The following is a 576716-nucleotide window of genomic DNA, read 5'->3' as shown; positions in this document are numbered from 1 at the left end:
CGAATATGCATACCGCCTTGCCATGCGTAATAACACATTCATCCGTATGTTACATTATTCACACCAGACCAGCAATGCCACTAATTGTTGGGTGTGTGGTCGACTCCCCCCTTTCCAGACATCGAAGGGAGTTCTGCCACTCTTTCCTTATCCATTCTCACACAATGGTTCGTGTGGAGCATGGTCCACGTTAACGTCATCCTCAACAGATATGTCCTTTCTTAACAGTACATGTTTCCCAGACAAGCAAGGTCTCCCCCACAGAACAGGTTTAGATTTAGAAAATGAAGTATATAATTTAGGAAATTATTCGTCGAATTTCATGGTTCTGAATGTTCAGTCTGATACTACTCCAGACTCACCCGCTATTTCAGTACTACCAGTCAAAGGCGAATTATGTATCCGTAGTTATGGTTCTGTACATATAGGTCATAGTGAATGTACTACTGTTGTCAAGTATGGTGACAGTGGGAAATCTATTTTCAAAGCTTCACGTCATTCTTATTTTGTTTGTGGTCAAACTGCATATGTCCGTCTGCCCCTCGATTGGGAGGGAACCTGTTACATTGCCTTCCTACTGCCACCTGTTTTTCTAGCCCCACCTGACTATCATAGGAATTCTTTCTTAGTACACACTAGGCACAAGAGAAATCTCCCGATTGTCGATTATACTGAAACTGCCGCAGAGCAATTCATTGATATAGATAAAGGTGTTTTCCCTTATTTAGGTACAGTTGTAAATAGTAAGCTAATCCGTAGGTTAACAAGAACCCTTGAAGCAGTAGTAGATGAGACTGCCTCTGCTCTAGGTAATTTAACTGAAGAGCAATCCTTTATGAGAATTGTCGTTTTACAGAATCGTCTCGTCCTTGACGTCATACTGGCCGATAGGGGCGGGGCCTGTAGAATTCTCGGATCCAGTTGTTGCATTTTCATTCCAAATAACGCGCCGTCTGTTTATTCAGCTATAACCAGACTCCATAAAATTGCCCATCTGTTACACCAAGATCCAGGCACCTGGACATGGTCCGGTTGGTTCTGGAATGTAATTTCCACCTGGGGATGGAAAGTCCTGTCCTTCCTAGGTATTGCAGTAGCGATCATATTTAGCTGCTGCCTCTGTATACAATGTGGCCCTGCGATTTGCAGCATGTGTGCTACCTCTTGTATTCCTAGTCCCAAGCCCCGTTCTAAATCCCGTTCCAAGACAATTCGAGACGAGCAAATGGTACTGTATGAAATGATAGACGGTATCATGAATATTGATGTTTCCTGATGTAAACGTAGTGACAAGGAGGGAATGTGGAAAAGTAAATTTTGCCATGTTCTGTGTCCCTACGCCTCATCCATCATATGTTATGTATGCATGACCAATATGCATATGTTATTCCCCATTTCTGATTAAAGACGCAATTACAGTTGTGTCCACCTCTGGTATGCTATTTTCCAGTCCTCGTGAATACTACGAATATCAGGCCTATGTAAGTAATGTTGCCACGTTTCTCAGTGTGCACGTTATTCAATTATAAAGTCCCCGTTTCTAGGCCTCAAAAGGGCCCGGACCACAGATTCAGCTCCTGTCTCCTGAAAGCCTCGCTGAGGAGCGATACAGCCCCCACCTGTATCCTCGACCCTTCACTTACTTCCTGCCTAGCAGTGCCCGGTGCAGCCCGGCTCTGCCTCTGAGTCTGCCAAAAGTATGTTATAGTTCCTGCTATCAGTTCAGTCCTCCTCTTCTGCATTCCTAAGCTACTGAACTGCATCAATAGTTTCCGTCATTGTCTAGCCTTCTCGGCTCCACGTTAGAGAAATACTGTATTTAATGGTCATTTAATATTCTTCACGCACTACATGTAGAATAATGCATGGTCCAGTCTTAGAATCAGGTTAGCTTTTCCCCTCATGACTTCTAGTTTATATCAACATGTTCCCTAAACATTAGATACCAGATAGGGTTTAGGTACATGTCGCTCCGACCCTCCAGACTCTAGTCTCTGCTCCTAGCACAGAGTTCGTAGCCCCAACTTCTCCTAGTAACACGTCATTGCCAGTTTTCGCGCACCATTAGGTTAGAGGTCCCGGCTCCTTAGGTAGCCCCCTCCTATGTTTCCGCCCATTCATGACATATTCTGTTACGTTTGCATCACATGTCTATGTAAACTCCCAGTTACACCCACTTTTACTGTTATCTCTCGCGACTGTTACACGTCACGCCTTCTATTCCACCCACTGTTACGCCTACTGCAATGTAATGCTATGTGTTTGCGCTATGTATATATATATCAATGTTATGTTATTGAATGTTAGCGCGCTCATCCCAGACCAAGCCCCAGCAGCTGCTGGGCATCTTTTTTCCCCTACTGGGTCCCAGTTGTCCTGCTGGGCCCTGTCGTTCTGCTCATCCTATGCAGGTTGTCCTGATCCTGTCCTTATGCTGTAATAAACCTGCAAAACTCCTACTACCTCGAATCTTGACTCTTATTTATTGAGCTATCTGTTATTTATTCATTCATGCACTCAAAAATAGGGTATTATTTATTTATTTACCACAGTTCAGGAGAAAGTCTCGGAAGCGAAGGGGCACCACCAGTACCCGACTGGCTCCTAGTTCTGCAATTTTCTGCTCGCTGTAGAGCAGGTCTTGGTCCCAGTAGATCCAGTGGGCCCCCGAGGTATCCCCTGTGCTCTGGGCCAGGGCTTGCTGCCGGAGTCCTTCGAGAGAGGGACATGTTTTCTGTTCGGCCCGGAATTGTTCCTGAGTGGGGCCTCCCTCCTGACGCCATTGTGCCAGGTCAGGGACGTCCCGAAGCTGGTCGGATCCTTCTTCTGTTTGGGTCGAGGGACTGGCTTCTGGGGCGGCCTCCTCTGGGATGAGCGCGGGAGGAGGTTCCGGCCACTCGGGCTCTTCTAGACTGGGGACCGCGCGGGCGGTCATGGACCGGGTCGTGACGCAGACCCATTCGGGGAGGCCGAGCATCCCCAGGTGTTCTCTCCGTTCGACGGCTGCCCAGGGAGAGCTTTCGAGGTCGTTTCCTAGGAGGCAATCCACGGGGGCATCATCGCGGACAGTTACCTTTAACATCCCTGTTACTCCTCCCCACTCGAAGGGGACGCAGGCCATGCGACACAGACTTTCGGAGTTGTCTGCTGATCGGACAGGGCAAAGAATGTTCGGCAGGATTTGGTCTGGAGTGACAAGGTGGCGTCGGACCGCCGTTACACTGGCCCCGGTGTCGCGGAGGGCTTCCGCCCGGCGGCCATTAATGTTGACCCACTGGCTGTACTTCTGCGTGTTGGCGGGGAGGGGGGCCCGCGGAATCATCTCTCTCTCCCCCAAGCAGACCAGCGCCATGGCGGCTGGTGCCCACTCAGAGGGGTCGGTCTCGTACTCTTCTTGGTCGTCCGGGATTAGTTCTTCCCCTAGGGCGGCCGCTGCGACCTGGCGGGGGGTAGTGTTCGGATTCTTTGGGCAGTTGGGATCACTGGCGTAGTGGCCGGGTCGCTGGCATCTGTGGCACATAACGTTGGCCCGGAAACCGGCCCGGATGGCCGGGCTCCCTCGGCCGGCCGGGGTCGAGGGGCTGCTTGTGGGTGACAAGGGGCCGGGGTCTCTCCCCCGACCCTGGCCCCCTCCTCCTCCTCCCCGGGGGCGATGGGGCCCTGGGTACGGTCTGGATGATTCGCTGGGTCCGTTCCGGCCAACTCGGGTGCTTTCCCACCGGTCGGCTTCGGCGGCGAGTTGTCGAGGTTCGGTTAGTTTACTGTCCAAGAGGTGTTGCCGGAGTTCCACGAAGCAGTTGTTAGACAGGTGCTCCCATACGATAAGGTCAAAAAGTTGTTCGTAGGTGGTCACTTTGTTGCCCTTGATCCACCCTTCGAAGGCTCGACTAAAGAAGTTCACGTACTCCACCCAAGTCGTACCCGGAATCCGTTTGCAGTCGCGGAACCGCTGGCGGTACATCTCGGGTGTGAGCCCGTATCGAGTGAGGAGGGCGGCCTTCATGTGGTCGTAGGATGTCATCAGATGGTCCGGGAGTTGCAGCAGGGCGTCCCGCCCTTCGTTGACAAACCTCCCCCATAACCCGGCTCCCCAGTCGCTCCGGGGAATCCGGTGGGAGGTCATGGCCACCTCATAGGCTTTAAACCACTGCTGTATATCATCGTTCTTGTAGTATTCCCGGATGACATCTTTGGGGATGTGAACCTTGGGCTCGGTAGAGGCAGGCAGGGTCGGTCGTTCGGGGAACCCGAGTTCTTTATTCTGTTTCTGGATTTCCAGTTCCTTGAGATTGCGCTCATGTTCGTACGCTAGTTTCTTTTCCTCTAGCTCTCTCTGTTTTTGCTTCTCTTCTCGCTCCTCTCGGAGCCGTAAGTGTTCCAGAGTTATTTTTTGTTCCGCCAGTTTGAGTTCTCCATCCAAGCGAAGTCGGGCCAGTTCTAATTCGTGGAGTCTGCTTTTTTCTCTTTCTTGGATCTCTTCCAGGGAGAGACCCGCTCTTCTTTCTTCAATTGGTGCGGGGCCCGTCTCGGTTGTTCGTGTTCGGGGTACGGCCGTACCTGTTTCTGCCCAAGCTTCTAGGGCTCGTTTGAAGTCTTCCTTTGTGCTCAGACCTGTGGTTGGAAGGCCAAGTTCTATGCAATATTGCTTCAGTTCCCGGTGGTTGTAGTCTTCCAATTTTTCCATCTGGAATTTTTCCGTTGTTCCGCTCTCTGTTGTCATGGTGGTTGTGTGTCGTGGGGAGAGTGACTCTCTGTACTATTATGCGTAGGTTCGGATCGCGCCGCTGGCCACCAATGTTAGACGGGGACCCTGAGGGTCGGCCGTCTACTGAGGGAGAGGTCCCCGATGAGGACCACCTCCGGCGATTGTACAGATATGTCACCTCCCTCCCCACAAACAGCCACCACACCAGGTTGAGTTCAATACTTTTATATAAGGTTTGTAGGGCACGGATATTGGCGATACAGGATATATCGGACCCGAGGGTCCTCTCACTTCTAGTCTCTGTAGGGAAAAAGGGGGTAGCGGGACAGTCTTGGTACCGGGTCGGTACAGGAGGTGGCAAGAGGTGAGCTCACAATCCTCGAGGCTGGCGAGTCTGCAAGTCGGGCCGCGGCAGCGCCAGCAGGCCAAGACGATGGTTTCACGAGGCAGAGGGCCGCGGCAGCGCCAGCAGGCCAAGACGATGGTTTTCACGAGGCAGAGGGCCGCGGCAGCGCCAGCAGGCCAAGACGATGGTTTCACGAGGCAGAGGGCCGCGGCAGCGCCAGCAGGCCAAGACGATGGTTTCACGAGGCAGAGGGCCGCGGCAGCGCCAGCAGGCCAAGACGATGGTTTCACGAGGCAGAGGGCCGCGGCAGCGCCAGCAGGCCAAGACGATGGTTTCACGAGGCAGAGGGCCGCGGCAGCGCCAGCAGGCCAGTCGCGGATGAGTTCTTCTCGGGTCTCTCGACTCCAGGATACAACTGCCTTCCTGGTCTGGCCCTGCCCCAGTTATAGGTCTGGTCCCCTTTGATGTCCGGACCCTCGCGCCTGGGGGCCGGGAGGTCCGGGATGAGGGAGTCCAGACACCCAGCAGGGGGGGGGAGCCAGCGCCCAGGGCGGCCTGGGGTGATCGACACCTGGCGGAGGAGAGCCGTTGACGATTCCTTCTCCCATTGACTCGCCAAGTGGTCACTCTGCCTCCTGGGAGGAGGTTGGTGCCTCGATGTCGGGGCCGGCCGGGCCCAGGGTTAGGGTCGAGTTGAGGCCACGCGGCCTCGTGCTGTAGTACCCCAAAATGGCGGCTGGGCCGAGGCCGGGGTGCGGATGGTGACCCGGGCCAGCTGGGTCCGGAGCTGGTGTCTTGTGGTGGAGGGATTGCAGGTTACTTCGGGTGGTCGCCGGGGACTCTGGTTGGGGATTCAGGGAGAGCCAGGGTCCGGGTCCCGTTGCGGGGAGGGGGGACAGCCCGACCATGCGGCCTGTCCAACAAGCCCAGAGACCCGCGCTGTTATCAAAACAGAAACCACTAGTGACATGGAAAAGCTTAGTGACTTTCATGGATTTGTTCAATACTCAATACTGAATTCCATATTCCGGGGTCTGAACGTTGGAGTAGTCGATGCCTGGGACACAACCACTGCCTTTGCATCGAACACGAGGCGCCCAGCCCCACAGTGATCGAAAATGAAATGAATCTTTTCTTAACCCTCATCTGTTGAGGATTTGCAAGATGGAGCCAAGCGGAGAACCTTTTAAAGACAAAGGACCCAATGATACTCAGTTCCTGATTTGGGGTTATCTTTAGGAAGTTGCAGTTCCATGGACTCATGTGGTCTGAGAAGGCTCAGACCAAGAAATAAGAACTTAGAACTCCACCGACTGAGTCCCTTGCTCAATGGCCCACTCACTCACTGATCGACTGACTCACTCATGTGTCCAACAGTGACAACTAACATTAACCTAGATGAACAATAAAGCAAGAAACCTGTTTAATATTTAAGCCATAAAAAAATCATATTTAAAGTATTTCTTCCAATTCTGTTGTGTTAATTACTAGTTTATCCAGGTCAAAATACACTGGCAAAACCTACATTAGCATTAAAATCCAGTCCTGGATGGTGGCAGCAGTGAAAGAGATTGGCAGATGTTGCTCGGGCCCACAGAGCAGACATGGGTTCCCGGCCCTGTCCACGGCGGTGGAGGTTGTTTGGCGTTGGTGTCCTGGGCGCTTTCCTACTATTGTTCTGCAAACTGGGCCAAGAGATGAGAACTGACTAATCAACCAACAGCCACAATACCTTTAGGGGCAGATTTACTAATGTTTCACACAATGCAGGGTAGCAAGCAAAGTTGCTGCACTGCGTGAAAGGGAAACAGCAGAACTGTACCATATCTAACAAGATGTGGTGCATGTGGGCTGTCTCCTATGACTGAGGCACTGCGTGTTGTCTATCGTCAACGTAGGCACCTTTGCACCATGGTGTAATGGGTAACTTTATTACAGGTAGGGCAACAAGAAAGGTTTGGGTCCTGTCTCTGACCGGCTTGGACCACTAAATATACCAAAACAGAATGAATAGCCAGTCAGGTTTGACTTTTTTCTTTTGGATTACACCCAGCCTAAATGTACTGGACGATCAACTTTTTTTATTTAAGTTTTTATTTTTTCAATTTATATGATTTTTTATTTAAATCTTCGTATGTCATAAAAAACACAATTATCAGACAAACAAAGAAACATTCAGAAAACAATGTGCGCAATATGTACAAGTGTTCAGTATGTACAATATCAATACTTGAATTTCAAAAACACCAAAGAGACATTAACACAACATAATCAATACGATACATAACAATATAGGAAAGGCACCAGTCCTTCAAATTAAATATCAGAAGACGGGCGGACACCAGATTTAAAAAATACTGCCTCGGGGTCCCCGAGCCTGTGGCAAAGAAGAAGGGTGCAACTAGGGTTCAAAACAATACCATTCTTTCTACCCCTAGCAGCGCAATCCTAAAAGTAACTTATCACAGGCTCACTAAGATGGGCAGGCAGTATTTTTGAAATCTGGTGTCCGCCCGTCTTCTGATATTTAATTTGAAGGACTGGTGCCTTTCCTATATTGTTATGTATCGTATTGATTATGTTGTGTTAATGTCTCTTTGGTGTTTTTGAAATTCATGTATTGATATTGTACATACTGAACACTTGTACATATTGCGCACATTGTTTTCTGAATGTTTCTTTGTTTGTCTGATAATTGTGTTTTTATGACATACGAAGATTTAAATGAAAAATCATATAAATTGAAAAAATAAAAACTTAAATAAAAAAAGTTGATCGTCCAGTACATTTAGGCTGGGTGTAATCCAAAAGAAAAAAGTCAAACCTGACTGGCTATTCATTCTGTTTTGGTTTATTACAGGTAGGAAACCTTCCTGCACAAAAACAATCCTTAGAGGCAATTTCCTGTTTCCGTTTGCTGCAGAATGCATATCATAAGTTGTTTGAGTTTCTCTTTTTTCAGTATGAGATTATAAAAGAATTGAGTGCTGGTATTAAACTAGTTTCTTCACTAATATTTTTAACCGATTAATGTCTACATTGCTACTTGATCCTCACTACAGAAATATGCATTAAGATGTAGGTTTTTGACTACTCTTCAGAATGTTTTGCACAAATATTAACTGGGGATGGGAGGTGTACTCTGCTCCGCAGGTGGAGCTTGCAACGTTTTTTCCACTCCGCGCTCCACTTGAAGCGTGGAGTTTGGCAAACAACTCCCCCTCCACGTAGCATAGCGGAGTTTACTTTACCAGCGCTGGCCGCCAGCCCACCCCTAATATTGTTATGAAATATAATCTCATGAAATAATACTTTTATATATATAACTATTATATTAAAAGAATCTTCATGGTATGCATCATTAAAGCCCTTGCCCCTGCTGTCTCCACTTCAATTAAGATATTTATACCTTCTTTAAAGATTGCCGCCTAGTGCTATAACCTGACAGAGTAGAAGGACTGGCCTTGCTGACACCAGTCAGTGAAGGGGCGTGGCTAAGGTATGCTGCAGCCCAATGGGCGGTACGGGGGGTGTGGACTGAGGCACAAGCAATGGGGAATCTGGGGCACGAGCTCTGGGAAAGGTGAGCGTGTGTGGGGGGGCATGGCTCTTTACTGAATTACAGCCCTCGGGGTACAATGGGCTCAATGCGTCAGCCTTGTTTGAGAAGAAGGCACAAGGAAGGTCATTGCATGCATTGGGATACGCACACAGTGGTTGCCGGTCAGAACTCATGAGAGGGCGGGTTTCAGGTCTTGGGTGGTGGGAGTGATGGAATCAGGGCTGAGCTGCACCCACCTTTCTTAGGGGGTTCTGCATGCTGCCTGGCTTGAAGCTCTGAGAGTGTGCGCTGCTACTGGGGCTCCATACCCCCCTCCCCCCCCCCTACAGCCCCCATTTACACTAGGGCGGGGAGGAACTCTCTGGAATTCCACAGAGTTTTTATGCAACTCCGCAGAATTCTGCGTGGTGCAACACTGCGAGCTCCGCCCACCCATAACATTAACTTTACCTCTCCTTATTTGGTGATGGGGAATTTTTCCAACATAATAGATATTTTTCCTCTGCTTCTTCTCTTTTGTTGCTTACCTACCGCTAGTTTGCTTTTGCACGCTGTTGCTCATGGGATCCACAGTTTTCTCCTTCGGTATCATCTTAACATTTCTCGGTTTTACTCATTGGTGTTTGGTGGAGCTTTTTTGTTGAGGCTCCACGCGGTTCACACTCTCTGGACTTTTGTCATAGATTTTTACCAGTGTATGAATGTATGTTAATGACAGGACATTTGTGTCTTTCTGCTTCTACAGCCCTGAGGAAGTCTTGGATAAAGACAAAATAAGTGTTGGCTGTGCTCGGATTAATTAACACATTGTCCAGGCTGTGCTTGGACTGAAGAGCACAAGGTCAACATCTGTATTTCCTTCATACAGAATGCATTGGACATTGTTATGGTTGCATGTACATGACCAATTTGATCATTTCTTTCTATGTATAACCTCTTGCAGTAACCTTTTTATGCTAAATGAGTATTTCTAAGACAATTTCTGATTCCGGAAAGAGACCATTTTGAAATCACCCTTTCTATGTTGCGCTCCGGACTTATGTTGGGTGCTCTGTGTGGCACGGCCCTTGGACAGTGTCCTTGATCGCACTTCTTCACTGCAGGAGTGCGGTCTGTTGTAGCACACGATTGGCTCATTTATTGATCACAGTTGGTGTCGGGACTTTAGAGGTCATTGTAGTGCTATCATGAGGTCTGTTGTAGCACACGATTGGCTCATTTATTGATCACAGTTTGTGGGGAGTTTAGAGGTCATTGTAGTGCTATCATGAGGTCTGTTGTAGCACACGATTGGCTCATTTATTGATCACAGTTTGTGGGGAGTTTAGAGGTCATTGTAGTGCTATCTCGAGGTCTGTTGTAGCACACGATTGGCGGCTCATTTATTGATCACAGTTTGTGGGGAGTTTAAGGGTCATTGTAGTGCTATCATGAGGTCTGTTGTTGCACACGATTGGCTCATTTATTGATCACAGTGTGTGGGGAGTTTAGAGGTCATTGTAGTGCTATCATGAGGTCTGTTGTAGCACACGATTGGCTCATTTATTGATCACAGTTTGTGGGGAGTTTAGAGGTCATTGTAGTGCTATCATGAGGTCTGTTGTAGCACACGATTGGCTCATTTATTGATCACAGTTTGTGGGGAGTTTAGAGGTCATTGTAGTGCTATCATGAGGTCTGTTGTAGCACACGATTGGCTCATTTATTGATCACAGTTTGTGGGGAGTTTAGAGGTCATTGTAGTGCTATCATGAGGTCTGTTGTAGCACACGATTGGCTCATTTATTGATCACAGTTTGTGGGGAGTTTAGAGGTCATTGTAGTGCTATCATGAGGTCTGTTGTAGCACACGATTGGCTCATTTATTGATCACAGTTCGTGTGGGGAGTTTAGAGGTCATTGTAGTGCTATCATGAGGTCTGTTGTAGCACACGATTGGCTCATTTATTGATCACAGTTTGTGGGGAGTTTAGAGGTCATTGTAGTGCTATCATGAGGTCTGTTGTAGCACACGATTGGCGGCTCATTTATTGATCACAGTTTGTGGGGAGTTTAAGGGTCATTGTAGTGCTATCATGAGGTCTGTTGTTGCACACGATTGGCTCATGTACTGATCACAGTTCGTGTGGGGAGTTTAGAGGTCATTGTAGTGCTATCATGAGATCTGTTGTAGCACACGATTGGCTCATTTATTGATCACAGTTCGTGTGGGGAGTTTAGAGGTCATTGTAGTGCTATCATGAGGTCTGTTGTAGCACACGATTGGCTCATGTACTGATCACAGTTCGTGTGGGGAGTTTAGAGGTCATTGTAGTGCTATCATGAGGTCTGTTGTAGCACACGATTGGCTCATTTATTGATCACAGTTTTGGGGAGTTTAGCGGTCATTGTAGTGCTATCATGAGGTCTGTTGTAGCACACGATTGGCTCATTTATTGATCACAGTTTGTGGGGAGTTTAGAGGTCATTGTAGTGCTATCATGAGGTCTGTTGTAGCACACGATTGGCTCATTTATTGATCACAGTTTGTGGGGAGTTTAGAGGTCATTGTAGTGCTATCATGAGGTCTGTTGTAGCACACGATTGGCTCATTTATTGATCACAGTTTGTGGGGAGCTTAGAGGTCATTGTAGTGCTATCATGAGGTCTGTTGTAGCACACGATTGGCTCATTTATTGATCACAGTTTGTGGGGAGTTTAGAGGTCATTGTAGTGCTATCATGAGGTCTGTTGTAGCACACGATTGGCTCATTTATTGATCACAGTTTGTGGGGAGTTTAAGGGTCATTGTAGTGCTATCATGAGGTCTGTTGTAGCACACGATTGGCTCATTTATTGATCACAGTTTGTGGGGAGTTTAAGGGTCATTGTAGTGCTATCATGAGGTCTGTTGTAGCACACGATTGGCTCATTTATTGATCACAGTTTGTGGGGAGTTTAGAGGTCATTGTAGTGCTATCATGAGGTCTGTTGTAGCACACGATTGGCTCATTTATTGATCACAGTTTGTGGGGAGTTTAGAGGTCATTGTAGTGCTATCATGAGGTCTGTTGTAGCACACGATTGGCTCATTTATTGATCACAGTTCGTGTGGGGAGTTTAGAGGTCATTGTAGTGCTATCATGAGGTCTGTTGTAGCACACGATTGGCTCATTTATTGATCACAGTTCGTGTGGGGAGTTTAGAGGTCATTGTAGTGCTATCATGAGGTCTGTTGTAGCACACGATTGGCTCATGTACTGATCACAGTTCATGTGGGGAGTTTAGAGGTCATTGTAGTGCTATCATGAGGTCTGTTGTAGCACACGATTGGCTCATTTATTGATCACAGTTTGTGGGGAGTTTAGCGGTCATTGTAGTGCTATCATGAGGTCTGTTGTAGCACACGATTGGCTCATTTATTGATCACAGTTTGTGGGGAGTTTAGAGGTCATTGTAGTGCTATCATGAGGTCTGTTGTAGCACACGATTGGCTCATTTATTGATCACAGTTTGTGGGGAGTTTAGAGGTCATTGTAGTGCTATCATGAGGTCTGTTGTAGCACACGATTGGCTCATTTATTGATCACAGTTTGTGGGGAGCTTAGAGGTCATTGTAGTGCTATCATGAGGTCTGTTGTAGCACACGATTGGCTCATTTATTGATCACAGTTTTTGGGGACTTTAGAGGTCATTGTAGTGCTATCATGAGGTCTGTTGTAGCACACGATTGGCTCATTTATTGATCACAGTTTGTGGGGAGTTTAAGGGTCATTGTAGTGCTATCATGAGGTCTGTTGTAGCACACGATTGGCTCATTTATTGATCACAGTTTGTGGGGAGTTTAAGGGTCATTGTAGTGCTATCATGAGGTCTGTTGTAGCACACGATTGGCTCATTTATTGATCACAGTTTGTGGGGAGTTTAGAGGTCATTGTAGTGCTATCATGAGGTCTGTTGTAGCACACGATTGGCTCATTTATTGATCACAGTTTGTGGGGAGTTTAGAGGTCATTGTAGTGCTATCATGAGGTCTGTTGTAGCACACGATTGGCTCATTTATTGATCACAGTTTGTGGGGAGTTTAGAGGTCATTGTAGTGCTATCATGAGGTCTGTTGTAGCACACGATTGGCTCATTTATTGATCACAGTTCGTGTGGGGAGTTTAGAGGTCATTGTAGTGCTATCATGAGGTCTGTTGTAGCACACGATTGGCTCATTTATTGATCACAGTTCGTGTGGGGAGTTTAGAGGTCATTGTAGTGCTATCATGAGGTCTGTTGTAGCACACGATTGGCTCATTTATTGATCACAGTTTGTGGGGAGTTTAGAGGTCATTGTAGTGCTATCATGAGGTCTGTTGTAGCACACGATTGGCTCATTTATTGATCACAGTTTGTGGGGAGTTTAGCGGTCATTGTAGTGCTATCATGAGGTCTGTTGTAGCACACGATTGGCTCATTTATTGATCACAGTTTGTGGGGAGTTTAGAGGTCATTGTAGTGCTATCATGAGGTCTGTTGTAGCACACGATTGGCTCATTTATTGATCACAGTTTGTGGGGAGTTTAGAGGTCGTTGTAGTGCTATCATGAGGTCTGTTGTAGCACACGATTGGCTCATTTATTGATCACAGTTTGTGGGGAGTTTAGAGGTCATTGTAGTGCTATCATGAGGTCTGTTGTAGCACACGATTGGCTCATTTATTGATCACAGTTTGTGGGGAGTTTAGAGGTCATTGTAGTGCTATCATGAGGTCTGTTGTAGCACACGATTGGCGGCTCATTTATTGATCACAGTTTGTGGGGAGTTTAAGGGTCATTGTAGTGCTATCATGAGGTCTGTTGTTGCACACGATTGGCTCATGTACTGATCACAGTTCGTGTGGGGAGTTTAGAGGTCATTGTAGTGCTATCATGAGATCTGTTGTAGCACACGATTGGCTCATTTATTGATCACAGTTCGTGTGGGGAGTTTAGAGGTCATTGTAGTGCTATCATGAGGTCTGTTGTAGCACACGATTGGCTCATGTACTGATCACAGTTCGTGTGGGGAGTTTAGAGGTCATTTTAGTGCTATCATGAGGTCTGTTGTAGCACACGATTGGCTCATTTATTGATCACAGCTTGTGGGGAGTTTAGCGGTCATTGTAGTGCTATCATGAGGTCTGTTGTAGCACACGATTGGCTCATTTATTGATCACAGTTTGTGGGGATTTTAGAGGTCATTGTAGTGCTATCATGAGGTCTGTTGTAGCACACGATTGGCTCATTTATTGATCACAGTTTGTGGGGAGTTTAGAGGTCAATTTAGTGCTATCATGAGGTCTGTTGTAGCACACGATTGGCTCATTTATTGATCACAGTTTGTGGGGAGTTTAGAGGTCATTGTAGTGCTATCATGAGGTCTGTTGTAGCACACGATTGGCTCATGTACTGATCACAGTTCATGTGGGGAGTTTAGAGGTCATTGTAGTGCTATCATGAGGTCTGTTGTAGCACACGATTGGCTCATTTATTGATCACAGTTTGTGGGGAGTTTAGAGGTCATTGTAGTGCTATCATGAGGTCTGTTGTAGCACACGATTGGCGGCTCATTTATTGATCACAGTTTGTGGGGAGTTTAAGGGTCATTGTAGTGCTATCATGAGGTCTGTTGTTGCACACGATTGGCTCATGTACTGATCACAGTTCGTGTGGGGAGTTTAGAGGTCATTGTAGTGCTATCATGAGATCTGTTGTAGCACACGATTGGCTCATTTATTGATCACAGTTCGTGTGGGGAGTTTAGAGGTCATTGTAGTGCTATCATGAGGTCTGTTGTAGCACACGATTGGCTCATGTACTGATCACAGTTCGTGTGGGGAGTTTAGAGGTCATTGTAGTGCTATCATGAGGTCTGTTGTAGCACACGATTGGCTCATTTATTGATCACAGTTTTGGGGAGTTTAGCGGTCATTGTAGTGCTATCATGAGGTCTGTTGTAGCACACGATTGGCTCATTTATTGATCACAGTTTGTGGGGAGTTTAGAGGTCATTGTAGTGCTATCATGAGGTCTGTTGTAGCACACGATTGGCTCATTTATTGATCACAGTTTGTGGGGAGTTTAGAGGTCATTGTAGTGCTATCATGAGGTCTGTTGTAGCACACGATTGGCTCATTTATTGATCACAGTTTGTGGGGAGCTTAGAGGTCATTGTAGTGCTATCATGAGGTCTGTTGTAGCACACGATTGGCTCATTTATTGATCACAGTTTGTGGGGAGTTTAGAGGTCATTGTAGTGCTATCATGAGGTCTGTTGTAGCACACGATTGGCTCATTTATTGATCACAGTTTGTGGGGAGTTTAAGGGTCATTGTAGTGCTATCATGAGGTCTGTTGTAGCACACGATTGGCTCATTTATTGATCACAGTTTGTGGGGAGTTTAAGGGTCATTGTAGTGCTATCATGAGGTCTGTTGTAGCACACGATTGGCTCATTTATTGATCACAGTTTGTGGGGAGTTTAGAGGTCATTGTAGTGCTATCATGAGGTCTGTTGTAGCACACGATTGGCTCATTTATTGATCACAGTTTGTGGGGAGTTTAGAGGTCATTGTAGTGCTATCATGAGGTCTGTTGTAGCACACGATTGGCTCATTTATTGATCACAGTTCGTGTGGGGAGTTTAGAGGTCATTGTAGTGCTATCATGAAGTCTGTTGTAGCACACGATTGGCTCATTTATTGATCACAGTTCGTGTGGGGAGTTTAGAGGTCATTGTAGTGCTATCATGAGGTCTGTTGTAGCACACGATTGGCTCATGTACTGATCACAGTTCATGTGGGGAGTTTAGAGGTCATTGTAGTGCTATCATGAGGTCTGTTGTAGCACACGATTGGCTCATTTATTGATCACAGTTTGTGGGGAGTTTAGCGGTCATTGTAGTGCTATCATGAGGTCTGTTGTAGCACACGATTGGCTCATTTATTGATCACAGTTTGTGGGGAGTTTAGAGGTCATTGTAGTGCTATCATGAGGTCTGTTGTAGCACACGATTGGCTCATTTATTGATCACAGTTTGTGGGGAGTTTAGAGGTCATTGTAGTGCTATCATGAGGTCTGTTGTAGCACACGATTGGCTCATTTATTGATCACAGTTTGTGGGGAGCTTAGAGGTCATTGTAGTGCTATCATGAGGTCTGTTGTAGCACACGATTGGCTCATTTATTGATCACAGTTTTTGGGGACTTTAGAGGTCATTGTAGTGCTATCATGAGGTCTGTTGTAGCACACGATTGGCTCATTTATTGATCACAGTTTGTGGGGAGTTTAAGGGTCATTGTAGTGCTATCATGAGGTCTGTTGTAGCACACGATTGGCTCATTTATTGATCACAGTTTGTGGGGAGTTTAAGGGTCATTGTAGTGCTATCATGAGGTCTGTTGTAGCACACGATTGGCTCATTTATTGATCACAGTTTGTGGGGAGTTTAGAGGTCATTGTAGTGCTATCATGAGGTCTGTTGTAGCACACGATTGGCTCATTTATTGATCACAGTTTGTGGGGAGTTTAGAGGTCATTGTAGTGCTATCATGAGGTCTGTTGTAGCACACGATTGGCTCATTTATTGATCACAGTTTGTGGGGAGTTTAGAGGTCATTGTAGTGCTATCATGAGGTCTGTTGTAGCACACGATTGGCTCATTTATTGATCACAGTTCGTGTGGGGAGTTTAGAGGTCATTGTAGTGCTATCATGAGGTCTGTTGTAGCACACGATTGGCTCATTTATTGATCACAGTTCGTGTGGGGAGTTTAGAGGTCATTGTAGTGCTATCATGAGGTCTGTTGTAGCACACGATTGGCTCATTTATTGATCACAGTTTGTGGGGAGTTTAGAGGTCATTGTAGTGCTATCATGAGGTCTGTTGTAGCACACGATTGGCTCATTTATTGATCACAGTTTGTGGGGAGTTTAGCGGTCATTGTAGTGCTATCATGAGGTCTGTTGTAGCACACGATTGGCTCATTTATTGATCACAGTTTGTGGGGAGTTTAGAGGTCATTGTAGTGCTATCATGAGGTCTGTTGTAGCACACGATTGGCTCATTTATTGATCACAGTTTGTGGGGAGTTTAGAGGTCGTTGTAGTGCTATCATGAGGTCTGTTGTAGCACACGATTTGCTCATTTATTGATCACAGTTTGTGGGGAGTTTAGAGGTCATTGTAGTGCTATCATGAGGTCTGTTGTAGCACACGATTGGCTCATTTATTGATCACAGTTTGTGGGGAGTTTAGAGGTCATTGTAGTGCTATCATGAGGTCTGTTGTAGCACACGATTGGCGGCTCATTTATTGATCACAGTTTGTGGGGAGTTTAAGGGTCATTGTAGTGCTATCATGAGGTCTGTTGTTGCACACGATTGGCTCATGTACTGATCACAGTTCGTGTGGGGAGTTTAGAGGTCATTGTAGTGCTATCATGAGATCTGTTGTAGCACACGATTGGCTCATTTATTGATCACAGTTCGTGTGGGGAGTTTAGAGGTCATTGTAGTGCTATCATGAGGTCTGTTGTAGCACACGATTGGCTCATGTACTGATCACAGTTCGTGTGGGGAGTTTAGAGGTCATTTTAGTGCTATCATGAGGTCTGTTGTAGCACACGATTGGCTCATTTATTGATCACAGCTTGTGGGGAGTTTAGCGGTCATTGTAGTGCTATCATGAGGTCTGTTGTAGCACACGATTGGCTCATTTATTGATCACAGTTTGTGGGGAGTTTAGAGGTCATTGTAGTGCTATCATGAGGTCTGTTGTAGCACACGATTGGCTCATTTATTGATCACAGTTTGTGGGGAGTTTAGAGGTCAATTTAGTGCTATCATGAGGTCTGTTGTAGCACACGATTGGCTCATTTATTGATCACAGTTTGTGGGGAGTTTAGAGGTCATTGTAGTGCTATCATGAGGTCTGTTGTAGCACACGATTGGCTCATTTATTGATCACAGTTTGTGGGGAGTTTAGAGGTCATTGTAGTGCTATCATGAGGTCTGTTGTAGCACACGATTGGCTCATTTATTGATCACAGTTTGTGGGGAGTTTAGAGGTCATTGTAGTGCTATCATGAGGTCTGTTGTAGCACACGATTGGCTCATTTATTGATCACAGTTTGTGGGGAGTTTAAGGGTCATTGTAGTGCTATCATGAGGTCTGTTGTAGCACACGATTGGCTCATTTATTGATCACAGTTTGTGGGGAGTTTAGAGGTCATTGTAGTGCTATCATGAGGTCTGTTGTAGCACACGATTGGCTCATTTATTGATCACAGTTTGTGGGGAGTTTAGAGGTCATTGTAGTGCTATCATGAGGTCTGTTGTAGCACACGATTGGCTCATTTATTGATCACAGTTTGTGGGGAGTTTAGAGGTCATTGTAGTGCTATCATGAGGTCTGTTGTAGCACACGATTGGCTCATTTATTGATCACAGTTTGTGGGGAGTTTAGAGGTCATTGTAGTGCTATCATGAGGTCTGTTGTAGCACACGATTGGCTCATTTATTGATCACAGTTCGTGTGGGGAGTTTAGAGGTCATTGTAGTGCTATCATGAGGTCTGTTGTAGCACACGATTGGCTCATTTATTGATCACAGTTTGTGGGGAGTTTAGAGGTCATTGTAGTGCTATCATGAGGTCTGTTGTAGCACACGATTGGCTCATTTATTGATCACAGTTTGTGGGGAGTTTAGAGGTCATTGTAGTGCTATCATGAGGTCTGTTGTAGCACACTATTGGCTCATTTATTGATCACAGTTTGTGGGGAGTTTAGCGGTCATTGTAGTGCTATCATGAGGTCTGTTGTAGCACACTATTGGCTCATTTATTGATCACAGTTTGTGGGGAGTTTAGAGGTCATTGTAGTGCTATCATGAGGTCTGTTGTAGCACACGATTGGCTCATTTATTGATCACAGTTTGTGGGGAGTTTAGAGGTCGTTGTAGTGCTATCATGAGGTCTGTTGTAGCACACGATTGGCTCATTTATTGATCACAGTTTGTGGGGAGTTTAGAGGTCATTGTAGTGCTATCATGAGGTCTGTTGTAGCACACGATTGGCTCATTTATTGATCACAGTTTGTGGGGAGTTTAGAGGTCATTGTAGTGCCATCATGAGGTCTGTTGTAGCACACAATAGGCTCATTTATTGATCACACTTTGTGGGGAGTTTAAGGCTGCTTGTAGTGCTATCATGAGGTCTGTTGTAGCACACGATTGGCTCAGTTATTGATCACAGTTTGTGGGGAGTTTAGCGGTCATTGTAGTGCTATCATGAGGTCTGTTGTAGCACACGATTGGCTCATTTATTGATCACAGTTTGTGGGGAGTTTAGAGGTCATTGTAGTGCTATCATGAGGTCTGTTGTAGCACACAATTGGCTCATTTATTGATCACAGTTTGTGGGGAGTTTAGAGGTCATTGTAGTGCTATCATGAGGTCTGTTGTAGCACACGATTGGCTCATTTATTGATCACAGTTTGTGGGGAGTTTAGAGGTCGTTGTAGTGCTATCATGAGGTCTGTTGTAGCACACGATTGGCTCATTTATTGATCACAGTTTGTGGGGAGTTTAGAGGTCATTGTAGTGCTATCATGAGGTCTGTTGTAGCACACGATTGGCTCATTTATTGATCACAGTTTGTGGGGAGTTTAGAGGTCATTGTAGTGCTATCATGAGGTCTGTTGTAGCACACAATAGGCTCATTTATTGATCACACTTTGTGGGGAGTTTAAGGCTGCTTGTAGTGCTATCATGAGGTCTGTTGTAGCACACGATTGGCTCATTTATTGATCACAGTTTGTGGGGAGTTTAGCGGTCATTGTAGTGCTATCATGAGGTCTGTTGTAGCACACTATTGGCTCATTTATTGATCACAGTTTGTGGGGAGTTTAGAGGTCATTGTAGTGCTATCATGAGGTCTGTTGTAGCACACGATTGGCTCATTTATTGATCACAGTTTGTGGGGAGTTTAGAGGTCGTTGTAGTGCTATCATGAGGTCTGTTGTAGCACACGATTGGCTCATTTATTGATCACAGTTTGTGGGGAGTTTAGAGGTCATTGTAGTGCTATCATGAGGTCTGTTGTAGCACACGATTGGCTCATTTATTGATCACAGTTTGTGGGGAGTTTAGAGGTCATTGTAGTGCTATCATGAGGTCTGTTGTAGCACACAATAGGCTCATTTATTGATCACACTTTGTGGGGAGTTTAAGGCTGCTTGTAGTGCTATCATGAGGTCTGTTGTAGCACACGATTGGCTCAGTTATTGATCACAGTTTGTGGGGAGTTTAGCGGTCATTGTAGTGCTATCATGAGGTCTGTTGTAGCACACGATTGGCTCATTTATTGATCACAGTTTGTGGGGAGTTTAGAGGTCATTGTAGTGCTATCATGAGGTCTGTTGTAGCACACGATTGGCTCATTTATTGATCACAGTTTGTGGGGAGTTTAGAGGTCATTGTAGTGCTATCATGAGGTCTGTTGTAGCACACGATTGGCTCATTTATTGATCACAGTTTGTGGGGAGTTTAAGGATGCTTGAAGTGCTCCACTGCTCAATATGTTTGCAGCATGGTTCAAGGGCGTCTTTGTAACAGGCAGGATTGTTTTTTTTTGCTGGAAGAGACACCTGCACATAAACAATGCTTGGGGGCCATTGCCTCTCTCCGTTTGCTGCAGAATACGGCACGCATAGAGTGAGGAAGTCACAAAGAGAAATAAAGACATGTCTCCTTGAGATGTCTGCTTCAGAGAGGGGTCGCTCTTTGGAGCCATCCCAGGTTCACTCACACCTTAATACATCTGGGATTATGTTACCTTCCATGAGCGCACACATAGGTGTAACAAGTTTCACAGTAAAGCAGGCGCAGCCCTCTTGTGGGTCAATGTGATCTCTGGTCAGCCGCAGCCCATGTATGTGATGAGCTGTCCCTCCACAGCACTGCAGCTGCTACAACTGCCTGCCATGGGGCACACGATTCTTGATCTTGGGCAGTCTCTCAGGTGCAGTTCTCAATGGGAGCTGTGGCATGTTGGCCAGAGGGACACTTACAACACAGGTCAGTGTTTCCAAGCACTCCTCTTTCTCTGGCTTTTCTCGCACTAGGGTTTCTCCTCCTGGGCAGTCTCTTCTCCTGCAGGGCCAGCGAGAACGTTTAGCTCATCTAGCAGAAAGGATGTTTCTTGGTGCTAGGCAGACTCTCAGATCATCCAGCAGAAAGTTCAGACTTCAGCTGATGTTCACTCACTTCTTGGAGACTGACTTTCAGACTGATATCATCTCTGGTCGCACAAAAGCCCTTCAAAGATTCTGCTTCGCACTCCTTGCTTTGGCCATGAAGGACTTAGAACTGGAACAAAGTGGGTGATTTGGGTTCCACTTTCATACATCTGTTTCAGACGGGATGTGAATCTGCTGTTTCCAACTTGGAAGCTGCTTGGGGTGACTCTCTTTTGTCCTTCTGAGGCTGCTGTCCAGTCTCGGTCTGTGTGTAGAGTGATGCTTCTGGCACCCAAATGTTGGGCACAATGAAGTGTGAGGTGTCTGCACCTAGCTGTCACTGTCTCTCTGAATCAGTCATTAGGGACAGGCAAAAAGGCACACCTGGCCGAGAAACTTCCTCCCCTCAAACAAGAGGAACTGCAGTCTCGCCCCTCACTCCCACCACCACCAATGCCAGTGCCCAGGAAGAACGAATCCGCGAGCCCTTGCCAGTCCTCATGGGATGTCTGAAGGTAGCCCTGTCTCCACCCTCCTCCCTTCCAGGCCTGGATCTTCACCATCCAGCCGCAGGAGGTCAGCGGGACACGTCCAGTGTCCGGGGAAGCTGTCCTCGCCCTCAGCCTGTGCCACGGTACGACAGGCAGACTGAACACACTCTGTCGCCCGAGGGGCTCGTGGCACTGCAGAGCACCACTGATGTGATGAGACATACACATTAAATAAAAGGGTTTTTAGTTTATTTTTCTAAATAAACGGTGGGAAGATATTTTAATGCCTAGTGGCAACGCACTGCACACCCTTGGGGGATAAAACAGAGCTAGCGCGGCCAGGTAAAGAGTATCTGCCCGATGAAGGGAGCGCGAGGAGACAGCGCTGGTCTGGGGGGGATCGCGGCATCCATGCAAATGAGCCGCAGCAGGTGAGGCGCAGGTCAATATGTACACTCATGGTGGAAACCAGGGATCTACATGGCGCTACAATGGATCTACAACGGATCTACAAAGGATCTACAATGGATCTACATGGATCTACACAGATCTACAATGGATGTACAACGGATCTACAATGGATCTACAACGGATCTACAATGGATCTACAAAGGATCTACATGGATCTACATGGATCTACAACGGATCTACAATGGATCTACATGGATCTGGCCAGAATAGGAACCCGTGAAGTCATTCAAGAGTCGCTGCAGTTGTCGCTGAGGTGTAGTGAGCGGCTGGGACCCTCAGCATAGATATATCTAATGGTGAAGTAGTGTCTCATTGATACCTAAAATAAGGCATTGCTATAATCTCACCTCAAAGCAGGGAAGGCAGACGAACCAGCCCTTCTGTCGTCTGGTGTTAGGAAGGGGAGGATGAGTTCGATTTTACACATTTGAAAGGTGATGAGCGAATGGTCAGATCAGTCATGGTTAAAGAAGCATCTATTTTACCTCCTAAGCTCTTTTACAAACTCGATGGAACTGGAAAGAGACCACAAGACGTAGGTGCAGGCCAATTCTGCAGCAACCGTAGTCAAGGATTCCCTCCTACTAGTAAGATTTCCTGTTTTTTTCAATATGGAGTTTAAGACAATCCAAATCCATTGAGTCTGTGATTGACAGTCACAATCGAATAATCAGTTGAGAATCATCTGTGTAATTTCAATAACTGATGTAATAGGAGCTGATCAAAGCCTCTAAGGTTGACAGATATTGAATGAAATGGGTGAGGGAGTAGATTCTTGCAGCACTGCAGGAGTCACCAGATGATCGGAGGAAGAGAATTGATTATTGACTATTCTTTGCGAACCCAAACTTTTAAAAGTGAACCGTTCTAAGACCTTTCCCGACAGACCGCATAGTTAAAGTCTCAGAATTAGGGCAGTATGATCGACCGTATTGAAAGCTGCAGACAGTTCAAGTAAACTAGAGTTCTTTGTATCTGCAGCCGTACGAAAGTCATCGACTTCAGCAGTAATTGGCAGTTGGGTTTCTCGGTTTGGAATCTCACCAGCCCGGTAGGGCAGGACATGCAGCTTCCACCCTCCACTCACCCCCAGATGTGCCTGGGCAGATGGGAGGATGGCTGGTGGCCTGTCGGTGGCTACCTGCAGAACTGAGACTGCCAGCAGCTGGGTGACGGTGATAAGACCTGCCGGAAGGGGGATGGACAAGACGGGGCCCACACAACAAGTGAGCAGCAGGGCTCAGGGCCTGGTGATCACCGCATTCACTAGTACAGATGTATGTGTTGGATACCATGAAGCATCTTGTTCGTGCAGTGAGGGAGCGCGCAAGCGGGCTTTAATATGCAGATTCTGCTTGGAGGCCGCGGCGGGCCATCATAAACAATGGTGATAACAGAACGCGTCGGAACCAAGGCCTGGTGTAGGCTATCCTGGGTGGCGCAGGAGGGAATGGTAACGGCTAGAGCAGAAGCACGCACACCTCCCTACTATGGGAAGGTTTAGTAGGGTTGCCCTTGCCCAAGGCCTAACCTGGAGCAGATGTGAGACACAGTGAGACAAGCTTGGGACAACAGATCATTGGAAGAGACCTGGGCCCTCGTTTATGGGGTTTTGGCGTGGGGCAGCACAGCACTGCACCTTGCTGTGCTGCCCTACGCCAAAGTCAAAGGGTAGGAATGGACCATATTTATGCAACACAGTGCATTCCTGTCCTCTCTCCCTGCGCTGGCGCCGTTTTGACAGTCTAGTGCCAACGTAGGCACCCTTGCTCCATGGTTTCTAGGGTGCCTCTGTTGTATGCAGTATTGCTTTTGTGCAAGAAGGAACACCTTAATAGCAAAATAAACGGGGAGAAATAAACATATTTCCCCTGAGTACACGTCACCTCGGAAGTCATACGGGTTCCCTGGGTTTACATGATTTTGAAAATCTAGGGCAGCGTCAAAATCCATGGGTATTGCGTGGAAAAACCCACCGCAACGCCCTTGGAAGGCTTCCCCGCCGCAGAGTAAGAAAATGCAGTGATTTGAGCTGCGTTTCCTTAATCAAGATTTAAGAGGCTATTCAAAGCCACGCAGGGTGGCTGCGCATGGCTTCATAAACCGGATTTTGAGCCCTGCGTCACGCATGCACCATTATACATGGTGCAAACGTGACGCAGGACTCTCATAAATAAGCCCGTTTTGTGGCGGGGCTTGCTGTAGTCATCCCATTTTCGGAGTTAGGGTATTATTATACCACTGGAGATGGCTGTGTGAGACCACAACCCTGAGCTGACCTCAACGGGCCGATGCTCAAAGAGACACATTGACAGAAACTGTGGATTCCTCAGCAGACACCTCAATTTTTCATTCAGTGGCTGCTAGAGGTTCCTTTATAGAAACCGCAGCTTCATTTTCAAGGAGATAAATTCTGGTGCAATAGGTTATGGAGGTTTATTGTGGTTTCAGGGGCAAGGCCAAGCCCGCTTATGACATGTATGACAGTCTACACCCCCTTCTATGGATGAAAGACTTCCTGCACCCACTGGACACAGACATGCGTGAGGCTCCTTTAGGGCTAATATTACTAGGGGGGAGTTCAAAAGGGTTATGCCATTGGATGATGACTGAAGCATTGCACCAATGGTGGGGATGGAGGGGCGTGCCTATCTTACGGCTTTTGCAAGCTCACATCAACTAAGCAATATTTGTCGGGGCCACATTGACCCTTCTCTCAATTGGACTACCTCCTAGTACTGGAAATACATCTAAGGAAGACACAGAGATCCAGGTTCACGCAAGGGGGCTGCCATTTGAGCCCACAATAGGAGAGAAAGTGTCCGACCACATAGTCGTTGGTGGCTCCAATCATAGTGGCCCACGAACCCGAGCACAGGAATACCCTGGGCCAGGAGGCAAAGCAATGCTCCCAGCTGAAGGAGGCAACAGTAGACTCCCTGAAGGCCCTACGGGAAGGTTGTCTTAGTCAAGCCCAACATTTCCAGCATCAAGCGTAGACCTTGAATGAGTTACTTTGTTCCTCGTTGATTAGAAACATCAGAGCCAGGAGATGCCAGAATACACAAAACTGCCAGCTTCTTTTCAGAGATCATTGGGCTCCAGATACATATTATGTTGATTGTCCCCAGTGCTGACATCAGTCTATCAAAGACATTGAGGCAAGGTTTATCCCAACCGAGATATTGTTCATGTGATTATAATGGAACACCAGTCAGCGGCCCCATGGTCTCTCCTAGCCTACAACCTAGCAGAGCAGCCTTCGGGACCATCGCCCGTCAGGCTGGGAGTGCTCCAAATGTATTGATATCAGTTCCTGTCTCTGACATTAGCCATTTCCGTACCTGTAAATGGTCGCTGAAGTCACTGGTTTATATGGTTTCTGTGCAGCAATGAATAATTGACTCTGCTCTGTCTGGTCCACATTCTCTCGAACAATCTTCATAGGCGTGGAAACATTGCACCGCACACTACTTAGGGTTGTCCCGAAGAGCCTGATACAAAATACACCTAAGATAAGTGTCTGTGCATTTAGATATATGGGGGGACACCCCTTCTGGAGAGAATACTATACATCCTGGATAAATGGCTCGCACATCAGGCGCTCATCTGCATGATAATTGCTTCCCATTTGGGTCCAAGTTGTCTGGCGATCACACTGCAAACTTCAGCACTATTGTTAGACTTAGCACCGTTGGGTGGGAGTCCCCTAATCGTTAGACCCGACACCTTTGGGTGGAATTCCCCCAAACATAAGACCTGACACCATTGGGTGGGAGTCCCCCAAACGTTAGACCCGACACCATTGGGTGGGAGTCCTCCAAACACTAGACCTGACACCATTTATTTATTTATTTATTTATTTATTTAGGGGTTTATAAAGCGCGCAGCTACCTCCAACGGAGGTGTCCCGACGCTGAAGACAATATCTTGTGAGATTCGGAGGTGTTTCAGGAGAAAGAGAGTGGGTTAGATCAGGGAGAAGAGCCAGGTCTTACGTTTTTTCCAAAACAAAGGCTCAGAAGTCAGGAATCTCAGTTCTGTTGGGAGGTGATTCCACAGTCTGGAAGTGGCTACTGCAAAGGCCCTTCCCCCCATTCGTGCAAGACGAAAACGGGGGCAGAACATAAGGCGGAGATGGTTAGATCTGAGATTTCGGGGTGCATGTGAAATCTTCAGTCTGTGTCTCAGGTAGGCGGGGCCTCGGCCATTAAGAGCTCTAAAAGCAAGGGTCAGGGATTTAAACTGAATACGTAGTCTCACTGGGAGCCAGTGGAGTGTGATCAGATGGGGTGAGATGGAATGACGGTAGGGTATATTACAGATCAACCTGGCCGCTGAATTCTCTACTGTCTGTAGTTGATTTATGAGATACGCCGGGGCTCCAACGTACAGACTATTTGCGTAGTCCAAATGAGCAGTTATGAGGGCGTGGACTACTGTCTTGCGTGAGTCTAATGGCAGGAAAGGGATGATTTTTTTAATCATACGGAGCTTTCCAAAACAAGACGCTGTGACTTCGTTAATTTGGGTCTTGCAGGAGAGGGCAGTATCAAATTGAAAGCCCAGATTGTGGGCAGCTTGGACTGGTACCGGGGGAGGATCTAATTCGGCCGGCCACCAGAGGCTGGAAGAGATGGGGGATTTCTGGTTAAAAAATAGGACTTCCGCCTTGTCTGTATTAAGTTTTAAATTATTAGAGGACATCCAGGTGGCAATATTCACCATGCAGTGGCGAAAGTTGTGTAAGGAGCTTTCAGAGTGATATTTGAAGGAGAACACCAGCTGAGTGTGGTCAGCGTAGAAGATCACTCTGACGCCCCATGATTCCACCACCTTTGCCAGAGGCTTCTGGTAAACATTGAACAGGAGCGGGCTAAGGGCAGAACCTTGAGGTACCCCCCAGGTCAATGGTTTCTTAGTGGAAAAGAAGGAGCCCAGCATCACTTGTTGGAATCTGTCCGTGAGGAATGATTTGACCCAGGCGAGAGAGGTCCCGCCAACTCCCACCACTTGCAAGCGTGTGAGTAGTGTGTCATGGGAGATGGTATCGAATGCTGCGGATAAGTCGAGGAGGACCAGCATGGCCTCCTCTCCCCTATCCGTGCACTCACGAATCGACTCAGACACTTCAAGTAGGGCTGACTCGGTACTGAAGTCCGGCCTGAACCCTGACTGAGAATCATGGAACAGCGAATTTGACTCCAAATAGTTGGACAGCTGTTCTTGTACCGCCTTCTCGATCACTTTGGCTGGCTAAGGTAGGAGTGAGATCGGTCGGTAGTTGCTCAAACATGATGGGTCGACGCCAGCTTTTTTTTGAATGGGGATTAGCATTGCGTGTTTCCAAACAGAAGGGACAACACCTGAATATAGGGAAGAGTTCCAGATTTCGAGCAGGGGGTTAATAACTAGCGGGGCAATCTCATTCAGGATCAGAGCCGGGGATGGATCCAATGGTGAGCCTGATTTACATTTTAAAAATAGATTCAGGGCATACTCCTTGGTGAGTGGTTTAAAAGTTGTGAATGTTTTAGTGCAGGTGATGTCAGGATCTAAGGTGATTTCTGTACGATTCTGAAGGATTGTTGCCGTAATGTTGGTAATTTTTTCCGCAAAAAAGTCTGATAGATCTTCACTAAGTGCTTGTGAGGGGGTGACGGGAACGGACAGAGCAGTAGGATTAGTAAACTCTTTAACAATGTTAAAGAGGGCCTTAGTGGAGTTTTTTGCATTAGCAATAGTTTCTGCAAAGTATACACTCATGGTGTTACGTTTGAGTTTGTGAAACTCTTTAAGGGCCTGTCTGTAAAGGGACTTGGTTACAGAGTCATAGGTCCGGCGCCATTGGCGCTCCAGCTTTTTACATCTGCTTCTGTTTTCCCTTAATTCCAGGGTAAACCAGGGAGCTGACGGTTTTGATCTGCGGGAGGTAAGGGTCTGTAAGGGCGCGACTTTCTCAATGGCGGTCATGAGATCTTCATTAAATGTAAAAACCGCTCCATTGAGATCGTCAGGGAGTGAGTCTACGCTATTATTGTACGATTGCTCTAGGGCAGTACAGAAGATCTTGTGCCATTTTCTGCCTTGAGCTCTGATGGCAGATTCCTTCTTAAGAGATTGGGATAGAGACACCTCGAATGGAATCAGGAAATGGTCAGACCATGTCAGAGGTTGTTGGACTTTGGCCCTTAGGGCAGGTTCACCCCTAGACTTTTTTCTTGAAATGGTGACCTGGAGATGGTGATTTTTGGATACTGCGCACTTTCACTGTGTCCCAGTGGAAAGTGCGTGCGCACTCTGAGTGCATGTGCTGAGCTAAGCCTGCCCGCCCATAGGAATGCATGGGGAATGTATGTGTCCCTGGTAGTTCCTGATGCGTGGGGTGTACAGGCTTGAGTCTGGTATGTGTGAACTCGTGAGAGTGAATGCTGCGAGATGGTGTATGCAGCATGTATGTGTCTAGTAGCGAAGCGTCATTTCTAGACATGGCTGTACGTGTGCTGTGAGGGTGCTGGCGTGTGATTGGCTGGAGCTGGCTGGGATGCCAGGCTCCAGGAAGTCTGTGTGGGTCTGCCCCGGTGGTGAGTGGGAGATTAGCATGAGTGATGTGTGGGAGGAGTGTACCTGTGTCCTGGATGGGCTGGGTTTTCCCCACACAATGCTGGCTCCGCCCCCCTGTGGTGTGACTGATGACCCAAGCCCTGCCAGTGAATAGAATGGGTGGTTGGGCCATCAAGAGTGCTCCAGAACCAGCTGCGACTGGTTCTGCCCCCACCCTGCACCTAAGACAAAGGGAAAAGGTGTATAAAAGAGGGGCTGTGACCCCATGAAAATGTTCTTGTTTGCTGCTTGAATCTGCCAGGGGCGTGCTGCTGCTTGGGCTCAGGGATGGCTTGCCTCCCTGAGCCCTGCCCAGTCCCTGGCTTGCTGATGGGCCCCTGAAGGACTTGCTGTTGCCCTAGCACCTGGGAGCGCTTTGGATTTCCCCTGTAGCGCTTGAGAGCGCTTTGTTGCCCCTCTAGCGCTGGGAGCGCTGAGATTGCCTGCCTAGCGCTTGGGAGCGCTTTTTGCTGCTGTTTAGCGCTTACGAGCGCTTATTTTTGCCTGCAGCGCTTGGGAGCGCTGTGGTCTGCAGAGGCCGGTGCCCACCCGGCCTCCGATCGCCCCGTGTGGTGGTTGGACGGCGCGGGTGCCACCCCGCTCATTGCCGTATTATTTTGCCCAAGTGCCGATTTGTTGGATTCACGAGGGAGCCCACTCCTCGGATCCTGGGAAGCCGCCTGCCTGCCGAAAACGGGCCGCCGCGCTGCCCGCGACGACCCGGAAGCACTGGGCCGGCTGGCCAATCAGAGTGCGGCCCCAGAAAGGCCGACCGGAAGTCCCGCCTCCCCCGCCGAGCCGCGAGAGAGCCTGCCGAGGCTCCCCGAGAGGAGAGGAGAGCCCCGGGACCAGCGGGAGAGACCCGCCGCCGCTGGAAAGCCCAGCGCCAGACCGGTAGGTGCCTGCAGAGGAGGGGGGGAGCGTCGGGACACCTTGCCGGTGTCCGCCCCGCCCCCTCTCTGTAGCGCGACCTCGCGCCTATGTGTTGTTGGAGCCTGAGGGCTCCGGGGGCATTTCTTTACTTCACGAGCCCTGAGAGGCTCTGAGCGCCCCACAATCACGTCGAGTCCCCAGAGGGGGGACTCCCAAAGAGAGGCGCCCGTGTGTTTCGAGCCTGAGGGCTCAGGGGGCATCTCCACGTTTTGGAGCCACGAGGTGCCCCGGGGGCACCAGTTGATTTAGAGCCCAGCGTGGCTCTTGGCGAACATCACTGCTTTGGGTCCCCAGAGCGAGGGACCCCACAGCCCAGCGAGGCTGCACCTTTTGTTGCTGGAGCCCTGAGAGGCTCAGCAGCCCCCTTACTTGTGTAAGAGAGCCTGAGAGAGGCTCACCAGTGCCACAGTGGTGGTTCTTTGAGCCCAGAGAGGCTCCAACTTTGCGCTAACTTTCCCTGCTCCAGTTGCCCAGCACTTTGTGGGCAACTGCCACGTTTAGGCCCTGACATTGGGACACCGGGACAGTCACAGGTGGTGACTGGTGAGTTTGGGGAAATTGGTATTTGTTCTGCACCTCTGAATGTATTGATTATGCGTCATGTGCCTTTACACCTCTGAATGTTACGGCATCATGTGTTTTGCTTACACCTCTGAATGGGTAGATTATTCATCATGTGTTCTCTTTGTCCTTTTACACCTCTGAATGTTACGACATCATGTGTGTTGCTTTTGCACCCCTACAGGTAGTGTGACGTGTAGGTGGTTGTTTTCTCCCTAGTACAGGTGGTGCTAGTGAGGCCCTGTTACCAGTAATGACTGGTTGTATGCTATTACTGAAAGTATTGCTTTATTACTGAAGGTATTGCTAAAGTGCTATTACTGAAAGTATTGCTTTATTACTGAAGGTATTGCTTTATTTCTGAAAGTATTATTTCTGAAAGTGCTACTTCTGATTCCTGACAGTGGTCCAGGTGGCCCTGTCTTGTAAATAATCCCTTGTAAATTCTGCCCGTGCCTCTGGCACATTGTAAAGTGTGTGTTTTATCTAAATGTGTTTTGGTGTAATACAAAGGCTATTTTTATATAACCTTGTGTGGAGTTTCCTTTGTGGTGGGCCTTTGGTGGTTGTTGCTGGGGTGCGTGCGCAAATACTTAGCCTACATCGCCTCCAAGTTTAGCCTTGCTGCTCGCGCCACGTTACCTAGAGGGTGAGTAGGGGTTATCTTGGCGTGTAACTCCCTTGCCCTGACTTGGGTGTGGTGGTCTCTGACTGACTTTGGCGAACGCCCTGGCCAGCCGGGGATCCCATTTCCAACATTGGCGGCAAGCGGTGGGATAGGGATTTGTGTTTGCGTTGTACCTTAGCAGCAGCTGGCTGCACCACAAAGCTCTGCATTTTAGATAAAAACATTTTGGGGATTATTGTATGGAGTTTGCTAAAAATGTCATTTCTGTGGAAATGTGTTTCTTGTGCACTTTGAGTTAGGTGTCCCTAGCTCGGGAGGGTAGATCATCCCCCTAAGTGCAGTGTGTTTTCTGGATTCACCAGAAGGGTGGGATCCAGTGGTGGCAGCATAAGTGTGTCCAGTGCATGTGTCCCCCGTCCCTGCCCTGGAGTAATGGTACCTGTGTCAAGTGTGGTCAGGTTGAGAAGTCAGGGGTGGTAGAAACTGCCTTACCAGTCTGGGGAGTGGTGTGTGTGGATGAATGGTGTGTGGCACTGGATGTGTTTGTGAGTTCTCTGGATGGGGAGCTTGCTGAATGCTAGTTTGGTTCAGATACCTAAGTCCTGTGTGTTGAACTTTTCCCAAGAACGTCTGCAGATAGTGGAGCCTGCTTTTTGATTTCTGTGGTCTGTTGAGAGACAGAATTTTGGAGTTGGTAATGTTCTGGGAGGAGAGAGGCATAGGGGATGGAGTGATTCCAAAAGGAGTGTCTGAGGTGTCTTCCAGCCCAGCGTGGTGGAAGAGGTTCAGTGTAGCCCAGCTAGGTCTCGGTGTAGGGGCTCACGTCCTGTCTCAAGAGGAGAAGGAGTGGGTGGGACTGCATGTCTCCAGGTGCCCGAAACCCAGTGTCAGGGCCTGGAGTGTTTCTGAAGGGAACATCAGGTCGGGGGCCTAGGCTGTACCAATAGGTCATTTGAGGAGGATCTTCCAGAGTGTCTGGAGAACGTGGAACCTCTGTAACCAGGGTTCCAGTAGTTCTGGTGTCTGGCAGTACCGCTCCAGTTGGGAGGGTGCAGAAGTCCAGATGGAGGGGTGCGAGGGGGATAGGTTCCTCAGTGGAAGAGCCAGTGGGTCAGGGACCAGCCAGAAGGGTTGTGTCGCCAGTGAGTGACCATGGTGATGCCACTTCTGTCCTGAGTGTCAGGCAGACTTGTACACGACACATTAGTTGTGTCACCCTCAAGGAAGTCCTGGTGCGCCAGGCATCTGACCAAAGGGTACGTCCCTCGGTTGGGGAGCCAGTAGCCGGTGTTTCCGGATCTGGACGTAAGGGCAACTGTATGTAGTGTCCTGAAGTTACAAGAAGGGACTCCTGCCTGAGGAGAAGGAACCGGGTAAGCTGTATGGGGTATTGACCTGCAGCGGTTGCCTTGCTGCTGAAGGAGGAGAGGAAGTCTTAGGTTTTTGTTTCCAACTTGTAGAAGTCCTGGTGCGCCAGGCATCTAACCAAAGGGTAGCATCCCTAGGTTGGGGAGCCAGGGTCAGGTGTTGCCTGTCCTGGACGGCAGGGCGACTGTAGCCAGTGTCCTGGCCGGTTTGTCTTCTAGGGGTACCCCTGTGAACACAGGTGGGGCTCATCTTAAGTGAAGAGACCCTGTGTTTCCCAGAAGGAGTGGTACAGGCCTAGCAGGGATCTTTAGGGTTCTTGGCGGAGTGTTGTGGTACTACCCTGAGAGCAGGTGGGGCCTACCTTAAGTGGAGGGACCCTGTTCTACAGTGGGAGGGTGCAGAACTCTGGAAGGGGGTCAGAGGAAGTCTGACCCCTGTGCATCCGGTGAATTTGAATCCCAGGTGGTAAACCAGTTAAGGGAGCTGTGACTCAGTCATGACCACCCTGGTGTCCTGTAGGCACCGCACTGAGCAACGTCCCCCTCGAGCAACGCCGCCTCTGCGCTCACCGACGTCGTCTCGACGCCGTCAACGAGCCATAGGATGCACCGCAACTGGGGGGCACCGCGGCGTGCAACGCCTCGCTACACCGTTCTGGTGGTGGTCTGACTGTGGTCACTGCTGCTGAGGAAGGCAGGTCCTAAACTGGTGGGAGAGTTGTGTTCTGGAGGGTGCTTCAGAAATAGAGGTCGGGTGGGGCATTCCTGCCTGTGACCTCTGGTCAGCCTGAGGGTGCGGACCCTAGGTTGAAGGATCAGTGGTAGTTGGAACTAGACTGAGAAAGGGAGTGGAGAATGGCTATTGTAGGCCAGGGGTTACTACCCCCCACTCTGTGGATGGGCATGGACCAGTGGTATCTGGGTGGCCTAGGGCCTGGTCCTGGCCGTGGACAGCTTGGGAGTACCAGTGGGGTAGCCCAGTTGGTCCAGACAGTGTGTTTAGAAGGAATCCCATGGGTTCACCGTGGCGTAGAACAGGAGGGTGTCCCTGCAGTTGCGGGCCTGCGTCCGTGTTCTATCGCCCCAAGCAGGGAAGTCCATCACGGTGGTGATTGGTCTCCCCTGCGTTTTGGCTGGAAGGGGGTTATGTTGGACTTTGGCCCTTAGGGCAGGTTCACCCCTAGACTTTTTTCTTGAAATGGTGACCTGGAGATGGTGATTTTTGGATACTGCGCACATTCACTGTGTCCCAGTGGAAAGTGCGTGCGCACTCTGAGTGCATGTGCTGAGCTAAGCCTGCCCGCCCATAGGAATGCATGGGGAATGTATGTGTCCCTGGTAGTTCCTGATGCGTGGGGTGTACAGGCTTGAGTCTGGTATGTGTGAACTCGTGAGAGTGAATGCTGCGAGATGGTGTATGCAGCATGTATGTGTCTAGTAGCGAAGCGTCATTTCTAGACATGGCTGTACGTGTGCTGTGAGGGTGCTGGCGTGTGATTGGCTGGAGCTGGCTGGGATGCCAGGCTCCAGGAAGTCTGTGTGGGTCTGCCCCGGTGGTGAGTGGGAGATTAGCATGAGTGATGTGTGGGAGGAGTGTACCTGTGTCCTGGATGGGCTGGGTTTTCCCCACACAATGCTGGCTCCGCCCCCCTGTGGTGTGACTGATGACCCAAGCCCTGCCAGTGAATAGAATGGGTGGTTGGGCCATCAAGAGTGCTCCAGAACCAGCTGCGACTGGTTCTGCCCCCACCCTGCACCTAAGACAAAGGGAAAAGGTGTATAAAAGAGGGGCTGTGACCCCATGAAAATGTTCTTGTTTGCTGCTTGAATCTGCCAGGGGCGTGCTGCTGCTTGGGCTCAGGGATGGCTTGCCTCCCTGAGCCCTGCCCAGCCCCTGGCTTGCTGATGGGCCCCTGAAGGACTTGCTGTTGCCCTAGCACCTGGGAGCGCTTTGGATTTCCCCTGTAGCGCTTGAGAGCGCTTTGTTGCCCCTCTAGCGCTGGGAGCGCTGAGATTGCCTGCCTAGCGCTTGGGAGCGCTTTTTGCTGCTGTTTAGCGCTTACGAGCGCTTATTTTTGCCTGCAGCGCTTGGGAGCGCTGTGGTCTGCAGAGGCCGGTGCCCACCCGGCCTCCGATCGCCCCGTGTGGTGGTTGGACGGCGCGGGTGCCACCCCGCTCATTGCCGTATTATTTTGCCCAAGTGCCGATTTGTTGGATTCACGAGGGAGCCCACTCCTCGGATCCTGGGAAGCCGCCTGCCTGCCGAAAACGGGCCGCCGCGCTGCCCGCGACGACCCGGAAGCACTGGGCCGGCTGGCCAATCAGAGTGCGGCCCCAGAAAGGCCGACCGGAAGTCCCGCCTCCCCCGCCGAGCCGCGAGAGAGCCTGCCGAGGCTCCCCGAGAGGAGAGGAGAGCCCCGGGACCAGCGGGAGAGACCCGCCGCCGCTGGAAAGCCCAGCGCCAGACCGGTAGGTGCCTGCAGAGGAGGGGGGGAGCGTCGGGACACCTTGCCGGTGTCCGCCCCGCCCCCTCTCTGTAGCGCGACCTCGCGCCTATGTGTTGTTGGAGCCTGAGGGCTCCGGGGGCATTTCTTTACTTCACGAGCCCTGAGAGGCTCTGAGCGCCCCACAATCACGTCGAGTCCCCAGAGGGGGGACTCCCAAAGAGAGGCGCCCGTGTGTTTCGAGCCTGAGGGCTCAGGGGGCATCTCCACGTTTTGGAGCCACGAGGTGCCCCGGGGGCACCAGTTGATTTAGAGCCCAGCGTGGCTCTTGGCGAACATCACTGCTTTGGGTCCCCAGAGCGAGGGACCCCACAGCCCAGCGAGGCTGCACCTTTTGTTGCTGGAGCCCTGAGAGGCTCAGCAGCCCCCTTACTTGTGTAAGAGAGCCTGAGAGAGGCTCACCAGTGCCACAGTGGTGGTTCTTTGAGCCCAGAGAGGCTCCAACTTTGCGCTAACTTTCCCTGCTCCAGTTGCCCAGCACTTTGTGGGCAACTGCCACGTTTAGGCCCTGACATTGGGACACCGGGACAGTCACAGGTGGTGACTGGTGAGTTTGGGGAAATTGGTATTTGTTCTGCACCTCTGAATGTATTGATTATGCGTCATGTGCCTTTACACCTCTGAATGTTACGGCATCATGTGTTTTGCTTACACCTCTGAATGGGTAGATTATTCATCATGTGTTCTCTTTGTCCTTTTACACCTCTGAATGTTACGACATCATGTGTGTTGCTTTTGCACCCCTACAGGTAGTGTGACGTGTAGGTGGTTGTTTTCTCCCTAGTACAGGTGGTGCTAGTGAGGCCCTGTTACCAGTAATGACTGGTTGTATGCTATTACTGAAAGTATTGCTTTATTACTGAAGGTATTGCTAAAGTGCTATTACTGAAAGTATTGCTTTATTACTGAAGGTATTGCTTTATTTCTGAAAGTATTATTTCTGAAAGTGCTACTTCTGATTCCTGACAGTGGTCCAGGTGGCCCTGTCTTGTAAATAATCCCTTGTAAATTCTGCCTGTGCCTCTGGCACATTGTAAAGTGTGTGTTTTATCTAAATGTGTTTTGGTGTAATACAAAGGCTATTTTTATATAACCTTGTGTGGAGTTTCCTTTGTGGTGGGCCTTTGGTGGTTGTTGCTGGGGTGCGTGCGCAAATACTTAGCCTACATCGCCTCCAAGTTTAGCCTTGCTGCTCGCGCCACGTTACCTAGAGGGTGAGTAGGGGTTATCTTGGCGTGTAACTCCCTTGCCCTGACTTGGGTGTGGTGGTCTCTGACTGACTTTGGCGAACGCCCTGGCCAGCCGGGGATCCCATTTCCAACAGAGGTGTGGAAGGAAGGATTTTCAACTTCGTGCAGTTGGAAAAGATTAGATCAAGGGTGTGTCCCGCAACATGTGTGGGGCCCCTTACCCCTTGTGTCTAATTCATACTTTGCATTGAGTCTAGAAGAAGGGTGGCGCGACTGCAGCCACTTACATCTACGTGATGGTTAAAGTCTCCCAATACCGTGAAGTGAGGATGTTTAAGAGACAGATCTGCGGTAGCTGCTAATAGTTCAGAAATGGCAGGCTGTGGGGTGTTAGGGGGGCTGTAAACCAGGATCCCTGAAAAGATGGCTGTGGAGGTGTCTGAAACGGAGAAATATAGTGCCTCTATGGGCCCTATATTCGTGATTTTTCTCGACGTGATCGTCAGGTGAGTCTGTAAGATTACCGCGATTCCGCCTCCCGTCTTGGAGCCTTCGCGGCTTATACCTGTAAGACGGTAGCCCGAGGGCAAGGCAAGGGAGATGTCTGGGTTGGAGGAGTCTTTAATCCATGTCTCAGTCAGGAACAATAGGTCCCAGGATATGGAAGACAGCAGCAGCCAGATGTTACTAGCGTGGCATGGTAGTGAGCGACAGTTAAACAATCCCATAGAATATGTTTTTATGGGTGTGGGATGACTGACTGAAGAGTCATGGGGGCAATTTGTTTGAGGGGAGAAAGTGAAAGGGCAGCTATGACATTTAAACAGGAGAGGGTTAGTCAGGGAGAGGTTGCACAGTGTAGAGGAAGTGCAAGTTGTCTTTCCTAGATCTACAAGCTGTGACCTAGTCCAGGCCTGCCTCTGTGCGGGAAGGGGACCGGCAGCATGGCTGGCCCTAGGCCCGGAGCTGGCGCGGACGGGCGCAGACGGGCTTGCCTTAGGTGCGCCCGCTGCGCTCGTCCGCTTCGCGTCCGGAAGATGCACATAATTTATAAGATTATGGAAGATGGCAAGGGGGGGCGTGACCTCACAAAAGGGGCGTGGCCTGAAGGTGCGCCGGTAATGGCGGCAATGGTGTTTGTTTATGCTCCCGCAGCAGCGCTAAGATCCGCTGCGCGGGCTTGTCAGGAGCGTGTTTGAGCCCCGATTCAATGTCAGGAATGGAGGTCAGGTAAGTTCAGTTAAAAAACACAACACAAACAGTGACTCTCAAAGTTTTAAAAAGATGAGCAGTCGTGCTCCCGGCTTCCGCCTCAGGAGATTCAGTCTCCCATTGGGTGGGAGTCCTCCAAACACTAGACCTGACACCATTGGGTGGGAGTCCCCCAAACGTTACACCTGACACCATTGGGTGGGAGTCCCCTAAACGTTAGACCCGACACCATTGGGTGGGAGTCCCCTAAACGTTAGACCCGACACCATTGGGTGGGAGTCCCCCACACCTTTTGCTTTCACCCCTCCTGTGTTGCTGACTATGTTTTTTTATAATTCTACAACTCGGTGCACTTTGCCACTGTTACCTCGTGCTAAAGTACTTGTGCTCTCTCCCTAAAACATGGTAAAATGCACCTGATTGGCACATTTACTTTAATTTTAAGTCCCTGGTATATGGTACTACATGTGTCCAGGGCCTGTAAATTAATGGTACTCCTGGGCCTGCAGCACTAATAATGCCACCCACTAGAGTAGCCTTTAAAACAAGTCTCAAACCAGCCATTGCAACTTTTAAATCATTCTGTAGACCGGTCAATTGTGCAATGGCCTGCTGTCTTCATCATTCTTGCATCCAGTGTTCACCATATAGATCGGGCCTATGTACTGCTATCACACTGCATAACTAAGGCGCCCTAACAGGGATACGTGCATTGGCAGACACAGAAAAGCTGCCAGTAAGAACATCAGAAATTCAAATCGTAGTAAATATGGGGAACACAGATAAAAATCAGCCACGCCTCACATTTGAAGCTAAGAGAACCACCACAAAAGAACCAGATGAGCAAAGGGACTCAGTCTCAAAGCAGAAGCTCAGGGGCCACGGCATTAGAACTGACCCTACAGGCCACGCAGCAGAGCCTCCCATCTATTTATAACAAAATAGACAATATCACCACCAAACTTGATGAGCAGGTCTCTAGAATCCCAGCAGCGGAGCAAAGAATTTCATCGGCCGCTTTCTCTTATTAATATAGATGCCAAAATCCTGTTGCGAGAATACGCATAGAGGGGGTACACATCAGAACCGATTGAGATAAACAGAGGCACCAGGCGGGGATGTCCCCTATCCCCGTTACTGTTTTCTCTATGATAGAACCATTGGCATGCATTATAAGACAATGGCACAGAGACTCAGCGCTACGCTTCAGCCAAAGACCGCTCAACATATCCCTGTACGCGGATGATATGGTGCTCTGCGTGCGAGAACCAGAGACATACATCATAGGAGGGCTGTGTGAATATGTTTAGTTCGAGCAGTTCTCCAGGCTCAGTATCAACTGGGAAAAATCAACTATAATACCGATCACGGTATGCACAACACCATATGTACTTGAATACCCACTCGAATGGTCCTCACAACCTGTGAAATATCTAGAAATATGCGTCCATAGGAACCCAGATTTAATTATACGGGAAAACTATGGCAGAGCACTAACCAGATTGGAAAACATGGTAGAGAGATGGATACAAATGCCGCTATTGCTGGCAGACAGGATAGTGCTGATAAAAATGATAATACTTCTGGGGTTCCCTTACCTGTTTTGTTTACAAATATTCCCATATCCCTTCAAAGCGTACTCTTCACATATATTCGCTCCCAACTACTGAGATTAATATGTGCGGGGAAGCAGCCACGAGTTAAGCTGCAAATCCTCACTTTGCCATACAAAAGCGGAGGATTTGGGGTTCTGAATCTCAATCTGTATTATTTGTGCACCCAGGCGGCATTTTGCACATTTCTGGCACAACCCACATATGTATATGCCATACTTTGCGGTGGAGGAAGGCGATGCACACCCTATACCGCCATGGAATGTGTTGCTGCATTACAAAAGGATGATACCACACTCAGAAATAAATACAATACAATGTACTACTGCAGCGTGGCAAAGGCTGGGGAGCAGAGCAGGGAAACTACCACTATACGCCCCATTACTACCAGTCAAGTACCACCCAGCAATCTCAGTACTGCAGAAGCGGGGAGCTCTCAATGTAACGAAACAGGCGGGTATCGCGAGAATGTCCCATTTGTTCCCAGAAGGGCGGTTTGTCATCCTAAACGACTTACAATACATACAAAACAAGACACCCCTATTTACCTTTTCATAGCCTCGGGTTGGACTGGCGTTGAGGGACCTATTCCCGACATTCACAGAAGCACCCCCGACACTGACTAGACTACAGACTCTGTTGGCGACACTCACACGCTGCAGTAAATAATGACAAGGGCCGTCTTTGGAGGCTAAATATTCCAGCTTATGATTGCGTCAGAAACCCTTTCAGAGGGCCACGGGGCAAGCAGGAACAACAGGGCCCAATTCTTGGGGCTGAAGCCTTTAATTCTTGATGTTCCGGGGCTCTGTTTACTATGGGTCCTGAGCACCTGGGCCAAAGACCCCTTCAGCACAGCAGCATGAGCTGTCCAAGGCTTCTCAGTGGGTGGGTGTAGATGCATAGTAGTAAATACAGGCACACAACTCAAAATACCTTCAATAGCAGCAATACAAGATTGTCCAGTCAAATGATTGTGTTTATGATAAAAAAAAGGAGAATTTATATATAAAAAGGAGTTTTTATACACTAACACAAAGTAAAATACGGCATATACAAACAACGCACAGTCCCCTGAGGACAGGGTTTTAGTGTTTGATAGGCAGGTCCCCGAGTCCCACTCCCCTGATTGGAATGGCAATAATCTTTAAAGAGGCCCCCGTCGCATAGGCGGTCACTGACTTGACTTTGCAGATGAGCTACGGCCTGATCAGTGTAACCACAGCTAACTTCACGGCAGCTCCCCGGCATACGTGGTCGCCGACTGGTATCTGTACATGGACAACAGCCCAACAGGTGCAGCAGCCGTCTGCTCACGTCTTGCTATGAGTCTCCATCACCAGGATCCCTGCTGGACCTTGATCTTTCCAAGCAGTCTCCGGTTCATTACAGGGCACACTCGTCTTGGCAAGCAGGCAGGCACTGGGGCTCCAGGGTCAGGTGGTCTTGGATTTCTCTGGGTGATGCCCCCCCCACCCCCACCCAGCTGGGAGACTGGTTGTCCTAAGCCCCCAGTGCTGCTCAAAGGTCGGAGCCTTCCAGGGCTTCTCCTCACATAGCGCAATTGGCTGCTTGACAGTTAACAGTTTTTAAGGGTTTAAGCTGTCCCTCTTATGGTTCATTTCCAGAAAACACATGTGATTTAGGGTCTGAGGCTTTGAGGTTTGTGTTGGAGATCAGTCTTCCTTTGAGGTGCTCGCTCTTTGGTCTTGTCCATGCTCCAGAAAGCAGACGGTCACAGCAGAAGCAACTCCACAGTTGATAGCCCACAATACAGGCCTTTCAGAAGCTCTCCCTGGTGAGAGGTACTGGGGCTGCGAGCGACTGAAGCATTGGAAAATTGCGATTTTAGGCAGTTTTGTTGTTATGATTACGAGCATTGTAATCTGAGCGCTTTTAAACCACTTTTAAATTCGCCGTATTTTTTACCTTTGGGGGGCTGTCAGCTAAGGGGAATTGAGTATTAGGTACACTGACATCCCTGACACCTTCTCTTCCTCTCCTTTCAGCCCAGCCGTCTTTTACCAGCTCCCGGCGGCGGTGGGCGCCATATTGAGCGAGGCAGGTGAGGTCAGCGCTCTAGTCGCGCCGTCCTCCCACCCTCCTTCCTTTGCATAAATGTGCATCCCGGCCAGACGGCGCAGCGGGCTGGCGCAGCGGGCGCGCCGGTCGCGTGCCGAAGCCGCGCCTAAGCCAAGCCCGTCTGCGCCCGTCCGCGCCAGGACTGCGCCGGGCGCGGGCCATACTGTTCAAAACCATCCAGCTATCAGGTATGACTCTAACGAGCTTCTCTCAGTGCGCCAGAAAATGGGCAGCTATTGCTGTCAGGGACACCGCCCCATTGATCATCTCTGGGGTCCATTCTCATGTCGCTCCTGCAGATGGTCATCCTTGACACTCATTGGCAATATACCACAATTATCCTCCCCACTACCACATAAACCAACTACCTTCCACTGTGGACTTATTAACGCCAGATCTTTAGCGTGTCACGGACAAGACATCTATGACCTCGTACTTTCCCATGATCTTGAGGCCCTGTTTGTCACCGAATCTTGGCTCAATGACTCATCCAACCCAGATCTGGCAACCGTCCTTCCCCCTGATTTTACCATCTACAGACGGGATAGACCAGTCGGCAGGGGAGGCGGGTTAGCCATCATCATTAGAAAATCAGTTAGGTGCCACACATTTGACCTGGCCTTACTCAAGGACTGTGAGAGCATAGGCTTTGTGATCCACATTAACCCCTCCACCTCCTTTTCTGGAGGTCTTGTCTATCGCCCCCCTGGAAACGCTACGCCTTTCCTGGATTCTCTGGATGAAACTCTTGGATCTCTTTTGTCCCATTATCCCAACTTCACTCTTCTCGGTGATTTCAATCTTCATTTGGAATCCCGCGTAGACCCTCACACTTTAACCTTCCTACAATCCCTTGACATCTTTGGACTTTCTCAATTGGTTGTTCCCCCCACGCACCAGGCCGGCCACACTCTAGATGGCATTTGCTCAAATTTAATCACTCTAGCTGTATCCCCCCCAATCCCTCAAATTTGGACTGACCATTGTTTTATACCTTTTTCCATCAAGGCAAAACCCTTATCACAACCGTACACCAAGAACGCCCCTCCAATCTACTCGACCAACTGGAAGAAAGTAGCTGAGTCCATTAAACTACACCCTCAGCTCCCCATCCCCCTCCCCACTATTGTTGGAGATGTATCACAAGACTCCAAAAATTTCCACACCTGGATCAATAAACTGGTCCTGGCCAATTCCAATTCAACCAACCAAAAACCAATCTCCTATAAAAGAAAGCCCAATGCCCCCTGGTATACCCAGGCTCTTACCGATAGCCACCATAAGTGCAGGGTTCTTGAAAGAGAGTGGAGGAAAACTTATGATTCCACTTCCAGAACCCTATACACTCGGCAGAGGAAACAATACCTGTCTCATATAAAAAAAGCCAAAAAGGAGTTCTTCACTACAGCCATAGAAGTAGCCAATCAGAAACAACAGACGATTTTCAATATTGTCAAGTCCTTCACCCATCCCAAGGCCCACGCAGTGGAAATCCCTCCATCCCAAATCCTTTGTGACCAAATCGCTGATTTCTTTGTTGAGAAAATTAATAACATCCACAAGGATTTTCCCTCCCCTTCGATCCCTCTGCAAGCTGCCACCACTAATTTACCCTTTCTCGGTAATTTCTCAACAGTGTCCCTGGTTCAAACCCAGAAGGCCATTATGACTTGCCGATCAGGAGCCCCCACGGACTCCTGCCCCCCTGCTATCCTCCACCTTCTCATTGAGGCCGTCAACCCTCTTATTAATTCCATTGTTAATCAATCCCTCAGCGCAGGCACCGTCCCCGCAGAATGGAAGAAGGCTATTGTTAGGCCTCTAATGAAAAAACAAAACAAATCCCCGACAGACCTTTCCAATATGCGCCCAATCTCCCTACTCCCGGCACTAGGCAAAATTACTGAGCAAATAGTACAAGAGGAGTTAAAAGCCTTTGTGGAAAACAACCACATTCTCCATCCACAGCAATCTGGCTTCCGCCCCGGCCACTCCACTGAAACTGCTTTGATCGAGCTATCCGACACCATTAAGTTCTTGCAGGATGAGGGGAAACACGCTGTACTCATCCTGCTCGACTTAACCGCTGCATTTGATACCATCTCTCATGACATCCTCATTCACAGAATGCGCGAGATCGGTGTGACAGGTACTGCACTAAAATGGATAACGTCATTCCTTTCCCACAGATCCCAAACAGTCTCACTTGGCCCCTTTTTCTCTGGCGAAAGAACCACCATATCAGGGGTGCCCCAGGGGTCCATTCTTAGTCCTCTTTTTTTAAATATATACATGGCCCCACTGCTTGCCTTGATTGAATCCCATGGCATCCTCGTAACATCTTACGCTGACGACACCCAACTTGTCGTCACCTTAGATAAAAAACTACCCGATGCCGCTCTCAGATTCCAGAACTGCCTCTCCCAAGTATTTGCTTGGCTCAATAATAACCATCTTAAGTGCAATAGCGCCAAAACTGAAATTATACCCTTAGGTAAAGACATCCGCTTTTCTCCAAAAGATTGGTGGCCTCAACACTCTGAAGCACCTCCCAGTGCAGTTTCTTCGGCCCGCAATCTAGGTGTCCAATTTGACTCTTCCCTCAGTTTTGACGATCATGTGCGCATTACTGCAGGGTGCTGTTTTAATCTCATTAGACAGCTAAAGAAATTCTTTGACTTTCTCCCTATCTCTGCCAGGAAATCAGTCGCCGTCGCTCTGATCTTGTCTAGGCTAGATTATTGCAATGGTCTCCTGGCAGGCATAAAGAAGTCTACCCTCAAGAAGCTACAGAGCGTCCAGCACGCAGCGGCCAGGCTCGTCCTTAAACTCCCAAGAAGGTCCTCTGCCTCCGCAGCCCTCAACACTCTCCACTGGCTGCCCCTCCCTAAAAGAATCCTTTTTAAACTCCTTGTCACTGTTTTTAAAGCTACCAGGAACACAGGCCCTTCCTACCTTATTAAGCGCTTCTCACACTATATTCCATTGCGTTGTCTGAGGTCATCAGGAGCCAATCTGGTCACCATACCCAGGTTTAAGCTCAAAACGAAGGGTGGAAAAACTTTTTCATTCCTGGCGGCTAAGGCATGGAATGGCCTCCCCTTCAACCTCAGGCACGCCCCTTCAGAAAGCCTTTTCAGGAAACTCCTGAAGACATGGATATTCTCCCAGCCCGACTCTTTGGTCCTCGCAGCCATCTGATTCCTGTTCTCGTCAAGTTGGTTTCTTCTGTCTGCTCAGCGCCAAGATGCTCCTTCCGGAGCGATAGACGCGCTTTATAAAAGCCAATAAATATCAAATATCAAATTGGAGTAACTAGAGGTTCGCACCTGGATGTCAGCCACATTCCTAAGTTCATCAAAAGTCTAACCGATGGCCTCAACCCTACGGTTTATGATTCTCTTGTCAACCCCATCTCCTTCCTGAGATGTGCCCGGGGCCACTCCCAGTGGTCTTTTCCTGAATGAAAAAGCACCCTTTGAAGTATACTGAAGAGCCTAGCACTCCTTCCTCCGGGCAAAGGCAGTAGCTTTTCAACATTTTGAGGGTAGCACTTTGGCCACCTCTAATGGTCTAACAAGATCGCAATCTGTGAGACAGGCCTATGTTATGGTGAACACGCATGATCCGTGTTCTCTCATGAAAACAAAAAATCAGCACCAGCGATCCAGGCGTAGTTGTATTTAAGGCACTCAGGGCAGGGGTGTACATCCATCAACATGCGAGGGACATTTCCATCTTAATCAATTGTGGTTTATTCAAGTCAGAGTTTTGATGAAAGGAATTCAAGGCGGAAAAGGCATTTGAGCAAACAGCTGTAGATATTAACTCTCACTTCCTCAATGTGCACTAGGAGACACCAATAAAGGATAGAGCTGATGATAGAGTCTGCTTCCAGCTGTAGGCATTCAAGTCTATACAACTCTAGAATCTCACTGTATATGTGCACCAGAATTTAGATATCAGAATACTCTCTGATGCAGATGAACTTAATCAGCGACAGCTAGTGCAATGTTCAACAATGATCAAGTTTGTTCTTGATCACAAATACAATCCGTTTAAGCTTTGTACCTCATACAGGATGGTAATCTTCATGTCCAATATATCTGGTGGAAGACAGGTTTGAGGAAAAAAGTTGGCATTGATCTATGAGGGACAACCCACAGCATTCCCTGGTTGCAGATTTCCTGAAACAGAGCTTCTCAAAATGCACCATTTCAAGAGCCCAGATCTGGCCTTAGGGTAGAAACTTCAGGTATTGACTGCAGAACCATGGGATTGCTTAAGGGTTTATTTTTCTTCAATTTTAGGATTTCGAGGAGAGGTAAACTTACACCACATGTTCTCTTGCCCCACTCTAAGGATGTTTTTTTATTACACGTATCTTGTGGCATTGCAGAGGATGGCTTTCGATGTTATGCAGATGTTTTAAAGATAGAGTGGCTTTGATTGAGAGTCGGGACAGAGAAGAGGATAGGCGATCATTATGGGGGATTCTGATATTAGGCAAGAAACTGCATAGTTAGTTTGGTTCAGTGGTGTAAGTCAGCCTTGGGTTGTCTGTCAATAAAGAGTTCCTGCAGTCCAGTTTTATTAGGGCTAGTGCTTGTATCACAGTCTACAGGTCAATCACTGGGATAATTTTATGTTATGAAGGAGGCATAGTTGCATCTGAGCTTTTTTTACTGTGGTTTTTGTAGGCCCAGGTGTAGTTTAGAGTCATACGACCTCAACCCAGCTGTATCTGCATCCGGTTCATGACAATGCCGCCTGTACCCAGGTCCGTCTCTAGTTCAGGACTCAACCACCTGCACCCTGGTGTGCCTCTGCGGACCACTAAATTCAGGTGTATCTCCAGTCCAGGAACTCTGTCACTTGTACTGAGGCATGTCTGCATGGATCAACTCAGGTCCCTGTCACTGACACCCAGGTGCATCTCCAGTCCAGGTCCCTGTCACTGACACCCAGGTGCATCTCCAGTCCAGGTCCCTGTCACTGACACCCAGGTGCATCTCCAGTCCAGGACTCTGTCACTGCCACCAGGTGCATCTCCAGTCCAGGACTCTGTCACTGCCACCAGGTGCATCTCCAGTCCAGGACTCTGTCACTGCCACCAGGTGCATCTCCAGTCCAGGACTCTGTCACTGCCACCAGGTGCATCTCCAGTCCAGGACTCTGCCACTGCCACCAGGTGCATCTCCAGTCCAGGACTCTGTCACTGCCACCAGGTGCATCTCCAGTCCAGGACTCTGCCACTGCCACCAGGTGCATCTCCAGTCCAGGACTCTGTCACTGCCACCAGGTGCATCTCCAGTCCAGGACTCTGTCACTGCCACCAGGTGCATCTCCAGTCCAGGACTCTGTCACTGCCACCAGGTGCATCTCCAGTCCAGGACTCTGTCACTGCCACCAGGTGCATCTCCAGTCCAGGACTCTGCCACTGCCACCAGGTGCATCTCCAGTCCAGGACTCTGCCACTGCCACCAGGTGCATCTCCAGTCCAGGACTCTGTCACTGCCACCAGGTGTGTCTGCAGTCCTGGACTCTGCACCCTACTCCTACGAGTGTCTCTTGTCCAGGACTCAGACATCTGTACCCAGGCAAGTCTCCAGTCGAGGACTCTACAACTTGTATGTAGTCTTGTCTGCATGGATCATTTCAGGACTCTGCCATGGACACAAAGTGTGGTTTCAGTCAAAAGACTCTGCCACCTAGGTGAGTCCGGTCTCCATGATGCACTGAAGTCAGTAGAGAAGTCTAGGGTGGGTGGGGGGCATTGTTCACCATATTCCACAGTGCAGACAAAGTTTTGTTGTGTGTCGTTTGTGTTGCTGCGTCCTAGCCTGAATCCAGATTGGCACTTCTCTATTAGGTTGTTTTGGGCCTAATAGTTCATTGACTGACTGGTGTGGGTCTCACCAGGTTCATATCTGCTGTCCCTCTGCAGTGAAGGCAATGCCACATGATGACTCTAGTTTCTCCTGAAAGTGAATTCTCTGATGTAGACATAACATCTTCTTTTGCATAATGGTTTCCTCACTCAGAGAATGTGTATGTTGTGGAGTTTTGTAACACTAAGATGGCTTCCGCAAACTTGCAGTGATAAAAATAAACGTCAATGCTAACTCATTGGGGAGCGGCACTGTCATTATGGTGCTGTAGCATCAACCACTTCTTTCTAATGAAAGAGATTTTACACTAAGAAGGTTTACACGCTTTCTACCCAGTGTGATGCTTCTGATGTAGTGATAACTGACCCTTCTGCCTGAAAGCCGTGGCTCATTCTGAGCATTTGTTTGGCTTCTCTCCAGTATGGATGTGCAGGTGGCGCATTAGAGCTTTCTTTGATGTGAAACACTGTCACACACTGCACAATTATATGGTTTTTCACCAGTGTGACTTCTCTGATGTTCTAATAAAGTCCCATTATGGTTGAAACCCTTGTCACACTCTGAACACTTATACGGTTTCTCACCAGTGTGAGTTCGCTGGTGTTGAAGGAGGTATCCCTTTGCAGTAAAAGCTCTGTCACGGTGAGAACATGTATATGGTTTCTCACCCGTATGATTTTGCTGATGCCGTATAAGGTTTCCTTTTACAGTGAAAGCCTGGTCACACTCTGAACATTTATATGGCCTTTCACCAGTGTGAGTTCGCTGATGTTTTACAAGGGATCCCTTTGTAGTGAAGGCTGTGTCTGAACATTTATAACCAGTATGGTTCCGTAGATGCAGTATCAGTTGTCCCTTTGTAGGGAAACCTTTGTCGCACACTAGACATTTATAAGGTTTCTCACCAGTATGAAGTCGCTGATGTTGTATCAGGGCTTCCTTTGAGGTTAAAGCTGTGTCGCACTCTGAACATTTGTATGGCCTTTCACCAGTGTGAGTTCGCTGATGCTGTATCAGGTTTCCCTTCGTAGTGAAAGCTGTGTCACACTCTGAACATTTATAAGGTTTTTCCCCAGTATGCCTTCATACATGCAGTGTCAGGTGTCCCATTGTAGTGAAAGCTTTGTCGCACTCTGAACATTTACACGGTTTCTCACCAGTATGGATTCGCAGATGTTGTATCAGCAGCTCCTTTCGGGTGAAACCTTTCTCACATTCACAACATTCATATAATTTCTCACTGATATGAGTTTGCTGATATCGCATCAAAGAGCTCTTTGATACGAAAGCTTTCTCACATTCTAAACATTTAAATGCTTTGTCCCATGGGTGGTGTTTCTGGTGTAGTGACAACTGGCCCTTCTGTTCAAAAGCCTGGGCACATTGTGAACATCTGTAAGGTTTCTCATTGATATGGTTTTGAACACATGAAACAAGCTGGCTCTCTGCACTGTAAGCTGTGTCACACTCTGAATATTTACATGGTTTTCACCAGTAGGAATTCTATGATGTTGCGATGGACTGCCCCTTTGCCTGAACGCCTTGACACATTCTGAGCATCCGTTGGGTTTCTCGACAGGGTGAACCCTCAGACGCATCATCAGTATTTCCGCCGTATTTTTAAATAACTTTTTGCATTCTGACCATTTATATGGTTTCTCACTATCAGAGATTTGCGGAGGTTGTAAAAGTTGTTTCTTTGTAATTAAAGCCTTCTCACATTCTGAGCATCTGTAAGGTTTCTTACCAGTATGAATTATCAGATGCATCCTCAGGATTTCTTTGACAACAAAAGCCTTGTCACATTCAGAGCATTTAAAAGTTCCCTCCATTTCGTGGTTCGGTGTTCACATAGGTGTCTCCATGTACAGAAATCCTGCTCTTTAATTAAAGGTCTATTAGACTATTTGCAGATTTTCAGAAGCTGCATTACTTTTGCCTTAAGTTTTAAAGAGAGGTCATATTTAGTACAGGCAACTCTGGTGGTCTGCTGCGGAGTGGAAATGATGATGAACTAATACTCTTCTTACATTAATACGGATTGCAGGTCCTCTTCACTAGAGACTGAATACTCCGGAGCCACAGAAGACTTTCCTGCGATGGCAACGTTTACTGTCACATTTCTTTGGTCAGCAATAGATCGATGATATTTACAAAGGACTCTTCTCATAAACATTTGAACTCTATTTTTCTCTTTATTTCTGTATTTTATTCACCTACTGGACTGAAAAGAAAACCTGGAATTAGCTTTGGATCTGCTCAAAACGAGACATTATAAATAACAATTTATGCAACACTTATAAAGGACTGTGTTTAATACCTGAAATGCATGCAAGCATCCACAATACAATTGAAATGGAAGACGTAAAAATATAAAAAATTTGCAATCCATCTAAGCTCCTCCTTTTCCCCACAATATTTATTTTTACTAGTACTAGAAATTAAGAGGTTTTGCAGGTACACTCCTGGACTTTTGCACCAATAGTTTTGAAAGCTGCCCAATGGAACCCCTCGGAATGCTGTTGCCGGAACTGGTGCAATGACCGTAGATAGCTGGAGGTGTCCACAAGGACCTGACCCTCATCGGGTCATTGTGGACACCTCTAGCTATCCACAGTCATTGCACCGATCTATCACCAGCCTGGCTGGGATCCATCTTGGACTCTCCACTGTGGTCCATTGAATAATTTTTTTCATTTGTGTGCCGTGATGCGCGGTTATCTTCAGCATATCGTTACGCACGGGTCAGCCCCTATGGCGAACGCGCTTCTCATTTGAATTCCTGACACACAAGTGCGGTCACAACAAGGACTGCTTGCCCAGGTACGCATTGCATGGTATACACCACCATCTCTACGCCAGCCATCATCTTTTTGACGGTGATTCACAGGTAAAATTTCTTGGTGCTGCCACCCCATTTGAACTGTTGGCCTATCCATGGCCTCAGTTTCACTCTTATTCCATTGGCATTTCTTTCTCAGGCATGTAATACAATGTACCTATGATGATCCCAGTATTGTTCTCCAGGAATCGCAACATTGTCGACTCTTTGTACATCACAAACACAGTTTAATTTGTTATTTATGTGTAATGGTGTCTTGTTCATTTTTGCTTACTTTATCTAATGTATACCAGATAAGCATCTGTTCTGCCAGAGCCTTTGTTTTTGTGTTATATGTATTGTGTTGGACGCAGGACTGTGTCACACTTTATTTGTGTCTCAAATTAAAATATTATTAAAATAAGCCTGTCCAGTTGTGGAGCTTTAATATAGTACTGATTCATAGTCTGTATTCATTCCCATTTTTTTGTACTCTCCTTGTCAGGGACTACTGTGTTTGTAACTTATCGATACCCGAGGTCCCTGACAATAACAATCGGGTTCCCTTGTTTCTAAAATTATAGTGGCAAAGCAGGTGCCGCAGGTGGCGTTAACCTGGTCTTTCATGGAAAGTGATTGATATAACTTCACTCCAAGATTTTTCACTGCCTGTTTATGTGGAGGGGCAGGGCCAAGTTCAGAAGGCCTCCAGTGGCAGACCAGAGGTCAGTCCCTTTTCCAAAAAGCATAATCTCTGTCTTGTCGCTGTTTAATTGGAAATAGTTGCTAGTCATCCAAGCAGTGACTTGACTCATGCTATCTTTTACTTTATCCAGATCTGGGCCATATAAAATATTAAGTTTGGGGTCCTCAGCTCACGACACGATCCTCACACTGCAGGCTCTCACGATCTGGGCAAATGGCAATACGTAGATATTAAAGAGGGTTGGGCTCAGGCACGAGCCCTGCTGCACTCCCTTGTTCATATTCATCAGTCGTGACTTGAAGGAGTCCAAGCAGACTTGTTGCGTACAATTTGTAAGGAAGTTGCAGAGCCAGTGTAGCGCCTTACCATGCAGCCCAGCCATGTGAAGCCTACGGATTTGGATGGAATGGGAGACCGTATCAAATGTTGCCGACAGATCCAGCAGCACCAGCATAATTAGGGTACCCATATCTAGAGAGAGCCTGATGTTATCAACCATGGCCAACAGAGCACTCTCTGTGCTGTGGAGCTCTCTAAAGCCAGATTGCAAAGAGTCCTCAAGAAAGGCGGTGAGTTGTTTAATAATAAACCCTTCCAGAGATTTCGCAAGTAGCGGTAACAAAGAGATTGGACGATAGTTGGAGAAAACATTCGGGTTTGCTGTAGATTTTTTAAGGAGCGGAGATACCAATGCGTGCTTTCATTACTTGGGCACTTTAGCTGTAGTCAGAGAAAGATTGATCGAACCGTTGGAACAAGCCGTGAGTGTGGGCTGGATGCCAGAGTTTACATCGAGCCTCCATTTCACGCGTAATCGCAGTACAGATGCTTTGCTAATTGATGCGAGAGAAGGATATAATACCAATATATTCCTGGATCAGAACCCCTAGAGGATAACCCTTGGCCACTCCATATGAGATCACTGCTGCCCATTACACTCAGACGAGCTTACAAGTACATCTTGGTGGAAGTAGATTTATTCTCTAGATTCCAGTTGGTTTGGCCCCAGCATTCGGCTGAAGCTCTAACTGTTATAAGGGCTAACAAAGAGGCAATGGGAAGTTTGTGTGTGGCCTTGTGGTACTCCTCCCCCTATCATCCTGAGGGAAATTTGGTAATCGAGAGGAAAAACAGCGACTTAAAGCAATCCTTAACAGCAAGGGTATTAGGCTGGTTCAGCAGTTGGGTCAATCACCTATATGAGGTCTAGAGGGCACTTAACAACATGCCAAGAAAATCCATGGGGGGAGTTCTACACCTTATGAGCTCCTGTTTGTGGGTACCAGACCTCGATAGTGTCAGAACAGAGACGGCTGAAACCCCATTTGACCTTGTTTGGGTGTTTTACAGGACCTAAAAGAATACTGAGCTTTACAAAGCAGCATCCAAGTAAAACGCACTGCCACTGGGTACGTAAAAAAATGGTAAAGGCAAGACCTGCCAGGGTCCCGGAGATCGGTGACTTGGTGAGAGAGAAAATTGTGGACAAGAAAGAATTTGGTCCCTCTCACAGAGCGCCTGTACCTGTTGTAGCTGTCGAAAGAATGATAACTGTTCTTGCGTGCCTTGCCGGCCGCTGAGACAAATGGTTTGTCTTGATTTATCTGATCAAACCACGCTATTTGACCGATTCTCAACAGTAGGCAACGTGGGCTGCTGGGTAGCTGCCGCAATCCTCTCGCTACCACATAGAAAGTTCACATATAAGATTTAATAACTAATGAAGACTCCACTTTCCAAAAAGAAGCTGTGAACGACAATGAATTGATACTTCTCCCAGTCGAAACAACTACAAATGTACAGTCAACAAGTACACATACATCTGTTAACAAATATGTTGTCAGCTCTTCCAATATAGGGAACACAGTGCCCCATGATTTATATTTTTTCTTATGACTGTAAATTCTGTGATGTAGAAATAACTGCTCCTTTTTCTTAAAGTTTTCCTCACTCTCAGAGACAGTGTATGATCTCACAAAGCGAAGGTTAGTAACTCTATTGCTTTAGCAAACCAACAGCGATGAAATTAACCTCATTCCTAAGCCATAGTGTGACATGTTCCTACTGTGACCATTTATAATGTTTTTTTTTGATGTAGCAATTTCTGACTAATCTGCTTAACATCCTAATCACACTGAACATTTTTATAGTTTCTCACCAATATGCTTTCTCAAATATGGCATCAGCACTTTCTTTGCTGTGAAGGCCTTGTCACACTAAACATTTATATGGTTTTTCAGCAGTGTGAATTTTGTGACGTTGTAATACAGCATTCTTATGTCTGAAAGCCTTGTCACATTCTGAACATTGAAACAGTTTCTCCCCAGTATGAACTTGCTGATGTCGCATCAATAGCTGTCACTTAAAAGCCTTCTCACATTCAGAACATTTATGTGTTTTCTCCCGAGTGTGGTGTTTCTGATGTAGCTACATTTGTCTTGTCTGTACATAAGCCTTAGCACATTCTCAACAGTTGTAAGGTTTCTCACCAGTAAGGCATCACATGTATTAAGCAAATGGTGTGCATCCTGCCACAATTACTTTCATGATAAACTTACTTTGCCCTTTCAGGCAGTTTGCAACCTGCTAGATTATAAGCACGGATATAACCGTAAACAACATAATGATGATATAGAAGACTGTTGTGATTACATGCAGTTCACCAAAGGAAGCCAGTCCGTGTTATTACTATCGCTGAAATACTTGTGAAAAATTCAACTTGAGCAACTTGCTGTTACTAATTCCTCTTGGACATATAGAATTGTTTAATATGAAATTTTTTCAAAACAGATACAAAGATCTGACACAGAATTTGCATACAGTTGGGGTGATGGCGTGTAGGATGAATTTTTGTTGTCTTTACCGCAATGAACAGTGGGATTTGTATTTTTTTTTTAAATGCACATTACTAGGGGAAATCAGATTCAGGTTTAAATGCCTTTAATATTAACAGTGGTTTTAAATTACTTGTAGCTACCCCTGACAAAGGGCCAACAAGCCCGAAATGCATTGGGTTACAATGAGTTTTGCTGCCCAGAATGAACTGTATAAACCCACGTGCTGCGGAAAAAGGCCTGGACAGGCCTGTCAGCAGCATTTGAAGCGTTTGGTGAAAGATGCAGCCTTTTATATGAACTTAAGAAATGTGATGATATGTATCAAACGATATGGATTCATATGGATTAAACATGGATTAAAAACTGTTGATTTAACAGAGAATGAAGTCTGTTGAGTACTTCTGCCTTTCGCACAGCCGAATCCAGGATGGAGTGTAAGGCTGCTCCACAGATTGTGTATCACAGGTGTGGCACCAGCCCGCTCTTTGTTGTAAAGGTCTGGTTACAATCTGATCATGTATATGGTTTTTAACCAGTGTGATTCCTCTGGTGTAACAGTTCCCTCTTTGCAGTGTAAGCCTTGCTACATTCGGGAACATTTTAAAGGTTTTTCACCAGTGTGGCTTCTCTGATGTTTAGATAAATGCCCCTTTTGCCTGAAAGCCTTGTTACATACTTACCATGTATACGGGTTCTCGTCAGTGTGGCTTTGCGGATGGTGTTTCGCTCTCCATTTGAGGTGAAAGCCTTGTCACATTCATATGGTTTCTCTCCAGTGTGACGTCGCTGATGTCTTACCAAAGCTCCCTTTGTATGGAAAAACCGTACTACATCCTGAACATTTATACGGTTCGTCGTCAGTGTGAATTCTCTGATGTTGTGATAAAGGCCCCTTTTCCCTGAAAGGTTTGCCACACTCTGAACATATGTATGGCTTATCAATCGTGCGAATTCTCAGGCGTTTCCTCAGCTTTTCCTTTACGCATTTGGAGCATTTATACAGTTTTCACCAGTACAGAGTTCCTGGTGCTGTGAACGTTGCTCCTTTGTAGTGAAAGCCTGCTCACAATCTGAGCATTCATACAGTTTTAAACCCTGTGGATTCTGAGACGCAGCATCAGCATTTCCTTTACAACAAGACTCGCCACATTCAGCGCATTTATACATTTCATGGTCCTGCGTTCAAATCGGTATCCCCATGCACTGAAATCCTTTTCCTATTTAATGTGATCAAGTGGATGTATGTTGTTACAACGCATGCTTTTACCACACAAGCCTTTACAACGCAGGTATTACAATGCAAGTCGTTACAACGACTTGCGTTGGGGGGCGCTGGATAGTGGAATAGTTTAATTTTCTATTCCAACTCCAGTCCCCGTGGATAGTAGTGAAGGTGTTGGATAGAAAATTAAACTATTTACTATCCTGGAGCAACCCCCAGCGCAATTTGTTGTAACGACCTGCGTTGTAATACCTCCGTTGTAAAAGTTGCGTTGTAAACGCTGTTCCCCTGATCAAGTCAATGTGTACATTTTCAGAAGTTGCAATAGATTTGATCCCTATAAATATTACTGTTATCAAGTTTATTTTAGGAGCACTGTCCTGAATATTTAATTTAATAGCACAAGTTATTCGTTTTAAAGAGTGGTTATATTTATAACAGACACATCCCCTCTTGTGGCGCCGCTGTGGGAAGGAAGTGACGGACCGGAAGGTGTTCTCACATTAACACGGAGCGCAGGCCACCTCAACTTGAGGCTGGGTCTCCTGAGCCAGAGAAACCTTTCCAGTGACTGCAGGGGTTAGTGACAGACCCCAGGGTCGGTCATACAGCAATGATACTTACACAAGTCTTTGCTCACTTTTCAAACCTATTAATGTTCTTTTCTTTTACCCCCTTTTTTCTGTATTCCATTCACCTGCTGGACTGAAAAACAAATCCGAAATTAGTGTGGCAGAAAGAGAAATTATAAAAACCACATGGAACACAGAGCAGAGACTTTACTTTACACCTGAAATGTATGCAATGAAAACCCACGATACAGATCAAATGGAGGGTGGAGGACATGAAAATATTACAAACCTGCGGTCCATCCAAGTAAGTACAAAGAAAGGAACAATCCCAGAGTGGGCTCAGCATGGGAGTACATCAAGTGCAACCTTAAGGAAGAGTACATAGGGGCATATTACCAAGCAATAGCGATAATTATCGCTATAGCTTGGTTAGAGATAAAATAATTACCGCTAAGCTGCGGCGATTTTTATCGCAGATAAACCTTGGTATTACCAAGGTTTATCGCAAATGAGATAAAAAACGGCCGCAATGCATGAATATCGCTGAAAAGTCAGCGATATTCATGCATTACCGAGCTAATGCTCTTAGCCATATTATCCACCTCCCATTGGATAACATCGCTAAGAACTGCTCAGGACAGGTGTTAGCTTTTGGAGATATTCGCGCTTAGGGCGAATATCTCCAAAAGTTGGTAATAGGAGATAGCGATGTTAGCGACTGTTTCCAGTCGCTAACATCTTGGCACGCCCACTTTGCATGTCACTAGTGATAAATATGTTAGCGACAGCTAGGTAATAGGGAGATCATTTTATCTCCGCTTTCTTGGCTTTTAAAGCCAAAAAAGCGGAGATAAACCCCCTTGATAATATGCCCCATAGTTATTGTCAATTCGAATAACAGCGATACATTGTGCCGATAGTTCCACGGGAGAGGAAAAGAAAGTGTAATACATATTAAAGGATAAAGCACCGTCAGAATTTGTAACAGTGGGCAGCGTGATGTGACAAGAGGCAGCGTTGTGGCAATGTTGAATACTCGTGAAGCACAGCTGGAGGTGACCCAAACCTCAGCAGGAAAGCTTGTAGGAGTGCCCAGATATCTTCAGGCCTGCAGGCATGTGGAATGGTTTATTGCAAACTCCCTCGCAGTATATCACACTGTTCAGCCACGCCTTCATAGTGAGGGAAAGATCTCTTTCCCACATGCATGCCACTTGGCGGTTTGCAGTAATAGGGAGATGGTGAGTAGTTTCCTAAGGACTGGAGGAATATCTGTGACGTAATCCAGGGATGTGGCAAAGGGGAGGGAGATAGGATGAATGGTAATATAGCGAATATGTGGGAAAAGACATCCTTTCAGAAACTGAGGGGCATATTACCAACAACTAGCGATAATTATCGCTAAGTTGGCTTAGCGGGAATATTTCTATTGCCGCCCTTCACCTGTTTTTATCGCTGAGATACCTTGCTATTAGCAAGGTTTATCTCAGGAGCGACAAAAAACAGGCGAAATGCGTGAATAGCGCTGTAAATACAGCGATATTCACGCATTAGCGTGACAATGCTCTTAGCCATTGGATAACATGGCTAGGAACTGGTCAGGGCAGGCGTTAGCTTTTGGAGATATTCGCGCTTAGCGCGAATATTTCCAAAACTACGCCTGTGTTGATCATAGGCGATAGCGATTGCAGCGACTGTTTTCAGTCGCTGACATTTTGGCACGCCCACTTTGCATGTCATTAGCAATAATTAACACTGACATGCAAAGCGGGCCCCAAAATGCCCGCTATCGCCTACAAGTTGTTGCTAACTGGTGTTAGCAACAACTTGGTAATAGGGCAATAGAATTATCGCCGCTTTAGCGGGAAAAAGTCCAGCTAAAGCGACGATAATGGCCCTTGCTAATATGCCCCTGAGTATCTGGGGAAATATCGACACTAGATAAGGAAATCTGCTACTGGGGCATGGCAACACTTCCCGGCAGAGCTCGCTGCACGGCCATGTCTTAAAAGGTACAACGTGGTGCTATCTGTGCGTTGGAGCATGTGAAGGGGGTCGGACGCAGTCTGTTGCTGGGAAATAGCTCCAGTTTGGCCACAGCAGAGATTCCATTCCTTAATCAGAAGTAGATCCACTGACCATCGTCCTGGCTGTGAGATTACTGATTGGACTTTCTTCTAACATGTACATTTACAATCGATATACAGGATGTTTTTAAAAATGTGTATTAAGTAGCAGTAGGCGTTTTGCAACGTGGTGGGGTTTGCAGGAAAGGTGAGGAAGCTGTCTTGCATGAGTAATGTAGTCTATAATAAAGAGAATCCAGGGGAGTGTGGTCATCTCTGTTGGTAATGGGGGACAAATCAAGCAACTGTCCATTTGGAAATAAGCCCCCATCTTTTCCATATCTAGATTCTGCAGTCAACAGTTTTTCATTCTCCTTTAACTCAAAGGTCCAGGTCATGCATGAACTGTTACTCTGGAGCATACGCCCTTCAGTGCAATGTACTGCAGTGCGGCCTGTACAGGACTCGAAGTGTGCGAACTACAGAGCCGATGACTTCAGATTTGCAGAAAGTGGGCCATCCGACTAGCAATGCAAGGGGGACTGGGGGAGAACTGTTTTCCTCATGAGACGATATGGGGCATGAAGGGAGGCGGCTGTACCATCAGTATAAACAAGCATCGGTGCGGTGCGGGCGTTCTATCGCATGGGCGGGGTGGCGTCGGCCAGCGGACGTGCGCAGCACTATGGAGGTAGTGCTCGCGACGGCCGTTGGCCGACGCACGCACGCAACAGGTCAAAGTAGTATGACTTGTTTATGTACAAAAAGGCAATATATTGTGCTGTTACCAGTGGTATAGTGCGGGTAAGTTAATTGCAAACTTTTGAAAAATTAAATGAAAGAGGGAAATAATAGAATAATTGATGTAATAGCAATATTATGTGCTTGGACGAGTTCCGACAACGTTTCTGCCCAGTGACACTGCACCTGCTGCACTATTCAAATAATGCCCCTGGTGCCTGTAAGATAACTGCATTTTTGACTGTGTGTTTACTAGTAAAATATAGCAATATTTGGGGTTTAGACCAGTTATGACAACTTTTGTCCCTGGTGCCACTGCACCAGCTGCGCCATTCAAATCATGACCCTATTACCTGATTGGTAACTGCACATGTGGCTCCCTGTTTAGTAGTGAAATATTGCAATATTTGGTGTTTAGAGGGGCTTCTAGAGCTTTGAGCCCCGGTGCCACTACACCTGCTGCACCACTGAAATCTTGACCCTAGTGCCTGCAAGGTAACTAATTTGTTAATGCCTATTTAGCAGTTAAATACAGCAATATTTGGTGTTTATAGGAGTTCTGACAACTGTTGGTCCCGGTGCCACTGCACCTGCAGCACCACTGAAATCATGCCCCAAGAGGTCTTTTCTTGACAGTGAGTGGGGCTTAAACAGTGTGATCAGCTTTAGTAGAAGTATTATAATTGTGCGCATCCAGGGGAAGTTCACATTAAAGCATAAAAAAGTTACATACAAAAGCGAATGAACCCAGTAATTCGAGGCGGGAACTGATAAGAGCCCCTTTTAAGATACATTAAATATAAGAGATTTCACAAGCACAGCGCAAGCGATGTGCAGGCGAAACCAGAATATGGGTCTGGGCACAAACAGAATAGAGTCCGAAATCAGGGGCAGGAGAGCCAGCCAGAAGGATGGCAGCAGAGTGCAGGAGGTAAAGTTGTGTCTGTTCTTAGAGTGAAGTTGCCTAATTGCGCAGGCCGAGAGCTAGCAAAATGATCCTAGACAAGAGGCAACCTTGCCTGGTGTCTCTAGTAACTGGAGTGGGAGAGGACAGCAGCCCCCTGAGTTAACTTCTTGCAGTGGGAATGAGATGTGCACCGTGGGACAGAAACAGCTGAGCGGCATCGAGTGTATGCTCACTAAACATGACAACCCCAGCCAGTGGAGGTCCCAAGAGTCACCCCCCTCCCCATATGGTTCAGAATGCTGCGATCTGGGGACTCTTGTCGGTTCATATCAACATAAGTAGACCAGGCAGACATGAAGACAGTTTAAGCTCCTTGCGACTACACTTTTAGAGGCCTGATATGGTGATAAGGAGCCCAGGGTATGACAGTACAAATCAAGCACTGGCAAAGCAAACAGTTCTCTCTCTTTGTTGCACTGGCATTTTCTCAAGGCTGAAGTATCTCTGGAGAATGAGAGCTAAGTTTTGAACTCAGTGTGTGTGTGTGTGTGTGTGTGTGTGTGTGTGTGCTTATGCCTGTGCACATGCTATCTGAGCACACTCTCTGCTTTACAACTGGAAGGGCGGTGACCCTACCCTTTCTTTTTACAGAGTAAAGCCATGAGCCGTCAGAAGTCTTACGTGCACACCTCAGCACCTCCATCCTGTGTGGATAGGATGGAGGTGCTGATAAAACTGTAGACTGAAAATAGAATTAGTGAATGATGGCTGGTTTCAGGGCCGTTGTTCAATGTAAAGGTCAAGTAGAGAGGGACAGACAAACAGATGATGTTAAACAGAGAGGCGTTGATGGAGACAGACTGACGCAAAGAGACTCTAGCCTGCTGACCGACACAGGCGCAAGGCCTGCCAGGTAGCAAGTGAGCGAGACAGACACAAACACTCACTTCTGACAAAAACTCATTTATACAGTTTCAGGATTGTGTATTGTGGAAATATGGCCTTATTGTGAGGCGTCTGACTCACCCTTCCCTGTTTGAGGGTGGTCCCTCAGCAGAATCATGGGTAAATGTTTTTGCCCTTCATTGCATCAGTCTGATGGCGCCTCCTTACTTTGAGAACAAACAGCGGCTCAGGAAACCTACTGCACGGGGATGAAGTGTACAAGATACTCCACCAGTAAGCACAGTGCTCTGCTGTCTCTTGTAAGAGAAGGCACTGCAGACAGGACACCTCGTGTAGAAGGCAAAGGCAACTTTCTGAAAGTAGGGCTGACAGAACAGGCCGTCAGTGGTGTGCGAGGAAGACCGGATTCAGAGAGTGCCCCCGGAAAGAGGGCTGTAATGGCATCAACAGTCCTGAGAAAAACCACCCACGAATGATGTCTCTTCTGTGCTGCTCCTGGGCGGCATGATTTGAGCTTTTCAATGTCCCTCTCAACTCAACAAGGCAGAGATTGGATGAATGTTGGCGCACAATGCAGAACTTTGCAAACCAAGCAGTGCAACAGAAAGGAGGCAATGATTGCCTTTCCTTGCCACATAACTTTGGCAACTCTTGCTTAGTTTGGGCTTGCAACTCTTGCTTAGTTTGGGCTTGGAACTCTTGCTTAGTTTGGGCTTGGAACTCTTGCTTAGTTTGGGCTTGCAACCCTTGCATAGTTTGGGCTTGCAACTCTTGCTTAGTTTGGGCTTGCAACTCTTGCATAGTTTGGGCTTGGAACTCTTGCTTAGTTTGGGCTTGCAACCCTTGCATAGTTTGGGCTTGGAACTCTTGCTTAGTTTGGGCTTGCAACCCTTGCATAGTTTGGGCTTGCAACTCTTGCTTAGTTTGGGCTTGCAACCCTTGCATAGTTTGGGCTTGGAACTCTTGCTTAGTTTGGGCTTGCAACTCTTGCATAGTTTGGGCTTGCAACTCTTGCATAGTTTGGGCTTGCAACTCTTGCTTAGTTTGGGCTTGCAACCCTTGCATAGTTTGGGCTTGCAACTCTTGCTTAGTTTGGGCTTGCAACCCTTGCATAGTTTGGGCTTGCAACTCTTGCTTAGTTTGGGCTTGCAACTCTTGCATAGTTTGGGCTTGGAACTCTTGCATAGTTTGGGCTTGCAACTCTTGCATAGTTTGGGCTTGCAACTCTTGCATAGTTTGGGCTTGCAACTCTTGCTTAGTTTGGGCTTGCAACCCTTGCATAGTTTGGGCTTGCAACTCTTGCTTAGTTTGGGCTTGCAACCCTTGCATAGTTTGGGCTTGGAACTCTTGCATAGTTTGGGCTTGCAACTCTTGCTTAGTTTGGGCTTGCAACTCTTGCTTAGTTTGGGCTTGGAACTCTTGCTTAGTTTGGGCTTGCAACTCTTGCTTAGTTTGGGCTTGCAACTCTTGCGTAGTTTGGGCTTGCAACCCTTGCATAGTTTGGGCTTGCAACTCTTGCTTAGTTTGGGCTTGCAACTCTTGCTTAGTTTGGGCTTGCAACTCTTGCTTAGTTTGGGCTTGCAACTCTTGCTTAGTTTGGGCTTGCAACCCTTGCATAGTTTGGGCTTGGAACTCTTGCTTAGTTTGGGCTTGCAACCCTTGCATAGTTTGGGCTTGCAACTCTTGCTTAGTTTGGGCTTGCAACTCTTGCATAGTTTGGGCTTGGAACTCTTGCTTAGTTTGGGCTTGCAACCCTTGCATAGTTTGGGCTTGCAACTCTTGCTTAGTTTGGGCTTGCAACCCTTGCATAGTTTGGGCTTGCAACTCTTGCTTAGTTTGGGCTTGCAACCCTTGCATAGTTTGGGCTTGCAACTCTTGCTTAGTTTGGCCTTGCAACCCTTGCATAGTTTGGGCTTGCAACTCTTGCTTAGTTTGGGCTTGCAACCCTTGCATAGTTTGGGCTTGCAACTCTTGCTTAGTTTGGGCTTGCAACCCTTGCATAGTTTGGGCTTGCAACTCTTGCTTAGTTTGGGCTTGCAACCCTTGCATAGTTTGGGCTTGCAACTCTTGCTTAGTTTGGGCTTGCAACTCTTGCATAGTTTGGGCTTGGAACTCTTGCTTAGTTTGGGCTTGCAACCCTTGCATAGTTTGGGCTTGCAACTCTTGCTTAGTTTGGGCTTGCAACCCTTGCATAGTTTGGGCTTGCAACTCTTGCTTAGTTTGGCCTTGCAACCCTTGCATAGTTTGGGCTTGCAACTCTTGCTTAGTTTGGGCTTGCAACCCTTGCATAGTTTGGGCTTGCAACTCTTGCTTAGTTTGGGCTTGCAACCCTTGCATAGTTTGGGCTTGCAACTCTTGCTTAGTTTGGGCTTGCAACCCTTGCATAGTTTGGGCTTGCAACTCTTGCTTAGTTTGGGCTTGCAACTCTTGCATAGTTTGGGCTTGGAACTCTTGCTTAGTTTGGGCTTGCAACCCTTGCATAGTTTGGGCTTGGAACTCTTGCTTAGTTTGGGCTTGCAACCCTTGCATAGTTTGGGCTTGCAACTCTTGCTTAGTTTGGGCTTGCAACCCTTGCATAGTTTGGGCTTGCAACTCTTGCTTAGTTTGGGCTTGCAACCCTTGCATAGTTTGGGCTTGGAACTCTTGCATAGTTTGGGCTTGCAACTCTTGCTTAGTTTGGGCTTGCAACTCTTGCTTAGTTTGGGCTTGCAACCCTTGCATAGTTTGGGCTTGCAACTCTTGCTTAGTTTGGGCTTGCAACTCTTGCATAGTTTGGGCTTGGAACTCTTGCTTAGTTTGGGCTTGCAACCCTTGCATAGTTTGGGCTTGGAACTCTTGCTTAGTTTGGGCTTGCAACCCTTGCATAGTTTGGGCTTGCAACTCTTGCTTAGTTTGGGCTTGCAACCCTTGCATAGTTTGGGCTTGGAACTCTTGCTTAGTTTGGGCTTGCAACTCTTGCATAGTTTGGGCTTGCAACTCTTGCATAGTTTGGGCTTGCAACTCTTGCTTAGTTTGGGCTTGCAACCCTTGCATAGTTTGGGCTTGCAACTCTTGCTTAGTTTGGGCTTGCAACCCTTGCATAGTTTGGGCTTGCAACTCTTGCTTAGTTTGGGCTTGCATTGCCACAAGATTCCGGGGGCCAAGGTCATACACTGCTGCGACTTAAAAATGTGATGCACTTTTTTAGAAAGGTAACTTCATCACTAACCTGATTGACAAATGCATGCATTGCGTTAAAAATTAAAAACAAATAAAAAGTGTCCTGGTAACACAAAAAGACATGCAGCAAATCAAGGAAAGCAGGTTTGTGAGGCCCCTCACCCTTAAAGACGTGCAAGCAAATAACACGTCAAGTAAAGAATGACTGTATGTGGGCTGCAATCTCGGACAATGATGCCTCCAAGGTGATAAGAATTAATTTGTAATAATTAGAGTCGCAATTAAAAAAAGTAACTAACTTTCCAGTAGCAGAGGCCTCCAAGCCTCGCAAGATCCAGGGCAACCATCTTGGGTCGAGGACATCTTCACAACAAATATAGGCAGCCATCAAGGACATCCTCACTACATGCAGCATGCATTCCCCGGTGCAGACTAAACGACAAGGCACCCTGCCTGTGTGCCATGCCAACTAGCACTGCCTAAGGTACAGGTAAGTCACCCCTCTAGCAGGCCTTACAGCCCTAAGGCAGGGTGAGCTATACCACAGGTGTGGGCATATCGGCCTAAGCAGATATGCCCCTACAATATTTAAGTCCATTCTTAGATATTGTGAGTGTCAGGGAAGTTCCCGCGCACCATGATGGCGTCTCTGAACCCAGGACTGTTTGGAACCAAACTACTCCTCTCAATAAACCTACACTGATGCCAGTGTGGGATGTATTGCAACATGTACTCAGAGGGCACCTCAGAGGTGCCCCATAAAAACCTACCAACCCTGGCCTGGCCACAGACTGGCTTTCGGCAGCCTGCCACCACCAGGCATGTTTCCTCCTGGGGAGAGAGGCTCTGTTATCTGCGACCGGACACAAAGCACATCCTGGGCAGAGGTGTCACATCTCTCCCCCAGGATGGGCAGCGGGCTTGAGAGGGAAGCTTCAAGGCCTGCCGCCTTTGAAATGCAACCCCCAGTCTCTGCTGCTAGCAGCAGATGGCAGTCCCCAGTTAACACCCCCCACTTTGGTAGGAACACTGGTGGGTAAACCTAAGAAGAATAGGAGGTGTACCCACCTCTGCCAACTCCACCCTTAATGTGAGGGAGTCGAGGTGAAGTACACCTTTCAGTCCCCACCATCTTGAGGATGGGGAATTCCTCCAATCAGGGCTAGGTCTATGTCCCCTCCCACAGGGCTAGGTCTATGACCCCTCCCACAGGAGGGTGGCATATTTTATTTTAAGGTTTCATATAGCGCTAGCTAGACTCGGAGGTTTCAGAGCCTTTTACAGAATCAAGAACAAGGCAATAATCAGTCACTGAGCATATGAATTGCAATAGTCATAGGTTCAAGTATACAAAAAAATGTATACAAGGGAAATATAATTGGGCAGAGTGGGAGGAGTTCACAAAAAACATTGTTTGGCAATTACTGAATTGAGGTCCATTCGAGCATTTAGAGTCCATGGAGAGAAAGACATCAAGACAGAAAGTGCGCCAAACAAGGGCCCATTCATTGACACAACGGAAACCTTTTCCTTCTCAGTGGCGGGGCCCAGTCTTTCAGGTGAAGTTTATGTTCCCCTAGTTCTGTGATAGTAACAGTGATACCTCTTCTTGCCTCACTGGTGGCTCAGATCACACCAAAGATCGGCAAGTAGATTTATGAAGTAACGACCTGAGGGCGATCTCATAATCCGTCGATAAGAAGATGCGATCTTAATGGAACCAAAACTGAGAGAATTCAGTGTGTGCGGATCTAAGCCGTGGCAAGTCATTGTGAGACAACAGACACCCAACAAAGGTGGAGAGCCTTTAAGGTGTGTCTGATAACAGGTCCTAGGCACTGTGGCTACCTTCAAGCAAGCTAACAGTAATCCGGATAAGTGTCATTGGTGCAAAGGTTAGGAAGACTTGGCCATGCCAACTATTGCAGCAGAGTTTCTCTCTGCACAATATACACCCCACCAAGGGCAGGGCCTGAACATCAGAGCCTCGAGCTGTCTGTTAGTCTGTTACTGGAAGTATGGAGAAGATGACAGAAGTAATGATTGGTGCTGAAGAACAACATGTTTTGGGTAGTGATCATATATCCCATAGTAAAAGAAAGAGGTGGTTTGATGCTATGAGAGTCTCGCTATGGAAGAAAGATCCTAGGATGTTAGAACCCTTTGACACAGGATTTTCAGGACAGTTGTGGCAACCTCTGGCACTGGAACCCGACACCTCACCTCTCAAGAACAGGGAAATAGGAATCCACAGTAATAAAGATGCCATTGAGTGGGAAAAAACTTGTCTGTGGGAAATTGATTGCAAGGTGATTCATGCTTTAGCAATCCGATGGCCTTGTGAGGGTCACAGAAATACATCTAGTGAGGTACACCAACGACGTAGCAGCAATCACCTACCACACACTCTGTAACCTTAAAGTGGTCCAGATGCGGACTTCCTACACAAGGGCTTCAAGAAAGGGGATGCCATTAGGAGTACGAACAGAAGCAGAGTGCTCAGAAGGACAGGATCCAGGAAAGAAAGGAAAGAAAGGGACAAAAAAAAAAAATCTCTTGAATCAGAGAACTGCAAGAGCAATGTGTTCACACAATTCATCATTGCCTCAGTCATATTTAGGAGTTGTCGCACTCCACGTTAATCCATGGTACCACTGCCTACCCTTAAACAAGCATTTGCAATGCAATAGGTCTCGCATTTACGATAGTTTAAGCTATTGGCATTCTGTGCCTTGCATTTATGTTTAAGAAAGCAAAAAAAAGGCTTTTTTTTTTTTTTGTGTCCTCATTTTCGCCCTTGGTATATCGCATAGAAGCACTAGGAGAGAGGAATATACTGTCACAGATAAACTGGTAGTGCCGGAAACCAACAAAGTCGGTGTGGACACACAGTATGTTCAGACCCCACTAAGAAGCGCCACAATTTGATGACCATAGAAGGGAGCTGTTGCTGCAGTTCAATACCCATTACAAGTGGGGGAACCATGGTGTTGGGTATATTGAGGAAAGGAACAGACCAAGCAGCTTAATCATAGGACAGTGGGGCCCAAAGCAAACAGGGGGGGCAAGGTGTGTATAGCCCTGTGTCTGCATCTGAAGATCCGGAGGGCCCTGTCTTGTCGGTAAACCCAGGATCCTCTCCAACTTTAAAACAGATAAACAGAAGGAGGGGGAAGCGCGCTCCTACTAGTAAGGTGGTTAAAAACACTGATAACCCTGGGACTGAGTCTGGGCTAGAGTCAGAGCCCTCCAGTGCTAGCAACCATCAAATACCTGATTTAAGCCAGATAACTCAGGTTATCTCCTCAAGGAAGAAAGTCTCCTCTTATCTATCTGGTGAAGTTAAAGCAAAACGAGCTTTCACCTGCAAAACAGCAAAGACAGCAAAGAGTTCTAAAAACTCCAAGTTGGCTAACACTATTGGGTCAAGGATAACACTGTCGCTGCGGTCCTACTTTAAGGTGATTCCGCAGGTTCTACGTCTCTCAGATCAGTAACTTTCCGAAAGCGCCTCTTACTTGATGGCATCACTGGAACCCCCGGGGGCTATTGCATCTACTACCCCTACTATTGAAGAAATTGTCTCCACTACTGCCAGTACGACGCAGGGCCAAGTTGAAGATGTGGGTGTTGATGCTGATATCAATACCAATGAACCCAGTGAGACAAGGGTGGCACAAGGTGGGGCCGAGGCTGGGGTTGAGGCTGAGTTGGAGGTTGTTAATATCTTGGATGGTTCTTTAATTTTGAGCGAGAACCCTGAGGGGTCGCTCACTGCACCTCCTATTTCTACTCCTACCAACAAAGCTATAGAGCCTTCGCATTCCTCCTTGCCCCCGATTCTTCCACCTTCTTCTGTATCATTCCTAGCTATTCCGTCACTTGGGCCCCCAAAAGAGACCGCGTCACAAGGAGGGGGGACCTTCGGGGTCACGGGGCGATGGCCCTTTCGGATACTTTGATGGATAATAGCGACAATCCATCTTTGGCCACCTACCTACAGACAATGTTTTCGTCTTTGTCAGCAGATATCAAGAAAGGCTTTAAGGCGTCCTCTGCTATTCAATCAGAAATTCGGAACTTTTGTGAGTCTTTGGACAGCAAAGTTGACCGTCTAGCTTCAAGAACAGAAGGGTTGGAGGATACAGTGACGGGTCTCTCGCTGCACTTGGACGAAGCTAAGGCTGACATCGTTAAGCTCAGGAAGGAGGATCAGATGCTGGCTGAGAGGGTGGAGTCATTGGAGAATAATGCGCGTCGTAGTAATCTCCGCATTCTCAATGTTCCAGAAGGTAGTGAGGGGTCAGACATCAAGCAATATATTATCCAACTGCTAAAGGAGTCTTTGAGATTAGATCAATCGGTGGAAGAGCCGTCTACAGACATTCAACGTATCCATAGGGATCCGTTTAGGAAGAACCCTCAAAGGACAAAGCCTAGGAAAATATTAGTCAACTTTCATACCTATACTCTCAAAGAGACCATCTTGAGCTTGGCCCTTAAGCAGAAGTCTGTGAGTGGGAAGGGCTTTAACTTTCAGATTAGGTCCGACCTCTCAAAGGCCACGCTTGACAAACAGTGGGAGTTTGGGAGGAGGCTCGAAGCCTTTAGGAGCCTGGGGGCCGTAGCCCAACTAGTGTTTCCGGCAGCTCTGAAGGTTATGCAAAACAACACAATGCATAATATCAGATCAGTACAAGCAGCCGACGAACTGCTGATGTCCTTGGGGAGAGGGAAAGATAAAGATAAGAGTAAGGGGGCCTCTATTTAAAATGGAAACAATTTAAGGAGAGCATGATGCCTGGGAACATGCCTAGTTAAAGTTAGGAGTTGAAAAAAGAGAGGGAAGAAGGGAAAAAGAGGTAGAAAAAAAAAAAAACAATAAAAAAATAATCAATATAAAAATGAATATACACGAACAAAAAAGGCTACTGGAGGTTATAAGTCACTAGAATATTATAACGCAATAGAGAAATAACAGTGGAATACTGACACATAGTGAAATATGAACATTGTACATCTTAAACTTATATTCTTGATTTTCTTCCTTATGTGGTCTTTTTTTTTTTTTTCCTTTTTCTTTTGCACGGATAAGAGCAAGTTTAGATAGGACGGGAACTCAGTAGGGGCGCTATCTTCTGGACTATCCAGATAGATAGAGCAAGGGTTTCCCATGGGGGGAGGGGGAGTTCAGGAGGTCACGGGGGGTGGTGGCAAGGGAAAAAACTTTAAAAAGTCCTCATTTTCTGCTCTGTCTTAATTATTTGTCTTTGGAGAGTTATAAGTCCCATGGTAAACATCAGTAGGCACTGTAGTTTTTTTTAGCCTTAGTCATTAGTCATTGGGCGGGGGGAAGTTGTTCTTATGGATAAGTTAAAAATTCTTTCTTGGAATATTAACGGCCTGCGTACCAGCCCAAGAAAGTGGAAGATAATGCAATATCTTCGGGACTTAGACGCTCAGGTTCTTGTATTACAAGAGACCCATCTCACTGATACTGAGATCCTCTCTGTTGTTAAAAAAAATAGGTAGGTCGACTATTGTGTGTCTACCACACAATCTTCAAATACTAGAGGAGTTGCGATTATCTTTAAAAAATCTCTAAAAGCAAGGATAATTGACAAATTGGTGGATCCGGGGGGTAGGTGGGTTATAGTCTCGGTAGTTGTTGCGGGGGCTCCTGTTAATATAGTTTGCTACTATGGGCCCAACCAAGACGATCCTTCAGTTTTGGGTTCTGTGTTTTCCCAACTACTCTCCTTCCCAGAGCCGACTGTCCTGGCAGGAGACTTTAATATAGTCTTAGACCCCACATTAGATAAATCCTCAACTAATGGACCGATAAACCCCTCTAAAACTAGGGCCTTTTTACTTGACAAAATGAAGGAGTTAGGCTATGTTGATATATGGAGATTAAGATCTGGGCTCCAGCAAGGCATTTCATTTCGCAACTATAAATATCACCATCAGTCACAAATCAATTACATCCTGATCAGCCAGCAGTTAGTTAACTCAGTGCAAAACATCTCTCATCTTCCTTTCTATCTATCAAATCATGCGGAAATCTGTTTGGAACTGGGTGGGCTGTTAAAAAACCCGCCGAGAACTTGGTCGTTTGATCGTTCATTACTCGTGGCTCCTGACGACATTACCTTTTTAAAAACTGAAGAACACATTTTTTTTGATAACAACATCGGGTCCGCTTCCCCAGGTTGCGTCTGGGATGCATTTAAAGCCTTTTTGCGAGGCCTAATAACCAACAAGGCCTCATATAAAAAGAAGATTTACAGAGAAGCGGTCTCCTCTCTGGAATCCGACATGGCTAAGGTGCAAGAGAATATCTTGCTACATCCTGTTGCTTCCCCAGAAATCTTGAAAGAATGGCAAAATAAGCTGCTCACTTTAAAAGGGGAACTGGGCTCAATCTTGAATGCCCGGGTTCTCCAGAGATGGGAGGCTAGTAAGCTGGCCCATTTTCAATATGGAGAAGGGGCTGGGAAGCTCTTAGCCTGGAAGGTTAAAACCGATCGAGTCAGAAACAACATAGATCAAATAAAGGTAGATGATGTGACATATTCGGCTGATGACGATATTAGGAGAGCCTTCCGTGATTTTTCTAAGAACATCTATCACGAGGATAAGCATATCGAGGCGAGGCAAGTTGATGACTGGTTGAGGAGAGTGTCCCTCCCCTCCCTTTCGTCTGAACAGAGGGCCACCTTAGATAGATCTATTTCACAGGAAGAGGTTAGTCGTGCCATCTCCAACAGTAAGAAGGGCAAGGCATCGGGACCTGATGGCCTCCCCTCTGAGGTCTATTTGGCCCTGCTGCCAACAATAGTTCCCTTTTTAACCCTGTTGTTTAACCAGATTTTCCAGGTAGGGCTGTCTCCTCCTAACTCTTGGAATGATGCTTCTATTACTTTGATTCTGAAGCCAGGTAAATCAGCAGCTAGTTGTTATTCATACAGACCGATTTCCATCTTAAATGCGGATTACAAGCTTTTTACGTCTGTTCTAGCCAGTAGATTGGGGGTGGTGGCACCGTCTATCCTACATCATGACCAGCGGGGTTTTGTGAGGGGTCGCCAGCTCTTTGAACTCACTGTGAGACAGATACTGAGCGAGCAGTATCCTTACCCAAGGGATGACGGTTCCATACCGGTTTTCGAGTCCCCGACATACAGACTCCCCTACTTTTATTAATAAATCTACTTCTAAACCCATACTTAAGCCTCCACGCCTGTTCATCAAGCCCGCCCTCCCACACTCACCTACGATCTTGTGGGAGCTATTGATATGGCGACTAAGGACTCCCTTCCCCTTGCTATTATCACGTTGGATGCTACCAAGGCCGTCGACAGGATGAATTGGACATTCCTGTCGGGGGTCTTGGGCAAATTCAACATCGGGGAGGGTTTTTGTAGAGCAGTGAGTCTGCTCTATCAGAATCCCACGGCCTCTTTAGTGGTCAATGGAGAACTATCAGACCCATTTAACATCACTCGGGGTACCCGGAAGGGCTGCCCCCTCTCTCCTCTCCTATTTGATTTATATATAGAACCCTTCGCCCAACGGCTGAGGGAGGACTGTAACATCAAGTCTTTTATCTATAGGGGATGGGAGAGGAAAGTAGCCCTGTACGCGGATGATATTCTCATCTTCTCTTCAGATCTGCGCACTGCCCTCCCTTCCGTGATCGCTTTGGCTCATGATTATGGTGAGATATCTGGTTATCAAATCAATCCGTCTAAGACGGAGATGATGCTGTGGAATGATCCTGAGCCAGTGGCAGGGGCCCAGTTGAGCCGCTCTATGCGATATCTCGGTCTCACCATTGTCCAAGACATAGATAAAATCGCAATGTTGAATTTTACTACAGTAGCGAGAGATTGTAGAAGACTTATGAGATCTTGGTCTTCACTCCCCTTTACCATTCTGGGTAGAGTTAATCTTGTTAAAATGTCTATCTTAGCCAAAATCTCCTTTTTGTTTAAAACTGTTCCGTTGTACTTTGAGCCCTCCACTATAGCTAAACTTCAAGGAGACATTAGTTCTTTTATTTGGAATGATCGCATACCCCGGATAGCATGGAAGAAAATCAGGCGCCGGAGGAAAAAGGGTGGTCTTGCAGATCCTGACTTGCAACTATATGCGTGGGCTTTTCAATTCTCCCACGCTAGGATGCTGCTTAAAATGCCTACGAACTTGGGAATTGGTAGCATGTTTGCTGCATTACTTAGAGGAGAGGGGGTAGGCCAGCAGGGTTTTTGTTTAAATTTGGGGACCCTACATTTTTTAAAAAGGTGAAGCTGAAGATCTTGCTGGGAATGATAAAAACGTGGGTTAAACTAAGAGGTGCCATAAAAGTGGGTTATTTTGCAGGCAGGTCACCTATGTGGGACTCCCCGGGATGTCCGGCATGGCTTCTGGATAGCCTCTCGACACAGTTGAGAGAGGCCGGTCTGGAGGTCTGGGGGGACCTTTTTATAGAAGGCTCTCTGCTCCCTTGTGACTCTTCATTAGCTAGAGTAGGGCCGGGTCTTTCTAGATTTAAATATCTACAGATTGCGAGCTGGGCCAACTCGCAGAGTTCTGTCAGGGGTAGATACCAACTGGGAGGAGATAGTAGCTTAGTGGCCTTGATGCTGGACAAACCACCGGCAAGTAAGGAGATCTCAGTCTGGTATAATTTATTATTAGAAGAGGTCGACGGCGAATTTATATTACCAGCGACGCTGTGGAGCTCCTCTTTTATTGGTCAGGACCTCGAGAATTTGTGGTATTCCTCCTTTAAGATCATGTGGGACATTGTGAAACCGGCTTGGCTCCGCAGGGACCATCTTTTTACCCTACATAGGGCATACTAGTCACCACAGCGGTTATCGAAATTTTCAACTGATTCTCATGTGGCGTGTCGTAAGTGCGGGTTGTTGGCAGCCTCCGACATACATATGTTCTTCGAATGTCCATTGCTGCCCCCCTATTGGAATTCGATTAGTGCACAGTTGACTATATTTCTGGGCTTTCAGATCTCGATCAATGCTTGCAATTTTTGGAACATCAGCAGAGGTTCGAGGCCCCGCTAAAAATCTTCTTTTTTATTGTATATTGTTGGCTAGAAGAGAAATTTGTAGGAAATGGAAGGTCCCAGTACCTCCTACATTGTTAGACTGGCGCATCTCAGTCCTGCAAACTTCCAAAGTCGACCTAGCAAGATCTGGCAACCCTGCTAAACGTAATTTTCGGTCCCTTTTGAATTGGGGTTAGTTGGCATTCGATGGTGGGCGTTTTTCTTTTTGGTTTTTTTCCCCACTGTCCTATGATTAAGCTGCTTGGTCTGTTCCTTTCCTCAATATACCCAACACCATGGTTCCCCCACTTGTAATGGGTATTGAACTGCAGCAACAAAAAAAAGGCATTTTTGTGTACAATGCCAATAGCTCAAACTCGCGTAATTGCGAGGCCTATTGCAAATGCTTGTTTTATTGAGGTCGCCATAACCTTATTGTTCAAAGTGAAAGCCAACATGTTTCAGTTTTATTATAGGGGTAAATTATCCATATGTAAAATTAGAGATCTGTGCATTAATTGCCATATTTGTTTAATTTTGTTGAGATTTTAGAGTCTTCAAGCACGGTTTTAGTTTATAAACAAGATATAAAATTGATGAGCAGATCCTAAAAAAACGCAGGTATCTGGAGATATTTTGGAGGGGCTTCGCACCACGTCTACCATGCCAGAGGTCACAACCGATGGCGGCTACAACCAGCCTTGGTAGGAGGCTGCTCCGGCTGCAGTGCAGAGAACTGGCCTTCAGTCTTGCACTGCTTATCATTCCCGGGCAAGAGATGTGACAGAGGGCACTGGAAATGTGCTTTACTTCATCTCCAGCACCTGTGGGATGGAGTTGGCATAGGGCACACTTGCTAATCTTCCTACATGTATCCACCGGTTCTCCCACCACAAGTGGGGTTTGAAGTGGGGGGGCTGGCATCTTCTGCTAGTAGCAGAGGGTGGGGTCGCCTTATAGAGGCAGCGCCCTTTGAAGCTTCCCTCTCGACACCTCCGCTCAGGATGTGCTGTATTTCTGGCCGCAGAGGCTCTTGATCCAGGGGTCCAGAAACATGTCTGGTGGTGGCAGGCTTCCTAGAGCCAGGCAGAGACCACACCGGGGTTGGCTAGGTTTTCAGGGGCACCTCTGAGTGCCATCTGAGTACAAGGTTTAATGAATCCAACACTGGCACCAGTGGGGGTTTATTTGGCACCAAACACTCCTGGGTTCAGAGAAGCCATCGTGGTGTTGGGGAACTCGAGTGGTCGCGTTTCCAGCCCATGTACTGTTTATGGCTTCCCTGGAACGTACAATATTATAGAATAGACTTAAATAATGAAGGGGCCTATCTGCTCATGTAGATATGCCCAGACTTGTGATATAGGGCACCATGCCTTAGGGCTGTAAGGCATGCCAGAGGGGTGACTAGTCTATTCCTTAGGCAGTGCTAGTTGGCATGGCACAGAGGCAGTGTGCCATGTCCACTTTGTCGTTTTTCGCTGCACCAAGGCATGCAAGCGGCAGTGGCATGGCCTTGGTGAGGGGTCCGGAGAGGACCCTCTTCTGTTCCCGTGCCCTCGGTACTCAGGTACCATTTATTAGGGACTTACAGGGGCCTGAGGGGCCAACTGTGCAACAGTTTTAGGGAAGAAACACTGGCACGGGGGATCTGGTTTGCAGGGACCCTGTGCACTACAATCAAAACCACATTATTTTCCAGGCAGAATGTGGGGGCTAACCATATGAAAAGAGGCGCTTTCTCACAGAAGGCAGCAGCAAAAGCCCAAGTGGGGACCATGTGTGCTCCTGTTTCCGGAACAAAGGAAGGGAGACGATGCTTCTCGTGGAAGTAGGCTCAGCTTTCTATGTTTGGCACTTTGAGGGAAGCCAGCTGCAGCACTTAAAGGGTGGAAGCTGAATAAGATGAGAGGTGGACAAACGCAAAAATCAAATAGGTTTGTATGTAGTGGTAAGATTTACCGGTGTTGGTGCATAACTTGTTTGTAATATAAAATTCTCTCCCAAGTATCCCTGCAGTTCCCTGGGAAGAACCCCCAAAACAGTTTGCAGAATGATATTTTAGTCTAAACATGTTTATACCTAAGCCAACGCTGAACTGTTCTTCAAAATGCACCGATGTCATTAATTTCCCAACTGTTATGGGAGAGAGATAAAAATTCCCTTGCCGATCAATCTTAAATACATAAACAAGCAATCACTCCTGTCTCAATCTGACTTTCATCAATAATAAAAGTTACTGTGGAGTTTCTAGCAACGGTTAGAAATACTATTTTTCAAGATGATCACACTTGCAACTAGGATTTTGGCAAGATGGTTGCTAAGATACAATCAAAATCCTACCTTCGACCAGTTTTTCTGGCCAAAGAGCTTGTAAAATGTACAATTTAGCATAACTTATAAAACAATTCCTTGAAAACGAGATGGTGAGATTGTTGGCTGCATAGCAGAGTCCAGGAAAAAAAGGATCAATCAAGGGTCATCTTGAAGTCTTTTAATGAAAATTACTTGTGAGGCATCAACTCGTGCGATTTGTACAAAAACTTTGGTCCTTCCAATTCATAACATGTTACAAAGTTCAACAAACCTATTAAAATAATAAGTTGTATACAATGCTCAAGGCAGGGCAACATTATTTTAGTATTAAATAAGGGTTATCATTTTTTATGGCATTCGTCACGCACTTCTTAGGCACTCCACAAAACTAGAGCTGGCCCTGAACTCCCAGTGCGACCACTCTGAGACCAGACTCTCTCACCGTCGAAGAGACTGTAGATGGTAAATGTACACGTGTGCTGTCAGGGTGTGTTCTGATCAGAGTCCACAGCCAGTGCGAGGCAGCAGCCAGTGCTGTACCCACCCTAGGAATGCCCTCAGACACACAGATCTTAGCACTTCTATTGCACAGGTACTCATACTCTCGGCCTCAGGCATACCTGAAATCCCAGCTCCTAGAAGCCAATCACAGGTCCAGACTTCATCACCTGCTTCTGCAAAGAAGAATTAAAATATTACTGTTCACCCCACAAACAAAAGAAAACAAGTAGCGCTCTCTCACTACAAACTTAAGGAAAGCCAGGAAATAGCGCTTCAACACTGTGTCAAATTTACAACAACACAAGTCTGCTGCAGACCTCTTGTCAGGTACGAAGGGGGGTCAGAAGAGCGTGCAGGAGTACAAGTGCCAACCCAGGGAGCCCAGACTTCTACCCATCGATGAGTGTCTAGTACCGTGTAGCCCACACCACAGCTGTTGGGAGTCTCAACTGATCATAGAACCCGCTGTAGCTTTCCTCCCGATAGCTGCAGCCTCAGCCTTTGTACTCACAGTCGAACTGTGATTGTGGCGAGTGAAGGCGCTGGTGTTCCAGCGGATACTGCAGGTCCAGAGGCTGCAACCTTGACATCGGCCACTTCTGCTCCAAAGAAAAGGCTGTTCCAAGGGTGGATGCTGAAGGAGTATATTGCTTTTAGCTAGCAGGCTTCACACCAGAATCTTTACATTGCAGGAAGGTTTTCACTCTGACTTCAAAGGCAAGTTAGATTTATAAATACATAAACACGCTGAACAGTGGCGGCCGCCGCCGTGTAATGCGTAGACTCTAAGTCAGGGTTTCCATAAGAAAATAGGGGCATATTACCTAGCAATAGCAATATTTATCGCTAAGCAGGGTTAGCGGGAATAATTTTATCGCCGCGCTATGACGATTTTTATCGCAGATAAACCTTGCTATTATCAAGGTTTTCTCAAAAGCGATAAAAATCGGCCGAAATGCATGAATATCGCTGAAGAGTCAGCGATATTCATGCATTACCGAGCTAATGCTCTTAGCCATGTTATCCACCTCCCATTGGATAACATGGCTAAGAACTGCTCAGGGGCAGATGTTAGCTTTTACAGATATTCGCGCTTAGCGCAAATATCTCCAAAACTACGCCTTTGTAGGTAATAGGTGATAGCGATGTTAGCGACTGCTTTCAGTCGCTAACAGGTTGGGTACGCCCACTTTGCATGTCATTAGTGATAAATATCACTGACATGCAAAGTGGGCCCCAAGATGGTCGCTATCTCCTACTAGCTGTCGCTAACTGGTGTTAGCGACAGCTTGGTAATAGGCCGATAAAATTATCGCCGCATTAGCGGGAAAAAGTCCCGCTAATGCGGCGATAATGGCCCTTGGTAATATGCCCCATAGTTTTCTGTTTTACTTTCAACTTTGGCGCCGCTTGATGAATTTTCACAGAACTCCTCCCCTCCTCCCCCCACCTTGAAAAAATCATTCTACTTTGTGGAAAATTCTCAGGTGCTCTGTCAAGCAGGAGCCAAGAAAAGGGGGGGGGGCTCAAACACATTTTCCCATGCAATTTTCATAGGTGACATAAGATACCTAAAAACATGGCTGAACAGAAACACAGAAACGGTCGTTAGCATGCTTTTAGTGACTTGTTGTGGGTCTGTTCACCAGTTTTTGAGAAACTAAGGTGAAAAAATAGCTCTATCTAGTTCCGCGGGACTCCTGGGAGAAAATGAAACTTTCTGATTGGTTAGTGCCACTGGACTCCAACAGGACCGAGCCATGTGATTTGTAGGCCAAAACAGGAGAAATGTTGCAGCTGCCATTACACAAATCTGGGACTCTTGTGAAAAATACATTTAAAAAAACAAGCCACACAGAAGAGGATAGATATACCCGGACTTTGGATTGGATAAAATACCATCCAAGTTAACCTAGAATGAATAAAAGCGACCCCCGACAGGTACTTTGCTCTAGTTAGAGCTCTCCAGAGAGGTTTAGCTTTGTCCCGACACAAGGGAGCACCCAGTGTACGTCAACGCGACACCCACCCAGGCTCAGCTGCGGCTTTCACAGTTTCTAGCGCAGCGCGGATGGCAATGTGCTAATCCTATCATTGAAAACTTTGCAAGAAAAACAGACATTTGAGGTGAACTGCTCTCCAACTTAACTTGAGAACTACCCGGGGTTCTCTGCTTCTTGTTTGCATTACACATATTTAGTAAAAGAAAATGAACTTTAAACCTTTTTCTTATTTGAAATATTACTAATTTAATATATAGTTATATGATTTAGAGTTTTATAAGATTTTGGGGGATGCTAAGGTTTTTAGGGTTTACAAATGGGTTTAGTTTAGGGGTAGTAATAACTTTGTAAGCCTCAGGTCCAGGTAGAGTACACCAGTAGAAAGGAGTTTTTAGGGTTCAGGGATCGACATAGTGTAGGGGTAGTAAGGGCCTTTTATGGATAGGTTTAAATTGACATTACTGTAAACAAAAAATAAGTATAATGTATTTAAAAGTAATCTATGTATTGTTTAATATGTACTGCTTCCTATAGTCCTGATGTGAACAGGGACTTAACAGACAGCTCGAAGTCGTCACGCTGTGGGAGTGGTCACGGATGCCGTGTGGTCAAAATCCGTATTTGTAAAATGCGAACTACTCACCCTTACGGGTCTCTAGGCGCTGGGGGCCGTCGTGCAAATTAAGTGAGCTCTTGCCCAGAGTCACATGGTGCTGAGCTGAGCTGCCACCGGAGCCAGGGATTGAACCGTGAACCCTGTGCTCCGAAGTCAGCTGCTCTGGCCGCTGCGCCACACCTCTCCACTCGAACCGTAAACCCTGTGCTCCGAAGTCAGCTGCCCTGGCCGCTGCGCCACACCTCTCAGATGTCGAGGTACCCGTTCCTCGCTGGTGCTGATGCGTTGTGGCTCACAAGTGGCTACAGGGCACTGCTTAGGATCCCTGTCCCTACAGCACTGTTACTACTATCACACCCTCACGCGGTCACAGCAGATACTCAGCAGTCCATGATGGAGTAAAGCTGACAGGACTGGGGCCCTGCTGCTGATCACAGCTCCACGCTGGGCTTGGCACTGCCCGCTGCTGATGACGGGGTCCTGTGGATCAGTGAAGCATCCCTTGGGGGCCTCGAGCACCAGCAACGGGCAGTGCAGCGTCCAGGGTCCCACCACAAACCCAAACATCCCCGCCTGACCTTTACCCACAAGGCACCGCGCCTGGGGCTGAAGAGGCGGAGTAGAACCTGTAGGGTAAGGGACATGAATAAAATACAAAGACTAGGCCCGGACAGACATGGAAGAGATGGTGGGAAAAGCCGAATCTTTGCAGAGTTTTGAATGGATGAATGTTAATCATCTTTTTCACCATCATCCACTTCTGGGACTTTTAAATAACCCTTCTGGCCATCCAACTTTGCATTTATCAATAACACGGATCAGGATTCAATATGAACTGCTAGAAGATTTTACAAACTAGTCTACATTTCAGACTGTGAAGTGTTGGTTAAGTGAGCCCTGCACGCCAGGTCTGCAGGAGGCATAGAGGGTCAGGAGTGAGTGAGGGTCAGGAGTGAGTGAGGGTCAGGAGTGAGTGAGGGTCAGGAGTGAGTGAGGGCCAGATCATAATAATAATAATAATAACAGGTGTGTAGGGAGAGGATGGTTGTTGTAGCAGCGGGTGCGGTGAGGCAGTGCTCCTTGTAATGTCTTCATGTTTTATGGGGCCCCAGAGGGTAACACAATAATGTCTTGGGAATAGCAGGCAGAAGTCACCTGCACCAGGTGTTCACTACAATCCAATGAGTCTCAGTAACTGAGTGTTTACAAGAGAGACTGATGCAACAAGATGAGGCATGAAGTCTGTTCACACTGCCTCACCGCACCCGCTGCTACAACAACCATCCTCTCCCTACACACCTGTTATTATTATTATTATTATTATTATTATTATTAATGAGTTTTATATCGCGCATGGTTACCCTTGGGCATCCCAGTGACCTGTCAATCATGGACGTCATCAGTCTGTAGTATCCTAGTTTACGGTCCATTCTTGTGTATTAGAACATTGGAATGTTGGGAGCTCCATTGAAACCATGGAGTGCTCCGGGCTTGTAATGGCTGGTATAAGCCCGGAGCTCCAACATTCCAATGTGTCTTTGTTCACAGCTCTGGCTCTGAACAAAGGCTTCAAGGAGTCTGAGGGGATTCCAATCCCCTCACGCTCCCAAAAGGCTTTGTTTTTTTGTTGGAACATTCTTCCGTCTAGTGACAGAATGTTCTAATAGCCTTATAGCCCTTCGTAGATGGGCTATACCGGCTATTAAAGTCCCTCTCCCTTGTTAAAGGCCCTCGCCTTCGGCTCGGCCTTTTAACGCTGGAGAGGGCCTTTAATAGCCGGTATAGCCCTCTACGGCGGGCTATAAGGCTATATTCCATTTTCCTCCCCATGCTCAGCCGGTGGAATGTTACAGTGATGATGTATTACGGAATGTTGGGTGTCTGAAGGAAATCTGCAGTTGTGATGGGGCTGAGCAGCATGCTGGCGGCTCCTGGTGGGGCTCATCTACATATCTACAATAAATCCTCCTGAATTACATCAATCTGTCTGGACCGGATTACTATATAAACCAACACTCGGGCGTCGGACCCGGAAGTGACTTTAATCAAAAGTAAGCCCGTTTTACCGACATTCAGTGGCCATCAGTCAAGACACGCCGCGTGAACCCGACTGAGAGAAATACCTCAATTGAGCACAGTAGCTTCATACAACACAAATGAAAACAACTAAGTAGTGAGAGGAGTGTCCTTTCTGTCCCGAGAGCTGTGAGAGCTGGGTACTGAGAGCGGTGCCTCTATGGTTGAACAGGACCACACAGCACACACCCTACACCAGAGGTCTTCAATCTGTGGGGCGCGACCCCCAGGGGGGTCGTGGAGTCCTGGGAAGGGGGTCGCAGATTCTGTCAGAGCGTGCAGTTCCTTGAAATGCGTGGTTTGACTTAACCCATTAGCGCCATACCTGCATATTTTAAAGGTTTCCGCAGCGTTGCTGTGCTCATAGTACACACATAAAAGGGCCAGTCGAGAGCAGGTGGCGTCGGGCTGGTTTGAGGGTGCTCACGGCAGAGGCCTAATTCACACGAGGGGTAAAAAACAACAAAGCCTCATTAACAAGCAAAATATCTTTTAAAAACCTGTGAAGTACTCGGTGTGGCTTTGTGTGTGTCCGTGAAGCTGTTTCAGCTGGGCTCACATACAAGAGGGGGGGGAGGGGTGGGGTGGGGTGGCTGGGGGAGGAGGCTGTAGCCCTTTGAGTTCAATGGGCGTTGCGTGCCTGGAGCTGTAAGTCCCGCCGGTAAAGCACGTGACAGGTCCTCTCAACCCCCCCCCCCGACACATCCCATAAATCATTGGTTCAAGTCCCACGAGACCTCATACCTGGCGCCTGTGCGGTGGTAATGTGCCTGAGAGTCTGTTCTTCACTGTGAGATGTTGTTACAGCCTGTCTGCCCCCCGCAGGCAGGCACAGAGATGCCCTCCCATGAGAGAGGAAGAAGAAGGAAGAAGACGCAGAGAGATACTGACCCCCCCATGAGAGAGGCACAGAGCTGCTCCCCCCTTGAGAGAGGCACAGTGGTGCCCCCCACCCACCCCCCGCCCCAAGAGAGGGGACACACACATTACAACAGTCTTTTCACGTGCTGCCATCCCAACGCGACTTTAACATCGCAGGAGACTTTACATCACATGCTTTTAGAACACATGCAATGCTACAACTGCGCATGGACTTTTACATCGCTAGCAATGACAACGCATCTGCAAGAAGATGGATTATGACAGACTCAATATGAAAGGGTGGATGGATGAAGGATGGATGTATGGATGGATAAAAGGTTGCTTGGATGAATGATGGATGGATGTGTGAAAAGGTGGGTGGATGAATGATGGGTGGATGGATGGAAGGATGAAAGGGTGGATGGATGCATGGATGGAAGGATGAAAGGGTGGATGGATGAAGGATGGATGGATGGATGTGTGCAAGGGTGGGTGGATGAATGATGGATGGATGAAAGGGTGGATGGATGAAGGATGGATGGAAGTATGAAAGGGTGGATTTATAAAAGGTTGCATGGATGAATGATGGATGGATGGATGTGTGAAAAGGTGGGTGGATGAAGGATGGGTGTATGGATGGAAGGATGAAAGGGTGGATGGCGCGACCGCCAGGGGGGTCATGGAGTCCTTGGAAGGGGGTCGCAGATTTCCCACCTTCACTTGTCCCTGCAAAAAGACATCCCTCCTGCCCTGGGAAGGCGAGTTTAGATCATTAACAGCTGCTTTGCTTGCCTGAATGAAAGGCACATGTGCCTTATTAGTTAATCTGTAAGTGTTTTTGGTTGCTTGGGAGCAGTCTGGCTCTTTGTGATGACAAAGATTTGTTTGGCTCGGTGACGGTCATCCAGTGGCATCGGTGAGACCAGGGCTGAGGTGCGGAGTGAAGACGGTGCTCTTTGCTGTGCTGACAGATCACGGTGCAGGTGATAGTGCCAGCTGTGGGGAGCTGGTGTTGGTCGGTCCAGACTGCGGTGTGGGACAGGACGGTGTGTTGACGACTTGCGAGCAGTGCCCCCAAGCCAGGCTGCGGTCATGGTTTTCGAAGTCAGCGATGGCGTCGGTGAGACCAGGGAGGCAAAGTGCAGCGAGGTGGTGCAGAGTGTGGTGGCCACAGGTCACGTGCAAACAGCAGCTGTTCGGCAGTCGTTGTCGTCGGTGAGACCAGGGTTGCAGTACGAGATGCGGCAGTGGCCTCTGGCGTGCCTTCGGGACACAGAGCCAGCAGAGGAGCCAACAACAGAGTCGGTGACGAGTCGGTTGCTTTCCCCCCTCTGTGGCAACTAAATCCACAGTTCCAGAGGCGGTACACAGAGGTAGGTGGAGCCTTTGCGCTCCCTTTGACTTCAGAACAGGAGGCAAGCTCTACTTCAAGCCCTTAGAGATACTCAACAACAAGTAAACAAAGTTTAGTCCAGTCCTTTCACTTCCCAAGGCAGAAGCAGCAACTGCAGGCCAACCCAACAAAGCAACAACACAGAAAAAGGGCAGTATTCGTCTTGGCAGTTCTTCCAGCTCTTCTTCTTGGCAGGTTTCTTGATTCCAGCGAGTTCTATAGTTCTGGGGTCTGGACCCCAATATTTATACTCAGTTTCCCTTAGTGCTTTTGGGCAGAGAGTGCCTGTGCCAAGCCCAAACCAGTTCCATCCTCTATGGCCCAGCTTCCTGGCAGGAGGTGGTAACAGCATTGTCCAAGGCACACCAGGCCCATTCAGGTGCCAGGAAATCTCCTCCCACTACTATAAATACCGCCCAGGTCTATTCAGCACAGCCGCAACTCATCCAGGAAAGGCTGAACACACCTTGACCCCCCCAGTCGCTGTCTGATGAAAATGCACATCCCCAGCCCCTGTCACTTCAAAGCAAGACAGTCAATCCACAAACTCAGCAGAGACACACAGGATGGCTAAGCAACGAAATACCTACTTTCTAAAAGTGCTATTTCCAAACACAGAACATAAAAATCATCTTTACTAAAAGATTAATGTTTAGATTTTGAATTCAGGCATACTAAAACCCATTTCTCTATCTGTCTCAATGGGAAGATATGCTTGTAAGATGTTATAAGAAAACTCCCATTCTATCCTATGGGACAAATAGCCTTTCCATAGTGAAAAATGAAACACACTGTAATTCACTGCCAGCACATGTCACACACACCAGTACATGTCCTACCTTTCATATACATGGCACCCTGCCCACAGGGGTACCTTGTGCATAACTTAGGGGTGACTTACAAGTAAGAAAAGTGAAGAATAGGGCCTGCAAGTGGGTGCACTTGCCAGATCAACATGGCAGTTACAAACTGCACACACACACTGCAGTGGCAGGTCTGAAAACCCTTTTCAGGGCTTCTTGGGTGAATGGCACAATCAGTGCTACAGGCCCACCAGCAGCATTTGATTTACAGGCCCTGGCACCCTCAGTGCACTTTACTAGGGACTTACTAGTAAGTCAAACATGCCAATCATGGAAACACCATTCCATAACACAATTTACAACCGGAGCACTTGTACTTTAACACTGAAAAGCAGTGAGAACGTGCGCAGAGACACTAAACCAGAAAAAAAGAGTAAAAACTAGGATGTCATAAAGGAAAAAAACAGGGGAAACATGCCAAAAGACGCCAGGTCTAACAGGCACATTTATGGTTGTCAATAGTTGTTGATGATGAGGAGTACCAGTTTCTAGAAACTTTTGTCAGAAGGGGGTCCTTACGCCTAAAAAGGTTTGACTAGGGGGTCTCGGCATCAAAAAGTTTGAAGACCTCTGCCCTACACTCTGCTTCACTTTCACCTCCTCCCCTCCTTCCTCCTCACCTTCCGTCCCCCTCGTCCTTCTCTCCCTCCCCCGGCCCTCTGTCCTGCGTCTCTTCACCTGCCGGTAGGCCCGCCCCCTCGTCCTGCCTCCCTCTTCTCCCTCCCCTTGGCCCCCTCTCCTCTCCTTCCTCCTTACCCTCTGCCCCCCTCCCCTCTGCCCCCTCCCCTCTCCCTCCTCCTCACCCACTACCCCCTCCCCTCGGCCCCCTCCCCTCTCCCTCCTCACCCTCTGCCCCCTCTCCTCAGCCCCCTCCCCTTGGCCCCCTCTCCCTCTTCCTCCTCCTCGCCCTCTGCCCCCCTCCCCTCGGTCCCTTCCCCTCTCCCTCCTCCTCAGCCTCTATCCCCTCCCCTCATCCCCCTCCCCTTTCCCTCCTCCTCAGCCTCTGCCCCCTCCCCTCTGCCCCCTCCCCTCTCCCTCCTCCTCATCCTCTGCCCCCCTCCCCTCTGCCCCTTCCACTATCCCTCCACCTCACCCTCTGTTCCCCTCCCCTCGGCCCCCTCCCCTCCCCTCCCCTCTCCCTCCACCTCACCCTCTGCCCCCTCTCCCTCCTAATGACCCTCTGCCCTCCTTCCCTCGGCCCCTCCCCTCTCCCTCATCCTCACCTTCTGGCCCCCTCCCCTTGGCCCACTCCCCTCTCCCTCCTCCTCACCCTCTGCCCCCTCCCCTCAGCACTCTCCTCTCCCTCCTCCTCACCCTCTCCATCCCTTTCCCCTCCTGCTCCCCTCCCCTCCCCTCAGCCCCTGTGGTGTCGTGCCTGTGACGTAATGGGCACGCACGTAACGTAGAGGTCATGTGACCTCATTTCAATAAAAGTAAGGTCCGCGCTCACGTATGCCAGTTGGGATACGGAGGCGAGACTGTGATACGCAAACCCCTGTCTCCTGTCCTCTTTATTGTGCCCCTAGGCCCCACCTAATAACTCCCTGCTAGTTGCCCTCTAGCGCTGCGGGCAACATAACAATTGGCGACAAGGGTGGGGGCCGTGAGCGTATACACCTGCTTGCGGCGCTCGCGACCCTTGGTACTGCAGAGGCCCGGTGTATCGTGCGGATCGGACGATGTCAACTGTACGGCCCGGCGTGGCCGTGTGAGGTGAGCCCGCCCCCACACTATCACCAGTGAGGCTGCCCGCTGCCTGCGCTGTTCATCGCGGCGGTGTCTGGCCCCGCCGTGCCGCTCCTGGGTGGGAGCGCGTGCACGCCTGAACCTCCGGCCCTACCCATTAGTGGAGCGCGCGCAGCCTGAGTGCACCGCTCGGCGCACCGACGCTTCTGCATTCTCCCAGCGCCTCGTCACTCAAAGGGGGCTCAGGAGGAGTCGCGCTGCCCAAGGGGGGGGGGGGAGGAAACAAGGCCCCAACACAGGCCTGAGAAGCATATGGCCTCTTTACAGGCCCAGTGGGGACAAAAGGACAGTCCCAGGCATAAGGGCAGACCCGCATATCAAAATAGGCACTGAACCAAGGTAGTCACAGCACAGGCACTGTGGACATAAATAGGGTCAACGCCAACCATGCACAAGAGCTGGCACCACAACCCCAGGCCTCAGTGCCTATCCCACAACAGGGCAGGGCAGTAAATGCAAGCCAGTGGAGGGGGTTGATGTCCCGCAAGGAAGAGAAGAGAGCCACATCGCATCGTCTAAAGGTGCACATTTTGCCACACCCAAGCAGCTGGAAGTCTGGGGAGGGCAGAGAGTACGTCTACGCTAAAAGTACAGTGCTGCTGAGACAAAGCAAGGCAAGGGAATCATTGAGTTAAAAGTTCTCAGGGCACACTGCGTCAGCCATGTCCACGATTCCGTCCATAGAGCCTTTCATAGTGGAAGGGTCACCCTCCTCACTGGCACCCAGGTGGAAAGATTGGGTAGATTGCCTGTGTTAGACTTGGCCCTTCTGGCAGGTTCACCCCTGAACTTTTTGCTTTTATTGGTGATGGTGATTGCTGGTCTTTGCGCACTTTGACACTGTGGCGCAGTGTAAATTGCGTGCGCTCCCTGAGTGCGTGTGTGAGATTGGCCTGCCCTCCCATAGGAATGCATGGGGAATATATGTGTCCCTGGTAGTTCCTGATGCGTGGGGTGTGCAGGCTCGAGTCTGGTATGTGCGGACTCGTGTGATTGAATGCTGCGAGATGATGTATGTGTCGTGTATGTGTCTAGTGTGGAAGTGCCACTTCTAGACATTGGTGTACATGTGCAGTAATTATGCTGGCGCTTGATTGACTGAAGCTGGCTGGGGAGCCTGGCTCCAGAAGTCTGTGTGGGTCAGCCCCGGTGGTGAATAGAGAGATTAGCATGCTGATGTGAGGGAAGGGGCTGCACCTGGGTCCTGAATAGGGCTGGGCTTTTCCCACACAATGCTGGCTCCGCCCCCTGTGGTGCGACTGATGACCCTAGCCTGCCTGTTGAATGGAAAGGGTGGCTGAGGTAAACACAGTGCTCCAAAACCAGCTGCGACTGGTTCTCCCCCCACCCTGCACCTGAAGACAAAGGGAAAAGGTGTATAAAAGAGGGGCTGTGACCCCATGAAAATGTTCTTGTTCCCAACTTGAATCTTACCAGGGGCATGCTGCAGCTGTGGCCCGGGGGAAGGCTTGCCTCCCTGGGCCCTGCCCAGCCCCTGGACTGCTGAGGTCCTGGACCCCTGAAGGACTTTGATGGACTGTTGCCTTCTCTAAGTGCCTGGAAGTGCTTGTATTTTCCTTCCAGCGCTTGGGAGCGCTTTGTTTTGTCCTTAGCGCTTAGGAGCTCTTCCCTGGTACTTCGCCGGTGCCCACCCGGCGTCTGACCCCATTATTGAGTTGCCGATTTTCGGCGCGGCTGCCCGCACAGCTTATTGCCCCTCTTTGGCTGTGTTCTTTATTTTATTACGAGTGCCCACCTCGATCTATTCCTTTACAAGGAAAGCCGGTGCCCACCCGGCATTTGCTGCTTTGTCCACCGCCGGGCCGCCGCTCTGCCTGCGACGACCCAGAAGTGGTTGGGCTGCCGGCCAATCGTAGCGCGGCCCTGGGAGAGGCGGCCGGAAGTCCCGCCCCCGCAGCCCGGAGCAGAGAGGAAGCGTGCTGGTTCCCCCGCGGGGCTCTCCCGAGGGAGAGAGCCCCGCCCTCCGCCACTAACAGCACCCGGCCCCTAGAAGCCTGTCCGGGTGAAGAGAGGAGCAGCGCGAAACCCGCAAGGAGCCCCCGCAGAGTAGCCCGGTAAGTGAGGAGGGCTAGGGGAGGCTCCGTGTGGCAGGGTGTCGCTGTCTTGAGCCCCTGAGAGGCTCACGCGGGCATTTCGGCAGAGCCGTGGGAGGCTCCAACGTCGGGCCGCACTTGTTCTCGAGCCCCCAGGGGGGAGGCTCCACCGACGCCCGGCCAGTTCCTTTTCGAGCCCCGAGAGGCTCCACCCCGCTCCATTGTTGTTCAGAGCCCCTAGAGGCTCCCAGCGCCGCATTTGTTTTAAGAGCCCACGAGGGGCTCAAGGCACTAATTGTTCACGGAGCCCAGTGGCTCCAAGAGGGCACCCAGTGAAATCGAGTCCCCCAGGGAGGTACTCCAACGATGCCACAATTGTTTGTTTGAGCCCAAGAGGCTCACAGCCCACATTATCTGTTCTAGAGCCCTGAGAGAGGATCAGTGTGCCATTCTGTTGTTTAGAGCGCTGAGAGGCTCCCACGTTGGCCCCATCATCTACAGCTGCCCAGCACTTCGTGGGCAGCTGTCACGTTTAGGTGTTCTTGGCTACCTGCAGCCTGTCCTGACATTGCGACATAGGGCGTCCTAGCCCCAGTGAGGCCAGTTGGCCTGGGTATAGTTATAAGTTCTGTGCTAATGTGATTTCTGCGAAGTGTTCTTTGCTGCACCTCTGAATGTGTTGTAGATGCATCATGTGCCTTGTTCCTTACACCTCTGAATGTGTTGTTTATGCATCATGTGTTCTCCTGTGCTGCACCTCTGAATGTGTTGTTTATGCATCATGTGCCTTGTTCCTTACACCTCTGAATGTTTTTAGGCATCATGTGTTATGTGCTTATCCCCCTACAGGTATTGTGATACTTAGGTGGTTGTTCTTGCTAGTACAGGTGGTGCTAGTGAGGTCCTAGTTCCCTGCGTAACATTTTCCTAAGGTGGTTAGGGTTGCGTAGGTGGTACTTAGCTGATTACCAGTAGTTACTGGTTGTGTGCTATTTTGTGCTACAGTGATTTTCTATGTTATGTTCTAAGTGATATTCCAAGGGCTTGACACTGAGCTTGCTCCCTGACCAGAGTCCCAGGACCAGTGCACTCTATTGTGCCTTCCCTGACAAATTGCTGGGACTTGTCTGATCTCCTTAGGCCACTAGGGCCTCGCCTGAAGTGTGCCTCGCTCACTCCCCTCGGCAGCTCGTGCCCGGCCGCCCGTCCAAGCTTCGAGCCGCCCGCACCCTGCCCCCCTCCTCCTCTGAGCCCCACACGTTGGTTGCCCCAGACAAACGCTTGTAGCGCGCGGGTCGCCACCGCCCTCTCAAGCCTACTGAGGAGGTCACTCGCATTATCCGCGCAACCAGGACGGAAGGTACTGTGCACTCCACTGTTTCTCTTTACTAGGCTCAGTGATGCATGAACTGTGCACTCCACTGATTTCATTACAAGATCAAAGGCTGCCATTATGCAATAACCTTTTATTGCTGCCCCAGCATGCATCACTTTAAAGACCAAGGGGCAGATTTATGATAACTGGCGCATCCCCAGGGATGCGCCAGTTATTTTGCGCCGCTGCTCCGCCATCCATGGTGCGCCGCATTTACAATGCGGCGCACCATGGGGCAAAAACGGCACAGATGCATCACGCATCTGTGCCGTTAAGGTGGCGCATTGCTGGAGTTGCGTCGCAAGTGCGACGCAGCTCCAGCAAGGCTCGGGGGTGCCCCATCTTTACAATGCTGCGTCAAGACCTACGCCTGCTTCAAGCAGGCGCAGGCTTTTGACGCAGCATTGGCCTGAAAGTGACTGAGTGAAATCTCATAGATTTCACTCAGCCACTTTTGCGAGGCGCACCTGCCCCGGAACGCCCCCCCTGCGCCGGAACGCCCACAAGCGGCGCAGGGCTTTACAACGTGACGCATCTGCCTAGATGCGTCACGTTGTAAATCGTTCGTAGGGATGCCCCACGTTTACGCCGCAGTTGCGTGACGCAAACGTGGCGCATTCCCAACATAAATCTGCCCCCAATAATACATCATAAACATTAAATGGTCCTAAAAGCACCCGTGCAGCGTCATCCTCCTCTTTTATTATTTGCTCCTCAACAAGAATGTCTGCAATAGTTTTAGCGCCTCTGAAAGAGGACATTGGCAGTGCTGCATATTTACGATATTAGGAGCTCTGCCTCCACCTAGTGGTGAAAGGTGGCATTCGATGGAAGAAATTATTATTTTCAATTGATTGGGGGAAGGTTTTAACAACCTATGGAGCCCGACTATCCTATGTATTTTTCCTCCACATGAACAAACAGTGAGTAAACGTCTTTGAGCATCCTTGGGCCCCAAGATTTATTGTATTGTCTATAGAGCATACCAAATATTTAGCTCATCATCCCCAGACCCATGCTGCAGTATCTGACCTCATGGAAGAATCCATTAAAATGTTTTTAGAGGAGGAGTTTAGGTCGTCCCTGAGGGAGGCGATGGGTGCCACATTGACTAAGAGTAAGAGGGAGACCCCTGCAGAGGAAAATTGCTTTTCCCTCTCAGATGGAGATTCCCCTTCTACCTCTGAACTTTTAGGACGTCGTTGCGTCAAAATCTCGCGCCTGCCTCACAGCAGGCGTAAGACTGACGCAGGCCCCTTCACATGGGGCTTGCCCCATGTGAAAGGACGCATTGCTGGAGTTGCGTCACTTTTGTGACACACTCCTGCAATGCATCACTTTCGCGCTTACAGATACGTCAGAAATACTGACATATCTGTAACTCCTTGTGATGTGATGCGTCATACATTAAATATGACGCATCAGGAATGTTGCAAGGAGTGTGCACTGAGAAGTGACGCATCGCTGCTTTCACGCAGCGATGCGTCATTTCTCATAAATGAGGCCAAGGGATTTCGCCCTGCCTCCGGCACTGGTAGCCTGTGCGCTACGATAGAGAGCGGAGCTCCCAGCAGCGCAAAAGAAAGAGGCCACCTTGACGGGGCACACAGTCCATAGCGGCTTGATTGGAAGGAGTGACCTTCATGGCACAAAATATTTACGAAGAATATTGATTATGATGATGTGGAGATGAATGAATTTATCTTTAATCCCCAGGACAGCTCCTATATTTTGGGGGACGTGATGAGGATCTGGATCGAGCCTCTACATCCCAGAGATTAAGGAACCGTTTGGGGGTGAGATGTTTAACCGCAGTACAATGTAATGTCCGCAAAATGCGGAATGGTGGCCAATGGACCACGTGGCAAAGTTCCTTTCACATTGGGTCAGGAAGTCACTTGATAAAGAAACTCTCAATATACTTCTAACAGAATGCCTTCTACAGTGGATAAAGTGTGTATTACACCCAATCTGCACCCAGAACATATCACCTTTCTATTTAAATTCGGAGAGGACCCTAGAAAGGGTATTGAAAAATGTTTGAAACAATGTTAGGACAAAGTCCTCGATATATTGGACCCTCTTACTCGTAACCATAGATATGGCAGGGGATGCCAGGGGTAACCATGGGAGGATAAACATTGACCTTTTATTTTATTATTGTGTTTTATTTTAGTGTTTTATAGAGCACGAACTTGACCCGTTAGGGTATCAGAGCGCTTTACAAGGTTTACAGAAATAACGTTTACAGATGTGAACAAAAAGGCATAGACATACAGAAGCATACAAAACGATAGGAAGGGGCAGGGGAGCTGGGTGCATAGGGGAAAAAGGGACGCGTATGTGTGGTTACAGATGCAGTTATACAGTAAAGCACCCCACTGTTTCTTGGTGGGGTGAGTAGGTGATCTGAGGGCCGGGCGATGGTCTTACAATAGTCAGGCTCTCAGTGGTGGTTGAATATAGAGAGTAGGAGAGGAATTTTCCCATGAGGAAAGTTTTAGCCTCCTTTTTGAAGCGTGCCAGAGAAGGTATTTTTCTGATGGCGGGCGGGAGAGAGTTGCATAGTCTTGGTGCTGCCCCTGAGGGGTTGGGCACAGAGTGCCTCATGTATATTGGGCAATGCCAATGCAGGTCTGGTTACTGAAAGACAAAAGGCAGTGTAAATGGGGATGAATCCTAAACTGGCAGATCTATCCTCATATATGCCACCGTCATGGGTCATGGGAAGACCAAACAACGGAAACTAAACTTTGATAAACAGGGTGCGTCCCACGACCATAGTGCTGAAAGAGGGTAGGGCTTGGAACAAGACGAGCTGCCACAGGGGTCAGACGGCACTGCAACTGTTGTGGCAGAACTCCGAGCTGGGTTCAGTGCGATTGATTCCAGGTTCGACTCCCTGACCACCAGCCTCGATAACAAGCATTGGAAATGCAATAGGTCTCGCATTAGAAAAGTTGGAGCTATTGGTTTTGTAAATGACAAAAAAAATGTTATGTGTTGGTCTTGAAAATAGCAAAATTAATATCTTTGTCACTTACAATGCCAATACTTTTAACTTTTTCAAATGGGACACCTATAGCATTTTTAATGCAACATGTTTTGTATGTACGTGACTTACATGTATTCATATAACAAATACAAATGGCTTTTAAATTTTTTAAATAATTAATACTTAAATAAAAGTTCTTGTAATTTATAATAGCAATAGCTTAAACTATTGTAAATAACTTTTGTGAAGAATATGTTCCGTGTATTTTATTATGACGAAAATGCAAGAACAGAGGTGAAATATTAATTGATTTTACAAATAACAATGGCTTTGAAATTTTTTTCAAATAATTAATACTTAAATGAAAGTTATTGTAATTTATAAAGGCACTAGCTTAAAGTAAATCCAAAAAAAACAAGTTATGGGTGAGGCGGTTTGCTGCCAGTTGCTGCTGCCACTCTCTGATAGCAGCCGCAATTTTCTTTATTAATTTCTCCATCGGACCATAAACTGTAAGTAAAGGGGTAGAAATAGAGTTGGAGTCCCGACGATTGGGAGGTGCACTGTAGTGGAGTATTCCTTAAATACTGGAGCTGACGAAGTGTGCTCAGTGTACGAAGATAGATGCCCCTTTTGAAAGCTGCTGTAACACCTGCAATTCTACTGCTGGTCCCTAGATGGAGTGTTAGGCGGAAAATAGCAGCCACAATAAAAACATGGTTAATTAACGTGAATAAATTACAACCAATACACTTGAAGACGGAGGTCAAGGAAGGGAGGACGAGGGGGCAAACAAAGGCAAGAGCGAGGGAGAGGAAATAAGAAACCCCACCCCTCTGAAATAGAACAATATACAATTGCATGAAATAAATAAATAAATACCCGATTGTTTCTAAGAAGTGCCGGTACTGTCCAAGTAAAAGTATCAGAAGGAGAGCTTCTTACATAACCGAGGGCAGGACAAGAGAGGTGGTGGGGGGGGGGAGACGGACAGAAGAAGAGAGACCGACATACGAGGAGAGAAGGGGGTATCTTGAGGGAGAGAAAAAAGAAGGGACAGAGTGGGGGAAGAATCAGAGGAGCAAGCAAGTTGTATAAATATGAGAGCGAGAAAGAACGAGGGTGAACTATAGAAAGAAAGAGGGCTGACAGACAGATATAGACGGAAAACGAGAGTACGAGTGAAAGGGAGAGAGAGATAATGAGTGAATGGGAGAGAAGGGAAAATATATAGAAAAAAAGAAAAGAAGACACGGCCGGCCGGCCGTGAAACTGAAAGCACAGCCAGCCGGCCGTGAAAAAGCCTTTGATGCAGCAGGGGGTAATTAGGGGAGGAGAATGGCTGGGCTGAGGCAGGGGGCGGAGCGGGAAGAGCTGCTGGCGGCACCAAGCTGACGATTTGATGCTGTGCACGCGCATTTTAACTAATTGCGCTTGCGCATTGAGTTAAAAGTACACATGCACTGCATCAAATCGCCAGTGTAGGTAAGCTCTGTTTAAGCCCCTATAGTCTCGCTCTGCTCAATGCGCATGCGCATTAACAGGTGAGACCTAAAAAGGGGGAACAACTAGAGCAACATGACACCAGGTTGGACAAGGCAGAGAAGCGCATCTCCTCTCTGGAACATCAATCCACGGACACACGGTGCCGATTGGAGCAGGTGGAGCGCCTACTTAAATCAGTGGCAATAAAGAATGAAGACTTGGAAGCGAGGTCTTGGAGGAATAACATCCGCATAATGTGTCAGACGGAATCCTTAAACACGGGGCGACCAGAACCCTTTATCGGCACTTTGCTGGCTGAACTGTTTGGGGTTGACAACTTCTCCAAGGCCTTCATTGTAGAGAGTTAAACAAGGGGATTGTATCTATGCCTCCGGGATGTATTACTAATCACTCAGTAAGACAATAGATAAAGCTAAATGAATTAGTTTTATCAAGACAATTTATTTTGTCAGTATCTTTAGAATCAGTTTTTTAAATGATTATTTTTAGGCAAGAGAATCAACATTATCAACTCAACCTCTAGCGACTGAATTTTCACAAAAGACTAATGTACAAATAACATACAAAAAACATTGAATTAATCATCAATAGACCTTAACAAAAAAGGACTAATGTACATGCGACATACAAAGAACATTAAATCAACATATATCATTTCATTCCAATTATCAAAAAACAGTTAATCATGGACAGAAAGAATTTGCCAATATTAAATATGCATTCAGTTTCTACAATGTGGTGCACTATTTCTTTTTAGAACCACATGAGTCAAAGTTTAAACATTTCTTTTAAACTTAAACATTCATATTAAATGTATTGACAAGAATTTTATGCGAACTAGTGCCGTAGCCGACGCGTTTCAAATCCTGTTATGAAAATCACAGGGCTCTCATCAGGGCAGCTTTAAATGGATTCCACGGGGAACTGTTATCAATGAAAAAAATGAAGGCTCTATATTTAGTAAGGGTTCCTCCAAATTCATTAAAAATCAACAACACTAAGCTAAAAAAGCATCCACTGGATGCATCGTACCTGATTGAGGGCTTGAGTGCGACCTTTTATTAATAGTAGTGTGGCCGCCACTGTGTGTCTCACACTGCAACAGAGAAGGAATATATTCAAATAATTGTCCTTTAAAAGAAGGTGCCCACACGCACGCTATGAACACTGATTCTGTGTTCGTCTACCTTTACAGACATAATTCCTACTCACAGCGCCACACGCTCGATTGCGGTGGGCTGTTCAGCCTTCAGAGTTATTATAAAATGTGAGTATGACAAACTTGATATATTAAAAGCGGCAGGCGCCGCGTTGAAAAGGTTTTACATGTAATGCAACTTTTGATTCAGGCAGCATGTTTGTGACCTGGGTTCATTTCGCAAACTTTACATTGCAGAACCAGACCATCCTTGAGGCTTTCATTTAAGGTAATTTCACTCCCTATTTTGTAGCACAGCGTGCGGGCGGGCACCTTCTTTTAAAGGACAATTATTTGAATATATTCCTTCTCTGTTGCAGTGTGAGACACACAGTGGCGGCCACACTACTATTAATAAAAGGTCGCACTCAAGCCCTCAATCAGGTACGATGCATCCAGTGGATGCTTTTTTAGCTTAGTGTTGTTGGTTTTTAATGAATTTGGAGGAACCCTTACTAAATATAGATCCTTCATTTTTTTTATTGATAACAGTTCCCCGTGGAATCCATTTAATGCTGCCCTGATGAGAGCCCTGTGATTTTCATAACAGGACTCGAAACGCGTCGGCTACAGCACTAGTTCGCATAAAATTCTTGTCAATACATTTAATATGAATGTTTAAGTTTAAAAGGAATGTTTAAACTTTGACTCATGTGGTTCTAAAAAGAAATAGTGCACCACATTGTAGAAACTGAATGCATATTTAATATTGGCAAATTCTTTCTGTCCATGATTAACTGTTTTTTGATAATTGGAATGAAATGATATATGTTGATTTAATGTTCTTTGTATGTCGCATGTACATTAGTCCTTTTTTGTTAAGGTCTATTGATGATTAATTCAATGTTTTCTGTATGTTATTTGTACATTAGTCTTTTGTGAAAATTCAGTCTCTAGAGGTTGAGTTGATAATGTTGATTCTCTTGCCTAAAAATAATCATTTAAAAAACTGATTCTAAAGATACTGACAAAATAAATTGTCTTGATAAAACTAATTCATTTAGCTTTATCTATTGTCTTACTGAGTGATTTAGTAATACATACCGGAGGCATAGGTACAATCCCCTTGTTTTACATTATTATTGTGGCCCTACCTACCCTCCGTCCCCTAAGGGCCCATCCCTTCCTTTCAATTGCACTTTGAGCGGGTATTTACCCGAATGGGCAGGGACAGACACAGCGTGTCTTCCTATGTTCTAGGACTCTAGATTAAGTTCTTTAGCAGGAGCAAAGGCTCTTGCGTAGTATGGCAGAGAAAGATACGTTGTCCTTTTCCGAAAGCCACATTAAGAATCTAATTGACTCTTCTCCATTTTCAACCATAACACTGAGCTCTACAGCAAAACAACAAAATGAGGCAGACAAATTAACTCGCCTCCACAAGAAACACATGCGCACTGAGCTACATGGACACTTTTTGTTGAAACACCTAAGAGGTGGGACAATTCCGTGGGGCCTCCAGGTAAAAAATATCCCGGTAATCTTTACTGAAGATATAGAATACAGGAAGGGGTTTAGCTACATTAATACAAAATGTAGCCGAGATCTAATGGTTCATACCATAGAGACTGCACAACGCATTTGTAGTGAGGAAGAAAAGGAAATAGAGGAACTGACTAAGGCCATTAATGATAATCATACTGTGACTGAAGCAAAAACCCTCCTGGATAAAATAGAGAAGGAGGTTCAGACATTCAAAGATTATACTATAAACGTAAAATCAACTCAGTTTGAAAGAGACTCTAAGGCTTTCAAAATAGAACAAGTTTATCCTTTCCTCAAGGAAGATTTTTATACCTCTGGTGATTCCCGGGGTGCCCTAAGAACTTACCAAGGTAGATCTAGAAATAGGTTCCTCACTTTCTCTGATACCACTTCCTCAGATTCTTCCTCTGACTCCAGACAAGACAACACCAAAAAGAGGGGAACAGGCTCAGCTCCTTTTTTAGCCAGGGGCGGGCGGTCCAGAGTTCGCTTCAAACAACCATGGGACATGCGAACCCGCAGTACCAACTACAACAAATAGACAAGTCAGCAATAGTTAACCTCTCAGATAAACAACTCAGTAGAGACGAAGAGATTGTTTTGAGCTTGGGCCTCAAGTTTGTCCCGAAAAGAAAAACAGATTTTACAAAACTTAAGCTGGAAGCCTTGGATTTTTGCAGAAAAATCAGGTTGAAAGCATTCTTTGCAGGTGCCGAAATGACGTCAAGTGAAGAAACCACTGGCCTTAGAGTAAAATCAAAATTCACCCCGACCCAAAATATACCCAAGCAGATTTATGCTTTTGAGCAAACCGTCATCTCCTCCCTGACCAAACTTGAGAAATCTAAAAAGTTCATGCAGAATAACATAAGTAAGGGCCAAATATCCGCGATTCAAAATCTTAAGGCGGACACATCTATTTTAATCAAACAGGCAGACAAGGGTGGGGCGGTTGTAATATGGCCCGTTCTATGTACCTCTGTGAGGGCAGCTCGCATGTCAACAACCGTGAATGGTACAGACCTGTGAAGGAGGATCCTGTGCATGCGATTCAAGACAAAATTGGAAAATTAACAAAAGAGGGATTGGATGAGGGATATTTAGGACCAAAGGAATTTGAATACCTTAATAAGAAATCGCCTAGAACACCAGTGTTGTATTTCTTGCCCAAAATCCACAAGAACGGCCAAGTACCACCAGGCAGACCGATTGTTTCGGGGTGCGATTCAGCATTGGAACCGGTCTCCAAATATATTGATTTCTTCCTAAAACCTTTCCTGACGAGCGTAAAGTCCTACCTCAGGGATACAACTGATTTTATAATCAAAGTAGAAGGACAGAAATTTAGCGTCGAAACTCAATTGATGGTGACTCTTGATGTTGCTTCGTTATACACACAAATTCCCCAGGACGAGGCACTGGAGGTTCTTGAACTGTATCTGGACCAACGCGACAGACCACATAGAGTCCTCACATCGTTCATTGTGGCCATGGCAAAAATTACACTTTGTTGTAATTATTTCAAATTCGAAAATGAGTTCTATGTCCAAGTCAAGGGCACGGCCATTAGATGTCCTTACGCGCCAGAAATGGCAGTATTGTACATGGCCCAGTATGAAGATCGATTCATATATAACAACAACCCTTTTTTGCCCAAAATAAAACAGTGGCTCAGGTATATTGACGACGTCTGGCTCCTGTGGCAGGGGAGCCAGACGGAACTGGATGAGTTCCACCAGTGGTTGAATTCTAGGCATGGGGACATCAAGTTTTCGCTTGAAGCGAGTAAAGCCAGTATGACCTTCCTTGACGTCACTGTAGGCAGTTGCTCGGAAGTGCTGACAACCACGATCTACAAAAAGGATACTGATCGTAACACAATCTTACACTACAGAAGCTCACACCCACAATGCTTGAAAGAAAACCTGCCTTATGGCCAGCTATTGCGGATAAGACGCAACTGTACTGAAGTAGGGGACTTTGACATCCATGCAACAACATTTTGTAATGAAATGGCCAAGAGGGGTTACCCCAAAAAATTATTAAAACACTCCATGAAACGCGCCAGATTCACTCCTAGAGACAGTCTTTTGCAAACAAAAAACAAGAAGGAGTTAGATAAATTGGTTTGCGTAACAACGTTTGGCCCCCACACAAATCAATTCAAAAGTATCATCTTGAAAAATTGGCACTTGTTAGAAAACCTAGAGTATCCCCTAAAAAAGCCCATCTTCGCTATGCGAAAAAATACCAGCATAGGACAGCAATTAATCAGAGCGGATAGCTTCATCCCGAAACCGAAAAGTGACCTAATAGCAAAGTGGAAGTTGAAGCCGGTATGTGGTCACCACAAATGTGGTAATTGTGTGTCTTGCCCTTCTACTATCGAGGGCAACCTGTTTGATCATAATGCCATAAAATGGAAACATGACATGTTCACAACATGTAAGACCAAGAATGTGGTCTACGCTGTGGTGTGTCCCTGCAACTGAGTTTATATTGGCAAGACCTGCCAAGCTGTAAATGTGAGAATTACGCAGCACCGCTCAAGGATAAAGAAAAAGGTGGTGTCTGCCCCGATGGTGGAGCATTTCATTGAAAAGAACCATGATGCAAATGATTTTAAATGGACCGTGCTGACATGGATTGACCCAAGGCATCAATCACCCAATATTGAAAGCGTCTTACTGCGCAAGGAGGCGTACCTCATAATGAAGTTTGATAGCATCAATAAGGGGTTAAATTGCATGAGCGAATTGAGTAGGGTGTAGCTAGCCGCTACCCTCGTGCTGGGCAATAAACCCTAATTTCCTAACCGCTCCGCCATACGGGTTTTAAATAAATGCATCACAATTGCAAGAATATGCAAATTTTTGTTCCTAAAATTTTTTTTTTAACACACAACCTGCCCCAACAGCAGGTGACCTACACGCACGCTATGTGCTGCAAAAATCATTCAGCGCATTTAAATTTCTTCATTATACATTTTTTTTCCATAAATACATTTTGGGACTACATGCCCCAGAAGGCCTGCGTTGTATTCACCGGGCCCTGAATATAGCTGATTGGCTGATCACTATCATGTGACCAAACCTCCGTTTTTTGAAACCTTTGGTGTTTGTCTACACTTTGCTTCGTGCTCATTTAATGAGAGAAAACAGAAAGATTAGAAGGTAAGACCGCGAACAGCGCGCTGCCCGGCTTTGGGCACTTGGTTAAATTTCGCCGCATTAAGTATGAACACTGATTCTGTGTTCGTCTACCTTTACAGACATAATTCCTACTCACAGCGCCACACGCTCGATTGCGGTGGGCTGTTCAGCCTTCAGAGTTATTATAAAATGTGAGTATGACAAACTTGATATATTAAAAGCGGCAGGCGCCGCATTGAAAAGGTTTTACATGTAATGCAACTTTTGATTCAGGCAGCATGTTTGTGACCTGGGTTCATTTCGCAAACTTTACATTGCAGAACCAACTTTAAGCACAGTACCTCACGCAAGGTTGCGGTGGACTGTTTGGCTTCTGAATAGAGAAGACTTGTGAGTACCCCCATGTTTTTCTCATAAGTAATGCAAAGGTATTGCACAAATATATGTAGGCGGACACTGATAAAAGCGTTTATCCACACTTTAGGTCACCTTGGAACAATAAACAATGCCTTGACAAGAGACCATCCTTGAGGCTTTCACTTAAGGTAATTTCACTCCCTATTTTGTAGCACAGCGTGCGGGCGGGCACCTTCTTTTAAAGGACAATTATTTGAATATATTCCTTCTCTGTTGCAGTGTGAGACACACAGTGGCGGCCACACTACTATTAATAAAAGGTCGCACTCAAGCCCTCAATCAGGTACGATGCATCCAGTGGATGCTTTTTTAGCTTAGTTTTGTTGGTTTTTAATGAATTTGGAGGAACCTTTACTAAATATAGAGCCTTCATTTTTTTCATTGATAACAGTTCCCCGTGGAATCCATTTAAAGTTGCCCTGATGAGAGCCCTGTGATTTTCATAACAGGACTCGAAACGCGTCGGCTACGGCACTAGTTCGCATAAAATTCTTGTCAATACATTTAATATGAATGTTTAAGTTTAAAAGGAATGTTTAAACTTTGACTCATGTGGTTCTAAAAAGAAATAGTGCACCACATTGTAGAAACTGAATGCATATTTAATATTGGCAAATTCTTTCTGTCCATGATTAACTGTTTTTTGATAATTGGAATGAAATGATATATGTTGATTTAATGTTCTTTGTATGTCGCATGTACATTAGTCCTTTTTTGTTAAGGTCTATTGATGATTAATTCAATGTTTTCTGTATGTTATTTGTACATTAGTCTTTTGTGAAAATTCAGTCGCTAGAGGTTGAGTTGATAATGTTGATTCTCTTGCCTAAAAATAATCATTTAAAAAACTGATTCTAAAGATACTGACAAAATAAATTGTCTTGATAAAACTAATTCATTTAGCTTTATCTATTGTCTTACTGAGTGATTTAGTAATACATCCCGGAGGCATAGGTACAATCCCCTTGTTTTACATTATTATTGTGGCCCTACCTACCCTCCGTCCCCTAAGGGCCCATCCCTTCCTTTCAATTGTTCATTGTAGAGAGGGCACATAGATCTCTTGGGCTATGTCCCCCCCAGGAGCCCCTCTGTGACCCATTATTGCCCGCATGCTGAACTATAGGGACCGTGACACGGCGCACCGCCTCGCCTGAGAAAACGCTCCAATTCAGTTTCAAGGTGCCCCTATTTTGTTCTACCCGACCACACAATGGCGGTCCAGGAGGCCCGCTGCAAATTCACAGATGCTAAACTCCAGCTTTGCAAATTGGGCCTGCCCTACGCTATGCTTTATTCAGATAAGCTCCAAGTGACACTAGACAACAAGCCATGTTTCTTTGAGACTGCCGCTGATACTGTATCCTTTTGTAAACAATTCCAAAGTGCTGCTCGCAGAAGCCCAGCTCGCATTTCAGAACACTCCTCCCCGACAGGCAACTTGCTGCAAGTGCAGAACTGTTCACCACAGAGTAGCACCCACTAGGATGTTGATGCCAGGTCCTGGAGTAACTTGGCTCTGTACCTTGTTGGGTGTGGGGATAGCGCCATGTCGTGTCTTTTCAAATGGTTACATAAATTCCTGCATGCTTACATTATGCAAAATGTTTACTTTAAATGATGGGCTCCCAGCAGCCGAGGCGGTGCCCTCCTCCCGCGGATGACTCTGAATGGTTTGTCTTTGGGGTTTTTCTTTCACGATTGGGAGGGGGAGGGTGGCTTTTCACCGGTCTTTCGAATTCAGGTGTGGCAGGGGGGTGGTGGTGGTTATCTGTTTTATTGACATAATTTTTTGCATTGTTAATGTATGGTTCTTCAAAGATCCCTATGTTGTTCTCCCTAAATGTCCCTCTCTCTTTGAAATCGAAGCGCAGGCACGGGTTTATCGAGTATATGTACAGGAACATATCCCCTAGCTGGAAATGGCCAATCATAGAAGGTGTAAATTAGTGCTGGTGTATCTCCGAAGGCATAATGTTAAGATAGCATTCCTACAAGAGACCCATCTCCTGTTGCAGACGGCCCCTCCGTTCGCGACATCCTGGGGAGCGAATAGATTCTTCGCCAGTTACAGTAATTATTCTCGTGGGGTGTGCATTCTAATTCATCATACTCTGCTGTTTACACTTAAAACAATGGTGGCTGACACACAGGGTAGATATTTGTTGGTGGTGGGGTCAATGGTGGTTAAAATGGTGGCATTTCACAACGTCTATGCGCCTAACATAGATCACACCAGGTTTTTTATGAATCTGCTCAAATTATTGCACAGATGCGAATACAATTGATTTTCTTTGGGGGAAACTTGAATATATGGTTGGACCCAGAGCGAGACTCCTCGAGCTTTCAACACAGCAACAAGCCTCACGCACATCGGTAGTTAATGGACCTAATCCGATCCCGAAACCTGCATGACCTCTGGCGCATGCAACGCCCAGCAGCCTCCAGAAACACCTTTCATTTGGCACCACATTCCACCCAGACACGCTTAGATTATTGTCTTGACGCATTGAGATGCCACTGGACAAAGGGTGTAGACACACTGCCACGCACGCTCTCTGACCACGCTCCAGTGCTCCCTCACTCAGGCATTCCCCATGCGGTTGGATGGGAACAGAGATAGTCCTTTCCTGCTACTGCCCTGCTGGATGATCTGTTTAAGTCTGTGCTTTGTGAAGCTATTGAAGAATATTTTACTTTAAACACCGGGTTAGTTGATATATATGCTACTCTCTAGGACGCCTTTAAGGCATATATCTGTGGTATCTGCATATCTAAGCATGCGGGTCTGTTGTGCTCTATATGGGGTAGCCTCAACGGGGTCAAGAGGGAGCGGTCGCCGTTAGATATGACCCTAGATGCTCCTGGTGCCTTAGCTAAACTGAAAGCGCTTCTACTTGAATTTAATGAACATGCCGATAGGGAAGCTACCTTGTTAGGTAAATTACATACAGCCTGCCGTTTGGTGAGACCCCCTTGGGAAGCGGGGCACATAGCGGCAATTAAAAGGCTGATGACTCCATGGCAACTGAAGATTCTGACATTCTTACGGAACTTGTCGCATACCATTGATCTCTTTATGCTGACAAACTACTCATGGACTTTACGCAACCTTTAATGTACACTGCAATAGAGGCCTTGTGTTTCTCAAAGGCTCCCGGCCTGGACGGTCTGTCCGGAGTATTTCATAAAACATTTAGGGACATCCTTGAGCCCCAGTTATTTGAAGTCTATGCAGAGGCCCTGGAGGTTGCTGCCTCCCCTCCCCCTCTATGAGGGAGGCAGTCATCTCTCTTCTGCTGAAATCCACGAGTTGTGCATCTTATCCCCCCATATCCTTGATAAACTTTGATAATAAAATGTTGGCAAAACTACTATCCACCGACTCTCCTTGTTGTTAGATCAAATATTGTCACCAGCGCAGTCTGGTTTTATCCCGCACAGGTCTACCGCCCTAAACCTTCGGACAGTCTTTTCAGTCATTAATGGAATTGATCCAAGTGTACCCAAAGCGATAGCTCTTCTCGATGCGGAGAAGGCTTTTGATTCCTTAGAATGGCCATTCGTAAGTTGGGGCTCCCAGCTAACTTTATTGGGCTGATTGCGCTTTTGTATTCAGCCCCCATGGCTCGTATTCGAGTGAATGGCTCCCTGTCAAAACCAATTCCTATCTCGCGAGGTGCTCGACACGGCTGCCCCCTGTCCCCCCTGCTTTTCACAATAGCCATGGACCCCCTGGTTCGACATCTACAGGAAAAACATCTGTTCTGTGGCCTCCAGTTTCAATCAGGTCCCCTATTAATGTCCCTGTATGCAGATGACATATTATTGTTTGTCAGACCCCCTAACACTAACTTACAGACGCTCATTGACAAGATAAATCAATTTGGGGCAATGTCTGAGATGCGGATCAACAGGAATAAATGGGAGCTATACTCAATCACTGAGTCTGCTACCCCCAGAGAGCTGCAGAGGCCATTATGTTGGGCTGGGGATACTACCAAATATCTGGGTGTTGTGCTACAAAGCAAAAGGAACAAGTTAAACGCCTCAACTTTGGACCTGCTATTCTACAACTTAGTTCACAAGTGGAGCGTTGGATTCAACTACCTATCGCCATGGCTGGGCATATCACCCTTATTAAAATGAATGTTCTTTAAGGGTGGGCGTAGTTGGCGCAGTGCCACTACACGGATTCTGCAAAATTGTTCAACAACTCAGTCAATTCAGCTCCGCAGCTCTATTCCGTCTCACAATTAATAACACAGAAACCCAACACACCCCTGGTAAAGAACAAGTAACTCTATTATTACATGCTAAAATGCATATAATCATATCACAAAAGTGAAAATGCAAATACAACAAGAAATGAGAGAGGTGATGTTTTTGGGGTTCTCACTGACCCAGGGAGAGAACCAAGAAGATGCCTTGAACACAAAGAGCACATCATGCTGAACGATTGGTGGTGGACCCATCCTCCTAGGACCACCCCAAGCACAGTTATGGGCAAAAATACAATCCCAACCAAAGGCCCTACAAAGCATTATGGGACGATATTCTAGAGTGCAGTGAATATTATAGTATCCAATATCAAACCATTCCTCAAGGGGCAGTCTCTCGGGCTCAGCTGAGAACTAATACTATAAAATGCACTAAACTCTAGACTCTCACCCCATAATGCTTTGCTGGGCCTTTGGTTGGCCTTGTATTATTGCCCATATCTTTGCTTAGGGTGGTCCTAGGAGGACGGGACCACCATAATCGTTGAGCATAATATGCCCTTTGTGTTCAAGGCATCTGCTTGGTCCTCCCCCTAGGTTAGGGGGACCACAAAATCATCACCTCTCTCATTGATTAATATTTTTCAAATCTCACTTTTGTGAATTGGTTACATGCTTTGTAGTATGTAAAGGTAAAATTGGTTTATCAATGGAATGTGGGTGCATTTTCTTATTCTAGAATTTTTGCATTAACTTCATTGTTGAGTAATACCGTCTCTCAGGACGGATGACCCATTCTCAATCTATTACAGGCAGGCAGTGCAAATGACCTGCTGCATACTTGCAATGAAAAGAATATTGAAGCATCAATAATGGATGCTTTACTAAGTGCGGTGCCGAGTTCAAATGGAGCAACAGGAGCGGAACTACTCTCTCTCTCAACAACCAGCAATTTCAGCTGAAGTGGCTCTATTACAAGGTAAGAAATGTAACCAGACGATCTTGTAAATATGACATCCGCAGGAGTATCTATGACGATTCGCCCACACTGGGGGCTGTCAAGGCCTGCTTGGGATCAGGTTCCTTTGATTAAGGAGACAGTGGAGCACAGTGGGGGCTCAAGGTCTGCGGGGAGCAAACAGAATGGATACAGACCCAAAGGATACAAAAGATATAGACGCACAGGTGAAAGCAGGCGCAGTAGGCATGGGAATTTACGTACCTTCTGCTTCACTCGATATTAGCAGAGCTGCAGCGGGTGTTGGAAGAACACAGAGTCACTTGGGAAATCTGGAGGTAACATCAGATTATACAGCACTGGCCACAGTGTCCCCAGCCTGTTCAAGCTCAGGGCAAGGGTCAACAAAGGAACTACCTCATGTAACTGCTCGTCTAGAGTACGAAACCACTAGGGCAGGTGAACTTGCTGAGAAGAAAGAAGTTAAAGCAAAGACGGCATAGCCTGTGGCTGTCTTAACTCGGTCTCAACGCACTCCAAAAGTGGGTCTAATGATAGCCCTCTGCGTAAGTGGGTCACCTTCAAGGGAGAGGTTAAGGCCTTGATTTTGCAGCTATCCAACATCGGCTCTGCCGTCTAACCCCACTAGTCAACACCATTGGAGGATGTACAGACATTAACAGACACTAGCTCCAACACCAGTACTACCCTTAGCCCTGAGCTAGCCAATGGTCTAGGCAGTAGTCTAGGCAGAGCACTGGACTCCCCAGGCAGGTCTTTTTTTGGGGAAACTCCTCCTGCAATGTCGAGGGCGGGTATTACCGATCAGGCTGATCAGGCTGACATAACCCATGTTAAAGAACTCTCTTTATCTACAATCCTCCAGTGTCTATAGATCCAGCGAGCAGAGGATACTGGAACATTACGCCCAAGTCGAAGAGGATAATTTGGCAATGCATCAAGCATTATCGGCTGTTATTTGCAATGTGGCAACACTTTCATCGGAGGTAGCAGAGCTTCAATAACGGGTGGCTGGGCAGAAGAAGGCGGCTCTGCAGCAGTAAAAACAAAAGACGAGCAGGAGAGCCGACTTACGTTTGTTCAAAGCCAAGTTGAAAATCTGGAAAATAGACAACGTTGAAACCACTTAAGGCTTTTTGGCATACCAGAAGGGAAGGAAGGCAGCACTCCCAGTTCTTATGTTGTTAATGTGCTTCCGAAAGCATTCCTGAATTTAGCAGACTGGAATATGGATTCTCAAATCCAGTGGGCTCATAGACTTCCTATATTCACTAAGAAAGCAGCTCAGTCATAATACTCGCACCCTTGTCCTATCCTTATGTTTGTTGGAAATTTTCTTCTGAGGCAAGCGATTTATTTTAAAGCTATCACTGCGGCTCATTGTCAATCAACTCCAGGTCCATTTTTGTTCAATCGGATCTATGTAAGGCTACGATGAACTGGTGCTGGAAGATGCCTCAGGTAATAGATCCGCTAAAGGCCGTAGGGGCACAGGAACCAGTGTGGCTGAAGGTCATTAAGGATGGACGATCGCAGTTCTTTTATAATGAGTTGTAGGCTTCTCATACCCTGAGTCAGTAGCAATAAGCAACCATGCTGGTATGGCTTAAAATGGCTGGCTGCTGCTTAGCTTCTTTTCATAAACGACTCTCAGGAGAATATGTCTTGGAGAATAAGTTATGAGATGTAAGTGCGTCAGAAATAGGGGGAGTCTATATAAAAAATGTTTGTGGTGAGGTTAAGACAGGAGTTTGGGCGGTCTCGAGTGTTGTCCCCAGTGGGCTGTCAATCCAGCTGAGAGCAAAGGCACAGGGTGTGTGGTTCTCAAAATCCGGACCCCGTTGTTTTCCCGATATCGAGGTCCAATACCCGTGTCACAAAATCTCAACGTACCGAGACGATTTTTGTGTCTACGAACCGATAATGATTAGGACATCATTCCTATGTATTTGCGTTACAATCGAGGGTTGCCAACACCCCTAAATCACAGTTTCCGTCCCATCCCTTAAGCTCCATTTTGTGAACGGCATCCATCTTGCATCTTGCCCTCATGATAAGTGAATTAAAGGTCGAGCTTGATCCAAATAGACACGTCCACCTTTCGTGACTTTCCCCTGACCTGTCCCAACTGACTCCATTGTCTTCGGCCAAACCTGTTTAGGCAGCTCCTCGCCCAGTGGCCGAATGCGATAGCATCTACGCATAACATTCCACGAACCATTCACTACATACAGACCATGCTTTCTGCAAACATGCACCTGTCCACGTTCCTTGTTTATGGCCAGGTTTATGACTGGGTTACACCTTTCTTTATTAAGGTTTCATCGATATCTGATGGGAGTTCCAGGCCTAACTGGGTAATCTATCAACGAACTGGACATCTAAAATATGGGCTTGCTTACATGACTTCGCTCTTTGTATTATTGTAGAAATATGTATATTGCCGTACCATAAACTCAAGAATTCTTGCTTGAAGCCATATATCTTGTATATAAGGAGAAGGCTGGTTCTGTAAAAACGAACAGTCTCCCAAAACCTACTCTCCGTGTGGTGTACTTCTGGGACACGTGTTACTTGGTAGCTACCAATAAAACTTGATCTTTGACTGCGATAGAAGACTCATTGTTTCTGTGGTCCGGAACAAGGGAACTCAGAGGTCTTCGGGTGTTATCCCCTGACACCAGCGGGTTCCTAAAAACCCGTTACCTCAGTTGGCGCCCAACTCGGGGCGATATCAAGCGGTGACGGTCCAAGCCAGATGTTCGTGAGGAGCTTCGTGTGAAAATTCCGGAGGACGGACAGCCACTTCAGCGACCCCTGTATGTCGACGTGGTTCCGAAGGTCTTTGCTGCGAGGTTCCCCGCGTCCCGACGGCTACGAAGGACTGCTGCCCTGACTATCGCCTTGTTTTGGACCCAGTGATCCTTGGTAGAGCGAAACGATAGACGAGTCTTCTAGCGACGTCACAGATCTTCAAATTCAGTTAAGTATAAGTGGAGCGTCTCCCAGTTCTTAGTTTGTCCTTAGTTTTTGGTATCCTTGAGATACGACTTGATTTGGTACTTGCAAGCCCCAAAGCCGAAGGACTCGTGTATTCACGAGAAATATCGTAATAGATAATCCTTTGAAGTTTGAAGCTAGACTAGTGAGCGAAGATGCCTGGTTTTAGCAGACTTGGAAACTTGTTTTGTCTTGGTTGTAGTAAGGACTCCCAATTGGAAGATTCTTGTCCGGTTCCTACCAATTGGAACTCCAACGTATGAACTCTATGTAAAGCACGGCGTAGGTCCTATAACATATAACGAGGTATGGATAAAATACACCCGCAAGGATGGTGTTTTAAAATGGCCCCAATATGGTAGTTTCGACCAAGAAATATTAGATAACTTAGAGGTCAAATTGTTCAAGAAGAAAGCCCGGCCGGCGATGTTTGACTCTTTCCGCTTATGGCGCAAAGAAGCCAAACAGAAAGAAATAAGATTAGCAAAAAAGAATAAAAGAGGTATGTCAATGGTGCAAGCTGCCGTTGCATACAGAGATAACGAGGAAGAGCAGGAGAGCGAACAGATGCTTAGGAGCAAGAAACTAGCGATAGATAAATGTTACCCGATGCTGCCAAATAGAGGAAAAGGTCAAAAGGAAGGATCCGAGAAAGATCTATTAATGTCCCACCTATTAAATTCTCCGCCACCCTATGCACAAAATGCCACAGCACCTCCGCAACCTTTAGTTGCACCTTTGGTAGCTGTAATACAGGCTCCTTTACCGCACCCACCGGCTACTCTTCAGCTGGCTCCTGTTTCTTTGGCGCAGCCTCCTCAAGGCTCACCGATCACGTCTACTTCTCCTACCGTTCCTTCTAAAATTTCGCCTAGCGCACCTTCTAGTCTCTCTGATACTCGTTCTACGAACATTTCTGTTTCTGCTTTGCGTGACTCTGTTCTACTACCAGTTATTCCTCCACTTTCACCTTCCGTCTGGCATAAAATGGCCAGCATTGTTACTAACTTTCCTTCACCACTTTTTCGGTCGCCTAAAACGACCCCTAACACGGAACGAAGACAATTACGAAGCCAAATGCCTGATTATCAGGAAAGAGAATCATTGAATAAGTTAGCACGAAATTGGGCTATGGATACAGCGAGATATGATGTAGAGTCTGTCATGAACGTCTTCCGTCAATGGGATGAACCAACGCAAAGATACGTCTTTGAGCAGATGTGTGTTTTCCTGTGTGAGGATTTGGAAGATAATGGTCAGAAGAGCAGCCAGCAAGAGTTGTGTAGTGTGCGATTTAAATTTGGGGAGGGTATGATAGTTGGTCCCGACGTTGAAAAAGCAGTTGAGATATTATTATCACATCGAAGTACGGGTGGTAATTCTGGGTCATCCTCTGACAGTGGTACGTCTAGTAGGAAAAGAGCAAGACAGTACCCCATGAGAGAGGTTCCTCCGGTTTGGAGGGAAGGTGATGCAAACGCAGTTCCACCGGTTCTGCCTCATTTCCAGCGTGTATGGGTACATGTCCCCTGGAAAAGATCAGAAGTTTTAGCGCTCAAACAGACACTACCCGATCCCCGTAAAAACCCGACTGGGTATTATAAGGAGTTGTCCCAAACTGCAAGCTCATGTATAATGAATTTAGCGGATATAGACATGTTGTTTGGGAACGTTGTTCCACATCCCTTATGGAGTAAGATACGTCATACGGATCATGACCAAGAATTAGGTGACTCATGGGCGAACATTGCGACTACAGATGCTAGACAAATCGGTGGTTTCAAGCCTGAGCCGTTAATAGCTGAACTTCCTGGTAGAATTATTGCGTACATGAAGACAATTATGCCTGAAGTACGTGTAAACTGGGACAAGCTATCCGCGTGCAAGCAGAAGAAAGACGAGAATGTGTCTGACTTCTTCACAAGATTTGAGGAAACTTTCACCGACCATAGTGGTCAGGATATGGCTACCGAGGGTGGCCAAAGACTGTTTGTAGACAAGTTTGTACACAATTTGCTTCCTGAATTGTGTGCTAAACTAAAAGACTCAGAAAGTGCTTGGGCTGTCTCTACGTCAGCGCAGATTCTAGCAACAGCCCAGTACTATGAAAATAGGCGTAAAGACGAGTTAGACAAGGCAGACAAAAAGACGAAAGATTTGAAAACTAAAGTTCTTCTCCAACAGGCCTATCCGCCTCGTATGGTTAGCCAGCCCAATTATCAACAGAATCAGCAGTACTCTAGAGACGCGCAAGGAAACGAGCTTTCCCATCAGCGTCCTACGTATGGCTCGAATCAATGTGCGTATTGCAAAGAAATGGGTCATTTTAAGGGTAATTGTCCGGCTCTTGCACGACGTTTAAACGGTGCCCAAGGTGTAAGGGGAAGAGGTGTTCAGCATGCCTCTAGAGGTAGAGGCCGTGGAAATTTCACTCAGAATATAACTTCTTTTCCGCCTCAGAAATCCATGAATAGCTTTGATCAACAGAGTAATTCATTGTCCAAGTCAGCTCAGTACTATGCTGACGACTATTACACCGAACACGACAATGAGGGTAACGATCGCTAGGACAGCCATGGACAAAGAGAGGGAGTTGTTTCAGTTCCAGTAGATCAGGATGGACCTTATGTCGAGGTAATTACCTCAGGAGTGTCAGAGCCATTTCTGCTGGATACTGGTGCTACAAAAAGTTCTATTATGCACTCAAAACTTCCTGGCGCACCTTTGTCTGGCGAAATGAATGTCTCAGTAGGCTTCTCTGGCGCCCCTGTTAGAAACCCGATCTCTAGTCCTGTTTCCCTTTCTGTTGGCCCCTGTGAATTAGAAGCACCCCTCATTCTTACAACAGGTTGCGGTGAAAATTTGTTAGGATTGGATTTGCTAAAGAGGTTGTACGCGACTTTGTACTGTTCTCCCTCGGGAGTACAGCTTACTTTAGGGAAAAAAGTCATTTCTCCAATGTACTTGTCGAAAGAAGGTATCCCAACCGAATTGTCATCACTTCCGGATATACTGTGGGCTAATGGTTCCAACGATGTAGGTCGTTTAGAGATAGCACCGTATGTCATAACTTTGAAAGCCAACGTCAGATTGCCACGTATTCCCCAATACAAAATATCTAACGAAGGCGAGAAGGCATTATTAACGATCATTTATGATTTGATCGATAAAGATGTTATCAAAGAAACTACAGGAAACATTTGTAATAGTCCAGTTTTACCGGTCTTAAAACGTACTGATCCTTCACAGCCCCCTGTGTATAGGTTTGTGATTGACCTCCGAGAAGTAAATAAGGTAGTTATACCGCAGTTTCCAGTCGTCCCCGACATTACTGCTTTATTGACAATGGTTCCAGCTTCAGCAGCTTGGTTCTCGGTGATTGACCTGAAGAACGCTTTCTTCAGCATCCCGATCGCCGAAGAGAGTAGAGACCTTTTCGGCTTCAATTTAGGAGGACGAAGCTTCCGCTTCAAATGCGCTCCTCAAGGCTACTGCGAAAGCCCATCAATATTCAGTCAGGCTCTGAAAACACAACTAGACACAATTGTACTGCCAGATGGGTCAACATTGATTCAGTACGTGGACGATCTACTGATCGCTGCAGACACTGAAGAGATTTGCAAGGAAGCTACGTTGTCGCTATTACGTCACCTATGTGACATGAAGCACAAAGTCTCCCTTTCAAAACTGCAATTTTGCCGACAAGAAGTAACCTACCTAGGTCACATCTTATCGAAGGAGGGAAGGAGACTGACACCAGAAAGAATACAGGCAATCACAGAACTAAGTGCCCCAAGGACACAGAGAGGTGTTCGAGCTTTTTTGGCCATTACATCGTACTGTAGACAATGGATACCGAATTTCTCACTACTAGCCAAACCCTTACTGTCACTACTCCGCAAAGACACGCCTAAACCTATGCCTTGGTCTGAAGATTGTCAGACGAGTTTCCGCGAGTTGCGCAATGCATTGTGTTCGGCTCCTGTGTTGGGAAACCCCAACTACAGTAAGCCTTTTACATTGTATGTCCACGAAAAAGAAGGTTGTGCATTATCAGTCTTAATGCAACTCTTTGGGGACAAACAGCCCCCATGCGCGTATTTTTCGGCAACTCTGGATCCAGTGGCTAAGGCACTACCAAGTTGTCTAAGAGCAACAGCCGCAGCAGCCGTCTGCATTCGACAGTCTGCTGGATTAGTCATGAATAACACTCTGATCGTAATGGTTCCACATGCAGTAGACATTTTGCTAAATAGGACAAAGACACAACACCTTACTAGCGCTCGACTATCCAGTTACGAACTTACCCTGTTAGCAAGTCACATCCATATAAAGAGGTGTGATACACTCAACCCCGCTACGTTATTACCCATCCCGACAGAGACAGACAAGATTGACAAGCATGACTGTTGTTTCAGGACAGAGGAAGAGACAACAGGGAGAGTAGACTTACAAGACACTCCCCTTCCCGAATGCAATGATACTCTATGGGTTGATGGTTCATGTTTCAAGTTGCCGAATGGTGATACGACTACAGCATATGCCATAACGACATTACACACCATTGTAGAGACTGCACACATTTCCCACGGTTCTGCACAAGCCGCCGAACTTGTAGCGCTTACTAGAGCATGTGTGCTGGCGAAAGGAAAGCGAGTGAATGTGTACACTGACAGCCAATATGCCTTTGGTGTGGCTCACAGTTTTGGGAGATTATGGCGTGAACGTGGGTTCCTTACGTCCCATGGTGCAAAGATACAACATGGCCAGCTAGTTAATGAACTCCTTGAGTCACTCACCTTGCCCCTACAAGTCGCCATTATAAAATGCAGTGCACACAGAAAGATTCAGGATGATGTTGGCCGCGGAAATGCATTTGCAGATGAGGTTGCGAAAGGAACTGCAAGGAACACAATGAGTCGGATGTATGTCATGGGTCCCGCTAGATGGATTGCTGATGTGGGAATGTGTGAGGACACCATTGAAAGCGTAAAATCAATACTAGCCGAGGCCACTGAGAACGAAGTGAATGAATGGAGAGGAAGCACAGGTAGATTGGATGCGAATGATTGTTGGGTCGAATTATCGGAACACCAGCGATGGTTATTACCTAATGCATACGTACTTGCAGTAGTAACAATGGCTCACGGAATGGCACACATCAGTTCAAGAGGAATATGTAAACTATTGGCCCCAGTATGGCAGAATAGCAATATCCCAAAATGTGCAAAGAATGTGGTCGAAAAGTGTATGGTATGTTTGAAGTACAATCCCGGTAGGGGAACCCCAACTCCAGCTAGTCATTTTGCGCCTCCAACGTACCCGTTCGAGGTTTTGCAGCTCGATTTCATCCACATGGAGAGGTGCAACAATCTGAAATACGTTCTCGTTGTTGTTTGCGCCTTTTCAAGGTGGGTGGAAGCGTACCCCCTTAAGGACAATACCGCCTTATCAACTGCCAAAGCCCTTGTCAAAGAGTTCTTCCCTAGGTTCGGCATGCCTAGAATCGTCTGGAGTGATAACGGAAGTGAATTCGTAGGATGCGTGATGAAGAGAGTGTGTGAGTGTTTAGGCATCCACCAAAAATTCCACTCTGCAAATCACCCGCAATCAGCTGGATTAGTAGAGTGCTACAATGGCACTCTAAAACTCAAACTAGCCAAGATCCAAGCCAGTACAGGTCTTAAATGGCCTGACGCCCTGCCTCTAGCACTTTTGTCAACCAGGACGACTGTCCACTCCAGGTTAGGACTTAGCCCCCATGAGATTGTGTTTGGCCGCCCAGCCAACGTCTGGGGCGTGCCAAGACCCAAGAAATTAAGCGAGATAGAACACCCCGTACTGCTTGACTATTTGTGCGAATTGACAACTAAATTGCGTGTTTTACACCAACAGGTTCACAGTTCTTCTCCACCAGCCTCTGACGATCCAGGTCACCTCATCGAACCCGGTTCGTGGGTTTTGGTGCGGAATTTCCAGCGCACCAACAACGGACAGCCGAGGTGGACCGGACCGCACCTAGTGTTGCTTTCGACGAGATCTGCTGTTCGGGTTGAAGGCAAGAAGAACTGGGTACATGGGACCCACTGCAAACGGGTCCCTCTACCCCTTCCATACGACCAGTGGGTCAACAAAGGACTTGCCGACTCTGAGACAGAATCCGTACCTCGCTTCATCCCTTTCAGCGATGCCCGTTTGAAAGAAACTAGTACCGAAAAGGAGAGTGATCATATTTTGCAAGGACTTGTGTCACCATCTATGCAATTGGACACTACTGAACCTGAAACGCTGTTTGAAGATCACACCGTACCTGGGAAACGACGATACGACCTGCGGTCTAGACAAAAGAACTAATAAAAGTTTGATCTAATGTAATTTCCTTTTTCCCCTAAGAACTATTTTTGGATTTTCAGCTCTCTCGTCCCAAGGGAACTAGCTCATTTTTGATTTTTCGAACCGCCATCCGGTTCTGCTGCTAGGGTCGCGGTTGAAGTCTGGGGAGTGCAACTGGGAAGTTCTAGGTCCACGGTTCTGATTGGTCCACGGGAGTTACCCCGGACTGAGCAGAGCGCGCTCCCTGGGAGAATCAATCAACCACCGCGGGCAGCAACTAGAGGATGGAGTTTCCGAGGGTAGAGAGACCTGTCAGACTCACAAACTTTGAAAAACAATTATGCACGATACTGTCCAGAAGAAGATTCCTGATACTATGTGTTTTAATGTTATGTAGCATACTTGTGTTTTTTACTAGTTATACACTATTCGTTTTTAAAGTTACCTTCTCGAATGACACCCAGACACCACCTCCTCCCACTATTTCTCCACACTACTTTCACCCTTTACCTGAACACGAGTCTGCCCGAAGACTCGAATTTGTAAACAACTCTTTCATCCAGCTTCTGCACCAACACCAGTCCATAATGAACACGTCAAACTGTTGGATATGCGGACTTATGCCACACACAACCGATAAGGGGATCCCATACTTCATTTTGCCATTTAGCTACTATGGTTCTCTGTGGGCTTTCCAGACCCTGTTCTTATTCGCCCTAGAACCATACCCGACCCGTTCTGCTGCGAGCGATTCCAGTAACAAGGCACTAATCGCAGGGATAAGGAACATGAGTAGGGATATCGACACATATCTGACAATGCCCAAAGATGAACTGAGTCCCTACACCCGTTGGAATGTGACTAAACATGGGGTTTACCTGGTCAAGAGCCAGGCAGCACAGAAATCTCGCCCAGTTTGGATAGTTCCCCACCGAGGTCACTTATGCTTACAGGGTATTGGTAGGAACCCCACAGCACAGTTGGGAAAGAGCGTTTGCACGGAAACATATGTATTTGCTTCCCGAACTTCCCCTATACTCTTGGCAGCCAAAGGCACGTATTTCGTTTGCCACGACCAAGCCTACACGTGGTTGCCCCCTGATTTCTCAGGTTCATGTTTTATTTCATTTCTGCTGCCTCCTACCTACACGGCCCGAGCAGATTACCATCGGACAAGGACAGCTAGAGGTGTCGTGAGTAAAGACGACACCGCGGGTCAGGAATTCGCTGACTTCGCAAAAGGTTTTCTGCCATTTTGGGGGCCCATGGCGAACAGCAGGAATATTCGTCAGTTAGCGAGGATAGTTGAATCCGCCGTGACTACGACGGCCGGAGCACTTGGCAATTTGACAACAGAGCTTCAGTCGGATCGACTTATGACCCTTCAGAACAGAATTGCCTTAGACATCATACTCGCCGATCGTGGTGGTGTGTGTAGAGTCATCCAATCCAGTTGTTGCATTTTCATCCCTGATAACGCACCGACAGTATACCAGGCCATCTCCAAATTACACGAAATATCTGGTTCCCTTCACATTGAGAAAGGGGATTGGTCCCTGCTGGGGTGGTTCTGGGAGCTGATCACTGCCTGGGGATGGAAAACCTTGATCTTCATTGGGATGATCTTGGCACTTCTGTTCATGTTTTGCTTGTGTATACAGTGTGCTCCTGCACTATGTGGCCTCTGTGCTACCTCGTGTGTACGGAAGCCTGTGTCGCAGGACGAGCTGAGTAACAGAATGATGCTACAGCAACATCTCCACGAATTTCTTCATACCGATTTGGACTCAGATTAGCATGAGTTATTGCCTTATATGAGGGCAAAAGGAGGGTCTGTGGTTCTCAAAATCCGGACCCCGTTGTTTTCCCGATATCGAGGTCCAATACCCGTGTCACAAAATCTCAACGTACCGAGACGATTTTTGTGTCTACGAACCGATAATGATTAGGACATCATTCCTATGTATTTGCGTTACAATCGAGGGTTGCCAACACCCCTAAATCACAGTTTCCGTCCCATCCCTTAAGCTCCATTTTGTGAACGGCATCCATCTTGCATCTTGCCCTCATGATAAGTCAATTAAAGGTCGAGCTTGATCCAAATAGACACGTCCACCTTTCGTGACTTTCCCCTGACCTGTCCCAACTGACTCCATTGTCTTCGGCCAAACCTGTTTAGGCAGCTCCTCGCCCAGTGGCCGAATGCGATAGCATCTACGCATAACATTCCACGAACCATTCACTACATACAGACCATGCTTTCTGCAAACATGCACCTGTCCACGTTCCTTGTTTATGGCCAGGTTTATGACTGGGTTACACCTTTCTTTATTAAGGTTTCATCGATATCTGATGGGAGTTCCAGGCCTAACTGGGTAATCTATCAACGAACTGGAAATCTAAAATATGGGCTTGCTTACATGACTTCGCTCTTTGTATTATTGTAGAAATATGTATATTGCCGTACCATAAACTCAAGAATTCTTGCTTGAAGCCATATATCTTGTATATAAGGAGAAGGCTGGTTCTGTAAAAACGAACAGTCTCCCAAAACCTACTCTCCGTGTGGTGTACTTCTGGGACACGTGTTACTTGGTAGCTACCAATAAAACTTGATCTTTGACTGCGATAGAAGACTCATTGTTTCTGTGGTCCGGAACAAGGGAACTCAGAGGTCTTCGGGTGTTATCCCCTGACACCAGCGGGTTCCTAAAAACCCGTTACCTCAGGTGGGAAGGAGGGTTCCTGGGGGTAGGAGGGTTCAAGTTCAAGTTCAGTATTTGTATAGCGCCCTATATACCCATAGGGTCTCAAGGCGCTTGAGGGAGGGGGGTACTTTACTTATCGAATATCCAAGTTTTCAGTTGTTTTCTGAAGGAGAGGTGGTTCTGTGTAAGACGGAGGTGGGTGGGGAGAGAATTCCAGGTTTTGGCCGCTAAATAGGAGAAGGATCTTCCTCCCATGGTGGATTTGTGGATGCGTGGGATTGCGGCGAGGGCTTGGGTGGATGATCGCAGTTGGCGGTTGGAGGTGTAAAAGGACAGGCGCGAGTTGAGGCATTCGGGTCCTAGGTCATAGAGGGCTTTGTGTGCGTGGATGAGGAGACGGAATGTTATTCTCTTGTTGACGGGGAGCCAGTGGAGGTCTTTCAGGTGGCCGGAGATGTGATCTTGGCGGGGGATGTCAAGTATGAGTCTGGCTGAGGCGTTTTGGATGTGTTGGAGTTTTTTCTGTAGTTTGGCTGTGGTACCGGCGTAAAGGATGTTTCCGTAGTTCAGTCTGCTGGTGACCAGTGCGTGGGTGACCGTTTTTCTTGTTTCGGTGGGGATCCAACGGAAGATTTTTTTGAGCATGCGTAGGATGTTGAAGCATGATGATGAGACAGCGTTTGCTTGTCTGGTCATCGAGTGGGAGGAGTCCAGAATGAAGCCCAGGTTACGTGCGTGGTCCGTAGGTATGGATGAGCTTCCCAGGGCCGGTGGCCACCATGAGTTGTCCCAGGCGGAGGGGGAAGCTCCTAAGATGAGGACTTCTGTTTTGTCCGAGTTCAGTTTTAGACGGCTGTTCTTCATCCACTCAGCTACGTCTTTCATCCCTTCGTGTAGGTTGGTTTTGGCGGTGTTTGGGTCTTTGGTGAGGGAGAGGATCAGCTGGGTGTCATCTGCGTAGGAGATGATGTTGAGGTTGTGTTGGCGCGCGATGGATGCGAGGGGACTCATGTATACGTTGAAGAGGGTGGGACTGAGTGAGGATCCTTATGGTACGCCGCAGCTGACTTCGGTGGCCTCTGATGTAAAAGGGGGGAGGCGGACTCTCTGGGTTCTTCCGGCGAGGAACGAGATGATCCAGTCCAATGCTTTTCCTTGTATTCCGACGTTGCTTAGTCGTTTAATAAGGGTGTTATGACAAACTGTGTCGAAGGCTGCGTAGAGGTCAAGTAGGATGAGGGCGACAGTTTCTCCGTTGTCCAGTAGTGTTCGAATGTCGTCTGTTGCTGCGATGAGGGCGGTCTCAGTGCTGTGTTTGGCTCGGAAGCCGGATTGTGAAGGGTCGAGGGATTTGTTGGATTCGAGGAAGGCGGCGAGTTGACTGTTGACGGCTTTTTCAATGACTTTGGCAGGGAATGGGAGGAGCGAGATGGGGCGGTAGTTCTTAAGTTCAGTGGGGTCTGCTGTGGGTTTCTTCAGGAGGGCGCTGAGTTCGGCATGTTTCCAGCTTCCCGGGAAGGTGGCGGAGTTGAGGGAGCAGTTGATGACATCTCGGAGATGGGGTGCGATAATGGAGTCTGCTTTGTTGAAGATGTGGTGGGGACATGGATCGGTTGGGGATCCTGAGTGGATGGAGTTCATCAGGCGTGTGGTCTCTTCAGTGGTGATTGGGTTCCAGGCGCACAGGTTGTTAGAGGGGTGTTTTGGTTCGGAGGTGGGTGGGGAGGACTGGACTCCGGCCTGGTTATCAAAGCTGTTATGTATGTCAGTGATCTTGTTGTGGAAGAATGAGGCTAGGGAGTCGCAGAGGTCTTGGGAGGGAGTGATGTCGTTCGTGCCGGCGGTGGGGTTGGTGAATTCTTTGACAATGTTGAATAGTTCCTTGCTGTTGTGGGCGTTGTTGTCAAGTCGGTCCTTGAATGCTGATTTCTTGGTGGAACGAATCAGTTGGTGGTGTTTGCGGATGGCGTTCTTGAAGGTGGCCAGGTTGTCAGTGGTTCGGTTTTTCAGCCAGGCTTTCTCGAGGGTGCGACAGATCTTCTTGGATTTCTTGAGGTCCTCATTGAACCAGGGGGCTTTTTTGTTATCTTGTTTGATTTGATGTTTTTTCAAGGGTGCTAGTTCGTCAGCGCTGTGGGTGATCCATTGTGTGAGGTTGGTGGCTGCAAGGTTTGGGTCCGATGATTTTGCAGGGGGGTTATGGTGCAGTGATGTGAAGAGTTGGTCGGTTGTAATTTTGTTCCAGTTTCTGCGGGGAATTGGTTGTGAGAGGTTGTGGGTCGTAGTCTTGTTATAGCTGAAGTGAACGCAGCTGTGGTCTGTCCACTGGAGAGCTGTGGTGTGATTGAAGGAGATGTGCTTGCTGGAGGTGAAGATTGGGTCGAGTGTGTGTCCGGCATAGTGGGTGGGGGTGTTAACAAGCTGTTTGAGTCCGAGATTGGCGAGGTTGTCCAGAAGGGTGGTGGTGTTGCTGTCGTTGTTCTTTTCCAGGTGGAAGTTGAGGTCTCCCAGTAGGATGTAGTCTTCGGAGGGGAGGGCGTGAGGACTGATGAAGTCAGTGATGTCTTCGTTAAATTGTGCGCGAGGTCCTGGTGGTCTATAGATGAGGGTGCCTCTGAGTGTGGTCTTGGGGTCGGTGTGGATCTGGAAGTGAAGGTGTTCGGCGGCTGCGAGGTTATTGTCGGAACTGGTCGTGATGCGGATGGTGTTCTTATGGACGATGGCGATGCCTCCTCCTGTTTGCTTGGTGCGGTCTTTATGGATGATCTTGAAGCCGTCCGGGATGGCTACAGCGATGTCGGGTGCTGAAGAGGTGTTCATCCAGGTTTCTGTGGGAAAGGCGACGTCCGGCGATGTGGTGTCGAGTAGGTTCCATAGTTCGATGGCGTGACTGTGGACCGAGCGGGTGTTGAGCAGGATGCACTTCAGGTGGTTAGGGTCGGAGCTCTGTTTGGAGTTTAAGGATATGGTGGGGGTTTTGATGCAGTCGAATTTGCAGGAGTGCAGGTGAAGGGTCCATGGGTGTGTCCTGGGGCGGCTTGATGGCAGTTAGGAGGGCGGCCGGGGTTAAGCGCTGAGAGGGTTGCTGCGTCGTACGCGATGCGGGAGGTGATGGGTTTGCGGGGACCAGGGGCTCTGGCGCTGGGCGCGGTCCAGACGCGGACGGGCGTAGACGGGCTTACCTTTGGCGCGCCTTTGGCGCGTATAGGGCGCGTCCGCTGCGCTAGTACGCTGCGCGAAAATGCATCTGTCATAAATGGCTAGTGGAGGGGGCGGAGCGTGGGAGGGGCAGCTGGGAGGCGGGAGCGTGGGGGGAGGGACGGGCTGGAGGCGCAACCAAATGGCAGCGACAACAACAAAAGGCAAACAGGACGAGATTGGGGCACGCTGCAACTAATGCTTAAGGGCACAATCAGGCACAATTAATCTCAGGGGGCAATGCGAGCGGTGGAGCGCTTTAATTATAATACAGGCACGATCAATAACAAGGCAATGCACAGGCACAATCAGTCTCAGGGGGCAATGCGAGCGGTGGAGCGCTGTAATTATAATACATATTCAAAAATAAGGGAGAACCCGGTAAACCTTTGGCATCTGGGTAAATAAAGTCATATATAAAGAACAATTGATGCCAAGGACACCAATAACGCACTTCTAATACTAAGAGAGGTAACTCAATTATCCCATCTTATAACAATTATAGTATCTCGAAACCACAAATTATAATATTATTTATATATATATACGGCTTCCCACCTCTGCATAGAACACACAATGTATTATTAATCTTATTTATTTATTCAATTAAATTGAAAAAAGAGTTGAATTTAGGCAAATATAATTTTTATGCCCATTTTCTACGTGTAGACAAACAAACACATATACATATATATACACACCACTTTTTACATAAATGTATACAAACAAATATACATATATCGATCTAATGAATTCTCTTTTTCAAAAGTTCTAGCCCAATTTCTTTCTAAAGGATGCTTGATGACATGTAAAAACTCAGCATTCCTTCCCGAGTAAGATCCACCAGACCTACACACAAGGGGTATATCAAGTCTATATTGTTTTTTAGACCTGTCTGAAGTCCTTTGCCCCTTGTAAAAACCAGTTATTTTTTCTCAACTTAAAATACTTTGGCTGGTGTCTTCTTTGAAAAAATGTCCTCTGTCCTGAGGGGGGAACCTTAACACTAACATGATAGAACACACAAGGACACACATTCAGACCAAAAATGGAGGATAAAATTAGGCTAGCCGAGAGGCACTGCTAGAACAGTGGGCCACCTTGAGGTGCCCAGGCAAACAATCCTGTCCCAGAACCCACAAGCAAGGCGTCTGCAACCCCGCTACCATATGCAGGAAAAGGAGGTGCTCTCTCTGAGGCCTGCCATCCCTGCCATTACCGCAATAGGTTATACCAACCTGCCGGCTGTAGGAGCCGGAGGGCACCCCTACTACGCAGCAAGCTGCTTGATCTGGGACTGGAAGGCTTCCAGACTGCCAAGCACAGACGATCACAGCATCATCCCAGTTCGGTGCTAGAGTTCCCCAAAGTTTGACCCCCCCCCATCAGTCATGTTCAACCCATCAAGCCCCAGAGGCGCATCCAATAGAACGCTCTCAAGTATGTTCAGTTATGGTAATTGGACCTTCAAGGGTTTTAATTGTCTTTATGTTTCAAATATTATTTTAAATATCTATAATCGTACGACCTGATATATTTGATGCCATTAATGCACAACTGTGACAAATGTTTTTTGAGTCAATTTCTGTTTGTCACTAAACAGTGATCTTTTTGAGACAAAAGAGAGCAAAAGAAAGGGTGTATATGAAAGAGTATTCGGATGTAATATTTGTTACAAGGGTACATGATAGATATACAACGTTGTAAGAGAACATACAAATAAATTGATCTACAAAAATTCTCACTTTTGTGTACCGTCTCAAGTACGTTCAAGCAGCAAAAGGGATGCCAGAAAGTGAGTTTGAGGGCAAGTACCTACAAAGGAGAACCGCGCACAGCACCGAACTGAAGGGGCAACACAGGAGGGAGATAGAGGAGAGGTGCGTGTTAAGGATGGAGAGAGAGAGTTCTTGAGTGCCAATAGAGAACAGAGCAGTGCGCCCTCCACGAGGGAAGAGTAGGTCCAGGCCCAGGGCTCCATACAGAGAGGAGTCCGAAGTAGAACCAAACAGGAGGCCCCTATCGGAAACCCAAACCCCACCAGATTGTCAGTGTAGGAGAGGGGCCAATGAGGAAGCAAGAGATCAAGGTAGTCTAGTTCAAACCCAATTAAGACATAGGAGAAGCAACATGGACCCTTAAGCACACACAAGTAGAGCGGCGATGAAGACATCCACCACTCCCGCCGAATGCACGGGTCAAAAAAACTGACCCCAAAAGAGATAATGACTAGAGAAGAAGACAAGGTCTTTGTGCAGCCATTTTGCCATGTACCAACCCATTGGACTGAAAGGATGGGTCAGTGTGATAGACCATAACCAGAGGAAGGATCCTTCGAACCAGAGACACAGCCGTCATGAAAGACTGCATCCGGCACAGGGAGAGATCCCAAGTGGCCCTTACCCTACATACAGGATAGCCTGAGGGGGTGGGAGTGCCAACGTTGGGGAGAAACCAGCGGAGCTGCTCTAAGCTGTTTTGAGAAGAATACTGCAAAAATAAACCTAGCAATGGGTGATTACAAGAGTCTGGTCAGGAGCTTCATCGGAGATCAGACTAACATGGTGTTCACCTGAGCCAAACACTCCAGCAGTCACGCTGACCAACAGAGAGCATGACGGGCCTCATTGAATTAACTCAGGCACTAGATATGGACGGCCCTGAGGGAGATATTTCCTGAATGCCCAGATATAGGAGGATTGATGGCAGAAAGCATGAAACCTGGGGATACTGTAACCAACTTTCTAGACAGAATGAGGGAACAATACAGGCAAGAGACAGGACAGCCATGGACTGACACGGGCCCCCAGGTTGCATTCATCTAGAATATCCTCAAAAAGGGGTTGCTGGCTGAAATACAGAAGGGGCTGCATAGCTTGGTGGGACTAGACACCAAACCTTGGCCGGAAATTCAGGTCCACATACTACATTACTCCAGAAAGAAACAGGAAAAGGACAGGAAAAAACTTGAGCAAACCCAAATTGAAAAAGACCACCCTTTAGGGGGCCATGTTGATGGCAAGTGTGCAAATGGAGATATCCACGACAGCTTTAACAACCTGACGGCCCTGACAGCCACTGAGACCCCTGACCACACGGCCACCATCCACATCGATCCCCTGCTCACCTGGACCAACATAAACGACAACGCCGCCATCAAAATCATGAACACCATCCACTCTGGCTCTCCTTCAGACCCCTGCCCACACCACATCTTCAACAAAGCCAGTGCCACCATCGTACCCCACCTCCGCAAGGCCATCAACATCTCCTTCGAGACTGCGACCTTCACGGAGAGCTGGAAGCACGACGAGAAAAACACCTTATTCAAAAAACCCAAGGCGGATCCGAGAGACCACAAGAAATTCCGGTCCATCTCCCTGCTCCCGTTCCCGGTAAAGGTCATCGAGAAGACCACCAACAGACAACTGACCCGCTACCTCGAGTGGGCTGGGTATGCTCAGACGTGAGTCCCAGGCTCTCCACACCACTGGAGTCAAGCTATCCAGGCTGAGGAAGGCTGATAGCCAGAAACCGGTCCTTGGATGCTTGATTCCGGTCTGGGAAAGACATGGCTTGGTAGTTCGGACTGGACTGTTGCCATGAGGCACAGGGTCAGAGCTGATTTGCATATAGCCAGTGTCTAACCCAGGGTGGTGTGGAGTGCAAAAAAAACGATGGATTTAGGCCCAGATCCTTGTACTGGGGTGAATGTATGACATTGTTCTACATTCTGTCCATCAACTGTGTTTTTTGCAATTTTCACCCCGAGTGGGCTGGGTATGCTCAGACGTGAGTCCCAGGCTCTCCACACCACTGGAGTCAAGCTATCCAGGCTGATGAAGGCTGATAGCCAGAAACCGGTCCTTGGATGCTTGATTCCGGTCTGGGAAAGACATGGCTTGGTAGTTCGGACTGGACTGTTGCCATGAGGCACAGGGTCAGAGCTGATTTGCATATAGCCAGTGTCTAACCCAGGGTGGTGTGGAGTGCAAAAAAAACGATGGATTTAGGCCCAGATCCTTGTACTGGGTTGAATGTATGACATTGTTCTACATTCTGTCCATCAACTGTGTTTTTTGCAATTTTCACCCCGAGTGGGCTGGGTATGCTCAGACGTGAGTCCCAGGCTCTCCACACCACTGGAGTCAAGCTATCCAGGCTGATGAAGGCTGATAGCCAGAAACCGGTCCTTGGATGCTTGATTCCGGTCTGGGAAAGACATGGCTTGGTAGTTCGGACTGGACTGTTGCCATGAGGCACAGGGTCAGAGCTGATTTGCATATAGCCAGTGTCTAACCCAGGGTGGTGTGGAGTGCAAAAAAAACGATGGATTTAGGCCCAGATCCTTGTACTGGGGTGAATGTATGACATTGTTCTACATTCTGTCCATCAACTGTGTTTTTTGCAATTTTCACCCCGAGTGGGCTGGGTATGCTCAGACGTGAGTCCCAGGCTCTCCACACCACTGGAGTCAAGCTATCCAGGCTGATGAAGGCTGATAGCCAGAAACCGGTCCTTGGATGCTTGATTCCGGTCTGGGAAAGACATGGCTTGGTAGTTCGGACTGGACTGTTGCCATGAGGCACAGGGTCAGAGCTGATTTGCATATAGCCAGTGTCTAACCCAGGGTGGTGTGGAGTGCAAAAAAAACGATGGATTTAGGCCCAGATCCTTGTACTGGGGTGAATGTATGACATTGTTCTACATTCTGTCCATCAACTGTGTTTTTTGCAATTTTCACCCCGAGTGGGCTGGGTATGCTCAGACGTGAGTCCCAGGCTCTCCACACCACTGGAGTCAAGCTATCCAGGCTGATGAAGGCTGATAGCCAGAAACCGGTCCTTGGATGCTTGATTCCGGTCTGGGAAAGACATGGCTTGGTAGTTCGGACTGGACTGTTGCCATGAGGCACAGGGTCAGAGCTGATTTGCATATAGCCAGTGTCTAACCCAGGGTGGTGTGGAGTGCAAAAAAAACGATGGATTTAGGCCCAGATCCTTGTACTGGGGTGAATGTATGACATTGTTCTACATTCTGTCCATCAACTGTGTTTTTTGCAATTTTCACCCCGAGTGGGCTGGGTATGCTCAGACGTGAGTCCCAGGCTCTCCACACCACTGGAGTCAAGCTATCCAGGCTGATGAAGGCTGATAGCCAGAAACCGGTCCTTGGATGCTTGATTCCGGTCTGGGAAAGACATGGCTTGGTAGTTCGGACTGGACTGTTGCCATGAGGCACAGGGTCAGAGCTGATTTGCATATAGCCAGTGTCTAACCCAGGGTGGTGTGGAGTGCAAAAAAAACCGATGGATTTAGGCCCAGATCCTTGTACTGGGGTGAATGTATGACATTGTTCTACATTCTGTCCATCAACTGTGTTTTTTGCAATTTTCACCCCAAGTGGGCTGGGTATGCTTAGGCGTGAGTCCCAGGCTCTCCACACCACTGGAGTCAAGCTATCCAGGATGATGATGGCTGATAGCCAGAAACCGGTCCTTGGATGCTTGATTCCGGTCTGGGAAAGACATGGCTTGGTAGTTCGGACTGGACTGTTGCCATGAGGCACAGGGTCAGAGCTGATTTGCATATAGCCAGTGTCTAACCCAGGGTGGTGTGGAGTGCAAAAAAAACCGATGGATTTAGGCCCAGATCCTTGTACTGGGGTGAATGTATGACATTGTTCTACATTCTGTCCATCAACTGTGTTTTTTGCAATTTTCACCCCAAGTGGGCTGGGTATGCTCAGGCGTGAGTCCCAGGCTCTCCACACCACTGGAGTCAAGCTATCCAGGATGATGATGGCTGATAGCCAGAAACCGGTCCTTGGATGCTTGATTCCGGTCTGGGAAAGACATGGCTTGGTAGTTCGGACTGGACTGTTGCCATGAGGCACAGGGTCAGAGCTGATTTGCATATAGCCAGTGTCTAACCCAGGGTGGTGTGGAGTGCAAAAAAAACGATGGATTTAGGCTCAGATCCTTGTACTGGGGTGAATGTATGACATTGTTCTACATTCTGTCCATCAACTGTGTTTTTTGCAATTTTCACCCCGAGTGGGCTGGGTATGCTCAGACGTGAGTCCCAGGCTCTCCACACCACTGGAGTCAAGCTATCCAGGCTGATGAAGGCTGATAGCCAGGAACTGGTCCTTGGATGCTTGATTCCGGTCTGGGAAAGACATGGCTTGGTAGTTCGGACTGGACTGTTGCCATGAGGCACAGGGTCAGAGCTGATTAGCATATAGCCAGTGTCTAACCCAGGGTGGTGTGGAGTGCAAAAAAAACGATGGATTTATGCCCAGATCCTTGTACTGGGGTGAATGTATGACATTGTTCTACATTCTGTCCATCAACTGTGTTTTTTGCAATTTTCACCCCGAGTGGGCTGGGTATGCTCAGACGTGAGTCCCAGGCTCTCCACACCACTGGAGTCAAGCTATCCAGGCTGATGAAGGCTGATAGCCAGAAACCGGTCCTTGGATGCTTCATTCCGGTCTGGGAAAGACATGGCTTGGTAGTTCGGACTGGACTGTTGCCATGAGGCACAGGGTCAGAGCTGATTTGCATATAGCCAGTGTCTAACCTAGGGTGGTGTGGAGTGCAAAAAAAACGATGGATTTAGGCCCAGATCCTTGTACTGGGGTGAATGTATGACATTGTTCTACATTCTGTCCATCAACTGTGTTTTTTGCAATTTTCACCCCGAGTGGGCTGGGTATGCTCAGACGTGAGTCCCAGGCTCTCCACACCACTGGAGTCAAGCTATCCAGGCTGATGAAGGCTGATAGCCAGAAACCGGTCCTTGGATGCTTGATTCCGGTCTGGGAAAGACATGGCTTGGTAGTTCGGACTGGACTGTTGCCATGAGGCACAGGGTCAGAGCTGATTTGCATATAGCCAGTGTCTAACCCAGGGTGGTGTGGAGTGCAAAAAAAACGATGGATTTAGGCCCAGATCCTTGTACTGGGGTGAATGTATGACATTGTTCTACATTCTGTCCATCAACTGTGTTTTTTGCAATTTTCACCCCGAGTGGGCTGGGTATGCTCAGACGTGAGTCCCAGGCTCTCCACACCACTGGAGTCAAGCTATCCAGGCTGATGAAGGCTGATAGCCAGAAACCGGTCCTTGGATGCTTGATTCCGGTCTGGGAAAGACATGGCTTGGTAGTTCGGACTGGACTGTTGCCATGAGGCACAGGGTCAGAGCTGATTTGCATATAGCCAGTGTCTAACCCAGGGTGGTGTGGAGTGCAAAAAAAACGATGGATTTAGGCCCAGATCCTTGTACTGGGGTGAATGTATGACATTGTTCTACATTCTGTCCATCAACTGTGTTTTTTGCAATTTTCACCCCGAGTGGGCTGGGTATGCTCAGACGTGAGTCCCAGGCTCTCCACACCACTGGAGTCAAGCTATTCAGGCTGATGAAGGCTGATAGCCAGAAACCGGTCCTTGGATGCTTGATTCCGTTCTGGGAAAGACATGGTTTGGTAGTTCGGACTGGACTGTTGCCATGAGGCACAGGGTCAGAGCTGATTTGCATATAGCCAGTGTCTAACCCAGGGTGGTGTGGAGTGCAAAAAAAACGATGGATTTAGGCCCAGATCCTTGTACTGGGGTGAATGTATGACATTGTTCTACATTCTGTCCATCAACTGTGTTTTTTGCAATTTTCACCCCGAGTGGGCTGGGTATGCTCAGACGTGAGTCCCAGGCTCTCCACACCACTGGAGTCAAGCTATCCAGGCTGATGAAGGCTGATAGCCAGAAACCGGTCCTTGGATGCTTGATTCCGGTCTGGGAAAGACATGGCTTGGTAGTTCGGACTGGACTGTTGCCATGAGGCACAGGGTCAGAGCTGATTTGCATATAGCCAGTGTCTAACCCAGGGTGGTGTGGAGTGCAAAAAAAACGATGGATTTAGGCCCAGATCCTTGTACTGGGGTGAATGTATGACATTGTTCTACATTCTGTCCATCAACTGTGTTTTTTGCAATTTTCACCCCGAGTGGGCTGGGTATGCTCAGACGTGAGTCCCAGGCTCTCCACACCACTGGAGTCAAGCTATCCAGGCTGATGAAGGCTGATAGCCAGAAACCGGTCCTTGGATGCTTGATTCCGGTCTGGGAAAGACATGGCTTGGTAGTTCGGACTGGACTGTTGCCATGAGGCACAGGGTCAGAGCTGATTTGCATATAGCCAGTGTCTAACCCAGGGTGGTGTGGAGTGCAAAAAAAACGATGGATTTAGGCCCAGATCCTTGTACTGGGGTGAATGTATGACATTGTTCTACATTCTGTCCATCAACTGTGTTTTTTGCAATTTTCACCCCGAGTGGGCTGGGTATGCTCAGACGTGAGTCCCAGGCTCTCCACACCACTGGAGTCAAGCTATCCAGGCTGATGAAGGCTGATAGCCAGAAACCGGTCCTTGGATGCTTGATTCCGTTCTGGGAAAGACATGGTTTGGTAGTTCGGACTGGACTGTTGCCATGAGGCACAGGGTCAGAGCTGATTTGCATATAGCCAGTGTCTAACCCAGGGTGGTGTGGAGTGCAAAAAAAACGATGGATTTAGGCCCAGATCCTTGTACTGGGGTGAATGTATGACATTGTTCTACATTCTGTCCATCAACTGTGTTTTTTGCAATTTTCACCCCGAGTGGGCTGGGTATGCTCAGACGTGAGTCCCAGGCTCTCCACACCACTGGAGTCAAGCTATCCAGGCTGATGAAGGCTGATAGCCAGAAACCGGTCCTTGGATGCTTGATTCCGGTCTGGGAAAGACATGGCTTGGTAGTTCGGACTGGACTGTTGCCATGAGGCACAGGGTCAGAGCTGATTTGCATATAGCCAGTGTCTAACCCAGGGTGGTGTGGAGTGCAAAAAAAACGATGGATTTAGGCCCAGATCCTTGTACTGGGGTGAATGTATGACATTGTTCTACATTCTGTCCATCAACTGTGTTTTTTGCAATTTTCACCCCGAGTGGGCTGGGTATGCTCAGACGTGAGTCCCAGGCTCTCCACACCACTGGAGTCAAGCTATCCAGGCTGATGAAGGCTGATAGCCAGAAACCGGTCCTTGGATGCTTGATTCCGGTCTGGGAAAGACATGGCTTGGTAGTTCGGACTGGACTGTTGCCATGAGGCACAGGGTCAGAGCTGATTTGCATATAGCCAGTGTCTAACCCAGGGTGGTGTGGAGTGCAAAAAAAACGATGGATTTAGGCCCAGATCCTTGTACTGGGGTGAATGTATGACATTGTTCTACATTCTGTCCATCAACTGTGTTTTTTGCAATTTTCACCCCGAGTGGGCTGGGTATGCTCAGACGTGAGTCCCAGGCTCTCCACACCACTGGAGTCAAGCTATCCAGGCTGATGAAGGCTGATAGCCAGAAACCGGTCCTTGGATGCTTGATTCCGGTCTGGGAAAGACATGGCTTGGTAGTTCGGACTGGACTGTTGCCATGAGGCACAGGGTCAGAGCTGATTTGCATATAGCCAGTGTCTAACCCAGGGTGGTGTGGAGTGCAAAAAAAACGATGGATTTAGGCCCAGATCCTTGTACTGGGGTGAATGTATGACATTGTTCTACATTCTGTCCATCAACTGTGTTTTTTGCAATTTTCACCCCGAGTGGGCTGGGTATGCTCAGACGTGAGTCCCAGGCTCTCCACACCACTGGAGTCAAGCTATCCAGGCTGATGAAGGCTGATAGCCAGAAACCGGTCCTTGGATGCTTGATTCCGGTCTGGGAAAGACATGGCTTGGTAGTTCGGACTGGACTGTTGCCATGAGGCACAGGGTCAGAGCTGATTTGCATATAGCCAGTGTCTAACCCAGGGTGGTGTGGAGTGCAAAAAAAACGATGGATTTAGGCCCAGATCCTTGTACTGGGGTGAATGTATGACATTGTTCTACATTCTGTCCATCAACTGTGTTTTTTGCAATTTTCACCCCGAGTGGGCTGGGTATGCTCAGACGTGAGTCCCAGGCTCTCCACACCACTGGAGTCAAGCTATCCAGGCTGATGAAGGCTGATAGCCAGAAACCGGTCCTTGGATGCTTGATTCCGGTCTGGGAAAGACATGGCTTGGTAGTTCGGACTGGACTGTTGCCATGAGGCACAGGGTCAGAGCTGATTTGCATATAGCCAGTGTCTAACCCAGGGTGGTGTGGAGTGCAAAAAAAACGATGGATTTAGGCCCAGATCCTTGTACTGGGGTGAATGTATGACATTGTTCTACATTCTGTCCATCAACTGTGTTTTTTGCAATTTTCACCCCGAGTGGGCTGGGTATGCTCAGACGTGAGTCCCAGGCTCTCCACACCACTGGAGTCAAGCTATCCAGGCTGATGAAGGCTGATAGCCAGAAACCGGTCCTTGGATGCTTGATTCCGGTCTGGGAAAGACATGGCTTGGTAGTTCGGACTGGACTGTTGCCATGAGGCACAGGGTCAGAGCTGATTTGCATATAGCCAGTGTCTAACCCAGGGTGGTGTGGAGTGCAAAAAAAACGATGGATTTAGGCCCAGATCCTTGTACTGGGGTGAATGTATGACATTGTTCTACATTCTGTCCATCAACTGTGTTTTTGGCAACCTCGAGGAGAACAGCATCCTGGACCCGTCCCAGTCTGGGTTATGCAGCAACCACAGTATCGAAACTGCCCTCATCGCCGCCACCAACGACATCAGGGCTATTCTGGAAAACGGCAAAACCGCAGCCCTCATCCTCATGGACCTATCAGCCGCCTTCAACACTGTCTGCCACCGCACCCTACACACACACCTCCACAACGCAGGGATCCGAGACAAGGCTCTGGAATGGACCACCTCCTTACTCTCTGGCAGAACCCAGAGCATCTGCCTCCCCCCTTTCTGTTCCGAAGCCACCAAGGCCATCTGCCTCGTACCCCAAAGATCATCCCTGTGCCCGACATTGTTCAACGTCTACATGGCACCGCTCGCCCACGTTGCCCGACTGCACTACCTCAACATCATCTCTTACGCCGACGACACCCAGCGGATCCTCTCCCTAACCAAGGACCCCCTCGCCGCCAGAACCAACCTCCACAAAGGAATGAAAACCGTTGCGGAGTGGATGAAGAACAGCCGTCTGAAGCTGAACTCGGACAAGACGGAGGTCCTCATCCTTAGCTCCACCCCCTCGACCTGGGATGACTCCTGGTGGCTGATCGCACTTGGAGCAGCACCGACAACCATGGACCACGCACGCAACCTGGGATTCATCCTCGACTCAACACTCTCCATGACCAAGCCAGTCAATGCCATCTTGTCTTCCTGCTTCAACCCCCATACGCATGCTCCGCAAGATCTACAGGTGGATCCCCATCGAAACAAGAAGAACGGTCCCCCAGGCCCTCGTCAGCAGCAGGCTGGACTACGGAAATGCCCTTTACGCAGGAGCCTTGGCCAAGCTCCTGAAATGACTACAACGCATACAGAACGCCTCTGCACGCTTGATCCTCGACATCCCTCGCCACAGCCACACCGCACCCCATCTGAGAAACCTGCACTGGCTTCCCATCAACAAGAGGATCACCTTCAAGATCCTCACCCACACACACAAGGCACTCCACAACCTTAGACCAGCCTACCTCAACAGATGACTCTCCTTCTACACCCCAAACCGCCAGCTCCGCTCCGCCAACCTCGCCCTCACCACCGTCCCCCGCATCCGAAGAGCGACCACCGGCAGCAGATCATTCTCTCACCTCGCCGCCGAAACCTGGAACACCATCCCCATCCTCCTCTGGCAGACCCTGGACCTACTAACCATCAGGAGGCTACTCAAGACCTGACTATTCGAGCAGTTCGAGCACCCTCCCCCTGCGCCTTGAGACCCTCACGGGTGAGTAGTGTGCTTTACAAATGTTCTGATTGATTGATTGATTGATTGAAATGGCACCAGTCTTGAAGGTGGCTCCACCACAGGACCCCAGTGCGTTTTCACCGAGTCCTAACAGCAGAGGTCAGGGAGACTGGCAGCAGCCGGACCTCAGAGAGAACTACTATTGCCACAGAATGGGCCAATTGGCTGAACGATGCCGCTTAAAGGCATATCATGAGAAAAGATCAACATGCTTGGGCCAGTCCCTGCAAAATCCCCATCCAAAAAACAAACCTGAACAACCCAAATGCACTCTACATCCATCCGCAGGGAATCAGTCAGCAACCCCAACAGGGACCAGTTGGTTGGCCAAATGCCAGACAACAGCAGAAACAGGCAGGAAACCCAGTCCAACAAGGACCAGGCCCCAACCACGTCAGGGAGGGGTGACTATCTGGGAGGCAATGCCTTTACACAATCGCAAAACCAAAATACACAGTAAGTTTAAACCCCCATTATGAAAAATCCATTTCTTGCACACTTCAAAACTTCCCTCAAAAATAAAGACTATTTACATAACATCAGGAAAACTCAAGCCCTTATTTTTGTTCACGAAAACCTCAGGGCTACTGTAGGTTTTATCGACCTAGAGTCCGCCATACGGATGCCGTCGGGAGTGTGGGTCCCTCTCTGCTGCTTATTCCCCAGGGTGGGGTTGACTGGCAATGCCACGTAGGGAAGGCAGTCAGACGAGGGGCAGAATGGCCCCGCAATCCATCGCAAAAAAACAAGCACCCAGGTCCCCTTATCCAATTCCAATTGGGACAGATCCCGATTACCAGATCGAAAGGACCCTATTCTTGGGCACTCTGCCTTGGATCCAAATTTCCTTCATGGCACGTAGTCCCATCTGAAGCCCCTCTAAGAAAACAGTTGCCTTCAGGCCAATGGAGGCCCCTTTCAGTTCCAAAATGAGGTGATGTTCCAGTGACGGAAGCCACGTTTCCTGAGCACTCAGGATAATGATGACCCCCATAGCCACCACTGCAGATGCACAAATGTGACAAACTGCGAACCACCACATGGCACCAAGGGACATATCAGCAAGGGCCGGCGATAATTATCACTCAGCGCGCTTAGCGCAAGGATAATTATTGCCGGCTAACGCTGAATGTTATCTCTGAGATAGCGTGCTATCAGCAACGCTTATCTCCACAGCGATAAAATTCCATGCGCAAGCTGCCAAATGTGCGCTTATCGCTGGAAATCCAGTGATAATCGCACAACGTTTGGCGATAGCTTGATGATAGGGCAGGGCAGACTTAGCCATGATATCTACCTTCCATTGGATATCATGGCTAAGTCAGACTGAAAGCAGGCATAAGGAAAGTAGCGATAACCGCAGTTAGAGCTACTTTTCTTATCGCCATGCAAGTTAGCGGGAGGTTTGTCACGTTATTTTTGTGCGGAACGCCCACTTTGCATCTCTTTAGAGATGCAAAGCTGGGCGTTGAGGGAAAGGGCGCTAAGGCAAGGATTCAAGCGACAGTGTGGCCTTGCTGATAAAGCAATAAAATTATCACCGTTTTACGCCCGAAAACGGACGCTAAAGCGGCGATAATTTTATCACGGCGCCTTGTTGATATGACCTCAAGTAAGTAGGGAAATTCACCAGAATAATCAGCCATCTCAATTCATTACTCATGTCGGGTAAATTTCAACAGGGTTCTGGCCTAGCACCAGACTCTCATCACAGCAAATATTTGGCCCCCTTAGTTCCTAAAACTTTTTCCAAACATGAGAAGCTTGCTCGCCAGGTCATGCTTTTCCAAGACAACGAGAGTAGTGTGTCATCGGTTAGCAGTCCGTGGTCAGAGCCGCGGGCAGCAGGACTAAACATCCTGTATCCGAGGGAGAGGCCTGGGGTGTTAATATTTAAAAAGTCAATGTCGATGTACGCAGTGATACATGTGTATATAAAAACGATCTCACCTTTGCTGTTGTCGAATTAACCTGATATGACCTTCCCATCATCCCTATGTCAGAAATATGCAGTTAGGCAGTCCTTTCGACCTAGGCCTGAGGCCGCTTATTGATAGATCACAATTGGGGTGACACGTAACCGGTAGGCAAATGCATGAACAGGAAAAACCCAGATCGATCCCAGGCAGCGATAGCACAGTGGCCCAGGGAGATTGGCCCCAATAAAACACATATGGCCGGAGGGGTGTGGAGTGGTGTGCTTTTTCCCAAAATATCACAAAGTCAGATACTACATGAAGGTAGGAACACTCAGCCAATCAGAACGCAGCACGCACAGTACGAATAGCGATCAGGTGCTCCTCGTGCCGGACATCTGGACACGGTACCCACTGGCCCACGTTGTGTCCCTGAAAGGTCGGGATCCTGCAATTGTTATCAGGGGGTCAGATTTACAGCTCCAAGACTAGGCCAGATTTCCTCTTCCTAAAAAGAATCTACAAATCGCTTTATGGCGCTCCGTGAAGTGTGTAAATGGCGCTCGGAACAGTCCTCAGACCCCGGCTCTGTGCCCGCGCTCCCGCCCTTAGGGCCTCATTTATGAGGCCTTGCGTCAGTTTTGCGATTCCGATGCGTCACTTTTTGTGATGCATCGGTGGCGTAAAACATGCCTCCTGTTGCGCACTATTTACACGCTACATTATACCTGCGTCAGGTATAATGTATGCAGAGGGGGCGTTCCCCCGCAAAAAGCCTCGTAATAGTGACGCAGTGAAATCTATGAGATTTCACTGTGTCACTTTTAGGACGCTATTGCGTCAAAATCTTGCGCATGCCTCACAGCAGGCGTAAGACTGACGCAAGCCCTTTCACATGGGGCTTTCCCCATGTGAAAGGACGCATTGCTGGAGTTGCGTCACTTTTGTGACACATTCCAGCAATGCAGATACAGTTACAGTTACAGATACGTCAGAAATACTGACGTATCTGTAACTCCTTGCGACATGATGCGTCATACATTAAATATGACGCATCAGGTATGTCGCAAGGAGGGCGCAATGAGAAGTGACGCATCGCTGCTTTCACGCAGCGATGCGTCATGTCTCATAAATGAGACCCTTAGCGTTTCATTAAACCAACTGATCCTGTTTTGCCAAAGGCCGCTTGGGGCAGATTTATGAAGGCCTTGCGCCGCCGGTGCGTCACTTTTAACATGGGAAAAAGTGACGCACCGGCGGCGCAAGGCCTTCATAAATCTGCCCCCTTGTCTTTAGTTTTTTCAAGGTAAGTTCACATTTCGAGCCTCAGGCACATGCTCCAGCTGGGAGGAGTCTCTACTTGAACCCCCGATGCTGACCCTGTGGCCCCTGGAGGGGTGGATTCTTGCCCCTTCCTGTTTCTTATGGAGAGAGTCTGGCTTTATTCTCTGTCCTTGCTGTGGCCACTGAGGAGCAATTCTTGCAGAAAAGCGTTGCGTGCGGGCCCGGCCTCTGGGATCCCAGACAGTGATTGACGTGAGGCGCTCGTGTTATTCTATGGGGCGAGGGGGGGCGAATAGTCAAGCACCTGCCTTTAAGAACAAAGAGCAGCAAACCTCGCGAAGACAAATGCTGTTTTTCTGGCTCTCAGGTGTGCGGTTACACATTCCGGTTTTTCCTGCCGCCGCCTTTCACTTTCACTTTCATAAGCGGCCCCATCCGAGTCCACCTCGCCCTCTGGTCACCTCTCCAGGCCCCTGGCACCGGAGAGGCTGCGGCTGGTCCTGGGCCCGAGGCTGGTACCCACTGAGGGCCTTCCCTCCTCTCCTGCAGGTCTGTGGTGCACGGGCCCCCCCTCTGGGGCTTCCTCCTGGTCTTTACTCCCTCGTCCACCTCTCCTTACTCTCCCGCCTCCAAGTCCTGCAGGGGTAAATACGGAGGTCTTTTCTGCTCGGTGTTTTTTACTCCTTTTCCTTTTCTTCCTCCTTCCTCCGTGTTAATTGACCTTTTTCTTTCCTCAGAAATTTGGGGGTCGTCGAGGCACTGCAGGGTCTGTGGTCGTCGGGGTCGTCTTCTTGAGTCGGTGTCAGAGCCACAGGTGAGTGAGTGTGTCTGTCTTTTGTTCCGTCCCCTCTGTCCATCCTGCGTTTCTTCGTCGCCACTGATGTGTCCGAGGAGCGCTTGTGCTCCCCCCTCGGGGGCTTCGGCCGTCGGTGCTCCGAGGCGGGAGGGGGGCGGGAGGGGGCCCCTCTGGGAGTGAATGTCCCTCAGATGGGACAGGATTCCTGTGCGGGGCCCAGATGTTGTCCGCAGGGAGGCAGAGGGTTGAGCGCACACTCAGCGCACAGCGACGACCCCCCCCCCCCCCCAGCCTCAGACTCTGACCCCGCACCTGGGTGCCTACAAGTGGGGGGTTCACTGATAGTTGTGTCTAATCGAGGCGGGCTCGAGCCTGACCCTGGCTCTGTCTTAGCTCGAGGCCTCTTGGAGCCCCGAGCCCATCATGTGGCTTCTGCCCCCCTCCCTCCTTCTAAACGGGATTTGTTGGCTCACGATTGTCACTTTTGTAATGCACCGTTTGCTCCTCTTGTATTTTGTTGGCTCACGATTGTCATTTTTGCGTCATTTAATGTAACGTTTGCTTTTGTATTTTTCTCACTTGTAATGTTCTCATGTATCAGTTCTGATCCTATTGTGAAGCGCTCTGGCACCTTCGGGTAAAGTCTGCGCTATATAAAAACGCACAAATAAATAAATGTAGTGTCAGGGCCAGAGCTGCGTCCTTGAAACTCTAGAGCCTGGTTCGCCTCTCAGCGTCCGCTCAACATCTTCTGATTCTGGACAAATCCCTTCATCTCACAGTGCCGTGAAGAATAAACATCTGTTTGCATCTCTTATGTAACCCAATATCCTCATGGAACGCAACTGGCTCTTTTGTAAAGCGCTCTGACACCTACGGGTAATGTCCGAACTATATATAAAATTGCATTAAATAAAATAAATGCTTGTGACCTTGTGTCATGTCCCCGGTGCTGACGCTGCAATACCTCGAGTTCACGCGGTATTATAAAAACGATAGAAGAATGCACTAAAAGGTCAAAACAAAGGGGCATATTACCAACCGATAGAGATAATTTTTGTCTCTAACTTGTTTAGAGACAAAAGTTATTGCCGCAAATCGGCGATTTTTATCGCAGATAAACCTTGCTATTAGCAAGGTTTATCGCAAATGCGATAAAAAACGGCCGCAATGCATGAATATCGCTGAAAAGTCAGCGATATTCATGCATTATCGAGCAAATGCTCTTAGCCATGTTATCCACCTCCCATTGGATAACATGGCTAAGAACCGCTCCTGGGCAAGTGTTAGCTTTTGGAGATATTCGGGCTTAGCGCGAATATCTCCAAAAGTTGGTAATAGGAGATAGCGATGTTAGCGACTGTTTTCAGTCGCTAACATCTTGGCACACCCACTTTGCATGTCATTAGTGATAAATATCACTGACATGCAAAGCGGGGCCCAAGATGGTCACTATCTCCTATTAGCTGTCGCTAACTGGTGTTAGCGACAGCTTGGTAATAGGGAGATAATTTTATCCCCGCTTTCTTGGCTTTTAAAGCCAAAAAAGCGGAGATAAAGCCCCTTGATAATATGCCCCAAAGTCTTAACATAAGGAAACAGGAATAGATGCCCATTTACTGGCTGATTTGTAAATATTGAAATCAGAAAACCTGGATAAATCACAGCTTCAGTAATTAAATTGGCAAACTAAAAGATCACTGGGCTGATGGAAGGATGAGCTGATGGGCTGCACTTCCTCAAGTGTCCACTGGGGGCAGAGCGGGGTCATGTTCACCTATTTACTGTGGAAGTTCACTACTCTTCTGCCTATCAATCAATCAATCAATCGATCAATCAGAGTACTTGTAAAGCGCATTACTTACCCGTGAGGGTCTCAAGGCGCTGGGGGTTGGTGCTGCTACTGCTCGAAGATTTAAACAAAACGGGGTAACCCTGTGTCCCTCAGAACCTGGGTAGTTAATGGTTAATAAAACAAGTGGTTCTGTTGGGTACGAAGCATGAGTAATTCAAACAATACTATTGTGGTTGAGGAACCCCCTCCATTGACAACAGTTCAAAACCTCCCAACTAATGACTCGAGGTCTTATTTATTACTTTAAAGTCTTTTACTTGACTTTTTATTCAATACAAAAGAAATTTTTAAGAAAAGACTGTCCAGATAGAATTTTGTGCAAAATAGTGACAATAGTGAATAGTGATCAAATAGTGACAAATATATACAAGTGAAATTAGAAATCTATACAATCAATATATACATATATACACAGTTGTTTTTCTGTAGGCCGTGCTAATTAGATGTCTAGAGATTCTAGATATTTCTTTCAGTTTTGGAATCCTAGAGATCAACGGCCAGTTACAGGATGTCGACGTTTCGACCCTTCTGCGCCTAGGTGTAAGGTCGTGGCGGGTCTTTCTCAAGACAAGGTGTACTGCACAACAGTCCACAGGTCGTATTGAATCGCCTGTAGAGGTGTTGGCGCAAGGCCAAGAGATCCGCTTCTCGGTACTATACGTGAGGAATTCGCTGGCTCAGTGGTCCACCGATCCGCTGTCATTCGTCAGCTTCGAATGACAGCGGATCGGTGGACCACTGAGCCAGCGTCTGCTTTGTTGAATACGTGGTGAGGGCACGGGTCTGACGGGGATCCTGAGTGGATGATGTCTCGTCGTCGCTGACGTTGGCCCAGGAGGTCAGACGGCTGGTGTGGGTGGTGTTCGCAGGGGGGGTGGAGTCTGGCGTAGTCGGGGCGGTCATGGTGATGAAGCTGTCATGGATGTCAGCGATCTTGCGGTGGAAGAGGTGGCCAGTGAGTCGCACAGTTGTTGAGAGGGCGGGATGTCATTTGTGTTGGCGCTGGGGTTGGAGAGTTCCTTCATGATGCTGAAGAGCTCTTTGCTGTTGTGTGTGTTGTTCTCCAGGCGGTCTTTGAAGGAGGATCTCTTGGCTAGTCTAATGAGGTGGTTATGACTGCGGGTGGCGTCCTTGTGGGCTGCATGGTTGTCCGGTGTGCGTTCATGGAGCCATTTCTTCTCCAGTGTTCGGCATGCGCGCTTGGAGGTCTAGAGCTCGTCGGTGAAGCAGGTGGCTTTCTTGCTGGTGTGACTGTTGGAGGGTTTCTTGAGTGGTGCGAGGGTGTTGGCGCAGTGATTGATCCACTGTCTGAGGTTGCGGGTGGCGGCATCTGGGTCTGTGGGTGGGTTCTGGGCGAGGGTGGAGGTCAGCTGGTCTTTGGTGACTTTGCTCCAGCGGCGGTGGGGCAGCAGTTGGGTGCTGTGGTGCATGGTGCGTGGTTTGTTTCTTGAAGGAGAAGTGGATGCAGCGGTGGTCGGTCCAATGAAGCTCAGTGGTATTGTGGTACATGACATGGGTGCTAGTGGAGAAGATGGGGTCCAGTGTGTGTCTGGCGGCGTGGGTGGGTGCAGTGATGAGTTGTTTGAGGCCGAGGTTGGCGAGGTTGTTGATCAGGGTGGTGGAGTTGGTGTCATTGTTGCTCTCGAGGTGGAAGTTCAGGTCCCCGAAGAGTATGTAGTCCGTGGAGGCGAGTGCGTGGGTGCTGGCGAGGTCGGCAATGGAGTCGCTGAACTGTGCCCGGGGGGCCTGTATCTGAGTGCTCCTCTAAGTGGGGTGTTGGGGTCGGTGTGGATCCGGTAGTGCAGGTGTTTGGCGGTGTTGAGGGTGTCGTAGGCGTGGGTGGAGACCTTGAGGGTGGACTTGTGGACGATTGCTTTTCCTCCTCCGGTTCCGTTGGCGCGATCCCTGCGGGTGAGCTTGTAGCGATCCGGGATGGCTATGGCGATGTCGGGCGCCGAGGAGTTGTTCCACCCGGTCTCGGTCAGGAAGGCGACGTCTGGGGTGGTGGTGTTGAGCAGGTCCCAGAGCTCGAAGGCGTGTTTGCTTGCAGAGCGGGTGTTGAGGAGTATGCAGCGAAGGTGGTTGGGTCTGGTCCTAGGAGTATTGGTGGCTCTGTCGCAGGTGAAACTGCAGGTGCGTCAGGAGAACGGTTCGTGGGTGCGATTCGGGGCGGCCTGGAAGCAGCGGTGGTTTCGGCCGGTGTTGAGGGCATGGAGGGTGCTGGCACTGTAGCGGAGTCTGGTGGCGTGGCGGTTGCAGGGTCCAGGGGTTCTGGCACGGTCCAGGTGCGGACAGGAGCAGACGGGCTTGCCTCTGGCTCGCCTCTGGTGCGCCAGGGGCGCGACCGCACAGCGGCCGCCATTTAAGGCGAGGTGGGAGGGAGGAGCAGCTGGGAGGCGGGAGTGGGGCTGGATGCAGAGAGAAAAGTGGGCGTGGCCGCAGGGGAGCAGCAGCGTGAGCGGGGGCAAAGACGAATGGTCTAAAAGCGAAGGGGGGTGCGGCTGGAAAACAGGGTGACAGAGGGACAGACAAAGGGCAATGAACCCGAAACACAGTACAAACAAAACAGTATCACAAAATTACAAGAGTGGCAGAGCCAGCAGAGTTGCTCAGCGCAGCAGAGCAGCGGCACACTCACTGGTGGAGCTGTGCGGCGTGTGGAGCGACCTGGCCTGCAAGCATTGTTTATGTAACAGGGTGTGTTTATGGCTTTACTCCCTCTGTCTGACAAGGGCACACTTTATAACCGTGGTACATCTGACCACAAAGTTACACAATGAAGGGACGCTCCCGGTTTACCAATATAGGAATGAAAACACGTAGGACATGTGTTATTTGTGTGCTTACATGGCACCCCAATGCTCCATTTCTCATAACACGCACTTTTATTAATCATTGCCTGGTAGGCAGTCACATCCTGCGCCTTTCGGGATTTTGTCACCCATATATGAAATGTAATGTTTACGTTATATGATATGATGTTTTTTCCATTTTTCTCAGAAGTAGTAGACACATAACATACTTTATGTAAGAGGACTTATTTGTTGACATAGGACTATAACAATTAAAACTGAATGTTACTTTTTTTGATCGGATATTATCAACAGTTACATTTGCATAATGCATGAATTTACATGACGGACAATTCACTTACACTTTTACAATGAACTAATATTGGTGTTAAATTTCTGAAACACATATCTGGCAATGTAGATTGGGTATTTCTGTTATAAAAATTAGTTTAGAGGTTTTCTTCATGTAAAATTCTGAGTCTACATGACTCTGTCATATCTCTGGCACTGTTTAGTGTCTGCTTCTGCAGGTCACAGGGGCTGTTTATAACAAGGGGTGATATCATTTTAAATGGATTTTCAATATATCTGATACCTACTCTGCCAGCTTCTATTAGGACAATGCGGAGACCTCTTTTCCACCTCTGGAATGATAGGTGTTAAATGGGTGTAACATATTCCTGGTTATGTGTTTGTGTGACTCCTGTCGGGTAACAGTAAGAGCCATTCTGTGCACAGGGGATTATGGACATTAAGAGGCAGATGAATACATATGCCACTGTAACTAATGCTTCCTGTTATCAAAATAGAAATAGCTCATTTTTACATGGTGGATTATGGCTGGTGAATGAATATGGCTGTTTACAATGCATGTGAACACATCGCATGCCATTACAACACGGTTGTTACAATGACCGCGTTGTTCGAAAGCATACCATTAAATCACAAGTTATTACAAAGACTTACTGTAGGGGGCGCGTTGGACTTAGTAATAGTATTTTTTACTATTCCTACTCCAGTTTGCGCAACAGCAGGGAAGGTGTTGGATTTAAAATCCAATACAAGTGCGCCCCCTACAGCAGGTCGTTGAAACGACTTGCGATGTAATTGTATGCGTCTTAACAACGCAGTCCTTGTAACAACCTCGTTGTTTTGGGACCGTGTTGTGGAGTCAGAGTTGTAAACGCTGTTTCCCGTGGTGAATGGCTGTGCAGTATCCCTTTAGTATTATGTCCGCTGCTGCTCAGTCAGAGTGACTCTGATGTGATTAGAATGCTGATGTCTGCCTGCTGGAGTGAATGCCAGCCGGAGTCTGTGGGCCTTCCTGCTTCTCTCATACCATCCTTTCCTGCATCCTACGACGCTTATCCTAAAGAATAAACCTATCTACTGCCGACCCTGCATCTTCATTTACCACAGGCTGTTAAATTTCCAGGGCATGGTGCTTTACTTATTTCTCTAGGGATAATCTTCTACGTGGGGATGCTGGGTTTAAAATGGCTGTTATATATACGTGGCACTGTATATTCATGATTCCTTACAGATACAGTAATTAGCAATTTTACGCATATGGGAATATGGGCTTTGTTATTCCTGGCACATTTGCGTAGTTCTCCCTTCCATTTTCTTTTGCTGTTGCCTCAAGTGTTTTTGCTGGTGTTAGATACTTTGGGCACTGTGCCACTTCTGTCTAGTGCCACAGTGCAAGTGCTCCCTATTGTAAATTGATGTATTAATCAGTGGTTCCATGTTTGGCTATTTGGTTTACTTGTCAGACCCTAGCCTAGTGCACTGAGTGTGCCAGGGCGTGTAATCCAAATGCTGCTGGTGGGCTTGCAGCACTGGTTGTGCCACCCACATAAGCAGCCTTGTAAAATGTGTCTATGGTCTGCCATGCAGAGCCTGCATGCAGTCTGGTACTGTCATGCTGACTGGGCAAGTGCACCCACTTGCCAGTCCCTAAACCTTCCCGTTTCTTCATATCAGTCACCCCTGTAGTAGACCCAAGGGCAGGGTGCATTGTAAGTATAAGGTAGAACAAGCCCTGATGTGTGGCATGTCCTAATAGTGAATTACAGCCATTTTCGTTTTTCACTATTGCAAGGCTACCTGTTCTCCATAGGCCAGAATGGGCTGTTAGAATTATTACACTTTATAATCCTAACTGTCCCAGAGAACATGGTAGAAATTCGAGTTTAGTATACCTGAACTCAGAATAATAAAATACATCTTTTAGTAAAGTTAATTTTAATATTCTGTGTTTGCAAATACCACTTTTAGAAAGTAGGTATTTGCTTGTCTTACCATTCAAACCTGCCTCTGATAGGATGTGTATTCCTACGTCTGTTTCATGAAGTGACAGGGCTGGGGAATTCCAAGAGACAGGCTGAGTCACCCAGTGGTGAATAGAGAGATCTGCATCTAGATGGGAGGGAGGGATAGCACCTGAACCTTGAATAGGCTGTGCCTGCCTTCCACAATGCTGGCTCAACCCCCTGGGGAGCGGCTGATGTCTCTGCCCTGCACACTGAAAGAAGAGAAGGAGTCCTGCCAACAAAGTGCTCCAGGATTGTACTTGCCTTCCACAATGCTGGCTCCATCTCCTGTGGGGCGTCAGATGTTTCTGCTCTGCACTGTGAAAGGAAAGGAGAGGTCAGGTAAACAGAGTGCTTCAGAACTGGTTTGGACTGGGCAAAGGCCCCTCTCCCCTCAGGGAACAAAGGATTTTGGGGTATAAATATTGGGACTCTGATCCCATGAAATTAGATCACTTTTGGACTACAAGAAGAAACCTTTACTGAGGAGAGGAACCTGAAGAAACTGAGGAGAGACTATTCCCAAGCTGAAGTGCTGCTTGGGGGATTGGCCTGCAGTGGTTGCCTTACTGCCAAAGGAAGGAGAAAGGAACTTTGCGTACTTTGCTTTCAACTTGTGAAGGATCTCCGGGCTTGGAAAAGAGCTTGCCTCCTGCTGAAGTCTCAGGGACAACAGACTTCACCCCCAGCTCCCCAGAGTTCTTGTGGAAGTGCCTGCTGTTGTTTTGGGCCTTCTGAGGAACTGCGTGTCGCAAGGAGCTGGAAGCACGACTCAACAAGAAGAAGCGTTTCGCCGTCGCTGTGCCTGCCGTCGCAACTCCGAAGGAGGGTGTCACCGCTGGAACTGTCTTACTGCTCCGCATCAGAGAGAAGCGTGCCGCAATGATGAGGAAGCGTATTGCCGTCACTGCTGCTGCTGTCGCAACTCCGAAGAAGGAGGGTGTCGCCGCTGGAGCTGTCGCACTGCACCGCATCAGGAGAAGAATCTTGCAGCGAGGTCAGAGCGTGTCGCTGTGCCTGCCATCGGAACTCCGAAGGAGGGTGTCGCTGCTGGAACTACCGCATTGCACCACATCGACCAAGAGCACCTTGCATCCCCGAGAAGCGTGCCGCCGTCGGAGTTGCTGCCGTCGCATCTTGGATGTCGCCGCTGTAGTTGTCGCAGCAAGCAAAAGCTTCACGCATCGTGGGAGAAGAGCGTCGCCGCTGGAGCTGCTGCCGTCGCATCTTGGATGTCGCTGCTGTACTCCACGCATCAGACCGAGAACTTCTCGCATCCTCGATTTTCATGTCTTTATTTCTTTGTATCTGAACTTTGCCGCATTTCCCATCGCTGCGACATTGCTTGTCGTGGAAGCGCAATGCAACCTAAGGTACATTGACGCAGAGTGTCGCATCTAAGAACTGAACTAAGCTTAATCTACCATTTGAAAGTAATCATAGTGTGTATTTTTGTCGTTTATGGTCTTGTGGTAACTCTTTATAAAGTCTACTTATTCTTGATAAAAAACCTGTGTGCTGTCCATTTGTAGTGTTGTCACTGGGTTACTGTATGTGGTCACAACTGCTTAACTTACAACGCCTCTGACGTAAAGCCTTGCTGCTCGCGCCACGCAACCTAGAGAGAGAGCAGGGATTATTTTAGGAGTGTTATCCCCCTTACCCTGACTAGAGGAGAGGGTCCCTATTTGTCACAAGTACCTACCTGTGCCAACTAGAGACCCCCAAATCGAACAGGCTTTAAAAGCCCAGAATACATTTGCTGATATGTTCTAACGTTCCCTTGCGACAAATTGAGAATCACTCATCTTTGCATGCAGGATTATGGGTGGTAAATGGCGGTTACATATTACAGGCATGGTGTTAGTCCAAGGAAAATCTGGTCTTCTGTGCTTTTGGGCATCAGCTGTTTGACTCTACAATACCATATCTGTGTTGTTATCTGGTCTGTCATTGTAATTGCAATTTATATGATGCTTACTACTCCTCATGAGGCCTCGAAGCCCTTTTTCAATGTGTAGTATGCTACTCCGGAACCCACAAAGGATTAGAGGTGAATTAATATAGTGAAATTTGAAAGTAATTTGAGCGGTGGACATGTTAGTATGTTATTTGGATTGTGAAGGATAGTGGAGGGATAGAAGATGGGAAAAGGTTTGCATTTATATAGCGCTTGCTACCCCTGATGAGAAATGAAGTGCTTTTCGGTAAGTAGCACACTACTCCGGAACTCAAACAGGATTAGTGGGAATTAGTATAGAGAATATGCAATTAATTGAGAGGTGGACATGTTAGTCTGTTATTTGGATTGAAAAAGAATAGTGGAGAGATAGAATAGGGAAGGAGGGATAGATGAGGGAAAGGTCTAGATTATTTTTATATATTGAAGTTCATAGCAGTAGGAGGGGGTTTGGGACGAGTAAAGCGGAGGTGGAGGGGAACAGTCAGAGGGAAGGGTTTAGAAAGGCTTGTTTGGGAGATCTGAATAGTAAAAGAGGAATGAGATTATGCAAGGAGGGGGAGATGGGGAAGAGTCTAGATAGGGTTATTTTGGGGATCACAGTAGTGGTATGGGTTTTGAGATGAATGAGAGAGTGGATGTAGAGGATATATTGATAGCGGTATAGTGCATTGGAAAGGGTAGCAGAATGAGGTTTGGGATGAGTCAGAAAATTGAGGTAGAGGATATATTGAGAGCGGTATAGGTTGGAAATAGGGTAGTGAATTGGATATGGTGAATTAGAAGAAAAGTAATAAATATATAGATCCATAATTACATGGAAGGTATATGGATGCATAAAGGAAGTAAGTATATGTAGATTGAAGATGCATTAACTAAACTCCTGCTTTCAAGTGTTGTTGTACTTCAAATTAATGTCATATATATATATATATCTCGCAGCACTCTGTCACTCCTCAGCATGCCCGCTTAGACCACTTGAATTGTGCCAAAAAAGCAAGTTTATTCGCCTGCTCGGTCCTGACGCGTTTCGGCTCGAGGTGAGCCTTGATCACATGAGACGGTTCAACAGACATTTTTATATATAAGGAAGGTAGTATATGTAGATTAACGATGCATTTAAAAAACACCGGCTTTCAAGTGTTGTTGTACTTTAAATTAATTTCTTTGATTTTATTTTTTTAATTCAGTAGGGAAGCAATTGTAGATAAATAGTTATGATGATAGATTTACTTATTAATGCTGTCAGGTATAAACTTGTTAAAAACATCGAATAATGTAACTATAAGTAATATGTACATTTGTTAAGCAGAACTAACAAATATCTATATTTTTAAAAACATAATTCTTATGCACATTTATACAAAGCAATACATATATGTAGGTGTAGGAGAGTAGGATCTGCTTCTTATAGTTGCCCCCATTTTTTGCTGGTGTTTCACTGTTTTTCGACTTTAGTCTTGCTGGGGCCCTGCTATTCAGGACCCCAGCCAAGCTGCTTTCTCTCTAAATTGATTCCATGTACTTTAGGTACATTCGTCTTTGGTTACTGGGGTACCCATATGAGTCCCTCGTATATGGTACACTAGGTACTAAGGGCATAGGTACCCCAGAGACCTACCAGATGCTGAGGCATGTGTTATGGCACCCCTGGGAAGCCTTCCAAAATGACACCACAGGACTGCTACTGCAGCCTGGGTAAGGTAGTGCATGCACCCCGTACTTAGATATAGGTTACCTATATCTACCTTAAATCACTGCACATATAAACCTATAAGTCACTCCTATGGCAGGCCTAATCAATCCTGAAGGCAGAGTGCTGGGTTTTGAGTGAGAGGGTGCCCATGCATGAGCAGGGCTCCTCTGCAGCCTCCGGAATCTATTCTCCGGGGTTGTTCTGTGATGCAGCCTGACTATATACTCTTAAGTGCATTATAACCTCGTGGTAAATGCTAACTTTGGGATGGCTGCAAGGAAACATGTTGTGTTTGGTGTCAAACACTTTAGAATGATACCCACACCCCGCCAGTCCTGGCAGCAGGGATATGATTCGACCCTTCTAGAGGGAGAGCCAGGTACCCACTGGTACACCCGGTGCCAGTTTAAAAGAGTCCTGGCATCACAAAATGGATGCCACAGACATGAGTCTGGCCTCCTGCTGCTGGACAAAACTCTGGGAAGGGAGGCTGGACAATAGGTTTCCTGTCACAGGGAGGTATCATCATCTCCCACACAGGCTTTAGGGTATTTGGGCTGGGTGGGTGCACTACCAGCCTCTGCTCTGGCACGAAACTGGACAAAGGAAATGGGTGTAGCCACCCCTCTTTCCAAACCCTCCCATTGGTGGGTCCACAGAGTATGTCCAACCCCTTCCTTGGGTATAAAAAAGGAACCCCTAACTGCAGGACTTTAGATTACACCTGGACGAAACTCTGCTACAGAAATCCTGGAACTTTGACAATCTACAAGACTAGGGGGCATATTAGCAAGGTCCTGCGATAATTATCGCTCAGCGCTTTTAGCACGAGGATAATTATCGCAGGCTAACGCTGGGTTCTATCGCGGAGATAGCGTGCTATCAGCAACGCTTATCTCCCAAGCGATAGGAATCCATGCGTTAACTGGAAAACTGTGTGATTATCGCTGGAAATCCAGCGATAATCACACTGCTACCAGCGAAACCTTGCTCATAGGGCAGGGTGATCTTAGCCATGTAATCCACCTCCCCTTGGATTACATGGCTAAGTCAGGTTACAAGCAGGCGTTAGGAAAGTAGTGTTAACTGTGGTTACATTTCTTAACACTCTGCTTGTTTGCGTGCAGCTTGATAATTGGAGAAATGTTGGTTAGCAACATTTCTCCAGGTATTTTGGCACGAAACGCCCACTTTGCATCTCATTAGAGATGCAAATTTGGGCATTGTTGTAAGGAGCGCTAAATCAGCAAAACACGCAATTATCGCCACTTTTCGGCCAAAAACGGCTGCAAAAGTGGTGATAATTTCATAGCGCCGCCTTGGTAATCTGCCCCTAGATGATTTAAGAATCTCCCTTGCAGTAAAGGAGTTACTCCCCTGCTTGGCAGGCACCAAAGATGCATCTGCCCGGTTTGCATCTCCGAAGCTCATGCCTGACTCCGAAGTATTTGCAGCCCAGGAGGTGGATTTCCAGACTTCTCCAAGGCTGACCTGAGTCCCCAGCAAACCTGAGACCTGCAGCCCTCGTGAGTACCGTCGAACCGGAACCCCTGGACACGTGCACTTTTGCAAGTGGATTAGCTTCTCGACATTCCTAGAGTCTGTGCATTGGGTTACTTGTAGCCCAGACCCCGAGCACCTTTTCCACCTAAGATTGCTGGCTTACACTCCACAAGTGTTCCGTGAGCCAGCCCTTTGTGTTCTGGCTCAAGGTACCTTCGCGATCCCTGGTCCGTTGACTGGTGGGCCCCTGAGAAGGCAACTTTGACTTTCCATGGGCTTCCCTGGTTGCTCCAGATGTGCCCTGATTCTCCACCACTTGGTGAGTCCCCCGGATCTTGCTAGTCCGCACCGAAGCATCTTTCCTCTTCCTGCATGGGCTGCTGTTGCCAAGGCTTGTTGTGTCCAATCCGGGCACCAGCAATGCAGCACTCAACATCCTTCATGGGGCAACTCGAATTCAGCTCCTGGTTGTCGTCAACGCTTCCTGGTCCTCGTGGCTGAAGAGTCAAGCTTCCCCTCCTCGCACCTGAAGCACCCGATATCGGTGGGCATTCGTCTATCTTGCCCCTGGCCACTGGCAAATAACCCAGACTCTGTCCCCTCTGCTTTCAGTTTCTTCACATCTTCGATCCAGGCTTGGATCCCTCTGAACACTTTTCTCTTCAACGGCAGCAGCACTTTGCAGCAGATCGCCATTGAAATCAACAACGATTCCCAACACCAAAAGACTCCTATGCACCCGACTTCCCTTGGTGAGGTAACTCCAGTACTCCGGTGCTCCCGTCGTTGTTGACCCTAGAACCCCTTAAGTCTAAAGGGGTTTGCTCAAAGTCCTCTCCTAAGTGTCCTGAATCTTTAAATTTTCAACCACGACTTTCCTCATTGAAGATAACGGCGTTTCGCGGCTGTGTTCTCACACTCCACGCGTCCCCCGTGGGACCACTGTGTCGCTACCTTGGGTGGTTCCTTGTGGTCCCGACGATTCTACAAGCTCTAGGCCTAGTGTCTAGTCAAGTTGTGGTTCTTATACCACTTTCTTAATATATGGTTTGGTTTGCCCCTAGGGCCTAACGTATGTTGTGCTAATTTACTGTGATATATTAAGTGTAACATATGTGCTTTGACCTCTAGCCTCATAAAGAGACTAGAGGGATGTAATAAATACATATATTATATATATATACCTCGTGTGGTTCTCCTTTCATTTGGTCATTCACGAGATTATAGACTGGTAAAACAAGCTGCTTTACATTACTTCAAATGCAAAAACAACAATTGATGGACAGAATGCAGAACAATGTCCTACATTCACCCCAGTACAGAGATCTGGGCCTAAATTCATCCTTTCTTTGCTCACCAAGCCACCCCAGTTCAGACATGGCCATATTCAAATCAGCCTTGACCCTGTGCCTCATGGGAACAGTCCAGCCCGAACTACTAAGCCATGTCTTCCCTGGACCAGAATCAAGCATCCTAGGACCGGTTTCTGGCTATCAGCCGTCATCAGCCAGGATAGCTTGACTCCAGTGGTGTGGAGAGCACGGGACTCACGTCTGAGCATACCCGTCCCACTCTGGGTGACAAATGCAAAAACAACAGTTGATGGACAGAATGCAGAACAAGGTCATACATTCACCCTAGTACAGAGATCTGGTCCTAAATCCATCGTTTTTTTGCTCACCAAGCCACCCCAGTTCAGACATGGCCATATGCAAATCAGCCTTGACCCTGTGCCTCATGGGAACAGTCCAGCCCGAACTGCCAAGCCATGTCTTCCCTGGGCCGGAATCAAGCATCCTTAGACCGGTATCTGGCTATCAGCCGTCATCAGGCACAGGGTAAAAACTGATTTGCATATGGCCATCTGAACTGGGGTGGCTTGGTGAGCAAAATAACGATGGATTAAACCCAGATCTGTGACTGGGGTGAATGTTTTGCCATTGTGCAACATTCTGTCCATCCTCTTGTGTGTTTTGCTGTTCATCCTATGTGGGAAGGTTATGCCCAGACGTGGGTTCCGTGCTCACTAGGCCACTGGAGTCAAGCTACCTGGGCTGATGAAGGTTGATAGCCAGAAACCGGTCCTAGGATGCTTGATTCCGGTCCAGGGAAGACATGGCTTGGCAGTTCGATCTGGACTGTTCCCATGAGGCACAGGGTCAAGACTGATTTGCATATGGCCATGTCTGAACTGGGGTGGCTTGGTGAGCAAAATAACGATGGATTAAACCCAGATCTGTGACTGGGGTGAATGTTTTGCCATTGTGCAACATTCTGTCCATCCTCTTGTGTGTTTTGCTGTTCATCCTATGTGGGAAGGTTATGCCCAGACGTGGGTTCCGTGCTCACTAGGCCACTGGAGTCAAGCTACCTGGGCTGATGAAGGTTGATAGCCAGAAACCGGTCCTAGGATGCTTGATTCCGGTCCAGGGAAGACATGGCTTGGCAGTTCGATCTGGACTGTTCCCATGAGGCACAGGGTCAAGACTGATTTGCATATGGCCATGTCTGAACTGGGGTGGCTTGGTGAGCAAAATAACGATGGATTAAACCCAGATTTGTGACTGGAGGTGAATGTTTTGCCATTGTGAACATTCCGGCCATCATCTTGTGTGTTTTTGCTGTTACACTCCTTCAAGACTTAACCTGAACGCTGCTCTCCACAGCTACCACTAGGATAGCTTTCTCTTAATGTTGTCTTTAAACCTACCATCAATAAGGGTTGTTTGGACTGGTGCAAGGTGCCCACTAGAATAGTGGACAGTATATGCCAGGCTAACTTCTCACAGTAGGTACATTTCTATAGTCCAAATAAACGCTAATTGTGAGAGGCTGGCCTGGTATATGCTGTCCACTAATTAAAGTGGGCACCTTGCACCGGTCCAGACAACCCTTATGGTGATTTAAGAGGTCAAAGATAACCTTAGAAATCCCTCTAAGTGGTAGCTGTGGGGAGCAGCCTTCAGGCTTAGTCTTGAAGGAGTGTAAAGCAGCTTGTTTTACCAGAATGCAATCTTATAATATAGATTAAATGAAAATATAACCACACCAAGTATTTATAAAAAATATATATTTACAGTACCTCCTACATGGAGATATACAGAAAACACACAATACGGTAGCACAGAAATCACAGTAAATAGCACTAATACACAGTGGGCCCCAGGGGGGGGGGCCCAAACCATATACTAAGAAAGTGGTATTAGAACCACGACTCGAGTCAGGACAATGTCAAGAGGTTGTAGAATTGCTGGAGACCCATCGAAGCCCCCAAGGAAAGTAAGTAGAGACCCCACAGAGGACACGTGTAGTGTGGGAACACAACCTCATTCTCAATACAAGTCTACATTTAAGTCATGGTTGGATTTGTAGACATTAAGGACACCTCCCAGTGAACCCTAAAGGTCGATGTCCGGCGGAAGCACCAACAAGCCTTGGCAAATGCACCCCACGCAGGAGGTCAAGCAAGCACAACCTTGGGACCAATATGGTCCATTAGACTCACCAAAAGCAGGGGAGTCAGGGCAGGCCCTGAGCAATCAGGGAGCCCAAAAAATCAAATGTTGACCCTCTGGAGGACCCACAGGCCAAAGGTACTGGAGCCGCAGGAGGACCTCGGGCAGTTCACCAAAAGAAGCAGGCCACACTGCCACGAGGAGATGTGGCTGAAGATCTTGGTGGTAGATGTTGCAAGAGGTTGGGCTACTTGGAGCCCAATGCACTTGTTGCAAAGCAGCCAACAAGCACTGGTACTTGTAAATGAAGGCTGTGCACAGGGGTTCGGTTATTGCAGCCCCCACAAGGGATGCCAGCCTCAAACTTGGTGAGAGGACATGTCAACCTTGAGGGATGTAGAAAACCACAGCCTGTGTTGTTGAACCCTTCGGAGTCTGCAGGAGCTCAGGATCAGCAGATAGGTCAGTTGTGTTGAGGTGCCTGAGAGTGCTGGGAAGTGTCTCCTTCACTTCAAGGGAGATTCCTTCAAGTGTCTTTGATGCTCCGCAGGCCTTGGAGCGTTTCTGTATGAGGCACAGCCACAGACGTTGTTTGCAGCAGTTGAGCAGGGAGACAAAGTTGGTCTCTTTACAAAGTCCAATGAAGTCCAGAGTGACCAGACGGTCGAAGGGAAGTGGTTTGGAATTGAATCTTCTCCCATGACGAATCTAAGGACCTAGAGTCAGGTAAGCCCTTAAGTACCCTAAGGAAAGGGTTGGGAAGATTCAGGGGACCCTCCCAGGGGAGGGTCTGGACACGGGGGAGGTTACTCCCTTGTCCTTGTCATGTTTTGCACCAGAACGGGAGCCAACAGCACCCAGGACTGGTTTGAGCTGGACTTTGACAGGGACACCAAATGTGCCCCTCATGCAGACTTTCAGGCACTGGCAAGCGCACCCACCCAGCCCCAATACACTAAATCCAGTCTGGGAGGTGGTCACACCTCCCTGTGACAGGATGCCTATTGTCCACCTTCCTCTGCTCGAGCTTGGCTCAGCAGCAGGAGGGCAGAAATGTGTCTCTGGTCTGCAGCAACCATAAAGTGCTGTCCGGGTCGAGAAGGCTGGCACCGGGAACAGTGAGAGCCCCACGGAGGGCTTTCCCAGAGGGTGGAATCATACCTCTGACGCCAGTTACCGGTGTGGGAGATATGATTCCAACATGTTTGACACCAAACACGATAGGGTTAGTTGCAGTCATTTCGAGATGGTCATCACGTGGTCACATAATGCCCTTCTATACTAGCATATGGCTGCCGGACTAACAACCCGGGCGAATGGACTCCGTGGGCTGCAGGTTGTCCTGCTCATGCAGGGGCGCCCTCTCCCTTAGAACCAACACTCTGCGCTCACGATTGTGAAGGCCTGCTGTAGGCGTGACTTATAGGTTATAAGTGCAGTGACCCTTAGATATAGTAAACCTATATCTTTAATAAGTGATGCTGGCCCCAACCTACAATGGCAGGCCGGTAGTTCCATTTTGAATGGTCTCCCATGGGTGGCATAGTACATGCTTTCGCCCACGGGGGACTACTGGGGTACCTATGCCCTGGGAACATGGGTCCCATGTACTAGAGACGTATAAGAGTACCCTAGTATCCAATCTGGAGTGTACCAAAGTACATACTATAACTGTTTAGGGAGAAGACAGATAGACTGGGGTCCTGATTAGCAGGATTCCAGTCAGACTAGTCAAAAAACAGCGTAGCACCAGGCAGATACAACCTTCCTACACTTATGTACAGAGGGATATGCTGTGTATTTGTTTTCGTACGGTGGCTATGTGGGGAAGAGCCAATTCTTGAGTTGTTTTCTGAAGATGAGGTTGTTATCCGTGGATCAGGTCTCATGTTGAGGGCTAGAGAGTTCCATAGTTTGGCTGCTTGAACAGAGATGGATGGGCTGCCCCTGGTTTTTTTCTTGTACATTGGGATTTTGAGGTGAGGAGCCAATCTAGAGCGGAGTTTCCTTTGCTGAATGTGTTTGGTGATTTTATTCCTGATGAAGAGCAGCCCTGTTCTATTTATTGCTGTGTGGGTGATACAAAGCAGCTTGAACATGGATCTTCTGGCAACCGGTAACCAATGCAGGGCTTTCAAGGCAGGGGAGATGTGGGCTGGGGTCTTATATTTAAGAGTAGTCTTGCAGCCAAGTTCTGAATCAATTGTAGTCTTTTCATAGTCGTTAAAGGTGATCCATGGTAGAGGCTATTGGCGTAATCAAGTTTGGACAGAACAAGGGAGATGGCTGCCTGGACCTTGTGTGGAAATCCCAGATGGGGGAAGATTTGTCACTGAGTTTTTATAGTAACAAAGCTTGATCTTGCTTGTCTGTCCACTTGGGCATTTATTGATAGTTTGGAGTCCAGGTTCATTCCAAGGCTTCCTACTTCTTTCGATACTTTAGGGTGTGTTCCCAGATCATCGGGCCAGGAGGCGAGTGAGTCATCATTTTTCCAATTGCCACACATGAGTATTTCTGTTTTGGAAGCATTCGATTTGAGATGACACCAAGTCATCCATTGATCCATGGCTCTGAGACAACTGAAAACTGTTGAGTTTCCAAAGTCTTTGGGGCATTCCAGTTGAAGAAGTGTTTGTGTGTCATCTGCATAGTTATAGCACGTGAGGTGACATTGATTGATGAGTGCCTGTGATGACTTCATGTAGATGTTGAAAAGCATGGGCGAGATGATAGAGCCTTGAGGGACCCCTGCTTCTGTGAAGTTCTGTTTGGACAAGAAAGGGGGTATGGATGACATTTGTTCTGTGTGAAGATAGGATGTGATCCAGTCTAGAGCAGTCCCCTCAGACTTCATAGAGTCTTTGTTTCAGAGTTTCATTGTCAACCGTGTCGAAGGCAGCCGAGAGGTCCAAGAGGAGTAGCGCATCAACCCACGCTGCGGTCAACTGTGCTCTTCAGGCCATCGCAGATGTCAAGGAGGGCAGATTCTGCGCCTCTTCCTGGACGGAATCCCGTTTGGAAGTCTGAGAGTATGCCATTATCTTCAATGAATTGTGACATCCAGATGAATGCTGCTGTTTCTATCAGTTTGTCCAGGAAAGGTCAATTTGCAATCAGTCTGTAGTTGTCGGGGTTGACCCGTTCCACGTTTGTTTTCTTCAGTAATGGGCGTATGTCTGACTTTCTGAGTTATTTTTCTTAGCTTTTTTGATAGCTGACTTGTATAATCTGATAAGTTTCTATAGGTGAAGTTTGTCTTGATTGGTGTTTGTTTTATTTCTTTTAGATCTGTATTTCTCTGTGGTGCCTGTTTTCTTTTATTTTGTTGTGTAGGTTTTAGTGGTATTAGGATATCAAAAGCTTCCTGTAGCCACTCATATAGTTTTTGAACAAAATGTATTGTGTCTAGATCTGTGGCTCACTGGTTAGAGGAGGCAGACCCTGAAGCAGAGATCAGACCCGGGACCAGGGTTCAATTCCTGACGCGGCAGGGTCTTGAGCCCAAATATCCACGGACTCGATAATTCTCGCTTCGGTGCCTACTCGAATCACGGGTTCACACTCTGCAGCTCTGGGCATTAGCCTGCTTAATCTCCACTACGGCCCCCCCGCGGCGGGATGCCTGGCTTTCACCTTGGGGAAGCCAGGACGGGTTCCCAAGGCAAGCGCCGAGATGCCTACGGGTAATCGAGCGCTATATAAGAACGCATAATAATAATAATAATAATAATCTGTGCTAGATGTTAGTGGTGTTTTTAATTGTTCCAAATAGAGTTTGTTCGATGGTCGATAGGTGGATGCACATAAGGTGTTTTTTTATGTGCGTTGCAGAATCTGAAACACAGGAACACAAAAAAGAATGCCCCATGGTTTTCAATAACCTTAAAGCTTGAACTAGGTGAAGTTAAAACCCTGGAACGGAGGTGGCGTCGAAATTACGACACCGCTACACGTAACATCTACATAGCAGCAAGACGGAAGTATCCTGCAGGAATAAAATCCGCAAAAAATACTCACTATCTACAGGCCATATCTACGGCAGGACATGAACAAAAAGCAATCTTTAAGATTGTCAAGGATTTCATGAATCCTTCAGCTCTATCGCAAGAGATTCCTCCCTCACAGGATCTATGTAATGCGATATCTGATTATTTTGATAACAAAATCCTGGCCATTACAAAGACCTTCCCACCAGTAGCTACTGCAACGATGGATGTTGAAGCGATAGTGGAGACGATATCTTCCCCCTGCTTTGATGACTTCGCCCCAGTATCCTTGGAGGAAACTGCTAAAGCGATTTTAGCCAGCAAATCGGGATCCCCTTTCGATCCCTGCCCCCCTCCGGTGTTGCATCTTTTAATAGAGATGGTTAATCCAATGATCAACAGGATTATTAATTCCTCTCTAACTACGGCAACTATCCCTAACGATTGGAAACTTGCCGCTGTTAAGCCTCTCCAAAAAAAAGGCCCTTGTCGATCCTACTACCCTCTCAAACCTGCGCCCGATTTCCCTGTTACCCATTCTATTCAAACTGACTGAAAAGTTTGTTAATAGCCAACTAACCAACTTTTTGGAGAAGAATAATGTTCTCCATCCTAATCAGTCAGGATTTCGGTCAGAACATTCTACCGAATCAGCCCTACTCTTTACTGCAGAAACATTAAGGGCAGCAATGGATCAGGGAAAGAAGGCTGTCCTTATCCTACTTGACCTGTTGGCAGCCTTCGATACGGTTTCACATAACATCTTAGTGGACCTATTGGCTGCCGCAGGGGTAGGAGGACAGGTGTTGGCCAGGTGTAGGAACTTCCTTACCAACAGACGCCAAATAACAGTGCTAGGCCCATATCAGTCTGAGGTTAAAGACGTCAGCTCAGGGGTCCCCCAGGGCTCTAGTTTGAGCCCTGTTCTTTTTAATCTATATATGGTGCCCCTGATGAAACTGATCGCGTCATTCAAGATCAGTTCTATCTCATATGCTGACGATACCCAACTGATATTGGTGTTGGACAGGGAGCGGCCAGGCGCCGAGGAAGATCTTAAGGACTGTCTTGCAGCAACTTTTAAATGGATGACAAACAACCATTTAAAGTGCAACGCCGGAAATACCGAAATTCTACCTATAGGGAATAACAACTTTTCTCCCCAATAGTATGCTGGCCAGCAGATGCTGAAGTGCCCCCTAATACAATTGCATCTGCCCGTAATCTGGGCATCAAATTCGACAACCAACTATCTTTTAAACCCCAGGCTGTAGCAGTAGCAGGCACGTGCTTTCAGATCATCAAAGCACTAAGGAAGTTCTTTGATCTTCTTCCGCTATCGGCGAGGAAAACAGTCGCAGTGGCCTTAATAAGTTCTAGGCTAGACTATTGTAATGGACTATATGTTGGAGCAAACAAAACTGTTCTCCACAAATTACAAATGGTCCAAAATGCGGCAGCCCGCCTTGTACTGCGTCTGCCCCGTAAGTCATCAGCCTCAGCAGCACTAAATACCCTTCATTGGCTGCCAATAGGTAAAATAATTTTGTTTAAACTCCTCTTAACTACTTTTAGGGCATTTAACCAACGTGGCCCAACCTATTTATGTAACGGGTTTAAAATATATTATCCAACGCGCTGTTTGAGATCTGCATACCAGAATCTACTCACTCCCCCCCATTTCAAGCTGGCCACAAAGGGTGGCAAATCCCTCTTTGTACTGGGAACTAAAGCCTGGAACAAACTCCCTCTCTTCTTGCGGTCATTCTCCCAGGAAGCCCCTTTTAGGAAGGCACTAAAAACCTGGATTTTCTCTCTGCCTGATGCCACTTGTAGGACCTTAGTGTAATGTGTGTGTAGAACTTAGGACACCCTTTTTTTTTTCCCAACTCCTCCATCTGAGTTGTATGAGCGCCAAGATACTCCTTGGAGTGAAAGTTGCGCGGTAGAAATGTCCTTTACATTACATTACATTACATTGTGTTGTATTATGTGGGAAAGCAAGCAAATGGTGGTCTGACCATGTGACTGGAGTCATTGTTTGAAAAGAAACTTGTTCTGTATTTGCAAAAATGCCATCTATGATGTGTCTAGTGATGTGTGTGGATTTGCGGACGATTTGATGCAGGTTCACTGCATCTAGGCCATCAATGATTATTTTCAGATGGATCATATTGGGTTTGTCAAACCAAATGTTGAGATCACCCAGAATGCATAGGTTGCAGTGTAGTGTTATCAGGTTTGAAACTGTGTCTAGAAGTGTGTCTGGGAATGTCGCCTTGCTAGGTGGAGGTCGGTAAAGGAGCAGGAAGTTACAGGGGAAAGATGGTGTAGGATTGCATCTGGTAAAAAGGGTCTCACAACCTTGTATGGAGATGTCATCAGCTTTAGTGATATGTAAGGTTTACCTGAACACAACAGCTAGGCCACCTCCCCTTTTGCCTATAAGACTTTTGGTGATAGTTTCATAGCCTAGAGGAAGAGGCCATATAATCTCCCACCCATAATTCAGTTATGAATAGTATGTCAGGTTTTGCATCATTGAGAAGGTCGCAGATGTGATGTCTGTTTTTAGAGAGCAATCGAGCATTTATTAGTAGACAGTTTAGGAAATGTGCTTTGGAGATAGTGTGACTTTGTTTTGTAGCGGAGTGAGCAGTATTTTGTGGGCTTGCAGCTGGAGTGTCCTTAGTGTTGGTATCAGGTATATGAGGATTACAAACGTGTAGCTGTTCTGTATCGTGTTCCTCATCCAGCAGGATAAGAAGGCATTTTGATGGGTATGCGTGCGTAGGTGGTGGAGACGGTGTTTGAGAGTGAGTTGGTGTGCTGTGTTGTTTTTGTAGTGTAACCTTGTTGTGCAATAGACATGGAGAAGCGAGGTTGTGAAGAGTGGCATGTTACTTATTGCGTTTGCGTCTGTTTAGGGTGGAAGGTGTACGAGTCAGGGGTGGTGGTGCAGCATGTGGGATATGTGGTAAGGTTCTAAATTGTCCAATGGATGAAAGGTGGTTAAAAGAGAGTTGCTCTTTTGCTGTATATGTGTTAGGTGTGGGGGAAGAAAGACAGCTTGGCATTGGAGTGTGTTCATAGTGTGTATCATTTGTGTAGTCTGGAAGGTGGGCGTATGTTTGTAGTTTGTGACTGAAAGTATTATGAGGTGTTGTGCGTGAAAGATTTTGTTGTGGTTATGGTTATGTTATGTTTTGTTTTTGAGGAGTAGTGAAAGGAGGTGCTGATGTATTTGTTTTCTGAGAAGGATTTGTTTGTAGTGTATTTTTTGTGAATGGAAGTTGTAAGGTAAAAGGCGTGGTGATTAGGTATGGGCATAGTTCGCAGTGTTCTGCTATCGCAAAGTAACAAAAAAACTCTGCGGAGTTCCGCAAGCAGTGAAGTGAGACACGAAGTGCAGTTCGGAATGATCTTTCGGCTGCTCGAGTAGAAATTCTACCCGAGCGGCATCTCGCACTCGCCAACTTTCCGTTGGCAAACGTAAGCAAGGAAAAAACTTTGCTGTGCTATGTGGAGTGGAGTTTTCTGCACTCCAGTGGCAGTTCTTTTATATGAGCGGAGGGTCTACGCCCTCGTCCTTTTTCTGCCCCCTAATTTGTGCTTTCATTTTATTGTACAATTGTGACTACGTCTACGAGTGAAAACAACTTTGTCCAAAGTGTCAGTAAACTGACTCAGGCTGTATGATGACTTTAGGCAGCATTCGTTCGCAAGTCAGGTTTATGGCAGGCACAAATCATGGTCTCTGAGCATGCGCCAGCAACACAGATTTGCCGGCTGAGGAGCTCACAGCACTGAGGGTTGTGACGTCACCAGCTCGGCAAAGCCATTGAAGTCTTTGCTGAAGGACCTCCCCCGCCAATAAAGCTAGCCCTGGGCGCTGTGGGCTTCAGCTCCGCAGAGCCAGGGCTACACAGCAATCATAGCTGAGCAAGCCTCACTGTAGTGTTAACCCCACCCTGTGACCAATCAAATTACGGTGTCTGCCAGTTCCCTCCTACTGCCTGTGGGAGCGCGGGCCAGGGCGCATTTGAAGTTATTGCTGCTGGCTGTGCACTGTGAAAGTTGTGCTGTGATGGTGCCTGCACCTCAAAGTGCCGCCATGCAGATTTTGTGTCCGTTGTAATGTACACCAAACACCAACCACCCTGGCTCACAGGTGGTGGTCCATTGGAGGAATTACTGCGGCTACTGCTGCTGCTGATGAGGACAAAGAACGGCGCTAGAGAGATCTGCTGTGTCTCTCCTTGTCATGTACTTGTGGGACGGTGAGGGGAAGTATTCCCGACACTGGAGCTCCTTTCCACCATTAGACGCTACGAGAGCTTCTTCGTGGTGAGTGGGTTTATCCCTTTTGCAGCGAAGAGATTGAAGTAAATTAGGGGTGCACTGAAGGAATGCAGCAGCCCATTACAGGCTTACTGCCATGGCGCTGGGGGGTTTCCAGGCCCGGGAGCAACCACCTCACCCGGGCTGGAGAGGTTCGTCTTGTGAGCATGGCTTCCATGCTCACAAGACGAACCTCTCCCAGTTTACAAAACTAGAACACGCAAATAATGAGGGTTGTGAGAAAGAATGCTGCTGGTCGAGGGCAGGTTACGAGTGAAAAGAAAGACTCTGCAGTAGGTTGGTCATTAGCAGTTTGTTCGGCTCAAATCAGCTGCGAGCCTTTGGCATGGAGTAAAACATCAAAGCCTCGTTCCCCACAATATTTATTTATTTAGTGCATTTTAAAGCACGGACATTACCTGAAGGTGTCAGAGCTCTGCACAATAGAACCAGTTAGTTACAATGCCCAGGACGCACGTGATGTCTGGATGCATATTCCTGTCAGAGCGGCAGCGTTCATGTTCAAAAACTCCATTCGGCTCGGGCCTCGGAGCCTCCACATGCCTTCCTCCGAGCCACGGTCACCCCTTACAGTTGGGCTGCAGAAACAATAGGTAGGCAGACTACAGGGGTTAACTTATGCCTGCACAATCCTGCCTTAACGATAGGCATATGTAATTGGGTCACTCTTCCTACACCTCTCTTGGGGGCATATTATCAAGCGATTTATCTCCGCTTTTTCGGCTTTAAAAGCCAAGAAAGCGGAGATAAAATTATCTCCCTATCAGCAACAGGGTGCTAACACGCATATTCGCATGTTAGCACCCTTTTTCTCTACGCTTCCCCTTGCATGTCTAATGAGATGCAAAGGGGGCGTTCCAGAGAAAAATATTAGGAGAAATGTTGTTAAGTGACATTTCTCCTATTATCAAGGATTTCGCTAACCCTGTTCGTGATAAAAAAAGCAGCAATAACCGCGGTTAGCGCTGCTTTTTTTACACCTGGTAATTTCCTGACTTAGCCATGATATCCTATGGAAGGTGGATATCATGGCTGAGTTTGTGAGCCCCTATCATCAAGCTAACGCCAAACTTCGAGAGATTATCGTTGGTTTTCCAGCGATAATCTCTCATTTGTCAGTTAGCGCGAGGATTTTTATCACTTCTGAGATAAACCTTGCTAATAGCAAGTTTTCTCTGCGATAATTTCAGGCGATGCTTAGCGTTAAAAAATTAGTTGCTAAGCCTCGTTAGCGATAAATATCGCTAATCATTGGTAATATGCCCCTTGGTACGGGACATCAGCATAAACCTTCTTTTAATCCTCTCCTCCTGTGTGCCTCGATGTGTGTTCTTTCATCAACACACCCTTCTTGCTCTCTTTCACTTTCACTTATTTCAGGGCTTTTTGCTAATTAACTCACAGCATGGGAGCTGCCCTTCACAACAATGCTCAAGGAATCGGTTTTTATTAACTCTGGTGTGTGGGATCAGGATGAAGTTCACACATTGCCCGAGTTGTTGTAGGGTTGGCGAGGGGCCTGTCCTAATGGCCCATGCCTGTTTGATTTTCAGAAAGGAGTTTCATCTGCAGGTCATATCTGATTCGGCTTGAACGGGGGTCATTTTCACACATTTGGAGTTGTACTCCCATACAGTAGACCTGCTTTTCACACGTGTATTTTAGGCGCCATATCAAGCTCGTGTGAGTCGGGGCACATTACTTAATCTCCCCAGGGCTACAAAAATGAATGTGTTGTTCTGTAATAGCTGGTGTTCAGGTAAAGCGACAATACTTTCAGGTTGATATCACGCTATATAAAACTGCAAAAAAAAACAAAAAAAACATGTAAAGCAACAAGTAATAGTTGCTTGCCTTTACTGGCCAGAGAATCTTTGCCATGTTGTGGCATTTTTATTGCATAAGCTCACAAAGGAGCACACGGGGTTAGGGGTGGAGACCTAATACGAGCTACAATAGGCCAAAGCCTAAATAATAGGTCTGATGCCTTTTTATCCGCGCATTCCATGTGTACTTGCCCTGTACTGTACAAATATCCAGCCTGGGTTGAAGTCCCCTTAGATCTGTGCAGTTAACTGTGGTTTTGCGTTTTTAGGCCCCATAGGCGCTGGTTTGAAATGAGCAGCAGCCTTTTGACACAACTAAACAATGCACTTTTATCTTTAGTGTTTCTTAGAAATAGAAAACCACGAATACGTCACAGCACATTAAAATACAAGTCTTTGAGGTAAAGCTCATTGAATCGCATGCATGATTGAAAAAAAATTCATGTTTACTTATTTATTTTTCCAACTCAGTTGTTTGGCAATCATTTTAGTGGTTTTTATATAGCACCATTGAAACCCATCGCTCAGTAATAGAGGGCTTAACACAGAAAATAGTTACTTTAATAGAAATGAGGCATAGGTAAAGACAAAGCAATCAGATTTTTTAAAGGTACAGCAGGGATCAGATTTACAACATTATGCAACCCAATTCTGGGAGTGCTGATGAGGATGGGTGGCTCTCAGCGTCCATCTGTCTAGGATCAATAAGATGGTTATTATGCTTTTACTGTTTTCAATATGGCCTATTTTCTTATTTTAGGTTTTATATGTGTAGTGTGTTGGCTTACGGAGCATACAGTGCTCCTACCATCCTTCATTGTGACCCTTCATTGTCATTCTTTAAAAAATGGTCTCTTAGAACTTCAGTGATTGCTACTTTTTTGCCCACCACTTTCAAAATCCACCAGCCGCCACTGCTGCACTCCACAAGGTCTGCGGAGCATGAATGCAAAAACTCAGCAAACGGAGCTGAGTTCACCTAGTGGAGATGTGTTTGTGAGTAGAGTGTATGTTGTGTGTAAGATTGGGTAAACTAGAGTTAAGAGTGTTTGTGTTAGATATGATTGCTACAGGAGATAATATGTGTAGTTCCCTCTGTAAAAAAAACTCTGAGGCCCAACTAGGCTACCCCACTGGTACTCCATAGTTGTCTACGGCCAGGACAAGGCCCTAGGCCACCCAGCTGTCACTGGTCCTTGCCAACCCACAGAGTGGGGGGCAGTAACCCCTGGCACATAATAGCCATTCTCCACCCTTCCTCTCAGTGTAGTTCCAAACTGCCTCTGATCTTCCAACCTGGGGTTCCCCACTCTCCTCCTATGAGAGGCAACCTCAGAACACAACTCACCCTCCAGTTCAGGACCTCTCTCCAGCAACTGGTCTACCAACCTGGGATCTAAAGCCTTAGGCTGCATCGGGGTCAGAGGCAAGGACTCCCTCCCTCTGCACCCCCTTCCAGAGCCCTGCACCCTCCCAACTGGAGTTGTACCCCTAGAAGCTACATTGTTCAGGACACTGTTACAGTTGTCCTTCCCTCCTGGTCGGCATACCCTGAACCGGGTCTCCTAACCTAGGGACAGAACCCTGTGGTTGAAGACCTACCTGGCACACCAGGACTTCCTTGGAGCATGCATGCCCCCACTGAACGTGACACTTAACTCATGTGTCACAGTCTGCCTGACGCTGATCTCCCATCCCCTGTCCATATGACAGTATGTGAAGACCCCCCAAAACAGAAGTGATGTCACCATGGTCACTGCTAGGAGACTCAGTCCTTCTGGCTGGTACCTGAACCACTGGTTCTCCCACTGGGGACTGTCTCCCCCTCTTACCCCTCCATCTGGACTTCTGTACCCTCCACTTAGAAGTGGCACTGCCAGACACCAGAACCGCTGGAGCTCTGCTTACAGACACTCCACGTTCTCATGACACTAGGAGATCCCCCTCAAATGGACTACTAGTACAGCCTAGGCTCCCTACCTGGTATTCCCTTAAGGAACCAACCAGGCCCTGAGACTGGGTTTCGGGCACCTTGGCGCACGCAGCCCCACACTCACTCCTTCTCCACTGAGACAGGATGTGAGCCCCTACACCCCTCCCACTACAACGGGATCTAGCTGGGCTACTCTGAACCTCTTCCACAACGCAGGTTCGGAAGATACCTGAGCCACTCCTTTTAGGATCGCTCCCAAATGCCTCTTCTGATCCTCTAACACGCAGCCAGAGGTTTGCCTCCCGTGCAGGTTCCCTGGGATCAGAGAACTCACGCCCAATTGTCCAGTGCATCACAACACTCATCCACAAACTCTCCCCAAGATGAGTGAGACAGTTTCTTACTGCCCCTGAATCTCAACCTGTACCCCTCTAACTGCAAACTAGGTACCATCTTCCCGGCTCTGGGAGTGAGACTTCTTACAATGGACTCCATATTTTGCTGCCACCACTGGATCCCACCCTTACTGGGTAATCCAGGAAACTAAAACTGCACTTAGGGGATAATCTACCCTCCCGAGCTAGTTTCTCCTTGCCAATAAAGTCCCCACTGCATGCCAACCCCAACAACACGCAGCATAGGGGTAGTCTCCTCCTTCAGATTCTCTGGTTTCTGCCCTTGGCAAGATACCCAACTCATAGTGCAACAAGAAAACACATTTCAAAGAAATGATACTTAAAACAAAATCAGAAACAATAATCCCCAAACATGTGATCATCTAAATGCAGAACTTGTAGTGCAACCATTTGTCGCTGTGGTACTGCACAAACGCAAGTTCTATCCACACCGCTGACCACCAATGTTAGAAATGGGATTTCTGTTTGGCTAGGGCTTGCACCAAAGCCAGGCAGAAACCACCACTCTAGTCAGGGCAAGGAAGTTACATGCTGAAGATAACCCCTACTCACCCCCTTGGTAGCTTGGCACCAGCAGTCAGGCTTATCCCAGAGGCAATGTGTAAAGTGCTTGCGCAACACACACACAGCAGCAACATACTTACCACAAAAGAAACTCCACCCAAGGTTATATATAAAAATAGCCTGTGTATTATCATAAACACATTAGAATAGGCACTAGGCAACATTTACAAGTGATCTTATACACATGACAGGGGCAATTGGGCCACTGTCAGAACCATCACGAAGCACAAATAGTAAATGTAGAACACAACCAGTAACTACTGGCAAAATACTGTACTCAGCATTATATCCTGCAACATAAACCATAGTATGCAATCATCATCACATCAGACGTAAAACACATTCTGCGCCAACCTCATAAGCCTAAACATATTAGACAATGACCTCAGAAACATAAACACAGTATGCCATAACCTCATAAGCATACATCTCAGATTAGGGTGTTGGACCCTGCTCAGCCCGCCCAAGCACTGCAGGAGCGAAGCATGCACCAGTCCCCTTCCCGTATCCACCGAAAACCCACTGATTAAATTCCACAGTGAGCCCTCCAGTGAACCCGAAAAGAGGGTGGTTTGATACGAGACACCAAGTCTCCCACCCTGTAGAATAGCAGGACACGGCTCCCTCCTTCACGCCTCCGCACCTGTGGTAAAAGGGAGAGAACGTCTCTCAATATGCAATATGCAATATAGCCTATTCATTCATGACCATGTTCCACCAAAACATCAAATAGCATATACCCCCTCCTTCTCCTTACCAGTGGTAAGTGCAGGCTTAGCTTCGTGTAGGAACTGGGTTCTCCACAAAAATAGTATTCCAGGGAGATATAAACCCAGTCAGGGGCACAAAAACACAAGGTGTCCTGCAAGCACTAAAGGTGCGTAATCTAGCACCGTACAAAAGGGAAAAAAGAAGGCTGGCGACAAGTTGCGTAATACCAGCTACAAAAAACCCCTTTGATAAAGTATATGGCTTGGGAAGGGTACAAGGGAAAGACTAGCAACTCTCCTTCCTAAGCGCCAGCGTCCTGTGTACACCGGAGAACAGCGGAATGACCCAAAACGTCACTTCCGCGTGCACAACGATGTGGACAGACGCCTACGCGTCTGCCTGCGCGTCTGCCTGGTGGAAAATAAACAGCGCGTCAACACCGCCGGCAAGACCAAGGTGAGAACGGGAGCCCCCGCTCTCGAATAAAGCGCACACAAAGACAATATGCTGGCAAAAAACAAGGAAGGGCAAAAATAACAAGGGTAAAGACCAAAAATAGAAGCAGGGGAAAAAAGCGGGGAGAGGAGCAGGGGGAGGGGGACTAACTAACTAACTGACACGGAGGGTAAAAACAGGAACAGCTAGAAACGGGGATAAACAGGAAACCCAAACGGACTGAAATCCCCCACAAGCCCGTGGGAGACTAAAAGGAGCAAAAAGGCAACAGAACTCCTCTGCAATGCAGGAACCAAGAAGCTGGATACCAAGGCCACAACGTTGGCGATATCGAGCAATGAACAAGGAGGTAGGACACAAATAAATACCTCAGCCCCTGGTCATGTGATGGTGGCCCATGGTCACAGAAACAGGACTAACCGCAAATCCCTAACAGTACCCCCCCCCTACAACCCTTCCCACGGGACGGGGCTTCAAGGGGTGCTGCCTATGAAACAATCGGACCAATCGAGGGGCATGCACACCTCCAGCTGGCTCCCATGTCCTATCTTCCTGTTTATATCCCTTCCAGTCAATCAAATAAAAGAGACGACCCCTAACCCGCTTGGAGTCACAGATGGCATTCACCTCAAATTCCTCCTGACCATTGATAGTTAAAGGAGGGGGTGGGGGCAACTCCTGTGCAGAAGGTGTATAAGGTTTCAATAGTGAGGCATGAAACACTGGATGGACCCCATAGTCCTGTGGTAACTCCAGCTTCATTGCAACCGGGTTAATGACCTGGATTATCGGAAAGGGGCCTACGTACCTGGGCTGCAATTTACGAGACCCTTGCAACCTCAGATTACGGGATGCCAACCACACCAAATCGCCCACCTGATATGGGGGCGCTGGGACCCGATGTTTATCCGCTTGTGCCTTCATGGCAGCCTTGGCCTCCACCAGACTTTCCCGGGCCAAACCCCAGATATCACTCAATTGCCTACAGATCCCGTCTATGGCTGGCATGCATCCCGTGGGTTGAATGGCCACTGCCCTAGGGTGGTACCCAAGTGAACAATAAAACGGGGTCATGCCCAAAGCTGAGTGCAAGCTGTTATTATATGCAAACTCAGCGATGGGCAGAGCTGTCACCCAATCACATGACAAAGAGGTAATCAAACATCTCAGATACTGTTCCATTGTCTGGTTAGTTCGCTCAGTCTGTCCATCAGACTGAGGATGGTATGCCGATGACAAACGTATTTCTGTCTTCAAAACCAGACATAGTTCGGACCAAAAATGAGATATGAATTGCGCCCCCCGGTCAGATATAATCACCTCTGGCAACCCATGTAAACGTACTACAGAAGTCATAAAGACCACTGACATTTCTTTCGCCGTTGGGATCTTGCGGAGTGGTATAAAATGTGCCATTTTGGTGAATAAATCCACCACCACCAATATGGCCGTATATCCTGAGACCAATGGTAATTCCGTTACAAAATCCATACTTATGGTATGCCAAGGGGATGGCGGCACCTCCAAAGGGCACAGGAGCCCAGAGGGCTTACAGTGCGATGGCTTATTAATGGCACATACAGGGCAAGATTTCACATATCCCTGGATGTCCTTGAGCATGGAGTCCCACCAAAACCACCGCTCACACAGCTCTCTCGTCTTTCTCATCCCAGGATGAGCCACCAGTGCAGATGAATGGCACCACTACAAAACCTCATCCCTTAAGGAAGGAGGGATTACCATCCTGTCCCCATGATACAACAACCCCTCCTTCTCTCTTACCTCGGGCACAGATAGCAAAGAGCTTAGATCAAGAAGCTTCAATCGCTCCCTTACCAGACCAGGAAATTCATCCATCTCTGTGGCCCCCACTATCCGTTTCCCCTCGATCATAGCTCTATTCTCTGTCACGGGTTCTTCCCCTTTAGGTTCGTTATGTATTCGAGAAAGAGCATCGGACTTAACCTGCTGAGCCGCTGGCCTGTAGGTGATGACAAAATCGTATTCGTTGAAGAATAACACCCACCGCATCTGGCGAGGTGTCAATGCCCTAGCGGAACGGAAGAATTCGAGGTTTTTATGATCCGTATAGATGGTAATGACGTGTCTGGCGCCCCACAAATAGTGTCGCCATTCCTCGAATGCCAATTTTACAGCTAGCAGTTCTCGTTCGGCCACTGTATAATTCCGTTCGGCAGGCAACAAGGTCTTTGAAAAGAAGGCTATTGGATGCATATGGCCGGTAGATTCGTCGCGCTGGGATAACACCCCACCCACTGCACACATGGATGCATCGGTCTCTACGAAGAACGGCAGGGCAGGATCAGGATGTACTAACACGGGGGCTGATGTAAAATGCTCCAATAATGAGTGAAAAGCAGTCTGCGTCTCACTGGTCCATTCGAAAGGAACACCCTTTCGTAACAGGCGAGTCATTGGTGACACCACCTCAGAAAAATGTGAAATGAAACGCCGATAAAAGTTGGCGAAACCCAGGAGCACCTGGATTTGTTTCACAGAGGTAGGCACAGGCCAGGTCACAATGGCCTTTATCTTCCCTGGGTCCATTCGTATTCCCTGTGCTGAAATGATGAACCCAAGAAACTCTACCTCTTGAGTGTCAAACTGGCATTTCTCTAGCTTGGCATATAGATGGTGCTCCCGGAGGGTCCGTAACACCTGAAGGACATGTTCTGAATGCTCTGCCCTTATCTCTGAAAACACAAGTATATCGTCCAAATAGACGACAACCGTGCGATCCAGGTATTCACTGAGCACCTCATTAATGAAGAACTGGAATGCCGCCGGCGCATTACACAAGCCGAACGGCATTACAGTGTATTCATATAGACCGTACTTGGTCCTAAAAGCCGTCTTCCACTCATCTCCGGGTCTCATCCTGATCAGATGGTAGGCTCCCCGCAAGTCCAACTTCGTAAAGACGGTAGCCTTGCGGAGCTGATCTAACAACACGGAGCTGAGTGGAAGAGGGTACCTATTCTTCACTGTGGCCGCATTCAAGATCCTATAGTCCACACATGCCCTGAGGGTCCCTTCCTTCTTAGGAATAAAGAAAATAGCAGATGACACAGGGGAGGAGGATGGACGAATAAACCCGAGTCTCAACATCTCATCGATGTACTCCTTCAAGTGTTCTTCCTCAGGTTCTGACAATGCGTACACCCGGCTACAAGGCAAAGAGACCCCCGGTACCAGATCGATCTTACAATCATAAGCCCTGTTTGGGGGAAGTTCCTGGGCATTCGTTTTATCAAAGACGTCCTTAAACTCCAAGTACTGTGGAGGGACAGATCCCACATCCATCACAGCGCACACCAAGGGGTCGATCTGTGCCCCTGCTACAGCATAACAATGCTTCAAACAGTGCGCTGAATCTAACGTTACCAACCTCTGCACCCAATCAATCCTGGGATTATGCTTCTGCAGCCATGGTACCCCCAACACTAAACCAAACAAAGGGGCATCGATTAAGTCGAAAACCACCATCTCAGAATGCCCATTCTCACATGATAAACCCAAAGGTGCAGTCCGACGGGTGATACACCCCGATGTCAGCTCGGTACCATCAATAGCCCTTACAGGCTCAGGTCATTCTTTCAACTGCCAAGGAACCCCCAGTTTCTCTGCCATAGTGATGTCCATAAAATTGCCAGTGGCACCTGAATCCAACAGCACCGACACAGAAACACATTCCTGAGTTCGTAACAGTAACTGAGCGTTAATAACAAAATGTCTAGGTGCTTGGTCTACAGATCCGACCACCTCATACCGTTGACCACCGCATTCACCTACCCTATGGTCCACCTGAACACAAGCCACCTTCTTGCCAAATCCCACACCAGAGGGCTTCACCGGACATTCCCTGGCGAAATGACCCCCTTGACCACAATATAAGCACAGATTATTCTCCCTCCTTCTCTTCTTCTCCTCTGGTGCCAAAGGACCCCGTACCCCGCCCAGTTCCATGGGCTCAGGAGCCACCTTGTTATCCCCTGTACTCTTTACCTCCGCCTTTGCGTAACTACCTCTGGTTGCCTGAAACCTGCTACGCTCACCCCGCCTCTCGGAGACCCTATGGTTCAGTTTAACCACCAGATCTATGAATGCCGAACAATCCTCCGGTGGATCTACCACTTGTGACACAATGTCCTTTAGCTCTTCGCAGAGACCCTGGTAGAATATTGAAGTTCTCTTTTCAGTGGGCCAATGGGTCTCAGATACCAGTCTGTTAAAGGATGCAATATAGGACAACAAATCCTGTCTGCCCTGCCGGAGCTTCATCAATTCCGCATCACTGGCCTGCATAAACGCATGCTTGGCAAACAGCCCCCGCATCAGTTCTTTAAATGCGCTATAATTGTATAATACCCGATCATCGCTATCTACCAAAGGTATAGCCCATTGAGCAGCATTACCAGCCAAATAGGATATTGTAAAGGCCACTTTTGCGGAATCGTCAGGGAAGGCACTCGGTCTGCACATGAAATGTAGCTGGCACTGGGTCATAAACATCCCGAATTTCTCGCTATCTCCCGTAAATCTCTCAGGAGGAGCTAACGGCACTGCTACCGGGGAAGACACTGTAACGTTGATGGGGTTACTGGAGCTGCTGCCTCCCATTGTACCCTGACCCGTCCCCCCGCTATACTGGAAGGTCGCAGGGTGAAGAATGGAAGAGGCCCCCCTTTGATGTGACTGCTCTCTCGCCCTGACGGCCACTAATTCTTGTTTTAAACCAGCATTTTCCTGCTGTAGCTCCTGAACCTGTGTCTGTAAAGTCTGCAATGCCCCCATAATGTCCTGCATTGAGGGACCTCCTGAACCATCCCCCACTGCATTCCCATCCACGTCCATGTTCGCTCAGGCAGTGCTGAATACGTGGGCTCGATATTCTGTTGGACCCTGCTCAGCCCGCCCAAGCACTGCAGGAGCGAAGCATGCACCAGTCCCCTTCCCGTATCCACCGAAAACCCACTGATTAAATTCCACAGTGAGCCCTCCAGTGAACCCGAAAAGAGGGTGGTTTGATACGAGACACCAAGTCTCCCACCCTGTAGAATAGCAGGACACGGCTCCCTCCTTCACGCCTCCGCACCTGTGGTAAAAGGGAGAGAACGTCTCTCAATATGCAATATGCAATATAGCCTATTCATTCATGACCATGTTCCACCAAAACATCAAATAGCATATACCCCCTCCTTCTCCTTACCAGTGGTAAGTGCAGGCTTAGCTTCGTGTAGGAACTGGGTTCTCCACAAAAATAGTATTCCAGGGAGATATAAACCCAGTCAGGGGCACAAAAACACAAGGTGTCCTGCAAGCACTAAAGGTGCGTAATCTAGCACCGTACAAAAGGGGAAAAAGAAGGCTGGGGACAAGTTGCGTAATACCAGATACAAAAAACCCCTTTGATAAAGTATATGGCTTGGGAGGGGTACAAGGGAAAGACTAGCAACTCTCCTTCCTAAGCGCCAGCGTCCTGTGTACACCGGAGAACAGCGGAATGACCCAAAACGTCACTTCCGCGTGCACAACGATGTGGACAGACGCCTACGCGTCTGCCTGCGCGTCTGCCTGGTGGAAAATAAACAGCGCGTCAACACCGCCGGCAAGACCAAGGTGAGAACGGGAGCCCCCGCTCTCGAATAAAGCGCACACAAAGACAATATGCTGGCAAAAAACAAGGAAGGGCAAAAATAACAAGGGTAAAGACCAAAAATAGAAGCAGGGGAAAAAAGCGGGGAGAGGAGCAGGGGGAGGGGGACTAACTAACTAACTGACACGGAGGGTAAAAACAGGAACAGCTAGAAACGGGGATAAACAGGAAACCCAAACGGACTGAAATCCCCCACGAGCCCGTGGGAGGCTAAAAGGAGCAAAAAGGCAACAGAACTACTCTGCAATGCAGGAACCAAGAAGCTGGATACCAAGGCCACAACGTTGGCGATATCGAGCAATGAACAAGGAGGTAGGACACAAATAAATACCTCAGCCCCTGGTCATGTGATGGTGGCCCATGGTCACAGAAACAGGACTAACCGCAAATCCCTAACATAGGGAATAACCTCCTAAACATAAATACTAGAGGCATAAATCATAGTGCATACAACACATTTCCTAGCACCACATAAACCACATTAGGGCCTTGCGCCCTCCAAACCTCACACTGTCCCCCTGGCCAACTGGCCTTCTCAGAAGGCTCAAATGCCCTATGTCCATAGTGTCCGGGCATGCTGCCAATTCAGCAGAATCCAAAAGTACGCCATTGCCTGGCCTAAACGTTTCGGCTGCCACTAATTGCTGTGTAGCTGTGAAGATCACTGTAGGCCCTGGCACTTACCGTGCCCTCCGGGCCCCCACTGGGGCTCTCTCAACAAATGTGCATCCACGCTGCAGTTGCCTGCTATGGCGGCGCAACTGAGGTAGATACAGCAGAACTGGCACCACTGTGCCTCTCCTGTCCCAATCAGGGACTTTTATCACCAAAGTGCCGCCAAACGTTGCAGCTGCCAGCTCTGGTGTGGCGCAGCTGGGAGTAAACCAAGAGCTTCAAAGAGCAAAAATGGTCGGTAGGGATCAATACCAAAGTCCTACAAGTCAGGGATGATAAGTTCCCTAACTGGGGAACACAATTCTCGATATTATTTTAGAACTATTTTATGTACAAGAGATCACATGCCTAGTCATCATCATGATTACTAATTTTATTTATAGTAATCCGTACTTCAAAGCAGGCAATCTTTTTATATTTTTTACATACTATTATTTGTCATATCAAATGCATCTATACATACATCTCTGTTTCAATAAGATATCTATATACACATTTTTAAATACAAAAAACACACTCTGTCACAAGAAAGCAATTATTTTTTCACCCAAAGAAGAATTATTAAATCAAAGAGAGTGCCCCCTATTCAATCAGAGGTCCACTAAGAGGAAGTTGTGTACCAACGCAATCGGTTCTACAAAGTTCTGAACCAAAATTCCAGATTGTGTTCAACAAAAAAGTTCACTCAAGTACAGAATATCAACGGACTCCTCTTGTCGAAAATGGCATGTCAAGAAACCAAGAGGCTCGGGCACCACTGTGCCCTTTGGGTCCTCCCTGGGGCTCCATCAGAAAATATGCCCATTTTGCAGCTTCCCACTGTCAGGGGCGGTAGCTGTGAAAATATATATAGAAAAAAGAGGCCCGGCACCACTGTGCCCTCTGGACCTCCACGGGGCTCTAGAAACGAATATGTCCCCATTGATGGAGTGGCCCGCTCTTTGGCGGGTCAGCTCAGGCACTGACAATGTGCCTCAAACTTAGCCCCTCTCTTGAGACCTCTCAGGGACTGGGGAAGTCGGGCATGGAGCTCTGCAAGGCTCCAGCCGAGCCCCTACCCTAGGGGCTCTTCCCCACCTCAGCCTCACTCATCGAGTAGCTGGGAGGCTCCGTCTCCTCTCTTCGCCTGGTCCCCCTTCCTGGGACCAGGACTTTAACGTGGAACCTGCGAGGCTCCGGACGGGTCTCCTCGCAGCGTCTTCGGCACGTGGGACTTCCTCTCCCCATTCGCTGGACGCGCTCTAAGCCCCGCCCACAGTCAGGCAAGGCCGCCTGACTTCCTGTTTGTAGGATCAGGCCGTGGCGGTGACTTCTCTTGGCAGGGCAATGTGGGGTGGGCACCCGCTTTAAATAAAGCACATAGGTCGGGTGGGCACCCGTCAATAACTCAAAACGCAGGGTGGGCACCCGCTGTCAGAATTGCCTAAAGTAGGGTGGGCTCCAGCTTTGATACGCAAAATGCTGGGGAATCCCCACGTCGGGATTCCCTCGGAAAGGGCTGCCGCTCCGCGCTGCGAAGCTCAAGCTCTCCTCTCTTTGGGGAAATAAAATATAATGCTCTTGATGCGCTAGGAGCCACAGCTCCAACAGCAAGAAATCCTTAGAGAATAAGGGGTAAGGCTGGGCCCAGGGAGGCAAGCCCTCATGGCGGTTCCTCCTGGGCCCCAGCAGCACCACGCCCCAGCAGCAGCACGCCCCAGGAAGTTCAGGAACAAGCACCAGCACACTTTCATGGGGTCACAGCCCCAGTATTTATACACATATGCTCTTTGTCTGCCCTGGCACAGGGTTAAGGGGAACCAGCAAAAACGGGTTCAGGGGGGAATTGGAGCACTTTGTTTACCAAGCTCCTCTTCCCTTTTGTCAGGCGGGGGCTCAGTAATCAGACACACCACAGGGGGCGGAGCCAGCATTGAACAGACTAGGCACAGACCTATTCAGGTTCAGGGGATTACTCCCCCCACTACTCCCAATGCAGGGTTCCCATTCAGCCTAGTGCTGACTCACCCTGCCCCCCCCGGAGCCACACACACCACCCAGCCCCTGTCACTCAAAAGACAGACATGCAATTCACATCAGGCAGGCAGACACATAGCACACAGAAATTCCCACTTCTAAAAGTGGCATTTCTAAAATAGTTATAATAAATCCACGCACACCATTGCACACCATTTATTATGACAATTCCAAATATACTAAACTTGACCACGCTGCTCCTCCCATTTCAGGAATTACCACTGAAACACTTATCAGGGAATCCCCAATGCATTTCTATGGGAGGGTAGGCTAATCTTACCAAATGTACACAGAGAGTGCACGCAATTTACACCGGACAGTAGTGCTAAAGTGCCCAGAGGCATAAAACCACCAACACCATGTCAGAGAAAAGGCTAGGAGAAAGGCAAAAAGTTTAGGGATGACCATGCAAAAGGGCCAAGTCCAACAAAATCCCAAACCCCCTCCCTTCGGATGCATTGCTAAGGCAAACAAAAGACGCTGCAACGTTCCCCCCAGGGCACCAGCTGACCCACGGCTGCCCTGCATTTTAACCTGTGCCCTCTTCCAGCCCCCCCAGCGGCCGCAACAAATCGATGAAATGTGCCGCCTGATAATTCATAATCGCTAGGTGGAAGGTGGCCTCTCTCGGAGGCCGAGTGGGGGGCCCCACGCACTCATGCAGCCCCCTCAGCGTCCGCACAGTTTCATATGCCGCCCCCACATGCCGGATCACCAGTCAGAAGCGGCCTTTCTGTGCCCTGCAGGACGACTCGCCGACTCTTGCGGCCCTCCCCGTGCCTTTGTGCCACCGGCTGGAAAGTACAATGCCGCTGGGGATATGATAACAGGCCGCACACAGGTCTGGGGAAAACTGCCCCTCTGCCGGGCGAGGTCAACATGGTGTCCCGCACAGAGGGGCGGGGGGAGGGGCAAATTCAACGCACTAAAGCTTGCAGCTCCCAGACCCGACCAAAGGACCCGCCCAGACAGTGTGATCCTCAGCACGAAAAAGGATCGCCAGCTGGGCGAGGGAGGCAGATATACCTGCTTTCTCATCCACTGGCGTGCTGGAATTGACAGAATAGTGCTTGGACATTCGGGCTATCCAAACACTAGCCTGGTTGTGTTTGTGCCATCATGTGGCACTAAGGTGGCCGCCCTCCTATGGGGGCCACCTGCGTGGGCTGCGGGCAGCCTCAGAGTAACATGGTGCTGGGCTCAGCTGCCACAGGCGATTGAACCAAGAGTCCCAAGCTCCGGAGTCAGCCGCTCTGGCCGCTACACCACACTTCTTCAGTTAAAGTTTTTGGCTGACACAGGCCTAATGACAGGCACACTGCTACTATCAGCAGTACAGAGTTGGCCGCCAGAGTGCTTTGAATGACTGCAGAGCTGCAGAACAGGATGATGTGACAGGCGACAATGTCCAGTGACTGTGGGAGGAGTGGTCAGTCTGCAGCTGTTGTACTCAGTGTCTGTGGCTGGACGTTTAAAGCAGGAAGCAGTAAACTGAGCCTTCAGCCTCAGAATCTCGACTCAGAGCCATAATGCCGCTGTCCTGATGGATCGGCCTCTTCCCTGTGACCTGAGCTGCACGAGGGATTGTGGGCTCTGCTGTTCTCCTGATGAAATAAACCTCTGAAGCTCACTGTGAACAGCTGCTGGTGATGGCCTGGCCTTGACAACTGACTCTTGTCTGAGCAGCTGCCGCACAAGCTGGCTGATGATTGTTAAAGTCAGGCTCAAATATCTTTGCATTTGTCATTCAGCCATCTCAGGGAGGGGCCTGTTTGTCTCTCTCCTCCGTCCCTGCTCCAGACTTGAACACTCTTAGATGTCTGTCTTCTGTAGTGGTGTCAGACTCCTGACCTGATTACGGGCGGGGCTTCGAGACACAATGTTAGGATAAAAGCCACATTTCATGCCCCAACCTTTACATGGAAGTTTCAGCCTTTAAATAGAGAGGGCCTGATTCACAGAACTAACTTAAGACAATATCCTAAACTTACTACCATTTTGGTATTCACAGAAGGCACTTACTCATTTCAGTATTCACAGACGTTAGGAGTCCTAACTTTAGGACTCCTAAATGCCTTCTGTGAATACCGAAAGTCTTAAAGTTAGGATTTTTCTCAGTTTAGGAGTAGTAAAGTTAGGACTCCTGACTTTAGGAGTCCTAAAGTTAGGACTCCTAACTTCTGCGAAAACCGAAATGAGTAAGTGCCTTTTGTGAATACTAAAATGAGTAAGTGCCTTTTATGAATACTAACATGAGTAAGTGCCTTTTGTGAGTTCCAAATTGGTAGTAAGTTTTGGATTTTGTCTTAAGTTAGTTCTGTGAATCGGCCCAATGTCTGTAAGTTTGTTGCAGAGTTTTTAAGTTACTGTAATGGAAACTAGGGGTGTTCAATGCAGGGTGTTCAAAACGGGGCACATCAAGACATATTTTTACAATAGCTACTCAGTAAATAATGTCCTTGTAATTATTTCTCTTATCTGGATATCCTAAAGATCTAGCCCTGCTCCAGTCCTTCAGCAGTTTTATTGTCCTCCCCTGCTCTATACTACAGTGTACATTTGTATTTCAAAGATCAGAGCAACTACTACAGCGCCAGGCGCCCTCCTGGACCAATAGTAGCGCTATATTAAATGTATTTCAGCCATTAATTGAAGCACATTGCGCAGGTGCGAGGAGTTTGTTATCATGTATCTCACTTCTGTGACTCCTGAGTTTGTGACCATCCCTCTTTTTTTTGACCCACCATGTTTTTCAGACTCCGCCTCACGTGAGCCATGGCGGACGTAGGGGGCACATCTGGGGACGTCCTGCTCCGCGCCCTGGAGGATCTCACCAAAGCTGACCTCAAAAGGTTTAAAGATAAATTATCAGAAATCAACTTCAAAGGAGAGCGAAACATCCCACGAGGAAGCCTGGAGGACGCAGACCGAATTGACACCAAGAACCTTCTGGTAAGGTTCTACGGCCCGGACTCGGCCATTGATGTGACCATCGAAGTCTTCTCCAAGGTCTGTCTGATGGAGGCGGCAGCCAGGCTCAGAGAGGAGCGACCGCGAGGTAAGAGGGAAGTGAGCATTTACAATTACACTCCAAGGCCCACCTTGATGGCCAAATTAAAATCATTTTCACAGGTTTTCTGATATTGAGAATAATACAAAAGAGTTTTCAAAGCTAACATTATTGGACAACTCAACAAAGAAGTTCCTTCAACATATATTTGCTCTGAGGTCAGCTGTAAGCGCCTCAGAGACTCTTCCTTGGAGCTGCATGTTGTTGTTTGTTGAGGCTTGTGCGCTGCAGCTGCCGCTCTGCACCATCACTGACTCCACTGTGCTGGGGCGTCAATGAATGAACTCCTTGTAGGTAGGTGAGAAGCTCCTCACTGCCCAGAGCTCTGGGTATTCATTCCAAGTTGGAAGTTATTCCTAAAAGTCTCTCTGACTCTCTTGCGCATCTTGGATGACATTCCAAGGATTGACTGGGAGGAGGTGATGTCACAAAGGTATTTACATGTAGTAAAGTTACGACTGCGGGATCTCTGCACTCGGGTGGAATCGCCACACTGTAGTTCTCAGTGTGGAGACTCCGCCCGAGTGCGGATACTTTGCAGTCCTAAGTGTACTACAAGTAAATAGTCTCAGCATCATCCAGCAATTATCGCCATCACGACTGAGGGAACACGTGGGATGTCTGATGTTAAAGGACTTCGCTTTAATATACGCGCCTCATTTCTCCCGCCAATCTCCATGGGCCTTGAAGCCTGGGAACATTCATGGCTTCTGCCTCACACCATGTGCGTACTAGTGACCTTGTGGTAAAGGTCCCCAATACAGCATCGCTGCCTATTCACACACAAGGTTAGTTTCTTGAAATATAGATAGGATTGACTACATTCTGTAGTAAATGCTCATTTAGATTCTCACAGACACAGGTGAGAGATTTCATGAATGTTTGTACGTACACGTTTTTTTCATAGCACAACTCTAGAGAAACGGCAGCGGAGCGCTGTACAGGGTCAAAGACAAGTGTACAGACAACGAGAGAGATAGGAGAGGTGGATGGTTTGTGGGCTGGTTATGATGTTGTGATGCAGTGTTCATTAAAGAGGCGTCTTCTACTCTTTTCCAAATTGCTGCAGCTTTGGGGCAGTCCTCATAGATAAGGGGATGTTATTCCAGATACTAGGTGTATAGTTGGATAAGTCCTGCTGCCTTGTTTTTCCTGTATTCACTCCTTGGTCTCTAGATTGATGGTTTCCTGGCTGCGGACGTGCCGAGAACCATCAGAGATGGGGGAGCTTGTTTGCAGCATAAACAGTGATACCTGTGGATTTCTAAATGATCCAGCTGATTCTGAAGATGGTGCAGGGGAAGGACTACTCGGCACCGTACAGTATGGAAACCGCCCTCCTTGCCGCAACAGACAACATCCCTACCTTACTGGACAAAGGAGAAACAGCAGCCCTCATCCTCCTTGACCTCTCAGCGGCGTTCGACACAGTCTCTAACCGCACCCTAATACGCAGACTCCACGACGCAGGGATCCAAGACAAGACCCTCGAATGGATCTGCTCCTTCGTCTCTGGCAGAACGCAGCAGGTCAGACTCCCCCCTTGCCTCTCAGACCCTACACCTACCACCTGCGGAGTCCCCCAGGGGTCCTCCCTCAGCCCTACGCTCTTCAACGTCTACATGGCTCCGCTCTCCCCCATCGTCAGAACCTACGGACTCAACATTGTGTCATACGCAGACGACACCCAGCTCATCCTCTCCCTATCCAACGAACCCAACACCGCCAGACACAACTTTCGAGAAGGCATGGAAGCCGTCGCCAAATGGATGAAAAACAGCTGCCTACAACTAAACACCAACAAAACAGAAGTGCTCATCATGGGCCCTTCCTATCTTCTCAAGAAACCTCAAGACCTGGCTCTTCGACGGAACCCCTTCTTGATGGACTGGAACATGCGACCCCCCACCCGCCAGCACCTTGAGACCCTTACGGGTGAGTAGTCACACTTAACAAACACCTGATTTGATTTTGATTTCGATTTGTGCAGGATGTTTAGGGGGGCCAGTGGAGTCCCATCAGGATGGGGGGATGCACTCTTACTTCTCAAGGGACTGGTTGAAACATGCTGCAGCGTGTAGGATGCCCTTATGGGCTGCAAGTATGGAGCCTGGAAAGCCCTGGAGCAGGGTTTACGGCCATCCAGGTAGAGAGTACGAGGGCTTGGACAGTAGTGCGTTCTGCAAGAAATGTTTCAATTCCTTCAGAAGAGAGAGCTGGTACCAGGCCACCTTTATTTTTTGGCAGTGTGTTTATTGAGGGTGAATGTAAGTGACTTGGCATTCAGTGAAAGTTGACGTTCAAGGCCGTCAGAGTTTCATTGAACCAGAGAAGGAGACTTTTATTTATTTATTTATAAAGCGCGACATTCATCCCACTGGGATATCATGGCGCTAGCTGTGGCAGAGAAGTGATGAAGCAGGTTATGATTAATTGGGGCAAACGGCAACGGCAGTGCTAGGGAAATAGATATGTTTTGAGTTTCTTCCTAAACGCCATGTGTTCATCAGTTAGTCGCAACTCCAGTGGAAGCTGATTCCAATGAAGTGCTGCGAGGTGTGAAAAAGTGCGTCCACCTGTCCTGCTCCTTCTCATTCTTTTAGTCTCTGCTAATGCTAACGAGCATGACCCTAGGCATCTGCGTGGAACATAAAATTTTATTCTGTTCTGGAGAATCGTGGGGCCTGTGTGATAAAGTGACCGATTGGCATGTCCAAGGAGTTTGAAACGCACTCTTATGCGTATAGGCCGCCAGTGAAGCTGTTTCAGGAATTTTGTCGCAGAACTGTATCTGCTCCCATTGCACACTAGTCTAGCCGCTACATTCTGTATGACCTGCAGACGTTTAAACACATAATCTGCAGGTTTTTTGATAATGGTTACCTTGTAGAACCGCGACGATGTAATCTTTAATTGTTAACACGTCAACTGCTCTTTTACCCTAAATTACGACAATAAGATACTATTGCTGTTGTTGTGTCCGAGTTGAATAGCGATAATTGACATACAAGTTTGGGTGTATCTAGATAGATTATGGTGACTTTCCCCTTTTTTCTTACCCGTTTTTTACTGTCTGGTATTTAACATGAATATCATAGAAGCGTTATTATCTTTTTATTATAGATGCTCCCCGATGAAGGGCGGTGGCCCGAAATGCATTGGAGCAAGGTCTACTAATGTATAATGCTGAATTGGAAATGCATTTTTGAATCGGAATGTCTTTAAAGCGATATGAATGGAATATCCAGCTTGATTAAGCTACTAATACCAATTTTGTGAAGAGAAGAAATCTTTGTATGAAATTAAATACATATTGAATGTTCAACATTTACTCCTTACTTGAATTTTTTGGAGGAATACACCAGTTTGAGTGCCTTGGGGATGTCATCAATGGTTCATTGATCACACGTTATTTCACAATGCCGACAAAGAGTGCATTTCCGTAATCCAGCCCGCTGACAAGCAGTGCCTGCGTAATGGTCCTCCTGCTTTCCAGAGGGATCCACAGAAATAGTATTTTTAGGAGCTTCAGGATAGCGAAATTTCTGCCACACAGGATCCGCACGTGGGCTTTCAACAATAAGGTATTGTCAATGGTGATGCCCAGGTTTTTGACACACTGCTTTGGAGCTGGCACCGTGCCCAAAGAGAGGGGCCACCAGGGTGTATCCCAAATGTGATTGGCTCCGCTGAGAAGCAGGATTTAGACAGTGCTCTGACATCCAGTTAGTCATCTCAGCTTGGCTTGGCTTGGCTTGGCTCTGGTGTCATCATGCTTGTTTCGGATTGCTATTGTCACTTGGGTGTCATCCGCATAGGAGCAAATTCCGAAGCCCCATTTCATGCCAATCTTTGCCAAAGATGAAACACAGGCGTTGAATAACGTGGGGCTCAGGGATGCTCCCTGCGGAACTCCAAAATTGAGTTTTTTTGGGGTGGAAGAAAAGGTACCCAACTGTACAGTTGAGTTCTATTACATAACAAGCATTTGCAATGCAATAGGTCTCGCAGCAGTAAAGTTTGAGTTATTGGCATTGTATATGACAATGTGTTGCATGAAATTTTTATCAAAGTTTTTATTGTTGTATGATGATTATTTACAAGCTGTTAGTTGTTGCTGAATAGCCAGCAATGTTGCCAATATTATTGATAGTTATGTTTGTAGTTATAAGCATTTCTTGTTAGTTAGTCTTGTGAGAGTGAACAATGTTATTTGATATTTGTGCTTATTCTGTAGTCTGTAAATAAATATGTAAACATTGCTGTTGAAATAGGTGCAGTCTGTAAATGACCGTGCGTTACCTTGTTATGCTTTAGTTACATTAAAAGTTGCCCGCCTCGTGTCCATTAAAGCTAGGTGGGTTGCAAAAGTTTGTCATTCTAAAAATTGGGTCATGGTTCTAAAAAGTTTGCAAAGCACTGGATTAGAACATACATTGGCCCAAAGGACAATCTGGGGGCATTTCTTCCATAGAGCGAAACACTAGAAATTAATTGTTAGAAATGGGATTTCCAGTTGGCTGAGGCTTGCGCCAAAGCCAGGCAGAAACCACCACTCTAGTCAGGGAGTTACACGCCAAAGATAACCCCTGCTCACCCTCTAGGCAACGTGGCACGAGCAGCAAGACTGATCCCCGGGGCAATGTAAGTTAAGTATTTGCGCACGCACCCACCAGCAACAACATCCCAGGAACAAAAGGAACTCCACACAAGGTATATGTAAAAATAACCTTTGTATTACAAAACACATTATAGTAAACACACACTTTACAACATGCCAGAGGCACGGGCAGAATTTACAGGTGATTATGTACATGGGACAGGGCCACCTGGACCACTGTCAGGAATAAGCACTTTTAGAACTTGCTGTTGGTAGAATTAGCACTTTGTAGAAGTAACACTTTTAGAACATAGAACATATAATAACTGGCGGCGGATAAGGACCGTACCTTCCGTTCTGGTTGCGCGGGATAATGCGAGTGACCTCCTCAGCAGGCCTGAGCGGGCGGCCGGCGTGCTACAAGCATTTGACTGGGGCGACCAAGGTGTGAGGCTCAGAGGAGGAGGGGGGCAGGGTGCGGGCGGCCCAGGGAAGCGGACGCGGCTCAGAGGAGAGCGGCGCGGGCTCGAGGCATGAGAGCGGCCAGGCGCGAGCTGCCGAGGTGCAGGATGCGGGCAGCCCAGGCGTAGCAGAGCACGGCTTCACAAGGAGCGGTGCGGCTCTAGGCGGGGGCGGCCAGGCACGAGCTGCAGAGGGGAGTGAGCGAGGCACACTTCAGGCGAGGCCCCAGCGGCCCAAGGAGATCAGACAAGTCCCAGCAATTTGTCAGGGAAGGTACAATAGAGTCCACTGGTCCTGGGACTCTGGTCAGGGGGCGAGCTCAGTATCAAGCCCTTGGAGATAGTTTTAAGCACCAAATAGCAAATGTAGCACACAACCAGTAACCACTAGTAAAAGGTAAGTACCACCTACGCAACCCTAACCACCTTGGGAAAATATCACGCTGGGAACCATGAACTCACTAGTATAACTATACTAGGAAACACAACCACCTAAGCATAAAACTACATTTAGGGGTATAGGTCAAAAGCTTTACACATGATGCATAAAAACACATTCAGAGGTGTAGGGAAGACACATGATGCATAAAAAATACTTATTGGTTGCCCCTAACTATCAGATCTTTTTACTTATGCTTATGCTTTTGTTTTGAGGTGCGGTAATCCCCCTATAGGGGACACCACTAGCAACCTGGTTTAACTTGTATTTCGGTGATAACCTGCACTCATTTCTTCTGGGGGCTTGTTCTGATTTTAATATACATCAGAATTCACTTTTCCAGCCCGGGTAATATAATGGAAGGGTTTGATGACGAAAGGGACAAATTGTTTAATGACATATTTTCTGGACAAGGTGCTCCATCTACTAACATTACTAGTTCTGACAGTAAACCCCAAGGACTTAAACAATTATTCATCAAATTGGAGAGACTTCGCAAATCTGAACTCTCCAGATGGTGGGATCTTACTATTTTGAAAAAGTATATTGAACTTAAACACATTCCAAGAGGGATGAGGGTTATTATATTCCATCCTTCCATCCAAGTCTGTCTTAAGTCTGTCTTAAGTTTGTCTTAAGACAAACTTAAGACAAGATCCTAACTTCTGTGAATATCAAAAGTAGTAAGATTAGGATTTTATCTTAAGTTAGTTCTGTGAATCAGGCCCTGACATCTGATGGACCCACGTGGGACCCTCCATACATAATCCGAACTCTGGGAGGAGCCAAATACATCATATGCGTGTAAGTAAATTGCATATATTTCATGCATGTATTCCTAAAGACCTTCTTGGGATGCGCTTGCATCCTGTCCCATTCCGGGTCTGTGATTTTTTGCCTCAGCACTCCTTGTTCAGTGCCTTGTAAAACCACGTCACTAGGTGTCGGGCCAAGCCGATGGACATCAACAATTGGAACACTGCATGTGCTCTGGGTTCCTCTGCCCTTATCCAGAGGTCTTTAAAGGCTCTCTTCAGGGCTTTGTATATCTGAGACCCTTGGGTCGTCATCTCCTCCAGGGGGAGTAAGGTACCTTAATGATAGCAGTCTCATACTGTCAGATTCCCAGCATCCGTCCTGTTGGATAATTGCATGGCTGTGAAAAAGGAGAAGCTATTGCAGTGAGGCAATCCCACCAACGGCAATGCAGGGGCGTAAAGGGGTGTTGCTCTAGTGTTTCCTCCGCACCACCACCAGCATTTCAGGACCACTACCAATAGGGTTGTGAGGTGGCACATTGCACTGCCGGTGGGAACAATATTGCCAACAATGCTCCTTGATTGGGTTCCAGCCTTATGAGGGCAAGATCCTGATGGTTCGCACCATTGAGCCATCTAGTGACGCATTGGAGCTGCATCTATGGAGAATGTAATTCAAAGTCAGAGCCCCCAGGCGCCCCTCAACCGACGGTTGCCGGAGAATTTCAAGGTATACTCTGTGACGCCCCCATTCCATATCAGTTACTTGAGCAGGGCATCCAGTTGTTTGAACCAGGAGACTGGTAACCCGACATGTGATTGATGAAAAAATAGAGGAAACGCGGAAGCATCACCGTTTTGAAATTGACCACACGGTCCATATGGGGCAACCTGTGGGATCTCCAGAAAGGGGATGCCTGATATAAGGGAGGGGAGACCCTCTACCAGATTGCTTTCCCACTGGTCTTCCAGCATACGATATATCTGGTTACAATACACCAAAGCCATAGGAGACCAGGACAGACCCGGCAGAATTTCTGGCAGCAGTCAAGCCCCATTTATCACTGGGAAGAGGCAGGTTTTGGCACAATTTACAATGATGCCAGAGAGGGCCCCCAACTTTCCAAGAAGCTGCAAGTAATCAGCCAATTAAAGTGTGTAGGGTGATGTTATGTGTTCACAGCTGTCCACCACTATGCCTCTGCCCTTGCCCTCCAGGCAAAGTAGCTATGCCAGTAGCTCAATGGCCAAAGCAAACCGGAGGGGGGACAATGGGTGTCCCTGACGTGTACCCCTGTATATCTAATACTGTTGTGATATTTTGGTGCTTGTTTTGACTGTTGCAGATGGATTGGCGTAAAGTAACCTTACCCAATTGACCCATCCTTCTCCACAGTGCATGAGCTTATTCAGTATATCTCACCAAACTGTGTCAAAGGCCTTCTCTAGATCCATCGACATGATCATGGCTCCAGGTCGGGACTTTACTTCAGGGGCTATAGTACAAGGTACAGACACCTAAGGTTCAGAGAGGTATTACCTAGACCACAAACAAGCATCTTGGGACCGGTTTCGGGGTAACACCCTACAGCAGCCAGGCTAGCTTGAATCCACTCACCCCCAGTCACAGATATGGGTTGAATCCATCATGTTTTTTTTTATCTCACTTTGCCACCCCAGTTCACAACCAGCAAAATGCAAATCAGTATTGGCCCTGCTTCTCACGGGAACAGTACAACCCAAACTGCCAAGCCAGGTCTTACCTGGACCGGAAACAAGTAACCTGGGACTTGTTTCAGGGTAACACCCCACGTCAGCCAGGCTAGCTTGATTCAGTGGCAATGTGAGCAAGGGACCAAGTCGGCCAACTTAGGCCGAAAAAAGCAAACACAAGGTTATGATGGACAGAGCGCAGAAACTTTTCAGACACTCACCCCAGTCACAAATCTGGGTTGAATCCATCAACGTTTGTTACCTCACTTTGCCACCCCAGTTCAGAACCAGCCATATGCAAAGCAGTCTTGACCTTGTTCCTCCGGGGAACAGTCCATCCCGAACATCCAAGTCTTACCTAGACCTCAAATAAGCATCCTGGGACCGGTTTCGGGGTAACACCCCTCTTCAGCCAGGCTAGCTTACATCCAGTTTGAGAAAAAAAACAGGTTAATCAGGCACTCCCCAAGTATAGCGTATATTTAAACATTCATCGTTAAGTTATATCACTTTAGAAAGCAAGTAGAGCACAATGCAATTATTGTAGTAGTCCCAAAATTTTATGAATAATGTTCATTTCAAAATAAGCCTGATGCAAAAGTACGGATCCAAAGACAGTTGTTGTTCTTCAAATTCTTTATTTATACACGTTAAAAGTTATTCCAGCTCACACCGCCGACACGTGTTTCGTCTCAACATGAGACTTTTTCAAGGCTGGAAATATAAAAGACTACAGTAAATAATGATACTGAATGTACTATAACAAAACACAAGTATAAAATACATATATAAGTGAAAATATACAATCCATTCATTGAAAAACCACAAAAAGAAGAAGCAGATGCAAAGTGTATTATAAATAATGCTAAGCAATACTGGTGAATAACACATTTTAAAACAATTAGGATAGGAAACACATTATTATTTTATACATAGTGATACCTCACAAGTTCATACAGTACTCAAATATGGGTTGATCATTAAGGCAAAAGGCTGAGATATCAAAATAATGCTGTCCAAATTACCACTGATATATGGATCGTGGGGCCTAAACTGAAAGGACATAATGTACCCCTACTCTAAAGTTTCAAGTTGAATACTCAAGAAAGTTAAAACATACCTAAGAGTGTTCTAAGGAGATGTTAATAACCCGAATCCGGTCTCAGAGTGTAGGATCAAGAAGCAGTCTAAGAAAGACGCAATTAGCATGGATCCAAATGAAAATGGTCAAATAAGACGCAGTCTCAGAAATCCTGTTCACTGGAAACCGAAATGATCACGAAGCATAGTTAGTAGTCCAATGTCATATCAGACGTTAGAGTATAATTCCTAGAAGTATATACAACTGGAAAACCAAGAAAAACACATATTGTCATGGTTATAAATAATGATAACATGTATACCGAAGTGTCATCAACAGAAAATTAATCCAATAAGACATGAATTCATAGCGCAATGCTACATGGGACAAAGCATGTCCTGATAACGCATATCGAATAAGAAGTATATGATATACTAAGCGGTTAAGCACAATTGGTAACTCTTGCGTAGTAATAGCTACAAACATGAAAACTACAATTATTATTTCTAAATGTGGAATATTAAGTATGCGGGAGCGTTTACAAGTTACATTCACAACATTAGTATAGTGTGAATCACGCGACCCATCAAAGATGACGATATCAAAACACATAAAAGGCAAGGTTGGGCTATTAAAGGGATATTTGCAATACAAGATTCAGGATCCGCACAGTAAACAAAATTATAAAGTAATGCAAACTCACTTAGTAGATACAGAAATGTTGCCACGCGAAGGTTGAACTCATTGGATTAATTACGGAGGACCATGATAAGTCACTGTAAAAGCATGAATAAAAATAAGAAATAATAATAGAAAGAAGTGTAGACAATAAAGCCAACAAACAAAGTTACCAATCGTCAAAGAAAAGAAGGCAGCAAATTGGTCAATTACAGATATATACCATACAATAAACAGTACTATATTAGTACTGGAGAGTTATTTTGTCGTGCCGACCATGACAACAAGAATCTTGCCTGTAAACCCCTGTAAATATAAACTGGACCGCACGCGGTATAAGCACCAACCCACTCTCCGTTCCACTCGGGAGAGCAGTAACCGGTCTTACCTCCTTCGTATCGTCGTTCGTATGTGAACCTCCGCTGCTACTGGCTAACCGAGGAGTACTACCGCTCTAATATTTAAAGGGAGGGTGGGAGTGGCTAGGTGCAGGTAACCCGGTGTGGATAATCTCACCTCCGTAGACACAGTAGAAGCCATATAACCGTGGCAGCCATATTGTAATAGTAAAATCTAACCAGAAATCCGTCAGTGAAATTAGTCTACGGCATGAAAACTGTTATAAAGCGCAAAATGTATCAATATTGAGCAATCAACCAAAATACCATAAAGAATGATAGCTATCAATAACATTCAGCTACCTAATATAAAGATGAAAATAGACATCATGCTTGTGTAGTCCTCCGAATGAGAAACGAAAAATCATTCAAAATATTATTCTAATAAACTCGAAGGGCTTATACGACACTAACATACCTTCGCATGTGTAATGAGTGCGCACAATAGTGTTGCAGAAACCGCAGAGACCAAAAAAAATAATTTTTTTATATATCTATATGCAAGGGTAAACAAATCCTGCTCGTTCAATGCAGGCCAAACTCTTACAATACAACGAAAAATTGTATTCCAAATAAATAATAAAAATAAAAATAAAAATAAAAATAAAAAATATAAAACAGGGAGTATACAATCCGAGTACAAAGACATGATAAAGTATATTCAGATTATCAGTATTGGGGGAAAGATCAAATAACCCATCAGAAAAAGTACATAGTATAATATACACCCATGGGATATCATGTAGTAAAAAGCACGAATCTGCAATGTGGTGTTATACTGACCCATAAGTAACATGGTATCTTTAAGTTGGAAGTTCATTTAGCGTCACCATATTGCAAAGCATTCTTGTACATGATAATGATGTAATATAACCGACATTGTGTCGTTAATCTTTAAGAAAAACATGTAGTTCCCTATCGGTATTTAGTCCCTGATCTACTGCACGAAGCTTGATCAGCCATTTAGATTCCAGTTTGCGTAGTGCCAATGTGCTATCACCTCCTCTGGAATCAGGTTTGATCATGTCTATGCCATGAAAGCGAATGCCCAGTATTTCTAGACCTGCATGTTCCTTGTTGTAATGTGCTGCCAAAGGATATTTCATGTTGTTATTCCGAATGGCTCTAACATGTTCCTGTAGTCTCTCCTTAAGTGGACGAATCATGCTCCCCACGTAAATCAGTCCACAGTGACAGACAATACAATATACCACCAATTTAGAATTACAGTTGATAAAATGTTTGATATGGTATATTCGTTTCGAGTTGTAGGAAAAAGTCTTCTTATTATCCAAACCAAACTGACACATGTTACACAAAGTACACTTATAAAAACCACATGGTCTAATGGGCATCCATAATTGAGCCCCATTGGACCCATGAGTGTTGGGAACCAGGTTTTTTGGGATTGATGGACTGAGCAAATTTCTTAAAGTCCTACCTTTTTTATATATCACCCGTGGTTTTTGGCCCACATATGTGACTAGATCTTTATCCAATTGGAGAAGGTGCCAATGTTTTTTTATGGCATTGTAAATTTGAGTGCTATTAGCACTAAATTGAGTTATGAGGACAAGTTTATTGTCAGCCTGTTGTTTATGGCCCTTCTGTTTTCTTTGCAGAGTGGATTCTCTGGGTATGTTCTGGATTTTTTTTGTGCCCTTTCTAATAGGTTCTTGTCATAACCTCTAGTCAAGAACCTATTTTTCAAAATATCAATCTCTGCTACAAAATTGTCCTCTGTGCTGCAATTGCGGCGCAGTCTAGTCATCTCTCCGTAAGGAATAGCACCAATTTGAGAGGCAGGGTGGGCACTACTCGCATGGAGAACAGAGTTGCAAGATGTACTCTTTCTGTACAATTTGGATTCAATTTTATCACCTGATATAAACAGGGATTGTAATCATTTTGATTAAGGTATGCCATGAAGTCCTTTAGTCGATTGTCTCCTCCTGCCCAAATCATAAAAACATCATCGATAAATCGACCCCAATATACAATATGTTCAGTTAAGCAAGGGGGACCTTTTTTCCAGATATGATGTTCTTCAAAGAACCCCATATAGAGGTTCGCAAACGAAGGGGAGAATTTAGCTCCCATGGCAACTCCCGAATGTTGTTGGTATCAATCATCCAGATGTTTAAAAAAGTTGTTATTCAAAGCAAATCTGGTCAAGTCAATAATCATGGTGGTGTGTTCATAGAGTGTGGCATCCCTCTTAGATGAAAAGTAAGTTAAAGCGGACATTCCCTTTTCCAGTGGAATGCTGGTATACAGAGCACATACGTCTAATGTTACCAATGTGAAAGAGGGAGCCCATTCAAGATCTTCCAGTTTACAGAGAAGATCCCTCGTGGCAAGGTAAGAAAGGGACCCACGTCTGGGCATACCCAACTTAGGGCGAACAAAGCAAACACAAGGAGATGCTGGATGGAGAACTAGTTAATACATGGGACACTCTCCCTGCCTAGCACAACCATACACTATTATGGGAATTAACGACTTGCTCGCGGGATGGTACAGGCCTTTTCATAACACACAACCTTTAGACTGAGGGCACATATCCTTCCAGTTACACTGACAGCTCATTGAGGCCCCTACCCTAATAAGCAGCACATCTTCATGCACAAACAATTTGAGACATTCCTTGTTGCACGGCCGATCACTATGAGTAGTCCCTGTGAAATCACCAAGGGAAGTGAATGACTGTAGAGCTACAGCCAGAGGGCTGTGAATGACTGCAGAGCTGCAGCCAGAGGGCTGTGAATGACATCACAGCAGCAGCCAGGGGCTGCGAATTACTGCAGAGCTGCAGCCAGAGGGCTGTGAATCACTGCAGAGCTGCAGCCAGGGGGCTGAGGAAAATGATATTTTGCCTGACCAAAAAATGTCCACTACATACACCCTATGTTACATTCATGTGCATGTCGCCCATGCATATTTTTCGTAGTGGCCTGAATCACTAGGCCTCTGCAAACATGTCCTGCAAGTCAAGTCATCAAAGTCTCCCAAACGTTAAGCTAAAATAAAGGCCCATGTATTTTGCATTCTGCATTGTGCACTTTAAATAAATATCGTACTGAGCCCTTTATTTTATTGTGGTTGAACCACTTTCTGAACTTCTGCCAAGACAGTGTTATGAATAACAGTTATCTGTTTTGCTGTACAGAGTGGCATCCCTGCCCGGTGAGGAAATGTAAACAGAACCCGTTCGCGACAGATAAGGCCTAGCTCTCTGTCTCAGCCCCCATGCAATGAACGGAGAAATATATGCTTTTCTGATTCTTAGTGGTGAACAACCTTTTGCTTCAGACATTACATCCCCTATCATATCAGATTGTACAAGATGTGCTTTTCGCCCTGACACAAGAGATGTCTCTGCTAGGCCGAAAGTCAGCTCTCCTCCCAGTTACACGTCAATTGCACGCCATGCTCAGGTTGCACAATTAGGGCAGAGTTCCAGGGTAAGGGTAATATTTTATTTACCACAGGGCTGTGAATGACTGCAGAGCTGCAGCCAGGGGGATGTGAATGACTGCAGAGCTGCAGCCAGAGGGCTGTGAATGACTGCAGAGCTGCAGCCAGAGGGATGCGAATCCCTGCAGAGCTGCAGCCAGGGGGCTGTGAATGACTGCAGAGCTGCAGCCAGAGGGATGCGAATGACTGCAGAGCTGGCAGCCAAAGTCCTGTGAATGACTGCAGAGCTGCAGCCAGGGGGATGTGAATGACTGCAGAGCTGCAGCCAGGGGGATGTGAATGACTGCGGAGCTGCAGGGAGAGGGCTGTGAATGACTGCGAAGCTGCAGCCAGAGGGGTGTGAAGGACTGCGGAGCTGCAGCCAGAGGGCTGTGAATGACATCACAGCTGCAGCCAGGGGCTGCGAATGATTGCAGAGTTGTGACCAGAGGGCTGTGAATGACTGCAGAGCTGCTGCGAATGACTGCAGATCTGGAGCCAGAGGGCTGTGAATGACTGTAGAGCTGCAGCCAGAGGGATGCGAATGACTGCAGAGCTGCAGCCAGAGGGATGCGAATGACTGCAGAGCTGGCTGTCAGAGGCCGTGAATGACATCAGAGCTGCAGCCAGAAGCTGTGCATGATTGCAGAGTTGTGGCCAGAGGGCTAAGCATGAATGCAGAACTGCGGCCAGAGGGCTATGAATGACTGCAGAGCTGCAGCCAGAGGGCTGTGAATGACTGCAGAGCTGCAGCCAGAGGGCTGTGAATGACTTCAGAGCTGCAGCCGGAGGGCTGTGAATGACTGCAGAGCTGCAGCCAGGGGGCTGTGAATGACTGCAGAGCTGCAGCCAGGGGGATGTGAATGACTGTAGAGCTGCAGCCAGAGGGCTGTGAATGACTGCAGAGCTGCAGCCAGAGGGATGCGAATCCCTGCAGAGCTGCAGCCAGAGGGCTGTGAATGACTGCAAAGCTGCAGCCAGGGGGATGTGAATGACTGCAGAGCTGCAGCCAGAGGGATGTGAATGACTGCAGAGCTGGCAGCCAAAGTCCTGTGAATGACTGCAGAGCTGCAGCCAGGGGGATGTGAATGACTGCAGAGCTGGCTGCCAGAGGGCTGCGAATGACTGCAGAGCTGGCAGCCAGAGGGCTGTGAATGACTGCAAAGCTGCAGCCAGAGGGCTGTGAATCCCTGCAGAGCTGCAGCCAGGGGGCTGTGAATGACTGCAGAGCTGCAGCCAGGGGGATGTGAATGACTGTAGAGCTGCAGCCAGAGGGCTGTGAATGACTGCAGAGCTGCAGCCAGAGGGATGCGAATCCCTGCAGAGCTGCAGCCAGGGGGCTGTGAATGACTGCAGAGCTGGCAGCCAAAGTCCTGTGAATGACTGCAGAGCTGCAGCCAGGGGGATGTGAATGACTGTAGAGCTGCAGCCAGAGGGCTGTGAATGACTGTAGAGCTGCAGCCAGAGGGCTGTGAATGACTGCAGAGCTGCAGCCAGGGGGCTGTGAATGACTGCAGAGCTGCAGCCAGGGGCTGCGAATCACTGCAGAGCTGCAGCCAGGGGGATGTGAATGACTGCAGAGCTGCAGCCAGAGGGATGCGAATGACTGCAGAGCTGCAAGCCAAAGTCCTGTGAATGACTGCAGAGCTGCAGCCAGAGGGATGTGAATTACTGCAGAGCTGCAGCCAGAGGGATGTGAATTACTGCAGAGCTGCAGCCAGAGGGGTGTGAAGGACTGCGGAGCTGCAGGGAGAGGGCTGTGAATGACTGCAGAGCTGCAGCCAGGGGGCTGTGAATGACTGCAGAGCTGTAGCCAGGGGGCTGTGAATGACTGCAGAGCTGCAGCCAGAGGGCTGTGAGTGACTGCACAGCTGCAGCCAGAGGGATGTGAATTACTGCAGAGCTGCAGCCAGGGGGATGTGAATGACTGCAGAGCTGCAGCCAGAGGGCTGTGAGTGACTGCACAGCTGCAGCCAGAGGGATGTGAATTACTGCAGAGCTGCAGCCAGGGGGCTGTGAATGACTGCAGAGCTGCAGCCAGGGGGATGTGAATTACTGCAGAGCTGCAGCCAGAGGGATGTGAATTACTGCAGAGCTGCAGCCAGAGGGATGCGAATGACTGCAGAGCTGGCAGCCAAAGTCCTGTGAATGACTGCAGAGCTGCAGCCAGGGGGATGTGATTGACTGCAGAGCTGCAGCCAGAGGGATGTGAATTACTGCAGAGCTGCAGCCAGAGGGGTGTGAAGGACTGCGGAGCTGCAGGGAGAGGGCTGTGAATGACTGCAGAGCTGGCAGCCAGAGGGCTGTGAATGACTGCAGAGCTGCAGCCAGGGGGCTGTGAATGACTGCAGAGCTGCAGCCAGGGGGCTGTGAATGACTGCAGAGCTGCAGCCAGAGGGCTGTGAGTGACTGCACAGCTGCAGCCAGAGGGATGTGAATTACTGCAGAGCTGCAGCCAGAGGGATGTGAATTACTGCAGAGCTGCAGCCAGAGGGGTGTGAAGGACTGCGGAGCTGCAGGGAGAGGGCTGTGAATGACTGCGAAGCTGCAGCCAGAGGGCTGTGAATGACATCACAGCTGCAGCCAGGGGCTGCGAATGATTGCAGAGTTGTGACCAGAGGGCTGTGAATGACTGTAGAGCTGCAGCCAGAGGGATGCGAATGACTGCAGAGCTGCAGCCAGAGGGATGCGAATGACTGCAGAGCTGGCTGTCAGAGGCCGTGAATGACATCAGAGCTGCAGCCAGAAGCTGTGCATGATTGCAGAGTTGTGGCCAGAGGGCTAAGCATGAATGCAGAACTGCGGCCAGAGGGCTATGAATGACTGCAGAGCTGCAGCCAGAGGGCTGTGAATGACTGCAGAGCTGCAGCCAGAGGGCTGTGAATGACTGCAGAGCTGCAGCCGGAGGGCTGTGAATGACTGCAGAGCTGCAGCCAGAGGGCTGTGAATGACTGCAGAGCTGCAGCCAGAGGGCTGTGAATGACTGCAGAGCTGCGGCCAGAGGGCTGTGAATGACTGCAGAGCTGCAGCCGGAGGGCTGTGAATGACTGCAGAGCTGCAGCCAGAGGGCTGTGAATGACTGCAGAGCTGCAGAACATATGGATGTGAATGACTGCAGAGCTGCAGAACATATGGATGTGAATGACTGCAGAGCTGCAGCCCAAGGGCTTTGAATGACATCACAGCTACAGCCGGAGGGCTGTGAATGACTGCAGAGCTGCAGCCAGGGGGCCATGAATGACTGAAGAGCTGCAGCCAGAGGGCTGTGAACGACTGCAGAGCTGCAGCAAGAGGGATGCGAATGACTGCAGTGCTGCAGCCAGAGGGCTGTGAATGACTGCAGAGCTGCAGCCAGAGGGCTGTGAACGACTGCAGAGCTGCAGCAAGAGGGATGCGAATGACTGCAGAGCTGCAGCCAGAGGACTGTGAATGACTGCAGAGCTGCAGCCAGAGGGCTGTGAATGACTGCAGAGCTGCAGCCAGAGGGCTGTGAATGACTGCAGAGCTGCAGCCAGAGGGCTGTGAATGACTGCAGAGCTGCAGCCAGGGGGATGTGAATGACTGCAGAGCTGCAGCCAGAGGGCTGTGAATGACTGCAGAGCTGCAGCCAGGGGGATGTGAATGACTGCAGAGCTGCAGCCAGAGGGCTGTGAATGAGTGGAGAGCTGCAGCCAGAGGGCTGTGAATGAGTGGAGAGCTGCAGGCAGAGGGCTGTGAATGAGTGGAGAGCTGCAGCCAGAGGGCTGTGAATGAGTGCAGAGCTGAAGGCCAGAGGGATGTGAATGAGTGGAGAGCTGCAGCCAGAGGGCTGTGAATGACTGCAGAGCTGCAGCCAGAGGGATGCGAATGACTGCAGAGCTGCAGCCAGGGGGCTGTGAATGACTGTAGAGCTGCAGCCAGAGGGTTGTTAATGACTGCAGAGCTGCAGCCAGGGGGCCGCGAATGACTGCAGAGCTGCAGCCAGGGGGATGTGAATGACTGCAGAGCTGCAGCCAGGGGGATGCGAATCACTGCAGAGCTGCAGCCAGAGGGATGCGAATGACTGCAGAGCTGCAGCAAGAGGGATGCGAATGACTGCAGAGCTGCAGCCAGAGGACTGTGAATGACTGCAGAGCTGCAGCCAGAGGGCTGTGAATGACTGCAGAGCTGCAGCCAGAGGGCTGTGAATGACTGCAGAGCTGCAGCCAGAGGGCTGTGAATGACTGCACAGCTGCAGCCAGAGGGATGTGAATTACTGCAGAGCTGCAGCCAGAGGGATGTGAATTACTGCAGAGCTGCAGCCAGAGGGGTGTGAAGGACTGCGGAGCTGCAGGGAGAGGGCTGTGAATGACTGCGAAGCTGCAGCCAGAGGGCTGTGAATGACATCACAGCTGCAGCCAGGGGCTGCGAATGATTGCAGAGTTGTGACCAGAGGGCTGTGAATGACTGTAGAGCTGCAGCCAGAGGGATGCGAATGACTGCAGAGCTGCAGCCAGAGGGATGCGAATGACTGCAGAGCTGGCTGTCAGAGGCCGTGAATGACATCAGAGCTGCAGCCAGAAGCTGTGCATGATTGCAGAGTTGTGGCCAGAGGGCTAAGCATGAATGCAGAACTGCGGCCAGAGGGCTATGAATGACTGCAGAGCTGCAGCCAGAGGGCTGTGAATGACTGCAGAGCTGCAGCCAGAGGGCTGTGAATGACTGCAGAGCTGCAGCCGGAGGGCTGTGAATGACTGCAGAGCTGCAGCCAGAGGGCTGTGAATGACTGCAGAGCTGCAGCCAGAGGGCTGTGAATGACTGCAGAGCTGCGGCCAGAGGGCTGTGAATGACTGCAGAGCTGCAGCCGGAGGGCTGTGAATGACTGCAGAGCTGCAGCCAGAGGGCTGTGAATGACTGCAGAGCTGCAGAACATATGGATGTGAATGACTGCAGAGCTGCAGAACATATGGATGTGAATGACTGCAGAGCTGCAGCCCAAGGGCTTTGAATGACATCACAGCTACAGCCGGAGGGCTGTGAATGACTGCAGAGCTGCAGCCAGGGGGCCATGAATGACTGAAGAGCTGCAGCCAGAGGGCTGTGAACGACTGCAGAGCTGCAGCAAGAGGGATGCGAATGACTGCAGTGCTGCAGCCAGAGGGCTGTGAATGACTGCAGAGCTGCAGCCAGAGGGCTGTGAATGACTGCAGAGCTGCAGCCAGAGGGCTGTGAATGACTGCAGAGCTGCAGCCAGAGGGCTGTGAATGACTGCAGAGCTGCGGCCAGAGGGCTGTGAATGACTGCAGAGCTGCAGCCGGAGGGCTGTGAATGACTGCAGAGCTGCAGCCAGAGGGCTGTGAATGACTGCAGAGCTGCAGAACATATGGATGTGAATGACTGCAGAGCTGCAGAACATATGGATGTGAATGACTGCAGAGCTGCAGCCCAAGGGCTTTGAATGACATCACAGCTACAGCCGGAGGGCTGTGAATGACTGCAGAGCTGCAGCCAGGGGGCCATGAATGACTGAAGAGCTGCAGCCAGAGGGCTGTGAACGACTGCAGAGCTGCAGCAAGAGGGATGCGAATGACTGCAGTGCTGCAGCCAGAGGGCTGTGAATGACTGCAGAGCTGCAGCCAGAGGGCTGTGAACGACTGCAGAGCTGCAGCAAGAGGGATGCGAATGACTGCAGAGCTGCAGCCAGAGGACTGTGAATGACTGCAGAGCTGCAGCCAGAGGGCTGTGAATGACTGCAGAGCTGCAGCCAGAGGGCTGTGAATGACTGCAGAGCTGCAGCCAGAGGGCTGTGAATGACTGCAGAGCTGCAGCCAGGGGGATGTGAATGACTGCAGAGCTGCAGCCAGAGGGCTGTGAATGACTGCAGAGCTGCAGCCAGGGGGATGTGAATGACTGCAGAGCTGCAGCCAGAGGGCTGTGAATGAGTGGAGAGCTGCAGCCAGAGGGCTGTGAATGAGTGGAGAGCTGCAGGCAGAGGGCTGTGAATGAGTGGAGAGCTGCAGCCAGAGGGCTGTGAATGAGTGCAGAGCTGAAGGCCAGAGGGATGTGAATGAGTGGAGAGCTGCAGCCAGAGGGCTGTGAATGACTGCAGAGCTGCAGCCAGAGGGATGCGAATGACTGCAGAGCTGCAGCCAGGGGGCTGTGAATGACTGTAGAGCTGCAGCCAGAGGGTTGTTAATGACTGCAGAGCTGCAGCCAGGGGGCCGCGAATGACTGCAGAGCTGCAGCCAGGGGGATGTGAATGACTGCAGAGCTGCAGCCAGGGGGATGCGAATCACTGCAGAGCTGCAGCCAGAGGGATGCGAATGACTGCAGAGCTGCAGCCAGAGGGCTGTGAATGACTGCAGAGCTGCAGCCAGGGGGCTGCGAATGACTGAAGAGCTGGCAGCCAGAGGGCTGTGAATGACTGCCGAGCTGCAGCCAGGGGGCCGCGAATGACTGCAGAGCTGCAGCCAGAGGGCTGTGAATGACTGTAGAGCTGCAGCCAGAGGGATGCGAAGGACTGCAGAGCTGCAGCCAGAGGGATGCGAATGACTGCAGAGCTGTAGCCAGGGGGATGCGAATGACTGCAGAGCTGTAGCCAGGGTGATGCGAATGACTGCAGAGCTGCAGCCAGGGGGATGTGAATGACTGCAGAGCTGCAGCCAGAGGGCTGTGAATGACTGCAGAGCTGCAGCCAGAGGGCTGTGAATGACTTCAGAGCTGCAGCCAGAGGGCTGTGAATGACTGCAGAGCTGCAGCCAGAGGGCTGTGAATGACTGCAGAGCTCGCAGCCATAGATGTGTGAATGACTGCAGAACTGCAGCCAGAGGGCTGTGAATGACTGCAAAGCTGCAGCCAGAGGGCTGTGAATCCCTGCAGAGCTGCAGCCAGGGGGCTGTGAATGACTGTAGAGCTGCAGCCAGAGGGTTGTTAATGACTGCAGAGCTGCAGTCAGAGGGCTGTGAATCACTGCAGAGCTGCAGCCGGGGGTTGTGAATGACTGCAGAGCTGGCTGCCAGAGGGCTGCGAATGACTGCAGAGCTGCAGCCAGAGGGCTGAGAATGACTGAAGAGCTGCAGCCAGGGGGCTGTGAATGACTGCAGAGCTGCAGCCAGGGGGATGTGAATGACTGCAGAGCTGCAGCCAGGGGGCTGTGAATGACTGTAGAGCTGCAGCCAGAGGGCTGTGAATGACTGCAGAGCTGCAGCCAGAGGGATGCGAATCCCTGCAGAGCTGCAGCCAGAGGACTGTGAATGACTGCAGAGCTGCAGGCAGAGGGGTGTGAATGACTGCGGAGCTGCAGGGAGAGGGCTGTGAATGACTGCAGAGCTGTGACCAGAGGGATGCGAATGACTACAGAGCTGCAGCCTGACAGCTGTGAATGACTGTAGATCTGGAGCCAGTGGGCTGTGAATGACTACAGAGCTGCAGCCAGAGGGCTGTGAATGACTGCAGAGCTGCTGCGAATGACTGCAGAGCTGCAGCCAGAGGGATGCGAATGACTGCAGAGCTGCAGCCAGAGGGATGCGAATGACTGCAAAGCTGCAGCCAGAGGGATGCGAATGACTGCAGAGCTGCAGCCAGTGGGTTTTGATTGACTGCAGAGCTGTGGCCAGAGGGCTGTGAATGACTGCAGAGCTGCAGCCAGAGGCCATGGATTACTGCAGAGCTGCAGCCAGAGGGCCGTGAATGACAAGTGTGGGTCCCTCAGCTTCTAGAACTTTCAGTGATTCAAAGATTAAAACATCTGTGTTTGGTTATTCATACAAAACAACCATAAAAGTACATTTGATAAAAACATAGATAAAATCAGAGATCTAAAACCACATATCCAAAAGTAACAGTCACAGTTAGTCAAGTACAGTATTAGCAGCAGTTCCAAGCAATCAACCCTCCATACTATTTCTAAATTTTAGGGCTGATTTTAAAAAGCCAATTACAAATAAAGTGCATTCGTGAGTTAGCAGCTGCAAGTAACAGAGTGCAGGTCTAACCTGAGTAAAATTCAGTTTTTTAAGAAGGGGCTTGAGATAAAACCTCCGAGGTCTATCATAAAAGGGACAAATGAATAAAAAGTGCTTCAGATCCTACGGAGACACATTGTCGCAGCCGCAGGGCGGTAGCACTTGACCTCGGTGGCTACCTTTTGGAACAGCTAACGATAGATGGAAGAGGTCCAAACGGAACCTAGTTAACAAGAAACGGTCGAAGCCCGACATCGGCCAGGACAAATAAGGTTCCATACTTAATGTGGTTTTCAAGACAACATATTTCCGGACACTGCATTTGTTTAATTCCACCCCCTCACGTTGCAAGTATCGTGAGAGGGAGAAAGTTTTCCTCACAAGCTCTACATCAGCTGTAGTGATAGTGTCTGGGCTTAAAAAGAGCTCTGGACGCCCCAATCCGGAAAAACAGTCTTTCAGATACTTTAACCACGGGATTTTAAGCATTTCATCCCAGGTTAAGGCTTCTCTCCGAAGTTGGTGATTTAGAGGCAGATCTTTATTTAACCAGCAGGTTAATGGCCGTAGTGCTATAGTATCACTTAGAAAGGGAATGCCTAATTCTTCATGCACTATAAAGCTGGCAATTCCCCTTGGGACCCCCAACAGTTGTTTCAGAAAAAAATTTTCTGCCACTACAAGGTCATTAACTGCCATATGCCCCCATAACTCACTTCCATAACAGCCTATCGCCACACTTTTGGCCTGATACATTTTTAACAGTGCAGCAATTGGGCGTTTGCCCATTTTCCTGGCAAAGTTAAAAATGGCAGCATTTGCCCGAGTCATCTCCCCCCTTTTCCTCTGGACTGCGGGGCCCCATTTCAGCTGGTTATCAAAGAGGACACCCAAATACGAAAAGGTTTTTGATGCAGGGATCTTCTCCTCATTAACATGAAATGAAAACGTCTTCTTGTTACCTTTCCCAACGTTCATTACAAAAGATTTTGTGTTGTTAATGGTGAGGTCTCGGGATTTCATAAAACTATAAAAGGTGTCAAGTCTAGATTGAAGCCCTTTAGCGGTCCTAGCCATTAAAACGGCGTCATCCGCATGATGTAAAACTGGTAACCCTCTGCGCCCAACATAGGGATAGTCAGCACCAGTTTTTAAAAGATTCTCCTCCAGATTGTAATATATAAATTAAAAAGAAACGGGGCCAAGATACAGCCCTGCCTGACTCCCCGTTGTACTCCAAAATCTCTAGTTACCTTTAAGTCCTGGGAGTAACGTACATTAGCCCTGGTGTCCTGATGTAGGTCCGCCAACAGGTTAACAAGATTTTCCTCCACACCCATATTGCCCATGGCCTCCCACAGCTTAGCCCGATTGACGCAGTCAAAAGCTGAGGAGAGGTCCATAAAGGCCATGTGAATGGTACCCTGGCGTGCTAAGGTGTATTTTCCCAGGACCATATATAAGTTAAGACACTGTGAGATGGTGGAGTGGCCTGGCCGGAAACCATATTGAATCGCGGAGATTATATTGTGCTCTTTCGCCCAGGCTGTTAGTCTATTCAGAATTACTCCACCCGCTACTTTGACCACAGAGTCAATTAAAGATATTGGTCTATAACAGGAGGTGCTGTTACGGTCCCCTTTCTTAAATACCGGCACTATCGTGGAGACCCCCCACGACCTAGGGCAACCGTGTTCGGCAGCTGCGTTAAGCACTGCAGTGAGAACAGGAGCCCACAACGATACTCGTGATTTAAAAAGGTCCGGAGGCAAGCCATCGGGCCCTGGGGCTTTATTACTCGATAGGCCCTTAATTCCCTTTTCAACCTCACAAATGGAAAAACATGGGGGGGTTAACTCCTAAAACACCTTTTTTAAATTCTTTCAGTGGACTTTGCAAGAATAATTCCCATGTTTCCCAAGCTACTCTTGAAACCTCGAGGTAATCCTAATGATTTGATCATCAAGGGACAAATTGCATCTAATGACCGGGAAGATTGCAGGTCAGCCAGGGACGTCTCTGGAATTTTGTCAGACCCATTTTAAGTTATCAGCGACTCCTGGGCTCCATCCACTCAATCCAGTTATAAATCCACCTGGGTTTCCTGTGTTAGCTGGCGTGTGGAGAGAGAGATTAATCCCACCTGTGTATCTCCAGTAGACATAGTCAATTTCCTTGTTACCCTGTTTGTGGCTGGAAAAGCCTACGGAACAATCAATTCTTACTGCTCAGCTATTTCTGCAGGGCATTGCCATTGTGGAAGGAGAACCAGTAGGTAAACATTTTTTAGTATATAGATCTCTAAAACCAACCAGATTCAGAATTCCCCCAAAACCGAAATATTTATCTGTTTGGGATGCAAAGGTGGTATTGGACCTCATTCTTTCTTGGCCTTATAATGAATTTCTTTCTTTGAAACAATTGTCTAGAAAATTAACAATGCTCTTGTGTTTGTTATTGTTTAGAAGAGTTTCTGATTTTAAACACTTATGTTGATAATTAATAATTTTCTCCACAGTTGGTAACATTTTATCTTAGTAGACGTACAAAGATAAATTCATCCTCAATTTTTTATCCTGCTTTCCATGAATGTAAGAAGTTATGTGGGTCTCTTGCCTTTGTTGTTATTAATCCCAAACTGCTGCTTTACGCCCTTCAGCAGTACCCCAACTGCTGATATCTTTCAAGAACCTTTATGCCCCCGTGTTTCCTTCTACTTTGGTCAGGTGGGTTAGAGGGATCATGGCAGAGGCGGGCATAGGCATTACCTTGTTCCGCACCCATTCACTCAGAGAAGATATGGCCTCTAAAGCCTTTATTTCAGCAGCCGCCTCGAAGAGATTCTTAAAGCAGCCGATTGGTCGAGAAGCCACTTACCGAACATTCTATTTTAAACCAATTGATCATGTTTCTTCTAATGGTATTGTGCAGCTTTAAAATTGTCATAATTGAGCCTCCAGTCTTGAAATAGAATGTAAATCTCATCCACTAGCATGACAGGAGGTTTGGATTCTCTTAAAGACACAGAGGCGAAGATTATCCCACCCTACCCTCCCGAATAGTTGAAGATACTTTTATCTTCCAGCTTGAATGCAGTTGGCGGATACCACGTGGTCCTAGATGGTGGCCTTTTCAGACGGATACCTTTCTACAGTAGAATGTTTCAAGTTTATCGATATTGTTACAAGTCGAGGCATGTCTGAAATGGACTGTTTGGATTGCTCTGCTATTATGGCAAAGAAGAGGACGGTTCCTGCTCAGAAGGGATGATTATACCAGAGACTCTTCACTGATTGGTGGATCACACATGAGGTCACAGCGGATCTAGACAGCTGACCTCCTTCATACTTTTGCTGATAATTTTTCTTCCATGTTATGATCTGTTTCACTTTCCTACTAGAGCTATCAGTTAAGATGTTTTGGCGTAATCTTCGACTCAGTGTCTTTAATAGAATTCAAATCTCCCGTCACGTTAGTGGGGTAGATTTACATTGTATGTCTGTATGGTAAGGTTTTTATTAAAAATACAATAAATTAATTAATTCACTACGCATTTTTTCTGTATTACCATTTTCTTGTCGCTTTTTCTTGTGTAAGCACTTAGGATTCTTGTCTTTTTTTCTCCTACAGGTTTTCGGAAACTGCAGGACCGGCCGCCAACTGAATCAGGCGGATTGGAAGCTTCAGGGCCTTGGCCTGGTACTGGAGCAGGTAAGTGTGTACTGTTTGAGTCCTCGACACAAAGCGTGTGTCAGCAGGCGGGCACAGTTTGAATAGATTGCGCCCTTGACTACACTCAAGATGGCAGACGGGGGCCATAATTCCCGTGAAATCTCGGATCAAGCTGTTACTAAAGGAAACGCTTGTAAATAATGGACAAACTCAGTGAACACATTTCATTCTCTGTGAAACGAAGCTGGTCCATGAGCTCTGCTCTTTGGCAATGCAGGGGGATCAGATAAGTGATATAATTATGACTCCCGGTGTGGGGAGCTGAGCTAACCAGTAAATATGTAACATAACTCTTTGACAGAGTAGCACTAATCACATATTTAATTGCATATAACTATAATTAGTACAGCAATGATACTAAATATATACACACAATTAAATCAGATAGGGGGCCCCTGACAAGGAGGGGCCAAATGTAAATGTACAGGAATTTATATAGCGCAAATCACCGAGCGGTTTCTAAGCGCTTGCTTAGGGAACCCGTCCTGGTATTCCCCTGTGAGATAACCCCGGCAGGGTATCCGCAAGGTGAAAGCCAGGCATCCCGCCGCGAGGGGCCGTTGTGGAGATTAAGCGAGCTATTGCCCAGAGTCGCAGAGTGTGAACCGGTGAATCGAGTAGGCACTGGAGCGAGAATTGTCGAGTCCATGGACATTTTAGGACTCAAGACCCCGCCGAGCCGGGAATTGAACCCTGGTCCCGGGCTGACCTCTGCTTCCAGGTCTGCCTCCTCTAACCAGTGAGCCACACTTCTCCACTATATAAATATTTATGATGCCCACTATCTGACCACAACCCTCTTTAACTTACCATGGTCTGGCGTGAAGTGCACCCACGCATACCAACCCGAAGGATTCCTGAATAATTTGTACCTCCCAAGAGGTATCCCTGGCTCTTCAACAAATGGTGCGAGGTAAAACCCCTGGAGCAGATGGTTGGCTGGTAGAATGTTATGATGCGTACGCTCAACAGTTAATCCCAAGGTTACTACAAATCTTTGACCTTGTCCACACCAATAGGGTACTCTCACAATCAATGAGGGAGGCTGTACTGGTGGTTCAATCCAAGCCTGACAGGGATCCCTGCTAGTGAGATCATATTGCCCAATATCATTATTAAACACTGACTACAAGATTCTCTGGAAAGTCTTGGTAACCGACTGGTACCAATTGAACAAAAGATAACTTACCCTTATCAGAACAGATTCCTCCCTGGGGAAACATCTTGCTTAACTTGTTAATGGACTGGGTCCATGTTAATGGACTGGGTTCATGCATCTGGTACTAATCCCTGGGTGGCGTCATTGGATATAGAAACATCTTTGACACCTTAGGTTGGGCCTCTCTCAAGGAAGTCCTTCGTAGACTGGGGATGGGGCTACATTTTCTTTCCTGGATATCGCTATTATACAATAGTCGATGGGGTGGAAACTGGCAGGATAATATCTGAACCAATACAAATAGAAATGGGCACGAGGCAGGGTGCCTCCTGTCGCCAATCATGTGCACTCTTTGCTAAGGACTCCGTTTGAGGGATTCTGGTCGATAAAATGTGGCACACAGTCTCCCTTCATGCTGACAATGCCTTGACATAGCTCAGAAAGGAAGGGCATAATATACAGCCCTCAATCAACCTCCTCAAACAATTTGACAAGGATCTAAGCCTCAAAATGAACTGGGATCAATCCTGCTTGTACCCCCTAGCAGCGTTATCCAGCACCCAACGGACAGTGTTACCCCACACCCCCTTCCTTGGAGTTATGAAACCACTAAATGAGGATCCAGAAGAATGACAACGAGAAAGATCTGACAAACGGCAATATAGGACGGGCATTGTCCACAATGAGAACTTCTCCCTACTTTTGGATGGGTCTACCGCTGTCTCCTATGGGGAAATTGAATTTTCTAAGATGCTCAAGCTCCCACAATTACTATACTTCTTTTCTGCTATTCTTCAGAAGGTTTCGCTCATTACTGATAGCCTTGATTTGGGGCTCCAGAAGACGCAGAAAGGCAAACACTAAACTATACGTCCCGCTCTGGGAGGTTGACTTGGGAGTCCTGAACTGCGAGTCTTACTATGCAGCTGCTCAAATACAGTGGTCGATGGGCTGGTTGGGTGGAGTTTTCACGCTAGAAGTAGGACAATGGTTTGATGAGTCCCAACTGACAAGAGTTTTGGAATTGCTGTTGGGTTCAAACACATTGATACCCGGTGTCGGAAGAAACATTCTCATGAAGGTAACGAAAGAGAGCTGGGGAACCTACACAATCGTACATCACAGGCAGACCGCGTACTCACATGAACTCTCACTGTGGGCACTACCGAGTTGCACAGTTCTCTGCTTAATGTATACCGTGAGGTCAAGAATTGATGCGGGTCTTTGTACTTGGGGAGATATCTTTACTGATGAGATGGTTTGCCCTTTCGAAGATTTGGTGGAAAACTATGGCATACCAGCAAGCACCTTCCTCGTTTGCGCTGCTCTTACCCGCCAGCTCTATCTGAACTGGAATAGGAAAGACAATTAACCTCCCTCCTCCTGTACACACTTCTTACACATGTATAGGCCAAATGCATAGTAACTATTCTCTATAATGCCATACTTCACAACGGGGATCAACCGTTTACACCATTTAGGATACACAGAGGGACTACACTCGAGCAGGCTCTTTCAGACAAGCCGGGCCGAAGACGGCTGTAATGCTAGAAACCGGTCCCCGGAAGCTTGTTTCCTTTCCAGTAAAGAATTGGCTTGGTAGTTTGGTCTGCCCTGTTCCCATGATGCACTGGGCCAGGGCCAGACTAATTTGCATATAGCCCGGTTCTGAACTGGGATGGTGCAGTGAGCTAAAAAAACGGTGATGGATCAAGCCCTGATCTTTGGACTGGGTAAGAGTGTTCTGATTAACTCAGATACTCTGTCCATCACCACCCCCTTTTTGAAATTATTTTGGCCACCATAAGCGTGGAAGGGTATGCTCAGATGTGAGTCCCTTGCTCACTGCACCATCAGGATTCAAGCAAGCCGGGCCGAAGACGGCTGTAATGCCAGAAACCGGTCCCCGGAAGCTTGTTTCCTTTCCAGTGTAAGAATTGGCTTTTGTAGTCTGGTCTGCCCTGTTCCCATGATGCACTGGGCCAGGGACAGACTAATTTGCATACAGCCAGGTTCTGAAACTGGGATGGTGCAATGAGCTAAAAAACGGTGTTGGATCTAGCCCTGATCTCTTGACTGGGTGAGAGTATTCTGCTTAATTCAGAGACTCTGTCCCTCACCACCCCTTGTTGTAAGTATTTTTGTCCACCCTAAGCGTGGAAGGGTATACTCAGACATGAGTCCCTTGCTCATTGCACCATCAGGATTCAAGCAAGCCGGGCCGAAGACGGCTGTAATGCCAGAAACCGGTCCCCGGAAGCTTGTTTCCTTCCCAGTGTAAGAATTGGCTTTTGTAGTCTGGTCTGCCCTGTTCCCATGATGCACTGGGCCAGGGACAGACTAATTTGCATACAGCCAGGTTCTGAAACTGGGATGGTGCAATGAGCTAAAAAACGGTGATGGATCAAGCCCTGATCTTTTGACTGGGTGAGAGTGTTCTGTTTAACTCAGATGCTCTGTCCATCACCACCCCCCTTTTTCTGAATCTTTCAGACAGGCAATGGAAGAAGTGTCTTAGTATGGTCAAACACATTTTCACCAACTGCAGACATCAGTATGTTCAGTTTGATTAAAGAAACAATACTTACCTAACCCAGAGCAGATAGGCCACATGTTCCCAGGAGCCAGGGACACCTGCCCATGAAACTCTACTGTGGCAGCCAATTGTTTCCACATGGTATGTGATTTCCCGACTATAATTATATACTGGGATGAGATATTGACACACGTATCAGACATAACAGGTAGACAAATATATATGGGGAGGCCACACATTGTTTACTGGGACTAAGAAAATGCACCAAACACCATAAGAATTGGAACAAGTTCATGCACAAGCACAGCCATGTCCTGAAATCAGCCCTCCCTTAGCATACTGGTGGTGGGGCCTGAGAATCAGGATCCTTGCAGAATTAGATGCACTATATCAAGGTAGCATAACTATAAGGAGAGTCACAGGACTTTCCAGACAGGGAAGGATACCTGTCTGCAGTGGAAGCCAAATCTGACGAGAGACCGCCCTGAACAACACACACTAACAAAATACGTTCTAGGCTCCTGTCTATGGAACCATTCTACAGGAATACTCGTCCTGTTGGCTCTCCACATACAACGGGGCATCTAATGTTCGGGAACATCCACACTCCCCGTGATTTGTCAAGTGGACGCCAATACCATTTAAAATAATTTACTGCAGAAGAACCTCACCGCACCTTTACCCGGTTTTAAAGGAATAATCCTAGAACAATATCAACGACGATTTGGACCCAATTAACCTGGTCTCGAGCGGGGCCGGGTCGGAATTATCACTGGCACAGTGACCTGCGGTTCGCCACCCATTAACTTCAGCCCTGAGGAGTCGTGGAATTACTGTATTCCCTTGCGACGAAACACGTGTCGGCTGGCCATTCAAACACAATAAAAGAGGAGCCGAATCACTGGTGGTTTTTTCTCTGACGGCGGAAACTTGAACTTTAAAGTGTCCATTGAGACACCGAATTTCTGTACTTTTATATTTAGTGTGCAACGGGTTTTTGTTTACTTTGGTACAGTGTGTGTTTCACGACACACATGCTTGGAGGGGTTATAGGGCTTCTCCCCTCACCTGTTTGCACCTATTTGTCAATATACTAGCACAAATACTTTCTGCGTTTCAACCAATAGCAGTGCACCCAGTATTTCCCTCACTCTAAAAACCCTGTCCTTAATTGAATTGCCTACCCAGCATATAACACTTGTCTAATCTTTACAATCGGGGTAGACGTAGGTTTAGAGGCAGAAACCGGGGAAGGGGATGGGGATGGCAACAATATTGGCAAACACCTTTCTAACCTACCCTTTTTTTCCAAACGTTTGCCTCTCAATTCTGAGGTTGTATGAATCCCTATTTAGCAAACCCAGAACCGGACTTTCCTCACAATTTACCTCCCTTACAAAGACCACCTTTTTAGTGATGGGCCAACAACGCAGCGAGGAAGAAGAAAAGAAGTCAGATGGAAGGAAACAAACACAGGGATGGCAACAAGGAGCAGGACCATAGAACAGAATCTGGAAACGAGCGACATCACTCGTTAATGTTTAATCTAACTGAGAAGATATTGACAGACACCCACATTTCATGTCCTAAGCAAAGGATTTAGGCTTGTCCCTACTCTGAAATTCAATAGATTTTGCCTACAAAGCGAAATGGCAGAATTTCTATGCAAAATGAAACTAAAAGCCTTCTTTTCCGGATGTATGACGTTACAACGCATACTTTTACAACGCCTACCTTTACAACGCGGTTTTTACCACGCATACCATTACAACGCATAGCGCTTTGGGGTGCTGGATAGTGAATAGTTAAATTTACTATTCCAACTGCAGTCCCCGTGGATAATAGGGAAGGTTATTGGATAGTAAATTAACCTATTCCCTATCCTAGAGCGCCCCCCAGAGCAATGCGTTGTAATAGTTTGCGTTGTAAAAGTTGCGTTGTAATGGTAGGTCGTTGTAAAAGTTTCGTTGTAAAGGTTACATACCTTCTTTTCCAATAGTTAAAGACCATCAGACAATGGAGACACTCGTCTGGAAGTGAAGTCCACTTTCAACCCCCCAAATTCCATGACACCAGTAGAAATTCTGGCTTTTGAGAAAACCATCTTTAAGGAAATCGAAAACATAGACACCCCCTCAATGAGACCATTTAATAACATGACTACAGCAGAAAGACATGCCTTAACAGTTCTGACCCCGGATGACAGTATTAGAATAAAACCAGCAGGCCAAGGCGGCGGAATAGTCGTACTGAAGTAAACAGATTATGACAAACAATGCAGGGACCTTCTCAGTGAAACAAGACTCTGTAGAATCATCACCGAAGACCCGACAGGCCGACTTGGGAGAACCGTCAGCATCGTGGTAGAAGAAGCTGAGCTAATGAAGCAGGGTTCTTGTGCATAAAAGAACCACTCACTACATACTTTTACTTCCTCCCGAAAATGCACAAGGGAAGAGTTCCCCCACCAGGTCACCTGATCATCTCAGGTAGTAGCTCCATTTTGTAGCCACTTTCACAGTTCACAGTCCATTTTCTCAGGCCAATAGTTCAAAAGACACTCACATATCTAAAAGATACTTCAGATATCCTGAGCGGACTACAAGATCTGCCTTTTGACCAAGAGATTAATTTACTCATCAGACCTGACATTAAATTCTTACACCCCCCCCAGCATTCCAACCTATTCTGCTGATAAGAATGGTACCTCACTTGTGTGGGGAGGCCCCAAAATATATTGTAGAGACATCAGAATAATCTATCACAAAACGATCTGGTTTTGCAACGGGGGTCACAACGGGGGTCGCCTGAGTTTTTGGGAAACCTACCAAACCCAGACATTTCTGAAAACTAGATACAGAGGGGGATCCAGGGAGGTGTGGCTTGTCTTGGTCCCCCAATGTTTTCTTACCCAGAATCCCCTGCAAATCTCAAATTTAGATAAAAAGTCACATTTTACTCACATTTCTGTGTGAGAAGGTTTTGAGTTCATCGCGCCGGCACTAATGTCCCACCAACCTGCGTTCCCCTTAGTCTTCCGATAACATTTTTACCTCACTTGCGTGGGTGCCCAAAACAGAGTCAGACTAAAAACTTATGAAATAAAACTGCCCTTATGGACCCACTTTGGTTCCCAATCAGTTTTTTCGTTTTATACATTTTAAGATTATCTGCTTTGGGCACCCACAATAGTGAGGTACTATTTTTTCAGGAGATCTAGGGAAATGCTGGGTGGTGGGAAATTTGTGCGCAGTGATCCGGCACATTTTCCACACAGGAATGTGAGGAAAGTGTGAATTGTAAGCTAAATTTGAGGTTTACAAGGGTTAGGGGTAATAAAACGCTGGCGGATCCACACAAGCCAAACCACCGGCCAAGCACCATCCAAGCAAATCGCCAGCCAATCGACAGTCCATGTACACTGCCAGACATTTGCCATCCACGCATATCACTAGCCAAGCAACAGTCCATACACCCTGACAGCCAAGCGCTACTCCACAGACACTGCTGGCTATGCACACTGCCATCAAAATGTAGGTTCTCACGCAGCCAGTCAAACACCAGTACACACAGACTGTCAATCAAACTAGTTCACACACAGCAAATTTCACTAATGTGTAGAGGCTTTTTACCCCCTTTGGGGGCAGATGAGCCTAAAAATATTGCTGATCTGCTCCAAAGGGAGGCAGAAACTGCCAAAATGTTTGCACAAGAAAAGGGGAGTGACCCTTGCCTTAGGGTTTGTTCCCTGACATGCCTGTAAACCTATCTCTGCTGCCTAGTGGGCTTTCTGACCCAAAATGGTGGGCTATTGCCCCCACGAGGGAGCAGAATGATAGTAGCTATTTTTTGGGGCAGGGCATTGGCATGCCCATTCTGCACAGCCCTCAAGCCTCAATTTTCATATAAATATAATGCCTCGTTCCTAGTGAGCTTTCTGCTCCCTCAGGGAGGGGCAGGTCGAGGGCTATTGCCACCATCAAAAACGGTGCCTGTTTGTGAGTCGGGGAATTACACTGCTCATTCAGGTCCGCCCCCACCCTTACAGTTCCTAATGTTATTTCTGCTCCCCCAGAGGGCCTACATATTGAAATAAGAATAATCTCTGGTGCCTAGTGTGCTTCCCCCCTCCCTGGGGGGCATAGGGGGAGCTATTAGCCCCATCTGCCCCCCCCCCCCCCGGGAGCAGAAAGACTGTTCATTTAGTTTTGGGAGGGTGGGGGCATCGGCATGCCCATTTTGTGCAGCCCCTACCCTACATGCTGAAATAAAATTAATACTTGTTGCCTAGTGAGCTTTCTGCCCCCCCGGGGGAAGATTGGGGGGCTATAACCCCATCTGCCCCCCAGGGGGGCAGAACGACTGTCTATTTAGTTGTGGGAGGGTGGGGGCGTTGGCATGCCCATTTTGGGCAACCCTCACACTGCATAATGATATAAAAAAACATCCCTGGAACCATCAGATCAGGGCCTATTGCCCCACCTGCCCCCCAGGGGGCATAAAGACTGGAAATGCCAAAAATGGTGGTGGGGGAGCAAAAACTCTTGCCCAAGAGGCCACTCCCACTCCCTGGTGTCTAGGGGGTGGATCCCTGTTTGGGAGATGATTCTCCCCTTTCCAATGGTACCTGGAAAGGGGAGAATCAAATCAGCTCATTTCACTTTCACTTTCAGTGTAATGACGCCATGAACCCATCATGCGCAGCCATCATTACTACACTGAGAAAAAAAGGGTCAGGCAGCTGGGGAAGCTCTTCTCCAGATCCCGAGGCTGAAAAAGAAAAAATAAATCCCTTTTACAGCAGAGGGATTTCTGACTGCTGCTCCGAGCAGGTAATGTTACATCCTTGGCACAGCAGCACTACAGCCGTGGACATAACCATTGAGTCCTCGGCACACAAGGGATTAGGATACAGGCTGGAGAGGACACGTTGTGGAGTGCGCACTGAAGGACTAAGGTAAAGGGGAAACTACAACTGTAGGGTGACTCTCTAAACGTCTTCGCAATAGGAGGAGTAATTTTGAAACCCCCTTCACTTCTTTATCTATTTATAACCGTCCAAACTCCATTTTTGATAGCTTCTCCTCTCTAATGAAAGGAATAATAATCCCGCCCCTCTTCCTAGACCTATGAAGACCTTCTAAGACAGAAACTAAGGGTTAGAATTGGGGGTCTGTGGTTGGCACAGGTATGCACTTGTGACAAACAGGGACCCTCTCCTCTAGTCAGGGCAAGGGAACTGCCCCTTAAGAATAACCCCTGCTCACCCTTTAGGTTGCGTGGCGCGAGCAGTCAAGGCTAATCCTCAGAGCGCTAAGTTAGTTAAGCATTTATGATCATACACAGTAAAAACAATGACCCCCCACAAATGGACACCAGGCTGTATTTTTATAAAAATACGTAGACTTTATGTAAATATAGTTAACTCTTAGGCAGGTATATCACAAGACCATAAATAACGCTGTAAATAGTACACAATACTTTTTCTTAACAAGAGTGTTCTTGTAAATAGCGTTCTTTGGGGTCAGGTTTGTGCAGTTCTTAAGCACGGGGTGGCCCTCTGCTGGGGAAGATGTGCAGAGAATTGTTATCACTAATGCGGACCCTTTGGTCCACTGCGGGCACCCGTCGGTGCGATTTGCAGAAACAGTACCTGATTTCTTTGAAGAAAAGATGTGGGGAAAAAGAAGATGTTCCTCGGCGGGCCTTCCGTGGAGATCCGGCAGTAGAGAGGCGCCGCGGTGCAGGGCGTCTAGGCGGGGCCTCGAGGGGGCGCAGAGGAGGGTCCGGTTGCAGGCATCCTTCGTGGCGCTCAGGGGACCCAGAAGCAGGGTTGCGGCACGGAGTGGCCTGTACGGGTTCAAATGTACAGGGCGGCTCTCAATGCGGCACGGCCTCTGGGAGGGTCCGTACAGTACGTTGGCAAAGGTACGCACCGTACTTTTGGGCAAAGCGAAGGCTGGCAGACACTTAGGTGGCGTACGAGCCATATCTTCTTGTGGGACGCTTGATTCAACGAGGCGTTCAAGCACAGTGCGTTGGGGTATGCTTCAGGCGTATGTACGTGGCGTACCGGCACAGTGCGATGGTGTACGCTTCAAGCGTATGAGGCGTATGGCGGCACAGTGCGGTTTAATACGCTTCAAGCGTATGAGGCGTACGGTGGCACAGTGCGGCTTCGGGGGCTGGAGAGTGCGGGCAGTACTTTGCAGGGTACAAGCTGGCTGGTCCGCAGTGACTTGAAGGCAGTGGGAATGCGGCTCGATGGGGGAAAGTTAGCACGGTGCGAGGCGGCCCAATCAGGCTACAGTGCGGACTCCGGCTCGAGGAGGAGCGGAGCCACACGGAGTCAGGTGGCACAGCACGGGCTTTTTAAAAGGGCAGGTCTTCGAGGCGCATTCAGCGACGGCTCCAGCGGCGGGGACACAGGCAGTCCAGCAACTCTTCAGCGAAGGCGGGGGAAGAGGCCAATGGTCCTGGGGCTCAGGTCAGGGGGCCAGCTCACTTCCAGGCCCTTGGAGATTAGCTCAGAAGCACAAGTTTTGTAGAAATAAAAAGCAAAGTCTTTTAAAAAGGTTTCTTCCTCTCCTTTGGCAGCAAGGTTCCCACTGCAGGCTAGTCCCCCAGGAAAGGGACAGTCTTCCTCCTTCAGCTTCCTTGGTTCCTTCTCCTCAGGCAGAGGGGTCGTCTTGGTTCACAAGCAGGATCTGATTTGTTAGGAGCAGAGCTCTCTTTTTATACACAGTTTCTTTTTATCTTTTCAGGCCAGGGGGGCCTGTGCATAGTCCCATTCAGCTCTGTAGCACTTTGTTGTGCAGACTCTGGCTACTTCTTTCAGTGTGTGGGGCAAGGACAGCAGACGCTCCGCAGGAGGTGGAGCCAGCATTGTGATGACAAGTACAGTCAGGAGCACTCTGTTGACAATCCTCCCTCTTCCTGGGCCAGGTGAAGGGCAGAGTCATCAGTCGCTCCCCAGGAGGTGGAGCCAGTATTGTGGTGGCAGAGCACAGCCCTATTCAGAGTCAAGGGGCACTCCCACCTCCCACCAAGGTGTAATCCCTCTATTCACCACCTGTCGTCCCCAGCCCTGTCACTCACAAAACCCAGACACCAGATACACATCTTAGCGGAGGCGGGCTGAAATGGTTAGGCAAGCAAATGCTAACTTTCTAAAAGTAGCATTTGCAAACACAGGATAATAAAATAAACTTTACTAAAATAAGTATTTTATTATTCTGAGTTCAGGCATACTAACCTTGACCTTCTACCATGTTCCCTGAGCCTGCTGGATTATAGAGTGTAATAATTCCAGCAGCCCATTCTGGCCTATGAGAACAGGTAGCCTTACAATAGTGAAAAAGGAAAATGGCTGTAATTCACTATTAGGACATGCCACACACATCAGGGCTTGTCCTACCTTAGGCTTACGATGCACCCTGCCCTTGGGCCTACCATAGGGGTGACTCACATGAAGTAAAGGGAAGGTTTAGAGGCTGGCAAGTAGGTGCACTTGCCCAGCCAGCATGACAGTACCAGACTGCACGCAGGTTCTGCAATGGCAGACCCTAGACACATTTTAAAAGGCTGCTTCTGTGGGTGGCACAACCAGTGGTGCAGGCCCACTAGCAGCACTTGGATTTACAAGCCCTGGCACCCCTGGTGCACTTTACTGGGGACTGACAGTAAATCCAATGAGCCAATCATGGAAATCAATTAGAGGTACAGTTTACATTGGGAGCACTTGCGCTGTGGCACGGATTGGCAGTGGCGCAGTTCCCTGAGCTGCGGACACCAGCAAAACATCTGAGGCACATCAGCAAAAAGTGGAAGGGAGACTCACGCCAAGGTGCCAGGTCTAACACTAAGGTATGCAGCTGAAGCCATTTTCCACCAGTTTCCAAAGCAGAACTAATTAGAAATTCTTTACTACTTCACTCCCTTAAAAACCAATGCACATAACATTGCGGTCACAGATTCCTTTCAACTTGTTGTTCATTTCAAAGCAATGTCTATGGTTACATTTACCTAGACTCAAACTTCTTATAATTTCAAAATACAGTGAGATCGACACAGTATAAGTTGCCCAAATTTCGCATAGAGGAGGCTTTGGTAATAGAGCCCCCCAACTTAAGATCCATCCTAGTATGGAATACATGAGCAATTATTGCATTTGCTCACATAGACGAACAACCCCAAAAGGGTTGAAGATGTTTGCATTTAATGGAGCAAACATAGACATAGCCTCTTTCTAGGACTGGGCAAAGAGTCTCATATGACCAAAAAAGAAGATATAAAATTCAAAAATTGGAGGGAAAGTTTCCTATTTAATTTAATTTGACTTCCTGAATGGATCCTAAAAAATGACCTTTCGGTTCTGATGAAAGCCGCCGACCCATGGGGCGCAAAGTTGGCTAAAACATATTGAGCTGGGTCTTCCAGAGATAGAGGTGAGAGAGACCTAATGCCTCTCTTTTCACATCCCAAATTGTTTAATCATACCACTACGCTTGATCTTCTTAATAAAATGTGTCCTTTCTACAGGTAGGAGGTATTGTTAAACCTTTTTCCTCACATGGTAAATCCAATATGGTCTCAGATTCAAGAGACAATCTCTTCAGGTGGAGGAAAAGACCCGATGATGTATCTGTCAGTGGCTAAGTACGACAACAGCAGACGCGCCTTTGGCAGAACATTGGTTGAATAAGATATTTATAAGTAAGTGTGTGCTATGGATATTGCAATACAATTGTACTCTTTAAACCAATAAATATATATGTGGGAAAAAACGTAATGCCGGGGCATTGCAGCTATGGCTGTTGTGTATGACTCATGTAGAGGCATTTTTTTCATTGCTGCTAGAAACCCAGCCTGATGCACTGAGGTGATCACCGCTGATAATCGTGCATATTGTCACCTAGTAATCGTGTCCGATGTGGTCACTATTAAAGCTCTAATATTATTAGTAGCTCTAGATGGTTTTCATTGAAGATAAGTAGCTCTTATTACAGAAAAGGTCAAAGACACTTGGTTCAGGGGAAAGAGCTGATTTTTTAAATCACCTCTTTCCCCTCTAATTAAAAAGGACATTTCATTTGATATAACCTTTTTTCAGAGACACAGCAAGAGAGAGGAGTAAGATATTGAATGAAAAAAGAAGGAGAGACCTGGAGAGTGAGAAATGAAAATAGAGAACAAAAGCCAGAGAGAGAGGGATAAGGGAAGGGAAATAGAATGAAATGAAGCGAAAGAAGGGAGACCAGAGAGAGACCTAGAAAGAATTGGGTAAGCACCAAAGGGAGTAGTAGGGAGCGATGAAGAAAGGAAAAAGAGAAGGGAGGGAGAAACTGAGAAAATTGAGTGGAGATAGAAATAGATAAGGACGAAATAGGTGATAAAAATAAGGAATAGGTGAAATGCTTTTCAAAAGCAGATAGAGGAGTCAGTGTGACCTTTTAGTGCATTTCCACAATTAAAGGAGCTCCCATGGCCACAACAACCCTTCCTACACGGAAGAACCCACTGGATGAAAAGCATCACAGAGTGTTGTACAGAAAATTTGACACAAACATTTAGAGGAGTTTACATCTTCCCTCAGCTCTGGCAAGCACCCAGCAGTCCCCATAGAATCCACTCCCACCTTTGCACCTGGTGCTCCCTATTTCATCCCCCAGCTCCACCGCCCCTTTTTCATACAACCTTCCTCCTTTGTTGTCAATAACACACAGTTTAAAATGTAACTATAGCATCAGCAGTGGAGGCTGCTCTCTCACACAGAACAGTCACAGGACAGGCAGCAGCAGCGCAAGCTTCTCTAACATAAAGAACTGTTACAGGAGATGCAGCAGCAGCGCAAGCTTCTCCAACATAAAGAACTGGTACAGGAGATGCAGCAGCAGCGCAAGCTTCTCCAACATAAAGAACTGGTACAGGAGATGCAGCAGCAGTGCAAGCTTCTCTAACATAAAGAACTGTTACAGGAGATGCAGCAGCAGTGCAAGCTTCTCTAACATAAAGAACTGATACAGGAGATGCAGCAGCAGCGCAAGCTCCTCTAACATAAAGAACTGTTACGGGAGATGCAGCAGCAGCGCAAGCTTCTCAAACATAAAGAGCTGTTACAGGAGATGCAGCAGCAGCGCAAGCTCCTCTAACATTAAGAACTGTTACAGGAGATGCAGCAGCAGCGCAAGCTTCTCTAACATAAAGAACTGTTACAGGACATGCAGCAGCAGCGCAAGCTTCTCCAACATAAAGAACTGTTACAGGAGATGCAGCAGCAGCGCAAGCTCCTCTAACATAAAGAACTGATACAGGAGATGCAGCAGCAGGGCAAGCTTCTCTAACATAAAGAACTGATACAGGAGATGCAGCAGCAGCGCAAGCTCCTCTAACATAAAGAACTGATACAGGAGATGCAGCAGCAGCGCAAGCTCCTCTAACATAAAGAACTGTTACGGGAGATGCAGCAGCAGCGCAAGCTTCTCTAACATAAAGAACTGATACAGGAGATGCAGCAGCAGGGCAAGCTTCTCTAACATAAAGAACTGATACAGGAGATGCAGCAGCAGCGCAAGCTCCTCTAACATAAAGAACTGTTACGGGAGATGCAGCAGCAGCGCAAGCTTCTCAAACATAAAGAGCTGTTACAGGAGATGCAGCAGCAGCGCAAGCTCCTCTAACATTAAGAACTGTTACAGGAGATGCAGCAGCAGCGCAAGCTTCTCTAACATAAAGAACTGTTACAGGACATGCAGCAGCAGCGGAAGCTTCTCTAACATAAAGAACTGTTACAGGAGATGCAGCAGCAGCGCAAGCTCCTCTAACATAAAGAACTGTTACAGGACATGCAGCAGCAGCGGAAGCTTCTCTAACATAAAGAACTGTTACAGGAGATGCAGCAGCAGCGCAAGCTTCTCTAACAGAAAGAACTGTTACAGGACATGCAGCAGCAGGGCAAGCTTCTCTAACAGAAAGAACTGTTACAGGAGATGCAGCAGCAGCGCAAGCTTCTCTAACAGAAAGAACTGTTACAGGAGATGCAGCAGCAGCGCAAGCTTCTCTAACATAAAGAACTGTTACAGGAGATGCAGCAGCAGCGCAAGCTTCAATAGCATAAAGAACTGTTCCAGGAGATGCAGCAGCAGCGCAAGCTTCTCTAACAGAAAGAACTGTTACAGGAGATGCAGCAGCAGCGCAAGCTTCTCTAGCATAAAGAACTGTTACAGGAGATGCAGCAGCAGCGCAAGCTTCTCTAGCATAAAGAACTGTTACAGGAGATGCAGCAGCAGCGCAAGCTTCAATAGCATAAAGAACTGTTACAGGAGATGCAGCAGCAGCGCAAGCTTCTCTAACATAAAGAACTCTTACAGGAGATGCAGCAGCAGTGCAAGCTCCTCTAACATAAAGAATTCTTACAGGAGATGCAGCAGCAGCGCAAGCTCCTCTAACATAAAGAACTCTTACAGGAGATGAGGCAGCAGCGCAAGCTCCTCTAACATAAAGAACTGTTACAGGAGATGCAGCAGCAGCGCAAGCTCCTCTAACATAAAGAACTGTTACAGGACATGCAGCAGCAGCGCAAGCTCCTCTAACATAAAGAACTGTTACAGGAGATGCAGCAGCAGCGCAAGCTCCTCTAACATAAAGAACTGTTACAGGAGATGCAGCAGCAGCGCAAGCTCCTCTAACATAAAGAACTGTTACAGGAGATGCAGCAGCAGCGCAAGCTTCTCTAACATAAAGAGCTGTTACAGGAGATGCAGCAGCAGCGCAAGCTTCTCTAACATAAAGAGCTGTTACAGGAGATGCAGCAGCAGCGCAAGCTTCTCTAACATAAAGAGCTGTTACAGGAGATGCAGCAGCAGCGCAAGCTCCTCTAACATAAAGAACTGTTACAGGAGATGCAGCAGCAGCGCAAGCTTCTCTAACATAAAGAGCTGTTACAGGAGATGCAGCAGCAGCGCAAGCTTCTCTAACATAAAGAACTGTTACAGGAGATGCAGCAGCAGTGCAAGCTTCTCTAACATAAAGAACTGTTACAGGACTGGTGGTTGCATTATATGTTTTTCACAGTCACAGAAAAAGTAGATCCTTCAGCAGAGCAAGATTCCTTGGTTTTTAGAGAAAGCTTGCACTACCCTGGTGCTTTGTCTTTTTAGTTACACTGAAACATTAAATGATTTCTACGCATATATTTGTACTGTATTTTACCAAAAGCAAAGTACAAACAAAATGATGCATTACAGAAAACAATAAACACTTGGCCTCTGCTCTCCTTCATTTATATCTGTTTGCTCCTTTTTCATTAATTCATTAATATGAAAGTCTCTGATGATCTTAACAGCCAGTGCGTCTGGCTTTTTCAGTGTTTGCTTAAATGCTTTCATTTGAGTTTGTCAGAACAATATGAGTAGGGTTACATTAAAGGTAGTGAATCAATGTTCTTTTTGTTTCTTTTCCTCTTCCAGAAACTTTCATTAAGAATCACAGACTCCGTTTAATCGACAGGATGGGAAGTATTGGATCTATAATGGACACTCTACAGCACAAGCGCGTGCTCCGAAAGGATGAGATTGAAGAAGTTCTTGCAGAAAAGATCACCAGCCGTCAGAATGCAAGGCTGATTCAGATGGTGCTGAACAAAGGAACTGAGTCTCAACAAGAGTTCCTGAACGCCCTTCAACAGACAGACCCTCTCTTTTACAACGACCTGGTGAAATCTAACTGATAGATTCTTCCTTATTCAATGATCTGGAGCAATCAGAGATAGAACCTTTGTTATACTCACCCGGCACAATCTCACTTTCAAGAAATGAGAAAAGTTTGATCCCTTCTTATCCAATGGCCTGGAGCAAAAGCAGACACGCCCCTAGCTATACAGACCCAGATTGACTAAGGACTTGTGTTATCCGTGCATCACACAAGGCGACGCAGGGCAACGCATACCCTTCTTTCTGTATTGCTAACCCACGCAGAGTCACCTTGCATGCCCATGCGTGGCTTAGTGAATCTACAGTAACGTGAGGCAGCGCAAGTTGATGCCTTTAGTCCCTCAGCAGGAAAACAGTTCCATAGTGGGAGAGTCTGCACTGGTGCATAGTGTGGCGTGCTGCCTAGCACCAACGCAGGCAATCTTGCCCCATTGTGCGAGGGTGCCAGCATAATAGTGTCACCTACATTTGGAATTACTGAATCTGTAAAATTACCGATTCGGTATTTTACAGAATCTGTAAATTTACCGAATATTGGCCCCTACATCTGAAAACCCAAATACCGGTCAGTAACGGCCGAATTCGGCCGTTACCGACCGGTATTTGCTCTCCTACATCTGGCCCTGAGTGTGCTATTTTTAATTCCATTGAAAGTTAGTTACTCCAACTATTGTAATGCTTGTTGTGACTGCACAGTGATCACATTTGTAGGGTCTAAAAACAGAACGTGGGCCCCAGATCTCCGTAAGAGATAGTGAGAGGGGGTCTCATCATAGGAGGGCTGAGGTGGACAGCCTTCTGTTCTGCATTGTTTTTCACATACTGTTTCTGTGCCTTTAGCTTTGCCCTCATTTAGCCCAACAATACTCCAAAGCCACTGTGGGGCCTCCTTGTTGAATGGAATGAGACCCCAGAGGAAGCTGCTGAGGTCAGTGGGCACCCAAAGGCCCCCCTTCTTAAGGAGACTGGCTCTTGCTGTCTCTGCCTGGGTTGTGAGGGATGGGCAGCGGTTGCAGCAAGCATTCCTTTTGAGTGACAGGCGTCTTCCCTGTGCCCTCTCAGGAGAGACTCCCACTGGTCTCCCCCTGGTAAAAGGCTGTGCCAGCCTCTCCTATTGGTATTTTCACACCCATGAGCAAAGGCTGTGTGTCAAAGACAAGCGTGCACATTGGCCTTAGTAACGCGTCACACAATGCAGGACAGTACGCACATTTGCTGCGCGGCATTGCGTGAAACAAAGAGAGCACTTATGGTGGCTGCTCAGTACCAATGCAGGCATACTCGCGCCATGGGGCAAAGGTGTCTGCGTTATGGGCAGGAATGTCTTCGTGAATATGGGGAAAGAGGAAAATAACAAGGAGAAATAAAGATATTCCTCCTTGTTACCCCAAAGCATAGTGCTTTGGGGTGCTGGGTAGTGAATAGTTTAATTTACTATTCCAACTCCAGTCCCCGTGGACACTAGGGAAGGTTATTGTATAGTAAATTAACCTTTTCCCTATCCTATAGCGTCCTCCAGAGCAATGCGTTGTAATAGTTTGCGTTGTAATGGTTGCGTTGTAAAGGCTCTGCGATGTACAAGTTGCGTTGTAAAGGTTGTTTACCCCATAACACAATAAAATACAACACATAGACAACTCTTACAAAGTCACGCAAGGTGGCACGAATAGCCCTTTACATGGCTTTATGAATACCATTTAAGGACTTGTGTTGCTTTGCTACGATTTGCTGCACACAAGGACATCACACGTCCTTTGTAACTATGCCCCTCTGTGTGTGAGGCTTAGAGTATAAGGACTGTGGGCCAGATTTATTAAGGGCTTGTGTTGTCCTTGCATCACCCTGTATGACAAACCCTTACATGAGATGCACCATGCTGCACAGAGCCACCTTGCATATCTCTGCGTGACATAGTAAATCAGCAATTACTCAAGGCAGCACACGTCGCTCCCTTGAGTTACTCTGCCCTGGGAAGGCGTTCCATGTGTTGAGCAAGGAGTTAAATAAATAAATAAATCCATGGGGGCAGATTTTCAAGCCCCTTGCGACACTTTTACGCCGCCGTTGCGTCACTTTCGTGACGCAGCTGCAGCGTAAACCATGCACCACGTTTTTACGTATTTACAATGTAACGCATCTAAGCAGATGCGTCACGTTGTAAAGCCCTGCGCCACATGAAACATGCATCAGGTTTTATGTGGGCATTCTGTCCAAGGGTGGGCGTTCCGTCGCAGGAAAGCCCCGTAAAACTGACACAGTGAAATGTAAAAGATTTTACTGAGTCAGTTTTACGACGCCACTGCGTCAAACACTTACGCCTGCTTGAAGCAGGTGTAAGGGTTGACGCACCATGTTAGGTATAGGTGGCCCCTGGGCATTGGTGGAGCCATGTCACGCTTGCGACGCGACTCCAGCAATGCGCCGCCCTTATGCCACACGCCTCTGCCATCCTTGCGCCACGGTGCGCCGCATTGTAAATGTGACGCATCCGTGGTGGCGCAAGGGGGGAATTGCATGTCGCATCTGTTCTGGCGCATCCCTGCACTCCAATGAAGTCAATTACGTAACCAGATATTTTGAAAGTTTCTTCTCTTTATTTATATTCTTTAATTTTCTTAAAAAAAGAGAGGGCACAACCACCGCGTTTCGTTCCCTTTGTGCCACGGGAACTTTGTCAGGGCTTACACAAAAAACACTTGAATATAGTAATCTGAGTCAGATTAATAAAAGTCCTCTTAAAAAGCGTCACCAGGGTCGTGTCGTCCCAGATATTCACGTTCCAATGTTGGGAAAATTTCCAACGGTTAGTATCACAGAAAACCCGCACGTCCTGGTAGTAACCACCAGTTTCCAAGACCCCAATAAGATGGCGTCGTAAGAGTATCACATCAAAGTGTCCTCAGTTTGGGCACCATTCCAAAGAAGAGACGGGGACCGCAGATACAAAATGCAGTTCCCCTCGATATGACCTGACACGTATCCTGTCAGGATTTCACCCGTAATACGGATGTAACGAGTCCCCAGCACCTCTGATAAGGCGCAGAAGTCCTGTATCACCAAATTCCCCATGGTTTGTAAAGAGCAGCAAATCACCCAAGAGTGTCTCAATGCGCTGAATTATGGGCATTGGGGAAATTAGGTGATTTCCCCAGAATCACAGGGTGTTGAGCTGACGCCAAGACTCGAACCTTTTTCCCCTCCATCAGAAGTCAGCAACTCAGGCCGTTATGCCACACCCACTCTTGTTCATCATAATGTGAACATTGTAGCAGAGGTGATTGATCGACTCTCCCCATAAGTACTGCAACCATTTAATGGTCCCAGAATGTGTGCATCAGTATACCTGAGGAGGACAGAGGTCCAGGGACAGATTAAGAGCCTGATTTAGAATTCACTTACTTTGTCACAGACACGATGGCTACTCATGCACCATATTATGAGTACATCATATACAAGGGCACTTGTAATATGACGGACAGGATCTCTGACATGTTTGTTACAGAGAAGCCCATCTGCTGAACTCTAAACCAGGACCTAAGTCTTTATTCTATCCCTCTTGGCCAAATAGGACCAATCTGGGTACAGGTTCCTGGTCTGCCATGCAGGGAGAAGCGTCATTGCTGCTGTGGGAGAGTCCATTGGCCTTTGCCCTGCAGAGGAGAGTCTGCTTGGAAACAATCCCAGAGCCCAGCTGCGTCTGAGGACCTCGGCTAGCGCTTGCAAGGTCTGCGGCGCTCCGGATATGAGGATGCCTCGCTGCTTCTCATGAGAAGTGCACGTCATCCGACAGCACCACTCAGGGCCCAGAGGGAGAATGTCACCTATGTCGTTGGTTAGTGACCCTGTTATAGCCCTGACCCTGCCGGTGCTGCAGGGACATTGGTGCTTGACCCCAGTTGACCCCAGGAACCTTGCTGTCCCTTTCGGTTCCATCCTCTGGCAGCAGAAGTTGTCTGGGTGATGAGCAAAGCGAGGAAGCACTCAATAGCGGTCGTTGGCTGCCAAGGGGAAACATCACTTACAACGAAACTTTTACAACGCACTACCATTACAACGCGGTCATTACAACGCAAACTATTACAACGCATTGCGCTGGGGGGCGCTCTAGGATAGGGAATAGGTTAATTTACTATCCAATAACCTTCCCTACTGTCCACGGGGACTGGAGTTGGAATAGTAAATTAAACTATTCACTATCCAACACCCAAAAGCGCTATGCGTTGTAATGGTATGCGATGTAAAAACCGCGTTGTAAAGGCATGCGATGTAAAATTATGCGTTGTAACGTCATACATCTGCTGCCAAGATATCATTGCTTGAACCCCCAGTACGTGTTCTCCAACTTTGTCTTTGCTGCCGGCCCACGTTCCCCTGGGCACCCCGCTCCACTGTGTAAATGACACCATGACTGGGGGTTGAAAGCTTTGGGCGTTGTATATATCTTCAGTCCTGTGCATGGATTCCTGTACACAGCCACAAACTCAAGCCTGAGTCCTCCAAAAGCCAGACCTTTGGCCTAGTGGACTCGAGTGACTCTTGTCCCCTTCACTGGACTCTGCACGCTGGCCGTGCACCCGTGAAACCACCATCTTACTGAGCAGGCATTGGTTGAGCACGTTGAATGCTGGCGTGAGTGCTACATTTCTGTTAAACAAAAACAATGTGCTATAACTTGAACTTATGCTAATGCTCAACCTGGTTTACATCGTCTTCCATCTTGTTTAAGCGTCATTGGTCTTGTGATATTACTCTCAATTTTATTTCTAAAATAAACTTTATTAGTTTCACACAAGTCAGTAGAAAATGTTCTCAAAGACGCTTTCCTGAATGTACTAAGCCAAGGACAAGTCTTGCTCATCCTAGTTCAGTTAACATTGCATCAGTTAAACTGAATAACCAAGACTGAGAATGATCGAACCATAGTGTATCGGTGGCGGGAAAATAACTGAACGTATTCTATATAGGAATGTTTCTTTAGACTCTTTACCGTTTGTTTAAACTTAATGAATCATGTATTCCTGCTATATGATTGAACCCCATTGTCTAAAGCCCTATATAAGAGGGTGCATTTTTCTCACAAGAGAGACCCCCCACTCCCATTCGTAGAAGGGAAATCTTGTTGAACAGTCCTGCGTTCATTTACTTATGATTTATATGCCTTGCTGTTAATTTACTGTTAATTCTGTATTTTTACTTTAAAACTTAAATAAAGAATAAAAAAAAAATCTATTGTCCGTCCTTCTTGTGAGAATGTTTCAGAAGAACCTTATGGGTCCTTCTGATTAAAGTTCGAATTGGGAGCTACAGGGATTGCACCGCCCCGAACATTGGGCCGGATTCACAAAAGTAATCTGAGATAAAATCCTAACTTTATGACTTTGGGTATTCACAAAAGGCATTTAGGAGTAGTAAAGTTAGGATTTTATCTTAAGTTTGTCTTAAGTTTTGGTCTCAAGACAAAATCCTAACTTAAATTTAACTTAAATTAGGATTTTGTCTTAAGAACAAAACTTAAGACAAATTTAAGACAAAATCCTAACTTTACTACTCCTAAATGGCTTTTGTGAATACCGAAAGTGTTAAAATTAGGATTTTGTTTCAGATTACTTTTGTGAATCGGGCCCACTGAAATACTGGCACACAAATGCATGGTTTAAGACTGGAAACTTGTACGGTTTCAAAGAGCCAACAGATCTTGGTAGAAGAGAATGGTGTAGATTGGAGCTAACTTATATCTTGATATTAATTGGATGTCATGGTCCAGGTTTGCCCTGAGATTTGAATTGACCAATTCAGTTCAATTTCAATTCAAAAAAATCTTTATTTCGGTCATGAAAGACCATAAAAGATATACAAATAATTGTTATCAGTTAAAACATTTGTACATATGATATAAAAAGACATAGTTAAAATCTGATTACTAAAAAAACATCATAATTCGAAGAAGGGAGGGAATGGAGTTATTTCATGTAACTTTAGTGTCTCTAATAATTACGGCGCGTGTTCGCCACATAGCTGTCAGGAATTTTGCCATTGCAAACACAGTTGGAGCCGCTAAATCTGTTTTGAGGACTCTATAAGCCGGAGCAAAAGTTCTGAAACCCAAGTTCCTTAAGTGAGGGACCAACCAATAACTCCTAATTCTGCTGTAGGCTCTGCAGAACAGGACCACATGAAGATCGCTTTCCAGTTTGTAATTGCATGCGGGGCATGCCCCTGAGTCCAGGTGGCCTTCCCACGATTTAGTAAGGGACCCCAGGGGAAGAGATCCAAACCTCCATTGCATGTAGATCTTCCGCACAGACACAGGTGTCATAGTGTCCAGTACATATTCAGGGCTGTAGGAGTCTTTTATCTTGATAAATGAGTCAGTTTAATCATTTTAATAATTTATTCCAACCCGCACTGGATGATTAATGTATTATGTGTCTATTTTACTCTTTCCTTACAATGAAATGTTTGTATATGAAACTGTTTGTGCTTTTATGGACATGTTTTATGTTCCGAATAAAGCTTTATGAAATGAAAATGAAATGAGTCAGTTAAAGATCCTTCCCGGAGAGAGGACATGGTTTTCTGATGCATAGCTCCGTAGAATAAATTTGAAAGTTCTTTTCTAGCGAGCCTTACGGACGCTGCTTCCGGGTTGGACCATAATTCTGGGACTCCAAGGTAAATGCACATGTCCCTAATGTACTTTATCCATGGGATTTTAGTGGCATAGGTTGATCTAAGAAGCTCCTGCAGTTCATTTCTATAATGTACCAGGTCCTCACTGCTCCACAGACGCCTCCAGTAGGTCAGAGGTTTTAGGCCCAATACCTCCGTGATTGGTCGTAGTGCCAAATCCATTCTTAGGGGGAGTAGTGGGATGCTTGGGGGGAGAGCTGCCAGTTGTCTTATAAAGTTGTTTTCAGCGACCTGTACCGTGTGTAAAGGTATGTGACCCCATATCGCACCCCCGTAAATAATACCCCCCCTGGCTTGGGTTTTATAAATATGGATAGCGGGTGTCAGTGGACGCAAAGGTGATTTTTTGGCAATTCTTGTAATGGCACCTGCCCTCTGTACCAGCTTTGTTGTTGCTTTTGTTTTATGTGGGAGCCAAGTCATATTCTGATTGAGGGTTATGCCGAGGTATTCTATTACTTGAACTCTCTCCAGGGTTGTAGGTCCCAGGCGAGGGTTTGGGCAGCTTTTGGGTTTGGGGCTGAGAATCATAAATTTGGTCTTGGTTGGATTTATTTCTAGACCTCTTTCATTGCAAAACTCCAAAAACCCATTCAGAATCCTTTGAAGCCCCATGGGAGTTTTGGACAGCAGCAGGGTGTCATCAGCAAACATGATTGCTGGCACCCTGCCGCCATTCAATTGTGGAGCATCGATGTTAATGATCCTGTTTAAGTACTCTATCACCCCGTTCACGAATAAGCAAAACAGGGTCGGGGCCAGTACACAGCCCTGCCTCACCCCTCTAAGGACTGGGAATCTGTCCGTTAACCTACCGCCCTTTTCATATCTGACTCGGGCATAGTTGTTTGAATGCAGCCTAATTAAGATATGGAGTATGTCTCTCGGGACACCCAGATCAGCCAGCACCGCCCACAATTTAGCCCGAGGAACTAAATCAAAGGCGGCGCGGAGGTCCACAAATACCGCATACAGGGTCCCACCCTCCACGAGCACTGTCTTCCAATATAAGATACTCAGTCTAAGTATTTGATCGACTGTTGAAACTCCTTTCCTAAATCCCGCCTGAAGAGGGCTTAAAATGTCAGTCTCCTCCATCCAGCTCGACAACCTATCAAGAATTAATCTGCCAAACAACTTTTGGGACACATGAATGAGGCTGATTGGGCGGTAGTTGGCTGGGAGCAGGGGCGGCCCCTTTTTATATATCGGGACCACCTCTGCTCCCAACAAAGTATCAGGTATTTTCATTCCCCCCAGCACTGCATTGAACAAAGTCATGAGGTAAGGTGCCCAAATTCCCGGTTCATGCTTGAAGAGGTCACCCGGCAACCCGTCCAAGCCCGGTGCCTTCCCGGTGGACAACCCGGCTATCGCCGACCTAATGTCTATTATAGTAAAGGGTTCGGCAGTCTGTCCCTCGAAGGTAGCGGACGGAGCTAATTCTGTCCCCTCATTATCTAGGGAATATAGCTGCTCAAAGTGCCTTTGCCAGACACTTGCAGCAATGTTGGGTTCTATGGCCGTGGGAAGTTCCCCGCTACCATGGTTTATTATTCGCCAGAATCTACGGGAGTCCCTTGATGCTAGGGACTCCGATAGATTCTCCCAGTGCTGTATGTCCCATTCTATCTTTGCATTAGCTAGAAGTGTTTTATAGACCCTCCTCCTAGAGGAGATCTCTTCCCTCGTACCGCCTGCTTTTATGATAGCTAGGAGGTCATGTTTTGCAGCTCGGCAAGCACTGTTAAACCAAGTAACGTTTTTCTGTCTCTGGGTTCTGGGTGATCTAGTGCTGAAAAAATGTGCTTCAAGCTTCCTGATTAGATGGTCATGTACCTGCGCGAGGTCCATACTGATTTCCCTAGTGGAGTCTAAGTTCCATAGATGGAAGGCCTCTTCTAGGATTGGAATAATTCCAGCGTATAGGGAGGCTAACTTATCTTCGCTGGATACAAGATTTTCCCATTTTATCCTCCTTTTGTTATTTTCCAAAAGATGTCCCGTTCTTGGCTCCTGCCCACATGGCACATTTTCCTCCAAACAGGGAATTGCGAAATCTAATATTAGTGCATTATGATCACTGTCCTGTCTTGGTATTACTCTAAAATCCATCACCCTTTTCCAGGTATGCAACTGTACCAGGAAGTAATCTAATCTAGATTCCCTCCCGGCTTTGTTAAACGTGATTTTGCTCGGGATATCAGACCTGGTGCGGCCGTTACAAGCTCTCAAACCATAGGTGAGATTTAATGTGTTTATTTGAACGGCCAGGGGTGTCCATGCTCTTGGAGGTGGAGCCTCAGTGGAGGGAACCTGCCAACTTGAATCCTCCTCTAGGGAGGGTCCATCAAGTAGTCCAGGTAACGGTTCGAAATGTGAGTTAAAATCCCCTCCTATTAGGTATGATATATCCTCTGGGATGGTTTCTAGAAGACGGGACAGTTCCTCAATGGTTTTGGAGGAGGCAGCTATTGGGACTGGCCTGGAGTAATTGTTTATTACAAGTAATTTGTAAAGTCCTGGCCATTCGAGTAGAACTGCCACTATGTCCTCCGATTCCACAGTATATCGTGAAGCTGAGCAACCTAGGTCAGAAGTTACCCAGGTTGCCAGCCCTCCTGATAGTCGGCCTCTTCCTCCCCAACTAGCTTGTATCGAAAATGTTTGGAAGCCCCTATGCGTAATCTCCTCCTGGCCCAGGTCTCTTGAAAGAGACAGATACTTTGTGAGTTTATTAATTCAACCCATGAATCTGAGTCTATTTTGTTGGCCAAGCCTGCCAGGTTCCATGAAAGCATTTTAATTATTTGAGGGACGTGATGCCCAGTCAGCATCGTAGTTTGAATGAGCATTTCCCTGTCACTAGCTACACATGCAGTTGGTGTGGATAATTTCCCCCGTTCGTGAATAACACTTACTTCTCCACGCCCTCCCTCCACGTTCACAATGCCCTCGCCAATGATCATGTCATCTAACTTTATCTCAGCATTTGGATCAGGTTCATTGCAATCCCCATGGTGGTTCATGTTGTTTCCTCCCCCACCAGTGTTCATATGAACAAGGGTTTGTCAACATCCCCAACCTGGGTCTTGCCATCCAACCGTAGAGTTATTAGTGACGGTGGAGCAGGTGGGGAAATCCTTGACCATGGTTGATTAGGAGGATAGATTTGCTTATTAAGTAGCCCCGTCATAATGCTAATGGAACGTGGATAAAAGAAGGTAAGATCAACAATGTTGACCCCTCCATTGTTTGTGTCCCAGGCCAGTCTTGTTATCCATCCTGCCACCCTTGAGTCTTGAAAGTTGACCACAATGCAGTCCCCCCTCAGGGTTTTAGGAGTGCAACCTATCCATTCTATTCTCCTTACCCCCAATATTAGTCCGTCCACTTCCCCTGGCAGTGGCCGGTTCACCCTTAACCAGTGCATAACCTTATTTTTGAGCATCTGGAAGGTTTCTCTCTGTCCCATTGAAAGTGGAGGGACATTTGTTAAAATGGCTACATAGGGAAAAGAGTCAGGGGTAAGGTTCATTGGGGGCTTCTTTTGAGGTGGCTTTATCAATGATTGTAAGGACGGTTTGGAAGCTATAGGAGCAGGGCGGGGTACAGGACGGGATACAGGGCGGGATACAGGTTTATTTACCATTGGCTGGTTGCTCGTTGGGGGAACGGTGGATGTGATAGTGCCTGTACCAGAAGACGCGTTAACCCCTGGTCCCTCGACAAGCGAGGGATTAAGACTAAGCTGCATAGCTTGCGCCTCAATCTGAGATGTTATTACAATATTAGGACAGTTGTTGCTAGCCCCAGATGGAACTAAATCAAGAGGCTTGGGAGGTCTCTTCCCAACCGCACTGCCCAACTTAGGTAACACTGGGGAGTTAAGTTGTGTCCCTCGTCCCTTCTCCTGCATTGTGCATTGGGTGTTGTTCTGGGGCTTGTTATTTTCCACTGGTCTTGCTTGGGTTTTTATAAGTGCCTTCGTTGAAAAAAAGTTATCTAGTGTTGCCTGCTCAAAACGGTCTAGACGGTCAGATAGTTTACTAATTCGCTCCTCTATTGGAAGCAAAATTGACCGTAAGAGCTTATCTAGATCAGGAAGCAGGTTGCTAGAAAGTGGCGGTATAGCAGCCAGTGGCGGATCTGTTTCCGGGGGATTAATAGTGCTAATATCTAAACTATCAAGTATGACAACATCTCCCTCTTGTGTTCTTTTCCCACTGCTGCTAGCTTCAATCTCAGCCTTGTTAGGGCACGTGCTCTTGCCTACTTTCCTGGATTTGTGTGGGGGTTTTACTAGATAACATTTTTTGGGTGCAGTACTCCTTTTTCTTTTTGAACCTGGTTTGTGTTGGGACAGAGAAACTGGGGCACTTGTTTGTGATGTACATGTAGTAGGATCAGTATGACTCACACTGAGAGATGTCGATTCTGCCGCAGTCCCCTGGTTCTCTTCATTGATAAAGACATTAGAACGTGTTTCGGCAATGTTAGGTAGATTTAAAGATGATAAGGGCGTTACCAGTGCAGGGTAGGTTTGTACTGGGCGCTTGTCTACAGGATGTTTAAGAAGTTCGATAGACAATCTGTGCTCAGCACGCCTCTCTGCAAGCGTTATCTCTTTATCAATTTCTACGATGGGCCGGTTAAAGTATTTGTCTAAGGGTCCAATGACTGCTGACCCGGGCTCGACCAGTAGGGTCATCGGAATAGTGCTGGTGGGAGATGCAGACATCCTTGTGGGCTCCACCCCTATTCGAGGCTTGTGATTTAGCACTTATCTGTCGCAGCCCTTTTCTTTTTTACATATATTATCCTTCAGGGTCGATGACAGAGGGCTGGCCCAGCCCGGCCTCCCTCGGCCCTGACGGCCACAGACGGTCCCGCCCTTGTCCCGGGCTTCTCCCGGGACGCTCCCGCGTGCTCCCGCGCAGCGGAAGTAACAGTCCCTATTATAGGAGGGAGGTGTTCAGGGGTGGGTCAGGAAGGGAGAGCATCCAGGTGCAGATGATCACAGCGCAGGGACTCCTGGGAAATGGAGTCCCTGTCTCTCACCTGGCGCTCGCAGCCCTGCAAATCCCGCTGGTCACTGGTCAATAGATGTCAAATCCAGCAAACAAAGTCAGGCACCCAGGCAGACGGGCGAAGCGGGACCCGCGAAGCGGGTACCGCGAGGTCCAGCAGCAAACAGGAGCAAAAACGAAAATACGAGCTCTCCCTCCTCCAAGCAGATAGGCGTCTCCCCAATTCACCCTGATCCTGGTTTCAGAGAGACGAGAGTTGGATGGCGGAAGAAGAACGAAGACATAAGTATCAATAGGGATTGCATGAAGTAAACAGTTTATTGCATGTTGGGAATTGTAGCAAGCATGGAGAGAGAGGAATGCTATGGGCAATATTAGAGGGTAAACTTCGGAGGGCTTTGATGGTTGGTCTTCTTGGAGTTTTTGGAGCTCCGATGATGATTTTAGAATTTTAGAGACGAGGTTCCTCAAGTTATAATTTGAAGTGGTATTCTTGCCTTCTAGGAGAGGTGTACTGTGAGGCGCTATCAGTTACACAGATATAGAAGTATAATTTTCTTGCGCGAGTGTATGAACCAAGCTCTATAGTGATTTGCTACTGAGTGCACAAGGGGTGGAAACGGATTTGTGACGTTCACCAGTCAAGAGCTCACTTTAGTGCTAGAGCAAGTAGAAATTATTTTTTTGTAGAAATCTTTATTTAGCCGGAGTAGGCAAATGGAGTATAGTTGGAAAACTTCGAAGTGACTGACGTTTTGCATCATTACTGTGCTGCGCTGTGATTAGAGCGATTGTGTTGTTGCATTATTGCGGTGCCGCATTGTGATTGGTTAACGAGTAGCGAAGCCTCACTATGATAGGGTGACCTTTGACAGAGACGCACTGGGATTGCTGGACCTGTTACAGAGATTGTCAGTGTGAAAAAGCTGAAAGTTTTGAATTAGAATTAATTGTGATCATAATTTAAATGGAGAATCCTTTGTGAAAAAGAGAAAGTGACGTAAATAAGGAAGAGAAGTTTCCTTCAGAAGGTACCCCAGCCAGCAAAGAAAGGGTTACACATGCGCGTCTGACTTACCTAATGGCACACATATACATTTGGGGCTTTACGTACGTAAGTAATTCTTTATTGCTTGATTAACCAAAATCATTGCAGTTAAAAGTATTGAAACATTATTACTTATCTTGAAACCAAGCAGCATTAAATGTGTTATAATGGCACATGAAAATATATAATAAGAACAATTAATGTTGGATATCATTGTGCAAATATGCCATGAAATACATAATATTGTAGTTCAAGTTACAGAGGAAGTACAATTCATAGAATTCCTGCAAGTTTGAGGCTTTACAGTTTTGGGTCCAGATGGCGAATGAGAACTTCTGCCCAAGTGTCTGAATCAATCACCTTCACCTCAGCCTGCCGCACCTCAGAAGGCTCATGAGATACCAGTTATACCAACAGCCAGCATGGATCTGGAGCTGTGCATGACTCCGGTCAGCTGTGGTCACAAAGAGGATTTTTTACTTCTGCTGGCGGTCCAATCAAAAATGGACCCTGTGTTTCTAATTTACTGAATGCTCTTCAAGCGCCAAAGGAGATTGCTGCTGTGAAATGTGCCGCATAACAGACTGGAAACAACTCTGTCACAAGTGGCACCGATATAAAGATGAAGTTGCCCGATACTGTGCTCGCAAGTCCAGTAAACTTCACTTAGATGAATCATGTTATATAGAGGGTGGAAAAATTTACAAATATGTTAATAAATACTTTCAATGAGCTGAGAGAACTACAGCATGCTACCCCAAAATAGAAAAGGCCAAACGGGAAACAATGGGATGCATAAAAGATGCAAGTTATATTTGGGTGTCCAATGAAGGAAAGCCTGTGCTTCCAGATGCTTATTTATCAGCTACGGTGAAACATATGTAGGCGCCACTCATTCAGGAAGAGAATGGATGGTATTTACTTTCAGATCATATCGGTGTAATCCCCGGATCAGAATGATGGCAGAAGAATAACGCATGAGGTGTAAGATCTGTCAAAAGCAGAATGTGGGCAAGAGAGCTGCAGTAACAACTGGTCACATTGGAAAATCTGATGGGCCTTTTAATCGTCTCCAAGTAGATTTCCTGGAAATGCCTCAATGCAATCAGCTGAGGTATATTCTTGTGATTATCTGTTAATTCTCACGTCGGGTTGAGACATGTCCCACGCCCAGATGTGACAGTCGAACAGTTGCCAAACTACTGTTGGGGAATGGATACTGTTTCAGCCTGAAAGCTCATCTTGAATCTGAGCAAGGGACCTGTTTCAAAAGTGAGATCTTGCGGTTGATTTGTACAGCTTTAGGGATTGATCGAACATCCCGATAGAACGGAAGCCTCTGGAGTGGTAGGAAGACTGAATAGGACTATCAAAGCTGACTTAGCAAAAGCTTGTGCAGAGTTCATCACATAAATGGCCAAATATTCTTCCACTATTTCTCAGTTTTCGAAGTACTGTAATATCTTTAATTGTTTTTACATATGCTTTACATATGCTTAGTTATTATTATTCAAGACAGCTACCTCCTTTACTGTTCTAGAATGTTATTGTTTAAAGCCCTATTGAGAATGCTTTTGCCAGTTGCTTCAATTATGCTGTGTGGATAGGACGTTTTATCTATACTTAAATACCTGAAGAATAAATCGTTCATTCTTTCATCATCTACTGTTGTGATTAAACTTTATTACAAGTACCCCATGCATAAGAACTGGATTGTCTTCACCAGGGGTTGCTCCTCCGTTTTGGCGGGGGAGTGTTGCTCCACGGAAAAATAGAATGCTAATAAAACCTTTTTATTATCATTTTATTTTTCTTACTGAGCTAGAAAGTGATATATAAATACAATTGCCAACCAAATCTTAGGGCGGGGACGGGACCATCCTGACGAAGCGTCACGTCAGCAGCAGGGAGGAGGAGAAGTGGGCACTGTAAGTGCGCATGTCGGTTTGGGTGGCTGTCTTATGAGGGCCAAACAGATACGCACAATTATATTTCTCAAAACTGAGCTGTGCTGCACAGCTGGGTGGGGAACAGGCACAGGTTCTCTGTGCCTGAGCAAGCGTCAAGTCAGCCTGCTCCAGCCAATCATGGCGCTGCTCTCAGCAGCGTACGTGTTGGCCCCTGGGAGCCTGTGCATTGTGCACCAGCGTCAGGAGCGGAGCACTGAGGTGGCAGGAGCAGGTACATGATTTAATTGATTATTTTCCCCTTTCCCCCCCACTTCCCACTCCCCCCATTCACATTGCCCCACCACTTAAATTAGAGCAGCCGCCACTGGTCTCCACCGGAAATATTGATGCGGAGAGCACCCTTTGTACCGACAGCAGTCCTGTTGAAAATCTCAGGTAACAAGGTTCTCATACACGGCAAAGGATTGTCTGATGTGGCTCAGTCTCTCTCTCATCAGGGCGACCCTGCTACCCCAGCAGTACAAGGCTGTCCCAGGCATGATTTGAACCCTGGTGATTGGATGCACATCAAGAATCTCATCCGAAGGTCCTGCATGGAAGAGAGGGGGCGGGGGCCCTACCAGGTGATCCTGGTCACGAACACTGCTGTCAAGTGTGCTGGTCTTCCGAGCTGGATACATGCCCCCTACACTAGGAGGGCAAAGTACGAAGGGAAGGAGGAGTAACATCTGTCAATCGCCTACTCGCTCGCAGTTTGAGGTGTCCGAGGCTTCAGAAGAGGATGAGGAAGGCCAGAGTGGGGACCCGCCATCTCCAGTGAGTGAGCCAGCTGCTGAGTTAGAGACTGATGTGGATGTTGCAAATCCAGTGACTTCAGTGATACAAACATCTGGATTGAGAATGCGCATACACAGAGGCAGTGAGGACTCGCGGAAGGCTGAAACAAATCTGTCACAACAAACTGTCAGAGGGACGGGGTCTAAAGCACAACAAAAAGAATACTGTGGAAAGTGAACAAGTTACATCTGAATCAAGATTCGCGAGCAATTCAAGGGAAAAGTGACCAAAGATAACTATTAGAAAAGAGACAATTGACACAGAAGACAATACCAGCGACAACAAGGGAAGATAGCGAGATAGAAGAACAAGAACAAGAACACTCAGACACTCAGGACTTTGACTTGGAATCAGCTGTTGTACAACGACCTAAGAGGACAGTGGATTGAAAATACCAGGTCCAGAGTGGACATATTTTGCAAAAACCTAATTTGATTCAATTGATTGTCAGACAAACCCAGATGAACCTCCCTGAAAGAAAACAAAAGAAAACTAAAAAGGCATAAACGATTTTAAATATCAACAACCGACAAACAGTAAAAGGCTGATTAGAGAGTTAGGATAACGGTCAAAGGACAACAGCCCCTTAAGGCATCCAGCTGAGACTGAATACAAGATCTGAATAGTTTTTCAGATCTGGTAGAGACAATGGATTAAATATTAGAGCTCTAATTCCTGTTTATTTTAGAAGTTTCCTTAAATAGATCTAAGTTGATCATGGTGCAGTCCCATTGCAAAAATATAGAGGCATATTTTCAAGAAGGGCGTTAAAATGATCACTGCTTTAGCCTCAGGAAACTGCCGCTATAGCGACGATAAGGGGCTTGATAATATGCCCTCGTGAATTCCCATAGAAGCCCATGTTCTGGTGTGAACCTCGGCTTCTATTGGAATTCTCTACGGCAAATTATCAAGCCCCTTATCGCCGCTTTAGCAGCAGTTTCTTGCCGCTAAAGCGGCGATAATTTTAACGCTGTTCTTGGTAATATGCCCTTTAGTCATAAGTTTGCCAGTTGCCATTTCGATCGCTTTGCTTGAACGGCTGTTGGATGTTTATTTGCTGCAGGGAGTTGGACTTCCTAATCCACATATATTGCTGCTGCCTCTGTAACCCGCCCTCCACCTCATGGATTTAAGATTTCAGGCCTCCCACAGCATAACACCATCTATAGTTATAATGTGCACTATCAACTCTTGTCTGAATATGTGAAAGTTATGCAAATCAAACATTGTTTTATCTGTTCTTATCTGCAGCTGAAGGAGCAGCTTACTTTCACCATCCTCTGTTTTATTTGTTTTCCTGTTCTCATTTTCTTAATCTATATTTTCAACAAAACTCGATTCCAATCTTTTATGCTGACTTTAATATTTCTTTAGAAAATGTCCCTGTTGAAAAAGGTGATCATCTTTATCTGTGGGCTACTAAACGGGGAACATCCTTTACAACGCGGATGTTACACCGCAGTTCCCTTACGACGCAACTTTTACAACGCAAGTTGTAACAACAAATAGCGCTGGGGGGCGCTCTAGGATAGGGAATAGTTTAATTTACTATCACACTCCTTCCCTACTATCCACGGGGACTGGAGTTGGAATAGTAAATTAAACTATTCACTCTCCAGCGCCCCCCAACGCAAGTCGTGGTAACGACTTGCGTTGTAAAACATGCGTCGTAAAGTACTGCGATGTAAAACATCGCATTGTAACGACGTACATCCCTACTAAACATATGTCTCATAGCTATAAAGGGTCAGAATCAAGGGACCAGTGCGAGTTTATGATGAAATTCTTTACTCCTCTGAAAAACAAAAGCATTACTGATCATAACAGGCACGATGCAATGGGTGAAATTAATGCAGATGAAAGAATCTTCTTAGATGAAGTGAATGAAAGGACAAGAGTAGAGAAAGATAAAGGAGAAGAGAAAACAAATGCCGTTCATATTATTGGGAAAGATGAGGAGACACTCCAGGGCCTCCCCCTAAATTGAGACTTGAAGTTATTAAGAAAGGGGCTTTGTGAAGGGTGCGACAGCCAAAGGGAAATGAGACAGCCCAGAAATGTGGAGAGAGGTACTGTGAACAGAGGGGCATATTACCAAGGGCATTATCGCCGCTTTAGCAGGAATTTTTCCCGCTAAAGCGGCGATCATTTTATCGCCCTATTAACTAGCTGTCGCTAACACCAGTTAGCGACAGCTAATAGGCGATAGCGGGCATTTAGGGGCCCACTTTGCATGTCAGCGATGATTATCGCTAATGACATGCAAAGTGGGCGTGCCAAGATGTTATTGACTGAAAACCGTCTCTAACATCTCTATCCCCTATTACCAACTTTTGGAAATAATCGCGCTAAGCGCGATTATCTCCAAAAGCTAACGCCTGCCCAGAGCAGTTCTTAGCCATGTTATCCAATGGGAGGTGGATAACATGGCTAAGAGCATTGTCACGCTAATGCGTGAATATCGCTGATTTTACAGCGATATTCATGCATTTCCCACGATTTTTACCGCTTAGGAGATAAACCTTGATAATATCAAGGTATCTCAGCGGTAAAAATCGTCGGAGCGCGGCGATATTATTATAGCCGCTAACCATGCATAGCGATAATTATCGCTATTGCTTGGTAATATGCCCCATAGTTATCTAGAGAAAGGAAAGATTCTTTTAAATGTAGAATGAGTATTAAAGGTGTGGACTAGGTCTATGGTAAATCAGCTTATTTCCAGTTAGCACAGAGCTGGGGATGCAGTCGCTTTGCTGCATTAGTTTATCTTCTAATTTACCTTACTAATAAGCTAGCTTTGCCTTTCGAGATTTTTATTAGGCGAAGTGAAGAAGCTTGAAGCCGATCCTTATTGATATCCTAGGAGCGCTGCGACCATCTATAGGAATAGCACTGAATGATGCACAGATCAGTGGCGGCTCCTCACTAAGGCGAGGAGCGTCGCCCCACTGCTAACTATCATTTTAGTTTTCCTCATTGCCGCTTCTTTGTGGGCGGAGCTGCTCTCAGAGCAGGGGGAGGAATGGTTTGCACTCCCTATGTGAGCATGAGTGCTTGGCCGGCCCTCTCGGGCCGCCCAACACAGTCATGCACACAAACCCTGTCTCCATGCAGGCAGCATTACAGCCTGCATGGAGAACATGCCCACCCCTCCAGCCCCTGGCTGTGCACCGTGTCACGGCGCTCAGACCAATCACAACGCTGCACTCCAGAGTTGTGATTGGCTGCAGGGAGCCTGGGAGCCCTAGTGGAGGACGTAGGAGAGGCAGCGGACGGCCAGCCTGCCGGGAGCTAATCGATTTTTTTTAACCCATCGTCCCCACACCCTCCCCTAAGCTCCCCACCCTGCTGCTGTTTCCAGGTAGTAGCCGCCACTGGTAAAGATTAGAACATTGTTTAACTTAGTTGACAGGCTTTCTACAAACACCGCAACTGCTTTTACTGTGATTAATAAAGAAATACATGCAATTCATGCGCACTGCACACAGTAATTATGCAGGTAATAAGGCGAGGCTTCAAGTCCTAGCGGGAGAAGCCAGTTCATATTTCTGGTTTCATGACGGCAGATTATGCGATGCCATGTAAGAAAGAACCTTATTTGTTGTTCTTTCTTAAAGCAAGAGCCTTAGGGGTGTCATAATAGGCCAGGCGACCGGGTCACACTGCGTCGGAGCGTTACTGTAAACGAGCTGGAGGATCTTGGGAATGGTGCGTGTTAACCATTCTTGAATGCCTATCCTGCCTCAGTGAGAGGGGCCAACGTGCTATAGTGCCAACATCGGCCCATACCCCAAACCGCTCACAACAATTTCCCATAATAACAGACACCACACAATGTTTTGTTGGAGAAAGTTGTTGCAGCTTTATTTGCATAAATATTATGCCAAGATGTTGTGTTATCTTACGGGCGATCCAGGGTCAGGCCGCCTCTCACCACCTGCCCACCTGATGAGCCATAAACCCCCTGTGGTGTTAACCGCGGGGATGTTGTCAATTTTGGGGGTAGGGCTAGCCCCTCCCCCCGGCGGACCTGCAGTCCACCCCTTACTCACGCCCCTCCCCACTACCGGGGGCTAAGCGTTGCAGGCAACCCCCGGTTGGTCAGGTCCACAACCGCCCAAAGGACAAACGGGGCGCCGTCACTCCTCCAGGATCCCACCGGGGATCTCCCTGGGGATAATTGGCTCTCGCACCCTTCCGGTGCTCCTGTAGAGGGTACCCTTCTGTACCTTCCAGCGTTGGATAGCCCTGTAACTCCGCCTACAACACAAAGCAAAATAGTATTAGATAACTACCCCGCCCCTGCTGCCCGACAGCCGGGTTAGCAGTAGGGAGGGAATACAGCGTCCGGGCAGCAGAGCCCGTCCGGGTCAAGGGGGAGAGGGACCGTCCACGCGACCGATCAGGGGTCAAAGAGGGCGCCAGGCCCGCTACCCCAGGCCATATACCTTTGGCTCTGCCCCTCCCCCGCCGGAAGTGACATAATTTGCGACCCTCCGGGTCCCAAACACTAGACCGCTCTTTGGGGGTCTGTGCCATCGTGTGGCACTAAGGGTGGCCGCCCTCTTAGGTGGCCCCCTTCAGTGGCCCGGGGCAGTCTGGCATAGTGCCAACATCGGCCCATACCCCAAACTGCTCACAACAATTTCCCATAATAACAGACACCACACAATGTTTTGTTGGAGAAAGTTGTTGCAGCTTTATTTGCATAAATATTATGCCAACATGTTAGGTTATCGTATGGGCGATCCAGGGTCAGGCCGCCTCTCGCCACCTGCCCACCTGATGAGCCATAAACCCCCTTTGGTGTTAACCGTGGGGGTGTTGTCAATTTTGGGGGTTGGGCTAGCCCCTCCCCCCGGCGGACCTCCAGTCCACCCCTTAATCACGCCCCTCCCCACTACGGGAGACTGAGCGTTGCAGGCAACCACCGGTTGCTCAGGTCCACAACCGCCCTAAGGACTAACGGGGCGCCGTCACTCCTCCAGGATCCCACCGAGGGTCTCCCTGGGGATAATTGGCTCTCGCACCCCCCTTACTGTGCTCCTGTAGAGGGTACCCTTCTGTACCTTCCAGCGTTGGATCGCCCTGTAACTCCACCATGGCTCTGGCTGTGGCCGCCGCCGCCCCAGAGCTCCCCCGATAAAGGGTCAGAATCAAGGGATCAGTGCGAGTTTATGATGACATTCTTTACTCCTCTGAAAAAAAAAGCATTACTGATCATAACATGCACGATGCAATGGGTGCAATTAATGCAGATGAAAGAATCTTCTTAGATGAAGTGAATGAAAGGAAAAGAGTAGAGAAAGATAAAGGAGAAGAGAAAACAAATGCCGTTCATATTATTGGGAAAGATGAGGAGACACTCCAGGAACCCCCTAAATTGAGACTTGAAGTTAATAAGAAAGGGGCTTTGTGAAGGGTGCGACAGCCAAAGGGAAATGAGACAGCCGAGAAATGAGGAGAGAGTGAGTGTGAACATAGTTATCTAGAGAAAGGAAAGACTCTTTCAGATGTAGAAGCTGGTATTAAAGGTGTGTACTAGGTCTATGGTAAATCAGCTTATTTCCAGTTAGCACAGAGTTGGGGATGCAGTCGCTTTGCTGCATTAGTTTATCTTCTAGTTTATCTTACTAATAAGGTAGCTTTGCCTTTCGAGATTTTTATTAGGCGAAGTGAAGAAGCTTGAAGCCGATCCTTATTGATATCCTAGGAGCGCTGCGACCATCTATAGGAATAGCACTGAATGATGTACAGATCAGTGGCGGCTCCTCACTAAGGCGAGGAGCGTCGCCCCACTGCTAACTATCATTTTAGTTTTCCTCATTGCCGCTTCTTTGTGGGCGGAGCTGCTCTCAGAGCCGGGGGAGGAATGGTTTGCACTCCCTATGTGAGCATGAGTGCTTGGCCGGCCCTCTCGGGCCGCCCAACACAGTCATGCACACAAACCCTGTCTCCATGCAGGCAGCATTACAGCCTGCATGGAGAACATGCCCACCCCTCCAGCCCCTGGCTGTGCACCGTGTCACGGCGCTCAGACCAATCACAACGCTGCACTCCAGAGTTGTGATTGGCTGCAGGGAGCCTGGGAGCCCTGGTGCTTCCTGCTTTCTATCTCTCCCAAGAAGCCAGGAGGAGGACGTAGGAGAGGCGGTGGACGGCAGCCAGCCCGCCGGGAGCTAATCGATTTTTTTTTAACCCATCGTCCCCACACCCTCCCCTAAGCTCCCCACCCTGCTGCTGTTTCCAGGTAGCAGCTGCCGCTGGTAAAGATTAAAACATTGTTTAACTTAGTTGACAGGCTTTCTACAAACACCGCAAGTGCTTTTACTGTGATTAATAAAGAAATACATGCAATTCATGCGCACTGCACACAGTAATTATGCAGGTAATAAGGCAAGGCTTCGAGTCCTGGCGGGGGAAGCCAGTTCATATTTCTGGTTTCATGACGGCAGATTATGCGATGCCATGTAAGAAAGAACCTTATTTGTTGTTCTTTCTTAAAGCAAGAGCCTTAGGGGTGTCATAATAGGCCAGGCGACCGGGTCACACTGCGTCGGAGCGTTACTGTAAACGAGCTGGAGGATCTTGGGAATGGTGCGTGTTAACCATTCTTGAATGCCTATCCTGCCTCAGTGAGAGGGGCCAACGTGCTATAGTGCCAACATCGGCCCATACCCCAAACCGCTCACAACAATTTCCCATAATAACAGACACCACACAATGTTTTGTTGGAGAAAGTTGTTGCAGCTTTATTTGCATAAATATTATGCCAAGATGTTGTGTTATCTTACGGGCGATCCAGGGTCAGGCCGCCTCTCGCCACCTGCCCACCTGATGAGCCATAAACCCCCTGTGGTGTTAACCGCGGGGATGTTGTCAATTTTGGGGGTAGGGCTAGCCCCTCCCCCCGGCGGACCTGCAGTCCACCCCTTACTCACGCCCCTCCCCACTACCGGGGGCTAAGCGTTGCAGGCAACCCCCGGTTGCTCAGGTCCACAACCGCCCAAAGGACTAACGGGGCGCCGTCACTCCTCCAGGATCCCACCGGGGATCTCCCTGTGGATAATTGGCTCTCGCACCCTTCCGGTGCTCCTGTAGAGGGTACCCTTCTGTACCTTCCAGCGTTGGATCGCCCTGTAACTCCGCCTGCAACACAAAGCAAAATAGTATTAGATAACTACCCCGCCCCTGCTGCCCGACAGCCGGGTTAGCAGTAGGGAGGGAATACAGCGTCCGGGCAGCAGAGCCCGTCCGGGTCAAGGGGGAGAGGGACCGTCCGCGCGGCCGATCAGGGGTCAAAGAGGGCGCCAGGCCCGCTACCCCAGGCCATATACCTTTGGCTCTGCCCCTCCCCCGCCGGAAGTGACATAATTTGCGACCCTCCGGGTCCCAAACACTGACCGCTCTTTGGGGGTCTGTGCCATCGTGTGGCACTAAGGGTGGCCGCCCTCTTAGGTGGCCCCCTTCAGTGGCCCGGGGCAGTCTGGCATAGTGCCAACATCGGCCCATACCCCAAACTGCTCACAACAATTTCCCATAATAACAGACACCACACAATGTTTTGTTGGAGAAAGTTGTTGCAGCTTTATTTGCATAAATATTATGCCAACATGTTAGGTTATCGTATGGGCGATCCAGGGTCAGGCCGCCTCTCGCCACCTGCCCACCTGATGAGCCATAAACCCCCTTTGGTGTTAACCGTGGGGGTGTTGTCAATTTTGGGGGTTGGGCTAGCCCCTCCCCCCGGCGGACCTCCAGTCCACCCCTTACTCACGCCCCTCCCCACTACGGGAGGCTGAGCGTTGCAGGCAACCACCGGTTGCTCAGGTCCACAACCGCCCTAAGGACTAACGGGGCGCCGTCACTCCTCCAGGATCCCACCGAGGGTCTCCCTGGGGATAATTGGCTCTCGCACCCCCCTTACTGTGCTCCTGTAGAGGGTACCCTTCTGTACCTTCCAGCGTTGGATCGCCCTGTAACTCCACCATGGCTCTGGCTGTGGCCGCCGCCGCCCCAGAGCTCCCCCGATAAAGGGTCAGAATCAAGGGATCAGTGCGAGTTTATGATGACATTCTTTACTCCTCTGAAAAAAAAAGCATTACTGATCATAACATGCACGATGCAATGGGTGCAATTAATGCAGATGAAAGAATCTTCTTAGATGAAGTGAATGAAAGGAAAAGAGTAGAGAAAGATAAAGGAGAAGAGAAAACAAATGCCGTTCATATTATTGGGAAAGATGAGGAGACACTCCAGGAACCCCCTAAATTGAGACTTGAAGTTAATAAGAAAGGGGCTTTGTGAAGGGTGCGACAGCCAAAGGGAAATGAGACAGCCGAGAAATGAGGAGAGAGTGAGTGTGAACATAGTTATCTAGAGAAAGGAAAGACTCTTTCAGATGTAGAAGCTGGTATTAAAGGTGTGTACTAGGTCTATGGTAAATCAGCTTATTTCCAGTTAGCACAGAGTTGGGGATGCAGTCGCTTTGCTGCATTAGTTTTCTTCTAGTTTATCTTACTAATAAGCTAGCTTTTCCTTTCGAGATTTTTATTAGGCGAAGTGAAGAAGCTTGAAGCCGATCCTTATTGATATCCTAGGAGCGCTGCGACCATCTATAGGAATAGCACTGAATGATGCACAGATCAGTGGCGGCTCCTCACTAAGGCGAGGAGCGTCGCCCCACTGCTAACTATCATTTTAGTTTTCCTCATTGCCGCTTCTTTGTGGGCGGAGCTGCTCTCAGAGCCGGGGGAGGAATGGTTTGCACTCCCTATGTGAGCATGAGTGCTTGGCCGGCCCTCTCGGGCCGCCCAACACAGTCATGCACACAAACCCTGTCTCCATGCAGGCAGCATTACAGCCTGCATGGAGAACATGCCCACCCCTCCAGCCCCTGGCTGTGCACCGTGTCACGGCGCTCAGACCAATCACAACGCTGCACTCCAGAGTTGTGATTGGCTGCAGAGATCCTGGGAGCCCTGGTGCTTCCTGCTTTCTATCTCTCCCAAGAAGCCAGGAGGAGGACGTAGGAGAGGCGGTGGACGGCAGCCAGCCCGCCGGGAGCTAATCGATTTTTTTTAACCCATCGTCCCCACACCCTCCCCTAAGCTCCCCACCCTGCTGCTGTTTCCAGGTAGCAGCCGCCGCTGGTAAAGATTAAAACATTGTTTAACTTAGTTGACAGGCTTTCTACAAACACCGCAAGTGCTTTTACTGTGATTAATAAAGAAATACATGCAATTCATGCGCACTGCACACAGTAATTATGCAGGTAATAAGGCGAGGCTTCGAGTCCTGGCGGGGGAAGCCAGTTCATATTTCTGGTTTCATGACGGCAGATTATGCGATGCCATGTAAGAAAGAACCTTATTTGTTGTTCTTTCTTAAAGCAAGAGCCTTTGGGGTGTCATAATAGGCCAGGCAACCAGGTCTCACTGCGTCGGAGCGTTACTGTAAACGAGCTGGAGGATCTTGGGAATGGTGCGTGTTAACCATTCTTGAATGCCTATCCTGCCTCAGTGAGGGGGGGGCAATGTGCTAAGAGCTGACACTGCTCTTTTAAGTCTCTTGGCCTGGTGTTCTGTTAATGACTGTCTGGTTGCAGATAGAAGGGGTGAGTTGCCTTTGAGTTTGATAGTCGGTCAGGCCCAGCTTGGTGCAGGTAAGCGGGACGAGTTGATGAATTCCCAGTGATTTGTCCTTTGAATTGATATGTTCTTTGCCTCAGACACATGAGTGTGGACTGGCATGCTTGGTTGGCCCCTTGATTGCATAGATACGCGGCATGCGCATACACGTATTGAATATTGCGGCATCAGAGGACGGTGGTTTAGAGTTTGACCCTGTGGTTTATGATCAACTGTTTGCCTGTTCAGTCCTGGACCCGGTGAGGAGGGATTAACCTTTGCGGAACCCGTAGACCGCACAGCTGAATTACTAATTGGTGGCAAGGTTGTTAAAACTAAGGGTATATCACAATGTGTGTGACTCTTGCACTTATGAAGGCCAGATGGAGCATGGGTAAATTAGTTGGTTGCTTGGCCCGCTCTACTTCGCCAGTTTAAAACCCCCTCAGTGATAGTGACGTTGAAAATTAAAATTGTCATTTTGCCACAACAGACTCACTTCGGGCCTCAGTTCACCTAACGCCTGAGTCCTGGTCCCATAGAGAGCCATTGGCCTCATGTTTTAAGAGTAGAATGTATGGGTAAAGCCAAATGGTTTAACGCTGATTATGGTATGTTTGAAGGTGCATAAGTCCTTTTAGTGCATGGCCACTGGAGCAACCCCTGCTACTCTGGGGCCAAGGCCTCATCAGAAGTGGCCAACAGCCATGCTGTGGTCAGCATAGACCTCGGCACCATCCACCTTGGGTCGCCTGCCAGCTTAGTCTACAATACTGGTAGAGCTTATCAGTGGGATACTCATTGGAGGTGCAGTCTTTCCAGGGGTCAACAATGTCACAGAGTCTGGGACATAAGGAAGTATTATTTGAGCTGAATTACAATGTTGGGATAACACCATTGGTCTCCAGGCCTCAGTCTTTTCAGCTCCACCAGCAGTTCATGTCAGGGAGGAGCAAACACACGTTTTCAGAGAAACCACTGTGTTCCGGGGTTGGGCTCCCCAGGATGCAGCAAGTGAGCCAGCTCCAGGGGACCGGTCCCGGAGTCATTAGAGACTCATGGAGGGGGCTGCAGGTTCCTCCTCCCATTCTGTTAAGATCAGCAATCCTGGTGTGTGGGCCTTTTAAAGGAAGCTTTGGCCTCTGGAGCTGGCTCACTTGCTGCATCCTGGGGAGCCCAACCCCGGAACACAGTGGTTTCTCTGAAAACTTGTGCTTGATCCTCCCTGGCAGCAGTGGCGACTGGCGGCATTTGAAAGTGGTGGGGCGTAAAAGTATGTGTTGAGTGCCCAATCATCATAAGGGGGTGTTCAGGGGGAGTTGTCCGCCCTTGATTTTTAAAAAAAGAGTCGGCAAATGGTGCATTCCCAAGCAAATTTAAGAATGCAAGAAGGTTCATACAGCAATTGTATTTCAGACATCAATTAGGGCACAAAACAATTTAAAACTGACACAGGCTGATACTACTTTGCATATTATGGCACCTCTTGTGGTCTGAATTCCGAGAGCATCCACGGTCGTATGTTAAAGTAGAATGCAAAACCAATTTAACTGTAACTATTTCAGAAACACACCAGGACAGCTATTAGTTTAAGCCTGTTAAAACTTTCTTCCTGACCTCCAACCATCAGCTCTCCGAGCCATCATTTCAGTCACCAAACTACTGTACATTGAATGTAAAATGAATGTCTTATTACTTATCGGTAATCTTCATTACCCCGATTAGGGTCCTCCCCTACCCAGGACTTATTACGTGAGGCAGTTCTGCCTTCACCCAGCCGATCCTAAAGCCAGTATCAAAAGTTTACATAAGCCCCTCCCATCTACCGCCATGCCTGTTATCAACAAGACTCCAACACAAACACAGGGGGAGGGCGGGAGGGAAGAGGACTGGGAAGGGGAGGACCCTAATTGGGGTAATGAAGATTACCGGTAAGTAACAAGGCATTACCCCCTCATGGGTCCTCCCTGTCCCAGTCCTTACTACGTGAGGAGCTCACAAGCAGAGAACCAAGAAAAAACGCAGGACACCAGGGATCCATGCAAAGTACAAAACTTTAATGAAGAAATGATCAATGAACAGCAGCGTTTAAGACGCCAACAGAAAAACTGTCAGCAGAGGCATGTAAAACATCAATCCTATAATTTCACACAAAAGTGTGATGGGACTGCCAGGTGGCCGCCCTACAAATCTCCTGGATTGAGACCCCTGCCGCCTCAGCCCAGGAAGCAGACACAGAACATGTCGAACAACCCTGCACCTGAGACAGAGTAGGCAGATCCAAAGACTTATAAGATTGCCAGACCGCCAACAGCACCCACCGACTGATGGTGGAAGTCGAAACCTTCTTCCCCTTAACCACACCCCCACAGGAGACAAACAGGGCAGGAGAAACCCGAAACTCCAGGGAACGTTGGAGGTAAATCTGGAAAGCCCTGCAAACATCCAAGAACGGGGGATCAAGGGAATCCCCCTCAGTAGGCAAATCAGGAAGATTGACCTCCTGCTGCAAATGAAATTTGGAAGAAACCTTAGGTAGGAAACCCGCATCTAGCCACAAAATGACCTGATCCTGCAGGAACTGCAAAAAAGGAAACAAAATAAATGAGCAAGGCACCCAACTCACCCGATCGGTTAGCGGAGGTAATGGTCAGCAGAAACGCTACCTTAGCGGACAGCCACAACAAATCTGCCTCCAGCAAAGGTTGAAAAAGGGGCAACTGAAGACCACGCAAAACAATAGGCAAATCCCAAGAAGAAACGAGGACAGGAGAGACTGGCAGAGGAAGCCGAAAGCTCCAATGAAGCAGACTAACCAAAGGGGCAATAACCTCCAAGGAGGCCCAGGACAACGACAAGCATGGATCGCTGCCCACTGAGCATACAAAGTGAAGGGGAAAGGCCCTTCAAAAAACCATCCCAACGAAATTCCAACACAGAAGTAGGGTCCCCAGCACAGGATCCACCCCATGGGAAGAACACCAAGAGACAAAAGAACCCCAATGACCGCCATAGCACTTACGGGTCGAAGGGCGGAGTGACAACTGAATGTCACAAGCCTCCACAGAGGAACAACCCAAAGACTCCAATGTCGACTGCTCAAGAGCCAAGCCGTCAGCTGCAAATGACGAAGACAAGGCAGAGACAGGAGCAGAAACTGAAGAGGAGCCGGACAGAAAGGAAGCCGGACAAACCGACCCTCCACCAGTCGCCACAGGAAAGGAAATCAAATGTGGTGAGGCCAGAAAGGAGCAATCAACAGGACCAACACTTTCTCCCCCCAAATTTTCTGCAGCACCCTGGGGAGGAGGGCAATAGGAGGGAATGCATAAAGAAGGCCCGAAGGCCAGGGAATCAAAAGAGCATCCACTGCCCAAGCCAGTGGACACAGGAGGACCTTCTAACAAAACCGGGGGAGAAGAGTGTTTTGAGGAGAGGCAAAGAGATCGATTCAGAGAGTCCCAAACTAAAGACAAAGGCACTGGAAGAGAGGAAGAGAGAGATGGTACAGAACAGTGGATGGAAGGTCGCAGCTCAAAGCGTCAGCATGAAAAGTCAACTGTCCCAGAATGTACACTGCCCTCAAGGCCAGCAGATGAGATTCCGCCCAAGCACAAATCAAGGAGGACAACAGGTTCAGAGACGCGTACCTCGTCCCTCCTGACGGTTAAAGTAACAACGAGCCACCTGATTGTCAGTACGAGTCAACAGATTGGACCTGTGGAGATGAACCTGAAATAACAGCACCACCTCCAAGTTGACCGCCAACTCCCGCCAATTCGAGACCACCAACCCTTTGCTTCCAAGGACCCCAAGGTGGCCCCCCAACCCCAAAGACTGGCATTCGTTATTAACAAAAGGGGAGGTGGAAGACAAAACAGTAACCCCCTCGCCAGTTGGGAGTGCAAAGCCACCAGTCCAAGTCCAGATCCAGAGCAGGAGAGAGAGGAACTAGAGTCTCGTAATCCACGCAAGAGGGGTCCCACCGAGTCAACAGATGAGTCTCCAAGGGCTTGAGATGGAGGCGAGCCCAAGGAACCACAGCAGTGGTTGCAGCTATCAATCCCTGGACCCGCAACCAAACACGAGCCGGGGCAGAGGGACGGCTCAACAGATTCCACAATAGAGTCTGCAGGGAAAGGATCCAAACAGGAGGGAGAAACACCGCCCCCAGAGAGGTGTCGAACAGACCCCCGATGAACTGAAGTCTCTGAACAGGATCCAGATGAGTTTTGAACAGATTCAACCTGAACCCCAGATCCTGGAACAGGGTCAATGTAGCCTCCACCACCTGAAGAGCCTTAGGAAAGGAGGAAGCAGAGATCAAACAATCATCAATATAGGGAAACACAGAGAAACCCCGATGTTGCAAAACCCCAAGAGCAGGAGCCAATATCTTGGTAAAAGTCCTGGGAGCAGTGGAGAGGCCAAATCGCAAAGTCTGAAACTGGAAATACATCCCCTGGACCACAAATCTCAGGAACCAGTGACTGGCAGGATGGACTGGATCGTGTAAATAGGCGTCTTTCAAGTCTAGAGAGGCCAAAAAATCACCCTTCTGGATGAGGGGAATGACGTACTACACAGTGACCATTCGGAAATGATCCAACCGCACCAACTTGTTCAGAGCTCGGAGATTCAGGATTGGGCAGACGGAACCACCTGGCTTTGGTATCAGGAACAGAAGGGAATAGAAGCCCAGGCCCACTTCCTCCACTGGAACTGGCACAGCAGCGTAGTATCTTATTTATTATTCGGCTGCCTCTTTGGAGACAGGGTAGAAAGGGAAATGCATTTGGTGAAGAGCAGGGCCATTGGAATTCAAAATAGATAATTGTCAACTACAGCTGCAGACATTAGCAAACTAGCAGAGGCCCTGGTTAGCAATGAGCATTGGCTCATTAATTTAGCACCACACACAACTTGTACTCCATATAATACATAAGGCTGTACTCATCAATAAGAAGTCATTTATTTTTCAACTCAAAGTATCTGTCTCTGTTTATAGTTACTTGAAAAGCCTTTAGAAGAAGAAACATTAAATCATTTATTTTAATACTGTGATGTTATTCTCTGCCTGTTAATACTTTTCTTATACACAGTCAGTGCCTTTTCATGTTTTGCAACATGTGTGGGTAAAACATAAAATTGGCCTTGTGACTCTCCTAATCATAATCACATCACATGAGTTCCAATGGCCCTAGGAGGCCAGCAATGTACTGCTACTGCGCAACCCAGTCATTTAAAACAATTGTTTGCACAGAGCATTATTTACAATTTGTCTTTTTTGTTTTTCTCAATAAAGGTGCTCCTGCTGGTCCAGCCGGACCACTCAACAGGCAGACAGGCAGATGAGATCGGCCCATTTGCAACAGCAGAGGCTGGAGCACATCCAGCAGGACTACCGGCTGCTTGTGGTCATGGAAGGGGAAGAGAAGAAAATAAATGCACAATAGCCGGGCCCCAGTGCAGGTGGTCTCCCTCACCCTCAAGCCTCCTGGCCATCTCATCACCGGTGCGCCCAACAGCCAACAGCTGCCACCCCCACAAAAATGGCAACAGGCCATTGCTGTGCTGCATCCTACAGCAGCTGTACACAAATGAGAGCTGGCTCACCACGATGGAGCAGAGCCTGGACCAGCTCTGGACCAAAGTCCATAATGTCTTCTTCTAGCCCTTTTAAAAAAATAATTTGGGTAGGAAGGATTTGATGTTTGTTAGAACTGGGTGGAGAGGGTAAGAAGGGAGTTGGGACTGGAGAGACTTTCTTGGACATTTTGAGTTTTGGGTCAGTTTTGTTTGGGAGAGGGGTGGGTGTGTTGTTTGGGTAGAGAGGGTGGGTAGCTTTGTAAATAAATAAAGGGGGAAACAATTTATTCTAAGTTAAATTTATGCCTGGAGTAGTTTCTTTTACTTTTACTTTGCAATGCTGCCTTCAAGTAGTTTCACACAGCCTGTGTATGTGCTTGTAACTGTATTTAAGAGAGAGCATAGCACTTAGTTATAGAGTCTAGGCTCACACTTCTCTAACTATCTTGTCCATTATGAGAAATGCTGCCATGACGACCTATATTGTGTAGAACTATCTAGATAAAAAGCAGTAGCAGTAAATTTATTTCTTACTAAGTTAAATTGCATCCATACTAGTTGTCTTACCTGAATATGCATGCAGCAATAACAGGGGAGGCATCACAACTTCAAAAACGAGGTCCCACTTCCAGTTCCACCCAGGTGAGCTCCGACTGTAGGATTGATCTGAATGATTGATTGATTACCCATTGCAGGTAACTAAATGGAAGTAGAAAGACTGAGTAAGAGGGATATACATTTATCAAAGATTTACAAAGAATTGACACAACCTGAGCACTATGCGATACCACAATGAGAATGATTGTTTGTGCTAAAAGAGAAAAAATAGCAATGCTAGTAAGTTTTGGATAATGTTGAACTAGCAATATTATTTGGGAAATCCTTAAGTTATAAAAAAAGGATTCAAAGTCTGGAGTCAACAAGCTTAGGTTAGGCGCTAATGGTTATGCAACACAAGGCCTGAATGATGATGCTGAGGATTGATGTTCTTTATTCTATATCTAAAAAAAATATGGATAATTTTTAATGCAGGGGGTCGTAATGGGCTGGTGTGGGCTACTTGCTTAGAAGATTCTACAATAAGTTGGTGTTGCTTTCACCACATTTGCACCACCAATTATGGGATCCATTGATGGTGTATTTTAAGCCACACCTCAATAAATCACACATATTGGGGTAAACCGGTTAAGGGTTTGATAAATGGATGGGTAATGTGATTTGGGGAAAGGTTTGACAAAGACAAACACTACAACATGAGGCCAATTTTTATATGGGCAGTGAACAGCAGCACATCATTCGCCATCAATCTGTTGTTAGAGAACAAAAATAAGAATGAGTATGAAAGAGTACAGATACATACATTGCAAATAGTCCTTTTGCCCCTAGTCCCAAGTTACCATATTTCTAAATGTTCGGCCTTCTAGGTTGGGGAGTGAACCCATCCACCCACTTCTCTTAGTTAATATGATTGTTAAAAGAAAAATGATACTGTATTGCGAAATTAGGTGGTGCATCTGCATTCTCATATTAATGTCCACTCTTAGGGGCCTGTCTACACTGGTCTTTTAGGTATACAGGAGTGTTGTTGAACTCAGCTAGCTTTCGCCTTTCATTCGTGAAACAGATTAGAAGAAGGGCTACAGATAAACTGTATTTTAGAGTAAAGGAGAAGGAGAGAAGGAAGATAAGCTTCATGAGGAGTGTATCAAGAACACTCAGAGGCAATTGTGGGTTGAATAAAACATGGTGCGGTGTGGGTTATGTACACTTCCACAGCCCCCTCTAGGAGTGTGGGAAGACTAGTGGGAGACGCAGACAGAGGAGAAAGTTTCACAAATCAATAATGCTGTGTCACTCAATCAACTTGTCGCTTGATCTAACCGTAACATGTTGAAAGTCGGTATAGTACAGTTTTCTTTTTCTATATACCCACTTCCTACCTTTTTTCCTTCCTTTAACCTTGTTCAATTTTCCATAAAAATATTTTTTAAGGAAAAAAAGAAGACTCACAGGCAGGGTGAAAAAAAAACAAAGGTGGTACTCAGAGCATCCCTTTTGCCACAAGTCATATGTACACACGCATACACACACACACACACACACACACACAGACACATACACACACACATACAAGCACACAACACAGAGCAACATTTCACAAATGCACCTCTATGCACCTCTCTATTCCACGCAGCTGAATACTAGACCTCAGACTCTTGGTTTACCTTTAAACTGAAGTCCATAGTATACTCAATAACTTCTTTATTCTAGCTATTGATGAGGTAGTCCTGCAGCTCCTGCCCTGAGTTCTTCCATCATACTCCTTCAGTCCTGACTCTAAGTAACGCCGTCCCAGACCAGTCATCATCATGAATCACGATGACCCGAGCAGGATATAGGAGGAGTGCAGTGCTCTTATGTTGAAGAACAAATAGAGAATGAAATAGAACTGCAGTAGTTTTCATAGGTTTTTGTTTGTTAACTAAAGTGACTGTTCTGGATGCTGAAGAACCAGTAAAAAGGAGAACGCCCTGCAATTAATTAAATCTGGCTAAGTGTGAAAGGGCATCACTCAAGCCCTAAACAACGCAAATCAATAATCATCTCAAGAGATTTCCCATATTACAACAGAACACACTCGCCCTCTGTGTCTGCCACCACAAGAATCATCAATCAACTTAAATCATCACTCACACAATCAGTCTATCACCATTTGAATAGTTGAACTTACCTCATCCAATCCAAGCACGGGTAGTTCACACAGGTATTCAATCATCTTTGATACAGGCAACACATTGGAATTTGGTATTGGCAAGCAGTCTTGTAGGTAATAAATAATTTTAAAGGGCAGCCTTTTAGTGCTAAGTAATACAAAAAGGAATAGGCATGCCTGGGGGGCAGGCATTGTCACCAACGTCATGAAGAAATTGTGGAGGCTTCTTCAATGCACACTGGTCCAACTGCAATCTGCCAATATATATGTGACTAATAAAAAAAGGTGGGGAAACATAAATCTGGCGTACAAATAATAATCTTCCTCTAGCTAATTTTTGTTTTTGTTTTTTGCAAATAAAGAACAAAGTGGTTCACCCCAAAGTTGGTCAGCTAACACATTTGATTCAATTTTGTACCAATCACCCTCTTCCTCCTCCTGTCCTGCTGTTTCAGGAACGGTGTAATTGTGTGGTATAAAATATTGGTTCATTTTGATCCTAGTCAATCTCTCCACATTTTGAGGTGAGAAACTGGTCCTTCTCACTGTGACAGTTGCACCAGCTGCACTTAACACACATTCAGCAGACACACTAGTGACAGGACAAGCCAGATACTTTATTGCCAGCCTGCTGAGCTCTGGCCATTGGCACATCCTCCAATACCAATACATGAATGGATTTTGCTCCACATCGACCTGTTTGGATCGTCTAGATACTCCTGGAAAATCCTGTGGATGGTCATTGGTGCTGCCACTTGCTCAACCTGTTTTGCCATAGCCTCTGTACTGGTCTTGAGCCCTGCCAATTGAAACCAATACAACGCAGAGGTTGGGTACAGTCATTCTGATGCTGTCGTTGCCGGTGTTCTAGTTGATAGTGTTGTTGGCTGCTTTGAGACAAGACTGCCCACTCCGGAAGATGAAAGTGGCACCCCAGAACTGTGGGGTGGGACTTGAAGTTCCAGCCATTCTTCTTCCAAGTCTCCAGCTTACTCACAATCCACCTCTTGTATTTTAAAACATCCCTGTTAGACCTGTCAGCCTTAGGGTGGCCTTTCCCTATTTTTTTCACTTTTGCCTCCTTTTCCCACCTTTTTTTGTTGGCCTTAGGTCTCTGGGCACCTTCCCATTGCTAATCAATGCTAAGGTGCAGGTGCTCTCTTCCCCCAACATGGCTGCCACTGACCCCTGCTACTGCAGCGTGGTCTTTTTAGATGCACTCTAGTAGCCAGGAGCTGGCTGGAACCACTAAACATTGTTGCAATACCAGCCTGCCTGCCTGCCCATAGCTAGAGTGAGGAAGCTCCTGGAACCTTCCAGAATAGGAGAGTGGTCACCAACTGCCCACTGCCAACTGCCACTATAAAAGAAAAGGGAGGGAAACTTTCCAGTCAGTTGGGGCATCACTGACCTGGGGGACCCTACGCAGGAGACTTAGGCGGTAGGGCCTAGTCAGGAACCTATACCACTGGGGGTGACAGGGTTTAGGCGCTGCCCACTAAGCCGAGTAAGGAACACTGATCTAGCCCACTGATCTGGCCTGGCGGGAGGGGAACCCAGGGACCACCTGAAGTGACCTGCTGAGGAAAGCTTCAACTCAAAACCCCCCCTCCTCAAGAAATCAGGACTTTACCTCAGAAGGGCGCAGGACTCAACTGGGGTCGAGAAGACCCTCTTTCTGTGCCCCCAAGGACTACTGGGGATCAACCAGGTATTGGGCCTTGCCACCTCTGCGCCCCACGTATCAACCTGTGCCCCCAGTGCTGTCCTGCCTGAAGTGATAACCTGCCTGCTAAGCGCTGAGAAACCTGACCCAAGCGCTTTCTCTACCCAGCGCTGCATCCCCCCCTGAGCGCTGTAGCCTGCCAAGAACAGCTGACATTGCTCTTGATGCGCCGGTGACGAGTGAGCGCGGTGACACCCTGAGGCGCTAAAGGTGCCACGCGCCATTCTGCCCCATTGCGCTGCGCCCGGAGACAGAAGCAGCACTGACCGTCCCCCAGAGCGCTGAGGTGAAGAAGCGCGGTAGCGGGGCAAAACTCACCGCCGAGGGCCGGCGCTGTTCGCATCATGCCCGCTATGCCTGGAGGCCGGTCCCCACGACCGCGGCCCCAGATCCCCCTTTGCGGAGATCCTCACGCCTCATCGCCTCATCCTGGCGGCCCTCAGAGCCAGCGGAGGTCCGCCCTAGGCCTCAGTAGGCCGAAGAAAGCCAACACCAGCCTCACGTGATGGGGGTGCGGCTTGGACCCCGATTCCCGCTGCGCCCTCATTGGCCTGTTGTGACGCGCCCTTGCAGAGGTTGTGCCCGACCGGTCCCTGACCTCTGTCGACAGCACGAAGCCCGGGGCCGACTGCATCGCGGCACGGGGGGCTCTTCAAGAGTGGCGAGCCTCCCCAATTTGCCCCCACACCGCACTGGGCCGAGTGAGGCCCAGGAGGGCCGCAGTCCTCCTCTGCCTGCCGAGATCATCGCAAGGGGCCCTGGGAACGCCCGAAGACTGCAGGTAAAGCCCCGGGGAGGGCAGAGAATCCACACAAACGCGGGACCTCCCAGGAGCGAGGGGGAGGCCCGTGACCACCCCATCCCCCTAGAGAACTTGAGACTGGGCCCCGTTGGCCCTAATTGACCCTGAAAATACCGCAACTGGGCAGGAGCTGGCAATCCCCCTTCCATAACCATTGGGGAGAACTAGTTGCTTCCACTCACCCTAGGCCTGCCCAGAGGTTAGGTATATGGGCTGAGGGATTGTTTATTGTTGCTTGATGCAGGGTTTTACTTGGCTTGATGAAATGCATTACCTACGTTCAATGAAATGTTTACCTTCCTTTGATGATCTGCTAATTCCTGCAGCTGGTGAATGTTATTGCTGAGTAATGAAACGTCATTACTTGAATGAAATGTTTATTCCTGCATAAGGAAAGGTTGACTAGATGCCCACAGGGGTATAAAGAAATGTTTTACTCCTGCAAAATGAAATGTATGTGCATGTCTCCTTAACGAATTCCTTGCAGATGCTCACTGGAAGATTTTACCAATGCTACATGAAATGTTTTAATCCTGTCTAGGCAGTATTTTCTGAAGGGCCTACAGTTACTCACTATTTAATATTTATTTATTTATGTATTTATGGCCAAGTGCTGAAAAATATGCATTTTAAGGAAAGGTAATGAGTTATTTCTACTGTGATTTTTGATTGCCCTGATCTTAAGCTTAGATAAAACTTATTTATTTGAATCAAACCCACTGGTGTGGTTTCAGTCTCTGCGTGTACTTCTTGTCTCAGTGGATGCGTGTGCTGTGTAGTCACTTTACATCTAAGCTTCGGGTGCCTACCCGTTCGAGCCAGGCTACCCCCGGGGATCTGGCAAACCCAGTTCCTACATCCCCTTCTGAAAAAGGGATGACAGTGGGCAGAATTGTTTTGTACTGTGGATCAAGTAGTGTGGCAAATATGTATTCTTTGTACTGATGATGTCTTGTTGCAGCCTTATGTTAAAAGCCAAGAGCAGGACTAAGTACTCAGCCAAGACATGTGCTTCTGTGTTTACATTCACACCTGCAGGGGTGAACCTTTCAGATGTACCTATTCTTGTATGAGATGCAACAATGGGATAGCTTGGCCCATCATACTGTCCTTCTTGCTAACCTCCGTTAGAAAAACTCAAAGGGAGTAGCATCTGTGTCTGGCATTTGCCTAGGCCCTATTTGTCCACATCCATGATCATAGCTTTCTCAACTCCATCCTCTCCTCTTTGTATGACATAGTCATTGATCTGTTTGTACTGCTCAAACATGTTGTTGGAGCATTTAAAAGGTGGAGTTACAACGTGATGGCACCGCCTGTATCAGGGCTTTAATGGTACTCTATTATTACATTGAATAATCCACAGCTGCTTCCGGGCTTTAAAAGAAAGGCTGAAATGGGTACAGATTCTTCTGCAGGTGGTCAGTATGTTGCTGACTATATCTTCCTTTTTGAGGGAGTCTTGCACTACCAGGTTGATGCAATGGGCCAAACACAGGATCTTGAAATAGCCTCTGTCTAAGAACTCTGGGTCGCAGCAATTCATACAGTTTGCTGTTAAATTCCTCCAAGATGTTTATAGCTGTATGTGATTCCTCCATCGCAAACATGGCCAATGTTGCATTCCCGCGAATGCTCTTAAAACTTTCTTTAGGGCCAAGACCTGAAGATATCTTTTACTGTACCCTGCAAAAGAGATCCAGTGGGCAGTGATGCACATGTAATCAGGTGTCTGTCAACTGGTCCATATGTCTGTCATCAGGTGGATGGTGTGAACAACACTTTGCTGCAAAGCTTGTCCAAGCAACTGCAGCACGTCATGATGCAGCGCTGGAACAGCCACTCTGGAAAAATAGGTTCTAAAGGTTACCTTCCATTTTGGGCAGTTGGCTGCCACAAATGTTATCTCACTCCTTTCACAAAAGAAAAAGGGAGGAGGTCCAGGGCTAACATTCTTGCCAGCTTCCTGTTGTACAAAAGTGCGGTTGGGTGGTTTCGCTCGTAGGGCCCCTCCTGCCTAAACTTGACCATAATAGAAGCCTGGATGTTCTTCTTTTCTTGGGGCATTGATGCAGATGTCTTTTGAAAAGAGGATGCTAGCGGTAGACTCCATGAGTGTGGTGGTGATGGGGCAGCCATTGTATGTCATGGTGTCTCCATCTCTGAGTCTTTTTGTGCCATTGTGCAGTCACTGCGGTGGGTGAATCTGCTGGCACACTGCTGGGGACAGCAGTGTGAAGATGTCACCCTCTTCTTCAGTACCATAATGTGTACCAGGCTTACCTCAACAAACATTTGTGTGTCAAATGGTGCATACTGCAATGTGCTCCCGCTCTTTGCTAACTGAAAAAAAGTCCCAGACTGGGGAGTGGTACTTTTTTACCGGGCCACTGCCAATGCCTGAAGAAGAACTGGAGGTAAGTGGGCATGTCATTGATTGCCTCTCTGCTTCTGCTGGGGCAGGGGTTGGTACAGGTGTCAGCTGGGGCTTTGCGAATATGAGAGCTGGTGGCTGTGAGAAGTTGACCTGGTATATGATGTTCACTATTCTAGTGAGCACCTTGCACCAGTCCAAACAACCCTTATGATGATGGTTGTAAAGTCAACCTTATAGACCAGCTATCCTAGTGTTTGCATGGACAAAAGCAGTCTTAGGCTAAACTCAAGAGGGCATGTGAAGCCAGCTGTTTTACCATATGCAAACCTTTTACTACCAAATGAAAGGACACCCCACAGGTTATATATTCAAAATATATATGTATTTATTTCTAAACAACCCCCTGTACTCTATATGAGCACAGAAGCACAAGCGTATAACAAGGAACTTAATATAACATACAATAAGTTGCACAATATGAATAGGCCCTGGTGGCCCGTTAAACCATATACTAAAATAGTGGTATAAGTACCACGTCACGAACAATGGTAAGGCCTAGGGCCTTGGGAATCGCTGGGGCTACACTGGACTAACAGTAGTTAGGGAGCAGGAGGCCCACAGGATGCGGGTGCAGTGTCTAAATGCACATGCGTGCACCTGTAGAAGTCAATGTGTGCGTAAAGTTAGAAAGTTAAAGAGATAGGAGTCTTCCGACTGGACTAGAACTAAACCCCTTGAAACTTGGATACTAGGAGAGTAAACCCACACAGGAGCACTGCAGAACTCGCGTTACCTAACACACAGGAAGCGGGTGCATAGGTGTCAAAGTGTGTCGGGTTTCGTCGTGGAGTTCTATGGAGCCTTGGAGAAAAGATGCTGCAGGCGACCAGGAGAGAAGAGTCCGGTTGGGTCCAAGGGTGGATCGAGGATGAAGAGTACCTGAAAGCAGAGGGGACAGAGTCTGGGTCACTAGCCAGTGACCAGGAAGGAACCAGGAAGGAACCAGGCGATGTCGGGAAGCAATCAGGTGATGTCATGAAGCTTGTCTCTGCAGCCACGTGGACCAGGAGATGTCGACGACAACCAGGAGCTGGATACAGACTGTCCCACAAAGGCTCTCGCTGTTGGCGGTGTCGGATCTCGATTCAGAGTCAACAGGCCTTGGCAAATGCAACCCACACAGGAATCAAAGATGGCTTCTTACTCAGGCCAGCAAGGACTGAGGGGCTTCTCCTTCGCAGGGAATCAAGGGCCAGTCAGGAGCAACCAGACCAGCCATGTAGATTTCAGTTTTTGTTGTCATAGGCAAGTGACCGGACAGAAGCGTCGAGCAGGAAAATGCAAAAGGGACCCATGCAGCACTCAGTGAGTGTGGAGAGGTGATCTTCTGTGCAGTTGGTGCTCGGGGTTGGGGCTTCTGAATCCCCAATGCACAACTTAGAGGGTGCCTCATAAGTTTCACGGAAAGCAATTCTCTGGCTTTCCATGATGGCCGGTCCCACGTCCCGCATCGCCTCCACGGGTATCAGCTTTGCTGTGGCTGTGGATCGGGCTGTTGGATGTCTGGAAGTCTGGGTCTTGTCAGGCTCTGTGTTCAAGCTCCGGCGGGAGCAACGACAAAGCAAACCGTTGAGCGCTTGATGGTGCCTGCTTGCACAGGGTGGTCACTCCTTGACCACAAGGGAGATTCTTCAGTCTTCTACGTCGAGTAGGATGTCGAAGGTCCAGAGTTTCGTATCAGAGTTTCAGTCAGGATAAATCTAAAGTCTTGGGACTCAGCTCCTACCTATATACCAAATCTAGGGGCTGGATTACCTGCTAGGTCCCTCCTATGGGTGGGACCCAGGAAGGGGGTGGTTACACCCCTTTCCCTTTGTCCAGTTTCACACCAGAGCTGGGGCTGGAGTGCCCCAGCACCGGTTTGCACTGGCCTATGCATGGGTCACCTTGTGTGCCCCAGGCAGTGTCTCATTTCATTCAGCCCTCCCTGCCCCAATCCACTATCTCCTGTCTGGGGTGGTGCTAGCACCTCCCTGTGACAGGAAACCTATTGTCCAAGCCTCCCTCATTGGAAGGACTCCCAGCAGCAGGAGGTCAGACTTGTGACTGTGGCAGCAGCATCCATTTTGTGATGCTGAGGCTCTGGTTAACTTTAACCGGGAATAATGGATGTAACATGTCTTTTCCCTCTAGAAGGGTGAAATGCTACCCCCATCACCAGAACTGGCGAGGGGGTAGTATTCCAAAGCGTATGACACCTTACACAACATGTTTTGATAAAGCCAAACCAAAGTTAGCAATAACCGCGAGGATTATAATGCACTTAAGAGTATATGGTATGGCAATATCCTGGAACAGCTATAAGGACATGGTTCCGAAAGCTGCAGACAGGCTCAGCTCATGCTAGAGCACCATCTCACATAAAACCAAGCACTCTGCCTTCGGGATTGTTAAGGCCTGCCTTAGGAGTGACTTATAGGTGTATATGTGTCCAGATTTAAGATTAGACATAGGAATACTATATCTAAGCAAGGGGTGATTACACGACCTTGCCCCAGCTGAGTGATCAGCCAGTTGTGTCAGTTTGGATGGCCAGCCAGGGGTGGCAAAAGATATGCTGCAGCCCCTGGTAGGCCTTGGATGCACCTATGCCCTGGGTACCTATAGTACACTGTACAGGGACTCATAAGAGTGACCCAAATCCCAATTGGTGATGTACCTAAAGTACATGGTGTGAATTTAGAGAGAGAACATCAGGGCTGTGGGTCTGATTAGCAGGCTCACAGCCACATTAAAAGTCGAAAACCAGTGAAGCAAAAAGCAAAAAAAATGGGGTGACAATAGGATAGCAGACCCTACTCTCCTACAGTGGCGGTGCTAACTGTGCGACATCCATTGAAGCTGGTTGAATAACAATGTTGGATTCCTCTGTGACACCTTCCCTGCCTGTCATGTTGTCTCCTGGTCTCTGTCGGGATCCACTCCATGTCCCTATCATCATCATCAGAAGTGGTGCTCAGACAAAATGGTGCTGTAGTACCCTTCCTTTTTCTTGCTGGAGATCTGGGTGCCAAAGATTCTAAAAGTGGGGGTTCAGCTTCTTGCTCGGAAGGAAGCTCAACCTGCTGTCCTGCTCCAACGTTAGACAATTGAACTATTGCTGGCTGTGGCTGCTGTCCACTTTGCTGTGTTTACTGAAACGATTGTGTACTAATTTGCAAATCCAATTCTACATCACTACTCATCGATGTCGACATGATTGCACTGGCTGCCTCACTGACAGACGTGGTTCTGGGCTTATGTTGGAGAGTTGGTGCTGTCGATTCAGAAGTGCTGGCCTCATCTTGCTCTCTGGAGGCCGGTGCGGCCAGTACAACTTTCCTGAAAAAGGTTTGATCGGCACTTGAGTGGTGAATATCTGCTTCTTCTGCTCCCCATTAGCCACTTTCTTGGCAGCACATTTCTGTGGGGCCATCTTGAAGTTGTCAGATGGCAGTGGCTCATAGCTTCACAACAAGCTGAAGAGATGACTGTGTTGCGTAGTCAGTCACTTTTTGTGTCGTGCACAGGCCTTCTTTCTGGTAGTACTGTGGGTGATGTCTCTTCTCTTGGGCACCTAAAAGCAAACAAACAAGAAAAACATTAATTGAAATGTAGAATTGTTGCAGTTCAAGTAGTAATACAAACAAACAATATCATTTAGTGTGGCGACTTAGCAATAATATAGTTTAACTATCCATTCATAAAACCACACCCAAAAACTTTCATTGTGTGCAGGACACTTAAGAAGGATCAGAAAGAGCATCAACAACAACATACAGATGTAACTTTTTGCTTTTTGTGCATCACATTGGGCTGTGGCACTCACGGAGGTGCAGGTGACAATGGAATAATCCTTACACAATGAATGCTGCTGTACAATGCACCTATTTCAGTCATGAGGTTGATGCCAATTATTAGGAAAATGGAAAAAAGTTTTATATCAAAATACCCAAAAAATACATAAAAAAATGTACATTCAAAAAACGAAATACAATTTTTTTACGAATTCTTTTTTAAAAAGCTTTACAAAAATTATAATAATTTTTTTTAATTAAAATAATCAAAATACATTTTTAAAACAAATATGTACTTTTTAAACGAATATTAAAAACATAAAAATAAAAAAATTGAAACAACTGAAATTCAAAAAATCATAATAAAAAAATTAAAGATAAATGAATATCCGCAAGCATATCAATTTATTATTCTGTATAATTGTCAGCCATGCTTGCAGTCCTATGGCAAAGGGCTACACTCGCTGGACGCACAAAATGGCTGACAGCCAGTGCAACTTGGTTATCAACAACAACTAACACTGAGCAAGGAGGCATAGTCACAATTTCAGAGAAGACATGCAGGCCTCTGGCAAAAGCACACTGGCTGGCTACACAAAATGGCTGCCAGCCACATGGTCACCACAACAACCACCAAGAAGGCATGGCAACAAACAAAGAAGACATGCAAGCCTATGGGGAAATCACTCTGGTTGGCTACACAAAATGGCCGCCAGCCACACAGTCAGAGACCAACAACAACCAGCAAGGAGACATGGTCACAAATAGAGAAAATGCGCAGGCCTATAGAAAAAGCATACTGGTTGGCTACACAAAATGTCCGTCAGCCACATAGTCATTACAACAACATCTACATCCAGCAAGGAGGCACGCCCACAAAGAAGACATGCAGGCCTATGGGAAAAGCACACTGACTGGCTTCACAAAATGGCTGCCAACCACATGGTCACTCACAACTACAAGCAGGAGGCCTGGAAAACAAAGAACTCGTGCAGGCCTAGGGTGGACACTGACTATACAAAATGGCCCTGATCACATGGCATAATGAACAACAAAGGCAAATGCGGGCCTACGGCAAACACACATACACACACACACACACTGGGCAGACAAAAGAGGCATGGTAACACAGAGAACACAGCATTAATTCAGCAATGCCAAAAAATGAAAATTAACAAGGCTAAAATGTTGCACAACAACACGCATCCTCTAAAGGCATTAATCCACCTAAACACTGTTTGCAGGGGGAAAAATCATGAAAAACCATAAAAAACATATTTTGTAGTTTAATCCTATGACATCCATGGCCTAAATGATGTTTCAATTCAACAGACACCACAGAAACAGTTGTTTTATGCACCTATGAATAGTAGAGGGTCTACTGGCGTTTAGGTCCATTGGCAGACTAGGAAACAAAGTGAATTAAATCAATATTGCAAATGTATTAAGAAACGGGGAACAACTGTAGTAAACTTGGCTACGTGTTTCCTTCACAAAAGAAGAAAAATCAAATGCAAAAAAAATAATTAGACCCCTACTAAAACCGCAGGCCACCGACCACAATCAATTAAAAAAATCGAATAAAACTACAAATAAATTAAGGTGAATGCCCCCAGTCAAACAAACAACACCCTCATGCACCAGTTTTTCAACTTATTTGCAATATCTCAAAATCAAAGTCCTTAAATCCAAAGGTATATAAGCAGCAGACAAGAAGAGTGATCTTTCCAGCTCCAAATACTAATGAAAAGTGACCAGGAGAAGGACAAAGCACTGGAAGGAACCTGCTGGACAGGAACAGGAAGTTGGAATCCCTGGGGCACTTCCTTCTGGTTTGAAAAAAAAGGTTTAAAAAATGGCTTCTCACACAACAAAAAACAACTCCAACGCCAGTTTGGGATGAAAATCCACTCCACAAGGCTCTCAGCTGCATTCTCAAGCATAAAACCTGCTCGACCGCACCGTTTGCGATAGCGATCAACAGAAAGGATATTGGATTTGTCTGGTCATGTCCAGAAGCTGTGCGAGTGAGCGTGAAGTCTAGCGTGAGCATCCTAGCAGTGTGAGAAGTCTCGCACCCACTTGCAAGCGATCGGATAGTTTTTGGGCTCGCGGTTTGGTGCCTAAAGAAAACCCAAGCATGCAAACGGAAAAAAAACTCTGCTTTGTGCCCGAATGGTGGAATTCAGTGTTACTCCGCAGAGCGTGGCGAGCACCCAATCCCGTAAACTCTGCGAGCGGAGCCCGGGCTTAATATATACCCAGGTAAATTAGTGTGATATATACATCTTGTAGGATATATTGTTGGGGCCTCACCCACAGGTACCACCGTGGCCTGCTTCATCATCGGACCCATGTCCCAATCACCGAGTGTGAATGGGGGGGCTCAATACGTTTGTGTGCAAAACTCTTACTAAAGATGTTTAGGGATTAAAGTGTAAAATCGCTTGCCGGATCCTAGTGATAGGCGAAAGTAAGAGCTTGCTCAGTAGCCTTATTGAGGAGCAGACTAACACAGTTTTTGCCCGAGCCCATATTCCAGAAAGTATGCTAACAGACACCGAGCTGGGAAGTGTATTTGGTTTAGATACCATACCTTGGTGGGAGATACAAGCCCACGTACTTCATTATGACAAAAAGAAGCACAAAATGTACAAAGAAAAACAGGAGAAATCCAAAAGTGCCACCGCTAAAAGTATTCAACACAAATTGGAAAAATTGCCCTATAGCAGGCCACAATAGCCACAACCGTGCAGATGGCACCCGTCTCAATGGGGGCTCCCCTGCAAAACCCCAGAGGGTTCAAACAGGGCTATAGCGGTAGAGGCAAAGGAGGTTGGCAGCAGACTGACTGCTGGGAGTGCTATTATTGCCATGGCCTGGTCACCTGGCAGAGAGATGCTGGTTAAAGGCACAGCATGAGCAGCAAAAGCAACAGAGATCAATGACCCAGGGTCAGGCGCAAACAAAAACACACAAATGGCCCTCCATGACACCGAGCCTTAGGACATCATAATGTTCTCTAAATTCACATGCAGCTCATTTTGATCCCACTTACCCACAGTTTTCTAGTGTTATTTTTGGAGGTATTTTCCTCCAGGGAGCAGCTGAAGTAAGCAACTTAATTTTACTTTACTGACAAACTTTGTGGTCATTTCATCTCTGGAAATTAGTTCTATCTTTATCATTTGTGTATTTTATCACAGAATACACTTTTATAAAAATGGCAGCAATAGGAGCCGCTTTGTGGAACAACGCTTTACATCTTTTGCAGAGACATTAGTCTGCCGTTGGCCCTCGGCAGGATGTGGCATGCCACGATGCACTGCAAACTAGAAGAAGGTACAAGCAGCGCATCGACAGATGTAGAGTTGATCTTTTTGCAATGTCTTGATTCTCACATTATTCATAATTGACTTTATAAAGTGTGATTTAGAGCCCAATAGTAATATTAGAACTGTTGTCCCCCCTCTGGTTAAATTGTTGTCAGTGTTGCACGTCTGTGCAACTGGTTCTTTTCAAGGAATTGTTGCCATGGCTTCTGGACTCTCTCTGTCTACCTTCAGTGAAATATTGCGGCAGGTACTATGTTGAAACGTGTGCAGTGTTTCATCATCTTCCCTGAAACTGCATGTGCGCTAACCAAAGCAAAGAGTGCATTCTATGGAATTGCTGGGCTCCCAAACGTTGTAAGAGCCATTGATTGTACACACATTCGCATTGTTACACCTCGTGCTCGAGAACATCTGTTCAGGAATAGAAAGCTGTACCACTCGATCATTATTCTAATGACTTGCACTGCTGACCTCATTATCACACACCGCAATGTACAGCTCCCAGAATCTGCGCATGACTCTTTTATCCTACGCAGTAGCCGCATTCCTGAGGTTATGGCTGCTCTTCAACATGAAAGGAACTGGTTACTGGGTGAGTGGTTTTATTTTATGTATATGTCTTTTTATCAATCACATTTTGTTATTGGCATTATTTTATCATTGAGGGAGCTAATTAGTGATCCCTAAGTCCACTAAACTACTATAAAAGTGAGCAAGTGTGTAGGGTACTAGAACAAACTTAATACCTAAAATAGAAATGGAAATACAACCTCACAGTCCTATGATCCACTGCGATTGTTTGAACAGACCCATACAGAGCAAAATAGGATTTCCATCAACATAGTGTGTGGATCAAATATTTAGCATTTGGTCATCCTAATCTGGCTGGCGTGTCTCTTGATCAGTAAGACCATGCCATGCCTCAGACTCTGTAAAGGATACAAGATGATTCCGCAGGAGCGTCAGGAATCCGAAGAATAATCCACAGCCTTCCCCTGCAGCCTTCCGACTCTATCGAACACTAGAGCACGAGAGGCGCAACAGGGGAAAACAGGGAGACAAAACAAGGAAAGGTTGGGGGTAACAACTGTGTGATGAGGGTCTTCAGACTGGATATTTCAACAACCTTCTTGAGTGCTTGGCAACAAGTAGACTGCAATACAAAGGAAGTAATTTCTTGAGTCTGAATATGACAATCAATATCACATCTATACATAAAAACCTTTCATACCTAGATTTATATGTGTTAATGTCCCTGAATGGATATGGAAGAACCTCTGGTAGGGGATTTGTCTGGAGCTGTAGTGAAGAAGGCAGAATATACTTAAGTCTAGTGTCTCTTTATGTTTCTGGTAATACAAGTGACTAAATATACTGCTCACTCTGGTCTCTGTCTTAACCTCCAAGAAGCACACCCAAAGGTTTGAGAGAATGCAATAACTCGGTTGCCAATATTCTTGGTAGCTGTAGAAACATCTACAAAAACAAAACAGGAATTCAAACACTACAATACAGTCTCTACTTATACTAATATATGTGCAGCGCAATAATGCGCTGTTACCGTGATTCTGGGACGTGTAGCAGTAGCCCAATCCACACAGGTCCACGCAAGAATCCAAGTCCAAATGCGTGGAACTCCACAGGTATTAAATAACCCCAAGGAAAGCAGGGAGTAGGGACGGGCAGGGAATACGATCAAGGAAGAGAAGGACACTAACTGACTAATTCTAATACACCGGGGAAAACCCAGCCGCCAGCGGAGAGCAAGCCCGGCTGACCAGCGGAGCAACTCCGGTGTTGGGGAAAATAAAGGAGAAGGACTAGCCCGGCCCGTCAGCGGAGAGCAAGCCCGGCTGACAAGCGGAGCAACAAAGAGGGCAAAATGAAAGAAGAGGAATCCCGCCGGATGGCGGAGTCAAACCCGGCCGCCGGGCGGGACACCAAAGGAATGGGGAGGTATCATGAAACGGAAAGTAACACGATCCGTGACAGATGAACAAGCGCAGATACCAAACGCTTGCAACGAACAGAGAGAGAGACCGCGCTGGCTCGAATAGAACCCACGGAGCCGGGCAACTCTCTCGAGGAGATAGAACAACAGGTCACTGGAACGGAAGTCAGGCACAGGAAGTCAGGACGAAAACGGACCCAACGGAGCTAGACGCAAGAACGTGAAGCGTCGCTCCCTGGGTCAAGGAATCTTAAATAGTGCACATTTAAAGGGACCGCGTACTGGGAGGGGGCTTGAGGCATGACAGACTCGTCCGGGTCAAGCCCTCAATCACTGTGACGACCATAGAGCTATGATCTAGATGGGAAATAGTGCAGTGCAAAAAGGAAAAAGTGGTGTAGATTAAAAAAGGATAGAGAAACAATAAGAACAAACTTTAATCAACATTGTTCTCTCCCTCATTAAAACCAAGCAAGTAAAGCAGTTTAACCAAATAGCTGCATATCAATAGGCCAACATGTTTCAACCAAACTGGACTAATTCCAAAGGCTTTCGTCAGGGCCACAGTTCTAAATACTCGCTACTGCATTTCAATAGTGCAACAAAAAAGGATATCAGTGTGCAAACAAAGATAAATTTTCCTCTGTTTCAACTTGGTGTATCGTCCATCTGTGTGGAACAAACAACACAAATAATTAATCATATCGGAGGAAGTAAAACCATCACTAGCCTCAAAACAGTGAGTTCAAAAATAAGAAAATCGTACTCACCCGCGTTGTACAGGGAGTGTGCCTCACCTCTCCTGGAAACCTAGCTCAGGAATAGAAGGAGGTCCCGCTCTACAAAAGGTAAGGAGGGGGTGTAAGTGAAGAGGAGATGGAAAACCAGTTTGTACTATCCTTGCCTCTACGACTACGCTCACCCCTACTAGATCCAAACCTCTTGGAGGACAGTAAAAAAGTCTCAGAAAAACGGGGACAGGCCAGGCTACAAAACCACCGAGTGTCCAAGTATGCCTCTTCCAAAATAACTACCAGTTTTAGTAGTAAGGTCCCAACCCTTTAAAAGGAAGGATAACTATTACTACCAGATCAATGATAATTAGAAAGCCGTTAGTACTATTACTCAGTACAATAATGATAAAAATAATAAAAAAATTATCATAAAAAGCCCTCAGTGCTGTGGACTGACCTGTCCGTCGCGACCCCTTTTCGCTCATCTGAGCTCAGTGGGAGGCAAATCACACTTGTGTCTCCCTGAACAAATCCTGGGAAGAACAGGAAGTAGGCGGAGCTACCACCATCGGTGTCGAATGTTGTGGGACCGCTTGGCCTTCAATAACGTAATACCTGTTATGTAATCTGCTGCCAGTATTGTAAAAACGAGGCCGGTATCAGTTTACCAAAGAGATCGGTATTAAGGTTTCAGTCTTAACCATAGTTCGTTTGGTAGCGTAGTCCCGCGAGATGTAAAACCGGGACTACCGAATGACGTCATCCGTCCTATTCGTGTAGTTCAAAAGACTTCCCTCGTCCAAGCGAAATTGTCGCACAGCAACAGAGCCCTAACTCGCAGGATACTCGTTAGTGTAGACATGCTTCATAATGTTATGGACAGGAAAAATGGAAATAAAGATGTTATTTATTATTTCTCATTCAGTATACTCACAACCAAATATAACCGTATAAAACTCGACTCACTACAGACTCTGGGTCAGCCAATGTCTCGAGTTGTCTTGCTGGCGTGTATTACCACCTGCTGTTGAAACGCCATTATAGTGGTTCCACGCTTATTTGTGATAATGTATGGGGTACAGTCATCACTTGAGCCATCAGCAAGGGGAAATGTAAGATGACTCGGGTTTCGAGATGAAGGGAACAGTGCTTGATCCCTGTTGTTTATTAAGTACCTTAATGGGAGCCATTTTGGTAGTTCGTATTAAAACAACTGCATAGGAGTCCTTCCGATGTCATAACAGTCCCCTACTTAGTATCTTCCTCATTTGACACGTCCCAACTCTGGTCCTAAATATTACAACTAGAGAAGAGGTTCCCCACAGATTGTCACACAATGTTATAAGTGGACACGATAAATACACACAACAAAATAGATGATTCACTTTCAAAACAGTGGGAACACCTTCATGCCTCACAGAAAATGAAACAGAGAGGCTGATTTATTCAGTTTAGGGCCACCCAAGGTATTTCATCATTCAATCCAAGTGTGGCAGTGGACAGTTTGAATATCCATTTCTGTTCTTTCAAGAATAAGAAATGCGATATGTCACTCACATGGGATGGAATATGGGGTTTGTCCACGACAGTCCAGACGAAGTCTGTCTCAGAATGGTTAAATTCCAAAAAATGTTTAGTCAGCTTAGACACAGATTTCTTACATCTAAACAGGCTCTTGTGTTCTTGCATTCTGGTTCGAACCTTTCGAGTCATCATGCCCACATACTTCTTATCACATGGGCAAGACATTTGATAAATCAAATTGGTGCTATTACAGTTCGTGAATTGTTTAAGCACCCAAGGGAGAATTTTAAGTGAGAGCAATGATAAAATCGAACTTCCCTTGTTCGCTTTCAAGAGGGTTACTAACCTTAGGGACAGGTTGGTACACACCCGTCCTAAGGATACACCTAAAAGGCCCGTTGGTACCTTTGGGACCTTCCAGCAGTGACGGGGCATCATCCTTGTGGGTCCTGTTCGGTCTGTCTTCAGACATCGCGTACGTTAGAACTAGACATAGGGACGGATCGACCTTGGGTGCTTAAACAATTCACGAACTGTAATAGCACCAATTTGATTTATCAAATGTCTTGCCCTCTGCCGGTAAATGGAATTTCTATTTGAAAAGCATAGAAGAGGCTCATAACAGAGGGCCTAGTGTTTGTCTGTTAGAGTACCAATGAGATTGCTGTTATATTAGCAATCTGATTCCCTTCCTTATTGAACAGTGAGAATAGAATCCTCTCCTAGGCTGTTTGTTGCCAGACAATCACTGGCTTGTTTATAAGCCCATTGTGCCACCAGTGTGTCGTGTACCTTGTCGCGCCACGCATGCAGGAAACCACACTGGACACAGGTTGTGGTTAGAGGTACTCCTTTATTGTATATGTTTCGTCCGTCTGTCTGGGCACGTCCGCCCTCGTCCTCGTCCTGCTACCTAATGTCCTTTTCCTGTCTGACCACAGGAAGTGGTCTGGTGACCTGGTCACCGCCCTGTGACCCACAGGGTCCTAGTGTCCGGTCTCTGTCTTCGTCATGGTCATCACATCTCCCCCCCTGTCACAACAAAGTCTTCTCGGCATGCACAAATTCCTGTTATGTCCACACTATGGACAAGAGGAGAGAGAGAGAGAGAGAGAGAGAGAGAGAGAGAGAGAGAGAGAGAGAGAGAGAGAGAGAGAGAGAGAGAGAGAGATAGTCTCTACATTTCTTCTATCAGTCCCTTTGTCTTTTTGCACTCTCTCCGTGGTCTTTGTTCTCCGCTCCGTTCATGTTCTCCGCCTTCTTCTTTGTGTGTTGTCATCTCTCCGTTTGTTCCTTGCTCTCTGTCTTCCCCTTCCGGTGTTGTTATTGCCCGTTCCCCTTCTTCCATCTTGAGTTCCTTGAAGTGTGAGCTGTTTCTTGTTATTTTCCGACGATCTGAGATCGCAGTCACCATCGACCCTTTTACTCCAGTCACTACTAGAGGATCTTTTGAAAAAGGGCTGTCAGATTTCCTTTGCTGTGTTTGTTTCACAATTACCAAATCTCCTTCTTTTAGATTGTGTTCAGCTGCATTCCTCTTTTTGTCAGCGTATTCTTTCATTTTCTTTTTCTCTTGACCGTCTCTTTCGGCAATCTCTTTTCTGTTACTGTCCGCTGAGGCCTCTGTCTGTGGTAGCCTTGTCCTGCTTGCTCTTCCTAGCACCAGTTCTGCCGGACATCTGCCCGTGGTGCTGTGAGGGGTGTTCCTGTAGTCGCGCAGCACTTGACAAAGCGCTTGCCCAATTGAGATCTGTGTCAGCTTTGCTCGCTGAATTGCTCTTTTGATGGTCCCCATAAACCGTTCTGCCATTCCATTGGCTTGTGGCCACAGGGGAGTTATTTTCCTGTGTTTGATTCCCAGGTAGTCCATGAACCTGCGGAATTCCTCTCCTGAAAATGGAGGCCCATTGTCCGTTTTCAGTGTTTGTGGTGATCCCCAGGCGGCAAATATGTCGTCTAACACCGGTAGGGTGGCACCTGCCGATGTCGACGACACTTCCCTCACTATGGGAAATCTTGAAAATTCGTCAATCACTACCAGCAAGTACTTTCCAGTCTCTAGTGGCCCATAGAAGTCTGCTGCTAGTTCTGTCCATACTGCCAAAGGCAGTTCCAACATCTTCAATGGTGTGGGCTTGCTAGACGACCCTGTTACTTGACAGGTGTGACATTGTGACACTTCATCTTCCACCATTCTGTCCAGTCCTGGGAACCACACTCTTTCTCTCAACATCTTCTTTGTCGCTACCATTCCTCTGTGTGACTCATGAGCTATCTTAACGGTCCTTTTCCTCAGCCGATGCGGTATCACAATCCTTGGACCTCTCATCATGACTCCGTTCTCCGTCTCAGACAGCTCTTCGCCAATCTTTTTGAACGCCAGCAGTTCTTCTTTGTCGACCCCTTCTTCCGTGACAGTGTTGCTATTGATATGCCTCCATCTTTGGAGCCTCACTATCGCCCCTACTGCTTTCATTGTTGGGTCTCTTTTTGTCTCCCGCTCCAACTCTTCACTTGTTATTGACGCTGGAGTGTTTTGCTTTACAATGAAGTTCAGATAGTCTTCTGCCATTGTGGTGCCACCCTTTTGGTGCGGGAGCGGGTGCCGCGACATATAGTCAGCTGGGTTTTGGTCTTTGCCTGGTTTGTGCACTATTTTGAAATTATAGTCCATCAGCCTTATTCCCCACCTTTCTATTCTTGGTGGTATTTTCGCATTTGGGTTGCCATATATGGTCACTAGTGCTTGGTGGTCCGTCACTATTGTGAAGGGTTTTCCATATATGAACATGTGGTAGTGTTCGCATGCCCATACTACTGCCAAGCTCTCCTTCTCTGGCTGAGAGTATGCTCTCTCGACATCTGACAGACTCTTGCTTCCATAGGCTACTATCTGTCGAGGTGAATCTTTTCCGGGTTTGTGTTGTGCTAGTATCGCGCCCAGACCTACCGGGCTGGCGTCTACTGTTAGTTCAGTGCATAGGTTCGGGTCGAAATATGCCAAATGGTCTACTGCCGTTACGGACGCTCTTATTTCCTCGAACGCCTTTTTGCACTCTGTGGTCCATTCAAATGCGTGTCCTTGTTTTGTTAGTTCTCTCAATGGTGTGCTCACCGTTGCGAAGTCTTTGATATACCTCGCGCAGTAGCTGGCAAGGCCCAGAAAGGATCGCACTTCAGCGACGTCTTTTGGTTCACTCGTTTTCTCAAGCGTGTCTATCTTGCTCCGGTCTGGCCTCATTCCTTTCCGTGAGAATATGTGTCCGAAAAATACTAATTCTTCCCTTCCCAGTTCACATTTCTTCTCATTTACTGTCAGGCCCACCTCTATGAGCCGTGAGCACACTGCCCTTAGTGCCGTGTCGTGTTCTCCGTCTGACTCCCCAAAGACCAGAATGTCATCGCTGTAGTTGAGGCTGTTCCTTATCGGTCTTATTATCTGCCTGATCGTTTCTTGAAATATCTCTGCTGCTGAAGATATTCCAAAACTCAGCCTTTTGTAGCGAAACAAACCTAGGTGCGTTGAGAATGTCGTTATGTATCTGGACTGTTCGTCCAACTCCAATTGATGGTATCCCTTGCACAGGTCTAGTTTGGAAAATTTTCTCATTCCCGTCAGGCAACTTATCATGTCGTCCAGATGTGGCCCTGGGTGCCGTTCTCTTTCGATGGCTGTGTTTGGTATTCTCATATCCACGCAGATTCTTATCTGTGTGGTGTCCTTTTTTGGTACGGCCACTATTGGGGACACCCATGGCGTTGGCCCTTCTGCTGGCTCGATGATATCCTGTGCCAGGAGGGCCTTTATTTCTTCCTCCACCTGAGGTTGTAGATGTATTGGTACCCTTCGGTGGTGTTGTGCGACTGGCCTGACAGCTTCATTTATGTGCAGCGTTATTTGTCTTCCTTTCAGCTTTCCTAGTCCTTCCGTCAGGGTCGGGAATTCCTGTAGTATGCTCTCCTTCTCCGACATGTGGTACGTCATTTTCAGTAGGCCCATTAGTTTTGCTGTTATATTGCTTAGTAGACACGGTGCGGGAATGTCTCCTCATAACACGTGTATTTCTTCTGTGACAGTTTTGCCCTTGTGCGTCATGGTGTCCGTGAATTTTCCCATGTTCGTGACAGGATTCTGTGCACCCCACGTAAATACCCTTACGCTTGATGGTTGTAACGGTGGCTTCCTCTTCATCTTGTCATATTCGGTGGAACACATGATGTTGCACGTGGCTCCGCTGTCCAGTACAAATTCCGTTTGGTTGGGCCCTACTTCAATGGTCACCCAGTCCGTCTTCTTTATTGACTTCCTGTCTATTAGCCTGATGTGTTCCTCTTCAGGCTCTCCATCTGTGGTCATGAGGTATAGGCGTTCTACTCTTCTTGTTATTTCTTCCTCTTCCTCTTCTCCTCCTGACTCTCCAGACGAGCTCCTCTCCGTCGCGTCCATGTGCCTTACATGTCTTGTTGTTGCTGTTCTTGGCCGTCCGGGCTTGCCACGTTCATATTTAAAATGCCCACCTTGGCACATGGTAGCAAAATGGTTGCTTCTGTTGCATTTCTTGCATGTTTGACCGAATGCTGGGCATGGTCCTTTGTGAGGGAATTCCAGACCGCACCTGTAGCATTGGGAACCTTGTTTCTTCGCCGCTTGTTCCTTGTGTCCTCCCTTCCAGTTCCCTTTCTTGCCTACGTCTGCCAGTCTATGTATTTGCTCTCCCTTTCGGTCCATTTGTTTCGCTTGTATCATTGCTCTTGCTTCGGCCCTTGCTAGATCTAAAAAAAATTCTAGGGTGATCGGTTCTTTTAGTAGTCTTGTGCGGAATACCGTGTCTCGGCAGCCTTCTATCATTTTGAGGCGAAGTGCCTGTTCATTGTCGTATTTTTCAAATTCGCAATGTGCTACTAGCTTCCTCAGCCTTGTTGCGAAATCATCCATGGACTCTTCTGGTTGCTGATATGCCATGTGAAAGGAATATCTCTCAAAGTCAACATTTCTTTGGGGGTCAAACTTGGCCGTTAGACATCGTTTTAACTTCTCATAGGTCTCTAATTCACTCGGTGGCAGTGTTATGAGGAGGTCATCCACCTCATCCCCCACGTAGTTTAGGAATAGATCCAGTTGTTTTTCTTTCACCACGTCAGTCGCCTTCATGTATCGTTCAAATTTTATGATCCATTTCTCCCATCTGATGCCCACTTGTGGTTCCGATACAGTGAAAGTCACTGGTCTGCGGAATTGTGCGCTTTGCTTTGGTTCCGACATGTCTCTTGTTCTTTTCTGTTCTCTTCTTTACTGCTGCCTGTTCACCCTTATTTCCTTATTGTGCCTCTGTTGCCTTTGCTTGTGCTTGTTTTAAGTTTTTCTTGCTTTTGTCCTTTTATTTCTCCTTTTCTTCCACTTGTTGTCGTTATTTATTCTTCTTGGTGCTTTTTTTCTGTCTTAATAGCACTTTCCACTTTTTTCCGCCCTTTGCCTGCCTTTAAGATGGCCGCCGCGCTTATTCTCTCTTCTTATTGGCTTGTACAGCCTGACTCTAAGATGGCCGCCGTCTTCTCGCGAGACTTCGCGGCCAATTACGATGCCGCCTGACCTCAAAATGGCCGCCGCGCTCGTTCTTTGTCCCTATTGGTCCTCGCGCCTGGCCCCAATATGGCCGCCGAGACTCTCGCGAGAGCTCGCGCTGGCTTCGCTTTATTTTCTTTTGAAGCTCGCGCTCTTTGGCTGGCGCTTACCGCTTCGGTTGCGGCGGTCGGGGTGGGCTCCCACGTCGCCGCTTTCTTCTTCTGGATGGCGCTTCACTCTTCCCTCTTCATATTTTTATCACGACGTAATCCAGGGTGGGCTCCTGGTTGGACACGATGTTCCGCCGATCGGCACAGCATGCAGTCCGTCACCACCTCGTCGCCAGATGTCGTGTACCTTGTCGCGCCACGCATGCAGGAAACCACACTGGACACAGGTTGTGGTTAGAGGTACTCCTTTATTGTATATGTTTCGTCCGTCTGTCTGGGCACGTCCGCCCTCGTCCTCGTCCTGCTACCTAATGTCCTTTTCCTGTCTGACCACAGGAAGTGGTCTGGTGACCTGGTCACCGCCCTGTGACCCACAGGGTCCTAGTGTCCGGTCTCTGTCTTCGTCATGGTCATCACACAGTGCACCACTTTTGTGACGCCCCGATGGCACATTAGGCTTGCCCATATTTGGAAGGCCATGTAAAGTCACCCTGTGTAACTTTCCATGGCCTTGTAAATATGGGCTCCTTCCAGACATGACTCTGCGTGCAAGGGGCGTTCCATGGGTGTTGCTGTGGGTGCTCCCAAGCAGCATCTATGGAACCTGCCACACTCACAGATTTACAATGCCTTGTAAACCAGGGAACGGGTCAGAATCCTTCACCTCCCCAGAGGAGGCACGGAAGTGCTGCAACCAGGAGAAATACTTTGATTTCTCCTACTTTATTTCTCTTTCTATGGGTGCTGCTTTCTGCAGAATGCATAGAAAGAGGAAAATGACATTATTGATTGTTTTTGTGCAGGAAGGTGTTCCTTCCTGCACAAAACAACCCACCCGCAGTGCAGGTACTCAAGAAAATGACGCTTGGGTGTCTGCACTGGCACGCGGCTGCTGTTTGTGCGCCGGCGCAGGGGGGACGTTTAGGAATGTGCTGTATCTTGTAGATAAGGCACATTCCTGGCTTTTTACTTTGATGCAGGGCAGCGCTGCAGGAAGGCCTGCTGCACCGCCGTGCATTAAAATATAGTAAATGATGCCCTCAGTTTACCAAACAGTCTGCGATTCTGGTGCGGGCTGGCAGTTTCACAGTCTTCTGCAAACTGCTGAAGGATAATAGCGGCTGTTTGCAGGCGATATTTGCAGCCCACGCTGGGGGATGGGAGATCCCCCACAAACAGTGTATTTGCCTTTGTATTCACTTCCTCTAACTGTGGATTGATATACAGCGGGCCCAGCCCTGTTTGTTTGTGCCTGTTATTGGTTGGTAGTGACAGGTTTATGGATTCAGCCGCAGTCACGGCATGAGTTCTCCGAGTCGGAGAGTGATCACGAAAGAGGTCTTCAGCCAACATGCCAGGCATTAACTCTATATAGTCAGTCTTCCGATAGGTTTTGTTCTCCACAGGTGACAGTGCTTCTCCATCGAAGGCGTGGTTGATGACCCCAGTTTCATATGCGCGCAGCGCAGCAGAATCCAGGTACAACGCCTCCCACATACGAACCAGGAAAACACTAGAGAGAACATTCGGCCCACCAAGAGTAGATTCTGCCGTCTTCTTGGAACAGGAGGTGATCTTCTCTATTCACCAAAATAAGTGTGCCGCGTCATCATGTTATGCTGCATGTTGCATACCATAGCGACCAGGCATAACATGCCTCCCCGGAGGATTGATACATCAACATGGAAGATATAGGTGCGTAAAACCACACTATGGTCGATGAAGGAGGTGAAGCTGCTCGACTCCGTCGGGAAATAGCTCAGAATTGCTTCATATAAATGGTTCAAATATCACATGGATCAAAGTGCTGTTTGGCCAGCAGGCGATGTTCTATTTCTTATCCTTCACCAATCCTTCACTGGTATGTGCCCAAACATCAAGTGCATATAATAGCAAAATAAAGATCTTACAAGACATAATCGGGTATCTCTTTTAATATTTATCAAAAGTGATAATCGAACATAATCAATCAAATCAAAGTCAGTGGCAAGTGGCTTCACAAGGCAGCGCTTGAAACCTGCAACTATTGTAAGTGGCAAAAAACCTGCATCTTGCAAAGTTACCAACTATAAGTATGTGCATTGAATTGTACAACTTAAACTCTGCAACATTAATGCAACCTTTATGAGGCCGCTGAAACATTTAACTGGAGGGAGGCATTGCAATAACACAAAACTGTCATTCTGTTACATTTAAAACTTTGATTTCTTTGGAGCAGGTGTAACATATCCACGGCTCGACTGGCCATAGTGGGCACCGGGCACTTCCCCAGCAGGGTGGGGACTAGTTTTGAGCCCTAAGGGATAATTTTTATTACCCGGGGTCGGTTTGCAGCATAGCTGCAATATTCCCCCCTGTAATAAAAACGGCTGAAACCAGCCCTGGTAAACAGCTCGGCCATCCCTCCCCTTTCCCTCCCACCAGGGGCCGCCTGAGCAGTTCGCCAGGGCCGGTTTCAGTTCCCAGTGCAGCCCTGAACATATCTACAATGTTTACGTCGCACATGTTAAGTTGGCAGGGGAACATTAGAGACCGAAGCAGTGTTATCCTCATCAGACTGAACCTGTGCAGTTGCACAGAAGGGAATCTTTCAGCAAATGTAGGGTTAGTACTTTTGTCGACTAATAAGGTCTCTTCGTCTTTATACTCTATACTATATGTTTGTGCAAGCATGTCTTTCATGGCTTTCATAGACTTGGTGTTACTGTGAATACAGTCTTTCAAATTGGCCTGTGTTGTAATTAACTGTTTCTGGATATTTATGTTACTGTCTACATATTTTGTGACTGTTTTCGTCAAATTATCAATACTTTTACCTGTTTGCATCAACTCATGCAATTTGGACAAGGCATCCACATGGGAGGTCATGTGGTGTTTTTTCATTGCAACCCTGTGTCTATGTATGAAACGATTCGTTCACTCCATCAATCGACACTGCTTATCAGAATGTTGGACTAATTTGTCTTGACTCTCTAAAACAGTGACCTCATTAATGTCATTGTCCATATGACCCTGCACAGCCTTTTCAATCCTCTCAATCATTCCAAACAGTTGACTCTTTCTGCCTGATCTGCCCATTCCAACAGTCTGATTTCCCTGATCCGTTCTACCCTTTACACTACTTGGATCCCTAAGCCGCCTCACATCCCCGTCATCGTTCTGACTTATTTCACTAATTTCACCCACTACACCTGGCAGATTGTGTACAATTTGAACAAGGGCTTTAGGTTTACGATTGTCAACATTCAGGGTATGCGTCTTGCACTATCTCCTGTTCACCACTATCACTACACTCTGGCTGTATTATTTCCTTCTCAAGGTCTATAACATCCTGTACATTCCCCAGAACTGTGGTACTTGACCAAAGATTTCCCTCTGTGTCTCTGACTTCCAACATCTTGACTTCATGTCATTTAACAAATGTCAGATTCACTGCTCTGTTGAGGACCAGCTTACAACAATGCTTGCGTGGGTCGGACTTCCTGCCCGATGCATATCCGGTCTCTGGGTGTTGCACAGGCTGCAAAAAATATGTAGAAGCCAGTTAACAAGAAAGTTAATCAAATGAAAGCTTTTGAAGAGTGTTTGAATGTGTGTAGGTGTGTGTGAAATGTGTGTAAAATGTTTTTGCACTATTATGAGAAATGTCAAAATTATATAGAATTATGCATAGTTACATGAAATGCAAACCCAACATTTGGCGGTTTAGTGTAGCCAGAGCCGCTGGAATGATGTGGCAGCTGAGGGCCAAATTAAACTTGGAAACACTCTCTGGGCATTGGTTGCACCTCATTAATACCGAAATAAAAAACCTAACCATTAAGGGAACAGGTATTCCACAACACATGTGAGAAAAAACCCTCTATACAGAAAGAAAACAATGGGGCATATTACCAACAACTAGCAATAATTTTTGTCTCTAACTTGTTTAGAGACAAAAATTATCGCCGCACATCGGCGATTTTTAACGCAGATAAACCTTGCTATTATCAAGGTTTATCGCAAATGCGATAAAAAACGGCCGCAATGCATGAATATCGCTGAAAAGTCAGCGATATTCATGCATTATCGAGCAAATGCTCTTAGCCATGTTATCCACCTCCCATTGGATAACATGGCTAAGAACTGCTCAGGACAGGTGTTAGCTTTAGGAGATATTCGCGCTTAGCGCAAATATCTCCAAAAGTAGGAAATAGGAGATAGCGATGTTAGCGACTGTTTCCAGTCGCTAACATCTTGGCACGCCCACTTTGCATGTCATTAGTGATAAATATCACTGACATGCAAAGTGGGGCCCAAGACGGTCGCTATCTCCTATTAGCTGTCGCTAACTGGTGTTAGCGACAGCTTGGTAATAGGGAGATAATTTTATCTCCGCTTTCTTGGCTTTTAAAGCCAAAAAAGCGGAGATAAAACCCCTTGATAATATGCCCCAATATTTTCTAGAGGCCCCTCCCCTACCAGGGTTACCCCTGGGTGACATACGTCATCATTGGGTCATCTCAAATCGCTGGGGATTGAGGTGCGATACGACTTGCAAACTATGAAGGAGCACTTTTTTTTTTTAAATGTATGTTTTTGGCAGTGATGAGGAGTGGAAGAAAAACAGTTAAAAATACCTAGCGAGTGAGCTTATGTTTTATTCCTGCTCTTAGTCAGTCTGTTTAAAAACGGGTTAATAGCAGGGAGAGACCTAACTATAATGAGTGTGGTTTCCCTAGTACTTGTCAACATATTTTGAGCTGTCCCCTACAAGCTCTTCTTCAGGACCACACGAGGACCAGCCCCGTGCGTGCCAATCCTAATAACTCTTGCCACTGATACGCCGTATTTCTCTTCTGCTAAAACCTGTGGTCCCCAGGGAAGGCAATAGGTGATACACCAAGGAGAGAGCTTTGATGAGGGTGTGACTACACGCTCCTCTACCCCTGCTGACCATAAGGCAGATTTAACCATTTTTCTTTTACTCGGCATCACTGCACAACACAGTATTCAGTAAGGAGGGTGAACCTAACCGTAACCTCTCCCTCCCCCTGTTTTTGATTGTACCTCATTAATGCAAAGGCAATAGAAAGGTGGCCAGTCCAGCTTTGTAAAGGACCTACCACTGCGAGGCAACACCTATCACATGCTCATGAACTTTTAAACCGTTTGAGCTACAATCAACTTTTTTTGTTCAAATCCGCAGATTATGCAGCAGAAGATTTATGTGGCAAATCTACATTTATGATCAAATCTTCAGAGCCTCACAATCGCATCATTCCAGTTGCCCTGATTATGCACAAATTGTGTGCTTGGCTCCAGTTTTGATGAGAGGATACATTGCTTGCTATATGCATAGTGCTAAAAACAGGAGCGCTGCAAACAGCAGCCACTCGAGTGCTGGCCATTCGCATTGTTCTCTGCTACATATTTGGAGCGTACGATGCTTAACTATGCGACATGCTATAATGCAAGCATTTCGTAAATGTTGCCTAAAAAGCTAAATGTGAAAATTAGCAAAATGATGCTAGGATACGCTCACGTAATGGATGTATGTCGTTACTACGCATGCTTTTACAATGCATGCCTTTACCACGCAAGTTTTACAACGCAAGTCGTTACAACGACTTGCGTTGGGGGGCGCTGGAGAGTGAATAGTTTAATTTACTATTCCAACTCCAGTCCCCGTGGATAGTAGGGAAGGAGTTGGATAGTAAATTAAACTATTCACTATCCTACAGCGCCCCCCAGCGCAAGTCGTTGTAACGCTTGCGTTGTAAAAGTTGAGTGGTAAAGGTACTGCGTGGTAAAGGTTGCGTTGTAAATGCTGGGCCCGATTCACAGAATGAACTTAAGACAAAATCCTAAACTTACTACAATTGGGTATTCACAGAATGCACTTACTACAATTTGGTATTCACAGAAAGCACTTACTACTTTCGGAATTCACAGAATAAACTTACTACTTTCGGGATTCACAGAATAAATTTACTACTTTCGGTATTCACAGATTTGATTTAAGACTACTAACTTTACGTCCGCCGCCGGGGAATAATTTACGGCCCGTAATCGTAATTTACGCCACTGTGCCGTATTTTACGATTACGGGGCGTATATTACGATTACGAGACGTATATTACGATTACGGGGCGTATATTACGATTGCGGGGCGTATTTTACGATTTTGGGGCGTATTTTACGATTACGGGGCGTTGGGCATGTCAGCCAAGGGGAAACACCTGGCCAAGGTCCACCCATCCCCCAACATGGATCAGCTGAAACACAGCAGCCAATCCCTGCCCTGCTGCATGTATGAAAGCAGAGCAGACACAAACAATCCCTTTTCAGGATGTCACTGAACGTGTTTGTAGCACTACCCCTTGCCATGCGGCAAAACTACTTACGGAGGAGGAGAAGAGCAGAGAGGATCTACAGGCAGAGGGTCAACATATTTGGAATGTCCGCCAGGATGTAAGGGCCAGGTACCGTTTCCCACCTGAAGTCATCTTGGAAATGATATGTGAGTGGGAGCAGGAACTTGACTCTGTGACCTGCTGCTCACATGCAATACCAGCATACCTCAAGATCCTTTCTGCCCTATACTTCTTTGCCACAGGGTCTTTCCAAAGGGTCACCAGTGACCATGTGGGCATTTCCCAGGCGAGCCAGTCGCGGTGCCTGCATCAGGTACTGAGATGCATCACTGATAGAGCCCCCAACTACATCAAAATGCCACATACTTTGGCCATGAGACAAACCGCAGCAAGAGATTTTTATCTCCTTGCACAATTCCCACGTGTGCTGGGTGCAATTGATTGCACCCATGTGGCCCTTCTGCCACCCCGCCACATTGCACACATCTTCTGCAACAGACACAGATGGTATTCCATCAATGTTCAAGCAGTCTGTGATGCCAGTGGGAGGTTCATCGATGTGCATGCAGTGTTCCCAGGCAGTACACATGACAGCTTCATATTCCGCATGTCACCTCTTGTTCGGCGTATGGCTGCTGGAGAATTTGGTAACATGTGGCTACTGGGTAAGTACCAAGCAATGAAAATGAGTGATATGCGTCATTGAAATGTCTGAATGCCCCCCAATAGTAATGATCGTACAATAAGATACATGGCCCAACAGACACTGCATGTATGAACGTATAGATCATGTCCTGTGAAAGTAAAAGAGTGAAATGTTAACAACTGCCCTTTATTCCCTCCTCAGGCGACGCTGGTTATGCACTCTCTCCACATCTCCTCACCCCTTACAGGCGTGCTAACACTGTACTTCAGCGTAGGTACAATAGGGCACACATACGTACTCGAGTCATCATCGAGCGCACTTTTGGACTGTTGAAGTCGCGATTCAGATGTCTCGACCGTACAGGGGGTGTGCTTCTGTACTCCCCAGTAGTCGTGTGCAAGATCATACTAGCCTGTTGTGTTTTGCACAACATTGCTCTAATGCATGGCTTACACATGCCTCTCGAACCTCGACTAGCTCTGAATGTGGGAGACCGGGCTATTGCACATGACCGACGTCAGGGCATGCAAGTCCGTGATCAGCTCGTTGCCACGTATTTTGCATGAGTAACCTGTAGTGTCACGGCCAACATGTGGTTTGCTGTCTGTTGTCAATGATGAAATGTGGACAGACACAACAGTGTCCATAAATGCCACCCTGAGACGACTTTGCAAACCACTCTAACTGCATGCAAATCACAGCTGCTGACAGAAGTCAAAAGGTGGATTGTGCCTCAGGTCATGTGCCCATGTCAGCAAGCAGCGTAGTGGACAGCCCTAAAACAAACTATTCACGCTGATGACAAACAATACATGTCCTGACAGACATACCTGGACCTCATAAGGATGGGTCACCAAATCACAAAAGGTTTCATACTCAGGCCTCTGCCCACTACAGATTTGACTCCCCCACAAATGATGGGCACAGAATGTGAGTGATGATGTCATGGGAGTTTCATGCACCATGCGTCAGGTTCACAATAACCGTTGCATCTCTGCATATCAGCAGGGATGCCCCAGTAATTGTGCCTCACAGCAGACATCCCTTGCGCCATCATGGCTGTGCCGCATTTACAAAGCTGTGCGCTATGGGCCAAGTATAGACAGAAGCGTGAAGCATATGCTGTCATAAAGGTGAAGCACCACTGGACTTGGGTCGCAAGCGCAACGCAGCTCCAGCAAGGCAAGCGGCGAGCCGATGCCTAACATGCTGCATCAATCCTTAGGCCTCCTACAAGCAGGCGCAGGGTTGTGACGCAGCATGGCCATGAAAATGACTGAGTGTAAATGTGTAAATTTCACCCTGCCACTGTTCGGAGGTGTTTGTGTGCTGGAAGGCCCCCCCGTGCAGGAATGCACAACTGCGGTGCAGGGCCTTACAATATGACACATTTCACAGATGGGTCATGTTGAAGATACCCCACAGCATGGAGGTGGCGTAGCGCTGCTGCGCCACCAAAGTTACGCTACTGTGGCGCAATTGGTGCACACAGGGCTCGTATAGCTGCCCCCATATGTATCTGACATATCCACACCAATGTTACATAAAACATCATTCAACTCTGATACTGAGTACTCAATATGAACTACATGTCCCATAATGCAAAGTATGAGATTAGGAAAGTGGGATGGATGTTCTCAGCCCCCTACCCCCTGTCACTGCATAAATGACTTGAAATGACCTGTTCCCCCTTTTCATACATATTCATTATACACACCTGCATTGTCATTTCACTTTCCCCTACATCAGATCAACAGGATGGCAGTGGATTTGTTTACTGAATGTGGATAGTCCAGGATGAATACAAAATGGCTGCAAAATACTTCCTGTGATGTATTTCCTGTTTCCCACTACCTGTATAACATTTCCTGTATGATACAATGTGTTCCGGATCATTTTCGTAATTTACGGCACAAAATCGTAGTTTCCGGCGCCGCATCATAATGCGCGTGCGCGTAAACTACGACCCGGAACCGGAAACTACGATTTCGGGCCGTAAATTACGAAAATAAACTAGACCACATAATTTCATACAGGCAAGGCAATACATGAAGTGGGAGACAGGAAATACATCACAGGAAGTAGTTGGCAGCCATTTTGTGGTCATTCTGAATCATCCTCTGTCACTGATCAGATCCTCAGGCATCCTGCTGCTGTCATCTGACCTAATTCCCTATAATGGCTGAGGAATATGAGGAGAGAGCCCCTCCTTTCACAGACAGGGAATTGGACATCTTGGTGGAGGGGGTGCTGGAGAAATTCCCTCAGCTATATGGGGACCCTGAGCACCAGCTGAGCACTGCAGCCCGGGGCAGGCTATGGGCCAACATCGCCGAGCGCTGCAGTGCAGTGGGAGTGGCCAGCAGGAGGCCTAGGGCGTGCCGCAAGCGCTGGGAGGACCTGAAGCGGTGGGCCCGTCACAAGGCTACGGAGCTGGCTGGCCTGTCCTCCCAGCACCATGTACATCGTCCTCGCCTGTCACCACTGTACAGGAGGGTCCTGCGAGCAGCTTGGCCGACCCTCCATGCTCAGCTGGAGGAGCACGAGCAGCATGGACCTAGTAAGTGCATCATATGCAATATGAGTCTGGGAGTATGATGTGAGTGAAACAGTGCTGTACCATTGTGTGTTCCATGCCTCCATTAGCCAATTGCATGTCCAAGCAGCAGGCACCAGGTTTCAAGAGGCACACTGTGGCATATGTACTATACAGGCCAGGGTGCATTTTGGGAGTTGTAGTTTTCTCATGACAACTGGGTAAATGCGCCACACTCATGCATCCATATTGAATACTGCTCTGCAAGCACCAATACTATTGAACCAAGTCAATCATAACGGATGTGTGCATTGGATGAGCGATGGTACAGAGACTGTCCAGTCTGCACATGGCAGGCCATAGGGGATTGGATGTTGTGATTAGCAGTGCACCTGTAGCGTTGTGTTCCAATTGAGACAGATCATCATGTGCTTTGGAGTCATGACAGATTTTGAGATCCTTGCATCACTCACAAGTTTACACAGTTTGGCAAGGTGTGTCCACTGACAGACGTCTCACCCTCAGTGGCCTATATGACATTTCACATGTACAGGTAGCTGTCACAACCGCCCACCACTGTTCAGCGGTGTACTGCACTACCTTGTAAGTCAAGTAAGGCACTATGTGGCACTGGATTGTCCGAAGATGTGTGGGGACATCAAACGGCCAGACACACAATGTAGCTAGAGGAGTACTCCAGACCCCACGTGGATGTGTGACCCACATTTGTCTTGTCCCATACAATACTACAAAGCAGATGACACTTGTCCAGACGTTAAATAGCTGCTAATCCATATCAATGGCAAATATCTATTATATCTGGACTCTTCATGTTCTCCTATAGTGGACTTGTAGTTGAACTGGCACATGCAGCAGTGACACGACACACAGATCACAACCATGCCAAGGTTGAGGTTTGGATAATGCAGTTGCGCAAGCCACAATAATACACATGAGATGTCCATGTAAAACTCAATTCAGTATATGACAGTGTGCATACATGTAATGTAAGTGCAAGGACAGAATGGGGGTCGGGAGTACACTGCCTCACAGTCCCAGCACGGTTTGTCCCTTTGCATCCTGGTAAATGCAGTACACAGTTCAAACTTACTTAGGGATAATCTGGAGCCATACACCAATTTTGCAGCTGACTTTGCTGTATATCTCTAGACACGTGTTCCTGGAATGAGCGCTTCATCAGTAGAGAGCAGCAGTTTCAGAGAGCAAAGTAAATCATCTGGGTTTGCTGTGTGCCTGTGAGTATTACTGTGATCTGAGAGGAACTTGGCAGCATTCCCTGCAAACACAGATGATTCAGGAGTAAGTTAGTACTGTAAACAGCATTTACCCGGATGCAAAGGGGCAAACTGTGCTGGGACTGTGAGGCAGTGTGCTCCCAACCACCATTGAGTCCATAAGGACTGATAGGCAGATCAACAAGGCACCTGCGCCTCTGTGCACCTCCATAGGGTCACTTTAGTGACGCAGCGGCGGAGCACACAAAGCGCCATGCTGCAGGATTATTACAACGTGACGCATACGGTGCAGGATCGCATCCTAAAAGTGGCTGATTGAAACTACAAGATTTCACTCAGTTACTATTATGGCCAAGCAGATTGAAATCTACGCACCCGCTTGAAGCAGGTGTAAGGATTGCCGCAGCATGTCAGCACTCCAGCAAAGCCCAGCTATTCCACCGGGGATGCATCACACATCTGCCACCCAAGCGCCACGCCGTGCCGCTTTGTACATGCGGGCCATCAGGGGTGACGCACGGGTGGGCTGATGCGTTGCAACTCATCAGACACACCTCTGCTGATTAGCGAGATGTGCCAGTAGTTGTAAATCGGCCCCTGATAACTATACAGTGTGATCAGAGGCAAACAAATTTGGACCTAGGCTATTCAATGTATGTGTAGCGTCATGCATGGAACAACCACCACATCAGGATTTTGCTTACACTTCTGCAGGCACGGCTGGTGAGACAGGAGATCCGCAGGAACAAGTCCGGAGAAAGAGACCATCGGTTCGGCGGCGGCTAAACCCTCTTTCCACCAGCGATGAAGGAGAGGAGGAGGAAGAGGTGGAGGAGGAGGGGCCCTCAACATCTGCATGCCAGGGGGTTTCACCCACCCGGGATGAAGAAGAACATGACACTGGTACTATGTCCCGGGTGGAGGCTGTAGACATTGAAGGGGGGGGTGAAGAACCGGACACCTCTGACCATGATGTGGGGGATGGCCACTCAGCCACACATACCTCACCAGTGGGTCAGGAAGAGGTGTCCCCGGGGCAGGCTAATGTTCAACCTGGGCCTGCCATCAGCCCCTCCCTACCTCTAGCGTCCCCATGCCATCGGGGGCTCCAGCTCAATCCCCCTCCTCATAGCCGCCAAGCCGTACCCATCCGCTCCGGACCTGAGGCACCACATCCCTTCTGTGTCCCCCCCCGTGCCGGTGCTGTTCCTCCCGTGGCTGTGCCAGGGGACTTGAGTTGGATGGTCGAGGGTGAATCGGACATGTCTGCTCGCATCTTGCTACAGGTGTGTCTGGAGATACGCTCGATGCAAGCGCACATAGTCCGATCATTGGACAACCTCACCACCCAAGTCCAGTCCCTGAACACAGCTATTACGTCTTTCATCTACCAAGTGCCTTCCCATACCACCGTCAATGTGTCCCCCTGTCCGTTGCCCCACACTGTTTCCCCCCATACTCCTCGTTTGTCACGTTGTGGAAAAGTAAATTTTGCCATGTTCTGTGTCCCTACGTATCATCCATCATACGTTATGTGTGCATGACCAATATGCATATGTTATTCCCCATGTCTGATTAATGACGCAATTACAGTTGTGTCCACCTCTAGTATGCCAGTTTCCAGTCCTCGTGAATACTACGAATATCAGGCCTATGTAAAGCTACGTTGCCACGTTTCTCAGTGTGCACGTTATTCCATTATAAAGTCCCCGTTTCCAGGCCTCAACAGGGCCCGGACATCAGATTCAGCCCCTGTCTCCTGAAGCCTCGCTGAGGAGCGATACAGCCCCCACCTGTATCCTCGACCCTTCACTTACTTCCTGCCTCGCAGTGCCCGGTGCAGCTTGGCCCTGCCTCCGAGTCTGCCAAGACTATGTTATGATTCCAGCTATCAGTTCAGTCCTCCTTCTCTGCATTCCTAAGCTACCGAACTGCATCAATAGTTTCCGTCATTGTCTAGCCTATTCGGCTCCATGCAAGAGAAATACTGGATTTAATGGTCATTTAATATTCTTCCTCACGTACTACATGTAGAATAAATGCATGCTCTAGCCTTAGAGTCAGTTAGCTTCTCCCCTCATGATTTCTAGTTTATATCAACATGTTCCCTAAACATTAGATACCAGATAGGGTCTAGGTACATGTCGCTCCGACCCTCCAGATTTTAGTCTCTGCTCCTAGCACAGAGTTCATAGCCCCCAGCTTCTCCTAGTAACACGTCATTGTCAGTTTGCGCGCACCATTAGATTAGAGGTCCCGGCTCCTTAGGTAGCCCCCTCCAATGTTTCCGCCCATTTCATGACATATTCTATTACGTTTGCATCACATGTCTATGTATACGCCCTGTACACCTCCTTTGTAACCGTTATCTTTCGCGACTGCTACACGTCACACCTACTGCTACGCCCATTGCAATGTAATGCTATGTGTTTGCGTTATGTATATATGCTCATGTAATGTTATTAAATAGAAGAGCTAGCCATTCCAGATCCTGTCCCCGGCAGCTGCCGGGCCATGCTAGTCCTTGCCATTCTGTTCCTATGCAGGTTGTCCTGTCCCTGTCCTTTATGCTGTAATAAACCTGCAAAAACTCCCACTACCTCGAATCTTGACTCTTATTTTATTGAGCTATCTGTTATTCATTCATTCATTCAAAAATAGATCCGGTATTATTTATTTATATACCACATAATGGCGCCCGAATAGGGACTTGCCCTTTCCCCACGCGTCGGTGAAGCCACGCCGACCCCCTGACCCTCTGCAGCCGTGACGGAACCATACCGGCCACGTGCAGATATTTCTGCTTCAAGTATCCCTCAGGCCCACGGAGGAGACGGAGGAGGCGGTCCAGCATCCAAACGAGACGGTGGAGGAACGCGGCGAGTCCCGACCAGAGCCCAAGCCAAGAGTCCAAGGTCCGAGGTATCCGGAGGCCCACCCGTAACCGAAGTCCGAAGTTCGTCGTCCGTCGTCGTAGCAGTCCAGTCCAGCCCGAAGCTTTCCGTTCTTGCTGCCCGGTGAGTACCATTACTGGGGTAGTATCTAGACAGGGTCAATCTAAATTGACTCTGGTCCGTGGGTTGGTGGTACCCAGGCCCACAAACGAAGTGTTCACCTAGGTGGATACGGGTCTTGATGCGTCCCTTTATGGGACCGGTATGTTCCGTACTGTTTCAGCAGTGCATCCAGTAACTCTAGTCTGTTCCGTTCTCGAGAAATTCTTGTGTTTCTGTTCTCAGTATTCCAGGTAATATTTCTGTCCGAACTGTAATGTTATGATGTTGTTCAATGTATTTCCAATGTCGTGGTATGCCTGAATTGTTTTCCCAATTGTTATTGTTCCTCGTCTATTGTATTGTGTTCCGATTCAAGTTTACAATGTCTCTCTTTTCGAGATTACGTCAGTTAAAAACTAGAAAGGGTTTGTTAGAAGAAGCAGTTCCTGTTCCGCCTAGGGACAGTCCAGGTCACTTTATGTATCAGAAACATGGCATAAGCGCCATATTGTATCTAGATTTATGGGTAGATTATACCAAACAGTTAGAAGAAAAGTATAGATGGCCCGTATCGGGTACATGGGATGCCGAATGCATCATGCGAGTAGAAGAAGCATTATGGAAAAAGAAAGCCAGACAGTCACAGAAAGATGCCATCGAGTTATGGCGCAAAGAAGCTCATAAAAGAACCGAAAAAGAAATCAGAAAGTCAGAACTAAGTAGAGAATCCCAAGAACGAGCCCAAGAAAGAGAATTAATCGAGATAGGTGAACGAGTTAGAACTGAGCAATCAGACAGACAGAGGCATGGCCTTAATAAGGGTATGTATCCTCTTCTTGCTGAGGGCTTGCCAAAAGCGACCCCAGAGGCATCCAGTAATTTCCCGCCACCATTAGTCCCGACCAAGCTACGTCACAAACCGACCGCAGCTGATATTTTTATTTCGTCCTATCTGGACGACACAGTCCCCGAATATGCAAATCCTGTTCACGCTCCGCCAGTCCCTGTAAATCAGGTAATTCCTGCTCCTCCAGACACCGGGGTGCCCTTAACAGCCCCCCCCGGGTCAGCCCGCCATACAAGTCCAGCCCACGTTACAATTACCGACCCTGCCAGGACGAAAAGCATCAGTTGATGATTCTAGTTTAGGGGCCGCAGGGGGAGGTCTTCCTCAAACCCCGCCGCCATACAAGCGTTTATCAGCACTCGAATTACATGCTCAAGCATCACAGCGTACTCCTAAAAGTAATAAGTCAGTTGCAGAAATCAGGCAAACCCTTGGCGAATGTGTCTATGACCCAGTTCCAGGCGAATTTAATATGGTTTTATATTCCGTACGCATAAGGAGGGTGACCGAGTATCTAGTCACCTTGCCGAATATGAAAGAAGATCTAGACAGAATATATCGTTTCATCCGTACAGGGGATGATCCAGAAAGTATTAGTAATGCCATGTCTCAAAGGAAAGCCGAGATTCAGCGCATGATATTAAAGTTCTTAATTAACTGTCTAATAAGAGAACAAGATTACCCGTCTAAAGATCCAGAAGAAATGAAAACTCTGACAAAGTGGAGTGATAATATAGCCGAAGGAAAGCACAATACCATTAGTGCCATGGAAAGTATGTACAAGAAAATCCGTAGAGAAATAATAAAGATACACGAACAGCGTAAAGCAGCACAAGTAAGCGAGAAAGAAAGTACCTCCGATCCTGAAGAGGAAGACGACGAGAATACTGCCAGAATAGCGTATGTAGGGAAACCTAGATTTCCAGATCGCCATTTACGTCTAGAACCCAAGTCTACTTTCCATCATTCAGCTCCAGAACAAGGCTCCCTAGAACAAGTATTTCAAGCTACCGATCACATTCTGAAATCACGAATCGGTTATAGTGAGTTAAGTACTATGCATGAACAGGAATTAGTGCGATCAGCAGTCCGATGGATTACTGATTCTACCACTTTTCCAGACGAAATAGTGGCACAAATGTTTCTGAAATTGCCCCCAGCCGAGCAGCGACTGGTGGGTATGTATATGATTCAGTACCTCATTACTCTGTATGAGGGTCAGCACTCTGATCCAGGTCCGTTACATGATATCCTGAACGAGTTACTCCAGTATAGATGGAGAGGTCTAGGTACCGATTTAATTAGTGTCATTCTAGAACAGCGTCACAAATATAGAACATTCTTGAACCCGCATTTTGTTCATGTCTCACCCCCAGAAAATAAATCATTCTACATAGACAGACAGAATCCGTTACGAGAAGTCCACCCAGTTAAAGGAACGGGTGGCGAAATGCAGCGAGTGTTTGTATACACTCCAATCACAAAGAAGGAACTCCTTGAAATGAAGAAATTAATTCCCTGTCATGACAAAGATCCAGCAGGGTTCCATCGAGAATTAAAAGACATGCTCCGTATGGGAGAATACACATACCCAGATATCATTAAAATGTTAAAAGTTCTGCTACCCGCAGGGGTGTATGAAAAGCTAAAGGAAAAAGAATGGGAGGTGGGAGAGAAAAAGATAGATTGGGCAGTCCTAGAAGCAGAAGATAAGATACGCGTACCAGGTACTGGTCTAGGAGAGAAATGTAAAGAATTACCAGAATTATTAATTCAAGTTCTACCCCGATTATTAACAACGAGAAAAGAAGACTGGGATGCAATCTCAGCCTGTAAACAGAAACAAGATGAAGATATTAGTGATTTTTATTCTAGATTTGAAAAATGTTTCAGTATCAACAGTGGTCTCAAGACAAGTAGTGAGTCATATCCTCACCTTTTCGTTACTAAATTAGTCGAGAATTCAAGTCCACCAATTAAAAACCGAGTTCTGAAAGTCGAGAGCACCTGGCAAGCTAATACTCCGTCCCAGATGCTCCAGATGCTCCAGTATCACCAGAATAGAATCAGGGAAGAGCAAGAACACGAGAGAAAACGTATGAAAGACACGAAAATGAAAGTGCTAGTTGCACAATCTGTTCCTCAAGACAGTCAGAAGAGGGGTCCGAATCAAGCCAGTCATCCTGCAGCTCCCGTTAAAGGGAACTGCAATTATTGTAAACAGCCAGGTCATTTTATAAGTGAGTGTGCAGTTCTGAAACACAACATAGCTACTGGTAAGACTAAAGAAAGACCACGTCCGCCTAGACAAGAACAAGTTTCACAGATTCCTCAGCCACAGAATGCACCACAGACAGTTACAGCACCGCAGCCTATTGCTGCAACACAGCACGTTACATCGCAAATGTACCAGTATGCACAGTCTGAGTATCCAGAGTACCAGCCATATTCATGAAACAGCCTAGAGAGGGAGGTAGGCTTGCCTCTCATCGAGATACCTGTAGATCAAGAAGGTCCCTATGTTCACAGTCAAGTATTAGGGAAAGACAGAAAGTTTTTGATTGATACAGGGGCAAGTAGGACCACAATTAGTCACGCCGAAGTTCCAGGGGCTCCGCTCTCAGGCTCAAGAAATGTTTCCCTTGGATTTTCAGGAAAGCCTATCGTTAATGAGATTTCAAAGCCAGTTACTCTAGAAGTAGGTCCATTGTCCCGTACTACTGATCTGTTACTTACTAAGTCATGTCCAGAAAATCTATTAGGCATTAAAACACTGAAAGAATTAGGTGCAGTTATATGCTGTTCCCCAGAGGGAATACGATTGTTCCTACGTGACTTTAAGGGTCACTATGTATTACGAGATTTTGATTCAAGACTGTCTAATGTTCCACAGCATTTATGGGCGCAAGGTCCAACTGATGTAGGTTATATGCAAATCACACCCTATCGTGTGACTCTGAAACCAGGTGTAGTGTTACCACGAATCAGACAGTATAGATTGCCACCTGAGGCTGTAGCAGCCTTATCCAAAATTATAGACGAGCTCATGGCTCAAGGAGTAGTTGTAGAAACTGACTCCAATGTATGTAACTCTCCGATCATTCCAGTCATGAAACGTACTGATCCAAATGCACCCCCAGTATATCGATTAGTGATCGACCTACGAGAGCTTAATAAATGTATTATTCCTCAGTACCCAGTTGTCCCAGATATCTCTTCCCTGTTAACTGCTATTGATTCCGAAGCTACGTTCTTCACTGTCATAGACCTCAAGAACGCATTTTTTAGTGTTCCTATTCATCCAGACAGCCAGTTTCTTTTCGGATTTTGTTTAAATGGAAGGAGCTATATGTTCACACGCGCTCCTCAAGGTTTCACAGAAAGCCCTAGTATTTACAGTCAAGCACTCAAGAGACAACTAGACAATATTCACATGCCAACTGACACTGCCCTGCTCCAGTATGTCGATGATCTACTGATCACAGCCCGTTCTGAACGTGACTGCGAGCGAGCGTCACTCACGGTTCTGTATTTCCTAGCCGAGATGGGGCACAAGGTGTCCCCTTCGAAGCTTCAATTCTGTGTCCAGCAAGTGGTATACTTAGGACACTTACTGTCCAAGAGGGGTAGGCAGTTGACACCAGACCGTATCCAGTTAATAGCGAGTCTTCCCCAGCCCAGGACCCAGAAGGAGGTACGTGCCTTTATTGGCCTCACTTCTTATTGCAGACAATGGATTCCTCAGTATGCATTTCTAGCCAAGCCACTGATACAGTTAACGACACAGGAGGCAGCCGTATCGACTGTCCTCCCTTGGACATCTGAACATACACTTAGTTTCAACGAGTTAAAGAAAGCCCTATGCCAAGCTCCAGTTCTAGCTACACCGAACTACAGTAAGCCTTTTACACTTTTCGTTACTGAACGCGAAGGTACAGCATTATCTGTTCTCACACAAGATCAAGCAGGACAATACAAGCCCTGTGCTTATATTTCGAGCACACTAGATCCAGTCGCCCAGGCGTTGCCTGCGTGCCTCAAGTCAGTTGCAGCCACAGCACTAGCTATCAGACAAAGTGATTCCATAGTTTTAGGACATACCTTGACAGTAAAAGTCCCACACTCCGTGGAAGTTCTTTTAAACCGAACACAAACTCAGCACTTGACAATTGCACGTTTAACAGGTTATGAATTGACACTGTTCCAGCCACACATAGTAATTAGACGCTGCAACGTCCTGAATCCTGCTACACTGTTACCATCAGTTAGTTCAAATCCAGCCACACACGACTGTGTGGAAGTAGTCAACATTACGACAAAGCCAAGACAGGACCTGACAGACATTCCGTTACCAGACTCCGACCTGACACTTTATGTGGATGGTTCATGTATGAGAACTAGTACAGGAGAATTAGTCGCCGCGTATGCAGTAACTACTGACACCGAAGTTATTGAAACACACCGTATTGACACTCTGTCCGCTCAAGCAGCAGAGCTAGTTGCTCTGACACAAGCCTGCATACACGCCAAGAACCTGAAAGTTAATATTTACACAGATTCACGTTACGCATTTGGAGTTGTACACGACTTCGGAGTGCTCTGGCAGGAGAGAGGTTTCATGACTTCTCATGGAACCAAGATTCAGCATGGTCTCCTTATTCAAGCTCTGTTAGATGCCATACATTTACCGACATCCATTGCTATCATGAAATGCAAAGCACATACGAAAGTCACTGACATTATTTCTCAAGGTAATGATCTAGCAGATCGCACAGCCAAGCTTACAGCACAGAATCAAGACATTCCAGTTAACCTGACACACACTCCAGATCCGATTACATGTATGACAGTTAAGGACCCTACTGAAGATGTCATAGATATCCAGTTACATGCTACTCCTGAAGAAATCAAGAAATGGTCCGAACAAGGAGGGGTCCAGACAGATCAAGGATGGTTAACGAAGGGTAGAGCCACATGGTTTCTCCCCGACTCTATGGTTCAAGTCATCATTAATACCGCACATAGTCCAGCACATTTAGGAGAAAAAGCTATGTTAGACAGTATCCAGAACATTTGGTTCAACAAACATTTACGAGCTGCAGCCAAGCAGAAAGTCCGTACCTGTATGATATGTTGTCAGTTTAATCCAGGTAAAAGTGTCCCGGTGGAACAAGGTGGTTTCCAGCCTCCTGACCACCCTTTTGAAGTCCTCCAGATGGATTATATTCAGATGGAGCGATGTCGAGGTTTCAAGTATGTCCTTGTAGTAGTATGCGCTTTGTCCAGGTGGACAGAAGCATATCCAGTCCCAGATTACACAGCCGCGACCACTGCCAAGCAGTTGGTTCGTGAATTTTTCCCTCGATATGGACTCCCTAGAGTCGTATATTCTGATAACGGTCAGCCATTCTCATCTGAGTTGATGAAGCACGTTTCCCTGTTGTTAGGGTACCAGTGGAAGTTTCATTGTGTACGCCATCCTGAAGCAGCCGGTCTAGTCGAGAGACATAATCAGACTCTGAAAATTCGAATTGCAAAAATATGTAAAGATAAGGGTGTGGACTGGCTAGTAGCTCTGCCAGTCGCTTTGTTTTATATGCGCATGGTCGCACATTCCAGATCAGGTCTGTCCCCGTATGAGGTCGTATTCGGCCGCCCCCCTAACATGTGGGGTACTCCTAGACCCCGAAGTATTACTGATGTTTCATGTAATATGCTGACAGATTACCTAGCTTCCTTGATGTCTGCCCTCAACTCATGTCGTTCACAGGTTGCTGCCGCATTTCCAGACAATACCGAGGTGGCACCGCATGAAATAGTTCCAGGTTCCATGGTGATGGTCCGGAACTTTGACAGATCAAGTCCGCTGGAGCCACGTTGGAAGGAGCCCCGTCAGGTCCTCCTCACCACCCGTACAGCCGTGAAGTTGGAAGGACGCAAGGGATGGATACACCTTTCTCATGTTAAACTTTTTAACGGACTGAAACCCGCCTTAAAGAACATTTCCCAGGATATCAAGACCTGCCAAAATATTGTTTTAAAGGACTGTCCCGCAAAAGACATTGCTACAACCCCTCCCCTGTTAGAGAAAACTCCGCAGCAGGAGTATAAGCAAAAACTCCGGTCTAGTAAAATAAGTCAGTCAGTTTGATTGTCTAAGTCCTCCCCTAGGTGAAACGGTTAGACTGTTTCTGACATGTATAAAATAGACCCCCATAGTGAGAGAGTTAGTCAAAACTCAATTCAATGTATCGTTTTCCTAAGTTTCATATTATTCATCAGCATAATGATTTCCTGCATCAGTTACGCATTTTTCCTGTATTTTCCAGTTCCTCATGTAAATAAGTCTGCTAATGTTACAGTAGAGCACACGTTTAGTGATCTGCCTCCTCACGAGCTGTCCTATCGCCTCGCTATGCGTAATAACTCATTTATCCGCATGTTGCATTACTCACACCAGACCAGCAATGCCACTAACTGTTGGGTGTGTGGTCGACTCCCCCCTTTCCAGACGTCAAAGGGAGTTCTGCCACTTTTTCCTTATCCTTTTTCACATAATGGTTCGTGTGGAGCATGGTCCACGTTAACGTCATCCTTAACAGATATGTCTTTTCTTAACAGTACATGTTTCCCAGACAAGCAAGGTTTCCCCCACAGAACAGGTTTAGATCTAGAGAATGAAGTGTACAATTTAGGTAACTATTCTTCGAATTTCATGGTCCTGAATGTTCAGTCTGATACTACTCCAGACTCACCTGCTATTTCAGTACTACCAGTTAAAGGCGAATTATGTGTCCGAAATAAGGGTTCCGTACATGTAGGACATAGTGATTGTACTACTATTATCAAGTATAGTGACAGTGGGAAATCTATTTTTAAAGCTTCACGTCATTCTTATTTTGTTTGTGGTCAAACTGCATATGTTCGTCTGCCCCTCGATTGGGAGGGAACCTGTTACATTGCCTTCCTACTGCCACCTGTTTTTCTAGCACCACCTGACTACCATAGGAATTCCTACCTAGTACACACTAGACACAAGAGAAACCTCCCGATTGTCGACTATACTGAGACGGCTGCAGAGCAATTCATTGACATTGATAAAGGTGTGTTCCCTTATTTAGGTACAGTTGTAAACAGTAAGCTAATTCGTAGGTTAACAAGAACCCTTGAAGCAGTAGTAGATGAGACTGCCTCCGCTCTAGGTAACTTAACCGAAGAGCAATCCTTTATGAGAATTGTTGTGCTCCAGAATTGTCTCGTCCTTGATGTCATACTGGCCGATAGGGGCGGGGCCTGTAGACTCATCGGATCCAGTTGCTGCATTTTCATTCCAAATAACGCGCCGTCTGTTTATTTAGCTATAACCAGACTTCATAAAATTGCCCATATGTTACACCAAGATCCAGGCACCTGGACATGGTCCGGTTGGTTCTGGAATATAATTTCTGCCTGGGGATGGAAAGTCCTGTCTTTTCTAGGTATTGCAGTAGCGATCATATTCAGCTGCTGCCTCTGTATACAATGTGGCCCTGCGATTTGCGGCATTTGTGCTACCTCTTGTATTCCTAGTCCCAAGCCCCGTTCTAAATCTCGTTCCAAGACAATTCGAGATGAACAAATGGTACTGTATGAAATGATAGATGGTATCATGAATATTAATGTTTCCTGATGGAAACGTAGTGACAAGGAGGGAATGTGGAAAAGTAAATTTTGCCATGTTCTGTGTCCCTACGTATCATCCATCATACGTTATGTGTGCATGACCAATATGCATATGTTATTCCCCATGTCTGATTAATGACGCAATTACAGTTGTGTCCACCTCTAGTATGCCAGTTTCCAGTCCTCGTGAATACTACGAATATCAGGCCTATGTAAAGCTACGTTGCCACGTTTCTCAGTGTGCACGTTATTCCATTATAAAGTCCCCGTTTCCAGGCCTCAACAGGGCCCGGACATCAGATTCAGCCCCTGTCTCCTGAAGCCTCGCTGAGGAGCGATACAGCCCCCACCTGTATCCTCGACCCTTCACTTACTTCCTGCCTCGCAGTGCCCGGTGCAGCTTGGCCCTGCCTCCGAGTCTGCCAAGACTATGTTATGATTCCAGCTATCAGTTCAGTCCTCCTTCTCTGCATTCCTAAGCTACCGAACTGCATCAATAGTTTCCGTCATTGTCTAGCCTATTCGGCTCCATGCAAGAGAAATACTGGATTTAATGGTCATTTAATATTCTTCCTCACGTACTACATGTAGAATAAATGCATGCTCTAGCCTTAGAGTCAGTTAGCTTCTCCCCTCATGATTTCTAGTTTATATCAACATGTTCCCTAAACATTAGATACCAGATAGGGTCTAGGTACATGTCGCTCCGACCCTCCAGATTTTAGTCTCTGCTCCTAGCACAGAGTTCATAGCCCCCAGCTTCTCCTAGTAACACGTCATTGTCAGTTTGCGCGCACCATTAGATTAGAGGTCCCGGCTCCTTAGGTAGCCCCCTCCAATGTTTCCGCCCATTTCATGACATATTCTATTACGTTTGCATCACATGTCTTTGTATACGCCCTGTACACCTCCTTTGTAACCGTTATCTTTCGCGACTGCTACACGTCACACCTACTGCTACGCCCATTGCAATGTAATGCTATGTGTTTGCGTTATGTATATATGCTCATGTAATGTTATTAAATAGAAGAGCTAGCCATTCCAGATCCTGTCCCCGGCAGCTGCCGGGCCATGCTAGTCCTTGCCATTCTGTTCCTATGCAGGTTGTCCTGTCCCTGTCCTTTATGCTGTAATAAACCTGCAAAAACTCCCACTACCTCGAATCTTGACTCTTATTTTATTGAGCTATCTGTTATTCATTCATTCATTCAAAAATAGATCCGGTATTATTTATTTATATACCACAACGTTCCCGTGTGGTGCCTGGTCCTGCCTCAGCCAGCCGTGTGGATGTGTCCGACCCAGAGGATCTAGACATTGTGGTCCTGGAGGATGACCAGAAAGACACTTGACTGTTGGACGGAGACATTGTTCCGGACGGACATTTCTTTTTCCCCTTGTGAATAGACTGGTTCCCATGACGCTACCTGACGTATTATATTTGTTTTGCCCCACCCAAATCCAAGTTCCATTCTCCTTCTGCATTAAGATCATCATTTGTTTTCCTTTCTCCCTTCCAAACTGACTGTTTGTTTGTGTTACTACATAAATAACTTGCAGAATTATACTTTGTCTGACTAGTTTGACTTCATTTTGAATGTCTATCCCCAAATATAGACACATATTTAGTAAGTCACATTCTATGCACATGACAACGTGTTGCTATGATGTGTTACACTTGTACCTGTCACACACACACACACACATACACATGCCTACATTGTCAGAAGGGACATGGTACACAACAGGATATTACTTTGGTAGATATTTATTGTAAAAATACTCCTAGGGAGCCCAAAACAAATTGGCCATGTCAATGGCGGTCATGTTTGCGTTTCCGCAATAGTGGGGGGGAGGAACGCGGTGAGGGGTGAGGTTGAGGTTGTCGCCTTCGTGTCTGTGGGTGTTGTCCAGGCTGATCAAGAGGTGCAGGTGCCAATGGTGTCTGCACATTAGGTGTCTGTGGCTGGAAAAGGGCTGGTTGTTCAGGTGGGTGAAGTGACTGTGCAGAGGTTGGTGGTGTTTGGGCAGGTAGTGGGGGTGGTGGGAGTGACTGTGCAGGGGTTGGTGGTGTTTGGGCAGGTAGTGGGGGTGGTTGAAGTGACTGTGCAGGGGTTTGTGGTGTTTGGGCAGGAAGTGGGGGTGTTGGGAGTGACTGTGCAGGGGATGGTGGTGTTTGGGCAGGTAGTGGGGGTGTTGGGAGTGACTGTGCAGGGTGCGGGTGTGTTTGGGTACCTTGGCTGTGGTGCTGTACAGTTGGTGTTACAGGTGTGGGGATGTGCTGTCCTACAGGCCGACATGATTGTTTCCCTCCCTGCGTTGGCCGTGAAGGTAGACTTTGGATCACTCTCACCATGCCCTCCATCATCTTCATGGCCAAGGCATGGTGTCTTGCACTGTCTTCCCTTTGGATGGATATCTGGTCTCTCATATTTCTTGAAATTTCCTGCCAAGTGCTATCCATCCTATCCAAACTTGGGTCATCCTTTCCACCACCTGAGGGAATTGGGCCATGTCCTGCAGGGACCCAGAAATGTCGGACAGGGTAGCCCCTATGGCCCGAATGTCCTGCCTCACATCTGCCTGCTGTTGGAAGAAGTCCTCCTCCCACTGGCCACCATCGCCACGTGCAGGCCCCCTCTGCTGGTGTCTGCCAGGGATGAGATGAGCAGGTCCAACAACAGGGGGGGGGCAGGTAGAAGTTTGTGGGCAGGAGTAGTGTGCCCAGGGGATACCAGGTCCACAACAGGGCTGGTACTTCCCACAGTTGTTGGAGACAATGGCTGGGATAAACTGCGTAGGGAAGAGTGGGTAGGGGAACCACCATGTCGGTCACGGACGTGAGGGCTGTGAGTGAGTGATGTCTGTGAGTGGATGTGTGGGAGCTGTGGATGGTTTGATGTATGTCGTGTTGTTGATGGTTTGAGAGGAGGCAGACGGGCGTGGCTTGTCAGAGGATGTGAGTCCAGGACATCAGTATTGTCATCTCCGGAGTCAATAGAAATGTACTCATCATCCTCTAAGTCTACGTCCTCTTGATCTTGATCCTCCTGCTCTTGGGCATGAGTTGCAGCGGACATTGCTGCCTGGAGGATCAGGGGATTCTCCCCTCGGATGGCCCGTCGGCCACCACTGGTTGTCGGGCTGTCTGCCTCTCCCTCAGCATCACCTGAAACACAAAGGTTGCAACTGTATTAGTGATTGGCCAGGTATTACACGTGCAGCAACACCAGGGTTGTATTTACTGCACTTTGCATCAGCAGATGAGGATCATGTGATCATGTTAGGGTACCACCACAAATGGCCGCTCACACCATAGCACTGAGGTGTTACACGGAGATCTACATGATACTAGCAAACTCACCAGCTCCAGCCCCAACTCTCTGTCCCTTTGCGTTCCCTCCTGGTGTATCCTGCTGCACCTGTCTCATCATAGTTGTAGTAGAAATACCTGTAGAGGGTAGAAACAACATTCTCCAAGATCTGCCTCACCAAATGACAGACCTGCATATGTGTCACTCCTGGTCTGTATTTCACTTTGTAATCGACAACTGTTGATTCCATGTAGAAGGGGATCTCGATCTCTGTAATGGCTTTGAAATCTAAGCTGTTGACACTCCTCATGCCCGATTTACCTGTGGGACAGGTGCGCGACGGTTTCACAGCTGCAGCCAGGATGTCATGCAACCCCCGGGATGGTGTCCGTTGCAGTCGTCTCATCCTGTCAGCACCTGTGATGAGAAATACATGTCCATATTTTAGTACAACAGATTGTGGCTATGAGATCAAATTAAATTCTCATTAGCCATTTGTGGATAATCAAGGACGATGTGCAGCATGTGTAGCTCATTGACTTAACATGTGGGCACCTGCTCACAAGCAGCATTTGCAAGCTTACAGCCATGCAGCACTGACATCAATAAGATGACACATCAACTGACGAACTTGTATGAGAAGGTTACAGATTTCACCCTTACCATTGTGACAGACTTTTTCCATGGGTGTAATGTTGTCTGTTGACAAGTCAGAAAGGAGTTCATGTGTGAGTTTTGCAGTTGTCAGGGGCCTGATGTTGCCCATTTGTGCTTCGCTACCCATGAGGTCACACAGCTCATTTTTGAATGAGCAAACACAGATTACTAATGTCCATCCTTTGAGTGTTCTCCGTTCCCATGCTCCATTTCCAACATCATGGTACTACTTACATGACAACAGATGGTGTCTTGTGCAGCGGACATCCAAACCTCATATTTCATACACTCACCTATACATTGGAATATGGTAGAAGGGAGGCAAGCAGAAGACAACATTTGGTTTAGATCACACATTGCAGATGAGGTGAGTAGGTTTGAATCTTCCCACCTGCAGAGGATTATCCTGTTGCCCTTCAGCCAAATCATTTAGCAGGTGTAACTGCATGAGGATTCACCTTAGCAGCCCCTACACCCATCTCACAGGTACACAACTGGCACCAGTGTGTGCCTCAGCCATACCAATTTCATGTTGATTTGACCATGTTAATTTTGCTAGGGATTTAGCATATCATTGAATAGCAAGCCTGATGTGTTGTGGACGTTTCTTATGACACATTGTGCTATTGTATGTCCATTGTGCACACACTTGGCATACATTTTGTGTCAGCATCTCATTTGCCACCAGGGTCTGATTGGTTCAAATGCCCTATGTGAGCATATTGTGATGCAGGATAACAAAGTTGTACAACACATACGGTGGAGGTGAAAGGCACAATTGATAAGCATTCAGCAAGCATGACTTACCGTGGCCCTGCACCGGAGCTGTAGGTGGTCCCTGGACAGATGTCAAGTCCAACCTAGTAGCAGAAGTCAGTGGGCGTCTGGGGTTCTGGGAGGACAACATTGTACCTACAATGATAAGTTTGTTTAGCAACTTTACATTCCTGCTGCCACATGTGATGCATTCAATTTCTGGCACAGGACGGGCACAAGCAGTCATGTTCACCACCGTTGCAGAAGTGTGTCATACATTATGTAATGAGTGATCCCACATATAACTTAGATTGGGCCCACTACCTTGATGCTACCTATGTCACAATGACATGCCTACGAATCCAGAGGTAAAGTCCACTATCGTGTTTTGCTGATGTCCGGAAATTATCCATCCAATGTACGCAGTACATGATCAGCTGTGTGGACTGTGCTGAATGAAGTATGTATGACAGATTAGAAGTTGGACAGTGTATGCATTGTCAATACTACAGAGACTGGTATCTCACTGTTTGGTCTTCATTTCCGTATCGGTGCAAATGCTATTTCTTGATAAGGTCTACATACACTATTACTATATGGTGTGTACACCCTTTTGACTTGTTGTGGCCCTCGATTACAGGATTGCTTTCCCCGTTCTGGGTTTGTTGGTGTAATACATGTTGGGTACCACATTTACAAAGGTATGATGAGCCTAGACATTTTATGATTTGTCTTTCGCTGTTCACAAATGTCATATGTTAAAGGTAAATGTCCTTTGACAACTCCAATTGTAATGCAGCAAATGTAGCATAAATGGTTGACTCACATAGCTGGGCACTATTTGTCCCTCTGTCGTCTTCTGACGATATATGCATTTTGACCATCTCCTGTCCACTTTGACTTACCAGTTTGTGTGGTTGACATGCCTTCCTCGGTACGTTGCCCATTCCTCCTATGCGATGCGGTGACCTCTGCTACTGCAGTTGTCTGTGCTCCGGCTGGATGTGTCAATGGGTGAGAAGAGAGAAAAGTTGACAGATGGGAAATGTGCTTGTGTAACGTTTCGGGGATTTGCCCATATCTTCTGTGTGATAACAGTACTGTGCGGAACTGCCGCAGATGGGGCAGGTAGGAGCAGTGGTGTGTTGGGGATGTAATGGCGTGGCAGACTGGAAATTGGACTACAGGATATGTGTTGGACATATTTACATCAGAGGATACTCTCACCATCTGCTTTGTGATTTAGGCTGGCACAGGGTGAAGTACTTTTTGGATATTTTGTGGCAGGTTTACGACCCCCTAGAAAAATGATGTACACTGTTGTTGCATCACTTCTGTGACACGACAGTGGTTTACAACAAAAAACACATTTAGGATTATTTGCAACGTGACGCTACTAGGGTGAATCGTCATGTTGAGGCCCTGCGCAACGTCAGCTTGGAGGTAGGCAGGGTGTACACTCCTTTGGGATATGCCACGTCCAAGTGAGTCAGTGTAATCTACGTGATTTCACAGTATCACTTATCAGAGGCTGCTGCGACGCAACCTTACGCCTGCTTGAAGCAGACATAAGGAGTGGCACAGCACGTTAGGTATGGGCAGTGCATGGACATTGTTGGAGTTGCAACGCTCTTGCGACACAACTTCAGCAAAGCCCCCCTAGACACCATCAGATTCAACACACATCTCTTTATCCCTGCACCACAGTGCACCACCATATGTACACGACACATCCGTGTTTGCGCAAGGCTTGAATTGCATGTCACATTGGTACTGGCGCTTCCCTGCTAATGTTTGTCTTTAGCTAATTTATTTATTTAACGTAATTTTAAATTTCCATTTGTCATTGTGTGGTATATAAATAAATAATACCGGATCTAGGTTTGACTAGGCATAGCAATAACAGATAGCTCAATAAATAAGAGTCAAGATTCGAGGTAGTAGGAGTTTGCAGGTTTATTACAGCATAAAGGACAGGAACAGGACAACCTGCACAGGAATAGGATGGCAGGGCCCGGCAGCTGCCGGAGCTGGATCTGGGATGAGCGCGCTCTGGGGAAAGGACTGGCGTAACATTTAATAACAATACACAAGCATATATAGTAAAACAGTTGCATTACAGTACATACAATAGGCGGAGCAGTGGGTGGAGCAAAGGGTGTGACGCGTAGCAGTCGCGAAAGATAGGGGTGAAAGTGGGTGTAACAGGGCGTATACATAGACATGTGATGCAAACGTAACAGAATATGTCATAAATGGGGCGGAAACATGGAGGGGGCTACCTAAGGAGCCGGGACCTCTAACCTGGTGGTGCGCGTAAACTGACAATGACGTGTTACTAGGAGAAGCTGGGGGCTATGAACTCTGTGCTAGGAGCAGAGACTGAAGTCTGGAGAGTCGGGGCGACATGTACCTAAGCAGTATCTAGTATCTGATGTTTAGAGAACATGTTGATATAAACTAAGAATCAGGAGGGGAAAGGCTAACAGACTCTAAGACTGGTGCATGCATTATTCTACATGTAGTGCGTGATGAAGAATATTAAATGACCATTAATACAGTATTTCTCTAACATGGAGACGTAAAGGCTAGACTATGACGGTAACTATTGATGCGATTCAGTAGCTTTAGGAATGCAGAGAAGGAGGGCTGGACTGATAACTAGAATCATAACATACTCTTGGCAGACTCAGAGGCAGAGCCAGGCTGAACCGGGCACTGCGAGGCAGGAAGTAAGTGAAGGGTCAGGAACACAGGTGGGGGCTGTATCGCTCCTCAGCGAGGGCTTCAGGAGACAGGAGCTGAATCTGGTGTCCGGGCCCTTTTGAGGCCTAGAAACGGGGACTTTACAATGAAATAACGTGCACACTGAGAAACGTGGCAACGGAACTTTACATAGGCCTGATATTCGTACTATTCACGAGAACTGGAAACTGGCATACTAGAGATGGACACAACTGTAATTGCGTCTTTAATCGAACATGGGGAATACATATGCATATTAATCATGCACACATAACATAAGATGGAGGACGCGTAGGGACACAGAACATGGCAAAATTTACTTTTCCACATTCCCTCCTTGTCACTACGTTTCCATCAGGAAACATCAATATTCATGATACCATCTACCATTTCATACAGCATCATTTGTTCGTCTCGAATTTTCTTGGAACGGGATTTAGAACGGGGCTTGGGACTAGGAATACAAGAGGTAGCACAAATGCCGCAAATCGCAGGGCCACATTGTATACAGAGGCAGCAACTGAATATGATCGCTACTGCAATACCTAGAAAGGACAAGACTTTCCATCCCCAAGCGGAAATTATATTCCAGAACCAACCGGACCATGTCCAGGTGCCTGGGTCTTGGTGTAACAGATGGGCAATTTTATGAAGTCTGGTTATAGCTGAATAAACAGACGGCGCGTTATTAGGAATGAAAATGCAGCAACTAGATCCGATGACTCTACATGCCCCGCCCCTATCGGCCAGTATGACGTCAAGGACGAGACGATTCTGGAGCACGACAAATCTCATAGCAGATTGCTCTTCGGTTAAGTTACCTAGAGCAGAGGCAGTCTCATTTACTACAGCTTCAAGGGTTCTGGTTAACCTACGGATTAGCTTACTGTTCTGAACAGGTCCTATAAAGAAAAAGAATCCTTTATTGAAATCTGTATATTGTTCTAGAGTGGTTTCAGTATAATCGATAATTGGGGACTCGATCTCCCTTCTATGTCTAATGTGTACTAGATGTGTATTTCTATGATAATCGGATGGGGCTAGGAAAACAGGTGGCAGTAGGAAGGCAATGTAACAGGTTCCCTCCCAATCGAGGGGCAGACGAACATATGCGGTTTGACCACAAATAAAATAAGAATGACGTGAAGCTTTGAAAATAGATTTGCCACTGTCACTATACTTGACAATAGTAGTACAATCACTATGTCCTACATGTACGGAACCATATTTTCGGACACATAATTCGCCTTTGACTGGTAGTACTGAAATAGCAGGTAAGTCTGGAGTAGTATCAGACTGAACATTCAGGACCATAAAATTCGAAGAATAATTTCCTAAATTATAAACTTCATTCTCTAGATCTAACCCGGTTCTGTGGGGAAGACCTTGCTTGTCTGGAAAACATGTACTGTTAAGAAAAGACATATCTGTTGAGGATGACGTTAACGTGGACCATGCTCCACACGAACCATTATGTGAAAATGGATAAGGAAAGAGTGGCAGAACTCCCTTCGGTGTCTGGAAAGGGGGGAGTCGACCACACACCCAACAATTAGTGGCATTGCTGGTCTGGTGTGAATAATGTAACATGCGGATAAAAGAATTGTTACGCATAGCGAGGCGGTAAGAGAGTTCATGAGGAGGCAGATCACTAAACGTGTGCTCTACTGTAACATTAGAAGACTTATTTACATGAGAAACTGGAAAATACAAGTAAAATGCATAACTGGTGCAGGAAATCATAATGCTGAGAAATAATACGAAACTTAGAAAAACGATACATCGGATTGAGTTTTGACTAACTCTCTCACTATGGGGGTCTACTTTATACATGTCAGAAACCGGTCTAACCGTTTCACCTAGGGGAGGACTTAGACAATCAAACTGGCTGACTTATTTTACTAGACCTTAACTTTTTCTTATACTCCTGTTGCGGAGTTGTCTCTATCAGGGAGGGTGCAGTATCATTGTCTTTTGCGGGACAGTCCTTAAGAATAGTACTTTGGCAGTCCTTGAAATGCTCGGAAATGTTCTTTGAAACTGGTTTCAATCCATAAAATTTTTTGATGTGCGAAAGATGCACCCAGCCTTTGCGTCCCTCCAACTTCACGGCTGTACGGGTGGCCAGGAGGACCTGTCGGGGCTCCTTCCAGCGAGGCTCCAGCGGACTTGAACGATCAAAATTTCGCACTAGGACCATGGATCCGGGAACGATTTCATGCGGTGCCACCTCGGTATTGTCTGGAAATGCGGCGGCAACCTGTGAACGACAAGAGTTGAGGGCAGACATCAAGGAAGCTAGGTAATCTGTCAGCATATTACTTGAAACATCGGTAATACTTCGAGGTCTAGGAGTACCCCACATGTTAGGGGGGCGGCCGAAAACGACCTCATACGGGGACAGACCTGATCTGGAATGTGCGACAATGCGCATATAGAACAGGGCGACTGGCAGAGCTACTAGCCAGTCCACACCTTTCTCTTGACATACTTTGGCGATGCGAATTTTCAGGGTCTGATTATGTCTCTCTACGAGACCAGCTGCTTCAGGATGGCGTACACAATGGAACTTCCACTGGTACCCTAACAAAAGGGACACGTTTTTCATTAGCTCGGATGAGAATGGCTGGCCGTTATCAGAATACACGACTCTAGGGAGTCCATAACGTGGGAAGAATTCACGAACCAACTGCTTGGCAGTGGTCGTGGCTGTGTAATCAGGGACTGGATATGCTTCTGTCCATCTGGACAAAGCGCATACAACTACGAGGACATACTTGAAACCTCGACATCGCTCCATCTGAATGTAATCCATCTGGAGGACTTCAAAAGGGTGGTCAAGGGGCTGGAATCCACCTTGTTCCACCGGGACACTTTTACCTGGATTAAACTGACAACATATCATACAGGTACGGACTTTCTGCTTGGCTGCAGCTCGTAAATGCTTGTTGAACCAAATGTTCTGGATACTGTCTAACATTGCTTTTTCTCCTAAATGTGCTGGACTATGTGCGGTATTGATAATGACTTGAACCATAGAGTCGGGGAGAAACCATGTGGCTTTTCCCTTCGTCACCCATCCCTGATCTGTCTGGACCCCTCCTTGTTCGGACCATTTCTTGATTTCATCGGGAGTAGCATGTAACTGGATATCTATGACATCTTGAGTAGGGTCCTTAACTGTCATACATGTAGTCGGATCTGGAGTATGTGTCTGTGTCGGATTAACTGAAATGTCTGGAGTCTGTGCTGTAAGTTTGGCTGTGCGATCTGCTAGATCATTACCCTGGGAAATAATGTCAGTAACTTTCGTATGTGCTTTGCATTTCATGATAGCAATGGATGTCGGTAAATGTATTGCATCTAACAGAGCTTGAATAAGGAGACCATGATGAATCTTGGTTCCATGAGAAGTCATGAAACCTCTCTCCTGCCAGAGCACTCCAAAGTCGTGTACGACTCCAAATGCGTAGCGGGAATCTGTATATATGTTAACTTTCAGGTTCTTGGCACGTATGCAGGCTTGAGTCAGAGCAACTAGCTCCACTGCTTGAGCAGACCGGGTGTCAATACAGTGTGTCTCTATAACTTCAGTGTCAGTAGTCACTGCATACGCAGCTACTAGTTCTCCTGTACTTGTTCTCATGCATGAACCATCCACATAAAGTGTCAGGTCGGGATCTGGTAATGGAATATCTGTCAGATCTTGTCTTGGCTTTGTCATGATGTTAACTACTTCCACACAGTCGTGTGTGGCAGGATTTGGATTAACTGATGGTAACAGTGTAGCAGGATTTAGAACGTTGCAGCGTCTGATTTCTATGTGTGGCTGGAACAGTGTCAATTCGTAACCTGTTAAACGTGCAATTGTCAAGTGCTGAGTTTGTGTTCGGTTTAAAAGAACTTCCACAGAGTGTGGAACTTGTACTGTCAGGGAGTGTCCTAAGACTATGGAATCACTTTGTTTGATAGCTAGTGCTGTGGCTGCAACTGACTTGAGGCACGCAGGCAGAGCCTGGGCTACAGGATCTAATGTGCTCGAAAAATACGCACAAGGCTTGTATTGTCCTGCTTGATCTTGTGTGAGAACAGATAATGCTGTACCTTCACGTTCTGTGACGAAAAGTGTAAAAGGCTTACTGTAGTTCGGTGTAGCTAGGACTGGAGCTTGACATAGGGCTTTCTTTAACTCATTGAAACTAAGTGTATGTTCAGATGTCCATGGGAGGACAGTCAATACGGCTGCCTCCTGTGTCGTTAACTGTATCAGTGGTTTAGCTAGAAATGCATACTGAGGAATCCATTGTCTGCAATAAGAAGTGAGGCCAATAAAAGCACGTACCTCCTTCTGGGTCTTGGGCTGAGGAAGACTCGCTATTAACTGGATACGGTCTGGTGTCAACTGCCTACCCCACTTGGACAGCAAGTGGCCTAAGTAGATTACTTGCTGGACACAGAATTGAAGCTTCGAAGGGGACACCTTGTGCCCCATCTCGGCAAGGAAATACAAAACTGTGAGTGATGCTCGCTCGCAAGCACGTTCAGAACGGGCTGTGATCAGTAGATCATCGACATACTGGAGCAGGGCAGTGTTAGTTGGCATGTGAATGTTGTCTAGTTGTCTCTTGAGTGCCTGACTGTAAATACTAGGGCTTTCTGTGAAACCTTGAGGAGCGCGTGTGAACATATAGCTCCTTCCATTTAAACAAAATCCGAAAAGAAACTGGCTGTCTGGATGAATGGGGACACTGAAAAACGCATTCTTGAGGTCTATGACCGTAAAAAATGTGGCTTCGGAATCAATGGCTGTCAATAGGGAAGAGATATCTGGGACAACTGGGTACTGGGGAATAATACATTTATTGAGTTCTCGTAGGTCAATCACTAATCGATATACTGGAGGTGCATTTGGATCAGTACGTTTCATGACTGGAATGATCGGAGAATTACATACATTGGAGTCAGTTTCTACAACTACTCCTTGAGCCATGAGCTCGTCAATAATTTTGGATAAGGCTGCTACAGCCTCAGGTGGCAATCTATACTGTCTGATTCGTGGTAACACTACACCTGGCTTGAGAGTCACACGATGGGGTGTGATTTGCATATAACCAACATCAGTTGGACCTTGCGCCCATAGATGCTGCGGAACATTAGACAATCTCGGATCAAAATCTCGTAATACATAGTGACCCTTGAAGTCACGTAGGAACAATCGTATTCCCTCTGGGGAACAGCAAATAACTGCACCTAACTCTTTCAGTGTCTTAATGCCTAATAGATTTTCTGGACATGACTTAGTAAGTAACAGATCAGTAGTACGGGACAATGGACCTACTTCTAGAGTAACTGGCTTTGAAATATCATTTACAATAGGTTTTCCTGAAAATCCAAGGGAAACATTTCTAGAGCCTGAGAGCGGAGCCCCTGGAACTTCGGCGTGACTGATGGTGGTCCTACTTGCCCCTGTATCAATCAGAAACTTTCTATCTTTCCCTAGTACTTGACTGTGCACATAGGGACCTTCTTGATCTACAGGTATCTCGATGAGAGGCAAGCCTACCTCCCTCTCTAGGCTGTTTCATGAATATGGCTGATACTCTGGATACTCGGACTGTGCATACTGGTACATCTGTTGTGTAACATGCTGTGTTGCAGCAATAGGCTGCGGTGCTGTAACTGTCTGTTGTGCATTCTGTGGCTGAGGAGTCTGTGAAACTTGCTCTTGTCTAGGCGGACGTGGTCTTTCTTTAGTCTTACCGGTAGCTATGTTGTGTTTCAGAACTGCACACTCGTTTATAAAATGACCTGGCTGTTTACAATAATTGCAGTTCCCTTTAACGGGAGCTGCAGGATGACCGGCTTGATTCGGACCCCTCTTCTGACTGTCTTGAGGAACAGATTGTGCGACTAGTACTTTCATTTTCGTGTCTTTCATACGTTTTCTCTCATGTTCTTGCTCTTCTCTGATTCTATTCTGGTGGTATTGAAGCATCTGTAACATTTGGGACGGGGTATTAGCTTGCCAGGTACTTTCGACTTTCAAAACTCGGTTTTTAATTGGTGGACTTGAATTCTCGACTAATTTAGTAACAAAAAGGTGAGGGTATGACTCGCTACTTGTCTTGAGGCCACTGTTGATGCTAAAACATTTCTCAAATCTAGAATAAAAATCACTAATGTCTTCGTCTTGTTTCTGTTTACAGGCTGAGATTGCATCCCAGTCTTCCTTTTTAGTGGTTAATAATCTGGGCAAAACTTGTATTAATAATTCTGGTAATTCTTTACATTTATCTCCAAGACCGGTACCTGGTACTCGTGCCTTATCTTCAGCTTCTAGAACTGCCCAATCGATCTTTTTCTCTCCCACCTCCCATTCCTTTTCCTTGAGTTTCTCATATACCCCTGCGGGCAATAGGACTTTTAACATTTTAATAATATCTGGATACGTGTATTCTCCCATACGGAGCATGTCTTTTAATTCTCGGTGGAACCCTGCTGGATCTTTATCATGACAGGGAATTAATTTTTTCATCTCTAAGAGTTCCATCTTTGTGATCGGGGTGTAAACAAACACTCGTTCTAGTTCGCCACCCGTTCCTCTAACTGGGTGGACTTCTCGTAACGGATTCTGTCTGTCTATGTAAAAGGGTTTCCTTTCTGGGGGTGAGACATGAACAAAATGCGGGTTCAGAAACATACTATATTTGTGGCGCTGTTCTAGAATAACACTAATCAAATCGGTACCTAAACCTTTCCATTTATACTGGAGTAACTCGTTCAGGACATCATGTAATGGACCTGGATCAGAATGTTGACCTTCATACAAAGTAATGAGGTGCTGGATCATATACATACCCACCAGTCGTTGCTCGGCTGGGGGCAATTTCAGAAACATTTGTGCCACTATTTCGTCTGGAAAAGTGGTAGAATCAGTAATCCATCGGACTGCTGATCGGACTAGTTCTTGTTCATGCATAGTACTTAACTCGTTATAACCGATTCGTGATTTCAGAATATGGTCGGTAGCTTGAAATACTTGTTCTAGAGAACCTTGTTCTAGTGCTGGAGGATGAAAAGTTGACTTGTGTTCTAGGCGTAAATGGCGATCTGGAAATCTAGATTTTCCTACATACGCTATTCTGGCGGGATTCTCGTCCTCTACCTCTTCCGCAGAGTCATTTTCTTTCTCGCTTACTTGTGCTGCCTTACGTTGATCATGTAACCTTATTATTTCCTTACGAATTTTCTTGTACATACTCTCTATACTACCGATAGTCTTGTGCTTACCCTCGGCTATATTCTCACTCCACCTTGTCAGGGTTCTCATTTCGACTTGATCTTTGGTCGGATAATCTTGTTCCCTTATTAGACAATTAATCAGAAACTTTAATATCATGAGCTGGATCTCAACTTTCCTTTGAGACATAACTTCACTAATACTTTCTGGATCATCCCCTGTACGGATGAAACGATATATTCTGTCTAGATCTTCCTTCATATTCGGTAAAGTGACCAAGTACTCGGACACCTGCCTAACACGCACGGAAAATATAACCATACTATCTTCGCCTGGAACTGGATCATAACAGCATTCAGTAAGAGCTCGCCTGATTTCTGCAATGGACTGATATTTAGGCGTACGCTGTAACGCACGTTCATGTAACTCGACTGCTCCTGGACGTCTATTTGGCGGCGGGGTCTGAGGAGGACCTCCTCCTGCGGCCCCTAAACTGGAACCATCGACTGATGCTCTTCGTGCTGGCAGAGTGGGAAGTTGAAATGCGGGCTGAACTTGTAGGACGGGCTGGACCGGGGGTGCCGTAGCAGGTACTGCGGTATCTGGAGGAGCAGGAAGTGCCTGATTTACAGGGACTGGCGGAGCGGGATTTGCATATTCTGGGACCGTGTCGTCCAAATAGGACGAGATGAAAATATCAGCTGCGGTCGGTTTGTGACGTAGCTTGGTCGGAACTAACGGTGGCGGAAAATTACTGGATGCCTCCGGGGTCGCTTTTGGCAAGCCCTCGGCAAGAAGAGGGTACATACCCCTGATAAGGGCGTTCCTCTGTCTGTCTGACTGTTCGGTTTTAACTCGTTCACCTATCTCGATTAATTCTTTTTCTTGGGCTCGTTCTAAGGATTCTCTACTTAATTCTGACTTTCTGATTTCTTTTTCGGTTCTTTTATGAGATTCTTTGCGCCATAACTCGATGGCATCTTTCTGTGACTGTCTGGCTTTCTTTTTCCATAATGCTTCTTCTACTCCCATGATGCACTCGGCATCCCACGTACCTGATACGGGCCATCTATACTTTTCCTCTAACTGTTTGGTATACTCTACCCATAAATCTAGATACAATATGGCGCTTATGCCATGCTTCTGACACATAAAATGACCTGGACTGTCCCTAGGCGGGACAGGAACTGCTGCTTCTAGCAGACCTTTTCTGGTTTTTAACTGACGTAATTTAGATAATAACGGCATGACTGAACTGTAACTTAGACACAATACGTAATTACAATACACAATGAACACGATAATTACTCCACATTCATACAACGACATTAAAATACATGAAGAACATTTAAAATAACAGTTCGAACAGAATACTACCTGGAATACGGAAAACAGAATACATGAATTTTCTCGAGAACAGAACTGACTAGAACAGAAACTAGATGCACTGCTGAAACAGTACGAAACTCACCGGTCTCATAAAGAGACACGTCAGGACCCGCATCCACCGAAGTGGACACTTCGTTTTGTGGGTCTGTGTACCACCAACCCACGGACCAGAGTCAATTAGATTGACCCTGTCTAGATACTACCCCAGTAATGGTACTCACCGGGCAGCAAGAACGGAAGGCCTCAGACTGGACGGGACTGCTTCGACGCCGGACGGACGAACTTCGGACTTCTGTTACGGGTGGGCCTCCGGATACCTCGGACCTTGGACTCTCGGCTTGGGCTCTGGTCGGGACTCGCCGCGTTCCTCCACCGCCTCGTCTGGATGCTGGACCGCCACCTCCGTCTCCTCCGTGGGCCTGAGGGATACTTGAAGCAGAAATATCTGCACGTGCACGGTATGGTTCCGTCACGGCTGCAGAGGGTCAGGGGGTCGGCGTGGCTTCACCGACGCGTGGGGAAAGGGCAAGTCCCTATTCGGGCGCCATTATGTGGTATATAAATAAATAATACCGGATCTAGGTTTGACTAGGCATAGCAATAACAGATAGCTCAATAAATAAGAGTCAAGATTCGAGGTAGTAGGAGTTTGCAGGTTTATTACAGCATAAAGGACAGGAACAGGACAACCTGCACAGGAATAGGATGGCAGGGCCCGGCAGCTGCCGGAGCTGGATCTGGGATGAGCGCGCTCTGGGGAAAGGACTGGCGTAACATTTAATAACAATACACAAGCATATATAGTAAAACAGTTGCATTACAGTACATACGATAGGCGGAGCAGTGGGTGGAGCAAAGGGTGTGACGCCTAGCAGTCGCGAAAGATAGGGGTGAAAGTGGGTGTAACAGGGCGTATACATAGACATGTGATGCAAACGTAACAGAATATGTCATAAATGGGGCGGAAACATGGAGGGGGCTACCTAAGGAGCCGGGACCTCTAACCTGGTGGTGCGCGTAAACTGACAATGACGTGTTACTAGGAGAAGCTGGGGGCTATGAACTCTGTGCTAGGAGCAGAGACTGAAGTCTGGAGAGTCGGGGCGACATGTACCTGAGCAGTATCTAGTATCTGATGTTTAGAGAACATGTTGATATAAACTAAGAATCAGGAGGGGAAAGGCTAACAGACTCTAAGACTGGTGCATGCATTATTCTACATGTAGTGCGTGATGAAGAATATTAAATGACCATTAATACAGTATTTCTCTAACATGGAGACGTAAAGGCTAGACTATGACGGTAACTATTGATGCGATTCAGTAGCTTTAGGAATGCAGAGAAGGAGGGCTGGACTGATAACTAGAATCATAACATACTCTTGGCAGACTCAGAGGCAGAGCCAGGCTGAACCGGGCACTGCGAGGCAGGAAGTAAGTGAAGGGTCAGGAACACAGGTGGGGGCTGTATCGCTCCTCAGCGAGGGCTTCAGGAGACAGGAGCTGAATCTGGTGTCCGGGCCCTTTTGAGGCCTAGAAACGGGGACTTTACAATGAAATAACGTGCACACTGAGAAACGTGGCAACGGAACTTTACATAGGCCTGATATTCGTAGTATTCACGAGAACTGGAAACTGGCATACTAGAGATGGACACAACTGTAATTGCGTCTTTAATCGAACATGGGGAATACATATGCATATTAATCATGCACACATAACATAAGATGGAGGACGCGTAGGGACACAGAACATGGCAAAATTTACTTTTCCACAATTGCACATTTTCAGTCAATTTGTACAGTTATTGAATTAGCTGGGTTGTGTATGTATGGCATCAGTACTGTGCACATGTTTTTAATAGGGTGGTGGGTATTAGCCTTTTCTGATGCAAAGGTTTCTGGGACTTGTGGTGCTACGTAGTGGGTGACACATGAGTCTCTGACTAACCTTATATATTTATGCATTTTGGACAATTACCATGATCACTATGACAGTGTAACACAGACAATCTCTTCATGCACTTTTGCTTTTCATTCCACTTACCTGGTACCACGTAGCGGACGTCACTAACAGGCAGCCCATGGACCAAGTGGGGGTGTATAGTGGTTAGAATATCCTCCTCCAGTGGGGTGAGCTGGATGCGGGGTCCAGGGCATGCAGCAGGGAGGACTCTCCTCAGTTCTATCCGGGAGTACTTTTCCTTTACTCTCTGCTTTTCGTCCTGCCACTTTTTTTTGATGTCTTGTACAGTTCGCCTCTCCTCCCCCAGGGCTGAGACAGCAGTGGCTATCTGCTGCCATAGTTGTTGCTTCTGTGCACCACTGGTGCAATATGGTGGTAGCCCATATAGGCGCTTGTGGTGCCTTACTATGTATTCCACGAGAATGGTGGTCTCCTCTGCTGAGAAATTTCTTTTCCTGCACATCTCCATGGTCTCTGGCACTGGAAGCGTTGTCGTAAGTCTCTCTGTGGCCAAACCTGTTCCTTCACTGTGTGCTGCTTTTATGTGTGTTGTGGTACTGGTCAATTAGGGTTAATTGGCTTTAGCTGGAGTGTGGTGGGGGATGGTAGGCAGTGGCAGCATACACCATGGCAAAATGGAGCTGTTGGCTGGCATTGGCTGCTGTGTGTCAGCTGATCCATGTTGGGGGATGGGTGGACCTTGGCCAGGTGTTTCCCCTTGGCTGACATGCCCAACGGCCCAAAATCGTAAAATACGCCCCGTAATCGTAAAATACGCCCCGGAATCGTAATATACGCCCCGTAATCGTAATATACGCCCCGTAACCGTAACATACGCCCCGTAATCGTAACATACGCCCCGTAATCGTAAACTACGGCACGATGGCGTAAATTACGATTACGGGCCGTAAATTACTCCCCGGCGGCGGACGTAAAGTTAGTAGTCTTAAATCAAATCTGTGAATACCGAAAGTAGTAAGTTTATTCTGTGAATCCCGAAAGTAGTAAGTTTATTCTGTGAATTCCGAAAGTAGTAAGTGCTTTCTGTGAATACCCAATTGTAGTAAGTTTAGGATTTTGTCTTAAGTTCATTCTGTGAATCGGGCCCGCTGTTCCCCCACATAATGGACATTTCATTAAGGCTCAAAGTTATTTTAACAAAAGGAAAAAGGGAACAAGCTTACCTGGCTGTTCATTTTCTGCACATCCCAGGGTGGCATCAATTCCATCTAGTCCTTCCAAACGAGTAGGACCCATAATCTCCAACACTTTTAATTCTACATCACCAAGGTTAAGCTCTAAGGGACGCCTGCCACCCGAATAAGGGACGCCTGCCACTTGAATAAGGGGCGCCAGCCACCCGAATAAGGGACGCCCGCCACTTGAATAAGGGACGCCTGCCACATGACCCTTCAGCGGCTGCTTTGCTTTGCTATAATCTCCAGGCACTTTCCTGCGCAGGTCACACCACCTCTCTTTAATATCAGGTACAAGGCGTTTGGTAGCTGAGATGCATTTATCTTTTTCAGGATACTGTACCCGATATCCTTTTTAATGTGCAGTGATGCATGATGGGACTGTGCACCAAATAAAACAGCATTCCTTCCCAGGACAGAGTCAACAAGCAAGTCCAAAGATTGTTCGCAAAATTTAGCCTTTTATTCCTAAATAGATTTGCATTGGACATGTTTGCAAAGAGGTTGCCTTCAGTCGAGTAGACTTTATTCCTATAACTGCTCTGCTAAACAATCCTCTGAACAGGAAAATGTGTCTGTTCTCTTCTTGAACTGGGATTTCCAGCAGCAGTTAAATTAAGAATGATTTATTGGCAGCAAAGGCCACAGGCCAGATCATCGGTCAGCATACAAAATACAAAAATGCAAACACAGGTGACATACTTTGCTTTTAACTCCACAATCCGACTCACCAAAAATTGGCCTCCGACACATTCCCGACTATTTCTAATGGTTGCTAGGCAAGCTCTCCTAAAATATCGACAGAAACCAACTGCGTACTGAGGACTTTATTGGAACCTTTATAATAGGTTCATAAATTACACTTCCCATGTTAAACTCTCGAAAGATAAATGGAGATAATTAATTGCAATTCTCTTTAAACAAAATCAGACCCAAGGTACCTCAAGCTAAACATTCTCCTATTCCCACTCAGGCGGTGGAAGGTGGCAAGATGCTGGTTTAGAGGCAACTATGCAGCTTCCCCTCAAAAATTACTGAGAATTTTGGAAAAGACTGTGTCAAAGTTATGAATCAATGTTATACCAAAGCCAGCTGCTGAAGCGGGCCCGTGTTTATTTTGCAAGAGCACAAGAATGAGAGAGGCAGATTTGAAAAGCAAACAATGATAGGGTTCTAATCCCACAGTGGATAAAAGGCAGAGATAATAGTCAAAGGGCCTCATTTATGACGCACCAGTGGCGTAAAAATGCGCCTTGTTGCGCCATATTTACAAAGTGACGCATCTAGGTAGATGCGTCGCTTTGTAAACCCCTGCGCCACATTATACCTGCGCCAGGTATAATGTATGCAAGGGGGGCGTTTTGTCGTAAGAAAGAGTCATAGAAGTGACGCAGTGAAATCTATGAGATTTCACTGCGTCACTTTTAGGACGCCGTTGCGTCAAAATCTTGCGCCTGCCTCACAGCAGGCGTAAGACTGACGCAGGCCCTTTCACATGGGGCCTGGCCACATGTGAAAGGACGCATTGCTGGAGTTGCGTCACTTTTGTGACACACCCCAGCAATGCGTCACTTTTGCGCTTACAGATACGTCAGAAATACTGACGTATCTGTAACTCCTTGCGACATGATGCATCATACTTTAAATATGACGCATCAATCATGTCGCAAGGAGGGCACAATGAGAAGTGACGCATCGCTGCTTTCACCCAGTGATGCGTCATTTCTCCATAAATGAGGCCCCTTATATTTATTTCACTGGATGAGGTTGTAGAATATTTTTATTAAATTTTTTATTAAACAAGAAAAGAGTGCTCTATGGTTTGCAAAAAGACCACAAAAAGGAGCAAAGGGAACTAGCCTCACTTAGGTTAGTTCGGAAAGCCCTCACTCACCCACCTGGTGGTGACATGTTTCATCATAGGGCCCCACTAAAGAGGCAGAGTGCCTCTTTAGTGTGCTTCAACGCCAGGTGTACTGCGGAGCGGGTTATTTTGTGAGTTCAGGCGAGCAGTGAGGATAAATGCAATTAAATGGTGGTGAGGGATTTAAAAAATGTCTGCAGTGTATCCCAAAAATATTTATTTAATGATCACTAGGACATAAGTAAAAACATTTAGTGTAGGAAATTAGTCCACAATTAGTTGTGTGGTTATTTCCAGTATTATCTACTGTCAGTCAACATGTTTCTGCCTTGAAACGGTGTAATTTTACCAGGCATTTGTCCGGACTATAGAGGTGTACTAAACCCTGGCGGTATGAGCGCGCTAAGGCCCACCCTAACCAAGGGACGTGAATGGTGAAAAAGTGTGATAACAAAAGTGCAAGAAGGAAGAGGGATCTCCTCCTAATTACTCCTCATCTAGGAGGCTTACCTAATTTGGTTTCTGCACTTGTCAGGTGTAATCAGGTTACACCATGGGTCTCGGGAGGGGGGTAGTGACGTAATTGGCACACCGCCCTCAATGCCAGGCACTCTCAGTATACCTGCTGTACCCTCGACCGGGTATAGTGGGCCCTTGCTCCTTACTGCATTAATGGTCGGCTGTCTTGTGTGTATCAGAGGTCAGTCTGTGCCTAATTCAGCCCCAACTCTAGTCCCTCTCCTCGGTCATACATACCGTCTCAGTTATCTAAATAAAGTCATTAAATGAAACAGTTCACCTCATCGATTTCTGTTCAAATTGTGTCTTTCTGGTGGCATGCGTATCCCACTAACCCTGGCCAAGTATGTCCTAGAAGGCTGAGCGGACCCAAAGGGCCACAGGGTACGTTCTTCATAGCTATTGGGGCCCTCATGTATTTTGATGGTGTGTGTTCTATAGGAAGGTCTATTGGTTTATAGGGGGCAAAATGTCCAGAAGTGGCTTTAAGTGGTGCAAACCCATGGGAAAAATATTTCAAAAGGGAAAGCTAGACTCGCTGTCACTATGAGCTCACCACCGGTAGCAGGAAACCCCTGTGCTATAAAGTGAACATTTAAAGGACCCCTAACATTCACCCACAGTGGTACAGTCCCACCCAATGACAGATCGAGAGCGCAATTCAAAAAGCAATCAAAATACGTCCAAATCCTTTCACTATTTAAGTACTTAATGAACCTTCTAATATAATCAGAAGTTCCTATCAACAACCTAGTAACACAAAATAAAACTTGTGCTCATGATGTAAGGTGTGAGAAATATTGTGGTGATTCCCCCCCGCACCCTCATGTTAAAGCCTAAAGCTATTCTGCTTTCTCCTCTTCACTGTCAATTCGAATGAATCCATCAATAGAGGAACTAGAAGATTCAGCTACTGCAAATAAATAATAAGATATATGGTCTAAGTAAAGGAGCAAATGCAGAATATAGGAAATCGCCTAAGAGAATCCTAATTCAAAATATATCACCGAAGCGCACAGATGACTGCTGACCTTCAAACAACCTGGAATTAAGTTCAATAAATCACACATCCTTTGAAATGACAAATGGTTACTTGATTTATTGCATCCAGTGTCTGATTCACACAGGTCCCTCAAACATTGGCAAATGGACATTGTGAATAAAGTATTGAATAATGTGTCAGTGCCACGTGCTGGAGCTCAGATAGATGTTAAGATTAACCCCGGGTGGGTAACTCTGCTCCGCCAGCGGAGTTTATGTAGTTTTGTCTACTCCGCGCTCCGTTGCGAACACAGGGGCATATTATCAAGGGGGTTTATCTCCGCTTTTTTTGGCTTTAAAAGCCAGGAAAGCGGAGATACAATTATCTCCCTATTACCTAGCTGTCGCTAACACCAGTTAGCGACAGCTAGTAGGAGATAGCGACCATCTTGGGCCCCGCTTTGCATGTCAGTGATATTTATCACTAATGACATGCAAAGTGGGCGTGCCAAGATGTTAGCGACTGGAAACAGTCACTAACATCGCTATCTCCTATTACCAACTTTTGGAGATATTCGCGCTAAGCGCGAATATCTCCAAAAGCTACCACCTGCCCCTGAGCAGTTCTTAGCCATGTTATCCAATGGGAGGTGGATAACTTGGCTAAGAGCATTAGCTCGGTAATGCATGAATATCGCTGACTTTTCAGCGATATTCATGTATTTCGGCAGATTTTTATCGCTTAGGAGATATACCTTGATAATAGCAAGGTTCCTAAGCGATAAAAATCGCCGCAGCTCGGCGATAAAAATATCGCCGCTAAACCAACATAGCGATAATTATCGCTAGTTGTTCGTAATATGCCCCACAGAGTTTAGGCAAAACTCCGACTCCGTGGCGGAGCAGAGTTAGCTGGTCCCTCCTCCATCCCTAATTAATTATAATTTTAAAGAAAGGCACTTTGCTGTGGCAGCCTCCTCCTCGCTATGGCCGCTCTCTTTTCTCGTCCTCGCCATCCATTTCTATTGAAAACCCCTACGTTATACGTGTTGCGTTACACTTATTAAATCATTTCAAGTAGCTGCATGTCGGCAACTGGAATACGGTACAACTTAGTGACAAACAATCATTTAGTTGTACTATTGCTGTAAAAAAAGAGATTTTGCATTCATATGTTTTGGTTCTGCTGTTATATTCCTTTCATTGTTCATATCTAACAGCAAACCTGTATCACATATGATTTTTCCCACGACAATTGGGCTAAAAACGAAGGGCCATATGTGCAAGAGGCTTGCGCCATCGGATCATCACTTTTATTGAACCTCTGGCGTTGCCAGCCTCTCCACCATATCTATGAGGCCACGCAAGGCCACTCGGCGCGGCTTTTCATGGCCTCATAGATATCAAGTAAGACAAAGCGGCGCAAGTTGCCGCGGTGTCTTACTCTGCACCAGGCGGGTGTTCCATGAGTGTTCCGGTGCATTTTCCCACGCAACACCCATGGATTTGGGTGCTGCCCCTAATGTACAGGAGCTTGTAAACCTGGGTCAGTGCCAAAACCTAACGCCTCCCCAGGGGTGGCATAACAAGGAGAAACATTTTAATTTCTCCTCATTTTCTCCTCTTTCCATGAGTGCTGCATTCTGCAACACACATAGAAATAGGAAAATGCCTCTCACAGTTGTTTTGTGGAGGAAGGTGCCCCTTCCTCCACAAAAACAATCCTGCATGCAACACAGGCACCCTTGCACCATGGTGCAAGGATGCCTGTGTTGGTGCTAGGCAGATAATTGAGCACAAGTGCGGGGGAAAGGACAGGAATGCATCGTATTTGTAAATGAAGTGCATTCCTTCCCTTTCACATATGCGTATGGCAGTGCAGCAGCAAGACTTGCAGCATTGCCCTATGCCGGTCTGTTGTGAACATGCCCCTAAGAGTCTTATTTACGAGTCCATTGCGCCACTGATGCATCATTCCTTATGACACCCCAGTCGCAGGGAGTGCAGACCCACATCTACGAGGTCATCAAAGACACTAATGCATCATTTCCTATGACACCCCAGTCGCAGGGAGTGCAGACCCACATCTACGAGGTCATCGCCCCACCGATGCATCATTTCCTATGACACCCCAGTCGCAGGGAGCGCAGACCCACATCTACGAGGTAATGCAAAGACACCGATGCATCATTTCCTATGACACCCCAGTCGCAGGGAGTACAGACCCACATCTACGAGGTCATGCAAAGACACCAATGCATCATTTCCTATGACACCCCAGTCGCAGGGAGTGCAGACCCACATCTACGAGGTCATCAAAGACACTAATGCATCATTTCCTATGACACCCCAGTCGCAGGGAGTGCAGACCCACATCTACGAGGTCATCGCCCCACCGATGCATTATTTCCTATGACACCCCAGTCGCAGGGAGCGCAGACCCACATCTACGAGGTCATGCAAAGACACTGATGCATCATTTCCTATGACACCCCAGTCGCAGGGAGTGCAGACCCACATCTACGAGGTCATGCAAAGACACTGATGCATCATTTCCTATGACACCCCAGTCGCAGGGAGTACAGACCCACATCTACGAGGTCATGCAAAGACACTGATGCATCATTTCCTATGACACCTCAGTCGCAGGGAGTACAGACCCACATCTACGAGGTCATGCAAAGACACTGATGCATCATTTCCTATGACACCTCAGTCGCAGGGAGTACAGACCCACATCTACGAGGTCATGCAAAGACACTGATGCATCATTTCCTATGACACCTCAGTCGCAGGGAGTACAGACCCACATCTACGAGGTCATGCAAAGACACCGATGCATCATTTCCTATGACACCCCAGTCGCAGGGAGTGCAGACCCACATCTACGCGGCCATGCAAAGACACTGATGCATCATTTCCTATGACACCCCAGTCGCAGGGAGTGCAGACCCACATCTACGAGGTCATGCAAAGATACTGATGCATCATTTCCTATGACACCTCAGTCGCAGGGAGTACAGACCCACATCTACGAGGTCATGCAAAGGGATCACTGACATAATATCGACGTCACAAATATCGAGATACACAAATATCGAGTGAAAAATATCGAGTGACAAAATATCGACTCCCTATCTACAAACAGGTAAGTACCAAAATATCGACTCCAAAATATCGACTTACAAAAATATAGACTGTCAAAATATCGATTTTTTTGAATGTCTTAAAATTAAGTTAAAAGTAATATAGTAATAAATATATTTAATATAAACTTAGAAATTATTATTTTAACAATTTAATTTTAATAAATAATGTCTATAATTAAAAAAATTATATCACCAAAAATAATACATATATATATATATATTCACTGAAAAAACCATAGGTTATAGACCATATATAGTTAGGAATTAGCATTTAAAAAACCTTATTTTACTCACACAAAACCATTGAAATTCCATATATAGTTAGTTGCACTAACTATATATCGCGCACCCGCAATCCACTGCTGATCATGTCACATATTACATCATTCATGACATGGTCAGTGACATCACTGATGACATCACTGATGACATCTCAAATGACATCACTGATGACATCACTGATGACAACATCCAGTGACTGTATGTTTCTGAAAAGTTAAAATATGTTTTACATATTGAAGAATGAGTGGATGTAGAAGTGTCTGAACAAAGGATTTAGTAGGTGCATGACTGACTGTATGAGTGAGTGATTAAATGTGTCTCACTGAGTGCATGGGTTAGTGACTAAACTGTCTTAATTTGTGCATCATTATGTCTGTTGTTCTGTAAACTGCTGCATGTGTTGATCAGTAGCTATATGATTAACTATATGGGTTATTGATTGGTTGCCCAAGTATTTGTATGGGAGACTGAGAGTGTGTATGGGTGGCTGGGAGGTGTATGACTCTCTGCATAGATGTATGGGTTCAAAAGTGCATGTGGAAACAGCTGTATGGGTGGTTGACTGTGTGCATGACTGTATTGGTGAGTGAATAGATATCTCAGTGCTACATGTCAAAGTAAGTACATATGTAAAATACAGTTCATGTGAGAGTTGACATATATAAATAACTGTGCATAAGAGCCAGTGAATGTGTGAGTGGCTGTATGGATCATTGTGAACTTGTATCCAGGATTGTATAAGTGAGTAAATATGTTTTAGTATATGTTTGAATAAGTAAGGTGTGTTTAACTGTATAGTTAAGGAAATGGAGGTGTGATTGATTGTTTGCATGACTGACTAGGTGTGTGTGTAACTTCATGGATGAGTGACAATCTGCGAGTCTGTGTTTACACTGAGTGTATCTAAGGTTATATTAGAGTCTGAAGAGGTTCATCGTATTATCACATGAATGATGTCATCAGTGATGTGATCAGTAATGTCAAATGAGATGTCATCAGTGATGTCATTTGAGATGTCATTTGAGATGTTATCAGTGATGTCATCAGTGATGTCATTAGTGATGTCATCAATGATGTCATTTGAGATGTCATCAGTGATGTCATCAGTGATGTCATTTGAGATGTCATCAGTGATGTTATTTGAGATGTCATCAGTGATGTCATCAGTGATGTCATTTGAGATGTCATCAGTGATGTCATCAGTGATGTCACTGACCATGTCATGAATGATGTAATATGTGACATGATCAGCAGTGGATTGCGGGTGCGCGATATATAGTTAGTGCAACTAACTATATATGGAATTTCAATGGTTTTGTGTGAGTAAAATAAGGTTTTTTAAATGCTAATTCCTAACTATATATGGTCTATAACCTATGGTTTTTTCAGTGAATTTTCAAGGTTTTGTAAATGCTAATTCCTAACTATATATGGTCTATAACCTATGGTTTTTTCAGTGAATTTCAATGGTTTTTTAATAGCAAATATCATAAGCTGTCGAATGTCAAGTACGTGGTAAGTGAAAACATTTTCGTGTTTATGCACACTGATCTGCTTTGAATGGTGCCCCCCCCCCTCATTTCTATTAGGAGTACTCTCTCTTTGCAGATAGTGAGAGGTAGTTAACGCAGGCCTTTGCCCCCGTTGTAATCCGTCGTGCCTGCTTCTCTCTCCATTTGATTGATTGTTATCCAAGTATTTACTATTTTAGAATTAGTTCTCTTTGGTTCATTTTCTATTTACAAACAAACACAGAGTCGCAATACTCTGTTTAGTCTTTGCAGATAACGAAAAATCGTGTAAAAAAAAAGAAAAGGAATCGAGCAAAATCAGTAGGCCACTAATGGGATCTCTTTTTGACCTCGCTAAAATAGAAACATTAGGAACAACCCCTCATGACAAATACAAAACTAGTGAGATGAACTGAACTCCACACAATGATGGCTGCAAAACAGCTCGGCTCCGCCACCCACCCCGCCCAAAATAACGATAAAGAGCGGCTGCCATGATTGGTTGCGGAATGGCCACGACGGAGCTACGAAATGGTGCTGCTCTCATGCTAACCCCAGCTTCAGTCTGAAACATCCAGAAACACTGTAGACTACCAATTCGATCAGTTCCGGTAGCGCCCCAATGTAACCCGGTAGAGAAGAACTAGCCCTCCCCTCTTTGACTGATGGTTCTTGTTGCCTGTCCCTTCTGTTGTCATTTAACAGAACTATTTAGCCTGCTGAAAGGGGTTGTGTTTCGACCGCTGGTTGGTGGAGACATTTTGACTATATTCTGGACCTGCGTTGTCGCGTAATGCGTCATATGACGCGCCGCGTTAGCGCATCCGGAAGTCATCCGGGGCGCGCAGCGCGTAACGTAAGCATAACAAGTCATGTGACTTGTTAATAAAACTTTTCATTGGTTCATTTTACTTTTCTTATTCTAATGATGAAAGCCTTGGTCATATCACCTAAAAATTACGCTTTTAATTACTTCCGAACATTATTTTTTCTTAAATATATGTTATAATGTTCCAGGCTAATGTACTTTCCCGGAAATTTTACAACTGTCCTGCAAGTAAAATATATTCTTTTTTCGAGAAAAAGAGCGTTTCTTCGTCCCATGACGGAGCCGTTGAGCAAAAGAGGGTCGACCTGCTGTCTTAGTCGCCGATACGCCTGAATATGAGATTCTTATCGATCACTTTATGTTGCAGGAATAGAAAACACAACAGCCCTTGACCATTTATCTTTACTGCGTTCCTTCGTATTATACCTTTTACCCTTCATGTAATTGGTCTGCTTTATTTCACTTGCCTTTTAATGATTCTAAAACAGTGACTATTATTAAAAACTTTACCAATGTATATACTACTACCATGTTTTCTTTTAAAAACCTTTATTGTGAAAATTTCATTATACAAATACGAGCCTATAACCACGTGGGCCTGCCACGGAGCAAACTGTAATCGTATATGATGAATAGACATTTACACTGTAGAGGAACGTAACGGGCGGGCCATTAGGTTGCAAGAACTAAGGTGTCTAACAGTTACGGAATCGGTGGACGTACATTTTATAATTAAAATACGACAGGGCCAGTTACAATAAAATTATCTAGATATACATTTGCGGGCAAGTACCATGGGTGACGTTAATTCGAACTTTCAACAGTACAGTAATCAATAACACATCAGAACTTAATATCAATAGGGATGTCGAAATATTCAATCAATTCTCGTCCCCGCCCGCCATGTGCTTCAAAACTGCATACGTATCTCGTGATTTCAAGGTTCTGCAACCAGTACACAACAAGGAGTTACGAGTCCCATTTATTCTGGCGCCATTTTGGGCGAGGACGGGCAGGTCCAGGATATAGTCAAAATGTCTCTACCAACCATCGACTATGATGATGTTCATATGCTGTATTTATTAGAGTAACACTCATCTGTCCACATGAAATTAATTTACCACAATCTAAACATGTCATTTTAATCTTTCCAAAGTTCTTCTAAATATTTGGGACCGTTTCCCTTGCCTCTGAAGCTCTCAGTGCCACTTCTTTGATGAATGTACTAGCAGGTCAGGGGTTCTCCTCCAAATCTCTCTTTTATGCAGCACTATAATTAATTGGTGCCACCTCTCCATATGACGATGCATGGTATAGTTACCACAACTATATTTTTTTTCGGTTCCTCTGGAGAGTTCATCGTGGCAGATGAAGCGTGTAACGTACCGGGCATTTACCTTTTTTTGCATGTACAGGAAAGGAAAAAAAAATCGAGCGTCCAAGTTCTAAGGTGTCCCAGGGCCATTTTAGTGGACCAGGCCCAAATCCAAAGAACAGGCCGCCATTTTGAGAGTCCTCTTGCAGCCGCCTGTCGCTGTAGCATCAAGAGCAGCCGAAACTCAGCTGAATGGCAACTGAAACGGTAAATGGGCGCCCCACTACATTTCAGCATTGTAGGATGACCACACCAGTACAGCAACTTGCTAGACATCACCTCGGTGCCATCCGGATCTCGGCGCCCCACTGCAGATGAAGAGCCTCTCAACTATGAAACCACCACGGTGACATCCGGATCTTGGCGCGTTGTGCTGCCTTCGGCCTATTCGCACATCGGTCCGCTACTGACGCCATCTCACAGGCTAATGGGGTGACCCACGCCGAGTTTCAGCATTGTAGGATGACCACACCAACTTGCTAGACATCACCTCGGTGCCATCCGAATCTTGGCATCTCAACGCCTAGTGGTATCTTCCATACAGAAAATATTGTTACGCTGCCTTTGGCCCCATTCGCACATCAGTCCGCAACTTAGACATCACCTCGGTGCCATCCGGATCTTGGCATCTCAGCGCCTTGTTGTGTCAGTCAGAAAATATTGTTGCGCTGCCTTTGGCCCCATTCGCACATCAGTCCGCTACTGACACCATCTCACAGGCCAATAGGGCGCCCCACGCCGACTTTTACCATTGTACGATGGCCACACCAGTGGCACAACTTGCTAGACATCACCTCGGTGCCATCCGAATCTTGGCATCTCAACGCCTAGTGGTATCTTCCATACAGAAAATCTTGTTACGCTACCTTTGGCCCCATTCGCACATCGGTCCGCAACTTAGACATCACCTCGGTGCCATCCGGATCTTGGCATCTCAGCGCCTTGTGGTGTCTTCTACTCCGAAAATATTGTAGAAAATATTGTTGCGCTGCCTTTGGCCCCATTCACACATCAGTCCGCTACTGACACCATCTCACAGGCCAACAGGGCGCCCCACGCCGACTTTTACCATTGTACGATGGCCACACCAGTGCCACAACTTGCTAGACACCACCTCGGTGCCATCCGTATCTTGGCATCTCAGCGCCTTGTGGTGTCTTCAAATCAGAAAATATTGTTGCGCTGCCTTTGGCCCCATTCGCACATCGGTCCGCTACTGACGCCATCTCACAGGCCAACGGGGCGCCCCACGCCGACTTTCAACATTGTAGGATGGCCACAGAAGTGCGACAACTTACTAGACACCACCTCGGTGCCATCCGGATCTTGGCATCTCAGCGCCTTGTGGTGTCTTCTATTCAGAAAATATTGTTGCGCTGCCTTTGGCCCCATTCGCACATCGGTCCGCTACTGACGCCTTCTCACAGGCCAACGGGGCGCCCCACGCCGACTTTCAACATTGTAGGATGGCCACACCAGTGCGGCAACTTACTAGACACCACCTCGGTGCCATCCGGATCTTGGCGCGTTGTGCTGCCTTCGGCCTATTCGCACATCGGTCCGCTACTGACGCAAACTCACAGGCCAACGGGGCGCCCCACGCCGACTTTCAGCATTGTTGGATGGCCACACCAGTGCGGCAACTTACTAGACACCACCTCGGTGCCATCCGGATCTTGGCGCGTTGTGCTGCCTTCGGCCTATTCGCACATCGGTCCGCTACTGACGCAAACTCACAGGCCAACGGGGCGCCCCACGCCGACTTTCAGCATTGTTGGATGGCCACACCAGTGCGGCAACTTACTAGACACCACCTCGGTGCCATCCGGATCTTGGCGCGTTGTGCTGCCTTCGGCCTATTCGCACATCGGTCCGCTACTGACGCAAACTCACAGGCCTACGGGGCGCCCCACGCCGACTTTCAGCATTGTAGGATGGCCACACCAGTGCTGCAACTTGCTGGACACCACCTCGGTGCCATCCGGATCTTGGCGCATTGTGTTGCCTTCGGCCTATTCGCACATCGGTCCGCTACTGACGCCGCCTCACGTGCCAACAGGGCGCCCCACGCCGACTTTCAGCATTGTAGGATGGCCACACCAGTGCTGCAACTTGCTGGACACCACCTCGGTGCCATCCGGATCTTGGCGCGTTGTGTTGCCTTCCGCCTATTCGCACATCGGTCCGCTACTGACGCCGCCTCACGTGCCAACGGGGCGCCCCACGCCGACTTTCAGCATTGTAGGATGGCCACACCAGTGCTGCAACTTGCTGGACACCACCTCGGTGCCATCCGGATCTTGGCGCGTTGTGTTGCCTTCGGCCTATTCGCACATCGGTCCGCTACTGACGCCGCCTCACGTGCCAACGGGGCGCCCCACGCCGACTTTCAGCATTGTAGGATGGCCACACCAGTGCTGCAACTTGCTGGACACCACCTCGGTGCCATCCGGATCTTGGCGCGTTGTGTTGCCTTCGGCCTATTCACACATCGGTCCGCTACTGACGCCGCCTCACGTGCCAACGTATTTTCTCCGCATTTTACACCCTATGCCGCATAACAGGTCATGTGACTTGTTTATAAAACTTTTCATTGGTTCATTTTACTTTTGGTTTCCTAATGATGGAAGGCTTGATCATGTGACCTAAAAACAACACTTTTCATTGGATGAAAACTTTTTTTTTTTCCCAAACGATGAAAGCCCCACCTTGTTTCTGGATGTTTCAGACTGAAGCTGGCGTCAGCATGAGAGCACCACCATCTCGTAGCTCAGTCGTGGTCATTCCGCGAGCAATCATGGCAGCCGCTCCCCACCAGAAGCCTGCAGGAGTCGGAGCCCCCAAAACTTTTGATGAATTCTCAAGGCGGAGGGGACGCTTTCGAGAATGGGGTCCAAGACCTAGCAGACAAGCGTCCGATTTCCAAGGTGTCCCAGGGCCATTTCAGTGGACCAGGCCCAAAAAGGAAACAGCCTGCCGCCATTTTGAGAGTCCTGTGACAGCCGCCTATCGCTGCACCGCAAGAGTGGGCGCAACTCAGCTGAATTGCGGCTTTTGACACAGTGGACCAAAAACGGACGGAATGGCAACTGAAACGGTAAAGGGGCGCCCCACTACAACAGATGACACTCCACCTGGACAGGCCCGTTCACCGCCTCCCCCGGGGCGCCCCGCGCCGTTATTCGGAGCAGCATTGTAGGATACCAAAACCAGTGCGGCAACTTACTGGACATCACCTTGGTGCCATCGTTCTGCTGCCTTGGAACTATTCGCGCAACAGTTTGCTACTGATGACCCACCCCCCGCGACGCCCCATGCCGTTATTTGCTGGGTGGCAACTTACTAGACATCACTTTAGTGTCATCTAGATTTCAGCGCGTTCTGCTGCCTTGGAACTATTCGCACAACAGTTTGCTACTGATGACCCACCCCCCGCGACGCCCCACGCCGGAAATCTGGACGTTGTGCTGCGTTGGGACTATTCGCACAGCCGACCGCTACTTCGTTGTTTTTCCCTAAAAATGTTTATATGTTATTACTATTTTTGTTTTCTTGTATATATTTATAAATTATTAAAGTTTTATAATCTTACTACTTTGTCGGAGTGCTATATATTTTTAATGTGACACATAATTGTAAAAACTTTGATGTACAAAGAGTCATCCCTGGAATCTTCCGCTTCAGGCTCGGTCCCCTCCCCAATCACAATACAGGATGGTTTTCAGATAATAGCAACGCTTCTGCTGTGACGGATCTCATCGAGTGTGGGCCTTGATCTACTATAACTCCTTTGAAGAGGGGTGATTCTTTACAGCTGTGGCCATAAACTACATCTGCAGGGCTAGCTGATACCCTAGGACCAGCCTGGACAATCGGACACAGAGGAAAAGGAGTATCAGAGGGTGCGGTAGTGAATAGGGCGAAAGGGAGGTGTCGGGCGGGCACAGGGTGTGATTCTCAGGGAAGAGCAGCGCAGATGGGGGGAGGTTTATTACCCATGCATAAGACAGAGAGAGGGGGTGACCACTGCCTGGGGGAGATGCTTGCGAGGGTGGGGAGCCATGCTAAGGATCGACAGCGTGCACAGAGTGGGTCTGGTCAAGGCATCTAAAATGGCTGCCGTGCACGACAAAAGTGTGGCATTTGAAAAAAGACAAGATGGCGCAGACAATGATTTTCAACACTTCCTGATTTCCTTCGAATCGAACGTTAACAGACGTTGGGGCATATTACCAAAGTTAAGCGATATTTATCCCTAACGATGCTTAGCAACGATTTTTTTACCGTCAGAAATTATCGCAGATAAACCTTGCTATTATCAAGGTTTATCGGAAATACGATAAAAAACGACCGCAATGCATTAATATCGCTGAAAACTCAGCGATATTCATGCATTACCGAGCTAATGCTCTTAGCCATGTTATCCACCTCCCATTGGATAACATGGCTAAGAACTGCTCAGGGCAGGTGGTAGCTTTTGGAGATATTCGCGCTTATCTCGAATATTTCCAAAAGTTGATAATAGGAGATAGCGATGTTAGCGACTGTTTCCAGTCGCTAACATCTTGGCATGCCCACTTTGCATGTCATTAGTGATAAATATCACTCACATGCAAAGTGGGGCCCAAGATGGTCGCTATCTTCTACTAGCCGTCGCTAACTGGTGTTAGCAACAGCTAGGTAATACACATATAATTTTATCTCCGCGAAGCGGAGCGCTGTTACAGATATATATCTTGTTTCTGAACGTTAATTTCTCAAAATGCACTGAAGCACATATATTGAGACCTAGCAAAGGCACATCGGGCTACCAGTCCCTACAATTTTGCCAAGTTTCGTGCAAATCCATTCAGCTGTTCGATCCTACCGAGAGACAAGATGGCGGCCGCTACAGACTGTTTGGAATGTTTACAGACACCGGAGAGCCAATCAGCTTCGCTTCGCAAAGCTCCGTAACGCGAAAAGTACGCGAAGCGGTGCGCTGTTACAGATATATATCTTTTTTTGAACGTTAATTTCTCAAAATCCACTGGAGCACATATATTGAGATCTAGCAAAGGCACATCGGGCTACCAGTCCCTACAATTTTGCCAAGTTTCGTGCAAATCCATTCAGCTGTTCGATTATTATTATTTTTATTTTTTTTTGCCCCGCGGGGCCCTTTTAAAACCTCCACATCAAACCTAGGGGGTGAGCGACAATGTACTATGCCCCCTTATGGTCATTTGCCCCTTCGCTTTGGCCTCCTCTTGTCTCTCGATCCTACCGAGAGACAAGATGGCGGCCGCTACGGACTGTTTGGAATGTTGACAGACGCCGGAGAACCAATCAGCTTCGCTTCACAAAGCTCCGTTGCGCGTAAAGTACGCGTCCTGGGACGCTGCCAGGTCCGCTGTTACAGATATATATCTTTTTTTAAACGTTAATTTCTCAAAATCCACTGGAGCACATATATTGAGACCTACAAAAGGCACATCGGGCTACCAGTCCCTACAATTTTGCCAAGTTTCGTGCAAATCCATTCAGCCGTTCGGGCTAAAAGTGAGGCCAACCGCCCTATGGAAAACTCAATGTTAAAAACACGTTTTGGGACCCCCCTTTTTTCTCGGCCCCCCCTTGACGAACCCCCCCCAAATTTTTAAGGGATGCTCAGAAACAAAATGTGCCATTTTCCTGAAAATTTCAGCCAATTCCGTCCACAAACGCCAAAGTTATTAGACATAGAATTTTCAAAAAACCCATAGAGAAAAAATCCTAACTATATATACCTACTGGCGACCGCCAGTAGGTAATATATATATATATAATATATATATATATATATATATATATATATATATATATATATATATTCACTGAAAAAACCATAGGTTATAGACCATATATAGTTAGGAATTAGCATTTAAAAAACCTTATTTTACTCACACAAAACCATTGAAATTCCATATATAGTTAGTTGCACTAACTATATATCGCGCACCCGCAATCCACTGCTGATCATGTCACATATTACATCATTCATGACATGGTCAGTGACATCACTGATGACATCACTGATGACATCTCAAATGACATCACTGATGACATCACTGATGACATCTCATTTGACATCATTCTTGTGCTAATACGATAAACCTCTTCAGACTCTAATATAACCTTAGATACACTCAGTGTATACAGACACTCACACACTGTCACTCATCCATGGAGTTACTCACACACCTAGTCAGTCATGCAAAGAAACAATCTCACCTCCATTTCCTTAACTATACAGTTATACACACCTTACTTATTCAAGCATATACTAACACATATTTACTCTCTTACACAATCCCTGATACAAGTTCACAATGATCCATACAGCCACTCACACATTCAGTGGCTCTCATGCACAGTTAATTATATATGCCAACTCTCACATGTACTGTGTTTTACATATGTACTTACTATGACATGTAGCATTGAGATATCCATTCACTCATCAATACACTCATGCACACAGTCAACTGCCCATGTAGCTGTTTCCACATGCACTCTTGAACTCATACACCTAGTGAATCAACTGCTGACACACAGCACAGAGTCACACACCTCCCAGCCACCCCCACACAAACTCAATCTCCCATACAAATACTTGGGCAACCAATCAATAACACATATAGCCTCTCGTATAGCTAATGATCAACACATGCAGCAGTTTACATCACAACAGACATACTGATGCACACATTCAGACTGTTTAGTCACTAACCCATGCATTTAGTACGACACATTTATTCACTCACTCACAGTCAGTCACGCACCTACTAAATCCTTCATCCAGACACTTATACATCCACTCATTCTTCAATATATCAAACATATTTAAACTTTACAGAAACACACAGTCACTGGATGATGTCATCAGTGATGTCATCAGTGATGTCATTTGAGATGTCATCAGTGATGTCATTTGAGATGTCATCAGTGATGTCATCAGTGATGTCATTTGAGATGTCATCAGTGATGTCATCAGTGATGTCACTGACCATGTCATGAATGATGTAATATGTGACATGATCAGCAGTGGATTGCGGGTGCGCGATATATAGTTAGTGCAACTAACTATATATGGAATTTCAATGGTTTTGTGTGAGTAAAATAAGGTTTTTTAAATGCTAATTCCTAACTATATATGGTCTATAACCTATGGTTTTTTCAGTGAATTTTCAAGGTTTTGTAAATGCTAATTCCTAACTATATATGGTCTATAACCTATGGTTTTTTCAGTGAATTTCAATGGTTTTTTAATAGCAAATATCATAAGCTGTCGAATGTCAAGTACGTGGTAAGTGAAAACATTTTCGTGTTTATGCACACTGATCTGCTTTGAATGGTGCCCCCCCCCCTCATTTCTATTAGGAGTACTCTCTCTTTGCAGATAGTGAAAGGTAGTTAACGCAGGCCTTTGCCCCCATTGTAATCCGTCGTGCCTGCTTCTCTCTCCATTTGATTGATTGTTATCCAAGTATTTACTGTTTTAGAATTAGTTCTCTTTGGTTCATTCTCTATTTACAAACAAACACAGAGTCGCAATACTCTGTTTAGTCTTTGCAGATAACGAAAAATCGTGTAAAAAAAAAGAAAAGGAATCGAGCAAAATCAGTAGGCCACTAATGGGATTTCTTTTTGACCTCACTAAAATAGAAACATTAGGAACAACCCCTCATGACAAATACAAAACTAGTGAGATGAACTGAACTCCACACAATGATGGCTGCAAAACAGCTCGGCTCCGCCACCCACCCCGCCCAAAATAACGATAAAGAACGGCTGCCATGATTGGTTGCGGAATGACCACGACGGAGCTACGAAATGGTGCTGCTCTCATGCTAACCCCAGCTTCAGTCTGAAACATCCAGAAACACTGTAGACTACCAATTCGATCAGTTCCGGTAGCGCCCCAATGTAACCCGGTAGAGAAGAACTAGCCCTCCCCTCTTTGACTGATGGTTCTTGTTGCCTGTCCCTTCTGTTGTCATTTAACAGAACTATTTAGCCTGCTGAAAGGGGTTGTGTTCCGACCGCTGGTTGGTGGAGACATTTTGACTATATTCTGTACCTGCGTTGTCGCGTAATGCGTCATATGACGCGCCGCGTTAGCGCATCCGGAAGTCATCCGGGGCGCGCAGCGCGTAACGTTAGCATAACAAGTCATGTGAATTGTTAATAAAACTTTTCATTGGTTCATTTTACTTTTCTTATTGTAATGATGAAAGGCTTGGTCATATGACCTAAAAATTACGCTTTTCATTACTTCCGAACATTATTTTTTCTTAAATATATGTTATAATGTTCCAGGCTAATGTACTTTCCCGGAAATTTTACAACTGTCCTGCAAGTAAAATATATTCTTTTTTCGAGAAAAAGAGCGTTTCTTCGTCCCATGACGGAGCCGTTGAGCAAAAGAGGGTCGACCTGCTGTCTTAGTCGCCGATAAGCCTGAATATGAGATTCTTATCGATCACTTTATGTTGCAGGAATAGAAAACACAACAGCCCTTGACCATTTATCTTTACTGCGTTCCTTCGTATTATACCTTTTACCCTTCATGTAATTGGTCTGCTTTATTTCACTTGCCTTTTAATGATTCTAAAACAGTCACTATTATTAAAAACTTTACCAATGTATATACTACTACCATGTTTTCTTTTAAAAACCTTTATTGTGAAAATTTCATTATACAAATACGAGCCTATAACCACGTGGGCCTGCCACAGAGCAAACTGTAATCGTATATGATGAATAGACATTTACACTGTAGAGGAACGTAACGGGCGAGCCATTAGGTTGCAAGAACTAAGGTGTCTAACAGTTACGGAATCGGTGGACGTACATTTTATAATTAAAATACGACAGGGCCAGTTACAATAAAATTATCTAGATATACATTTGCGGGCAAGTACCATGGGTGACGTTAATTCGAACTTTCAACAGTACAGTAATCAATAACACATCAGAACTTAATATCAATAGGGATGTCGAAATATTCAATCAATTCTCGTCCCCGCCCGCCATGTGCTTCAAAACTGCATACGTATCTCGTGATTTCAAGGTTCTGCAACCAGTACACAACAAGGAGTTACGAGTCCCATTTATTCCGGCGCCATTTTGGGCGAGGACGGGCAGGTCCAGGATATAGTCAAAATGTCTCTACCAACCATCGACTATGATGATGTTCATATGCTGTATTTATTAGAGTAACACTCATCTGTCCACATGAAATTAATTTGCCACAATCTAAACATGTCATTTTAATCTTTCCAAAGTTCTTCTAAATATTTGGGACCGTTTCCCTTGCCTCTGAAGCTCTCAGTGCCACTTCTTTGATGAATGTACTAGCAGGTCAGGGGTTCTCCTCCAAATCTCTCTTTTATGCAGCACTATAATTAATTGGTGCCACCTCTCCATATGACGATGCATGGTATAGTTACCACAACTATATTTTTTTTCGGTTCCTCTGGAGAGTTCATCGTGGCAGATGAAGCGTGTAACGTACCGGGCATTTACCTTTTTTTGCATGTACAGGAAAGGAAAAAAAAATCGAGCGTCCGAGTTCTAAGGTGTCCCAGGGCCATTTTAGTGGACCAGGCCCAAATCCAAAGAACAGGCCGCCATTTTGAGAGTCCTCTTGCAGCCGCCTGTCGCTGTAGCATCAAGAGCAGCCGAAACTCAGCTGAATGGCAACTGAAACGGTAAAGGGGCGCCCCACTACAGCAGACGAGCCTCCACCTAGGAAGGCCCATTCACGCCGGCTCCCCCCCCCTTCGGGCACCCCACGCCGTTATTCGGAGCAGTATTGTAGGATGGCCACACCAGTGCGGCAACTTGCTAGACATCACCTCGGTGGTAACCGAATCTCAACGCCTTGTGGTGTCTCCTATTCAGAAAACATATTTATGCTGCCTTCGACCTATTCGCCGCAAGTGCGCACACAACTCAACTGCATAGCTTGCTAGACACCACCTCGGTGCCATCCGGATCTTGGAATGTCAGCACCTTTTGGTGTCTTCTCTTCAGAAAATATTATTGCGCTGCCTTTGGCCCCATTCGCACATCAGTCCGCTACTGACGCCATCTCACAGGCTAATGGGGCGCCCCACGCCGACTTTCAGCATTGTAGAATAACCACACCAGTACAGCAACTTGCTAGACATCACCTCGGTGCCATCCGGATCTCGGCGCCCCACTGCAGATGAAGTGCCTCTCAACTATGAAACCACCACGGTGACATCCGGATCTTGGCGCGTTGTGCTGCCTTCGGCCTATTCGCACATCGGTCCGCTACTGACGCCATCTCACAGGCTAATGGGGCGACCCACGCCGAGTTTCAGCATTGTAGGATGACCACACCAGTACAGCAACTTGCTAGACATCACCTCGGTGCCATCCGGATCTCGGCGCCCCACTGCAGATGAAGTGCCTCTCAACTATGAAACCACCACGGTGACATCCGGATCTTGGCGCGTTGTGCTGCCTTCGGCCTATTCGCACATCGGTCCGCTACTGACGCCATCTCACAGGCTAATGGGGCGACCCACGCCGAGTTTCAGCATTGTAGGATGACCACACCAGTACAGCAACTTGCTAGACATCACCTCAGTGCCATCCGAATCTTGGCATCTCAACGCCTAGTGGTATCTTCCATACAAAAAATATTGTTACGCTGCCTTTGGCCCCATTCGCACATCAGTCCGCAACTTAGACACCACCTCGGTGCCATCCGGATCTTGGAATGTCAGCACCTTTTGGTGTCTTCTCTTCAGAAAATATTATTGCGCTGCCTTTGGCCCCATTCGCACATCAGTCCGCTACTGACGCCATCTCACAGGCTAATGGGGCGCCCCACGCCGACTTTCAGCATTGTAGAATAACCACACCAGTACAGCAACTTGCTAGACATCACCTCGGTGCCATCCGGATCTCGGCGCCCCACTGCAGATGAAGTGCCTCTCAACTATGAAACCACCACGGTGACATCCAGATCTTGGCGCGTTGTGCTGCCTTCGGCCTATTCGCACATCGGTCCGCTACTGACGCCATCTCACAGGCTAATGGGGCGACCCACGCCGAGTTTCAGCATTGTAGGATGACCACACCAGTACAGCAACTTGCTAGACATCACCTCGGTGCCATCCGGATCTCGGCGCCCCACTGCAGATGAAGTGCCTCTCAACTATGAAACCACCACGGTGACATCCGGATCTTGGCGCGTTGTGCTGCCTTCGGCCTATTCGCACATCGGTCCGCTACTGACGCCATCTCACAGGCTAATGGGTTGACCCACGCCGAGTTTCAGCATTGTAGGATGACCACACCAGTACAGCAACTTGCTAGACATCACCTCAGTGCCATCCGAATCTTGGCATCTCAACGCCTAGTGGTATCTTCCATACAAAAAATATTGTTACGCTGCCTTTGGCCCCATTCGCACATCAGTCCGCAACTTAGACATCACCTCGGTGCCATCCGGATCTTGGCATCTCAGCGCCTTGTGGTGTCAGTCAGAAAATATTGTTGCGCTGCCTTTGGCCCCATTCGCACATCGGTCCGCTACTGACGCCATCTCACAGGCCAACGGGGCGCCCCACGCCGACTTTCAACATTGTAGGATGGCCACAGAAGTGCGACAACTTACTAGACACCACCTCGGTGCCATCCGGATCTTGGCGCGTTGTGCTGCCTTCGGCCTATTCGCACATCGGTCCACTACTGACGCAAACTCACAGGCCAACGGGGCGCCCCACGCCGACTTTCAGCATTGTAGGATGGCCACACCAGTGCTGCAACTTGCTGGACACCACCTCGGTGCCATCCGGATCTTGGCGCGTTGTATTGCCTTCGGCCTATTCGCACATCAGTCCGCTACTGACGCCGCCTCACGTGCCAACGTATTTTCTCCGCATTTTATACCCTATGCCGCATAACAGGTCATGTGACTTGTTTATAAAACTTTTCATTGGTTCATTTTACTTTTGGTTTCCTAATGATGGAAGACTTGATCATATGACCTAAAAACAACACTTTTCATTGGATGAAAACTTTTTTTTCCCCCCAAACGATGAAAGCCCCACCTTGTTTCTGGATGTTTCAGACTAAACTGGCGTCAGCATGAGAGCACCACCATCTCGTAGCTCCGTCGTGGTCATTCCGCGAGCAATCATGGCAGCCGTTCCCCACCAGAAGCCTGCAGGAGTCGGGGCCCCCAAAACTTTTGATGAATTCTCAAGGCGGAGGGGACGCTTTCGAGAATGGGGTCCAAGACCTAGCAGACAAGCGTCCGATTTCCAAGGTGTCCCAGGGCCATTTCAGTGGACCACGCCCAAAAAGGAAAGAGCCTGCCGCCATTTTGAGAGTCCTGTGGCAGCCGCCTATCGCTGCACCGCAAGAGTGGGCGCAACTCAGCTGAATGGCGGATTTTGACACAGTGGACCAAAAGCGGACGGAATGGCAACTGAAACGGTAAAGGGGCGCCCCACTAAAACAGATGAGACTCCACCTGGAGAGGCCCGTTCACGCCGCCTCCCCCGGGGCGCCCCACGCCGTTATTCGGAGCAGCATTGTAGGATACCAAAACCAGTGCAGCAACTTACTGGACATCACCTTGGTGCCATCGTTCTGCTGCCTTGGAACTATTCGCACAACAGTTTGCTACTGATGACCCACCCCCCGCGACGCCCCACGCCGTTATTTGCTGGGTGGCAACTTACTAGACATCACTTTCGTGTCATCTAGATTTCGGCGCGTTCTGCTGCCTTGGAACTATTCGCACAACAGTTTGCTACTGATGACCCACCCCCCGCCGGAAATCTGGACGTTGTGCTGCGTTGGGACTATTCGCACAGCCGACCGCTACTTCGTTGTTTTTCCCTAAAAATGTTTATATGTTATTACTATTTTTGTTTTCTTGTATATATTTATAAATTATTAAAGTTTTATAATCTTACTACTTTGTCGGAGTGCTATATATTTTTAATGTGACACATAATTGTAAAAACTTTGATGTACAAAGAGTCATCCCTGGAATCTTCCGCTTCACGCTCGGTCCCCTCCCCAATCACAATACAGGATGGTTTTCAGATAATAGCAACGCTTCTGCTGTGACGGATCTCATCGAGTGTGGGCCTTGATCTACTATAACTCCTTTGAAGAGGGGTGATTCTTTACAGCTGTGGCCATAAACTACATCTGCAGGGCTAGCTGATAGCCTAGGACCGGCCTGGACAATCGGACACAGAGGAAAAGGAGTGTCAGAGGGTGCGGTAGTGAATAGGGCGAAAGGGAGGTGTCGGGCGGGCACAGGGTGTGATTCTCAGGGAAGAGCAGCGCAGATGGGGGGAAGTTTATTACCCATGCATAAGACAGAGAGCGGGGGTGACCACTGCCTGGGTGAGATGCTTGCGAGGGTGGGGAGCCATGCTAAGGATCGACAGCGTGCACAGAGTGGGTCTGGTCAAGGCATCTAAAATGGCTGCCGTGCACGACAAAAGTGTGGCATTTGAAAAAAGACAAGATGGCGCAGACAATGTTTTTCAACACTTCCTGATTTCCTTCGAATCGAACGTTAACAGACGTTGGGGCATATTACCAAAGTTAAGCGATATTTATCCCTAACGATGCATTGCAAAGATTTTTTTACCGTCAGAAATTATCGCAGATAAACCTTGCTATTATCAAGGTTTATCGCAAATACGATAAAAAACGACCGCAATGCATTAATATCGCTGAAAACTCAGCGATATTCATGCATTACCGAGCTAATGCTCTTAGCCATGTTATCCACCTCCCATTGGATAACATGGCTAAGAACTGCTCAGGGCAGCTGTTACTTTTTGGAGATATTCGCGCTTATCTCGAATATTTCCAAAAGTTGATAATAGGAGATAGCGATGTTAGCGACTGTTTCCAGTCGCTAACATCTTGGCATGCCCACTTTGCATGTCATTAGTGATAAATATCACTCACATGCAAAGTGGGACCCAAGATGGTCGCTATCTCCTACTAGCCGTCGCTAACTGGTGTTAGCAACAGCTAGGTAATACAGATATAATTTTATCTCCGCGAAGCGGAGCGCTGTTACAGATATATATCTTGTTTTTGAACGTTAATTTCTCAAAATGCACTGAAGCACATATATTGAGACATAGCAAAGGCACATCGGGCTACCAGTCCCTAATATTTTACCAAGTTTCGTGCAAATCCATTCAGCCGTTCGATTATTATTATTATTATTTTTTTTTGCCCCGCGGGGCCCTTTTAAAACCTCCACATCAAACCTAGGGGGTCAGCGAGGATCTACTATGCCCCCTTATGGTCATTTGCCCCTTCGCTTTGGCCTCCTCTTGTCTCTCGATCCTACCGAGAGACAAGATGGCAGCCGCTACGTACTGTTTGGAATGTTTACAGACACCGGAGAGCCAATCAGCTTCGCTTCGCAAAGCTCCGTAACGCGAAAAGTACGCGAAGCGGTGCGCTGTTACAGATATATATCTTTTTTTTAACGTTAATTTCTCAAAATCCACTGGAGCACATATATTGAGACCTAGCAAAGGCACATCGGGCTACCAGTCCCTAATATTTTGCCAAGTTTCGTGCAAATCCATTCAGCCGTTCGATTATTATTATTTTGGGGTTTTTTTGCCCCGCGGGGCCCTTTTAAAACCTCCACATCAAACGTAGGGGGTCAGCGAGGATCTACTATTCCCCCTTATGGTCATTTGCCCCTTCGCTTTGGCCTCCTCTTGTCTCTCGATCCTACCGAGAGACAAGATGGCGGCCGCTACGGACTTTTTGGAATGTTGACAGACGCCAGAGAACCAATCAGCTTCGCTTCACAAAGCTCCGTTGCGCGAAAAGTACGCGTCCTGGGACGCTGCCCGGTCCGCTGTTACAGATATATATCTTTTTTTAAACGTTAATTTCTCAAAATCCACTGGAGCACATATATTGAGACCTACAAAAGGCACATCGGGCTACCAGTCCCTACAATTTTGCCAAGTTTCGTGCAAATCCATTCAGCCGTTCGGGCTAAAAGTGAGGCCAACCGCCCTATGGAAAACTCAATGTTAAAAACACGTTTTGGGACCCCCCTTTTTTCTCGGCCCCCCCTTGACGAACCCCCCCCAAATTTTCAAAGGCTGCTCAGAAACAAAATGTGCCATTTTCCTGAAAATTTCAGCCAATTCCGTCCACAAACGGCAAAGTTATTAGACATAGAATTTTCAAAAAACCCATAGAGAAAAAATGCTAACTATATATACCTACTGGCGACCGCCAGTAGGTAATATATAAACATATTATTAAATAAACATATATAACATTTTTAGCGTAGCATAGAAAATGGTTAAAATTTATTGTAACAACTATAGTGAGTTCAACATTAGCAAAAGTGTTGAATAGCGTAGAGGTAAAATTTACTATTCCCACTCCAGTGGGTGCAACAGTAGGGAAAGCGCTGGATAGCGCAGGGGTTAAAATTACTATTCCCACTCAAGGGATGTATGACGTTACAACGCATACTTTTACAACACCTACCATTACATCAAAACTTTTACAACACAAAAACTTTTACAACTCATACATTTACAATGCAAGATTTTACAACGCATATACCTTTACAACGCATACCATTACAACGTAAGTATTGGTAATTATATAATTTGTTTTTTAATATACAATATTATAATATAATTTAATTTTATTTAATTTTATTTAATTAATGTAATTTAAATGTAATTTTACTTTATTTTTACAAAGTACCCCTGTACCCCAAAATCCCTAAACTGACCCTGAACCCTAAAAATACCCCTTTACCCAAAAACTGAAAACTGACCCTGAACCCTAAAAATACCCCTTTACCCAAAAACTGAAAACTGACCCTGAACCCTAAAAATACCCCTTTACCCCAAATACTGAAAACTAACCCTGAACCCTAAAAATATCCCTTTACCCAAAAACTGAAAACTGACCCTGAACCATAAAAATACCCCTTTACCCAAAAACTGAAAACTGACCCTGAACCCTAAAAATACCCCTTTACCCCAGAAACTGAAAACTGACCCTGAACCCTAAAAATACCCCTTAACCCAAAAACTGAAAACTGACCCTGAACCCTACAAATACCCCTTTACCCAAAAACTGAAAACTGACCCTGAACCCTAAAAATACCCCTTTAACCAAAAACTGAAAACTGACCCTGAACCCTAAAAATACCCCTTTACCCCAAAAACTGAAAACTGACCCTGAACCCTAAAATACCCCTTTACCCAAAAACTGAAAACTGACCCTGAACCCTAAAAATACCCCTTTACCCAAAAACTGAAAACTGACCCTGAACCCTAAAAATACCCCTTTAACCAAAAACTGAAAACTGACCCTGAACCCTAAAAATACCCCATTTACCCCAAAAACTGAAAACTAACCCTGAACCCTAAAAATATCCCTTTACCCAAAAACTGAAAACTGACCCTGAACCATAAAAATACCCCTTTACCCAAAAACTGAAAACTGACCCTGAACCCTAAAAATACCCCTTTACCCCAGAAACTGAAAACTGACCCTGAACCCTAAAAATACCCCTTAACCCAAAAACTGAAAACTGACCCTGAACCCTAAAAATACCCCTTTACCCCAAAAACTGACAACTGACCCTGAACCCTAAAATACCCCTTTACCCAAAAACTGAAAACTGACCCTGAACCCTAAAAATACCCCTTTACCCAAAAACTGAAAACTGACCCTGAACCCTAAAAATACCCCTTTACCCAAAAACCCAAACATATAACATTTTAAAAATAATTATATACTTAGCAATACTTACGTTGTAATGATATGCGTTGTAAAGGTATCTGCGTTGTAAAAACATGCTTTGTAAATGTATGCGTTGTAAAAGTTTTTGCGTTGTAAAAGTTTTGTTGTAATGGTAGTGCATAGTAAAAGTTGCGTTTTAAACATTGCATGCCCACTCCAGTGGGTGCAACAGTAGGGAAAGTGTTGTATAGCGTAGGGGTTAAAATTACTATTCCAACTTCAGAGCGTGCAATAATAGGGAAAGTAAATACTTCACAAATAGATATAAATAACATAAATAGTAATACCAATTACAAATAAATAAAATATTTTACTTGTGTATAAAAAATATTAAATATTTATTTATAAATACAAAATAAAATTATTAAATTTTAAAAATTGCCTACTCATACTAATTAATTACCTATTAACAATAAATTAATTTACAATTTAAAACTTATTAAATTAATTTTAATTACCAATTATATTTTAATTAATTACCTATTAAAAATTAATTAACAATTAATTCAAAATAAATACCAATAATTTAAATGACATATTTAATTAATGAGAATTAAATTATTTCCCACCCTATTCCCCTATAAACCCACAACCCGCTACAGAAAATAAATGAATGAAATTTACATATTTATCAATTAATCAATTAAAATTATTTACCAATCATATTTTTATTAATTACCAATTATTATTTAATTAACAATGTATTCCAAATAATTAAGAATAAATAAATTAACATATTTAATCAATTATAATTAAATTACTTCCCACCCTATTCCCCTATGAACCCACAACCCGCTACAGAAAATAATTTAATAAAATTAACATATTTATCATTTAATCAATTATAATTAATTACCAATTATATTTCATTTAATTACCAATTAATACATAATTAACAATTAATTATAAATAAATATCAATAAATAATTTAAAAAATGTAATTAATTATAATTAAATTACTTCCCACCCTATTCCCCTATAAACTCACAACCCGCTACAGAAAATAAATTACTAAAATTAAAATATTTATAAATTAATCAATTATAATTAATTACCAATTATATTTTAATTAATTACCAATTAATAATTAATTAACAATTAAGTCTAAATAAATATCAATAAATATATTAACATATTTAATTAATTATAATTAAATTACTTCCCACCCTATTCCCCTATAAACCCACAACCCGCTACAGACTTATATTACACAAAAAATAAAAATTATTATTAACTTACCTTAAATTAGATATTTTTGTTGGCTATATTATGTCTAGTCGATATTATGTCCATTCTATATTTTTGAATCGATATTATGTCCATTCTATTCGATATTAATTTTCTCTACTCAATATTTTTGTTGTCTATATTATGTCTAGTCGATATTATGTCCATTCTATATTTTTTACTCGATATTCTGTCCAGTCGAAATAAAAGACTCGATATTATGGGTGCACACCCATGCAAAGACACTGATGCATCATTTCCTATGACACCTCAGTCGCAGGGAGTGCAGACCCACATCTACGAGGTCATTGCCCCACTGATGCATCATTTCCTATGACACCCCAGTCGCAGGGAGTGCAGACCCTCATCTATGACGTCATGCAAAGGCACTGATGCATCATTTCCTATGAGACCGCAGTCGCAGGGAGTGCAGACCCACATCTACGAGGTCATGCAAAGACACTGATGCATCATTTCCTCTGAAACCCTAGTCGCAGGGAGTGCAGACCCACATCTACGAGGTCATGCAAAGACACTGATGCATCATTTCCTATGACACCCCAGTCGCAAGAAGTACAGACCCACATCTACGAGGTCATGCAAAGACACCAATGCATCATTTCTATGACACCCCAGTCGCAGGGAGTGTAGACCCACATCTACGAGGTCATGCAAAGATACTGATGCATCATTTCCTATGACACCCCAGTCGCAAGGAGTACAGACCCACATCTACGAGGTCATGCAAAGACACTGATGCATCATTTCCTATGACACCCCAGTCGCAGGGAGTGCAGACCCACATCTATGAGGTCATCAAAGACACTAATGCATCATTTCTATGACACCTCAGTCGCAGGGAGTACAGACCCACATCTACGAGGTCATGCAAAGACACTGATGCATCATTTCCTATGACACCCCAGTCGCAGGGAGTACAGACCCACATCTACGAGGTCATGCAAAGACACTGATGCATCATTTCCTATGACACCCCAGTCGCAGGGAGTACAGACCCACATCTACGAGGTCATGCAAAGACACTGATGCATCATTTCTATGACACCCCAGTCGCAGGGAGTGCAGACCCACATCTACGAGGTCATGCAAAGACACTGATGCATCATTTCCTCTGACACCCCAGTCGCAGGGAGCGCAGACCCACAGCTACGAGGTCATGCAAAGACACTGCTGCATCATTTCCTATGACACCCCAGACGCAGGGAGTTCAGGCCCACATCTACGAGGTCATGCAAAGGCACTGATGCATCATTTCCTATGACAGCCCAGTCGCAGGGAGTACAGGCCCACATCTACGAGGTCATGCAAAGACACTGATGCATCATTTCCTATGACACCACAGTCGCAGGGAGTGCATGCCCACATCTACGAGAAAAATGGAAAAATGTCAAGGCTTTATCTGCGCACAAGAAAATTCTTGTATTCCCCAGATTAGATAAAGATGACAATCACAGTGTGCTTCCAAGGACAGGGACAGCCACTTTTATCCCCGGACACGGACCAGATGCTCAGTCCTGTAATAAAGATTTGCAAAATTGTCCTGAGCACAACTCCACATGTAATATAAAGAAGTCCAGTCTATCTTCTTTTCTCACGGCGATTTTATTCTTGTGGTTTTGATAAAATCTTCTGCCAATCACAAACGATTTTCTTCACAACATCTATAGCCAACACGTGTTTCGTCAGTTGCTATACCCCCGCATCTCTGACTTCTTCAGGGTTATTCAAATATCCATTCACATAGTATGCTATCTCATACACCGTACTTCCGGAAGAAGATTTTCTCAGCAGGTTATATATCAATGTTAACATTAGTTTCCAAATAAGCCTCCAATCTGAGTAAGAGGTTGATGGTATCGATGATCAGTTGCCAGGGTGACAGAGAGTACTCTTCGCCCAGCAAACCGGCGTTGTAGTAAAGCCTACAACGCCGGTTTGCTGGGCAAGTAGTACTCTCTGTCGCCCTGGCAACTGATCATCGATACCATCAACCTCTTACTCAGATTGGAGGCTTATTTGGAAACTAATGTTAACATTGATATATCTTGCTGAGAAAATCTTCTTCCTGAAGTACGGTGTATGAGATTGTGTTAGAAATGGGATCCCCGGCTGGCCAGGGCTTGCGCCAAAGTCAGTCAGAGACCACCACTTCCATGTCAGGGCAAGGAAGTTACACGCCAAGAAAACCCCTGCTCACCCCCTTGGTAATGTAGCACGAGCAGTAAGGCTAAACTCGGAGTCAATGTGAGTTAAGTGTTTGCGCACGCATCCCCAGCAACAACACCCAAGGCCCACCACAAAGGAAACTCCACACAAGGTTATGTATAAAAATAGCCTTTGTATTACACCAAAACACATAAGATAAAAACACACACTTTACAATGTGCCAACAGGCACGGGCAGAATTTACAGGGGATATGTACAAGACAGGGCCACGAGGACCACTGTCAGGAATCAGCACTTTCAGAACTAGCACTTAGAATATCACTTAGAACATAAATCACTTTAGCACACAACCAGTAACTACTAGTAACCAGGTAAGTACCACCTACGCAACCCTAACCACCTTAGGAGAATGTTACGCATGGAACCAGGACCTCACTAGCACCACCTGTACTAGCAAGAACAACCACCTAAGCATCACAATACCTGTCGGGTATAAGCACATTACACATGATGCATCACAACACATTCAGAGGTGTAGGGAAGGAAAACACATGACGCATTAACAACACATTCAGAGGTGCAGCAAAGAACACAATTGCACACAAATCACATAAGCCACCACCTGTGGCAGTCCCTAGGCCCTCTGGCCTTGTGGGGGCTAGGACGCATTGTGTCCCAATGTCAGGGGCCTAAACGTGGCAGCTGCCCACGAAGTGCTGGGCAGCTGTGTAGACTATGAGGGGCAACGTTGGAGCCTCGCAGGCTCGGCGCCACTGGCTGGGCCCTCAAGAGCCTCTCTGGGCTCAAAACACAATGTGGGGTGTGAGCCTCTCTGGGCTCTTAGAACAACACTGGGGCCAAAGCACTCGTGACCCCAAGAGCCTCGTAGCTCTAAACAACAGATGGGGGGGCAAGGTAGGAGCGGTCCGCTGCCTTCCGGGGCCGCTCTACTAATCAGGAAAAATGCCCCCTGGATCGTCGGAGTCCCCTCCCTGGGGACTCGAAATATCACAATGGCCACGAGCCTCGTGGGCTCTTCAGAAATGCCCCAGAGCTCTAGCGCCAAATGCCCCACTGGTCGGGGTCCCGCTCGGGGGACTTGCCCTTGCCCTCGGAGGAACCCGCACTCACCAGGCTGCTGCTGCAGGGGCACCTCGTCAGGACTGCTTCTCGGCGGCTCTTCACGAGAGCTCCCGCTCCTCGGGGGCTCTCTCCACACTTCTCCCTCTCTCTCCGGGGCTCTCCCTCGCTCTTGGGAGCCCCGGGGGGGGGGGGGGAAGACCAGGCGCCGGCTCTCTCTTTCCACCGGAGCGCGGGGTGGGCTCCCGTCCGCTTCCGGTTACAGGAGGCAACACTTCCAGGTCGCGCTGCAGCCAATAGCAGCGAGTCACTGGCGGAATGGAGGCCGGACTTCCGGGTCGCCGTAGGCAGCGCGGCGGCCCGGCAGGGTCTCCTGGGCTATGGCCATGATTTCAACATGGGGTGGGCTCCCGTTTTAATTAAATATAAAGCGAGGTGGGCACTCGCTGTGGGGGCCAAAGAAATAGCGGCAATGTCCCTGGCGGGGTGGGCACCTGCCAGGGGACCTTAGAATGCAGCAATAAAGCGGGGCAAACGCCTGGTGGGCACCGGCTTTGAATGAAAAGCGCTCCCAAGCGCTTAGGGGAAAAAGAAAGCACTCCAAGCGCTAGGGGCTCAACCAAAGCGCTCACAGGCGCTGGAAGCCAGCAAAAGTCCTACAGGCAGGCAGGGGGGCAGGGGCTGGGCCCAGAGCCAGCTCACAGGGTCCTCCTAGGTAGGGAGGCAATCCTCAGTGGCGGTCCTCCTGGCGCCCAGCCACAGCAGCAGCCCCCCTCTAGATAGGATCAAGAAGAGAACAAATTGTAAGGGGACACAGCCCCTTTTTATACATGAAATCCCTTTGTTTTCAGGGTGCAGGGTGGGGGAGAAACCAGTCGCAGCTGGTTTTGGAGCACCCTTGATGTGCTCAGCCCCTCACTCTATTCACTAGGGAGGCTAGGGTCATTAGACGCACCACAGGGGGCAGAGCCAGCATTGTGTGGGGGAAAGCCCAGCCCTATTCAGGACCCAGGTGTACTCCTTCCCAGCCATCAGCATGCTAATCTCCACACTCACCACCGGGCAGACCCATCATGACTCATGGAGCCTGGCATCCCAGCCAGCCCCAGCCAATCACACGCCAGCACCTTTACAGCACACACACAGCCATGTCCAGAAGTGGCACTTCCACACTAGACACATACACGCCGCATACATCATTTCGCAGCATTCAATGATACGAGTCCGCACATACCAGACCCGAGCCTGCACACCCCACGCATCAGGAACTACCAGGGACACAGACATTCCCCATGCATTACTATGGGAGGGAAGGCCAACCTTACTCCACACACTCAGAGTGCGCACGCACTTTCCACTGGAACACAGTGAAAGTGCGCAGAACCCAAAAATCACCATCACCAGTTCACCATTAAAAGCAAAAAGTTTAGGGGTAAACCTGCCAGAAGGGCCAAGTCCAACAGATAGCATACTATATGAATGGATATTTGAATAGCCCTTAAGAAGTCAGAGATGCGGGGGTATCGCAATTGACGAAACACGAGTTGGCTATAGATGTTGTGAAGAAAGTTGTTTGTGATTGGGAGAAGATTTGATCAAAACCACAAGAATAAAATCGCCGTGAGAAAAGAAGATAGACTGGACTTCTTTATGTTACATGTGGAGTTGTGCTCAGGACAATTTTGCACAACTACGAGGTCATGCAAAGACACTGATGCATCATTTCTTATGACACCACAGTGTAGTGAGTGCAGACCCACAACTACGAGGCCATGCAAAGCCACTGATGCATCATTTCCTATGACACCCCAGTCGCATCGAGTGCAGACCCACATCTACGAAGTCATGGAAAGACATTGATGCATCATTTCCTATGACACCCCAGTCGCTAAGAGTGCAGGCCCACATCTAGGAGGTCATGCAAAGACACTGATGCATCATTTCCTATGACACCCCAGTCGCAGGGAGTTCAGACCCACAGCTACGAGGCCATGCAAAGCCACTGATGCATCATTTCCTATGACACCCCAGTTGCAGGGAGTTCAGACCCACAGCTACGAGGCCATGCAAAGACACCAATGCATCATTTCTATGACACCCCAGTCGCAGGGAGTGCAGACCCACATCTACGAGGTCATGCAAAGACACTGATGCATCATTTCCTATGACACCTCAGTCGCAGGGAGTACAGACCCACATCTACGAGGTCATGCAAAGACACCAATGCATCATTTCTATGACACCCCAGTCGCAGGGAGTGCAGACCCACATCTACGAGGTCATGCAAAGACACTGATGCATCATTTCCTATGACACCTCAGTCGCAGGGAGTACAGACCCACATCTACGAGGTCATGCAAAGACACTGATGCATCATTTCCTATGACACCTCAGTCGCAGGGAGTACAGACCCACATCTACGGTGTCTTGCAAAGGCACTGATGCATCATTTCCTATGACACCCCAGTCGCAAGGAATACAGACCCACATCTACAAGGTCATTGCCCCACTGATGCATCATTTCCTATGACACCCCAGTCGCAGGGAGTGCAGACCCACATCTACGAGGTCATCAAAGACACTAATGCATCATTTCCTGTGACACCCCAGTCGCAGGGAGTGCAGACCCACATCTACGAGGTCATGCAAAGACACTGATGCATCATTTCCTCTGACACCCCAGTCGCAGGGAGTACAGACCCACATCTACGAGGTCATGCAAAGACACCAATGCATCATTTCCTATGACACCCCAGTCGCAGGGAGCGCAGACCCACATCTACGAGGTCATGCAAAGACACTGATGCATCATTTCCTATGACACCCCAGTCGCAGGGAGTGCAGACCCACATCTACGAGGCCATTGCCCACCTGATGCATCATTTCCTATGACCCCCCAGTCGCAGGGAGCGCAGACCCACATCTACGAGGTCATGCAAAGACACTGATGCATCATTTCCTATGACACCCCAGTCGCAGGGAGTACAGACCCACATCTACGAGGTCATGCAAAGACACTGATGCATCATTTCCTATGACACCCCAGTCGCAGGGAGTACAGACCCACATCTACGAGGTCATGCAAAGACACTGATGCATCATTTCCTATGACACCCCAGTCGCAGGGAGTGCAGACCCACATCTACGAGGTCATGCAAAGACACCAATGCATCATTTCCTATGACACCCCAGTCGCAGGGAGTGCAGACCCACATCTACGAGCTCATTGCCCCACTGATGCATCATTTCCTATGACACCGCAGTCGCAAGGAGTGCAGACCCACATCTACGAGGTCATTGCCCACCTGATGCATCATTTCCTATGACAACCCAGTCACAGTGAGTGCAGACCCACATCTACAAGGTCATTGCCCACCTGATGCATCATTTCCTATGACACCGCAGTCGCAGGGAGTGCAGACCCACATCTACGAGGTCATTGCCCACCTGATGCATCATTTCCTATGACAACCCAGTCGCAGGGAGTGCAGACCCACATCTACGAGGTCATTGCCCCACCGATGCATCATTTCCTATGACACCCCAGTCGCAGGGAGCGCAGACCCACATCTACGAGGTCATGCAAAGACACTGATGCATCATTTCCTATGACACCTGTGGAAAAGTAAATTCTGCCATGTTCTGTGTCCCTACGCGTCCTCCATCATATGTTATGTGTGCATGATTAATATGCATATGTTATTCCCCATGTTCGATTATAGACGCAATTACAGTTGTGTCCACCTCTAGTATGTCAGTTACCAGTCTCGTGAATACAACGAATGTTAGGCCTATGTAAAGTTATGTTGCCACGTTTCACAGTGTGCACGTTAATGCATTGAAAAGTCCCCGTTTCTAGGCCTCAAAAGGGCCCGGACACCAGATTCAGCTCCTGTCTCCTGAAGCCCTCGCTGAGGAGCAATACAGCCCCCACCTGTATCCTCGACCCTTCACTTACTTCCTGCCTCACAGTGCCCGGTTCAGCCTGGCTCTGCCTCTGAGTCTGCCAAGAGTATGTTATGATCCCAGTTATCAGTCCAGCCCTCCTTCTCTGCATTCCTAAAGCTACTGAATCGCATCAATAGTTTCCGTCATTGTCTAGCCTTTACGGCTCCATGTAAGAGAAATACTGTATTTATGGTCATTTAATATTCTTCATCACGCACTACATGTAGAATAATGCATGCACCAGTCTTAGAGTCTGTTAGCCTTTCCCCTCCTGACTTCTAGTTTATATCAACATGTTCTCTAAACATCAGATACTAGATACTGCTTAGGTACATGTCGCCCTGACTCTCCAGACTTCAGTCTCTACTCCTAGCACAGAGTTCGTAGCCCCCAGCTTCTCCTAGTAACACGTCATTGCCAGCTTGCGCGCACCACCAGGTTAGAGGTCCCGGCTCCTTAGGTAGCCCCCTCCATGGTTTCCGCCCCATTCATGACATATTCTGTTACGTTTGCATCACATGTCTATGTATACGCCCTGTTACACCTACTCTCACCCTTATCTTTCGCGACTGCTACGCGTCACACCCTTTGCTCCACCCACTGCTCCGCCTATCATATGTACTGTAATGCAACTGTTTTACTATATATGCGTGTGTATTGTTATTAAATGCTAGCGCGCTCATCCCAGATCCTGCCCCGGCAGCTGCCGGGCCCTGCCATCCTATTCCTGTGCAGGTTGTCCTGTTCCTGTCCTTTATGCTGTAATAAACCTGCAAAACTCCTACTACCTCGAATCTTGACTCTTATTTATTGAGCTATCTGTTATTGCTATGCCTAGACAAACCTAGATCAGGTATTATTTATTTATATACCACATAATGGCGCCCGAATAGGGACTTGCCCTTTCCCCACGCGCCGGTGAAGCCACGCCGGCCCCCTGACCCTCTGCAGCCGTGACGGAACCATACCGTGCACCGGCAGATATTTCTGCTTCAAGTATCCCTCAGGCCCACGGAGGAGACGGAGGAGGCGGTCCAGCATCCAGACGAGGCGGTGGAGGAACGCGGCGAGTCCCGACCAGAGCCCAAGCCGAGAGTCCAAGGTCCTAGGTATCCGGAGGCCCACCCGTAACTGAAGTCCGAAGTTCGTCGTCGTCCGTCGTCGTAGCAGTCCAGTCCAGTCAGAGGCCTTCCGTTCTTGCTGCCCGGTGAGTACCGTTACTGGGGTAGTATCTAGACAGGGTCAATCTAATTGACTCTGGTCCGTGGGTTGGTGGTACACAGACCCACAAACGAAGTGTCCACTTCGGTGGATGCGGGTCCTGACGTGTCTCTTCACGAGACCGGTGAGTTTCGTACTGTTTCAGCAGTGCATCTAGTTTCTGTTCTAGTCAGTTCTGTTCTCGAGAAAATTCATGTATTCTGTGTTCCGTATTCCAGGTAGCATTCTGTTCGAACTGTTATTCTAAATGTTCTGCATGTATTTTAATGTCGTGGTATGAGTGTGAAGTAATTATCGTGTTTATTGTGTAAATTACGTATTGTGTCTCAGTTACAGCTCAGTCATGCCCTTGTTTTCTAAGTTACGTCAGTTAAGAACTAGAAAGGGTCTGCTGGAAGCAGCAGTTCCAGTCCCGCCTAGGGACAGTCCAGGTCATTTCATGTATCAGAAGCATGGCATAAGTGCCATATTATATCTAGATTTATGGGTAGAGTATACCAAAGAGTTGGAAGAAAAGTATAGATGGCCCGTATCAGGTACGTGGGATGCCGAGTGCATCATGAGAGTAGAAGAGGCATTATGGAAAAAGAAAGCCAGACAGTCACAGAAAGATGCCATCGAGTTATGGCGCAAAGAATCTCATAAAAGAACAGAAAAAGAAATCAGAAAGTCAGAATTAAGTAGGGAATCCTTAGAACGAGCCCAAGAAAGGGAATTAATCGAGATAGGTGAACGAGTTAAAACTGAACAATCAGACAGACAGAGGAATGCCCTTATTAAGGGTATGTACCCTCTTCTTGCCGAGGGCTTGCCAAAAGCGACCCCGGAGGCATCCAGTAATTATCCGCCACCATTAGTTCCGACCAAGCTACGTCACAAACCGACCGCAGCTGATATTTTTATTTCGTCCTATTTGGACGACACAGTCCCAGAATATGCAAATCCTGTTCCCGCTCCGCCAGTCCCTGTAAATCAGGCACTTCCCGCTCCTCCAGACACCGGAGTACCTGCTACGGTCCCCCAGGTTCAGCCCGCCATACAAGTTCAGCCCACATTTCAACTTCCCGCCGCGCTAGTACGAAGAGCATCAGTCGATGATTCTAGTTTAGGGGCCGCAGGAGGAGGTCCTCCAGGAACCCCGCCGCCACACAAGCGTTTAACGTCAGTCGAATTACATGCTCAAGCGTCACAGCGTACGCCCAGACATCAGTCTGTTGCAGAAATAAGGAAAGCCCTTACCGAATGCGGCTATGATCCAGTCCCAGGCGAGGATAATATGGTTTTATATTCATTGCGCGTAAGAAAGGTGACCGAGTATCTAGTCACCCTACCGAATATGAAAGAAGATCTAGACAGAATATATCGTTTCATCCGTACAGGGGATGATCCAGAAAGCATTGGCGAAGCCATGTCTCAAAGGAAAGCTGAGATCCAGCTCATGATACTAAAGTTTCTGATTAATTGTTTAATAAGAGAACAAGATTACCCGTCCAAAGATCAAGCCGAAATGAGAATCCTGACAAGGTGGAGTGATAATATAGCCGAGGGTAAGCACAAGACCATCAGTGGTATGGAGAGTATGTACAAGAAAATCCGTAAAGAAATAATAAGGTTACACGAACAACGTAAAGCAGCACAAGTAAGCGAGAAAGAAAGTAACTCTGATACTGAAGAGGTAGACGACGAGAATCCCGCCAGAATAGCGTATGTAGGAAAATCTAGATTTCCAGATCGCCATTTACGCCTAGAACACAAGTCAACTTTTCATCATCCAGCACCCGAACAAGGTTCTCTAGAACAAGTGTTTCAAGCTACCGATCATATTCTGAAATCACGAATCGGTTACAGTGAATTAAGTACCATGCATGAACAAGAACTAGCCCGATCAGCAGTCCGATGGATTACTGATTCTACCACTTTTCCAGACGAAATAGTGGCACAAATGTTTCTGAAACTGCCCCCAGCCGAGCAGCGACTGGTGGGTATGTATATGATCCAGCACCTCATTACTCTGTATGAGGGTCAGCACTCTGATCCAGGTCCGTTACATGATATCCTGAACGAGCTACTCCAGTATAGATGGAAAGGTCTAGGTACCGATTTAATTAGTGTCATTCTAGAACAGCGCCACAAATATAGAACGTTTTTGAACCCGCATTTTGTTCATGTCTCACCCCCAGAAAGTAAACCCTTTTACATAGACAGACAGAATCCGTTACGAGAAGTCCACCCAGTTAGAGGAACGGGTGGCGAACTAGAACGAGTGTTTGTTTACACCCCGATCACAAAGATGGAACTCTTAGAGATGAAAAAATTAATTCCCTGTCATGATAAAGATCCAGCAGGGTTCCACCGAGAATTAAAAGACATGCTCCGTATGGGAGAATACACGTATCCAGATATAATTAAAATGTTAAAGGTTCTGTTGCCCGCAGGGGTGTATGAAAAACTCAAGGAAAAAGAATGGGAGGTGGGAGAGAAAAAGATCGATTGGGCAGTTCTAGAAGCTGAAGACAAGGCACGAGTACCAGGTACCGGTCTTGGAGCGAAATGTAAAGAATTACCTGAATTATTGATTCAAGTTTTACCCAGATTACTAACAACTAAAAAGGAAGACTGGGATGCCATCTCAGCCTGTAAACAGAAACAAGACGAAGATATTAGTGATTTTTATTCTAGATTTGAGAAATGTTTTAGCATCAACAGTGGCCTCAAGACCAGTAGTGAGTCATATCCTCATCTCTTTGTTACTAAATTAGTCGAGAATTCAAGTCCACAAATTAAAAATCGAGTTTTGAAGGTCGAAAGTACCTGGCAAGCTAATACCCCGTCCCAGATGTTACAGATGCTCCAATATCACCAGAATAGAATCAGAGAAGAGCAAGAACATGAGAGAAAACGTATGAAAGACACGAAAATGAAAGTATTAGTTGCACAATCTGTTCCACAAGACAGCCAGAAGAGGGGTCCGAATCAAGCCAGTCATCCTGCAGCTCCCGTTAAAGGGAATTGCAATTATTGTAAACAGCGAGGTCATTTTATAAACGAGTGTGCAGTTCTGAAACACAACATAGCTACCGGTAAGACTAAAGAAAGACCACGTCCACCTAGACAAGAACAAGTTTCACAGACTCCTCAGCCACAGAATGCACAACAGACAGTTACAGTACCGCAGCCTATTGCTGCAACACAGCATGTTACACAGCAGATGTACCAGTATGCACAGTCCGAGTATCCAGAGTATCAACCGTATTCATGAAACAGCCTAGAGAGGGAGGTAGGCTTGCCTCTCATCGAGATACCTGTAGATCAAGAGGGTCCCTATGTTCACAGTCAAGTATTAGGGAAAGATAGAAAGTTTCTGATTGATACAGGGGCAAGTAGGACCACAATTAGTCACGCCGAAGTTCCAGGGGCTCCGCTCTCAGGCTCTAGAAATGTTTCCCTTGGATTTTCAGGAAAGCCAATAGTGAATGAAATATCAAAGCCAGTTACTCTAGAAGTAGGTCCATTGTCCCGTACTACTGACCTGTTACTTACAAAGTCATGTCCAGAAAACTTATTAGGCATTAAGACACTGAAAGAGTTAGGGGCAGTTATATGCTGTTCCCCAGAGGGAATACGATTGTTCCTACGTGACTTCAAGGGTCACTATGTATTACGAGATTTTGATCCCAGATTGTCTAATGTTCCGCAGCATTTATGGGCGCAAGGTCCAACTGATGTAGGTTACATGCAAATCACACCCCATCGTGTGACTCTCAAGCCAGGTGTAGTGTTACCACGAATCAGACAGTACAGATTGCCACCTGAGGCTGTAGCAGCCTTATCCAAAATTATTGACGAGCTCACCGCTCAAGGAGTAGTTGTAGAAACTGACTCCAATATATGCAATTCTCCGATCATTCCAGTCATGAAACGTACTGATCCAAATGCACCCCCAGTATATCGATTAGTGATTGACCTACGAGAACTTAATAAATGTATTATTCCTCAGTACCCAGTTGTTCCAGACATCTCGTCACTATTGACAGCCATTGATTCCGAAGCCACGTTCTTTACTGTAATCGACCTCAAGAATGCATTTTTCAGTGTTCCCATTCATCCAGACAGCCAGTTTCTTTTCGGATTCTGTTTAAATGGAAGGAGCTATATGTTCACACGCGCTCCTCAAGGTTTCACAGAAAGTCCTAGTATTTACAGTCAAGCACTTAAGAGACAACTTGATAATGTTCACATGCCAACTGACACTGCCCTGCTCCAGTATGTTGATGATCTATTGATCACAGCCCGTTCTGAACGTGACTGCGAGCGAGCGTCACTGACGGTTCTGTATTTCCTAGCCGAGATGGGGCACAAGGTATCCCCTTCGAAGCTTCAATTCTGTGTCCAGCAAGTGGTCTACTTAGGACACTTACTGTCCAAGAGGGGTAGGCAGTTGACACCAGACCGTATCCAGTTAATAGCGAGTCTTCCTCAGCCCAAGACCCAGAAGGAGGTACGTGCTTTTATCGGCCTTACTTCTTATTGCAGACAATGGATTCCTCAGTATGCATTCCTAGCCAAGCCACTGATACAGTTAACGACACAGGAGGCAGCCGCACCGACTGTCCTCCCTTGGACATCTGAACATACACTTAGTTTCAATGAATTAAAGAAAGCTTTATGCCAAGCTCCAGTTCTAGCTACACCGAACTACAGTAAGCCTTTTACACTTTTCGTCACTGAACGTGAAGGTACAGCATTATCTGTTCTCACACAAGATCAAGCAGGACAATACAAGCCTTGTGCTTATTTTTCGAGCACACTAGATCCTGTAGCCCAGGCCCTGCCTGCGTGCCTCAAGTCAGTTGCAGCCACAGCACTAGCTATCAGACAAAGTGATTCCATAGTATTAGGACACTCCTTGACAGTACAAGTTCCACACTCCGTGGAAGTTCTTTTAAACCGAACACAGACTCAGCACTTGACAATTGCACGTTTAACAGGTTATGAATTGACACTGTTTCAGCCACACATAGAAATCAGACGCTGCAACGTCCTGAACCCTGCTACCCTGTTACCATCAGCTAATCCAAATCCTGACACACACGACTGTGTGGAAGTAGTTAACATCATGACAAAGCCAAGACAAGATCTGACAGATATTCCGTTACCAGACCCGGACCTGACACTTTATGTGGACGGTTCATGTATGAGAACAAGTACAGGAGAACTAGTCGCCGCGTATGCAGTGACTACTGATACTGAAGTTATTGAGACACACCGCATTGATACTCTGTCCGCTCAAGCAGCAGAGCTAGTTGCTCTGACACAAGCCTGCATACATGCCAAGAACCTGAAAGTTAATGTTTACACAGATTCACGCTACGCATTTGGAGTCGTACACGACTTTGGAGTGCTCTGGCAGGAGAGAGGCTTCATGACTTCTCATGGAACCAAGATTCAGCATGGTCTCCTTATTCAAGCTCTGTTAGATGCAATACATTTACCGACATCCATTGCCATCATGAAATGCAAAGCACATACGAAAGTTACTGACATTATTTCTCAAGGTAACGATCTAGCAGATCGCACAGCCAAGCTCACAGCTCAGACTCCAGACATTCCAGTTAACATGACACACACTCCAGATCCGACTACATGTATGACAGTTAAAGACCCTACTCAAGATGTCATAGATATCCAGTTACATGCTACTCCCGATGAAATCAAGAAATGGTCCGAACAAGGAGGGGTCCAGACAGATCACGGATGGGTGACGAAGGGAAGAGCCACATGGTTTTTCCCCGACTCTATGGTTCAAGTCATTATCAATACCGCACATAGTCCAGCACATTTAGGAGAGAAAGCTATGTTAGACAGTATCCAGAACATTTGGTTCAACAAGCATTTACGAGATGCAGCCAAGCAGAAAGTCCGTACCTGTATGATATGTTGTCAGTTTAATCCAGGTAAAAGCGTCCCGGTGGAACAAGGGGGATTCCAGCCTCCTGACCACCCTTTTGAAGTCCTCCAGATGGATTATATTCAGATGGAGCGATGTCGAGGTTTCAAGTATGTTCTTGTAGCTGTATGCGCTTTGTCCAGGTGGACAGAAGCATATCCAGTCCCAGATTATACAGCCACGACCACTGCCAAGCAGTTGGTTCGTGAATTCTTCCCCCGTTATGGACTCCCTAGGGTCGTGTATTCTGATAACGGCCAGCCATTCTCATCCGAGCTAATGAAACACGTTTCCCTTTTGTTAGGGTACCAGTGGAAGTTCCATTGCGTACGCCATCCTGAAGCAGCAGGTCTCGTAGAGAGACATAATCAGACCCTGAAAATCCGCATCGCCAAAGTATGTAAAGAGAAAGGTGTGGACTGGCTAGTAGCTCTGCCAGTCGCTTTGTTCTATATGCGCATGGTCGCACATTCCAGATCAGGTCTGTCCCCGTATGAGGTCGTTTTCGGCCGCCCCCCTAATATATGGGGTACACCTAGACCCCGAAGTATTACCGATGTTTCAAGTAATATGCTGACAGATTACCTAGCTTCCTTGATGTCTGCCCTCAACTCTTGTCGTTCACAGGTTGCCGCCGCATTTCCAGACAATACCGAGGTGGCACCGCATGAAATCGTTCCCGGATCCATGGTCCTAGTGCGCCATTTTGATCGATCAAGTCCGCTGGAGCCTCGCTGGAAGGAGCCCCGACAGGTCCTCCTCGCCACCCGTACAGCCGTGAAGTTGGAGGGACGCAAAGGCTGGGTGCATCTTTCGCACATCAAGAAGTTTTATGGATTGAAACCCGTTTCAAAGAACATTTCCCAGGATTTGAAAGACTGCCAAAATATTGTTCTCAAGGACTGTCCTGCAAAAGACACTGATACTGCACCCTCCCTGTTAGAGAAAACTCCGCAGCAGGAGTATAAATTGAAACTCCGGTCTAGTAAAATAAGTCAGCCAGTTTGATTGTCTAAGTCCTCCCCTAGGTGAAACGGTTAGACTGTTTCTGACATGTATAAAATAGACCCCCATAGTGAGAGAGTTAGTCAAAACTCAATCCGATGTATCGTTTTTCTAAGTTTCATATTATTTCTCAGCATTATGATTTCCTGCACCAGTTATGCATTTTACCTGTATTTTCCAGTTTCTCATGTAAATAAGTCTTCTAATGTTACAGCAGAGCACACGTTTAGTGATCTGCCCCCTCATGAACTCTCTTACCGCCTCGCTATGCGTAATAATTCTTTTATCCGCATGCTACATTATTCACACCAGACCAGCAATGCCACTAATTGTTGGGTATGTGGTCGACTCCCCCCTTTCCAGACACCGAAGGGAGTTCTGCCACTCTTTCCTTATCCGTTTTCACATAATGGTTCGTGTGGAGCATGGTCCACGTTAACGTCATCCTCAACAGATATGTCTTTCCTTAACAGTACATGTTTTCCAGACAATCAAGGTCTTCCCCACAGAACCGGGTTAGATCTAGAAAATGAAGTTTACAATTTAGGTAATTATTCTTCGAATTTTATGGTCCTGAATGTTCAGTCTGATACTACTCCAGACTTACCTGCTATTTCAGTACTACCAGTCAAAGGCGAATTATGTGTCCGAAAGAATGGTTCCGTACATGTAGGACACAGCGATTGTACTACTATTGTCAAGTATAGTGACAGTAGGAAATCTATTTTCAAAGCTTCACGTCATTCATATTTTATTTGTGGTCAAACCGCATATGTTCGTCTGCCCCTCGATTGGGAGGGAACCTGTTACATTGCCTTCCTGCTGCCACCAGTTTTTCTAGCCCCACCTGACTATCATAGAAACTCCCACCTAGTACATACAAGACACAAGAGAGACCTACCGATTGTCGATTATACTGAAACTGCTCTAGAACAATACATAGATATCAATAAAGGTGTTTTCCCCTACTTAGGTACTGTAGTGAATAGTAAACTGATACGTAGATTAACCAGAACCCTTGAAGCTGTAGTGATTGAGACTACCTCTGCTCTAGGTAACTTGACCGAAGAGCAATCCTTTATGAGAATTGTCGTTTTGCAGAATCGTCTCGTCCTTGACGTCATACTGGCCGATAGGGGCGGGGCATGTAGAGTCATCGGATCTAGTTGCTGCATTTTCATTCCAAATAACGCGCCGTCTGTTTATTCAGCTATAACCAGACTCCATAAAATTGCCCATCTGTTACACCAAAATCCAGGCACCTGGACATGGTCCGGTTGGTTCTGGAATATAATTTCCGCCTGGGGATGGAAAGTCTTGTCCTTTCTAGGTATTGCAGTAGCGATCATATTCAGTTGCTGCCTCTGTATACAATGTGGCCCTGCGATTTGCGGCATTTGTGCTACCTCTTGTATTCCTAGTCCCAAGCCTCATTCTAAAACCCGTTCCAAGAAAATTCGAGACGAGCAAATGATACTGTATGAAATGATAGATGGTATCATGAATATTGATGTTTCCTGATGGAAACGTAGTGACAAGGAGGGAATGTGGAAAAGTAAATTCTGCCATGTTCTGTGTCCCTACGCGTCCTCCATCATATGTTATGTGTGCATGATTAATATGCATATGTTATTCCCCATGTTCGATTAAAGACGCAATTACAGTTGTGTCCACCTCTAGTATGTCAGTTACCAGTCTCGTGAATACAACGAATGTTAGGCCTATGTAAAGTTATGTTGCCACGTTTCACAGTGTGCACGTTAATGCATTGAAAAGTCCCCGTTTCTAGGCCTCAAAAGGGCCCGGACACCAGATTCAGCTCCTGTCTCCTGAAGCCCTCGCTGAGGAGCAATACAGCCCCCACCTGTATCCTCGACCCTTCACTTACTTCCTGCCTCACAGTGCCCGGTTCAGCCTGGCTCTGCCTCTGAGTCTGCCAAGAGTATGTTATGATCCCAGTTATCAGTCCAGCCCTCCTTCTCTGCATTCCTAAAGCTACTGAATCGCATCAATAGTTTCCGTCATTGTCTAGCCTTTACGGCTCCATGTAAGAGAAATACTGTATTTATGGTCATTTAATATTCTTCATCACGCACTACATGTAGAATAATGCATGCACCAGTCTTAGAGTCTGTTAGCCTTTCCCCTCCTGACTTCTAGTTTATATCAACATGTTCTCTAAACATCAGATACTAGATACTGCTTAGGTACATGTCGCCCTGACTCTCCAGACTTCAGTCTCTACTCCTAGCACAGAGTTCGTAGCCCCCAGCTTCTCCTAGTAACACGTCATTGCCAGCTTGCGCGCACCACCAGGTTAGAGGTCCCGGCTCCTTAGGTAGCCCCCTCCATGGTTTCCGCCCCATTCATGACATATTCTGTTACGTTTGCATCACATGTCTATGTATACGCCCTGTTACACCTACTCTCACCCTTATCTTTCGCGACTGCTACGCGTCACACCCTTTGCTCCACCCACTGCTCCGCCTATCATATGTACTGTAATGCAACTGTTTTACTATATATGCGTGTGTATTGTTATTAACCCCTTCAGTGCTAATGACAAGGGTAACTCGTCATGGAGTTTCCATTGATTTCAATGGAAATTACATTGAGGGGGAAGAGGGGCCTTAGCAGCCAAGTGGTTAAATGCTAGCGCGCTCATCCCAGATCCTGCCCCGGCAGCTGCCGGGCCCTGCCATCCTATTCCTGTGCAGGTTGTCCTGTTCCTGTCCTTTATGCTGTAATAAACCTGCAAAACTCCTACTACCTCGATTCTTGACTCTTATTTATTGAGCTATCTGTTATTGCTATGCCTAGACAAACCTAGATCAGGTATTATTTATTTATATACCACACACCCCAGTCGCAGGGAGTGCAGACCCACATCTACGAGGTCATCAAAGACACTAATGCATCATTTCCTATGACACCCCAGTCGCAGGGAGTGCAGACCCACATCTACGAGGTCATCGCCCCACCGATGCATCATTTCCTATGACACCCCAGTCGCAGGGAGCGCAGACCCACATCTACGAGGTCATGCAAAGACACCGATGCATCATTTCCTATGACACCCCAGTCGCAGGGAGTGCAGACCCACATCTACGAGGTCATGCAAAGACACTGATGCATCATTTCCTATGACACCCCAGTCGCAGGGAGTGCAGACCCACATCTACGAGGTCATCAAAGACACTAATGCATCATTTCCTATGACACCCCAGTCGCAGGGAGTGCAGACCCACATCTACGAGGTCATCGCCCCACCGATGCATCATTTCCTATGACACCCCAGTCGCAGGGAGCGCAGACCCACATCTACGAGGTCATGCAAAGACACTGATGCATCATTTCCTATGACACCTCAGTCGCAGGGAGTACAGACCCACATCTACGAGGTCATGCAAAGACACCAATGCATCATTTCCTATGACACCTCAGTCGCAGGGAGTACAGACCCACATCTACGAGGTCATGCAAAGACACCAATGCATCATTTCCTATGACACCCCAGTCGCAGGGAGTGCAGACCCACATCTACGCGGCCATGCAAAGACACTGATGCATCATTTCCTATGACACCCCAGTCGCAGGGAGTGCAGACCCACATCTACGAGGTCATGCAAAGACACCAATGCATCATTTCTATGACACCCCAGTCGCAGGGAGCGCAGACCCACATCTACGAGGTCATGCAAAGGGATCACTGACATAATATCGACGTCACAAATATCGAGATACACAAATATCGAGTGAAAAATATCGAGTGACAAAATATCGACTCCCTATCTACAAACAGGTAAGTACCAAAATATCGACTCCAAAATATCGACTTACAAAAATATAGACTGTCAAAATATCGATTTTTTTGAATGTCTTAAAATTAAGTTAAAAGTAATATAGTAATAAATATATTTAATATAAACTTAGAAATAATTATTTTAACAATTTAATTTTAATAAATAATGTCTATAATTAAAAAAATTATATCACCAAAAATAATACATATATATATATATATATATATATATATATATATATATATATATATATATATATATATATAACATATTATTAAATAAACATATATAACATTTTTAGCGTAGCATAGAAAATGGTTAAAATTTATTGTAACAACTATAGTGAGTTCAACATTAGCAAAAGTGTTGAATAGCGTAGAGGTAAAATTTACTATTCCCACTCCAGTGGGTGCAACAGTAGGGAAAGCGCTGGATAGCGCAGGGGTTAAAATTACTATTCCCACTCAAGGGATGTATGACGTTACAACGCATACTTTTACAACACCTACCATTACATCAAAACTTTTACAACACAAAAACTTTTACAACTCATACATTTACAATGCAAGATTTTACAACGCATATACCATTACAACGCATACCATTACAACGTAAGTATTGGTAATTATATAATTTGTTTTTTAATATACAATATTATAATATAATTTAATTTTATTTAATTTTATTTAATTAATGTAATTTAAATGTAATTTTACTTTATTTTTACAAAGTACCCCTGTACCCCAAAATCCCTAAACTGACCCTGAACCCTAAAAATACCCCTTTACCCAAAAACTGAAAACTGACCCTGAACCCTAAAAATACCCCTTTACCCAAAAACTGAAAACTGACCCTGAACCCTAAAAATACCCCTTTACCCCAAATACTGAAAACTAACCCTGAACCCTAAAAATATCCCTTTACCCAAAAACTGAAAACTGACCCTGAACCATAAAAATACCCCTTTACCCAAAAACTGAAAACTGACCCTGAACCCTAAAAATACCCCTTTACCCCAGAAACTGAAAACTGACCCTGAACCCTAAAAATACCCCTTAACCCAAAAACTGAAAACTGACCCTGAACCCTACAAATACCCCTTTACCCAAAAACTGAAAACTGACCCTGAACCCTAAAAATACCCCTTTAACCAAAAACTGAAAACTGACCCTGAACCCTAAAAATACCCCTTTACCCCAAAAACTGAAAACTGACCCTGAACCCTAAAATACCCCTTTACCCAAAAACTGAAAACTAACCCTGAACCCTAAAAATACCCCTTTACCCAAAAACTGAAAACTGACCCTGAACCCTAAAAATACCCCTTTAACCAAAAACTGAAAACTGACCCTGAACCCTAAAAATACCCCTTTACCCCAAAAACTGAAAACTAACCCTGAACCCTAAAAATATCCCTTTACCCAAAAACTGAAAACTGACCCTGAACCATAAAAATACCCCTTTACCCAAAAACTGAAAACTGACCCTGAACCCTAAAAATACCCCTTTACCCCAGAAACTGAAAACTGACCCTGAACCCTAAAAATACCCCTTAACCCAAAAACTGAAAACTGACCCTGAACCCTACAAATACCCCTTTACCCAAAAACTGAAAACTGACCCTGAACCCTAAAAATACCCCTTTAACCAAAAACTGAAAACTGACCCTGAACCCTAAAAATACCCCTTTACCCCAAAAACTGAAAACTGACCCTGAACCCTAAAATACCCCTTTACCCAAAAACTGAAAACTGACCCTGAACCCTAAAAATACCCCTTTACCCAAAAACTGAAAACTGACCCTGAACCCTAAAAATACCCCTTTACCCAAAAACCCAAACATATAACATTTTAAAAATAATTATATACTTAGCAATACTTACGTTGTAATGGTATGCGTTGTAAAGGTATCTGCATTGTAAAAACATGCTTTGTAAATGTATGCGTTGTAAAAGTTTTTGCGTTGTAAAAGTTTTGTTGTAATGGTAGTGCATAGTAAAAGTTGCGTTTTAAACATTGCATGCCCACTCCAGTGGGTGCAACAGTAGGGAAAGTGTGGTATAGCGTAGGGGTTAAAATTACTATTCCAACTTCAGAGCGTGCAATAATAGGGAAAGTAAATACTTCACAAATAGATATAAATAACATAAATAGTAATACCAATTACAAATAAATAAAATATTTTACTTGTGTATAAAAAATATTAAATATTTATTTATAAATACAAAATAAAATTATTAAATTTTAAATATTGCCTACTCATACTAATTAATTACCTATTAACAATAAATTAATTTACAATTTAAAACTTATTAAATTAATTTTAATTACCAATTATATTTTAATTAATTACCTATTAAAAATTAATTAACAATTAATTCAAAATAAATACCAATAACTTAAATGACATATTTAATTAATGAGAATTAAATTATTTCCCACCCTATTCCCCTATAAACCCACAACCCGCTACAGAAAATAAATGAATGAAATTAACATATTTATCAATTAATCAATTAAAATTATTTACCAATCATATTTTTATTAATTACCAATTATTATTTAATTAACAATGTATTCCAAATAATTAAGAATAAATAAATTAACATATTTAATCAATTATAATTAAATTACTTCCCACCCTATTCCCCTATGAACCCACAACCCGCTACAGAAAATAATTTAATAAAATTAACATATTTATCATTTAATCAATTATAATTAATTACCAATTATATTTCATTTAATTACCAATTAATACATAATTAACAATTAATTATAAATAAATATCAATAAATAATTTAAAAAATGTAATTAATTATAATTAAATTACTTCCCACCCTATTCCCCTATAAACTCACAACCCGCTACAGAAAATAAATTACTAAAATTAAAATATTATAAATTAATCAATTATAATTAATTACCAATTATATTTTAATTAATTACCAATTAATAATTAATTAACAATTAAGTCTAAATAAATATCAATAAATAAATTAACATATTTAATTAATTATAATTAAATTACTTCCCACCCTATTCCCCTATAAACCCACAACCCGCTACAGACTTATATTACACAAAAAATAAAAATTATTATTAACTTACCTTAAATTAGATATTTTTGTTGGCTATATTATGTCTAGTCGATATTATGTCCATTCTATATTTTTGAATCGATATTATGTCCATTCTATTCGATATTAATTTTCTCTAGTCAATATTTTTGTTGTCTATATTATGTCTAGTCGATATTATGTCCATTCTATATTTTTTACTCGATATTCTGTCCAGTCGAAATAAAAGACTCGATATTATGGGTGCACACCCATGCAAAGACACTGATGCATCATTTCCTATGACACCTCAGTCGCAGGGAGTGCAGACCCACATCTACGAGGTCATTGCCCCACTGATGCATCATTTCCTATGACACCCCAGTCGCAGGGAGTGCAGACCCTCATCTATGACGTCATGCAAAGGCACTGATGCATCATTTCCTATGACACCGCAGTCGCAGGGAGTGCAGACCCACATCTACGAGGTCATGCAAAGACACTGATGCATCATTTCCTCTGAAACCCTAGTCGCAGGGAGTGCAGACCCACATCTACGAGGTCATGCAAAGACACTGATGCATCATTTCCTATGACACCCCAGTCGCAAGAAGTACAGACCCACATCTACGAGGTCATGCAAAGACACCAATGAATCATTTCTATGACACCTCAGTCGCAGGGAGTGCAGACCCACATCTACGAGGTCATCAAAGACACTAATGCATAATTTCTATGACACCTCAGTCGCAGGGAGTACAGACCCACATCTACGAGGTCATGCAAAGACACTGATGCATCATTTCCTATGACACCCCAGTCGCAGGGAGTACAGACCCACATCTACGAGGTCATGCAAAGACACTGATGCATCATTTCCTATGACACCCCAGTCGCAGGGAGTACAGACCCACATCTACGAGGTCATGCAAAGACACTGATGCATCATTTCTATGACACCCCAGTCGCAGGGAGTGCAGACCCACATCTACGAGGTCATGCAAAGACACTGATGCATCATTTCCTCTGACACCCCAGTCGCAGGGAGCGCAGACCCACAGCTACGAGGTCATGCAAAGACACTGCTGCATCATTTCCTATGACACCCCAGTCGCAGGGAGTTCAGGCCCACATCTACGAGGTCATGCAAAGGCACTGATGCATCATTTCCTATGACACCCCAGTCGCAGGGAGTGCAGACCCACATCTACGAGGTCATGCAAAGATACTGATGCATCATTTCCTATGACACCCCAGTCGCAGGGAGTACAGACCCACATCTACGAGGTCATGCAAAGACACCGATGCATCATTTCCTATGACACCCCAGTCGCAGGGAGTGCAGACCCACATCTACGAGGTCATGCAAAGGCACTGATGCATCATTTCTATGACACCCCAGTCGCAGGGAGTGCAGACCCACATCTACGAGGTCATGCAAAGACACTGATGCATCATTTCCTATGACAGCCCAGTCGCAGGGAGTACAGGCCCACATCTACGAGGTCATGCAAAGACACTGATGCATCATTTCCTATGACACCACAGTCGCAGGGAGTGCATGCCCACATCTACGAGAAAAATGGACAAATGTCAAGGCTTTATCTGCGCACAAGAAAATTCTTGTATTCCCCAGATTAGATAAAGATGACAATCACAGTGTGCTTCCAAGGACAGGGACAGCCACTTTTATCCCCGGACACGGACCAGATGCTCAGTCCTGTAATAAAGATTTGCAAAATTGTCCTGAGCACAACTCCACATGTAATATAAAGAAGTCCAGTCTATCTTCTTTTCTCACGGCGATTTTATTCTTGTGGTTTTGATCAAATCTTCTGCCAATCACAAACGATTTTCTTCACAACATCTATAGCCAACACGTGTTTCGTCAGTTGCTATACCCCCGCATCTCTGACTTCTTCAGGGTTATTCAAATATCCATTCACATAGTATGCTATCTCATACACCGTACTTCCGGAAGAAGATTTTCTCAGCAGGTTATATATCAATGTTAACATTAGTTTCCAAATAAGCCTCCAATCTGAGTAAGAGGTTGATGGTATCGATGATCAGTTGCCAGGGTGACAGAGAGTACTCTTCGCCCAGCAAACCGGCGTTGTAGTAAAGCCTACAACGCCGGTTTGCTGGGCAAGGAGTACTCTCTGTCACCCTGGCAACTGATCATCGATACCATCAACCTCTTACTCAGATTGGAGGCTTATTTGGAAACTAATGTTAACATTGATATATCTTGCTGAGAAAATCTTCTTCCTGAAGTACGGTGTATGAGATTGTGTTAGAAATGGGATCCCCGGCTGGCCAGGGCTTGCGCCAAAGTCAGTCAGAGACCACCACTTCCATGTCAGGGCAAGGAAGTTACACGCCAAGAAAACCCCTGCTCACCCCCTTGGTAATGTAGCACGAGCAGTAAGGCTAAACTCGGAGTCAATGTGAGTTAAGTGTTTGCGCACGCATCCCCAGCAACAACACCCAAGGCCCACCACAAAGGAAACTCCACACAAGGTTATGTATAAAAATAGCCTTTGTATTACACCAAAACACATAAGATAAAAACACACACTTTACAATGTGCCAACAGGCACGGGCAGAATTTACAGGGGATATGTACAAGACAGGGCCACGAGGACCACTGTCAGGAATCAGCACTTTCAGAACTAGCACTTAGAATATCACTTAGAACATAAATCACTTTAGCACACAACCAGTAACTACTAGTAACCAGGTAAGTACCACCTACGCAACCCTAACCACCTTAGGAGAATGTTACGCATGGAACCAGGACCTCACTAGCACCACCTGTACTAGCAAGAACAACCACCTAAGCATCACAATACCTGTCGGGTATAAGCACATTACACATGATGCATCACAACACATTCAGAGGTGTAGGGAAGGAAAACACATGACGCATTAACAACACATTCAGAGGTGCAGCAAAGAACACAATTGCACACAAATCACATAAGCCACCACCTGTGGCAGTCCCTAGGCCCTCTGGCCTTGTGGGGGCTAGGACGCATTGTGTCCCAATGTCAGGGGCCTAAACGTGGCAGCTGCCCACGAAGTGCTGGGCAGCTGTGTAGACTATGAGGGGCAACGTTGGAGCCTCGCAGGCTCGGCGCCACTGGCTGGGCCCTCAAGAGCCTCTCTGGGCTCAAAACACAATGTGGGGTGTGAGCCTCTCTGGGCTCTTAGAACAACACTGGGGCCAAAGCACTCGTGACCCCAAGAGCCTCGTAGCTCTAAACAACAGATGGGGGGGCAAGGTAGGAGCGGTCCGCTGCCTTCCGGGGCCGCTCTACTAATCAGGAAAAATGCCCCCTGGATCGTCGGAGTCCCCTCCCTGGGGACTCGAAATATCACAATGGCCACGAGCCTCGTGGGCTCTTCAGAAATGCCCCAGAGCTCTAGCGCCAAATGCCCCACTGGTCGGGGTCCCGCTCGGGGGACTTGCCCTTGCCCTCGGAGGAACCCGCACTCACCAGGCTGCTGCTGCAGGGGCACCTCGTCAGGACTGCTTCTCGGCGGCTCTTCACGAGAGCTCCCGCTCCTCGGGGGCTCTCTCCACACTTCTCCCTCTCTCTCCGGGGCTCTCCCTCGCTCTTGGGAGCCCCGGGGGGGGGGAAGACCAGGCGCCGGCTCTCTCTTTCCACCGGAGCGCGGGGTGGGCTCCCGTCCGCTTCCGGTTACAGGAGGCAACACTTCCAGGTCGCGCTGCAGCCAATAGCAGCGAGTCACTGGCGGAATGGAGGCCGGACTTCCGGGTCGCCGTAGGCAGCGCGGCGGCCCGGCAGGGTCTCCTGGGCTACGGCCATGATTTCAACATGGGGTGGGCTCCCGTTTTAATTAAATATAAAGCGAGGTGGGCACTCGCTGTGGGGGCCAAAGAAATAGCGGCAATGTCCCTGGCGGGGTGGGCACCTGCCAGGGGACCTTAGAATGCGGCAATAAAGCGGGGCAAACGCCTGGTGGGCACCGGCTTTGAATGAAAAGCGCTCCCAAGCGCTTAGGGGAAAAAGAAAGCACTCCAAGCGCTAGGGGCTCAACCAAAGCGCTCACAGGCGCTGGAAGCCAGCAAAAGTCCTACAGGCAGGCAGGGGGGCAGGGGCTGGGCCCAGAGCCAGCTCACAGGGTCCTCCTAGGTAGGGAGGCAATCCTCTGTGGCGGTCCTCCTGGCGCCCAGCCACAGCAGCAGCCCCCCTCTAGATAGGATCAAGAAGAGAACAAATTGTAAGGGGACACAGCCCCTTTTTATACATGAAATCCCTTTGTTTTCAGGGTGCAGGGTGGGGGAGAAACCAGTCGCAGCTGGTTTTGGAGCACCCTTGATGTGCTCAGCCCCTCACTCTATTCACTAGGGAGGCTAGGGTCATTAGACGCACCACAGGGGGCAGAGCCAGCATTGTGTGGGGGAAAGCCCAGCCCTATTCAGGACCCAGGTGTACTCCTTCCCAGCCATCAGCATGCTAATCTCCACACTCACCACCGGGCAGACCCATCATGACTCATGGAGCCTGGCATCCCAGCCAGCCCCAGCCAATCACACGCCAGCACCTTTACAGCACACACACAGCCATGTCCAGAAGTGGCACTTCCACACTAGACACATACACGCCGCATACATCATTTCGCAGCATTCAATGATACGAGTCCGCACATACCAGACCCGAGCCTGCACACCCCACGCATCAGGAACTACCAGGGACACAGACATTCCCCATGCATTCCTATGGGAGGGAAGGCCAACCTTACTCCACACACTCAGAGTGCGCACGCACTTTCCACTGGAACACAGTGAAAGTGCGCAGAACCCAAAAATCACCATCACCAGTTCACCATTAAAAGCAAAAAGTTTAGGGGTACACCTGCCAGAAGGGCCAAGTCCAACAGATAGCATACTATATGAATGGATATTTGAATAGCCCTTAAGAAGTCAGAGATGCGGGGGTATCGCAATTGACGAAACACGAGTTGGCTATAGATGTTGTGAAGAAAGTTGTTTGTGATTGGGAGAAGATTTGATCAAAACCACAAGAATAAAATCGCCGTGAGAAAAGAAGATAGACTGGACTTCTTTATATTACATGTGGAGTTGTGCTCAGGACAATTTTGCACAACTACGAGGTCATGCAAAGACACTGATGCATCATTTCTTATGACACCACAGTGTAGTGAGTGCAGACCCACAACTACGAGGCCATGCAAAGCCACTGATGCATCATTTCCTATGACACCCCAGTCGCATCGAGTGCAGACCCACATCTACAAAGTCATGGAAAGACATTGATGCATCATTTCCTATGACACCCCAGTCGCTAAGAGTGCAGGCCCACATCTAGGAGGTCATGCAAAGACACTGATGCATCATTTCCTATGACACCCCAGTCGCAGGGAGTTCAGACCCACAGCTACGAGGCCATGCAAAGCCACTGATGCATCATTTCCTATGACACCCCAGTTGCAGGGAGTTCAGACCCACAGCTACGAGGCCATGCAAAGACACCAATGCATCATTTCTATGACACCCCAGTCGCAGGGAGTGCAGACCCACATCTACGAGGTCATGCAAAGACACTGATGCATCATTTCCTATGACACCTCAGTCGCAGGGAGTACAGACCCACATCTACGAGGTCATGCAAAGACACCAATGCATCATTTCTATGACACCCCAGTCGCAGGGAGTGCAGACCCACATCTACGAGGTCATGCAAAGACACTGATGCATCATTTCCTATGACACCTCAGTCGCAGGGAGTACAGACCCACATCTACGAGGTCATGCAAAGACACTGATGCATCATTTCCTATGACACCTCAGTCGCAGGGAGTACAGACCCACATCTACGAGGTCTTGCAAAGGCACTGATGCATCATTTCCTATGACACCCCAGTCGCAAGGAATACAGACTGTAGGAGAGTAGGGTCTGCAATCCTATGATCACCCAGATTTTTGCTTTTTGCTGCACTGGTTTACGACTTTCCCTGGCTGTGGGCCTGCTAATCAGACCCACAGCCTAGCTGTTCTCTCTATCCAAATTGTACTCAGGTACTGAATTGGCCCTGGGCCCTCTCCAAGTCCCTGTACCCAGGGCTGAGGTGCACCCAGAAGTCTCCCAGGGGCTGAAGCATGTATTGTGCCACCCCTGGATTGACTGACTAAAACTGACACAACTGGCTGCACGACAGCTGGGGCAAGGTGGTGTACTCACCCTTTGCTTTAGATATAGTATACCTATATCTAACCCTAAAATGGACACACAGATCTCCTATCAGTCACTCCTATGGCAGGCCTTAACAATCCTGAAGGCAGAGTGCTTGGAATCGTGTGAGATGGTGCTCTGGCATGAGCTGAGCCTGTCTGCGGCTTTCGGGATCCATCCCTTAGCCGTTTCCATGATATCGCATACCATATACTCTTAAGTGCATTATAATCCTCGCGGTTATGTGCCAACTCTGGTATCGCTTTATCAAAACATGTCGAGTAAGGTGTCATACGAATTGGAATACTAACCCCTCGCCAATTCTGGCGACGGGGTTAGCATTCCACCCTTCTAGAGGGACACGACATGCATGTAACCTATAACCCGGTTAAAAGTCAGACAGAGCCTTAGCATCCACAAAATGGATGCTGCCACCGAGACACAAGTCTGCCCTCCTGCTGCTGGGAGTCCTCCCAGAGCAGGAGATAAGGACAAAGGGTTTCCTGCCAGGGGCGGTGCCAGCACCGTCCCAGACAGGGTTTTGTGTATTGTAGGTAGGCAGGGCTTTAGAGGAAGGTGACTGCACGTGGCACCCCGGTGCTCACTGTGCATAGGCTGGCTGGAACCAGTTCCAGGGTCACTCCAGACCCTGTGCTGGGGAAAAGCCCGCCAAGGAAGTGGGTGTAACCACCCCCCTCCTAGTCCCACCCCTAGGGCAGGACTTAGTCGCGTGCCAGCCCCCTTTTACAGGATAAAGGTAGAGACTGGCCCCCTTCCAAATCAGATCATCTTTGAATCCTGAAACTACTTTCTGCGAAAGGAACTCAAGACTTCTTCCTAAGATTTCTCCCTTGTGACTAAGGAGTAGTCACCCTGCATCCGCAGGCACCATCTAAGAACACTGCGGTCTGCTGCAAGTCCTTCCTCCGGAATCCGACTGCCCAGCTCGACGAGAACCGGCTTCCCTGGCACCTCTGACCTCTACCCACCTCTACAGCCCAGCTGAGAACCGTGGGTGCGACGAGACCTCAAGGGACCGGCCATCTGCAAGACTGCACGACTTCTTTCCAGCAAGCCCGCCGAGTGAATTCCTGGTGAGTGCTTTGGGGTCCGAGAAGCCCCCACCCTGAGCAGCTCCAGCACCAAAGAGCAGCCCCCCAGCATCTCCACGATCTGCGTGGGGCCCTTCTGCTTTTTACTGCTCACCGCGTTGTTTGGCTACTAGCCCGCTGGCTTGTGGCCTTCCTGATGATGCCCGACGACATTTCTGCTGCTGGTCTGGTTGCTCCAGACTGGCCCTTGCTTCCCTCCATCGGAGAAGTACTCTGGACCCTCCTGGTCCACCCAAGACGCCATTTTAGGTCCACCGCGTGGGCCTTGCATTTGCCAAGACTTGTTGCCCAATCCTGGGTCCAGCGACGTCGACAGCAAGAACCTTCGTGGGACAGCTCGCACCTCCATCCTGGTCGCCGACAACGCCTCCTGGTCCGAGAGACTGCAGAGCCCAGCAGCGCCCACTCACCTGACTGCGGTGACTTCGCCCGGTGCCATCCTGGTGCCCACTTAATCACTGGCTAGTGATTCAAGAACTTGGTCCCCTCTGCTTTCAGGTTTTCTTCTTCCTTGATCCAGGCTTGGATCCATCTAACTTTTCTTCACTGGTCGCCTGCCAGCAACTTCTTCCTTCCAGGCTCCTGGTCCGGCAACGAGATCCCCGACGTCTTTTCAGACCTATGCAGCTGCAGCCCCTGGGCTAGGTAACTTCGGCACTTCGGTGTCCCAGCATAGCCTCACTATCCTAGGGTCAGGATCCACTGTTGTTTTCTTCCTACCAGGTCGGGTTCGCCCGTGAACACTAACTTTGTGAATTCTAGCTTCCATAGACTTTGTCCCGCATCCCGCGTGAGAGTGCACACTCTGCACCCGAGTCCCCTGGGCCTCCTAGTAGTAATCTAACGATTCCCTAGTCCAGTCCTAGCGATCCCAAAGCCTATTAGAACTGTTACTTACCTGCTAGTAATTCGCATTCCACTTTTAAAGTATATGGTTTTTCGTGCCCCTCGGGCATTTGTGTATAACGTGCTAACTTAAGTATTTTCGTAAGAGTTTTGTTGTGTGCTTAGCTCCCTGTCTCATAAAGAGCCAGGGTAGTCTTGTTATAAATAAATACACTGTTTATTTTCATAACAACTTGTGTGGTGTCCTTTCACTGGGTGTTCAAGGGGTAATGTGATGGTAAAACAGCTGGCTTAACACGCCCTCTAGAGTCTTAGCCTTAGACTGCTCGTATCCATGCTACTAGGATAGCTGGTCTATAAGGTTGACTTACAACCAATCATCAATAAGGGTTGTTTGGACTGATATATAGTGATCACTAGAATAGTGAGCACTGCACATCAGGCCAACTTCTCACATTGGTGAGCAGCGGTTGGGATTTGAGCTTGCTGTTGTTTTACCACACATGCCCTAAGAATATCTTGTGAAAGATCACATAAGTACTAAAGGTACATATAACTTAGCTTAGAATACTCTGAGTTCTACTGAACCAGCTGTTGTAGCTCCTAGGGCCTAGCACACCCTAAACTACAACTCTAGCAAGGGATCAGTAGGCAAACATATAGTGTAGGTAAGTGCACCACTTACACCTCACTAGAAAAGCATGTCGACTCAGGGGGACTCTACTGAGACTCCCCTGGTCAGTGTTGACCCTCCACAGGTCACTTCAAGATATGCAGCTCTCAGTTTTCAGGAGATGAGACAAATCTGTGTCTCCAGGAAACTGAAGCAGGGGTCTAACCCCACCATTCCCTTTCTGATAGGTCTCTTAGAGACATATGATGCCAGAAACCTTTCTCAGTTACATGAGAACATGCCAGCCTTAGAGGGAACCTCTGAGGATCCAGACCTCCCCAACACTGATTCAGCAGTTGAGGAGGAGGATCAAGAGGAACTCTCTGGGGATGAGGTAGACAAAGGTCTTGAGGTAGTCAGAAGGCTAACTAGGACCAACTTAGACTTACTTGGGCTAGGATCTGGGGGACCCCCAGTACTGACCCGAAGTGGGCCTAACCTTGGAGTTAGGAGAGATAGATCTCTTTCTAGGGACTCCAATAGATCTCTGCACTCTAATGCCTCTTCTCAGGGGAGAAGGAATCCTCCACAGAGGAGATTTACTTCCCCTCAGAGAAAAGAGCATGAAGCTAGAATGAGACAAGCTGAACTGAGGATTGAAAGGGAAGAACTTGCCCTGGCCAAAGAAAAGCTTGCCTTTGCTAGAGAGCAGCAGATGAGTGGGCTAGCTCCCACTGGTGGCAGCAATCTCCCAAGAGATAGAGAGAAGGGTTTAGATACTAAACACCTGACTAAAATAGTGCCCCCCTTTAAGCAAGGGGATGATATCCAGAAATGGATGGCTGCTCTGGAGAGGGCCTGCACTGTGCAGGGCATTCCCCAGAGTCAGTGGGCAGCTATACTGTGGCTCTCCTTTGATGGTAAAGGTAGAGATAAGCTCCTCACTACAAGAGTGGAGGATGCTAACAATTACCAGGTCCTGAAGAATACACTGGTTGATGGGTTTGGTTTAACCACTGAGCAGTACAGGTTGCTGTTCAGAGACACCCAGAAAACTCAGTCTCAGGACTGGTCTGATTTTGTGGATTGTGCCACTAAGGCTTTGGAGGGCTGGTTGCTGGGTAGCAAGGTTACAGATTACACAGGATTGTATAATCTAATGATGAGAGAACAAATTTTAAACAATTGTCAGAACCAGTTGCTGCACCAGCACCTTGTTGATTCAGATCTGACCTCTCCCCAAGAATTGGGAAAGAAGGCAGACAAATGGGTCAAGACAAGGATCAAGCAGAACCAGAACCAGGGTGGTCAGAAGAAAGCAGACCAGAAGGGTAATGTTAAGAATGAGCAAAATGACCAGAAGTCTTCACCAGGTCCCCAACAAACCAAAGAGGGTGGGGGTCAGGCTTCCCAGAAGAAGAAGACTCAAGAAGGCCAGTCGAAAAGGTGGTGCCAGTACTGCAAAAGTAAATCTCACTGGTTTAGTGAGTGCACCAAAAGAGGAGGACAAACTCCTGCCACTACAGCTCCTAAAGCAACTGCACCCCCTAGTACAGTCAGTAGTGGTAGTGCACCTCCCAAGGCATTAGTTGGTTTAACCTTGGGTACTGAGGGGTCTGACAACTTAGTTGGCACACTCACTCAGGCTGTCCTTGTCTGTACAGGGGATATGGATATGTCCCCTGAAATAAGTCCCAATACTTTGGGCAAATACAGGCAGACACCTTTGATAAATGGCAAAATGGCTCAGGCCTATAGGGACACTTGTGCCAGTGTCACCATGGTGACACCTAACTTTGTGGACCCTGGACAGATCATGCCAGGTACTGATTTCCTGGTGACCAATGCCAGCAATGTCACTACTAGTCATAGTGTGGCAATTGTGGCTTTCTCCTGGGGTGGAGTGAAGGGACAAAAGAAAGTTGTAGTCAGTTCAGACCTCCCAGTTGATTGTTTGTTGGGCAATGATTTGGAGTCATCACAATGGTCAGAAGTGGAGCAGAGGACTCACATGGAGATGTTAGGCTTGCCAGCACATGTGCTTGCTGTGACTAGGTCACAAGCCAGAAGATGCCCCACTGAACAGGTGCTGGATCCTGAAATTATGGACCAGACACCTTCCAAGAAGAAGAGCAGTAAGGGTAAGGCTTTGCCTTCCCCCTTGCCCCAGGTTGAGGATCAAGTCTCTGAGGAGGCTGATCTAGAAGAGCTGAGGGAAACTGAGCCTAAAGAGCTTGAACTTGATCAAGTTGAGTTTCTGGGCTCAGGGGGACCCTCCAGAGCAGACCTGGGGAAGGAACAGTTGAGCTGCCCTTCCCTTGAACCCCTCAGACAGCAGGCTGCTGCTGAGGCTGCAGGGAATGCCACAGGTGCCCACAGGGTATACTGGGAAGATGGACTCCTGTACTCTGAGTCAAGAGACCCCAAGCCTGGTTCAACCAGGAGGCTGGTCATCCCCTTGTCTCTGAGAGGTTTCCTTCTCACCTTGGCCCATGAGATTCCCCTTGCAGGTCACTTAGGTCAGACAAAGACTTGGGACAGGCTTGTCTCACACTTTCACTGGCCCCATATGAATGAGAATACCAAGGAGTTTTGTCGCTCATGTGTCACTTGTCAAGCCAGTGGTAAGTCAGGTGGCACAACAAAGGCCCCCCTCATACCACTACCTGTGGTGGGGGTTCCCTTTGAAAGAGTGGGGATTGACATTGTTGGTCCAATGGAACCCCAGACAGCATCAGGACACAAGTTTATACTGGTGGTGGTGGACCATGCCACCAGGTATCCTGAGGCTATTCCCCTTAGGACCACTACAGCCCCTGTAGTGGCAAGAGCCCTAGTTGGAGTGTTCTCCAGAGTGGGTTTCCCTAAGGAGGTCGTTTCTGACAGAGGTACAAACTTCATGTCAGGATATCTGACTGCCATGTGGAAGGAGTGTGGTGTGAACTACAAGTTCACCACACCCTATCATCCACAATGCAATGGGCTTGTTGAGAGATTCAACAGGACCCTGAAAGGGATGATTCATGGACTACCTGAACCTCTTAGGAGAAGATGGGATGTCCTGATCCCCTGCCTCTTGTTTGCTTACAGAGAGGTCCCACAGAAGGGGGTTGGCTACAGCCCTTTTGAGCTTCTGTATGGGCATCCTGTAAGAGGACCCCTGTGTTTGGTGAAGGAAGGATGGGAGAGACCTCTCAAAAAGCCTGCAACCAACATAGTGGACTATGTACTTGGTCTCCGCTCCAGGATGGCTGAGTATATGGAAAAGGCATCTAAAAACCTTGAGGCCAGCCAGGAACTTCAAAAAGCTTGGCATGACCAAAAGGCTGTACTGACTGTGTACCAGCCAGGACAGAAGGTGTGGGTGCTGGAGCCAGTGGCCCCAGCAGCTCTGAAAGACAAATGGTCTGGGCCCCACACCATCATTGAGCAAAAGGGAGAGGTTACCTACTTGGTGGACCTTGGAACTCCCAGGAGCCCTCTCAGAGTGCTCCATGTTAACAGGCTCAAGGCATATGTTGACAGGAAGGACATGAGCTTGCTCATGGCCACAGATGAGGGGCAGGAGGAAGAGAGTGACCCTCTCCCAGACCTGCTCACTCAGAATCCTGATGATGGGTCAGTTGATGGTGTTGTCTTTTGTGGCAGCCTCACTGAACATCAGCAACAGGATTGCAGGCAAGTTCTGCAATCCTTCAGACATATGTTCTCTCTGACACCCAGCCAAACTGATTGGTGTACCCATGATGTTGACACTGGAGACAGTCTGCCTGTCAAGAGTAAAATCTACAGACAGCCTGATCATGTTAGAGACTGCATCAAAACTGAAGTGCAGAAAATGTTGGAACTGGGAGTCATTGAGCCCTCAGATAGCCCTTGGGCTAGCCCAGTAGTTCTAGTGCCAAAGCCTCACACCCAGGGTGGTAAGAGAGAGATGAGGTTTTGCGTAGACTACAGAGGCCTCAATGCAGTCACTAAGACTGATGCCCACCCAATACCAAGAGCAGATGAGCTTATAGATAGATTGGCTTCTGCCAACTTCTTAAGCACATTTGATTTGACAGCTGGGTATTGGCAAATCAGGTTAGCTGAGGAAGCCAAACCCAAGACAGCATTTTCTACCCCTGGAGGGCATTATCAATTTGTGGTAATGCCCTTTGGACTGAAAAATGCACCTGCCACCTTCCAAAGGTTGGTGAATCAAGTCCTCACTGGGCTGGATGACTTCTGTGCAGCATATCTGGACGATATTGCTGTCTTTAGCTCCACCTGGGAGGATCACCTGGTCCACCTGAGGAAAGTGTTAGAGGCCCTGCAAAAGGCAGGCCTCACTATCAAGGCCACCAAGTGCCAGATAGGGCAGACACAGGTTGTATACCTGGGCCACCTTGTAGGTGGAGGCCAGGTTCAGCCACTGGAGAGTAAGATACAGGCCATCAAGGACTGGACTCCTCCAATCACCCAGACTCAGGTTCGAGCTTTCTTGGGCCTGACTGGGTACTATAGGAAGTTTGTCAGAAATTATGGGTCCATAGTGACCCCCCTTAATGACCTGACAAGCAAAAAGATGCCAAAGAAAGTTCAGTGGACAGCAAGCTGTCAGAAAGCATTCAATGACCTAAAGCAGGCCATGTGCACAGCACCTATCCTCAAGAGTCCAGATTACTCCAAGCCATTCATTGTCCAAACAGATGCTTCTGAGTTGGGTGTGGGAGCTGTTCTGTCTCAACTGAAGTTTGATGGTAATGATCAGCCTATTGCTTTCATTAGTAGAAGGTTGACACCCAGAGAGAAAAATTGGTCAGCTATTGAGAGGGAGGCCTTTGCTGTGGTCTGGGCCCTGAAGAAGCTGAGGGCCTACTTGTTTGGCACTCACTTCACCATTCAGACAGACCATAAGCCCCTCTTGTGGCTAAATCAGATGAAGGGTGAAAACCCCAAACTGCTTAGGTGGTCCATTTCCCTACAGGGGATGGATTTTACAGTGGAGCATAGACCTGGTACTGATCACAGCAATGCTGATGGGCTCTCCAGATATTTCCACTTAGAGCAAGAAGACTCACCTGGTCAAGGTTAGTTTATTGTCCCAAAGTTTGGGGGGGGGGTCATGTAGGAGAGTAGGGTCTGCAATCCTATGATCACCCAGATTTTTGCTTTTTGCTGCACTGGTTTACGACTTTCCCTGGCTGTGGGCCTGCTAATCAGACCCACAGCCTAGCTGTTCTCTCTATCCAAATTGTACTCAGGTACTGAATTGGCACTGGGCCCTCTCCAAGTCCCTGTACCCAGGGCTGAGGTGCACCCAGAAGTCTCCCAGGGGCTGAAGCATGTATTGTGCCACCCCTGGATTGACTGACTAAAACTGACACAACTGGCTGCACGACAGCTGGGGCAAGGTGGTGTACTCACCCTTTGCTTTAGATATAGTATACCTATATCTAACCCTAAAATGGACACACAGATCTCCTATCAGTCACTCCTATGGCAGGCCTTAACAATCCTGAAGGCAGAGTGCTTGGAATCGTGTGAGATGGTGCTCTGGCATGAGCTGAGCCTGTCTGCGGCTTTCGGGATCCATCCCTTAGCCGTTTCCATGATATCGCATACCATATACTCTTAAGTGCATTATAATTCTCGCGGTTATGTGCCAACTCTGGTATCGCTTTATCAAAACATGTCGAGTAAGGTGTCATACGAATTGGAATACTAACCCCTCGCCAATTCTGGCGACGGGGTTAGCATTCCACCCTTCTAGAGGGACACGACATGCATGTAACCTATAACCCGGTTAAAAGTCAGACAGAGCCTTAGCATCCACAAAATGGATGCTGCCACCGAGACACAAGTCTGCCCTCCTGCTGCTGGGAGTCCTCCCAGAGCAGGAGATAAGGACAAAGGGTTTCCTGCCAGGGGCGGTGCCAGCACCGTCCCAGACAGGGTTTTGTGTATTGTAGGTAGGCAGGGCTTTAGAGGAAGGTGACTGCACGTGGCACCCCGGTGCTCACTGTGCATAGGCTGGCTGGAACCAGTTCCAGGGTCACTCCAGACCCTGTGCTGGGGAAAAGCCCGCCAAGGAAGTGGGTGTAACCACCCCCCTCCTAGTCCCACCCCTAGGGCAGGACTTAGTCGCGTGCCAGCCCCCTTTTACAGGATAAAGGTAGAGACTGGCCCCCTTCCAAATCAGATCATCTTTGAATCCTGAAACTACTTTCTGCGAAAGGAACTCAAGACTTCTTCCTAAGATTTCTCCCTTGTGACTAAGGAGTAGTCACCCTGCATCCGCAGGCACCATCTAAGAACACTGCGGTCTGCTGCAAGTCCTTCCTCCGGAATCCGACTGCCCAGCTCGACGAGAACCGGCTTCCCTGGCACCTCTGACCTCTACCCACCTCTACAGCCCAGCTGAGAACCGTGGGTGCGACGAGACCTCAAGGGACCGGCCATCTGCAAGACTGCACGACTTCTTTCCAGCAAGCCCGCCGAGTGAATTCCTGGTGAGTGCTTTGGGGTCCGAGAAGCCCCCACCCTGAGCAGCTCCAGCACCAAAGAGCAGCCCCCCAGCATCTCCACGATCTGCGTGGGGCCCTTCTGCTTTTTACTGCTCACCGCGTTGTTTGGCTACTAGCCCGCTGGCTTGTGGCCTTCCTGACGACGCCCGACGACATTTCTGCTGCTGGTCTGGTTGCTCCAGACTGGCCCTTGCTTCCCTCCATCGGAGAAGTACTCTGGACCCTCCTGGTCCACCCAAGACGCCATTTTAGGTCCACCGCGTGGGCCTTGCATTTGCCAAGACTTGTTGCCCAATCCTGGGTCCAGCGACGTCGACAGCAAGAACCTTCGTGGGACAGCTCGCACCTCCATCCTGGTCGCCGACAACGCCTCCTGGTCCGAGAGACTGCAGAGCCCAGAAGCGCCCACTCACCTGACTGCGGTGACTTCGCCCGGTGCCATCCTGGTGCCCACTTAATCACTGGCTAGTGATTCAAGAACTTGGTCCCCTCTGCTTTCAGGTTTTCTTCTTCCTTGATCCAGGCTTGGATCCATCGAACTTTTCTTCACTGGTCGCCTGCCAGCAACTTCTTCCTTCCAGGCTCCTGGTCCGGCAACGAGATCCCCGACGTCTTTTCAGACCTATGCAGCTGCAGCCCCTGGGCTAGGTAACTTCGGCACTTCGGTGTCCCAGCATAGCCTCACTATCCTAGGGTCAGGATCCACTGTCGTTTTCTTCCTACCAGGTCGGGTTCGCCCGTGAACACTAACTTTGTGAATTCTAGCTTCCATAGACTTTGTCCCGCATCCCGCGTGAGAGTGCACACTCTGCACCCGAGTCCCCTGGGCCTCCTAGTAGTAATCTAACGATTCCCTAGTCCAGTCCTAGCGATCCCAAAGCCTATTAGAACTGTTACTTACCTGCTAGTAATTCGCATTCCACTTTTAAAGTATATGGTTTTTCGTGCCCCTCGGGCATTTGTGTATAACGTGCTAACTTAAGTATTTTCGTAAGAGTTTTGTTGTGTGCTTAGCTCCCTGTCTCATAAAGAGCCAGGGTAGTCTTGTTATAAATAAATACACTGTTTATTTTCATAACAACTTGTGTGGTGTCCTTTCACTGGGTGTTCAAGGGGTAATGTGATGGTAAAACAGCTGGCTTAACACGCCCTCTAGAGTCTTAGCCTTAGACTGCTCGTATCCATGCTACTAGGATAGCTGGTCTATAAGGTTGACTTACAACCAATCATCAATAAGGGTTGTTTGGACTGATATATAGTGATCACTAGAATAGTGAGCACTGCACATCAGGCCAACTTCTCACACAGACCCACATCTACAAGGTCATTGCCCCACTGATGCATCATTTCCTATGACACCCCAGTCGCAGGGAGTGCAGACCCACATCTACGAGGTCATCAAAGACACTAATGCATCATTTCCTGTGACACCCCAGTCGCAGGGAGTACAGACCCACATCTACGAGGTCATGCAAAGACACTGATGCATCATTTCCTCTGACACCCCAGTCGCAGGGAGCGCAGACCCACAGCTACGAGGTCATGCAAAGACACTGATGCATCATTTCTATGACACCGCAGTCGCAGGGAGTGCAGACCCACATCTACGAGGTCATGCAAAGACACTGATGCATCATTTCCTATGACACCCCAGTCGCAAGGAGTACAGACCCACATCTACAAGGTCATTGCCCCACTGATGCATCATTTCCTATGACACCCCAGTCGCAGGGAGTGCAGACCCACATCTACGAGGTCATGCAAAGACACTGATGCATCATTTCCTATGACACCCCAGTCGCAGGGAGTGCAGACCCACATCTACAAGGTCATGCAAAGACACTGATGCATCATTTCCTATGACACCCCAGTCGCAGGGAGCGCAGACCCACAGCTACGAGGTCATGCAAAGACACTGCTGCATCATTTCCTATGACACCTCAGTCGCAGGGAGTACAGACCCACATCTACGAGGTCATGCAAAGACACCAATGCATCATTTCTATGACACCCCAGTCGCAGGGAGTGCAGACCCACATCTACGAGGTCATGCAAAGACACTGATGCATCATTTCCTATGACACCTCAGTCGCAGGGAGTACAGACCCACATCTACGAGGTCATGCAAAGACACTGATGCATCATTTCTTATGACACCCCAGTCGCAGGGAGTACAGACCCACATCTACGAGGTCATGCAAAGATACTGATGCATCATTTCTATGACACCCCAGTCCCAGGGAGCGCAGACCCACATCTACGAGGTCATGCAAAGACACCGATGCATCATTTCCACTGACACCGCAGTCGCAGGGAGTACAGACCCACAGCTACGAGGTCATGCAAAGACACTGATGCATCATTTCCTATGACACCTCAGTCGCAGGGAGTGCAGACCCACAGCTACGAGGTCATGCAAAGACACTGATGCATCATTTCTATGACACCCTAGTCGCAGGGAGCGCAGACCCACAGCTACGAGGTCATGCAAAGACACTGATGCATCATTTCCTATGACACCCCAGTCGCAGGGAGTGCAGACCCTCATCTACGAGGTCATCAAAGACACTGATGCATCATTTCTATGACACCCCAGTCGCAGGGAGTACAGACCCACATCTACGAGGTCATGCAAAGATACTGATGCATCATTTCCTATGACACCCCAGTCGCAGGGAGTGCAGACCCACATCTACGAGGTCATCGCCCCACCGATGCATCATTTCCTATGACACCCCAGTCGCAGGGAGTGCAGACCCTCATCTACGAGGTCATCAAAGACACTGATGCATCATTTCTATGACACCCCAGTCGCAGGGAGTACAGACCCACATCTACGAGGTCATGCAAAGACACCAATGCATCATTTCCTATGACACCCCAGTCGCAGGGAGTACAGACCCACATCTACGAGGTCATGCAAAGACACTGATGCATCATTTCCTATGACACCCCAGTCGCAGGGAGTACAGACCCACATCTACGAGGTCATTGCCCCACTGATGCATCATTTCCTCTGACACCCCAGTCGCAGGGAGTACAGACCCACAACTACGAGGTCATCGCCCCACCAATGCATCATTTCCTATGACACCCCAGTCGCAGGGAGTACAGACCCACAGCTACGAGGTCATCAAAGACACTAATGCATCATTTCCTGTGACACCCCAGTCGCAGGGAGCGCAGACCCACAGCTACGAGGTCATGCAAAGATACTGATGCATCATTTCCTATGACACCCCAGTCGCAGGGAGTGCAGACCCACATCTACGAGGTCATGCAAAGACACCAATGCATCATTTCCTCTGACACCGCAGTCGCAGGGAGTGCCGACCCACATCTACGAGGTCATGCAAAGACACTGATGCATCATTTCCTCTGAAACCCTAGTCGCAGGGAGCGCAGACCCACATCTACGAGGTCATTGCCCCACTGATGCATCATTTCCTATGACACCCCAGTCGCAGGGAGTGCAGACCCACATCTACGAGGTCATGCAAAGACACCAATGCATCATTTCCTCTGAAACCCTAGTCGCAGGGAGCGCAGACCCACATCTACGAGGTCATTGCCCCACTGATGCATCATTTCCTCTGACACCCCAGTCGCAGGGAGTACAGACCCACAACTACGAGGTCATCGCCCCACCAATGCATCATTTCCTATGACACCCCAGTCGCAGGGAGTACAGACCCACAGCTACGAGGTCATCAAAGACACTAATGCATCATTTCCTGTGACACCCCAGTCGCAGGGAGCGCAGACCCACAGCTACGAGGTCATGCAAAGATACTGATGCATCATTTCCTATGACACCCCAGTCGCAGGGAGTGCAGACCCACATCTACGAGGTCATGCAAAGACACCAATGCATCATTTCCTCTGACACCGCAGTCGCAGGGAGTGCCGACCCACATCTACGAGGTCATGCAAAGACACTGATGCATCATTTCCTCTGAAACCCTAGTCGCAGGGAGCGCAGACCCACATCTACGAGGTCATTGCCCCACTGATGCATCATTTCCTATGACACCCCAGTCGCAGGGAGCGCAGACCCACATCTACGAGGTCATGCAAAGACACTGATGCATCATTTCCTCTGACACCGCAGTCGCAGGGAGTGCCGACCCACATCTACGAGGTCATGCAAAGACACTGATGCATCATTTCCTATGACACCCCAGTCGCAGGGAGTACAGACCCACATCTACGAGGTCATGCAAAGACACCAATGCATCATTTCTATGACACCCCAGTCGCAGGGAGTACAGACCCACATCTACGAGGTCATGCAAAGACACCAATGCATCATTTCTATGACACCCCAGTCGCAAGGAGTGCAGACCCACATTTACGAGGCCATTGCCCCACTGATGCATCATTTCCTATGACACCCCAGTCGCAGGGAGTACAGACCCACATCTACGAGGTCATGCAAAGACACCAATGCATCATTTCTATGACACCCCAGTCGCAGGGAGTACAGACCCACATCTACGAGGTCATGCAAAGACACTGATGCATCATTTCCTATGACACCCCAGTCGCAGGGAGTACAGACCCACATCTACGAGGTCATGCAAAGACACCAATGCATCATTTCTATGACACCCCAGTCGCAGGGAGTACAGACCCACATTTACGAGGCCATTGCCCCACCAATGCATCATTTCCTATGACACCCCAGTCGCAGGGAGTACAGACCCACATCTACGAGGTCATGCAAAGACACCAATGCATCATTTCTATGACACCCCAGTCGCAGGGAGTACAGACCCACATCTACGAGGTCATGCAAAGACACTGATGCATCATTTCCTATGACACCCCAGTCGCAGGGAGTACAGACCCACATCTACGAGGTCATGCAAAGACACCAATGCATCATTTCTATGACACCCCAGTCGCAAGGAGTGCAGACCCACATCTACGAGGTCATGCAAAGACACTTCACATGGCTTTTTATGGCCATGTCAATATAGTGTAAGGCAACGCAGTGCATGTTGGTGCATTGCCTTGCGCTGCATCAGGAAGGGGTTCCATGAGCACTACGATTGGTGTCCCCACCAACACCCATGGGATTCCCGGATTTACAAGGATCTGTAAACCCTGGAAGGCCTCCCCAGGGCAGGTGCAGCACACATAGAAGGAGGGGAACGCCTCCATGGATTGTTTTTTGTGCAGAAATGTGTCCGTGTCTGCACAAAAACGATCATGCCAATAACGCAGACACCCTTGAACCGTGGTCTAAGGGCGTCTGCATTGGCGCTGGGCACCAGATTAATCATCTACACTGGCTTAAAGGACAAGACTGCACCGTATCTATAACCTTTCGCTGCGGGGGGTATTCCCCCGCTGTGCTAAGGGGAGGGGGGCGCGCACAGCACCCCCATGCTCATGACGAGGGCACAGCACCCCCATGCTCATGACGAGCTGAGCTCGTCACAGGTGTATTGACTCCCCTGGAACGCTCAGCACAGCGGGGGAATTCTCCCCGCACCTGAGCGTTCCACGGGCCATGACGAGCTGAGCTCGTCATGTGCGTCGAAGGTGTTAAATATGGTGCATTCCTGCCCATTCGATTTGGCGTTGGGCAACACAGCAAAAAGGCCTTGCGGCGCTGTCCTGTGCCAACACATTGAAATGAAGCTTTAATTCTTTTAATAATATATGCTGACAACATCCTGACGTTTGATCTCACTCCCAAAGGTTTCCAGGGTAAAGGGGGCAAGTTTGGAGCAGTTTGTAAACAAATGCTGAGGTCAAATAAATATCTCAAAAATTAAAATAATGGTCTTTAGATTATTATTTGCTAAAAATCACTATATTATGAGTATTAATAAAGTAATATTTAATAGAGTTCAGCAATGCATCTCGTAAGGCATGGTGTGTAATAACAATCTTTGCACCAAAGAGCGTGTCCAATAGGAATGCAGTAAAACCTCATCGACCGGCCAAGGCTCTGGGCTTTCTTACTGCTTCTGATCACCTGGGGGTCGATGCTTTGTTAAGGGTTTAAACTACTGAACTATTAGCTTTAATTAACCAATAATGTCCAGTGTTTGTTGCTGTATGAATTCACGAGTCGAGAGTGTGATCAGTCACCCACAGAAACATTCTCTATCAGTGAGAAACCTTCCTCCCTTGAGGGCGGGGCTGGATGGCTGATGAGTTAGATTGGGTACAGAAATCTAAGAACACATCAGTGCCTCTTGGAATCATACAGCCTGATTCATGTAGCTGAAAGCGCTCGCAAAAGGGCCAGATTCTGAGAATCTGGCCCTTTGCGAGTGCGATTTTTGCATTTCATCATCCCAAATGCAAAAATCGCTATGTAAGAATTCGCATATTTGCGAGGAATGGCATTTAAGGAATCTCTAATAGAGATTCCTCAAATGCTATTCATGACACAATAAAAAATTGCGATTTAGCACTTTTGGGCCGCTATTTACCGAGAGGTCAGACCTCTCGGTAAATAGCAAAAACTCAGAAAAATGCTTTTTCTAAGTTGCATGTTGCACACATGTGTGTGCGCAACACCTGTCTACCTGTCTACCTCCTCATCCCCTGGACCATACACCCTCTCAGTCCATCCTAGGGACCCTGTCTACCTCCTCACCTCCTGGACCATACACCCTCTCAGTCCATCTAAGGGACCCTGTCTACCTCCTCATCTCCGGGACCATACACCCTCTCAGTCCATCTAAGGGACCCTGTCTACCTCCTCACCTCCTGGACCATACACCCTCTCAGTCCATCTAAGGGACCCTGTCTACCTCCTCACCTCCTGGACCATACACCCTCTCAGTCCATCTAAGGGACCCTGTCTACCTCCTCATCCCCTGGACCATGCACCCTCTCAGTCCGTCCTAGGGACCCTGTCTACATCCTCATCCCCTGGACCATACACCCTTCTCAGTCCATCTAAGGGACCCTGTCTACATCCTCATTCCCGGGACCATACACCCTCTCAGTCCATCTTAGGGACCCTGTCTACCTCCTCATCCCCTGGACCATACACCCTCTCAGTCCATCTAAGGGACCCTGTCTACATCCTCATCCCCTGGACCATACACCCTTCTCAGTCCATCTAAGGGACCCTGTCTACATCCTCATCCCCTGGACTATACACCCTTCTCAGTCCATCTAAGGGACCCTGTCTACCTCCTCATCCCGGGGACCATACACCCTTCGCAGTCCATCTAAGGGACCCTGTCTACCTCCTCATCCCCGGGACCATACACCCTCTCAGTCCATCGAAGGGACTCTGTCTACCTCCTCATTCCCGGGACCATACACCCTCTCAGTCCATCTTAGGGACCCTGTCTACCTCCTCATCCCCTGGACCATACACCCTCTCAGTCCATCTAAGGGACCCTGTCTACATCCTCATCCCCTGGACCATACACCCTTCTCAGTCCATCTAAGGGACCCTGTCTACATCCTCATCCCCTGGACTATACACCCTTCTCAGTCCATCTAAGGGACCCTGTCTACCTCCTCATCCCGGGGACCATGCACCCTCTCAGTCCATCCTAGGGACCCTGTCTACCTCCTCATCCCCTGGACCATACACCCCTCTCAGTCCATCTAAGGGACCCTGTCTACCTCCTCATCCCCTGGACCATCCACCCTCTCAGTCCATCTAAGGGACCCTGTCTACCTCCTCATCCCCTGGACAATACACCCTCTCAGTCCATCTAAGGGACCCTGTCTACCTCCTCATCCCTGGGACCATACACCCTCTCAGTCCATCTAAGGGACCCTGTCTACCTCCACATCCCCTGGACCATACACCCTTCTGAGGGTACACAGACATAATATCGACTCCAAAATATCGTTTGGACATAATATCGACTCCAAAATATCGTTTGGAGAAAATATTGACAGGACAGAATATCGACAGCCAAAATATCGTTTTTAAGGTAAGTGAAGTAATATCGTTTTTAAGGTAAGTGAAGTAATATCGTTTTTATTTTTAGGGTTCAGGGTCAGTTTTGGGTTTTTGGGTAAAGGGGTATTTTTAGGGTTCAGGGTCAGTTTTGGGTTTTTGGGTAAAGGGGTATTTTAAGGGTTCAGGGTCAGTTTTCAGTTTTTGGGTAAAGGGGTATTTTTAGGGTTTAGGGTCAGTTTTCAGTTTTTGGGTAAAGGGGTAGTTTTAGGGTTCAGGGTCAGTTTTCAGTTTTTGGGTAAAGGGGTAGTTTTAGGGTTCAGGGTCAGTTTTCAGTTTTTGGGTAAAGGGGTATTTTTAGGGTTCAGGGTCAGTTTTCAGTTTTTGGGTAAAGGGGTATTTTTAGGGTTCAGGGTCAGTTTTCAGTTTTTGGGTAAAGGGGTATTTTTAGGGTTCAGGGTCAGTTTTCAGTTATTGGGTATTATTTTATTATATTTTATTACTATATATATATGTTTAATAAATATGAAATAAAAAAATATTTATTTAACTTTCATTAATTATTTAATTATTATAAGTTAATTTAAGTAATTTTAAGTATATTTTAGTAATTAATTATTAATATTAATTTAATTTAACACTGTTTTTAGTAAATACGATATTTTTTACAACTATATTTTTGTAAACGATATTTTGTACTCGATATTTTTGTACTTACCTGTTTGTACATACAAACTCGATATTTTTGCTGTAGAAATTTTTTCCTTGATATTTTGGGTAGTCGATATTTTGGTAGTCGATATTCTTTCAGTGATCCCCTTCTGAGTCCATCCAAGGGACCCTGTCTACCTCCTCATCCCCTGGACCATACACCCCTCTCAGTCCATCTAAGGGACCCTGTCTACCTCCTCATCCCCGGGACCATACACCCTCTCAGTCCATCCTAGGGACCCTGTCTACCTCCTCATCCCCTGGACCATACACCCCTCTCAGTCCATCCTAGGGACCCTGTCTACCTCCTCATCCCCGGGACCATACACCCTCTCAGTCCATCCTAGGGGCCCTGTCTACCTCCTCATCCCTGGACCATACACCCTCTCAGTCCATCCTAGGGACCCTGTCTACCTCCTCATCCCCGGGACCATACACCCTCTCAGTCCATCCAAGGGACCCTGTCTTCCTCCTCATCCCCGGGACCATGCACCCTCTCAGTCCATCTAAGGGACCCTGTCTACCTCCTCATCCCCTGGACCATACACCCTCTCAGTCCATCCTAGGGACCCTGTCTACCTCCTCATCCCCTGGACCATACACCCTCTCAGTCCATCTAAGGGACCCTGTCTACCTCCTCATCCCTGGGACCATACACCCTCTCAGTCCATCAAAGGGACCCTGTCTACCTCCTCATCCCCTGGACCATACACCCTCTCAGTCCATCCTAGGGACCCTGTCTACCTCCTCATCCCCTGGACCATACACCCTCTCAGTCCATCTAAGGGACCCTGTCTACCTCCTCATCCCCTGGACCATACACCCTCTCAGTCCATCCTAGGGACCCTGTCTACCTCCTCATCCCCGGGACCATGCACCCTTCTCAGTCCATCCAAGGGACCCTGTCTACCTCCTCATCCCTGGACCATACACCCTCTCAGTCCATCTAAGGGACCCTGTCTACATCCTCATCCCCTGGACCATACACCCTCTCAGTCCATCTAATGATGTCATTTTTCCATCTATTCATAGTTTTTTAATAAAGTTCAGCTCAGCTTCTCTCCCTTCTCACCATGTCTGAGCCAGGGATTATTCTGTAAAGACGCTTCGCTCCACTCACCACCGTCCAATGCAGGTGTTTTTTGCCAAAGATCTTTCAATTGGCAAAGCATTAAATTCATTTTTCGTCTGGAAGCCTCCTTGACGCAGAGTCAAAATTGAATCCTCGGGTCTCACAACCTTCCTTGGACTCATCTTCCTTCAGGGCAGGTGAGCAATACCACCCACAAGAAGGACACACATGTAACATGTAACATGTGTACGGACCTGTCTGAAGGATCTAGGCGGTGTGAGCTCAGGCTGGACATCTCCGGGGTTCGGTTGTTAACTTTATTCCCAGCATCTCCCAGTGCACATTGACTCTTAGTCCCTTCACAGTTTCTTTTCTTCTCCCTCCCTCTCTGTGCATCACTCAGACATCTCTGAGACCAGGGGCTGTGGCGTTGAGCTGTTTTCTCTATTCTCAGTGTCTTCCCCATTTCACACGTTCGCTCTCTCTCACTCTCTCTCTCCATCTCCCTCGTCTCTCCCTCCCCCTCTCTGTCTCTCTCTCTCTCTCTCTCCCTTTCTCTCTCTCTCTCTTTTTCTCTCTCTCCCACTCTGGCACTCTGTCTCTCCGTCCATGTCACTCTCTTTCTCTCTCTCTCTCTCTCTCTCTCTTTCTCTCACTCTCTCTCTTTCTCTCACTCTCTCACTCTCTCTCTCTCGTAAGAAACTGGCTCTATATATACTACACCAAAATGCGGCACAGTGTGTATAGAGTCCAGGTGACCCTAGAGGTAGGCAGAGGTTAAAGTTAGATAGAACCGTACTCTCTATTTGTGATAGCTTGGTCAAGCTGTAAGGCAGTATCAGAGGACAGTGTTAAGCATTTGTTGTACACACTCAGTCATCAAATGAAACCACACACGCAAGGAATGAACTCTGGGCAATTGTTTTTGTATAAAAATATACTGCTGTTTATTTTTAGAACCAAGCAAGCCTGGCACCGGTAAGTGTAGGAAGGTGGATATCTGACTACATGGTTACCCCAACTTTTTGCCTAGTGTTTTGCTGGTTTTCGACTTCGTTGGCCTGGGATCCTGCTATTCAGGGCTCCAGGCTATCTGCTCTCCCTATAAAATGGACTCCATGTACTTTAGGTACATACCAGATTGGTTACTGGATCATCTTTGTGAGCCCCTGTATAGTGTACCACAGGTACCCAGGGCATAGGTGCATCTAAGGCCTACCAGGGGCTGCAGCATATCTTTTGCCACCCCTGGCTGACCATCTAAACTGACACCACAAGCTGATCACTCAGCTTGGGCAAGGTGGTGTAATCACCCCTTACTTAGATATAGTATACCTATATCTACCCATATATATAGACACATATGCACCTATAAGTCACTCCTATGGCAGGCCTTAACAATCCTGGAGGCAGAGTGCTTGGTTTTATGTGAGAGGGTGCCCTAGCATGAGCTGAGCCCTCTGCAGCTTTCGGAACCATCTCTTTATAGCTGTTCTATGATATAGCCATACCATATACTCTTAAGTGCATTATAATCCTCACGGTTATTGCTAACTTTGGTTTGGCTTTATCAAAACATGTCATGTAAGGTGTCAAACACTTTGGAATACTACCCCCGCGCCAATTCTGGCGGCGGGGGTAGCATTCCACCCTTCTAGAAGGAAAAGAATGTATGTTACTGCTTTACCCGGTTAAAGTTAAACAGAGCCCCAGCATCACAAAATTAATGCTGCTGCCACAGACACAAGTCTGACCTCCTGCTGCTGGACAAAACTCTAGCAGGGGAGGCCTGGACAATAGGTTTCCTGTCCAGGGAGGTGCCAGCACCTCCCCAGACAGGCAGATGTGTATTGGGACAGGGAGGGCTGCATCAGCAGATGCTTTTTAAGACACTGCCTGGGGCACACAAGGTGCTCCATGCATAGCCCGGTTCAAACCAGTTGCTGGGGCAGTCCAGCCCTGCTCTGGTGCGAAACTGGACAAATGGAAAGGGGTGTAACCACCCCCTTCCCAGGTCCACCCAGAGGAGGGACCTTTTAGGTAATCCAGCCTCTTAGCTTAGTATAAGTATAGGAGCTGTGTCCCCAGGACTTTGGATTATCCTGGAACGAAACTTTGATACAGAACTCTTGGACCTTCGATGTTCTATTTCGACTAGAAGACTGACGACATCTTCCTTGTGGTCAAGGAGTGACCACCCTGTGCAAACAGGCACCATCAGTAACTTGCCAGTCTGCTTTGTCGATGCTCCTGTTGGAATCCAAAGACTCAGCGACACAGGAACTGGACTTCCAGACTTCTCCGACTCCAACCCACATTCATAGCAAAGCTGAGACCAGTGGCGGACACGAGAGACGTGGGACTGATTACCCTGGACACCTTGCATTTTGCTAACTGCATCGACTCCTGAGGTAACTCGAAGTTGTGCATTAGGGTATCAGAAGCCCCAGACCCGAGCACCATTTGCACCGAAGCTCAGCCCTCCACACTCCATGAGTGCCGCTTGGGGCCCGCTCTTGCATTTCAGCTTGACACGTCTTCCCAGTTGCTAGCCTGTTGGCTAGTGATTCCCCTGAAGACAATCCATTAAAACCAAACTACTTTCCTGGTTGCTCCAGGCTTGTTCCAGCTTCCCTGCAAAGGAGAAGCTCCTCAGACCTTGCTGGTCTGACCCGAAGCCCATCTTCACTTCCTGCGTGGATTGTATTTACTAAGGCTTGTTGGGTCCAGTCCGGATACCGACACCGCAGTCAACTAGATCCTATGTGGGACACCTTGAATCCAGCCCCTGGTCATCGTCGACACCTCCTGGTCCTCGTGGCTGCAGAGACAAGCTTCACCTCTTCACCTGAGATCATCGCAACATCACCTGGTTGCTTCCTGGTATCTTCCTGGCCACTGGCTAGTGACCCAGACTCTGTCCCTTCTGCTTTCAGGTTCTTCACATCTTCGATCCACCCTTGGATCCACCCGGACACTCTTCCTCTGGTCGCCTGCAGCACTTCTTTGCAGATCTCCATTGAAAGCATCGACGAACCCGACACCAAAAGACACCTATGCACCCGGCTTCCCAGGGTGAGGTAACACGAGTACTCCGGTCACGGTGCTCCCGTGGGTCTTGACTCTCGAAGTGTCCTAGTCTAAAGGGGTTTTGTCGTAGTCCATCCGGTAGTGCTCTTAAACAGTAACTTTGTAACTTTTCTGTTCTCCATTATAAGTCAATGGTAACTCGCGACTGTGTTTAGACACTGCACGCGTCTCCCGTGGGCCTCCTACTTCCTAACCTTTGGTTGTTTAGTGTAGCCCCAGCGATTCCCTAGGCCCTAGGCCTATTCACTATTTCTGTAGTGGTCCTTATACCACTTACTTAGTATATGGTTTGTGAGGCCCCTAGGGCAGAACGATTTGTGCAACTTATCGTATGCTAATTGAGTAACTTGTGATGTACTTTTACCTCTGACCTCATAAAGAGTGCAGAGGGGTTGTGTTAGAAATAAATACATATATATTTGATATATACCTTGTGTGGTGTCCTTTCATTTGGAATTCATGGGATTATATTTGGTAAAGCAGCTGGCTTCACATGCTCTGTGAAGTCTTAGCCTAAGACTGCTGGTCCATGCTACTACTAGGATAGCTTGTCTATGAGGTTGACTTTACAACCACCATCAATAAGGGTAGTTTAGACTGGTACAAAGTGCCCACTAGAATAGTGGACATCCTATGCCAGCTAACTTCTCACAGTAAGCATTACATACTTTTCAGTAATAAGTTACTGGATATATAACAGTTTGAAAATGCACTAGAAATTGTACTTTGTTTGAGTTACAGGGGAGCAGTAGTATGCAACACTTCGCAAATACAGTACATTGGAATAAATAGGCTTCTACAATAAATTGCAAGGAAGTTCCTTTTCACGTTACTTTTCTAACTCAGAGCTGGATACCTAGATTCAGCTCTGGGACATTTCCTGCAAACAGGTAAGTAAATACGTTTGGTTATTTGTGCAATTTTTAAAGAATATTATAGATTTCAAAACTCCACACTTCGAAATGTTTTGGAGAAAAAGTGTCAATGTTATCCTATGGAAGGAAACCAGGTTAATGGTTCTCAGGTAAGTAATCGACTGTGGGAGTTAAGGTTCTGGAGTTAGACTCAGAGGTCCCCCAGGGTCTGTGATGCACTCTTGTTGCACCCTCAGCTGCAGTAGGGCGGCCGGGTGCAGAGTGTTGAGGCCCAATGTTATCCAATGGGGGATAGGGGGCTTCGGTTGGTGGCTTCTGGCAAGCAGGCCACTGGGTTGTGGGAGCAAAGCTCCTAGAATTTAGCTCATGGCAAGTTGGGGACCAAAGTAGCCCCAAAGGTGCACCCTCAGCGGCACTAGGGCGGCCGGGTGCTGGGTGGTCTTTTGAGGTCGGGTGCCCTGTTGTTTCCAACGGAGAACCTCAGTGACAAAGAAACACGGCAGGCTCGGGGACGAGGATCTTCCAGGTGCGACCACCACTTTGAGGGGTAAGTTGGGAAGTTGAGGGTTGGTTAGGCACTGCTGGTTTGGGCACACAAGACCGTGGGGCGTCGGGTGCAGGGGTGCCTTTCCTTCGTGAACCCTGCCCATCCTGGAGGCTTGTCACCTCGTCCCAGGATGTGCATTGTTTCTGGCCCCAAGAGCAGCAGGCTCTCGACCCAGGGGTCCAGAAACATGTCTCAAGGTGGCAGCTGAAATCAGCCACTCAGCCTGGACACTAGTGGTAGGTTCGTTTTCAGGGGGCATCTATAAGATGCCCTCTGTATGCATTTTTCATTAAATCCCACACTGGCATCAGTGTTTATTTAATGTGCAGCCATTTTAGTGTTGTGGGGTTCGTAATGACAACCTCCCAGCACCATATACTCTTAATGGCAGCACTGCACTTACAGTGCCCATGAATGGACTTGAGCACTGTAGGGGCACAGGGCTCATGCACCTGTACCCTCACCACTGGCATAGGGCACCCAACTAGAGGGGTGACTGACTGATGCCAGGGCAGTGGTTGGTGGGCATGGCACACAGGAATGTGTTCCATGTCGACTCTTCACTTTGTTCCGCACCAAGACACGCAGCTTGCAAAGGCAGTGTGAGAGTGTCAGGGTACAGGACCTCTAAGGGTGGCACAAGCAGTCCTGCAGCACTTAGAGGCCTTCCCTGGTCACAGTGCCCTGGATACCGGTGGTACCATTTACCAGGGCCCTACCTGTAGCCAGAGATGCCGATTAGGTTTAGGCTTCAATGCAGTTTTAAGGAAAGAACACAGGCCCTGGGTACCTGATTAGCAGGAGCCCAGGGCACACTCAGTCGAAGCACATCAGCAATTCAGCAAAAAGTGGGGGCAACCATGCAGAAAGAGGGCACTTTCTCACATCTCTCTCACGCTCTCCTTCCCCCTCAGCCTCTGTGTGTCTCTCCCTTCCACCTGCCTCTTTATGCATCACTGACATTAAGGGATTGATTCCCAAACTTCACCAACAAACATAGTACAAAATGTCACTGCCCTCTCTGTACTCATGCCAGGAGTTCTCCACCCAACTGCGGAGTCGCCGGGTGTGGAGAACTGTACACCTATAAGTACAGGAAGTGCAGAGTTGTAAAACTCATAGTTTATGAACACTGAAAAGTATTAGATTTACTCAAAAGTGTGAGCTTTCAGCATTTGTGGCTCAGGCCCCAGATGTGTGTGATGTTGGCCTGTATCTCTCCATCTCACGCACACTGCGGCAGTATGAGAGGAAAGAGCTTGAGTGGTATCTGATCCTCAGCTTCTCCCCCCCCAACCCCTCTGCAGGGTGTGCCTCAAGCAGAGCTTCCATCAGCACTTTCTGGCTATCTCCTCTGTCCGCAGTTGCTAAACCCCCCCTCTTCTCTCTCTGGTCCTCACAGGGCCCAGGGGATTCTGGGGGATCAAAAAGTGCTCAGAGGAGGGGTCCGCCTCCACCCACAGGTAACTATGACCCCGTCTGTCAGGGTCGCCCCTCAAGAAGCCATGCTGATACCGAGTGCAGGGCCAGCTTCAAGCTAGGGGTGGTTATCACGGCGTCTGCAGGGCCACACATCCTATGATGCTGATCCTTACAGAGTATGAGAGCCACGCTGCCCCCTAGAGGTGGTTATCATGGCGTCTCAGGGACACAGATCCTATGATGCTGATCCTTACACAGTATGAGAGCCACGCTGCCCCCTAGAGGTGGTGATCATGGCGTCTGCAGGGCCACACATCCTATGATGCTGATCCTTACAGAGTATGAGAGCCACGCTGCCCCCTAGAGGTGGTTATCATGGCGTCTTCAGGGCCACAGATCCTATGATGCTGGTCCTTACACAGTATGAGAGCCACGCTGCCCCCTAGAGGTGGTTATCATGGCGTCTGCAGGGCCACACATCCTATGATGCTGATCCTTACACAGTATGAGAGCCACGCTGCCCCCTAGAGGGGGTTATCATGGCGTCTGCAGGGTCACACATCCTATGATGCTGATCCTTACACAGTATGAGAGCCACGCTGCCCCCTAGAGGCGGTTATCACGGCATCTGCAGGGCCACACATCCTATGATGCTGATCCTTACACAGTATGAGAGCCACGATGCCCCTAGGGGTGGTTGTCATGGCGTCTCGGGGCCAAACATCCTATGATGCTGATCCTCACACAGTATGAGAGCCATGCTGCCCCCTAGAGGTGGTTATCATGGCATCTGCAGGGCCACACATCCTATGATGCTGATCCTTACACAGTATAAGAGCCACGCTGCCCCCTAGAGGGGGTTATCATGGCGTCTCAGGGCCACACATCCTATGATGCTGATCCTTACACAGTATGAGAGCCACACTGCCCCTAGAGGTTGTTATCATGGCGTCTCAGGGCCACACATCCTATGATGCTGATCCTTACACAGTATGAGAGCCACACTGCCCTCTAGAGGTGGTTATCATGGCGTCTCAGGGCCACACATCCTATGATGCTGATCCTTACACAGTATGAGAGCCACGCTGCCCCCTAGAGGGGGTTATCATGGCGTCTCAGGGCCACACATCCTATGATGCTGATCCTTACACAGTATGAGAGAGCCACGCTGCCCCCTAGAGGTGGTTATCATGGCGTCTGCAGGGCCACACATCCTATGATGCTGATCCTTACACAGTATGAGAGCCACGCTGCCCCCTAGAGGCGGTTATCACGGCGTCTGCAGGGCCACACATCCTATGATGCTGATCCTTACACAGTATGAGAGCCACGCTGCCCCTAGGGGTGGTTGTCATGGCGTCTCGGGGCCACACATCCTATGATGCTGATCCTCACACAGTATGAGAGCCATGCTGCCCCCTAGAGGTGGTTATCATGGCATTTGCAGGGCCACACATCCTATGATGCTGATCTTTACACAGTATGAGAGCCACGCTGCCCCCTAGAGGGGGTTATCATGGCGTCTCAGGGCCACACATCCTATGATGCTGATCCTTACACAGTATGAGAGCCATGCTGCCCCCTAGAGGTGGTTATCATGGCGTCTCAGGGCCACACATCCTATGATGCTGATCCTTACACAGTATGAGAGCCACGCTGCCCCCTAGAGGTGGTTATCATGGCGTCTCAGGGCCACACATCCTATGATGCTGATCCTTAACAGTATGAGAGCCACGCTGCCCCCAAGAGGGGGTTATCATGGCGTCTCAGGGCCACACATCCTATGATGCTGATCCTTACACAGTATGAGAGAGCCACGCTGCCCCCTAGAGGTGGTTATCATGGCGTCTCAGGGCCACACATCCTATGATGCTGATCCTTACACAGTATGAGAGCCACGCAGCCCCCTAGAGGTGGTTATCATGGAGTCTGCAGGGCCACACATCCTTTGATGCTGATCCTTACAAAGTATGAGAGCCACGCTGCTCCTAGAGGTGGGTATCATGGCGTCTGCATGGCAACACATCCTACGATGCTGATCCTTACACAGTATGAGAGCCATGCTGACCCCTAGAGGTGGTTATCATGGCGTCTCAGGGCCACACATCCTATGATGCTGATCCTTACACAGTATGAGAGCCACGCTGCCCCCTAGAGGTGGTTATCATGGCGTCTCAAGGCCACACATCCTATGATGCTGATCCTTACACAGTATGAGAGCCACGCTGCCCCCTAGAGGTGGTTATCATGGCGTCTGCGGGGCAACACATCCTATGATGCTGATCCTTACACAGTATGAAAGCCACGCTGCCCCCTAGAGGTGGTTATTATGGCGTCTCAGGGCCACACATCCTATGATGCTGATCCTTACACAGTATGAGAGCCACGCTGCCCCCTAGAGGGGGTTATCATGGCGTCTCAGGGCCACACATCCTATGATGCTGATCCTTACACAGTATGAGAGAGCCACGCTGCCCCCTGGTGGTGGTTATCATGGCATCTCAGGGCCACACATCCTATGATGCTGATCCTTACACAGTATGAGAGCCACGCTGCCCCCTAGAGGGGGTTATCATGGCGTCTCAGGGCCACACATCCTATGATGCTGATCCTTACGCAGTATGAGAGCCACGCTGCCCCCTAGAGGTGGTTATCATGGAGTCTGCAGGGCCACACATCCTCTGATGCTGATCCTTACAAAGTATGAGAGCCATGCTGCCCCCTAGAGGTGGTTATCATGGTGTCTCAGGGCCACACGTCCTATGATACTGATCCTTACACAGTATGAGAGTTATGCTGCCCTAGAGGTGGTGATCATGGCGTCTCAGGGCCACACATCCTATGATGCTGATCCTTACACAGTATGAGAGCCACGCTGCCCCCTAGAGGGGGTTATCATGGCGTCTCAGGGCCACACATCCTATGATGCTGATCCTTACACAGTATGAGAGAGCCACGCTGCCCCATAGAGGTGGTTATCATGGCGTCTCAGGGCCACACATCCTATGATGCTGATCCTTGCACAGTATGAGCCATGCTGCCACTAGAGGGGGTTATTATGGCGTCTCAGGGCCACACGTCCTATGATGCTGATCCTTACACAGTATGAGAGAGCCACGCTGCCCCTAGAGGGGGTTATCATGGCGTCTCAGGGCCATACATCCCATGATGCTGATCCTTTCACAGTATGAGAGCCACGCTGCCCCTAGAGGTGGTTATCATGGCGTCTGCAGGGCCACACATCCTATGATGCTGATCCTTACACAGTATGAGAGCCACGCTGCCCCCTAGAGGTGGTTATCATGGCGTCTGCATGGCAACACATTCTATGATGCTGATCCTTACACAGTATGAGAGCCACGCTGCCCCCTAGAGGTGGTTATTATGGCGTCTCAGGGCCACACATCCTATGATGCTGATCCTTACACAGTGTGAGAGCCATGCTGCCCCCTAGAGGTGGTTATCATGGAGTCTGCAGGGCCACACATCCTATGATGCTGATCCTTACACAGTATGAGAGCCACGCTGCCCCCTAGAGGTGGTGATCATGGCGTCTCAGGGACGCACATCCTATGATGCTGATCCTTACACAGTATGAGAGCCACGATGCCCCTAGGGGTGGTTGTCATGGCGTCTCGGGGCCACACATCCTATGATGCTGATCCTCACACAGTATGAGAGCCATGCTGCCCCCTAGAGGTGGTTATCATGGCATCTGCAGGGCCACACATCCTATGATGCTGATCCTTACACAGTATAAGAGCCACGCTGCCCCCTAGAGGGGGTTATCATGGCGTCTGCAGGGCCACACATCCTATGATGCTGGTCCTTACACAGTATGAGAGCCACGCTGCCCCCTAGAGGGGGTTATCATGGCGTCTGCGGGGCCACACATCCTATGATGCTTATCCTTACACAGTATGAGAGCCACGCTGCCCCCTAGAGGTGGTTATCATGGCGTCTGCAGGGCCACACATCCTATGATGCTGATCCTTACACAGTATGAGAGCCACGCTGCCCCCTAGAGGGGGTTATCATGGCGTCTGCAGGGTCACACATCCTATGATGCTGATCCTTACACAGTATGAGAGCCACGCTGCCCCCTAGAGGCGGTTATCACGGCATCTGCAGGGCCACACATCCTATGATGCTGATCCTTACACAGTATGAGAGCCACGATGCCCCTAGGGGTGGTTGTCATGGCGTCTCGGGGCCACACATCCTATGATGCTGATCCTCACACAGTATGAGAGCCACGCTGCTCCTAGAGGTGGGTATCATGGCGTCTGCATGGCAACACATCCTACGATGCTGATCCTTACACAGTATGAGAGCCACGCTGACCCCTAGAGGTGGTTATCATGGCGTCTCAGGGCCACACATCCTATGATGCTGATCCTTACACAGTATGAGAGCCACGCTGCCCCCTAGAGGTGGTTATCATGGCGTCTCAAGGCCACACATCCTATGATGCTGATCCTTACACAGTATGAGAGCCACGCTGCCCCCTAGAGGTGGTTATCATGGCGTCTACGGGGCAACACATCCTATGATGCTGATCCTTACACAGTATGAAAGCCACGCTGCCCCCTAGAGGTGGTTATTATGGCGTCTCAGGGCCACACATCCTATGATGCTGATCCTTACACAGTATGAGAGCCACGCTGCCCCCTAGAGGGGGTTATCATGGCGTCTCAGGGCCACACATCCTATGATGCTGATCCTTACACAGTATGAGAGAGCCACGCTGCCCCCTGGAGGTGGTTATCATGGCATCTCAGGGCCACACATCCTATGATGCTGATCCTTACGCAGTATGAGAGCCACGCTGCCCCCTAGAGGTGGTTATCATGGAGTCTGCAGGGCCACACATCCTCTGATGCTGATCCTTACAAAGTATGACAGCCATGCTGCCCCCTAGAGGTGGTTATCATGGCGTCTCAGGGCCACACGTCCTATGATGCTGATCCTTACACAGTATGAGAGTTATGCTGCCCTAGAGGTGGTTATCATGGCGTCTCAGGGCCACACATCCTATGATGCTGATCCTTACACAGTATGAGAGCCACGCTGCCCCCTAAAGGTGGTTATCATGGCGTCTCAGGGCCACACATCCTATGATGCTGATCCTTACACAGTATGAGAGCCACGCTGCCCCCTAGAGGGGGTTATCATGGCGTCTCAGGGCCACACATCCTATGATGCTGATCCTTACACAGTATGAGAGAGCCACGCTGCCCCATAGAGGTGGTTATCATGGCGTCTCAGGGCCACACATCCTATGATGCTGATCCTTGCACAGTATGAGAGCCACGCTGCCCCCTAGAGGTGGTTATCATGGCTTCTCAGGGCCACACATCCTATGATGCTGATCCTTACACAGTATGAGAGCCACGCTGCCCTCTAGAGGTAGTTATGGCATCTGCAGGGCCACACATCTTATGATGCTGATCCTTACACAGTATGAGAGCCACGCTGCCCCTTAGAGGTGGTTATCATGGCGTCTGCAGTGCCACACATCCTATGATGCTGATCCTTACACAGTATGAGAGCCACGCTGCCCCCTAGAGGTGGTTATTATGGCGTCTCAGGGCCACACGTCCTATGATGCTGATCCTTACACAGTATGAGGGAGCCACGCTGCCCCTAGAGGGGGTTATCATGGCGTCTCAGGGCCATACATCCCATGATGCTGATCCTTTCACAGTATGAGAGCCACGCTGCCCCTAGAGGTGGTTATCATGGCGACTGCAGGGCCACACATCCTATGATGCTGATCCTTACACAGTATGAGAGCCACGCTGCTCCTAGAGGTGGTTATCATGGCGTCTGCATGGCAACACATCCTATGATGCTGATCCTTACACAGTATGAGAGCCATGCTGCCCCCTAGAGGTGGTTATCATGGCGTCTCAGGGCCACACGTCCTATGATGCTGATCCTTACACAGTATGAGAGCCACGCTGCCCCCTAGAGGGGGTTATCATGGCATCTGCAGGGCCACACATCCTATGATGCTGATCCTTACACAGTATGAGAGCCACGCTGCCCCCTAGAGGTGGTTATCATGGTGTCTGCATGGCAACACATTCTATGATGCTGATCCTTACACAGTATGAGAGCCACGCTGCCCCCTAGAGGTGGTTATTATGGCGTCTCAGGGCCACACATCCTATGATGCTGATCCTTACACAGTGTGAGAGCCATGCTGCCCCCTAGAGGTGGTTATCATGGAGTCTGCAGGGCCACACATCCTATGATGCTGATCCTTACACAGTATGAGAGCCACGCTGCCCCCTAGAGGTGGTGATCATGGCGTCTCAGGGACACACATCCTATGATGCTGATCCTTACACAGTATGAGCGCCACGCTGCCCCCTAGAGGTGGTTATCATGGCGTCTGCATGACAACACATCCTATGATGCTGATCCTTACACAGTATGAGAGCCACGCTGCCCCCTAGAGGTGGTTATTATGGCGTCTCAGGGCCACACGTCCTATGATGCTGATCCTTACACAGTATGAGAGCCACGCTGCCCCTAGAGGGGGTTAGTAGCATACCCCTCCCCCCAAGCGCCTTGAGACCCTCCCGGGTGAGTAGTGCGCTATACAAATGGCATGATTGATTGATTGATTGATTGATTGGTTATCATGGCGTCTCAGGGCCACACATCCTATGATGCTGATCCTTACACAGTATGAGAGCCACGCTGCCCCCTAGAGGTGGTTATCATGGCGTCTCAGGGACACACATCCTATGATGCTGATCCTTACACAGTATGAGAGCCACGCTACCCTAGAGGTGGTTATCATGGCGTCTCAAGGCCACACGTCATATGATGCTGATCCTTACACAGTATGAGAGCCACGCTGCCCCCTAGAGGGGGTTATCATGGCGTCTCAGGGCCAGACATCCTATGATGCTGATCCTTTCACAGTATGAGAGCCACGCTGCCCCCTAGAGGTGGTTATCATGGCGTCTCAGGGACACACATCCTATGATGCTGATCCTTTCACAGTATGAGAGCCACGCTGCCCTAGAGGTGGTTATCATGGCGTCTCAGGGTCACACATCCTATGATGCTGATCCTTACACAGTATGAGAGCCACGCTGCCCCCTAGAGGTCGTTATCATGGCGTCTCAGGGACACACTTCCTATGATGCTGGTCCTTACACAGTATGAGAGCCACGCTGCCCCCTAGAGGTGGTGATTATGGCGTCTCAGGGCCACACATCCTACGATGCTGATCCTTACACAGTATGAGAGCCACGCTGACCCCTAGAGGTGGTTATCATGGCGTCTGCAGGGCCACACGTCCTATGATGCTGATCCTTACACAGTATGAGAGCCACGCTGCCCCCTAGAGGTGGTTATTATGGCGTCTCAGGGCCACACATCCTATGATGCTGATCCTTACACAGTATGAGAGCCACGCTGCCCCCTAGAGGTGGTGATCATGGCCTCTCAGGGCCACACATCCTACGATGCTGATCCTTACACAGTATGAGAGCCACGCTGACCCCTAGAGGTGGTTATCATGGCGTGTGCATGGCAACACATCCTATGATGCTGATCCTTACACAGTATGAGAGCCACGCTGCCCCCTAGAGGTGGTTATTATGGCGTCTCAGGGCCACACATCCTATGATGCTGATCCTTACACAGTATGAGAGCCACGCTGCCCCCTAGAGGTGGTTATCATGGCGTCTCAGGGACACACATCCTATGATGCTGATCCTTACACAGTATGAGAGCCACGCTGCCCCTAGAGGTGGTTATCATGGCGTCTGCAGGGCCACACATCCTATGATGCTGATCCTTACACAGTATGAGAGCAACGCTGCCCCTAGAGGTGGTTATCATGGAGTCTGCAGGGCCACACATCCTATGATGCTGATCCTTACAAAGTATGAGAGCCATGCTGCCCCCTAGAGGTGGTTATCATGGAGTCTGCAGGGCCACACATCCTATGATGCTGATCCTTACACAGTATGAGAGCCACGCTGCCCCTAGAGGTGGTTATCATGGCGTCTGCAGGGCCACACGTCCTATGATGCTGATCCTTACACAGTATGAGAGCCACGCTGCCCCCTAGAGGTGGTTATCATGGAGTCTGCAGGGCCACACATCCTATGATGCTGATCCTTACACAGTATGAGAGCCACGCTGCCCCTAGAGGTGGTTATCATGGCGTCTGCAGGGCCACACGTCCTATGATGCTGATCCTTACAAAGTATGAGAGTCATGCTGCCCCCTAGAGGTGGTTATCATGGCGTCTCAGGGCCACACGTCCTATGATGCTGATCCTTACAAAGTATGAGAGCCATGCTGCCCCCTAGAGGTGGTTATCATGGCGTCTCAGGGCCACACGTCCTATGATGCTGAGTCTTACACAGTATGAGAGCCACGCTGCCCCCTAGAGGTGGTTATCATGGCGTCTCAGGGCCACACATCCTATGATGCTGATCCTTACACAGTATGAGAGCCACGCTGCCCCCTAGAGGTGGTGATCATGGCGTCTCAGGGCCACACATCCTACGATGCTGATCCTTACACAGTATGAGAGCCATGCTGCCCCCTAGAGGTGGTTATCATGGCGTTTGCAGGGCCACACATCCTATGATGCTGATCCTTACATAGTATGAGAGAGCCACGCTGCCCCCTAGAGGTGGTTATCATGGCGTCTCAGGGCCACACATCCTATGATGCTGATCCTTACACAGTATGAGAGCCACGCTGCTCCTAGAGGTGGTTATCATGGCGTCAGCAGGGCCACACATCCTATGATGCTGATCCTTACAAAGTATGAGAGCCATGCTGCCCCCTAGAGGTAGTTATCATGGCGTCTGCAGGGCCACACATCCTATGATGCTGATCCTTACACAGTATGAGAGCCACGCTGCCCCCCTAGAGGGGGTTATCATGGCGTCTCAGGGCCACACATCCTATGATGCTGATCCTTACACAGTATGAGAGCCACGCTGCCCCCTAGAGGTGGTTATCATGGCGTCTGCAGGGCCACACATCCTATGATGCTGATCCTTACAAAGTATGAGAGCCATGCTGCCCCCTAGAGGTGGTTATCATGGCGTCTCAGGGCCACACGTCCTATGATGCTGATCCTTACACAGTATGAGAGCCATGCTGCCCTAGAGGTGGTTATCATGGCGTCTCAGGGCCACACATCCTATGATGCTGAGCCTTACACAGTATGAGAGCCACGCTGCCCCCTAGAGGCGGTTATCATGGCGTCTCAGGGCCACACATCCTATGATGCTGATCCTTACACGGTATGAGAGCCACGCTGCCCCCTAGAGGTGGTGATCATGGCGTCTGCGGGGTCACACCTCCTATGATGCTGATCCTTACACAGTATGAGAGCCACGCTGCCCCCTAGAGGTGGTTATCATGGCGTCTCAGGGCCACACGTCCTATGATGCTGATCCTTACACAGTATGAGAGCCACGCTGCCCCCTAGAGGGGGTTATCATGGCATCTGCAGGGCCACACATTCTATGATGCTGATCCTTACACAGTATGAGAGCCACGCTGCCCTCTAGAGGTGGTTATCATGGCGTCTGCATGGCAACACATCCTATGATGCTGATCCTTACACAGTATGAGAGCCACGCTGCCCCCTAGAGGTGGTTATTATGGCGTCTCAGGGCCACACATACTATGATGCTGATCCTTACACAGTATGAGAGCCATGCTGCCCCCTAGAGGTGGTTATCATGGAGTCTACAGGGCCACACATCCTATGATGCTGATCCTTACACAGTATGAGAGCCACGCTGCCCCCTAGAGGTGGTGATCATGGCGTCTCAGGGACACACATCCTATGATGCGATCCTTGCACAGTATGAGAGCCACGCTGCCCCCTAGAGGTGGTTATCATGGCCTCTGCATGGCAACACATCCTATGATGCTGATCCTTACACAGAATGAGAGCCACGCTGCCCCCTAGAGGTGGTTATTATGGCGTCTCAGGGCCACACGTCCAATGATGCTGATCCTTACACAGTATGAGAGCCACGCTGCCCCTAGAGGGGGTTATCATGGCGTCTCAGGGCCACACATCCTATGATGCTGATCCTTACACAGTATGAGAGCCATGCTGCCCCCTAGAGGTGGTTATCATGGCGTCTCAGGGACACACATCCTATGATGCTGATCCTTACACAGTATGAGAGCCACGCTGCCCTAGAGGTGGTTATCATGGCGTCTCAGGGCCACACGTCCTATGATGCTGATCCTTACACAGTATGAGAGCCACGCTGCCCCCTAGAGGGGGTTATCATGGCGTCTCAGGGCCACACATCCTATGATGCTGATCCTTTCACAGTATGAGAGCCACGCTGCCCCCTAGAGGTGGTTATTATGGCGTCTCAGGGCCACACATCCTATGATGCTGATCCTTACACAGTATGAGAGCCATGCTGCCCCCTAGAGGTGGTTATCATGGAGTCTACAGGGCCACACATCCTATGATGCTGATCCTTACACAGTATGAGAGCCACGCTGCCCCCTAGAGGTGGTGATCATGGCGTCTCAGGGACACACATCCTATGATGCTGATCCTTGCACAGTATGAGAGCCACGCTGCCCCCTAGAGGTGGTTATCATGGCGTCTGCATGGCAACACATCCTATGATGCTGATCCTTACACAGTATGAGAGCCACGCTGCCCCCTAGAGGTGGTTATTATGGCGTCTCAGGGCCACACAACCACTGATGCTGATCCTTACACAGTATGAGAGCCACGCTGCCCCTAGAGGGGGTTATCATGGCGTCTCAGGGCCACACATCCTATGATGCTGATCCTTACACAGTATGAGAGCCACGCTGCCCCCTAGAGGGGGTTATCATGGCGTCTCAGGGCCACACATCCTATGATGCTGATCCTTTCACAGTATGAGAGCCACGCTGCCCCCTAGAGGGGGTTATCATGGCGTCTCAGGGCCACACATCCTATGATGCTGATCCTTTCACAGTATGAGAGCCACGCTGCCCTAGAGGTGGTTATCATGGCGTCTCAGGGTCACACATCCTATGATGCTGATCCTTACACAGTATGAGAGCCACGCTGCCCCCTAGAGGTGGTTATCATGGCGTCTCAGGGACACACATCCTATGATGCTTATCCTTACACAGTATGAGAGCCACGCTGCCCCCTAGAGGTGGTGATCATGGCGTCTCAGGGCCACACATCCTACGATGCTGATCCTTACACAGTATGAGAGCCACGCTGACCCCTAGAGGTGGTTATCATGGCGTCTGCAGGGACACACGTCCTATGATGCTGATCCTTACACAGTATGAGAGCCACGCTGCCCCCTAGAGGTGGTTATTATGACGTCTCAGGGCCACACATCCTATGATGCTGATCCTTACACAGTATGAGAGCCACGCTGCCCCCTAGAGGTGGTGATCATGGCCTCTCAGGGCCACACATCCTATGATGCTGATCCTTACACAGAATGAGAGCCACGCTGACCCCTAGAGGTGGTTATCATGGCGTCTGCATGGCAACACATCCTATGATGCTGATCCTTACACAGTATGAGAGCCATGCTGCCCCCTAGAGGTGGTTATCATGGCGTCTCAGGGCCACACGTCCTATGATGCTGATCCCTACACAGTATGAGAGCCACGCTGCCCCTAGAGGTGGTTATCATGGTGTCTCAGGGCCACACATCCTATGATGCTGATCCTTACACAGTATGAGAGCCACGCTGCCCCCTAGAGGTGGTTATCATGGAGTCTGCAGGGCCACACATCCTATGATGCTGATCCTTACACAGTATGAGAGCCACGCTGCCCCTAGAGGTGGTTATCATGGCGTCTGCAGAGCCACACGTCCTATGATGCTGATCCTTACAAAGTATGAGAGCCATGCTGCCCCCTAGAGGTGGTTATCATGGCGTCTCAGGGCCACACGTCCTATGATGCTGATCCTTACAAAGTATGAGAGCCATGCTGCCCCCTAGAGGTGGTTATCATGGCGTCTCAGGGCCACACGTCCTATGATGCTGAGTCTTACACAGTATGAGAGCCACGCTGCCCCCTAGAGGTGGTTATCATGGCGTCTCAGGGCCACACATCCTATGATGCTGATCCTTACACAGTATGAGAGCCATGCTGCCCCCTAGAGGTGGTTATCATGGCGTCTGCAGGGCCACACATCCTATGATGCTGATCCTTACACAGTATGAGAGAGCCACGCTGCCCCCTAGAGGCGGTTATCATGGCGTCTCAGGGCCACACATCCTATGATGCTGATCCTTTCACAGTATGAGAGCCACGCTGCCCTAGAGGTGGTTATCATGGCGTCTGCAGGGCCACACATCCTATGATGCTGATCCTTACACAGTATGAGAGCCACGCTGCTCCTAGAGGTGGTTATCATGGCGTCTGCAGGGCCACACATCCTATGATGCTGATCCTTACAAAGTATGAGAGCCATGCTGCCCCCTAGAGGTAGTTATCATGGCGTCTGCAGAGCCACACGTCCTATGATGCTGATCCTTACAAAGTATGAGAGCCATGCTGCCCCCTAGAGGTGGTGATCATGGCGTCTCAGGGCCACACATCCTACGATGCTGATCCTTACACAGTATGAGAGCCATGCTGCCCCCTAGAGGTGGTTATCATGGCGTCTGCAGGGCCACACATCCTATGATGCTGATCCTTACACAGTATGAGAGAGCCACGCTGCCCCCTAGAGGCGGTTATCATGGCGTCTCAGGGCCACACATCCTATGATGCTGATCCTTTCACAGTATGAGAGCCACGCTGCCCTAGAGGTGGTTATCATGGCGTCTGCAGGGCCACACATCCTATGATGCTGATCCTTACACAGTATGAGAGCCACGCTGCTCCTAGAGGTGGTTATCATGGCGTCTGCAGGGCCACACATCCTATGATGCTGATCCTTACAAAGTATGAGAGCCATGCTGCCCCCTAGAGGTAGTTATCATGGCATCTGAAGGGCCACACATCCTATGATGCTGATCCTTACACAGTATGAGAGCCACGCTGCCCCCTTGCAGGGGTTATCATGGCGTCTCAGGGCCACACGTCCTATGATGCTGATCCTTACAAAGTATGAGAGCCACGCTGCTCCTAGAGGTGGTTATCATGGCGTCTGCAGGGCCACACATCCTTTGATGCTGATCCTTACAAAGTATGAGAGCCACGCTGCTCCTAGAGGTGGGTATCATGGCGTCTGCATGGCAACACATCCTACGATGCTGATCCTTACACAGTATGAGAGCCACGCTGACCCCTAGAGGTGGTTATCATGGCGTCTCAGGGACACACATCCTATGATGCTGATCCTTACACAGTATGAGAGCCATGCTGCCCTAGAGGTGGTTATCATGGCGTCTCAGGGAAACACATCCTTTGATGCTGATCCTTACACAGTATGAGAGCCACGCTGCCCCCTAGAGGTGGTTATCATGGCGTCTCAAGGCCACACATCCTATGATGCTGATCCTTACACAGTATGAGAGCCACGCTGCCCCCTAGAGGTGGTTATCATGGCGTGTGCATGGCAACACATCCTATGATGCTGATCCTTACACAGTATGAGAGCCACGCTGCCCCCTAGAGGTGGTTATTATGGCGTCTCAGGGCCACACATCCTATGATGCTGATCCTTACACAGTATGAGAGCCACGCTGCCCCCTAGAGGTGGTTATCATGGCGTCTCAGGGACACACATCCTATGATGCTGATCCTTGCACAGTATGAGAGCCACGCTGCCCCTTAGAGGTGGTTATCATGGCGTCTGCATGGCAACACATCCTATGATGCTGATCCTTACACAGTATGAGAGCCACGCTGCCCCCTAGAGGTGGTTATTATGGCGTCTCAGGGCCACACGTCCAATGATGCTGATCCTTACACAGTATGAGAGCCACGCTGCCCCTAGAGGGGGTTATCATGGCGTCTCAGGGCCACACATCCTATGATGCTGATCCTTACACAGTATGAGAGCCACGCTGCCCCCTAGAGGGGGTTATCATGGCGTCTCAGGGCCACACATCCTATGATGCTGATCCTTTCACAGTATGAGAGCCACGCTGCCCCCTAGAGGGGGTTATCATGGCGTCTCAGGGCCACACATCCTATGATGCTGATCCTTTCACAGTATGAGAGCCACGCTGCCCTAGAGGTGGTTATCATGGCGTCTCAGGGTCACACATCCTATGATGCTGATCCTTACACAGTATGAGAGCCACGCTGCCCCCTAGAGGTGGTTATCATGGCGTCTCAGTGACACACATCCTATGATGCTTATCCTTACACAGTATGAGAGCCACGCTGCCCCCTAGAGGTGGTGATCATGGCGTCTCAGGGCCACACATCCTACGATGCTGATCCTTACACCGTATGAGAGCCACGCTGACCCCTAGAGGTGGTTATCATGGCGTCTGCAGGGCCACACGTCCTATGATGCTGATCCTTACACAGTATAAGAGCCACGCTGCCCCCTAGAGGTGGTTATTATGGCGTCTCAGGGCCACACATCCTATGATGCTGATCCTTACACAGTATGAGAGCCACGCTGCCCCCTAGAGGTGGTGATCATGGCCTCTCAGGGCCACACATCCTATGATGCTGATCCTTACACAGAATGAGAGCCACGCTGACCCCTAGAGGTGGTTATCATGGCGTCTGCATGGCAACACATCCTATGATGCTGATCCTTACACAGTATGAGAGCCATGCTGCCCCCTAGAGGTGGTTATCATGGCGTCTCAGGGCAACACGTCCTATGATGCTGATCCTTACACAGTATGAGAGCCACGCTGTCCCTAGAGGTGGTTATCATGGCGTCTCAGGGCCACACATCCTATGATGCTGATCCTTACACAGTATGAGAGCCACGCTGCCCCCTAGAGGTGGTTATCATGGAGTCTGCAGGGCCACACATCCTATGATGCTGATCCTTACACAGTATGAGAGCCACGCTGCCCCTAGAGGTGGTTATCGTGGCGTCTGCAGGGCCACACATCCTATGATGCTGATCCTTACAAAGTATGAGAGCCATGCTGCCCCCTAGAGGTGGTTATCATGGCGTCTCAGGGCCACACGTCCTATGATGCTGATCCTTACAAAGTATGAGAGCCATGCTGCCCCCTAGAGGTGGTTATCATGGCGTATCAGGGCCACACGTCCTATGATGCTGAGTCTTACACAGTATGAGAGCCACGCTGCCCCCTAGAGGTGGTTATCATGGCGTCTCAGGGCCACACATCCTATGATGCTGATCCTTACACAGTATGAGAGCCACGCTGCCCCCTAGAGGTGGTGATCATGGCGTCTCAGGGCCACACATCCTACGATGCTGATCCTTACACAGTATGAGAGCCATGCTGCCCCCTAGAGGTGGTTATCATGGCGTCTGCAGGGCCACACATCCTATGATGCTGATCCTTACACAGTATGAGAGAGCTACGCTGCCCCCTAGAGGCGGTTATCATGGCGTCTCAGGGCCACACATCCTATGATGCTGATCCTTTCACAGTATGAGAGCCACGCTGCCCTAGAGGTGGTTATCATGGCGTCTGCAGGGCCACACATCCTATGATGCTGATCCTTACAAAGTATGAGAGCCACGCTGCTCCTAGAGGTGGTTATCATGGCGTCTGCAGGGCCACACATCCTATGATGCTGATCCTTGCAAAGTATGAGAGCCATGCTGCCCCCTAGAGGTAGTTATCATGGCATCTGAAGGGCCACACATCCTATGATGCTGATCCTTACACAGTATGAAAGCCACGCTGCCCCCTTGCAGGGGTTATCATGGCGTCTCAGGGCCACACATCCTATGATGCTGATCCTTACACAGTATGAGAGCCACGCTGCCCCCTAGAGGTGGTTATCATGGCGTCTCAGGGCCACACATCCTATGATGCTGATCCTTACACAGTATGAGAGCCACGCTGCCCCCTAGAGGTGGTTATCATGGCGTCTCAAGGCCACACATCCTATGATGCTGATCCTTACACAGTATGAGAGCCACGCTGCCCCCTAGAGGTGGTTATCATGGCGTCTGCGGGGCAACACATCCTATGATGCTGATCCTTACACAGTATGAAAGCCACGCTGCCCCCTAGAGGTGGTTATTATGGCGTCTCAGGGCCACACATCCTATGATGCTGATCCTTACACAGTATGAGAGCCACGCTGCCCCCTAGAGGGGGTTATCATGGCATCTCAGGGCCACACATCCTATGATGCTGATCCTTACACAGTATGAGAGAGCCACGCTGCCCCCTGGAGGTGGTTATCATGGCATCTCAGGGCCACACATCCTATGATGCTGATCCTTACGCAGTATGAGAGCCACGCTGCCCCCTAGAGGTGGTTATCATGGCGTCTGCGGGGCAACACATCCTATGATGCTGATCCTTACACAGTATGAAAGCCACGCTGCCCCCTAGAGGTGGTTATTATGGCGTCTCAGGGCCACACATCCTATGATGCTGATCCTTACACAGTATGAGAGCCACGCTGCCCCCTAGAGGTGGTTATCATGGCGTCTCAGGGCCACACATCCTATGATGCTGATCCTTACACAGTATGAGAGCCACGCTGCCCCCTAGAGGGGGTTATCATGGCGTCTCAGGGCCACACATCCTATGATGCTGATCCTTACACAGTATGAGAGAGCCACGCTGCCCCATAGAGGTGGTTATCATGGCGTTGGAGTTCTGGACTTTTTTGGTTCCGTCCAGAGGTGTCAGGGACAACACCCGAAGACCCCGGAGTTCAACCTGTCTTGGTACACAAATAAACAGAAACACGGGCTTCTCGATGGTGGCGTCAAAGACCAAAGGTTTATTACTGCAGGGACACAGAAGTCACAGAAACTACACATGGGCAGTATCTAGGAGCCTGTTCGATTTGTACAAAGAGGGTTGTTCCTTATATACTAAATATTGGGCTTCAGGCAAATTCTTTACATGTTACCACAGTTCTAAACATTCGTGTCTTATACAATAAATATTTGGCGTTGCACAGGAATCGTCAACAGTATCTGATGTCAAAACATTACAAATGAGGGGTTCCCACTAGTCCATCATAATCCCATGTCAATTCTTCATTCAAGACCCGGACCGCCTCATCGTAAATTTCGTTACCACCCCCTACTAAAGGCCCAGAAGGAAAGGAGCAGAGCCAGGTGTGGAAGATAGAAAGACAGGATAAGAAATGTTTGTGGGTCGTAAATGGGCACGGTTACCAGCTTCGGCCGCCTAATCATGATCAGGCCAACGAACACAAGAACCAGTATAGCAGGACTGGCCTCAGGCTGGGGAGGCAGCTCTTGCCGAGTCATGCTGCCACAGCGTTGCTGGCCTAAGGTGCACGTGTCACTTGCAAGGTGATTCGCCGGCCAAAGCCTACGTGTCCTGTAAAGAAAGAGGTCATTGCGTGTCCATTGACTATGTGAGGGCAAGGAATACAAAATGGCTTCCGTGTTCTAAGATGGATGCCATGGGTAGATCACAAATGTGTTGGTAACAGGAGTGCTCTTGCTCGTAGCATAGCGAAAACACCAGGATATACTAAATGGATCATTTGCGGTTCACCGATACCAAAATTATGTATTTACGACAATGTTACAAACACGAGTAAAATCGTCATGGAACCTCAGACCCTCCTTTTGCCCTTACATAGGCAATTACTCAGTCTATATCAGAGTCAGAGTCCATTTCTATGCTCATTAGGTCAGCGACATGTCGTTGTATCATCATCCTGCCTCGTGCCTTTTCTCCTAATGCAGGTGGTTTCCTGAAACAGGTTGCAGCGCAGAGACTACACAGAGCGGGACCACACTGGATAATAAGACAGCACGAGAACAGAAATACTAGGATGACACCAATAACCATCAGAACCTTCCATCCCCACGCTGATACCAGAGTCCAAAACCACTCCATGAAGGACCAGTTTCCCTTATCTACGTGTATAGAGTCGGAAATCTTGTGTAGCTTAGAGATTGCTTCATAGACTGTTGGAGCATTATTAGGAATAAAGACACAGCAGCTCGATTGGATCATTCTGCATACCCCACCTCGATCTGCAAGTATTACGTCTAGAACCATACGATTCTGCAACGTCATGAGACGATCCGCCTGAAGCTCAGCTGTTAAGTTACTAAGAGCACCTGCAGTTTCTGTAATAGTAGATTCAACTACCCGTGTTAGTTGGCGAAGATTTCTACTATTGGCCATAGGCCCCCAAAACGGAAGGAAACCTTTGAAGAAGTCTCCAGCTTCTTGACCAGCGGTATCTTCCTTGCTGAAGACACCTCTTGCTAATCTGGGTTTATGATAATCTGAAGAAGCAGTGTATGTCGGGGGTAACAATCGAGCAATATAACATGAACCTGAAAAGTCAGCAGGCAGCCATGTATATGCTCTGTCCTGACAAATGAAGTAGGTACCCCTAGCAGTCAGAAAGGCAGGGGAGGAGTTAGACGGAAATACGTAAGTCTCAACGCACTCACTCTTCCCTAGCTGAGCTCTCGGATTTCTCCCATTTCCTTGCAAACAGACCTGACCTCGGTGAGGCACGACCCAAACTGAAGTGGAGCTTTTACGCTTGCTTTCTCCCAAACTAAGGCGATACTCTGTAGAGTTCCAACTCAGATACACCAGTAATTCATCTCTAGGATAAGATGGAGTATTATTGACGTCTTTAATCATATCAATAATTCCCTGGACTAAAGCTTTGTTGGCTGAGTTGTATTTAGTGGACCGTGGTGGACGCGGAGGATAGGTCTCAAGGGCATAAGAAAAAATGGTCTGAAAGGCCTGAAATGATCCATTATAGCTAAAAGGCAAGACTAGATAGGGAATGCCTTTATCCATAGTGTGAGGTATCAAGCCACACACCCAGCAGTTTGTAGTATTAACTATCAGTTGGTGTTGATGCAAGAGCTGTACAAATGTATTATTAATAAATTCTGAGCGTCGAGCTTGTTCGTGTTCAGGAAATGAGTGAAAAGAATGCATAGAAGAAACCGTAGAAGTAGTAGGATCAAGGGGAGGTACTGTAGCTATTGGCACAAAAATCAAATGTACGCCAAAGACGATTCCACCCACCAGCGTCATCAAAACAATTAAAAATGTAACTGCACATTGCATTAGAAAGCATTTGCTGTGTAGTATTCTGTACAGTCTATTTCTGCGAACATAAATTACATTTTCTCGTTGTAGCTCAGGAAGCTCCATCTTCTACGACCGTTCGCGACCACTGATGATGTGTACGTAGATGAAAATGCCTCTATCAGCCCTGGGAGTTCCCAGAACTAACAGAAAGATCGACCTTGTGTCAGACCCCTGCAGATTCAACTAGGCACACAGCCACGACCCTACGGCTACCCAGACGGCAAGGCAATTTTAAAACAAAAAGAAACAATACAAAGTATTAGCAAACTTCCTGGCTGGAGGCAATGTATAGAAAATGCAAATCTGAAAATAGGCAGTTTTCTGCTTTATTTGTCCATATCGCGAGAACGTAAGCTGTATCTCAGTTTTGCAGGAGCTGTCTGATCTGGAAACAATGTATTTTCAGCTGGCGTTGCAATGTTCACGTTCGCAGATGGCAAATGTTCTTTTGGTGCAGAAGGCAAATGTTCAGGGTTCAAAAGAGCAGTTTCAGGAGGAGAGTCAGAACTTGGTGAATCCGTGATCAGTTCTGCATCGCTGAAAGGTATGAACCTGGGGACTCGTTCCGTTTCAGAGGCACCGATTCCTTTCTTTACCCAGTTGTCGTAAGGAAGTGGCAGAGGCACACGTTTAGCATGTGTCGTGTGGATCCAATGTTTCCTTCCGGCCACACGAATAGCAGTTCTCGTTGCTAACAGGACCTGGAAAGGGCCAATAAATCTGGGCTGAAGATTTTTCGTTCTTGCAAAATTTCGGATGACCACCTGATCACCCGGTTTCAGCTGATGGCCTGGACTCTCCGGTGGCTTTGGCAATGCGTCGAAAACCTGTTGGTGAATAAGACTCAATTTAGCAGTCAAGTCGAAAAGGTAATCAATTAACATTGGGTATTCCAGCTGCTTAAATTCTTTCGGTCTAGGTACCCCCCAAACATTTGCAGGACGACCGAAAACTATTTCGTAAGGACTAAGCCCTACTCTAGAATGTACAGTTGCTCTTGTTGATAGCAAAGCCAAAGGCAATGCATCTGGCCAGGACAAACCCGTGGATGCTTGTATCTTAGCGAGTTTCAGTTTAAGGGTGCCATTGTAACCCTCGACTAAACCCGCGGACTGGGGATGATTCGCACTATGAAATTTTTGCCTAATCCCTAGGCCGGCACACACACTCTGCATAACTTTCCCTACGAACTCACTTCCGTTATCTGACCATACAATCCGTGGCATTCCGTATCGGGGGAAGTATTCTTTAAGAAGAATTTTGGCAGTGGATAAGGCAGTATTGTCCTTCAGTGGGTATGCTTCGATCCATCTGGAAAAAGCACAAACTACCACTAGGACGTATTTCAGGTTATTACAACGGTCCATGTGAATGAAGTCTAGCTGGATCACTTCAAAAGGGCAGGAAGGAGGAGCGAAGTGACCTGCAGGTGTGGGGATTCCCTTGCCAGGATTATGCATCAAGCATACCATACAATTTCTCACCACTCTCTCTGCACACTTACTAATTCCGTCATTCTTCCAGACCGGGGCCAACATCTTACAAATCCCTTTTGAACTGATGTGTGCTGTTCCATGCGCCATCGTCACTACTGCAAGCACATACGCATCAGGCAACATCCAACGCTGTTGTTCCGACAAATCAATCCAACACCCACTCGAGTCCAATTTACCCGTGCTCTCTCTCCATGCACGTTTTTCCTCCTCAGTCGCCTCTTTCTGAATTTCCTTCACGCTTTCCACTGTGTCTTCACACATTCCAGACTCAGAAATCCATCTTGCAGACGTTGCAACATATATTCTACTCATCATATTTCTAGCTGTCTGTTTTGCGATCTCATCAGCAAAAGCATTCCCACGACCAACATCATCCGTGATGGCTTTATGAGCACTGCATTTCACAATCGCAACTTCAGTCGGTAAGGTTAGAGATTCCAACAAGTCATTAACTAGCTGACCATGTTGAATCTTAGTCCCATGGGACGTAATGAAACCTCTTTCTTTCCACAAACGGCCAAAACTATGGGCCACGCCGAACGCGTACTGACTATCTGTGAACACATTCACTCTCTTTCCCTTAGCTAAAACGCACGCTCTTGTTAGCGCGATCAATTCTGCAGCCTGGGCAGAATTCTGACTCACTCTTGCAGTCTCCACAATCGTACTCAAAGTCGTTACGGCATAGGCAGCAGTCACATCACCATTCTCCAATTTGAAGCAAGACCCATCAACATACAACGTGCCATCTGGATCTGACAACGGAGTATTTTTTAGATCGATTCGTCCTTTTGTTTCTTCCTCAGTTCTGAAACAACAGTCGTGTGGTTCGGAATCACTCGACTCTTGGCTAGTCGGCAACAATGTTGCTGGATTCAATACATTGCATCTTTTGATCTGAATATGACTAGCTAATAGTGTCAGTTCATAGCCTGATAATCTAGCACTGGTAAGGTGTTGCGTCTTGGTTCGGTTCATGAGTGTATCCACAGCATGAGGAACCATAACTACTAGCATGTTGTTCATTACTAAACCAGCAGATTGTCGAATGGAAGCTGCAGCTGCGGCTGTAGCTCTCAAGCAACTAGGCAATGCTCTAGCTACTGGATCTAATGTTGATGAAAAATACGCACAAGGGCGTTGTTTATCACCAAATTTCTGCGTCAAAACACTCAATGCACAACCTTCTCTCTCGTGGACATAGAGCGTAAATGGCTTACTGTAGTCGGGTGTACCCAATACAGGTGCTGAACACAGTGCATTTCGTAACTCAGAAAAACTCTGCTGACATTCAACAGACCATGGTACCGGACTCGGAACACCTTTCTTAGTCAAGGCTACTAATGGTTTTGCTAAAAGAGAAAAATTTGGGATCCATTGCCTACAATAGGAGGTAATACCCAAAAAGGCACGCACTTCTCTCTGCGTGCTAGGAACATTCATCTGTGTAATTGCTTTTATTCTCTCTGGGGTCAACTTCCTTCCCTCCTTTGACAAGAGATGACCTAGGTAGGTCACTTCTTGGCAGCAGTATTGCATTTTTGAAGGTGACACCTTGTGATTTAAATCTGACAAGTGATGCAATAAAGAAATCGTAGCTGTTTTGCAAGTTTCCTTGTCATCGGCAGCCACTAGAAGATCATCGACATACTGTACTAAAGCAGAACCACGAGGAAGTACGAAGGAATCTAACTGACTTTTTAATGCTTGACTGTAAATGGATGGGCTTTCACAATAACCTTGTGGAGCGCGTTTAAATCTAAAACTTCGTCCTCCTAGAGAAAAACCGAAAATATCTCTGCTTTCCTCGGCTATCGGAATGCTGAAAAAGGCATTTTTCAAGTCGACAACTGAAAACCATGCTGCTGTAGCGGGAATCAACGTTAACAATGCAGTAATGTCTGGTACCACAGGAAACTGTGGGATCACAATTTTATTAACCTCTCTAAGATCAATTACGAACCTATATACTGGAGGCTTTGTAGGGTCAGTTCGTTTCAAAATAGGCAGTACAGGACTATTACAGACATTACCTCTAGTCTCTTCTACAACATCTTTCTTGATCAGGTCTTGTACTATCAGTAGGAGCGCACGCTCACCTTCACTATAGATTCTGTATTGTGGAATTCGTGGAAGTTTGACATTTGCTTTCAAAGTTACTACATAGGGTGGAATTTCCAATAGACCTACATCATTAGGACCAGTCGCCCAAAGAGTATCAGGGAGTGAACGCAGCTCTGGTGGGAGCGCATCCATCGACAAGTACATCGGAGAGATGATTCTTTTACCCAACGTAAGCTGTACTCCCGCTGGAGAACAGTACAATGTCGCGTACAGGCGTTTTAACAAGTCTAAACCAAGCAGATTTTCGTTACAACCTGTCGTCAAAATCAGGGGTGCTTTCAATTGACGGGGTCCAACAGAAATAGACAAAGGACCAGAAACAGGGTTGTGAACAGGGGCGCCCGAAAAACCTACTGAAACGTTTGTTGAGCCAGACAAAGGTGCGCCAGGGAGTTTTGCATGTATGATAGAACTTTTTGCTGCACCAGTATCCAACAGAAACGGTTCGACTATACCTGATGTTGCTACTGCGACATAAGGCCCACTCTGATCTACTGGTACTGATACTACTCCCTCTCTTTGTCCATGGCTGTCCTAGTATTCACTTTGCTGACCTTCCTCACTAGCTTCATAATAGTCTTCAACATGATACTGTGGAGACCTATTCTGTTGGGCAGATTGTCCATTTCGCTGGTCGAAATAATTAGAGGGGCGATCACTTGTCTGTGGAGGCATAGCACCTCGTCCTCGACCTCTAGAGTTTTGCATAGAACTACCACGACCTCTCTGAGCTGCCGCATCATTATTTTGTGTTCGAACTGGACACTCACTTTTGTAATGACCTTCCTTTTTGCAATAAGCACATTGATTCCACTGGTATTGTGGCCTTTGAAAGTTATAATCCGTTCTTTGATATGACCCCTGCTGCATATTAGTTTGATTCATGCGAGGCGGATAAGCTTGTTGTAAAAGTACTTTAGTTTTTAAATCTTTCGTCTTTTTATCTGATTTTTCCTTCTCTTCTTTATCCCTATTTTCATAGTACTGAGCAGTCGCAAGTATTTGCGCAGTCGTAGAGACAGCCCACGCACTTTCAGAATTCTTTAATTTACTACTAAGTTCTGGCAACAGATTGTGCACAAATTTATCGACAAATAATCTCTGGCCTCCTTCTGTGCTCATATCCTGACCACTATGATCCACGAAAGTCTCCTCGAATCTTGTGAAAAAGTCGGAGACGCTTTCGTCTTTCTTTTGTTTGCACGCGGACAATTTGTCCCAGTTAACGCGCAATGCTGGCATCAAGGTTTTCATTAAATCGATTATTCTACCAGGCAAATTAGCAATTAAAGGTTCAGGTTTGGAACCACCTATTTGTTGACCATCCGCTGCAATTATAGCTGCCCAGTCACCACCTAGGGCAACTGGATGATTCTCTTTACGAATTTTAGCCCAAATTGGTTGCGGTACTACATTACCAAACAGCAGATCTATGTCAGTTAAATTTAATACACAAGCGTCAACTGTTTGAGCTAACTCTTTGTAGTACCCTGCAGGATTTTTACGCGGATCTGGCAAAGCCTGTTTTACTGCTAATACTTCAGCTCGCTTCCATGGAATATGTATCCATACTCTCTGGAATTGGGCCGGAGCGGCTGCAATACCAAGCGGTGCATTAGCTTGCACAGCTTCGCGCCAAATTGGTGGAACCTCTCTCATTGGATATTGACGATTTCGTTTCGTACTACGTTTCTCTAACTCTCTCGGTGAAAGAAGGGATGAGTCGGATCTATAACTTAGAACCAGTTCCATCGCTTCTTTTATATTTTGTCCAACTATCATACCTGTAGCAAACTCTTTCTGAACATTAATTAATTCTCCTAGATTTGATTCAGGGTCATCCTCTTCCAATTCCTCACGTAGAAGGAAACACATTTCATCGAACACATATCGTTGTGTCGGTTCGTTCCATTGCATAAATGTATCTAATACATTTTGTACATTATATCTTCCAACTTTCGAAACCCATCTAAGAGCAGTGGAATCTAGTATTCCTCTTTCTTCAGTACTGGGAAGCTGACTACGTCTCTGCACAGAGTCAGAGGTAGGAGTCTTAATCAGAGTTTTATAGAAGGGAGATAGAATATTAGAGACAGAATCAGTGATTCTTCGACGAACAGAAAGCGGAGTCATAATATTAGCAGAGGCAGTGAATAGAGTAGCAGTTGGAACAGATAGATCAGGAACAGTAGGAGTAGCTTGAAAATTAGCTTGTGAAGTAGCAGGTGTGAGCGACACAGGCATAGGTAAAGAAGTCGGCAACCCTAGAAGAGGGGTTGTCGAAGGAACATTAATATTGACCACAGGAGGTACAGGAACTTGATTCAGGGGAGCGAGAACAGGGACACCAGGTTGTCCAGCAACCGGTAATTGAACATTCGGTATAGGTGGAGCCGTAGCACCTTGTGCATACGGTGGGGGTGATCGTAACAAGTAAGACAACAGGGGATCCTTTTCAGGGTCCTCTACTATCTTAGCCGTACTCGATGGTAAAGCAGGATAGCACTTGTCTATCGCTAAATTACGCTCTCTATCGGCCACCTCCATCGCTTTCTCAGACTCGTTGAGTTGCAGCTGCATAGCAGACTGTTCTAAAGTCAACTCTTGCTCTTTCTGTTCTTTCTTCAACTTTTTAATTTCTCTCTGTTTAGATTCTTTTCGCCAATAACGGAAAGAATCAAACATTGCCGGCCGGGCTTTCTTCTTAAACAACCTTCTTTCTAGATTATCGAGAATTTCAGGTTCAAAACTACCATGTAGTGGCCAACTAAGGACACCATCTTTTTCTGTATAGCGGATCCATATCTCGTTATAAGAGATAGGGCCCACACCAAATTTGCAATATAGATCATAAAGGGGAGTTCCAATCGGAGGAACCAAACACGAGTCCTCCAACTGGGAATCACTGTTGCAACTAAAACAAGACAACATACAATTTTTCTGACTTACCATTTTATAATCCGGAACACAAGACAAACAAAACACAAAAAGATGCGCACTTGAACCGAGAACTTAGGCCTACCAGAACTGACAATTGTATCGATACCTGAACTGAACAGAATGATTATCGTAACTAGAATAACCAGTGATAACCTTACAGAACTGAACTGAACTGAGAACTAAAAGGATTACCCAAATAGGAGCAACCCTCACAAAATAACCAACTAGCAACCACTAAATACTTAACTGAGGCACTGAAGACGTCACCAAGGAGAAACCCGTCACGTTTCGCCGTACTGAGGACTGCACCTCGGGTCCAAGACAGGGCGACGGTCAAGGCAACGGACCACTGCAGCCGTCTGAACGGGAACCCTCGTGGAAGAGGACGTCGGGGCCACTTTTGCGATATGCCGGGATCGATGAAGTGGGGCGCCTCCCTCTGAAATCTTCACACGAAGCTCCTCGAATTCTTCAGGCTTTTGGACCGGTACCGAATGACGTCGCCCCGAGTTGGGCGCCAAATGGAGTTCTGGACTTTTTTGGTTCCGTTCAGAGGTGTCAGGGACAACACCCGAAGACCCCGGAGTTCAACCTGTCTTGGTACACAAATAAACAGAAACACGGGCTTCTCGATGGTGGCGTCAAAGACCAAAGGTTTATTACTGCAGGGACACAGAAGTCACAGAAACTACACATGGGCAGTATCTAGGAGCCTGTTCGATTTGTACAAAGAGGGTTGTTCCTTATATACTAAATATTGGGCTTCAGGCAAATTCTTTACATGTTACCACAGTTCTAAACATTCGTGTCTTATACAATAAATATTTGGCGTTGCACAGGAATCGTCAACAGTATCTGATGTCAAAACATTACAAATGAGGGGTTCCCACTAGTCCATCATAATCCCATGTCAATTCTTCATTCAAGACCCGGACCGCCTCATCGTAAATTTCGTTACCACCCCCTACTAAAGGCCCAGAAGGAAAGGAGCAGAGCCAGGTGTGGAAGATAGAAAGACAGGATAAGAAATGTTTGTGGGTCGTAAATGGGCACGGTTACCAGCTTCGGCCGCCTAATCATGATCAGGCCAACAAACACAAGAACCAGTATAGCAGGACTGGCCTCAGGCTGGGGAGGCAGCTCTTGCCGAGTCATGCTGCCACAGCGTTGCTGGCCTAAGGTGCACGTGTCACTTGCAAGGTGATTCGCCGGCCAAAGCCTACGTGTCCTGTAAAGAAAGAGGTCATTGCGTGTCCATTGACTATGTGAGGGCAAGGAATACAAAATGGCTTCCGTGTTCTAAGATGGATGCCATGGGTAGATCACAAATGTGTTGGTAACAGGAGTGCTCTTGCTCGTAGCATAGCGAAAACACCAGGATATACTAAATGGATCATTTGCGGTTCACCGATACCAAAATTATGTATTTACGACAATGTTACAAACACGAGTAAAATCGTCATGGAACCTCAGCGTCTCAGGGCCACACATCCTATGATGCTGATCCTTACACAGTATGAGCCATGCTGCCCCTAGAGGGGGTTATCATGGCGTCTGCAGGGCCACACATCCTATGATGCTGATCCTTACACAGTATGAGAGCCACGCTGCCCCTTAGAGGTGGTTATCATGGCGTCTGCAGTGCCACACATCCTATGATGCTGATCCTTACACAGTATGAGAGCCACGCTGCCCCCTAGAGGTGGTTATTATGGCGTCTCAGGGCCACACGTCCTATGATGCTGATCCTTACACAGTATGAGAGAGCCACGCTGCCTCTAGAGGGGGTTTTCATGGCTTCTCAGGGCCATACATCCCATGATGCTGATCCTTTCACAGTATGAGAGCCACGCTGCCCCTAGAGGTGGTTATCATGGCGTCTGCAGGGCCACACATCCTATGATGCTGATCCTTACACAGTATGAGAGCCACGCTGCTCCTAGAGGTGGTTATCATGGCGTCTGCATGGCAACACATCCTATGATGCTGATCCTTACACAGTAGGAGAGCCATGCTGCCCCCTAGAGGTGGTTATCATGGCGTCTCAGGGCCACACGTCCTATGATGCTGATCCTTACACAGTATGAGAGCCACGCTGCCCCCTAGAGGGGGTTATCATGGCATCTGCAGGGCCACATATCCTATGATGCTGATCCTTACACAGTATGAGAGCCACGCTGCCCCCTAGAGGTGGTTATCATGGCGTCTGCATGGCAACACATTCTATGATGCTGATCCTTACACAGTATGAGAGCCACGCTGCCCCCTAGAGGTGGTTATTATGGCGTCTCAGGGCCACACATCCTATGATGCTGATCCTTACACAGTATGAGAGCCATGCTGCCCCCTAGAGGTGGTTATTATGGAGTCTGCAGGGCCACACATCCTATGATGCTGATCCTTACACAGTATGAGAGCCACGCTGCCCCCTAGAGGTGGTGATCATGGCGTCTCAGGGACACACATCCTATGATGCTGATCCTTACACAGTATGAGAGCCACGCTGCCCCCTAGAGGTGGCTATCATGGCATCTGCATGACAACACATCCTATGATGCTGATCCTTACACAGTATGAGAGCCACGCTGCACCCCAGAAGTTGGTTATTATGGCGTCTCAGGGCCACACGTCCTATGATGCTGACCCTTACACAGTATGAGAGCCACGCTGCCCCTAGAGAGTGTTAGTAGCATACCCCTCCCCCCAAGCGCCTTGAGACCCTCCCGGGTGAGTAGTGCGCTATACAAATGGCATGATTGATTGATTGATTGATTGGTTATCATGGCGTCTCAGGGCCACACATCCTATGATGCTGATCCTTACACAGTATGAGAGCCATGCTGCCCCCTAGAGGTGGTTATCATGGCGTCTCAGGGACACACATCCTATGATGCTGATCCTTACACAGTATGAGAGCCACGCTACCCTAGAGGTGGTTATCATGGCGTCTCAGGGCCACACGTCCTATGATGCTGATCCTTACACAGTATGAGAGCCACGCTGCCCCCTAGAGGGGGTTATCATGGCGTCTCAGGGCCAGACATCCTATGATGCTGATCCTTTCACAGTATGAGAGCCACGCTGCCCCCTAGAGGTGGTTATCATGGCGTCTCAGGGACACACATCCTATGATGCTGATCCTTTCACAGTATGAGAGCCACGCTGCCCTATAGGTGGTTATCATGGCGTCTCAGGGTCACACATCCTATGATGCTGATCCTTACACAGTATGAGAGCCACGCTGCCCCCTAGAGGTGGTAATTATGGCGTCTCAGGGCCACACATCCTACGATGCTGATCCTTACACAGTATGAGAGCCACGCTGACCCCTAGAGGTGGTTATCATGGCGTCTGCAGGGACACACGTCCTATGATGCTGATCCTTACACAGTATGAGAGCCACGCTGCCCCCTAGAGGTGGTTATTATGGCGTCTCAGGGCCACACATCCTATGATGCTGATCCTTACACAGTATGAGAGCCACGCTGCCCCCTAGAGGTGGTGATCATGGCCTCTCAGGGCCACACATCCTATGATGCTGATCCTTACACAGAATGAGAGCCACGCTGACCCCTAGAGGTGGTTATCATGGCGTCTGCATGGCAACACATCCTATGATGCTGATCCTTACACAGTATGAGAGCCATGCTGCCCCCTAGAGGTGGTTATCATGGCGTCTCAGGGCCACACGTCCTATGATGCTGATCCCTACACAGTATGAGAGCCACGCTGCCCCTAGAGGTGGTTATCATGGTGTCTCAGGGCCACACATCCTATGATGCTGATCCTTACACAGTATGAGAGCCACGCTGCCCCCTAGAGGTGGTTATCATGGAGTCTGCAGGGCCACACATCCTATGATGCTGATCCTTACACAGTATGAGAGCCACGCTGCCCCTAGAGGTGGTTATCATGGCGTCTGCAGAGCCACACGTCCTATGATGCTGATCCTTACAAAGTATGAGAGCCATGCTGCCCCCTAGAGGTGGTTATCATGGCGTCTCAGGGCCACACGTCCTATGATGCTGATCCTTACAAAGTATGAGAGCCATGCTGCCCCCTAGAGGTGGTTATCATGGCGTCTCAGGGCCACACGTCCTATGATGCTGAGTCTTACACAGTATGAGAGCCACGCTGCCCCCTAGAGGTGGTTATCATGGCGTCTCAGGGCCACACATCCTATGATGCTGATCCTTACACAGTATGAGAGCCACGCTGCCCCCTAGAGGTGGTGATCATGGCGTCTCAGGGCCACACATCCTACGATGCTGATCCTTACACAGTATGAGAGCCATGCTGCCCCCTAGAGGTGGTTATCATGGCGTCTGCAGGGCCACACATCCTATGATGCTGATCCTTACACAGTATGAGAGAGCCAAGCTGCCCCCTAGAGGCGGTTATCATGGCGTCTCAGGGCCACACATCCTATGATGCTGATCCTTTCACAGTATGAGAGCCACGCTGCCCTAGAGGTGGTTATCATGGCGTCTGCAGGGCCACACATCCTATGATGCTGATCCTTACACAGTATGAGAGCCACGCTGCTCCTAGAGGTGGTTATCATGGCGTCTGCAGGGCCACACATCCTATGATGCTGATCCTTACAAAGTATGAGAGCCATGCTGCCCCCTAGAGGTAGTTATCATGGCATCTGAAGGGCCACACATCCTATGATGCTGATCCTTACACAGTATGAGAGCCACGCTGCCCCCTTGCAGGGGTTATCATGGCGTCTCAGGGCCACACGTCCTATGATGCTGATCCTTACAAAGTATGAGAGCCACGCTGCTCCTAGAGGTGGTTATCATGGCGTCTGCAGGGCCACACATCCTTTGATGCTGATCCTTACAAAGTATGAGAGCCACGCTGCTCCTAGAGGTGGGTATCATGGCGTCTGCATGGCAACACATCCTACGATGCTGATCCTTACACAGTATGAGAGCCACGCTGACCCCTAGAGGTGGTTATCATGGCGTCTCAGGGACACACATCCTATGATGCTGATCCTTACACAGTATGAGAGCCATGCTGCCCTAGAGGTGGTTATCATGGCGTCTCAGGGAAACACATCCTTTGATGCTGATCCTTACACAGTATGAGAGCCACGCTGCCCCCTAGAGGTGGTTATCATGGCGTCTCAAGGCCACACATCCTATGATGCTGATCCTTACACAGTATGAGAGCCACGCTGCCCCCTAGAGGTGGTTATCATGGCGTGTGCATGGCAACACATCCTATGATGCTGATCCTTACACAGTATGAGAGCCACGCTGCCCCCTAGAGGTGGTTATTATGGCGTCTCAGGGCCACACATCCTATGATGCTGATCCTTACACAGTATGAGAGCCACGCTGCCCCCTAGAGGTGGTTATCATGGCGTCTCAGGGACACACATCCTATGATGCTGATCCTTGCACAGTATGAGAGCCACGCTGCCCCTTAGAGGTGGTTATCATGGCGTCTGCATGGCAACACATCCTATGATGCTGATCCTTACACAGTATGAGAGCCACGCTGCCCCCTAGAGGTGGTTATTATGGCGTCTCAGGGCCACACGTCCAATGATGCTGATCCTTACACAGTATGAGAGCCACGCTGCCCCTAGAGGGGGTTATCATGGCGTCTCAGGGCCACACATCCTATGATGCTGATCCTTACACAGTATGAGAGCCACGCTGCCCCCTAGAGGGGGTTATCATGGCGTCTCAGGGCCACACATCCTATGATGCTGATCCTTTCACAGTATGAGAGCCACGCTGCCCCCTAGAGGGGGTTATCATGGCGTCTCAGGGCCACACATCCTATGATGCTGATCCTTTCACAGTATGAGAGCCACGCTGCCCTAGAGGTGGTTATCATGGCGTCTCAGGGTCACACATCCTATGATGCTGATCCTTACACAGTATGAGAGCCACGCTGCCCCCTAGAGGTGGTTATCATGGCGTCTCAGTGACACACATCCTATGATGCTTATCCTTACACAGTATGAGAGCCACGCTGCCCCCTAGAGGTGGTGATCATGGCGTCTCAGGGCCACACATCCTACGATGCTGATCCTTACACAGTATGAGAGCCACGCTGACCCCTAGAGGTGGTTATCATGGCGTCTGCAGGGCCACACGTCCTATGATGCTGATCCTTACACAGTATAAGAGCCACGCTGCCCCCTAGAGGTGGTTATTATGGCGTCTCAGGGCCACACATCCTATGATGCTGATCCTTACACAGTATGAGAGCCACGCTGCCCCCTAGAGGTGGTGATCATGGCCTCTCAGGGCCACACATCCTATGATGCTGATCCTTACACAGAATGAGAGCCACGCTGACCCCTAGAGGTGGTTATCATGGCGTCTGCATGGCAACACATCCTATGATGCTGATCCTTACACAGTATGAGAGCCATGCTGCCCCCTAGAGGTGGTTATCATGGCGTCTCAGGGCAACACGTCCTATGATGCTGATCCTTACACAGTATGAGAGCCACGCTGTCCCTAGAGGTGGTTATCATGGCGTCTCAGGGCCACACATCCTATGATGCTGATCCTTACACAGTATGAGAGCCACGCTGCCCCCTAGAGGTGGTTATCATGGAGTCTGCAGGGCCACACATCCTATGATGCTGATCCTTACACAGTATGAGAGCCACGCTGCCCCTAGAGGTGGTTATCGTGGCGTCTGCAGGGCCACACATCCTATGATGCTGATCCTTACAAAGTATGAGAGCCATGCTGCCCCCTAGAGGTGGTTATCATGGCGTCTCAGGGCCACACGTCCTATGATGCTGATCCTTACAAAGTATGAGAGCCATGCTGCCCCCTAGAGGTGGTTATCATGGCGTATCAGGGCCACACGTCCTATGATGCTGAGTCTTACACAGTATGAGAGCCACGCTGCCCCCTAGAGGTGGTTATCATGGCGTCTCAGGGCCACACATCCTATGATGCTGATCCTTACACAGTATGAGAGCCACGCTGCCCCCTAGAGGTGGTGATCATGGCGTCTCAGGGCCACACATCCTACGATGCTGATCCTTACACAGTATGAGAGCCATGCTGCCCCCTAGAGGTGGTTATCATGGCGTCTGCAGGGCCACACATCCTATGATGCTGATCCTTACACAGTATGAGAGAGCTACGCTGCCCCCTAGAGGCGGTTATCATGGCGTCTCAGGGCCACACATCCTATGATGCTGATCCTTTCACAGTATGAGAGCCACGCTGCCCTAGAGGTGGTTATCATGGCGTCTGCAGGGCCACACATCCTATGATGCTGATCCTTACAAAGTATGAGAGCCACGCTGCTCCTAGAGGTGGTTATCATGGCGTCTGCAGGGCCACACATCCTATGATGCTGATCCTTACAAAGTATGAGAGCCATGCTGCCCCCTAGAGGTAGTTATCATGGCATCTGAAGGGCCACACATCCTATGATGCTGATCCTTACACAGTATGAAAGCCACGCTGCCCCCTTGCAGGGGTTATCATGGCGTCTCAGGGCCACACATCCTATGATGCTGATCCTTACACAGTATGAGAGCCACGCTGCCCCCTAGAGGTGGTTATCATGGCGTCTCAGGGCCACACATCCTATGATGCTGATCCTTACACAGTATGAGAGCCACGCTGCCCCCTAGAGGTGGTTATCATGGCGTCTCAAGGCCACACATCCTATGATGCTGATCCTTACACAGTATGAGAGCCACGCTGCCCCCTAGAGGTGGTTATCATGGCGTCTGCGGGGCAACACATCCTATGATGCTGATCCTTACACAGTATGAAAGCCACGCTGCCCCCTAGAGGTGGTTATTATGGCGTCTCAGGGCCACACATCCTATGATGCTGATCCTTACACAGTATGAGAGCCACGCTGCCCCCTAGAGGGGGTTATCATGGCATCTCAGGGCCACACATCCTATGATGCTGATCCTTACACAGTATGAGAGAGCCACGCTGCCCCCTGGAGGTGGTTATCATGGCATCTCAGGGCCACACATCCTATGATGCTGATCCTTACGCAGTATGAGAGCCACGCTGCCCCCTAGAGGTGGTTATCATGGCGTCTGCGGGGCAACACATCCTATGATGCTGATCCTTACACAGTATGAAAGCCACGCTGCCCCCTAGAGGTGGTTATTATGGCGTCTCAGGGCCACACATCCTATGATGCTGATCCTTACACAGTATGAGAGCCACGCTGCCCCCTAGAGGTGGTTATCATGGCGTCTCAGGGCCACACATCCTATGATGCTGATCCTTACACAGTATGAGAGCCACGCTGCCCCCTAGAGGGGGTTATCATGGCGTCTCAGGGCCACACATCCTATGATGCTGATCCTTACACAGTATGAGAGAGCCACGCTGCCCCATAGAGGTGGTTATCATGGCGTCTCAGGGCCACACATCCTATGATGCTGATCCTTACACAGTATGAGCCATGCTGCCCCTAGAGGGGGTTATCATGGCGTCTGCAGGGCCACACATCCTATGATGCTGATCCTTACACAGTATGAGAGCCACGCTGCCCCTTAGAGGTGGTTATCATGGCGTCTGCAGTGCCACACATCCTATGATGCTGATCCTTACACAGTATGAGAGCCACGCTGCCCCCTAGAGGTGGTTATTATGGCGTCTCAGGGCCACACGTCCTATGATGCTGATCCTTACACAGTATGAGAGAGCCACGCTGCCTCTAGAGGGGGTTATCATGGCTTCTCAGGGCCATACATCCCATGATGCTGATCCTTTCACAGTATGAGAGCCACGCTGCCCCTAGAGGTGGTTATCATGGCGTCTGCAGGGCCACACATCCTATGATGCTGATCCTTACACAGTATGAGAGCCACGCTGCTCCTAGAGGTGGTTATCATGGCGTCTGCATGGCAACACATCCTATGATGCTGATCCTTACACAGTAGGAGAGCCATGCTGCCCCCTAGAGGTGGTTATCATGGCGTCTCAGGGCCACACGTCCTATGATGCTGATCCTTACACAGTATGAGAGCCACGCTGCCCCCTAGAGGGGGTTATCATGGCATCTGCAGGGCCACATATCCTATGATGCTGATCCTTACACAGTATGAGAGCCACGCTGCCCCCTAGAGGTGGTTATCATGGCGTCTGCATGGCAACACATTCTATGATGCTGATCCTTACACAGTATGAGAGCCACGCTGCCCCCTAGAGGTGGTTATTATGGCGTCTCAGGGCCACACATCCTATGATGCTGATCCTTACACAGTATGAGAGCCATGCTGCCCCCTAGAGGTGGTTATTATGGAGTCTGCAGGGCCACACATCCTATGATGCTGATCCTTACACAGTATGAGAGCCACGCTGCCCCCTAGAGGTGGTGATCATGGCGTCTCAGGGACACACATCCTATGATGCTGATCCTTACACAGTATGAGAGCCACGCTGCCCCCTAGAGGTGGCTATCATGGCATCTGCATGACAACACATCCTATGATGCTGATCCTTACACAGTATGAGAGCCACGCTGCCCCCTAGAGGTGGTTATTATGGCGTCTCAGGGCCACACGTCCTATGATGCTGACCCTTACACAGTATGAGAGCCACGCTGCCCCTAGAGGGTGTTAGTAGCATACCCCTCCCCCCAAGCGCCTTGAGACCCTCCCGGGTGAGTAGTGCGCTATACAAATGGCATGATTGATTGATTGATTGATTGGTTATCATGGCGTCTCAGGGCCACACATCCTATGATGCTGATCCTTACACAGTATGAGAGCCATGCTGCCCCCTAGAGGTGGTTATCATGGCGTCTCAGGGACACACATCCTATGATGCTGATCCTTACACAGTATGAGAGCCACGCTACCCTAGAGGTGGTTATCATGGCGTCTCAGGGCCACACGTCCTATGATGCTGATCCTTACACAGTATGAGAGCCACGCTGCCCCCTAGAGGGGGTTATCATGGCGTCTCAGGGCCAGACATCCTATGATGCTGATCCTTTCACAGTATGAGAGCCACGCTGCCCCCTAGAGGTGGTTATCATGGCGTCTCAGGGACACACATCCTATGATGCTGATCCTTTCACAGTATGAGAGCCACGCTGCCCTATAGGTGGTTATCATGGCGTCTCAGGGTCACACATCCTATGATGCTGATCCTTACACAGTATGAGAGCCACGCTGCCCCCTAGAGGTGGTGATTATGGCGTCTCAGGGCCACACATCCTACGATGCTGATCCTTACACAGTATGAGAGCCACGCTGACCCCTAGAGGTGGTTATCATGGCGTCTGCAGGGCCACACGTCCTATGATGCTGATCCTTACACAGTATGAGAGCCACGCTGCCCCTTAGAGGTGGTTATTATGGCGTTTCAGGGCCACACATCCTATGATGCTGATCCTTACACAGTATGAGAGCCACGCTGCCCCCTAGAGGTGGTGATCATGGCCTCTCAGGGCCACACATCCTACGATGCTGATCCTTACACAGTATGAGAGCCACGCTGACCCCTAGAGGTGGTTATCATGGCGTGTGCATGGCAACACATCCTATGATGCTGATCCTTACACAGTATGAGAGCCACGCTGCCCCCTAGAGGTGGTTATTATGGCGTCTCAGGGCCACACATCCTATGATGCTGATCCTTACACAGTATGAGAGCCACGCTGCCCCCTAGAGGTGGTTATCATGGCGTCTCAGGGACACACATCCTATGATGCTGATCCTTACACAGTATGAGAGCCACGCTGCCCCTAGAGGTGGTTATCATGGCGTCTGCAGGGCCACACATCCTACGATGCTGATCCTTACACAGTATGAGAGCCATGCTGCCCCCTAGAGGTGGTTATCATGGCGTCTGCAGGGCCACACATCCTATGATGCTGATCCTTACACAGTATGAGAGAGCCACGCTGCCCCCTAGAGGCGGTTATCATGGCGTCTCAGGGCCACACATCCTATGATGCTAATCCTTTCACAGTATGAGAGCCACGCTGCCCTAGAGGTGGTTATCATGGCGTCTGCAGGGCCACACATCCTATGATGCTGATCCTTACACAGTATGAGAGCCACGCTGCTCCTAGAGGTGGTTATCATGGCGTCTGCAGGGCCACACATCCTATGATGCTGATCCTTACAAAGTATGAGAGCCATGCTGCCCCCTAGAGGTAGTTATCAAGGCATCTGAAGGGCCACACATCCTATGATGCTGATCCTTACACAGTATGAGAGCCACGCTGCCCCCTTGCAGGGGTTATCATGGCGTCTCAGGGCCACACATCCTATGATGCTGATCCTTACACAGTATGAGAGCCACGCTGCCCCCTAGAGGTGGTTATCATGGCGTCTCAGGGCCACACATCCTATGATGCTGATCCTTACACAGTATGAGTGCCACGCAGCCCCCTAGAGGTGGTTATCATGTAGTCTGCAGGGCCACACATCCTTTGATGCTGATCCTTACAAAGTATGAGAGCCACGCTGCTCCTAGAGGTGGGTATCTTGGCGTCTGCATGGCAACACATCCTACGATGCTGATCCTTACACAGTATGAGAGCCACGCTACCCTAGAGGTGGTTATCATGGCGTCTCAGGGCAACACATCCTATGATGCTGATCCTTACACAGTATGAGAGCCACGCTGCCCCCTAGAGGTGGATATCATGGCGTCTCAAGGCCACACATCCTATGATGCTGATCCTTACACAGTATGAGAGCCACGCTGCCCCCTAGAGGTGGTTATCATGGCGTCTGCGGGGCAACACATCCTATGATGCTGATCCTTACACAGTATGAAAGCCACGCTGCCCCCTAGAGGTGGTTATTATGGCGTCTCAGGGCCACACATCCTATGATGCTGATCCTTACACAGTATGAGAGCCACGCTGCCCCCTAGAGGGGGTTATCATGGCGTCTCAGAGCCACACATCCTATGATGCTGATCCTTACACAGTATGAGAGAGCCACGCTGCCCCCTGGAGGTGGTTATCATGGCATCTCAGGGCCACACATCCTATGATGCTGATCCTTACGCAGTATGAGAGCCACGCTGCCCCCTAGAGGTGGTTATCATGGCGTCTGCGGGGCAACACATCCTATGATGCTGATCCTTACACAGTATGAAAGCCACGCTGCCCCCTAGAGGTGGTTATTATGGCGTCTCAGGGCCACACATCCTATGATGCTGATCCTTACACAGTATGAGAGCCACGCTGCCCCCTAGAGGTGGTTATCATGGCGTCTCAGGGCCACACATCCTATGATGCTGATCCTTACACAGTATGAGAGCCACGCTGCCCCCTAGAGGGGGTTATCATGGCGTCTCAGGGCCACACATCCTATGATGCTGATCCTTACACAGTATGAGCCATGCTGCCCCTAGAGGGGGTTATCATGGCGTCTGCAGGGCCACACATCCTATGATGCTGATCCTTACACAGTATGAGAGCCACGCTGCCCCCTAGAGGTAGTTATCATGGCATCTGCAGGGCCACACATCCTATGATGCTGATCCTTACACAGTATGAGAGCCTTGCTGCCCCTTAGAGATGGTTATCATGGCGTCTGCAGTGCCACACATCCTATGATGCTGATCCTTACACAGTATGAGAGCCACGCTGCCCCCTAGAGGTGGTTATTATGGCGTCTCAGGGCCACACGTCCTATGATGCTGATCCTTACACAGTATGAGAGAGCCACGCTGCCCCTAGAGGGGGTTATCATGGCGTCTCAGGGCCATACATCCCATGATGCTGATCCTTTCACAGTATGAGAGCCACGCTGCCCCTAGAGGTGGTTATCATGGCGTCTGCAGGGCCACACATCCTATGATGCTGATCCTTACACAGTATGAGAGCCACGCTGCTCCTAGAGGTGGTTATCATGGCGTCTGCATGGCAACACATCCTATGATGCTGATCCTTACACAGTATGAGAGCCATGCTGCCCCCTAGAGGTGGTTATCATGGCGTCTCAGGGCCACACGTCCTATGATGCTGATCCTTACACAGTATGAGAGCCACGCTGCCCCCTAGAGGGGGTTATCATGGCATCTGCAGGGCCACACATCCTATGATGCTGATCCTTACACAGTATGAGAGCCACGCTGCCCCCTAGAGGTGGTTATCATGGCGTCTGCATGGCAACACATTCTATGATGCTGATCCTTACACAGTATGAGAGCCACGCTGCCCCCTATAGGTGGTTATTATGGCGTCTCAGGGCCACACATCCTATGATGCTGATCCTTACACAGTATAAGAGCCATACTGCCCCCTAGAGGTGGTTATCATGGAGTCTGCAGGGCCACACATCCTATGATGCTGATCCTTACACAGTATGAGAGCCACGCTGCCCCCTAGAGGTGGTGATCATGGCGTCTCAGGGACACACATCCTATGATGCTGATCCTTACACAGTATGAGAGCCACGCTGCCCCCTAGAGGTGGTTATCATGGCGTCTGCATGACAACACATCCTATGATGCTGATCCTTACACAGTATGAGAGCCACGCTGCCCCCTAGAGGTGGGTATTATGGCGTCTCAGGGCCACACGTCCTATGATGCTGACCCTTACACAGTATGAGAGCCACGCTGCCCCTAGAGGGTGTTAGTAGCATACCCCTCCCCCTAAGCGCCTTGAGACCCTCCCGGGTGAGTAGTGCGCTATACAAATGGCATGATTGATTGATTGATTGATTGATTGATTGGCTATCATGGCGTCTCAGGGCCACACATCTTATGATGCTGATCCTTACACAGTATGAGAGCCACGCTGCCCCCTAGAGATTGTAAAAGGTCAGGCTACCAACCAGAATAAAAGATCCTAAAGTATTGCCCGGCGGTGTCGCCTCTTAAACCCACATAGATATTAACCAATGAAGAGGCAGGCGCTGGAGACTGGAAGGCAGGAAACAAGGGTTTTATTCTCTCCGGAGGAGAACACATCAGTTCGGACAGCAAGTATCGTCACGAGGTGCTCTAACCGCATCTCTGAGGCCTGGCCTCTTATACACATTTTCATGATCTTTATTGCAGGTTACACATGCTTGAAATGCTTTGAAGTATGAAAGGACATCCTCTGAATCTCCCCTTCAGGCCCGTTCCCACACACATTTACAGTTGAAGTCCCCTCCCCGGTCACAACAGGTGATGATTATCGCGCAGCTGGACATTCCGCCGATTCACGGAATGTGTGGGGTTGATCGGATCTCATAGGGTGGGGGCTTTGATCAACTCGAGGGTCCTTTAATGAGGGAAGCTTCCTACAGTACGGGGGGGGGCAATAAACAGTATCCGCAGAGCTAGGTGTCGGCCTGGGAACGGGGAAGACAAACGGGCACACAGGAAAGGGGTTTGCATCAAAGGGCCTGGGACCATGAAAGGAATGAAGGGAGGTGTCGCGCTGGGAACAGGATGGGGTTCCGAGGCAGAGCAGCGCTGAAGAGGGGTTTACGACCCAAGGCATGTGAGAGCGGGGGGTTGTCAGCGCGCGGGGGGATGCCTGCGAGGTCGAGAGAGACGCGCTGGCTATCAGCGAGGGGCAGGGAGGCCATGGTGCTCAAAATGGCTGCCGTTTACGTGCACGACTGGGTTCAAGGAGAGCAAGATGGCGCCGATAATGTTGACATTTGCAGCCTTACTTTTAACAGTCCTCCCTTTTCAACATATCTAGCCAACTTGCCTACTCAATGTCAATCTTCATCAAATTCCTAACCTCTGCATCATATAATGCTCCCATGCGTTTGTTTCCAAAGTCCACAGTCTTAGGGCAAATACAGTTTGCACATAATGAAAACAGGGGTGGCAGACATTGGATTCCTAAGCATAGACCGCATATTACAACTACAGGAATCAGGATGATGGTGAACAGTCTCCAGCCCCAGTTCTTAACAGTGTTCCAGAACCAACCACCAAGCGACCATAATTCCTGTTCCTGGTGGACTTCTGAAGAGAGTCTGTGAAGATGTTCGATGGCTTTGTACACTGAGGGTGAGTTGTCCGGTATGTATGTACAGCAGCTGGACCCAATAATGCGGCATGCTCCACCACGGTCCGCAAGAACCACATCTAGGACAAGGCGGTTCTGGAGGGCCACCAAGCGGACCGCTTGGAGTTCGGCGGTGTTGTTAGCAAAGATACCAGCTGTGATGTTCATTGTTGTCTCAACTGCCTGAGTCAGATGTCGGATGGCACGGCTGTTTGCCATCGGGCCCCAGAGAGGAACAAGTCCCTTCATAGCATCGAGGAACTGCACTCCTGTTGAGTCGGCTTGCTCAATGTCCTTGGCTCGTTTTTGCCTATGATGATTCGCTGGGGCCACATGAGTCGGAGGAAGGATGAAGGAGATGAAACAAGTGCCCCCCCAGCCTTTGGGGAGCCAGGTGTAGGCCTTTGTGCCGCAGACGAAATACATGTTTGGGGACGACACAAAGGAAGGTGGATCAGTGGAGTCCAAAGTTCTGGTAAAACGGCAAGCACTGCGGCCCACCAGCTGTGTCCCATGTCCTTCTATGCACAGGTGGCCTGTGACGTTGATGACTGACAGGGCCACAGTCAGAGTAGCAGCCGTTCGTTTCCGCAGGTAGGAGAAGGTGGGTCTGGTTGGATTGTTGAACACCTGCATTTCAATTCGTTCTTTAGCAGGGATGTCCATGTGGATTGAGTCGTTGGAGGTCTGCGGGCAGAAGTGTACCTTTGTTTTGTTTCGCCAGACCCCGTGGAAGAAGTGCGTTACGGTTTTGCCGGAGGTGGCATTGTCCTTATAGCTTTCTTGCAGGAGGATCAGCCAAGCAAGGCAGGAGCCATGAACTGAGAAGGGTGAGGGGATGAATGGTATCGAGTGTCCAGCGGCGTGGGGTAGCAACCCACAGATCCAACAGTTGGTGGCATTGGTGGCGAGATTGTGCTGGTGAAGGAGCTGTACGAAAGAGTTATTCCAAAACTCCTTTCGCCTCTCTCTGAGTTGAGGAGAGAGCGAAATCAGATAATGTTCCTTCATGGTGGTAGGCTGAGCAGTGGTCAGGAATGTTTCGTGAGCAGGTGCATTTTCTTCCACAATCCAGAGTGTGGTCATGAGGAGAAAGCAGAAAAGGATTGTGATGAAGAGTGCAATTGTCTTTGAGCTGTGGAGTCTGTCTGTTCTTGGGTTTCTGTAGTGGGTATTTCCTGTTGTCTCCATCATCTTCTTATTTGGCGCTTCCATCATCTTCTTATCTGGCGCTTCCATCATCTTCTTATCTGGCGCTTCCATCATCTTCATCTTCAAGGTGCTCGGTAGTGGGCAGAACCACAGACTTAGCTTAGCTTCTCTCCAGGTAACCCTTGGTTGCTTTGGGTCACCGTTCTGAGATTCAACTTAGTTCGTGGTCTACTTAGCCGAAGCTCCCTCCTTTCGACGCAGGAAATACCCTTCTCTGGATGGCACAGTGGGATCAGAGAATTTTGAAAGTTCAAGTGCTTCGGTATAAGGATAGCAGGTTAGCGACGGTCGGTCCTTGTTCAGGAGCTCTTCTTGGTCGTCGATGTTTTCTGTCGTGGCCAGGGTCGGGGAGACCTTCTTACAGTGGTGTGCGTGCAGCCAGTGCCGTTTCCCCTCCACGCGAAGAGCCGTCCGGGTGGTGATTAACACTTGCCAGGGGCCCGTCCACCGGGGTTCCAAACTCTTCGACCGCTGAAAGTTCCGGATCAGCACGAAATCCCCAGGTTGGATGGCGTGACCCGGACCCCTGGAAGCATCGGGGATGGCCTGCTGCACCTGCTGATGAATGACAGACAGAGTTTCAGTCAATTTATACAGATAATCGGACATTAGGACGTCCGGGACGTCATGAATGGAAGTTGGTTTCGGTGCAGACCAGATACTCATGGGTCGACCGAAAACAACTTCATAGGGTGTTAAGTGATGTCTGGTGGGGGTGGAACGCATCGATAGCAATGCCAGTGGGAGGGCGTCTGGCCATTTCAGACCCGTGGTAGCCACTATCTTGGCCAGTTTAAGCTTTAGTGTGGCATTGTGTCGCTCAACTAGTCCAGCAGACTGGGGGTGGAAGACTGCGTGAAATTTCTGCTTGATGCCCAACCCCTTTAAGATGAACTGGATGACTTCGGCTATGAAGTGGGGGCCATTATCGCTCCATAAAATACGACAAAGGCCGTAATGGGGGGAAAACTCCTTTAACAGTACTTTTGCAGTGGCCATAGCAGTGTTGTCACGGGTTGGGTATGCTTCCACCCATTTGCTAAATGCGCACACCACGACAAGTACATATTTCAGGCCTTGGCACCTGTCTAGCTGGATGTAGTCCATCTGCAGGACTTCAAATGGGTGATTTGGGACCCCAAATCCTCCCCGGGGTACTACAGTTCCCTTCCCGGGGTTGTGTTGCAGGCATATCAAGCATTGTTGGACCAGACGTTTGGCGGAGTCTGTGATTTTATTATTGTGCCAAACCCTGGAGACAAGTTCAATCATGGGGGCTGATCCTATGTGGGCAGGGGAGTGTGCCATAGCCAGTATGGGAATCAGGTACGAGTCAGGTAGCAACCATTTGTTTGTGTCTCTTGTCCGCCAGCAGCCTTCGTCATCTTTTAATCCCACCCGTGTCCATTCAGTCAGCTTGTGTTGTGTGCTAGCCGTTTGAATGTCTCTAATAGTGTCCCTAGCGTCAGTCCATTTTTCTGCTTGTGACCTGGTCACGTACATATGTGTCGTCGTCCTATTTTCAGCTGTCGTTCGGGCAGTGGTGTCGGCCAGTGCATTTCCCTGCCCAATGATGTCTGTGACCTTTTTGTGCGCCTGGCATTTGACGACTGCAAGCTTTTTGGGGAGAAGGACAGCTTTGATCAAGGCGGAGACTAGATCCCCGTGCAAAATGGGGGTGCCGTGTGAGGTCAAGAATCCCCTTTCCCTCCAAAGGAGCCCAAAATGGTGAACCACCCCGAAGGCATACTGGCTGTCGGTGTAAATGTTCGCTGTGGTTCCTGCTGCCAGAATGCAGGCTCGTGTCTGGGCGATCAGTTCTGCTGCCTGGGCAGATCGTTGCGCAAGGCGGGCTGTCTCGACTACAGTTCGAGCCGTGGTGACTGCATAGGCAGCGGAAGTGGTGCCATCGGGGAGTTTGATGCAAGAACCGTCCACCCACAGCTCCCCGTCAGGGTCAGGGAAAGCCGTGTCTCTGAGGTCAACCCTACTTCTAGTCTGTTCGTCCGTAAGAGTCACGCAGTCATGTACAGGGTGCACATTGGGATCATTCTCTGGCAAGGGTAACAGAGTTGCCGGGTTCAGTGTGGTGCATCCTTTCAGGGCGATATGGGGTGCAAGCAAAGTCAGTTCGTATCCAGTCAGTCGTGCACTTGTCAGGTGTTGCGTCTTGGTTTGGTTCAGGAGGGTGTCAACTGCATGGGGTACCAGTACCGTGAGGGAGTTTGAGAGTACGATCCCCTCACTCTGTCGGATAGAGATTGCAGCAGCAGCTACAGCTCGAAGGCAGGCAGGCAAGGCTCTGGCTACAGGGTCAAGAGTGGCAGAGAAGTAAGCGCACGGTCGTTGCTTAGGGCCAATGGCCTGGGTCAGGACAGATAAAGCGCACCCCTCCCTTTCGTGAGTGTAAAGGGAGAAGGGCTTTTTGTAATCAGGGGTGCCTAGGACAGGGGCCGAACAAAGGGCATCTCGTAGTTCCGTGAAGGAGGTTTGACACTCAGGGGTCCAAGGGAGTGGGAAGGGAACGTCTTTACCTAGCAGAGAAAGCAGCGGTTTCACAACGAGGCTAAAGTTTGGTAACCACTGTCGGCAGAAGGAGGTGAGGCCTAGTAGGGAGCGAACCTGTTTCTGGGTCTTAGGGACAGGAGTTTCGAGAATGGTTTGGATTCGATCAGGAGTGAGTTTCCTTCCTTCTTTGGACAAAAGGTGGCCTAGGTAAGTGACCTGGGGTTGGCAGAATTGCAACTTCTTCTTGGAGACCTTGTGGCCATTTTCCGCAAGGAAGTGCAGGAGTTGAATGGTGGCTGTAACTGCTAATGGAGTGGTGTCGGCTGCCAAAAGGATATCATCGACATATTGCACTAACACCACTCCATCGGGTAACTGGACTTGATCCAGTTGTCTCTTGAGGGCCTGACTGTAGATGCTAGGGCTTTCTGTGTAGCCCTGGGGTGCTCGGCAGAACCTATATGAGCGGTTTTTTAGGGTGAAGCCGAAGAGATATCGGGTGGATGGGGATGGAAAAGAATGCGTTTTTGAGGTCAATGACAGTGAAGGTGGTGGCAGTAGAAGGAATCAAAGTCAGGATGGTGGTGATGTCTGAGACCACAGGGTACTGGGGTACCACCACTTTGTTGATCTCTCGAAGGTCAATGATAAAACGGTATGCTTTCTCATCTCCCTCTCCCTGTTTCTTGATGATGGGCAAGATAGGGCTGTTGCAAACGTTGCTAACTACTTCCTCTACCACTCCTGCGTCTATTAGTGACTGAATAATCTTTACCAATGCCTTCTCGCCCTCGGGCGATATCCGAAATTGTGGATGTTTTGGGAGTGTTGCGTCTGGTCGGACAGTAATGTGCACTGGGTCAATCAGCATGCGCCCTACGTCCGAATCCGCCTTGGCCCACAGATACGGAGGCAGAGTGTCAAGCAAGGATGTGTCAGCGTCGGAGATGGAAAACATGCGTCGGGGAGGGCAATGTCTAAGCAGAACGGGGTTGTCGTAAAGGAAAACACGAACTCCGTCTTGAGAACATCTGATCGTCGCTCGAAAGTGTTTCAATAAGTCAAGTCCCATAATGGCGTCAGGGCTATTGGAGGAAAGCAAAAACGTGGTGTCAGTGGTGTTGTTTTCTACGTCAAAGAGGATCGGGCGGACAAAGGGTTAGTGGAGGGCGTTCCATCGAAACCTGTCGATGTTATAAGTGAGCCAGACAAGGGTGCCCCCGGAATCAGTCGTTTAGATAACGCACTACGTGTTGCGCCAGTGTCTACCAGAAATGGAGACTTGGTACCCAGGACCTTAGCAGTGACGTAAGGGCCTTGCTGGTCAACATAGAGCTCGACTGGATCCCTCCCTTGCCCTTGGCAGTCCTATGCAAAGTTGTGGGCGTCATCGTAGTCAGATTGCTGGTATTGGTTCTGTCTGGGTCGATCAAATGTATTTGGTCTGCCTGATCTGTCGTTAGTCGTGTCATTTGGGGGCCCTCGCTGTTGTCCCTTATTTCTTGGTCCACTTGCTATGTCCTTGGGGTCTTTGTTTCTGATTATTTCCAGAAGAACTGGGCACTGGGATTTCCAATGGCCAGTTCCTTTGCAGAAAGCACACTGGTCCTCTCTAAGGTCTGTACGTCCACTGTGGGGAGTCGAAGTGCGGTCCTGGGGAAATGCAGCCTTAGGGGCGTTCGTCTGATAGTTTCCCCGGTATTGGTCTCGTCCTATAGTCACCCCTTGCAGTTGGGCCATCATCACCCTCTCTTTCAAGTCCTTCTTCTTTTTCTCTGTTGCCCTATCGTTTTCATTTTTCTGATGTTCATAATATTGGGCCATCTGGAGGATAGCCGTAGGTTTGGAGGCTGCCCAACTACTCTCGCTAGCCTGCAGTTTCTGGGAGACCTCCGATGACAGACCCTTAACATAATTCTGGACAAACAGATGGTGTCCGGTTGCAGTGGTCATGTCCTGGCCGCTGTAATCGGAGAACACCGTTTCAAACCGGGAGAAGTATTCCGATACATCCTCCTGGGGTTTCTGGCGACAGGCCGTTACTATCGACCAGTCCACTTTCTTTTCTGGGATCAGGGTTTTTAATTTCTGTACGATTTTATCTGGAAGGTCTAGAATGGATTTCAAAGGCTTTTGTCCAGGTCCTCGTTGTTTATCAATGTTATCGAGTTGTGTCCAGGTATGTCCGAACAGCTCATGGTGGTCGACTTTCCGGATTTGCTTCCACACATCAGCTGGTAGACATAACCCGAAAAACAAGTCGATGTCAGCCAGGGTCATAATCGTTGAACCTAGGGCTGTACCCAATTCAGTATAGAAGGCAGTGGGGTTTTTACGTAGGTCAGGCAGAGATTTCCGGAATGTCAGAATCTCTTGCCGGTCCCATGGCTGGTAGACCCAGTTGTACACTACCCTTCCTTTTGCATCTTGGTGGTTTGCATCATCGTTAGTCCCTGCACCTCGTGGAGGAACCCAGTAAGGGGCAGCCTCTCGTATCGGCATCATGGTGGTAGATTGCTCAGTTTGTGGTTTGGTCGCCACGGATGTCGTGGGTTTAGTTCCCGATTCTCGTTCAGTGAGGTGGCGGAAAACCTCAAGCGGACGCGTAAGGAGGTCCGTCACATCACACTCGCCCTCATCCCCGATATCGACCTTCCGGTACAGAGTCGTTAGGCTCTCGGGACCTTTGTCTCGATATCGGTCCTCGTATGCGTTCAAGACATGGTAACACAGTCGTACGGTAAAATGTCGTCTGTGACTCCCTGTATACGAGTTAAACATATCCGTGATGTACCCTTCATCTTCCTTCCTTTCTACCAGTGTCCTTGCTATCTTGTCGATCCCTGTTCGCTCATCTTTGCTTAGTCTGTTTGTTCTTGCAGAACCAGCCCTTCGGGTCTCAGGGTCGCCTAACGTTGTCGTTTGCGTAGTATTTGGTACAAGGGGTTCGGCCGGCACAGAGGCCATGGGGGCCGAAGCTGTGGCGCTACCCTCGTTTGTACCTGGGGGTGGCGAGTGCTGTGCTAATGGTTGGGAAGGGGCATATGGAGGGGGCATGTGGATGGTCGGAGGACCTAACAGCAGATCATCGTTGGCTCGTTGGCTCGAGGGTAAATCAGGGTAGAGCATGGAGGACGTTCTAACCGGACACTGGCTTGATGTTTCCCTTTCTAGTTTCTGTTTGGCTTTCTCTCTTTCCTTTATCTCTCCTTCTAGTTTCTGAGCAGCTAGGTGGGCTGCTTTTCGCAGCTCTTTTCCCAACCTACTCTCAGTTTTCTTTTTACGTTGTTCAGTTTCTTTGCGCCACATGCCGAAACTATCAAGCATAGTGGGTGTTGTCTTGTTTTTACCAAGGGCTGTTTCTAGCGCATTTATTTTGTCATCATCGAAGGATCCTATCAGTGGCCACTGACTTTCTCCATCCTTTTTCGTATATTTATGCCACAGCTTGTTATAGGCTATAGCGATCAATCCATGCTTCATGAACATGTCCTTATTAGGGGTGCCTTCCGGTGGAGCCGGATGGTTCATCTCTAATAAGCGGTCCGGGCTAAACAGGCTACTAATCAGTGGGGAGAAGACAGACATGACGGAGCACAACGGGACAAAAAGTCAGCACTGCCTATCTTATCACTGCGTGCAAAGACTAGACAGAATATTCCTATTCTACGTTGTTTGCAGGCAGTGAATACCTCATGAACCAATGTCAAATAGTCAACGTTCGGTCAAAAAAACAATTCAGTGGGGAGAATAAGTAGGCCCGCAAAGGTCTGCGTTACCTACCCTTTCACTATCTGTAAAAAGGGGGAGGGGGGCTCTTTCCTGTTTGCAGACAGAGAATCTCCAGAAAACAGTCTGTGAACAATAGTTCAGTTTCAAATAATTAGTCAGTGGGGAAGAAAGATAGGCACGACGGTTGCATTACCTATCCTCCACTGTTTGCAAAGAGAGAGCCTGTTGTTTCTCCGTTTGCAGACAGAGGATCTCCAAATAAATTAACAAAGAGTAATACTAGTATTTTCTAAACAATTCAAATAACCATTTCGCAATTCGTCGTGTTTACACGACCTTACCCGGACCGCATGGACAGTTTCTTGTCTTCCGAATCCAGCGCCCGATCGTCCTCTTTTCTTCGTAATCCTCGCGGCACTCCTGATGGTTCCCAGTCAGGACCGTAGATCACTCGAGAGAGGTCTGTTCGGAACCAGTGAAGTTCGGATGATCGGCTGTCAGACGAGGGTCTATCGGACAGGTGCACTCCCCGATCGTTGCAGTCATTCACTCTGTCGTCAGGACCTCTCCCACTGGATCCACGAGTCACTGATGGGCCCCACGCTGGGCGCCAATTGTAAAAGGTCAGGCTACCAACCAGAATAAAAGATCCTAAAGTATTGCCCGGCGGTGTCGCCTCTTAAACCCACATAGATATTAACCAATGAAGAGGCAGGCGCTGGAGACTGGAAGGCAGGAAACAAGGGTTTTATTCTCTCTGGAGGAGAAAACATCAGTTCGGACAGCAAGTATCGTCACGAGGTGCTCTAACCGCATCTCTGAGGCCTGGCCTCTTATACACATTTTCATGATCTTTATTGCAGGTTACACATGCTTGAAATGCTTTGAAGTATGAAAGGACATCCTCTGAATCTCCCCTTCAGGCCCGTTCCCACACACATTTACAGTTGAAGTCCCCTCCCCGGTCACAACAGGTGATGATTATCGCGCAGCTGGACATTCCGCCGATTCACGGAATGTGTGGGGTTGATCGGATCTCATAGGGTGGGGGCTTTGATCAACTCGAGGGTCCTTTAATGAGGGAAGCTTCCTACAGTACGGGGGGGGGGGCAATAAACAGTATCCGCAGAGCTAGGTGTCGGCCGGGAACGGGGAAAACAAACGGGCACACAGGAAAGGGGTTTGCATCAAAGGGCCTGGGACCATGAAAGGAATGAAGGGAGGTGTCGCGCTGGGAACAGGATGGGGTTCCGAGGCAGAGCAGCGCTGAAGAGGGGTTTACGACCCAAGGCATGTGAGAGCGGGGGGTTGTCAGCGCGCGGGGGGATGCCTGCGAGGTCGAGAGAGAGAGAGAGACGCGCTGGCTATCAGCGAGGGGCAGGGAGGCCCTGGTGCTCAAAATGGCTGCCGTTTACGTGCACGACTGGGTTCAAGGAGAGCAAGATGGCGCCGATAATGTTGACATTTGCAGCCTTACTTTTAACAAGGTGGTTATCATGGCGTCTCAGGGACACACATGTTAAAAGTTAGGCTGCAAACGTCAACATTATCGGCGCCATCTTGCTCTTCTTGAACCCATTCGTGCACGTAAGCGGCAGCCATTTTGAGCACCATGGCCTCCCTGCCCCTCGCTGATAGCCAGCGCGTCTCTCTCTCTCTCAACCACGCTGACAACCCCCCGCTCTCACATGCCTTGGGTCGTAAACCCCTCTTCAGCGCAGCTCTGCCCCGGAATCCCATCCTGTTCCCAGCGCGACACCTCCCTTCATTCCTTTCATGGTCCCAGGCCCTTCGATACAAACCCCCTTTTCCTGTGTGCCCGTTTGTCTTCCTCGTTCCCAGGCCGCCACCTGGCCCTGCGGATACTGTTTATTGCCCCCCCCCGTACAGTAGGAAGCTTCCCCCATTAAAGGACCCTCGAATTGATCAAAGCCCCCTCCCTATGAGATCCGATCAACCCCACACATCCCGTGAATCGGCGGAATGTCCAGCTGCGCGATAATCATCACCTGTTGTGACCGGGGTGGGGACTTCAACTGTAAATGTGTGTGGGAACGGGCCTGAAGGGGAGATTCCGAGGATGTCCTTTCATACTTCAAAGCATTGCAAGAATGTGTTACCTGCAATAAAGATCATAAACCTGTGTATAAGAGGCCAGGCCTCAGAGATGCGGTTAGAGCACCTCGTGACGATACTTGCTGTCCGAACTGATGTGTTCTCCTCCGGAGAGAATAAACCCTTGTTTCCTGCCTTCCAGTCTCCAGCGCCTGCCTCTTCATTGATTAATATTTTGTGGGTTAAAGAGGCGATACCGCCGGGCAATACTTAAGGATCTTTGTTTATTGGTTGTTCCCTGACCCTTTTTACAATTGGCGTCCCATACGTGGGGCCCATCAGTGACTCGTGGATCCAGTGGGAGAGGTCCTGACGACAGAGTGAATGACTGCAACGATCGGGAGTGCACCTGTCCGATAGACCCTCGTCTGACAGCCGATCATCCGAACTTCACTGGTTCCGAACAGACCTCTCTCGAGTGATCTACGGTCCTGACTGGGGACCATCAGGAGTGCCGCGAGGATTACGAAGAAAAGAGGACGATCGGGCGCTGGATTCGGAAGACAAGAAACTGTCCATGCGGTCCGGGTAAGGTCGTGTAAACACGACGAATTGCGAAATGATTGTTTGATTGTTTGGAAAATACTAGTATTACTCTTTGTCGATTTGTTTGGAGATTCGCTGTCTGCAAACGGAGAAACAACAGGCTCTCTCTTTGCAAGCAGTGAAGGATAGGTAACGCAGCCGTCGTGCCTATCTTTCTCCCCCACTGATTAATTATTTGAACCTGGACTACTGTTCACGGATTGTTTTCTGGAGATTCTCTGTCTGCAAACAGGAAAGAGCAGGACCCCCCCCCTTTACAGATAGTGAAAGGGTAGGTAACGCAGACCTTTGCGGGTCTACTTATTCTCCCCACTGAATTGTTTGATTGACCGAACGTTGACTATTCGATATTGGTTCATGAGGTATTCACTGCCTGCAAACAACGTAGAATAGAAATATTCTGTCTAGTCTTTGCACGCAGTGATAAGATAGGCAGTGCTGACTTTTGTCCCCGTTGTGATCCGTCATGCCTGTCTTCTCCCCACTGATTGGTAGCCTGTTTAGCCTGGACCGCTTATTAGAGATGAACCATCCGGCTCCACTGGAAGGCACCCCTAATAAGGGCATGTTCATGAAGCATGGATTGATCGCTATAGCCTATAACAAGCTGTGGCATAAATACACGAAAAAGGATCGAGAAAGTCAGTGGCCACTGATAGAATCCTTTGATGATGACAAAATAAACGCGCTAGAAACAGCCCTTGGTAAAAACAAGACAACGCCCACTATGCTTGATAGTTTCGGCATGTGGCGCAAAGAAACTGAACAACGTAAAAAGAAAACTGAGAGTAGGTTGGGAAAAGAGCTGCGTAAAGCAGCCCACCTAGCTGCTCAGAAACTAGAAGAAGAGATAAAGGAAAGAGAGAAAGCCAAACAGAAACTAGAAATGGAAACATCAAGCCAGTGTCCGGTTAGAACGTCCTCCACGCTCTACCCTGATTTACCCTCGAAACAACGAGCCAACGATGATCTGCTGTTAGGTCCTCCGATCATCTACATGCCCCCTCCATATGCCCCTTCCCAACCCTTAGCACAGCACCCACCACCCCCAGGTACAAACGAGGGTAGCGCCACAGCTTCGGCCCCCATGGCCTCTGTGCCGGCCGAACTCCTTGTATTAAATACTACGCAAACGACAACGTTAGGCGACCCTGAGACCCGAAGGGTTGGTTCTGCAAGAACAAGCAGACTAAGCAAAGATGAGCGAGCAGGGATCGACAAGATAGCAAGGACACTGGTAGAAAGGAAGGAAGATGAAGAGTACATCACGGATATGTTTAACTCGTATACAGGGAGTCACAGACGACATTTTACCGTACGACTGTGTTACCATGTCTTGAACGCATACGAGGACCGATATCGAGACAAAGGTCCCGAGAGCCTAACGACTCTGTACCGGAAGGTCGATATCGGGGATGAGGGCGAGTGTGATGTGACGGACCTCCTTACGCGTACGCTTGAGGTTTTCCGCCACCTCACGGAACGAGAATCGGGAGCTAAACCCACGACATCAGTAGCGACCAAACCACAAACTGAGCAATCTAACACCATGATGCCGATACGAGAGGCTGCCCCTTACTGGGTTCCTCCACAAGGTGAAGGGACTAACGATGATGCAAACCACAAAGATGCAAAAGGAAGGGTAGTGTACAACTGGGTCTACCAGCCATGGGACCGGCAAGAGATTCTGACATTCCGGAAATCTCTGCCTGACCTACGAAAAAACCCCACCGCCTTCTATACTGAATTGGGTACAGCCCTAGGTTCAACGATTATGACCCTGGCTGACATCGACTTGTTTTTCGGGTTATGTCTACCAGCTGATGTGTGGAAGCAAATCCGGAAATTCGACCACCTTGAGCTGTTTGGACATACCTGGTCACAACTCAATGGCATTGATAAACAACGAGGACCTGGACAAAAGCCTTTGAAACCCATTCTAGACCTTCCAGATAAAATCGTACAGAAATTAAAACCCTGATTCCAGAAAAGAAAGTGGACTGGTCGATAGTAACGGCCTGTCGCCAGAAACCCCAGGAGGATGTATCGGACTACTTCTCCCGGTTTGAAACGGTGTTCTCCGATTACAGCGGCCAGGACATGACCACTGCAACCGGACACCATCTGTTTGTCCAGAATTAAATTAAGGGTCTGCCACCGGAGGTCTCCCAGAAACTGCAGGCTAGCGAGAGTAGTTGGGCAGCCTCCAAACCTACGGCTATCCTCCAGCTGGCCCAATATTATGAACATCAGAAAAATGAAAACGATAGAGCGACAGAGAAAAAGAAGAAGGACTTGAAAGAGAGGGTGATGATTGCCCAACTGCAAGGGATGACTATAGGACGAGACCAATACCGGGGAAACTATCAGACGAACGTCCCTAAGACTGCACTTCCCAAGGACCGCACTTTGACTCCCCACATTGGACGTACAGACATTAGAGAGGACCAGTGTGCTTTCTGTAAAGGAACTGGCCATTGGAAATCCCAGTGCCCAGTTCTTCTGGAAATAATCAGAAGCAAAGACCCCAAGGACATAGCAAGTGGACCGAGAAATAAGGGACAACAGCGAGGGCCCCCAAATGACGCGACTAATGACAGATCAGGCAGACCGAATACATTTGATCGACCCAGACAAAACCAATGCCAGCAATCTGACTACGATGACGCCCACAACTTTGCATAGGACCGCCAAGGGCAAGAGAGGGATCCAGTCGAGCTCTATGTTGACCAGCAAGGCCCTTACGTCACTGCTAAGGTCTTGGGTACAAAGTCTCGTTTTCTGGTAGACACTGGCGCACCATGTAGTGCGTTATCTAAACGACTGATTCCAAGGGCACCCTTGTCTGGCTCACTTATAACATCGACAGGTTTCGATGGAACGCCCTCCACTAACCCTTTGACCGCCCCGATCCTCTTCGACTTAGAAAACAACACCACTGACACCACGTTTTTGCTTTCCTCCAATAGCCCTGACGCCATTATGGGACTTGACTTATTGAAACACTTCCGAGCGACAATCAGATGTTCTCAAGACGGAGTCTGGGTTTTCCTTTACGACAACCCCGTTCTGCTTAGACATTGCCCTCCCCGACGCATGTTTTCCATCACCGACGCTGACACATCCCTGCTTGACACTCTGCCTCCGTATCTGTGGGCCAAGACGGATTCGGACGTAGGGCGCATGTTGATTGACCCAGTGCACATTACTGTCCGACCAGACGCAACACTCCCAAAACTTCCACAATATCGGATATCGCCCGAGGGCGAGAAGGCATTGGTAAAGATTATTCAGTCGCTGATAGACGCAGGAGTGGTAGAGGAAGTGGTTAGCAACGTTTGCAACAGCCCTATCTTGCCCATCATCAAGAAACAGGGAGAGGGAGATGAGAAAGCATACCGTTTTATCATTGACCTTCGAGAGATCAACAAAGTGGTGGTACCCCAGTACCCCGTGGTCTCAGACATCACCACCATCCTGACTTTGATTCCTTCTACTGCCACCACCTTCACTGTCATTGACCTCAAAAACGCATTCTTTTCCATCCCCATCCACCCAGACAGCCGATATCTCTTCGGCTTCACCCTAAAAGCCCGCTCATATAGGTTCTGCCGAGCACCCCAGGGCTACACAGAAAGCCCTAGCATCTACAGCCAGGCCCTCAAGAGACAACTGGATCAAGTCCAGTTACCCGATGGAGTGGTGTTAGTGCAATATGTCGATGACATCCTTTTGGCAGCCGACACCACTCCATTAGCAGTTACAGCCACCATTCAACTCCTGCACTTCCTTGCGGAAAATGGCCACAAGGTCTCCAAGAAGAAGTTGCAATTCTGCCAACCCCAGGTCACTTACCTAGGCCACCTTTTGTCCAAAGAAGGAAGGAAACTCACTCCCGACCGGATCCAAACCATTCTCGAAACTCCTGTCCCTAAGACCCAGAAACAGGTTCGCTCCCTACTAGGCCTCACCTCCTTCTGCCGACAGTGGTTACCAAACTTTAGCCTCGTTGTGAAACCGCTGCTTTCTCTGCTAGCTAAAGACGTCCCCTTCCCACTCCCTTGGACCCCTGAGTGTCAAACCTCCTTCACGGAACTACGAGATGCCCTTTGTTCGGCCCCTGTCCTAGGTACCCCCGATTACACAAAGCCCTTCTCCCTTTACACTCACGAAAGGGAGGGGTGCGCTTTATCTGTCCTGACCCAGTCCATTGGCCCAAAGCAACGACCGTGCGCTAACATCTCTGCCACTCTTGACCCTGTAGCCAGAGCCTTGCCTGCCTGCCTTCGAGCTGTAGCTGCTGCTGCAATCTCTATCCGACAGAGTGAGGGGATGGTGCTCTCGAATTCCCTCACGGTACTGGTACCCCATGCAGTTGACACCCTCCTGAACCAAACCAAGACGCAACACCTGACGAGTGCACGACTGACTGGATATGTACTGACTTTGCTTGCACCCCATATCACCCTGAAAAGATGCACCACACTGAACCCGGCAACTCTGTTACCCTTACCAGAGAACGATCCCAATGTGCACCCTGTACATGACTGCGTGACTCTTACGGACGAACAGACTAGAAGTAGGGTTGACCTCAGAGACACGGCTTTTCCTGACCCTGACGGAGAGCTGTGGGTGGACGGTTCATGCATCAAACTCCCCGATGGCACCACTTCCGCTGCCTATGCAGTCACCACGGCTCAAACTGTAGTCGAGACAGCCCGCATCACGCAACGATCTGCCCAGGCAGCGGAACTGATTGCCCTGACACGAGCCTGCATTCTGGCAGCAGGAACCACAGCGAACATTTACACCAACAGCCAGTATGCCTTCGGGGTGGTTCACCATTTTGGGCTCCTTTGGAGGGAAAGGGGATTCCTGACCTCAAACGGCACCCCCATTTTGCACGGGGATCTAGTCTCCGCCTTGATCGAAGCTGTCCTTCTCCCCAAAAAGCTTGCAGTCGTCAAATGCCAGGCACACAAAAAGGTGACAGACATTATTGGGCAGGGAAATGCACTAGCCGACATCACTGCCCGAACGACAGCTGAAAATAGGACGACAACACATATGTACGTGACCAGGTCACAAGCAGAAAAATGGACTGACGCTAGGGACACTATTAGAGACATTCAAATGGCTAGCACACAGCACGAACTGACTGAATGGACACGGGTGGGATTAAAAGATGACGAAGGCTGCTGGCGGACAAGAGACACAAACAAATGGTTGCTACCTGACTCGTACCTGATTCCCATACTGACTATGGCACACTCCCCTGCCCACATAGGATCAGCCCCCATGATTGAACTTGTCTCCAGAGTTTGGCACAATGATAAAATCACAGACTCCGCCAAACGTCTGGTCCAACAATGCTTGATATGCCTGCAACACAACCCCGGGAAAGGAACTGTAGTACCCCGGGGAGGATTTGGGGTCCCAAATCACCCGTTCGAAGTCCTGCAGATGGACTACATCCAGCTAGACAGATGCCAAGGCCTGAAATATGTACTTGTTGTGGTATGCGCATTTAGCAAATGGGTGGAAGCATACCCAACCCGTGACAACACTGCTATGGCCACTGCAAAAGTACTGTTAAAGGAGTTTTTCCCCCGTTACGGCCTTTGTCGTATTTTATGGAGCGATAATGGCCCCCACTTCATAGCCGAGGTCATCCAGCTCATCTTAAAGGGGTTGGGCATCAAGCAGAAGTTCCACGCAGTCTTCCACCCCCAGTCTGCTGGACTTGTTGAGCGACAAAATGCCACACTAAAGCTGAAACTGGCCAAGATAGTGGCTACCACGGGTCTGAAATGGCCAGACGCCCTCCCACTGGCATTTCTATCGATGCGTTCCACCCCCACCAAACATCACTTAATCACTTAACACCTTATGAAGTTGTTTTCGGCCGACCCATGAGTGTCTGGTCTGCACCGAAACCAACTTCCATTCATGACGTCCCGGACGTCCTAATGTCTGATTATCTGTATAAATTGACTGAAACTCTGTCTGTCATTCATCAGCAGGTGCAGCAGGCCATCCCCGATGCTTCCAGGGGTCCGGGTCACGCCATCCAACCTGGAGATTTCGTGCTGATCCGAAACTTTCAGCGGTCGAAGAGTTTGGAACCCCGGTGGACGGGCCCCTGGCAAGTGTTAATCACCACCCGGACGGCTCTTCGTGTGGAGGGGAAACGGCACTGGCTGCACACACACCACTGTAAGAAGGTCTCCTCGACCCTGGCCACCACAGAAAACATCGACAACCAAGAAGAGCTCCTGAACAAGGACCGACCGTCACTAACCTGCTATCCTGATACCGAAGCACTTGAACTTTCAAAATTCTCTGATCCCATTGTGCCATCCAGAGAAGGGTATTTCCTGCGTCGAAAGGAGGGAGCTTCGGCTAAGTAGACCACGGACTAAGTTAAATCTCAGAACGGTGACCTAAACACCACCAAGGGTCACCCGGAGAGAAGCTAAACGAAGTCTGTGGTTCTGCCCGCTACCGAGCACCTTGAAGATGATGGAAGCGCCAGATAAGAAGATGATGGAAGCGCCAAATAAGAAGATGATGGAAGCAACAGGAAATACCCACTACAGAAACCCAAGAACAGACAGACTCCACAGCTCAAAGACAATTGCACTCTTCATCACAATCCTTTTCTGCTTTCTCCTCATGACCACACTCTGGATTATTGAAGAAAATGCACCTGCTCACGAAACATTCCTGACCACTGCTCAGCCTACCACCATGAAGGAACATTATCTGATTTCGCTCTCTCCTCAACTCAGAGAGAGACGGAAGGAGTTTTGGAATAACTCTTTCGTACAGCTACTTCACCAGCACAATCTCGCCACCAATGCCACCAACTGTTGGATCTGTGGGTTGCTACCCCACGCCACTGGACACTCGATACCATTCATCCCTTCACCCTTCTCAGTTCATGGCTCCTGCCTTGCTTGGCTGATCCTCCTGCAAGAAAGCTATAAGGACAATGCCACCTCCAGCAAAACCGTAACGCATTTCTTCCACGGGGTCTGGCGAAACAAAACAAAGACACACTTCTGCCCGCAGACCTCCAACGACTCAATCCACATGGACATCCCTGCTAAAGAGCGAATTGAAATGCAGGTGTTCAACAATCCAACCAGACCCACCTTCTCCTACCTGCGGAAACGAACGGCTGCCACCCTGACTGTGGCCCTGTCAGTCATCAACGTCACAGGCCACATGTGCATAGAAGGACTTGGGACACAACTGGTGGGCCGCAGTGCTTGCCGTTTTACCAGAACTTTGGACTCCACAGATCCACCTTCCTTTGTGTCGTCCCCAAACATGTATTTCGTCTGCGGCACAAAGGCCTACACCTGGCTCCCCAAAGGCTGGGGGGGCACTTGTTTCATCTCCTTCATCCTTTCTCCGACTTATGTGGCCCCAGCGAATCATCATAAACAAAAACGAGCCACGGACATTGAACAAGCCGACTCAACAGGAGCGCAGTTCCTCGATGCCATGAAGGGACTTGTTCCCCTCTGGGGCCCGATGGCAAACAGCCGTGCCATCCGACATCTGACTCAGGCAGTTGAGACAACAATGAACATCACAGCTGGTATCTTTGCTAACAACACCGCCGAGCTTCAAGCGGTCCGCTTGGTGGCCCTCCAGAACCGCCTTGTCCTAGATGTGGTTCTTGCGGACCGTGGTGGAGCATGCCGCATTATTGGGTCCAGCTGCTGTACATACATACCGGACAACTCACCCTCAGTGTACAAAGCCATCGAACACCTTCACAGACTCTCTTCAGAAGTCCACCAGGATCAGGAAGAATGGTCGCTTGGTGGTTGGTTCTGGAACACCGTTAAGAACTGGGGCTGGAGACTGTTCACCATTATCCTGCTTCCTGTAGTTGTGATATGCGGTCTATGCTTAGGAATTCAATGTCTGCCACCTCTGTGTTCATTATCTACAAATTGTATTTGCCCTAAGACTGTGGACTTTGGGAACGAACGCATGGGAGCATTGTATGATGCCGAGGTTAGGAATTTGATGAAGATTGACATTAAGTAGGCAAGTTGGCTAGATATGTTGAAACGGGAGGACTGTTAAAAGTTAGGCTGCAAACGTCAACATTATCGGCGCCATCTTGCTCTTCTTGAACCCATTCGTGCACGTAGGCGGCAGCCATTTTGAGCACCATGGCCTCCCTGCCCCTCGCTGATAGCCAGCGCGTCTCTCTCTCTCTCAACCACGCTGACAACCCCCCGCTCTCACATGCCTTGGGTCGTAAACCCCTCTTCAGCGCAGCTCTGCCCCGGAATCCCATCCTGTTCCCAGCGCGACACCTCCCTTCATTCCTTTCATGGTCCCAGGCCCTTCGATACAAACCCCCTTTTCCTGTGTGCCCGTTTGTCTTCCTCGTTCCCAGGCCGCCACCTGGCCCTGCGGATACTGTTTATTGCCCCCCCCCCCCGTACAGTAGGAAGCTTCCCCCATTAAAGGACCCTCAAATTGATCAAAGCCCCCTCCCTATGAGATCCGATCAACCCCACACATCCTGTGAATCGGCGGAATGTCCAGCTGCGCGATAATCATCACCTGTTGTGACCGGGGTGGGGACTTCAACTGTAAATGTGTGTGGAAACGGGCCTGAAGGGGAGATTCCGAGGATGTCCTTTCATACTTCAAAGCATTGCAAGAATGTGTTACCTGCAATAAAGATCATAAACCTGTGTATAAGAGGCCAGGCCTCAGAGATGTGATTAGAGCACCTCGTGACGATACTTGCTGTCCGAACTGATGTGTTCTCCTCCGGAGAGAATAAACCCTTGTTTCCTGCCTTCCAGTCTCCAGCGCCTGCCTCTTCATTGATTAATATTTTGTGGGTTAAAGAAGGCGATACCGCCGGGCAATACTTAAGGATCTTTGTTTATTGGTTGTTCCCTGACCCTTTTTACACACATCCTATGATGCTGATCCTTACACAGTATGAGAGCCACGCTACCCTAGAGGTGGTTATCATGGCGTCTCAGGGCCACACGTCCTATTATGCTGATCCTTACACAGTATGAGAGCCACGCTGCCCCCTAGAGGGGGTTATCATGGCGTCTCAGGGCCACACGTCCTATGATGCTGATCCTTACACAGTATGAGAGCCACGCTGCCCCCTAGAGGTGGTTATCATGGCGTCTCAGGGACACACATCCTATGATGCTGATCCTTTCACAGTATGAGAGCCACGCTGCCCTAGAGGTGGTTATCATGGCGTCTCAGGGTCACACATCCTATGATGCTGATCCTTACACAGTATGAGAGCTACGCTGCCCCCTAGAGGTGGTTATCATGGCGTCTCAGGAACACACTTCCTATGATGCTGATCCTTACACAGTATGAGAGCCACGCTGCCCCCTAGAGGTGGTGATTATGGTGTCTCAGGGCCACACATCCTACGATGCTGATCCTTACACAGTATGAGAGCCACGCTGACCCCTAGAGGTGGTTATCATGGCGTCTGCAGGGCCACACGTCCTATGATGCTGATCCTTACACAGTATGAGAGCCACGCTGCCCCCTAGAGGTGGTTATTATGGCGTCTCAGGGCAACACATCCTATGATGCTGATCCTTACACAGTATGAGAGCCACGCTGCCCCCTAGAGGTGGTGATCATGGCCTCTCAGGGCCACACATCCTACGATGCTGATCCTCACACAGTATGAGAGCCACGCTGACCCCTAGAGGTGGTTATCATGGCGTGTGCATGGCAACACATCCTATGATGCTGATCCTTACACAGTATGAGAGCCACGCTGCCCCTAGAGGTGGTTATCATGGCGTCTGCAGGGCCACACGTCCTATGATGCTGATCCTTACAAAGTATGAGAGTCATGCTGCCCCCTAGAGGTGGTTATCATGGCGTCTCAGGGCCACACGTCCTATGATGCTGATTCTTACAAAGTATGAGAGCCATGCTGCCCCCTAGAGGTGGTTATCATGGCGTCTCAGGGCCACACGTCCTATGATGCTGATCCTTACACAGTATGAGAGCCATGCTGCCCCCTAGAGGTGGTTATCATGGCGTCTGCAGGGCCACACATCCTATGATGCTGATCCTTACATAGTATGAGAGAGCCACGCTGCCCCCTAGAGGCGGTTATCATGGCGTCTCAGGGCCACACATCCTATGATGCTGATCCTTTCACAGTATGAGAGCCACGCTGCCCTAGAGGTGGTTATCATGGCGTCTGCAGGGCCACACATCCTATGATGCTGATCCTTACACAGTATGAGAGCCACGCTGCTCCTAGAGGTGGTTATCATGGCGTCTGCAGGGCCACACATCCTATGATGCTGATCCTTACAAAGTATGAGAGCCATGCTGCCCCCTAGAGGTAGTTATCATGGCGTCTGCAGGGCCACACATCCTATGATGCTGATCCTTACACAGTATGAGAGCCACGCTGCCCCCTAGAGGGGGTTATCATGGCGTCTCAGGGCCACACATCCTATGATGCTGATCCTTACACAGTATGAGAGCCACGCTGCCCCCTAGAGGTGGTTATCATGGCGTCTGCATGGCCACACATCCTATGATGCTGATCCTTAAAAAGTATGAGAGCCATGCTGCCCCCTAGAGGTGGTTATCATGGCGTCTCAGGGCCACACATCCTATGATGCTGATCCTTTCACAGTATGAGAGCCACGCTGCCCTAGAGGTGGTTATCATGGCGTCTGCAGGGCCACACATCCTATGATGCTGATCCTTACACAGTATGAGAGCCACGCTGCTCCTAGAGGTGGTTATCATGGCGTCTGCAGGGCCACACATCCTATGATGCTGATCCTTACAAAGTATGAGAGCCATGCTGCCCCCTAGAGGTAGTTATCATGGCGTCTGCAGGGCCACACATCCTATGATGCTGATCCTTACACAGTATGAGAGCCACGCTGCCCCCTAGAGGGGGTTATCATGGCGTCTCAGGGCCACACATCCTATGATGCTGATCCTTACACAGTATGAGAGCCACGCTGCCCCCTAGAGGTGGTTATCATGGAGTCTGCAGGGCCACACGTCCTATGATGCTGATCCTTACACAGTATGAGAGCCAGGCTGCCCCTAGAGGTGGTTATCATGGCGTCTCAGGGCCACACATCCTATGATGCTGATCCTTACACAGTATGAGAGCCACGCTGCCCCCTAGAGGTGGTTATCATGGAGTCTGCAGGGCCACACATCCTATGATGCTGATCCTTACACAGTATGAGAGCCACGCTGCCCCTAGAGGTGGTTATCATGGCGTCTGCAGGGCCACACGTCCTATGATGCTGATCCTTACAAAGTATGAGAGTCATGCTGCCCCCTAGAGGTGGTTATTATGGCGTCTCAGGGCCACACATCCTATGATGCTGATCCTTACACAGTATGAGAGCCACGCTGCCCCCTAGAGGTGGTTATCATGGCGTCTCAGGGACACACATCCTATGATGCTGATCCTTACACAGTATGAGAGCCACGCTGCCCCTAGAGGTGGTTATCATGGCGTCTGCAGGGCCACACATCCTATGATGCTGATCCATACACAGTATGAGAGCAACGCTGCCCCTAGAGGTGGTTATCATGGAGTCTGCAGGGCCACACATCCTATGATGCTGATCCTTAAAAAGTATGAGAGCCATGCTGCCCCCTAGAGGTGGTTATCATGGCGTCTCAGTGCCACACGTCCTATGATGCTGATCCTTACACAGTATGAGAGCCAGGCTGCCCCTAGAGGTGGTTATCATGGCGTCTCAGGGCCACACATCCTATGATGCTGATCCTTACACAGTATGAGAGCCACGCTGCCCCCTAGAGGTGGTTATCATGGAGTCTGCAGGGCCACACATCCTATGATGCTGATCCTTACACAGTATGAGAGCCACGCTGCCCCTAGAGGTGGTTATCATGGCGTCTGCAGGGCCACACGTCCTATGATGCTGATCCTTACAAAGTATGAGAGTCATGCTGCCCCCTAGAGGTGGTTATCATGGCGTCTCAGGGCCACACGTCCTATGATGCTGATTCTTACAAAGTATGAGAGCCATGCTGCCCCCTAGAGGTGGTTATCATGGCGTCTCAGGGCCACACGTCCTATGATGCTGATCCTTACACAGTATGAGAGCCATGCTGCCCCCTAGAGGTGGTTATCATGGCGTCTGCAGGGCCACACATCCTATGATGCTGATCCTTACATAGTATGAGAGAGCCACGCTGCCCCCTAGAGGCGGTTATCATGGCGTCTCAGGGCCACACATCCTATGATGCTGATCCTTTCACAGTATGAGAGCCACGCTGCCCTAGAGGTGGTTATCATGGCGTCTGCAGGGCCACACATCCTATGATGCTGATCCTTACACAGTATGAGAGCCACGCTGCTCCTAGAGGTGGTTATCATGGCGTCTGCAGGGCCACACATCCTATGATGCTGATCCTTACAAAGTATGAGAGTCATGCTGCCCCCTAGAGGTGGTTATTATGGCGTCTCAGGGCCACACATCCTATGATGCTGATCCTTACACAGTATGAGAGCCACGCTGCCCCCTAGAGGTGGTTATCATGGCGTCTCAGGGACACACATCCTATGATGCTGATCCTTACACAGTATGAGAGCCACGCTGCCCCTAGAGGTGGTTATCATGGCGTCTGCAGGGCCACACATCCTATGATGCTGATCCATACACAGTATGAGAGCAACGCTGCCCCTAGAGGTGGTTATCATGGAGTCTGCAGGGCCACACATCCTATGATGCTGATCCTTAAAAAGTATGAGAGCCATGCTGCCCCCTAGAGGTGGTTATCATGGCGTCTCAGTGCCACACGTCCTATGATGCTGATCCTTACACAGTATGAGAGCCAGGCTGCCCCTAGAGGTGGTTATCATGGCGTCTCAGGGCCACACATCCTATGATGCTGATCCTTACACAGTATGAGAGCCACGCTGCCCCCTAGAGGTGGTTATCATGGAGTCTGCAGGGCCACACATCCTATGATGCTGATCCTTACACAGTATGAGAGCCACGCTGCCCCTAGAGGTGGTTATCATGGCGTCTGCAGGGCCACACGTCCTATGATGCTGATCCTTACAAAGTATGAGAGTCATGCTGCCCCCTAGAGGTGGTTATCATGGCGTCTCAGGGCCACACGTCCTATGATGCTGATTCTTACAAAGTATGAGAGCCATGCTGCCCCCTAGAGGTGGTTATCATGGCGTCTCAGGGCCACACGTCCTATGATGCTGATCCTTACACAGTATGAGAGCCATGCTGCCCCCTAGAGGTGGTTATCATGGCGTCTGCAGGGCCACACATCCTATGATGCTGATCCTTACATAGTATGAGAGAGCCACGCTGCCCCCTAGAGGCGGTTATCATGGCGTCTCAGGGCCACACATCCTATGATGCTGATCCTTTCACAGTATGAGAGCCACGCTGCCCTAGAGGTGGTTATCATGGCGTCTGCAGGGCCACACATCCTATGATGCTGATCCTTACACAGTATGAGAGCCACGCTGCTCCTAGAGGTGGTTATCATGGCGTCTGCAGGGCCACACATCCTATGATGCTGATCCTTACAAAGTATGAGAGCCATGCTGCCCCCTAGAGGTAGTTATCATGGCGTCTGCAGGGCCACACATCCTATGATGCTGATCCTTACACAGTATGAGAGCCACGCTGCCCCCTAGAGGGGGTTATCATGGCGTCTCAGGGCCACACATCCTATGATGCTGATCCTTACACAGTATGAGAGCCACGCTGCCCCCTAGAGGTGGTTATCATGGCGTCTGCATGGCCACACATCCTATGATGCTGATCCTTAAAAAGTATGAGAGCCATGCTGCCCCCTAGAGGTGGTTATCATGGCGTCTCAGGGCCACACGTCCTATGATGCTGATCCTTACACAGTATGAGAGCCATGCTGCCCTAGAGGTGGTTATCATGGCGTCTCAGGGCCACACATCCTATGATGCTGAGCCTTACACAGTATGAGAGCCACGCTGCCCCCTAGAGGCGGTTATCATGGCGTCTCAGGGCCACACATCCTATGATGCTGATCCTTACACGGTATGAGAGCCACGCTGCCCCCTAGAGGTGGTGATCATGGCGTCTGCGGGGTCACACCTCCTATGATGCTGATCCTTACACAGTATGAGAGCCACGCTGCCCTCTAGAGGTGGTTATCATGGCGTCTGCATGGCAACACATCCTATGATGCTGATCCTTACACAGTATGAGAGCCACGCTGCCCCCTAGAGGTGGTTATTATGGCGTCTCAGGGCCACACATCCTATGATGCTGATCCTTACACAGTATGAGAGCCACGCTGCCCCCTAGAGGTGGTTATCATGGAGTCTACAGGGCCACACATCCTATGATGCTGATCCTTACACAGTATGAGAGCCACGCTGCCCCCTAGAGGTGGTGATCATGGCGTCTCAGGGACACACATCCTATGATGCGATCCTTGCACAGTATGAGAGCCACGCTGCCCCCTAGAGGTGGTTATCATGGCCTCTGCATGGCAACACATCCTATGATGCTGATCCTTACACAGTATGAGAGCCACGCTGCCCCCTAGAGGTGGTTATTATGGCGTCTCAGGGCCACACGTCCAATGATGCTGATCCTTACACAGTATGAGAGCCACGCTGCCCCTAGAGGGGGTTATCATGGCGTCTCAGGGCCACACATCCTATGATGCTGATCCTTACACAGTATGAGAGCCATGCTGCCCCCTAGAGGTGGTTATCATGGCGTCTCAGGGACACACATCCTATGATGCTGATCCTTACACAGTATGAGAGCCACGCTGCCCTAAAGGTGGTTATCATGGCGTCTCAGGGCCACACGTCCTATGATGCTGATCCTTACACAGTATGAGAGCCACGCTGCCCCCTAGAGGGGGTTATCATGGCGTCTCAGGGCCACACATCCTATGATGCTGATCCTTTCACAGTATGAGAGCCACGCTGCCCCCTAGAGGTGGTTATTATGGCGTCTCAGGGCCACACATCCTATGATGCTGATCCTTACACAGTATGAGAGCCATGCTGCCCCCTAGAGGTGGTTATCATGGAGTCTACAGGGCCACACATCCTATGATGCTCATCCTTACACAGTATGAGAGCCACGCTGCCCCCTAGAGGTGGTGATCATGGCGTCTCAGGGACACACATCCTATGATGCTGATCCTTGCACAGTATGAGAGCCACGCTGCCCCCTAGAGGTGGTTATCATGGCGTCTGCATGGCAACACATCCTATGATGCTGATCCTTACACAGTATGAGAGCCACGCTGCCCCCTAGAGGTGGTTATTATGGCGTCTCAGGGCCACACGTCCAATGATGCTGATCCTTACACAGTATGAGAGCCACGCTGCCCCTAGAGGGGGTTATCATGGAGTCTCAGGGCCACACATCCTATGATGCTGATCCTTACACAGTATGAGAGCCACGCTGCCCCCTAGAGGGGGTTATCATGGCGTCTCAGGGGCACACATGCTATGATGCTGATCCTTTCACAGTATGAGAGCCACGCTGCCCCCTAGAGGGGGTTATCATGGCGTCTCAGGGCCACACATCCTATGATGCTGATCCTTTCACAGTATGAGAGCCACGCTGCCCTAGAGGTGGTTATCATGGCGTCTCAGGGTCACACATCCTATGATGCTGATCCTTACACATTATGAGAGCCACGCTGCCCCCTAGAGGTGGTTATCATGGCGTCTCAGGGACACACATCCTATGATGCTTATCCTTACACAGTATGAGAGCCACGCTGCCCCCTAGAGGTGGTGATCATGGCGTCTCAGGGCCACACATCCTACGATGCTGATCCTTACACAGTATGAGAGCCACGCTGCCCCCTAGAGGTGGTGATCATGGCCTCTCAGGGCCACACATCCTATGATGCTGATCCTTACACAGAATGAGAGCCACACTGACCCCTAGAGGTGGTTATCATGGCGTCTGCATGGCAACACATCCTATGATGCTGATCCTTACACAGTATGAGAGCCACGCTGCCCCCTAGAGGTGGTTATTATGGCGTCTCAGGGCCACACATCCTATGATGCTGATCCTTACACAGTATGAGAGCCACGCTGCCCCCTAGAGGTGGTTATCATGACGTCTCAGGGACACACATCCTATGATGCTGATCCTTACACAGTATGAGAGCCACGCTGCCCCTAGAGGGGGTTATCATGGCGTCTGCAGGGCCACACATCCTATGATGCTGATCCTTACACAGTATGAGAGCAACGCTGCCCCTAGAGGTGGTTATCATGGAGTCTGCAGGGCCACACATCCTATGATGCTGATCCTTACAAAGTATGAGAGCCATGCTGCCCCCTAGAGGTGGTTATCATGGCGTCTCAGGGCCACACGTCCTATGATGCTGATCCTTACACAGTATGAGAGCCACGCTGCCCCTAGAGGTGGTTATCATGGCGTCTCAGGGCCACACATCCTATGATGCTGATCCTTACACAGTATGAGAGCCACGCTGCCCCCTAGAGGTGGTTATCATGGAGTCTGCAGGGCCACACATCCTATGATGCTGATCCTTACACATTATGAGAGCCACGCTGCCCCTAGAGGTGGTTATCATGGCGTCTGCAGGGCCACACGTCCTATGATGCTGATCCTTACAAAGTATGAGAGCCATGCTGCCCCCTAGAGGTGGTTATCATGGCGTCTCAGGGCCACACGTCCTATGATGCTGATCCTTACAAAGTATGAGAGCCATGCTGCCCCCTAGAGGTGGTTATCATGGCGTCTGCAGGGCCACATATCCTATGATGCTGATCCTTACACAGTATGAGAGCCATGCTGCCCCCTAGAGGTGGTTATCATGGCGTCTCAGGGCCACACGTCCTATGATGCTGAGTCTTACACAGTATGAGAGCCACGCTGCCCCCTAGAGGTGGTTATCATGGCGTCTCAGGGCCACACATCCTATGATGCTGATCCTTACACAGTATGAGAGCCACGCTGCCCCCTAGAGGTGGTGATCATGGCGTCTGAGGGCCACACATGCTACGATGCTGATCCTTACACAGTATGAGAGCCATGCTGCCCCCTAGAGGTGGTTATCATGGCGTCTGCAGGGCCACACATCCTATGATGCTGATCCTTACACAGTATGAGAGCCATGCTGCCCCCTAGAGGTGGTTATCATGGAGTCTACAGGGCCACACATCCTATGATGCTGATCCTTACACAGTATGAGAGCCACGCTGCCCCCTAGAGGTGGTGATCATGGCGTCTCAGGGACACGCATCCTATGATGCTGATCCTTGCACAGTATGAGAGCCACACTGCCCCCTAGAGGTGGTTATCATGGCGTCTGCATGGCAACACATCCTATGATGCTGATCCTTACACAGTATGAGAGCCACGCTGCCCCCTAGAGGTGGTTATTATGGCGTCTCAGGGCCACACGTCCAATGATGCTGATCCTTACACAGTATGAGAGCCACGCTGCCCCTAGAGGGGGTTATCATGGAGTCTCAGGGCCACACATCCTATGATGCTGATCCTTACACAGTATGAGAGCCACGCTGCCCCCTAGAGGGGGTTATCATGGCGTCTCAGGGCCACACATCCTATGATGCTGATCCTTTCACAGTATGAGAGCCACGCTGCCCCCTAGAGGGGGTTATCATGGCGTCTCAGGGCCACACATCCTATGATGCTGATCCTTTCACAGTATGAGAGCCACGCTGCCCTAGAGGTGGTTATCATGGCGTCTCAGGGTCACACATCCTATGATGCTGATCCTTACACAGTATGAGAGCCACGCTGCCCCCTAGAGGTGGTTATCATGGCGTCTCAGGGACACACATCCTATGATGCTTATCCTTACACAGTATGAGAGCCATGCTGCCCCCTAGAGGTGGTGATCATGGCGTCTCAGGGCCACACATCCTACGATGCTGATCCTTACACAGTATGAGAGCCACGCTGACCCCTAGAGGTGGTTATCATGGCGTCTGCAGGGCCACACGTCCTATGATGCTGATCCTTACACAGTATGAGAGCCACGCTGCCCCCTAGAGGTGGTTATTATGGCGTCTCAGGGCCACACATCCTATGATGCTGATCCTTACACAGTATGAGAGCCACGCTGCCCCCTAGAGGTGGTGATCATGGCCTCTCAGGGCCACACATCCTATGATGCTGATCCTTACACAGAATGAGAGCCACGCTGACCCCTAGAGGTGGTTATCATGGCGTCTGCATGGCAACACATCCTATGATGCTGATCCTTACACAGTATGAGAGCCACGCTGCCCCTAGAGGTGGTTATCATGGCGTCTGCAGGGCCACACATCCTATGATGCTGATCCTTACACAGTATGAGAGCAACGCTGCCCCTAGAGGTGGTTATCATGGAGTCTGCAGGGCCACACATCCTATGATGCTGATCCTTACAAAGTATGAGAGCCATGCTGCCCCCTAGAGGTGGTTATCATGGCGTCTCAGGGCCACACGTCCTATGATGCGGATCCTTACACAGTATGAGAGCCACGCTGCCCCTAGAGGTGGTTATCATGGCGTCTCAGGGCCACACATCCTATGATGCTGATCCTTACACAGTATGAGAGCCACTCTGCCCCTAGAGGTGGTTATCATGGCGTCTGCAGGGCCACACGTCCTATGATGCTGATCCTTACAAAGTATGAGAGCCATGCTGCCCCCTAGAGGTGGTTATCATGGCGTCTCAGGGCCACACGTCCTATGATGCTGATCCTTACAAAGTATGAGAGCCATGCTGCCCCCTAGAGGTGGTTATCATGGCGTCTCAGGGCCACACGTCCTATGATGCTGAGTCTTACACAGTATGAGAGCCACGCTGCCCCCTAGAGGTGGTTATCATGGCGTCTCAGGGCCACACATCCTATGATGCTGATCCTTACACAGTATGAGAGCCACGCTGCCCCCTAGAGGTGGTGATCATGGCGTCTCAGGGCCACACATCCTACGATGCTGATCCTTACACAGTATGAGAGCCATGCTGCCCCCTAGAGGTGGTTATCATGGCGTCTGCAGGGCCACACATCCTATGATGCTGATCCTTACACAGTATGAGAGAGCCACGCTGCCCCCTAGAGGCGGTTATCATGGCGTCTCAGGGCCACACATCCTATGATGCTGATCCTTACACAGTATGAGAGCCACTCTGCCCCTAGAGGTGGTTATCATGGCGTCTGCAGGGCCACACGTCCTATGATGCTGATCCTTACAAAGTATGAGAGCCATGCTGCCCCCTAGAGGTGGTTATCATGGCGTCTCAGGGCCACACGTCCTATGATGCTGATCCTTACAAAGTATGAGAGCCATGCTGCCCCCTAGAGGTGGTTATCATGGCGTCTCAGGGCCACACGTCCTATGATGCTGAGTCTTACACAGTATGAGAGCCACGCTGCCCCCTAGAGGTGGTTATCATGGCGTCTCAGGGCCACACATCCTATGATGCTGATCCTTACACAGTATGAGAGCCACGCTGCCCCCTAGAGGTGGTGATCATGGCGTCTCAGGGCCACACATCCTACGATGCTGATCCTTACACAGTATGAGAGCCATGCTGCCCCCTAGAGGTGGTTATCATGGCGTCTGCAGGGCCACACATCCTATGATGCTGATCCTTACACAGTATGAGAGAGCCACGCTGCCCCCTAGAGGCGGTTATCATGGCGTCTCAGGGCCACACATCCTATGATGCTGATCCTTTCACAGTATGAGAGCCACGCTGCTCCTAGAGGTGGTCATCATGGCGTCTGCAGGGCCACACATCCTATGATGCTGATCCTTACAAAGTATGAGAGCCATGCTGCCCCCTAGAGGTAGTTATCATGGCGTCTGCAGGGCCACACATCCTATGATGCTGATCCTTACACAGTATGAGAGCCACGCTGCCCCCTTGCAGGGGTTATCATGGCGTCTCAGGGCCACACATCCTATGATGCTGATCCTTACACAGTATGAGAGCCACGCTGCCCCCTAGAGGTGGTTATCATGGCGTCTGCAGGGCCACACATCCTATGATGCTGATCCTTACACAGTATGAGAGCCACGCTGCCCCCTAGAGGTGGTTATCATGGCGTCTCAGGGCCACACGTCCAATGATGCTGATCCTTACACAGTATGAGAGCCATGCTGCCCTAGAGGTGGTTATCATGGCGTCTCAGGGCCACACATCCTATGATGCTGAGCCTTACACAGTATGAGAGCCACGCTGCCCCCTAGAGGCGGTTATCATGGTGTCTCAGGGCCACACATCCTATGATGCTGATCCTTACACAGTATGAGAGCCACGCTGCCACCTAGAGGTGGTGATCATGGCGTCTGCGGGGTCACACCTCCTATGATGCTGATCCTTACACAGTATGAGAGCCATGCTGCCCCCTAGAGGTGGTTATCATGGCGTCTCAGGGCCACACGTCCTATGATGCTGATCCTTACACAGTATGAGAGCCACGCTGCCCCCTAGAGGGGGTTATCATGGCATCTGCAGGGCCACACATCCTATGATGCTGATCCTTACACAGTATGAGAGCCACGCTGCCCCCTAGAGGTGGTTATCATGGCGTCTGCATGGCAACACATCCTATGATGCTGATCCTTACACAGTATGAGAGCCACGCTGCCCCCAGGAGGTGGTTATTATGGCGTCTCAGGGCCACACATCCTATGATGCTGATCCTTACACAGTATGAGAGCCATGCTGCCCCCTAGAGGTGGTTATCATGGAGTCTGCAGGGCCACACATCCTATGATGCTGATCCTTACACAGTATGAGAGCCACGCTGCCCCCTAGAGGTGGTGATCATGGCGTCTCAGGGACACACATCCTATGATGCTGATCCTTACACAGTATGAGAGCCACGCTGCCCCCTAGAGGTGGTTATCATGGCGTCTGCATGGCAACACATCCTATGATGCTGATCCTTACACAGTATGAGAGCCACGCTGCCCCCTAGAGGTGGTTATTATTGCGTCTCAGGGCCACACGTCCTATGATGCTGATCCTTACACAGTATGAGAGCCACGCTGCCCCTAGAGGGGGTTATCATGGCGTCTCAGGGCCACACATCCTATGATGCTGATCCTTACACAGTATGAGAGCCACGCTGCCCCTAGAGCTGGTTATCATGGCGTCTCAGGGACACACTTCCTATGATGCTGATCCTTACACAGTATGATAGCCACGCTGCCCTAGAGGTGGTTATCATGGCGTCTCAGGGCCACACGTCCTATGATGCTGATCCTTACACAGTATGAGAGCCACGCTGCCCCCTAGAGGGGGTTATCATGGCGTCTCAGGGCCACACATCCTATGATGCTGATCCTTTCACAGTATGAGAGCCACGCTGCCCCCTAGAGGTGGTTATCATGGCGTCTCAGGGACACACATCCTATGATGCTGATCCTTTCACAATATGAGAGACACGCTGCCCTAGAGGTGGTTATCATGGCGTCTCAGGGTCACACATCCTATGATGCTGATCCTTACACAGTATGAGAGCCACGCTGCCCCCTAGAGGTGGTGATCATGGCGTCTCAGGGCCACACATCCTACGATGCTGATCCTTACACAGTATGAGAGCCACGCTGACCCCTAGAGGTGGTTATCATGGCGTCTGCAGGGCCACACGTCCTATGATGCTGATCCTTACACAGTATGAGAGCCACGCTGCCCCCTAGAGGTGGTTCTTATGGCGTCTCAGGGCCACACATCCTATGATGCTGATCCTTACACAGTATGAGAGCCACGCTGCCCCCTAGAGGTGGTGATCATGGCGTCTCAGGGCCACACATCCTACGATGCTGATCCTTACACAGTATGAGAGCCACGCTAACCCCTAGAGGTGGTTATCATGGCGTCTGCATGGCAACACATCCTATGATGCTGATCCTTACACAGTATGGGAGCCACGCTGCCCCCTAGAGGTGGTTATTATGGCGTCTCAGGGCCACACATCCTATGATGCTGATCCTTACACAGTATGAGAGCCACGCTGCCCCCTAGAGGTGGTTATCATGGCGTCTCAGGGACACACATCCTATGATGCTGATCCTTACACAGTATGAGAGCCACGCTGCCCCTAGAGGTGGTTATCATGGCATCTGCAGGGCCACACATCCTATGATGCTGATCCTTACACAGTATGAGAGCAACGCTGCCCCTAGAGGTGGTTATCATGGAGTCTGCAGGGCCACACATCCTATGATGCTGATCCTTACAAAGTATGAGAGCCATGCTGCCCCCTAGAGGTGGTTATCATGGCGTCTCAGGGCCACACGTCCTATGATGCTGATCCTTACACAGTATGAGAGCCATGCTGCCCCTAGAGGTGGTTATCATGGCGTCTCAGGGCCACACATCCTATGATGCTGATCCTTACACAATATGAGAGCCACGCTGCTCCCTAGAGGTGGTTATCATGGAGTCTGCAGGGCCACACATCCTATGATGCTGATCCTTACACAGTATGAGAGCCATGCTGCCCCTAGAGGTGGTTATCATGGCGTCTGCAGGGCCACACGTCCTATGATGCTAATCCTTACAAAGTATGAGAGCCATAATGCCCCCTAGAGGTGGTTATCATGGCGTCTCAGGGCCACACGTCCTATGATGCTGATCCTTACAAAGTATGAGAGCCATGCTGCCCCCTAGAGGTGGTTATCATGGCGTCTCAGGGCCACTCGTCCTATGATGCTGAGCCTTACACAGTATGAGAGCCACGCTGCCCTAGAGGTGGTTATCATGGGGTCTCAGGGTCACACATCCTATGATGCTGATCCTTACACAGTATGAGAGCCACGCTGCCCCCTAGAGGTGGTTATCATGGCGTCTCAGGGACACACATCCTATGATGCTTATCCTTACACAGTATGAGAGCCATGCTGCCCCCTAGAGGTGGTGATCATGGCGTCTCAGGGCCACACATCCTACGATGCTGATCCTTACACAGTATGAGAGCCACGCTGACCCCTAGAGGTGGTTATCATGGCGTCTGCAGGGCCACACGTCCTATGATGCTGATCCTTACACAGTATGAGAGCCACGCTGCCCCCTAGAGGTGGTTATTATGGCGTCTCAGGGCCACACATCCTATGATGCTGATCCTTACACAGTATGAGAGCCACGCTGCCCCCTAGAGGTGGTGATCATGGCCTCTCAGGGCCACACATCCTATGATGCTGATCCTTACACAGAATGAGAGCCACGCTGACCCCTAGAGGTGGTTATCATGGCGTCTGCATGGCAACACATCCTATGATGCTGATCCTTACACAGTATGAGAGCCACGCTGCCCCCTAGAGGTGGTTATTATGGCGTCTCAGGGCCACACATCCTATGATGCTGATCCTTACACAGTATGAGAGCCACGCTGCCCCCTAGAGGTGGTTATCATGACGTCTCAGGGACACACATCCTATGATGCTGATCCTTACACAGTATGAGAGCCACGCTGCCCCTAGAGGTGGTTATCATGGCGTCTGCAGGGCCACACATCCTATGAGGCTGATCCTTACACAGTATGAGAGCAACGCTGCCCCTAGAGGTGGTTATCATGGAGTCTGCAGGGCCACACATCCTATGATGCTGATCCTTACAAAGTATGAGAGCCATGCTGCCCCCTAGAGGTGGTTATCATGGCGTCTCAGGGCCACACGTCCTATGATGCGGATCCTTACACAGTATGAGAGCCACGCTGCCCCTAGAGGTGGTTATCATGGCGTCTCAGGGCCACACATCCTATGATGCTGATCCTTACACAGTATGAGAGCCACGCTGCCCCCTAGAGGTGGTTATCATGGAGTCTGCAGGGCCACACATCCTATGATGCTGATCCTTACACAGTATGAGAGCCACTCTGCCCCTAGAGGTGGTTATCATGGCGTCTGCAGGGCCACACGTCCTATGATGCTGATCCTTACAAAGTATGAGAGCCATGCTGCCCCCTAGAGGTGGTTATCATGGCGTCTCAGGGCCACACGTCCTATGATGCTGATCCTTACAAAGTATGAGAGCCATGCTGCCCCCTAGAGGTGGTTATCATGGCGTCTCAGGGCCACACGTCCTATGATGCTGAGTCTTACACAGTATGAGAGCCACGCTGCCCCCTAGAGGTGGTTATCATGGCGTCTCAGGGCCACACATCCTATGATGCTGATCCTTACACAGTATGAGAGCCACGCTGCCCCCTAGAGGTGGTGATCATGGCGTCTCAGGGCCACACATCCTACGATGCTGATCCTTACACAGTATGAGAGCCATGCTGCCCCCTAGAGGTGGTTATCATGGCGTCTGCAGGGCCACACATCCTATGATGCTGATCCTTACACAGTATGAGAGAGCCACGCTGCCCCCTAGAGGCGGTTATCATGGCGTCTCAGGGCCACACATCCTATGATGCTGATCCTTTCACAGTATGAGAGCCTCGCTGCCCTAGAGGTGGTTATCATGGCGTCTGCAGGGCCACACATCCTATGATGCTGATCCTTACACAGTATGAGAGCCACGCTGCCCCCTTGCAGGGGTTATCATGGCGTCTCAGGGCCACACATCCTATGATGCTGATCCTTACACAGTATGAGAGCCACGCTGCCCCCTAGAGGTGGTTATCATGGCGTCTGCAGGGCCACACATCCTATGATGCTGATCCTTACAAAGTATGAGAGCCATGCTGCCCCCTAGAGGTGGTTATCATGGCGTCTTAGGGCCACACGTCCTATGATGCTGATCCTTACACAGTATGAGAGCCATGCTGCCCTAGAGGTGGTTATCATGGCGTCTCAGGGCCACACATCCTATGATGCTGAGCCTTACACAGTATGAGAGCCACGCTGCCCCCTAGAGGCGGTTATCATGGCGTCTCAGGGCCACACATCCTATGATGCTGATCCTTACACAGTATGAGAGCCACGCTGCCACCTAGAGGTGGTGATCATGGCGTCTGCGGGGTCACACCTCCTATGATGCTGATCCTTACACAGTATGAGAGCCACGCTGCCACCTAGAGGTGGTAATCATGGCGTCTGCGGGGTCACACCTCCTATGATGCTGATCCTTACAAAGTATGAGAGCCATGCTGCCCCCTAGAGGTGGTTATCATGGCGTCTCAGGGCCACACGTCCTATGATGCTGATCCTTACACAGTATGAGAGAGCCACGCTGCCCCCTAGAGGTGGTTATCATGGCGTCTCAGGGCCACACATCCTATGATGCTGATCCTTACAAAGTATGAGAGCCACGCTGCCCCCTAGAGGTGGTTATCATGGCGTCTGCGGGGCCACACATCCTATGATGCTGATCCTTACACAGTATGAGAGCCACGCTGCCCCTAGAGGTGGTTATCATGGCGTCTGCAGGGCCTCACATCCTATGATGCTGATCCTTACACAGTATGAGAGCCACGCTGCCCCCTAGAGGTGGTTATCATGGCGTCTGCAGGGCCACACGTGCTATGATGCTGATCCTTTCACAGTTTGAGAGCCACGCTGCCCCTAGAGGTGGTTATCATGGCGTCTGCAGGGCCACACGTGCTATGATGCTGAGCCTTACACAGTATGAGAGCCCCGCTGCCCCCTGGAGGTGGTTATCATGGCGTCTCAGGGCCACACGTCCTATGATGCTGATCCTTACACAGTATGAGAGCCACGCTGCCCCAGGGGAGGGTGGGATGGGGGTTGATTGGGTGTTAATCAAGCACATATTAAAACTGATTTAAATCTGGTTGAGGGATCCCTGGAGCCAGGTCAGAAGGAGGCGGGCATGCATGATTGATGCCAACAGCTCCCTTTGCCCCTCTGAAGGTCGGTGCCCTGGGCATCAGCCCAGCTCGCCCATTCCAAAAGCCGGTCCTGTCAGTCAGACCCCCAGGGGTCTGTTGTGTGGTTAAAGAGAGCGGGTGGTAAACCTCGTACCTGGAGCCCCAGCATGCCTGCTGGGTAATGACCTCATTAACCTTGCTATGGGTGGTCCACTGGACCAAACCATTGGTTATTGATGGAGATGCTTTGACTCTTCCTTTAGCCCCGGGGGACATGTCCCACTGGATGGAGACACGTCACTGCCCTGATAACGGAAGGGCACTGGTCATGACGTCAGTGGATGTCCAAACCCTTCTGTGTCCATGACGTCTGACCGGTTGTTTGTCCCCGCCCCTGAACTGGTGACACAACTGTCCCCTTCTACCATCCTCTCAGCCTTCTTATTTCTGAAACTATTCAGGATGACTGGTCCAGCTCCGGTGATTGTTCGTATGGCTCTCTTGATCTCTCGGTGCTTTGAGGACCCATCAGCGCCCTCCCCGCGCCCTCTGCAGCCAGGAATGGACCCCGGTCCCGTACTGTCCTGTTTGAGAAAAAACGGAGCCCAGGCACCCTCAAACCTGCCCAGACTGTGGCAGTGGCAGCATGGCTGGCAGTGCTCCCAACACCAGCCAAGAGGGAATGACCATCCGAGGGGGAATGACCATCCGAGAGGCAATGACCATCCGAGAGGCAATGACCATCCGAGAGGGAATGACCATCTTAGAGGGACTGACCACCCGAGAGGGAATGACCATCTGAGAGGCAATGACAATCCAAGAGGGAATGACCATCCGAGAGGCAATGACCATCCGAGAGGGACTGACCAACCAAGAGGCAATGACGATCCGAGAGGTAATGAGCATCCGTGAGCCAATGACCATCCAAGAGGCAATGATCATACGAGAGGGAATGACCATCTGAGAGACCATCGGAGAGGGAATGACCATCCAAGAGGCAATGACCATCATTAATTAATTAATTAATTAATTAATTAATTAATTAATTGTGGGTTTATATAGCGCTAGAATCAACTCCCGGAGGAGTATCTCCGCGCTTCGACCACTGGGGAACCCGTCCTGGCTCACCCTGAGAGATGGTCCCTAATGGGTATCTCTAAGGTGCGACCAAGCATCCCCGGCGGTCTGGGGGGCCGTTGTGAAGATGAGGCAAGCTAATGCCCAGAGTTGCCGAGTGTGGTCCCTGACTGGAGTAGGCACCGAGGCGAGAATTATCGAGCCCGCTGACCCTGGTCCACGACCCTGCCGCGTCGGGTATCGAACCCTGGTCCCGGGCCGTCCTCTGCTTACGGGTCTGCCGCCTCTAACCAGTGAGCCACACCACTCCATTCCATCCAAGAGGGAATGACCATCGGAGAGGCAATGACCATCCGAGAGGCAATGACCATCTGAGAGGGAATGACCATCTTAGAGGGACTGACCACCCGAGCGGGAATGACCATCCAAGAGGCAATGACAATCCGAGAGGGAATGACCATCCGAGAGGCAATGACAATCCAAGTGGGTATGACCATCCGAGAGGCAATGACCATCAAAGAGGGACTGACCAACCGAGAGGCAATGACGATCCGAGAGGGAATGAGCATCCGAGAGGCAATGGCCATCCAAGAGGCAATGACCATCCGAGAGGGAATGACCATCTGAGAGACCATCGGAGAGGGAATGAGCATCCGAGAGGGAATGACCATCTTAGAGGGACTGACCACCCGAGCGGGAATGACCATCTGAGAGGCAATGACAATCCAAGAGGCAATGACCATCCGAGAGGCAATGACCATCGGAGAGGGAATGACCATCCGAAAGATAATGGCCATCTGAGAGACCATCCTAGAGGCAATGTCCATCCAAGATGGAATGACCATCCGAGAGGCAATGACCATCTAAGAGGCAATGGCCTTCTTAGAGGGAATGACCATCCGGGAGGTAATGACCATCCGAGAGGGAATGACCATCTGAGAGACCATCTGAGAGGCAATGAGCAAACGAGAGGCAATGACCATCTGAGAGGCAATGACCATCTGAGAGGGAATGACCATCTGAGAGGAAATGAACACCCAAGAGGGAATGACCATCTGAGAGGCAATGCCCATCCGAGAGGGAACTACCATCCAATGACCATCTGAGAGGCAATGACCTTCCGAGAGACCATCCGAGAGGGAAAGATCGTCCGAGAAGGAATGACCATCCAAGAGGGAATGATCATCCGAGAGGCAATGACCATCCGAGAGGGAATGACCATCCAATGACCATCCGAGAGACCATCCAATATGTAATGACCATGTGAGAGGGAATGGCCATCCGAGAGGCAATGACCATCCGAGAGGGAATGACCATCCGAGAGGCAATGACCATCCAAGAAACAATGACCATCCGAGAGGGAATGACCATTCAATTTATTTATTTTGAAAGTTTTATAGAGCGTAAACAAGCCCCTCGCTGGTGTCAGAGCGCTTTACAAACATAGAAGTTATCCATACAAAAACAATGCGGTTATGTATATAATACCAATAAAGAAGATAGGTCCAGTCAAACATAACATTTTGTGCAACGATGAGCTAAAACGGTGCAAGCGACTGATGATGCAAAGAGTCAAGGGAAAGGTAACTATAGGATCTAGGTGGTCTGATTGACCCTTGTCAAAGAAAGGATATTGGTGACGGTGTGAGTGTTCACAAGATGTGTTAGTCTATATTCACGTGAATTTTGCCATGAGGATAGATTTTACTTCCTTTTTGAAGGATGCGGTGGAGGAAATAAGTCTGGTTTCTAGAGGCAGTGCGTTCCAGATCCTGGGTGCCATCCCATGAAGGATTGTTTATATGTTTTTTTCTTGGTGAATCTTTGTGGTTTCAATAGAAGATTGTCTGCACTTCTTGTGGATCTGGTACCACCAGAGATTGTAAGCTTCTGTGTGAGGTATCCGGGTGCATTGTGATGAATGGCCTTATGTGTTTTACATGCAATTTTCATGTGAATTCTGACTTCAAATGGAAGCCAGTTCAAGGATTTTAAGTCTGGAGAGATGTGGGAGCTTCTTTTCGAGCCAGTGATGAGTCTCGCTGCAGCGTTAATGGAGGCTCTTAGGGGTGCTGTTGTCGTTTTAGGGAGGCCACAGAGAGCGACATTTCCATAATCCACCCGAGGGATAACTAGAGCTTGAACTGCCATCTTGAAGTCATTGGCGGGCAGAAAGGGTTTCAGTTTCCTCAGAGTATTAATCTGGAAGCTTGCTCCCTTAGTTGCATTACTAATGTGTTTCTGCATGTTGAGGTTGCAGTCGAGGGTTATACCTAATGATTTTGCTGAGTCCACAAAGGTTGGTTGAATGTTGAATGCAGTAAGATGTTTCAGTCAATCCTGCATGATGGGGACTTTGGCGGGTGGCGCTATTAGAAGGAATTCAGTTTTTAAAGCGTTCAATTTGAGATGGTTCTCTGCCAGCCAAGTCTGTGTTTTCCCAAGAGTTGTGTTGAGCAGTTTAATGTCATCAGGGGAGTGTATCTTGAGGTATAGTTGGGTGTCGTCTGCGTACATGTGATATTGCACGTTGGATGCTTGCAACAAAACAGTGAGTGGTTCCATCAATAAATTGAATAAAGTCGGGGAAGGGGAGGATCCTTGCGGGACTCCTAACGTTACTGGAACGGGTTTGGACAGGATGTTGTTGACCTTGAATTTTTGCGTCCCGTTATGAAGAAAAGAGGTGAGCCAGTTAATCACTGAGCCTGATAAACCCATTCTGTGATTCAACAGATCTATCAGGTTCTCGTGTTTGACCGTATCAAAGGGTGATGAGAGGTCTAGCAGGATAAGTAGACATGTGCAGTTTTGATCAAGTATTTGTAGCGCATCATCAATTATGTGTGTCATAGCTGGTCCCGTGCTGTGGCTCGCTCGGAAGCCTGATTGGTGAATGTTCAGGAGGTCAAATTGATTGATGTGATTTGTCAGTTGGTGGTGAACACATTTTTCCAACCGTTTGCCCAAAGTTGGGATATTGGAAATGGGGCGATAGGTAAACAGTCATAATATCGATTCCAAAATATAGAATGGACATAATATCGAAGTAAAAATATAGAATGGACAAAATATCGAATGGACACAATATAGTGGTTAAAAATATCGAATTTAAGGTAAATAATATAGATTTTCAAAATATAGAAGTCAAAATATCGAAGTATACAATATAGGCATTAAATATATCGATTTTTTAATAATATCAATTTTTTAAAGTGTTTTGTATGTTAGTATATGTGTGAAAAGTGTATATTAATTTTTGTAATGTATGTTTAATGTATTTTAAGTAATGAATTTTATGTTATTTAATTTTTGCGTAATTTAATTCTGTAGCGGGTTGTGGGTTGATAGGGGAATAGGGTGGGAAGTAATTTAATTATATTAAATTAAATATTAATTTTTAGCAATTATTATTAATTTTTAATTAAATTTTGCTTTTTAGTTCTGTAGTGGGTTGTGGATTTATAGGGGAATAGGGTGGGAAGTAATTTAATTGTAATTAATTAAATATTTTTATTTATTTATTGGTATTCATTTTGAATTTATTGTTATTTTTTAATTGGTAATTAATTTTTATTAATTGCCAATTAATTTGTATTAATTGATTAATTGTTAATTATGTTAATTTTCTAAATGTATTTTCTGTAGCGGGTTGTGGGTTTATAGGGGAATAGGGTGGGAAGTAATTTAATTGTAATTAAGTAAATCATTTTTTTCATTTATTGGTATTGATTTTAAATTTATTGTTAATTAATTTTTAATTGGTAATTAATTTCTATTAATTGGCAATACATTTTTATTAATTGGTAATTATTTTGTATTAATTAAATATTTGATAATTATGATAATTGTATTAATGTATTTTCTGTAGTGGGATGGGGGTTTATAGGGGAATAGGGTGGGAAGTAATTTAATTGTAATTAATTACATATTAAAAATACTTTTTGTGTATTGATAATTAATTTACAGTTAATTTTTAATTGGTATTCATTTTTATTATCAATTAGTTTTTGTTATTGAAAATTAATTAGTTGTTAAATAATTATGATAGGGTATTAATTTTTAATAACTAATATGTCGTTGTATTTCTAATTAATTATTACATAATATTAAATTGGTTATTAATTTCAATTAATTTTTTATTGGTATTGATATTTAATTTATTTTTAATAATATATGAAATCATTACTTTCCCTACTGTTAAACTCACTGGAGTGGGAATAGTAATTTTCACCCTCCCGCTATCCAACGCATTCCCTACTGTTGCACTCTCTGGAGTGGGAATAGTATTTTTTACCCCTACCCTATCCAACGCTTTCCCTACTGTTGCACTCTCTGGAGTGGGAATAGTAATTTTTACCCCTACGCTATCCAAAGCTTTCCCTACTGTTGCACTATCTGGACTAGGAATAGTAATTTTCACACTCCTGCTATCCAACGCTTTCCCTACTGTTGCACTCTCTGGAGTGGAAATAGTATTTTTTACCCCTACGCTATCCAACGCAGGCCCGGACTGGCCATTGCGGGCACCGGGCAATCCCCCGGTGCGCCGCTAGGGTGGGGGCCGGTTTTGGGCCCTGGGGGCCGTTTTTGTTACAGGGCCGTTTTTGCAGCATAGCTGCAAAATCGGCCCTGTAACAAAAACGGCCGAAAAACGGCCCCGCAAAGAGCTTGGTCGCACCCCCAGGGGGCCGGCCGAACACTTTGCCAGGGCCGGTTTTCGTTCTCAGTCCGGCCCTGATCCAACGCTTTCCCTACTGTTGCACTCTCTGGAGTGGGAATAGTAATTATTACCCCTACGCTATCCAATGCTTTCCCTACTGTTGTACTCTCTGGAGTGGAAATAGTAATTTTTCCCTTCCAATATCCAACGCTTTCCCTACTGTTGCACTCTCTGGAGTGGGAATAGTAATTTTACCCCTACGCTATCCAACGATTTCCCTACTGTTGCACGCTCTGGAGTTGGAATAGTAATTTTTACCCTCCCGCTATCCAACGCTTTCCCTACTGTTGCACTCTCTGGAGTGGGACTAGTAATTTTTACCCTTATGCTATCCAACGCTTTCCCTACTGTTGCACTCACTGGAGTGAGAATAGTATTTTTTACCCCTACGCTATCCAACACTTTCCCTACTGCTGCACTCTCTGGAGTGGGAATAGTAATTTTTACCCCTACGCTATCCAACGCTTTCCCTACTGTTGCACTCTCTGGAGTGGGAATAGTATTTTTTACCCCTACGCTATCCAACGCTTTCCCTACTGTTGCACTCACTGGACTGGGAATAGTATTTTTTACCGTACCGCTATCCAACGCTTTCCCTACTGTTGCACTCTCTGGAGTGGGAATAGTAATTTTTACCCTTACGCTATCCAACGCTTTCCCTACCGTTGCACTCACTGGAGTGGGAATAGTATTTTTTACCCCTAAGCTATCCAACGCTTTCCCTACTGTTGCACTCTCTAGAGTGGGAATAGTAGTTTTTACCCCTACGCTATCCAACGCTTTCCCTACTGTTGCACTCTCTCGAGTGGGAATAGTATTTTTTACCCCTACGCTATCCAACGCTTTCCCTACTGTTGCACTCACTGGAGTGGGAATAGTATTTTTTACCCCTACGCTAACCAACGCTTTCCCTACTGTTGCACTCACTGGAGTGGTAATATTAAATGTTACCCTCCTGCTATCCTACGGTAAAATATTGTACATTTTTTATTAATAGCTTAAATTAATTAATTAATAATTATATCTTAATTTTAAGGTTATTTGAGTATTTTTAAGTATGTTTTAGTTAATTATATTTATTATTTGATTAATTTTACTTTTAAGACATTTAAAAAAAAATCGATATTTTGACTGACTATATTTTTTACAGACTATATTTTGGATTCGATATTTTTGTACTTACCTGTTTGTAGATAGGAATTCGATATTTTGGCATTCTATATTTTGGTGACTATATTTTTGTAAGTCTATATTCTGTCATTCTATATTATGTCAGTGATCCGGGGCGATAGTTGTTTAAGTCTGTGGGGTCAGCTGTGGGCTTCTTTAGTATGGGTGAAACTTGTCCCACTTTAAGGGCGTCCGGGATGCAACCTTGTTGGAGTGAACCATTAATGATTTCGGTCCAGAGGGGCAGAAGCAATGGGGTAAAGTCTTTTACTGCGTTTGCAGGGAGAGGATCAGTGAGGTGGTTGGAAGGCTTCAGGGTACTGAGAATCTTGCCTATCGCTTCTTCTGTGTAAGTGTCGAAGGAGGACCAGGCAGCGTCGTTTTTTAGGTCGAACCTTCGAAGGGTTTGGTGTGATGCAGTAGGTAGAGGGGGCGACGTTTGTTGTGGGGACTCGTGTGCAAGCTTAGGTCTGTGAGGAGATCTTTCTTAATGTTCTCAGTCTTTAAATTAAAGAAGGTAGAGAAATCTTCACAGGTCGGTTGTGTGTGAGATACGTCTTGTAGACGTTGCGGTTCATCCATGGATTGAGTTTTGATTAACTCAAACAGTTTTTTTGGTCGGTTTCTTGCTTGGTCTAGCTGATGGGTGAAGAAGTCTGCTTTCATGCGTCTGATCTTACGATAGTATGCATTTCTTTTTTTCTTCAAGATTTTGAGGTGCATTGCGGAGGGGACTGATCTCCAATTGCGTTCCGAAGTTCTAAGAGAATGTCTATATTCGTTAAGTAGATCATTGTACCAGGGTTTTGAGTCTTTTGAGGAAACTCTCTTTAGTTGAAGGGGAGCAACCTCATTAAGTATTGAGGTCATAGAGTTGAGGTAGTGGTTGGTGAGAACATGTACGGCAGGGGGCAGAAGTAGATTGTAACTGGAGGAGGGTAATGTGTTAGGGTTGAGTTTCTTGAAGTCCCTTTTCCAAACCTTTCGTTTTGTGGGTTGAGCTGTATTTATTTTCACTAATTCATTGATAAAGAAGGTGACGATATGGTGGTCTGATAAATCGCAGGGTTGGATCAATCACGCTGAATGGAATCACCTTTGGAGATTATTAGGTCCAAGATTGAAGCTTTATTGTGAGTAGGGCTGTTGTACATTTGGGTAAGGTCTAGAGTGATGATGAAGGATTTGAGGCTATTGACCACTGAGTCGTTGCAATCGTTCAAGTGGAGATTGAAGTTTATTGTTATTGTTTTTATCTAGGAAAATGTAGTACAGTTATTTTAAATTTGACCATGTACGTAATTATGTGTATACTTTTATGGATAATGCAATATCCGAATAAAGGTTATCTTGACTTGATTGAAGTCACCAAGGAATGTTTGGGTATTTTGTCGCCCAGTGTTAGTTGTGATCATATCCATGAGGTGGCCGGAGAATATGAGGTTGTCACCAGGTGGATGGTAGTTAGTGTGTAAAGAGCATAGTGGTTTGCCGTTGCTTTTAATGTCGAGGCATAGGTATTCGCAGGAGGAGAAAACAGGGATATGTCTCTAATTACAGAGAGGTTGCTACCGTAGATACATGCGATTCCTCCCCCTATCTTGCCACTTCTGTCCAATCTAATGATGTTGTAGTTTGGGGGTACTAAAATGTCGATGAGTGGTGAGGAGGAGTCTGTTAGCCAGGTCTCGGTTAGTATTATCAGGTCCAGGTCGTGAGCGATAATGAGACCAGCTATGTCCGCTGCGTGTCTGGAGGCTGATCTACAATTCAGGAGTGTACATTTAAGACGGGGTGCGATGAGGGAAGAGGTGGTATCTTGAGTGAATGTGACCTTTCTAAGATTATTGTCGATGATTCCTATATTGTTGTGCGTGGAGGACCTGTGCAGGTTGGGAGGGATAGTAGGGATGGGCAAGTGTGTGGGAGATGGGGGGTCATAAGAGCGGGTTCGTAGGAGTGTAGAAGAGTGAGAAGATCGCTCTCCGAAAGTGGATTGGTGCTTCGCATTGGGCGGGTAGCAGAATTCTGGGAAGGAATTGATTTCCAGTTGGGAAGAGTATGTTTAGGGGTGACTGGAAAGTGATTAGGGGGTTTGTTTAATGTACAGGATCTAGAGGGTCTGGAGCGCACTGATTGGTTCGATATCAACTCTTTAAAAGCGTGGAGTTCATCTTTGATTTGTTGAAGTGTAAACATAATCTCATCCAATCTGGTGTCTGGAGCAGTTATGAGTGGGGTAGGGGGCTGTGATAAGGGTGTGGGAGGCTGCACATTGGGCCAATTGGATGTGGGATCTTGTGCGGGCCGGGTGGGTGTGGGATCTTGTGCGGGTCTGAGTAGAGTTGGATGAGGTGTTGCGTATGTGGATGGAAGAATCGTTGATAGAGATGTCTGAGTTGCTGGTATGGTTGGCAGGTGAGGGGGTGTGGGAGGTGTGATTGGGAACGGTGTATAATCTGGGGTAGGGAGTGAGGTGGGTGGCGTGTTTACTAAATGGTGGTGGTGGTGGTGGGGTATCATCGTCTGTTCCAACAAGTGACCTGAGGGCGGTAGACTGGCATGTGGGGGGTCCGCATTAGGGGTGGAAATGTGGGTAAGGGATGATGAGATGGGAGAGAGGATTATGGGGAGGATGATGTTAGAGGGGGGAGAGTTCTGATAGTAGACTGAGGGGGATCAGCTTCTGTTGTGGGTGCATGAATTGTCTCAGTACTGGAATGGGGAGAGTAAGAGTTAGGAGTATCATTGTGAGGTATAGCTGAGGTGGGGGAGAGGTGATTATAGAGGGGGGAAGCTAGAGGAGGGAGGAGCTATGATCGTTCCCAAAGGAGGTTTGGGTTCAGATGGGGGTGCATATGTTATCTCAGTTATGCCTGGAGATGGTTGCGTGAGGGTTAGGTGAAGTGAGGAGTGGAGTGTTGGTGGGGGGGATGGACAAGATGGAGGGGGCGAGTGGTTCCGAAATACGTGATAGCCGGGGAAGAGGGGGGAGGAGGGTGATAGAGGGGGTTGGTGCTTTGTGATCTCTTGTGTGTTGGCGGTGGAAGATAAAAGGGTAGTAATATGTGGATTAGATACTTCTTTAATATTGGGGAAAATGTTTTCCAGTAAATTTAAACTACGGTCCGTGGATTGAATGAGTATGGTACCGTTATTGTAGATGGTGATAGTTGCTGTCGCTTGGAAGAGTTGTGAGGGTGCAATAGAAATCACTAGACCATGAGCTGATTTCCTAGTGGAAGATATGGAGAGTAAGGTTAGGAATGCTTTCCTCCATTGGGCTCTACGTTTGGTGTGGAAAATTATGTCAGTGCTCGTGGTACCGTTGTGTAATGAGAAGTTAGGATCAGCGAAGGGAGTTTGCGGGTTACATTTTAAGAAATTATGCTTGAAGCGTTTGGCCGATTTTTTTGAGAGTTAAAGGGGATAGATGATGTTATATGTATGTGTGCCTGTGAGTTCCATGTTATGCACTGTTGTGTAGGTGAGGGGGGAGGGATGCAGGAGTGTGTGGAGGGGGCGTGAGAGTGTATGGAGGGGGCGTAAGAGTGTATCTGGGTGTATGAGATCGTGGAGACCTGTGTTTATATTAAGGGTGGGCAGAGGATGGTGAAAAATATCAGCAGTGGGCATAAGAGTGTATGGAGAGGGCGTAAGAGTGTAACTGGGTGTGTGTAGCCGTGGAGACCTGTGTAGATATTAAGGGTGGGCGGAAGATGGTGAAAAATATCAGCAGTGGGCGTAAGAGTGTATGGAGAGGGCGTAAGAGTGTATCTGGGTGTGTGTAACCGTGGAGACCTGTGTTAATATTAAGGGTGGGCGGAGGAGCGTAAGAGTGTATCTGGGCGTGTGTAGCCGTGGAGACCTGTGTTAATATTAAGGGTGGGCGGAGGAGCGTAAGAGTGTATCTGGGCGTGTGTAGCCGTGGAGACCTGTGTTAATATTAAGGGTGGGCGGAGGAGCGTAAGAGTGTATCTGGGTGTGTGAAACCGTGGAGACCTGTGTTAATATTAAGGGTAGGCGGAGGATGGTGAAAAGTATCAGCAGTGGTTAAGACTAATTAGTTAAAGGCTGGGGAAAGGGAGGGAGGGGGTGGGGCAGGTGAATGCTATCAACTGTGTTTATGGTTAATTAAATCTAGGCAGGGGTAGGTATGTGTGTCTGAGTGTTTCGTGATGTGCGCGGAAAGTAGTTGCGTTGGGGTGGGTGCATGAGTGTGTGTGGAGAGTGTGAACGAAAGTCTAACATGAGGTGAGTGAGAGGGACAGTTGGTAGTAGGCTGGGGTTAAGGTAGAGAAAGGTTATATCATTGGGATTAAGGCAGTCTAGGATGGCTGACTCCTTAGTTTAGATCTTCCTAGACAATTATGTGTGCTTGTGAATTTCGTGAAATGCATCGAGAGGGAGGGTGTAGGAATATGTAAGGGAAGTGAGCACAAAGGTCTGTGATGGGGCGAGGGAGAGGAACTGTAGGTAGCTGGGGTTAAGATAAATCAGGGTTAGTATACACAGACAGTAGATAGGCAGTCTAAGATGGCCTCCTGCTTAGTCTAGGTCTTCCTAGAGCGTTATGTGGTCCTTTGTTTATTTCCAGTTGGGTTTGGAGGTGCTGTGTAGTCCTATTTTACTGACCATGCATCTGGAAGGAAAGGTGGGAGAGCAAGAGAGGTCCTGTTTCGTAGTTTCTCCCCTAACGTGGGTGGGGGAGACCCCTTGCCTTTGCTTTAGCAACAGCCATCCATTCTGTAGAGGGTGAAGGCCCCTACAGCCATTTTGGACTGATAAAAAGGCGAACTAAAGGTCAAGACTAACTGATGTATATAAGGAATAATGTCAGGACGATGAAGTAAATTGAGCATAATTAATATTACCTAGTTTGCGTAGTAGTTGCAGTAGTCACATTTGCAGATGGTTACATTGATTGTTTTGTTGGTCGCTTCATCCCCCTTTAGATTGATTACCAGTTGTATTGGACGCTGTGTGAGGGATCTATAAACATCTTTAGGGTTGAGGTTCCTGTTGCAAGAGTAACCTAGCAGGTAGCCCAATCTGCGTTGTTGTGTGTGTTTTCCTCTTGCGGGTGTGGGGCTCTATCGTAGTGATTTTAATAGAGAGGCACTCTCCCCGGCGATCCGTGAATGATAAATCTCAGCTGCAGCTGGGTATGCTGCTCCATAGAGAAACCGATAGTTGTAATCGCCGCACTGAGGGAAAGAAAGAGGTCAGCCGCGTAGGGACAGCTTCCCGCCGTAGCTTGAGGAGGTGCTGTAGCCTACACAAACGCGCCATCGGAATCCGCAGCTGCCACATGAAGACCTGGGTTCCGTGCTACGTCCTCCGGGGCTTCGAGCTGGTCATGTCGTCAGTAATTCCAATACAGACTCTCCTGACGGTATGTAGCGCTCAGCGAAGGTTGTCACCGTTGCTTCATGCCATCAGTTGAGGCGGAGGAGTGGTCCAGGATCGAGGCAGGCAAAATGCAGCAAACCCGGTGTTGTAGATGATCGGGCTCACAACCACCGTCTCCTTGGCACAGCACTCATCGTCGTCCAGGCGGCTTAACAAATGATGACGAGGAGTCCAGTCTGCCCGCCCTGCGAGAGTCAAGCTCTCTCCGCTGAGAGGGATCCTGCAAGGAGACCGGGAACATAGCCCCCAGACCACCAGGAACCTGTCGGCCGAGCCGTCCGCACAGTCCAATCTTCTCAAAGCTCCACACCAGCAGAGGGGTAAGTGGACTTAATTAAGTTCTTAAGTTGCCAAAGTGTCTGTAATTGTTGCAGGCGTAGTTCCTTCCTGTTACTCTATATATGTAGTATTGATGCTGGGGCTAACAGGGATATCCAAAGAGCGATCCCAAGCCATCGGAGCTCTCCCTTGCGAGCTCCTCACCGCGCCATCTTGCATCTCCATCTGAGAGGCAATGACCATCCGAAAGACCATCCGAGAGGGAAAGACCATCCAAGAGGGAATGACCATCCGGGAGGGAATGACCATCCGGGAGGGAATGACCATCCGAGAGGCAATGACCATCCGAGAGGGAATGACCATCCGAGATGTAATGACCATCTGAGAGGGAATGACCATCCGAGAGGCAATGACCATTGGAGAGGGAATGACCATCCTAGAAGCAATGACCATCCGAGAGGGAATGACCATCCGAGAGGCAATGACCATCCGAGAGGCAATGACCATCAGAGAGGCAATGACCATCCGAGAGGGAATGACCGTCAGAGAGGGAATGACCATCCGAGAGGGAATGACCATCCGAGAGGGAATGACCATCCGAGAGGCAATGACCATCCGAGAGGCAATGACCATCAGAGAGGCAATGACCATCCAAGAGGGAATGACTATCCGAGAGGGAATGACCATCCGAGAGGCAATGACCATCTGAGAGACCGTCCAAGAGGGAATGACCACCCGAGAGGCAATGACCATCTGAGAGACCGTCCAAGAGGGAATGACCACCCGAGAGGCAATGACCATCCGAGAGGGAATGACCTTCAGAGAGGGAATTACCATCCGAGAGGGAATGACCATCCGAGAGGGAATGACCATCCAAGAGGCAATAACCATTCAAGAGGCAATGACCATCCGAGAGGCAATGACCATCTGAGAGACCGTCCAAGAGGGAATGACCACCCGAGAGGCAATGACCATCCGAGAGGGAATGACCATCAGAGAGGGAATTACCATCCGAGAGGGAATGACCATCCGAGAGGGAATGACCATCCAAGAGGCAATAACCATTCAAGAGGCAATGACCATCCGAGAGGCAATGACCATGTGAGAGACCGTCCAAGAGGGAATGACCACTCCAGAGGCAATGACCATCCGTGAGGGAATGACCATCCAAGGCGTGAATGCCCCTGGCAGGGAGAACATTGACAAACCCTCCCCCCAGTGCGACCTTTGCATTAGTGCCCTAGAAATGACCTTTTGCCTCGGATGGGCTCCTTGGCCGAGCTTGATAAAGGTTTGAATTGGAAACCCAAACAATAAAAATATGTATTTCACAATGGATTTCTTTTCCCATGCATTGCATCGATTACTTTTGTGATAGCACGAGTCTTAAAATCATGACCCCGGTTGACCCCAGTTGATGCACCCGAAGTAGGTTCAACATCTTAAGTGGCAAATCCTTTTTCTTTTTTTTTTTTTTAAAGATTTTATTTGGCAATTCACAAATGCAGAAAAAACAATACTTTTTAGTCACCGAAAACAAATTTACAAAAAGAGAACAAAAACTACGAAACACAAAATGGAGAAAAGAGAGAAAGAAAAAAAATAAAAAACCGAGAAAGAGAGCAAGATATTATTTACATAGGTGATTTCATTCTGACTAGCATTTCTAGTATTTGCTCCAATTCTCAATTGGTTTCCAAATCTTAATACCACGTGCTTGAGCCCTCAACCCTTTACAGGCAAAGATCGCTTTCTCTTGATTATACATACCCAACAGTCTTGATAACCATATCTGAAAGTTGGGGGGATCTGTGTCTTTCCACCGTGCTGTTAATATAATACGAAAGACTGCTGACCCCCAAAAAAGCAGTACTTCTTCTTCCTTGGTATGTGATAGTGTATTATCATATCCCAAGATAAACAAGGAGGGGGATTCAGCGATTGGATGACTAAACACTTCTTGCCAGAAATCCATTATCATTTTTTTCAATAATACTAATTTTTCACACTCGTATAGCATATGAATCAGATGTGCCGGGCAATTTCCACATCTAGGACATTCTGAATTAGCTCTTTTCCCCCATTCGAAAAGTTTAGCGGGGGTGAAATATAGATCATATATGGTCTTATACAACTGTGCTTTTAAATTAGAAGACATAAACAGTTTTGTTGACAAAACCAATATCTTATCGATATCAACATTGGGATTATTTAATTTCCTTGACCAACCCTGCTCCACCACATCGACGTCATCAGATTGGCTGTCTATTAGTACATCATAAATCGTACCAATCCTGGTTGATGATCTTAATAGACAGTCAAGTAGAGGAATATTCTCCAGTGTAATATCTGCACTCCTTAAGCCCAATATCGTGTTAATCTGAATGTACTTAAATACACTATTGCTATGAATAGAAAATTTAGATTGTAACTGTTGGAATCTTTGTCCAACAGGAGGGGACAGGAAGTCACCGAGAGTCGAGACTCCACATGTTTCCCATTTCCTGGCAATTGTATCATATATAGCTGGTGGCAGTATGGTAGAGTGCCAAAGTGATGTGTACTTATTGTATTTGGTAATATTCAGTTGTTTTCTAATTTGTTTCCAAATACCCCAAACGCTCAGTATAGTCTTAAATTTAACTTTTTTGTAGTATGAGGGCTCAAGCTGTTTTACTAAAAGGCCTCTTGCCTTATCCCCGATGACTAGTTCGAATATTGAGGGAATATAACTCTCACCTACTTCGTTTCTCAGCGATCTTATATAAAACAGTGGCTTCATCTGATGTAGTAGAGCTGCAAGCATATAGTATCCCAGGTTAGGTATTGCGAGACCCCCTCTTATGACAGGGAGAGAAAGAAAACGGATAGATCTCCTTATCTTCCCATATCCCCATATAAACGTACTCATCTGAGATTCGAGGATCTTAATGGTTTTGTCATCCACCAATAGCGGGATCGCCCGGAACAAATAGAGAACCCTAGGTAGAATGTTCATTTTAAGGAAGTTACTTCTTCCAATAATTGAAAGATGTATACCATCTATCCGCTTTAAATCTGTTGTTATTTTCTGTACTAGTGGATCATAGTTTATTTTAATAATCTCATCAATTTTAGAGGATATACGGACTCCCAGATATACCGCGCTATCTACTTTCCTAGGGTCTATAAATTGGGTATTTTGTGTACATATAACCATCGTTTTATCCGTATTTAAGGAATATCCCGAAACCTGACCAAAAGCATGAGTAATTCGTTCAATTTCCGTTATTGCCTCCTTGGGGTGTGATGTTACTACCGCCACGTCATCGGCATAGGCCAATACTTTAGTGTCGAATGGACCAAGAGTTATTGGTCTAATTGCCTCGGTGTTTAATAATTTTATAATGAGGGGATTTATATACAGTGCGAAGAGGATAGGGGAGCATGGGCACCCCTGCCTAGTCCCACGGGATATATCAAAAAGACTCGATTCCTGACCCATCGCCAAAACTCTGGCCCTAGGTGAGAAGTACATTGCTTTTAAAGATTTAATTAGACATGGTCCCATGTTATTATACTCTAGCACTGCCCACAAAAAAGCCCATGAAACCCGGTCAAAGGCCTTCTCGGCATCCAGGAGGACCACCGACATCCGGCCCCCCGCGACAGCCATGGCATCAAACAGGGCGATGACCCGTCTAGTATGGTCCGTAGTGTCCTTGCCCGGAATGAAACCATGCTGCCACGGGTGTTGAAACCTGAGTCGGGTCGGGGACAATCGATATTTGCCCGGCGGTATTGCCTCTGTGACCCTCTAGTTATTTAATCAATGAAGAGGCAGGCGCTGGAGACTGGAAAGCAGGAAACAAGGTTTTTATTCTCTCCGGAGGAGAACACAGCAAAACGGACAGAAGGTATCGTTCTGAGGTGCTCTAACTACGTTTTGGGGCATGGCCCCTTATATACAGTGTTTGTGGTTTTTATTACAGTTTACATACATATGATAAAGCTTTGATGTACGAAAAGACATTCCAGGAATCCCCCTTCGGGCCCGTTCCCACACATATCTACAGTAGAAATCCCCACCCTGGTCACAGCAGGTGATAACTATCGCGCAGCTGGATATTCCGCCAATTCATGGAATGCGGGGTTCGATCGGATCTCACGGGGTGGGGGGGCTTTGATCAACTCGGGGGTCCTTTGAGGAGGGAAGCTTTCTATTGTACGGGGAGGGGCAAGGGATAGTATCGGCAGAGCTGGGTGTCGGCCTGGGAACGGGGAAGACAAACGGGCACACGGGGAAAAGGGGGTTTGCATCTAAGGGCCGGGGATCATGAAAGGGAAGAAGGGAGGTGTCGCGCTGGGAACAGGATGAGGGCCTGGGGCAGAGCAGCGCCGAAGAGGGGTTTATGATTCAAGGCAGGTGCAAGCAGGGGGGGTGGTCAGCGTGCAGGCTTAGTGAAGGCGAAGGGCTATGTCAGGGGCCAGCGGCATGCAAAAGGGTTCGTTCTGATCGGGGCGTCTTAAAATGGCGGGTGCGCACGACAAAAGTGTGGCATCAGGGGAAGAGGCAAGATGGCGCGGATAATGTTCACCAAAACGTACTAATTTTCAACAGTCCTCCCTTTAACATATTCAAGACATCTTGCTGGTTCATTTTCTACTTGGTTCTATTGCGGTGGGCATGAGAAAGAAAACGGTAGGAACCCTAGATGAAAGAGTTGTAAACAATACATTTTGAGATTTCTAGTTTTTAGGAGCTGGACCTATTGGATAAACTTTGATAAACTGGTTCAGCAGGAAAGTCATAGGAATGTAATACAAAAAAACGGTTCTGTAGCGAGAGCAGCAAGTACATATCATAACGTGAACTGGCAGGTTATTACATATCTCAGATTCGGATTGGAGCAGGATCAATACAATGGCGGCTGGGAGAGAAATGAGGCATAGCAGAAACGGTGATTGAGGATGTCAAATGTTCGAAGTTAACGAGTTCTCATTATTCTTTGTGGTCTTTCGTTGGCGCTGTGGAGCACCGGCGATGGAGCTACGGGTCCAGCTCTATTCTAAGTTCTGCGTTGCAGGGCACGACCCTTTCCTCGCGTTTCTGGTCGGAAAGGTCCCTTTCGCCCTGTGTCCTTTGAGGTGATTGTCAGAAAGTTCAGATGGAAGAAGAGCGTACAAAACAGTCCATAGGGTAGGTCGGAGAAAAAGGGGGATGGAGCAAGGCCAAATTAGGAACAGACTAGGGGAACGAGAGACTTCAGATAGGCGGGCGTGTGACCGAATTCAGAGAGCGGGGACTTGTCGGCAAACACTGGACATCGAGCAGGGGCATCAGGTCGGCCCTTTCTTCTCATGTTGTCGAAAACAGTGCCTCGTCCTGCTGCTCTTTTCTGTCGTGGTCTCGCCTTGGCTAATGTCGCAGGTGTTCCTTAGTCTGCAGTCAGGCCTCGTGCTCCCACATCCGGTCCTTCTCTCCTCCAACAGCAGTACCCTTAAACAAGTTTGAAAAGACAGTCTTTAGAGAATTTGCAGATGAAGATAATCAAAAAGTCTATTTCTCTCCCAGCTCCAGGCAAAGAATGAAAAAATGCCCGTTATATTAGTGTTCACAACTGGCATATGAATGACCGGTGACGGGCCTGTTGGATCTACTATGACTTTCCTTCACAATTATTTATTACAGTCACGACAGTTCATCTGATGGTGACCCACCTTCGTGAGACGAACCTGGCAAAGATATGCCGTTCTCTAGAGTTTTACATTTACAAAGGGTACTGTGAGTTGTCAACATGGTACTACACAGGCATTTTGCTGAGAGACGAACATGGCTAAACATTTCTTTTCTATCGATGCATCCTGCTTTTCAACTACTACGGGGTTCATTTCGATGATTCACCTTGGACTAGTCAGTTAACCTTGTAAAACATCATTCTGGGTCCTACGTAACTTCCTACGGCCTGAGTACTTAATCAGAAAAGACAGGGGTTTTGTGGGAGACGACTAGGGACATAGAAACTTGTGGTAAGGGCGTAAATCGACCCATCTCTCACAACCGGAAATGAGGGGTAGTTTCATAACTCCCGTTTTTGGGCGGCTGATACAGGGGATGTAACAGGGGTGATCATTTTTCCTGTTTGGGTATTGCGACAAGTCGGGGTGGGGAGGGTCGCGTATTCTGAGGTCCTTTCTTATACCATAGGAGCCGTTGACATGTAGTTCCCTTATTACGGGCCAGATTAGGGAACCTCTGTCGTCTTTCCTGTCCTTTCCCTTACGGCCCAACCTCGGTTCATTGACTTCTAGCGGAAAAGGAGAGGTAATGACGCGGTCTCGGGGTGATTGTATTAAAGACAAGGTTTTTTTTTTTTTTTTTGTGCAAATACTGACGGTATTTGAAGCCAATTAGGTGGTGTGCTAGGGGGGGCAGTCTGCCAATTTCGGGGCTAATCACTCGGAAGAGTGGGAGTGCAAAAATAGAGGGAGAGAGAGAGAGAGAGAGAGAGAGAGAGAGAGAGAGAGAGAGAGAGAGAGAGAGAGAGAGAGAGAGAGAGAGAGAGAGAGAGAGAGAGAGAGAGCGCAACGGCAGGCTAAATAGTACACGTGCAACAGAGAGGGTGGCAGTGTATTCAAGAAAGGCTATTTAGTGCATTACACAGTAAAGGGCATTCATGGGTCTGCGTTAGAATCTTGTAATCATGCAGTTTGAGCATTAAACAGGGTAGAGGGGACGCGCCTTGAGAAAAAGGAAAGAAGAAAGGAGGTACCATTTTGTCGCACTTTCTCGCATTCTCGGTCCTTCGACCAGTTGGGTCAACGCCTCAGTCACACACACACATTCTCTCATAGTTTCGCATCATATGTGACATGGGTTCATTCGTCCGGTCTGGTTTAAGGGTGATCACTTTTTATCAGGTTGTGCTAATTTTTCGGGTTTGTTCGATACGTGAGTAGTTTGCAGGCGTGCTTAGGCACCACCTTGCGGTGCTAGTCTGCTCCGTGTATTAGACATGGCAAGGCTTCGGATCTTCGCCACACCTCGGCTGTAATCTCTGATGTAACCTGCAGGGGGAAGGAAAAAGGGGGTGGGGGAGACAGCATTCGCGCATATTTAAATACATGTATTCAAGAGTCCTTTTTACTCACCTCTTACTCGTCTTCCCTCCTCGGGGCAGAGTCCCCGGGGATATGGTTTCTGGAGTCAGGGGGGGGGGGGGGGGGCAGTGTGCCCTTATAGGTCGTGTGCGGGGAAAACGTAAAAAGGAAACCAGAGGTGCCTAGTACGAGGTATCTAGTCAAAAGGATGTATCTCACTATCGGGATCCTTAAACCTCTTTCAACGCTGTGGCGTTCTAAGGTTCTTCGGTTCTTGGGTCAGCTCCGTTCCCTGATACCTTGGAACGTTGTACTTTATAACATTTACACCATTTCATTTTACCCTCCTTTAACATTCCCTCATTTACACCGTTCGTTTTACCCATCCTTGGAAGTCAAGGCCTTCCTCTACGCGAGAGTTCATGGGTCAGTCGCGTACTTTTGAAGGCGGGGTGTCGTGTTGTCGATCCGACCCGTCCTCCAGGGCTGGGCAACCATCTTCTTTTAACCTTAAAGAGAGAGCAGAGTAGGGTGCACGGAAAAGAACTTTCCCACCGATCCCACATTTTTAAAATAAAGCATGCAAAACCCGTCCAAAGTTTCAAAAAAACTTTATTTTGCAAAATCATTTCAGCACGTGGATTATGAGGGTGCGGTCGTATTTGGCCGGTCGTGGCAATGGCTAAAGTGCGTACAGTGGGGGGTGTCGTTTGCAGCAATAAAAACATCGGAAAGTTTTATTCATTCATTTGTAAGAAACTAAAACGTCTATTAATTGGCTGGGGGTTCGGGGGGGGGCATTTATTTTCATAATTTAGAAGCATAATCATAATAGTTGCAATCAGATTTCCTATATGTATACCGTATGTGTGCGTCGTAGATGAGGTTATACATCAGCTATAAAAAAATATAATACATTGTACATTTGTAATCGGCATTTGTAACGCGATCCTTTCATACTGTTCGTCGAGTGAGCTCTCCTTGTCTTTTCTAGCCAAGTGTACAAAGGATCATATAAAGTCTCAGAACATCAAGTTTATATTAGTGCGAAGGAACACCACGAGGTGTTCGTAAGTTCCGATGGATACCAGCGCCATCTTGGGCGGGGCCGGCTCAGTCCGGAGGCAGCATCAGGGGGAAATGTTCCCATTACTGGCAGTTGGACCAGAGTCCTTTTCGGCAGTTCTAGAATTCATGCTAACAGAGGGAGTGGCAATGTCACGTTTATTTCGTTGGCGATCAAGGCAGTCGTCCCTTACCGGAAACCTGCAGAGGCCGAAGGTTCCGCCGGGGACCTTTGTAGGATCTTCAAGGTTGCGGAGATGCTGTCGGAGATGGGGGGCTCGTGCCCCAGCGGGCAAATGTTTGAGTTATATTGCTGGTCAAAGTTACTCTAGTGGCCGGGGCCCGCCTTCCAGCGGACCCAGACGCCATTTTGAGGCCCTACAGGGGCCACTCTCGTCGAGTTTTGCAAGAGTGGGAGAGATCCTTCGGAGTGAAAGGAAGAGGTCCCTGTTGTGTGAAAGCGGGACGTTCAGCTGGGGTGCAGCTGTGATGCCCCCACCGGGGGGGGGGGGGGCGAGGGAGACTCGTTCGCGCCGTCTCCTTCTCCCGGTGCACTCCATGCTGTTCTTTTTCATCGCCCCGCATGAAGGTCTCTCCACATCCGGTGTTCCCCAAGTCTTGTGCTCAGTGCTGTGGGAGTATGGCCACCTGTGGCGCGCATTCGGCGCGGCACGAGTATCAGTGCAGTCATTGCTGGTTCGGTGTTCCGAAAATATGGCCACCATTGCACGTTCGGTGCTGCGCAAGTACTGGGGTGCCACCATGGTGTGTTCGGTGCTGTGGAAGTATTGGCACCATCGCCTGACTGGGGGTGTTCGGCGTCGGGCCGGGGGCTGGGAGACCTCCTATCGGTGGAGGTGGGAGAGGCTCGTCCGCGTCGCCTCTCCCTCCCAGCCCAACTTGGACAAATTGTTGTGGAGGTACGTGCAGGACATCCCGCCGTCCAGAGCTGCTGCGGCTGTTACGGAAGGGAAAAGAAAGAGGTGCCTCGTTCTTCTCTGGACATGTGGCGGGACTACTTAAGTCTATCCAGGCCCGTTGCGGCTGGCTGAGGAGACATGTGGCGGGACTACCTACAACTGCCCAGGCTGCTGGCTCCTGCCTCTCCTCCGGCTCCCCCATACGTTAAGATTTCCTGACCAAGAGTTGGCAGCGGGGCCCGCCTTATATGGGTTGTCGCTGGTTGGGCGTAGCCGTAACCCTGCCCTACCTTGGAAGGTTCCAGAATGGGGGGGGGTGAATGTTCTGTTTGACTTTCATTTTCTACAGTTTTACCGTTATTATTCCTTGTTTGTTGTGCTAAATTAAAAGTTCAAGTTCATCAATGGTCTACGGATTTTGTTTTGCCATTTCTTTCATTCCAGGTTGCTTTTATGCTAAGTTTCTGCTAACAGAGGTCGAGTAACACGGAAACACGTGTAGAGGGATGACGCAGATTCGTACATTACATACACACAAACTCAGACGGGGGACAGTACAAGTACGACATACGAAGACCCAAGACGAATATAAAACAGTTATTGGTCATGATTATCTCTTTCCGTCTGTGAATTTTAAAGCGAGGCTGGGTTCCCGTCTTGACGTTGCCCGACCTAGGAGAACTTGAGCATGCCACTGAAATTGTCCTGGCGAAATCTGTGCCATCGGGCATAATCAAACGTGGTGGTTCTATCTGGTCTGCCTATGTAAGTCGGGTTCTTCTTTGTCTCGCGCTTTTTCTCGTACTGCCGGTCTGTCGTTCCTGTCGGCCCTTTGCCTTTACTCACGCTCAGTAGAGTCGGGCATTGGGCTTTCCAGTGTCCGACATATCTACAAAAAGCGCATTGGTCTGGCCCTAAGTCTGGTCGTCTTTTGCATAGTGTCGGGGGATAAGTTGTGGGTAGCGGTGTCCTGGGGTTGTCCTGTCGGTATATTTCTCTACTTGGTTTGTCCTCGTCTTTTCTCTGTCGTTGCATAGCCTCTCTGCGCCACATACCGAGACTGTCGAGCATAATAGGCGTTGTCTTATTATTTCGAAGGGCTATTTCTAACGTTTCTATTTTATCAAGGTCAAAGGATCCTGCCAGTGGCCACTGTTTGTCTTGACTTTCTTTGGTATACCTGTGCCACAATTTATTATAGGCTATGGTAACTAATCCATAGTTTATGAACATGTCCTTATTAGGGGTGCCTTCTAGTGGAGCTATATGGTCCACCTCTAATACACGGTCCGGGCTGAACCAATTATCAATCAATGGGGAGAAGACAGACATGACGGCTCGTAACGAGGGACTAATAAGTCAGCAGTGCCTATCTTATCACTAGGTGCAAAGACTAGACAGAATATTCCTATTCTACGTTGTTTGCAGGCAGTGAATACCTCATGAACAAAAATAAAAAAAAGAGTAACCAAGAACGCGGAACAATCAAGCAATTAATAACTAAATAAATAGGATAGAAAAAGGACAATGGGGAGAGTAAGTAGGGCGCAAAAGTCTGCGTCCTCTACCCTTTCACTAACCGCAAAGAGGAAGCTGTTGTTTCCGGTTTGCAGACAGAGAATCTCCAGAAGACAATCTGTGAACAGTAGTTCGGGGTTAAAGAACCCAGTTAATCAGTGAGGGAGTGGGGAGTCTCCCAAAAACCGTTGAGAAATAATAGAGTCAGTGGGGGAGAAAGATAGGCGCGACGGTTACGTTACCTATCCTTCACCGTTTGCAAAAGAGAAGGAGCCTACTGTTTCTCCGTGTGCAGACAGTGAATCTCCAATTAGGTCAAACAAAGAGTAATACTAGTATTTTATAAATAATCAAGCAATCAAACAATCAAGCAATCATTTCGCACCTTGTCGTGATTACACGACCTTACCCGGACCATGTGGACAGTTTCTTGTCTTCCGAATCCAGCGCCCGATCGTCCTCTTTTTCTCGTAATTCTCACGGCACTCCTAATGGTCCCCAGTCAGGACCGTAGATCACTCGAGAGAGGTCTGTTCGGAACTAGTGAAGTTCGGATGATCGGCTGCCAGACGAGGGTCTATTGGGCAAGAGCTCTCCCGATCGTTGCAGTCGTTCACTCTGTCGTCGGGACCTCTCCCACTGGATCCACGAGTCGCTGATGGGCCCCACGCTTGGGACGCCAATTGTTGAAACCTGAGTCGGGTCGGGGACAATCGATATTTGCCCGGCGGTATTGCCTCTGTGACCCTCTAGTTATTTAATCAATGAAGAGGCAGGCGCTGGAGACTGGAAAGCAGGAAACAAGGTTTTTATTCTCTCCGGAGGAGAACACAGCAAAACGGACAGAAGGTATCGTTCTGAGGTGCTCTAACTACGTTTTGGGGCATGGCCCCTTATATACAGTGTTTGTGGTTTTTATTACAGTTTACATACATATGATAAAGCTTTGATGTACGAAAAGACATTCCAGGAATCCCCCTTCGGGCCCGTTCCCACACATATCTACAGTAGAAATCCCCACCCTGGTCACAGCAGGTGATAACTATCGCGCAGCTGGATATTCCGCCAATTCATGGAATGCGGGGTTCGATCGGATCTCACGGGGTGGGGGGGCTTTGATCAACTCGGGGGTCCTTTGAGGAGGGAAGCTTTCTATTGTACGGGGAGGGGCAAGGGATAGTATCGGCAGAGCTGGGTGTCGGCCTGGGAACGGGGAAGACAAACGGGCACACGGGGAAAAGGGGGTTTGCATCTAAGGGCCGGGGATCATGAAAGGGAAGAAGGGAGGTGTCGCGCTGGGAACAGGATGAGGGCCTGGGGCAGAGCAGCGCTGTAGGAAGGTTGATCCCTGACTATGGTTGCCCCCAACTTTTTGCCTGGTGTTTTGCTGGTTTTCTGACTTAGTTGACCTGAGGCCCTGCTGTTCAGGACCTCAGGCCCACTGCTCTCTCTGTAAAATGGATTCCATGTACCTTAGGTACATATCTAAATTGGATACTGAGTCACCTTATCAGTCCCTGTACTGTGTACCTTAGGTACCCAGGGCCTAGGTGTACCCAGGGCCTACCAGGGGCTGCAGCATGTATTATGCCACCCCTGGATGGCCATCCAAATCTGACACAACTGGCTGCTTGACAGCTGGGGCAAGGTGGTGTAATCACCCTTTGCTTTAGATATAGTATACCTATATCTAACCCTAAAAATGGACACACAGATCTCCTATCAGTCACTCCTATGGCAGGCCTTAACAATCCTGAAGGCAGAGTGCTTGGAATCGTGTGAGATGGTGCTCTGGCATGAGCTGAGCCTGTCTGCGGCTTTCGGGATCCATCCCTTAGCCGTTTCCATGATATCGCATACCATATACTCTTAAGTGCATTATAATCCTCGCGGTTATGTGCCAACTCTGGTATCGCTTTATCAAAACATGTCGAGTAAGGTGTCATACGAATTGGAATACTAACCCCTCGCCAATTCTGGCGACGGGGTTAGCATTCCACCCTTCTAGAGGGACACGACATGCCTGTAACCTGTAACCCGGTTAAAAGTCAGACAGAGCCTTAGCATCCACAAAATGGATGCTGCCACCGAGACACAAGTCTGCCCTCCTGCTGCTGGGAGTCCTCCCAGAGCAGGAGATAAGGACAAAGGGTTTCCTGCCAGGGGCGGTGCCAGCACCGTCCCAGACAGGGTTTTGTGTATTGTAGGTAGGCAGGGCTTTAGAGGAAGGTGACTGCACGTGGCACCCCGGTGCTCACTGTGCATAGGCTGGCTGGAACCAGTTCCAGGGTCACTCCAGACCCTGTGCTGGGGAAAAGCCCGCCAAGGAAGTGGGTGTAACCACCCCCCTCCTAGTCCCACCCATAGGGCAGGACTTAGTCGCGTGCCAGCCCCTTTTTACAGGATAAAGGTAGAGACTGGCCCCCTTCCAAATCAGATCATCTTTGAATCCTGAAACTACTTTCTGCGAAAGGAACTCAAGACTTCTTCCTAAGATTTCTCCCTTGTGACTAAGGAGTAGTCACCCTGCATCCGCAGGCACCATCTAAGAACACTGCGGTCTGCTGTAAGTCCTTCCTCCGGAATCCGACTGCCCAGCTCGACGAGAACCGGCTTCCCTGGCACCTCTGACCTCTACCCACCTCTACAGCCCAGCTGAGAACCGTGGGTGCGACGAGACCTCAAGGGACCGGCCATCTGCAAGACTGCACGACTTCTTTCCAGCAAGCCCGCCGAGTAACTTACTGGTGAGTGCTTTGGGGTCCGAGAAGCCCCGACTCTGAGCAGCTCCAGCTCCGAAGTTCAGCCCCCCAGCATCTCCACGATCTGCGTGGGGCCCTTCTGCTTTCTGCTGCTCACCGCGTTGTTTGGCTACTAGCCCGTTGGCTTGTGGCCTTCCCGACGACGCCCGACGACATTTCTGCTGCTGGTCTGGTTGCTCCAGACTGGCCCTTGCTCCCTTCCAGAAGAGGAGCACCCCGGACCCTCCTGGTCCACTCAAGACGCCATTTTGAGTCCACCGCGTGGGCTTGAATTAGCCAAGGCTTGTTGCCCAATCCTGGGTAACTTCGACGCCAACGACTTCATCCTTCGTGGGACAGCTCGCACCTCCATCCTGGTCGCCGACAACGCCTCCTGGTCCGAGAGACTGCAGAGCCCAGCAGCGCCCACTCACCTGACTGCGGTGACTTCGCCCGGTGCCATCCTGGTGCCCACTTAATCACTGGCTAGTGATTCAAGAACTTGGTCCCCTCTGCTTTCAGGTTTTCTTCTTCCTTGATCCAGGCTTGGATCCATCGAACTTTCCTTCACTGGTCGCCTGCCAGCAACTTCTTCCTTCCAGGCTCCTGGTCCGGCAACGAGATCCCCGACGTCTTTTCAGACCTATGCAGCTGCAGCCCCTGGGCTAGGTAACTTCGGCACTCCGGTGTCCCAGCATAGCCTCACTATCCAAGGGTCAGGATCCACTGTCGTTTTCTTCCTACCAGGTCGGGTTCGCCCGTGAACACTAACTTTGTGAATTCTAGCTTCCATAGACTTTGTCCCGCATCCCGCGTGAGAGTGCACACTCTGCACCCGAGTCCCCTGGGCCTCCTAGTAGTAATCTAACGATTCCCTAGTCCAGTCCTAGCGATTCCAAAGCCTATTAGAACTGTTACTTACCTGCTAGTAATTCGCATTCCACTTTTAGCGTATATGGTTTTTCGTGCCCCTCGGGCATTTGTGTAACGTGCTAACTTAAAAGTATTTTCGTAAGAGTTTTGTTGTGTGCCTAGCACCCTGTCCTCATAAAGAGTACAGGGTTGTTGTGATTCTAATAAATACACTGTTTATTTTCATAACACTTGTGTGGTGTCCTTTCACTGGGTGTTCAAGGGGTAATGTGATGGTAAAACAGCTGGCTTAACACGCCCTCTAGAGTCTTAGCCTTAGACTGCTCGTATCCATGCTACTAGGATAGCTGGTCTATAAGGTTGACTTACAACCAATCATCAATAAGGGTTGTTTGGACTGATATATAGTGATCACTAGAATAGTGAGCACTGCACATCAGGCCAACTTCTCACATTGGTGGCAGCGGTGGGATTTGAGCTTGCTGTTGTTTTACCACACATGCCCTAAGAATATCTTGTGAAAGATCACATAAGTACTAAAGGTACATATAACTTAGCTTAGAATACTCTGAGTTCTACTGAACCAGCTGTTGTAGCTCCTAGGGCCTAGCACACCCTAAACTACAACTCTAGCAAGGGATCAGTAGGCAAACATATAGTGTAGGTAAGTGCACCACTTACACCTCACTAGAAAAGCATGTCGACTCAGGGGGACTCTACTGAGACTCCCCTGGTCAGTGTTGACCCTCCACAGGTCACTTCAAGATATGCAGCTCTCAATTTTCAGGAGATGAGGCAACTCTGTGTCTCCATGAAACTGAAGCAGGGGTCTAACCCCACCATTCCCTTTCTGATAGGTCTCTTAGAGACATATGATGCCAGAAAGCTCTCTCAGTTACATGAGAGCATGCCAGCCTTAGAGGGAACCTCTGGGGATCCAGACCTCCCCAACACTGATTCAGCAGTTGAGGAGGAGGATCAGGAGGTACTCTCTGGGGATGAGGTAGACAAAGGTCTTGAGGTAGTCAGAAGGCTAACTAGGACCAACTTAGACTTACTTGGGCTAGGATCTGGGGGCCCCCCAGTACTAACCCGAAGTGGGCCTAACCTTGGAGTTAGGAGAGATAGATCTCTTTCTAGGGACTCCAATAGATCTCTGCACTCTAATGCCTCTTCTCAGGGGAGAAGGAATCCTCCACAGAGGAGATTTACTTCCCCTCAGAGAAAGGAGCATGAAGCTAGGATGAGACAAGCTGAACTGAGGATTGAAAGGGAAGAAATTGCCCTGGCCAAAGAGAAGCTTGCCCTGGCAAGAGAGCAGCAGATGAGTGGGCTAGCTCCCACTGGTGGCAGCAATCTCCCAAGAGATAGAGAGAAGGGTTTAGATACTAAACACCTGACTAAAATAGTGCCCCCCTTTAAGCAAGGGGATGATATCCAGAAATGGATGGCTGCTCTGGAGAGGGCCTGCACTGTGCAGGGCATTCCCCAGAGTCAGTGGGCAGCTATACTGTGGCTCTCCTTTGATGGCAAAGGTAGAGATAAGCTCCTCACTACAAGAGTGGAGGATGCTAATGATTACCAGGTCCTGAAAAATGCACTGGTTGATGGGTTTGGTTTAACCACTGAGCAGTACAGGTTGCTGTTCAGAGACACCCAGAAAACTCAGTCTCAGGACTGGTCTGACTTTGTTGATTGTGCCACTAAGGCTTTGGAAGGCTGGCTACTGGGTAGTAAGGTTACTGATTTCAAGGGATTGTATAATCTAATTATGAGAGAGCAAGTCTTAAATAATTGTCAGAACCAGTTATTACACCAGCACCTGGTAGACTCTGATCTGACCTCTCCACAAGAATTGGGTAAGAGGGCAGACAAATGGGTCAGAACCAGGATTAGGCCCAAGAACCAAGGTGGTGACCAGAAAAAGGAATCAACCAAGCATCAAGAGAAGGGTGGGAATAAATCTACAGATCAAACCACATCAGGGCCCCAAAAATCCTCTGAGGGGGGTGGGTCCCAGAATCCTTCCAACAACCAGAAGAAACCTTATTGTTATCCCTGTAAACAGGTGGGTCATTTAAAAACTGACAGCAGTTGCCCAAAGAATAACAATAAGGAAAACATACCCCCAAGTAACATTCCCAAACCTCCTGTTACTACTAGTAGTAATCCCCCAGGTGGTGGGAGTGCCCCCAAGAATTTGGGTGCATTTACTTTGGGAGTTCCTGGGGACTCTGGCCTAACCAGGTCCCCAAACTTAGATACTCTTGTCTGCGAGACTGGCATGGGGTTTGCCAACTTCACAACTTGTCCCAACACTTTGGGCAAGTACAGACAGGAGCCCCTCATCAATGGTATAAAAGTTGAGGCCTATAGAGATACAGGGGCTAGCATCACTATGGTGACTGAGAGTCTAGTCCCCTCCAGACAACTTTTACCTGGTGCCACATACCAGGTGACCAATATTGATGGAGTACAGAGAGATCATCCCATGGCAGTGGTCAATCTCAGCTGGGGAGGTGTCACTGGCCACAAGAGAGTGGCAGTGTCACCAAACTTGCCTGTAGATTGCCTACTGGGGAATGATTTAGAGCTCTCAGCCTGGGCTGAAGTAGAGCAAGAGACCCATTCTAAAATGGTGAACATCCATGGTAAGGTTAGTGGGGCAGTGGTAGCCACAGCCCCAGTCCAAAATATCCTCCCTGAACAGGTCAGGAGGGTTGTGCCAGTCACAACCCAATCTCAGACAACTTCCTTCCCAGAACAGGTTGTCAAGGCTGTGATGGTCACAGCCCACACCCAAACTGAGCCCCCTCCTGAAAAGGTTGGGAGAGTTGTGATGGCCACAGCTCAAACTCAGACAGATGACAGTGTTGTGAAGCCTGAAACTATGGATCACTCCACTCAGACAGAGAGTATTGAGGAGGAAGAGGAATCTCCCTCCCACCAGACTTTAGGAAAGGATCAGCCTCCTCAGGGAACTGATCTGACCCCTTGTGAAGAAACTGCCACAGAGGTAGTCAGGCCTAGCCTGGCAGAACCCCTGATGTCAGTGGACCCTTCCAAGGTGGGACCCAGTCTGGAGCAGGTAACCTGCCCCTCTCTACCCTGCCTCAGTCAGCCCAGGGCTGTAGAGGTCAGGGAGGCCAGTATTGGACCCCAAAGGGCCCCCTGTCCAAAAGAATTTCCCAATCAGCAGATTAAGGGCACTGAAGCTAGTAATCCTAGCCAAGTGAAAATAAAACATACTCCTGAGGGATCCCCCTTAAAATTAGTTAGGGACCTCCCACAGATGGACACTGTTGGGCACAGCCAAACTTGGGACCTGAGGGCCCCAGACCTGACCTGTCCCTCCAGTAAGCCAAACAGAGGGACCCAACCTCCAGCTGTAGGTAGCCAGAGGTTGACCCTGAGAGCCCAAAACAACTCAGTCTTGGAAAGAAAGGCCTATATGGTGGAAAATGATTGGAGGAAGCTGAGCCCAAAATTAGTGGAGCCTCACTTCAGTACTCCATTTCAGCACCAGCCTTTTTCTTTGACAAAACACACCACAGGTAGAGATTCCCTATGGTGGAGACCGTCAGACACCCTTAGGGTGAGGGATTGCTTAGTGGACCATGACATAGGGGGTAACCATGCCAGTGCTGGTACTTCCTTAAATGGCCACTTAGGCAATATAGGCTTACCTGGACAAGGATAGCCTTATCTCCTTTCGTTTGGGGGGGGGGTTATGTAGGAAGGTTGATCCCTGACTATGGTTGCCCCCAACTTTTTGCCTGGTGTTTTGCTGGTTTTCTGACTTAGTTGACCTGAGGCCCTGCTGTTCAGGACCTCAGGCCCACTGCTCTCTCTGTAAAATGGATTCCATGTACCTTAGGTACATATCTAAATTGGATACTGAGTCACCTTATCAGTCCCTGTACTGTGTACCTTAGGTACCCAGGGCCTAGGTGTACCCAGGGCCTACCAGGGGCTGCAGCATGTATTATGCCACCCCTGGATGGCCATCCAAATCTGACACAACTGGCTGCTTGACAGCTGGGGCAAGGTGGTGTAATCACCCTTTGCTTTAGATATAGTATACCTATATCTAACCCTAAAAATGGACACACAGATCTCCTATCAGTCACTCCTATGGCAGGCCTTAACAATCCTGAAGGCAGAGTGCTTGGAATCGTGTGAGATGGTGCTCTGGCATGAGCTGAGCCTGTCTGCGGCTTTCGGGATCCATCCCTTAGCCGTTTCCATGATATCGCATACCATATACTCTTAAGTGCATTATAATCCTCGCGGTTATGTGCCAACTCTGGTATCGCTTTATCAAAACATGTCGAGTAAGGTGTCATACGAATTGGAATACTAACCCCTCGCCAATTCTGGCGACGGGGTTAGCATTCCACCCTTCTAGAGGGACACGACATGCCTGTAACCTGTAACCCGGTTAAAAGTCAGACAGAGCCTTAGCATCCACAAAATGGATGCTGCCACCGAGACACAAGTCTGCCCTCCTGCTGCTGGGAGTCCTCCCAGAGCAGGAGATAAGGACAAAGGGTTTCCTGCCAGGGGCGGTGCCAGCACCGTCCCAGACAGGGTTTTGTGTATTGTAGGTAGGCAGGGCTTTAGAGGAAGGTGACTGCACGTGGCACCCCGGTGCTCACTGTGCATAGGCTGGCTGGAACCAGTTCCAGGGTCACTCCAGACCCTGTGCTGGGGAAAAGCCCGCCAAGGAAGTGGGTGTAACCACCCCCCTCCTAGTCCCACCCATAGGGCAGGACTTAGTCGCGTGCCAGCCCCTTTTTACAGGATAAAGGTAGAGACTGGCCCCCTTCCAAATCAGATCATCTTTGAATCCTGAAACTACTTTCTGCGAAAGGAACTCAAGACTTCTTCCTAAGATTTCTCCCTTGTGACTAAGGAGTAGTCACCCTGCATCCGCAGGCACCATCTAAGAACACTGCGGTCTGCTGTAAGTCCTTCCTCCGGAATCCGACTGCCCAGCTCGACGAGAACCGGCTTCCCTGGCACCTCTGACCTCTACCCACCTCTACAGCCCAGCTGAGAACCGTGGGTGCGACGAGACCTCAAGGGACCGGCCATCTGCAAGACTGCACGACTTCTTTCCAGCAAGCCCGCCGAGTAACTTACTGGTGAGTGCTTTGGGGTCCGAGAAGCCCCGACTCTGAGCAGCTCCAGCTCCGAAGTTCAGCCCCCCAGCATCTCCACGATCTGCGTGGGGCCCTTCTGCTTTCCGCTGCTCACCGCGTTGTTTGGCTACTAGCCCGTTGGCTTGTGGCCTTCCCGACGACGCCCGACGACATTTCTGCTGCTGGTCTGGTTGCTCCAGACTGGCCCTTGCTCCCTTCCAGAAGAGGAGCACCCCGGACCCTCCTGGTCCACTCAAGACGCCATTTTGAGTCCACCGCGTGGGCTTGAATTAGCCAAGGCTTGTTGCCCAATCCTGGGTAACTTCGACGCCAACGACTTCATCCTTCGTGGGACAGCTCGCACCTCCATCCTGGTCGCCGACAACGCCTCCTGGTCCGAGAGACTGCAGAGCCCAGCAGCGCCCACTCACCTGACTGCGGTGACTTCGCCCGGTGCCATCCTGGTGCCCACTTAATCACTGGCTAGTGATTCAAGAACTTGGTCCCCTCTGCTTTCAGGTTTTCTTCTTCCTTGATCCAGGCTTGGATCCATCGAACTTTCCTTCACTGGTCGCCTGCCAGCAACTTCTTCCTTCCAGGCTCCTGGTCCGGCAACGAGATCCCCGACGTCTTTTCAGACCTATGCAGCTGCAGCCCCTGGGCTAGGTAACTTCGGCACTCCGGTGTCCCAGCATAGCCTCACTATCCAAGGGTCAGGATCCACTGTCGTTTTCTTCCTACCAGGTCGGGTTCGCCCGTGAACACTAACTTTGTGAATTCTAGCTTCCATAGACTTTGTCCCGCATCCCGCGTGAGAGTGCACACTCTGCACCCGAGTCCCCTGGGCCTCCTAGTAGTAATCTAACGATTCCCTAGTCCAGTCCTAGCGATTCCAAAGCCTATTAGAACTGTTACTTACCTGCTAGTAATTCGCATTCCACTTTTAGCATATATGGTTTTTCGTGCCCCTCGGGCATTTGTGTAACGTGCTAACTTAAAAGTATTTTCGTAAGAGTTTTGTTGTGTGCCTAGCACCCTGTCCTCATAAAGAGTACAGGGTTGTTGTGATTCTAATAAATACACTGTTTATTTTCATAACACTTGTGTGGTGTCCTTTCACTGGGTGTTCAAGGGGTAATGTGATGGTAAAACAGCTGGCTTAACACGCCCTCTAGAGTCTTAGCCTTAGACTGCTCGTATCCATGCTACTAGGATAGCTGGTCTATAAGGTTGACTTACAACCAATCATCAATAAGGGTTGTTTGGACTGATATATAGTGATCACTAGAATAGTGAGCACTGCACATCAGGCCAACTTCTCACAAGCGCCGAAGAGGGGTTTATGATTCAAGGCAGGTGCAAGCAGGGGGGGTGGTCAGCGTGCAGGCTTAGTGAAGGCGAAGGGCTATGTCAGGGGCCAGCGGCATGCAAAAGGGTTCGTTCTGATCGGGGCGTCTTAAAATGGCGGGTGCGCACGACAAAAGTGTGGCATCAGGGGAAGAGGCAAGATGGCGCGGATAATGTTCACCAAAACGTACTAATTTTCAACACGGGGAGACCAGACACTCGATCGTCCCCCTGAGCCGATTAGCCAGGATCTTAGAGTATAGCTTCGAGTCTGAATTGATCAGAGAGATCGGTCGATAGGATGATGGCAATTTGGGAGATTTATCTTTTTTTGGAAATACCACAATGTTCGTTTCCAACCATGATCTAGGAGGTTTACCACTAACTTGAACTCCAATAAATAGATCGAGGAGAATAGGAGTTATAATACTATCCAAAATTTTATAGAGCTCAAGGGGAATTTTGTCGGGACCTGCTGCCTTGCCCGAGGCCAGTTCTGCTAAGGCTAGTCTTACTTCACTCAGGGTTATATCCCTTTCTAGGTCTTGTCTAGTAGCCATATCTAACCCTGAGATACTTCCTGATTCAACAGCCCATCCGGCCACTTCGTTTTGAATTGCTTTGAGGTCAAGAGAATCCTCATTATTATACAGTTTCTTATAGAAATTCTTAAAAACTTCTAATATTGCTTCTGGTGTTGTATGTTCTTGTCCCTCGGACTCAATGCACACAATTGAATTAAGAGATTGTTTTTGTCGCGTACTGAGTGCTAGTTGCTTCCCTACCCTCTCTCCAGTTTCATAAATCTCATTGCGGTGGGATTGATACGTCTCAGCTGCCCTTTGAGTTAGTTTGCTATTTATCGCTGCCTTGAGGATCGTCATTTCTCTCAAAATTAAATCCCCCTCTCCATCCTTGCCACCCTGAGCAATTATAGCAGTGTGCCTCTCTTCTTTCCTAGCTAAGTTTTGTAGTTGTATATCATTTAACATAGCAGTTTCTCTTCTGTGCCTGGCTACGTAGCTAATTGTCTCGCCCCGTATCGATGCCTTAAAACAATCCCATACCGTATTTCTGGATGAGCTATATCTATTACAATCGAAAAATCCTTGAGCCCATACCTTAATATGATCAGTATATCCCCTATTAACAAGGAGTTTTCGATCGAATGTCCAGCTTGTCCGAGGTCTAGCCATATTATCTATATTTATATAGAGTACTAACGGATTATGATCCGCTATGAGTTTCGGTAATTTACAAATTCTTGCCTGGCTAGCCCTGTTACTAGACAACCAGATGTAATCTATTCGGACATATTTTTTATGAGGACACGAGAAATATGTGTATCCTGGATCTTGTGGCTGTTTCAGATCCCATATGTCGGATAGACCTAAACTTTCCTTTAATTGAAGAAGAGCGCTATAAACTTTAGGCTTACGGCCAGTATATTTGTCACGGGATTGATTGTAAGCACATTCCATTTTTGGCAGGGAGATATTGAAATCACCACAAAATATAAGTGCTTGAGGCCACGATGACAACTCTGTCTCGAGATCAAAAAATACAGAAGGATCGTCCTCATTTGGGGCATAAATAGAGCATATTGTAATCCCCTGCTTAAGCTCAACTATAACCCATCTGCCCAGTGAGTCAGCAGCTACGCGTTTCGGTTCACCCAAAAAAGGTTTAGCCAATATAGCAACTCCTCTAGTCCTTGAGGTATGAGAGGTACATCCCAACAATTTGAATCCAGGGACCCTTAATACTCCCCTTTCATCCCAAGGAATATGAGTCTCTTGAAGACATACAATATTGAACGCATTCTGTGTAATTATCCCACACATTTGCTCTCTTTTTGTCCTATCATTGAGGCCAGCCACATTCCAGGAGCAAAGTTTTATCCTAGCCATATTATGTTTTGTTTTTTCCCCCATTCCTGATCCACTATATTGTCAAACAAAGCTTTATTTTCCATGTTACAAATACAAGTTTTTTTTCTGATTCTGCTTCTGCTTCTACATTCATGATTGCTTTTTTTAGATTTTTTCCCCCAGCTGCTCCCCCGCCCATTCTCACCCTTTGGCCCTTCCCTCCCCCCCACCCTCCAAAAACAAAGGCAATTAGACTCCATTAGAGTCTGTGGTGATGTGCGTGCGTTGTCACTCTGGTGCTCCCAGTCCAACAGTTAATAATTATTCATAAGGTCCTAATCCCATAAGTGAAAAGTGACCAGAAGGAATTTGTAAATGAAGAAGCAAAAATGCAACGTGAGCAATCAAATATAGAAGGTTTTAGTCTCGTCTTTTCCACCTCATGGAAGGCTATCTAAATACTCTTTTGCCTGAACCTCTGAGGTAAAAAACTTTATCTGGGTGCCGTTAATCACTTTCAGCCTAGCAGGATTATTTAAGTATGCCTGGAGCTTCTTGTCTTGAAAAGGTTTTATGAGCTGGCGCAAGCGCCACCTTCGCTCAACTGTGGTGTGACAGAAGTCAGGGCGTACAAAATAGGTTATCTGCCCGCTAGTTTTTTTTTACTCTGGACGTGCTTTTTCCCATATTGCCTGTCTCAACATGAAATTCCCGAAGTATACAAGTATAGCTCTCGGATATGCACCGGGTTTCGGGGCATTTCTCATGGTGAGAGGTACGCGATGTGCACGCTGGATCTCTAGGTCCCAATTCCAGGCTGAAAGTTCTGGTAGGGAGTCTTGAAATAGTTTGACCAAAAAGGGGCGGGCGTCCACTCCCTCCGCTCCTTCTGGAACACCTAGGACTCTCAGATTATTTCTGCGTAAGCGGTTTTCCATATCTTCGAGCTTCCACATCACATCAGTAAGCCCCTTCTCATGGTTGTCAATCTGTTCGCGATTTACAGCAATCTCGGATTCATTAGCGACCACCCTTGCTTCTACCTCAGTCATACGATCATTAAACGAAGTAATTTTCCTTGATAGTTTGCGGACCACTCCCTGAACTTTTCGTAGCTCCGCTTGTGCCTTCCGCCCATCCTGAGAAGTCTCTTCTCGATGTGCCGCAATAGCTAGCAGCACCGTCTCAATTGTAGGGGCAGATTTATCAGTTGCAGTTGGAGTCCCAAAATCTGGTTGTTGGGTCGCTAACGCAGCTGGCGGTGGTAAACTACTTGTAGTTGCGTAGTCCCATGTTAGTTCGTCTGTGTCTTGTTGGCTCCTTCTGTGTCTATGTAAGATTTTTTGAGCAGTTTTCACAGCCTTAATGCTAGTTTCATCATCACTAGAGTCACCTAGATTTGAGCCTGATGTCCAACCGGGCTCGTCTGAGAAGGAATAGAAATCACTCGGATCCTTATCCTTATCTCTTTCCTTATCCATTTCCCAGTCTCTGTCCTTATCTGTATCATCTTCACCATCAACTTCAATATCGCTCTGACTGTGTGATTCTGCTGGGAGAGCCACCCCTTGTTCCTCATGTTCCTCATGTTCCTCATGCCCCAAATGATCCAGATGTAGAGCAGCCTGAGATTTTGTCTGCCAGTTTGTTTGGGTGTCCGTAGGCTCAACTATAGCTGGAACTGGGTTTATAGGCTACAGACTGCAAGTTCTAGGTTCAGCAGGAGTTTCAGTGACAATACTTATTCCGTTGTGCTGAATATCTGTTTGTACATTAGTCCCGGGAAGTATAACCAACCCTACATCCATATCCACTGGTATCACACGTGAGTCTGATTGAGTTGATACAGCATTTGCCCCCCTAGAGATGTCATTCACACTCTCAGTAATTATAGATCCAGGAGTCAGCAAATTGGTTTGTATTAAAGAATCAGGCAGTTCATTTGAAACTGTAATATTTGAGGCATTTGCAGTTACCAATGCTTTTTTATTCATGTTGCTCGTTTTCACCTTGCATCCCATATTAGCATTGACACTGATATTGACATTGTCCTCGCTTACCGTTTTGTCCTGCGCGATTCCTCCTTCTGTCCCTGCTCGTCTGTGTGGAGCCCTTTCACTTGTCATGGCTCCAGCTGGTTCACACAGAGCAGTCTCCGTTACCGGCGTCTGGGGTCTGCGCTCTGCGCCTGACTGACTCTGCACAGCTTGCCCCGGAAGGAGCTTCCCTGGGGGTTTGCGGAGGAAGTCGACGACAGAGGGAGTATTCTGCCCGCCTTTCCGAGCGGCGCCAGTAGCCGACTTGCCAGGCGTCTTCTCAAGGGCCCCCACGGCTGCCGGACTCCTCACTCCGCCTCCACCTCCCCTAACCGAAGCCTCCATATTTTCGCGCTGAGCAAGTCGCGCTGCTCTTGCCTTTGCAGCAGCCGCTGCTGCATTCTTCGGCGCCATACCAACACAGCAGTCGCGGTCACCCGGCACACTCGGCTCCGTTGGCTCCGGCGTCAAACCAGGCTGGGGGTCTGCATCTGATCCCACGGCGGAACACAGGTGGGTCAGGCAGAGGCTTCTATGGTTACTGATATGCTGGAAGTAGTACTGTATGACAGCGAGTCCTAGCGCCTTAGCCAATACGGGGAGCTGGTTCCTTACTTGGCTCTTTACGTGCGTGGCCTGTTCTTTGTAGGGGGTGTCTGCAGTCATTATGTGTGGGGCATCTTGTGTTCCCCGACTGTAATTCAGCGTAAACCAAATACAGACCCTCAACTTCCCTTAATGTCTTTAGGTTGTGGTCTATTCGGTATTTGGTATTTTCGCTCAGGATCGCTTCATTTTTCTTCAGTTTTCCGCGCTCATTAGGGTCAATTTTCCTTCGAGTTGACCGAGAGCACTGAGTGACCTGCACTGCGGTCTCAGGCGGCCGCCATCTTGCCAAATCTTGGCAAATCCTTTTTCAGTGTCAAACTGAATTTTAAAGCCTGGGAGAAAGTGAAATCCAAATTCAAATCGCTTCAACAAATATCCCTTTTAGCTCATCTATAAATGACGATTTCCACCGCGGACCTTCCCTTTTTGCGGACTTGGATGCTGGTACTAAAAGCATCTCATCGCCTCGTGAATGACCCTCTCAACCCACCAGTGCCAGATTTACTTTTGTATTGCAAACAAAACACAAAGGGGCCTATATACAAGCCCCTGTCGCCACCAGGAAGTCACCTATAGTGCCTTGTGCAGCACACATGGAAAAAGAAAAATGACATGGTTTGTCTATGTACAGGAAGGTGCCCCTTCCTGTACATAAACAAACTTTTAAATGAAATGTCATTTTGTAACTTCCATGTATGCTGCATGAAGCAGCACACATGAAAGTGACAGATGGCATTTCAGGATTGTTTATGTGCAGGAAAGGACACCTTCCCAAACATAAACAATCCTCCCCTGCGCACAGACACCTTTGCACTCTGGTGCAAGGGTGCCTGCGCTGACGCTAAGTTGCTAAACCTAGCGCCATCAAAGGGGGAAGCACCTAGGCTGCACCACATTCTTGTAAATATGGTTCAGCCTTGTGTTTCAGAAGTGGCGGAGCGCGTCGTTAAGCCCAGGAGGCTAACAACATTCTCCGCCACTTCCTTGTACCTATAGCCCAAAGTGTTATGTTGGTATTTACCATACAACGCAAATATGCTATTGCCTAGGATAGTTTCCCAAAGTAACGCAAAGTTGTGCAATGCACTGCTCTGAGTTACACTTCATCAAGAGGGGGTTCCATGGGTGGTACATGGGGTTTTGTTGCAAATCCTTATGTAGGAGCAAGGAATTTCTGTCAACATCCTACACATCCTCCAGACAGGCGCAAAGAGGAGAAATGTTTGCATTTCTCTGCTTTTTCCCTTCTTTGCACTTTTGTTGCATTGCGCAGCCCATAAAAAAAGCAGGAAAAGTCCAAAAGGAAAGATTTGCACGGGAGGGAGTTCCTTCCAGAACAAAACCTATTCCTCACATAATGGCCGATAGTGGAGCTGGCATTGTCAATGAGAGAAGTGGAGAGATCTGCTGGGCTGTGCGGTGTTACTACCACCTCACATCTGAAAGACATTGTGAGATATAAAGAAGTGGCCACCGTGAACAGGTCATTGGGGCGTGCTGTAATGGACTCGATTAAAGTCCTCCAATTGACCCGCAGGCTGTGTCAGATCTCTTCAGTTACTCCTGGCCTCTTCATTTAGTGACGGCTGGATTATTGGCCGCATAGTTCTGGCGATGGACAACCCTTGGAGCAAATACACCTTATTTGGGTAAAAGAGATATAAGTTACAACTCGCTGCCAACCGATGCGTGTGTATTAGTGTGGTTCAAATAGGATATGTATGAAATTAGATACCTTCATAGTACCCCAGCGTAGCACAGGTCGGCCCTCCTTAACGTACCTGCCGATTGCAAGTGGACGCTGGTTGGGTAGTTCCAGTTTCTGGCTTGTAAGCTAAAGACTGTGCTTGAGGGTGGGGCTCTCTTTCCAGGTTCTGTTGCCGGGATGTGTGGGGGTGTAGTTGTCTTGGAAATACCCATGTTTTCAGCTGTCTTCTGAAGTGCAACTGTCCTTGGATGCTTCGAATGCGGGTTGGTAGTGTGTTCCAGAGCTCGGAGGAGTCCTGACTTTACTACTCCTAAACTGAGAAAAATCCTAATTTTAAAACTTTTGGGGGCATATTAACAAGGGTGGCTATAGGGAATTTTTGCCGTTTTCGGCTGCTAAGCGGCGAAAATTCTATTGCCCTATTGGCAAGCTGTCGCTAACAGGAGTTAGCGACAGCTTTTAAGTGATAGCGGGCGGTTTGGGGCCCGCTTTGCATGTTTGCGATATTTATCGCTAATGACATGTAAAGTGGGCGTACCCAAACTGTTAGCGACTGAAAACAGTCGCTAACATCGCTATCGCCAATTACCAAGGCAGGCGTAGCGATGGAAATATTCGCGCTAAGCGTGAATATCTCCAACTACTAACACCTGCCCAGACCAGTTCTTAGCCCTGCTATGCAATGGGTGGTGGATAACATGGCTAAGAGCGTTTCGTCGCTAATGCGAGAATATCGCTGTATTCTCAGCGATATTCACGCATTTCACCACTATTGCCGGAAAATGTATCGCTTTGGAGATAAACGTTGCTAATAGCACGTTATCTCAGCGATAAATTCCGACGAAGCTCAGCGATAAAAAAATCGTCGCTAAGCCTATTTAGCGATAAATATCGCTACTTGTTGGTAATATGCCCCATGGTATTCACAGAAGGCATTTAGGAGTCCTAACTTCTGTGGATACTGAAATGAGTAAGTGCCTTCAGTGAATACCAAAATAGTAGTAAGTTTAGGATTTTGTCGTAAGTTAGTTCTGTGAATCGGGCCCTAGGAGAGCTCTCTTAGGGACGCCGTGAACATGTGCTGATCGCGTACACGAGCCGCCGACTTACACATTGTCGGTAATACAGAGGGTCAGCATCCAGATTACCTGCTCTAACGTGACGTAATTCAGATATCTTTTTGCTATAGGACCTTCCTTACGTTAATGCACCAGCATCTTACAAGACTTTTATGTGCATCTGTAGTAATGCCGAACAATCCTTCTGCAAGTAAATATTTTCCACTTTTAGTACACATGACGGCTTCCATACTTTCCTCATTCATGGCTCAGAAATGTCTCTATTCCCCCAACCATTGCCAGCCACATGGAGGCGCCACCTTCAGGATTCTACGCGAGGAGTCCACTGCATGTGAAGGAGCAGCAAATGGCCATCATTCTGGAAGTGGAGGACTCTGAACCTTCAGCTTCGAACAGAGATGTTATCACTGGGCAGGGCCTCGTTGCAAGCCGTGAAACCACCACTCAGAGCGTTAGAGGCAATGCCGCTGCTAGAGGCCTGAGCCAGGCCACAGGCCTCAATGGACCCATCCCAGGCCGGCACAATCATCTCTCCTTTACCATGCCTACCTGCCGTGCCGGCCAACTTCTAACGAAGGTCTCCTTTTCTTCAACACGTTTCGCACAACCTGCCTGTAATTACATGTGAAGGCTGGATATCCACACACTGAGGTAGGAGGTGTGTGGGGGGGTCTGAACTGAGGTCAGATTATTTTTATTTTAAAAAAAGAACAAAAAAGAACTTGAGAAGCTCTGCATTGCACGAAGCTTGCACAGTTTAAGAACTCCACCGAGTCGTGAGCCAGCCTATTTCACAACTTTACATTCTTCTACTTTAAATACCACTTAATTGACAGGATTTAAAGTTGCATAGTGAACAGTCGATTGAGTCTCTTTAATATGTACCTTAGAAAGTCCACGCGCTCCTTCATATAGAATCGCACGGTGCGCGCCTTAATATCGAAACCAGACTATCGATGGCACAGAGTATCAAGGGCAGAATAGTGACAGGTTAGTAAGTCTAGTATTTCTATCCCTTAGTCCACATATATAGACCTATGACATATATATACCTTCAAGGTATGTATATATGGAGCTAGGAATAGTAAATCTACGCTTCCCCATAGGCACTGACCTTTAAATATTCTGTCTCCTATATTCTTGTACCGCGATATCCCGGGGGTTGGTGTTTAGCAGTTGTTGGACCCGGCCCCATGGCGTGGTCCTAACCCTCCCCGCATGGCGGGCCCAGGACGACATCGGCCCTCCATCGGGCCACGGGCGCCCCTTTGGCCCGACCCTACACGAGCTACCGGCAAGAGCAACCCCCCTGACACACCACGGCTCTCCTGCCCTGGAACATGGCGGACCCTGCACGCCCCCAACCCTGCCGGTCCGGCCACCGCTCCGGACCACCCCTACAGACCCGACTCCATCTTGGACCCATCACGTTACGAGCACAAGGCCTCGCCCGACTCCATCGTGAGCCCATCACGTCCCGGGCACGTGGCCTCGGCCTCGGCCAAGGCCCCAGCGAAGCCCCGACATCAAGGCACCGAGATCCCTCCGGGTGGTAGAGTGGCCACTCAACAGATCCTGGAGGAGGGAAGTTCGATGGGCCTCCAGCCGTCCCCGGACGCCTGGTATCGATCGCCCTCCGGCCTCCCTGGGCGCTGGCTCCAATTCCTGCTGGGTGTCTGGACACCATCATCCCGGCCCCTCTGACCCCCCAGGCGAGAGGGTCCGGGCATCAAAGGACTCCAGTCCTATATCTGGGCCAGCCCCGGAGTAGGACAGCAGTTGTATCCTGGAGTCGAGAGCCCTGCTGACGCTGTCGCGGCTGACCCCGAGACAAACTCATCTCCCTGAAACCTGCAACCTTTTGGAGCCTGCTGGCGCTGCCGCGGTCCATCTTAGCTGAACCATCTTTGGAGCCTGCTGGCGCTGCCGCGGTCCATCTTCGCTGAACCATCTTTGTAGCCTGCTGGCGCTGCCGCGGTCCATCTTAGCTGAACCATCTTTGGAGCCTGCTGGCGCTGCCGCGGTCCATTTTAGCTGAACCATCTTTGGAGCCTGCTGGCGCTGCCGCGGTCCATCTTAGCTGAACCATCTTTGGAGCCTGCTGGCGCTGTCGCGGTCCATCTTAGCTGAACCATCTTTGGAGCCTGCTGGCGCTGCCGCGGTCCATCTTCGCTGAACCATCTTTGGAGCCTGCTGGCGCTGCCGCGGCTCGACCTCTCGGAACCCCCCGGCTCGAGGATTGAGAGCTGTGCGCATGGTATCCCTTCCTTCCCCAATACTAAGACTGTCCCGCTACCCTGTCCCTTAATTACGAGACTTTACAGATCCCTCGATCTGCCTGTACATATCGCTGAAGACAAGCAACCTTTATTCTTGATAAAGCCTAAGAACTTATCCTCTTGTGTGGCATCCATTTGTAGTGGTGTGATTACTCTGCTGTACGAACCTAGGAGAGGACCCTCACCCAGGAGGCCTCTCACTAACGCTCGGCTACTTCTCGACGGAGGGGTGGACCTAGGGGTGGCCAGTCAGACATCTTCTGCCTCCCCCGGGATCGCCCTTCTAACATTGGTGGCAGGCGGTGCGATCCGAGCCAACGCAATTCGTACAGAGAGTGAGTCAACCGCTACCGAGAAAAACACACCGCGAGTATGACTACTCAAGAAACAAGACCGACTGCAGAATTCCGATAAGAGAAAATGGAAGAGTACAGTCATAAGGAGTTGAAACAATACTGCAAAGATCTGGGCATCGCTACCACTGGCCTAAGCACCAAGGAAGATTTTAAATCGGCCCTGCAAGCATGGGTGGAAGCCGGAGACACGCCACCCCAGAATGAAGATAACCCGGGCCAGAACGGGCACCCGGAGACCAACACGACCCCAGCGGGGGAAAGACCCGCCAACCTAGACACGGGCCTCTCCCACGAAGACGCCCGAGAACGAGAGAGGAACCGGCTGCGTGAACTAGAGCTAGCCCGACTCCGGCTAGACGGAGAACTACATCTGGCAGAGAGAAAAATAGCCCTCGAGCAACTACGGCTAGAAGGGGACCTGGAGGAGAAACGAAGACAAAGAGAACTCGAAGAAAAGAAACTCACATACGGGCATGAGCGTGGCTTAAAAGAACTAGAGATCAAGGCCAAAACGAGCGAGGCCAGCGCCTCCGGGGGCAAGACCTCGCCCCCTCCTGTGGACACGAAGGTGCATATACCCAAGGATATCGTCAAAGAGTACTATAAGAACGACAACATCCAACAGTGGTTCAAAGCCTATGAAGTAGCCATGACCGCCCATCGAGTACCCCTCAAGGACTGGGGCGCCGGCCTGTGGGGGAAGTTCGTCAACGAAGGGAGGGACGCTCTGCTAGAGCTTCCCGATGCCAAGATGACCTCGTACGAGCACATGAAAAAGGCCCTCCTCACTCGCTACGGACTCACCCCCGAAATGTACCGGCAGCGATTCCGAGACTGTAAAAAAATCCCCGGTACCACCTGGGTGGAATACGTGAACTTTTATAGCAGAGCCTTCGAGGGGTGGATCAAAGGCAGTCAGGTCACCACCTTCCAGCAGTTGGTCAACCTCATTATATGGGAACATCTTTCCAACAACTGCTTCATCGAACTCCGGCAGCATCTCCTCGACAGCAAACTGACAGAGCCACGAAAACTCGCTGTCGAAGCTGATAGATGGGTGAGCACCCGAGTCCCCCGGAGCCCGATGGGAGACTACGGCCGGGGATCCCCGGGGAACCACCGACCACGAGGCGGCGGAGGAGGTCAGAGCAGGGGCCGAGACGCCCCCACGGGGTCCTCCCCTACCTCCACGTCGCCAGCCCTAGGCCGAAGGGGGGCCCCTCCAGCACGACCGGGGCCCCGTCCGAACGTTACTTGCCACAGATGCCAGCGGCTGGGTCACTATGCTAATGACCCTCTCTGCCCGATGAACCAGTGACCCGGTGCCACCGGCCCTCCAAACCGTCAGATCATGGCCGCCGCCCTGGGTGAAGAAGGAGGCGAGGAAGAGGACGAAGTCCCCGAACAGACCGAGTGGGAGCCCGCAGCTATGTCCTTGGTGTAACTGGGCGAAAGAGACATGGTCCCCCGAGCCCCGATCCCAGGCAACACACAAAAGTACTGCCAGTGGGTCACCATTAATGGACACCGGGTCGAAGCCCTCCGTGACACTGGAGCCAGCGTGACGGCGGTCGCTGCCATTTAGTGACCCCTGAACAAATCCTGCCCAACGTCCTGTTCCCAGTACGGTCAGCGGACAACTCCGAGAGCTTGTGTCAGATGGCACGTATCCCCTTCGAATGGGGAGGAGTGTCGGGCCTGCTGAAAGTGACTGTCCGGGACGATGCCCCCGTGGACTGCCTCCTCGGGAACGACCTGGAAAGTTGCCCCTGGGCCACGTCGAGCGGAGAGAGCATCTGGGGATGCTAGGCCTTCCCGAGTGGGTCTGTGCAACCACTCGTTCCATGACTGCCCGGGCCTCTGCCCCGAATGACGACAGCCCACCTGAAGAACCGGAGTGGCCCGCACCTCCGCCGCCCGCCGTCTCCGAGGACGCCAACACTGAAAACGGGCCCCAGGGGCCTAAAGCTGAAGACCTCACCGAGCTCGGCCACCTTCCAGAACTAGCTCAATGGCGCCAAGAAGGTGGCCCCACCCGCGAACAGTTCCGGCAGGAGCAGAAAACGTGTCCCTCCCTCGAGGGAATCCGTCAACAAGCCGCCACTCAAGCCGCCGGAGACCCCTCCGGGTCCCACTGGGTCTATTGGGACCACGACCTCCTCTATAGCGAACAGAAGATCGCCGAACTGGGAGCCAGACGGGTGCTGGTCGTCCCGCTCCGATTCCGAGACTTTCTCTTAAACCTGGCACATGACTTGCCCCTCGCCGGGCACCTAGGGCAGGACAAGACCTACAGCCGCCTGGTGACCCATTTTTACTGGCCGAAAATGCTCCACGACGTGAACAATCACTACCGAACATGCCCAACTTGTCAAGCCAGCGGGAAGAGCGGGGGGAAAGTCAAAGCCCCGCTCCAGCCGTTTCCCGTGGCCACCACCCCCTTTGAGCGAGTGGGGATCGACATCGTGGGGCCCCTGGACCCCCGCACCTCTCAGGGGCACCGCTTCATCCTCATCCTGGTGGACCATGCCACCCGCTATCCGGAAGCCATCCCCCTCCGCACCATCATGGCCCCTGTGGTGGGTCGAGCGCTAATGGGGATCTTCTCCCGAGTCGGATTCCCCCGAGAGGTCGTGAGTGATCGGGGCACCAACTTTATCTCTAAATATATGCGGTCCCTGTGGCAACAGTGCGGGGTCACATATAAGTTCACCACCCCGTATCACCCCCAAGGAAATGGACTTGTAGAGCGCTTTAACCGAACATTGAAGGGGATGATCAAGGGCCTAGAAGAGCCGCTACGACGCAGATGGGATGTTCTGCTGCCCTGCCTCCTGTTCGCCTATCGAGAGGTGCCGCAGAAATCCCTGGGGTTCAGCCATTCGAACTGTTAAACGGGCATCCCGTCCGAGGTCCCCTCAGCCTGGTCAAAGAAGGCTGGGAGACGGCTGTCCAAGATGCACCCCCGGACGTCTACCGGTACCTCCTGACCCTCCGCAACCAGACTCGGAAGTTCCGGGAACTTGCCGAGGCCAACCGTGAGGCCAGTCAGGAGGAGATGAAACGCTGGTATGATCAGAACGCCTCATCCATCGAGTTCGAGCCTGGCCAGCAGGTCTGGGTCATGTCCCCAGTCGAACCGTGCGCCCTCCAGGACAAATGGACGGGGCCCTTCAAAATGATGGAGCGCAAGAGCCCCGTCACTTACCTGGTAGACATGAAGTCCCCCCGGAACCCCCTCCGGGTTCTACACGCCAACAGGCTCAAGCCTCACTTTGCCCGCACCGAACTGAGCCTACTGCTAGCTACAGATGACGGGGCTGAAGACGACTCCGAGCCTCTACCAGATCTCTTGAGCTCCACCGAGAGGGACGGCTCTGTCGAAGGGGTCACGCTCGCCTCTACCCTGACCCCAGAACAGCACCAAGACTGCCGGAAGCTGCTGGGGCAGTTTGCAGATCTATTCTCCCTCACTCCCGGAGTCACCCGGTGGTGTGTCCACAATGTAGACACTGGGGACAGCCCGCCTCAACGACACCGGGCTTTTCGAGTTCCCGACCGAGTTCGGGCCTGCATTCAGTCCGAAGTGGCCAAGATGCTAGCCCTGGGGGTAGTCGAACCCTCCAACAGCCCCTGGGCCAGTCCCGTTGTCCTGGTCCCTAAAGCCACCGCCCCCGGCGCACCCCCGGAGCTCCGGTCCTGTGTCGACTACCGGGGGCTGAATGCCGTCACCAGGACCGATGCACATCCCATCCCCCGGGCGGATGAACTGATCGATCGCCTGGGGGCCGCCAAGTATCTCAGCACCTTCGACCTCACGGCTGGATATTGGCAGATCGGCCTCACCCCTGGTGCCCAAGAGGGATCTGCCTTCTCGACCCCTGATGGCCACTACCATTTCAAAGTGATGCCCTTCGGCATGAAAAACGCCCCGGCCACCTTCCAGAGGCTCGTGAATAGAGTGCTGGCGGGGCTAGAAGAGTTCAGTGCCGCATATCTGGACGATATTGCGGTATACAGCCTCCACTGGGACGAGCACCTGGCACACCTCTGGGAGGTCCTGGCGGCCCTCCGACGGGCCGGACTGACAATAAAAGCCAGCAAGTGCCAGATCGGCCAAGGGTCCGTGACCTATCTGGGGCACCAAGTAGGGAGCGGCCAGGTGGCTCCCCTCCAGCCAAAGATTGACGCCTTCCGGGCCTGGGAGCCCCCGGTCACCCAGACCGCAGTTCGAGGCTTCCTGGAGCTCACAGGATATTACCGGCGCTTCATAAAAGACTATGGGAGCATTGTAGGGCCCCTCACAGAACTGACCTACAAAAGACTACCACAGAAGGTGCACTGGACCCCAGAGTGCCAAGCAGCCTTCGAAACCCTAAAGACTGCCATGTGCACTGCCCATGTGCTCCAAGCCCCCGACTACAGCCGCGAGTTTGTGGTCCAAACAGACGCCTCGGAGCACGGCATTGGGGCGGTCCTATCACAAGTAAACCCTGAGGGAGTCGACCTTCCCGTGGCCTTCATCAGTCGGCGCCTGCTGGCTAGAGAACAACAATGGAGCACCATCGAGAGAGAAGCCTTCGCCGTCGTATGGGCCTTAAAGAAACTCCGGCCCTACCTCTTCGGCACCCACTTCCGGGTACAGACCGACTACCGGCCCATGCGATGGCTGATGCAGATGGGGGCGAGAACCTACTGCGATGGTCCATCTCCCTCCAAGGGATGGACTTCACTGTGGAGCATCGCCCTGGCAACGACCACGCCAATGCTGATGGCCTGTCCCGGTTCTTCCGCCTCGGCGAGGAGAACCCCCAAGAAGATGGGTGACTCTCCCCTGCCTTCAGCTGGGGGGGCGCGTGTTGGACCCGGCCCCATGGCGTGGTCCTAACCCTCCCCGCATGGCGGGCCCAGTACGACATCGGCCCTCCATCGGGCCACGGGCGCCCCTTTGGCCCGACCCTACACGAACTACCGGCGAGAGCAACCCCCCCTGACACACCACGGCTCTCCTCCCCTGGAACATGGCGGACCCTGCACGCCCCCAACCCTGCCGGTCCGGCCGCCGCTCCGGACCACCCCTACAGACCCGACTCCATCTTGGGCCCATCACGTTACGAGCACGAGGCCTCGCCCGACTCCATCGTGAGCCCATCACGTCCCGGGCACGTGGCCTCGGCCCCGACCAAGGCCCCAGCAAAGCCCCGACATCGAGGCACCAAGATCCCTCCGGGTGGTAGAGTGGCCACTCAACAGATCCTGGAGGAGGGAAGTTTCGATGGGTCTCCAGCCATCCCCGGACGCCTGGTATCGATCGCCCTCCGGCCTCCCTGGGCGCTGGCTCCACCCCCCTGCTGGGTGTCTGGACACCATCATCCCGGCCCCTCTGACCCCCCAGGCGAGAGGGTCCGGACATCAAAGAACTCCAGTCCTATATCTGGGCCAGCCCCGGAGTAGGACAGCAGTTGTATCCTGGAGTCGAGAGCCCTGCTGACGCTGTCGCGGCTGACCCCGAGACAAACTCATCTCCCTGAAACCTGCAACCTTTTAGAGCCTGCTGGCGCTGCCGCGGTCCATCTTAGCTGAACCATCTTTGGAGCCTGCTGGCGCGGCCGCGTTCCATCTTAGCTGAACCATCTTTGGAGCCTGCTGGCACTGCCGCGGTCCATATTCGCTGAACCATCTTTGGAGCCTGCTGGCGCTGCCACGGTCCATCTTAGCTGAACCATCTTTGGAGCCTGCTGGCGCTGCCGCGGCCCATCCTCGCCGTGACCACCTCGAGGCCTGCTGGCGCTGCCGCGGCCCGACCTCTCGGAACCCCCCGGCTCGAGGATTGTGAGCTGTGCGCAGGGTATCCCTTCCTTCCCCAATACTAAGACTGTCCCGCTACCCTGTCCCTTAATTACGAGACTTTACAGATCCCTCGATCTGCCTGTACATATCGCTGAAGACAAGCAACCTTTATCCTTGATAAAGCCTAAGAACTTATCCTCTTGTGTGGCATCCATTTGTAGTGGTGTGATTACTCTGCTGTACGAACCTAGGAGAGGACCCTCACCCAGGAGGCCTCTCGCTAACGCTCGGCTACTTCTCGACGGAGGGGTGGACCTAGGGGTGGCCAGTCAGACATCTTCTGCCTCCCCCGGGATCGCCCTTCTAACAGCAGTGCACCCTGTTTTGGGGGAAGAATGCACCTGTAGACCCCAGATTTAATGTGGGTCACAGCTGGGAGCCGGGCCCCTGAGAGTAGACTCCTGTCTCCGCCACCCTCGCTGCGTCTACGCATCACTGAGGCCAGGTGGCTGAGGGTGGACTGTGTGCTCTCTATTCTCAGCACCTTCCCTTGCACACATTTACTGTCTCTCTCTGTCTCTTTCTCTCTCTCTCTCTGTCTCTCTCCTCTCTCTCTTCTTCGCTCTCTCTCTCCCTCTCTCTCTCTCTCTCTCTCCTCTCTCTTCTTCTCTCTCTCTCTCTCCTCTCTCTCTCCCTCCTCTCTCTCTCTCTCTCTCTCTCTCTCTCTCTCTCCTCTCTCTTCTTCTCTCTCTCTCTCTCCTCTCTCTCTCCCTCCTCTCTCTCTCTCTCTCTCTCTCTCCTCTCTCTTCTTCTCTCTCTCTCTCTCCTCTCTCTCTCCCTCCTCTCTCTCTCTCTCTCTGTCTCTCTCCTCTCTCTCTTCTTCTCTCTCTCTCTCCCTCTCTCTCTCTCTCTCTCTCCTCTCTCTTCTTCTCTCTCTCTCCCTCCTCTCTCTCTCCCTCCTCTCTCTCTCTCTCTCCCTCTCTCTCTCTCTCTCTCTCCCTCTCTCCCTCTCTCTCTCTCTCTCTCTCTCCCTCCTCTCTCTCTCTCTTCTTCTCTCTCTCTCTTCTTCTCTCTCTCCCTCTCTCTCTTTCTCTCTTCTTCTCTCTCTCTCTCCTCTCTCTCCTCCCTCTCTCTCTCCCTCTCCCTCTCTGTGTCTCTCCCCTCCCGCCTCCCTCTCATGCCTCACTGAGGATGGGTGTTGGTGATGGATGCTGCCTGTTATCTTGACTCTCAGCTTCTCTCCATCTCACACAAACTGCAGCAGCAACAAGATTGTATCTGATCCTCGCGCCTCCCTCCCTCCTCCACTGTGTGCAGCGTGTAGAGCTGAACCAGCACTTTTGAGGACATTTCCTGTGTCTTTATTAGATAAAAACAGATTTCTTCACGCTCTTCTCTTCACAGAGTCCTGTGGGTTCTTTGAGGATCAAATGGCGTCAACCGGTGCTCGGAGGAGGGGTGAACCTGCGCCCACAGGTGAGTCTGGTCCGGTCCGTCAAGGCGTCCTTCGGAAGGTATTGTGATACAGAATGATGGGGTCAGCTTTCAGCTAGGGGGGGTATCAAACCACTGGAAGGGAAACTCCTTGGAGTGGTAATCCTTGCACAGTATGACACAGCCACGCGGCACCTAGAGGGTCACACTTCCTAGAGCGGTAATCCTTGCACAGTATGACACAGCAACGCGGCACCTAGAGGGTCACACTTCCTAGAGCGGTAATCCTTGCACAGTATGACACAGCCACGCGGCACCTAGAGGGTCACACTTCCTACAGCGGTAATCCTTGCAGAGTCTGAGAGAGACATGCTGCACCTAGGGGTAGTTATCGTGATGGCTGGCTGGGTCATACGTGCTACGTCAGTAATCGTCAAACAGTATTGAAGAATCACCCGCATCCAGTGGTAATTGTCATAACATCTGGAAGGATCACATTTCCCAGGGTGGTAATCCTTACAGGGCATGAGGCACTCACAGAGTCACTTACTGGACCCGGCACACACACAGAGTCACTTACTGGACCCGGCACACACACAGAGTCACTTACTGGACCTGGCGCACACACAGAGTCACTTACTGGGCCTGGCACTCACAGAGTCACTTACTGGGCCTGACACAGAGTCACTTACTGGACCCGGCACACACACAGAGTCACTTACTGGACCCGGCACACACACAGAGTCACTTACTGGACCCGGCACACACACAGAGTCACTTACTGGGCCTGGCACACACACAGAGTCACTTACTGGACCCGGCACACACACAGAGTCACTTACTGGACCCGGCACACACACAGAGTCACTTACTGGGCCTGGCACACACACAGAGTCACTTACTGGACCCGGCACACACACACAGAGTCACTTACTGGGCCTGGCGCACACACAGAGTCACTTACTGGGCCTGGCACACACACAGAGTCACTTACTGGGCCTGGCACTCACAGAGTCACTTACTGGGCCTGACACAGAGTCACTTACTGGGCCTGGCACACACACAGAGTCACTTACTGGACCCGGCACACACACAGAGTCACTTACTGGACCCGGCACACACACAGAGTCACTTACTGGGCCTGGCACACACACAGAGTCACTTACTGGACCCGGCACACACACACAGAGTCACTTACTGGGCCTGGCGCACACACAGAGTCACTTACTGGGCCTGGCGCACACACAGAGTCACTTACTGGGCCTGGCACACACACAGAGTCACTTACTGGACCCGGCACACACAGAGTCACTTACTGGACCTGGCGCACACAGAGTCACTTACTGGGCCTGGCACACACACAGAGTCACTTACTGGGCCTGGCACACACACAGAGTCACTTACTGGACCCGGCACACACACAGAGTCACTTACTGGGCCTGGCACACACACAGAGTCACTTACTGGACCCGGCACACACACACAGAGTCACTTACTGGACCCGGCACACACACAGAGTCACTTACTGGGCCTGGCACACACACAGAGTCACTTACTGGACCCGGCACACACACAGAGTCACTTACTGGGCCTGGCACACACACAGAGTCACTTACTGGACCCGGCACACACACACAGAGTCACTTACTGGACCTGGCACACACAGAGTCACTTACTGGACCCGGCACACACAGTGACTTACTGGGCCTGGCACACACACAGAGTCACTTACTGGGCCTGGCACACGCACAGATTCACTTGCTGGTCCTGGCGCACGCACAGAGTCACTTACTGGACCTGGCGCACACAGAGAGTGTCGCACACTGGACCTGACACACACACAGAGTCACTTACTGGACCTGGCACACACAGAGAGTGGCACACACAGAGTCACCGGCTATTCCTGACTCACACTCAAAGACATTGACTCGAGCTGGTTCACACATCTTCACTGGCCCACCATTATAAATTCCCCTATGAGCTTGGTCATCAGGTATTGAAAGGCGAATAAATCTGGTAATAAATAATCCTGTATTCTTTTATTTGCAGTTGACTCAGAGCTCCGTGGCTTGAAGAGACAGGCAATAACCCTGGGAGTGATGGCAGCCGTGAGCACCTTCGTAGCCATCGTTCTTTACCGTCTGGGTAAGCGGCAGTGAGCGGATCTTAACACACCTGACCAGCCTATGGCACCCTCTGCTTCAGATACAGCTACAAAACAGATATTTGTGTTGGGAGCAGGCAGCAAGGACTGGATGAAGGAACGTGGAAGCTGATATACTGTTCCCATTCACACACCAGTAAAGTGCAATTTACACACAAACTGGTTTTCGAATGGTAATGCAATTTGTGATGCAACAGATGTATAAGAAGGTTGCATTGCTAAATGTACATTCACAGGAGGTCGCTAAATTACCAGTCTGATGAATATTAATTAGGAAGGTAGTAATTTGCGACCCCCATCATTAGCTAAGAATATGGGGGCGAAGGCCTGCTAGGAGCAGCAGACCTCTATTCTTGTATTTACATTTATTCTATCATTAGCTGTGAATACAGGGGCGAAGGCCCGCTAGGAGCAGCAGACCTCCATTCTTGTATTTACATTTATTCTATCATTAGCTGTGAATATAGGGGCGAAGGCCTGCTAGGAGCAGCACACCTCCATTCTTGTATTTACATTTATTCTATCATTAGCTGTGAATATAGGGGTGAAGGCCTGGTGGGAGCAGCAGACCTCCATTCTTGTATTTACATTTATTCTATCATTAGCTGTGAATACAGGAGCGAAGGCCTGCTAAGAGCAGCAGACCTCCATTCTTGTATTTACATTTATTCTATCATTAGCTGTGAATACAGGGCGAAGGCCTGCTAGGAGCAGCAGACCTCCATTCTTGTATTTACATTTATTCTATCATTAGCTGTGAATACAGGAGCGAAGGCCTGCTAAGAGCAGCAGACCTCCATTCTTGTATTTACATTTATTCTATCATTAGCTGTGAATACTGGGGCCAAGGCCTGCTAGGAGCAGCAGACCTCCATTCTTGTATTTACATTTATTCTATCATTAGCTGTGAATACAGGAGCGAAGGCCTGCTAAGAGCAGCAGACCTCCATTCTTGTATTTACATTTATTCTATCATTAGCTGTGAATACAGGAGCGAAGGCCTGCTAGGAGCAGCAGACCTCCATTCTTGTATTTACATTTATTCTATCATTAGCTGTGAATACAGGAGCGAAGGCCTGCTAGGAGCAGCAGACCTCCATTCTTGTATTTACATTTATTCTATCATTAGCTGTGAATACAGGAGCGAAGGCCTGCTAAGAGCAGCAGACCTCCATTCTTGTATTTACATTTATTCTATCATTAGCTGTGAATACAGGAGCGAAGGCCCGCTAGGAGCAGCAGACCTCCATTCTTGTATTTACATTTATTCTATCATTAGCTGTGAATACAGGAGCGAAGGCCTGCTAAGAGCAGCAGACCTCCGTGCTTGTATTTACATTTATTCTATCATTAGCTGTGAATACAGGAGCGAAGGCCTGCTAGGAGCAGCAGACCTCCATTCTTGTATTTACATTTATTCTATCATTAGCTGTGAATACAGGAGCGAAGGCCTGCTAAGAGCAGCAGACCTCCATTCTTGTATTTACATTTATTCTATCATTAGCTGTGAATACAGGAGCGAAGGCCTGCTAGGAGCAGCAGACCTCCATTCTTGTATTTACATTGTGAAACATTATTTTCTTATAAAGGAGTCACGTTTCTTTAAAGGAACTGGTGCTGCTTCAAAAAAAAGTCACATTTGAGAAGATATGGGTGAGAGGAAGCAAGGGGCCTTGTGACCATTGCTTGTTCCCCCGTAATCAACTAACATGACTTTCGAAGGACACGTGGTCCGCTAGGAACTCTTTCCCCCAGCAAAGCAGTCACCACCTCTTTTAAGGTTTTGGTAACTGGTCAATTGTTTGTGACAGCAGTTACGGTGAGAAACCATTGTGAGTACAATACCGAAGTGCAGTTAGAAAGAAACACCCTTTTACAACTCTTCCTAATTGTGTTTGGATATGCGTGACAAAATCTATGCATTTCCAATGAATTTAGAACGTAGTAAATGGACATTCTGTGGTGGCAACCCCTACGATTTTGCGAATTGTAGAGTTTGTGATCATAAAATGGTTTTGTATAGCAAGACCTCCGAGTCCCTGGTCAGGGAACCCTGCTCTCCCCTCGGGCAGCTCCGTTGTTGTGCTGCTGCCCCCTGCACTTCCCTGGTCCCAGGTAGGAGTTTGAGGCCCTCCTCCACACGCATGTACTGTGTCTTGTTTGTCTTTATTTGCCTTGTTCTTATTGTGCCTTCTTGTTGTGACTTTATTGTTCCTTTTTTTTACTCTGCCTTCTTGTTGTGACTTTATTGTGCCATCCTTGTTGCATCTTTTCTGTTTCATGCCGTTTTTCCTGTCGCTGCTACCCTCGGGCCCCATACCCCCTGCCAGTTTCTTCTCCCGCCTCCCACAGCGCTCCCTTCCCTTCCCCTACTTAATGGTGGCCTCTGTGCGAGCAGTTCAGCAAGACCTCTGACCTCTGGACAGGAAACTCCGCTCTCCCCTTGCGTAGCTCTGTTGTTGCCCCTCCCCCCTTGTCCCCTACTTAATGGCGGCCACTGCGCGAGCAGTTGAGCAAGATTTCTGACCTCCTGGTCAGGGAACTCAGCTCTCCCCTCGCGCAGCTCTTTTGTTGCCCCGCTGCCTTCAGCACCTCCCTCGTCTCAGGTAGGTGTTCGAGGCGCTCCTCCACCCGCAGGCTCCTGTCAGTGCCTCATCCCTGGTAGTCCAGTGGGGGAGCCTTGCTCTTCTACTGGTCCACTTGGCCAGCCCTCTCTGTCTTCTCTTTCGGTATGTTATTTTCTGTCTGTCTCTGTACTGTGCCTTGTTTGTCTTTATTTTCCTTGTTCTTATTGTGCCTTCTTGTTGACTCTTTTTTGTGCCTTGTTAGTTTCTATTGGGCCTTTTTGTTTTGACTTTTTTGTGCTTTGTTTTTATTGTGCCTTCTCGTTGTGACTTTATTGTGCCTTGTTTTTATTGTGCCTTCTCGTTGTGACTTTATTGTGCCTTGTTTTTATTGTGCCTTCTTGTTGTGACTTTATTGTGCCTTCCTTGTTGTGTTTTTCCTTTTTTGTGCCATTTTTCCCACTGCTGCTGTCCTGTGGCCCCTCCCCCTGCCTGTTCCCGCTCCTGCTCCCCACTGCGCTCCCTCACCCGTCCCCTAATTAATGGTGGCTGCTGCGCAAGAAGTTGAGCAAGACCTCTGACCTCCTGGTCAGGGAATTCCGCTCTCCCCTCCTGTAGCTATGTTGTTGTGCTGCTGTCCCCTACTCCCCCCTGGTCTCAGGTAGGTGTTCCAGGCCCTCCTCCACCTGCAGGGTCCTGTCGGCACCTCATCCCTGGTGGTCCAGTGGGAGAGCCTTGCTCTTTTGCTGGTCCGCTCGGCCAGTCATCTCTGTCTTCTCTTTCTGTCTGCTCTTTTCTGTCTGTCTCTGTACTCTGCCTTGTTTGTATTTATTTGCCTTGTTCTTATTGTGCCTTCTTGTTGTGACTTTATTTTGCCTTGTTCTTATTGTGCCTTCTTGTTGTGACTTTATTGTGCCTTGTTCTTATTGTGCCTTCTTGTTGTGACTTTATTGTGCCTTGTTTTTACTGTGCCTTCATGTTGTGACTTCATTGTGCCTTCCTTGTGGCGTTTTTCCTTTCTTGTGCTGTTTTTCCCACTGCTGCTGCCCTGTGGCCCCTCCCCACCTGCTGGTTCATGCTCCTGCCCCCCACTGCGCTCCCTCACCCGCCCCCTAATTAATGGTGGCTGTTGCGCGAGCAGTTGAGCAAAACCTCTGACCTCCTGGTCAGGGAATTCCGCTCTCCCCTAGTGTAGCTCCGTTGTTGCGCCACTGCCCTCTGCGGCCCCCCTGGTCTCAGGTAGGAGTGTGAGGCCCTCCTCCACCCACAGGTTCCTGTCGGCGCCTCATCCCTGGTGGTCCAGTGGGAGAGCCTTGCTATTCTGCTGGTCCGCTTGGCCAACCGTTTTTGTCTTCTCTTTTTGTCTGTTCTTTTCTGTCTGTCTCTGTACTGTGCATTGTTTGTATTTATTTGCCTTGTTCTTATTGTGCCTTCTTGTTGTGACTTTATTGTGCCTTGTTCTTATTGTGACTTTATTGTGCCTTGTTTTTACTGTGCCTTCTTGTTGTGACTTTATTGTGCCTTGTTTTAAGTGTGCCTTCTTGTTGTGACTTTATTGTGCCTTCCTTTTTGCATTTTTCCTTTTTTGGGCCGTGTTTCCTGCTGCTTCTGCTCCCACAGCCTCTCCCCCTGCCAGTTCTCGCTCCTGCCTCCCACTGCGCTCTCTCCCTCGTCCCCTACTTAATGGTGGCCATGCCGCTGGCGTGCCCAAAGCAAGCCCATTTGCGCCCATCTGCGACCTGACTGCGACCGGCACCAGGGACCCTGGGTCTCCGAGCACCCACTGATACGAATCAACTGCCATCTACGTACTTAACCCTGGAAGAACCAACAACTGCCGGCTGTGTACGCCACACACCACCCATGGCCAGTTCTCCTGCGACACTGCCGACAAACCATCACCAACCTCCACACCCCCACGCCCACTGCCTTCCCTCTAGTCACAAGTACACACAAAGCCCTGAGGTGCATCATGCTCAATGTGCGCTCCCTGCACAGGCATGCGATAGATATCTGGGACCTCCTCAACACCCTCTTGCCAGATGTCGCCTTCTTCACGGAAACCTGGACCAACCCCACCTCTTCCCTGACATCTTTAGCACCATCCCCAACAGATACAAGACCCAGAGGAAGGATCGCCCCAACCACCCAGGAGGAGGACTCGCCATCGCACATAAGGACTCCCTCGAACCACCCCCAGCACCAAAGTCTCTTTGTTCCACACGGAACACCACCATTTTCAGATCCACACCAGCCCCAGAATGACCTTTTGTGGCACCCTCGCCTACAGAACTCCGAGACTTCGAACCACGTTCACCACAACCATCACTGACCTCATTGCACCCCACGCCAATGCCTCCATGTACTACATACTGCTTGAGACTTAAACTTCCACCTCGACAACCACAGCAACCCCAACTCCTCAGCCCTCTTGGACAGCCTCGCCAACATCGGACTGAAACAGCTTGTAACCACCCTCATCCACAAGGCAGGACATACCCTCGGCCCCATCTTTGCAGGTGGTAACAACATCCACTTCTGTCACACCACGCAACCCCACTGGATAGACCACCACTGCATACACTTCTCTTTCAACAAATCCACCACTCACAAACCTACACCTCACCACGTGAAGAAAATGGAGGAAGGTCACAGAGGAGCACAGCAACTCCACTCTCAACCACAATCCCCCTGACACCTCGACCAATGCCAACTCTGCAGCCAAAGGACTACACAGATGGATCACCAACTGTGCACACAAGCTCTCCACCTCCACAACCCCGACAGACAGCGCCCCATGAAGGCCACCTGGTTCAACATGACCTCCAAGAATCCAGACACACCTGTAGAGGTTTCGAGAAGCAATGGAGAAACAGGAAAACCGCAGCAGATCGGACCATATTCAAGAACGCCACGACTGAATACCACTAACTCATCTGATCCACCAAAAGGACCTTCCTCCAGAACAAAATCTTCACTAATTCCAGCAACTCAAAGGAACTCTTCAGCATCATTCAGGAATTCACCAAACCCCCCAGCGAAGCTACTGACGTCACACCGTACCTGGATCTCTGCAAGAAACTCGGCTCCTACTTCCATCTGAAAATCAAATTCCTCGATGACAACTTCAACTAACAAACACCAGACACTAAAACCACTCCTCCCTCCAGCAACAACAGCCAGCCTACCATCTCTGCCTGGACCCTGATCACCAATGAAGACCCCACCACAACCATATAAATCATTCATCCGGGAGCCTCCACGGCCCCCTGTCTGCTGCACATCTTTCACAGAGCCGCCACCACCATAGCACCCGAGCTTTGACGCACCACCAATGCTACTTTCGAATCCGGCACACTCCCCGATGACTGGAAATTTGTGGAAGTTAAGTCCCTCCTCAAGAAGCCCTCCGCAGACCCGACAGACCTAAAAAACTACCGACTCATCTCTCTCCTCCACTTCGCGGCCAAAGTCACAGAGAGGTTCATCAATGTCCAGCTAACAAAACTTAAATCAAAGAGAACTCCATCCTCAACTCTTCCAATTCCGGACTCTACAGCACCCACAGCACTGAGACTGCCCTCCTCGCTGCCACAGATGACATCCACACTGTCCTTGACCAAGGCCACACCAAGGCCTTCATCCTACTAGATTTCTCTGTGGCCTTCAACATTGTCTCCCACCGCACTTTCACCACCAGACTCCACGACGCCGGCATATAGGGAATCACCCTCGACTGGCTCCGCTCCTTCCTTACCAGCAGATCTCAAAGAATCAGACTCCCGCCCTTCCTCTCCGACCCACAGAGATCAACTGTGGAGTACCCCAAAGATCATCGCTCAGCCCTACGCTCTACAACATCTACATGGCCCCCCTCGCCTCCATCGTCAGACAGCACTGACTCAACATAGTATCCTATGCCGACAACACCCAGCTCATCTTCTCCTTCACAAAGGGAGACTCAGTTTCCAGGAAGGATTGAAAGACGTTGCATCATGGATGAGCAGCAGCTGCCTGAAGCTCAACTCAGATGAGAAGAAAAGTCCTCGTCCTTGGGACCCACCCCCTCAGCATGGGACATCATCTGGTGGCACACCACCCTCTGCATCCCCTCAATCCCATGAACCACGTCTGAAACCTTGGCATCAGACTCAATTCCTCACCCACCATGACCCGACAGATCAACTCTGTCGCCTCAACCTTCTGCAACACCTTTGGCATCCTTCGCAAGACCTTCAAATGGATCCCCCTGAATTAAGAAAGACCGTGGCCCATGCACTCATAACAAGCAGACTGGACTATGGAAATGACCTTTTTTTACATGGAACCTGTGCTGTGATGTACGTTTCTGAATCTCTGAGATTGTAATAAAGTTTATATAAGATTATATTAAATGCCCTCTAAGCCAAAATGAACAAATCCCTGCTCTGAAAACCCCAGACAATCAGAACACTGCGGCCAGACTCGTCCTCGGCATCCCACGACATGAACACAACACCAAACACCTGCAAGACCTCCCCTGGCTTCCCTTCGAGAAGAGAGTAACCTTAAAGCTACTCACTCACGCCTACAAATCCTTCCACAACACTGGACCTCAATACCTCAATGAAAGAGTCTCCTTCCACGTACCAAAGAGGAGCACCTGCTCCGCCGACCTCACCCCGCTGAAACCCAGCGCATCTGCAGAGCCAGAGCGGGTGGAAGAGCCTTCTCCAACATCAGGGCAAAGACCTCGAACGAGCTCCCAATTGACATCAGACGCTCCCCCACTCTGCACACCTTCAGGAAGAGCCTCAAGACCTGAAACGAGCTCCCAGTCAACATCAGACGCTCCCCCACTCTGCACACCTTCTGGAAGAGCCTCAAGACCTGGCTCCTTTGGCTGACTCAGAGCTGCAGTCCCCCACCCCTCCAGCGCATTGAGACCCTCATGGGTGAGTAGCACACTGCACAATTCCCTGATTGATGGTTTGATTGATTGAACCCTAAATTGTGCTTCTGAACCATAGATTTGCAATAATGGCCATCTCCTTTCATTATTTAAGTCCATTGCTAATTATCTTTTTTAAGTATTTTTAATTGCCCCTTACTGATCTCAGGATTGGCTACATAATCTGACTGTTATGTTCCAGATGTCTAGGCAGATAAATGCAATGTTTTTTTATTTTTCCAACTCTTTGTCCCCAGCCTGATAACGTCCTTGCTGTAGGTCCACAGGTGATGGTGGGCTGATTACCTAGAAATGCGGGTACAAGAAGCATTTTGAGATTTGGATGTCTGTCGTAGAGGTGACCATCAAATGCAGTTGTGAGTCATCTTTGTAGCTCAAATTAAAACCTGGGTACCCCACAGGTGAGCAGCATATGCGTCAGTTGGATAGGCAGGTTGAGAACCAGTGAAGGGCGTCTCCATGTATACCCATTTGAGACTAAGCAGGGTCAATGGGGATTGTGTGGCCAATAGTGTTGAAGGCGGCTGAGAGGTTCAGTAATATCAGGAGGCAGGGGTCATCTCTATGGGTTATCAGAAGGATGAAGTCTATGATTTGTAGGTTTGTTGTCTCTGTGCTGCAGCACAACCTGATGCTGGATTGATAGTCATGCAGCAGATGGCTGGTGTGGATCTTGAAGTTGGGCGTTGTCTGGCTTTTCTGAGATCTTGTGGCAAAATAGTTAAATTCAAGACATGAATAGGAGCACACGTTGGATTCCCTTGACCAATCAGCATTGTTTGTAATGCGTCTAGTAGTATAAATATAGATCCTAATAATCATGGTCATTCTCTTATATGGTTATATCAATGGAGTCAGTCATTTCTCACACTTTATAAATGTTTACATTGATGGTTGAAAGTGCCTCTTAAGTGCTTGTTGTTCTTACTGGAAGACAATGTAGACCTATGTTGGTCTTGCTGAAAAGTACCTTTGCTCCTCGCTCAGTCTCACAGCTGTTTATTCTTTCCGTCTATATCCACTCTGTCTCTCCTGGTCCTTTTGTCTTGCAGTAGAGCGAGAAATAGTCTACAATCCCAAAGCGCGGAGCTCTGCTGATCTCCAGTCTTATGCAAAGAGCTGTGTCGGTCTGCAAGATGTCGTTCAAAATGATGACCAGTTGTTCCAGACTTCAGCTGCCTTTCTTCTGAAATCCACTCGATGCCTCCGCCCAGCTGAAAAGAATCATCTTCTATTTCAAAGAGGTTTGTGATTGTAGAGTATGTGTAATATGTGTGCATAACAAGGGAGAGGTGTCAGTGTGCACCATGGATGAGTGACTTATGATGGTCTGAGGCGAAATCAGTACACACACAGCACTAGAACCAACCTGTAATGCAGATGTATCATAATAAGATATGCAAAAAACACAGTTGATGGACAGAATGTAGAACAATGTCATACATTCCCCCCAGTACAAAGATCTGGGCCTAAATCCATCGTTTTCTTGCACTCCACACCACCCTGGGTTAGACACTGGCTATATGCAAATCAGCTCTGACCCTGTGCCTCATGGGAACAGTCCAGTCCGAACTACCAAACCATGTCTTTCCCAGACCGGAATCAAGCATCCAATGACCGGTTTCTGGCTATCAGCCTTCATCAGCCTGGATAGCTTGACTCCAGTGGTGTGGAGAGCCTGGGACTCACGTCTGAGCATACCCAGCACACTCGGGTGAAAATTGCAAAAAACAGAGTTGATGGACAGAATGTAGAACAATGTCATACATTCACCCCAGTACAAAGATCCTGGCCTAAATCCATCGTTTTTTTGCACTCCACACCACCCTGGGTTAGACACTGGCTATATGCAAATCAGCTTTGACCCGGTGCCTCATGGGAACAGTCCAGTCCGAACTACCAAGCCATGCCTTTCCCAGACCGGAATCAAGCATCCAAGGACCGGTTTCTGGCTATCAGCCCTCATCAGCCTGGATAGCTTGACTCCAGTGGTGTGGAGAGCCTGGGACTCACGTCTGAGCATACCCAGCCCATTCGGGGTGAAAATTGCAAAAAACACAGTTGATGGACAGAATGTAGAACAATGTCATACATTCACCCCAGTACAAAGATCTGGGCCTAAATCCATTGTTTTTTGCACTCCACACCACCCTGGGTTAGACACTGGCTATATGCAAATCAGCTCTGACCCTGTGCCTCATGGGAACAGTCCAGTCCGAACTACCAAGCCATGTCTTTCCCAGACCGGAATCAAGCATCCAAGGACCGGTTTCTGGCTATCAGCTTTCATCAGCCTGGATAGCTTGGCTCCAGTGGTGTGGAGAGCCTGGAACTCACGTCTGAGCATACCCAGCACACTCGGAGTGAAAATTGCAATAAACACAGTTGATGGACAGAATGTAGAACAATGTCATACATTCACCCCAGTGCAAAGATCTGGGCCTAAATCCATCGTTTTTTTGCACTCCACACCACCCTGGGTTAGACACTGGCTATATGCAAATCAGCTCTGGCCCTGTGCCTCATGGGAACAGTCCAGTCCGAACTACCAAGCCATGTCTTTCTCAGACCGGAATCAAGCATCCAAGGACCGGTTTCTGGCTATCAGCCGTTATCAGTCAGGATAGCTTGACTCCAGTGGTGTGGAGAGCCTGGGACTCACGTCTGAGCATACCCAGCCCACTCGGGGTGAAAATTGCAAAAACACAGTTGATGGACAGAATGTGGAACATTGTCATACATTCACCCCAGTACAGAGATCTGGGCCTAAATCCATCGTTTTTTTGTACTCCACACCACCCCAGTTCAGACATGGCCATATGCAAATAAGCCTTGACCCTGTGCCCCATGGAAACAGTCCAGCCCGAACTGCCAAGCCATGTCTTTCCCAGACCAGAATCAAGCATCCTAGGACTGGTTTCTGGCTATCAGCCGTCATTCAGCCTGGATAGCTTGATTCCAGTGGTGTGGAGAGCATGGGACTCACGTCTGAGCATACCCAGCACACTCGGGGACCACTTCAGAATTGCAAATGGTTTGCCACCTCCTTCAAGGAGCTCTTAAAATACTATGTAAGTATGCCGCAAAACAGTCGTACATACTGTTAGAAATGGCCCCCAAAGGTGACACATAACTAATGTTCATGTGACAGTCTTCCTGGCGCAGATCTCACGACCTCCTGTCCATCTGACAGTGCTTGCAGATCCCCCAGGAAAGAGTGGCGTCACCATGGCCAATCATCGGTGACTCAGCCCTTCACTCGGGCTTCCATTGGCGGCCTCGGCAGCCTTCACCTTTATCCACGATGCCTCTTCACCCAGGCCCCCTCCTGGGACCAGGGATATCGGGTTTGGAGCTCTTGGAGGTGGGGTAGGCTCCTGTCCTCCCTTCCACCTTCACTTCCTTCTGCGCATCGGGGCTCCCATCTGCTCACCGGAGCCACGCACCGTCATCAGCACTTCTTCCAGTCCTGCCGCCGACCCCACCCAGAGGCAGGCAAACTTTGCCTGGTTTCCGGGTCTGCGGCCATTTTTCACTTGGGCCGCGGCAGTGATCTCTTTTTTGGAGCAATGAGGAGTAGGCTCCCTCTCCATAAGAAATATACCCTGGGGTGAGCACCCGCTCAACGTGGCACCTTAATGCAGGGTGGGCCCCTGCAATTAAGACAGCAATAAGCGTGGGGGCACCCGCCGTTTCCTTCATCAAGGGGAATCCCTCTCACTGGGATTCCCTCTCGAAAGGGGCTGCAGTGTCGCGCTGCTAAGCCCACGCTATCTCCTCCATTCAGGGGCAAATAAAACTAAAAGTTCTCTCAGGGCGCAAAAAAGAAGAAGAAGGTCCGTAGGAATCAGGGAGCATACGGGAGTACCACTGGCACCGGGGAGTAAGCTTTCCCACATACAAGATAGTCATTTCGACCTACGCTGATGACACGCTACTCTATGTGCGCAACCCAGAGACAAACCTGGCCCCAGTTTTGCGGGAAGTAGTGCGGTTTGGTGCACTCTCTGGACTTAAGATCAACTGGGAGAAATCAGTGGTGTTCCCGCTGAATCCGGTGACCGGCCACTTCGATATGGAATACCCTCTGTGCTGGTCAACGGACCCGGTGCGATACCTAGGCATCATGATTCACACGGACGCAGAGGTATTGTTCCGTGAGAATTATGGCGTAGCATTCAGCAAATGCGAAGATGATGTGGAAAAGTGGTGCAGACTTCCACTAACGCTGATGGGTCGAATTGCCATCATGAAGATGGTGGTTTTGCCGCGATTTCTCTTCTTGTTTAACACTCTGCCCGTCATCCTGTTGAGGGCCTTCTTCGCGAACTTGACAAAACTTATGGTCCGCTTGGCCTGGGGTGGTAGGCAGCCACGGGAGAAATGGAGTACGCTCACGCTACCATATGAGTTGGGTGGCCTTGTCGCCCCAGACCTTGAGCGTTACTACAGGGTGGCTCAGGTTGCCCACTTGCACACGTGGATCCATGGTGAGAGGAACATCCCGCACGTGAGGATGGAACAACTCTTCGCAGACCCTCTACCGCTGCCAGCCTTGGTCTGCACTAGTCTAGTCTAGTCTAGTCTGGATATTTGTATTGCGCAAACATATCACATCCCAAAGGGAGTCTCATGGCGCATGCGGACAATCCCAGAAAAGAATAGTGAGTGATCCTAAAAGTGAAGGCCTAACTAAAGAGCCATGTTTTCAGCAATTTTCAGAAACTCATGTGTTCGATAGTTGTACGGATGTTTAAAGGAAGTTTATTCCATAGAAGTGGTGCCATATAGGAGAAAGCACGTCCACCATTTCTAGCTGTTTGAACTCTAAATGGCGTGAGTTGGAACTTAGAGCTTGATCTCAGTTCTCGACCAGGCTGGTACCATGTCAATTTTCGGTTCCAGTATTTTGGTCCTGTGCCGTACATATGTTTATGAACCAAGCACATGGTTTTAAAGATGGCTCTTTTTTTTACAGGGAGCCAGTGTAGACTTTTTAGGCATGGCAGGGAAGGGGATCGTTTTGGTAGTCCCAGAATCAGACGAGCAGCAGTGTTTTGAACAACTTGTAATTTCTTGATGTGGCACTCATTTATGGCAAGCAAAAGAGAGTTGCCATAGTCTAACCTATTTATTGTAAGGCCCTGAACTAGGACTCTGCGTGCTTCCTTTGGTATCCATTTGAAAACCCTGCGTAAACTTCGCATGATTCCAAAGCATGTCCCAACGGTGTGGTTTACATGGTCCTTCATGGATAATTTATTATCCATGTGGATTCCAAGGTTGCGGACGGATTCTTTTGGGACAGGGCATTCCCCCATTTCCGAGGGCCACCAATCCTGGATCCAATGTACACTGGCTTGGCCAAATGTCATTATTTCAGATTTAGCACCATTCAATTGTAGATGATTTAGACTCATCCAGTTTTTTACCTCCACAGGCATTTCTTGAAACGCTTTTTGGTATCATTTATGTCATGGCCAAGGGTGACTAATATTTGCGTGTCATCAGCATATGATAACACGTCAAATCCATATGCCCTGATGAGGTTGGCTAAAGGGGACATATAAACATTAAAAAGCGAAGGGCTGAGGATAGAGCCCTGAGGCACACCCCTTGTAACTGGCAGTGTGCTGGCTAAGGTTTCATCTGTTTGCAATGTGGTTGTTCGATTTGACAGATAGCTGATAAACCATCTTAAAACCTGCCCTTTGACACCACACTCCCACAACCTTCTGACCAAGATGTGATGGGAGATGGTGTCAAAGGCAGCCGATAGGTCTAAAAGTACCAGAATCCACTCATGTGGATCGTAGAATTGGGGTGCTGGACTCGATTACTGCTACTAAACACGTCTGGAACTCGCTGCTAAGGGCTAGGGGGGCGAGCTGCTCTACTCCCCCTTGATGGCAGTGGAATAGATGCAGTGGCTACCGCCTATCGAGGAGAAGAGCGTAATCCAAGCCTTACATGAGCTGGGAATTGGGACAGCGGGCGAGCTGTTCGCTGAAGGGAAAGTTAAAACATGGGACCAGGTGGCCCAGGGGACGGATGGCCCATCGTTACTACAGCGGTTTCAATATCACAGAGGCCGTAGTGCCTTAAGAGACGTTTTGGGCCCAGCTTTGGAGGAACCGCCAGAGCTCCCGGAATTCTCCCACGTTATTGGCACGAAACCACCACGTAACATGACATCGCACCTGTATAAGGCCATTAATCCACATAGAGCACAGGATCCCTCTAAGGCCCGCCTTGCCTGGCAGTGCGACCTGCAGATCTCGATAGACGACTCCATGTGGAAATATTGCTGTGTTAATACCAGAAAACTGTCTTTGAATGGACGCCACCGATTGATCCATTTTAAATTCTTGCAGAGGGTGTACTACAACCCGGAGCGGCTGCACCGGTATGGCCTTCGGCAGTCCCCCGAGTGTGAACGATGCCACGCGCCTGTCGCCGACTTCCTCCACTTGGTGTGGGGTCGTCCCAGAATATACGAGTTCTGGGTGGTGGTGATAGCGGAGCTGGGTGAGATACTAAACTACAAACTTCTCCTTGACCCAGCCTTAGCGCTGCTGGGGTATTCACAGTCATTGCCAATGGCATTCAGACGATTGACAGACATGGGCCTACTGTCGGCGAGACGTACAGTAGCGCAGTGCTGGATGAGCGGTCCGACACCTACCAAGAAAAGGTGGGCTGGAGACATGCTGTACTGCTGCACCCCTTTGGAACACTACAGCGAGCTTCTTCCTCCCACCAGCCGCCCGAAAAACTTCTGGGGCCTATACAACACCTTTAGGAATACTAGAGAAGACACTGCAGACACACAGCAGGAGGGGATAGAGGAAGCACAGTAACACACACCTTTGTAGAGGATCCTCTCAGCACACGTGGGGGAAGGCGTTATGTGATGACATGTAGGGACTAGCTGTGAACAGGTGCAGCACCGACACTTTGACATGCCGCCGTATGTTGGCAGTAGTGGCATCTCTGGGTTGCCTGATGGGGAGGGAGGGATGCAGGCACTCTGGACATTCGGGTTGATTCTACATGGGACAGGGGGATGCGAGTATGGAGGTACAGAGTAGCGAGACGATCTCCAGGATGTAGACCAGCGAACCAGTTGCCTAGTTGGGGGGCAGGGGGGCTTCAGTAGTTTCAGTATGTGGAGGGTGGGGGGTGTTTGCCTTAGGGGAGGTCTGTTATTCCATCGTATTTCTTTCTACACGACCTTAGGTTAAGAATGCACCGTCATTGATTGTTCTCTGAGATTGAAGCACACACGGAACTACTGTGCCATTGCTGTGAACCTCTGACTACTGCTTTGATATGATAACAACTGCTTACTGTGATCATAATATCTTCTTTCACGAACCAGTGCTCCGCCGTACCCCAGGGTTGACGGCAAAGGGCTGTGTATCTCTGTCTGAATAATTGCTGGTACTGTATGGACTGTGGCATTGCCGGCCCGGGGGTATTGAATCAATAATAAGTCAAGTTATATTCCAAACCAAATCCTTTGTAAATTCCTCAACACGATACTGTATATTGCCCATACCTTCAAGGGTTTACTGGGTGTCCCATTTGCTTTTGTGTGAACTTCTAAAAGTGGCATTTCTCCTCCCATCATCATAAATCTGTGCACACCAATGAGCAGCATTTATCCTCACGAGTTCATACATACTAAACTCGACCCTGCATTCCTCTCATACCAGAAATTACCACGGACACACTTATCATTCATGCATTCCTATGGATGGCAGGCCAATCTCTCCACATGTACACAGAGAGCGCACGCACTTTACACTAGGTCACAGTGCTAAAGTGCCCAGAGGCCTAAATGAATGGGAAACAACCTTTACAACGCAACTTTTACAACGCACTACCATTACAACGAAACTTTTACAACGCAAAAACTTTTACCACGCATACCATTACAACGCATGTTTTTACAACGCAAGTACTTTTACAACGCATACCATTACAACGTACGTATTGGTAAGTATATAATTATATTTAAAATTATATATGTTTTTTTTTTAAGGGGTATTTTTAGGGTTCAGGGTCAGTTTTTAGTTTTTGGGTAAAGGGGTATTTTTAGGGTACAGGGTCAATTTTCAGTTTTTGGGTAAAGGGGTATTTTTAGGGTTCAGTGTCAGTTTTCAGTTTTTGGGTAAAGGGGTATTTTTGGGGTTCAGGGTCAGTTTTCAGTTTTTGGGTAAAGGGGTATTTTTAGGGTTCAGGGTCAGTTTTCAGTTTTTGGGTAAAGGGGTATTTTTAGGGTTCAGGGTCAGTTTTCAGTTTTTGGGTAAAGGGGTATTTTTAGGGTTCAGGGTCAGTTTTCAGTTTTTGGGTAAAGGGGTATTTTTAGGGTTCAGGGTCAGTTTTCAGTTTTTGGGTAAAGGGGTATTTTTAGGGTTCAGTGTCAGTTTTCAGTTTTTGGGGTACAGGGGTATTTTTAGGGTTCAGGGTCAGTTTTGGGTTTTTGGGGTACAGGGGTATTTTTAGGGTTCAGGGACAGTTTTGGGTTTTTGGGGTACAGGGGTATTTTTAGGGTTCAGGGTCATTTTGGGGTTTTTGGGGTACAGGGCTACAGGGTAAAAAAAAAATACATTCATTAAATTAAATTAAATTAAATTATATTAATTTCAATTAATTAAAAATAAAAAAAATTATATATACTTACCAATAGTTACGTTGTAATGGTATGCGTTGTAAAGGTACTTGCGTTGTAAAAGCATGCGTTGTTATGGTATGCGTTGTAAACGTTTTTGCGTTGTAAAAAATTCGTTGTAATGGTATGCGTTGTAAAAGTATGCGTTGTAACGTCATACATCCAAATGAATGGTAGAAATAGGCTTCAATCTGTTCTGTAACTCCGTAGAAAGCTAACGGAGTACCTTAATGGCTGATTTTAGAATTTGGGTTCATGGTTGACTGGGGTAGAAGCCCTGGTGAAACATAAAGCACAATCCCAATCAGCGTAAGTCACAAACACAACCATAATTAACCTATGGTCGCCCTGTGCTAGTTTGCTACAGATCAGTCAGACTTAACTTAATAGGAGATGTGTAAGGAATTTGGGTAACACATCAAACTGTAAAACTGTGAAAACACCACACAAAAAGATTCCACAGCAAGGTAGAAATGAAAATCTAAAGTTAATAAATTAAACAAGATCAAAACAACAAAAATTGCAATGAGTAGAATCCAAAAAATGAATTCTTAAAAAATAAATATGAAAATGCCACATATAAGCAATAAATGCCTATTTGGGATATCAGGTTGCACTAATAGTTCAGGCAGAGTGTGGTGGAGAGAGGGCTGAATACAGGGACCCCCTGAACACAGACAAGAAATGCGTTGGATTTGATCCTGCAGGTGATGTGTCGATTTTCTCCACGTATTAGATTTGGGGGTCTATGGTTGGCACAGGTAAGTACTTGTGACAAGCCGGGACCCGCTCCTCTAGTCCGGGAAAGGGGATTACCCTCTAAAATAACCCCTGCTCACCCTCTAGGCAGTGTGGCGCGAGCAGGCAAGGCTTATCTCAGAGTTCTATAATTTAAGCATTTGTGAACACATACAGTAACTCAGTGACAACACCACACATGGACACCACACCAGGGTTTTATATAAAAAATAAGTATCTTTATGTAAGGCTTAGCACAACACCAAACCACGTTAAAAATTAGGCCACAATACTATTAGCAAGTTAAGAGTTCTTTAAAAAACGTATTCCCTTGTTCAATGCGCTTCGCGCACTCATGTCCGACTCTCACAGGGTGAAAAACAATGTCTAAAGGGACTGTACCGCGGTGCGGACTCCTCACTCCGAGGCGTACACACAGGGGTGTGAGTCGAGTTATAGTAGCTTTAGTTGTGAGGAGTCCGACTTGAATGAGGTGTGCAGCAGTAACGGCAGACTCGGAGCATTGGCGGCCTCCCCTTGGGATGCGGTCCCGGCTTGTTGTGGCGTCTCTGGGCGAGGCGTAGAGCGGGGGCCATGGGGGAGAGAGGCGGACGGTCCGGGTCCTGAAGCTGTCACGGGGCGCTGCGGCGGTCGAGCTGTACCTTCACCAGCGGGGCGGTCTTTGCGAGGGGAGCAGCGCTGCTCGAGGTGGTCGGTACATGTCGTACGTACGGGCCATAATCTTTAGGTGCGGAGCTGCCGGGGATCTCACCAGCACGTTACAAGGCGACCGGGACGCTCAGCTTTGCAGTGCGCTCCAATCCTCAATCCAGCGGTAGGAGGCAGCGAACAGTGCGGCTCACAAGGGGGAGGGTGAAGCGGTGTGCGGGCGGCCTTTAGCGGACGGATTCTATATTAATACTACAAATCTTTTGTTCTTTGAGTCCAGGTGGCCTTTACCTAGTTCAGTCCAGTTCTTGAGCACTTTGTTGACATGAGGCAGCCTTCTTCTTTCAGGGTGCAGGGCAGAGACATCAGATGCTCCACAGGGGGTGGAGCCAGCATTGTGATGGCAGAGCACAGCCCTATTAAAAATCAAGTGGCACTCCTCCGACCCATCCTGGTGTAATCTTCCTATTAACCACCTGGCTGCCCAGCCAGTCTCTTGGAATTCCCCAGCCCTGTCACACACAGAAACCAGACAGCAGATACACATCCTAGCAGAGGCGGGCTGAAAAGGTTAGGCAAGCAAATACCAACTTTCTAAAAGTGGTATTTGCAAACACAGAACATTAAAATAAACTTTACTAAAAGATGTATTTTATTATTCTGAGTTCAGGCATACTAAACTCAAATTTCTACCATGTTCCCTGAGTCTGTGAGGATCATAGGATGTAACAATTCTAACAGCTCATTCTGGCCTATGAAAACAGGTAGCCTTACAATAGTGAAAAACGAAAATGGCTGTAATTCACTATTAGGACATGCCACACACATCAGGGCTTGTCCTATCTTACACTTACAATGCACCCTGCCCTTTGGCCTACCATCGGGGTGACTAATATGAAGTTAAGGGAAGGTTAGGACTGGCAAGTGGGTGCACTTGCCCAGCCAGCATGACAGTACTAGACCGCACACAGGTTTTGCAATTGCAGACCTTAGACACATTTTACAAGGTTGCTTCTGTGGGTGGCACAACCAGTGCTGCAAGCCCACTAGCAGCATTTGGATCTACAAGCCCTGGCACTCCTGGTGCACTTTACTGGGGTCTGACAGTAAACCAAATAAGCCAATCATGGAGTCCAATCAATGTATACACTTTATACAGGGAGCACTTGCACTGTGGCACTGAATGGCAGTGGCACAGTGATCTGAGCAGCTAACACCAGCAAAACACATAAGGCACAGCAACAAAAATGGAAGGGAGACCCCCGCCAAGGGTGGCAGGTCTAGCACCTGTCCCCTCCAGCTGAAATGTGGGGAGAACTACCCTTCCCCTGGGAGTTCTCATCACTAAGGCGGAAAAATCTGGACAGACCATCAGCATTGGCGTGATCTGTGCCTGGGCGATGTTCCACCGTGAAATCCATACCCTGTAGGGAAATGGACCACCTCAACTGCTTTAGATTCTCACCCCTCATTTGCAACAACCATCTGAGGGGCCTGTGGTCTGTCTGAACCCGGAAGTGAGCCCCAAACAGGTAGGGCCTTAGCTTCTTCAGTGCCCAGACCACAGCAAAAGCCTTATGCTCAATTGCACTCTAACTCTGTTCCCGTGGAAGTAACTTCCTACTGATGAAGGCTACAGGTTGGTCAAAGCCCTCCTCATTCATCTGTGAGAGAACAGCCCCTACACCGTGATCTGAAGCATCTGTCTGCACAAGGAACTCTTTGGAGAAGTTGGGTGCCAGGAGCACGGGCGCCGTGCACATGGCAGTTTTCAGGGTGTCAAAGGCTTTCTGACAGGTGTCAGTCCAGATCACTTTCTTTGGCTGCTTCTTGGAAGTCAGCTCTGTCAAGGGTGCAACAATGCTGCCATACCCCTTGACAAACCTCCTGTAGTACCCGGTGAGTCCTAAGAAGGCTCTCACCTCTGTCTGGGTTTTGGGGGGTTCCCAAACCAGGATGTTTTCAATCTTGGGCTGAAAGGGCGCCACCTGGCCGCTCCCAACTTGCTGTCCCAAGTACACCACAGAAACCTGCCCGATCTGGCACTTACTCACCTTGATCGTGAGGCCTGCCTTGCGCAGTGCCATCAACACTTCCCAGGGTGGCTCAGATGTTCTTCCCATGTGACACTGAACACTGCGATGTCATCCACTGAACTCATCCAGCCCAACTAACACCTCGTTGACCAACCTCTGAAAGGTGGCAGGGGCATTCTTCATCCCAAATGGCATAACCCGGAACTGGAAATGCCCATCTGGTGTGAGAATGCTGACCTCTCTTTGGCCCCATCAGTCAAGGCGATCTGCCAGTACCCAGACGTCAAGTCAAACATGCTAAGGTACCGTGCAGCCCCTAACCGATCAATGAGCTCATCAGCTCTGGGGGTGGGGTGCGCGTCAGTCTTGGTGACTGAATTGAGTCCTCTGTAGCCCACACAGAACCGGAGTTCGGGTGTGGCACCCGGCGCTGCAGCCTTCGGGATCAAGACCACTGGGCTGGCCCAAGGACTGCTGGAGGACTCAATCACCCCAAGAGCAAGCATCTTTGAGACCTCCTCTTTGATGCAAGCCTTGACCCTGTCAGTCACCCTGTAAGCTTTGTGCTTCACAGGTAAGCTGTCTCCTGTATCCACATCATGGATGCACCAATCTGTGACACTTGTAACCAGGGAGAACAGATCAGAAAACTGTCCCAGCAACTGGCGGCAGTCATTCTGTTGCTCAGGGGTCAGGGTGGGAGAGAGGTTAACTCTATCCACTGACCCATCTTGCTGTGTGGCGACCAGGAGGTCAGGAAGAGGCCCAGTCTCCTCCTCCATTCCATCATCTGTTGCCAAGAGCATGCCCACTTCGGACCTCTCTAAGTGGGTCTTAAGGCGGTTGACATGCAGGACCCTCAGGGGGTTCCTGGGAGACTGCAAGTCCACCAAATAGGTGACAGGACAGGACTCTTGCGCTCCACAACCTCAAAGGGGCCTGTCCACTTATCCTGGAGCGCACAAGGCTCCACGGGGGCCAGGACCCACACCTTCTGTCCAGGCTGAAGCTCTACCAGAGTGGCATTCTGGTCGTACCAACGCTTCATGTCTTCCTGGCTGGCTTCCAGATTTGCCGCAGCAAGTTACCTGAAATGCCTAGTCTGGTTCCTGAAGGCCAGCATGTAGCTATATACATTCTGGGGAGGTTTCCTGGGAGATTGCTCCCAGCCTTCTTTGACCAGACTCAGAGGTCCTCTCACTGGGTGGCCATACAGGAGCTCAAAGGGGCTGAACCCTGAGCAAAGAGCAGGCATGGCAAGAGGACGTCCCACTTATGCCTCATGGGTTCTTCCAGACCCATAATCATGCCCTTCAGGGTACGGTTGAATCTCTCAACCAACCCATTTCCTTGGGTGTGGTAAGGGGGTGGTGAACTTGTAGGTTACACCACACTCTTTCCAAAGGGATTTCATATACTTGGATATGAAATTGGTACTCCGGTCAGACACCACCTCTAGAGGGAATCCCACTCTAGAGAAAATTTCCATTAGTGCACGTCTCACCACGGGGGCCGTCACTGTCCTTAGAGGGATGGCTTCCAGGGACCGGGTGGCCTGGTCCACCAGGACCAGGATAAACCTGTTGCCCATGGCTGTCCCGGGGTCCAGTGGCCCCACAATGTCAATCCCCACTCGCTGGAATGGGGTACTGACCACAGGGAATGGCTGGAGAGGAGACTTCTGCTTCCTCCCCCTCTTTCCACTTGCCTGGCAAGTCTGGCAGGTCCTGCAATGAGTGTCTCAACTGTTGCGCATTTGGGGCCAGTGAAAGTGGGTGACAAGCCTTTCAAAGGTCTTGTCATGTCCCAAATGCCCTGCCAATGGCACATCGTGAGCCAGCCCCAGTAGGAAGGCTCTGAAGCTCTGGGGTACCACCAGCGCACGGGCTGACCCAGGCTCAGCAACCTTAGGCTCTGAATATAGGAGGTCATTCTCCCAATAGATGAAATGTGATCCAGACTGATCACCATTGGCCTGGGCTGCAGCCTGCTGCCGCAGACCCTCGAGAGAAGGGCATTCCTTCTGCGCCCTGCAGAATTGCTCCCTGGAGGGGCCTCCTTCTTGCTGCCAATGGGTCAGATCATATCAAAAACACAGGAGGGAGGTAGAGCTGATCGTTGGATTCATGCTCCACTTTGGTACTTAGATAAACAAGGGAAATCCAACATATAGAGGGAGAGGAAAAGGGGAGTGATCAATAAATATTGACACACTCAGTGTTTGATAAAATACCCCTCACACACCAAAAGGCCCCTTGGTGTCATGCTTCATCATCGGGGTCTTCGCACCCCTCTATCGGGATGCGGCGTGCTGCGACCTACGGCTACGCGGGAGCACTTGTAGTATTGGCTATGTGTGATGTACAGTGTGTGGAGTACGTTATAAAGTGAGTAGGGGGTGTAGTGAAAAATTAAAAAGTACCTGGCACTAGAGTGTGAAAGAAAAACAATTTTATTCTGAACTCTGGCTGGCACTGTTAAAAGAGGTGCAGGGCGAGGTCAAGTCTGTTGAGTTAATGAACAGGACCTCTGGTGTGCTTTGTTGTCGACATGTTTCGGAGACAAGCTCCTTCTTCAGGACGGGGGCACAAACTCCCCTCCCTACTCACGTCTTTTCTACAAAAAAAGTGTGTATTTACAGAAAAGTGAATTTTTATAGAAAATAGGCTAACTGTGCCTACAGCGGTCTGCTACAAGCTCAATGACCTGTAGAAAGACAAAAAGGAGAAAACCTAATGGTTACCCATGTAGCGGGTAGTTCATACAGGTGCAGTCACCTGGAACCTCACCATTTGCTTATTAATAAGCCTGTTTTGAAAAAAGGGGACTCACAACACATACAACATAAAACACATAAAATACTAGGATTTTCTGTAACTTGTATTCATACTTGTGAAGCTTGTTTGTAGGCTTCATGAGCAAAATAGGAACGTCGGGGTGCTGCTCCAATGGCTATCTGTAGTGAAGAATGATGCAGCTTTTATAATTCATTCTATCTCACTTACTTCTACATGAGAGTACAGATGATCGTTCTTCAGTTTCATACTCACAAGGTCAGGACACTCTGATCGCCGCCTTACCCCTCACGCTGCTCCGCTGGTGTGGAGTCAGACTATGGTCATGGTTATTTATACCCCGTTTTTGCTAATTGGGCGGAAGAGATTCTATATCCATATATGGGTATTCCGCTTATCAACCATACAGCATTCGTATGTAATAGACGCGTTGGCATGGGATCAGCGTCTGCATTCGATTGAGGTCAAAACTGAGCATGCGCGCTGTTTCTCCATTCTCTTGTGCGCACGTGTGTTGGGCTTTATATATGTCTAGACAGTTAAATCTATCTGACCAGGGCAAACAACCTATCTACGGTAAATATCATTTGAAATAAGCCGATATTTATATATAAGTATATATATAATATAATATATATTTTTATATAAGGGCTTTATATATGTCTAGACAGTTAAATCTATCTGACCAGGGCAAACAACCTATCTACGGTAAATATCATTTGAAATAAGCCGATATTTATCTGTGTCGGCATATCAAGCCCAAGGTGCTATTTTAACTATTTCAAACTGCATACAACACACGCGCGCTGTAAGACATAATATGAGACGCGCTAATACAAGATGCGCATGCGCCAGGAATGTTTACTCTGCCCGGTCTGTCTGGAGTAACACATGCGTGCTGCACAGATTCAATGAGACGCGCGAGTGTAGGATGCGCATGCGCTAAGTACGGCCGCATCGTTTCCCAACACACGTGCGCACAAGAGAATGGAGAAACAGCCCGCATGCTCAGTTTTGACCTCAATCGAATGCAGACGCTGATCCCATGCCAACGCGTCTATTACATACGAATGCCCTGTATGGTTGATAAGCGGAATACCCATATATGGATATAGAATCTCTTCCGCCCAATTAGCAAAAACGGGGTATAAATAACCATGACCATAGTCTGACTCCACACCAGCGGAGCAGCGTGAGGGGTAAGGCGGCGATCAGAGTGTCCTGACCTTGTGAGTATGAAACTGAAGAACGATCATCTGTACTCTCATATAGAAGTAAGTGAGATAGAATGAATTATAAAAGCTGCATCATTCTTCACTACAGATAGCCATTGGAGCAGCACCCCGACGTTCCTATTTTGCTCATGAAGCCTACAAACAAGCTTCACAAGTATGAATACAAGTTACAGAAAATCCTAGTATTTTATGTGTTTTATGTTGTATGTGTTGTGAGTCCCCTTTTTTCAAAACAGGCTTATTAATAATCAAATGGTGAGGTTCCAGGTGACTGCACCTGTATGAACTACCCGCTACATGGGTAACCATTAGGTTTTCTCCTTTTTGTCTTTCTACAGGTCATTGAGCTTGTAGCAGACCGCTGTAGGCACACTTAGCCTATTTTCTATAAAAATTCACTTTTCTGTAAATACACACTTTTTTTGTAGAAAAGACGTGAGTAGGGAGGGGAGTTTGTGCCCCCGTCCTGAAGAAGGAGCTTGTCTCCGAAACATGTCGACAACAAAGCACACCAGAGGTCCTGTTCATTAACTCAACAGACTTGACCTCGCCCTGCACCTCTTTTAACAGTGCCAGCCAGAGTTCAGAATAAAATTGTTTTTCTTTCACACTCTAGTGCCAGGTACTTTTTAATTTTTCACTACACCCCCTACTCACTTTATAACGTACTCCACACACTGTACATCACACATAGCCAATACTACAAGTGCTCCCGCGTAGCCGTAGGTCGCAGCACGCCGCATCCCGATAGAGGGGTGCGAAGACCCCGATGATGAAGCATGACACCAAGGGGCCTTTTGGTGTGTGAGGGGTATTTTATCAAACACTGAGTGTGTCAATATTTATTGATCACTCCCCTTTTCCTCTCCCTCTATATGTTGGATTTCCCTTGTTTATCTAATGGGTCAGATCAGGCAGGTCCCCCAGTTCAGCTATGTTTTCCCCTGTAGGGTCCAGGGCATCCAGCTCAAGGTCTGCTTCTTCCTGGACCGTGGGAACTACAGGGGCCGGTTTTCCACGCCCCCTGCTCCTTCTCTCTAAGACCGGTTCCTTGGCCTCTCCCTCAGGCTCCAGGACCTCTTGAGCACCCTTACTGGCTGCCATTGACCGGGTGGCCATGCACGCCCGTCAGGCAGACTAACCATAATACAGAGTTTTTCTAAAGCGCGAACAGCTAGCTCACATGGAGGTGTCCCAGCACTGAGTGAGTAGCTAGATGTAAGAGGGGGAGAAAAGTGATTTAGATTTTTTGAGCAAAAAGCCACGTCTTTAGTAGCTTCCTAAAACAAGTCTCTGAAGTTGCAGATTGAATAGAGAGCGGTAAGCCATTCCACAGTTTTACCGTCCTAACGGAAAAGGTCCTACCCCCAAGTCGAGCCTTCAAGGCTCGTGGAGCATGTAACAGGTTCAATGAATTTGAGCGAATAGACCTCACCTGCTGGTATCGGGGAAGTCTCAATTTGAGGTAATTAGGACATCTACCCTGTAGCGACCTGAAAGCTAGGGTCAGCGCCTTAAATTCGATCCTGCTAGCCACTGGCAGCCAGTGCAGGCCGCACATATGTGGAGAGACATGATGTCTAAAAGGAATATGTTTAATCAGCCTCGCAGCCGCATTCTGCACGGTCTGTAATCGCTGGATTAGATATTTTGGTAAGCCAATACATAGGCCGTTCGCGTAGTCTAGCCTCAATGTGACGGTCGCATGAACTACAACTTTGCGGCAGTTTTCCGGCAGCAGATCAAGAAATTTACGGAGATTCCTAAGTTTGTTTAGGCACCCCGCTGATACCTGCTGGACGTGGGCAGAAAAAGAGAGGCTTTCATCCTATCTCACCCCCAGGTTTTTAGCACTACTACTGGGGCGAGGCGGGGGACCCATTTCCGACGGCCACCACAGATCCGGCGGGGGCCGTTGGCCTTTACCAAAGAAGACCACCTCAGTCTTGCCTGCGTTCAGTTTTAATTTGTTAGTATTCATCCATATAGCAATGTCGTGAAGGCAACCTTTAAAATTGCTGAATGCTTCCACAGACAATTCAGAATAGGGAAAGACCAACTGAGTGTTGTCTGCGTATGAAATCGCTTTGAACCCCATTTGGCAATCAGAGTATAAAGTGGAGCTAAATAGACATTAAAAAGTAGGGTACTAAGCGCTGACCCCTGCGGAACCCCACACCAGAGGCATTTGGGTTTAGAGGAGAAAGGGCCTAAGGCAACTTTCTGGGAGCGGCCACTTAAGTAAGAATGTAGCCAGGCCAGTGCTTTGTCTTTCAGGCTAGCACCCTCCAGTCTCTGCAAAAGTCTGACATGGTCGACAGTATCAAATGCCGCAGATAGATCCAGGAGCACCAGCATCGCTGATGCCCCTGAATCTAAAGACCATCTGATCGACTCTGCCACCTCAATGAGGGCGGTCTCGGTGCTGAAACCCGATCTAAAACCGAATTGAGTTTCATGCAAAATGGTGTTATTTTCGACAAAACAATTCAGTTGGCGTTGTACCAATTTCTCAAGCATTTTTCCTGGCGCTGCTAGTAGAGAGATAGGCCTAAGTTTACTAAGGTCCTCCAAGACTACGTTTGGTTTTTTTTTCAAGGGGAGAAGTGTGGCATGTTTCCAGCAGTCGGGAAAAACCCCTGAAGAAATAGAGGTGTTCCAGATGTGTGAGAGTGTTTTTGCTAGGGAGCATGAAATCACATTCCATAATTTGGGAGGACAAGGATCATCCGGGGCACCTGATTTACATTTTTTTATTTCTTCCAGTGCCTCTTTTTGTGAAATAGGACGAAACTGTGCTAAGGACGGAGCGAGCGCACTGGCCTCAGCCGAGTCCGACCCAACTGTTGCCCAGGGTCTGAAAAGGTGTCATACACTTTTTTAATTTTATTAACAAAGAAATCCGAGATATCTTCACAAAGTGCCACTGACGAGTTAACTTCTCTCTCGATAACTCTTGGTTTGAAAAAGGACTGAACTATCCTAAAGACTTCTTTGCTCGATTGCTCGATTCTGGATGGAAGTGGCAATAAAATATTTTTGGGCCGTTTTGATTGATTTATGAAGTTTGTTGAGGGCTTTTTTATATTGTGCTTTGGCTGTCTCACAGTAGTTTGCACACCATAATCGCTCCAATCTCTTACAATTACTCTTTTCTTTCATCAATGCTTTGGAAAACCAAGGGGCTGATGGTGATTCTCTACGTGACATGGACAATTTTGCTGGAGCAATAGCATCCATTGTTTTTTCTATCCAGAGATTCATCACCAACGCGTCTGTGTTTGCGTTTGTAGTCAGAGCTGGAGGATTAATTGCCAGGGCAGGGCTTAGGGTGTCAGCTGATAGATTCTTCCATTGCCTGCACCTGAAAGAGCGTCTACCAATGGCCTGTTTATGAGAGGGTATTTTTATTGTAAAAGAGATCAGGTAGTGATCAGACCAGACCAGTGGTTGAGGGGTCTTGTAGTGTAGTTCCTAACAGCCTGATTCATGTACAATCCGTTTTGCGTGTCCCTAATAGCGAATCATAGCGACTCGCTATTGAGGACACGCAAAACGGCATTCATGTAGGAATTGCTAATAAAATAGCGATTCCTACATGTTCTTTATTTGCGAGTAGCAATTTGCTACTCACAAATACTCCCCATTCATTCCTATGGGCCAAGAGGCCCATAGGAATGAATGGGGAGTATCCCTTATTTGCGAGTAGCAATTTGCTACTCGCAAATGAGATAGCGACTGAAAGGGTGCCAGGGGTGTCCAAAGGACGCCCTGTAGCACCCCTAAAATGCACATTTGGACAGGTGTTGCGCACACACATGTCCAAAGGACATGTGTGTGTGCAACATGCAACTTAGAAAAATGCTTTTAAAAGCATTTTTCTGAGTTTCTGCTATTTACCGACAGGTCTGACCTCTCGGTAAATAGCGGCCCCAAAAGTGCTAAATCGCAATTTCAGGATGTGTCATGAATAGCATTTGAGGAATCTCTAATAGAGATTCCTTAAATGCTATTCCTCGCATATTTGCGACTTCTTAAATAGCGATTTTTGCATTTGGTATCATGAATACCAAATGCAAAAATCGCACTCGCAAAGGGCCAGATTCTCAGAATCTGGCCCTTTTGCGAGCGCTATTGCCTACATGAATCAGGCTGTATATTCCCAATAGGCTCTGCGCATTGGAATAATATATTCAGCAGTGTAGACGTAGGACTGAGGTCGACTAGGTCTCTACTGACTATATTAGACTTAAGGTTTGCCAGCTAGCTCAGAGGTCACTAGAAACTTTCTCGAATACACGAGGAGGAGTTTAACCTCCCTGGATAGACAAGAAGGGATTAGCTTCTGACAACCATATAACATGACAACTTTGCTCCCTCAGAATAAGAGTGTGTCTCTAGAGTCATGTGAAAACAATAGACAGCTATTTCACTCAGTCAAATGTGCATACTTAGTTTCACCAGAATGCAGAGAAAAGAAAGACGGGCGTTTTCAATAAAAGGTTGTTATTTATTGAGCAGTCTTCTTTCTCATACAAGAGAAATGAATTGCCACAATTGCAATACTCTTGGTAAAGTAAAGTGCGTACAGTAAAAGGAGGATTAAGAAATAATACTGTAAAAGCATTGATATGGTTTCTTAGCCGTAAGATACTTTAAAATAGATAAAATATATACATACTTATATACATTGACTAACGTACTCATCTGGTGCTTCTAAATACGCCTACCCCGGTGTACCTGACCTAAGCCTAATACGTGGGAAGGAGTAAGTAAGTAGCAGTTTAAGTTAAGTTGGTTTTGCCAAGAATCTGAGTCAAGAATTCTCTCTAAGGTTTTAGTCAGCTCCGTACCTGGGTGTTTAGAAAGCAGGAGGTCTTGTATCTCTCTCTCAGGACTCGATATCCCAGTAACCCGCGAAGGTATCTGGAAACACCGGAGCTGGATTTCGCGGCAGGAGAAAAGACATCGTCTCTCTCAGTGCGTCAAAAGGGAGGGGCAGCGTCTGTGGGCTCTCGCATCAGCTGAGCTCTCGAGCAAGTAGATAGCTGCTCTGCTCCAAAACCACCACCGTGTGTTTGCTTAAGGCAACGTTGGTATATTTATACCTGAAAGGTGCCGGGTTTGATGTAAGGTTGGACATAAGACGTCAATAAAGATGTCACTAAGAACTGGCCGTTCTTACAGTGCTTTACAGGAGTTCTAGGATGAAATCAAAACAAAAGCAAGGGGGATTTCCCAGGTTGCTGGAGGTTTGGTTTGTTTAGAGAACTCGTTGTGCTTTCTAGGAGTCTGGGGAAGTAGCCTTGCTTAATGTGACAGCATGTGCTACGACTGAATATGGATATGATTACTATGCCGTTATAGGGATATTATTGATTATATCCGAACAAGGGCATAAAATAGAAATATCGATTTAGGCTCCTGGATAAAAACACAATACCCACTCCACGATCTAATGTCCATCATTACTAAAACTAAGCAATAGTAAACATTTAAAGGTGCATGTGTATTCCAACCAACCCCAAAATAATTTTTTTGCATTTGAAATGGTGTATGCGAAATACATGAAAATGATATTGTACTGTACGCTTTTCAAGCAGTGTAATCATTCAGTTAAAATTATGCATATATTTGATTAGCTGAACGATTTGCGAAATTTACACATGAAATGGTTCTTAATACAGAAAAGAAGGTCAAGACCATTCCATCACATATAAATACAGTCGCTGTAAATGTGCTAGAGGCTGAGGTAATATCTTGTCTCTAGAGTTCCTAAGAATAGAAGCTCTGTTCTCTAAGAATAGTTCTACTTTAAGCAGAGTACAAGTGCCAGGAAAAAAGATAAATATTTTGGAATTGAAGAAAAAATAATTTTGCTTTCAGTGGGAGAAAATAGTTCCAAATATTCAGTAGCTTTTGTTTATCAAAGCTGAAGGCCGAATTCAGAGTTCAGGGAACGCTGTGTGCTCGTTTGCTTAAAAGTTATTCTTTTTGTTCAGGGGAGAACATCATTTCAGACAGACTCGCAAAAAAGTTGTCTACGGCTTCAGGTGAAAGTTCTATCAAGTTAGAAAATGCCGCAACTGAGCAGTCTCGAGCATGATTGCTATCGTCGATGTCAGGATCAGCAATGCTCACAGAAGGTCGTACCTGGGTGATGTTGCTCTCCTCTCGTACTTCACTACCACCTAATCGTAGTGGCAAAGTCTCAACGAATGCCGTCATCAGGATGGGTAACCGGTGGGGACAACATGATGCATGAGCCGTTACTGGACTTAGCAAAGTATCTGTATCCAATGGTACTGCTGATGGTAGTGTAAGACAGACGTCCAACACGCATTCTTCTCCGCATAGCATACATCGAAGCACAGTAAAGATGCAATTCTGCCAGATGGGTCTGAATTAAAGAAACCAGGTCATATTCAGATCTCATAGCCGGGCTAATCCAAGGACTTTAGTTATGCGGTCCCGATAGCGTATAGCCAGGATCGTTTCTTCCATCGTTGCTGGAGTCTTGTCTGCGATTTGGCTTGCCATATCGGAGCAGAAGTATCAAAAATAAAATGCCTGCTACGAGTCCCAACAGAAGTGGTAGGCCGCCAAAGATAGAATGGACAAAATTAGGAAAAATTCCCAGAACGGTTTCGAAGGGTGTTAACAGTCCCGAAAAAATTGTCTTAAATACATGTGGGATACCATTGGTATCTGACATATTTAGGATTTGGCTTAGCATTTCTACGAAATGCACGGGGCAATTTGTTGATAAAAGGGTATGTATCTCTGCCGTTGCACTTGCAACTTGCAGATCATACGTTTCTTTTGATGACGCCAAGGGCACCGTTGTCTGTAAAAGGACAGACTTTATTCTGCTTAAAGTATCAATTCGAATAGAAGAGATATTCAAAGAAGGCCACATTTCTGCCTCCATGTCTGGAGTGCTGTTTGGATACAATACTTGCATACAGCAAGTGACCATGGAGCTCACGCTTACAAGATAAGCTCTCCCTGGCACCATGCCACAACAGCTGTGGTCCACTATTAGAATATAACTCCAGTTAGAAAGTCGTCTAAAGAATGGCTCTATTTGTGTTGCAGGTGTGCCATGCTGGTGACATGAAAGGTTATTTGAAGTCCCCTCACAGGCCCCATGCAGTTCAATACCTTGACACAGAAGTGTACCACTTATTGATTGTTTACAATTTTTCCCACTAAGAAATACATTCTGTTTCTTTTCACTGTAACATGTGTATGTATAAGGTAATTTCCATGATGACTTAATGTACCCTTTACCCAACCTTTCATACTGGCCCGCTGGTATATACTCTTGACAGTATTTAAATTGAAAAGTTGTTATCAGAATTGTGATTATTCCATGTATTATCCATTCAATGACAGGTCTTTCTGACATTGTCAATGGTAATCTCTCAAGTTTTTCAATGCTCAGAATCGTATAGTCTGCTCCTTTTTGTGCCAAACTGATTTGTGTATCAGTAAGGTTAAATATAGAGAATAATGACGTTGTGTTGATTAAACGCCAGGGCACGTAGCCTGAACGCAGATTTTGCAACGTCCAGCCAAGCTGTACAATAGAACGTAATTGGGACTGACCGTGTTGTAACATTAGTAAGTCTTGTTCTATGATATCAATAGCAGAGGATACAATACTGTCCAGTGAATATATTCTGGAGGACAGAGTCATTAACCCATTGCGGTGCCGTGTACTTGTGATAATTTCTCGATCCAGAACACATTACACTTCCTGATGTTCTGTGATCACTACACGGCAGTAAGAACAAAATGCTTGATCCCTATTTTAAAGGAGGCAGGGTTTATTCAGGTCAAACCAGCTCTCTTGTTCTTACAGCTATTGCAGACCCCTAGGACTATGTTCTATGTTGCCAACTTCCTAGTGGGGGCTGTTAGGACAAAGAAGAGGAATATGATTAATAACTCTTTTGGTATCGCATTGTAACGAATGTTAAAATTTATTAACTATATCAGAGGAAAAGTCCACTTCATGAACTGTTTTTTGTGTTTTTGTAAATAGTATGAGATTATGATAACTGTTTTCACTGACCTCCTTTTATTGTATTTTAACCTTTTTTAACATGTTTTTAAAAATAGAAAATATTTTTGTATTCTAAATGTAAATATATTGGCTGTGTTAATGAACTATGACTTTTTATCCTGTACTTATTAATCATTTAATTATGTATTCTTGTTGTGAAAATTTGTATTGTGCTATTGTCTTTTTATGATATTGATTTATCGAAATAAAGTATTTTGACTGACTGACCATTTTCCACAACAGAAAATGATTTTTCCAAATGAATACGATCAATTTCTCGTATTTTTTCTGCTGTGTTAATTTGCATCACTTTCCAAGCTTCGTTGTAAGTAGCGTATATACCGGCCGCTATGAAACGTTTTTGACGCTGTTTGCGTGGTCCCGTTATGAAATCAAGCAAGTCAGCACCGTCTTGAAGTAAAGTCAAGTGTTGCTTAATTTCAGCCAGTGTGGATTTCTGTAGCCATTCGAGGCAGAGTTTCCCTACGCTGTATGTTGTGACTATCCCTGGATGTTGTCTCTGGGAGTATCTAGGGTCTGGCCTGGTCATTTTGAACCCCTGTGTTTTGTTCAGGAATCTATCTTGACAGTTATTTGTGTCTGTGGGCCAGATCAACCATTTTTTCCAATCAGGATGTGTTCTGTTTTGGTTAAAAATATGGGATACGTCTATCTCAACATCTGTTGTGCTATTACTGTCAGGTGTTGGTTTTGGAATAGACAGTTTGTTTAAGTCTTTAATTTTGGCTAGGCCAAGACAGGTTGTCTGTTGAATGGTGTCATTCAAGAATATAATTTGTTCTGGGATCATGCAGGCTCTAAATAATGCTTCTAGACCTTGGACCTGCCAATCTTTGGTACCCCAGATGGTTTTTGTTTCAATGTTGTTTTTCCAGAAATCAAAACCAAATGTGTTCATTTTTTCATAAAATGTTTCTGAGTAGATCAATTTAGTATTTGTCAGCATTGTTTTCATTCCTGTCTTATTTAACAATTTGAAATAAAACGTTTCTGCATCACTTGTGTTAAATCCTGAGAAGTACGGGAATTTCCCAAAAAATGATTTTGAACTACCTTTCGGTGGAGTTGCACAATGTTCCCATTGATTATAATTAAAAACATTTCTAGGTTGAGCAGATTTATGCAAATAGTGATTTGCAAAGGGGTGTAGCAGTACATTTCTTCATAATTTGGTGAACCCTGTAAATGATCATGTTCTGTAAATTTTGCTGACATTACTAAATCTGACATCATATCATTAATACTTTCAAAGTCCCAATCATCAGAGAATGTACTCGGTTTTACAAAGTCACTTAATGAAACCTTGAACTGGTGTGGATATTTCAAGAGCTCGACCGGGCCATAGATTTCGTAATCCGTTTTGTCCCATGCTACCCCACCGGATATTGGATTGGCTGTGACATTCACTGATGATAGTTCTCTTTTCTCGATGTGAGATGACTTGTGTGGCTTTAGGACCAAGTTGATGTTCTGACTTGCTGTGTCCATTGTACTGTATTTTCCTTCAATGAAATTTTCCAAACAAAGAACCATGATGAGCTTAAGCAGGAGGAAAAGTACACCTAACACAATCCAAAATTCAATCCATGGAGAAATCAGATAAGTTTCTTTGAGTTGATGAAAGAGTTCTGTTACTTTGACGTTAAAAGTTTTTGTTGTTGGCTGTTCTTCAGGCTCGCTTGGATCCTCAGAAAAGTCATCGAAATTCATGAAGTAGCCGGATGCAGTACTGTCAATTGTTGGAATCGCTTCAGGATTTTGATTTGCTTTTGCATCTTTTGTTTCATTAGCATAGTCTGAGGCTACATCGTTGTAGACAGGTGTTTCTTGACGAACTGTTGCAATTTGGGTTTCAAGAGGCACAAGTTTCATGGCATTGTTGCATAGTCCTTTTTTATTCACTGCAGGTTTATTGTTGGAAATGGGATCCCCGGCTGGCCAGGGCTTTCGCCAAAGTCAGTCAGAGACCACCACTCCCAAGTCAGGGCAAGGGAGTTACACGCCAAGATAACCCCTGCGCACCCTCTAGGTAACGTGGCGCGAGCAGCAAGGCTAAACTTGGAGGCGATGTAAGTTAAGTATTTGCGCACGCACCCCAGCAACAACACCCAGGACCCACCACAAAGGGAACTCCACACAAGGTTATATAAAAATAGCCTTTGTATTACACTAAAACACATTAGATAAAACACACACTTTACAATGTGCCAGAGGCATGGGCAGAATTTACAGGGGATATGTAGAAGACAGGGCCACCTGGACCACTGTCAGGAATCAGAAGTAACACTTTCAGAAATAGCACTTGGAATGTAAAATTACTTTAGCACAAAATAGCACACAACCAGTAATCACTGGTAACCAGGACCTCACTAGCACCACCTATACTGGGGAGAAAACAACCACCTAAGTATTACAATACCTGTAGGGGTGTAAGAACAGAACACATGATGCAATGCATGACATTCATTCAGAGGTGTAAAGAACATGGCACATGACGCATTAAAACACATTCAGAGGTGCAGAAAAAGTACAATTGCGCCAAACTCACGTAAGTCACCACCTGTGACTGTCCCTAGGCCGTCTGGCCTTGTTGGGGCTAGGACGCCCTGTGTCCAATGTCAGGGGGCCTAAACGTAGCAGTTGCCCACAAAGTGCTGGGCAACTGGTGCAAGCAAGATGATGGGGCCAACACGATGGGGGAGCCTCACAGGCTCTGCAGAATGATTGTCCCCTTGGAGCCTCGCTGGGCTCTGAATAAACAAATGGCCCCTGAGCCTCTCTGGGCTCTTAAACAACAATGGGGGGCTCAAGAGCCTCTCTGGGCCCTTCACAACAACTTTGGCGCCCGGAGCCTCTCTCCGGGCCCTAAGAAACAAATGGCCCTCCAGAGCCTCACTGGGCTCTAAACACATAGGTGGCACCTTGAGCCTCTCACAGGGCCCCAAGTAAATCAAAATGCCCCTCGAGCCTCTCAGGGCTCAATCAGGAATGCGGCCGTCTCTGGAGTCCCTCTTGGACTCTGCAAGAATGCCCCTGGAGCCTTTCGCCAGGCTCCACAACAATGAGCACGAGATCACGCTCCGGGGGGGGTGGGGGCGGACACCGACAACGTGTCCCGGCGCCCCTCCCTTCTCTACTTTGGCCGCACTCACCGGTACTCTGCAGGCTGCAGCACTTCCCTGGCGGTCGCTCTGGGGCCGCGGGCGGGGCTCCTCTCGCTCTCCGGGGCTCTCCTGCCCGGGGGAACCTCGCGCCCAGCCTCACTCTTCTCACGGCATCTCGGAGGGAGGCGGGGTGAGCTCCCATCCTCCTTCCTGCTTTCCGGGGGTAGCCAATAGCTACGCGGCGATTCTCCTCCGGGGCCGCCAATGGCAGCGCGACCCTGGAGGTGGGCAGGCGGGACTTCCGGGTCGCCGTAGGCAGCGCGGCGGCCCGGCAGGATTCCTGGGCTGTGGCGGTGATTTCCACACGGGGTGAGCTCCCGATAATTAAAATAAATCCCACAAATATGCGGCGTGGGCAGCCGCTAGAGCAGCAAAATGCAGGGTGGGCACTTGCCTTACAAAAGCGCTCCCAGGCGCTGCTGGTCAATATAAAGCGCTCTCAAGCGCTATAAGTAAAATACGGCGCTCCCAGGTGCTAGGCAAAGGAATACAGCGCTCCCACTGGTACTCCTAAGTTGTCCACGGCCAGGACCAGGCCCTGGGCCACCCAGGTGCCACTTGTCCTTGCCAATTCGCAGAGCGGGGGGTAGTAACCCCTGGCCCATAGGAGCCATTCTCCACTCTTCCTGTCTGCAAGACAGGACTAGACTGCCACTGGTTCTCCAGCCTAGGGCCTACAACCTCAGGCGGACCAGGAGTCTCAGGGAAGGCTCTCCTCCCCCTACCTCTTCTCCTAGTGTTCCTCCTCCTCCGACGAGGGGTACACCAAGAACGCCATTCCAACCCAGGGCTTATCCACTCAGGTTGCACCGGGGTCAGAGGTGGGCTCTCCCACCCTCTGCACCCCCTTCCAGAGGTCTGCCCTCTCCCACCTGGAGAAGTTCCTCTGGAAGAAGAACTGGTCAGGACACTGGTTACAGTCATCCTACCCTTCAGGTCAGGCTGATCCTGAACCTGGCCTTCCAACCTCTGGTCTAAAACCTTCGGTGGAACCATTGCCTGGCACTCATGGACTTCTGGAGATTCACACACAATCCCCCTGAGGCTAACAAATGACACATCTGTTGTGTGACTGTCTGTCTGGCGCAGATCTCCCGCCCTCTGTCCACCTGACAGTGCCTGACGATCCCCCAGACCAGAAGTGGCGCCACCCGGGTCCCCCCAAGAAGATCTAGCCCAACTGGCTAGTCCCTGGTCCACTGGTGCATCCACCGGGAAACTCATCCCCCAATCACTCCTCATGCTGGACTCCTGTACCCTTCCAACCCAGGGCTTATCCACTCAGGTTGCACCGGGGTCAGAGGTGGGCTCTCCCACCCTCTGCACCCCCTTCCAGAGGTCTGCCCTCTCCCACCTGGAGTAGTTCCTCTGGAAGAAGAACCGGTCAGGACACTGGTTACAGTCATCCTACCCTTCAGGTCAGGCTGATCCTGAACCTGGCCTTCCAACCTCTGGTCTAAAACCTTCGGTGGAACCATTGCCTGGCACTCATGGACTTCTGGAGATTCACACACAATCCCCCTGAGGCTAACAAATGACACATCTGTTGAGTGACTGTCTGGCGCAGATCTCCCGCCCTCTGTCCACCTGACAGTGCCTGACGATCCCCCAGACCAGAAGTGGCGCCACCCGGGTCCCTCCAAGAAGATCTAGCCCAACTGGCTAGTCCCTGGTCCACTGGTGCATCCACTGGGAAAGTCATCCCCCAATCACTCCTCATGCTGGACTCCTGTACCCTCCCTACCGGAGCGGTACTGCCAGACTCTAGAACCACAGGAGCTCTGGTTACAGACGCTCCAGGTCCTCTACTCACTAGGAGATCCTCCTCAAGTGTACTAACAGGACAGCCTAGGTCCCCAACCTGGTGTTCCCTCAAGAAACCATCCAAGTCCTGAGGCAGGGCTTCGGGCGTCTGGGGGACCTCAGTCTCCCCCTCACTCCTGCTCCACTGAGCCAGGCAGTGAGCCCCTACACCCTCCTCGCTATCCTGGGACCTAGCTGGGCTACACTGAGCCTCTTCCACCACGCTGGGCTGGAAGATCCCTGAACCACTACTTTTGGAGTCACTCACCAATGACTCTAGAGAACCTCTGGCCCTTTCCCAGCGGTCTGCTTCATCTGCAAGCTCACATGCCTCAGACAATACACACCCCAACAGGTGTGTGCGCAACCCTGGTGAACAACAACTGAGCAGATGCTCTTTGACAATCAGATCAAAAAAGATGTCAAAATCATCTTCCGTGTGAACCTTTACCCAATCAAACAGTGTCCCACAACATTCGTCCTCAAAATCTTCCCAAGACTGGTGAGACAGTTTCTTACTGTCCCTGAACTTCAACCTTAACTCCTCCTCTGGGGAAACAGGTACCATACTGGGGGAACTGGGACTGGGCCTGCTCGCACTGGGCTCTATATAGCTGCCACCACTGGACTCAACCCTCCCTGGGGGATCCATACACTCAACACTACGCGCAGGGGATAGTCTACCCTCCAGAGCTACTTTGCCTCTGGTGGAGGCCCTCTCAGCCTCCTCTATCCTTTCCTGCGCTAAGACCCTCTCGGTCTCTAGCTGTTGCTTCTTAACCTCCAGCTGTTGCTTTCTAATGCCCAGCTGTGCCATAGCCTGGGCATGCTCCAACTTGAGCTTTTCTAAAGCCAGTTGGTGCTCCCTTTCTCTCCTCCTATCTTCCAGCTCCTCTGGGGACAGGGAAAGGGATGAGGCGCTGCCTCCTACGCTGGACCCAGCAAGGGACTCCCTATCTATGGGGTCTCTACTCTCTACTGGCGTCCAGGTGCTGTCATCTTCTTCCTCCTCTTCTGAATCTTCAGGGCTCCCCACAGACCCACCACCCTCCTGGTGTGAAGCCCGGGCCTTTTCCTCACTGTGATCAAGATCCCACTGACCCTTTTGCCATAGGATCAGGCTGCGCCTAAGTTCGGACTGAGTGTCTGACTCATCCACCCCATGTCTCTCTCTTCACAGAACCTTACCAACTCTCCCATACTGCACCTAAACAGATCACAGAAATCAAAAGCAGGCTCCATTCTGGCGGACGTTCTAGAGAAGAGATCACACAGGGAACCTAGGGGTCTGAGTTAACACAGGAGTACACAATTCACAAAAGATATCAGCAAGCTCTCTAACGCAGAGAACTCACCTTCACTTGCCTAGTGCCACACACCATTCATCCACACACATCCCTCTCCTCGGACTGGTAAGGCAGTTTCTACCACCCCTGACTTCTCAACCTGACCACACGTGACACAGGTACCGGCTCTGGGCGCAGGGTGGGGGACAAATATACTTGACACAATTGCACAATGATACCTTTAGGAGAAAAAATATGAAACTTCCAAAAACAATCCCCTAAAATGTGGTCATCTAAAATGCAGAGTTTTGTAGTGTGGCCAGTTTGCCACTGTGGTACAACGCAAACACAAATCCTTATCCTCACCGCTTGCCGCCAATGTTGGAAATGGGATCCCCGGCTGGCCAGGGCTTTCGCCAAAGTCAGTCAGAGACCACCACTGCCAAGTCAGGGCAAGGGAGTTACATGCCAAGATAACCCCTGCTCACCCTCTAGGTAACGTGGCGCGAGGAGCAAGGCTAAACTTGGAGGCGATGTGAGTTAAGTATTTGCGCACGCACCCCAGCAACAACACCCAGGACCCACCACAAAGGGAACTCCACACAAGGTTATATAAAAATAGCCTTTGTATTACACCAAAACACATTAGATAAAACACACACTTTACAATGTGCCAGAGGCACGGGCAGAATTTACAGGGGATATGTAGAAGACAGGGCCACCTGGACCACTGTCAGGAATCAGAAGTAACACTTTCAGAAATAGCACTTGGAATGTAAAATTACTTTAGCACAAAATAGCATACAACCAGTAATCACTGGTAACCAGGACCTCACTAGCACCACCTGTACTGGGGAGAAAACAACCACCTAAGTATTACAATACCTGTAGGGGTGTAAGAACATAACACATGATGCAATGCATAACGTTCATTCAGAGGTGTAAGGAACATGGCACATGACGCATTAAAACACATTCAGAGGTGCAGAAAAAGTACAATTGCGCCAAACTCACGTAAGTCACCACCTGTGACTGTCCCTAGGCCCTCTGGCCTTGTTGGGGCTAGGACGCCCTGTGTCCAATGTCAGGGGGCCTAAACGTAGCAGTTGCCCACAAAGTGCTGGGCAACTGGTGCAAGCAAGATGATGGGGCCAACACGATGGGGGAGCCTCACAGGCTCTGCAGAATGACTGTCCCCTTGGAGCCTCGCTGGGCTCTGAATAAACAAATGGCCCCTGAGCCTCTCTGGGCTCTTAAACAACAATGGGGGGCTCAAGAGCCTCTCTGGGCCCTTCACAACAACTTTGGCGCCCGGAGCCTCTCTCCGGGCCCTAAGAAACAAATGGCCCTCCAGAGCCTCACTGGGCTCTAAACACATAGGTGGCACCTTGAGCCTCTCACAGGGCCCCAAGTAAATCAAAATGCCCCTCGAGCCTCTCAGGGCTCAATCAGGAATGTGGCCGTCTCTGGAGTCCCTCTTGGACTCTGCAAGAATGCCCCTGGAGCCTTTCGCCAGGCTCCACAACAATGAGCACGAGATCGCGCTCCTGGGGGGGAGGGGCGGACACCGACAACGTGTCCCGGCGCCCCTCCCTTCTCTACTTTGGCCGCACTCACCGGTACTCTGCAGGCTGCAGCACTTCTCTGGCGGTCGCTCTGGGGCCGCGGGCGGGGCACCTCTCGCTCTCCGGGGCTCTCCTGCCCGGGGGAACCTCGCGCCCAGCCTCACTCTTCTCACGGCACCTCGGAGGGAGGCGGGGTGAGCTCCCGTCCTCCTTCCTGCTTTCCGGGGGCAGCCAATAGCTACGCGGCGATTCTCCTCTGGGGCCGCCAATGGCAGCGCAGCCCTGGAGGTGGGGAGGCGGGACTTCCGGGTCGCCGTAGGCAGCGCGGCGGCCCGGCAGGGTTCCTGGGCTGCGGCGGTGATTTCCACACGGGGTGAGCTCCCGATAATTAAAATAAATCCCACAAATATGCGGTGTGGGCAGCCGCTAGAGCAGCAAAATGCAGGGTGGGCACTTGCCTTACAAAAGCGCTCCCAGGCGCTGCTGGTCAATATAAAGCGCTCTCAAGCGCTATAAGTAAAATAAGGCGCTCCCAGGTGCTAGGCAAAGGAATACAGCGCTCCCAAGCGCTACAAGGGAAATCCAAAGCGCTCCCAGGTGCCCTCAGGCAGATAAAGCGCTCCCAGCGCTGGCAGACAAAATAAAGCGCTTCCAGGCGCTTCAGGGGAAACACAAGCCCAGCAAAAGTTCCTCAGGGCAGGCAGGGGGGGGCAAGGCTGGGCCAGGGGCCAGCTCATTGGCCCTCCAGGCTGGGAGGCAGTCCAAGTGGCGGTTCCTCCTGGCCCCAGCAGCAGCAGCCCCCTCAAGTAGGATCAAGAAAGAACAACCTCTGTGGGGACACAGCCCCATTTTGTATACACCATTTTCCTTTGTCTGAGGGCAGGGTGGGGGCAGAACCAGTCGCAGCTGGTTCTTTAGTACTCTGTTTACCTCAACCACCCTCTCTATTTACTGGCAGGGCTTGGGTCATTAGACGCACCACAGGGGGGCGGAGCCAGCATTGTGTGGGGAAAACCCAGCCCATCCAGGACACAGGTACACTCCTACCACACATCACTCATGCTAATCTCACACTCACCACCGGGCAGACCCATCCAGACTTCCTGGAGCCTGGCATGCCAGCCAGCTCCAGCCAATCACGCTCCAGCACCCTCACTGCACACGTACAGCCATGTCTAGAAATGGCGCTTCCCTACTAGACACATACATGCTGCATACACCATCTCGCAGCATTCACTCTCACGAGTTCACACATACCAGACTCAAGCCTGTACACCCCACGCATCAGGAACTACCAGGGACACATACATTCCCCATGCATTCCTATGGGCGGGCAGGCCTAGCTCAGCACATGCACTCAGAGTGCGCACGCACTTTCCACTGAGACACAATGAAAGTGCGCAGAATCCCAAAAATCACCATTGCCAGGTCACCATTTCAAGCAAAAAATCTAGGGGTGAACCTGCCCTAAGGCCCAAGTCCAACATTTATCAAATGTGATTAGTCTCTCAGTTGGAACCTCGTGTATTGTAGCAAGTTTTGGTGTTCTGCTACATCTTGGGAGTCCACTGGGACTACTACTTATTATTGGCCACATGATTGTGGTTTTACCAGGTCGATGGATGCAACTCGTTTCTCCTTTTTACCAGCTAGGGGCGGTAGTACAACCGATCTTGTTCCGCTGACAGCTAAGACAGGTACTGCTTTTCTGTAAGAAGGCCCAAATTCCTTCTTCACCGCGATCTTCTCTCTGACCAGATCCCCAATTTTTGGAATCCAGACAGGCCTTGCTGGGACAGGTGGTTTATCTTCAGTGGCTGTTGGCTGCTGTTTTAACTTTACGTTGCTCAGGCCTTTTCTTGTTTCATTTAAGTCCTGTAAAATAGCCAAACGATCTTTGATATCAAAGCATTTTTCTTCTACCACTGAAGTCTGACTATCGAGGTCCTGAATATGCATTCTAGTCCCGAACAATAGTTCGTACGGACTGAAACCTTTTAGAGAATTTCTTGGTAGATTATTAAGACTACGTTGGACACTTGTTAAATGTTGGACCCACCCATCACCCGAACCTAATACCCTCGCCGTTATAGATTGCTTTATGTCTCGGTTTTTTCTTTCCACAATCCCATTTCCCTCAGGATGGAAGGGACAAGAGTACCGCAATGCAATGCCCATGCTGGTCATGGCCACCTTATAAGCTTGAGAGCTAAAAGCAGGTCCCTGGTCAGAATGTAGCATGCCAATTGCGTATGTGCCGATAAAGACTCGCAAATCTTTTATAACAGTTCTGACGTCAGCCGTGCGCTGGGGCCTACATTTTTAAGTGAATTTAGTCTTTAAATGTTAATGTGACACATTTTTCCTGCTGGGTTTTGTGTGTAGATAGCCTTTTGCTTTATATATTAGAAGAGCCATGGCAATACTCCGGCCGGTTCGCCACTGCGATCTCTGCAGCAGTCTGGACAGCTTATTGCAAATTTGTGATGTGGCAGGCTCATTCCCGGCCACCATAATTCTGATTGTAATTCTATTAGAGATTCCTTGATCTTCTGGTGTCTTAGACCCTCACCCATGTGTGCGTCTGCTATTAACAAGATTCTCCTGTTCGTGTTTGGAATTACCCTATCCCCCACTCCAGGGATTCGAGCAAAAGGAACGGACTTTGCATCGATTATGTATGTATAATTGAGTGGATAGTTCACGGGTAGTGCTGCGCAGTCGCCTTTTGAAGACGTTTTTACCGCCAGCATGGTTTCCCCGTCTATGTATTTTTCTGAACGCTTTTTTGTGGCTACGGAAGCCGGTTAAGTTGCTTCCGCTTTGCCTGTGTTAGCCAATGAATTCCCTGCAGCATGAACGCCATCACGCTGATGACTCAGTGTATGTATCACGTGAGTCTTTTGTAGTTCCTTCTGCAAAAGAACAACTTGTTCCCAAAGCATTTTATGCTTGATTGTGGCACCTGTGTCATCTTTGTAACCGTTTTGAACCCAGTTCTGCAAGTCATTATTGTAGGATTTGACGCAGTAATGCGAATCGCACACTATTAGTGTCTGGAATTCGCGATCGGCAATATCGAGCGCCATTTTTAAAGCTAATAAATCAGTTCGTTGACCTGAATTGTCTTTTACAGATTGAGACATAGTTACCAGTGGTCTCAATTTACCTCCGTGCCACCGACCTTTAACAATCGCGCACGCAGCACTGTAAGCTTGTTTACCCCCAACTGCGGGTTGTGCTGATCCGTCTGTATATATTATACAGCCGTAGTGTTCTAGAGGCAGGATTTCGGTCGGCAGAGGACATTCATATTCGTATTATAGAAATTCTTGTGTTTTCAAATTAGGATCAAATTTGTTTACTACGTCTGTTGCAGCAAGAGAATTAACCCATTGTATCCATCTCAGATGTAGTGCTTTAGCATTTGAAATGCTTGCTTTTGTTACCGCTTCTAGGGCTGGTATTGGTGTAACGATTATTGTTTGTTTACCTTGTGCTAGGGCTCTTTCTTTTGCTACAGCAGTCTGAACCGCAGTTCGAATTTTTTCAGTAGAACTGAATTTCATTTCAGCATGTGTGTACAAGTGTGATTTGTATGCTATTGGTACCGTTTCTCCCTCATGAGAGGTCAGGTACGTGAATCCGCATCTTCCTGGGATAACTCGGATTACAAGGTTGCGTGTGTTATCGCTAGTTTGCAATTTTGTTTTAGCTAACATGTCTGTTTGCAATGATCTCAAACTTTCTGTGTGTTTTTGAATCCAATTGATTGGTTTAAAATCAGGTTTTATTAGTTCATAGAGAGGTTTAACCCTCTCTGCATAATTTAGAATGTAAGTTCCTCCGAAATTCAGGAAACCTAGTATTGATTTTAAGTTCTTCAGCATTTTTGGTGCGTGGAGTACTGCGCATTTCTCTAAGAAATTGTCCGCTAGGCTTTTGCCTTCTCTTGATAATTCATAACCTAAAAATAGGACAGTTAGATGGGCAATTCGTGACTTTTTAAAGTTGAATTTGTAACCCTATGCTGCGAACCCAAGTATTATGGTGTTCACTATTTTCAAGTGAGTATCAAAGTCATCATCTTTCAGATAGATGTCATCGACATATGATAATACCTCATCATCATATATTTGTAGTAACTCTGTTACTCTTGCTGAGAATAATCCTGGGCTATTCTTGAATCCCTGTGGGAGTCGACAGAAATTTCTGCGACCCCATTATTGAGAAAGCGGTCAAATACCTGCTTTCAGGTGCAATGTTTTGACAAAAGAATCCATTAGAGATGTCTAATGTCGTTTTGTATTTTTTGCACACGATGTTATTCATTAGTGCTGCACTGTGTGAGTTTTGCACTGCAAATGTTTTGCAACATGAGTTAAGGTGTCTGTAGTCCAAAACTAGACGATATGAATCATCTGGAACTCCATCCCTCCCCACATCAGACTTACCCCCTCCTTCCCGAAATTCAAGACACTTCTAAAAGCCCTCTTCCTAGAGCGCTCTCGTCCGTTAAGATGAATCTAGAATGGTCTGAAGAAGGCTTATATTGATTTCCCTCCCTGGGAATCACGCTGCGGTACTGTTGTCATTCTGCCGCTGATTTACTTAACCAATGATGCCTTGTCTGTATTTTCTTCTTTGCTCCTATTTTCCGTTCAGATATTGTTTGCATATAATTTGTACATGCTGTGAAGCGCTCTGATACCTCCGGGTCCAGCTAGCGCTATACAAAACTTCAATAAATAAAAAATAAATAAATAAATCTGGCTTGGAGACAGGAAACAAAGGATTGTTCATTTGAGAGGAGCATGTTTCAATCACCCCCTGGTATTCAAGTTGATCTAAGATCTCCCTGACTTGCTTTTTAGATTCTTGTTTGATTGGGTACTGCCTTTGTGCAGTTGGTTGACATTTTAACTGGATTTTGTGAGGAGGAGAGTCCTCGTCCCATCCTACATGATTTTTATATAATGCAGGAGCTTGGGCTACTGCCCATTTTCTTGCATATGTATATTTTCTATGAATTGGAATATGATTTGAGAAGGCAGGCATAATCATTTCTTCGCCATGAGGGCACTCCCTTACAAACTCTGGTGGACAGTCTTTTTCAGCTAAAAGGATGTCATAGCCTTTGGAAAGGTTATCCCAAATAGACTCCTTACTTTCCTAGTCTTATCTCCCTCTATACGTAATATTATTTCGTATATTTTATGAGGTTTGCTAACTCTGGTATCCGCAGTTTCCACCTGAATGTATTCATTCGTGTCCACTGTCTCCAGATGATTCATCAGGATCTTGCGAGCTATTGTCACTTCTGCTGCGCTGTCTAGCATTGTCTGGGCCCACTCTCCGTTTTTCAGTTGTGTCCTCAGTATCCTCGGCATGTTTAATTATTTTAATACTGGCTACCTTCTTTCTTGGAAATTGTAATTTTCTACTTTGATGAGCAGGTTCTTTGTCTTTGGACTTGACGTGCTCTTCCCTGTGTTCTGACCGTCCTCTTCTTTCCGATTTCTGTGAGGAAGTCGGAAAACATCGAGAGGAACGTGTATCAATATCTTGATATCTATCAGGTTTTTTCAAATTATCCCTATTTCTAAGGTTGTATCTTTTCTCAGAGGGCTCCCTCTGGGGAGACTTGTGTCCTTGGTCCGGAGATCTCTCTCTCCGCCGAGGAGACCTTCCTCTGGACTGGAATCTTTTTTCTTTGGGAGTGGATTGTTTATTTCCATCCCAGCTCTTTTTTGGAGTGTTTAGATTATTTTTAATAAATATCTTTTCAGGATTTTCAGTTAGTTGGAGTTTTACTGGTTTCCCACCCAAACTATCTCTTCCTAGATCTTCATAGGATTTTTCTATGATTCTGGCAAGTTCAATTGGTTGGTCTGCTATATCTGTCTCTTTCAATTTCTGGAGGTATGTTATGTCCTCCATTGCCAATTGAACTCATTCTCTATATGCCTTTGTTAATTTTTTTATTTTATCTAAAAGTTTTTCACTTGACATTTTTTCAATGTCGTATGTGGTGTGTAGCTTGCTAGAACCGGCCACGTTGCTCCTGGTCTACCTAGTGGACCGAGCCTGGTGATGTGATTATTATGTTTTAGGGCGCCTTTAAACCAGAGCAGGTGCTCTTGGTATTTTAATGGGATTTCAACCTCCTCGAAAGGGGTGTATTCATCCGGAGGTTCCTCTATTTTGTAATAGTGGAAGTCGTGTGTTACAGCGTTTGCTACTGGAAAGTTTATCCATGAATAGAATACCTCTGTCTGCCGATATTCATGGGCCTCTATCACGAATATGACTATACCACCTCGTGATGTCAGTCCGTTTTCTATAAGTTTAAGAGTTATAGTTTTTCTTATGTTGACCGGAATGAGTATAGCATTCGGGTCATTGTCTCGGAGACTTGTGTCATCCGCTAGGAGTTGAGCTGCTATTCTAGCCGCCTCCATTTCGTCTTCACTTTCTGACATTTTTACTGACAGAAAGGTTTTTTGTTGCAGATCAAGTTTCAAGGAAACAAAGATTAGGTGCACAATATTTTGGAACACTGTATCCTTCAACGTTGACTGAACCAAAAACTATACATAGGAATCTCTTCCTACTAAGCTCCGGCGGATTTGAACCTTTTACCCACTCCAGACGTCTTTTGGAGTATTTACGGGAAAAGGGTTCTGTGTGAAAAAGCACGACTGAGTTACTCTAACGTCTTGCGTTAGATTTATCGCCTTACCAAACGTTGGGCGCCATGTAGTGTAGTTCCTATATTCCCAATAGGCTCTGCGCATTGGAATAATATATTCAGCAGTGTAGACGTAGGACTGAGGTCGACTAGGTCTCTACTGACTATATTAGACTTAAGGTTTGCCAGCTAGCTCAGAGGTCACTAGAAACTTTCACGAATACACGAGGAGGAGTTTAACCTCCCTGGATAGACAAGAAGGGATTAGCTTCTGACAACCATATAACATGACATCTTTGCTCCCTCAGAATAAGAGTGTATCTCTAGAGTCGTGTGAAAACAATAGACAGCTATTTCACTCCGTCAAATGTGCATACTTAGTTTCACCAGAATGCAGAGAAAAGAAAGACGGGCGTTTTCAATAAAAGGTTGTTTATTCTCATACAAGAGAAATGAATTGCCACAATTGCAATACTCATAGTAAAGTAAAGTGCGTACAGTAAAAGGAGGATTAAGAAATAATACTGTAAAAGCATTGATATGGTTTCTTAGCCCTAAGATACTTTAAAATAGATCAAATATATACATACTTATATACATTGACTAACGTACTCATCTGGTGCTTCTAAATACGCCTACCCCGGTGTACCTGACCTAAGCCTAATACGTGGGAAGGAGTAAGTAAGTAGCAGTTTAAGTTAAGTTGGTTTTGCCAGGAATCTGAGTCAAGAATTCTCTCTAAGGTTTTAGTCAGCTCCGTACCTGGGTGTTTAGAAAGCAGGAGGTCTTGTATCTCTCTCTCAGGACTCGATATCCCAGTAACCCGCGAAGGTATCTGGAAACACCGGAGCTGGATTTCTCGGCAGGAGAAAAGACAGCGTCTCTCTCAGTGCGTCAAAAGGGAGGGGCAGCGTCCGTGGGCTCTCGCATCAGCTGGGCTCTCAGGCAAGTAGATAGCTGCTCTGCTCCAAAACAACCACTGTGTGTTTGCTTAAGGCAACGTTGGTATATTTATACCTGAAAGGTGCCGGGTTTGACGTAAGGTTGGACATAAGACGTCAATAAAGATGTCACTAAGAACTGGCCGTTCTCACAGTGCTTTACAGGAGTTCTAGGACGAAATCAAAACAAAAGCAAGAGGAATTTCCCAGGTTGCTGGAGGTTTGGTTTGTTTAGAGAACTCGTTGTGCTTTCTAGGAGTCTGGGGAAGTAGCCTTGCTTAATGTGACAGCATGTGCTATGACTGAATATGGATATGATTACTATGCCGTTATAGGGATATTATTGATTATAACCGAACAAGGGCATAAAATAGAAATATCGATTTACGCTCCTGGATAAAAACACAATAGTCTCTGCTATTGTTTCCTGAATATTTGAAAAAATCAAATCGAGCGTATGTCCTGCCTGATGAGTGGGAGCAGAAATCATTTGTGTTAGGTTGGCTGCTTCCAAAGTTGTAATTAATTGGGCGGCCTGGGAGCAGCTGGACCTATCTGCATGAACATCAAAATCACCCAATACCACAAAGTGAGGGTGAGCTAGAGATCTTTGAACAATGTAATCAGAGAGCGCACAGGTGCTTTCTAGAGAGAAATCCGGAGGTCTGTAAATAATCAGCCCGGCTAACGATAGCTGAGGGTTGACTCGATGGCAGAAGTAAAGACCCTCAATGCCTTTGATAGTAATGGGCATAGAAGACGTAAGGTGTAGCTTTCTCTAAAAATAAGAGCCACCCCACCCCCTCTTCTATATCCCTCCCTGTTAGAGAAACTCATTTTGAATCCCATAGGGATAGCTAAAGAAATAGAGGCCAGATTATCATCTTTCAGCCATGTTTCTGTAAGAAATAAGGCATCCCACTCTCAGTCCGCCAGCATCAGCCAAATGTCATCAGCATGCCTGGGAAAAGAACTACAATTCAATAAGCCTGCCTGAATAGTGTCTTGGGAGAGGTTACAGCCCGGTAGGTCTTATGATGTATAATCGGACAAGCTGCCATGAGGGCGGTACCCATTACCCTGCCACATAGTGGGCACTCCGGGCGCAGCTGAGCCAGGTTAGTTCTAGTTGCCTTAAGCTGCCTGGCTGTATTCATAGCCAATAGTTCGGTCCTAGACCAGTAGACCCTCTTAATTTCCCCACTCACTCCGGCAGCATGGCTGGCGCTGGCCGCAACCCAGCCGCGGACGGGCGCAGAGGGGCTTACCATCGGCGCGCCCGCTGCGCTCGTCCACTGCGCGGCCGAGCCCCCATCTCACTTTATCAGGCAAGAACAGGATCTTCAGGTGAGTACTCTTCTCCACCTCCTCCCAAGGTGAACTTTCCAAGTCGTTCCCCAACAAATAGTCTACAGGCATGGCAGTTCTCATAGCTACTTGAAGAGTACCAGAGACCCCCCCCCATTCAAAGGGAACCTGAGCCATTGGACACTGACTCTCAGTGTTGTCGGCGTTCACGACTCGGCAGAATGCGTGTGGGACAACCTGCTCTTGAGACACCAGGTGATGCTTGACAGCTGTCACACTGGCTCCTGTATCTCTAAGAGCCCCCACCTTCTTGCCATTGATGGTCACCCACTGCCCATATTTCTTAGTGTTATTGGGCAGTTGGTTTTCAGGGACCACCTTACAGTCTCCTGAAGAGACAAGGGACATTTCTACTGTAGCCACCCACCTTGGGCTGCTACTTCCTTCCCAAAGGCTACACTAGCCATCTGCCGGGGCGGAGCACCACTGGGTGCTGGTTTACCAAACTGGTGACACTTTGGATCATTGGCAAAATGACCCAGCTCACCACACTTGTAACACTTTGGGGCACCTCTTTGAACAGGTGTACCTGTCGGGGCCCCGGCTGGTTTCTGGGTTGGGGGAGGCTGAGAACCTTTCCCTTGGTTTCCTTGGGGATTACTTTGGGGCCTCTTCTGAAACTCCCTCTGTTTACCCTTGTCCCCCCCACTCTTCTGCTGGGGACCCTGCCCACCCTTGGCGGAGTCTCCCACTTGACCCTTGTGGACCCTGGTGCTGACCCAGCGGTCCGCCTCCTCAGCAAGCTTCCAAGGGTTAGTCAGCTTGCCGTCAATCAGGTGCTGGTGTAGCTCAGGAAAACAATTACTAGACAAGTGCTCCCATGCAATTAAATCAAAGAGACCTTGAAAATAATTCACTTTGCTACCCTTCACCCAACCATCCAGTGCTCTGCAGAAAAAAGTTACATACTCCACATAGGTACTATTAGGAATCTTTGCACAGCCCCTGAACCTCTGTCTATACAATTTAGGAGTTAACCCATACCTGGTCGTCAAAGCATCCTTCATGTGGGGGTAAGAGTTATGAACCTCAGAGGGCAAATCTAGCAGTGTGTCCCGCCCCTCACTGAGGAACCGCCCCCACAACGCCGCTCCCCAATCTCTCTCAGGGTCCCAGTGGGAAGACATGGCTACCTCGTAGGCCTTGAACCACTGCCCTATGTCATCATTCTTAAAAAACTCTTTTACCGCTTCTTTAGGTATGTACACCCTTGACTCTACCTGCAATGGCGATGTGCTGCTACCAGAGGGATTATGTTCCATACTTTTAGCTTTCAGCTCCATCACCCTCAATTTCATTTCATGATCCATCTGAATTCTTCTTTCTTTCAGAGCCATCCTTTTGCTTTCCAGCTCCAGTTTCCCATTTAATTTAAGTTTTGTCATCTCCAGCTTATGTGTTCGGGTTTCCTTCCTGTCTGCCAACTCCTCTGGTGACAGGACTCTCCCAAAATCAATGATGCTTCCCGCTGGTTCAACTTCCACCACATTCTCAGGTGCCCTTGACTCAATCCAGGCCTTCAGCGCCCTCTGGTATTCTGGCTTGTTTCTATATCCAGCTATGGGAACTTCAAACTTTAGGCAGAAGCCCCTCAGCTGGGCCTTGGTGTAGTTGTCTAGTCTCTCCTTTTCCCAATCTACTTCTTCAACTCCTTCAGAGACTACCGATGCTGCCTTTTCTATGCTGTTTGGGCCAGGCATGATTTCTTCAAAAATGGAGATCTACTCAGCAAAACAAAAATCACTGCGCTATTGGTCTGAACTCACTACGTGGGGTTCACCAATTACTGTACATGAATCACAAATGCAAATTCGAAATCCCTTCCGCTGCTTCCAATGTTAGATTTGGGGGTCTCTGATTGGAACAGGTAAATACTTGTGACAAGCAGGGACCCTCTCCTCAAGTCAGGGAAAGGGGATTACCCTCTAAAATAACCCTTGCTCACCCTCTAGGCAGTGTGGCGTGAGCAGACCAGGCTTATCTCAGAGTGCTATAAGTTAAGCATTTGTAAACACATACAGTAACTCTGTGACAACACCACACATGGACACCACATCACGGTTTTATATAAAAAAAATAAGTATCTTAATGTAAGGCTTACCACAAGACCAAATCACGTTAAAAATTAGGCCACAATACTATTAGCAAGTTAAGAGTTCTTTAAAAAACGCATTCCCTTGTTCTGTACGCTTCGAGCACTCTTGTCCGACTCTCACAGGGTGAAAAACAATGTCTAAAGGGACTGCACCGGCGTTGCTGACTCCCCGGTCCGAGGCGTACACACAGGGGTGCGAGTCGAGTTATAGTACCTTTAGTTGTGAGGAGTACGGCTCAAATGAGGCGTGCAGCAATGGCAGCCAACTCGGAGCGTTGGCGGCCTCCCGTTGCGATGCGGTCCCGGCTTGTTGCGGCGTCTCTGGGTGAGGCGTAGAGCGGGGGCGACGGGGGAGCGAGGCGGACGGTCCGGGTCCTGAAGCTGTCACGGGGCGTTGCGGCGTTCGAGACATACCTTCACTAGTGGGGCGGTCTTTGCGAGGGGAGCAGCGTGGCAAAAGGCGGCCAGTACATGTCGTACGTACGGGCCATACTCTTTTGGTGCGGAGCTGCCAGGGGATCTCACCAGCGCGTTACAAGGTGGCCGGTACGCTGCGAGCGTACGGGCTGGGTTCAGCCTTGCGGAGCGCTCCGATCCTCAGTCCAGCGGCAGGAGGCAGTGAATAGTGTGGCTCACAAGGGGGAGGGTGAAGCGGTGTGCGGGCTACTCTTAGCGGACGGTGCGAGCTACGGCTCAAATTGGAGAGCGGGGCCACATGGTGCGGGGTGGCTGGGCACGGG

The sequence above is a fragment of the Lissotriton helveticus genome, chromosome 6 (genome assembly GCF_964261635.1).
Source record: "Lissotriton helveticus chromosome 6, aLisHel1.1, whole genome shotgun sequence".
NCBI lineage: Eukaryota > Metazoa > Chordata > Amphibia > Caudata > Salamandridae > Lissotriton > Lissotriton helveticus.
Note: the sequence above shows the minus strand (reverse complement) of the source record.